At 32.7% G+C, this 442,230-nt stretch overlaps 3 protein-coding genes across 10 annotated transcripts; 1 reads left to right on the top strand and 2 right to left on the bottom strand.

Annotated features, from left to right (window-relative positions):
• Positions 1-9,495: 9,495 nt before the first annotated feature.
• Positions 9,496-52,339, bottom strand: LOC118203508 (uncharacterized). 2 transcript variants are annotated; one of them, XM_085825166.1, is made up of 2 exons: positions 52,219-52,339; positions 9,496-11,759 (listed from the first exon to the last, which is right to left on the bottom strand). In XM_085825166.1, the coding sequence occupies exon 2, from the start codon at positions 11,616-11,618 to the stop codon at positions 10,509-10,511; it is 1,110 nt and encodes a 369-aa protein (XP_085681292.1). In that variant the 5' UTR covers positions 11,619-11,759; positions 52,219-52,339; the 3' UTR covers positions 9,496-10,508. The 2 variants fall into 2 exon arrangements, with proteins under 2 accessions (XP_085681292.1, XP_035231681.1); XM_035375790.2 differs by lacking the exon at positions 52,219-52,339 and adding an exon at positions 32,224-32,573.
• A 17,020-nt stretch (positions 52,340-69,359) lies between these two features.
• Positions 69,360-129,866, bottom strand: LOC118198619 (uncharacterized). Of its 2 annotated transcripts, XM_035370350.2 has the most exons (8): positions 129,684-129,866; positions 117,511-117,863; positions 110,955-111,020; positions 100,752-100,945; positions 90,112-90,200; positions 83,452-83,601; positions 76,221-76,368; positions 69,360-69,554 (listed from the first exon to the last, which is right to left on the bottom strand). In XM_035370350.2, the coding sequence occupies exons 1-7, from the start codon at positions 129,810-129,812 to the stop codon at positions 76,249-76,251; spliced, it is 1,101 nt and encodes a 366-aa protein (XP_035226241.1). In that variant the 5' UTR covers positions 129,813-129,866; the 3' UTR covers positions 69,360-69,554; positions 76,221-76,248. The 2 variants fall into 2 exon arrangements, with proteins under 2 accessions (XP_035226241.1, XP_035226240.1); XM_035370349.2 differs by lacking the exon at positions 69,360-69,554 and having other exon boundaries at positions 76,194-76,368.
• Positions 129,867-167,639: 37,773 nt separating this feature from the next.
• On the top strand, positions 167,640-439,936 carry LOC118190737 (uncharacterized). Of its 6 annotated transcripts, none has more exons than XM_085825162.1 (6): positions 167,640-167,858; positions 272,875-273,068; positions 333,181-333,295; positions 371,495-371,603; positions 427,233-427,442; positions 437,765-439,936. In XM_085825162.1, the coding sequence occupies exon 6, from the start codon at positions 437,780-437,782 to the stop codon at positions 439,826-439,828; it is 2,049 nt and encodes a 682-aa protein (XP_085681288.1). In that variant the 5' UTR covers positions 167,640-167,858; positions 272,875-273,068; positions 333,181-333,295; positions 371,495-371,603; positions 427,233-427,442; positions 437,765-437,779; the 3' UTR covers positions 439,829-439,936. The 6 variants fall into 6 exon arrangements, with proteins under 6 accessions (XP_085681288.1, XP_085681275.1, XP_085681279.1 ...); XM_085825149.1 differs by lacking the exon at positions 427,233-427,442 and adding an exon at positions 279,589-279,710; XM_085825153.1 differs by lacking the exon at positions 427,233-427,442 and adding an exon at positions 224,762-224,915.
• The last annotated feature ends 2,294 nt before the right edge of the window (positions 439,937-442,230 follow it).

Genomic DNA, 442,230 nt, shown 5'->3' with positions numbered 1-442,230 from the left:
CAATATATATGAAATTACAATATTTGTGATGTAACGTACTAAACTGAAGTTAACAAAAAATAAACTGAGTACAATAGGTACAGGTGCAGGTAGGAGCTAGCCTAGCACCTTCATTATCACAGGTAACTGGGGTATTGCTGAACCCAGCTAACTGTTAAGCGTCCACCCCAAATTTTAGGAAGAACATTCTGGGTGGGGGGAAGCGGTCGGAGGGTCTCCCGTCCCTCTTTCCCTACCACCAACCTATGGAGAGGACTTTCTGCTCGCCGTGTATTTTGAGTGCCCTAATGTCACACGGACACTATACGTGTACAAACATCCATGCCTTTTCCTGGATTCGAGCCCGCGCAAATCGATACAGTAGTTAGTACAGTCAAAAGTCGTTAATCCGGACTCGTCGGGACTTCGGCAATTCCGGATTATTGATTTTTCCGGATTATAGATCATCAGTTTAAATCTCGTAAGATGGCATGCAGAAATTCTAAAATTAAAAATATGAAACCGTAATTTATGAAATAAAGAACAATTATGATCTAAAGGGTATCAAAATTTACAAAAAAAAAAAAAAAAAAAAAAAAAAAAACTTAATATTTATTTGTTTACTTTATTAAACATTTCTTTCAATGTAAGTTGTTTAAGTTGCTTCGTTTTATGTGATAATACTTTCTCCTTAATTCTATAAACAGACATAATTTCTTGTTCAGTTACAAAGTTCCGCTGTTCAAGTCCCGTTAATTGCTGTGCCGAGAATACCGACTAACTTGTCAATCGAAATTTTTTCGTTTTCACTAACCTCTCTGTCACATTCTTCATGTCTTTATCCATTTTTTGCAGCGATTCCACTTTTTGTTTGTTGGACATCGAAACATACTTTCGTTTTGTAGATCCTTTGGAAGTTCCAGCATCGGAAATTCTATTTGACATAATCGAAAGTTCAAGTTTACTTTTATAAAATACTTACAGTCTGCAAAAAATAATAAGCGGGATCCAATTCGAAGATTAAGGAACAACGCAATCATTAACTGAAATAGATAATTAGATAATTTTAGCGTCCGTTATACATGAAACGCGCAGGCGAAAACGTATTCCGCACTTGCGCACACGCATATGCGCAGTAGTCAAGGTCTTACGCGCACGTGTAAAACGCCTATGCGCATGTGCAGAAAGTTTTTAGCTTTGAGGTCCGGATTATAGATCATTCCAGATTATGGGTGTCCGAATTAACGACTTTTGACTGTATAACTAACCGCTATATGGGCTGGCTGGCGTTGAGCAAAGCATAGCATTTTGACATATAATACAAGGAAGAGATTGTAAATGAACTCTTAGGCAATTGAGGCACCCAATAGTCAAAGTGTTCGTTCGAATGTCCTTTCGAAGATGGAAGGTGAATAGTTCTTGGACGTTCCGCCAGTCACCATTACTTTGTGGAGTTTGTGCTTTGTTGGAAATGATCCTTTAACACGAAATCACATTGGACCTAACTGTACGTTTCGAAAGAACTGAATTTGTATAAACATTAAATTAAAAAAATAAATTGTGACATGTGTAGAAGAATATCCCTGATCTTGGACCTAGTGTATCTATTCTTTATAGCAGGGTTTCTTAAACTGTGAGTCGCAACCCCCAGAGGGGTCGCCGAACCTGCAGCAGGGGTCCCCAAAAATTTTAGCAGTTTTGATATTTCTTTAACTTATTATAATAATTTTACAATTACCAAATATTTTTACACAATGTATCTGAAAATAGATACAGATAAGACAATACAGACAAAGAAAAAAAACGAAAACGTTTCGACGCATTTTTTTTTATAATATAAACCTTTATTTTCTTTACTTTGCACGTGAAGCTATCATTTCGTCTGTTACTTATTTAAAATTTTCACATTGTTCTATGTCTTAAAATTAATTAAAGTTAATGACCTAAAACTGCAGTAGTATATTACAGTACAAGTGAAAAAATTGACAGTTTCACTCAAGCGTGTGTCGGATGTGCGCAATACTTATGGGGTCCCACAAAAATTTTATAAATATTATGGGGTCCTGGGGATCGCGAAAAAATCTCAGTGATAAAAGAGGGTTGCAACTGAAAAAAGTTTAAAAAAACCCTGCTTTATGGAGTAGTTTATAAAGGAAATAAGATTATCGCGAGGCTTTATCAGATGCATTCTCTCTGTCAGATCACAAACGATCAGGATCACCCCTTCCCAACATACGCAGAGATCCGTAAGGCACATACTTCTGTCATGGACGTAGGTGGAGAAAGGGCCGTGCTTTGTGCTATACTGATTCAGAACGTGGTCATATTGAAGTGCCTCTGTCGGTTCTCGGGAAGAATTCATGAACTTTTCTGCCTTGCAATGCAGAGTTCCCTATTCTTGCTCCCCCTTTGCGTCAACCATTGCATTTACAGAAAATTTTTAAAGGGAATTGCTCTGCGGACATGGATCACCTCACTGCTGATGTTAGTCGCAGCATCCTTTGCAAGGACGTCAGCAGCCTCGTTGCATCCTTTGCAAGGACGTCAGCAGCCTCGTTCCCATTGTGGGCCTTCACCCAAGTGAGGAAAAATTTGATTTCAGGGTAGGTGCTTATAGTGTTTTGAACTTCTTGGACAAGTTGATTCTTGCTATACCTGTCATTCAGGGCAAAGCAGACTGACTATCTCAAAATATTGCCATTATCTTGAAATTGTTTGAGATTCCCTTCTTCACTGCAGACAGTATTGCTAAAAGTTGGCCTGATAAACCGAATTTTCTGGAGATAAATTACTTTGCCATATTGATGGAATAGAGGAAGATTAGTAGCTTATCGATGCTGCACCCAAATCTTCCTGAATTTTGGAGCCATCCATGAACACTCTTGGGCTGTCTTGATTAAAAGATGACGATGCTTTCGTATTGATTTTTGAGTTACAGTACTTTACAGGATGGTAAACAAGTGGAATGGCTGAAAACTCGTATTTTGATGCATAAAAGATGGTGCTGTTGAGGTGAGCATTTTCTTTCAACTGAAGTACTTTGCCTTTTTGTAGCTTCCTTCGTCGCAGTTAAATGTAGAAGAGGTATCACAGTAAGAATTCTTAATGAATAATTAACAATTGTTCTATAGGTTTTGCAAATATTCAAGAGAAAAGATCTCTGAATAGCGAAGAGTTTCCTTTTCTTCCTTTCTGTCATGTTCTTCGCCCAGACTGTAACCCCATAATGAACTATACTCGATATTACCATTGTGAATAAGATGTATTGGATATGAAGACTAAGTCTACAATTGTTGCTTTGCATTTTTTGAAGTTATTCGCGATTTGAATTGTTGTTTTTTGCGTCTCCCTGAGATGATAAATACAGTTTAGTTGGTTATTTATGTGGATACCTAGAAACATCAGGACTTGGGTAATCTTTATTTTCTTTCCATCTAGAATGAAAGTGGGCTTCCTTAGAAGCGTTTTCTGGTTTGTTAATAAATATAGCGTCGGACTTCTCTTGCGAAATTCAGACTCTGGCATTCTGTATTAAGTTGTTTGAGAAAATAGTTTCCATTCTTTTCGAGGATATCTCTAGTTCTGCCACTAACAACCAACGCAGTGTCGTCTTCAAATGCGAAGATTTTTGTATGATTTGAGAATTCTAAGATATCATTAAAAATGAGGGTCCAGATGTCCGCACTCAGGCACGATCCTTGGGGGCATCCTCTAGTAACTCTTTTGCTTGTTAACATGCTGTTATGAATGACCACAACAACAGTCATTACTATACAAAAACCTTATAGCGTACATAATCTTTAAGAGCTTTTTCTTGGTAAAACGAACTAAACGCTTCACCGTCCCTCGCCACCAAACAGTCGAAAGAGGGAATGAACTTACACTTTATTGGAAAACACTTGTTTTCGATGATTTTTTTTACCAATCGAGGCGCCTCAGAGCGTTATCTGTTCCTGCCTAATTGCTTTTGTTATCGGAACACACGGACCAAGGACGGCCCTGCTAGCAATAAACCATCTCAGAGCCTGCAGAAATGCTTCGGTACTCAAAAAAGGTGATAAGCTTCTAGTGAACTGCTCTGTCCACAGCATGGGTGACCAAGACTATCCGAAATTTTCCCTTAGGTTTCAAAAGCAAAGGTCACAGAAATCAACTCCGGTTTTTCAAAGACTGTTAAACTCATTCTTTAGCATGGGGTAATAGTAAGGAAAGGTGTAAATAAAGCCTTGATTATGAATCTCTTGCAGACAACACATCGGCTCACGCAAGATCTTATATTTCGCTTGGACAAAAACTTTCATCATTTCGACATTTTCATCTCAGGTTTTAGGAACTTGTGGTTGAGATGCGTTTTGTTGTTACGACTGTAGAGGCTGTATAGAGATCAATAGAAATGTTTCGTCTAAATAGCAAATTTTAATCCCTTTTTTTTTTGGAACATCTTATCAAATACTACATTAAATCTCAAATTAGCTGAATGCGTAAACTGTTCAAGCTTAAGTAGATAAATATTCATCTTTTCGCTCCTTTTCGCTCAGATTCACACCGTAAAAGAAGACAAAAGAAATTAGGCTACTGAAATTCTTCTAGCTTGGTCTCTAGGAATCAATTTTAAAATGTTTACGGAAAAATTGTGTTATACATGTGTCAGAAAGCAGCCTCTTGAAATTAAAATGAAAAGAGATACATACTTTTAAAAGAGATTACAAATGAAACGTTTCGGTACAGTATTAGATGTGAAGCTTGTCCAAATTTGAAATGTCAAAAGGGAAAAGAGGAAAAATTGTTGATAGACAAACTTTCGATAATTTCAAAATTGTCTTTGATAAACATTACGAAATAACGATTTTGGGGACCTTGGAATACCCACATGCGAGTACATTAACTTTATGGAGAAAACCAAACACAAGGATAAGAAATAAATCTATGTATATTAAAAAAATAGAGTTGGTAGCAATGACTCCCTGTTTGAAACAGTTCCCACATTAGCTGCTCTAATTTTAGAATAAATATTTTGCAAATTGTCAGGAATTCTTCCCTATAACTAACTTGAAATTGTTGTTCGAAACCCAGCATTTTTCGAAAATATCATTGTAAGACTTTTTGTAATATAGTTTAACAATGATGCTATTTTGAATAAAAAGAAACTCTAGTAGCAAAATATGATGAAACGAACTAATCTTTTAAAGAAAGGGAGCACAAGGATTGCCATAAATTTAGATATCAGAATATTGAGAGAAATATGACTAAAAAGAAAGCTTTGAATGAATGACAAGAAGGATGAGATAAAGAAAAGAAAGAAAAGATTACTTAGCGCTTGCTTCCTCACAACAATTTAGGAATTTTTTCTTTGTGGAACTTCTGAATAAAGTTCTAATAAGCCATGACGTTTCTCCGTTATACTTGAATAGTTTTGGTTTGAAAATTATCAAATGTAAATGCAGTTTGACAAATGGAAATTACATTCAAAAGCTGATTCCTTTCCAAATAATAGCTAAAATACGTGGAAAGATCTAAAATAACTAGGTAAGTAATTTCATGGAACAGCAGTTCCATCGTAAAATAATGAAATGTCCGTATAATTGGAATCATGTAATCAGAACGCTTTTAATTATATTTAATACGGAGGTTTTAAACTATAATCTATAGCAATAAAACTTACTTGATATTTCCATGGCAACACATGCACACTATAAATTGTACTGTATTATATTTTTAACAACTATTATAATCTCAAAAAGTTACCGTAAGGCCCACATGCCATGTGATGATTATTCTGCCTACAGCTAGATGATTGATAGATTCTCTCTCTCGCTTCTCATGTAAGCTTTCGACCAGCTCTTCGCATGAAATAGACTTCGATTTCTTGAGAAAAAGCGTCTGTATTTTTCTCTCTGTTCTTAAATACAGAATCTTAGAAAATTACATCAGGATACTACAATTTCAGACTCCTTACATGGAACATTTTCATGTCTTTTCTGAAGTATTTACAAGTTGCAGTAGAAACTCAGATTAACCCGCTGCAGCGTCGTAGTATTTTCTAAAATAAATCTGTTGCAGAGGGGTTCTTTTTCCACTAAAGATGCCGTTACATAGCTAACGAAGTCAATACTATCAACTATCAGAACTCTAGAAGGTGGTCTCATTTTGTGGAAATGAGTGTATATATTTTATGATCAATGACTCACATTTAAAGTCTCTATTGAAGTGAATTAAAAGGTGATTAAATTTCTGTGTTGAGGAGCCCTTAATGTTATGAATTTATTTCAGTTTTCGAAGTTATTCGCAAATGCATAAAATTATTCTTAAAGAAAAATTTAAGAACAATTTTATTCATTTCCAGTCTTTCGAAACCATACTTGAATTGGGGATTCGCATATTTTATACTAATGAAAAGGATTTACGAAATTCTAAATATTTCTCCATTTACACATGCAGCTAATTGCTTTAGACTATCTTTATTGGAGCATGTGAGGCTATATATTAACTCAGTGATAGTTACAAAAATGTAAACTTTTGATTAATCAAATTTAAAAGGTAATTCGAACTTTATTTTATATATAATTTAAAACAATCCCCATTAAAAACATTACCTTCATTTATGCAAAGAATTTTATCTTTGAAAAGTTTTTCACGTTGAAATAATTAATATTTCTCCTTTATTGTTTTAATATAGAAACTTCCTTACATTTCTTGGCAAATTATACTAACGTAACCAGCAATTATTTTGGCCAAAGTCTTCCAGAAAATTGAGAACTTCTGTAGTAAAAGATAAAATGGGTTTATTTATCATTATTTATGCTTCATATATATATGTAGTATGTCTTTCAATATTTTGTTTCGGTACTTTCAAAACGACAGCTTCGGCGACCACTCGTGTGGAAAACATGTCACGCTCTGATTGGTGAAAGCTGGAGAAAAAGAAAGTGGCTAAGAGAAAAGCTGTATTTAACGATTTTGCGGTTTTGGGTGGCGTAAAAAGGTCACAACTGTTTGCAACCCATCGATTCACAACCATACTGCTGTCTATGATTCGTTTATGAAACAAAACAAAACAAAAAAAAAAAAAAAAAAAAACCTAATCGATTAATGATCTGGAAATCTTTGAAGCCACTCTTGATGGACAATTACTAGGATATCATGAAGAAAATTTTAGAACGATTACTAGGGTGATGCGTTAAATCTTAGAACAGAAGTAGTTTGAAACCGAATGAGATCCGATGAGATATATTCGATAAAATATTAATCTTTTAGAACATCCTTAAACCTACTTTTTAAGGTCAGCTCATTGATTTTGGGGGCTGAAAATTCAAAATGAATGACCATGAAACTGAAGCTTAATTTCTATTGCAGTCAACCATCTCAGCAGGTAAAAATTGTGCCCATTGGTATGTACATTCTTTTTTTTTTTTTTTTTTTTTTTTTTTTCAGGAGTGAGAGGGGGTTAAGAAAGAACAAAAATAAATCCATAAATCTTAATCACAGCTTCAATTTAAAAAGTGCGTGATCAAATATATTTTTATGTTACATAAGATTATTTCACCCATTACTGAGGAATTTCAGCACATTTCTTGCATTAACGCTTAAATATGCAAATATGAAAAAAAGACATATTAGGACAAGCGTCGATACTTTGTTTTGAAAGTTAACGTCAAATAAAATCATTTTAATTACATAGAAAGAGATTTTTGTTTTTTTATTAATGAAGCATGGATTCATTACTAAATACACCCAAACCTCGCTGCAGTGAGTCCAATTTATAACGAAGTAACTTTTTACTCTCACTGGATCTCATTAGACATTCAATTTCCTGTATACTTAATATTATTTTAAACGGCTGTAGGGAACTTCCAGATGATAAAAATTGGATCTAATGAGCTTTATAGATATCTTTGACTGAAAGTTCTTTGTATTTTTCCTAAAACTTATCCATGTTTAGAATATTAGGATACATTCATGTGAGGGTATAGGAAAATACCTTTACGTTATTGTTCTTTTAGTTTTAGGCCCACTTTTCTCCATGTTCTCAACAAAGGCTGTGCGAGGGAGACATAAACCTAGTTCTTGAGAACCAGAACACACAATAAGCATTTCTCGGAGCGCTATTGCACACCCGTCTGCTTCAGACGGAAGTTTCAAACACTTTTCTGGGGCTTTATTTTTGCAAGAAAAATGGGCGATTTTTTCCTTTCTTATTCAAAACATTTAGTTTGTACACTTTTATCCAATCAGCGCTAAACCAATGACCTTGAATTATAGCTCTATTTGAGTAATGTCTCTGTCTATAATGAAGAATCAATTTCCTCCTTTCCGATTTCCGCAGGTAGTCCCAAAATGATTCGTGATGACTGGCTATCCATTATATATCATGTAACAAAAACAAAAAATTGCATTAAAGAGGTTTTCTTCCAAAATGGTTTTGAATAATATGTTGTCCTTGACCATTGAGTCAAAGAACTTGAACGGCTTTGTTGCTTCCATTAATATGTTTTTACTGAGATGTCAGAGACAGCTCTGTTCAAGACTGATGTTATGATGGAAATTTTGAAATTTTTTCTATTCCTATTAATTTTTTCTGTAAAAGGAAGTAGTGGATATATTCTATGAGCTAGGATCAATACAAGCGACTCGTCATTTTCCCTTGTTGGTTGGTTCAGTTCAGTATTTGAAACAATGTTCAAGATCTCTCTTCTTAATGGTGTATTTCGTATTTTGTATTTTTTAGCGCTATTTTTCTTACAAGGGTTACTGCAACTCTGCTTATCTTAGCAACCATACTTATCTTAAGAGGAATATATGTGTTTTCACTGGACATTGAATAGGACAGATTAGTGATGAACTAATATTTACTTTTCATAGTTTACAGATGAAGCATCACGTATTCCTTTACATAACTCTCTTCACTCTATACGAAAGAAATTTTCTGTGTCAAAAATATATCTGTACCCCAAGCTGTAAACTTATAGCGTTCTGCATTGAAGATAGGGTGAGTCATATTCTAAAAACACACAATGGATGTTGCCAAATGGAATATCTAACAAGAATACAGATTAGACAAATCTACAATTTTTCTACATGGTTTCCAATTGTACGATGTAGAAGAATTGGCATTCGACAATTTCTACCTATGGAAAAAATTTGGATATCCGAGAAAAGGTGACCAAAACCGAGCTTAAGGATGTTGAAAAGCATTGGTGAAATGATGCATTATTCAAAAATGTCGCAGTCTTCCAATATCTACACAAATGTTTCCGATGAAGGCAATGAATTTACCAAAAACTTTAGATAGACTGCCATTTCGTGTTCAAATGACTGGCTGCAGAAATTCAAGAAGCAGAATACTATTCTTTCAGAAAAAACTGGTGAAGCAGAGAACGTTTCCAAATTAGATTTTGAGAAACTTAAAAAAGTGTCTGGAATGATCTCTGTCTTCATTTAAAAAAAAAAAAAAAAAAAAAAAAAAAAAAAAAAAAAAGTGAAAGAATAGGGGAGAAAAAAGAAAAAGACATTTTCAACGCCAACTGAAAAAGTATTTATTTACCACAAAAAGGCATCATGTAACAACAGTAAATTTTACATTAAGAACTGAACTGTATTTCCATTTACATTCCTGTCAAAAATAAAGTAAATATTTGTCCCGCTTGTAGCTTCTATATGTAATATTTTTATAATCACACATAAAAAACAATTACATTATTATTTAATGACTGGATTAATTTTTTTATTTCTGCCATATTACTCTATATTTGATCTTTTAATGCTGTGAAATATTTTATTGAATTAAAAAGTTGCACAAGTGTCATGTCAAGTATAAAGCACAAGTAATAAATTTAACAACTTTATTCCAATTGCGTGGTTTAGCACTCGTCTGCGGGTTGGTAGATGAATATGCTTATTTGTAATTATTAATTAATTTTTAATAATTAAGTCTATTTATTTATCATTGTTTCCTCATAACATAATCTTCTTCTCTTCCACTTTCTTCTCAAAGCAGCAAAGTGTGAACGCTTCGTGATGGATATTTCTCGATGTTTAAGAAGCCATGCTGTAAACCTTGGTACATTTTCAACATCAGATTCAACTTCAATGCAATTCAAACGAATGAGGGTTAGACAGAACCTAAATTTCAATTTATTATCCTGCATTTCGAATCTGATTCCCTCAAATGAAACATTTCTTTTTACAAGCCCAAGTTACATACTTTTTTCTCTTCCGCTTTCTTCTCAAAGCAGCAAAGTGTGAATGCTTCGTGATGAACATTTCGTGATGTTTCGTGAGCACTGCCATAACCTTTGGTAAATTTTCATCATCAGATTCAATTCGTTGTTGAGATTAGTCTAAAGCAATTTCTGTTCAGAAACAACCACATAATTTACTCCTATATACAAACTTTCAGTTCATTATTTGGCATATCTAGTGCCAAACATTTTAAGAATTACCAGTGTTTGGCTTTGAGAATCAGTGTTCTCAGATTTGAAGAAAAATACATCGATCAACGACATTTTTAAAGTTAGCAAGCATCACTAAAATTATCGCCTTAAAAGCCTTCGAATGAGCCATCCATTAATGGGGCTTCTACGTTGAAAGTTTGAAAAAATACGGTTTGGCACTCGATTTAACGGGAGAAGCTTCATGCGTTCATTTTCTAAAGAATTTAAGTTATGAGGTAAGTTATTTCGTAGAACAGCATTTCTGTATTCTTGGTCTGCATATTTCATTAAATTTAATCTTTCGATATACTTTGGAGCTCCTCCCGGGGCTTCTAAAATTCTTGGCATTTTAAATGGCGGATTTCTTTGAACTCCAAAAGTAGTATCCCTTGTTTGAGTTTTCGAATTTACATCTGTGTGTTCCTCCTTGTAGGCATCTTGAGGCTTGTTTTCAATCTGATCTTTTGAAGGGCTTGTTCGAGGTTTCGTTTTGATGACGATGGCGAAATCTTTTATATCTATGGCACGATCTTTCTTGTTTTCGTCGTCGTTTTCTGGTGGCTCATCTTTAGGGTCTGGGCTCTCGATATTTGAGAAATCAGTGAATGTTTCAAATCTGCCCTTATTCGGAAAATCTTCATTAATGTCTTCCGTCTCGCAATCAGAGTTTAGAAACTCATCAAATTCCTTCAAACGGTCGAAAGGATTTCCACGAACTTTTTTTGACCTCAGCGCTGCTTGTTCTTCGTACGCATCATATTCGTGATATGTTTCTCTGGGCCTCTTAGTTTCATAATTCCTTCCACTCGTATCCACATTTCGAAGTTTCGATTGCAGGAACAGCTCTAAGTCCTTAAAAGTTCTTACTTTAGGACTTTTATAATATGGTGTTGAGGGTAGACGATATGGTTTCGACAGCGGTTCATAGTCTTTAAATCCAGTGACATGTGAAAAGGGAGAATCCCAAATTACAGGATGGAGATGAGCATCACTGACACTAAGAGATGGCTTTTCTCCAGCACTTTTATGTTGATGATTATGATAATGAATGTGGTATTCTTTGTATTCGTTGGGCTTTTCGATCTTTTCCTTCCGAAAGCTGTGCTCTGATATCATTTCCTTACTAGGTTTCCTCTTAACAACCCGCACTGTTGTCACGGGTGCAGGTTTGCGGTCACGAGCTTCTTTCTCAATAAGATCCATTAGCATATCAATTTCTTCGGATTCTTCATGACTTGTTCCCTCCCTGCTACTTTCTACTGATTTGTCATTAGGATCTTCACGAATAACAACTACTTTGACGCTGGATATTTCTTGAAATAGTGCAGCCAAGAGGAAAATTAAAGGTACCTGAAAATGAAATGAAATGCATATTTTAAGAATCTTACAATTTTTTCCTTTGCACGTACAAAGTTATCACAAAATTTATTCGAATAGTTTAGGAAAATTATACAGGATTTCTCAACTCAATGCACGAGAATAGAGTTTGAAAAACATTTATTAACATTATTATGCATCTACTAATTTTGTGTTTCATAAATTTCTAGCGAAACATATTTCCTGATCGTTTAGAATTTTGTAAAATACCAATACATCTCTAAAATACTTAACACATTTTAACAAGCATTGCATTTTTGTACCACCTTCACTTAAAAAAGTCTTTGAGAGTTTGATTTTTAAAAGAACATTTCATTGTATTTTAAATTTTAATTTTAAACTATGGCTTCCAAGAATCTGTTTCTGTACTAAGCTTATGTAATGTTAATTATTGTCTTAAAATCTCTAATATAGGTATGAGTCAATTCCTTTTCTATTCTGATGTTTTATTTAACTGACGATGCATTTATTCTCTATTTTTAGATATTTGCGAATTTTAATATTTTTTTTTATAAAACTTCTACTAATTTAATAAAAAAACATAAAACAATTTTAAGACGTGTTATTAGCAATGAGCGTAAAACATTTTAAAATATTTCGTTAAACATCTTTCGATTTATAAGAAATTAAATTATTTAAAATATTAAGAACTATAAAACTCAGAAAAATGCAGAATTTCTAAAACGGGTTCTTACATGTGTCTATGATATCGATATGAAATTTGCAGCATAGATATGTTAGTACCTAAATACTCTTTTGATCTAAAATTTAGTAAATTTATATTTGCAAAATTTTTATCAAAAACTCAATGATCTTTTCCTTCGAAAATAATCTAATTTAGCAATCGACCAGAACATGAATGAATTTCATAGCATGGTTGGTAACTCTCATGTGTCCAGCGCAACTTCTTCCTAACAGAATAAGCATTTAATTTATAATATCTGTTTAATGATACAGATTTGCTAAACAGATGAAACATTAAAAACACAAAAACTGTGCATTGCAATGCTGTCAATCATCTTATTCAACAATACTTAGTAACAAACTTATTAAACATTATAAATTATTTGAGTTTCATACAGAATCTAAAAATGTCGAAGTGTTTATTAACGGCCTTTTAAGACCATATAGAAGACACTTTAAGCGTCAATTATGAATGTGGTACACAGCTATTACTCATCAGAGTAATTACTTATGTTGCATTATGGTCCACAAATAAAATACTTAGATAACGAATCTTGGTCTCTTTTTATGAACATTGTATTAAACTGGGGAAGAAAAAAAAAAAAAAAAAAAAAAAAAAAAAAAAAAAGGTAACAAAAATAAATCCTAATTCTCTTAACAACTTCATACGGTTCTCTTACCACTGCCAAGATACTATTTGTGGTACTAAGAAAAACGTTCAACTTCAGTCTTCGTTTCCTCTGCGACACTCTTTTCATTAGTCCTGATATTTTTCTTCCACGCGCTGTATCGTCCAGTGTCTCTTCATCATTATACTGTGCTCCTCGTTATTCTTATTATGCTTACTCTCAACTCTTTCCAATTTTATATTACCCCAAACTTTCAAACTCTTTTTTTTTTTTTTTTTTTTTACAAACATGTTTCGAAAGCATTTGGGCTAACGCCACATTGGGCTAAAAATATTTAAAATAGGCATATCTTAAGAATTTCCGATAGACAGTCTCGAGCGCTGGACATAAAAACGTTTTACTCCCTACACTGTTGTCATTGTTCGTTTTGAAATCGGTGAGTATTTTTTAATAAAAACTCGTTAAAGGTTTACAAAATATGGAGTAGACAATAAAACAAATTCCAAATTCGGGCTTCCAGGTAACCATGCTCGGGTGGAGGATTATGTTATTCAAAATTTGATGACTCTAGGTACCGTTGTTGTTTCACAGTGCAAGAAACATACATACATTCGGGCAGATTCTTCGTTATTTTATTTCTTTAAATATAATACAGGGCGGAAATATTTGGTGGAAACAATTTGAAAAGTGATTCGGACATTTAAAATGGTTCCACGAAAAATGCCGTTTTGAGACTATAGTAGCCCTTGTGAGCTAACGCCAGTTTGGGTTAATTATTTCTAGTCTTTACTCAAGCTTTTGTAAGGAAATAGTATTATTACAAAATCTACCTTATCTTCTTACGATAAACATTATCCTTGGCTAAAACGAAATAGCATTTTATCTCTCAGGGAAACAATAGACAATATACTCACGCTTAAAAGGAATGCAAACAGAAGGATTATGAATTATCAGCAGTTTACAGTTGTAAGGATTTAAATTATTCAAAAGACTCAACATACCAAGAGCATCTTACTTGGTATTTCACCGAATATAATTTAAATTATGGGTTTGCGGGTTCTCTTTTGTTCATAAATTTTCTCAAATGTCATAATTTTAAGTCATAACTCTATCTCAGAAACCATATTTGGTTTGCCAATAATGAAGTAAAGGTAAACGGATACTCTAGCATATATTATTTTTTTTCACACGCTTAAACTTTTAAGCTCATAACTGGTGACGCATATGTATAATAGTGCAGTTTATAAAGACCATTGTTTAAAAAAAATGGGTTCAAAAGAGACTGCAATGAAGTAAAATTTTAGATTACCGTCTAGTATTTCAAAAATTTACTGTTTAAAAATGTTAAAAGATCCTCAGATTGAGGGAAAAAAACTGCAATCTAATCTTTATCTGCAGACTTCAATTTGGCACATGATGTAATTTTAAGCCAATCATTTACGACAGGTATGCTAGTTTCGGAATTAGTCCACCAGAAATTAAAGAAAAAAATATTATGTAAAATGAGCTATTTAGAAGGACAAACACAAGTAGCAGAAAATTTGGTATTATAACATTATTTCATTGTAAATTAACACCACAAAAGTATATGCGTCTTTCTTTAATAAAGAAAACACTTTATTCACGAAATAACTATGTATTCATTTTACTGGATCTGTGAACACCAGAGGCTTTTGAGAAATGCTTTTCTCATTTGGTAAAAATTTCTTTTTGACACGATATCCTCAAAATGTAAACAAAAAGCACTTCGAAGAAGTTTCCTTCGATGTGTTCAAAAAAAAAAAAAAAAAAAAAAAAAAAAAAAAGTAGGCAGTCTTCTTCAGTCCTTTTTTTCGGTGGAATTTTAAGAAAGAAATCTCAGAGTAATCCAGAATTCAATAACATTAATTTCGCGGAATTTTCAGTGACTAGAAACGCAGTTAGAAATGAATAAAACGACAAATGATTGAAGAATATTATGGTGCAAAAATTTTAATTACAGTTACAAACATCATGTAACATTTGATCCATTGAAAAGTAAAAAATATATCAAAACAAACACTGAATATGGCAAGTATCATTAGTAAACACTGGCTGAAAATGACCTGGATGTATAACAATGTAAATAGCATTTCTTTAGAAATATTTGGTTTACCTGATTTCAAACAGCATTTTCTGTCGATCTTGGTATACTTATGATTTCGACATAATTATAAAATCTGATCTAGATACCACATGACTTCCTTATAAGGCCTAACTGACTTAATTCACTATTCTACTAAGAGTTTCAAATGTAAATAAATGGTGGTCTCGTTAGGCCTACCGCTACTTGCTTAAATTGTTGATAGTTCTACGACTATTGCATGCAAATTAACTAAAGGCATACAAGCTTCAACCGGAACATAAGAACAACATAATTCAATCACTTTTAAAGCACAAAATGCACAATTTACCAATATGTACATGTGTATATATGTATGTAAGAAAAATAAAGAATATATAAAAGATTAAATTAGCAACGTAAATTTCCCTTCTCTATTCTAAAAATAGTAACCTCTCTCTGCGTCATTTCGAGACTATTCTATGTCCTATGATTCTTACGTAATTATGATGATGTAAATGGAACTAAATCAGCCAATAGTAATTTTAGAGCAATATTAATTGTCTAACCAGAATGTATTGAGAACCAAAACTAACTCAGTCTGACTTGAGATTTCATCCTGAACATTACGCACTTGCTTTCCACGCTTTGGCCTAGCTACACTGCTGTCTGCCTGATGCTGCTTTCTTGCTACAAAGTTATCAAAAATATAAGCCTTTTGGAACAGGCGTATTTAATGTGCCGAGTTGTGTATAACTGAAAATAAAACTGAAGATTTTCTACCTTCGTCTTCAATGTCCTAGTCATTATGGATCAACATTTCTACGCAATCAAAATTCCTGCTCCTGAATATGTCGCATGTATATAGTGGATATATACATATATACATTTTTAGTGCGGCCGATTGCAACAAAAAAGGGAGGTGCACAACTACATGTTATAGCAGTCCCATATATAAAATTTCGATATTCTGCGGCTAATAATTTTTTAATTATGCGAGATACATACAAACGTACATACAGATATCACGAAAAAATCTTTTCTGAATCCACTTCAGATTCATTTTACAATCCATTTGGGGGAAAAAAGTCTTTCACTCTGTCCTTCCTTACAGATTTCACGCAAACAAAAATCCTTCAAATGGATTCAACAGCGGTCAAAATGGATATTTGCGTTGAAATAGGATACCCAAAATTTTTCATGATTACAATATTTCCTTGACTTCGTACAAGGAAGTAAAATGAGGATTTGCAATCTAATTCTCTTCAAAAGTTTTTCATTTCTTTATAACGAAAATAACACAGAATAATGCCCCATATCCTTAAAGAATGTTATTAAAATATACTGCTTTCTCTTCTTCTAGGTTAAGAAAATATCGTTAGCTTAATGCTGATCTATTTCAATGCTAATTTGAAAGGAGAGACATATATTTGAATTTTATATAACTAAAAATTCGCACGGTAAAATTCTTAAAAATACTTAAATTTATGCAAATCTGCATAAAAATAGCTTGAGCGTAGATGGATAAGAGTAAAGGAACCGCTAAAAGTTTCCCCACTTAAATTCATGATTAGGGACACAGATAAAATTTCTACAATTTAACAGACACTTTCAGCAGACATTCTTAAAAAAGAAACTCAATTTTTCGAAAGATTAATTTAATTAAAACTAAAAATAAACTTTTCAATAATTATTTTACTACACGAAAGTCAAAAATGTCTTTGCTGCAAAGGCTGGAAAAAACTCTGGAAAGTCTTATTAAGAAAATTTTGGAAAACAGTAATCTAGGATGATTGTGTTCGTGTGCAAAGCAGTTTAAGCTTAATACTACTTATAGAAAAAAACTAATTTTTTTTCTATAAGTAGTATTAAGCTTAATAACTGCGAAATTAGTCAGAATTTCGAAATAGCGAAATAAATAGCGAAATTAGTCAAAAACTAATTTCGCTATTTTCTACACAGAAAAAACAAATTCTAGAAAAACATTCTCATACGCTTTTGTTTCGATTCTGGGTCGTAATGATTAAAACCAGGTTTCATTTGATATCATTAGAATAACAATTTTTATCCGCGTTTCTCATGGAGAGAAGTTCTCGAGAACATTCGACTCCTATTTTTTAAATTTTTTACGTGAAAAATTCTGAGCAATTTCTGCATTTTCATTATTAACAAGCATTACTGATTGACAGCATTTAACAGCCTCTCACAAATCAAATAAGAACACCTGCTGTGCATGCTTTCTATGATCAACTGATAAGATATCATATGATGTCTTACTTGTTGGTGCATAAAATCCAGATGATTTTATTATTTTATAAAAAGAATGAAAACAAAAATGTATTAACAATGGCTCGGCGTATTCGTAGCCTGGCCCACACGCAGGAAATTTAGCTCATTTGGGTATTATTTGAAGAAACTTAATGATCGAAGATGACGGCCATAAATCAAGAATGTAAAGGCAACAGTCTAAATTCGTGAAATAAATAAATTGTTACGACGAGTGATATAGAGCTTAAGATTCTATTTCCATTTTCAAATGCAGAGTTGGCAGAAGTGTCTGTCATTTTTAAAAACAGAAAATATTACACCCTACATTATCGTTACAGCGATACAAATTTTTGCAAGGTATGTCTAAAGGCCAAGGATTAGTTTTTCATACCAGTAAAAGAATAATGCATTTTCACACAAAATACCGGAAATTTGAGTTGTTCATCAATTAATATTAGATACAGATTGAAAATGCGTATATTGATTTTCCTTTGAAAATTTATATTAAAAATGAAACGTGAAAATATTGCATAGAATGTAAGAAAAATCGTAATGTTATAATAATTGAAGTCTAATTAATTAATTTTATCTTCATCTTAAAAATAGTTTTTTTATTAGAATAAAATCTGAAATTTCTGCATCCACTTACAAATGAATATTAAATTCGTAATCTTGCTGACCCATCACAAATATGTCACTCACTTTCTATCAACCCCTTCTATTCCCCTTCTATCAACCTTTCGAGAGGAGTCTCATCTCAAAGAACTTTTTTGCTGCATTTAGCATAGACTCTACAGAGTATTCCATCAACACCACTCAAATTCCTAGTTTGGAATACATATAAAAATATCAAAAGAGCTATACCTGCGCTACCCATAGTTTTCGAGATAAATGTGAAAGAAAAGTATGCAGTATTCGGTGCAAAGGAAAAAAAAAAAAAAAAAAAAAAAAAACTTTTTGGAAACATGAACATCGGTATTTTCAAATGTTTACATAGGAAAATGTTCAAAATGTCTACAGTGCATATCGAGGCAAGCATGCTCGCGCCGCGGAACAGCTGAGTGCAGTTGTTTGCAGAAGTATGAAATCCACCAAAGTACACGCAACATGAAGACAAGTAATTAAGTCACTTTCTGTGATAATGGCTTCGTAGGAAGAAATCCAAAGACGTCAGATCGTGGTGACCATAAAATCGGACCCCTCCTCCAGTGGCTTGGGCATTCCATATACATCCAATCACGAACAGGAACACCGAAATGCACAGGAGCTTCATAAGGCTGAAACCGTAGCCGTGCATTGCCGATAAAGGTATGCCATCTAGGAAATCGATTAATACATCACGAAGAATTACTAAGTGTGAATATCCCGTGAGCCGCCCAGGCAGCAGATATGGTCCAATCACGAGACGGCCTAATATGCCGGCCCACACATTTATAGACCAACATACCTGATGTCTCTGCAGGCGGATTGCATGGAGATTGGACTCTAGCCACATATGGTTGTTGTGATTATTGAAGACTTCGTCACGTGTGAATCATACTTCATCCGTTCACAAGATATGTCAAATGAAACTCTGACCGTACTGCTATTCACGTTCATCCTTCCTGACAAGTGCACGTGTGCTCAACTCGGGAGTTTCTTCCACTTGCCAAGTATTGCATCTCTATTGTACTGGCGTAAGTCCGCCGTGCAATTTTCCGCCAACTCGTGGAGATTGTGTATCGGGTGGATGCTTCCAGTATTTCTCAGTCTGTCGTCCAACCTTCGGATCACTTTGGCATCGGGTGGACGGCTTGATGGATAACGACAGCTTCGTGTCATTCCATGGTGCGCGCATAGATGCCTCGATATGTACGGTAAACATTTTAAACATCTTTCTATGTAAACATATGTAAATACCGATATTCCAATAGAGATTTTCAGCCCTTAAACCAGGTGCATTTTTTAAGTACAGCAAGAGAAGAATCTAGCTATGCAGAATTCTTGACAGAACACCCTATATACACATATAATAATCCATATCTTCATCGGGATTCGAATCCAGGGTAACACTATGATTAGACTGCTCTCCTACAACCATGCCATCAGGGTGGCACATAAACCAGATTCTCCTCTTATGAAAGCAAGAAATGTAGGCGTTGAGAGACTCTCCAAGCGTTGAGCCTGGTACTTCAGATTAGCATAGCAGGGCCGTAGCGCAGTGGTATGCAGTAATATGATCCGCTTACAGAAACTGCCCTTACAGAAATAAGAAATATCACTTTTATCGCATGTTCTAGGTGAACGACTAAAACCAAAAAATTATCCACCTGCTTTTCATGACAAAGAAAAACAAAGGCTCATTGTTCTGGTCTGGGCCCAAATTATCACTCCATATATAGCATGTTCGGAAAAAGTGAGTATAGTTTTATTTCCATAAATATTAGTTTTATTCCATAAATATTAAGTTAGAAATGCATTTTTCAAGTATAAAATTTCTCTTAAAGTATAAGAACATAAAACTGTCTTGTGTTTTGCATAGATTTTAGTCAAGACTCTATCGATTTCGAGGGCAACAGCTATATGTCCATTTTCACAAGAAGCAAAAAAATATGCATATAGTTTATGAATATATTCTCAACTTCGTGGATAAGAGAATTTCTTAGACATAAAACGTAGCATTGTATACGTCTCCCTGTCCTCCACGTTAAGCAAAAAATTCCAGCTAGTAAAATGTTCATTATTTTTAAAATGTCAAACATTACACGTAAATAATATAGAGATTAGCATATTAATGTTTTTCGGGGCCAGCCACAGATTATATAACACGAGCTATTTTATTAAATACCAAACCATCGGTCGCCAAAACCACAACTTTTGTTTTGCAATATCTACTTTACATCAGGACGACTGTTTGGTTTTGGTTTATTTGATTATGGCAAAGCACTGGGGGGGATGCTTTCGTGGAAGACTTGATAAGAGAACTGGCTCATTTACACGTTACCCATGGAGAAAAGATGAAAATGTCCATGCAGCTCAGCCCATTCGCCGAGATTAGAATCCTGGACCAAACTATTAGCGTTCGGTCTACCAGTATTCAGCAACATTACCGCTCAACCGCTGGTTGGCACTTAAATCGGAACGAAGGCTCCTAAGTTTTGTTTCAAAGCATCATCAAATATAACCCTAATAAAGCTACTTAGTTTTTCCTAAGCCCTATTTCTGGTTCGGATACTTCGTAATTCGGATACTTGTGAAATGTGCATGAAATTCTTTTGCATAATTGATAGTTTAATGCTATTTTAAGTATACTAGGCAAATTGTTTCTGAAATATACAACATAATATTGTACTTTTTTGCATTCCCCAAAGTGCTCAAACCAATTTGAATATTGTGAGCATAGAACAAAAATTTCAATTAGTTAAATATTCGTTATATTTTAGTAAATCAATGTGTAGAGTGATTAGGTTTTCTGATGCTGGGACGTGAAAAATGAGCAGTGCTTTCGCCGGGACTTGAACCATGATCTCTCGAATACGCACCGAAGGGGCTACCGTTACACCACGAACTTTTGCAGAAAGGAGGGAGAAAATACCTTATAAACTCACCCTTTTAAAGGGCGACTGGGTATTAGGGAATCCAATCACCAAATCCCGGTGGTGAAGAATCATCATCCACCGCCTTTTAGTTCTGACGCCACTGTAGAGTCATTGTTTTTTTTTTTTTTTTTTTTTTTTTTTTTTTTTTTTTTTATGCTGGAGACGTGAAAACCTAGACCTCTTAAATACTCGCTGTGCTACCGTTACACCACGAAGGCATGCAGAAAGGAGGGAGAAAATATTAGTTTTAAGCAGAAAATTTCTAGATATAATAGTAATAATAATAACTTTATTTAGATCAGCTACATATGCTGTAATCTGAGTTCCTGGATGAAGCTATCGGAAGACAACATGGAGAGCTTTTTATTTTGTACTGTCTTTCTCAATCGGTGCACAGAAGCTTAACATTTACTCGAAGATAGACAGTGAAGAGGGATCTGAGCCAATAAATTTATTCTTGAGAATCTCAACAAATTTCGCATATACTGCATGCACCATATTTTTGCACTTACTAGAAAGATGTTTTACATGTCTAAAAGGAACAATTAGGAAAATTCAGCTTTGGGCACCTTATAGGTTTAACAGTACGGATTTACCAGCTTCTTCTCAGTTTTGAAAGAGGATGCTTCCACCCTCAAGAGTAAATATGAGGGTCTCACATCCATTTTCCATTTCCCTCAACCTCTCTAGATAGCTTTCGGCTCGATATTATTTTAATTGCCCCCATGCAGCAAACATACTACGTACTTAGAAACTGTATTCCTTCTCAAGAATTCGAACACGGGCCTAAAACAGCCTGTTTCATTAACATCATGAAAACAGGGCGGTGCACATGTTGTTGCTGTGGTCACTCATGGGATATTGACATATAAGGGAAGAGATGAAAAGAGATATTGCATGTATGTCTTGTCCTGTCAGCAACAGTGGACACACTGATCATTTGCGAAATAATGCAAAGATATTGTAATGATAATGTAAAGATAAAAACTCGGTGGGTTTGATTATATTTTAATAAAATAAAGTTCGCTATTGTTACCTAGTTAAATTGCTATGAATATTTAAAGCGTTTTATGGAATTAGGAATTTGTAAAATCACCATAAAACGTTGTTTAATTTATCTTCCATGTATATCGGGTTTAACTAGTTTTCGAAGTATTGCCATTCAGCAAAAAAAGATCTTTGAATTAGCTTTCGAAGTTGATCCATCTACAATTAACAAATGGAGCAATTTATAAGCAATAAAAGCAGTTTTCAGTAATTTTATTTTTAGTCCAAAGGGGCTTTGTCCCTGAAGGACTGCTGTTTTCGTTTTACGATTTTGCGTTGAAAACTTTAAAAGGCTGTATTACTTTTCAAATCGTTGCCACCATATATTATCGCCCTGTCTTATATTTAAAGAAATTAAATAATGAAGAATCTGTATAAATGTATGCATGTTTCTGGCATTGTGATAAAACAACGGTACATAGAGCCATCCAATTTTGAATGATGTAATCCTCCTACGAATATGGGCATGTGGAAGATCAAATTTGAAATTTGGAATTTGTTTTATGATCGATTTCATATTTTGTAAAACTTTAACGAATTTTTGATTAACAAACTCAACGATTTCAAAGCGAGCAATGGCAACACTGTACGGAAAAAAAAAAAAAAAAAAAAAAAAAAAAAACATTTTTATCTCCAGCTCGCGAGGCTGTGTATCGGAAATTCCAAAGATATGCTCATTTTGAAATTATTTTGCGATATTACTGTTGAACTGAATTTATTTAAGCGCGAAGAACATGATATTTAGTAAATAAAGGTAACACACAAAACGTTAAAAAAGGAGCGTAATGTAAAATCTTAAAGCTATCAGATTTTTTTAATAATCAATCCAATTGATATAAATTAAAATATCTTACTATAATTAACAAAAGATTACTATAGCATCATATATTAGACCTTGCACAAAATCTTTTGGTTTAGTTTTATTTTTCAATTAAAACATTTATGAAAATATTACTAAAAACGTTTCCCAAAGGTGCTAGATTTGAATTTTAGAAAACTAAAGACATTCATGTCTCAATTTATCAGAGAATTAGAGCGCAAAAAAGTCTACCAAACAGAAAATAGTTAAGTCAAAAATATGCTTTACGGATTCACCATAATTTAGAACAGGAAAATAAAAACAACGTGAATGACAAAAGTTACACAACTATAGATTTTCCATCAAATAAATTTATGTGAATAGAAACTTTGAAGGTACATATTAGCATAAAAAAGATAAAGAATTCTTCTCCTGAAATATCTTTAATCGGTTTTAAATGATTTAGCGAGAAAATATTCGGATTTTATTACCTATGAAATATAGAGATAAAAACCGAGACAAGAAAAAACATTAATAATTTTTTTCAACTGTGAAGTGTATTATTAAGCCACTTTCCGAGCCATATCTGCCTTTACCACTGTTAATTGTTCATTCAGGCGTTACAGATCGTATTTAGTTCAGTGCTTTCGATTCTGTATCACATAACTTATCGTTATCGTTCATCATCCTCCCAGTTCTTTTCCCAAGTGTGAGTTAATATGAGAGGTTTCACAATGAAAAGTTTTCATGATCTGTTTCACACAGTATAATGTTTATTACTATTTCGATTTTTATGTAATTTTTATTTTCTTGTAATAATACTTTTATGACTTTTCCTTAAAAAAGATATTTAAGATAAAGTAAAATATAAATTAATAAAAGTTTTTAGGTGTGTTTCTCTTCTTACTTTCAGTAATTATACTCAAAAGTCATCTTTCCTCTTTGATGCGCATGAATTTTTTACTAAATTAATGGCAAAAAAGCTGCCGAAATTTCTAAATTATTTATCAAGTATCAAGTACTTTTTTCGATAGCAAAAAAAAAAAAAAAAAAAGTATTTTATTTACAGAAATATTTAAAAAGTATTTAATTTTATTTAAAATTTAAATGTTTTTATGAAATTTAAATGGTATTTTATAACACATTTATTCATTGCAAAAGAAATTTATTACGAAGCTAAGGACTCGCTACGAACTAGCTTTCAGGTTAGAAATACCAATACTGGAATCTTTCGATACATTTATCTGCGTTATGTTGCATGTGCATTTATCGGCTGGAAAAGTGAGTTGAAATCTTTTGTTTTCGGCAGATCAGATCTTTAGTTTAATTTCGAAGAAGTCTCTTTTTGAACTAGCAAACAGCAAGTAGTAAACGTGATTCCTTTAGACGGGGCGTAAGATCTTTAATTTATCTTTCAAATTGTTATCGAAATTGCGTAACAAATTGATCGATTTAAATCTGTAAGACCGCTTTGTAACAATTTATATTTTAATAACGTGAACAAATGCTATACTTATAATATATTTAAAGGCTTAGTTTGTAAAGTATCCTATTGATAATTTTATTGCACAGTTGTGTTATTTATTTATTATACTTACTAAAAGGGATCTCTAACATTATACGTTATTGATCTAGAATAATGATTTGGCTCAGCGTTTTAATTTTTTAATGTAAAATATCGCGTTCATTAATGTTCATTTTTATCTTAAAATCTATTGGTCGCATTAGCTACATAATGAATGTCGCACTACAAAAATAAAGGCGAATATATAATATTAAGCACAATTAGCGTTCTAACTAAACTTCAGTAACGCAAGCAAAGTAAAGCTAAGAACTGAAAGGTTTATTAAAATTGCATATCGTAGTATAACAATTACTAGATGTAACTACTTGCGGGTTTTCAGGAACACAAGTATTTAAACAAGTACAACCTGCAAGCTAACTTTTAACGAGTGAATAACTCAATTTCAGCTAATGTAAAATCAAATCTTGCGCACTAACAAGTAAGATTTTTCAATCACCAAATACGCAGGTGAACTAAGCAGGAATCTCATGCTAAACAGTTATCCTGGGTGGTTGCCACGGCACCTGCTAAACCTCAAATTCGTTTGCTACTTAAACTCAGCCTTATTTGCATTCTGGAAAGAGCTTACGGAAGAAATAGAATGCACAGAAAAGAATTTAATGCATTAGCTAAAATAATAGACCCCATATATATATATATGTGTGTATGTATGGTGTAATGAGATGACCTGGAGAAAGCTGCAACTGATTGACGATGGTTCTTTGCGTTGAACTTAGACAGACTTTATTGCCTAGATAGAAAAATGACAGTGGAAGACAGAGCCGTAAATTCCACACATAATGTCGTTCCTTAATAACTAAATATTAGGACACATATTCTTTTTCATTGCATATCATCACCCACAATTTTACACACATTATATTTTTAGAACAATAGAGTCAGCAGAAGCAAAGGGACACTTCGGCGAGCGAAGTAGCGTCTTAACGGCGAGAAAGCTGAAGCAAAAGTGTACAGTTATCCAACATAGAAGCTCTCCAAGAGTTGTTTTTTAAGTTGCTTATTAAGAGAAAGTTTCAGTTCTTTAAATTCTGAGTTCAAATTCCGAATTAGTTAGTACGTCAAAGTTTCGGTTTAGGTGCCGCATTAGTGACGTCATCAGAATTATTAAGTCATGCGGATTGATCATGTTTTTCTGATGGCGTCGGATCTTCATGTTAAAAAATTGTTAATTATTCATTTACATACAAATTTTATATATTAGTTTTTCGCGATTAAAAGAATTCATTCAATCATACGAAAGAGACGAATTGCGATCATACCCAACTTATTGCAGATTTTTTGGAGGAGAGTTAATTCACCTTGATAAATCAGCTCTCTTCCGGGAAATCAGCTATAATTTGCTTGCTTTTCCGTATATGTTCTGTTCTACCTATTTTAAGCATACCATTACAAATTTAAAACTTCTTTAAGTGTATTACAAGTTTTTAATGGTTTTAATACGTTCCTAAGTATTAATATATCCTAATTTCAATTTGCAGTAGTTTTACATTTTCTTTTCTAGGCGATAATTACAGAGAGAAAATTTATAATTAAATACATATGGAAATATTTTTAAATTGATAATTTATTTTCAATCCGAAAAGACTGATACCTTATGTTTCATACGAGTTTCCTTATATAACCTCATATAACTGTATAATTACGATTAATAATATAACTATTATATAAATTATATATTATACATATATGAATTATTTCACATTATATTGTACAATCGAATAATTATTAAGATAAATATTATTATATTACCTCATATAATATCCCCAATCAAAGCTCTTTTATAGTAACTTTAGAAACTGAAGTAATGATGAAAATATTCAAGAGATATAATTCGGTACACTTTTGTTTAACCCACTTAAATGTAAGCAATTCAAAAGAAGCATTATGGCTCTATAAATATGTCATTAATTTGGTTAAGAGGCAGTTGCAAGTAATACAAGAAAAGTTTGAAAGCAATAGCAAGTACATTCCTCCAGATATCTCAAAAATAGATCAAGAGCATTATGGTAATTCGTTTGAGTTTCTGAATCTTTTACGATTACTCTCAAGTTTCCGTTTCGCTACATTGCCGGCGAAAATAAGCATTTTTCTTCTAAGTCTAGGCGCTTGTTGAACTACTTACTATTTAAATTCAATCAACAGTATAACTGAACTAAATTTTACTCTCTTAATTTCACTTGATTTTACGCAGGCAGGCGGCTGGTTGAAATCGCTTCAGAGGTAATTTTGCTAATGCTAAAGAACTGTGAAATTTGGGGAAATGATCGAAATCGAAATTGAGTAGTTTTATTATTAAATCGTTTAATACTGGTTGTGATTGCATTATGAGAAAGCTTAATTCATTTTACCTCAAAAAAGGTTTTAAAAAATTAAAATTATGTTACTTATAGACTTTTACCTTTGATTCTCAAATAAAGTTACAAGTGAGCTCAAAGAACATATTGGAACAATCCAAAATTCAGTGCTTTAAAAATGTTCTTAAACGAATCCAAAAAAATATGATAACACTGTCATTTCAAACCTGAATAAAATTACGATTTTTAAAGGCTTTTACCGTGTAAGTATTTTAGTTAAAATGACTCGGATAGATACTAAACGGCTTGTCATGATAACGAACTTTGATGAGTTAGTCATAGAGCAGGTTATTGCTCTTTACCTAGTCTTTGAATAATTTAGTTATAACAAGTGTTCTAAAAAGCGATTCACAGATGATGTAATATTATAACAGTTTTCTCTCTACGTGAGGAGTTTCTGCTTCGCAGTATGTAAACAACAACATGCTATATATTCTAGTAAAAGGCTAACGAAAGATAACTACAGACAGCTATCTTTAAGTCTTTCAGTATGTATCGTATTGTGTTTTAATTATGATATTTTATTTATTGCTTTATTCTATCAGAAAAAAATAATATGCTGTGTATTTTGTTAATAAAAATATTTTACATCTTCATCTTCTTGATACTGTAGAGTCATTAGACGAGCATGAAAAATATGCAATGTACTGGCGGGGATTAGAACACCAGACCTCCCAAAGCTAGTCGAACTTGCTATCCAGTTAAATTACGAAGGCACGCGTAAAGGAGAAAGAAAATACCTTATAAAAAATACGTTAAAAAATTATTCCATCATGTACATCACAGTGAATAAGTATTTGAAAACAGGGAAGAAGCAACTAAATTATCCGGATCCGTCAAATATCCGCATGAGCTGCGGTTCTTTGTTAATTTGGGTATTTGGAATTTGAACTCTAAATACTCTTTATACGAATGCAGTATCTCTCCGAAAAATGCATTTGGAGGGAGAAGATATGGGATATAAGGCTAAGCAACAAACTGAAATTCTGAAATTTAATATTCATGTGAAAATTTTCCTTTTCTTGTTTGTTTTGAATATGTTAGCAGTATTATCTGTTTTGAGTATAATAAAATTTCATTTAATATTGCGACAGAAGTCACTGATAGGATTTGCCAAATACCCAGTATTTTCAACTGGAGTATTTTGGATAAACTAATAGGGATATTAGGGTTCATTCGTACATCCTAATTTAAAAATTTATAAAGCTTTTTCCGTTCCGAATATATCGAACAGCAGCCACTAATATCGGTATAATTACTATATTACATTACCTTTTCTTTTCACAAATTATTCGTATAGTACTTCGCGTAATATGAAGTCTTAATCTGTATCATTTAATGCAGATTCATGATTAACATAAAAGGAAGCTCAATGAATTATATAAAACTAGAACAAAATGAAGGCTTAAAACCAGTGTGGTTACTAACTGCAAATTAATGTGAATGAAATATACTTCAAACGAAATTTAACAGTTTGAACTTTAATAACTTTAGAGACAGGATGCAAACAGAGGGACCATCAATTATGGACTTGCACGCAGAAACATCTGAACCTTATGGTAGATGTTAATCAATATTTCTTTCTCGTCGTTTCTTTCTTATTTTACCCAATTTTTATTTCATGTTTATATATTTATTATCTAATTTATCTGCATTTGTTATCTATCTCTTCTTCATCTTGTCTCATAGTGCACTCGTCGAAGCCAACTGCATACGCCTTTAAGCCTAACATCAAAGACTGGAGAATGAATGGGTTTTTATAATTGCGATGTCTTTGAAGAAGAAGGCGCTTAAAATCTTTTTCTTCTCTACCTTGTATCTTCTTCATAGGTATTCTTTTCTGTTTAATTTAACTCTTGAATAGTCACGAGTAGGAAATACATCTGTGGCTCACAATGACAACACTGACATTTGTGTTAGTTCACCAAACAGCAAATCTAAGGATTTTTTAGCATTTTTGTACTGCCCCCAATGAAATGAGCGGACACCGAGTAGACTTTATGGTAAGAAACATTTCTACTTTTGCTCTAGTGATTTATCCCTATAACAGACTATTTTATTAATAATTACTATATTAGCTATAATTGCAAGTGATTTATCATTATAAAAGCCTATTTTGGTAAAAAATACAGTAATCAATCAACACGTACATAATTTAGTTTGTAAACGTCCATTTGACTCGTTTTTCTTAATATGAGTGCCCTAAACAGGCTGTTTCAAATGTAAGAGCCAGATTTTACTTAGCTGAAGAATGTTATTTCCTACAATAAAAAAAAACTGTTATATGTCTCTTTTCATAATGAAAAAAATGAGTTTCTTTTCATATGTTCTATGTGTTCCTGTTTCATATTCTATTGATTAAGAGCGCTGAATGCTGGAAACTCAATGTGCTTCGGTTCAAACCAATGCGAACCGTCTGGCTGCATGGTTGGTTTTCGTGGTTTTACCCCCGCGTGAAGTACGATAATATGAGCTCATAAATATGAGCAAGTTTCCATCTGAAAGTAATCCACGAAGGCTTTCTTTCTCTTAGGCAAAACTGTTCACGGCTTTGCGTACTCAAATAACCTAAGTCAACCATAAATCAAAATACGTATATCAGCCTCTCAATTTCTTACTGTGAGCATTTTACCTGCGCAAAAATTCTGCAAGGCAATGCTGTAGCAATTCTTGTAATTTTTTTGAATCCTTGTAAGTTTGGCGCAGACAGGAAGTTCAGCAAATTTTCAGAGAAAACACTCACAATGATTTAAGTTTGGTGATCTGTGAAGCTAAATGCACAATAAACTGTCGTCATAAGCACTTAAACAGATTCAGCTGTGAGGAACATTTACGTATGAGTAACACACTGAATATAAGTGAACTCAAAAATCAAATCTTTCATTTTTTTCGTTATAAGAACGACATATCTTTTACCTGTATAAAAGATTTAAGAACCACGAAAACAATTTGCTAATGCATGAAATCTGATCTTCCTTTCGAAACACCTGCATTTTTGCTATTCTCTGTTTACATGTCAACTAGACTTCTGAGAAATGAAACATTATCAGTTAACTGATACAGAACCTATTCAATTTTTTTTAATCTTCGACGTAACGTCAATTGTGTTACATTGGAGTATGGGTTTGGCTCACCATCTGTATTAAATTGCTGACAACATTATTATTTTTCTAAGAATTTAGCCGAAGTCAGCTTTTCACAGCTGGCGTTCCAAGGACCCTTTTGGTTCCGTGAGAAATTATGAAGAATAAGGTAATTAAAAGTTAAATGCATAGTTCTAATCAGATGCTACGTTTATATAGGTGTTCTTAAAGTGCACATATTGCTTCAAGGATTCGTCAAGGATAAAAAGCTTGAGAAACATTGGCCTGAGACAAAATAATTTTGTTTCTGGGATGGTACTCAAATTATGAGTTCAAGGAAGGATACTTAACGTAATTTCAATTTATTATTCAGTTTTAAGCATGATTTACCTAATAATAGTCCTTTCGTTATAATCGTTTCACTTAGTAATAATCAGTTAATATAAAAATAATCATTTGATTATAACCAGAAGCACGTTTTTGATTTTCAAATTAAATTTAAGATTAATTTGTCATCGAGCAAAAGACAAGCACTGGGAAACATTTTTTTTTTTAAACATGCCTACTTAGCGTAAAATCACGTTTTAGGCTATTCTTTTTTTTCAATTGTTTGATATCATTTTAAAAGACATACTTTTCGCTTATCATCATATTTTTCGCATCTAACCTTCTTTGTATAAAGCTTACGTTCTCTATGTACAAAATTCTTTTAAAATCACCATGACACTTTTTTCTCATCAGGAAAAATAAACAGATCGCTAAAAGTCAATGAATTGTGGTTAATCACTCGGCATTTTTAATGCACTTCACAAATTTCGATAGTGTGCTATTTATCAGTGAATATGCTTCTTAATAACATTTGTATATACAACTTTGACGATTATATAGCTAATAAAACTACTTACCGCAGATAAGGAAGTTTCATTTTATTAGTTATCAGTTTTATAATTACTTAGATCCTCTAAATGCTTTTATATGATAATAAATAAGAGATATAATTTGTATGATAGCAAATCACAAGTCGGCAGTTAAAGAAGTGATGTTCTCATAGTAAAATTATAAAAATATTCACGTCTAAAGAACCATATGTTTCAGGTTTCTCAATTGCGCCAAATATTACATCTAGGCCCTGAAAGATTATTCTGAATATAATTTCTCGTACAGTAAAATTTGTATCCAAACTAATTGTTTCATTAGGTTAGGTTATTTAATTACGGCAAAGCCTCGAGGGCTATCTGCCTAAGGGGAGGGATGCCTTCGTGGAGGACTTTCTAAGGGAAACTGGCTCGTATACACAATTGTTTAATTAGAGGTGACTGCTTCGTGAAGAATCTTCTACGAGAAACTGGCTAGCAGTTATATACATACGAAAAACTAAGAAAACCCCATGCACTTAGGGTGTTCTCTGAGATCTGAAACTGCTTCGAATTACCAATGACCAGTGATGTCCTTCATAGGTCATTATTGGACTTCCCCAAATCGTTGAGCAGTGTCTTTTCTTTTAAGAAAGAACCATTTGGTCCAGCTCATTTTCGTAAAACATGCAGCAGCTCTTTTTCGTACATATCATTTTCTAAGAATTCCGTGTTTAAATGCATTTTACTAAAAAAAATTCTTCCTTTTGAAACCATACATTCCATTTAAATCGCATAAAGGAATCCATGATTATAAAATAAAATTATATTATAGGCATCAGCAACTGGAAAAAAATTAAATTTTTTTCATTGTCATTACCATATCTGAACTATTGTACCAACAGCCCATCCATGATAAGAGAAAAATGAGCGGAGAAATTATTGATAATGCATATGTGGGTATTTTCAGAAAAACAGCAGCTTATAATAAATATGAAATTAAGAAGAAGCTCGTAATATAACATAAACAATCATATTTTTTTAGTTTGGGATATTTTTTCTTGGAATTTATCAACATCAGTGGCTGACCATGGCCAGTTTCCTCATAGAATAGCAAGAACTCCTGAAATCCTTTCATAATTTAGTGAAAACTTTTGGGGGTTCTGTAATTAATAATTCATTTAATTCTGAGGGCACTCGGTTTATGTAAATTAAGATTTAATTGGTTTGATTGATGAATAATTACAGAAGTAACCTTTTGATCAAAGATATTGTCCCCAGTCTTCTTTTTCTTTTTTTCTTAAATTAATTGGGAATGACTAGTGTTTAGACTTGTTAATTCAATGTTATTTTTATCTGTTTCATTTTTTTTAAAGGACTATATTAGTGCTGTTTGTATGGAAGCATTGTTTTCGTAATGTTTCTTCTGAGAGAAAATTACAAAACCATAAAGAATGGAAAAAAGATATCACTTACCCAAATTCCGAGAACCTTCATGCTTCCCAAAACAGTTTCAAATCCCGTCCGACCTTCGTGGTTTCTCCTGACAGAAGTGAAATTTCTGCCATCAGCTGAGAGAGATCATCTATCTCGTCCCAAATGCCATATCCGGAGATTCCATCCAACCCAAACTCATCGAACGATCTGTGTCAAGCTCGATCCTGTACGCCGTTCCACTTAACTGGAGAAGCTCGAGTTGCAGGGGGAAAAAATGAAGAGTTTTTGATATGTTATTTCATACAAAATGAGAAAGTTTTGGATCGCGTGTCTAAGACAGATCGTTCCGCAAACTTCTTTATGTGAGAAAATTTCTGATTTACCATTGTTCCTTTTTTGAGGATTTACTACTTATTTATTTAGCTGAGGGTTTTCACCTTATGATTGTGTCTCAAGTGGGAAAAGTAGGGAAATTGTTTTCTTTTCTTTTTTCTTTCTTTTTTTCTTGGGGGTTCTATATTCATCACTTAACTGAAGCTGACTCTAGTGCTAAGGCCTTTCAAATAGAGTATGCCGCATTAATTTAATCTCCAAATCCAGTGCTCTCCAAGTACTGTATTATCTCTAGGACATCGTTAAGTAGTTGAGACACTGATAGCAATGAATACTCAATGGTGACATGCTTGCTATAAACTTGAAACAAAATACATATCTTTATAGCATTTCTGGTAAAAATAAAAAGCTACTGAAATTAAAACATAAGTCATTTTATCCAGAAAAGAAAATTATACTATATACCAGAGTTAGTTAAAAACTATTCTTCTCCAGCTATAAAATAAAGTGAAGTGCTAAAAATTAAAATTTTGGAACCAAGTTCGTTCGTCAAATCTAAAAATGTGAAAAATAATAATACTGGTTCAGAAACACATCCGCAAGCAATTAACATTTTGATACGCTGCAAGAATAATGTATTAATTTAAAGAGTAAATAAAAAAAATTTTTGAAGTACTATATATTTAGATAATTTTCACTATTTTTGGAACTATTATATATTTACATGATTCTTCTGTAGAGTCAGTTTTTTTTTTTCCCCAAGCAGAACAAGTGAACATCTGCCGGGACTCGAACCTGGCCCTCTCGAATACGCGCCGAGTGTGTTACTGTTACGCCACGAATAGAGGTAGAAAATACCGTATAACTTTGCAATTATGCGAAGTCGGAGAGAAATCGGTGGTTTTCTAAAGCTTCCTTGTAAGAAATAAAGCATAACAGAAAACTACTGCCAGTCAATAACTGAGTGGATAGGACCTGCTTATTTAGCAGGTCCTATCCACTCAGTTTCTCTCTGGTAGTTCGGCCTAGCTTTTCTTCAATCCCAGCGATTGGATTAAGTATAGAGGAGTGTTCAGAATTTTTTTTGCATGTTACGCGAGTATGAATCAGTTATCATTAGAAAAATCTTCCATTAACGCCATCCTCACCTTTGGTAGACAGTCGTCATATTTTGCTATAATCAAACAAGCAGATTGTTATTTATTTAGTTATTGACAAAGCATTCAAGGTATATTGCAGTAGGAGTGATGCCTTCATGGGCTACTTTCTAAGATTTTCTTGCATTCGGCATTACGAAGAGGAAAACCTCATTCAGTTTTTTGAGGTATGAGACAGTTCCTACAAAGGTGCAGTACCAGGATTTCATAGACTGTACTGCTACTCTACAACTTATGAGCAGCAGAAATTTTGGTGATTCCAAAGTACATCATTATTAGTATATTGATATCCCAGATTTCACATGTGTAACATGTGATACTGAATGAAGTTATACTCTCAAGTGGTTTTCATTGGTGTTGGTACCGATAATACTAAAGATATTACTTAATCCTTTACAAAGATAACACTGGTTCATTGATGGGAAAATATTTTTTTTTTAATTTTTACTTTATTTTAGAACAAGATAACATGACCCAAGCCAATGTATTTTTTTTTTAAATGTAGTATGCTTTATCTATAATAGCGTTCTTTCTTTGAAGTTCAATGTGCGCGAGAGGGAAAAGAAATAACTTTAGAGAGTCATACACTTAGATTCCGATGCATAAAATTTCTATCAAAAATTTTTGTCAATAAAAAAATACATTTTTATCATTGAAATGAGCGAAGTAAGGAATGATAATTTTGTCTTCTTTGCCAAAAATTCTTGCCTAACTTATTTCGCTTTTAATGCTTATTTTAGTGCTTTCATTTTTTGACGTTGAAGTATTGCATTATAAAATTTTGTTAAACAAAAATATGTCCATTTGTAAGATCCTAGCTAAATTAAAGTTGCTTTGTTGGCTAAGTTCAGTTGTATCAGTAAAGACACAAAGGAAGGGTGAAAAAACCCTTTTATTCACCTCAGAATAGAATGTACAGTTGGCACTCCTGGTGCACACAGGGCCTTGCCAATACTTTTGGCGGCAACTCAGAATAGAAGCGTAAAATTAAAACTAGTCCTAAGTTAAATAATCAGCCGAAGCTGCACAGAGATATTTTAACGTACACAGAGATATTTTGCTGCACAGAGATATTTGGCTCTTGGCCCTACCACCGACGTAGATTTAACCGGTAATTAAGAAGCACGGCCGGAAAACAGCAAGCTTAAATAGCAAAGAAACAACGTGGCCGAAAGACAAAACACGCTGTGTCTGAAGTAACTCAGATAGTATTTTTCTACCCTGCTTTGCATAATACGAGAAACTGAAATCTCATTATGGTAAGAAAGCATGGGTCGTAAAAAAGAGCTGTAGGCAAGGTTGCTTCCAAAATAAAATTAACTGCAGGTTGGACTTCAACTTCCATCCCAATTTTGAGGAAAAGCGCTCCGAGGGGAAGGGGTTCCGAGAGTCTCCTTACCCTCTCCCATGCCACACGAGATGATTTTTGGCTCGCCATATATTTAGAGTGCTCCCATTCCACAAAGACACTACAAATTTACAAAGATCTATGCCTTCTCCGGGTTCAGGTTCCGGAGAAGGCATGAGTGTTGTAAGTGTGTAGTGTTTTTGCGGCATAGAAGCACTCAAAATTTACGTGGTTTTGGTGGAGCAAGCTAAGTGTATATGATATATATGGTCTCTAAATATATGTCTAAATATATGTGGTCTCGTGTAGTGTGGTGGTAGGGGATGAGTGCTCTGCCTCAAAATTGGATGCTTTCCTTCTAAATTAGGGTGGAACCGGGGAAAGTCGTGCTGTCAGCTATATGGTGACCAAGGCTCCTTGGTATGAAAAAATTTGTGGGTTTGTTCTGATTAGGTCAGACAAGTGATATTATTTAGAACAACAACACGATTTTTGACAAAATTTGACACGACAACAGTGCGCTGATCGAACAAATTCCATTTTTGATGACGAACCTGTATTGAAAGCAACAAATTATATTTCATTTAAAGAATTGAATCGTGGATGTAAAAGTCAAAGTGATGAATTTTTCGGCAGTGGACTAAGAACTAGAACATCTAAGACGCCAGAAGACATTGATACTGTGTAATAATTTATCATCATTGAAGATTTATTGAAATTAAAGGGTTCTTATTGTTGAAGTTAAGGAACAATTCAATAATCTGAATTCATTCAATTTTATGTGATCATGATCATTTAAAAATAAAAAATGTATGCCTTCATTTCAAGTCGTGAAAGGAACATCTCAAAAGATTCCGTGCTGGTGTCCGAAAAGCTGTCTTATATAGTGCGCCCGTAAAGTCATGGTGCACTTTTGATCGGCCACAGGAAAGCAGCAAAACAAGATAGAAATGTGAAATCTTCACCAAACAAAAGGAAAACTCTCCAAGTTTCCGTAGTTTTATGTGCAAGTATGTGCGCACACAGGTGCACCGCGAAATGCGAAGGAGAAGATTAGCCCATCCACGCCCACGCCAGTTGAGTTGTGGACAGTACAAAGGAAAGTTCAGTGTGTTCTATCGCTTGCGAAATTCGAATCCGTGACCAAAATGCAACGTGAATATCGTCGCGTGTACAACGAACCGCCACATAGAAATGACATTAATCGGTGAGATAAGCAGTTGAAGGATACCGGCAGTTTATTGGACAAACCCCGTTTTGGCAGGCTCTCGGTCAGTGACGAGGCTGTAGAGGCTATATGGAAGAGTTACTTAAAGCCTTAAACAAATTGCAGCTGTTGCACCCTATCAAACCGACAGATAGACTCAAACGGTTTGCGTTTGCTACAGATATGTTTCATGAGGTTGACAGTGATAACCGATTTCTGCAGAAGATTGTGTTTAGCAATGAGGCGACATTCCCTGTTAGTGGACATGTTCATTGCTATAACATCCTAATATGGGCTGCTGAAAATCCTCATGCCCACGTAGAGTACGAACGGAACAATCCTAAAGTGAACGTGTGGTGTGGCATGATGCATGATAAAGTGATAGGACCGTTTTTCATTGCGGAGTAGCCTGTGACGGCATAGATGGAGCCCACATAGAACTAATCTGAATAGGTATGAAACTTTAAGAGGTTTTCTTTTGTTTGGTGAAGATTTCACATTTCTATCTAGTTTTGTTGCTTTCCTGTGACCTATCAAAAGTGCACCATGACTTTAGGGACGCACTATATTTTAATGGGTGACGAAATGTGGATTTATTCTGTGAACCCAAAACAAAATAATAATCCACTTCCTAGGTGTTTCAAAATGATTTAAAAGCTACGGAAGTTGTTCATGCAAGAAGTGTTTCAAAGAAAATGACGTTATTTTTCTTGGTATCTCCACGCACGTTGGAACCGTGACTTTAGAAGATTTTGGAGTAGTAAATACCGACAGTTTGTTAACTTATAGAGTCTCACTTTCTTTAGTAGCATAAACTAACGAGCTCTAGAAAGACTATGAGAAATAACCCTTTTGTCTTAAACTGTAAACAAACGAAGTCAGAAGAAGGGTGCAAATAGCTCTTTTATTTGAACACAAAAAAGTAACAATGACCCAACCTGAGTTTACACAAGCCAACGCTTCTGGGCTAACTTAAACAAGTAACGTTGAATTAAAATCAAATAAAGTTAGATTAGCCTAACGAATCATAGGATAAAGTAACGGGCAGGAAGGCTCTGGTTTGTAGAAACCGACGAGACAAGCTTAATGGCTAGAAACACCCAACGCCACAGAAATAAATCGCTATTTAGCCACGGTAACAGCGGGGCCTCAAGTAGGCAGAATACACTCTAAAATCAACTTGCGAAAACTTCGCTTTCTTTCTCCCTCATTTTGAATAAAATTTGTGGCTTTATCTCAGTTTGTTTATCTCAAATTCTCTCAATCAAAATTTGTGGTGTTATTTATATTCTGGTATGATAAGCGTGGGTAGGAAAGCGACAGGAAAGTTACTTTAACTTTAAAATTTAACAATTAGTTTAAAATAAATAGATAAATTCTTATAAGCTATTAGATATTTTTGCTGAACTTCGAAAAAAAAAATTGCGGAACTTTGCATTACTCAATCATGATAACTCAAGCTTATTTACTGCATTTCAAACTACCAATTATTTAAAATATGAAAAGATAATTTGATGAGTCATCGTCATGTTTTTACCTAACTTAACACTCAAAGCTTTTATTTACTAATTTATTCCCGACTATCAAACATAAATTGCATAAGTCACCAGCTTAACAGCCCAGAAGAAACGTCTGAAATTTTAAAAAATCACATAATTTTGCTATGCTAATATTTTAACGGCATAACTTCTTTTGAAAACCAGTCTATTAAATTACAAAAATTGCTTATGTTACAGAAAGTATTTTTAAAAGGAAGAAAACGGTTTAACTGCATACAAAAAATATGCTGAACAGGATTTTTCTAAAAACAAATATTTGTTCACATATCTATAAAAACGTCATAGAGCTGACTTTTATTCATAAATACCTTTAAATTAACTATAAATCTGATAACTTTAAACGAGATAAATAACATACAGTTAATAAGTTATAAATTTGCTCAATTATAATTTGTTTGTCAGATAACTTTACATGCATTAATAAAATTTTGATAAATTTATTTTTTTTAATTAAAATTTATTTTTATAAATTTGCTTCTTAAATCGCAATACAGCTAGACAGAGGAAAAGAAAAAAAAAAAAAAAAAAAAACATCACAGGCAAGAGACAAACTATTTTATTAGACCTTGAATCTCTTTTCGAATGGTTTGTGTTCCGTCTTGATTACTTCTGTCTAGCCAGCAACCACAAAGTTTTTTGTGAAGTTGTCGATTCGAAGCGACATTTACTGACGCATTTAAATGCTTTTTTCCTTTTCGATCCACTACATTACTTCTTATTTTTTTGCTAAATTAAGCTGTTTGATTCCTCCTCTTAAAAATACGAAGAAGGAAATAAATAGACATTTTCTTTCTGAATCAAAAATTTAGTTTTAAAGCAGGGATTTCGCAAGTAAACCTGCATGATATCTTAATGACATGCTATTCTTAACTACTGTTGCATTTAAAACACGACAACATAAACTGACATTGAATGAAACACCTGAATATATAACGGCTGGCCATAATTAAACTGACAGTGCTCACAGTGTTCTGTAGCGCCATCTATTTGCGAGAATGACGCCACATTTTGTAGGAAGATTAAACAAGATGGGGGACGAAGGATTCCGCGAAAAAACAAATTAGTTCCAAAAGTCACCGCTAGGGGAATATTTTGCGCTGTGTAATAGAAAAGTGTTAACAAATGCAAATCAATACGGAAATTACCTTTTGTTTTGCATTCAAATGAAGTTCAATGTGGCTGCCGTTGTTGTGGACCACATATTGCATTCTGTGCACAGTATGCACAACAGCAGAAAGTAACATGTCTGCAGGAATCTCCTGTACAGTCCGTGATATCCTTCAACGTAGCCAGGTCCTGGACCACTCCTTGATAGACCTTGGACTTAAGGTAACCCCATAGCCAGAAGTCGCATGGGGGTAAGATCAGGCGACCGAGGTGGCCATGCAGTTGGAAAGTAGTGGCTAATGACTCGGGGTACAGTAACTCCTGTACACGGCTGATCTTGTATGGATAGAAGTTGATTAGCTTTCGTAAGATTTTCCATACCGTACACTGTAAGGCATATCCATATTCTGAGCTACTCCACGAGCCCTAGAGGTGGCAGCAATATTGTCTGGTCCTCTGTCGACAATCGCCGTGGCAACTGCTTCTATTGTATCCTGTGGTGCAGGTTTTCGTCCTCTGCCTGACTGAACCTTCAGAGAACCTGTTTTCTCAAACGTCGCAACCATTGCTTTTGGCCCATTAACTGACACAGGATCTTTACGCATTTTTTTGTGCGTTCTAAAAGCACGAAGATCGGCTGACTCGTTGCACTGGTTGAGGTAAAAGAATTTGACCAGTAACGCAAGCTTGACTAAAGAAGGAGACATTGCACATAAACTTTCAATCCGATAGATTCGAAACGTAACACATTGCCTTTTAAAACCCAAGCAACTGGCACTGTGAGAATGGATGTAACGTGGAATTTGAATAAAGAACTTCTTCTTCTGCTCAGCGTACGTGATATTACAAACAAGATCACGAGACTTTATCGGTGTTTATGTAGATTTTATGCTTTTTTAAAAGTGTTGCCATATTGCACTTGAACTAAATCAGAAAATGTGCTAAAAGGTAATTTTATTCCGTATTAATTTGCATTTGCTAACACTCTATTTTCTATTACACAACGCCAAATATTCCCCTAAACTAATTTGTTTTTTCGCGGAATCCTTCGTCCTCCGTCTTGTTTAATCTTCCTACAAAATGTGGCGTCATTCTCGCAAATAGATCGCGCTACAGAACACTGTGAGCACTGTCAGTTTAATTATGGCCACCTGGTATATACAAAATGGCCGGTATATACACTGTAGCTCTCTCAGCAGATAGAACTCTCTTTTCTCTAAAGGATTTTAGGACTGTGCTCTAATTTTCAGTAACGTTTTGAACTACTTTTCTCATTAGGTTCGAAAGAACATTATTTCTCGGTGGAGCCTGGTTCCATTTCTGCCATAGCATGTATATAAGCAAATTTATTATGACAAAAACAAAGAAAAGAAATCTCACTCAGGAACTTTCCAGAGAAAATTGTCTCTCATTCACATTATTCACATCGCATAAACCCTGTCAATCGCGGAGAAACAAACAAGACCTACCACCGTCATTCAGCGATTTTACCCACTTGGACTCTGATGACCTATACAAATACAGACACACAATACTGAGATTTAAGTTTAATAGATGGGAAGGGTTTAAAGTCACTGAAAGCTAGCAACTCCATCCTGTGTTTGACTCTGTTGGTGGTTGCACAACCATGCAGGTATTAGGAAGTATTGCATTTGTTATTAGGAATTTGCATTTTGGTATTAGGAAGTATTGCATTTGGTATTAGGAAGTATTGCATTTGCATGAAGGTATTGCATTTGTTAACACTTTTCTATTACACAGCGCAAAATATTCCCCTAGCGGTGACTTTTGGAACTAATTTGTTTTTTCGCGGAATCCTTCGTCCCCCATCTTGTTTAATCTTCCTACAAAATGTGGCGTCATTCTCGCAAATAGATGGCGCTACAGAACACTGTGAGCACTGTCAGTTTAATTATGGCCAGCCGTTATATATTCAGGTGTTTCATTCAATGTCAGTTTATGTTGTGAAGCATCTGCTTCAACATGAAAAATGATAGAAGGAACAAAGTTAAAAATCTAACAGATTTAATAACAGTATCGCCATGGCTAATGTCTAGCATGGCAAGGGTTTTCTCTTTTCCTTATAGTCTAATTTAAATATACATCAATTTTCCTCATAGTCTTCTAAGAAGGTGTTATTATTATTATTTTTTTGACAGGTGCTTCTTATGTTGCTTACCAAAAGTGTTTCTCTAATTGTGTACTACAAAATCCTATTTTACAAAGATGCAAGGATGTGTAATTTGTAACTTAACATCATGCAAGGTGATATACTATCTTCAAACAAACGGAAATATATTTTAATTTATTTTACAGGCTTTATTTTTAAACACTAATTTTCTAGATTTTGAAAATGCATGAACACTTATTTTATAAGCGTTTGCAAAATATCCGATCCAGGAAAACAGGCGTTGCCAGCAAACTTAAAGATAGCAGTATCATGTTATGAGATATGACTCATTTGAGTTATATTAAGAACTGAGATATTCCAGATGCTCAGCCTACCTGAAGTTGCAGTTCAGTTTCGTCAAGGAGGAAGCTGGATGACAGGTGATTCATTATATTACATAGTAAATATTGGTGGGAAAAGTAGATAGTGCCACTTTTCTATTGCAATGATAAAGGCAGTTATTCTAGTTGAGTTCGTCAACAACACGTGGTAATTTTTAACAAAGGATATTTAGTTTAATTTATTTCTCTTTGGATTAATTTTAATATTAGTTACTAAGGATTTAATTGGCAGTATAGTAAATAGCTTGCCATTGAACTATTAGACCTTCACATTATAAGGCTTTTTTACCTTTCTTGCCGCATGCCTGCAGGGTGTAATTTGAAGCACGTCCTGCTAGCGATCGAAAGGTCCGAACTTAGAATCCCGGAATGGGCATTGCTGATCTTCATGTTTCCAGGCCTTCATAAAATTCTAAATATACTCTGTAAGTAGCGCTCGAACTAAAACTTGGGTACGATAATTCGTCACCACCTGAATTTGGCGACTGGGTCTCCTTCTTTCTCAATCAACGTTTACGTTTAAATGGGTAAGAATATAAGGATTTTTCTCCTTCCTTACCGTACCTCCTTCGCGTACCTTCGTACTGTAATTGAAAGCCCGTCCAGGTGGCCAAAGGATGGTCCGATATTTGAATCCCTGCTATGACAACGCTGATGTTTCACGGTCTTGCTTAAAATAAGTCTAATGACTCTACGAGATAAATTAATATAATTTACAGGCTTAGAATATAGACGCTAGAAGCTATAAGACTGCGTGTAAAATCTTGTCAAAAGGCAGTCTAAATTTTCAAACCAATACAATGATATATTAAATCTTGTTACAGGTCGATTACACTCGTTTTGATGAAACGTTGCTCTCAATATCTCTCAGAGAATTCTGCGATATTAAAAGCATTCTTTAGGAACTAGTACCTGCTCTAAAAACTCAATGCACACAATTCTCTTTTTATGTGGATTTTTATTCTCTTATGGTTTTGATTTCACGATGCTTAAAAATAAATGGCGATCTTTTATTATATGAGTTATTTCTATCAGAGTCGAAAACGATTTCGACTTAAAAATTTCCATTTGAATTTAATTCTCAGAATATATTCTTTTTTCTGAAGAAAAATGTTATTAGAATTTTTATTTATAACAAAGATGCTATTTTAAATCAATTTTTTAAAAATAATTTTGACATTTGAAAATTAACATTCTGGATACCAATGTCTCTTAAAAACATTATTAACATATTAATGCATAACAGTTTTCCTTAACCTGAATGCTGGAAAATTAGCTTATGTTTCCTGCTTTGTTTATAAAAGTTTTACTTCAGTTTGTAAATATATATAGAAGGACAGTTAGAAACGCAGACGTGGAATGATGGAAGGATAAATTTAGATAACTATGAATTAGTAAGTGAATGATACAGTGAACCCTCTCCTAGTGTCCATGTAATTTCACTTACGTCTAAATGTGGTCAGTATTTCAAAAAACGTAAATAAATTTCGATATTGAACGTCACCGCTCTATTTCTACAAAAGACCAGAATTATATGGAAAGGAAGATTTAAAGAGAGGTCACCGCATTTTGGAAATACCGAAAAGAACCTGCTTCATTCAGAATGCCGTAGTGGATAACAACAAAGAAAACTTAATAAATGAACGTTTTTATCCAAATTTTGCATTTTAAAATTGCTTCTAATCTATTAATTTCTGCACTATTCTTAAATTAATATTAAAAGTGTAATACTACGGACTACTAACTTTTCATAAAGAAATATATATAATATATTCCTTTATGAAGAATGATTTACACATTTTTAAATATTTTTGTAATTTTATAAAATAAAAATTCCTTTTAATGTATAAAAGCAATTAAGATTTAATTAAGAATTGTATAATTAATTATATTAAATATTCATATCTGCAATATATCTTCTTTTCCATATTTAATGTGCATTCTTATGCGGTTTCTTGAAGAAAATGTTAACCATAAAAAATAAACATTGGATGTATTGAAATCGAAGACTTTAAAGCATTAATAACTGACCGCAGATTTTTCATTTTCTCTCAGTCTATAGATTGTATTATTTAGTCTCTTAACTTTTATCTTTTTACTAGATCAAAATATTTTTCAGCAGCAGGGCTTAAACATTTAAAATGAAATTTTAAGCAGATTGTTTTTATTCTGACAACAAAGAATCTATAATACATTGGCAGATGTGAAAAATATTCAGAAGCCTGTAATCATTTGAAGATGGCTTTTGCTCAATCTGCTTACAGAGAAGAAAAAGAAATTGTTATAGATAAGAATAACTGGCGATTATACCCGAGATCTTAAATCCACACCTGCATTCATATGAACTGATTGTCTAGAGATTATCTATGATTTCATTTGAAAGGGAAAATAAACAGAGCATTCTAAAAGAAATATTTCCTTGATACTACTTGGACGGTTCCATGGATTAGTTTTGGTGACCACAAATAGCAAGCACAAATGCCAATATGACAATGTTTCAAAACTTTTTAAGAGCTCCTAAGGGCACAAAATAAATTTAAAATAATGAAGATGAAAAACTTTTGGAATTGAATACGAAAAACTTGTGACCTGTTCTCGTATCGTAATGTCTGGAAGACACATCTCAAAGAGGAAATCGAGTATTAAAAATAATTTTTTATTATGTTTATTAGGAATAAAGAGGAAAAAAGAAGAATCCATTACGAGAGAGATGACATTTTCAGTTTTTCATATGTATTTCATAATCTATTTAAATTATCTTTGTGCAGCTAAGCTTATAATTGCTTGGCCATTTTCCTTAATTTGAATATTTTCAAGTTAAAAACTAAGTTAATCTAAAAGTTTTAAATTAAACTCTGTATAAACAAGAGGGGAACAAGGGCAATATCATCCTTTGCATTCTAGTTTAACAGATACAAATTAAAACCGTTCATAAGCTTTACTACTCTGTACGAATTATTTAACTTATCACACTATTTTTTATATTTTACTATGTTAAAATGTCTATGAAAATTGCATGCACTTGTAATAAGTACCACCAGACGTAATATATGTATGTATGGCTTTGAGCCGCAAATGTAGTATCAAAGGCCATATTGTTACTGATTATGTTTCAATTCCTTCATGTTTTGGTCAGAATCAGAAAAGTTTTCAAGCTCAAAAATACCATCATCCAAGACAAATCAAGAACACTTAAGTTAAAACAATAAAATTATAGACCTTTCTAAATTCTTAAATTTGAGTTACAGTTCGGTAACTAGATTCCTTCAGTAGGTAGGAAATTTTCGCTCACATAATAGATTTTCACTAACCAAAAATGAGCACTCAAGCAAAAATTTGCTTTAAAATAATTTTATTTCTTCTTCTTACTGGTGGAATTAAAAAAAAAAAAATAAGGTAATTTACAAGGTCTTTGCCCGGTGTGGAGATATCTGTATCCACATTGGAATGAATTGTCATTATATCCACTGGGAAATGTTAAAGCGGAATTATCTTTATAACCACACTGAAAACTTCTATTCTGGCAATATGGAAAATAGCCAGGATATAATATTACCGGAGGAATGAGGAAGCAATAGTGATTTTTTTTTCCTCAATGGCGGACCCTCAGCCTATTTCGACTAAGCTTTTACTAAGACCAGAATTGGCGCTCATATTATTACGGAGGCACGTAATAGGTGAGCCATCTTTGCTTCCTATAAAGGAACGGACAGTCACAACCTGCCTTCTCTGGGATTCGAATCCGGCCCTTTGGTATCGCAGTCGGCTTCCCTAACCACTCACTATACCGTATGGGCAGCGATAGTAGTGATACTGAAGTTTCTTTTTAGCATCATCTAATTTACTAATGGCCAAGTGGATAAAATAAAACCACTGAGCACCGTTTCATTCTGCCTGGGCTGGATTTGCCGCAAACGCGTTGGCTGCATCGAGTTTATAGCATGAACAATAATCAGTTTTCTTCGCAAAGTCCTCCACGAAGTGACCTCTGTTAAGGAAGATAACTCTCATGTTCTTTACTACAATCAGTTATTCAACTAAATCAGCATTGTATTTTTTACCAAAATTTTTTTTTTCTCTTAACTTTGAGAATATCATGTGCATGTAAATATCTTTATTGTGTTTAATGAACATTTTGACCCTATTTTATACTTGAAAAAATATCAGTCATTCTACTCTTAACTGATTAAATAATGTAAAAGTATTAGCAAAACATGTAAGTTTAATTATGACCTTTTAGGATCCTTCGATTCCAGTTATGCGTAAATATTTCAAATTACCTTCCAAGGTGTAATAAGAGAAAGTGAGCACAACATATATTCCTTGATTTTATTTTAAATAAGCAACTTAATGCAAACGAACAATAGAAAATGACCGCAAGATACCAGGTATTTATCAGCTTATCTTATACGATTGTCCCCAAAGAACTCTACCAGAAAGAAGAAAAGATATTGACCTGCACAAGGCCGTGACTAAAGAATAAGAAAAAACTGATAAACAAACTCAGCCAAGCGAAAGCCTTCGCTGAAAAACTTAACAATCCTAATTGTTGACCTTGTTACGTACTTACAAAAAGTTACTGAACTTAATTGAGTTTTCTTTTCCGAGAACTAAAAGAATCTGATTCCCAATGAAAGAACCAGATAGCAATCTAGGCTTGAAATCGGCGAAAAGAAACGATATAAGCGTTTAGCTTCTTTCTCGGTAAAAATGTTATCTTTTTTTCATTCTAATCAACAAGGGTGAGAAGTTGAAATTACAAATGCAATAAGCAATAAGGAATATGCGCGCTAATTTTCCTCTCTAGGAAACTTTTAGATGTTTCATATCTTCTGATAATTAGTTAATACGATTCAGAATCCGATTCTGCTTCGCTGATTGTTAAATAAAGGAACAGAATGCATATTTCGATAGATGTATTACATTTTTGGGGACAGCACAGCAATGACTTCAAGGCATATTCATTCATGTAAGCTTTTCGGTATCTTTTACTCTACTTAGTTACACTCTTGGCATCGCAATTTCTTTTCTTCTTCTTTTTTTCTTTGTCTTTTAGAGAACTTAATCCAGTTTAGGGATTTAAAATTCGCGTTACATGGCTGGAACTGCTAAACTTAATTCGTGTTCTAAACTTAACGACTTGCATCGTAAATTTTCAAGATTCATTGTGAAAAATTAACGTGTGAAATTAATGTATAATAATGCTTATAAATTAAGAATAATTTCTATATAGGTTAGATTATTTGGTTATTTGAATATGGCGCAACATACAAGGATAATCTAAGGGAAAGGATGCTTTCGTGAGAGACTTTCTACCGGAAACTGATTCGTACTTAGGTTACACGTGGGAACAGTCAAGAAAACCAACTATGCAGCCAACCCGTTCGCCATGGGTCGAATCAATATTCAACGGTTTTAACCACTCGGTCACATATGATGCAGTTTCCGTGCACATTAATGACTGGAAAGGGGAAATATCGGGTTTCCGCTTCATGTAAATAATTAAATTTGATCTAGACAAAACGAACTGATAAGTCTACCATTTATAAAATTTTGGTATTTAAATTACAAGCAGCTTCCAAGCTACGAGCGCGATACATTTCTCAGAATATCTTTCGATTTTATAATTTATTATAAATAATATTTCGATTGTATGCAAATCAGATTCTTGATCGGAACAGTATGCACGGTAGTAATAATAGCTATAATAATGATGATGATGCTATAATAATAATCATGGTGGTGGTTATATAAAGGCTGATAATATTAAAACAATAATTTACTGTAATAAAAATTATACTGGACTGGGATTACGTTACTTAAATTACAGCAAAACATGTCGCCCAAACCGGATAGTGGTTAGTGACGCTGAATGTCGTACCGAAGGGCTCGGGTTTGAATCCCGGAGAAGGCATGGATGTTTGTAAGTGCATAGTGTCTGTGCGGCATGGGGATACTCTAAAGCCCCGTTCACATGCAACGCTCCTTCGCACAGCTGCCGTTAGCAAGGGGAGAAAAAGGAGACATGAAAGAGTTTCGTCTTTAGGACCCGTTCAGAAGACCATCGTCTTCCTTCCCCTTTACACCTAAAGCCTCTGTGAACAATCACGTCTCTGAATTGGGAGATTTCTAATATTGTTTACACATTTTTAACGTGTTTTAATGTTGTTAATTTTTGTAATCTGTACTTTCGCAACTGGTACCTGAATTTTCGTAATGGTTCCTGAAAAATATATGCTTTTTAATTATTATTATTATTTTATAAGCTGTTATTTAGTTCACTCTTGGTGCTTGTCGCTATGGTTAAAAGATGGTAATGGCTTTTTAAACTGCTTCCCGATAAGATATAAAACTCAAACTTTGTACATACATTGCTTGTGGATGTGGTGTCACGCTTTTGATTTTTAGAGGATTAGATTTTTTTTCAAATTTAAAGTTGAAACGACTTTTTGCAAATATTAACAAATAAACTGAGAATCTCAGAATATTATAGTTTGCACCATAACACACTGTGGAAGGGAAAAAAAAAATAAATGAAATTTTTAGCGTAAATTTTTTAAAAAATATTTTGGGAGAATTTTTGAAAATCGTTCATATTTTTAGACTTTTTGACGCCCATTAATTTTAAAATTTCATATCTAAAAATATATCGGTTACAAACTTCAGACATTTTCACAGCTTATAAAACAAACTTTTCGCGTTAAAAAAAATGATAAAGGAAATTAATTGGATGATTTTTTTACTTTTTTGAAAGATATGCAATGAAGCAGAATGGGAAATATTGGTTCTTCTTGGGCATCAATTCGAAATATCGGTTTCAAAGTAATAATCTCATTATACCACACTATTTTTATGACATTATTTATGCTATATAAGTTGCTATTGTTACCAGTTGTTAGTTCAGCGTGAGATTGGAGATATTTCTGAGTTAACTTTCTCTTAAGATGGGTTTTGCATTCCGTTGTGTTTAACGTTCTTATTAGATTGAAGCGTAACTACTGATTATACTTAGTGATATTCTAAACACTTGTACGAGTATTTCTGTGGAAAATTGCAGAACTTTTGTTGATAACATAAATTTTGGGAAGTGTTTATGTTGATAACATAAATTTAATTAAGCTATCATCGGATTTGAGTGCAATGACAATCATTTACGAACTATTATCAATCTATTACAAATCCGTATGCACGCAACAATATTATAATTAATTAATGTATTAAAATTGTTTTGAACGTGTTTTAAAAAACAAAAACAGGTAAAGAAAAATTCTGCTTGCGTTTTATGAGTTTTTGCAATTTTTCCGGCCACATGAGGTTTTAAAAAAAGGTTTGTAATTTATGTTTATATTTACCAATTGAATAAATAGCACTAGGTTTGATTTATATACATATGTGTGTATTGAAATTCAGTAATAAAGTTTTAAAGATTTGAAATGATTAAATGTCTCTTTAGACAGTTTGTATTCTTTAAACTGCAAATGCAAACTGAGAAACCTTTTGTACTTTTTTCAATAAATTCTTTTATTTAAAGTCCTAAAACATATACAGGTATGGACTAAATTTTTTATTATTTTTACTGCTTTTATAAAATTATATACTTTATAGAAACAAGGATAGGTTTTGCAAAATACTGAAAGGAAAAAATTATTTGAAATGAAAATGTGACTGAGATCATATTTGTTTTAAAGATTTTAGATAAAAGTATGTTTTTTTCCCTCAGAAACTAATTCATTAATTGCAAAATCATTCCTTGGAGTTATTAAGAACACTCTAATAAATACAATAAAAAACTGGGGGGAGACATTGAAAATTGTAGAAGAAAGACATTTTAATTGTAAAATTTTTCTTCAAAAATTTAAATTAAAAAAATACTAGCAAAAACTTTTTTTCAGCTTAAAATTCTTTTGTCTCACAAAACCATTTAATAATATTCATAAAAAGTAGATGAAAATGCTTAATTTTTTTTTTTTTTTATATCATTCAAAAGGTACCGAGTCCCTTTTCGCGTTGAAGCCGATATGCACTTGTCTTAACTTTAGTTTTAATTTGAACGATAATTCTGGAATACTTAGCATCAGATAACCTTGTCTGTATTTGTTCTATAATTTCCGTATCTTGTACAGTTCTATCTAATTTTTGGGGGGATGCTATCACATCCCCAGACATCCATCAGCGCGATTGTTTCGCTAACAGTCCAGCGAGTAGTAACTAAAATGAAGTGAACCGCGCAGTATAGTACGGGAAATCTCCCCATTTGCCCTGCTCCCGAGAGGTAAGGAACATTCAACCAAGTTCTGCCTCCAATTCGGCGAGGCAGTTAATGCTTGTCCCATGCAAAGAATCTCTCTTGCATGGGACAATTACAGATTCTTTGTCCCATGTGAACGGGACACATTGGAAGAACCGGTTTTCACTACCGGTCGAATCTGCTCTTGTGAACGGGGCTTAAGTATGCGGCGAGCCGAAAGCCCTCTCCAGAGGCTAATGGTAAAGGAAGAGGGGTGAGAAACGCTCAGACCCATCCTCCCGTGGTTACTCTTCTTCAAAATTGGGGGGGGGGGACCGAGCAAAGTCGTACTGTGACCTGTATGGTACTCAAAACTCTTGCCAATGACAGGTGCAGTCTGGCACTCCTTACCAAGATGATTTTCGTACGCTTGTTCTGATGTTATTGTCATACAAATGAGATAAGTCACAACAGCAAAACATTCGATGGCTCTCTGCCTAAGGGAAGATTTTGCGGAGGACGTTTAACGGAAACTGACACGTATTCACGTTACATATGGGAAACATCACAAAATCTCTGCAGCGAAGACTGTTAGCCGGGATTTGAACCCCAGTCGAACTACCATGTTCAGCAATTTTACCATTCGGATGCTAGCGGCCCTCAGTGTTTACTGGAAGGTATATTTTTTATGTTTTACGTATTAATACGGTGCTTTCAGTACAGAAAGATAGTCTAATATTAACTGAAAATTGATGATAGCGATGAGGCTGAACTGGATAAGATAGGAGAGAAGAATCGGAATTTGATTAGTTTTCGAGGTATGGTTATAAATTAAAAACAAACTCACAAAATATAATAGAAAATTTAGGCTGAAAGTGCTATTACTTATATAAGCTATGAAATTAGCCCTAAGTACAAAGCTGCTATATCAACAAATAATTTCCGCTGTGTAGTTTTGTATATATGCGTAGAAGGCATTAATTACGGAATTGTTAATCCCATTATTCACCTTTACGGGAAATTTTGGGATTACGGCGTAAGTATGAAGCATCGTAAATCAAGTCATCTGTAGCCCAGGAACCTATTTTTCTCGCGCTGTGTGTGTCTAAACAGAGATTTTATTGTTTTTAAATCCCTCATTTCGTAAAAGAGGTGTGAAATGTACTTTTAAAATTCGAAAAATAAATTAAAAATCATTTCTCGAAAAACTGCATCTCTTAGAAAGTGTAATTTTACAGTCCGAGTCATTGATAAAAGTTGCTGTAATATCAGACATTGTGACATGATGCAAAAAGTTTGTTTAGTTGATTTAATTAAATCAAATCACTACAGGTATATTTGCCAAAAGAGAAGTCAAACGTTAAAATGCTTTGATTAATATAACTTGGTAAACTAAAAGCATAGGTTACACATACACACACACACACACACACACACACAAAAAAAAAAAAAAAAAAAAGTAGACAGAAGAAATAAGCTGTTTTCAAATGGAAATACGAAGTATACTAATTATAATGACATAGAAAACAAAACTAATTTATTTTCAATAATATTATCTTTCTGAAAATTGTTCATGTTGCTTATAAAAATTTTTAATTTCATAAATGTTTACTAAAAACTGTCAGGTACCCAAACTTTATTAGACTAGAAGCCTACCATTAATTTGATGCAATTCACATACTTTTATACAAAATTTTAATTATTTTCTTTATTCAGTAAAAATTTTCTTTTCCGTTTGAGTTATTACTGTGAAAGGGAAGTTTCACAGACTAAAGCGTGTGAAAGGATAGAGGCCTAATTTCACATCAAAGTGTTTCTCCCATATTTGTGAACAATTCCTTTTTGCTTTTCATGTAAAAGGGAACAGGACTGATGACCAGTGTTTGATGCAGAAACGGTATGTTCAGCAGTAAAATATTCTACGCCATCATAGATTTAATTTCTGCGCGTTGCATGCTTAGCCATTGTTAAAATGTTTGGCATTTTTAAAAAGAGTCTTTTTTTTTTTTTTTTTTTTTTTTCCTTTTGCAGTACATAAATTTGGTAGAAGAAAATTAAACGCATGCACCAAAGGACGGCTTTGCTGGTCATTTCTTCATTCCTGAGACAGATCAAGGAAAATTTCGCAAAAAGAGCTAAGACACTTTACTCTCTTAGAAAAAACATTTTTTAGAGTTAAAAATCGCTCTCCGTTTATCTGCGAATACTTGTGGTTTGAAGCAGGAGGCAGAATCTCAATGACAAAACTTCGCACCGCCTACACTCTCGACCGCTATCATAAACTTGGCCCTTTTAAATGCGATTCTGCTTCTTTCTCACGTTAGAAGTTTCCAATTTCCAATACAGTGATCTATAGTTCTGAGTTCAGATTTACGGGAGGCTTACAGAAATTAGCTGAATACGAGAAACAGCTGACTAGGTTATAACATTTGCAAATTATAACCAAACTGAAAGCCAGGGCCGTTCCTAGTGCCCGCGTACGTTTCTAAGATTGCCCCCCCTCCACAATTTTCAATGATTAATAAAATTTTTATTTCATAGTCATTAAGTACTTTCATATAAAAAACTATATAAAATGTACTTACATATAACAACTACTTTCAATGAATTAAAAATATTTAGGCGTGATGTCGCGAGAGTCCGGCCGCAAGCGTACTTTCAAGCGCTGCACCCCCGCTAGGAACCATGGAGGTAGGAAGTAAGTACCCTTTCCTACCTCCATGCTAGGAACGGCCCTGCTGGAAGCAAAACAACACGCAGTGAAGCTTGTCGTGACAGGCGACCGCTTTATTAAGATCAGCTTCCTGAAAGTGATCAGCAATTCTTAGAACATAAAAAATAAATAAATAAACATTGACACTGAACATCACGTCTCTAATATTATCAGCTTTTCCGAAGACAAACATGTGGAAACGTGAGCGGTAATCTTGGAGCGAGTTCACTACGTTTAAAATATTTAAAGCACTGTTAATGTATTTTATGTTATAACACTATTAATTGTTTTACAATTCTATTTGCATATGCAATATTTTATTTAACAACAAAGAAGGACGATATTTAAAAGTAATAAATATTTTCGAAAAATAATGGTTATAAGCCTTAGTTTTATTTATTTTTTAATATTGACCGCAGAACTATATTTTCAGCGATCAAGTTTCTTACGAACAGTGGAGAATTTTTTAGCACTGTGTATATAGAGAGTTCTGTAAAAATAAAAAATAACTTTCGGTATGATCTCCAAGGAATAAAATTCTAGTTAGTAAAACATTCATTATGATTTATTTAATTAAAAACAAAATGTGTCTTATCTTTACATAAAAAATTTCATCAGATACGTTTAGTACACGACAAACTATTTAATTAATAACAAATGCTTATTGTTAAAAATGGAATCAACTAACGGCAAACTTAGTTATGCTTGTTTCGTAGCCATTTCCCAAGTTTCTTAGGAAACGTCAGCAACTGGGTCATAAGCAGGAAAAATGAGTCGCTAACTTTAACACTCTGCTCTCCATATCAGTGCGTATATTACTATTATACCGCTTTTATCTGCAATGTAAAACGTGTCATTCATACCATTGCTATTTTTTCAACACTAGAAAGAATATTTGTTTCAGCAGTTTCCAGTTTAAGAGATGGATTATCTAATTAACGGTAGGCTTCCAGACGAAAACAATTTGGATATCCTAGCAATTACTGCTATATCACTTTTACCTGCAATATAGAACATTTTACGCATATGATTGCTATTTTAAACAAGAGAAAGGGCAACTAATGGACAAGACTAGAAAAATATTTGTTTCAGCAGTCTGGTTACAATTTAAGAAATGCATAAAATTAAAGATAAGCTTCCAGACGAAGATGGTTTGGGCAACTTACCAATTACTCTTATATCACCTTTATTTGTAATGTAGGCAATTTTATGCATATGATTTCTATTTTCAACACTAGAAGTACCAACTAGTGAACAAGACTAGAAAAATATTTGTTTCAGCAGTCTGGTACCAGTTTAAGAGATGCATCAAATTAACGGTAGACTACCAGACGAAGACAATTTGGATAACCTGACAATTACTGCCATATCACTTTTACCTGCAATGTAGGAAATTTTACGCACATGATTGCTGTTTTCAACAAGAGAAATGGCAACTAAAGGACAAGACTATAAAAATATTTGTTTCAGCAGTCTGGTTACCATTTAAGAAATGTATAAAATTACAGGTAAACTTCCAGGCGAGGACAGTTTGGGTATCTTGAAAAATTACTGTTATATCACTTTTATTTGCAACGTAGGAAATTTTATCCATATGATTGCTATTTTCAACACTAGAAGTGGCAACTAGTGAACAAGACTAGAAAAATATTTGTTTCAGCAGTCCGGAAAGTCTGGCAGTTTAAGAAATGCATCAAATTAACGATAGATGGTTTGGGCAACAGTTCTAGACTAAACAGTTAAATAACCTGACAGTTATAAGTAAAAATTTACGAAATTTGAAACTTTTATATGGCCATATAAGAAAATGTTTCACACGGATAAATGTTTTCCTTACCTGTGAAGCAAAACATTAGCCTTACCCCCCCCCGGAGAAAAAGTTCTCATAATTAAATCGAAGATAATCATAATTAAAAATTTGGAGGATCGTATAGGAATATTGCTAAGGATAACCATAACTGTTAAGTTTTCGAATGAAAATTTGTAAAATAAATCACTGTTAAAACATCCTCATTAATAAAGTAACCACCTTCATGAAAAGTTAATTATCAGTAGATAAAGACTTCCTTAAAAACCTGGTCTCAAATTACAATTCGCAGAAATGTTAAAATTCTATTTTTGACATTTTTATTTGTATTTATTGAAATTGAATTTTATACGATTCCTAAATGAGCATTCTTTTCTTAAGGAAAATGTAGCTTAAATTATATAATTTCAATAAATTATTGTTTCAGCTCCTGTTTTACACAGAATATTTCGCGGTACTTGTATGACCATCATTTGGCCCAATTGCATTATTAGAACAAAAAAAAAAAAAAAAAAAAAAAAAAGTATTTGACATACTTCGAAAAATTTGTAGAATATTTTAGTAACTCACACAACGAGAAAATATGGTTTGTAAAATGGCACCGATCGCCTACTTTGATGCAAGAACGCCACTTTTAGTCTATACAGAAACACAATATCTGTGACACGCAATAAAACGAGTTTATGCCTATAAACCTTATTTTCTGAATTACATATACACATATCAAGTAATAAACAATGCGATATTTAGCTACAGAATTTCAAATACTGAAGCAAATTTTGTTTCGTGATGTACCGTCCAGTAGAAATAATGTGTGATTATCAATGGATGATTAGTTCCATGTACGCGCAGCTTAGCACGACAAATCTGAAACTTTTTCCTGAATATGTCTTTATTGTCATATAAATGTCACTCATACAAGGAAATGGTAACAGGTAAAGTTTTCAGTAATTTTTTTTTTTTTTTTTTCTTTTAACAACTGCTGTGAAAATTTATCATCGCAAAACAATTCATGAACTTTGAGTTCTCATGTTATACGCTTTATGTGTAATAAAACTACTGGCGGGAGAATTGATAAAAGAAAACTGCTAAATACATTAATTAAGGTTATAATAATAGTATGGGTAGTTTTTATACATTTAATTTATAAATATATTTAATTTGTTAGTTATTTTAACGAAATGTGTTTTTAATTTCTTATGTGATAGTAAAGGTTTTTCGTTACACAACATTCAAATTATTGCACCTGTCGTATTGAAGTGTCATGTCAATCAATGCTTTGAAGTAAAAAAGTAAAGGCTTCTAGGAATAATAGCGGGTAAAGTTAATGAATATACGGTGAAATATGTCTTTGAAAAAGCTGAAAGAAATGGTCCACTATCAGGAAACTAGAGGCTGAAAAGAAATATACAGGTATAGATTGAAGCAACGCCGGCACCTGACTATCCAGGCAAACATGTTACCGGGCCTTGTTAACTGCTAAATTTCCGCAGCGAAATGGAACTCCTAGGAAGAACACCCTGGGATGTGGTCGGAGAGTCTCCCATCTCTCTTCCTCTACTAGCAACCTCTCAAAAGGATACCGAGAGATATTTGAGTGTCCCCTTACCGCACAGACAGTACGCTTACAAACATCCATGCCTTCTCTGGGATTTGAGCTTGGGCCATTCGGTACGGCAATCAGCGTCAGAGCGGTGCTAGGCATTTTGCCGTCGGTGCAATCTCCGCTGGCTGTGAATTCCGCTGTCATGTAAGTCAGTAAATTCTGAAAATTTTGCTGCCCGTAAATTTTAGTGCTCAGTGCCTCTCCTAGATTCTAAAAGTTCTGTCATTCCTAAATTTTACTACTTTGTGCTTCTCCACGTTCTTGACATTTTTCCGCCCGCTGCAGCCGCACTGGTTCTGGCGCCCTCCATGGTCAGCGTCACTAACAACTATCATATCTGGCCGGGGAGGGAGGAAATACAGAGATCTAAAAACACTCCAAAACAAGTTTTCTAGAATTTCAAAATGGTTTTGACAGAGGTAATGCCTCTCGATACCAAGGTCAAGGCCTAAAACATTCTGCAGCAACTTGTCAGGATTGTATATTGATATAATCACTAAAGGGACAAGGCAATGATTGCCTCATAAATAATAAAGGAATTTCTTACGGTGCAAGATTTCGATTACCTGACACATTGTGAATAGAAAGCGTCATGAAAGAATTCTGTAAAAAAATCAACCAACCATTGCTCTCCCAAATGCGTCAGGCTAAGAAAAGCCTCTTGTTAGAATGGTGCAGAAAACATCATGACTGGAAATCGAATTATTGTTACTGCCAAGTCTAAGTTTTCTTTATAAAGTTATTCTAGATGTATAATAGTTCAATAATAATAGGCAATAATTGTAACCAGTGCCGGCGCTAGACTTTTTGCCGCTCGGTTCCTTACTAAGTTAAAAAAAATTTTGCCGCCCGGTGCGGTCGTACTGGTTACACACATTCTGGTGCCGGTCGTAGTTGGAACATCATCATTGCAAGACTTCGATAGAAAGAAGGAGGTTTAACGGTCTAGGTCAGGCACGTCAAACTCGCGACCCTCTGTTCTAACCACCCCCAAATTACCAAAAATATATAATTATAGTATATTAATAAAAATTTTAATTTCATCGAATAACATATGTACAGCCGTAGATGCTAGAAAGGACTCTTGAGACGGTTTCTTTACAAAAAGTACCATTTTAACCTCTGTACAGGTGAAATTAAATTAAATTCAGCGCAACTCAACCTTATAACAAAAATTCAGTGAAATGGATATCCCCGAGTCATGAAAACACTTGTCTGCATGATTCCCAGAAAGTCACAAATTTTGTATCGTACATGAATTCTGTGTTCTCTTGTAGTGCATACAAAGAGAGTAACTTTTCTCATTTATGAGAAGGAACAAATACCCAGCGAGATCCAGGTTAACAGACATAAATTTGACTTCTGTTCTGAATATTTCAGAAAGATCTACAGTATTAGGCAAGATTTTATGCGTTCACTGCGCATGTTTAAGCATGAAAATAGCTTTTTGTTTTTTTTTCGGGGCCCGCACTACTGTACACTGATGACTGCTTGGTCCATTTGAGATCCTGAGTTTGACATGCCTGATCTAGGTGGTCATTACATTCCAGACAGGTGAGGATCAATACGGTTAGCATTTTTTGGCAGTCGCAATGGAATTGCAACTGCTCAGAGATACTTAAAACGAATTTATTGCTTTCGGGAGAAACCTTTTAAAGATTCCACAGGCAATTACTTTTCTAATGATCGTTCTGAAAGTGCCATACGTGTTCAAAGTATTTTGAAATCAACGGAATTAACAGTACGGCATGGTCTATTGAACGTGCGATACACAAGAGGATGATAACCTTGCATCACTACAACTTTTGTAGTATCGTGTGGAACTTCAGGACGTGATTTAGCAAGAATATATTCTGTCGCTATAGGTACACTCCTAGAAAATCTAACCAAAAGCATGAAAAACTGACGCAAAGCTGGCATTTCGATCAGGGCATATATACCCTAAAAACTGTCAAACAACTGAACAAAAATTTAATATTAAAATATTTACTTTTTCAATTCAAAAATAAAATTGTGTTATTTCCATTTTAAAATGATTAATTTAAAAAACAGTCAGTTACGCTTTAAGAATACGTCAGATATATCAAATATCTTATGAAATTTGCATTCCCTTCCTTTAAAAAAAGCCAAGCTATCTCATTTTTTTCTTTGATTTTCCTTGCCAATATATATTTCTAATTCATTTAAAGACATTCTGATGTAACAGCGTTTCTTATTTTAGAGACTGTTAAATTATTGTTTTTATAAAGGCTTTTGGCTAGCAGTTTCCTTACATCTGATGCAAAGAACGTCTATGTACAATACGCATTCTTTGTCTGATGTAAGGAATTTCAAAAGGTATTGAACAGAAGTCTATTCGATTACATTAAATCCATTAATTAAAACCCGTTCTTATATACTATTTGCTTTAAAGAATGTATTTTTATTTTGAGAGGATATCAAGAGGCCAACAGCAAACTATCTATAGATTGACACAAATATTATTTCTTTTTAGTTGAGATGATGCTAATATCGGACTTCAGTATCTTGATCATTTAAATTTTTTTCCGAAAAAAAAAGTTAACTCTTCTATTGTGACTTTCCTAATTTAATTTCTATTATTTTGTTTAGTTTAATTCTTATTAACGCTCATTTTTCATTTGCGATTCAGATTTTTATGGAAGTGGGTCTTTTACTAGTTGCTCAAGCGATGTTTCGATAACATTTCCCATCCGTGATGACTCTTTCCTGCAGTAAAATCTTCCGTAAGACTGCTTCCTACAGTTAAGTTTTTTCACAAAAACATCCGTGCGCCAAAGGGAAGCCAAGCTTCAAGAAGAAGAAGAAGATCCGTAAGGCAGAGAGCTCTCAAGTGCGTTGTCGTAATAAATTATTCATAAATCTATGTTAACCCTCTAATTGTGATCACCACTGGCAGAATACTTCCGCGAGCAAGGATTCTTATCGCTTATTTGTTTATGCGTTCCGTTTTTACCCTTCTTCGAGGAATGATATACTTGTCCGTATTATATATTAATTCTTTGAGTTTGAAAAAATCAGCAGGAAATAATGAAAGACTCCGAATAAAGGACGATGAAATGGCAGGAATTTTAAATTGACTTTTGCGTTTGATTTGTTCATATAAATCAGTTTCGCTATTTTTTATTGACCTAAATTTTTTTAGTATGCTTGCCTTTTTTCATTTTAATAATTAATTTCATTTACTCAGTAACTCGATAACTATAATAACACTGCAAATGTCTTAAAATATTAACTGGATATATTACAAATTAAATGTATTTTAAATCATATGAATTAAACATATTATTAAAAAATAAAATATAGATTCGAATTAAGGCGTACCTTTGTTTTTAAGTCGCCCACTTTGTTAAGTAGCAAAATTACATTTTAGAAAATAAAGTAAACATCACATCCCACAATAAATGATGTCACTCTTTAAACTGATTGTTTATAAGGCTATATAGAATATAAACAAAAAATTTTTGAAACGACATCATTAAAAATCTTCCAATGTCAATGCGAGCAAAATCCTAGAGCTACCTTAAAAGCAAAACAGAAATGAAAGCAATAAAAATTTTGAAAGAACGCTTAAAAAATAAAATAAATAAATAAATAAATAAATAAAACGATTTTCCACAGCAGCATTTTTTAATCTTTTTTATAAGTGGAGCCTTTTCTAATGTCCACTTTTTTATGTGTGGAACCCCTGATTTGTTTCATCGATATAGTTTCAATGCAACATTCTGTAAATGGATTATTTGCAACAAAAATGACAATTATTTAAAATAATATTTATTTACTTCAAAATTAACCCAAAAGTTCTTAAAATAACGTATTCAAACAATACTTTAAAATGTAACGAAACGAGTGGTACTGTTTTTTATTATTGCAGATATACTTAATATTAGGCTTTAAGAACGGAAATTGAATTTTGATATCAGGTTCGGCATCAAGTCTGTTGCGGTATTTATTTTTTGTCGCCACATTAAGCTGAAAACTCCATTTCGCATATACATGCAGTTAAATGGTAAAAATACCAATATGGTCTTTTGTGACAACTGAGAACATTCACTTTGTTTAACTGCACCAAAATTCCACTGATGACATTAATTCAATTTCTTTTTTTTTGCAACGAGAAATTAGATGTCATTTCAATGAAAGCATTGTATTCTTGTGCTGACATGCTCGGAGGCGGTACATCGATAATAAATGAGTATTTAATCTGCTGATCATTTGGGAAATACCGATTAAATACTTCCAACACTCATTCAGCACATGAACGATTTCACTCAAACCTTTTCAGACGGTGAATAATTTCTTATCTTCTCTACTTCAATCCCTTCCGTTTCTAAAAAGTCTTTTATTGTTGGAAAACAATCAAGGTCGTTGGAACCTAGGCAAACTATACAAAATTCTACTTGTTTCTTGAAAGCAAGAATTTTGCCGTGAGCAGTGAAATATATTTAATTATTTGCAGTGGCGTAACTAGAACTCTTGGACCCCTATGCAAAAATTTTTCCTGGCCCCCCCCTCAATAAATTTAATGTGCTTAAAAATAAAAATTAAAATTTTTAAAAAGTTTAAAAAAATCAAGGATTTCACGAGCCAGTGTTTTTATGATGAATTTTATTACATCTGGATTATTTGTTAAAAAATAAAAGCACATCCTTAGGGAACCAGTTGAAAGGTACGTAACATGAAGAAAGAATAAAAAGGAAAATATTTTCCCTTGATCAACTGTGAAATTTGCTTTAGTCTCGGTATTTGATATCGGATGATTTTAATCAGTTATTTAAGACTTTTTGTGTGCGTGCGAGAGACAGACTTTTCTCTCCTTTCACTGAGATACATACTGATAATAAAAAAAGGAACGTGTCACGTAAAGTATAGCATTAAGAAAAGTAAGAAAGCTTAGCTTTACGGAGATTTTTATATAAAATACAAGAGGTTTTACATACAAATATGTTTTGAATTTTTATATAAAATCTGCACCAATTTAAGTTTTTTTCGCTTAATTTAGCAAACTTAAATAACTGGTTACATTATAAAACATTGAAAACAATATATTCTGTGAAAATAGAAGAGAAACAAAATGAGTAACACAATAACCTTAAGTTTGGTGTAGATTTATGTTAAGATCTCAAACAATTTCTAGGGCAAGCAGGTTTAGGTCCCTCTTCGTCAGAAGTAAAGAAATCTACAAGACTGAAGAATAGTCATATTTTTCAATTGCGCCAAAATATGTGTAAATATTTATTTTTGAATGCTTTTTTTTTACCAGGGTAACAACTTTTATTTTATAATATTAGCTATAATTTTATAAAAGCTTCTTGCCTTCATTTCCGAAAACTCTCGAACATAGTCAGAGAGATCAATTTCTTTAGGTGTATCTTGCTCTATAGAAATTAGCAAGATTTGTCAGCCTAGTATCCGTCATAGAAGATACAAGTTTGTATGTATTTTAATTTTGAAAAATATCTCTCTCCACTTGCAACTGTTATAGGAAAGGAGAGCAAAATTCGAAGTTCCACTCCAGTATATTTGGAAAACATTCAAGATTTTATACATATTCTAAAATGACAAGGAGCTCCGCTCCAGGAACGATATATTTTGACAGATCTTCCAGTTCATCACAAAGTTCCGAAGCGTTCAGATTACTCGAATGTTTATTTGTGAGTTTCAATTTCTAGTCTTTGCGTCTATTCAAAAGTTCTCTGAAAGATGTTTGAGGGTTCCTACGTCGTACAGGAAACTGTACCGTAGTATGCTCCGTATTCCCGAGTAAGTTCAAATCTTTCTTCTACAGAACGAATAGCAATGTCTAACGTGTAGAAATACAGTTCTACTTTAAATTACTCTTCCAACACTTTGTATGTTTTCATATGAAGCCTCGTACCCAAACAATCTACGTCGCCTTAGGGTATGATGGACTGGCTAAAGGAAGGGTAGATTTCTAACGTTTCTGCCATTTACTTTTCTTCTTTCTATTAAATTATTAAATTATTATTATCACTTCTACAACTTTCTCAAAATGTTTTCTCATTCTGCAGAGCTCCGACAGCTGACTGCAGATTCGTCTTTATACTTTGCAGAATTTACACGCGTGGTTTACATGAATGAGTATATCATTCCAAATAGCAACTGAGACGAGAAATTTTAAATTTTGTCTGCCAAGGATGACGCCGAATGCCATAAGAAACTAGAATAAATATTTTTAGCAAGCTATAATAGTACAGAATAAATTTCCTCCACAAATAAAAAAAAAAAAAAAAATGAAAATGTAAACAACTATTTGTGTTAATTTTTATTCACTTTTTGTTTAAACCTTTAAAAAATTTTGCAAAATTTGTAAAAAAATAGGTCTTTCTGTAACGTTATTTTATTAGCAATAAAACACTGAATAAGATGAAAATAAAAGAATAAGAGCAATTAACTTAAAAAATTTCTACTTAATTAACCAAACAGACAAATTATTCTGCTTCTGCGCTATGATTCGGGTGAGGGAGCGCCATATAAGTTATCCATGAAATAAGTTATCCATGAAATAAATATATAATGAAAAGGAAATTAATAATCAAGCCAGAAACGAGACAAGGGTAAAGCCAGTGAGAAACTTACTGCAAGTAAACGGCTAGAGGGGCAAAATTAGTTCATACGAAATTTACAAAAATATCTGAAAGCTTTCAGGTTTTACGTTACACCGAAAGGGGCATTTTTTTAAAGTTTCGTGTGCTACTTTTATTTATTAAATATCATGTTCTTCTCGCTTAAACCATTAAATTAAATTCAACAGCAATATCGCATGAGCATATCTTTAGAATTTCCGATACACAATCTCGCGCACTAGCGATAATTTTTTTTTTTTTTTTTTTCGTACAAAATTTCCATTGCGCGCTTTGAAATCGTTGAGTTTCTTAATCAAAAACACGTTAAAGAGTTATAAAATATGAAATCGATAATTAAACAAATTTCAAATTCCAAATTCGGGCTTCCAGATGCCCATATTTGGTGCAAGATTACATGATTCAGATTGATTCAGATGATGATTATGCAGATTTTTCATTATTTAATTTCTTTAAATATAACACAGGGCTGTAATATTTAGTGGCAACAATTTGAAAAGTGAAACGATATTTACAGTGAACCAACGCAAAATGCCAAAACGAAATCAATAGCCTTTTGGGGCTAAAAATTTAGAACTTTTAGTGTGAAAAATCTAGCGCAAATGTAGCTAAGATTGAACAAATTTAAATTTTTAAAATTTATGTTTTTACTATCAGGAGAGAGTAATATGCTTGTGAAAAAGATTATTGCAACCAGTATAAATATTTAACGAATAAAAATTAAGCAAAATAAATTAATTTTTTAGTCCAAAAAAGGTGCAATTTGCTCTGTTGGACTATTATTTTCGTTTTGGCATTTTGCGTTGGTTCACTATAAATGTCCGATTCACTTTTCAAATTGTTGCCACCCAATATTATCGCCCTGTGTTATATTTAATGAAATTAAATAAGGAAGAATCTGCATAAACGTATCTATATTTCTTGCATTGGATAAAACAACGGTACCTAGAGCCATCCAATTTTGAATAACGTACGTTTTCACCCGAATATGGGCATCTGGAAGCCCAAATTTGAAATTTGCTTTATTATCAATTTCATATTGGGTGAAACTTTAACGAATTTTTGATTAACAAACTCACCGATTTAAAAGTGAGCAGTGACAACACTCTACGAGGAAAAAAAACGCGCGGAACTGTGTATCGGAAATTCTAAAGATATGCTGATTTTAAAATTATTTTGCGACATTGCTGTTAAACTTAATTTTATGGTTTAAGTGTAAAAAACATGATATTTAATAAATAAAGGTAACACACAAAACATTAAAAAAACGCCCCTTTAAACGTAATTTAAAATCTGAAACCTTTCAGATTTTTTTCTGAATTAATGCTATATTAAATTTTTAACTCATTTTATTTTTTAAATGTTTTTATTATATTAATTTCCTGAACTAAAATCTGGAAGGATTAATGCAAAAATTCATTACAATAAGTTTCTGATTAACTAGCTTCTGTAATGTATGTAGTTTCCGTGTGATTAACCTTTGCCGGGATAATCCGAAAAAGCATACAAGTCTTTAGAGGTTAAAATTATGCACATTGATATTTATTAAGCCTGGGCTTAATTTAAGAAATAAAGGTCCTACTGTAAGCCATCAAGAACAGTGAATGAAAAATGATTATAAATTAAACAAATAAAACAAGGAATAATTAAAATCAAATAAAATGTAAAGTTAAAAGGTATGTTTTAATTTTAAAACTAATGGTATATAAAGAAATAATAAGCAAATCGTAAAACTTATATGAATATTGAAACAAATGAAAAGTAAGAAAATTAGTAAGATAGGATACGAAAGACAAAAGAAAGGAAGATATTGAATACACACATTTACATAATATACACACATATACAAGCAAAAACATATCTCGGGCAATTTGGAATTTATATTTTGTTGACTTTTACGCCTGTTCTCGAATTTAATATTGCTTTAGTTTAGTTTTTCGCATCATTTTAAAAATCAAGGATAATGCAAAGAGCATACAGAAATAAACACTTTAATTTAATGATAAAAAGAATGGATTGGATTGGATTATTTAATTATGGCAAAGCACACGAGGGCTATCTGCTTAAAGGGAGGGATGCCTTCGTGGAGAACTTTTTAAGGGAAACTGGCTCGTATACACGTTACACATGGGAAGAACCACGAAAACGCCCATGCAGGCAGCCCGTTTGTCCGAGGATTAGAACCTCGGACCGAACTACCAGTGTTCAGCGTCTTTACCGCTCGGCCGTTGGTGGGCAATAAAAGAATGAAAGGACGTAAGAAAAATTTGTATTTTAGGCAGAATTACAGCTATAAAAACCGAAGATAAGAGAATTACAGATATTTAAACATACATAAGCACAAAAATTGACAATTAAAACTTTTATATAATAATCTTAATATTAATGTATTGCATTACTTTCCTGTCAATTACAATTTAAGCTGCAGTATAGTTTTCATTGTTTCTAAGCCGTATAATTAAATTCTCAAATAAGAATGTTTCAAAAATATTTTAAATGTATGCAATAAAACACGAAAAGCATTAATATAAAAAAAGTTTTCAATAATTTCAGACACTTATTTCGTTTGTTAAACGAATTGTTTATGTTTTGAATTATTGGAGTTCAGATTTGCCGATGAATTTGCAGTTCGAAGACATTACACATTAGAATTACATATCAAGAACTTAAAAAAAAAAAAAAAAAAAAAAATCATGTTTGCATCCTCTTAGACAAAACGCTCAGAATATGTGAACTATTTCGGGGATCACCCAATTTTTGAGTGTTGTTTAAATGACAATTTGGTTCAAAGTACATTTGATTTGCTCTTTATTTGTTATTGCTTTTGAATTTGCATAGTATGGCTTTAAACCAATTTTTTTTTTTTTGAAAGGTCAATTTGCATAATGAAAAGTTTTATGATTTTTTTGAGTAGTCAATTTGGCACAATGTTATGTTTTATTCTTTTTTCCAAGTGTTTCGAAAGCGTGTAGAGAAAATTCTCGTACATTTCAGATTCGACTTTATATCAATTTTAATGTCTTAAATGAAAATTTAATTGATTATTTTTACGGTTTTAGATCTCAAATGAACCAGGACAACGAAATATGTTTTCAAAACGTATTAATCGACTATTAGGAAGCTTTAATTCATTTTCTCCTGATGAGTTCTGAATTGGAGTTTCAGTAAAAGGAGAATAATTTTTATAATTTTGTATGATTTCCCTTTTGCATTTTTATTTTTCGAGTTTTGTGCTACTATGAATTCTTATTTTAAATTTGTTTAGATATTGTGTTAAACCTCTTATACACGGTTGCAGTTATTTATAGCGTCAAGGAATTGCCTTCCTTTGATTCCAATTTAATTTTAACTTTAGATGCTTTAAGCTTATTTTACTTCAATCCTGCAGCTATAGCGCAGGGCAAGTTAAAAAAAAAAATGTTTTTTATTTTTGGCCTGTTATTATGTTTCTTAATGTATGGAAACATATATTTATATTTCCTATTTATCATAAAAATATTTCATGTTAATATAACAATACGTTATTAATATTAGAAGACATTTGCATTGTTAATGGTGATAAGTTTGGATTTTTAGGTAAATGGATTAAAAGTTTAGTTAAATTGAGTTTTTAGTAAGTTTGAAATTATAAGAATTTAGTTTATGTAATATTACAAATCAATAACTTACCTTTATAATGAAGAATTATATTTGAGATCCCTTTCAAATTTAATTTTAAAGAAAAACTTCTTTATGCTCTCGATTTAGTGATGTAGACTAGAGAAATGTCATTAGAATACCAGCAAGTTCAGTTTATTGTTCTGAGTCATCAGCCTATTATAAGTATACTGAAGATAGCATTTCACACTTCAACGCAGCTGTTTAGCAAAGAAAGGGACCTCGCCTCCACCATAAATTTCCAGTGTCTTCTCAAGTTGAGTCACAGTAAAACTTTCATCTAAGATTTTACTGTAAAGATGTCCACTTTCCGTTCTAACAAGCTGAAACTTTTTTTTTTTTTTTTTTTTTCCAGTCAATTTCTACTACAGTAGAAGTCCGATAATCCGGCACGTTCGGGACCGGCTCGGTGCCGGACTACCGAAAATTCCGGTCTATCGGGCGGTAATTATAAGAACAATTAGGTTAATAATTAAACTAAAAATACAGTATGCAAATACATACAACAAAGTTTATTTTACATTTCATATAATGTATGTATACGCACTGTAAAACATATTTCACTTAGATTTAAAAAAGTCACGAATGTCTTTTTGTTTTCTTGACTTTTGGCGTTTAGTATAAAATTTATTTCTAATGATATGGAAATCAATAATTTCTGAAGCACTGTAGCTAGTACTAGCCTCGGCAAAAGAGATAAACTTATTTAGTGATTCTGCAGCTTCTGCCCAGCTGATTTTTTCCTTTTCGGCATCTGAGTCATTTTCTTCAAGATTTTGAGTAGGCTGAGGGTTTACTACAATGATGATAATGTCCTCATCGGTTAGTTCTTGTTCAACAGGCTCATTCTCGTCGATTAAAAGCCACTCCTCTACCTCATCTTCTTGTTGTTAACGATTGAGAAGCAAACTTCATTAGTTCATCTTTTTGTTTTTTAATGTCATAAATAGTTGATGAGCCAATATTAAACTCATTCATTAAAACATTTCTATTCTCACATTTTTCTAGCCGTTTGATGATTTCTAGTTTCTGATTCAGAGTCAGTGTTACGTGTTTTCGTTTCTCTCCTTTTGAACTCGAAGTCTTAGGTTTTGAAAACATGGTCACTGTACAGTTAGAACGAAAATCACTTTTTTTATAAACAGTTTCAAAAGTTACGTTTACTGCGATGTGAAAAGACACAAAACAACAACGCACAAAAAAATGGCGAAGACGCTTCGTGATTGATTAACGGAGCTGCACTGCACCTGAATTTGTTGTGACAGCTGAGACTAGCCGGCCGCTAATTGTTTCCGAACAATACCGAGCGCTTCCGGATGATCTCGAACTACCCCGAATAGCTCTCGAGCGGTTTTATTTGCTTTAAAGACACACTTTTGGAGAAAACCAAAATTTTTACAATTTTCCGGAGCGATGCCGGACTATCGGGCATTCCGGACTGTTGGATGCCGGACTAATGGACTTCTACTGTATTATTATTGTCATATTCCAATGACACATAATACATGACCTGCAATATCTGTTAGTATTTCCTCTGTACTATAAATGTATTTCAGTTAATGTATAATTATTAAATATTTAACAGTAAAAATTATGGATATTCGAATAATTTTAGGAAATTCTTCCACAAGTTTAGGATGAAATAATAAACAAATTTTATTGACCTGTATCCAAAGAGCTTTGAAGGTGACTGTATAATATGTGAAATGGAAATTTTAAAATTAAACCTTCCAAGTTTCAAGTTTCCAGAAAGGTTTAATAATTTGCAGTTAAACTTATTGACACTAACGTATTTGAAGATGAGTACTCTGTCGCATTTTAAAATTAAACCTTCCAAGTTTCAAGTTTCCAGAAAGGTTTAATAATTTGCAGTTAAACTTATTGACACTAACGTATTTGAAGATGAGTACTCTGTCACATTTTAAAATTAAACCTTCTAAGTTTCAAGTTTCCAGAAATGTTTAATAATTTGTAGTTAAACTTATTGACACTAAAGTATTTGAAGATGAGTACTCTGTCGCACAGATTCTAAAATTAGCATAAATAAATACTTGTTTAGGAAACAAGTATAAAGTTTCTTCATAATTACTAAAAATAAAGTTGTATGAAACAAGTTTTGCGCACTTCTTAGAGAAATGCGAAAAACATCATTTAATGAAAATAGATTTATTTTTTACCTCAGGTGGATCAAAAAGCAAAAATCAGTTAGGAAAACAAAAATCACAATATATTTTAGGAGCATTAATATTTTTGAGAATTGTTATATTTTTATTTACGTCTTAAAACAAATATTTCTGGCTCAGAAATTAATCACGTCAGATTTCCAGTTTTTACATTGCTTATAAATTAAGCCGTATCATTTTTATCTTAAACATTAATTTATTAATGACAAAAATATGAAAAATACATATAATGTATGGGAACATATATTAACGGAACCTATTTATGTCTTACAAAAGCTATGCAGTGGTGCCAAAATGAAAGAGTATACTGCGAAAAGGGATTTTACGAGTGAAAATCGCATCATTTTCCACTAAAACATTTTAACTAATTTTTTTTTTAACTGCGAAATTTATTGAAATATTGCAATAAAAGTGGGAGAATTCTTTTCCATTCATCTGTGTAGTGAACATTGTATTGTATTTTGTGTTCTTTCAGATGTTGAAATGCAACTTAAAACTATTAGGTCCAACGCTGCCATTGATATGCTTAATATTTTCAGTAATTAATTTATCGAAATTTACGAAGTAGTATATACTTTTAGTTGTATGATGTCATTTTATTATCATTATTATTGATGATTTCACGTACTGAATGCTCTGTGCAAAGTAAAAGTAGAATAAAAGCAAAAGTGTAAATTTTAAAGTTTCATTTCAAATAACGGCCCACTAGCGACCGAGCGGTAAAGTCGCTGAACACTGGTAGTTCGGTCCGAGGTTCGAATCCCGCGAATGGACTGGCTGCATGGGCGCTTTCGTGGTTTTCCCCATGTGTAATGTGTATACGAGCCAGTTTACCTTAGAAAGTCCTCCACGAAGGCATTCCTTTCCTTAGGCAGATAGCCCTCGAGACTTTGCTACAATCAGACACACACACACTTTTTCATTTCAAATAACGATTAGAAAGGACTCCACGAAGGCGTTCTTCCCCTTGGGCAAATATTCCTCGAGTGCTTTATTATTATATAATAATTCAATACAGTTCCATTTAAATAACATACAAATTATTGCGCATTACTGAATTCTAAGCTTAAATGTTCCACGTTGTTAAAAAGAATTGTAATTTATTATATTTTTTTCAAACGAAGGGAAATTAAAATATTTCTTTCAAAACAAATTTAATATCTTCAGAATTATCTTTTACAGATTAGTGTGAATTTTTGGTAGATGAGTAATTTACAGACTAAGAAACACCACAGCTGTTCTCTTTCCTAAAGCAAATCAATTTACGAGTTCTATGCCTTCAGATTTAATTCTTGTTTAGGAATTTTAAAGAATTCTTAACCTGCACTTCATCTGCAATGAGAAAATATATTGTAAATTTTGATATGAAAAATACGATAAATATTGATTTACTCATTATTTCAAGTAAAAATATTCATTCATTCCATTTCCTCTCCCCATAAGTGAAGAAGAAGTCATGAATTTTGATAAATTTAAGGAAAAAAAATTAACTGGAATATTTGCCACTTAATGTTTAAGCAATCAGAATGAAACTTTGTGTTCTTTGTTGAAACACAACAAAACTCGTTGAATTGGGATTGCAAAGAGAGTTAGCTTTGTCGCATAAAACATGCCCCCCTTTTTTTTTTACCTTGAATTCATTCAAAGATCCCTAAGAAACGGGAAATCTCCCTTTTCTAAATGTGGTGTCATAAATTCTTTGCATTTCCTGGACGAGGACACCATTTCGACATGTGGGTGGGGCGAAGTCCTTTCATGCCACGACTGCTCAACTTACGCCAATGATTTTGTGTCCTTAAGGAAAGGAAAGCATACATTCTGGAGTTAGCAACTGATACTTACGAATGATTTCCCCTTCCAGATTATTAGTCTAAAAAAGAGAAAAAAACCAATCCGCCTTTAACTTTGCCATTTTGGAATGTTTCATACTTCTAAAACCAAAATTTTCCCGTCCCTATACCCTGCTTTCTGGTGCGACTGCACTGTCGTTTTTTACATTGGGAGAACCATACATTCAAATATTCTAGGTAATGTTGTTTCATCATGGTGCGAGAAACATACATACATTTATGCAGATTCTTCCTTATTTAATTTTTTTAAAAAATAGTACAGGGTGAAATTATTTGGTGGCAACAATTTGAAAAGTGATACGCCTTTTATAGTGAACCAACGCAATACATGTTATATTAAATTGTAAAAATCATTCACATTAATAAATTCAATTTCAAGCTTAATATTAGTCCTGATTTTTGGACTTGGGTTTAATGGAAGTGCTAGTAACAGATTCAATATATGAACAAAATTAAACGCTTCGGAATGACATATTATGAAAATTTCGAACTGCAAATAATATACCACGTTTCCTCTTAATTTGCAAAGGTCATTCGAAATTAAGTACCAGAATCCTGTTTAGTTACTTCTTTATTTATACTTAGAAAATGTGTCTATTAATTATTCGATCATAATAACAAAGTATATAGAAATAAATTAATATACAAAATAATTACATTATAATAAATAGTTACAATTAATTTTCACTTCCAACCCTGTTGAATTGGGATTGCAAAGGGAGAAACCTTTCCTTCAGGGGGTCGCCTTTAAAAATTTTCCGGTAAGAAACTAAGAAATACAAAGGAACTTTTCCTATTTTTTGCTGACTCCTATGCCTGAACTGAGGTAGGTCACGAAGTTACTATTTGATAGTCGAATGATGGAATATTAACTTTTGCAAACAGTGAATTTAACTGTTTCATGTGCTTCCAAGGGCCTCTTTTCTGCGTCTTATACAGAACTGCGTCACTGAACCATATAGGAAGAGGGCCCTTAAAAACTTAAAAGAAGATGAATTCTATTATATTAAAATAAGAATTCATAGTAGCACAAACACTAAAAATAAAAATGAAAAGCGAAAGGGAAAAAGATACTTTTAACTTTAAACATGTAAATGTAGTTCAGCAGGACATTTAAGGGCCCCCTAATCCTTCGGGCCCCTATGCAACGGCATTCCTTGCATACCCTTATTTACGCCACTGATTATTTGCCTTGAAGAGTTAAGTTCATTGGTCTTTGTGAAAATATCACACTTAAATAGGCAGTTATTAAGCAGTAATTTCCATCAAATAATTGACTTCTCACTTTGAAACTGTGTCCTAGAAAGAAAGCATGCACCTCACCTCTTAACTCAAAAATACAGTTTCGGATCTTTCCTTGAGATCGCTACCTGACTTCATATGTAAAAGAAGAAATGTACATATACTTCCCAAAGTATTTTGAATAAACGATTATTTCATAAAATCTCAGCTACTAAATGACTATAACAAAGTTAATGTCACTGACGATATCATCAAGTGTGAGGTTATTAGACTGGGAGATAATTTTTTTGTGGCAATTGCCTGCCTATGTATCATGCAGGGGCTACTAGAACAGTTTTTGGCAATATTTTTAACGAGCTCTGCAGCCCCATTAATTATGCCACTTGTATTTTCTCTACTGGTACAGATATCAATATAGTTGTTTCAGGCTAGTTTAGTCTCTTGGAGAAAAGAATTTAGAAGACCAAATATTTCCACTCCAGTAGTACATATTGGTAAAGATTTGCATAATATAATATCCTCCATTAATGCATTTTCATATTGATACCTAATGATGGCGATTAATACTGCGAGTCCAGTTATATCGATAGATTCATCCATTTGTAACGAAAATTTGCTTGCTTTCAGACAAAAAGGAAGTTCATTCTTCTTACTGGCTGCTTAAATCTCTGAGGTGCTGAGCTACCGTGTAATTAGAAAATGGGATTTTAGCTATTTCTTCATACCAAATGCATTTTATAATCTTCACAGTAGAAAGCTTAGTAAGATTTCCGACAACTGGGTAGGTTTCACCATGTTGAGCTATCTGATAACTAAGTAAGAAACCTTGGTTGGTTTCTCATTCACTATTCTTTTTGTCTGAACCATAAACCTTTTTAATAGTTTAAAATGTTAAATTAAGAATTCAATGTTCCCCCCCCCCCTTAAACCCACCATGAACAGATTCCAAATGATGATGCATTTTAGCCAGGGCCCTAGAACTATTTTAGAGAACTTTGCTGCACATATAACACACTGAGGATTATTATCATGGTTCATGAATTCTAACATATTACCATTATTATCTTTAGCAAGGGAGCTAGTTGTTGAGTCTGAAGCAGAATGCTAAATGCCTTTTTATGCTAGCTTTCCATTCTGCAAAAAATACAAAAACGATTTGAAGACAAAAAATACAGTGACAGCTACCTTTCAAGGCTGAATAAAATTTAAATGGTTACTTATACTGATAATATTGATAACGGCGAATTTCCAAGTTTTAAAACTTCAAAGACAGAATATAACAGCTCATCTCCATCTGCTCTGGATCGTGTGATACTAAATAAATAACAGAAATTCACCAAGTGAACTTTTAACATCGGCTCTGGATTAAGTTAAAAAATGTAGCTGCCAGTTTGATTTTTTTCATATCTGTGCGTAATTATTGAAAAATAAATGCTTGTCTGCTATTCTAGTTGGATTTCTTTGTAATTTATACTATGGCCTCCAACATGTTGTGGTTTTACTTCTAATCTCATAGAAGAGTTATGTGTGAGAATATGTGTTAAAGAATTTATTAATAAGAGAAAAAAAATTCTATTTTATAAGACGCACATCAACATGTAACTAAGTAGGGCAGGCTACTCGCAGCACACTTTTATATCCAAGTATACATGGAATTCAACTGTATTTTTATGACTGGAGGTTCCGCTGTGTTTCTAGATCTGTGGTATGTACCCATGTGTGTCAATCAATAAAGTTATGAGCCAGGGAATCATGGATACCAGAATTCTGGGCGATTTCCCAGCGCAAACATAGATACAGTTTCTAAAACACCCTATTACCCCTACCGTTTGTTTATCATACCTATATATGTAAAGAAGATACTATAGAAATATGCTATACTATCAAAAAGATATTAATCTGGCCATAATAATCAATTTTTACTGTTTTTGGAAGGAGTTCTGAAAGATACATAATTAGCAGACTGTTCAAAATTTTCTGGGAATAAGGATTTTGCACACAAAAAGGAATCAAACAAGGCCCAGTTTTGGGTTAAGAGACTCAAGGTTGGAAATACCAGCCCAAAAGATCAGCCACAATGTAGACGACCAGTGGCTGTACATTAAAGTGGAGTGAAAAAATTAGTATTGCATAATTGAAATGCACTGCCTCTCAAATGTTTTGTATTGAATAATATGTCACTCATGAATGGTATGGTGAAACTATGAAATTTCTAAAAGTTGTTGAATGAAAGTGAATTAACTCTCAAACGTTTTGTACAGTCAAAAGTCTTTAATCCGGACTCATCGGGACTTCAGCAAATCCGGATTATAGATCATCAGTTTAAATCTGGTAAGATAGCATGCAGAAATTATAAAATTAAAAATATGAAACCATAATTTATGAAATAAAGAGAAATTATGATCTAAAGGGTATCAAAATTTCCAAAAAAAGCTTTATATTTATTTGTTTACTTTATTAAACATTTCTTTCAACTTACGCATGCGTAAAGCATACATTACGCATAGTCGAAATTAGAAAAATGCAACCAGAAAACTATTTGATGTGTATTCGTGATATTTATAATGACGAGGAATTTGATTTGAATCAAAGACGGAGTATATCGAGATGAAATACTACATTTAGTAAGGAATTATAAGCAGAATAAAATAAAAACATCTGCTCTGAAAATGAGGATAGAACTGACAGATCAGTTCATTGTGCACAGCGTCATCCCCCCCCAAAGAGCAGCGTGAAATTGATAAACAGATTTCGGAATGATTACAGAATCAAAGGATATGCCTTTATTCATTTTTTGCAGCAATTCCACTTTTTGTTTGATGGACATCAAAACATGCTTTGCTTTGCAGATCCTTTGGTAGTTCCAGAATCGGAAATTCTTTTTGACATTATCGAAAGTTCAAGCTTACTTTTATAAAATTGCTCTAAGAGTCTGCAAAAAATAATAAGCCAGATCCAATTAGAAGATTAAGGACCAACGTAATCTGCAACATTAACTGAAATAGATAATTAGATAATTTTAGCTTAGCTTATACCATCCGTTATACATTAAATGCGCATGCGAAAAGGTATTATGAGCATGCGCAGAAAGTTTGTGGCTTTGAGGTCCGGATTATAGATCATTCCGGATTAAAGACTTTTGACTGTATTAACTAAAATATTACTCGCAAATTTAAAAAATTTTTTTTTTCTATTTCATCTTTATTGCATGCAAGAGCCTTAAATTTTTTTAATGATGCAGGTTATTCAATTTTAGGTTAAAGGTTATTCAACTAATAATTATAAAAAATTAAATTGTATATATTGTAAAGAGTGAAAATTAAAATATTATTCATATTTTAAGTAAATAGTAATTTCATTGTACACATGTAAATTATTTTACAGTTTAGTCAATTAAAAGGAGAATGTTTACAATACTTCCCATGATGCATTAACATCTTGCTGCTGCAAACGTACACTGCTATTAGAAAAATAAAACATTATAAAAGATTTTGCCATTATATGGAAATTTCACATAAAAATTTCAAATTTCAAGGCAGGAAGTAGAAAAACATTGAAAAAATTCACAAGGGATGTATTTATTAGTCAATACTAAAATTAGTCTTTTGTCAACTTAATAGTCTTTTGAGCTTTCATCCGACAATTTTAGAAACTTTCATGGTTTTTCCCTACCATTACAAAATTGTGCAATTTCGAGGCTGTTGGAGGGGGGATAAAAATAAAGTAGAAAAAATTTGAACAAAATCATGAGTGATATGTCAGTCAATACACATTTTTTTAGTACCAGTGCATTTCAATAATATAAATTTTATTTTTTTCACTCCACCCTACCGTACATTCTGAAAACATCTCCTAAGCTATGGAAGAGATCTCCTCACAAGCTTCTGCAAATTATCAGAACCAAATTTCTCGCCAATCCTCTAACAATCAGGGAGAGCAATTCAATGATATCTGTGCACTAGCCAAGAAAAAATTTCACTGACCATTCTTTTTCACTAAAAAGAACTTTATGGGGGGGGTCAAAACCTCCATATATTCCAGATATGGCTCCTCTCTGAGTTGCACAAAGAATTCAGATGCCTTTAGATGACGCTCCCCATCTTTAAATTCAAGACAGTCAGAGCTACGTGGGTGATGTCTGCTTTTAGCTACCTATTCGTGTAAGTTAATCCTTTTTGAAAAGATAAGATGACAACAAGGACTTTGATTCCAATATGACAGTAGTTAAAGACAATGCATACACTTTATCATAAAAATACACAGCAAGATGATTGTTAACATTAAAATCTGGGGACTGGAGTCCACCAAAAGAAATTTATGTCCTTGTCAATATCTTATCAAATCATGCAAGATATTACAAGAATGCCAAGAATTAAAACTGCTGCCTCTGTAAAATATATATATATATATTCATATTCATCATTTGTAAAGCACATTTTATAAATTAGCATAATTATCTTCTACCTTAGTTTTTGTTATTCTTTAAAAAAGTTCCAAAATATAAAACTTCAGAAACCCCCCCAAAATTTTCTGATGCATACTTAAGAGTTAATTTGAAAGGTTGTTTTTAATAAGCATCAATCAGTTTTTAATAAGCAGGCAATACTTTATAAATGAACAGGCTAGTCATATAATGTGTACAGAATAATTTTGATGGTGAACTCATGATGGTGAGTATCATAGAGACCACACAGAATGTTATATATTTAAAATACCTGCCCCTCACCCTTCATATCAGCATACAAGGTACAGCAGTTTCCTTCTTTACCTTCTATAAGCAGGTGAAAGCTCAAAATATTTTTAAATGTTCTTGAAAAAAGTATTCAGTTTTCAAGAAGTAAACAAGTAAAATAAAAACAAGTTGGACAAAGTAAATAAAAACACTTTGAAAAAATATATTATTTACATCTTTTAGTTATATCTATAAATTTAAATCAAGATGCTTTTTGGACTTCTGAAGACTGCCTTTTCTTTGGTTTCTTCCTTCTCATTTGCTTTTCCCATTCACGTTTATTTTGTAAATACAGCAGCATAGCAGCTCGAGCATCTTCAACCTGAAAATATGAAAGAAAAGAGATTTATGTTCTTAACTTCTTTGAACTAGGAATTCTAATATAGAAGTAAAAATAATCCAGTACAAATTTAACTAAGGAAACACTTAATAAGGCTATTAAATTCATTATATGATTTTAGTATTTCACTCAATTTATTCCTATCACTGCAACAGTATTTTCATACATGGCAAATCCATATAAAATTAATGCAATGTACAGTTACAACAATAACATTAAATATTATTAAGGACTTTCTTAAATTTATGAAACAAAAAACTTTTCATACTTTTATAGTGAATGCCCAAATGCAACATATGTGAAACAAGTATGCATGTTTTTTAAATGGATACCTGAACAATATGCCACTCTGCTTATTATATAACTTTTCCAAACTCTTCAAATAGATCTTCACTGATATAAATTGACCTGATTTCTAAGTTTCTTTCATGGGAAAATCTAAATAACTACTTTATTCTGAGCTTGCAATAATGCCATAACCTGAATTTCTTTAGCTTCCCTTTTGCCACATGCAATCTAATCAGCATTCTAAATAATCCTGCATGACGGACACATTTTCCCAATGTATTTATTACCACTGTTAGAATTTTATAACATTCAAATTATTGTATTTCTTTGATGATTTTCCATTGAGTTACGAAGAATATTCAGTTTTCATACACTTAACCCCTTCGTGCCGACTGTCACGTATACGTGCCAGCAACGAACACACTTATCTACCAGCCGACACGCAGGCGTGCCAGAGCATTGTTGCGTTTTCTACAGACTGTCACGTATTTGTGCCAGTACCTTGGAACGTTTTTCAAACTATAATTTCTGTCACAAGATGGCACTGTATGTCCATATGGTTTCAGATACATGCACATTAGACCTTCTACTCAAAATGAGAGAAGCATGACTCACATACATGTGTTTTTGATTATATAAACAAACGGGGAACTAAATGTTTCCGAATGGCGTGATTTATGACGTCTCTTTAAATCGCACTTTATTCGCACGTGGTAGTTGTTTATTGTAAGTAGAAGTTTTATATGCGCTAAAGCATTGAGTATTTCCGTTTACAGTTCAGTTTTTAGAAAATAATTAGATCTTGTTAGACGTGAATTCTTTCTTTTTTTACCATTTCAATGTCGAAGCGTCGAAAATGTTTAACAGAGCATGAAATAGCAGAAATGATGCAAAATATTTCAGATATTGATTCTGAAATTCTGATATTGATTCTGAAAGATTAACTGAAAGACATTTTCCAAAACTTTGTTCAGAAGAGACTGATAAGAAAATGAGACGATGCTTCGTTTGTTCACATTCCCGGAAAAATCCTCCAAAACGGCAAATGAGTTATTATGAGTTCAAGGAATGTAACGTAGGACTGTGTGTAGATCCCTGTTTTAAAATTTTTCATACGAAAAGAGAATTTTAAGTAATACATTTAGTGTTAAAAGTCATAACATGGTGAGTAATTAAAATAAAATGTGTAAAATATGCATTTAAACAAGAAATAAGGTAATTAAAGTATATATATATAAATATCTATAAAGCATAAGCCGTTTAAATACTCTATAAAGCATTATTAAACAATGCGTTGATACTTCGGAAATTTCATGGATTTAGGCTTAGTAGCAAAAAAGCCCCCGACCCTGGAGAGACGCTCGTGGAAGACACTGCCGGCCTCCGCGCATTTTCGCTACCCGGCTCGAAGGGGTTAAAAGCTTAGCATATAAACAGCATTGACAACTTAATATTTTATTTACGAATTACATATTATACAAATGTAAGGAGGTTTCATTTCAAGTAAAAAAATTCTAACAAAGTGAAAAAAGATATTTAAATAAAGTAATAAACAAGTAAAATATTTCTGATTGGACTAAATTTTAAATTTTGTAAGACCATTTTAATGACAAATAAAACATCCTTTAAACTTCATTTCAAAAGATATTCTGCTTAATAAGTTACAGTTTGATCAATCCTAAAGGTGGATTGGATTATGCAAAGCATGCAAGGGTACTTGTATAAGAGAAGTAATGCTTTTGTGGAGGACGTTTAAAGGGAAAATGACTTGTATTCACAGTCAACATGGGGAAACCACAAAAATCCCCATGCAGCCGACCTTTTCACTAGGATTTAAACCCAGACTGAACTATCAGTGCTCAAGAATTTTACTACTTAGTTGCTGGTGAAGATTTCAGGAAAAGATGCCTTTATGGAAGATTTTCTAACAAAATTGGCTCATATTTACATTATACATGCAGCAAATCAGAATAACTCCCACATATTCAGTTTGAAGCAATTTAAACTCAAGATGAATTACCAGTGTTCAGTTGTCTTCCCACTCTATTACTGATGAGTTCAATCAATCCTAAAATTGATACTTATTAAGATATAACTGTATATGTGAGATTTAGGCAAGAAATAAATGCCAACTTGGAAGACGCTAATTAGCAGAATTCAACTTTAATACAAACAAACTCTGAATTCTGACAGACTTCTTCAGAAGCAACATGAAGAACTGAGCTCTTTTAACTCATCGAATACCAAGGCTTTGCTATGTTGAACAATGAAAATACTATAACACCCAAAATATTATTATAAGATGATTTTTATTAACCCAGAGTTTCATTAATGTGGGCTATGAAAGTGAAAAGAATTTCAGAATAAACAATGGTATTAAATATCCCCTCTTTAAAATGATTAACTCTATAGAAGATCAAAATCCTTTATAATCTTGAACAGTTGTGTCACAGAAGATTAATTCCATATGATGCAAAAATTATAGTGGTGCAACTTTCCAAGTATTTATCATATTTTGTCATTCAAATTTTGTGCATTTCAAGTTCACATGTTTACTCCAATGATGCAAACAAAATGCAAATTATATCTGCAAATCTAAAATTCTAAAAACATGAACAAAAATACATAACACATTCAGTATCTAGTATTTTAAATACACTATGTCACTGCACATGCCATGGCAGGAATCTGTGTATATTTTTTCAGATTTCTTATTATTAATGCATTGAGAAATATTTAATTATTATCAGCCATTTTTGAAATTGCAATAATAACTAATGATTCTATACAATCCAAAAATGATTAATTAAGAGGTGTTCAGTCAATGCCTATATATCACATTCAAAAGATATCTGATGCACCATTATTGCAAAAGTAAGAGTGTGCTGCACAAATTTGAAGGAAGCATTAAAGAAATGCACTTTAAAAAAAGGATGAGAACCAAAAAAAAAGGATGGAAATCTATTTATGCATTTATCCAACAGAGAGGTCTGAAGCTTCCAAATAACATTATCTGAAGTTTTTCACAAAGATATCTCCTGCAAAAGACTTATCAAAAAGGGACTATGCTATCTACAGAACAGGTAATCAGAAGCCCAACTCTCGGGAGATTTGCAACAAAATACCCTTTGCAGATTTGTTAGGGGAAATGCTAAAAACAGGCTAATGATCTTGAGTGAGTGGTCACCTCTTGGCTGTTTACATCGCATTTCGGCTTAGACATTTAGATAAAACAAATTAATGTGAATAGATTACCCAGTGAAATACCTTGTACTTCTTTTATTGGAATTAAAAACTGAAGTTGAATCTTACTAATTAAACTTTTTCAATTAATTTTCCCATTAAATTACTTTTTATTCAGTCCTTTCAAAAAGTCAATCAATTGTACATTCAGATATGATTTCCAATAAATTTCTGTACACAGATTACCCAAATTAACTATACCTTCAAATCATGGTACTGTAATTAATAAAATCACATCGTTTTATTAATTACAGTACCATTATTTTGATTATTATTTTCTTAAAGAGTGATGATAAATAGGAAAAAACTTAATCCTTCTTACAAAGCTTTTTGATCAGACATTAAGTTTCCACAGGTATCAAACTCGACATTCCACTATATTCTCCTGAATATATATATATATATATATATATATATATATATAAGGGAAAAAAATGGGGGGGGGAAGAGAAAAAGATATAGTCACCAAAGTGAGCATATGTGACTTTAACTGCATAATTAGCAATCAGTAATGGGGGGTGCAACTAAATCTATTATAAAATACACAGTTTGTAAAAAAAAAAAAAAAAAAAAAAAAAAAAAAAGAGGCAGGCCTTGAATTTTACCACTCAGAATAGTGATGTTAGGGCACTGTCACTGTACACAGTTAAAGGAGACAGACTAATGCACATGCTTTTTTTTTCTCCACATGTGAGTGTGCCAATCACTGTCTGCTTGATAATGAGTGAGGTGCTATTGTACATGTTCATTGGATTTTTGATTTCTCTCAAGATGACTGAACTAACTGAACAAAGATGCTGCATCAAATTTTGTCAAAAGCTTGGTGATTCTCAAGTCAAACGATTCAGCACATGTTTGGAGATGATGTTAAGGGGGTAATGCAATTAAGAAGTAGTTCAACTGATTCAAAAACAGCCACACATCAGTGGACAATGACCAATGTTCTGGAAGGCCACAAGGCACTCAAAATGCAGCTGTTGTTGAGAGAGTGGAAAATCTTTAAAAGGAACTCATTGCTTGAATGAAAAAGCTTGAAGTTTTATAGGACTTTCTGACCAATATTAGTACTTATCTCAAGTTTCTGAACACCATGATAATTAGAGATTAAGTCAGTAGAAACCAAAAACAAAAGACCAGTCATCACAATGGAAGCATCCTGAGTCCTCAAGGCTGAAAAAAGCAAGGCAGGTGCAACACAAGGTGATGCTAACCGTGTTCATTGATATCAGTGGCATTAGGCATCATATATATACACCCAGAGGACAACAAATTCTTCACCTACTTTGTGATGCAGTTTGGAGCAAAAGACCACTCCTCTAGATGGCAAAAAACTGGCAGTTGCATCATGACAATGCTCTAGCATATTCATCTCACTTGATCTAAATTTTTCTTGGCAAAACAGGGAATTCTTATCATTCACCAACCTCCCTACTCCCCACATATGGCTCCTTGCAATTTCTAATTATTTCTGAAATTGATATTGAAAGAATGCTGTTTTGAGAGTAGAGAAAAGGTAATGCAGAACACAATGGTGGAACATGAACACCATGTTTTCGACACTGGAAGGATAAATGGGTTAAGTGTGAGAAGACACAAGAGGTCTACTTTGAAAGTGATTCGGGTCCCAACATATTTTTCCCGGTCAAAGATCGGATATATTTTAGACAGCTCTTGTATCACATACAATATAAATTAAGAATTTTCATTAAATTATAAAATCTGTTAAATAATGAAGAAATTAAATAACAAATTCAAATCAGTATAGTGTTTAGCGATGCTAGATACTAATTCATTGGGCCAAAATTCGAATTCTGGAAACAGTTTGGATGCTTATAAATGTGTAATGCCTTTATTGCATTTAGATACAGTCAAAAGTCGTTAATCCGGACTCGTTGGGACTTAGGCGATTCCAGATTATAGATCATCAGTTTAAATCTAGTAAGATGGCATACAGAAATTATAAAATTAAAAATACGAAACCGTAATTTATGAAATAAAGAACAATTATGATCTAAAGGGTATCAAAATTTACAAAAAAAAAAAAAAAAAAAAAAAAAAGCTTAATATTTATTTGTTTACTTTATTAAACATTTCTTTCAATGTAAGTTGTTTAAGTTGCTTCATTTTTTATGTGATAATACTTTCTCTTTACTTCTATAAACAGACATAATTTCTTGTTCAGTTACAAAGTTCCGCTGTTCAAGTCCTATAATTGCTGTGTCGAGAATACCGACTAATTTGTCAATCAAAATTTTTTCGTTTTCAATAACCTCTGTGTCACTTTCTTCGCTATTGGAAGTGAATTATAACGATGAGGAATTTGATTTAAATCATATCTAAGACGGAGTACATCGAGATGAAATACTACATTTAGTAAGGAATTATAAGCCAAATAAAATAAAAATATCTGCCCTGAAGATAAGAATAGTGCTGACAGATCAACTTCCAATTCATTGCGTGCGGCGTTCCCCCCGCCCACCCCGCCGCAGGGCAGCGTGAAATTGATAAACAGTTTTCGGAATGGTTAAATAAACAAAGGATATACCTTTATCCATTTTTTTGCAGCAATTCCACTTTTTGTTTAATGGACTTCGAAACATACTTCCGCTTTGTAGATCCTTTACATATTAGTAAATATATATCGGAAATTCTATTTGATGTAATCGAAAGTTCAAGCTTACTTTTATAAAATTGCTGGAACAGTCTGCAAAAAATAATAAGCCGGATCCAATTCGAAGATTAACGAACAATGCAATCTGCAACATTAACTGAATTAGATAATTTTAGCTTAGCTTATACCGTCCGTTATACATTAAACGCGCATGCGTAAATGTATTTTGGGCATGCACACACGCATATTTGCAGCCGTAAAAGTGTTACGCGCATGCGCAGAAAGTTTGTAGCTTTGAGGTCCGGATTATAGATCATTCCGGATTATGGGTGTCTGAATTATCGACTTTTGACTGTACAAAGCAAGCAGGAAATCTCTATTCTCAAGTAAAAACCGAGACCCTCCCCCCCCCACAAAAAAAGCCCTCAAAACTGAGATAGAACTGGGAAAAGTTGTGCTGCCACCTATATGGTACCCTAGGGAGAAGCCAACAGCAGATGCAAAAATTCATAGATTTTTTTCCTGCTGTTCTATCACACTATAACACTATACTTATAAGAAGTAAATTTAAAGAATTTTCTTCTTACAAGTATAACCAAAAAATTAGTATCTATTGCCAACAGTCTGATTGTTTTTGCCCTGTTTTAGTTAAAATTCTGTTACAAAGAACTTTTTTGTTAAACTTATCATTTGAATGAAAATTTAGAGTTAACAGATTTCATAACTGAAAGGTGAGTTAGTATTTAACCTCAGCAGTCAAATATCACACATGAAAGGTTGGCCTCCAGAAGTAGTTTACTACAAGAGTTTCTATTTCATTTATTTATTTATTTATTTTTTATAAATAACAATATTAAAATTCAAAATATAAAATGTAACATTAAGTCACCAAATACTGAAGTAAAACTGCATCTTCAACTTACTGAATTATGTTCTCCTGTCTGTATCTTACAACCAAGAAATTTGTCAGTCAGTTTTTTCAAAGATGGAGTTCTACTGCCACATTTATCACGAAAAGGCTTATAACGTGAAGTATCCCTAATTAAAAAGTGAGGATGACCGAGGAACAAAACCTGCATAGATGTACAAAAGACAAATAAATCTTACATACGTTATAAAAGAGTAACTGAAACTAAGCATTATTTAGTGAAAAATATAGTATTAAAAATATACTCAGTTAATCATTGATAAGACCAAACTAAAAATGTCTGGGGGAAATGAGATTCTAAGTATTTAAAAATTCAAAAAGACTTTTGGTATTAACTAAAAATAACAGGCTGAAGAATAAATGTTGGCGATACTAAAGCAACAAAAATCAACCCTGCATAAATTTGAAAGACCAGTTCCAATGGTTTGAATAGGAACTTCTTCAGTTGCAAATGTGAAAATGACAAAGGACGATTACTAACCAAGGAATTAAAAAATTTTCACTGCAGTATAATATTTTATTTTTACTTGTTTTGAGATATCATAAGAATTCTGTTGTCATTCCTTTCTTTTCATCAATTAGCTATAATACTGCATGTATTTTACAGAAGTTTAATATTCATATAATTTTTTTTTTCTCTTTTCAATAGAAGTCATAGTTCCATACTTAAAAGATCAAATTCCAGCGTAAACTCCTGGCGCACTAACAGTATTTGCCAATGTAGCTTAATATAAATTGTAAAAACTAAGACAGCCTTGAAGTTTCTAATAAAGAGTATGGGATATGTTATAAAAAAAAAAAAAACACATAAATTCACTATTGCCCAGTAATGTTGATAAAAAAATTATATTTTCCTTTTTTCTGCAGTCAAAATAACTCCCCAAAGATTTTTTGTAGGCAAATTACATTTTATAGAGGAATTTCACATTCATAAATATTTTTCAGTTCTAGTTAATAATCAAAATTCTAATTCATCTTTACCTTCAGTTTTTAAATAAATTGAGTTGTTTGTTGTTTTCATTTTTTATTTTATTTATTTTATTTTATTATTTTGTATTTATTTTATTTATTTTTTTTTTTCCCAATAGATGATGCCAATAAATTTGCTTCTCAAATTCTGTCATTCTTCTGCTATTGCCTGATCACATTTTTATTCTTCCACATTTTCATTCCTGTAGCTGAAGAAGTTAACTTTAAGCATTTGAAACTAGTTGTGAAAATTTATGCAACTTACCTTGATTGTTGCTGCTAGAGCAGCCCCAAAATTTCTAGCAAGTATCCCCAAAATTCAGAATTCTTGTAATTTGTTTCTAAACAATTAGTGGGATTCTTAGAATATATTCATGTTACTTTACAAAAAAAGATAGAAATTATAATGCACAACAAATTATTTTGATACATAAGTAAATCAAACTTTTTACTGTATATTTTTAATACAAAATACTACATATGGTTCTGTTGAAGAATCAAATAGATATTTACTTAAAAGTTACTAAAAGTTCTTTGCAGTTGGTATTATCTCTTTTTCTTTCAACGGTAGTACCATTATAAGAAAACACTAATGTAAATACATTATCTTTTTATTTCTGGAAAGAAGATATATCACGTTTCAAAATACTGAGTGAAAATTAAACAATATCATTTTGCTCAGTTTTTCTTTATTTCAATAGCAATAAAATTTGCATTCTTAAAAAGAATTACAATTTTCATTAAGCTATATTTTTATGTATTCAAAAGAACTTTTGATTTATCAAAAACTACCAAAAAAAAATTACCATCAATTTGCATTATTAAATAATGAAGGATATATATGATTGAACATAGATATGTTCTTAGTACTGTAAAAAAATGGCAAAACTTGTAAAAGTGGAGTTCCAACACCAAGGAAGTGGTACAAACATGGGAAACAGGTTCAAAACCCATCCCAATCATTCTGAGGTTAATCCTACTGACGAACTACATAAGGTTCTTGTCTTCTGTGGACAGGCATCAAGACTACATAACTAAAGATTAAAAAGACTTGCTTAATAACCAACGAACTGATACACACACATACACAAAAAGAGCTGCGTTGAAAACAGCGAGAAAAGTATATTATGTACTCAGTCATCTAGCAATGTTCCCAATCAGACTCAAACGTCCATTTTAAGAATTATGGCTTAGTAAGTGTTCGTAATATACATAACTTAAAATTTCTCCAAATGTATACTTAACGAAGGTTTGAGTTTTCTGATATTACAAGCTTTCAAGTCCCTAGGATGATCCTCCACTGTAATCTAGGTGATATCAACCAACTTCAAATCCATGCCTTATTTCAGTGCCAGCCAAAAGGCATACGGAATCTTAATGTACCTAAGAGTTAAATACGTTCACAAAATTTCAGTGTATCTAATTGCTTTGAAATGTCATGATGCCCTATTAATAAAACTGACTCTACCAAAATTTGAACTCATGAGGGCACAGAGAGATTTGTAAAAGAAGTAAAAAACAAATTATAAAGCAAAAAGGAGATAGTTCATTTTTAGATAGACTGCCAGATCACATTATTCTAAGCAAAGGACATCATCAAGTGAAAACAATTACTATCTAATCATGTGAGAGAGATTCAAGTTCTTAGCAGTTCTAAAACTTGATCACACATATATAGCACATATATATTGAATTCATCAGACTTTGTAGCCAGAGGGGTAAGAGCAGGTCCTTTAAAAAATGAGAGTTGTGTTCCAGTCCTGAAATCTTAATAATGAGTTAGATCTATGTATTGTCTTATTTGCTTAATTTATTAATTAAACAAAACTATAATTACATATGCTATATTAAAACCTATTTTTTGCAGCATTGCTTTTTCAGCAGTTTCATGTATCCACAGTAAATTTGGGAAACATATTACGGATGGATATAGAGAATCACTGCTGGCAACTTCTAAATTTTGAATTGCAGAGAAATTCTGAAACATGAAAACTTGATAATCAATTTATCTCTCCAAATTTAGTTACATTAAAGACAGATTTGTCTACATTCCAATTATTTTAAAACTGTATAACTGATTTAAAGTCACCTTTATTCCCCCCCCCTACAACAAGCTAAATATACTTCCAATTCTAACTGAATCTTTCTATCATGTGAAATTAATTTAATAGGGCTTGGCTTTAACAAAGATTTATTTAAAAAATGGATTCATTAAAGTCTTATATTGCTTAATTTCTAAAAATTACTTTAAGGTCACAAAATATGCATACAGTTCAAATTTGAACAATGTTCTGCTTGTTCATTGAATATGCATGAACATATGTACCTGCATTTTTCTTTGTGCACATGTATGTCACCACTATTAAGTGCTTTCCTCAAGATTTCTACATTTTTTGTAGGTTTTTGGTCAAAAGGTTAGATTACAATTCATTTAAACTGTTAGTAAAAAAATTATAAAACAGAGTACATTGGTTGTTTGGAAAGAAATTTTGTTTCTTGCCCCCAAATGGATTGATTGTATTTTTAACCAGCTAATTTCATTCTAAACCGTATTGTCATTATATGTTTTGACGGCTCACGTTTCAAGGCTTATACGTACAAAAATATTGTTTCATTCTGTTCAAGTGTTTTAAAGCAATATTTTTAGCATATTTTGCTTTCTTATCACCAAAAAGGTAAGGATGCTATTTAAGCAGGAAAAATATTGTGTGACACATACAAAGAAGATGTACTGACTGAATGCCGAAACTGATTCGGTAAATACAATTTGATCTTAAAAGAAGCACTATGTTCTGGAAGATCAGTTGAAGCTAATGAAGACAAAATAAAGACTATGATTGAAGCAGACTGCCATATAAAAACACAGCAAAATTTCTAAGAGATTAAAATTTTGAGCTTAGTTTTGTCTGATTATTGCAAAGGCTTGAGGGCTACCTGCCTTAGGGGAGGGATGCCTTCATGGAAAGCTTTCTCAGGGAAACTGGCTCATATCAGGGTTGCCACTCAAACACGAGAATGAAATTCCCTGACTTTTCCAGGTTTTCCAGGTATGTTTCGAGAAAATTCCAGTCTATCCGTGTGATGTACATTGGCTGTGCTAGGAGGTATGTTAAATATAGTATTACTTGTATTGTGTAGCAAATTCACTTAATTATAAGATATATACATTGGATAACAATTGTACGTTTTATTTAATTATTACTCATGATCATCACCAGTTCAACACGAGGCTAATTCGGTTCTTATAAATAACAACGCAATGCTAAATAGTTAGATTAGATTTTAGGTAAATTTAATTTGTATGAGGTGTCTTCGTAAAAGGCACCTTAACACTTGAAAACACAAATATAATTATAATAGGAGTTGTTTTCTCCACTGAAGATTGAGATTAGAATCTGCCCAATCTGGAATAAAATAAGTCTTTTTTTGCAGACATTCTGCAGCTAAACGAAAGAAAGAAATCTATTTAATGATATTTTTTTAATAAATTGAGGTATTTTATATTTATTTCGCAGTATACATAAGGAAAAAATATGTGCATTAAATTTTGTGATGGTATGTCATCATACTGCTAGAACTAATTTTAGGATTATGCCAGAGAAAATTTCCTGAAATTTGGAAATAATATTTACTAATGATAAATAAATTTAGAGGGAAGAAGCAACATTAAATGATATGAATAACATAAAAAGATAGATAACATAAAGATAATTACTTAAAAATTTAATTAGAATAATAAACGATATTTTAGCGAATATAGTTATATTACATGGTTAGCCTAGATGACTGATTACTATTTTTTTATTTTACTGCAAAATGACAAGACATTTATTAAAAAGAAAAGGAAAAAAAAAAGGTTTAAAAAGATTTTGCGGGAAAATCCTACTATACGGTACGGCCTTCGTACTATTTTGAAAATTGTCGCCAAGAACAAAATGACCCGTTTACTGCTCATGATCATGTCAAGAAATGTTCTTTGACAAAAAAGAAAACTACAAAAATCCATTTTTAAATTATTGCGAAAAATCCAAGAAGAAACGTTTTATCAAAGAACGTTTTTCTTGAATGTTTCGCAATAATTTTAAAAACGGATTTTCGTAGCTTTTTTTTTTATCCTCAAAATAATTAATCCATGAATTAATTTACTTGCGCCCAAAAATATTTTCTTTTCCTTTAGAGTTTAAAGAAATTTTAAACGATATTCATTTTATGAACTCTTGATAACGTGACCTTCGAACTTCGACACCGGTTTCGAACTTTGGCGACAGATATATCGCGCATGCACAGCTGTTTCCCTCTATGATGGAACGGAGCCACCTCTGTTCGACAGAGGTTTTCCTTCTTTACAATACATATTCTTTGATTCTAACCTTCATGGTACCGTATACTAGGATTAAACCCATTTTACGAGAACAGGTACTTTCTTTAGTTCGTGCACTGCACATGCGATTCTCGAGGTTACTGGAAGCCAAAAGTTGCGGGAAACTTGCTTTGCCTTTCTAAAAGACAATCAAATTGGAGCTGCGAAAATTGGCTCTATGCCAGCTGCCCGAATGACACACGTGATACACATTTCGCCAAAAAAGTGATCTCTTCCGACGTCAGCGCAAAACTCGCCTTTTTTGGCGGGATCGTTGTATGAAATTCCCTGACTTTTCCAGATTTTTAACTAAAACACTTAAATTCCCTGACTTTCAGAAATTTTGGTAAATTTCCGAATTCCCTGACTTTTTCCGGTTTTCCAGGTAGTGTGGCAACCCTGTCACATACACGCTACACATAGGGAAAACCATAAAAACGCCCATGCAGCCAAATGTTTGTGGAATTTGAACCTTGGACCAAACTACCAGTGTTCAGCAACTTTACTGCTTGGCCGCAGTTGGGCATTAAATTTGTTGAATTCAGCTATTTAAGATCATGTGAAACAACTTATTTTGCTTCAAAGCTCAATATACATGTTATCTGTGTTTTGCTTCTCAAACTTCAAGAAAATGGGTCAGTTTTGGAAACAAATCATTAATGGTGATGAGAAATTGATCAGTTACAAACTGCTGAATGCAAGCAATAATGGAGTAAAAAGGATGATCTACTTCAAAGCAATTTGACAGGTGATATTCATTGGAAAAGATTTACGCTCTTTCTTTGATGAGATTCTTAGGAACTTTTTTCAAGCTTTTCCAAACCACAACTGATTAAAAAATATTCTAACATCATTTAGACACACTGAAGAATAGCATCAAACAGAAAAAGCCAGAATTAACAGTAAAGATGCAGCATTTCACCATGATAATGCCAGATTTCACACAAGTTTGATATCTTTTGAACAGCCATTACAACTTTAGATGGGATATGCTACCACACCCACCATATCTGGTACCTTCAGAGGATTCAAGTCTTAATAAAAATTTTTAAACCTTAAAGCATTATCAGAAATTTAATGAGCATGGAGTCAGAAAATACCAGAAATATGGCAAGAGGTATTAAACCAAAATGGTCAATACATAGATGTATTTACATATTATAAGAAAATTGTTTTCTTCTTGATTTAAACTCCTCCCTCCCCTCTGGACAACCTAATATTTTCCAGGTCAAGTGTGATATTCTAATGTATTAAATAAATACAACAGCAATGAAGTTAGCAATAAAATAATTAAAAATGATACATTACATATAATTTTCTACTTACTTTGAAATCATGCTTCAAAGCATGTCCAACAACTATTCTTCCATCAATTATACTATCAACATCTTTTTGAACTTCAGAAAGATCTTTGCCTATAAGAAAGAGAAATACATCAGAATAATGCATTAGAACTTCTAGAAATGGATTTATTAATTTACAATGTGATATAAATCTTACTAGAAAATTTGACAATACAGATTTTATTAACTTTTAATCATACTAGTCAAAAAACTAAAAAAAGGTACGGCAGTTACAAATTTTTACCTTATGAATAATCTCTTTGTCTGGGAACACATCTATATGTGAGCAATTTTTTCCTCTTACAGTTGAAAATTAATAAGAAAAAAAAAAAAAAAAAAAAAAAAATCACACTGACAAATGAACATCTATCATCCATGATTAAGAGAATTTCTCTCTAAGGATACAAATATTATCAAAATTGAAATGCCTACATACAAGCTGTGTAGAAGCAAAATTCAATAAATAAGATGAAGAGATTAAGTCATCATTATTTATGATTTATATTTCTCTTCATTTGCTACTACTTTAATGCATTTTATTTAAAAAAGGCTTTTCTGCCGTAATGCCCTTTTTCTCCTTGAACAGAAGAATATGTAAGATATATACGAGGGCTATCCAGAAAGTAGATTACGTTTTGGAATAAAAAAATAAACAAAGTATAGGAAACAAATTTTATTATATACAGATGAAAGCCACACTCAAATACTACTTTTCTACATAGTCACCATACAAATTAAGGCATTTATCGTAGCGATGTACGAGCTTGGAAATTCCTTCGTCGAAAAATTCGGCCGCCTGCGCCTTCAACCACTTCGTTACCTCTTCTTGCAGCTGTGCGTCGTCATCAAAACGCTGCATAGCCAGCCACTTCTTCATTGCTGGGAATAGGTGGAAGTCGCTCGGTGCCAGGTCGGGACTGTACGGCGGATGAGGAAACAACTCCCACTTAAAAGATTCAAGAACTTTACGAGTGACATTTGCCGTGTGGGGCCGGGCGTTGTCGTGAATCAACAAGATCTTAGAGCTCAACATTCCTCTGCGCTTGTTTTGAATTGCTCTTCTGAGTTTTTGGAGAGTTTGGCAATACCTTTGAGAGTTTATTGTAGTGCCTCTTTCCAGGAAGTCCACCAAAATTACACCTTTTCTGTCCCAAAAAACAGTCGCCATCATCTTCCTTGCCGACATTGTTTGCATGCATTTCTTGGGTTTTTGGGGAGAACTTGTGTGCCCCCACTGCATTGATTGCAATTTCGTTTCACAGTTCACATGTTTCACCCATGTTTCGTCACCAGTAACGATGCGATCGAGTAAAGAGTCACCATCCTTATGGTAAGCGTCCAAAAAGTTCAACGCTGCAGCCATTCGCTGATTTTTGTGGTCCTCTGTCAAGATTTTTGGAATCCATCTTGCACAAAACTTGTGGTAACCAAGCTTTTCGCTGATGATTTCGTGCAACAAACTTCGCGAAATTTGTGGAAAACTCAAAGAAAGTTCCGTTATTGTGAAATTTCGATTTTCACGGACTTTAGCATCGACTTTTTCGAGAAGTTCGGCGGTCACTATGCTGGGTCTCCCACTTCGATCTTCGTCGTGAACATTGGTTCGGCCATTTTGAAATCTTATGACCCACTGACGCACTCCACCTTCAGTGATAATGTTGTCCCCATACACTTCACGAAGCTGCCGATAGATTTCTATCGGTTTACAGTTTTTTGCAGTCAGAAACCTTATTACTGAGCGCACCTCGCAGCTCGCGGGATTTTCAATTAACGCAGACATTTCAAACCGTCACAGTATCTGAACGGAGCACAGCACGAACCTCTCACTAGCACGGCTAGATGCAGACTGAGCTGCGCAACGCTCTGACCCCAAGATGGCCGCGCTAGCCCCGCCCCTAGCGGACACAGACGGAAACGTAATCTACTTCCTGGATGGCCCTCGTATATATATATATATACTATATATATGTAAATATAATTTAAATGAACAATAGTCTCTTTAATGCTTAAATTTTGATTTGGATATTCTCCCTTATCTATCTGTGTTCTAAAATTAGAAAATACCTTTTTCTTCACTGCATCATTTCAAGACTAATCGATGTCAAATGACTCTTACACATATAATGCTGGTGACATAAATAGAACTAAAACTCAAACAGCCAATAATAATTTTATAACAGCATTATTAGTTATTGAATCAAATATATTGAAAACTGAAACTAACTCATTCTGACTTAAGATTTCATCTTGAATACAAGACATTTGATTTCGTGCTTCGGCCTAGATAAACTGCTGTTTGCTGCTTCTCTTAACTTTGTGGTAAATGTTCTTGAAAAGCACAAGTGTGCCAATTTATGGCTGGAAAAAGTTTACCAAAATAAAAATGAACATTTAATCAGCCTTGGCTACTAAGTTGCTCTTCATTATGGATCAACAATTGCATAATCAATATTTCTACAACATTATTAGAAATAAGTTTGCTTCATTACATACACACACACATATATATGATGCTGATATGGGTGATTCTAAATTGCTTTTACAAATTAAGAGGGGTGATAGTACTCATCCAAATGAGCAATAATTACCATAGAACATAGGGTCGCATTCCACTCTGACAGGCAGAAAAGAGGAATATTGGAATTCCAACCTGAACTTAGAACAGTGTTGGGAGAGCAAATGAAGGAGACCAAAAGTTGCACACAGTTGTGCACAAAATGGATAAAATCGAAAACTTGGCATTCAAGTGTTAATATTCGAGCTCAGACTTTGATGGTAAACACTCAAATGCACATTTTTAGTTCACAAGGTCTCAACCTCGCAAACGATTGCAACAAGTTAATTACTTAATTAATGGCTGAATATTATCAACTATCTCCAACTTCTGCTGTATGCTAAGATTAGAATGAAAAGTTCATGCTGCGTTCCATCTGTCAGAACTTCGTGTACCATAGAAGGGCGATTCAAGCAGAATGAGCGCAGCACAGTAAATCCAGGAGGACAGGGTAGAAGATGGCGAACAGGAAAAAAACTGCTGCCTTGATAATATCAAACCCACCTTGAGTTGGAGTTAGTTGATAATATTCAGCCCTTGATTAGATAATTAACTTGTTGCAATCGTTTGCGAGGTTGAGACTTTGCGAACCAAAGATGCGCATTTGAGTGTTTGCCATCAAAGTCTGAGCTCCAATGAAGGCTCAAACGCCAAGTTTTCGGTTTTATCGGTTTTGTGCACTCTGTGAATTTTTGAGTAAACTGATCATGCAACTTTTGGTCTCGTTCATTCGCTCTCCCAAAACTGTTGTAAGTTCAGGTTGGAATTCTCATATTCCTCTTTTCTGCCTCTTAGAGTGGAATGTGACCCTATGTTTTATGGTAATTATTGCTTATCTGGATGAGTACTATCACCTCTCTTAATTTGTAAAAGCAATTTAGAATCACCCTATATATATATATATATATATATATATAATTCCACATAAATACTCTTATTAAGAGTTAATGCCTTCCTCTGTGGATGCTCTCATAACTGATACCATGTCTAACCAGCTACTGGTGGATTCATGGTTTGAATTCCAAATAAGACATAGCTGATTTCTTGTTTCAAAAAGAAGTTAATTGCTTTCTCTAAATATTTAATGCTTTTTCCCTTAAAAAAAAAAAGGCTTTTCTGTCACAAGCCTTTCCTTTTTGAAGCGAGAAATATTCAAAATAAAAATCTCACTTTAAGTTGCACTAGCCTCTTAAAACTCGCATTTAATTTGGTTATTTCTCCTTTCCAACCTAAAAATAATAACTGCTTACAATAAATCCCCCTGTGCTGTGTTATATCAAAATTAATCCTTCTAACATGGTTCTTAAATAATGCTAATGATATTAAGCACTTATAATTATTCAGCCATTACAAACTGAAACTCAAACAACCAATCAAATCAAGGTGAATTCATAACTGAGTCATACCAAATGTTCATTTGAAAAGCATGCCTTCCTTCTCTAGTTTCTATTTTGTTAGCTTGCTCCAGTCTATTGCTCTTTTATTCTTAGAATATTATAAGAACAATGTAAATATCAAATAAAGGCTTTTTGCAATAATTTACCTATCTCTATGGGGGGGGGAAGCTTTTTTAAGAACAAATTGTGTTCAGTTTGCCATGACTGCATCATGTTCTTTATCAATCAGTTCTCCTTGTTAACATGTATGATGTCAACATCTAAATAGTAGCATTAGAGACAGAACTTCATTTATCTATTTCTATTTAAATGAAGTGCACATTGTTGGAAATACAATATACACACACATATTTAGTTATCATTACATACATATACATACATACATACATACATACATACATATATATATATACAGTTAGTCAGCTAGCTTGTTGTCAAAAAGGAAAAATGTTAAAATGCAATAAAAATTTTTATAAATTTCCATTTTTTAATTTTATCAAAAGAAGCACACTAAATATTTTTTTATGAATATAAAGATATCCTTTTTTACTCGAACTGCATGCTTTTGGAAGAAATAAAAATCAAATGACAAATGAAATTCTCTTACTAACATTACAATTAGATAGCTATTTGTCTTACCGAAAATAATGGGAAAACGTAAGTGAACCTAATTAATTATATGAGCCTTTTAAAATACTCAATGAGGTTATGTTCTCAGTAACCTGGATATGAAGTTAATCATTTAGGACAAAACATTTCCATCTTAAATTTTTCGATAAACAAATTCCATTGAGTATTTTAAATCTATACTGTGCATTTTGAGTCACATTATAATGCAGCAAAAATAATGAAAATTTAAGATAATCTATTATATCAAGTCTGCAAGCATTTTGATGTGACTACCTATATCAGAGCTCATATAAGCTACATGGTCAAACACAAAATTTTTATTTTGATCAGAAAATTTACTTACAAAATGTGTCCTGACTTTCAAGTTATTCAAATACTGCTTCACTTATTTATATTTTGTTTTCAGAAAATCACATAAAAATATGCAACATGCATAACTTGTTTTGGTTTATAATAAAGATTTAATAAATATAACAAGGATTAGTGTATATACAATATCAATAATGAAAATGAAATCCTTTTACCACTAACTGGAAAAAACTTCTATTGATTATAAGTCTAAATATACAGTATTTCTAAATAACTAAGACTCTAACTTGAATTCAAATATCAATCTCTCCATCATAAATTTTGAAGATAATTTAATTTTTCCAACCCCATATTTTTCTCTTGAATACATGTGCAAATACTTTAATGCTTTTATACTTTTTTGGCAGTAAAAATTTAATGTAGTAATACCATCTATTCTGCTTATAATGCAGATCTATAATTTCAAACTAGATTTTTTAATTTTTAGGTACATTTGTCGTATAATATTCATCCTTTTGTTTATGAAGAAACCTGAAAAATACATGCATGATCAAAATCGCTATAACAACCTTGTATTTCGCCTACTTTTATTAAAACACTCAATCGATTTTGAGGGCAGTTACAGGTCCCTCCTCATCAGGAGAACAAAATTACTAAAAAGGATGCATGATGATGCTTGCACGATGTTCTTACATCTGAAGGCATTCATTTGAAGATTTCCCCCCCCCAGGCTTTCAAACAATGATATATTGAACTGACAAGCAATAAGGAGAACAATACATATAGGGGGGAAACTATTTGATGAAGTAAATAATTCTGCAAACAAGGTGGGTTGTATACAGTGCAGCTGTATGCAAGAATGTTATTCTAGTGTTTGAGAAGGGGAGGACACAATTAGCGATGAGAATGCACTTTTCATCCGAATGAATTTCCAGAATTGGGAGTCAGTGTTTTTTCATTCTGCAGGCATTTGAAGTCATGATTTTGAAGTGAACATGGAAAGCTATAGTTGAAATATAATTGATCTAGTGTTCCTTTTAGAAGTAAACAGGAATCCAGCCAAACGAAACAAAATAGTGCTGCCTTCAAAAAATCCTTCAATTTGTGGAAGAAAATTGGATATTGTGCTACAGCAAGGTGGTTTGGTATTGGTGAAAGCTCCACAGATGAGTGGAAGAAAGATGAAACCACAATAATTAATACACCAAATAATAAATGTGCTTTGTATAAAGCAGTAACAAAATAGCGTATCCCAGAAAAAAGTAGGCCAGAAAGAAAGTATCCCAGAAAGAACTGGGTCCTAGAAAATCACCAGAATGGATTTATTGTAACAAAAAACTGTGTTTATTTGCCTTAAAGTGGGCAAGAAAAGAATGAAAATGAAAAACTTTAAAGCAACTTCACTGTGTAATCGGTTTATGGCATGGAATAATTTCATTCTAAAAGAAAGTTTCACAAAGGGTTGTGAAAGATCTGGACCACAAATTCATAAATTTCCAGAAGTATGTAATGGATCTACGAAGGAAAAAAAAAATACTGTCATATACTGGAAACAGATGAAATTCCAGTAATGTTTAATATTAAGACACAATAACATGCCAAGCAAATACTAATTCAGAAGTCAAACAACAAAAATCAGCATTATATTTTCCAATTTTCACAGGACTAGACTCGCAGGAAAAATTTGAAAATATAACACTGATTTTTGTTGTTTGACTTCTGAATTATTATTTGTTTGGCGTGTTATTATGTCTTAATTATAGAAGCCCCAAACAGGCTTATTTTTTGCTTTCTTTTTTCCCCGTGGTTCCCATTGTCTTGGGTTCGTATGTGTTTCAGAGCCGAAAACGGCTAATTTTTCGCTTCCTTTTTTGCACATGATGTGGCCGCCATTTTGTGATTGCATGGGTTTTGGTAAATACTTTTTTGCAATTTTTAAGTTCTTTTTGTGTTTCGCATATTTGGGTATTGTGCTTGCTTGTCTGATTTCATGCAGTTTGGTTGCAAACATTTTGTTTTCTATTTGTTTCAGTGTGGGATTTTTCTGCTGTTTTGTGTGTGCTTTATTATTGGTTAGTTAATTTAGTTTGATTTTCTGCATTGTTTATCATGCCTTCAGCCATTAATCGTTTACTTAATACACCTGAAATGGCAAAAACTTAAGTATAAATGTTACTTAAGTGTACTTAATTTTTACTTAAGTGTAAATGTAAAAGATTGATCCCCATTTCATTTAAATCAAAAACCTTCCAGTCGTATTTCAAGAATTCTGTTAAACTGCAAACTCGCCTTACTTCAGTCCATCATAAGGGATACGTGTCAAAATTTGTCCAAAATTGAACATGAGCTCTATAAGCTTCATCTGGAACTCGATAATTCATATCCAAAATTCACTGCCCTTGAACAAAAGTCTTGGTCTAGAATGGAGAATGCAGTTAACCGTCATAAAAACACCCTTGCAGTTAAATTCGAAAAACTTCTTTTACAGTCTTCCAGTTCAAGTAGTTCAAAAATTCTTCCCATCATAAACATTAAGCCAACAGTTAATATTTCTAATGTTAATTTATCAGAAGAACAAGAGAGAATTCTAAAAAATAATTTTAACTTCTCACAAGCCTGTAAACCCTTGATTCCAAAGATTTTGGCTCCTATCGAAAAAGCTTTCAAGTTCAGTAAAGTTTCAGATTCACAGAAAGAAATGATTAGGCATCTTATTGCTCATAATGTGAAATTCAATAATAAACCTTTTGAAACCAAATCTAACTACGAGAGAAAGAGCTACAATGCGCGAAATTCATTCTAACCCGGATATTATCATTTCAAAGGCCAACAACGCTGGCCAGATAGTCATGATGGATAAGAACACTTACATCGATGGTGTCACTAAACTCTTAAATGAAGGACCATATAATCCGATCCCTAAAGATCCTTCACCTTCGGACCTGTCAAAAATAAAAACTGTGATCAAATCTTCACAAATCATTTCAAGCAACTTAAAATATTCGCTTATCCCATCTGTTGCGAATTGTGCCAGATTATATGCTCTTCCCAAAATTCATAAAAATGGTATTCCTTTCCACCCTATTGTGTCAAATTTAGGTACTGCCTCGTATCCATTAGCTAAATATTTAGTTTCTAGATTTTCAACTCTATTAGATAATAACATTTACACCATAAAAAATTCAATACAGTTTGTAAAAAAGGTTAAAACATTTCTCCTAGAAATTTACTCATGGTTTCTTTTGATGTAAAATCATTATTCACCAATGTTCCAGTAGAGGGTGCATTAGGATGTCTAGAAACCAGACTTCGTGAATTTCATTTCTCTTGCATCGAAATTGATGAGCTAATTTCTCTCCCTCAACTCTGTTTGAAACATTTTGTTGTCCAAAATAAATATTACAAGCAAACTGAGGGATTAGCCATGGGAAGCCCTCTCAGTCCCATCCTGGCTGATATTTACATGCATTATTATGAATCAAAATTGTTTGAAACTTTAAACTTCCCGGTATGGTTCCACTACGTAGACGATACTTTTACCCTGTTTGAAGGTAATAAAGATGATTTAAATAAAGTTTTTCAACAATGAATTCTATTGATCCTGCTATTCAGTTCACTTTTGAACTTGAGACTTGCAACTCTTTTCCGTTTCTCGACATTCTGGTCACACGTAAAACGCCAACTTCAGTACTATGGTTTACCGTAAACCTTCATCAGTTTGCCTTTCACCCCACTTTAAATCATGTCATCTGACTATGCAAAAGTTGGCTTCATTTTATTCCTATGTTTTCTGTGCTCTACAAGTTTGCTCCTCCAAACTATCCCTTGATGAAGAACTAAATTATTTAAAAGCAATAGCTATTGACAGGGGCTTTTCACCCAACATAATTAATCAAGCAGTTAAAAAATTCTCTTCTCAACACACTAAAAGGCACACTCTTGTTTTAGGAGATTATAAAAATTCTGTTGTCATTCCCTTCTTTCCATCAATTAGCTATAAAGTTGCACATGTTTTGCAGAAATTTAATTTTCGGGTCATTTATCTTCCCATCAATAAAATTCCGAGTTCCATACTCAAGCAGCCCATTCTGGATATGAATTCCCTGGGTATTTATAGGATTCCTTGCCAGTGTGGTTTAATTTACATTGGCCAAACTAAGAGAGCCTTAAAATTTCATGTCAAGGAACATGAAGCATATGTTAGAAAAAATGAAACACATAAGTCTTCTGTTGTCCAACATTATTGGTCTGAAAATAACACTTTCAATTTTTCTGCTGCCAAAATTATTCAAAAAACATCTTCCATTGGAGAACTGGATTTTGTAGAGCATTTCACATTCAAAAAAATCTTTCTGTTCTAGTTAACGATCCTAGTTCCAATTTATTTTTGCCTTCGGCCTTCAAAGAAATTATGTTTTAGTTCTGGTTTCATCAACAGATGGCACCACTAGCATATTTTCTGTCCAGGCTTTCTTATCTAATTCGATCATTATATCCTATCTCATTCATTTGCGCTTTTGCAGCTGATGATGGTGGTTCGGTAAAACTATCGAAACTAGTGCTGTGAAAATTTGAAAATATAACACTGATTTTTGTTGTTTGACTTCTGTAATGTTTAGTATGACAGGAAATAAAGCAATATGTGAAAGGAACAAAAATAGTTCATTTTAAAACAACAGGTCATAAAAAAATCTCAGTCTCATATCACTGCAGTGATTTTCTGCTTGGCTGATGATAGAAAATTTAAATCCACGGTTATTTTCAAAAGAAAAAAGATGCTGAAATGTAATTTCCCAGATAGTATTTTAATTCATGTGCACTCGAAAACATGGATGAACAAAAATGTGAGAAATTGCAAACAACAATATTTGGCAAATATATCCTGTTTCCCTAAAGAATGTAGAAAGTCTTTTAGTTTGAATAATATTCATATCCCATCTAATGGATAATATGAAGAAATTGTTGGAAGAGTGTAATACAGACATGATTTCAGGCAGATTAACACCTTTAGATATGTGTATCAATAAACCTATTCAAAGAAAATTTAAAACGACAGTGGAATACATGGATGTTAGCAGGTGAAAAGATTTACAAAAGGAGGCCAAACACATTATGCCAGTCTGGAAATACTGTATGAATGGATAATAAAAGCATATAATGAAATTAAACTTGACATAATTCAAAAGTTATTTAAAAAATCTAGTATATCTAACAAAATAGATGAAATGAAAGATGATTATTTATTTATGGATCAGAGCAGCAGTGATAGTGAAGATGAAATAGAATTCGATGATGTGCCTGATGATATAACAAAAGACGAATATGAACTTTTCATGGTATCTCGTTACGAAAATTTTAAGTTCGTAAGTATGTCTTTTCTTTTAAAAAAATAGCATTTAGGTACATGCAGAAATGTAGTTTTTGTAAATTCATCTTCTTATTTTTAAATCTATCATTTTTATATTCGGTTTATAATGCACACCCGTAAATTCCGATCTATTTTTGTATTAAAAGTACGCATTATACGCCAAAATATATAGTATAAAATACATACTCCATTAAACAAAGTTCACATATGTTAAAAAATATCACACACATTTTACAAGTAAATATTGCTATACATATAATAATACACTAACACCTTTATTCACTGGTATAAAAATCTCAATTCCAAATAAACATTGCCATGTAATTTTTCTATAAGACAGCAAGATATATTTCTGAACATCATACCTTTTAATAAGTCAGCTTGTCGGATACCACTAACATGAGTTCTGTAATCAGTTACTTTCTCAGTTGGTTTCACAAATTCATCATATATGCATTCTCCAAACGCATTAACAATGGATACACGAGCCAATATAGAATCTTCACCATTTGGACCAGCTCCAACCATTTCACAATCTATTGCTACAGCTTTTGTAAGCCTTTGAAAACAATACTGTAATTAATCACTTAATAATATTATAATATGAGCTAAGTGACATGTATTACCTAAATTTTTTTTTATCACATTTAAAAAAAAATCTGAAAGGTTTCAGATTTTAAATTACATCCAAAGGGGCATTTTTTTAACATTTTGTGTGTTACCTCTATTTATTAAATATCATGTTATACGTACTCAAACCATAAAATTCAGTTCAACAGCAATATCGCAAAATAATTTTAAAATGAGCATATCTTTAGAATTTCCAATACAGAGTCTGGCGAGCTGGAGATATTTTTTTTTTCATACAGTGTTGCCATTGCTCGCTTTGAAATCGTTTACTTTGTTAATTAAAATTGGTTGAAGCATTACAAAATATGAGATCAACAATAAAACAAATTTCAAATTCAAATTAGGGCTTTCACATGCCCATATTCTATGGAAGATTATATTAAAAAATTTTTATGTGTACTGTTGTTTATCACAATATGAGAAATATGCATACATTCGTGCAGATTGTTCATTATTTAATTTCTTTAAATATAATACAAGGCGATAATATTTGGTGGCAACAATTTGAAAAGTGAAACAACGCTTATTGTGACTCAACGCAAAATGCCAAAACGAAATTAATAGTTCTTCTGGGCAAACTGCCCCTTAGGACAAAAAAAAAAAAAAAAAAAAAAAAAAAAAAAGAGCTACTTTAGCCAGCAATGTAATCTGTAAATTTCTTATCTTAGTCATAGGCTCATGAAGCTGAAGAGATTACACAATACTATAATTTAAACAAGACTCCAATCAAGTATGATGCTGAACATTCTATTATATTACCTGCTGACATATTTTAATTAAAAAATTTCACATAAAACATCTGCATGCTAGATTAAGATAGTTAACTAATATTCTAAATAAAATCATTGGATTGTATGTGGAAAACGACTATAAGAAATCATAAGTAATATTACATTGTTTAGATACGAAACCCGATTCTAGTCCTGATTAATGACTGCAGTTCCTCAACAAACAAAAGGAGGAGCGATCACTTTTTATTTATAGTTTTGATAATGCCAATCTATTTACTTTAAAATTTAATCAAGATTATGGCACAAATACCATCCTCAATTTTTAGCCCAAAAGGCGTTAGCCCTGAATGACTATTAATTTCGTATTGGCATTTTGTGTTGAAAACTTTAAATGTTGGTTCACTTCTCAAACTGTTGCCACCAAATATACAGCCCTGTATTATATTTAAAGAAATTAAATAATGAAGAATCTGCATAAATGTATGTATGTTTCTCTCATTGTGATAAAACAACAGCATACCTAGAACCATCAAATTTTGAATAACTTACATTTCCACCTGAATATGGGCAACTGGAAGCGCAAATTTTGAATTTGTTTTATCATCTATTTCATATTTTGTAAATCTTTAATGAATTTTTGATTAACAAACTCAACAATTTCAAAGAGAGCAATGTCAACACTATACAATTTTTTTTTTTTTTTTTTATCTCCAGTGCTTGATACTGTGTATCGGAAATTCTAAAGATATGCTCATTTTAAAATTATTTTATAATATTGCTTTTGAATTGAATTTTATGGTAGAAGTGCGAAGAACATGATATTTAATAAATAAAGATACCACAGAAACGCTAAAAAAAAGTCCATTTGAGCGTAATATAAAATCTGAAAGCTTTCAGATTTTTTTGAGCATTTTTTTTTTTTTAAATGAAAAAAGTTTTAAGCAAATTTTATTGAATATTTTGAAACTATTACATGGAGGAAAATACTTATAAAAATGTAAAACTAGATAAATGTGATTAATTTCTAGATATTTACAGTAGTATTTCTGCTTTTGCTAAAAAAAGGGAAATTATGTATTTTAACATTTATTAACTGCTTAAGCTTTAGAATCAATATATCCAAAAATCACCAAAATGAAAGGTAAAGATATTTTAAAGCAAGATTCAGGAAAATAAATATTTTTATTTTAATATTGAATACAGCAAATAATTTTGATCAAATTAGAAATGAAACATATATATAAATAAGACCCTATCAATTTTGAGGGCAAGAACACACAGTCAAGCAAATTTGACAGATTTATTAAAAATATATATCAAACAAGGTAGCTTTTTGACTTGATTTTTAATATAAATTCAATATATTATAATTAGTTTAATACTGTTATTTACATCCACTTATTAAAAAGTCCCAAACCACTGAATTAAAATTTATCTACTTATCTGCACCCCCGCCCCACGAGTTTCAACATTTAGTACAATTGTGGCGCTTTTGGAAAATGGTTTGATATACACGTGACAATAACCAACATATATGTGTGTACCACAAATGAATTTAAGCACACATCGCTTAAGTATGTGAATTTATACACTTTACATTTAACCACGCTGCAAAAATATAAATATTGGCAGCATAGAACAGTGGTTCTCAAACTTTTTTCACCATTGTTAGATGATATTTCCCCCTTCTTTTCCCAAACTTGAAAAATACATACACATATACAGAAGACCCCGCTTAATGCAGGGGATACGTTCCATCAAAGTAGAGCGTAATGCGAAACAGCACTAAACGAGGCTATCTTTACATGTAAATATTGGGGTTAGGGGAAGATGGCTAGGAAATTGGTTAGGTATTAAATTTAAAAAGTGTTTTTATAATAAAAATAAAACCAAACATTTATTTCTTAAAGCCCAAATTAATACCACATTATTATTTCTTGCAAAAATAAAAACAAAATATAAATAACAAAACGAATATTCTTAAAAAAAAACAAATAAAATTCTCAGTCAGTCATATTTAGTTAGCCTTCCACGTTTTAAGTGTTCTGCCTTTTTGTGACAAAAGCATCTAATGTTGTTTGCCTTTTTCTTTTGCGTTGTTCTCTTAAAAGTTCTTCATAAACGGATAGAGCATCTCTAACACCACGCCTTACTTTTGAGTTCCTGTCAAAATTCGGATCATTTTCAATGAATTGATCCATTATTTCAGTTATGGTAGACAAACTCCTTTTTACAAACGCCATCGAAAGTTCTTTTTGCTCTTCTTCTGAATCACTGCTGTCAACATTTTTGTTTTCTTCTTGTTCAGTTAATTCCTTGAGCTCATCATTAGAAAGACTAGCCGCTGCTTCTTGAATTATTTCTTCGACATCTTCCACATTTACCCCTTCAAAATATGTCTGTACAATACCGCACCAAACAAGAAATACAAGTACACTCTTTCGGATATGTATTTGAAACCTATCGCTGCATAATATTTTGGGGAATCCCCGTATGCTGCAAGTGATTTCGTGGAATCCCCGGGTTGAAATAAAAGAGCGCTAAACCGAAACAGCGCTAAACAAAACAGCGTTAAGCGGGGTCTTACTGTATTTAAATTTAGATTGTTTTTTAAAGTGCTCTGTAAATTAAAATATAGAAAATGCTGATAAATAACAAAACTTGAATAAGAGTTGTTTTTTGCATTCATAAACTAAAACTAAATACTTAACAGGTAAATAAAATGCTGACTGCATTCCCTTTAGAAACAATGAAATTCTCTCTAGGAGGGAATTTCTCTTTTCTCCAACATTGAAAACCCCTGCTATAGAATTTTTTCACATTAAATTTTGTTTCTTATAAAATACGAGGGGTGTCTTTTAAGTAAGGGCCATTTGAAAATAAAAACCAAATGAAAGAAATTTTTCAAAAACCAAATTTATTTTCATATTCTACATATGTTTCTCTATTTTTCAACATAGCTGTTAATTTTGTTTAAACACTTTATTATTTAAATTTTATCATACCTTAAAACTAGATTTTAAATATCCTCTTCAAAGCAACTTACTGCCTGCTCCTACAACCAAAAGGTCACAACCGTTTTCACGTCTTCATCATCATTGTAGTGCTTGCCGCCAAGATCATGTTTGAAATACAGGAAAGAATGAAAATCATTTGATGCAAAGTCTGGGCTGTAGGAAGGGTGGTCCAAAACTTCTCAGCCAAAAGAGGCCAATAAAGCTTGGGCCTGAGCTGTGGTGCGAGGACTTGCATTGTCATGGAATAGCAAAATTCCCTCTGCCAGCATGCTGCATCTTTTGCTTTTGAATCACTCTGCGTAGTTTTCACAGGGTTTGGCTGTAGGCTACTGCATTTATGGTAGTTCTGCATTGCATGAGTTCGACTAACAAAACATCATGCCTATCCCAAAACATGAACGGCATGATCTTGCACTGGAACAGAGTCTGCTTGGCCTTGACCCTTACAGAAGAGTATGTGTGTGTCTTCACTCCATTTGGGCGTGACATGTGAAACCTATGTTTAGTCTTCTCTCATGATCCGACTCAACATGGCATCACCTTCTTCACTGTAATGAATCAAAAAATTCAGTGAACACTCAAATCTTTCGTTTTTGTGATCCTCCGTTAGGAGTTTAGGGACGCAACAGGAGCACTGTTTCTTAAACCTTATCTTTTAAAAAACAAGCTTGTATGACACTGACCTAGACACTTCAGGAAATTCGTTTGGAAGAGGGCTTATGGTGAAGTGCCGGTTCTCAAGAATGCTCGCTTCAATTGAAGCCACTATATCGCATGCGATCACAGACGGCTGACCAGACTGTAAGACATCATGAAGGTTGTCACGGCCAGCTTTGAAGTCTCTGACCCACTTAGCACTTTGCCTTCACTCATAGCAGTAGCTCCATAAATTTCACTAATCTGCTGATGAATGTCTGCAGCAGAAAGGTTTCTTGCTGACAAAAAAATGCATCACTGACCGTACGTCGCACGGGCCAGGCAATTCGATAATCTTGAACATTTTAAAGACAGAGAACAGAGCATACAGGTTACCTACATAGCTGCAACTGAGCACAGTTCTTTCCAAAAAATGCTGGAACACAACACAAGCACTCGTTGTGGCGTGTGAGCCACCTATTAGTGTATACAACAAAACAGCCCTTACTTAAAAAACACACTACATACTTCTTTACTACTGTTTGGAATGGAACAGTACCCATAGACTCTAAAACCTAGACAATATCCACACATTAAAGGTAGTCAACACTTTTACACACACTGCCCACCTGTAAGTAATAAAATTCACTTACCGCCCCCCTCACTTGCTCATTTGCTTTGCTCCACTACAGTTACCTCACTCAGCTAGTTCAGCCATGTGAAATAAGTAACTTTTTTAATATAGTTTTTTAAATACATAACAGAATTTAGTGATATTAATTTTTATGAGTGTAGGTTGCCATAAGAATAAATAACTGATAGAACAAAGAGGTTTGTATTTAAGGGATGCACATGCTGTTATGTGTAAATATTGTAATGTTTAATTGGAAAGCCCAAAACAGCATAATCTATTGAATAATACAATTAGTGTTAATCTTTTTGAGAAAAATGTACTTATCCTACACACAAGTAACAGACTGTTTATACCGAAATTGGAAAAAAGAATTTAATGAGGAAATGATGAAAATATGTTTAAAATTCAATGTTCTGCTGCACAAATTAGTAAAACACATGTCTGATTCCAGTAACCATCTTTCTAAAGATAGTTTGAGATATGAGCATATACTTTATATATATTGAGGTTAGGTTATTTAATTAAGGCAAAGCCTCGACGGCTATCTGCCTAAGGGGAGGGATGCCTCCGTGGAGGACTTTCTAAGGGAAACTGGCTTGTATACACGTTACACATGGGAAAAACCACGAAAATACCCATGCAGCCAGCCCGTTTGCGGGATTCAAACCTCGGACCGAACTACCAGTGTTCAGCGACTTTACCACTTGGCCGCTGGTGGGCCCTTATATACAATGTACGTCCAGAAAGTAAGTTCCGTTTGGTAATAAAAGTAAATTGTGTACAGTTACAGAAAACACCCATGCAGCCAGCCCGTAATGCCGAAATATTGCAGGCATTTGTCATAGCGTGGCACAAGTTTTTGTATACCTTCTTCATAGAAATTTGCCACCTGTGTCTTCAACCAGTTGGAAACAGTTTCTTTCAGCTCGTCGTCATTGTTGGAAGTGTTGACCGCCAAGGAAAGACTTAAGATGTAAGAACAGATGAAAGTCGCTAGGAGCGAGGTCAGGGCTGTACGGAGGATGGTCAAACACGTACCAGCCAAATCCCTGTAGGAGATTTTTTGTCACATTTGCAGTGTGTGGTCGTGCGTTGTCGTGAAGAAAAACAACACCTTTTGACAGCAATCCTCGGCACTTATTCTGTATTGCGCGGCGCAATTTCTGAAGTGTCTCGCAAAAAGCATCTGCTCTGATAGTTTGACCATGCGGTAAGAAATCAATGAGTAAGATGCCTTTCCAGTCCCAGAAACTGTACACATCATTTTTTGAGGTGTCAAGATTTGCTTCGGCTTAACCTTTGCTGGGGATGAAGTGTGCCTCCATTCCATTGATTGCCGCTTACTTTCAGGGGTGTCGTAAGAAACCAAAGTTTCATCTCCTGTGACTATCTGTGTCAGAAATTCTTTGCCAGTTTCAGCATAACGGGTCAAAAACTAAAGTGCACTACCCATCCGTTTTGTTTTGTGTTGCTTAGTAAGAATCTTTGGTACCCAACATGGGCAAAGTTTACGAAATTTCAGTTTTTCGGTAACAATTTCATGCATTAGTGATCGTGAAATTTGGGGAAATTCCATAGCGAGAGCACTAATTGTAAACCTTCGGTTTTCATGGATCTTGTCATCAATCACGTGAACCAGTTCTTTTGTAACCAAAGATGGACGCCCACTTCGTTCTTCATTGTGCACATCACTACGTTCGTCATTGAACTTTTGAACCCATTTTCTCACCATTGAATCACTCATTGCTTTTGGTCCGTAAACATCGCAAATTTGCCGATAAATTTCACTAGGTTTCACTTTCCTTGCATTCAGAAAACGAATCACAGATCTGATTTAACAAGCGGCGGGATTTTGACAACACCGACATTGTAAACAAGCACAACAAAGCGTACGTGACTGACAGCGATCTAAAAATGGCACGCGTTTCTTCTCCTTGATACAGAGCGTCTACGGCGCATGTGCAGAACTGCGATCGCAGACCTGCAGCGGAGGTAAATTGAAACAGAACTTACTTTCTGGACGTGCCTCGTATATTGAGACATATAAATACAAACCACTTTATATATATTGAGAAAGAAGCAGCTAAAGGACAAATCAGAAAAAATAAATAAAAATATCAAAAAATAAATATAGCTAGGATGATGCTATTTTTATTTAGAGAATTATATCTAGCATGTTAATGATCATCAGTGCATCTTCATGATTTAAAACATTTTAGATTAAGATTCTAAAACAATTATGATGCACCTTCAGAATAAAATACAATAAAGAAATAATGGATTAATTGCTTGTATATATCAGTATTTGGATTGCAACCATGCTGTCAAGTATACAGCACTAACAGCTAGAAATTCTCTTTCACCTCGATATGTAATGATGTAAAATTTCAGCATGGGACCAATATTAAACTATTTTAACATGACTTCACTAATATGCATATATAAAAATCTATTTAAAGAGCCTGACATTAAAAATTTCATATTTGTGTTGCAATCTGTAATTAATGTTGTAAATAAAAAAGATAAAAGTAGCTTTTCCTAGATACAAACAATATTAAATAAATAGTATATAATTATAAATGTGATTTATTTATTTCAAATGATAATTATGATTCCTTTAAATATGATTAATTTCCTCCCTTCTTTTAGTTTTATCCATGTCAAACTTCCTGGACATGCTTTCATGAATTATGCATAATTTCAATGCACAAGAATTAGCACATACCCAAATTTGCAACAATATAATGCAGTCTAAAAGTAGATAACTTCTATTTGCATGAAATGGCAAATATGGGAGACATAACTATAAAAATTTACAAAATAGCTAACAGAACACAATTAAACAAAGGAGTTGGCTGTGATCATACATGGTTTATGCAGTTAGGAGTTTTCATTAGCAAATCATTGCTCATAAACATTAAAGCACGCTATTATTGATAAATTTTCATATTAAGAAATATCCCATTAATGTTAAATTATCTTTACATCCTTACACTACTTGTTGCATTAATTACAAAGCTGTCAGGCAAAATGCAATAACAATTAAATGATATAAAATTATATTTTGTTAGAAATATATTTAATTCATTAATCAACACATCAACTTCAAATAAAATAAAATTTTACACTTTGCAATCAATTTTAATAACATAAATTGCAATAAAAAAACTAAAGTTAATTTGTTTTTATCTCGGGGCAGCTCAATAAATCAATAACTTTAAAATTACATATATATGTAAGATAAAAATATAATATAAAAGCAAACTTCTAATTTTAATTGGCTATAACCTCTTTTTTTTTATGTAACTTGGGAACTTCCTCTCTCTATCTAAAATAGCACTATAAGTCTTAAATGGCACCATTCAAATTAATCATGCGTAATGCTTAATGCAGATGTCTCTTGCCCAATCAAAATAAGTGTAAACCAAAACTAACTCGAACTGAAACTTGACTTCTTCTGCATTACTATTGCAACACTCTTCCTCTTTTTGCTTAAGCTTTCATCCTGTTAAGATGCTTTGCTGCAATCATCTACGTGCCGTTTATGATAGCTTCTACCGGTATAGTATCAAAATTGTGAATGTTCTGGAAGTGGGCACAACTGGAGTGCCAAGTGAATTGTGGCCACCAAAATGTGAATTTAAATAAATGTTGAATTTGATTCGGATTGACTGTTTCTTCTTCAAAATGGATGGACGCTCTAAGTATCAAGTATCTACGACATCAGTATTGCCATGCATTTGCATCTCAGTTTTCTTACTTCAATGCTTCCAAAATTGTACTAATATTACATATATATATGCATACATACATACATTTATGAAATGTAAGAACAATACAGATCTAATTCTCTCAACAGAAATCAGAAAAAATTCTTATCCAAGAGAATATCTACAAATTGAAATTACAGCACCAGACATAACTACATCTTCATACCTATTAACTACAAACAGTTAAGTCTCAGTCCATTTGACATGGGCCTTAATTACTTGGTTATGCTTTTTTACTGTTTAAGAATACAAAGAATGCAAAATTTTCAAAAGGAATATGATTTTCTTCATTAGCACTAACCAGGGAAAAAGCATACCACTGATAACTGTAATTTGCTCACTATGCACCTACACAAAAAATTTCAATTTAATGCCTTTTTATCTTCTTTTTTGTGCATGTGTGTGTAGTTTTATAAATGTTAGCATTACTTAAGATACCAAAAAAATGTAAGAATTTTAAAAAATACTCATCTTATGATAAACATCAGATAGTTTTTATTATAACATCATAACCTAACCTCACTTTCAGGTTAGATTAAATTGGTTACATTTACAACAGAAATACCATACTGCAGTTCAGTCTTTCACAAAGAACAGAACTGAGACATATGACTTCGGTCATTTGGTTACTAATAGGCTTAGATATAACAACCGGGCACAGCACAAAATCAAATTTAATAATAAAGTCATAATTTTTATATAAATTATTATAAATAATAAACACAAGAATTAGAAAAGTTTTAAAATTACTGTCTGTTAGTAAATTCATTAAATCACCATGACTTAACTAATTTATGATGATTTTATAAAGTATTATGAATCTAAAAACATTTATCAATTACCAACATTTTGATTATTTTACCGTACATAAATAATAAGTCTGTATAAGTTGGCAGAGACGTAAAATAGCTTTATATAACAATAACGAAACAGCTCTGTACTAATGCTAATTTCCTATTGTCCAGTAAATTGAAATCAACAATGCTTGAGATAACCATTATTTAAATTATGTCGAAAGTACATCCATAAATTCTGAAAAGAATTATTTTCTGCTATGCGTAATTTCAAACTACTGGCATTTGTTTGGGCATATTAATTAATATTACAACTGTAATTAACATAAAATAAAAAAAGTTATGTTACTACCAACCGTGGTTTGTCTTTTTCATCTATCCCATTTACTTTGGAATTCTGTGTACAGTTTGATGATAAATCACTAAAAAGAAAATACAAGCATTATTAAAGAAATTATTGAAAAGTAATTCATTCTTTTACTGATGTAATTTACAAGTTTCTAACTAAAATCAAGCATAAAATATTAACTTTTTTATTACTTATGGGTTTTACCAGAAAATACTACCCAGTTTAGGTACCACATCCTAGACAAAGGCCACAAGCACTAACTTTAAAACTGAGCTTAAAACAAAAAGCATCACTATTTGTCTATAAAGACCCTTGGAACACAAGACACAAAACACATACAAAAATGACAACAATACTTGTTAAAAATGAAAAATTATTAACTCTCAGTTGCCAGAGTTTGACACATTCTGAAAATTTGGCAAAATCTACTGGTGGTTGTACTAATACATAAGAAAGTGGTACCCATAAAAAGAAAATGGTACTCATACCAAAATGAATACTTTCATAGATGACAATTTGGAAGATTCATTTTTTTGGGTGTATTCCCTGATTTTCACTGCTTTCTGAGATTTTAAGAAAAATCAACAGTTGGAATAATTGTTTTCTTACAATACTTTGATTCTTAATACAACATGAGAATGGAACTGGCATAATAACAATCCTCAAATTTGGTGAAAGTTTCAATATGCATACTTTACAATCTAAACAGAGCTCCTGTGTTTTTTCAGATATTACTTACTGTTAACTATTTTTGCAATATCCATATTGCCTTCAGATATTTGCATATTTGATAAAGACTGAAAAATTCGGAAAATGTTCTTCTCAAAGGTAAAATTTCAATAACCCCTTCCAAAAAACAATCACATAAGGCCAAATTTCAGTTACACGCTAGATGAGGTTACAGGTAGTTAGGTACATTTAATGTTAATTTTGATCAAATATTATGTCACAAAACTTGCCACATTAATCACGCATTACTTCTGGAAGGATGCCAAAATATCCTGAATGTTATCTTCAAATGCAATCCCCATAATTTAGTCAGAATCACAGAAAATCATTAACATTGAGAGAAAATACTGCACTATAATTATTCTATTTTGAAAAACCTGGCAAATGATACATCCCTTTTAGCTTCTTCCATCTTCCGAGAAGTACTTGAACAGAACTGGATTAACCATTAACTCTTTTGCATCGAGAGAGGGCAAAATCTCAATTCCCCAAACATCGAAAATGCTCGTATCTAAGAATTTCTCCTGGAATGCTTTCTGCTTTTCCTTCCCCCATGACAAGTTGAATACTACAGCGCTAACAATAGCCTTACTTAAGTAAAGCGAGAACTTCTTTCTTCGATGCTTTGACACTGTGTGAAGGTACCCCTTGGGACGGGATTGCAACTTTGGGCATCAAAAGCTAAACGCTGATAGTAAACAAAGGAAAGGAAGGAACAAAGGAAACAAGAAAGCTACTTTTAGTAGCTTCAAAAGAATGATTGGCATGTGATTTAACAACACCTGAAAGCAATGAGGAATGCAGTAACGTGATGGGGGAAAGCACTGGGTAGGAAATTATTCAGGCGTTTTGGGCATCCAGCCGATGTCTGAATGTTTGGGCATTTGGGGCGACTTCGATGCGAAAGAGTTAAGCAATATAAGCATGTGCTTACGGCATCAAGGACAGTGGGATACCACAAAAAGTATAGTTTAAGTATTTAAAAAGTATTAGAAAAGTATTAAGCATTTAGAAAAGGAGGCACTAAAAACAATTCCTTTGCTAGTTTTACCATGAATGCATGTTGCAGATAAACCAAAACCTAGAGAGAGAAAAAAATAAATAGATAAAGTGGAATAAACATAAATGGGGGGGGGGAATCATTTTAAGTGCTTGCACCTCTCTAAAAGTTTTAATCCAGCTCTATTTTTGTGATTACTTTCAATACGACACCAAAAGCATTCTCTCAGCTCAAAGGACTCCCGATTCCACACGACAGTCACGATTCCATAAAATATGAAAAGACATCTGGTAAATTTACTTAAAATATTTCACTATAGCTGATTTATCAAATAATTAACAAAGCACAGAACTGTACTTCTTCCATTATTATTTTTTTTTAATTAGAAAAATTTGTAATATGACACAAATGAGTCATTGAACATGATATTCACAAACACAAAATCTATCAAGAACTATGCTACCACACGCAAAAAATATAGCTAGATAAACTCATATACAGCCTGCAATGATGAATCATGTATTAATCATTTCAACTCAATCTGAAGGTGGACAGGTGATTCAGCCATCACTTACACACTTTAACCCTTTCAAGACGGGCATCCCATATACACATTTCCTAAGAACATCTCTGACAGCTGAGTGTCCCATCCACGCATCACTAGAGATTGTATTCAGATGACGGGGGATGCATATACACATTTTAAGCTGGAACGTTTTTCTGAAGGCCACTAGATGGCATCCTATGTCCATTACTTTTGAAATGAACACAGTTTTAGGTTTCCGAACTTGAGTTTGATATATATTGCCTGACTTTGGTATTTTACTCATCAGCTGTTGCAAGGGTGGTGGGGGGGGGTAGGGAAAGCGTAAACAGAGGTGGGCTCTTTAAATCACTGCGTGCTAATGAAAACATTCTCGTGTCTGATTTATATCCAAATTCCTTTTTTTTATTCTATATTTTTCCTCTACAATGTATGGTCTTTTAGGGCTACTTTGTGGAGTTCTTTTACGTTTTGCATTGCCTTCAGATATATTACTGTTTCTTCTCTTTTTATTTAGGAAAGCCTCACCTCCAGTCTATTATGATGGGAAGGCACTATTTATCAGAGGAAGAATACCCTTGTATGGTTAGCCAACCATTTACTAACACAAATGAGAGTGATGATTCATTTTCTAAAGAGTTAGAAAGTGATACTTCTCCGTGCTTCGAGATTTACCACACTTAGTCTTCATTTTAAATTTTGTTACTTCTTATTGTAAATAGTCTTTATTGTGCTGTTTTATTAATTTTTAACTTTATTGATGGATTTTTATCAATTAAAACTTTGGAATAATTTGAATAACGCTTCTGAAAATTATTTTACAAGATAAGCAATTTTTAAAGTATATTTTCATGTAAAATATAGAAAAAAATGTTATTAAGTACTAATTTTAACATATATAAGAGCTCAAGTAATAATCTAAGATGATACTAAAAATTATGATGCTAGAAGTGAAACTTTTTTTTTTTTCTGATTTTTTTTTTTATATAAAATTAAGCTTAGCGATGCAAAACCTCCGTCCTGTACGCTGACTGCCTTCGATTCCCTTCCATCCCGCAGGAGTGTCCTAAACAAAGGCACGCCGTCGCGAAAAGTTTAAGCATCTTAGACTATTCACTGCACTCAAGACTCACATCATCTTCATTGTCATCATGCTTCATTGTCCTTTTATTTTGTCACTTAGAGGAGTTCTATCTTACTACCATAGCCTTTCAACATTTTATACTTCACTTCTGGATCCACCAAATGAAATTTATGAATTAAAATGAAGTAAGCATAACCTGCTTTTTGCAGTTCTTCTGCTTTGTATGCTCGTCAACAGTCTGAATAAAATATTGATTGCTTTTGCATGTGATCCACGATTTTTGCCATGAGGTTGGTTGCCTCTCTATTCGGAACTTGGAAAAGAAAGCATTCACTGGTTTTTCAACATAAACTGCCAAATATCCAATGCTGTGGAAAAATTGCCAGCAATGCTTTTTGTTGGATGAAGAGACTTTTCTCTATTTCCACAATTTTCCCAAAGTCACCTATTTGCTTACTGGATTATGACAGAGAATATACATCTCTCATGATACTGTTCCAGTCAAAAGTCATATGTCTGAAAAATAAGTAAGTAGTTTCTCACCACTTAATTGACGTCAATTCCTCTGCCAACAGTAAATAAATCATAACACAATTACAAATGATCTACTGGGTGAAAGCCACTGAATAAGAGGTCCACAGTAGTACCCATGCAATCACACTGACTGCTAAGCAAAGAATATTAAAAAAACACACACACAAGCTTCATCATAGAAAAAGATTCTTCCTATTACAGAAATCAGAGATTTATCTAATTGTGAAGAAGTTAAGGCAATAACTTAAATTGTATGCTAAAGAAATGAAATTGTAAAATTCTTTGAAAATGTTGGTCGTAAAAACATTGAGAAATAGTTCGATGTGCTTTCAATGCTCGAGTGCTGTGGATATCATTTCAAATGTCACAAGAATAAAAGAGGCAGAGAGGAATACTAAAAATACAAGTAAAGAAGATATTGACAATCCTGAGACAGGAAATACCTCTTGAAACTGTACTGGACTTGGTCAACCAAATGGAATTCAAGTACAGTGATTTAATAGCACCTTTAAAAATGTACAGTGAGATTCAACAAATATTTAAACGTTTTTGTAAAATTACTGATTTTTTTGAAGAAATAAACACAATATGCAAGAAAACTGATAGTTAGGATTATCCATGTTTTTCAAATATCTGTGATCTGCTTCCCAGGCATTAGCCCGGATAATCAAGAGTATATTGTAGTTTAATTTCATGCCTATTTTTGCATATTTCAATGCAGGGTAAAAATATCTCTTCCTCAGAAGAATGATATAGCATCTTTTTAAGTTGTTGGTATATAAAAAATCATTAACATTCTTTTTTCCTTTTTTAAAGTAAAATGCATTAAAATGTGGTCTACTCACAGTAGTATTGCTCAGTCATCAGTAAGTCAAAAATCATTAACACATATTTGAAAAAAATATTTTTCTGTAAATGCCTTTTTTGTCAGTGTAATATGCCTGTATAATCATTTGAAAATATAAGGCAAATGCATGAAGTATTCATTTACATATAATGAACATATTTATGAACTTCTTACATAACAGTAGCACTTATTTTTATAAATATAAATGATAAATAAAATCTGAAAGCTTTCAGATTTTACATTAGGCCCAAAAGGGCATCTTTTTAACATTTTGTGTGTTACCTTTATTTATTAAATACCATGTTCTTCACATTTAAACCATGAAATTCCATTTAACAGCAATATCACAAAATAATTTTTAAATGAGCCTATCTTTAGAATTTCTGACACACAGTCTCGCACACTGGAGATAAAAAGGTTTTTTACCCCATAGAGTGCCATTGCTCGCTTTTAAATCTTAAGAGTTTGTTAATCAAAAACTCATTAAAAGTTTTACAAAATACGAAATAGATAATATACAAATCCCAAATTTGGGCTTCCAGATGCCCATACTTGGATGGAAACGTACGTTATTCAAAATTTGATAGCTCTAGATATCATTGTTTTATCACAATGCGAGAAACATACATACGTTTAGGCAGATTCTTCATTATTTAATTTTTTAAATATAACACAGGGCTCTAATATTTGGTCGCAACAATTTGAAAAGTGAACCAATATTTTAGCCCGAAAGGCTAAAATTTGTTAATATGTAGCCTACTCACAGCTTTTCTCATGACAAATAAAGTAATTAAGTGATCATTATTAGTGTAAACCTGAGTCCAAATTTCAAACATAAGACTTATAAATAATGGTGAATACAAGATTTATCAAAACTACAAATAAATAACATCACCTATAACAATAATAGGCTTATGGAGTACATATCTTAAAATTAATTCAAAACCAATCTAGTCTTATTTTATTTATTTATTACATGCAATCAAAAGTTTACTCCCAAAGTGGCTAAACAAATAGTACATATACTTTATTTTGACAAATGCAAGTAGTTTACATTCAGACTGTCAAAGCCATTTAACCCGGATATTATCATTTCAAAGGCCAACAAAGGTGGCCAGATAGTCATCATGGATAAGAACACTTACATCATGGAAAAGAACACTTACATTGATTACTAAACTCTTAAATGAAGGACCATATAATCTGATCCCTAAAGATCCTTCCCATTCGGACCTGTCAAAAATAAAAACTGATCAAATCTTCAGAAAGAAATTATGTTTTAGTTCTGGTTTCATCAACAGATGGTGCCAGTAGCTTATTTCCTGCCCAAGCTTTCTTATCTTATCTAATCATTATATATTACCTTGCTCATTTGTGCTTCTGCAGCTGAGGATGATGGTTCGGTAAAACCATCGAAACTAGTCCTGTGAAAATTTGAAAATATAACGCTGATTTTTGTTATTTGACTTCTGAACTAATGTCAAAGCCAATTTATCATCATTCTTGGTAATGTTTAAAAACTAAAAGCTGTAAAAATGGTAACATACCAAATAAGCAGGGAGGTAAAATAGCATGCAAAAACTGATGATAAATATACTAAATAATAAAACTTTGTAAACAACTCTGAACTGGCTCTGATCAGGTTTGATTGCTACAGAATTGCACTGCAGTGCTGACTAACAGCACAACTAAAAATGTTTTTACACAATCTTAACATTCAAATATTTTTCTAAATTTGGTAGAAACTAATCAGTTATTTATTATTAATGATAAAAAATTAACATGAGCATCATCAGCTGAAGTATATATAACAAGTATATTTTACCTTTTTTCAAAATGGAAAGCAAATGGAGTGGAATCTTTTTTTTCCATTTTGGAAATTTTTTTGTCAGAGTTTGGAGGCACTTTCTTAGAATGTATTTCTTTTTCTGGAGACACTTTCTCAGATTTTATGAGTTTACTTTGAGCTTCGTCATCACTGTGAGATGTTTTCACATCCATACTTTTCTGAAGTGATGACATGGATAAAGACACAGATTCTGAAGATGAAGTAACATTTATAGAGTCAACAGAGCCTTTACTATGCCACTTAAAACGTTTATATTTTCTTGAAACAAATTCTTTCTTGGCGGAATCTGAAACCTTTTCAGACCGTTTCTCTTTCGTGCTTTCGATAACCTGCAAAAGTTACATGAAATAGTGAAAATGTAAAGGGCCTTTTTAATTTCAAAATACAATTAAATATCAATTTTGTAAAAGGCATATCAAAACAAATCAGAGAAGTTAAAAATAATGGTTATTTCCTATCAATTCTATTAGATAACTTTTACTCATAAAGTATAGTGAATATTCCCAAATACAATAAGGATAATTTAAATTTTCACTTTTACATTTTTACATATGTGCAATGTCAAATTTGAGCAACTTTCTGAAGATTTCACCTAAAAAATATTCAACAAATTTAACATCACACACAGCCTTGGCACTGCAAGCATTAAACATTGCACAGTTATTGACTCGATATAAACAAGCTACTATATTTGGCACTTTGGTTAACAGAAAAGTGCTTAAGTAAATAACTTCAAATATTTATACTAAAACATATTATAAACACACAATTTTGCTATAACTATATGTAATTCAACTTAGAAATGTCTAGGTAGAAGAAAAATTTTGTTTAATGTAATTTCTTATGAAATTTTGTTTCATTTAATGCTAAAATGAACTTAAGTCTTAAAAATAAGTTCAAAGATGTTTCCAGCTTTATTTACAAAAAAAAAAAAAAAAAAAAAAAGAAAAGTAAAATAAATAATATTTTTCACATCATATAAAACAATTCATATCCTCATCCTCCTTACAGATGTATGATCCCTAATTTTGTATCTAACCATCATACTGCATTTAATCCTTAAATTTTGTATCGATCTGTTCCGAAAATATTAACTATAAACTACAGTCCATCCCACTTAAGAAAGCTTATCAACAGTGAACTTATTAAAAATGAGAAAACTTTTGTTTTGAAAGTATTCAAACTTTTCTGCTATTATAATTTTTAAAAGTTTGCCACTTCAGCTATCAGAAATCACAGCTACATAAATTTGAAAAAAAAAAAAAAAAAAAAAGGTTTCAGATTTTAATAATCACTCAAACAGATTTGTTAAGGTTTTTTTATCGGGTCAGTCCATAAGTTCGTGCGCATTAAGAGTATGCGTGGAATTCACTATGATGCATTTACTAAAACAATACAATTTCAAACCTGTTGAAACTTGTCATCATTTGACTAGCATATTATTCACCACCAATTATTTTCGTGTGGTGAATCTGTCAGGTTTGCAGTGATAAAAATTAATAATATACATGGTGAACACACTATTAGTGTAAGAACTGCCCAGAAATGGTTTAAAAAAATTAAAGTTGGAAAAAGCAGCATTGATGATGAACACCATTCAGGACATATTGAACTGTTAGAACCAAATCAAATGATCAGAAGTTTATAGTGAACAACTTTTCCGTCTACACTCAGAATTGATCAAAAAATGCCAACGATGGGTGAATATCAAGAAAGTGTTTCATCATGATAACGCTAGACCGCATACACAACTCAAACAATGCTGCAAAAAATTAGTGAATTTAATTGAGAGCTTTTGCCACACCCTGCTTACTCCTCAGATATTGCCCCAAGTGATTTTCACTTATTTCATGCCTTACAAAAATTTTTACTGGGAAAAAAATTAAATTCTAAACAGGATGTACACAATGAACTTTCAAATATTTTTGCATCAAAACCAGTCTTTCTACAGCAATGGCATAAAAAAGCTGCCTGTAAGATAGCGAGGCATTGTAGATAATGGAGGAAAATATTTGATTAAAATGTTAAATTGTATTTTTTTATATTATTTAAAATTTTACCAAAAAATAAGCACGAATTTATAGACTGACCCAATACGCTCTCACTGAGCTCTTAGTCTACCAGTCTGTTGTTAAACTCACTCCTACTAACCCCCCCCTTTTTTGTCTTTTTAGCTTTATTATTAAACACAATTTTCTTCACACTTACATCATATACAATTAATTCAACAGCAAAATTAAGAAAATTTTAAAAGCAACAAAAAGGTATACATTTAGAATTCCTGATGCAACACCTATGTTTTTTGTCTAAAATTTACTTTTTTTCTCAGTTAATGATATTAATGTTCAATTTTCTTACTAAGATGGCTTTACAAAATTTTTTCATAAAAGTATATTTTAGGGTACCCCTTGGCAATTTTTGGCGGTAAATGGATATCGAGTTTGTGCAATTCTTTGACTTGTTATTTTGGCTTGCATAGCGGCGATTTTGGTGCTAAAATAACAAGACAAAGAACTGCACAAACTTGGTATCCATGTAGACATCGACCTATTTCCACTTAAAAAAACATCAGAGAATTGCACAAACTAGGCTTTGTGCACTCCCTTGACTGTGTCCATGTACACATCGAACTATATTCACTTAAAAAGTCAAAGGAGCAGCAAACAAAAAATATATAATCTGAATAAACTACATTTTAAATCAAACAATGAAATAACATTAAAAGGAAATTCATCTTAGCACTACACGAAAGAAATATCCACTTACCTTATTTACGAATTTACGCGTCTTCAGTCAAACAAAATTCCTTAACAGCATCCAAACTATTTGAACTAGAATCTGTATACTGGTGTCGCCACATAAATTCACAAAATAAGAGTAAAAAATATCATCCATTCAAAAATATCCAATGTTCGACCATACGCATTTCCTTCTTTCAAACCGGACACATAATAATGTCTACTAAGTAAACATTAATTTACACACCAGTCAATTAATGCTTTTTTCCCTTTCCTTCCAAATCCTAAAGAAACTTTAAATTTATCTTACCACATTCAGCCAATTTACCATGTAAATCACAAAATAACAATGTACTAATCCATCACACACAAGCCCTTACCCCAAATCCGACACACACTTTCCAAATTTTTTCCCATGATTCAAATTCACCACAACCAATTATGTCATAATAAGGTTTCCATAGGCTTCAACTACTCAGGTTGTCATAAATGAGACAACTTGAAGATAAATGAAACAACAATTTCACGATAATACAAGAGGTACCCTAAAGTCAACTCTAACCAATTTTTTTTTGTGCTTTTACTATGTATTAATGTTTTGTGTATTTACTTTATTTATGAAATGTCATATTCTTGGTGCTTATGCCACATGAAGTTTGATTTAGAAACATCATATCTTTATAATTTCCAATAAACAGGCCCATGCACTGGAGATAAAAATGTTTTTTTCTGTATAGTGTTGCCATTGCTTGCTTTGAAATCATTTTGTTAATAAAAAATTTGTTAGCATTTTACAAAATATGAAATAAATAATAAAACAAATTCAAAATTTAAAATCTGGGCTTCCAGGTGGGCATGGTTGGATGAAGGATTGCATTATTCAAAATTTGATGGCTCTAGGTACCATTGTTTTTTCACAATGTGAGAAACAAGCATACATTTATGCAGATTTCTATCTTTAATTTAAGTATAACACACAGAGATAGTATTTGATGGCAACAATTAAAAAAGTAATACACCGTTCATAGCGTTTCAACTCAAAGTGCCATTTCGAGAATAATATTCATAAATAAATAAATAAGAAAATGGGAAAATACTTTAGGAGATGACATCCCTCATTTTAAGCTCACTTAGAAATAATTGTGATGTCAGATTTTACAATACATGAATTAGATTAATGCTTACTTTATGTTACATACAGTGAAACATAATTTACTCAACACTTTATTCTGTATATTAATCTTTTATAATTCTTATATTAAGACTGAATGGAACAGCCAATCATATGATACTGTCAGCAAAAGAAAATACATCAATAAGCTAACTCTTATTATCACATGCCCAATACTTTGCTGATGACTCAGCATGATTCTAAGTTGCTTTCAGCATCATTTCCTTTAAGAAAATTAAGAATTAAAGTAAAAGGTTTAATGCAATAAAGATAAATATGGTATGGTAGAAAATAAGCTATTAGATAACTGTATGATCTTATGTGATGCTTGTGACCGTCAGATATCAGCAGATGAAATGCATTTGATTAAAAAATCTGCTGCAAGTTGTGACTTATCTTACTTGTCTGACAGCAACATCAGATCTGAATTTTTTCATGGTGAGGAACACAAGATTGCATCTATCACTGACATAGGCTTTGGGCACATTCTAGGTGACAGCAAGACTTTGTTCATTCTATCTCAAATTTAAAGAAGAATCCTCCACAAGGATGGGTCTAAAAATCTCCCACCCTTCTTAGCTTATAAGCAAACCTCTTAAGAGGACTTTCAGCTCACTATGTATTTTAAATGCTCCTATTCTCTTCTGCTGTAGCTAAAGTACCAGATCAAAGCTCTGAAAACCATAGCTTAAATTGCACCGGAGCCCACCAGAGCCTGGCTCCGGTACTTCTCAGTTTCTGAAATAAACTGTAACTTTAGACGGAGTGCATCAGAGCCCTATCAAAGGGCTTTGACATGTCTTTTGTGTAATTGAACCATAATTTCAGCAGAAAATTCTTTTGATCTCAAAATTTTTGTATTTCAAAGTTATTATTGAAATTATTTTGGTATCAATTCTAACTTCTGAATTCTCCAGGAAATAAACCTTTTGACAGATTATGAAACTTTTAAGGAAAGGAAAACTCCCACCGATATGTCAGAGATTTATTCTCCAAGAAGTTATGACAGCTTGTAAATTTTGCAATAAATTTACAACAGTAAGTAATTTTTCTCGAAAGTATGTTCCCGTTCCCGAAACGGGAACATACTTTCGAGAATACATACTTCGATACACCTGCAGAATTTTTTAGAATGATCTAACGAAACACGGGGGACAAAAACTGTTACTTGTACAGAACTTTCTGTTTATTCTCAGCTTCCAGATCTACTCTCGACTACATAGAATTTTTTTTTTTTTTTGCCTAGCACATCCTGCTTGACAGCTAAAATTATTCAACACAAGACTGTGGTCAAAATGTGATGGCTCTTCTCTTTTTTTTTTCATACTTATACATCTCAATTAAAATTTCCTTCCATATTTTCACACTGTTTCTAGCATTCTCCATATTCTCACTAATGAGGCTTTAAGCATTTTACCCTTTTTTTCATTGGTATGATGGGAAAATACTTCTTTGTTTCTATCTTTCCTTGAAATAGTACATTATAATATATATTCAGCACTTAAATTCGGCCAGAGACTGGCTGAGCTATTCTTAATATTAACTTAATCAGCTATTTCTTATTGAGCGAACCCCAAATAATACGGGATCAAGTACCTTTTTTTATTATTAAACTACACTCTATGGGATAAAAAAAAAAAAAAAAAAAAAAAAAAAAAAAAGCCGTACCAAGATTGACCAAATATACAAATGACTAAAATTTGGTGTCCAATGAATGAATAGTACGATCCCCAGCACATCAGAACTGCACATCCAGCAGATGTATATAAGGAGCCATTCTTGAACTGTTGTTAAAAATTTCTGTTGAATTGCAATTTAGGATACCTTTCAATGACTGAAAGAATGCCTCGCCGCAGGATTCGAGTTCATTATGAGCAACTGTCAGAGTTTGAAAGAGGTCGTATCATTGGATTGAAAGAGGCAGGTTGTCATCATATGAGTCAAAGTGATGCGGCGATCAGAAGATGCTGGCAAGAATGGGCTGTCACAGCTTCTGATTCATCGCTATCAACCATCAGGCATGTGACCCGCACACTAATGTCCAACATGAGCATTCACAGACGGCTGATAGAGAGCAATCTACGTGCGTACTGACCATTATGCCACCTGCCACTCAGGCCTACACACTGTCGAGCCAGATTACAGTGGTTTTTGGCTTGATCAGGTTGGAAAGATGCTGACTGGGGACGCATATTCTTTATCGACGAATCTGAAGATGCCCAGAGCAGCGTGGCGATCCTGCTTTTACTACTGCACACCACACAGGCCCTCAACCAGGAATTATGGTTCGGGGTGCTATTTCCCTTGATAGCCCTTTGGCCGTCATAAGAGGTACACTTACAGCACGGTGGTACGTCGATGACATTCTGAGACTTATTTTGCTACTATTCGTTTTGCAGTACCTCGGCCTTATTTTTCAGCAAGATAATGCTACACCACATACAACGAACTGTCTTCGTTGCTTGAACGTGTTGCTATGAACAGCTTGGCAAACATTTCTTGGCCAGCCATATCTCTCTCCCATCGAGCATGTCTGAGATATGATGGGAAGGTGACTGCATCTACCAGGGAATGTTGATGACCTAGCCCAACAATTGGAGCAAATTTGGCAAGAAACACCACAGGAGATCATCTGGGAGCTTTATCAGTTGCTATGCCACGTCGTGCGGCAGCTTGCATCCAGGCGAGAGGTGTGTCAACACCTTATTGAGCTTGTTACTTTGTAGTTACGTAACTCTGAAATAAGTCATTCAATCACTTGAAATTTTAATCATTTACATTCCGCACATAATCTTCCTATCTACTAATTTTTGTCTCCATCAGACAACTCCTTCTTGGTGCGCCGATTATTTTGTTATAGAGTGTATTTATCATAAATTGAATAATTTATGAAATTTTTATTAATAGCTTTACATTTCATTGAATTTTACAAATACTTATTTTAATTATGAATTTATTATTTTAATAGTTTTTTTATTTATTTTTATTCCTGCTACCAGATGGCCTTCCATAGGGCTCCAGCATTTCTAATTTTAGAAATGAAGTGCTGCTGAAAACATTATCAAGGAGTTGGTGCTTGATAATTACTTGGCCATTTAGAAGTTACAGAATACAGATTATATTCTTGGCAGAATGAAGTTTTTTCCTTAACTTGACAATTATATAACTTTGATACATCACTGCATATTTTAAATGTACTTCTATGAAGAAACACAGAAAAATCCACTAAAAAATTAGTTCTGGGGTAACAAAAAAAAAAAAAAAAAAAAAAAAAAGCTAAATCAAGAATTTGGTTCAGCCAGTTTGTGCTGTTACTTTTTAGACCATTCCTGCAATATATTATTCTCCCATAGGCTTTATATGGAAATTGTAATTTACAATAATGTTTGTAATATAATAATGCAAAAAATAACAGTAATTGTAAAATTAATTGTAATTTATACTAAGGCTTGAAATAATAATAGTTACAACAATTCTTAAAAAGTTCCTATTATTAATTAAACATATTGCTGATTACACCTATTTTACTGGGTTGGCAACTAAGTGATCGTAGATTTTAAATAAGAAGGAAAATTCAAAATTTTTACTTGAAAGTATAACTTTACTTAATTAGATATTTTCCATTTTTGTCGATGACCTTTTACTACCTTTCAGGCAGAGTCATAATTCCATGTTCACAAAACTTCTCATTTTTGTCATCAAAAACATTTAATTAAAGGAGATTTTACATCATCAGCATCATTGAAAATTTTTCCATTTAAGGAGTTCTGCACAGAACAAAATTAATGGAAATCTGAAGGTGCAAGGTTAAGATTATATGGTAGATACAACAAGACATCCCAACCTAGCTCCAGTAATTTTTGGAGACTGACCAAAGATGTGAGGGGGCTTTTCATTACCATGTAGGTAAACAACACCCTTATGATTTGCCAATTCTGGCCGCTTTTCTTGAACAGCATCGCTCACTTTAGTGAGTTGTTCAATGCAGATGATTCCTTGGTCAAAGTACAGAATTCCTTTATAATCTCACCAAACTGAAAAAATAAACTTTTTTTCATGATTCTTAGTTTTTGATATTGTCTGGGCTGGTTCATCCTGCTTCACCCATGATATTTCTCGATTAATGCTAACTAAACTATTCACTTTTTGTCACCAGTAATCAGTTGTTTCAAAAATTGATCAATTTCATTGTGTTTCAAAAGAAAATCACAGATGTTAATTAACTGTGTGAAATGAATTTCCTTAAGCTGATAAAGGATTCCCATAAATCAAGTTACTTAACATAACCAAGATATTTTAATTTTTTTAATGCATGTATGCAATGCACTGAGCTTCTCTGCAATTTCATGTGTTCTGCTATGATGATCTGAATCCATAATGGCTTTGATATGGCTCTCATCAACTTTGACTGGATGGCCAGATCACTACACATTTTTTATTCAAAAATCACTAGAATGAAATCTGGCAAACCAATTTTGGTACCACCTTTCTTTCATTGCTCCATTCCTGCCTTTTCAGAAATAGTGCAATAAAATAATGCAGAGCCATTCTTGGATATTTTTCCACCTGATGCAAAGGGGTTAATGCGTGCCCCTGTATGCAATGTAACATGTCTGGTCATTTGCAGGAGAGCGGAAGGAGAGAAAATAAAAATAAAAATATATATAAGGTACACACTGATGAGCAAAAACATTATGACCATCCCCATATTTTTCAATGAACTCGTCTGGATGATGTGGAGTGCAGATGGTTAAGTGGAAATGGTATTTAACTGCTGTTGCAGAAGTAAGGAATCATTCTAGCCTTTTGGAAGAGATGGGAAAAGCTGCTGATCTAAACGAATTTTGATACATGGCAGATTGTAATGGCTCAAAGACTCAGAGAAAGTATCTCCGAAACTGCACAGTTGGTGGGTTGTTCACGATCTGCCATTGTTAGTACTTACGCAAAGTAGATAAATGACGGTGAAATCACAAGTAAACATGTTGGACATCCACATGTCATGAAAGAAGAAGGATGTGGGAGACTGTCCTGCTTGGTACAGCAAAATCTGCATCAGACAGTGGCTCAGCTGACAGCCCAATACAATACAAGTCCAAGTGTTTTGGAACACAAAGTTCAGGCGACACTGTTGGATATGGGACTGCCCAGCTGATATCCCACTTGTCTGCCTCTGTTGACCAAGTGTCATTGTCAACTAACCCTACAGTGGGCCCAGAAACATCAATAAATAGAAGACAGTTGCCTGATCAGATGAATCCTGATTTCTCAATCATCATGTCAGAGTAAACCATGCCAAGGTGAGTTACAGCTGTTTTGCAGGCTATAGGTTGCACAACGTATTATTGTAGGTGGTCACAATGTTTTGAATCTTCAAGTGTATATAGACACAAAATAGTACTTAACAGATATAATTTTATATTCATTAAATGTGTCTATTTAAAATCATACTACCATATGATACATAATCCAGACGAGCTTTAATAATATTTAACCATTGTTTTACATATTTGGAAAAATGACTCTCATAATGATTTACAATTTTAAAATTAAATACATTTAAAATTTTCTTTTTGATAAATGAGAATTAACACTGAAATAGTATACATTGCAATGCAAATAGCATAAAAATATAACATACATACATATTTGTGTCTCAGAAGATAGGAGGAGAGATAATGTGGTGGAAATTGATGAGTTTTGCTAATGTTTAAAATTGACATTTTTGCTGTTTGAAGAAGCATTCTGAATGGTAAGAACATTTATTTTATTGTTATGATTATTTTGTAGAATGTAATGATAATCGATTTTTGTTATGAATTTCAGTCGTTATTGTTGTTTTTTGAATTGTTTGTAATTTATTTTAGTTATTTTAATTTATTTTGTTGATTGCACAATTTGCTGATTTTTTTAAAGTTAAAACAAAACGCTGTGTACATAGAATTGTTTGAAATGTATTGTTTCTATGATAGTATATTTTAGCAAGGTATGCATAATTTCTAGATTCCTACACTGCATAGATTGTGCAATTCTCTGACAATTCTTTAAGTTAAAACGGATCGCTATGTACATGTATTCTTGTCAAATATTTTTGACTAGAAACTTTATGTTTTTGTTATCTAAATTTTTTATTTTCATCTCAGATTTTTGCTGTAAATTATGTGTTAAAAATCACATTTTTGCAGACATTTTAGGCTTAAAGTTCAAAATGTAGACAAAAAATTTAGATAATAATATGGTGCCATGGTGTTTCTCACCAACCGAAGGCGTGTATAAGAGGAGTTCAGGGGTGTAGCTAGAGTTTTCAGTGCCCGGGGACAACTGAAGAATTCGTGCCCCTTTCTGCATGCCAAGAATGAAAAACATTTCATTAAAAAATTTCGTAGCATCAATTTGGCGCCCCTTAGATGCTGCGTCTGGGGACAGATGTCCCCCTTGCCCCACCCTAGTTACGCCACTGGAGGAGTTCTAACATTTCCAATACCAAAACAAATTAACTTGTACAATGCAAAATTTGCACCAAGATATCATCAAATGGAATCATATACAATAATACTACTACTTCTAGTTAAAGATCCAAGTACCATACATGGCAATTCTATGTATCTACATGATAATGAAATATCCTAAATTAAATTATATTATACATTTAATTCACATCTTGTCTGAATTAACAGAAACAATAATTAAAGAGCACTCTATTTTTAATGATTTTGCCTTCTTAATAAAATGGTCCTTACAAAATGGCCAGCTAATATCAATAGTGAACAAGATATTTATACAATAGACAGCCATCATAAATAGCATTTAGGTTTTCATTATTAAAAAAAGAAATCTGATGTCATCACCACATTACTTTTTTGCATGGCCTATTAAATAATACACATTTTTTGCTGTACTTTATTTAAATTTATTTGCTGGAATTTCATTACAGATATACTTCTCATTCAATCAATTCAGTTCTGACTTCAGAGAAAGGCAAAAAATACATAAATGCTCAAAACATCTTCATTATGAATTATAAAATACACAAAAACATAAAATAAAGTTAAAAAAAAAAGATTTTCATTATGAGAGTTCCCAGATTTGTTTTTACAAAGTTTGCATTATTTACCTTTTTTATAATCTTCTATGTTTATTTCAACTTTACTTTGATTTCGATTTCATAATGACAATTTCCAATGTTTAATTTCTACAAATAATATAGTACTCAAATACATAAAGATGATAGTGTCGGGGACGGTTACTCGAGTTTTACAGGATTTCTCTACAGTAATTGATTTTTACTCCAAATTGAATTGACTAAAATGCTTCATGAGAATAAGTTCTTTGAGTAACAACTATTCGCGGAAATATTTGGCCTGACTAGAATTGCCGGTTTGGCTTTAACTTATAACTCGAGTAAAGACGAAACACTTTCATATTTACGTATTTTTATCAATTATTGATCATTGAACGGGAGTTGGTTTGTTCCCCTTGAAAAGTCAACTAATTTCCGATCAATGACAATAATTACATGTTTTAATTTTTACTTTTACAATTGTAATATTATTCTTCGTGATGATTTAACTCCAGTCCCCGTTAAAACATTATTAACATTTTGCTTTCAAATTACTTCAAAACATCTTTCAAAATATAACTTACCAGTATGGATGCACACTTTTAAAATAATTCTACTTAAGTATTGATTAATTACTTAAGTATTGATTATTCTACTTTAGTATTGATTAATTGATTATATTATCTCCTAAACTTAGGAGATAATATAATCAATTAATCAATACTGTTTAGGAAATAAATTATTATTAACTAACTTTGCAGCAATTGCGCAAGTAATAATAACTTGTATTCGCACTAAATGGATTTAAGTTCATACAACATTTTATATAAATAAAGTACAGTTCAATTATTTTTTAAATTACTTATAGACCTATATACTAAGAAAAGCTGCAAACAACATGAAGCGAAAATAATTCATTCAAGGAATGCTTATAGCAGATTAAAGGCAAAAATTTGCTTCCTTTCAGCTTCTAGGTGATGTGATGAATACTAAGCAGTCGCTCACTTTATTTACAAATATGTGAATGTAATAGTAATAAGTACATCTACCTTATGCTAAATAACTGATTTACACAACGGAATAGTAATCATAAACAAACGATATAACATCTGACATACAACAAATTCATAACCTACCATGAGCTATAATTTAAATTTAATAGCTCTCAAGTATTGCTTACTTTTTGTATTTGTAACCAATTCGCTAAACCATCAAACTCACTATGCATAAAAATAGGTTTTTCTTCAATTCCTAACTTTCGTTTCTTGCTTTTCTTTTTTTTCGCTAGCTGCAATTTAGTTTTTCCCATTCTTCACCTACGGCACATGTTCGTAAATTTACAGACCGTAAACATGTATAAATCACAACAAAGAATTTAGTCTTTTAGCCTGCTGGGAACGTAGAAGGCCAGGCAAGATAACGTAGTTTTGAAAGCGAGTGTGTGAAGAAGAAACTTTAATGTAGCTTCTAAAATTAATAAGAGCTTGTAATAGTGATGCTTTCTCTTTTGAAACTTCTTTGCTGCACTTCTCGTTATAAATATTTGTTACATTCCTTTACGGAGTGTTAAATACGTGCATTATCCGCGATTCCAACCAAGGCCATATCTACAGGCCGCTCCACCGATTTGTGACGTCACAGTCGAAGGCGATCGTTCCCACGGCAGACGCAGACGACTGTTTCATTTATGTAGTACGCAGCGTTTTATTTCAAACACAAAAGTCAAGTTAAATTAATTTTTACAACTAATATTTCGAATTTTAGGAATAATAACGTACTAAGTTATATGGTAATGATATTTAAATACTAAATACCGTTCTACCGATTTATCAAACAGAAAATAAAAATAAGATTCGAATGATATTGTAAATTTAGCAGAGCTGATTTAATTAAACTGAAACTACCTGAACTTTTATACGGAAATAAAATGGACACAGAATTATTTGTAAAAATTATACGGTATGTTAATATCAATGAAAATATAACATATGTAATGAACTAAACATGAGATGTTTTCATTTTGTAATAAAAAGAAAGAATATGTTAAGGCTCTCAGATGATTTTATATTGCTTAAATTATGAAGACTGATTTATACTGCTTGAATACTAAACAAACATACAGTGTCTCACAAAAGTGATGGGACACTTGTGCTTTACAAAAGGAAACTGTAATAAAATAAATTAAAAAACATGTAAAAAAATTTTGTGGGTGTGTTTCATACTTAAATTTAGTAACAATTATTACATAACATACATTTTCTCAAAATATTAAAATAATAATTTAATAAAAATACAATTGTTTAGAACGGAGCAAAAAATGGCTCACATAAGTGATGGGACACCATTAGATACTACTACGTACTACAATAAAAATATTTTTTGGAGTTTTTATTTTTACTCAAGAGCAATTAGCCATAATTTATAAAATCGTCTGCAGTCCTTCTCTCCAGTTTGTTTTGAAATTTTTGTGTTTTTTTAGCTCTGTGCAGCCATGAATGCTAAACGAAAAGAAACTTTGCCTGAAATTCGAAAATTAGTTATTAATTTGCATATTGAACGTTGTATTAGAGAAACTGCTGAAACAGTTAACATGAGTCATTCAACAGTTTTCAATATCATTAAACGATATAAAAAGAATCATATGATTCAGAATAAAAAAAGACCTGGCTGACCATTAAAGCTATCCAATGGAGTAAAGCGAATTATTGTTCGAAATATTAAAAAAAATCCAAGAATGAGTGCTCCTAAAGTTGCTGCTGATTTACAAGCATTATATGGAGTAATTGTTAATCCTGAGACTATTAGAAGAGTAATTCGATCTGCTGGATATCACGGTAGAGCAGCCAGGAAAAAATTCTTCTTAAGTGAAAAGAATAGAAAACTCAGACTGGCTTTCGCAAAATCCAACATAAATAAGAATTCTGATTACTGGAATGAAGTTATGTTTGCTGATGAGAGTAAATTTAATATATTTGGTTCTGACGGTAGAATCTTGGTGTGAAGAAAACCCAGGGAAGAATTTCGCAAACAGATCTTGGTGCCAACAGTAAAACATGGTGGAGGAGGATTTATGGTATGTGGGTGTATGCCGTCCGCTGGAGTTGATACTCCTGTTTTTATTGACAGTATAATGGATCAGTATAAGTATATTGACATTTTAAATCAAAATTTGAAATCTTCAGCACGAAAATTGAACCTTCATGACGATTTTAAATTCTACCAAGACAATGACCCCAAGCACACTGCTTTGAATGTTAGACTCTGGCTGCTGTATAACTATCCTGAAATAATAAAAACACCACCACAATCCCATAGAGACTTAAATCCCATAGAGAATATTTGCCATAGACAATAGACTTAAATCCCATAGAGAATATTTGCCAAGAATTGAAATCAAGAATTCGCAAACACACCATTTCTTCAAAAGAACAATTAAAATCGGTACTTCAAGAAGAATGGGGTAAAATCACTCCAGAAATCACAAGAAAATTAGTCGAATCTATCCCAAGAAGATTAAATCATGTTTTAAAAGTAAAAGGAAATCCAACTAAATATTAAAACCTTTTAAAAAGTAAACTTTTTGGATAAATATTTGATGGAAAATTAAGTGTCCCATCACTTATGTGAGCCATTTCTTGCTCCGTTCTAAACAATTGTATTTTTATTAAATTAATATTTTGAGAAAATGTATGTTATGTAATAATTGTTACTACATTTAAGTATGAAACAGACCCACAAAAAATTTTTACATGTTCTTTTAATTAATTTTACTACAGTTTTCTTTTGTAAAGCACAAGTGTCCCATCACTTTTGTGAGACACTGTATATAGTATTTCATAATAAAATTAATATCAATTCATTAATTCTAATAAAATAAAATATTGCTTTATAATTGTTTTTCGGTGCAATGATATTGAAGCAAAATGAACTCTTTCTTTTCTTTATTTCCATAAAGATTTTTCAAGATTCAATCAGAGATCCTAAGATGCTTTTTAATAATAAATACAAATGTGGACATTAAGTGAAATAAATAAATCTTATTAATACATTAATATATTAAAAGTATATCTGAAGTTTAGTCTACATATTGAAAAAAAGATTAATTCTAAAGATGTTTTATAGCAAAAACATTACACAGAATATTCAAAAAATATATTTCAAATTCTCTTAAAAAAAGCAAGATCATAACTATGTAATCAATCCCAATGAGCATTATATCATGCTCCAAAAAATTCTTATGAAAGAAAATCTGATTAAAAATACACTCTTAATAAATCTCATTAAAAATACACAATATTAAGCAATGAAAATTCTTGCGAGTCATTACGATAGTATAAGATACTGATTAGCCAGCTGAAATTATCATTTCACGTCTGCAATAAGTTGTCATTTGAATTTTTTAAATATTAATAATGGAACATTATTATTGTAGACTCTGATGTGAGGTCCACAAATATAAACTTCATAAACTTGAATAAGTTTCTATGACTCACTGATATTACAATATATCATCTATATCATTTTATATACCAACATGGATATAGTTTACAGATGCTTAGTATTCAATTAATTTAGACATTCTTCTTTTTTTTTCTTTTAAAAATATTTAAACTCTTTGTACACCACATTACTACTACATTAATTTGTATTGCTTAAATTAATTAGATTGATTTATACTGCTTAAATATTAAAAAGATATGTGATATTTCATAACAAAATTCATAAGCATATTAATTTAAATAAAATTTTGATTTATATTTATGATTTTACATGAAATCCTATTGAAGCAAAAGCCAATTTTTTTTCTTTTTCATAAGGACGTTTCAACATTCAATCCAATATCTTAAGGTACTTTTTAATTATAAACATACAAGTGAACATTTTGGGAAATATATGAGAAAAAAAGTTTATTTTAAAGATGTTTTAAAGCATGAACATTATACGAGAAATCTTGTAGCATATCCAAAAATATATTATAAAATTCCCTGAAAACAAAGTGAGATCATAACTATGCAATATACAACAATGAGCACCGTATCATGCTATAAAAAATTCTTATGAAAGAACATCTGATTAAATATACACTGTAAATTTATTTAATAGTAGACAAATAGTAAAAGATGCATGCAGTATTAAGTAATGAAAAATCCAGCAAATCATTACAATGTTATAAGATATTAATTATTAAGTTAAACATCATTAATTCACATCAACAAGAAGTTTGCCATTCAAATTTTTGAAATATGAATGCCAGAACAGGCTTATCATTGTAGCCCCTGGTTTGAGGTCTACAAAAATAAACATGATTTAGCTAGTTGATTTGGCTTATGGCAAAGAATTTCGATTAATGTGCCTTGAACTACTACTTTGTTTTGGTTTTTTTATCCAATCTATTAATGCTTGACAGTCTGAATCTGATTTAAATCCAGGCGGTTGTTCCATGTAAATTGGTTTATTCAAGTATCCATTTAAATATGCAATTTTTACATAAAAAATCTTATTTTGTAGTTTTCGTAAACATCGTAATTTTCTTATTGATGGATCTTTCAACTAATTTCCAGACTTCATGAGCTGCCAGTGAACTTAGTTCTTCTATCATTTCATACATCATACTACATAATCTTTTTTCATTGTTCTCGCTCGTCTTTTCTTCTGCTTTAGTTTTGGTAAAAATTACTTTTAAACCATGATCTACAATTTGTTTATCTTAAAGCTTGTCTAACTGAAGTTATATCATTTTCTTTATTGCTTTTGTTAATTTTAACAACAATCCTTTAACGTCCTTCTAGTATGCAGTAAATTAATTTTTTATCTCTTATTTTCATCCCCAACTTGAATGCTTTTACTTTTCAGAATTACAGCTGTATTCATGTAAGCATCTACAGATTTGTTTTGACTCATTTTCAGTTGAGCTAATTCTTTCTACATTTGATATGAATATCTTCTGTTCTTGCCGCCATTTCATTTTTTATTTTCTCCCATCATTTCTTTGTATTCTGTTCATTCACATATTTTAACGCTTATGGAGCTGTCATAGTTTGATTTATTAGATTTCTTGCTATCGCATTATTATCCTCCCATATTTCCCAAGTTTTTATTTCACTTCCCGTTCGCCGAGACTGGAACTCCACACCAAACTATCAGTTTTCAGTTATTTTACCACTCACCCACTGGTAGGCAGCAGCAATTTTCTATGGCTCAGTTATGCACAGTTTGCAAATACTAATTATTTAACTTTAAAATTACATAAAAAATTCACCTAAATTCCAGAATTATTTAATTTACTCATTTTTTTGGTCATTGGTTTCCTTTAAATTGTTATTTTTAACCTTACAGTAATTATTCAGCAATATATTGGAAATGCATGTGGCACAACTTTTCAACAAATCATGCAATGATTTGCCACACAAATACTATCATCCCAAATAATCCTGTTTTCTTCTCTGTGATGAGACTTATTAATATAGAATGTTGATTTTTTGATGAAATATATAATTTCTCATACATTTCAGATATTAGGATTGGAAATATTTTAAATGCAGAGGTATTAATGAAAAGCACGAATTCTGTTGGCCAAAATAAACCACCTCGATCAATAGCAGCTAAGTACGCAAAATCTTCACAATATTCAACTATCAATTCTTTGTCAAGAATTAATTTTTTCCTGCAGAGATTTCAATTTATATGCTTCTATACAGATCTACAAACATATCCAGAAATGTAAATTAGACACTTTGTATCTTTTTCTGTAACATTAACATCATTGGATTGATGCAAAACATCAACAAATTCCTTATCAATAAGTTGATCATCATTAAAATCTTCAATATCATTACAAGAAAAATGTTGTAAAATAAATTAACCTTTCTCAGAAGACTGCATTTTAAGCAAACTAATTAATTTTAGTTTTCTTTCCGACTCTATAATCTGTTGTAAGGATACATTATAATTACAGCCACTCATTTGTCGAAATTGACCGAAACGTCCCTCAAGGTTATCTGTCTGAAATTTTCCTAAAAGAATAAAAGGTAATTTAAATTATTTTAACAAATACTTTGAAAGTTCATTCAATGTTGCTGTTGTATGGAAAAGAGCAACTTGGGTTTCTTTTGACAGTTTCCCAATTTGTGACTTACAGTTTTTTGTTGTTGAGCAAAAATCGTTCCTTGATATAAGCCACGAACAAAACTGTGATAAATATTCTAAGCCTTTATCTTCTGGTGTCCTTATAGGCTGCATAAATACATCCCGAAACTGTAAGGCCTTTTTAGAGTGTTTAACATTCACAATTTTCCACCACTTTAAAATTATATCAATAAAATGTTTCGTTTCTAAGACATCTTTTCCATACCCAGATCTAATATTCTGCGATTCAATTTGCAGAGCAGCTAAAGTCTTTTCATCAAAAAGTTTAATAGCAGTACTTACATTCTGCTTCTCTATAGAAGACGGAAATAAAACTTTTCTTCATAAAGTTGGAGCCATTTTAATATTATCATTTTTCTCTGTTTTTTGATAATATAGAGCTTATCATAAATGTTTGCAGAGTTGTCGCCTCCATCTGCGAATTATCCGAAAAACCTAAAACACGACCACTTTTATACGAAACTTGTGGTTTTATATATATCTCATCTAATAATAAATTGACAATTTTTTCAGAATCATTTAAAATTTCACATTTTTTTTTTCAAATACATCCAGTGACTTGTTTGTAATCCAGAATCTGCTCGGCCAATTTTCAGAGATAACTTCCGGATGAGTATAAAAAGTATAACGGATGAGTAAAAAGCATGAAGGATGAGGCAATATAAAATACTTACTGTTACGTATAATATTGTAGCTGTTTGGATTACAATAAAATATATAACAAGACCAGGCAAGGAATTCTGCACTATACGAAGGCTGTTTCATTTGCATTAATTGAATCTGTTCATACAAAAACTTAAATTTCTCAGAATGTGGATTATTTTCTGTTTCTGCACATTTCAACAGTAGTTTTGATATTTTATCTAAATTTAAATTGCAGTCATCATGAATATCAGAAGCAGAAAAACCATCCAAATGGCTAATCATTGTTTCAAGTTTAGACAATTTATCACATAGTTTTTCTTCTCCAAATATCCATTTGAACTTTTCAATGGGAATTTCATTTTCATTGAAAAAAAGGCTTACATTTAAATCTTCCAATATTTTTAAAGATACAAACACTTTTGGACAGTTTAAAAATTCTAATTTCGATAGCCAAAAGATCTTACCTTTGGTTATGAATATCCATGAAGAGGGAAGATCTATTTTTCTTGCAAAACCATTTATTAGGTTTTCAAAATCGCTAATAATATCATTCTTTTTCCACTGTTCAAATTGTTTATCACACCGAATATCAATTTCTGCTTCTCTTTCTTCCGGTGTTTTTCATTTTGTGGGAAGTTTCTACGATAAATAAGATGGTTGGTTTTGAAAAATCGTTGGATAAGCATCTTTTTTTAAAGCTGGAATAGTTCTAGGAACTACTAATACCGTTCCATCATCACGAACAGCTTTATCTTCTCGAACGATAAATTCTTCTTCGAAATGCTTTATGTATACACTACTGTGTTTGCCAGCTACAAAATCTGGTTGATATTTGGATTATGGTAACTTGGCGATTTTTTGGCGACCAACTCTGCTACAGCAACCCTCTATTTTTTTTCCGCCGCCATTTTGTCTTCACGAAGTAAAGACATGTTTCTTTTCTTTTTATTTACTCAACACTTTTTCCAACAATCTACTAGCCGAATTACACTTATGCTAGAAATTTTATCTAACAAAACTGCTTAATCATGACAAATATTCACTGCAAGATTGGGAAAAAGTGCACAATAGCAAACTCCTTGCGCGTTTTTCAGAATAACACATACACATAAACCATGTACACGTCGACTTATTTTTACTTAAAGAAACATCCCAGAATTGCACAAAAATGGCATTGCGCACACTCTTCACTATATCCATGTACACTGCATTTTTCTCATAAATTAGAAAAATTTCACGAAAATACATGACAATTTTCTGAATCTTTAAACCCGGTAAAAAGAAAATATATGAAATTACCTGATCGCGAAAAAGTATATACCCTTTCCAAATATGAACATTTCCACGTATAAAATAAATAAAATATCCAAAAACTTTTACCTCTAAATTATCTATTATATTATAAACGTCACCAACGAATTCATACCGCAAACATTACAAATACTTTGTGTCAAATATTTAAATTATTTCCATGCACGTTTATTTCAACTTAAACGTATACCAAATTCCTACAAACATAAAATTCACTAAATAACTATCATTTAATTAAAATATCACTGAACCATGTACACGTCGACTTATTTTTACTTAAAAAAAACATCCCAGAATTGCACAAAAATGGCATTGCGCACACTCTTCACTATATCCATGTACACTGTTTTTTTCTCATAAATTAGAAAAATTTCACGAAAATGCATGACAATTTTCTGAATCTTTAAACCCGGTAAAAAGAACATATATGAAATTACCTGATCGCGAAAAAGTATATACCCTTTCCAAATATGAACCAATATTTCCAAACGTCACCAACGAATTCATACCGCAAACATTACAAATACTTAGTGTCAAATATTTAAATTATTTCCATGCACGTTTACTTCAACTCTAACGCATACCAAATTCTATAATCATATAATTCATAAAACAACTATCATTTAATTAAAATATAATTAAATCAAAAACACTACTTAAAATATAAATAAGCACATACATTAAATTAATAAAAAATTAGCTTACAATCCTAATTACTTTAAACTAAATCATTGCTAATAACAATTTTCCAATAATACCAAATTACTTTATTTCCACCTTACATTTAGAACAATACATAAAAGTAATATCTTCAAATAATTAAAAATACTAACTTACCTAATCTTCTTCAGAATCTTGCTTACATGGTGGATACATTTTTATTATTGATTCAATAAAATTATTGAACAATTTTTTCTGCGAATTTTTCCTCCACACTTCCTCCGCTAAATAAAAAGCAAAATTCTCTTTATCACAATGCCTCGGAATGGCGCTTTTTATAGCACTCCACCTGCCCTCTATTGTATTGGTATGTGCACCTGTTTCCGGATCTTTAAAATAATATTAGACAGCGCCATACAATCCGAAAATTATTCAACACTACTTCACACAACACACAATGAAGCTTAATACAAAATAATATACTGCCACAGATATTTTTCCAAATCCCCCCCTTTTCCGATTAAAGAACTGTAATTCGTCCATTAATATCACATGGCATATCTCATGATCTCTCATTTCCCTCACACAAAATAATGCGTAATCGGAACTGAGTACTGCTCACATTATTACCAAAGTCCTAGGTAGTAACCTTTATCGCCTCCAAAATGTCGCCAAACTACCAGTTACCATATTCCAAAGATCAGCCCAAAATCTTTGCGATTAATATTTTTTATCCATTTCTGAGAGAGTACATGATCCGAAGGAAATTTGAAAGTGGACACATGTTCATTAGTGCTATCGTAATTTAATCGGCATTTAGGTACACTACACTTTCTTGGCATTCTAAAACACACTTTTTCTTACAAATTCGAATTCACAATATAATATTTTACTTTCCGGTAAAATACAAAATTTTTCAGAAGAAAAAACGCATGTAAACAAATATCTCACTGGCACTAGTCCTACGGCGAAGCAAGCTCAAGCTACAGAATTGAAGGACTAAGATTATGACGTCAGATCATGTAATCATCAGATTGTAGCAGGCCTGTAGATATCTAGTTGGCCTTGTTTCAACCCTCTGATACGCCATCTGGTGGCTAAGAGGTGGAAACATTAAAAATCGGTATTTACGTTTGACAATGCTACGTAGTTTGACAATGCTACGTAGTAATGCTACGTAGTGAAGCGTGTTGTGATCGAAAAGTAATTAAACGTTTTATTTTTTATTGTTGTGGGCATTATGTATAACTTAGAAGGAAGTACAGACCACACGTTTTGTTGTGTACACCAGTGTAAATCACGAGCTTGCAAGGAACCTGAGTTATGCTTCCATCGCATTCTTGGTTCGAAAAATATCGAACGAGATAGCAAAACGAAGAAGAGAGTGGATTCTCATATTTAGAATTGAAAAGAAAGTTGGACGTTATATGAACGTGCGTTCTAAGCATTAAAAAAAACTGATTACATTTTTTCTCGTAAGAAAAGTTTTCTTTATAAATGCAAATATGTATGTGTGTTCTTCGAAATTAAACATGCATATTTGTGCATTGATAAATCATTATAGCTCATTAATCTCTTAAATATTATTAATACACATACATATAAAATTATGCTTTCATGCATATTTTACCTGCAGAAATTTAAATTGTGTTTCAGTTTGTGTTAGCAATGATTTAAATGAAAATTTATAGAATGACACATATAAAAATAAATGTTAATTATTTTAAGGTTAATGATGAACTTTAAATTTCATATTCTAGTAATGTTGAAATTTCTGTGTGTGAGTCATTTCCTGTTAAACTACTTAGAACTGTTTACAGTGGTTCAGGATAGTTAGCATAAAAAATTTCAAGTTCAGAAAATAGTTATGATGATCTGGTATGAGTAATAGTATAAAAAGTATTACATATATCAAATCTTTTCCACTATAGAATAGCATGCACCAAACAATTTCTTATAGCATGATATATATACCATTGTTACTCGCTGAGCACAGTTAAATGTTTTTTCTTATCTTTTATAGCAGTGTTCGTTTTGAAGTAAGTATTAGTAATAAAAAGTTTTTAAAGTAGTTTAGAAAAATTTCGCCATGGTGAAAATTAGCTAATGATGAAAGTATTTTTCCTCACTTGAAGTATCAAACGGGCACATATATCTTTTTCGAGAAAATTTGTTATTCTGTAATGTAAAACACCCAACTATTTGTTCAGTGATAAATATTGATAGAGAAGAGACTTTTAGGTAATTTCATTTCTCAGCCATTATTCAAAATATGATTGCATATATAACTAAATAACTTTGGAGTAAATGAAACAGCTTGCACAGACATTTGTATACAGATATACAGGTTAGCAAATAAAGGCAACGACAGTGGATTTGGATCAGTTCAGTAATTTATCAGATTGTTTATGTATTCCTATTTTATTTATAACAAGCTTTTATTTAGTAGAATATGAACATTGTGTAGAACATTTAGTAGAATAAGAATAATACATGAATACACAGCCTTTTAGTTGCAAGAAATAAGATTTTGCATAGTTATTTAAAGATGCAATCATATTTATTTTCACAAACGTATTCTACATTAGTTGTATTTCTGGGGCAAATATGCATTAATTCTCTTACCTATTATTATGTCATTATGAAAATTTCATTTTATCGTGTTGCTTATATGTTCGTAACTAGAATTGGTGTCGATTCTGTGCAGTGTTGATACCTGTGAATATAAGCCTCATTGAAAATATATGCATATTGGATGCCTCATCATTGCTAAGAAGATTTAGCGATTTTTTTTTTCTTTTTTTTTTTTTTTTTTACTTGTGGCTAAAAATTGTTTATTAGACATTATTCTACCAAATATTTGCTACTTTTTTGTGAAACAAAAAACATCTTCCCTGTCAACACTGGCACAATCTCAAAATTTTCATTGCCAGTATGTAATTGTTTGTATACAGCACTTTTACTAAGAAAATTATAGTACATATAAAAAATGCTAAGAATAATAAAACCTTTGGTAACACCAGATATACATATTGATTTGATATTATCTGATAAACATTGTAAATGAATGAATAAATTTGTCATTAAAATATTTCAGAGGAGCAAAATTACGCTACATTAAATCATTAAATGAAGAGGCTAGATGAAATATTCAATTTGTCCAGCTTCTATATTTAGTGTGACAGTAAAAAGTCTGAAAATAATATTAATTCTTTGGTAAAAATATCTTTATACCAAGTGTTGCAAATCAATCTTAAGTTATTTCTCAGAATGATATATAAAAATCCACATGTGTATCGTGTATGCAGTGTCTTCTGGATGCATATGTGAATAAAGCGGGCGCAGCCCGCGCAAAACCGATGAACACTGGTAGTTCGGTCCAACTTTCGATCCCGGCGAACGGGCTGACTCCATGGGTGTTTTCTTGATTTTACGCAGGTGTATCGTTTATGCACTATCTTCTGCATGCATACGTGAATAAAGCGCGGAAAACTGGTATTTCGGTCCAATTTTCGCATTCCGGCAAGCGGGCTGACTACATGGGTGTTTTCGTGATTTTCCGCATGTGTAACGTGTTGGCAGTATCTTGTGGATGCATACGTCAATAAAGCGAGCGCAGCCCTGGTAAAATCGCTGAATACTGGCAGTTCTGCCCAACTTTCGAATCCCGGCGTACTGTCCAGAAATTGTGGATGCATATGTGAATACAGTGGGCACAGCCCGTGGAAAAAGTCACTGGACACTGGTAGTTCGCTCCAAATTTTGAATAAAGGCCAACGAAAGCGGGTTTGCCCAATTTTCTGCATGTGTATAAAGCGGGCTTACCCGCTAGCAATCATGCGAGCTAGCATATATCTTGTGAATGCATACGTAAATCAAGTGACCTAACGTGAATAAAGCGGGTGCTCCACGAAGGCATCCCTTCCCTCATGTAGCGGGCTTACCGGCTAGTGATATATAAAAACTGTCCCTCTCCAGCTACATCCCTGAAAGTAAGCATTAATTCAAGTATTTAACAAATAGATTTGATCATATTTTATGCATCATGCAGACTATATTTCCAGCTCTTTCATTTAAGTGCAATTTATTTCCAATGTATGAACATGAATACTGTACAGTATTAGTCACTTATTCGTAATTTAGTTCAGTTTTCATATAAATTAAAATTTACCAGGCAATTGCTTTCTTAACATCTATTAAACTTAAAAAAACAGTTTAATAGATGTTGCTGTAATTTAACACTTTTGATTTTAATGTTTTCAGAAATTTGCTAAATCAAGTTTATCTTTGTGTGACCTTGCATCAAAAGCACCGATAATAAATTTGTTTTGGCATTCACTGCTAAAATTGTTTTAAAAAAACTTATTATTGATGTAAAAGAAGGAACAAATTATATTTATATTGGTAATATGTCTTATGATATGCTTATTTACGGTGTCATGATATTGCTGCAACTTAAAGGGCATTTCATATAACTTGTTTCTTAAGTCGCATAATCTATTTTCATAACTTTTTGTTATCAAATATATATATAAGGTAAATTTCTAATCAAATATTCTTCCTTTCACAGCAGTGTTATTTACCGTGATATAACGTGTGTTCGCATTTATTATACAGTTATGATCATTATTCATTATATAGTTTTATATATTTCTTATATACATATAATTTATATCATTATGTATTATATGATTTTGCTTTTAGAATATATCACAATATATATTTCGAGTTGCTAATAAAACTACAGTGGCTCCCAAAAGTGTTCGTACACTTATGATTTTCATTGAATAGTATTAAAAGTATCCATTAATTAAAAGTAAACTTTCTGAATGAGACTTTAATAATAAGATCTATAATCTATTCGTAACAAAATTCTATAAAATATTTTTTAAATGTGGTGAAACTTTAGTTTTAAGAAATTAATGATAAAAAAATGACAAACATTTTATTTCGTAAAAGTCTTCATACTCTGAAATATTTTTAAATAAAATCAAAATTAGAATTATTGTTTGCCGCTTTTTTTAATTTTTGAATTGTGGTGGCATTTAAAAAATTGTTTGCTTTAATCTTTTATTGAGTACTTCATAATATTCTATTTATTATTGAAAAATGGGTCGCAGTCATAAAGAAATTACTAACAATATTCGAAAATTTATAATTATTCACCAGAGTACTGGTAAATCAATTCGAAATATAGCTAAATTAGTTAATTTATCCCATTCTACAGTGCAGTATGTAATAAAACGCTTTAAAGCAGAAGAAAATCAGATTGAAAACTAGGTAAGAAAAGGTAGACCGATAAAGTTAAATAAACGTGATGAGAGATTTATTATTAGAAAATTTGTGAAAAACCCGCGTTTGAGTGCTGTAAAAGTTTCTACAGAATTTAATGCAAAGTTTTCTACTTCAATTTCACCTGAAACTGTTCGACGAGTTCTCAGAGAAGCTGGATTACATGGGCGTTCTGCCCCTAAAAAATTTTTTGTTAGTGAGAAAAACAGAAAGCTTAGGCTTTTATTCGCAAAATCAATGATAAATGCACCCGAAACGTACTGGAATAGTATTTGCTGATGAAATCAAATTTAAAATTTTTGGTTCCGATGGTTGAATAACTAACTGTATAGAGAAGAAAAAACGAGGAACTTCATTCTAAGAACATAGTTGGAACAGCTAAGCATGGAGGTGTTTTTGTGTGGGGGTGCATGGAAGGACATCAGGACTATGTAATTTGGCATTTATTGAGGGCATAATGAATCATTCTCTTTATTTAAATATTTTAAGAGACAATTTAAAATTATCAGCCCAAAATTTGGGTATTGGAAACAACTTTATTTTTAATCAGGATAACGATCCTTAGCATATGACTCTAATGTTCGTCTGTGGTGTCTCTATATTATTATCCACAGGTTTTGGAAACACGACATCAAGACGAAAAGCAAACTCAAAACAGTCATGATGGATGAACATTGATACAGAAATTACAAAAAAACTAGTAAAATCTATTCCCAGATTAGAAGAGAAACACGCTAATGTGACAATCAAAATCGTAAAAACGACCTTGTATTTAGCGTAGGTATAATGAAACACTCAATCGATTTCGAGGGCAGCTAAAGGTCCCCCCTCCTCATCAGAAGAAAGAAATACCTAGAAAGAAGAAAATAAATGAGAAGGAGTCACAGAAACACGTGGTCCTTATCAGCACTGCACGTGGTTATAACTAGATTTTTAATCAGAGTTGCCTGGCCGCCTACTTTTACTGAGCCAGGGTATCCGATCAAGCATAAAGGACAAGAACTCTGATTAAAAATCTAGTTATAACCACGTGCAGTGCTGATAAGGACCACGTGTTTCTGTGACTCCTTCTCCTTTATTTTCTTCTTTCTAGGTATTTCTTTCTTCTGATGAGGAGGGACCTTTAGCTGCCCTCGAAATCGATTGAGTGTTTCATTATACCTACGCTAAATACAAGGTTGTTTTTACGATTTTGACTATTCCCAGATGTTTAAAAACTGTTGTGGATGCTAAAGGATATCCTACTAAATATTAATTTAATGAAAAGTGAAAATATTTACTAATATGTCAAGATTTTTTTGAAGTATACGAAGACTTTTGTGAGATAAAAATGTTTGCCATTTTTTTATTATTAATTTCTTTAAAATAATGTTTCGTTATATTAAAAAAATATTTCATGTAATTTTGTTACGAATAGAGTATAGATCTTATTATAAGATTATTAAGAAAGTTTACTTTTAATTAATGGATACAGCCCTATTTCAATGAAAATCATAAGTGTACGAACACTTTTGGGAGCCGTTGTATAGTGTACAGTTTTCTTTTCTTTAAAACATCTTTGAATATTCTTTTTTTTTTCAGTATGCCTATAAAACTTACTTGAACTATGTTTTTCATGTGTTAATGAGATCTGTGTGTCTTTTAGGTTAACTATTTTCATAAAAGAATTTAAATAAAATGATACCCTTTTAATGTAATTCACATTTTACCATAAAAAAAAATTTTTGAAAGTCTCATTTTGATAACAATATTAAAAATGTTGATAGAAACTTTAAAATTATTCCTATTTTTATTGGCAAGTATTAAGTATTCTTCACAAAATTCCATTTCTCAGCACACACCATCACAATTAATTTATTCAATTTCCAAATAAAAATGAAATTCAGTATGTCACAGAGTAAATACTAAAAATAGAACCACACGTGAACAATTCTTAACTGTTACTAATTTAATAAAAGAAAATACAAGTATAATGTTCTATGAATAAAAGAACAGTTACAGTAAAGAAAAAATTTTAAATATACATTACATCTTAATTATATGTAATTATTTTTTTGTTTTTCATTTGCACTTTACATTAGTTGATGGCAACTGATTCAAGTCAGAAATAGGCCCACCAGCGGCCGAGCGGTAAAATCGCTGAACACTGGTAGTTCGGTCCGAGGTTCGAATCCCGCGAACGGGCTGGCTGCATGGGTGTTTTCGTGGTTTTCCCCATGTGAAACGTGTATACGAGCCAGTTTCCCTTAGAAAGTCCTCCACGAAGGCATCCCTCCCCTTAGGCAGATAGCCCTCGTGTGCTTTGCCATAATTAAATAATCCAATCCAATCCAAGTCAGAAATATTGTTCCTTATAAAAAAATACACACATAAATGTTATGTTTTATATCTAGAAAAATCTATGTACTCTTCTATTATCGGGACTGGATTCGGAAATGTATGTATGTGTGTATGCACTTTTATATGTGTGTTTATACACAAACATACATGCCATACGGCATATGTGAACGCATTCATCCATACACACATTTCTGAATTCGGTCCTGATAACAGAAGTGTACCAAATTTTGCCACATTTGTTAAATGAATAGTGTAGGGTAGAATGGTTCTGGTTTATTTGATTATGGCAAAGATCGCTCAGGCTATCTACCTAAGGGTATAGATGATGTCCTTGTGTAGTACTTTCCATTGAAAACTGGCACATATTCATATTACATGTGTATAATCAGCTATGAAATATGCACGTAGAAACTGAAATTGTCAACAGTAATTTAATATACTTTTTGGACAAAGCTATATAAAGCATACACAATCAACCTCTTTCAATTACTAAATACTACTTAAGTATTCTCTGATTATCCAACCCCTAGTTTCAGCATTTTATAAAAGTGGCAGGTTTTTCTTTTTTTCTTTTTAATGCATTTTGGGAACAAATGCGACCAAAGGCAGCGTATACAAATGGATTGACATATTTTATAGTTAAATGTCATTTCACTGACAAATACTTTTTTTTATCATAATGAATTACAATAGAATTCTGGAGTCTTATAACTAATATTCTATGTACTTATAAGAAAGAAAGCGTTGGATTTCTTTACAAATACAATGTTTTCCCTAAGAAGAAAGAATAAAAAATTTGGGTATTTTTCCATTTTGCCGGCGCAGGCGATAAAGTCGCCAGTAATGGTACAACCAATGCCAAATGGAATATCCTCGCTGGTAACCTTTTACATCTCATTTTCAAAAGAAGTCGCAGCCATTTCTTATCAGATTGATTGTTCCTTTCAATACTGGCATACAATTACATAGAATTTTTACCAGATAGTTCAATTTTATGCCCTAAGGTCATTCGCGGGCGTTTGGTTTGCTTTATTAGATTACGGCAAAGCACTCGAGGGCTATCTGCCTTAAGGGAGGGGATGCCTTCGTGGAGGACTTTTTAAGGGAAACTGACTCGTATATACGCTACACATGGGGAAAACCACGAAAAAACCCATGCAGCCAGCCCGTTCGCGGGATTCGAACCTCGGACCAAAGTACCAGTGTTCAGCAATGTTACCGCTCGGCCGCTGGTGGCGTTCGCGGGCGGTAATTATGTGAATTAGGATGCTATCACACCGCTCATCCGATGGCAAAAATATAGAAAAGGCAAAGTCAAAGATTAAATTCATTAATTCTAATCAGAATGCACTAGCAAAGTAAAGCACTGTGGTTTTACATAATTTCTGATTAAGCTATTGAAATCGTACAAACTGAAATAATTCTTGCATTTAAACTTGTATTCCAAATTAAGATTTAACTTGAAATTAATGTAGATAATTACTGAGAGAATTAAATTTTTGTAGTGTACTTTACATGAAATGAGATCACTTGGGATCGCTTGATGTGAACCGGCGAATCAGGATGTTTTACCATGAAAGCATAGTAAATTCTTAATGTCTTTTTGCAAATTTATTGGCTTTTTTACAAAATTTGAAATGACATTTAAATGTTTATACCTTTAAAATAAAAAATTCTTAGAACTAACATTTGTCTATATTTTTTATGTGTATACTGTGTGTTGTCGCCAATAAAGTCTGTTTGGCGAGATTTGCTCCGGGAAAACGGAAAAGTTCCAAAATTTGCATTCTATGAAATTGTACTTTTTAAATAAAATTTTAAAAGCTACAATCTGAATATTAGAATATGGTTGGAAAATTACCATAAAATTTCTTGTTTCTACCAAAATGCTTTTAATATTCTGCGACGGAATGGGATAGCTCTTATGAAAATTATATTATGGTACTTGAAATGGCTTCTTGTTTGCTTAAGAATTATAAACAGATAGTGAAGCTCTTACAACAAATTTTATCTGATTAATATAATTTATGTTTTTTTTAATGAAATGGCTGTTGTATATAATGATTGTAGTTGTTTAAGAGGTATGTTATATTTTCTCCTGAAACCATTATGGCATACTAAAATTCATTTGATAAGTTTAATTTATTTTTGGTTGTTGGGTATTATATTTCTATGCAAATACATTATGGTATATTGATGATTATCTTCAAACTCTTAATATTTTTACTCTACTTTCGACCATTTTTGGCTAACAAAAACTGATAACTGTTCCCAATAATGGATAAGAATGATATCAAAAAGTACTCATAAATTCTCGGTGGTTTCATATAACACTGAGAAATCCTTAATAAACCACTTTTATCTGTTGATTATCTAACCAAATAAATAGCATCTGTTCCTCCCAAATTTCCCCAAATAATTTTTCAAGGTTTTTTATATGTTATATCTCTATAGTGTTTGTTGATCATGTAACTTAAAAAGAAATATCTGTTATAATAATTTTTGAAAGGACAATATTTCCATCAATCTTTTTGACTGACAAGAAAATATGTAAATAATGTGTGGAGTTATTATAGCATAGGGAAAGACATGACACCAATTTTACAACAAATCTGAAATTTTGTTTTGTGTGTCTTTGGGTAAACTAAATGCTATAATTTATTTAGAATGAAATAATTCTTTAGCATAATGTAATTCATATCATCTATGTTACTACAATTCTGTTTCAATACAAGACCATCATATCAGTGTAAGATTTCCTAAGTGGAGACTTGGTTTCTAATCTTTGTGTAATATAATACGAAGAAGCTCGTACTGTGAATTTTGATAAATATAATTTATTCTTCTATTAGATTGGAATGGACTCGGTGTTTTCATATACGATGTTTCATATTCAAAGTGTTAGTTCGGTGTTTCATATTCAAAGATGATGAAGTTCACACAATGTAATTAATTAATAGATTTATCAGACAGATCTTTTTAATAGACTTATTCTTGAATTTTTGGCTCAGATATAAAGTTAATAATTAAAAACAGCATTAGAAAAGCAAAACTTAATAAAAGAAAACTTCAGTTATTTTTAAAATTGATATATTTAAATGCATTTGTTCATATAAAAACAACAATAAGCACATTTCTAAATAATAAGATTATTAAGAATCCTTAAGAAAATTTTGAACATTTATAAAGGTTTGCAATGACAACATGATCGATTTTGTTATAAATCACATGGTTTTGACATGTTTTGAGTATGCTCCTGCCAGATTGGCAGAAGCTTGGTGATCCTGTTATGAACAAATCTTAACAGATAAAGATATAACATGTGAATATAGAATCTAAAGGAAAGGTAAGGTTAGATTAGGGTATTTGAATATGGCCAAGCACATTGGTTATCAGCCTGAAGAAGAATGCCCAACTAAAGGTCAAAACGTCTAGCGGTTGATGCCTCAAGAATCACCAGCGATGTCCGATGAAGAACTTTATAGGGGAAACTGGTTCGTATTCACAAAGCACATGAAAAAATAAATAAATAAATAAATAAATAAAAAATAAATAAATAAATAAATAAATAAATAAATAAATAAATAAATAAAAAATAAATAAATAAATAAAAAAATGCACAGCCACCTTGTTCACAAGGATTTGAGCTGAGATTAAATTACCAGTATTGAGTCGTTTAAACCACTCGTAGGACAAATCTAAAGAAAATGCTTGTAATATCATGTAATCAAATGTTAACTACATGTTATATGCCAGGATTGCTTTCTCAAGTACTGAGGTAGGTAATACTTAATCTGCTCTTTTTTTTTTTTTTTTGAAATGTTTGGTCATGGTATTATTCATTGCATGTATTTTCTATAATACATATAGAATATTAATAGTTCTATAACAAGTCTCATTTTTCATTTTTAAGTGCTTTGCTTGTTGATATTCTCAGAATTGCATCTGATAATTAGTGCTATCATGTGTATAATAAATGCAATAGATGCATATAATACTCGTAGATCAATATATTTTTAGTATACATATAATGATTCAATATCATTTTTATGGGGGAAAAAAGACACATTTGACAGTACAGATTTTCTGGAAATCCCAAGTAAAACACATATGAAATCATTTGTTTACAATCAGTGAACGTTAAAATCAGCTACCTGTCACAATACAATAAAACAGAGACACAATTTCCTACAACAGCCATCAGTTTCTCCTTTACATGAACAAGATTTTTTTTTTCTTAAATTTTTATTTGTCCTTTTTGAACAATGAAATGTCCTTCGATTTCATGCGATTAGGACGCTATAGAACTTATCCTTAAATAGAAAGCCAAAACTTGTACATTGGATTTCAAGTAAAATTCTGTACATTACTAAATGATCAGCTTTCTAAAATTCTCTCTGCTTCAGTAATACAGCGAGAATTTACGCCTCCTCGAACAAAATCAAACATTTCGGAGAGCTAAGCAACTCCATTTTTGAATGTACGAAGTCAGATCACAAATCAAAATACCGATTTTTATCCGCCATACTAATGTGTGAAAGTGCCACCTATAGGTGAATTGAATCGCGGATACTCCATGCATTTACTAAACATTCGTATTTATTGGATCATTCTTATTCATTCATCCTTATTCATTATTAAACTTTTTAATTTTCCCGTTAACAACGGGGCACAGTGTCGCAAGAAAATTACAATAAAGTAGCAAGAGTAGAATCGAAAAGCAGATTTTGCACAAAATAGATCAAGGAAACGTGTATGGCCAACACCGACTCTACTCAAGGCCAACTAGATCTACTACTTGCTCTACTTCGGTGAGTAGAGTCGGTGTTGGTATGGCAACCATCTTACTCAGGCGATGAAACAGAACTTCTCAAGCACAAGATTCTGTAACTATAGTGTACTAGAAGATAACCCCAAGTTTTCTATTTTAATCTATCGGAGCAAAACGGTGAAGAAAAGGTCTATAGAAAATGAATGTTTTGTTTTGTTAGGGCGCAGCCCGGTCCACCTTGCAAAACAAAGAGAAAATGAATGTGTATGAAAGACATAACATGTTATGTATACAGGAAAAGAACACGCAGTGAAATATTTCACTCCTGCTTCGCGACTTTACAGCGCAAAACGGCTATCCAGACCAATGATGTTAGAATAGAAGGAGCGAAGGTTCAACTCAAACCGTGAATCCTGGCGGCCATGTTACTACTGTCGCTGTGAGTTGTGCAAGGAAATCTGTCATTGTAACATTTTTTTTTCCTTTCTGAAAATTCATGAAAATTCTGAAATTCATCTTGTGTTACATAAGGATGCACAAATCGATTTTCAAAAAAGATTCCTGAGTTTATTTTTCACCCGTAAAAGTATTAATTTTTTTATGTAATTTGATAAATATGTTGAAAAATATTACAATGTCATGTTATTTTCTTTCCAGATGTGAAAAAAGGACTTAATCAAAATATGTTAAATACATTTTAATGTTTATGTTTATAGTTACGATATCTTCATTCCTCGTACTGACCGCGCGTAATTTCTTCAGAAATATACAAAATTCAGAATATCATCATATAGCACAAATCGCAAACTATGATCCAATAATTGTGCATACATTAAAGCGTTCTTGTACTATTCATCATAACCCTGCATATTAAACTTCGCCAACGTAGGCCAAATGTGCAATAATCTCGTTTTTCTCCCTGCTCATAGTAAATAAATCTGATCAAAGTAACAGATATTAGACTAAAGACTGATTTAAATGGCAAAGTATTAGGACTTTCGTTTTGAATTCTCCAAAGCGGGAATAGGGCTCTTACTTCAACCCATATTATTACTCTCAACGCATTTTCATTTATCAGCGCATTTAAACTTGGCAAATAATTTTCAGATCCTCCTCGTAAGAATACAATTTCTTGATATATAATTTACTTCATCTATCTTTATTAAGTTTCAACTTTATTATGCAACTTTATTATGCATATAACATTTTCATGTTTGTTTTACTTAGATACTAATCTAAGTCGCGCAAAAGCTCTTATTCTTCTATTTCCAGCCAGAGGAATCAGAGCCAACTAAAGGTCAAACCGTCTAGCGGTTGATGCCTCAAGAACCACCAGCGATGTCCGATGTCCTTAACATACAATGATATATTCTAGTATTTAAACATTTTAGGTAATTCGTTTTATAATTTTCATGAAAAGTAAGAATCAATTGTTACTATTTTTATGAATTGTAAAGGTGTTAAATAAAGGAATACTTTTCTTTATGTGTTAATTATTATTCATTTTTCAGTTTCGTGAACTGTTATGAATATAATTTGAGCATTTGACCAAGATAAACTGTTCTTCTGTTAAAAATTGTTTGGATAAACTCACAAATTTCTGGGCAGTAGAGCGATAAAAGTAAGTAAAATATTAACACAATTGAACATGTGGAAATACATATCCAAAAATTTATATAGGTATATTTCTGTAATTCGGCTTAATTCAAGACGATTTCTTTGCGATTCATAAATATGAAACACGGATAAATTGATATCATTTAATTCACATAAATCTGTTTTATTTTATTAATATTCATTTTCTTGTTGTTATAAGGTTGTTGGTTCTGAAAATGATATATTTAAAATTTTCATTTAAAAAACGCAACCTATGACTATTTTTTTAAATAATTATTGCTAAATATGTGAATTTCTGTTTTAGTGTATTGCAACTTGAATCTGAAGTATTTAAGCACACTAAAATAGAATAACTTTCTTTCCTATCTCTTAAACTATGTATATGAAATGATTCTGATAAATTATGATAATATTGTGAATAAATCAGAAATATCACTTCTTAAAGGGAAAACTGGAAAATTACACCCAGCAGGTGGTTAATAAAACCTAAACAAATCCTTGAAATATGCAGAAACATCATTTTAAAAGACTTTAATGTTATAAGCATGTATTTAGATTTTGAACTATTTCTTAATAATGTTTTGTACACAGTAAATTATGGATATCATCTTTATTACGTTAAAACAAAAAGTTAGCAACAGCGGAACATTTCATTATAAATTTAACATATTTTTACTGGAAAATACATGCACGGAACAGCTTAGAAACAAGTACGTTTCATTAGCGTAATGCAATGTATTGACAGAACAAACAGGGCCGCCGCTTGTTAGGTACGGTTTCATTCACCGATAGTGGAGGAAATTGGGAACCCTTCCTCCTTCTATTCTAACCTCCTTGGTTCAGACGGTGTTGAAAGCCGAAAGTCAAGTTTATCAACCCTTAAAACTTCTGTAAAACATTTTCCCCAGCTGTATCGGTGTAGATCAAATTAATGAATCGTGGAAGTTGATTAATTAATAAATTATTTGCCTTGAGTAAAAGAAAATATACGAAAATCCAAGTTTAAATTATCGTGAAAAGTTTTATAAAGAATGAATCCTAGGTTTTGTACTTTATTCATTAGTTCCTGCACACATGTTGATTTGGTGAATTTGTTCTTCCACAGTTTAGGGACGCAGTAGTAAACTAGTTTACTTTACTTATATGGGGAAGCTTTCCTTCTTTACCTACATGTTCTTTGCTGTAGGCTAGTGGTTTTCAAACTTCGTGGACTTACGGAACTCTATAGAGAACTATACAGTATTTTAAGGGAACCTCATCGCACCTTTAGAAAAATAGATAATAAAAAAATATTTAAAGTGGATAGTACAGGTACTTTACGTAAAGATTACTAAAAAAATTGCATTTTTAAAAACAATTTTAACATAAAATTAGTGTAATTTACTTATTAATAGCATTAACATTTGTTCCAGGTGTTCTACCCTTCTCAATTATATTTTATGGCGGAGCTCTGCTTACATTCTTTACACAAACTGTCGAAATTATATGCAGTCGCATTTCATATTCTGCATTTAATTTGTTTTTCTATTGCCACATATACTGAGAAAGCTTTTTCGCTTAAATAAGTTGCTCCGAATGATTATAGCCGGGCGGGAAACTTCACGAATCTACAACGAAAAATTTATTTTAAGCTTAATCTGTTGATATGCCGATGAGCTGTTCCTTGTTGTAGAACTCAAACGGATTTTTTTTCGAGTTATGCTCAGTTTTTGTTGAAAAATATTATTTTATAGTTTTCTTCAGTTAAAAAAAGTGCTCCATTGCAGAGTTTTTAACACTTTATTCTAAATTCATTTCCATTAGTAAACTGTTCAGTTTTGCAGATTATTGCACTTCACTCTCTTTGACATATAATGACCACACATTGAGTTTTAACAGTAATCTATAACTAAATGCATCCTTATATTTTTTTTAGTTCATAAACACTAGTTAACCACTGAAGAGTGATTCATAATTTTCTTATATATATATATATATATATATATATATATTTTTTTTTTTACTTGCGGGACCCTGAGAATAGACTCGCGGAACACAGTATGAGGACTACTGCTGTAGGCCTTGTGAATATGCTTATTGCTCACGCACGTGAATTTCATTCTCGATTCTGTCGTAAGAATGCGATTTTTTTTTTCATTTTTCAATTTGACTGTATATTTCTATTCTTTTATACAGACGCTGAATTTTTTAAAGGTAATGGAAACGTTAAATAAATAATAAACAACGAAGTGGGTCAATAGGAAAATAAATAACGATCTGATTCGAATAGGACAGAAAGAAATGAAGTTATAGAATGCCTGATCTAATAGATTAACATATTGTTACGTGCGTACGGGTTCGTAATAAATTGAATGCACAAGTCCGATGAAAAGTGAATAAAATTTATTCTTATCACAAGAAATAAAAACAAAACACTGAAATTTCCTCAGAGATATTAGTACAATATCGCAGTATCTCACAGTAGTTATATTTTAAACTACTAAAACGTTGAAAAGAACTCAATTCAAAACACAGAGAAACGTAGAGAATTTAATCCGATTTCACCGCCAATTCGCTGCAGTAAACAACAACAGTTTTTCTAAACAACTCAGCTGAGATGTTTTCCTCCAGTTTTTATAAGCTTTTTAATCCTGCATTAATATTCTGGTATTTTCTAGATTTTTCTGAATAGCAAAAGAGTACAATTACGAGATATCTATTTATTAAGAAGTTAAATGCGTGTGCTCCTGTAATTTAATTTTTCCTGCGTACCTTTCTCTTCAAATAATTCTCGTGCGGCATTACACGGGAATATAAAACAATTTTAATTACAAATTCTACTAAAAATAGCTAAATAAATACAAAATACGTAACAATATGTTGTTATAATGAAAACATGGTAACCATATCCACAATTACAATCATGGTACCGATCCAAATTACCGATCATGGTAACCATATCCACAATTACAGCTGAGAAAATGTAGTAACACATTAAATAAGATTTCTTAATATCTAAAATTTTAGTTCTAAATTTAGTAAAGAGAAACATTGAAGGCATATGGTCATCTTTGAAATTAAAATTATTGTACTGAATAACGGTTTATGTTATCTAAATGAAAAAATATTTTGTTAGAAAACTATTAAATGATTCTTGTAATTAAACCAAGTTGAAATGAAAGTGCATTACGCAAATCTTGAGTGTGCATACTTAACATGGTCTTAGCTAGATTAAAGGCATGTGTTCTAAGTTGTTTGATAAATACGAGGTCACAAAAGCAATATAGGATGAGATCTGAAAGCTAATGTAATTTGAAACCAATTGTATTTGAGTTATAAAATATTGAAAATATGTAACTGTACAAGAGAATGATCATAATAGAAAGATTGTTTGCAGTAGAACTAGTAGCACATATAAAGGCCTGTAAGTTAATTGGAAGTGGTCTTAATCTTTAATGGGGACGTAGGACATATGGAGAGGCGAAGAGGTTGGTTACATTGGCGTTTTGCTCATTTTTCCCATGCATAACGTGGATACGAGTCAATTTTCCCTAAAATGTCCTCCATGAAGGTATCGCTCTTCTTAGACACATAGCTCTCAAGTGCTTTGCCATAGTCAAATAAACCAAACCAAACTAAGGACATAGCAGCTATGAGGTAAGAAGTCAAGGCATCTGTGTTTGACTGTTGTTTGCAAGATCATAAATATTAGACTTCACAGTTTCAATATATCCCCCGAAAGTTCCGACTTATGCCATATAATAGCCACATGAAAATGTTCAGAGTTTTTTTTTTTTTTTTTCTGTAATTGACAAAATAAATACGAATTACTGCTTAAATTTATGAATAATAACAGTTTATAGCTCATTTTACAGAAAAACAATACATTTTAAGTGAAAAATGACATTGATTTATGTGTTAATGTTTGTTAAAAGCAAATAATAGATTTGTATGCCAAATATTACAAAATGTACACTTAATTATATTTTGATTCTATCTATGAAACATACAAACACAAATTATTCCTCAAAATTTTACGTCGAATTCAAAGGCCCGTATGAATAGGACAGCTTTGTTCTGCACATACCATGTTTTTCCTGATTTTTTTTTATTTCTTTTAAATTTATTAAAGTGGCAGAAGACACATGCCTTCATTAAATTTCTTTGCTATATCGATTCTGTTGATGCAAAAATTCAAGGGTAATGGAAAAATTATTTTCTTTTTTGTGAAGTCACATTTAAAAAATAGTATATTTTCCATATCGAAAACAAAGTTTTTCTCATTTAATTACTTTTAACTGTATACTGACTATTGGGATTAGAAATAAAACACAAAATTAATTTGATTGATATTTGGATTATGGTAACTTGGCGATTTTTTGGCGAAAATTTGGCGACCAACTCTGCTACAGCAACCCTCTATTTTTTTTCCGCCGCCATTTTGTCTTCACGAAGTAAAGACATGTTTCTTTTCTTTTTATTTACTCAACACTTTTTCCAACAATCTACTAGCCGAATTACACTTATGCTAGAAATTTTATCTAACAAAACTGCTTAATCATGACAAATATTCACTGCAAAATTGGGAAAAAGTGCACAATAGCAAACTCCTTGCGCGTTTTTCAGAATAACACATACACATAAACCATGTACACGTCGACTTATTTTTACTTAAAGAAACATCCCAGAATTGCACAAAAATGGCATTGCGCACACTCTTCACTATATCCATGTACACTGCATTTTTCTCATAAATTAGAAAAATTTCACGAAAATACATGACAATTTTCTGAATCTTTAAACCCGGTAAAAAGAAAATATATGAAATTACCTGATCGCGAAAAAGTATATACCCTTTCCAAATATGAACATTTCCACGTATAAAATAAATAAAATATCCAAAAACTTTTACCTCTAAATTATCTATTATATTATAAACGTCACCAACGAATTCATACCGCAAACATTACAAATACTTTGTGTCAAATATTTAAATTATTTCCATGCACGTTTATTTCAACTTAAACGTATACCAAATTCCTACAAACATAAAATTCACTAAATAACTATCATTTAATTAAAATATCACTGAACCATGTACACGTCGACTTATTTTTACTTAAAATAACATCCCAGAATTGCACAAAAATGGCATTGCGCACACTCTTCACTATATCCATGTACACTGCTTTTTTCTCATAAATTAGAAAAATTTCACGAAAATACATGACAATTTTCTCAATCTTTAAACCCGGTAAAAAGAACATATATGAAATTACCTGATCGCGAAAAAGTATTTACCCTTTCCAAATATGAACATTTCCACATATAAAATAAATAAAATATCCAAAAACTTTTACCTCTAAATCATCTATTATATTATAAACGTCACCAACGAATTCATACCGCAACCATTACAAATACTTAGTGTCAGATATTTAAATTATTTCCATGCACGTTTACTTCAACTAAAACGTATACCAAATTCCTACAAACATAAAATTCACAAAATAACTATCATTTCATTAAAATATAATTAAATTCAAAAACACTACTTAAAATATAAATGAGCACATACATTAAATTAATAAAAATTACCTTACAATCCTAATTACTTTAAATTATATCATTGCTAATAACAATTTTCCCAATAATATCAAATTCCTTTCCACCTTACATTTAGAACAATGCATAAAAATAATATCCTCAAATAATTAAAAATACTAACTTACCTAATCTTCTTCAGAATCTTGATTACGTGTCCGATAAACTTTTCTTCTTTCTGTTTCAGGATCTTTAAAATCATACTTATATTTCACAGCAAGGTACCAGGTAAAATAAATAACTTAATAAAACATCTTTATTTCTATCTCGCACAACCTTAAACAAACATTTATTACTACCCTTTTCAATACCACTAAATACCCATTTCGAATTCACTTTAGTTACGGCCATGTGATCCAAAAATTAACCAACACTGTTTCACACAACACTGAATAAAGCCAAATACAAAATTTCCAGATTTTTTCCCGATTTCCCCCCTTTTCCGATTAAAGAACCGTAATTCGTCCATTAATATCACATGACATATCCCATGATCTCTCATTTCCCTCACACAAAATAATGCGTAATCGGAACTGAGTACTGCTCACATTATTTCCCCCAAAGTCCCAGGTAGTAACCTTTATCGCCTCCAAAATGTCGCCAAACTACCAGTTACCATATTGTAAAGATCAACCATTAATTTAAATTATTTAGAAACAAGATTAGTAAAATCCACTTCAATGAGCTTCTGACTATTTTCTAAATTGTATTTTCATTTGCTGCTTGCTCTTGTTCCTAAGCAGTTCATGTGTGTCTTGCGTTATGCCGCATTAGTTAAAAAAACTATTCTAAGCTAGTTTTATAGAAATTCTGAGGTATTTAAAAAACTAAACCTTTTTAACAAAGTTGTCAACGTTTTTTGCTCATACACCTCTTTTACCATTGATAGATGATCATACCCCCTTCTTTTCTAAAACTTGAAAAAATGCATATACATTTATTTGAATTTAGATTATTTTTTAATGTGCTGTATAAATTGAACAAGAAACATTATAAAAAGTGCTGAAAAATACAAAGACTTGAACAAAAATATTTTTTTATTCATAAACTAAAACTAAATGCTTAACGTGTCAGTAAAAGGCTGGCTGCACCCCCCCTGAAACTATATCAGATCTATAATTTCATCTAAATCTATTAATACTGTTGCGTGCGTAGGGTTTGTATAAAATATTGAATGCACACAGAGCCGATGATAACCTGATTAAATTCAATTTCCCAAAAGATACTCTTTGTAGTTCTAGAACTTTCCACAGTTACAACTCATCTCAGTATTACAGACCACAATGTGTAGTTCTCACTTCAGACTACTAAGAACGACGTAGTGTACTTTGCCATACTCAACTAAAGCAAAAGGAATTTAACTATTTGCTTAAGAACATTTTGCTATTGAACTACAGAAAAGAGTTATGCATTAAAATTGTAATATAATCAGTGTAAAATTTAGAAAGAGATAATACTAACTGTCGAAGTTGGTGTCACTTTTAATCAAGAATTGATCATCATTCATTTAAAACATTAAAACAACGGGATGCAAAGTGCATCTAAAGAGCGAAGTTCGCACTTAGATCCTTCAATACTCCGAACCGAAAAACCCAGAAACTGATGCTCTTATTGGTAATATGCAGTCTGCCCCCCCCCCGGCCGACGAGAAATCTCTAATGCCTCCCATTTCTCGAAAGTACTTGAAAGCATATAAGGTTAAAGTTACATATAAGGGCTAGATATGGCTATAGTTACATATACGGACCAATTAAAGTTATTTAATTACAGTACCAATTATAATTATAAAGGGACAGAATAAAATGATAGCCAAGTATGGCGATCAAATGTCCTCAAATGATTACCAAATTTGGTAACTTTTAGCAATTTATCGCCAAATTTGGCGACAAAATTTCGTTTTTAAAACCATTGTAAGCTTAGCGATATCTGGCCTGTTTAGCGAGATAGCCATTTACATCAATGCTGAATAGACTTGCTCATTTTTGCAGCACAGCTTCGCTTCTTCAGACTTTTCATGTTAAATTATACAGAAGATACTATAACTTCACTAAAATGATTTAAATGTATACAAAATTCGTAACCATTATTCCATTCCCAAGTATTGCACGTCCCAGGCTGAACAATCCCTGATACTTACGTATTAACGCCACCGCAGCAGAAGTTGCGCTGATGCGCCAATAAAGAGCAATTCTGTTGTTCGCACGTTCCTTTTTGCTTTTTTGTTTGCAGATTTTTGATGCCATTTTTTAGTGCTACGAAAATGCGTCTTTGGGATTTGCCAAACACAGAGGAAGATGCTATTTTATTTTTTCTGGAGCGAAATATTTTACCAAAAAAACGAAAATGTACCAATTCGCATAATATGAAACTTTATTTTGGTAAACGTAAGTTTTGCAAATCTAATTTAAGACAGTGTGATCAGCAAGTGGGACTTAGAAAAGACAACTGGTTTGAAGGAAGCAGAATTCCATTTTGTTCAGCTTTGAGATTCATGTACTGCTGATGCGAGGAGTTGACGTCGATTAAATTTTGTGAAAAGCAACTTGATTTATCGGATAAAACTGTTACAGATGGAACAATTACATGCGTGAATTTTGTGTCTTGGATATGGAGAATAAACCAAACAAGAAGGTAGGTAAACCAAATTGCATGGTGGAAATTGATGAAAGTTTTACTAAGCGTAAAAATAACTGTGGTCGAGTATTACCCGAACAGTGGCTGCTTGGTGGTATATGTAGAGAAACAAGAGATTCATTGGAACTACTTTGATATGCGCCCTCAAGTCGCCAAATTTCTCGCCAAACATTTTGGCGAAAAACTTCACGCTGCCATATTACTATCTAAATGTTTTGTCTACATTTCGAACTTTACGCCTAAAATGTCTCCAAAAACGCTGTTTTCGCACATGCAAAAACTACGTTTTGAACACACGACTTAAGCTAAAAATCCGAAACAAAAACAAAAAATTTAGATAGCAAAAACGTAAAGTTTCTAACCAAATATATTTGACAAAAATCCATGTACACAGCGACATGTTTTAACTTAAAAAAACATCTACGAATGGCACAATGTAGGCAACGAACAAATCTACGAACGACGCATACCTCGCTTTAATAAATTAACATAACAATAAATTATAATAAATTTCAAAATAAATAATAATAAATTTCAAAGAATACCATGTACACAGCATCCTGTTTAAACTTAAAAAAATCTACGAATTGCACAATTTAGGTAAAGAACGAATCTACGTTCTACGCACACCTCACTTTAATAAAATAACACAACAACAATAAATTTCAAATAATACCATGTAAGCAGCGTTCCGTTTTAAAACAACAATAACGACAGAAATTCATACTAAAGAACCAATGAACATAACATTCTACAAAATAAGAACAAGAATAAAATAAAAAAATCACTTACCTTGAATTAATGCTTTTTCGAACAGCAGAAATACCAATTTCATAGTGCCTTTATCATGCCGGCACGTAATCACTATCGTATTTACATGACAGCCAGACACACTCCAGAAAATTCATACTATGGTTCACAAATAAGTAAAATCACAAATCCCTACTTCTATCATGCACAGCCATTAAAAATAATCTCCCAGATCCTCTTTTCACCCCTCCAAATACCCACTACCCCTCAACAGGATGACCACAATGATATTTCCTTTTGCCGAACTTCAATTCAACAACTACCATTTTATCTTTCCCTCCCATCTTCTCAGACACAGACGCGAATCAAAGAGCTCTAGCGAAAGATTTTTCAACGTCAACAGGGTTGCCATAGAACACGCAATCGTGCCAAAAACCAGCGCAGAATACATATCGCCACATTTGGTGAAATTAGGGCGTATATCAGAGTTGTACCGATTCATTTGTTGTCACTGTTCCTAATAGAACTGGCTCTAACCTTCTTAATAAAATTATTGAAAACATTGCAGATGGTAGCAAAATTTATTCTGACAGTTGGAAAGATTACCAAACAAATAAAATAGAAAAAGGATTCCTACATGCTAAAGTTAATCATAAATACAATTTTATTGATCCTGATACATACACAAACAGTTGAGAGAATGTGGGGCAGTGCTAAATGGAGGAACAAGAGACATAGGGGGATAGCGAGACATCATTTAGAATGCTATTTAGCAGAGTTGGTAAAACTATATTTGACGGTGCACTCTTGGCGATTTTTGGCGGTACATGGACACAGAGTTTATGCAATTCTTTGATTTGTTATTTTAGCTTTGTTTAGCGGCAGTTTTCGAGCCAAAAATCGCCGCTAAACAAAAGCCAAAATAACAAGTCAAAGAAATGCACAAACTCGGTATCCATGTACACATTGACCTATTTTCACTTAAAAAAAAACATCAATTGCACAAACTCGGCATTGCGCACAAAAATATATATAATCTCAATAAACTGCGTTTTAAATCAAACAATGAAATAACATAAAAAAGCACTACGCACTACACAAAGGAAATAGCCACCTACCTTATTTAGAAATTTCTCTGTATTCAGTCTGTAGTACACAAAATTCATAAACAACATCCAAAAACTTTCCTCAAACCATGTTCCCTTTCTAATGGAACGCTTTATATGGTGACCATTTGAACATTTCTTGCGACAAATCCATTCAAAGCCATCTGAACGATCTTTACGTTAGAACATATGCGGATACTTATAATTGCTACTAAGTAAACCTTCATTTAGACACTAGTCAATTAATGCTTCCCCCCCCCCTTCGTTCCAAATCCTATAGAAATTACAAATTAATCTTACCATATTCAGCAGTTTTACAGCGCAAACCACAAAATAAGCAACTTCCTAACCAACATCCAACACACAAACAAGCCCTTACAAATATTTTCCCATCAGTCAAATTCACGCAACCAATTACGTCATAATAGTGTTTTCATAACATTCAACTACTCAGGTTACCATAAATGAAACAACAACTTGGCGATAATCCAACGGGCACTCTTTACTCAGGTTCCCATAAATGAAACAACAACTTGGCGAGGGCACCGTCAAATATAGGCTAGCCGCAGAGTTTATATAGCGACAGCATCAAGTCAAAGAAAATAGAGTGTGTTGAATCTATGTTAAACTCTATATCGGCCTATTTTCCACCAAAATCCGATTGACTACTTTGATTTTAAATAAAGTGTTTTAATTTTTGAAAGTGTTTTGATTTTTGAAAGTGTTTTAATTTATGATTTGTCGCAAAAATGTTAGGTGTAGTTTGGCGGCAGTTAAAAACAGCCAGATCTGGAGCTGTGGTGGCGTTCATACTGAAGTACTCAGTCCCTTGACAGTAAGCCATATTTACAACTAAGGAAAATCAATGCAATAATAAAGCAATAATTTCAATAAATAACATAAAAGGAATCAAATACTAAATGAATAAACAAATGCACGAATTTGCAAATTTATACACACATAAAACCATGATCTTAATATACTATTTATATAATATACACTATAACTACTATCGCCACTGTAACGGGCTAGTCTGTCGTAATGACTTTAGGCTTAGAATTTGGTGACTTACTGAATCCGAACTACGACATCGTTCAAGCTGTTTAGGACTGTGTAAGAAACGTCCAAAGGTGACTGTAGGGTATGAGAAAGTTCTTTCCGTCGAATCGGATTCTATAACCACACCTTGTCACTTTTGTTGAATCGAGGTCCTGCAGCTCTCGCGTCATATCGAGTCTTCATCTCCGCAGCCAAGTTGACTGGCTTACGTGAAAAACTGCACACCGCTTCAAAGCGTGCCTCAAAACTTCGAATGTACTCCCTAGGCTATGAAGGCGCATCTGAAGGGCAACAGAACAAGAGATTACAAGACAGACGAAGTTCACAACTAAAGAACACCTGGGATGGGGAATAACTAGTAGTCTTGTGAACAAACAGCACTAGGATAGACCAGTAAAATAGACTATAATTTTACTAGTAGTATCATTTTTTAAAACTAACTTCATAATATGGTATAAATGCACCTCATAGGAAACAAATGATATTTCCCACATTTCGGAGTAAGAGGACACGGAGATAATTCATTTTTCACCAGACAAAGACAAAATTATAATTTCTGTCAAGTTTGAGGGAAAAAAGAAAATGAAAAAATTTCGCAGCTGAAACAGGAAATGTTGAGAAAAACGGGAAGAATAAAGAGGATCATCACAGAAAAAGCACCGAGTTTCACTAATTTACAAATATAAAGCCATCATAAAAGATATCGCAATAAAACTTGAGGATGCATCAGCCTACAGGTGGGAAGTTTTTTCCTAGCATTCCATTTGGTGATGTAAGCCGGTGTCCTAGCATTCCATTTGGTGATGTAAGCCGGTGATGTCAAACTCAAATTGCATTCGGGCCAAATGCATGACCTGAAAGCAACTGAAGGGCCAGAAATTTTTTAAACAAAATTTTAAAACATTTTTAACAAAACAAAACAAAATTAAACTGAATTTTAAATTTCACTCGCTGAATACTTGCGAAAGCTTACATAAACAGTAAGAATAATAACACAAAGGAAAAATTCAAATTTATATTTATTAAGCCTAAAGGTTAGTATTTGCAAGAAATTTCCTTTTGTTATGCTTTCTAACTGAAACATATTGACTGACATTTATTTTAGGTAATTCCAATATCTGGAATTAAATTCCACATTAAATTTTAGAATAGAATACTGAAGCGCCACCAGTTGTTTGGCTGGGAAAATAAATTTACTGATCATACCAATATGGAAAATTCTCGTACTTACCCTAGTCACATGGCTTAGCCTACAAACATACAGTGACAAAGACAGAGCCCTAAGCAACTCTTTTCCTTCAACAGCAGTCGCTCATATAAGTTCAATCTATATTTTTATATCTCTAAAATAATGAGCATGAAAAATTATTTTAGATTTTTATATCTCTAAAATAATGAGCATGAAAGATTCATTTGTTGTCACTGTTCCTAATAGAACTGGCTCTACCCTTCTTAATAAAATTATTGAAAACATTGCAGATGATAGCACAATTTATTCTGATAGTTGAAAATAACTCCTCTTTTACAGATCAACTTGAATTTTCAAACTCATTTTACTCAACACATTTCAGGAAGAGAAAGAAGGTACTAAAATACAGAAAAAAAAATTTGCATTATTGTATTTAGGTTACAGAAATGAATGACACAAATGCTGTCATATACAAAGCGGAATACAATTTATTAACAAAAAACTGATAGTAGGACATCACTTAGAAATAATTCCCGCTCATATCAATATACTTCTGCCATCTGGCTGGAGGTCCCGAAGGGTTTTGGTTAACCAGTGTGTTGGTGCACCACCTATGGACAATTGCATGCAATTCTGCAGAAGATTCAAACTGTTGGCCCCTGACTGCGTCCTTCATGTTGTTAAGCATGGCGTAGTCCGTGGTCTTGGTTCGAGGTCCGAGTCCACCCACTTTGCACACACATTTGCCTTGTACAAATCACCATGCACAATCGCCTGCAATGATCCTTGCGCAACCTCGGTCTCTTGCTGCATCTTGTTGAACGTAATGCGCCTGTTCGGCATGATCAAATCCGACACGACTGCGACATTTACTGCTGTATGTGATGTTGCTGATCATCTGATCGTCCCGTGCTGACATCTTTGGCTGTGATCTCCACACCATTGCTGAACTTGGCCAACCAACGGGATAAGGTACGCCTTGAGAGTGTTTTGTTCGCGTACACCGACACCATGCGACGATCGGTCTCACTACCCTGTATCCTTTCCTTCCATAGGAACCACGCTGTCCAACGTTGACCGTGATAAATCACCTTCCATCATTGCTGTCCACTCTTTCAATGACGACGGCGAAAGGGACGGGCACTGACTTATACAGTTCGGGCTTGCGACCAGCTCCATCTATTCATTCTGAGTAGCTCACGTCCCCTTGTGTTTATTTCACTTGTTTTCCCTTCGTATAGTGCTATAGTTTCGTTGCGAAAGCCGTTGTGTCAATTATTTCTGTACAACCCATATATTAACAGTACACTGTAGTAAAATAATATATGGTATATTGTATTATCATTCATTAGTGTTGATAATCCCTTGTTGTGGTAAATTTCCCTATAAAACTTCACAGAATTTATATACATTATATGACTATCTTGTTCTGTTGTTATCCGTAGTTTCATGTAACCGTGGTAGGCCCTTGGGAATGCTGCTGTAAATAAGTAAATAAAGAGAAAAAGATCGGAAATAAATAAAATAAAAAAATGTTAATTTTCATGTAGTTTTATCCAAAAACGCGAAGATATTTATTCAAGAAAGAAGATTTAAGAAATCAACTTTTATCAAATCAAAGTAAATATAGCAGAAAACTGAGAAAGATAAACCAAACCAATTTTAAAATTTAGATTGAAAGTTATCAGCAAATTCAAAATTACTGAATTTGATTTGATAAGTTGAAACTAGAAACGTCACTTGTTCATTAGTTATATTTACTTACACCATAAATGTCCCTTTTTCATCAGTTACAGTTACTTGAAGTCACAAAGCTAAGAATATGAAGATGGAACAATTAATTAACAAAGAGAATATAAGAATAAAAATAAAAACTTAAAAGTATAAAATTTTGAAATTAGAAACATAATAAAAATCACCCCAAAGAGGCTTTTATCTCCAAGATTGAATCTCCTCTTAATGATTATAATAATAGCAGTTTTATAAAACACGCTAGTGCTGCTATATTCATGCATTTACACTGATATTCGGAAAGAAATTCGAAATATTTTTAGAATATCTTTTGATTCATTCATAGATAAATCATTCTTTAAATAGATCTTTGTTTACTTAATTTTTCTTTTCACATCTGCAGGAACATTTTTTTAAAATTCATTACGTACTTAATCATGCTGGAATTCTCGAGTATCTTTTTGATGAAAGTGCTCGACAGATGCCAGAAAACGGAGTTGCGTAATAGACGCTGACATTTTTTCTTCCTATTAAAAACTCACAGACTTCATTTTAGTATAATAAGAATAGTTTTCCAGACATCCTTCCAGAAGAGAATTGAAATTTATGATCGTAAGCGGCGATGTATTTCCTTAGCCAACCTATTTTATAACTGCTTGTGAATTTTTAAGTCGATAGCTCCAATAGTTTTTGCGTTAAATCACAAGAATTATGCATAAAGATATAATAAACAAATGCAAATATCACTAACAAGAATTTTACATATTAATAGCGATTATTTTCGTTTTAAACTTTGTCTTTTCACCTCCTCTTTTAACACTGAATATTTTACCGACAACATTAGATGTGCTATGGAAACGCTGGAAGTATACATTTCATAATACCATTAAATAATTTTTTAAATTTAAGTCTTTAAGTCGTCTTGAACCTTTTAATGTAATTTTTTTGCATTTAAAATTAGCGCGAAAATTTCTTTTTACAGTTATGTTGCACTAAGTTAAATCAAAAAGGTTAAATCAATTTAGAGAAAATTAATTATTAAGCAATTTATAGCTCGCTTTTCAAATTAACACAGTTAAATTAACTCTTATATTTAGCTTGGGTTAAAGTAATAGTTAGTTAAATAATAAGCCTATGGGTTTTTAACAAGAAATATTTTTCAAGTCATTTTAACACTTATCACATAATTTTGTTTAGCTTCCTCTTATTGCAGCTAGATGACGCCACTAGAAATTTTTTGTGTGTCTTTGTTTCATTGGATGGGAGGGAATTCGAAACATGTGAAGGGGAAAAAGCAGTTATAGACAAACGGTCTCCAAGCGCAGCTGTTCTGACTCACGAATGGATAGTACACAGCAGACGATCTTTTATCGTAAAGTGTGAGACATACACAAATGGAATTCCCTCAGCGTGATTCCGCTGTTAATTTAAGTACTGCAAAACTGCTTCTGTCATGGATTTTACAACAAATGTGTGCTTGTGTGTGAGTCTTTAGATAAAGTAACTTTTGGGAAAAATTAGGTAAGTTAAGTTCTAATATAGATTCTTTCATTTTAATTTTAAGAGTTTTAAAACTTGTTAATTTAATTCTACTATAAATAAAAGTTACGCAGCTGGTTAAAAACGTTAAAAAAAAATTAATGAGTATTTTTTAGCATTTTGCAGTTGAGATCTCAAATAGGGGAAAATAAAGTCAAATGGAATAAAAAATCAAAACTTGCTGATATATAATAGGTTAAAGTTTTATAATTAAAATATGTTTAGCAGATGAAATTTCGAAAGTTATATTAATAAAAATAAAATAAAATTAGACAATCTAACTACTTGTTAACTGAGAAAATTTTGTGTCATTTATTAACTGAAAATTTGAATCCTATAAATTTGTTAATGATATTAAAATTATATTTAAATAAAAATGATAAATTATTATAAATTTGTACAGTTCAATAAGAGACTAAAGAAAAATTTTATGAGAAGGAAGGAAGTAGTGAAATACATTAAAATATTTTAATTATAATTAATTACGATTAATAAATGTATAAATACGTTTATTTTTTTTATGTATTTATTTTTAAATCAGTTTAAACATACGAAATTAAAACCAGATGAAATTTTCTAATAGCAAAGCTTTTGAATATTTAAGCCACTTAAAAATATCTGCATTTGTATGAAAAACATTTATTACATGGATATATTAGCATCGCTGTTTAAGAACTGAAGGTAAAATCTGGTTTTTCTTTATCAGGCTTGATTAGTGCACAGTAATTAATCCAAAACATTCCCTACAAATCAGATTTTTACAAACAACACACACAACCAATAGTAATTACATCATTAGATATCCTGCAATGGGTACTGGACAATTTCATTGAAAATTTGATTAAATAAGCGAGTAGTTAGCATTCAAGGATACGTTATTTATTTTATTTATGTATTTTCTGTAGATTTAAATTACTTAATTATTTTATTAATACTGAAATAAAATTATTAAGTAATTATTTATAATTAAATTAATTAAAATATTTCTTTCTATTTTAATCAAAATAGAGATAAATTGGTTAACTGAAATTTTTACGGAAGCCGGGCCTTTCCATTTTTTCTTCTGAAATTAAACAAAACGACAGTAAATAAATATGTGTGTGAGAATTTATTTAAATTAGCGAAAAAAGGCTATAAAAAAGGATTGTTTATTCAATACTAATAATTTTTTAATAGATGCACTTTTATATATTAGTAATAAAATGTTGCTTTGTTGATGAAAATTTAACTATTCTGCTGCTAATTTTAAGTCAAATGATTTTTGACCAATTTCTACTGTCAGAATTTCTGAAATGATACGAAAAGTTCCTAGTTTCGTGTTGTTAGCATGCACATACTGCATTCGATTAAATACAGAGAAAAATTTGGGAACTGTTCGAATTATTAAATAAGAATCATATACTCGTACTTTAAAAGTTGACTGTTTTGAAAATTTATTGATTTTCGTTTGGTTTCAAAGTGATATTTCATTACTGCAATATACTTAATCATTTTTCTTTTTGTACTTGTCATATTTGCTTTGATATCTTAAGATTTTCTTCTTAATTCTTGTCATAATTTTAGATTTAACTTAATTAATTAGTAATAAGAAATTTAACTCATTAGATATTAGATTTAACTTATTAATTAGTAACAAATTATCTTGGGAACAAAAGTGCATTTTAGATGTTAGAAAAAGGCAACTTGAAATGAGTCGCAGGAAAATTGTTTGCAATTAAGTAATTTTAGCTACTTAGCCATAAAATGGTCTAATCTTTGTTATACTTCCAGTTTTCTGCTACTGAAATACGGATATTTAGAGAAACGGTGGTATTGTTCCAAATGGCTGGGTACTTACAGCTAAGTAGTCTCCTTCCCTCTCTATTCCTCTGCCATCAATTTCTAAAGTGAGCTTTTGGTTCGATAGTATTTTAAGTACCCCCATACCGCAAAGCCACTATGTAGAGAAATTATTACATTTTGCACTTTTATTATAACCAGTAAAATTAATTACTAAGGCAAATACAGATGTTATTCGGCAAATTAAAGATTACAGTTTTGACGAAAAGTGGAAACGTCCTAATGTGTTAACAGCTCATTATAAAGTGCATTTTGGAAGGTAACAAAGAGTAGTAAAACTCTGTGTATGTATAGCGCATCTGAATAATTGAAAAATCGGATTGGGTTTTAAATTTCCGGGTCAAATACATATTTATTATGATAGAAAAAGGACTATTTTAATTTTCCATTTATCTTATCTTATTTTCAAAAATACAGTAACAAATTATGCTGATACGTTAAAAATAAAAGAAAAGTAGTTTAAAATAAATATTTTTATATTTCTGTTAAGCACACCAAAACTAAGATATTTTTTATTTATCAAACTAACAGTTTAATTTTTTTTTTGTAAAATACATTTATGTTTTTGAGTAAAAACGCTGTTATTTAATTAAAACAAGCACTAAAACTAAACACAATCATGTTGTTATTTTTACTGCATTTAAAGTAAATAAAATAATAATTTTTTCTCATAAAATGAAATTCATAAAAATTTTTCAATCAACTGAAATAAATTTTTTTAAATTGCTTTAGGATGACAAAATTAAAAATATAATGCTTATTGTTCAGTACTATTCTTTTCAAGTTATTTATATCGATGAAAGTAATTAAAAATACGTAATAGTAAATTATCAATCGTAATTTCAATTATTTCTAGACAGAACAACAAGATATCCGAATAATTCGAATTCCAAGTAACAATTCAGATAATTAGAATTATGTTGTTTGTTATTGCTTGCTAAATAATTTCTTACTTTGGAAAAAAAAAAAAAAAAAAAAAAAAAAAAGGATCTGAGATATATTCAGAAGTAGAGTAAAAAAGTAAAAGTTTACCTTTAAAACATTATATTACTTTAACACTGGTAATGAGTTATTGAAATAATGGTAGAGAGAATATTTAAGATATAAAATTTTACCTTTAAAACATCACAAACATCTGCTGATAGTGGTCATGAAGGCACCTAACGAGAGATAACGCCAGGTGCAAGAGCTGACTCAAAGTGAGAAATATTCTGCCGAGCAAATTCTCTTTTGTTTTACTTCTCATTTTGTTTCAGTTTCAGTTCGTACTTTAAGCTCTTGTATAATGCAGTTGTATTCAGCTGGATTTTGAGGCAATATCGGTGAATTCTGTGATCCTAACATAAAACGAAAAGTGAACTTAATATAATAACTGAAAGTTTGAAAAGGACACCATTAGTAGATTAATAATTTTGGTTAAAGTATTCGTCTTCATTAAAAGCTGTTTTAAATACAGCAGTATTCTTTTCGATTTATTGGGCTTAGTTTATCTTGGATTATAAATTCTCAAAGAGAAACTAGACACCACAGTCTAAAACATGAAATTTCAAGTAAATTTTGATCGCTTCTCGATTTTGAAAGCTTTTGTATATGTCATCAATTTTTACATGATTAGATAATGTTTGGTGATGAAAGCGTATGAAATGTCATGGAAACACTATGAAATAGTCGACAGAGCGCTTCAAGCATCAGTTACATGATTAAAATTTGGAACCATGCCGTTGCTGACGAAGCATGACAGCATGTTTTCGTATGCGACTCCAAGTTGATCAGCATGATTCTCATAAAAATTTTACTTCTGTCGAAAATCATTAAAAGAGAAATTGAAACCACATATTTTCATTTAATCATGCTGAAGGATTATGAAACCACTTATAAAAATGGTTCTAGACATTAAGTCAATAGAGCGCAAATTAATGAATTTACAACGTTTGAAGGTTGTAATCCCAGTAATGTAATGTTTGAGATTGTTTTGAAATAAGAATATTATGAAATACGAGGTGTAAGAATATAAGTAAAAGAATTTTATATACATAAACTAATTACTTAATTTTAGTTCTTTGACGAAATGTCTTCGTTTAGGAAATATGAGAAAATAAACAGACTTTTATTGAACCCTCTGCTGCACCTCTTTTTTATTTTATCAGCTCTGCCACTTGACACTTTACGGAAAGGGTGGGATACCCCATGGAGGACTTTTTAAAGGAAACTGGCTCGTATCCACATTACACATAGGCAAAACCACCACGAAAACGCCCATGCAGCCAGCCCGTTCGCCTGGACTCGAGCCCCGGACTGATTGGTTTTGGTTTATTTTGTTATGGCAAAGCACTGGAGGCAGGCCTATCTGCCTAAGGGAAGGTATGCCTTCGTAGAGGACTTTCTAAGGGAAGTTGGCTCATATCAACTTCCGGACCGTAGTACCAGTGTTGAGTGGGTCTTCCCACTCGGTTGTTGGTGGGCTCTGAGGAACTGCTTCAGAAAAAAAAAAAAAAAAAAAATAAGATTTTACTTTGCTGCGCTTCTTGGAAAATTTTTGCATTTCTCGTATGATTTTATTTATTGTGACAAAATTCAATTTCTTTATTAAACCTTCCCTGTATTATATAATAATTTTCAAGCAGGAATTAATATTTCTACTTTCAGTCGCTTCTCCTCCTTGCCTGCTTGTGACATGATTATATCAATTTCGAAAAATGCGGATTCTCGAGTGGTTTGGGCTTTTACACATTTATTACATTATAATAAAAACTTAAATCCGGAGTAAAGTTATTTATTAACGTAAATAGAAATAGAGTATTTGTTTAACAACAACTTAAAATGTGTAATGAAAGCTGTACATATTGATATTTTTTAAAATCACTTCATTAAATAAAATAAGAAGCAGAAACGGGAAATTATTTTTTAGCGAAAATTATTCTGTTTAATCTGTTACGAGAAACATAAAGTTAATAAAAAATTAAATCTTTCATTTTTCGGAAATGTATGGCATACCTGAATATTAAAAATGTATTAACATAAGTACTTTTGACCTCATATGCTAGGAATTTGCGAAAGCATTGCATGATTTTACGCTAATATTATTTTCTTTATCAATATCTTGGATACGCGGCTTTAACAGAAACAGGCCCTTTCAATGATTTTATTTCTTTTTGCTTATTTTTTCGCTGCTATAAAAGAATGCCTCCAGGGTGTAGGTTATGAGATTCTATTCGCCAAGTATATGCATAATTTTCGCATAATACTTTAACGTAGGAATTAGGATTACGCACGTCGAGGAGAGAGAAAATAAATTATTCTTACCAAAAAGGATAAATATTATATTTTTTCGTGGTAAATTCGAAAATATTTTTGATTTCATTTAGGCTAAAGGTATTAAGTTGTAAAGCTGACCCGAGTTGCATTTGTTTGAAATAAAAGTGTTTGGTTTCGATTATAAGAGAATTAACAAAAAAATCGCCCTAGCTTATATCTAAAAAAAAAAAAAAAAATAAATAAATAATGGAGAATCTGCATGAACGTATGCGCTGTTTCTCGTTCTGTGAAAAAACAGCAGTACCTAGAGTCATCCAATTTTGGATAACGTAGTCCTCTACCCAAACGTAGGCATCTGGAAGCCTGAATTTTGAATTACGAGTTTGTTTTAGTATCTATTTCTTATTTTTTAAACTTTAGCGAATTTTTGGTTAAGAAACAACGATTTCAAAGGGAGCAGTGACAACACACTTTACGGAATAAAATATTTTTTTATTTTCAGCGCACGAAACTGTGTATCGGAAATTCTAAAGATATGCTGTTTTTAAACATTTTGTGATTTTGCTGTTGAATCGAATTTTATGTAGTGTAAGCGACAAGAACGTGATATTCAATAAATAAAGTAAGCACAAAAATATTAATCGATAACAAAAGACAAAAATTAATTAATAGTAAAAGACAAAAAAGATTTGTAAAGCCTTCTTAGTAAGAAAACTGAACATTGATATGCTGAACTGTGAAAAGCTGAAAAAGAACAGAAAAATGTATGCCAGCATTTTGCGATACATCGTGAAACGTACACTGCTATGCTGACCTGGTCTGGTTAGTTCATAGTAATTTTATATAATATTAAAATGACCAGACGTGCTGCATTAAGTCAGGGTTTGTCTCTCATTTGAACTGATTGGCCCCACCCCCCAATCATAATATCACACAAAATTTTTTTATCCCTTAAGTTTTTCATTTAGCAAATCAAATCTTATTTTTAAAACTAGAATGTACAAAAAATATAACATATCTCAGTTTATATTATTTGGTTTTATTTGATACAATATGTGTTCTGTTACACGTGTTTGCTAGTTAAATGCATGCACCGCTACAAGACTAGTTTTAAAAACGGATAGTGATATTCTGCGGTAGAGACGAATGATTATTATAGCAGCTAGTTTACAGTTAAAAAATATTGTTTTATGTTACTATTTATAGTTTTCTTTGCAAGAGGCATTTGTTAATACGTATAGGATAACAGATAATAAGAAAAGAGTAATGTTCAGTTCATATGGTAAATTAAATATTGTACTACCTTTCTCATGTTGTTAAACATCCCCTATTTCTCTTTTGAACTGAAAATGTTTTGTCATTCTTACAACAGCTCTCATATGACATTCCATTATACCACACAGAATATTTATAAAGTTCATCGAGTCTGTCATAATAATTTTTTAAAAACTGAGCTTCGTATGTAAGTACCGTATATTCCGGCGTATAACGCGAACTTTTAATGCAAAATGTAAGATGGAAATTTACGGGTGCATGTTATACGTCGAATAATAAAAGTTATAATAATAAGTTAAAAGTAAGGAAAATATTAGCATAGAAGAATTATATTTTTACATCTAACCTAAATGCTGTTTGTTTAATATCGTTCCTTACGAACTACAAACTTTCCTTATTTGATAACATGAAAAGTTCATATTCGTCTTCCGTTATATCTTCAGGCACATCATCGAATTCTGTTTCATCTTCACCAGCACTGTTATTGAGATCCATAAATAAATAATCATCTTCCGCCCTATCTAGATTGTTAGATATATTAAATTTTTAATCACTTTTGAATTATATCGAGTTTAATTTCATTCCATGCTTTTATTATCCTCTGCCATGACGCATTTGGCCTCCTTATTCTTCCTTGCCTTCGATGTTCATTTCAAAACCATGGCTCCAAATAACTGCAGAAAGAGAAAAATATCTAACTACGCGAAATCGTTCGGGTCTGAAGTGCATTCTTACCTCAAATAATGTTCCCATTTCCTCGAACCCTAGAATAACATTCTTGTGCACACCTCCGTTGGCTATAACGCACTCTCTTTGCAGAATTATTTACTCCCTCAAGCCTTCCCCCATACACTGTTCCTCTTATCGCTTTGTTAGTTCAGTATACCATTTTTCGAAAACCTAAAAGATAAGTGCACCGCACACGTATCTTTCAGGTTTTTTCGTAAAGAAAAGAGCGCGTTATACGGCGAATATACCTAAAAGCTAAAAAATGTAGTTTGAAATTATAGATGTGCGTTATACGATGGATTATACGGTATAAAGGTTTTGCGTTTTGTGAAGCGACTCAACCAAATAGTACGGACTACTAAGATTACCATACAAAGAAAAAGTGTAATAACCATGGATAAGTGTTTTGGATCGTGATAGTTTTTTTTTTTTTGATAATTTCTCCTCACCCAGTGGAGAGCCACTAGCCTTTATAGGCGTTAGCTACTACTAAGATCTGAAGCGGTGGTCACTTTATTATGGAGGCACTTAACAAGTGGGCCTTACGAAGAGATGGATAATATACACTGGTGTGCAAAAATTAAGGACGAAGTCGAAAAATTAGCATATCAGCTGAACGAAGAGGCAGAGCGGACAAAAAGACCAATCAGGAAATTAAGTAAGGTGATGTACGGTAGCACATGCGCAGATATGCAGGTAGACGTAATGGGGGAGTGTCTGAGTAGTATAAAGCATGTTGTCGGTGTAAGATCAGTATTTCTGGCAAAGAGATTGCACGCCGTATAGCAGTTAAAATCACACCGATTGCTGCCTCAGCGAGAAATGGCGAATAATCAATCTGTTAGACGACATCTGGATGCTTTTTCCCGAGGTCGTATCATTGGGAAGTTGGAGGAAGGCCGCAGTATGACAAGTGTGGCTGTAGAGTTCGGAATTGCTCACAGCATCGTTTCACGATTTTGGAGACAATTTCAAACTACAGGAACAGCTATCCGGGAGTTTAGTAGTGGTCGTCCACGAGGAACCACACCCGCAGATGACCGGTATATTGCCTTACAGGCCAGAAGAAACAGGCGGCAGACAGCGGGAGAAATCGCTAGACGCACGACACAGGCGACTGGACGACCAATATCGCGTTTTACCGTGGCCAGAAGACTGCACGGTGGTGGTCTGTTTGCACGACGCCCTGTACGGTATGTACCTCTAACGCCTGCCCATCGCAGAAGGCGTTCTCTGTGGTGCCGGGAACACCGGAATTGGAGAGACAATGAATGGGGACGAGTACTCTTTACAGATGAGAGCAGATTCAGTCTGAGTAGCGATTCTCATCGCATACTCATCTGGAGAGAGCGGGGAAGCCGCAATCATCCCTCGAACATCATTGAAAGGGACAGGTATGGAGGTGGCGGTGTTCTCGTTTGGGAAGACATCATGCTTGGTAGTCGTACAGACCTTCACATCTTCGACGCAGGTTCACTCAACGGGACCCGTTATTGTAACGAGATTCTTCTTCCATATGTGCGTCTTTTTAGAGGCGCTATGGGTCCGCAGTTCCTTTTCATGGACGACAATGCACCATGTCATCGCACAGTAGCTGCCGAACAGCTCTTAGAGAGCGAGGATATTGAACGTATGGATTGGTCGGCACCATCTCCGGATCTCAATCCCATTGAGCATGTATGGGAGTTTCTAGGCAGACGCTTGGCAGCTCGTACCTTACCACCAGTAACGATTCCGGAGCTTCGATTGGCGCTGCAAGACGAATGGGCAGCAATGCCTCAACAACTCATTGACACCCTCATTCTCAGCATGGGCAGACGCTGTGAAACCTGCCTAGCAGTCAGGGGAGATCATATCCCCTATTAAAGACCGGATGTTTCTTGCTGGACACCCATCACAGGGATGTTTCGGCCTTCAGTCGCATTGCGCTCCATGCTACTTTTTCAATAAAGCTTCTTCTTATCCCTCTGATTTCTCTTTTAGTAAGTGTTGCTTACATTACTGATGTCCTTACGTATTGGGGATCTTACGGTATTAAATGTGTTGATTTGGAAAGCTTTTGTACAAAGTTATATTGAAAAAACCGTCTCGTCCTTAATTTTTGCACACCAGTGTACATACATGCCTTCTTCGGAATTCGAACTCAGGTTCTTCGGTACGGCAGTCAGGTTTAATAACTACTTCTGTCTGAGTGGCTTCATGGTTATAGTTGATGGCCTGACAGACAAATAATCCTTAATTTTTTTTAAAACGGTAGGAAAAAAAATGGCAGAACGTCATCCGCTTAGTGGTAAATCTGGTAGAAATTTGCTCGAAACTTAGTTATCTCAAATAGGGGGCATAAATAGAACAACTGCAGTGAAAACCACATATTCGAAACGGAAATGAAGTGCAAGACTTCTCTTTTGTTTGTCCAGAAGTTTTCATCCCACATTTGACAGAATGATTATTTAGAGGAATCAATGGAACTCATCAAATTTTGGATACATTGATTAATTCATTACTCGCAGAAGTATTAAATTTCAGTGTTAAGTGAAAGAGAAAGATCTTATTTTCAAACACTTCTAGCTTTGAGAAAGAAAAGAACGAAATAATTTACGTGCCCTTGTTTTGAAAGAAGTAAAAAACTACGTTAGTGCATTTAGTGTTACAACTATTTTTTTTTTTTTTGATTTCTTCGTATTGTTTTCATTTTTTTTTTTTTTTTTTTTTTTTTTTTTTGTTTTGGTATGTATAATAAATCTTAGCCGGTGCCATTGTTTTAATGAAAAAGAAACACGAATTCGAATACACATATCTTGTTGAATTCTAATTATCCGAAACTCCAGTTATCCTGATTGATTATTGCTTCTTCTAGATTAAATATAGCAGTGTCCTCATAAACCACGGTCAACGGGTTCTAAGATTTACTGCCAACGGATATGTGGAGCTCTGGATAATAGCAAACGCAGTACATATTTTGATGCTCATGTAACATACGTAAATGCAATAAAATTTAATAGACAAATTAAGGAAGGTAAAATACGTATTGAACGTACTGCAAGATATGTTTTATGTTTATAGCGTTTTTTCCCCTTCTCTCTTAAAGTGAAGGATAATGATAATTTAGTCTAAATCTAGATATTACAAAGTACTGGGAAAGGGAAAGAAGTACTGTCACTGTATTAACATAGCACGCAATTTCGAGGGATAACAAAGCAATAAAAAATCATGTTTTTCTAATAAAACACTGCGAACTAGAATTTCTGTAATTAGTTTTTAATCTTTTTATTCGCTTTTAACAATTTTCGTTGATTTAAAATATTATAAAAATCATAGAGTACAGTATATATTAACCGAAGAAACTTTTAAGTTAGTGTAGGCCAAAATGTCTGACATTTATTATTGGTTTATATTCGACAATTTAATATACAAATAAATATTATTTCTGAGTTACACTTTAGTTCATTAAAGGCGAAAACATGTTTTTGTGTATAGTTTTACGACGAAGTAAAATAATTAACTTTTAGCTTGTTTATTTATTATTAAGTTATTTCAAAGCAGGAGAGATGAAACATGAGCAACGCCTTCGCCGGGAATCTAACCACGGACCTCGGAATACGCGCCCAGCGTGCTGACCACTACACTACGAAGGCATGCTAAGAAGGCGGGAGAAATACTTTATATACTCCCCCTTTAAAGAGCGGCTGGGGTTTAGGGGACCCAATCGCCAAATCCTGGGGTTGGAGAATCATCCTCCACCACCCTTTCAGTTCGAGCGAAACTTTAGAGTCATTAGGCTATTTTTAAAGTAGGAGTGATGAAAAATGAGCAACGCCCTCGCCAGGAATCGAACCACGGACCTCTCGAATGCGCTAAGTGTGCAGACCACTACGCCACGAACGTACTGGTAAGAAGGCGGGAGAAATACCTTATAAGCTGAGATGGGAATGGATTTGTATGTTTAGGCAACCAAAGAATTATTTCAAATTTTACGCGCAAAACTTTCTTTTTTCCATATTTTATGGAAAACATATCATTAAATGTTATTATTTTTAACTTACAAAATTCGAAAAGTAAAAAATCAAAATTCTTTCAGTAGTATTTCCAACGAATGCAGTTTGGGTCAGCGATTAAACACAAATTCAGTAATGAGTACTTTTCAGATATCCTGATAAGCTATGGTCCGGTTTGTTTGACAACTGACATTTTATTTTGCTGCGAAAACTCTGTCTTTGAATATTAACGTAAACAGCAAATGTTTTTACGCATTCTGACTACATAAACATAAGTTCAAGTCAAATCATGTTAAATCAATTCAAAAAGTATTTCATACGATCCATGTAAAACTCAAACTTGTCAAGCATTTTCGAGATATTTTTGTCAGATGTAGAATTTTCTCTTCAAGCGTATCCAGAAATAAGCATTCCTGTCATTTTGATTATTTCATAGTTTAGAACTACATCACTTTTAGCATATCGCTGTTTCTTCTTGGAACTTCTCTTAACACTTGTGGAAACAACAGATGGAAAGGCAGATAACTTTTTCTCCCACCCAATGGCAACATTGTTACGATGATAAGGTCTATATTATTTTAATTACTTGAGAGCAAGAACCGGTCATCTCATTAGAGGTGACAGAAATTAAGTCTTCTCAGATCGCTTTGCAGCTTATTTGCGTTTGAATTATCGTCTGATCATTGTGCTTCCGCATTCTAGCTAATTTTGAAAGCAAAAATAGAATTTTATTTCTTTATTAAATACTGAAATTATCTTTTGAATAAAAATGAGTCTGATGTGGATATAACATGACTTCTTTGTAGGGCCTAAATATACATATTTCTGTTGCATTTCATTTAAACTTATTTCCTCGAGTTTCATTAGAGATATATTTCTCATTCAATTAATTTAGTTCTTTCTTCGCGGCAAGGCAGAAGTACATAAAAAGTCAAAACATCTTCATTAAAAATTGTAAAATACAGAAAAACATATAAAACCAAGTACAGTTAAAAACAGTTAAAAAAATTGTTACAATTAAAATCTACCCCAAAACAAGCAATTCGGCCCGCAGGAAGACATAATTTTCGGTGCACAAAATTGAAAGTTTACTTTTGGTCCCACTCGGGAAAAATGCACTGAAGTTGGTGCAGAAACTAACTTAATTCGCTATTCTACTAAAAAGTTTCAAATGTAAACAAATGGCAGCTTCGTTAGACTTAGTAGCAGTTAAACAACTTTTAAATTGTTCATAATTCTATAACTATTGCATTCAGATTAACTAAAGGCCAAAATCTTTCGCAGGAACACAAGAACAATACAAATCAATCCCTTTTAAGAAAAAAAAAAAAAAAAAAAAAAAAAAAAAAGAAAAAAGAAAAAACTTACCAGCATATAAGAATAAAAACTGAGCTCCCCGAGCTGGGTAATAGGGTGGGAGCTGGTAACGAGCTGGGTAAAAGGAAGGTGCATAACTACATATTATATCAGTCCCACATGCAAAATTTCAGCGTTCTCTGAGACTACTCGTTTTTGATTTAAGCGAGATACATACGTACGTACATACATACAGATAGATACCACTAAAAAAATCTCTTCTGAATCCATTTTAAACCCATTTTACAATTCATTTTGAGAAAAAGAGTCCTTTATTATGTTCGTACATACAGATGTCACGCGAACAAACATACAGATGTACGTTCGTACATACAGATGTTCAAATGGATTCAGAGAACGGTCAAAATGGATATTATCGTTGAAATATGATACCCGAAATTTTTCGCGGTTACTATACTTCCTTTAGTTCGTACAAGGAATTAAAAAAGCAAATACTTTTCACACCCTTTCCTTCAAAGAAGCTTTAAGCAGCTGAATATCAGTTTGAGATCGACATAAAATTATGTTTCAGAATTAAATTCTAAAAATTTAAAATATCATGATCAGAAAGCAATAATTACTGCATATTATTATTTTAAGTCTCCCGTTTTAGAAATACCATGACATTTTTCGCGGTACTTTAAAATTCTCACCTACTTTCTGGCCATATGTTGTGCAATCATGAGCAAAATTATTTTCGCAATTCAGATTAGTTTATTCTTGAAATAGGTAAAATGAGTGTGATTCATGCAGGATAGGCATTTTTATGATTTTTACCTTACCTAAGAGCAGGCAAGGAATTAGACGTTAGAAATGCGGTCAGGGCATACATCCAATTTGCAGAACAGAAGTGAAAGTTCCGGAAAGGTCGTTTGCAATATCCTGTGTTATAAAGAAATGACACTGAATGATAATTATTCATTCTAAGATAAATGATGTTCATTCTAACCATGCATCATGATTATGATGCACGGTTTTCTAGTTGGCATCCCTGCTGGATGGGGGCTAAATGTTTCCGCAGATTGCCAATCAGAATCGCATTGTCAGATAATACGGACTGGCTGTGTTCATAAATTCCTTATATTATTACTATTCATAAATTCCTTATGGCGGCTTATTCCCTTTTGTTAACTTATTAAACTTTATAAGGTATTTTCTCCCTCATTTCACGGTGGCTTCGTAGTGTAACGGTAGCACGCTCGGCGCGTCTTCGAGAGGTCCATGGTTCGAGTTCCGGCGAGGGCATCGCTCATTTTTCATGTCTCCTGCTTCGAAATAGTCTAATGTCTCTATAAAGTGAAGTATCAAACAACAAAATTTAGGGATGGCAAAATTTTTAGAATTTACATCAGGACTGGTCAGCAGAATTTAGAGGCTGGAAAATGTTTAGAATTTAGGGAAGGACCTGCAGCAGAATTTAGGACCCTTGCACCGGGCGGCAAAAATGCTTAGCGCCGGCGCTGCTTGCATGCTGGTAAGCAAAGCAGAGATGTTAAGATGTTGAGTATAGAAATTATGTAGGTGCAGAAAGAAAGTTCAGAAAACGAGCCTGTTTTAGAAAATCTCCGTCGTTTAACATACTTAACAGTGACGAAGATACAGATATTTAGCAAAATTATTAAACATTAAAACATAACACCTTTGATAAATAACTGACATTTTTATTAATGGTACTTTTGAGAGTAAAACAAAACTGTTGGTTTTATTAGTGGAACAAGAGCGCGAAAAAATTTATATACAACAAAGTTGCCTCTGATATTTTCTTATATGTCTAAACATTGTTATCATAAACGCATTCACGTACGGTTCTCTGATAATAATCAAAATTAAATCTGCAATTAATGATGCATGGATATTCGTCATAGGAAAAAGAATTGCTGTTGAAAATCGTGGTAAAAATATTCCAAAAATACAGTTCACAATACAGTAGAAAACAAATTTTCAATAGATCTTTCATATAACTGTTGTTAAAATAGTTAATATCACCTGCAATAGAGTGAGTTTAGACACATTGATGGCATCGCAGTTAAGCAATACTTATCTGCTGATTGAAATTTAACCCTGGATTACCGAAATTCTTTTTCACAAGCGCTGCTGTAGTACATACCTAAAGAGTGTATTCCACATTTTATTTTTATTAATTCTTTTTAAAATCATGAGAAATGGCTTGAAGCTTCAGTATCTTTCTTTAGAATTTGATAATATGCTTTCGATTTCATATTACTTAAGTACAAATTTGAATCGGCGAATCACATCTTAAATTGTTGCCACCAAATATTAGATCCCTGTATTGAATTTAAAGAAATTAAATAATGAAGATTCTTCATGAATGTATGTATGTTTCTCGCATTGTGATAAAACAACGGTACCTAGAGCCATCAAATTTTGAATAACGTACGGGTATGGAAGCCCAAATTTGGAATTTGTTTCATTATCTATTTCCTATTTTGTAACACTTTAACGAATTTTTGATTAAGAAACTCAACGATTTCAAAGCGAGAAATGGCAACACTGTATGGGGAAAAAATTATCTCCTGCGCGCGAGACTGTGTATCGGAAATTCTAAACATATGCTCATTTAAAAATTATTTTGCGATATTGCTGTTGAACGGAATTTTATGGTTTAAATGCGAAGAACGTGATATTTAATACATAAAGGTAACACACAAAACTTTTAAAAAAGCCCTTTTGGGCGCAATATAAAATCTGAAACCTTTTAGACTATTTGTTTTTGGTATTACTATTTTCTTTTCCTTTTTAATAATATGAAGTTTTATAGATCGGGAAATTTTTAGTAACTGTACTTGATCTTTCATTTAGAAACCAAATCTTGGACTTTAATTAATATCTGCATAAAGATAAGGGTACTGAAAAATATTAATTGTAGCGAAGTTTTAAACGTTCACAGGAAATGAGTCCATTATTCGTCGAATTTTAAGCCCTGAAGTCTTTCATGGAACAGAGAAATTATTTAATGGTAAAAAAGATAGATGATTCATCCTTTGTTGAAATGCAAATGATTATGAAGCGAGGAAAAGATTTATTATGAAAACTGTAAAGTTAATATTTATTTAATTTCAGTGCTTCACAGAGTTAAATAAATATAAAAGTAAATTAAGAAAATCGTTCGTCATGAATCGAAGCATGAGAAAGATAACGGGGAACAATTAGGAAAAAGAAACAGAATGAGTTGTGTTCTAAGCTCTTATTTTCTTTCAAGAAATATAGTGGTACCTTCACGCTTACAAAAAAAGAGCATAAAAAGCTTTTTCCTGTATGCTATGCTCTATTTTACCTGATCGTCCGTAGTCCGTAGAACTTTTCTTTCAGAAGGATGGAAGCACACAATGAACGCCATTTTTTTTACGTTCTCCTTTAAATGGTAATTAGGTCTTTCGGAATAAGGGTTTCGCCATCGAAGAGCAGTATTTAATCGTCTGAAATGTTTCCATTTTTAGTTGACTTTCTTTTTGGTATGAGTTCCAACAGATCATTTGTGCTGTCAGAAATAACACGTACAGAAAACATTTTAAAATGTATAACTCAAAGGTGTTTCACATTTTATAAATAACTGAAACAATTAAATTTTTGACATGAACTGAATTATAATGTTTGTTAAAACGAGCAGAAGGGAATTGAGGTTAACTGCTCGGACTTTTAAAACATGCTTTTGTTTCTGTTCGCGTGATTCTCTATAATAATTTTGCCGAAGTTGGTTATCAACTGCAGTTTTTGTTAAAACTATTGCTTCTTAATAGTAAAAAGAGAAATTATTTCAAATTATTTACTTCGCTCTAAAATAAACTGTAAAACTTTATATTTGTGCGCATAACGAATTACGAAAAAGCGCGCGATAGGTATCTACATAAGAAAGTGGAGCCTTTTTAAGAGAAATTGGTTCTAATTAACACACATGCGGAAAACCCACGGAAGCACTCATCCAGCGTACCCAATCGGCAGAATTCAAACCCGATCGAGATACCGTTGTTCAGCTGTCTTATCCGCTCGGCCACTGGTTGTAGAACAATATTAGAAAGTTGAATATTTGTCACCAAATTCGCTTAAAATGGAACAAAATTAAAATATTTATTACAATTGATATCGTAAAAACGTCTCTCTACATTTCAATGGAATCTAGCACCTTCAAGGAGAAGGATCCATATGAAGTTCTCTCGAAACGTAGAGAGCTTTTCTAAAACACTAGCGCGGATATAGAAGGAATTTGGCTTAATTTTAAGGTTAGTAAGCCTTTCCTCGCAGTCTATAAACAATCGTGGGTAAAGTGACCAGATTTTTGCGATTTGCAGCGAGGGACAAGATAGTTTAGAGACTGCGAAAGGAGCAATGTTTGAAACATAATCTTATTATTTCTAACAATTTGAATTAACATTTTCAGTTGCTCACATATTCTAACGATATAAAATTAAAAAAAAAAAAAAAAAAAAAAAAAAAAAAGACTAGCCAGGTTTCAAATTATTTCGATCTTCAATTAAAATATTACCTTAAAGAATATAAGTATCGGGGATCTGAATCAATGCCAATATTCATTTATGTTTTCAAGAATACTTAATACTTTGGTACAAATACAGGAAGGTACCAATGGTTATCGAAAAGTTATCAGACATACCATCTTATAAACTATCGTGAGTTTATTGGAGCATTGGTAATTTAACCTAGGTTTTATTTACGAGGATGTACGCAAGTGGAATAGTTTATTCCGTATACTCTCTGGTAAATTCTTTACATAGGCAGCTCTGTAAAGCAGATAAGATTCGTGTGCTTTGCTATGATTATTTATCAGCTTAATTTCCTATTGCAAGTAAAAAATATAACATAGAGGTAGCATAGAGAAAAAGGTATGTCAAGCGAAAGTCAGAGCAAGAAAATTAACTTTGATCTATGTAGATTTTATTGGTTTGGTTTGTGTGATTATGGCAAAACCTCGAGGCCATCTGTTTAAGGGGAGGTATACTTTTGTGGAGAACTTTCTAAGGGATACTGGTTTGTATACACAGTTTGTATACACATGGGAAAAAATCACGAAAACGCCCATACAACCAGCCTGTGAACTTGATTCGAACCACGGACCGAACTACCAGTATTCAGCTACTCTACCGCTCGGCATTGTAGATATTATTTTAACAGAAATGCTCGCTTACTTCAGCTGCAACTAGTTGCTAATTTTCCCCCTTTCATTATAGAGGGCATTGTGGTAAATTTTCAAACAATTCTTCAGTTTCTCTTTCTGTTTGTGCTATTGGTCTTCATTTAGTTGCAGCCCATAGTAAGTGATAATATTGAATCCCTGAATGCGCATCTGCTATGTCAATCAAAGTTGTTTTCCTGACTCTCATAAAAGTAGTAAGTTCAAATTTTAAATTTATTTCGAGAGTATTCGAGAGTCTGGGATAGGAATGAGATACTTTCATACAAATATAACAATAAATTTTGTTTCTCTCAACCCCTTCTTTTTTTAATCACTTCTTAATGACATAAGGAATGAATTATTTTTCACTACTCTCTGTTTCTGCAACATCTTTCACTAGCTTATAATCCTCCTGAGTTGAGATAAATGGGAAAGAAAGGTTGATGCATGATATCGATCGCACATTTTTATTTCTGTCACATTTGTCTGAAGTCAGCAATAAAAATCGTAACTTCAGGCAACAACACAAAAGATAATTTATAGGAAATATGGGGAATATTAGAAGATCTATTGTAAAACAAAGAAAAAACTAAATGTTTAACCAAGTATAAAAATTACAGTAGTTGACAGCCGTCTTAAAAGTTGTTAGATTGTATCTCAGCGTTTTGTTTTAAGCTCTGATAAATTAAGGAAATAGGAACTTCAAGGAAGTGTACAAGATTGAACCTAATGGTTTTGCATAGGGATCATCAGCGCGTATCTCCAAGTGAAACTGAACTCGATCACATAAAAAAGTGTCATCAATTTCCTTTAGTTGCTATCAACCTAAACTGCATAAATCAGTTAAAAATAAATAAATAAAATGTTTACCTTCTTTTGCGCAATAAATATTGCTAAATTTCTTACCGATAATTGCTTATGTTACACATTCTGAATTCCAACTTCAAATATGCGATTTAGAAATAGTAAAATCCAAAAGAAATCGATGGCACTGGCAATCAAACGATGATAAAATCAGGTGATATTCGATGATATGGTAAAATTTAATGCTAAAAAAGGTGAAGTGTCAAGACAGAACAAATTTCCCTGTTTAAGGTAGTAATAATGACCAGAAGATGAATTAATACGATGATGTAAATGTTAGAAAATTAAACAAATAAAATTTAATGATAAAACGATGCAAAAACTCGATATGAAATGACAAAACTGAAGATGATAAAATTAGCTGATTGAAATATGAAAAATCTGATGTGGGCACCATATGACTTCCTTGTATGGCCTATTAAATTATACAGCAGTGTATATACAGTTACTTATATACGACTGGTGCAGCCGATTCCAACGAAAAAAAAAAAGGTGCACAACTACATGCTATAGCAGTTCCATATACAACATTTCAACATTCTACGGCTATTCGTTCCTGAGTTATGCGAGATACATATATACGTACGTACAGACGTCAAGAAAAAATCTTTTCTGAATCCATTTAAAATCTATTTTGCAATCCTTTTTCGCAAAAACTGTCCTTTATTCTGTCCGCACGTGCAGATGTTAGGCAAAAACGTGGTTCAGATGGTTTCGAGAGCGGTTGAAATGGATATTTTCGTTGAAATATGACACTCGAAATTTTTCAAGATTACAATACTTCCTTTACTTGGTGGAAGGAAGTAAAAATCGGTGATTTTTTTTATGACTACATTATTGACTTACATGCTTCTGCATGTGATGAGTCACTTTCCGTAAGAAATAAGGACATAGTTTTGTCATAAATACAACAAGTAGCTTTTCAAACAATGTCATGTGCTGTATTTTTGATAAGAGTATATGTTTATTCCTTGCAAATTTAAGCGAAGGTAAAAGACGTTATGTATGAGAGTTTAGTCATATATATCTGCGTGCAGCTTTGTGTTGTTTTTCAGACAACAGTAAAATGATTCAGTGGTTATCTGGATTGACACTGGGTACTGATAATGCTGTTTCTTTTATTAGTCACTAATCTGGGTATGGATCTAATCTGAAAATATTACAGGATTAGACTTCGTGGTATTGCTACACTTAATTCTCTGAATTAAAGATCTCTAAGGATCAGAAGTTTAAGCACTTTTTTACGAGTAAGAGACAAAGATATAAATGCACACCCTGATATACAATCAAATTAATTGTATATATTTATTTTTATATTCAGAGGTACAAGTATTCAAGAAAGTACACATATTTAACATACAAGGCACTATATTCAACAATATGCAAGGTACGTATATTCAACAAAGGCTATTGCATACAGTATGCAAGGTACTACATGTATATATATATTTTTTTCAATCCAGTATTGCAAAGCAAGCGAAGGCTTATTGTTTAAGGAGTGGAATGCTTCCGTGGAAAACTTTCTAAAGAAAACATGGCTAGCATTTATATTACACATTGAGAAAAACCGCGAAAACACTTACGCAGCCAAAACACTTCCCGGGATGCGATATTAAGTTTAATCCCTCAGTTAAGCGCCAGTTTTTGCATCTTTTAACTATTTGATTGCACGATATTTATTTACTTTATTTACCATTTTTTTCCCTTGCAGCATTAAATTTCACGAAGGTATGTATAAAATTTCAAACTGATTTGCTTAAGAGATTGTTACTTGCAAACCACTGCAGTGATTGAGCTTTTGATGCTTCATATATACAGGGTGGTCGTAATAAAACTTCTCTTATAACCTCTAGCTGCCTGTTTGCTCAATCAATTGAAATGAAATTTCAGATATTATTATTTGAAGTTATGCACTTGATATTGTGATAGTTTAAAACAGTATAGCTCTGATGGTTTGAAACATTTTCGAAAGGCAACACCTACGTTTTCCTGTGCAATTTGATGAGCGCACTTCAAAAACCATAAAGAGCGTTGGAACGATACGCGTATGAGAGAAACTGCCGGCTTAAAATATTTAAAAGAACATTGTAAAGGAATCTGTATAACTTCCCGTTTTATGGCATCTTTCAATTCTGAAAAATCTCGTAGATTTAATGTATACATCTCAGATTTCGTGGCCACCTCGATCTCCCGACCTTGCTTCGATGGATTTCTGGTTATCTGAAATCTGAGTACACATGAAATCCACGAGATTTTTCAGAATTGAAACATCGCATAAATCGTGAATTTATACAAATTCCTCCTGCGATGTTACGTTCGTCATTGTTATCAACAGTCTCCAACATGCAATGGGTTATCGTCTGAGAAGGTGGGCACGTAAGTCCAGCAAGTATTTTCTTGTGTTGTCATTTTTCCTTTACAATACTTTTCTTTGCAAGGGTTTATGCCGGCAATTTTTGTCATACGTGTATCATTCCAACGTCATTTATGGTTTTTCAATGCGCTGATCAATCTGAGCAGGAAAAAAAGTAGCTGTTGCCATTCTGAAATTTCGAAATTTTTCACTGTAACCATAACCGTGACAGCTCTATTGTTTTAAACCATCGCAATATCACGCATGTACCTTCAAATAACAATATCTGAAACTTCATTTTGATAGGCTGAGTGGAACGGCAGCTTCATAAATCGAGGAATTTTTTTTATGGCCACCCTGTATTTGAACATGAATATAAAGTGATAATAACAAGCTGAAAATCACATAAAACCAAAAAAGTGTATTAATTATATAAAATAATAATCAATATGTATAAATACATATTAATTATATAAAATGATATTGATCTTTCTGCATTAAAGAAGCTATTTTAAAACGATTCTTTTCGATATGTTTCAGAGCTGAAAGTTAATAGCTCAAAAAAGCTATTAGTCTCGGTACACGATTTTGTGTTTTTTTCAATTAAATGCGTTGGTTAACTTTTCATTCCAGTCTATTGCCATGGCGAAATATAACATAATATTCTTCCAAATTTAATTTAACAATTAAAAAAATTCAAATTTAGTCTTTAATTTTAAATTTAGCAACAGATTCTGTTTTTAATATTATTTTTACTTGAGTTAACTAAAATGCTTTTAATTTATGATATATCTAAGTAAAACATTAAATATTTTTATAGAATTACATTATATACACGATAAACATATCGTTCTCAAGTTAATTTAAATGCATATTCATCTAATATCCTATAAAATATTTCGCTTTTCTAGCTAGGCGATCTCCATTGGTAGTCTCTAATGATAAACCGTATCAAACGGGCCCTTTTGGGCAGTCGTTAAAAATCTGATTCCTTTCGGAAATTTTCGCGTTTCTAAAATTTTGCAGCTAATTTGGCGCTCTTCCTACCCGTTCATGGGAGACAAAAGCCTCACTTCTTCATCCTTGTCTCTTCTCTGAGAATCAGGTTTTTAAAATGGTCACTAATTTTGGTTGCTTGCGTAGCTTTCGTTTCCCAAAGGACTACATTTGACCTTTGTGAATGTAGAAACCCAAAGCAGTCTAGGCTAACTTCCAAAACCCGTTGCATATGCCTAGAAAAATACAAATGCTTCCGTACTTTTACAATGAAATATCTATTTTTTACCAAAAATAAACGTTCCTTCTAAAATCTTTTCTTGTGTTCTTATGTTGCGAAGTAATAGACACTCGTAAAAGTTTCTGCATGCTTTACTTTTATTACTTTTATCCTTCGATGCCTCGTTAATAGCTAATTATTTTTCGTTGCTTGTGTTGTTGTAGTGTATATTTATTTGTAGTTACATTTCAGGGGTTTATTCTAACTTTCTAATAGTTATTTTTATTTTTGAACAAACCTTTCCTTTACTTTCTCGTTTCCCTGCAAGCATGATTTTTAGGATTACGTTTTATGTAGATGAGGTAGAAACAACTATTTAAGCTGAAGTCTGGATCACTCCACTAGAAGAGTTAGGAGAGCGAGTTCCTGTCTTCCGGTCACGTTGTTGCTCATAGTCTAATCTTACTACTATTCGGCGTATTCGTTACGTGCCTGCTAGTATCCGCCGGTGATCTTATAAGGCCAACTCTGTTAGTTAATTCTTTGCAGCTTAGGCTGGTTGTATTTTAGTTAGTATTATATTAGTTTCCTATTTTCCGTTTCGAGTAAAAACTCAAGTGAAGGCTTATTGTAAGCCAGAGAAGGGGCCATCTGTTCATTTATTCTGAGTTGAAAAAAAAGTTTAAACTTAAATCTTCTTTGGACTGCTTACTGACTAGAACTCTGCGATAAGACGTTACACAGTTCTTCAACATTCTAGCCCTCATGGACTTCCAGATTAACCAGAATATTACACCGACATTTCTAAATTTGAAATTTATACAGTTACTAAAATGACATTTCGAGTTTTATCCTAATACCATAATTATTAGAATCACAATAAGCATATCATTTTCACTGACAATTTAAGTGCAATCAGTCTGAAATTTATGGTTGTTTTCGTGTTCCAGACTGGCAAGGGGGATGCCGGTAAATAATTGTTGTAATGTCGAACAAGGGAAAAAAAAAAAAAAAAAAAAACATTTGACACTTCAGTTAATACGTATGATGTCATGATTTAAATTTAATATAACAACATTTTCTCAATATTAATAAAAGAATTAATAATATATCGTGCCAATTATACTAATTTGAAACGAAAAATTTGCCAACAGCAGCTATTTGTTTAAAATCCTGACATTAACGAACAACTTTCGACATAAGTGACATAACATGCAGTCACGTGCTTTCTTTAGTGTCAGAACATAACTTTATATTAACAATATGTTTAATGTTTGGTAATGTTATTTTTATTTCATATTTTGTAAAACTTACAAATTTTTGATTAACAGACTCAACAGTTTGAAAGCGAGCAAGAGCAACACTTTTCGAAATAAAGCATTTTTATCTCCAACACGTGAGACTGTTGCCACTCGGAAGAATGAGGGCGAAAATTATTGTTTTCAGAATTTTTAATTAATATCTCGGCTGATTAAAGTAGTACGAATATGAAAACAGTCGAAATGGGCTTCCCACAAATTTTTGGAATTGGGAATGTTATATTTATTGTTTTGCATTGCTATTTTTATTTCACATTTTATAAAACTTAGAAATTTTTTATTAACAAACTCTACGATTTGAAAGCGGGCAATGGCAACACTTCTCGAAATACAGCAAATTTTTTTATCTGTAGCGTTCGAGATTGTTGCCACTCGAAAAAATAAGAGTGAAAATTAGCGTTTTCAGAGATTTTAATTAATATCTTCGCTAATTAAAGTCGTACGGAAATGCGAATGATCAAAATGGCTTCCCACGAATTTTCGAATCCGGGGGGGGGGAGTACCTCTCTCAAAATTCAACTCCTCGCCGTTTCGTAGGAGACAATATCACAAACAAACAAATAGACAGACTCACATAGATTTTAAAAGTATAGATATTATTTTTAAGATTGAATTAAGAAAATCCCTTCTTTTGAAGTGATTTCGTGTATAATCTCATTTCAATGACAATTTTAACTGCATTTCGTATTATTATTAATACATATTCTGTATGGCTGTAAATGCTGTTATCGGGGTTTGTATCCATATCGCCAGTCATAGTGAAGAGTAAGCATCACAAAATGATTTCAAAATAATTAAATTTACAACATAACTTTACGTCAAAGAAAAACAAGATTGCTTTAAAAAAGTTGATACTACGCTCCACCTGGTATCATCATATTCAGCTGAAATTGTTTTAGTAAAACCAAATTTCTTGTTGTCACCAAGGAAACGAATTCCGTTTTTATTAGCGGAATTTTCATTTTAAAATTCTGATTTTGGGACTAAAGCATTAAAAGAAAATAAATGTAATTTAGAATTGATGATCTTTTCGCACGATTATTAATTCCTATTTTATACATATAAATTAGGTTTTAAATGTCAGTCGTAACATTATAAAAAAAAGATGAAATATTTCCTAACAGATATTGGCGAATTATTGATTTTCTGATAATGTTTGTACATTGCCAACTATAAGCAAACGATCCAAATTTTGGTGCCGAGAAATGCCACTAAATATGTTTTTAAGTATTATTAGCCCAAAAAGGGTTATTATTACCGAAATGGGATTTTGCGTGGGTTCACTACAGCATATCATTTTTCAAACTGTTGCCAGCACATATTATGGCCCTATATTATTTTTAAAGAAATTAAACAATGAGGAATCTGCATGTAATATGTTCCTCGCATTGTAAAGAAACAATGGTACGTAGAACCATCAAATTTTAAATAACGTAGTCCGCCAACCGAACATGTGCACATGAAAGCCCGCATTTGTTTTATTATTTACTTCATATCTGTAAAACTTTAACGAATTTTTGATTAACAAACTCAACGATTTGGAAGAGAGGAGTAGCAACACTGTTCGAAATAAAACATTTTTATCTCCAGCACTTCGAGGCTGTTGTTGTTGTTGGAAAAAAAAAAAAAAAAAAAACATAATATATTTATCTTTTAGTTTGAAACTAAGAAACTCGGCTCTATGAAAGCAATGTGTTTCCGCGGCCGGAAAAAAATACTTTTATCTTCCACGCGCTGGCCTGTTGCCATTCATTAAAGCATCACATACTTTCAAATTTAATCTGGAAGGATTACTGAGTAATAAACTAAGCGATTTAAAAGTAATAAACACAGTTCTTAAGACTATTTTTTCTACGTTTTAATATGACTGATTTAAATAAATATGAATTAAAATCATGAGATATCTAATTAGAAGTATGCAATATTTTTATGAAATTAGACTAGCGGGACTCATAAAAATCATTATATACTTTTTCATTTATATGATAGCTATCTTAGGGAGCTAGTTTTTAAAGAAATAATATAACGAATAACGAATATAAAAATATATATGGCAACCTTAAAAAGTTAATAAATAAATGAATAAAGTTAATATAATGTAAATAAAATAAAATAATAATAATAATAATAAAATAAAGTTAATACACACACACGTACACAAAATGGGTTAGCAGGAGTGAGAGCAACAGCAGACTGGTAGACTGCGAGCTCAGCGAAAGCGTGAAAAAACTTAACAAATCGTTTTAGGCGACTGTTAAAAATCTGATAGCTTTCGGAATTTCTTATTTATAACCTTGAAAGAATCCTTTTTGAGGTGTCTATTGTTTTCAGTTTACGTTTTTGGTACTGTGAGAAAGTTAAGTTAATCAGTAAACGGCAAAGCAGATAAGGGCTGTCTGCCTAAGGAGAGGGATGCCTTCGTGAAGGACATGCTAAGGGAACTCTCTCGTATTCAATAAGGTATAATCAAGTTGAGGGAAGTCTTTTTGAAAGCCTCGCCACAAGGTTTGGTTAATTATGGGAAAGCTTCGACGGGATGGATACCTTCGTGGAGATCGTTCTAAGGGAAACTGGCTCTCAGATACGTTACACATGCTGGAAACGCCCATGTAGTCAGCTCTTTCGAGGGATTCGAATCTCGGATTGAACTACCAGTGTTCAGCGACTTTATCGCTCGGCCGCTGTTGGACTGTTGCGCACAATTCTTTCGTGAAATAAATGCGCAGTTTATGTCTTTTTTTTATTAAATAAGCACACACATCTCCATGGGGTCTTAATTTAGGAGGGAATAATAGGATAGCGAATTTTTCCTCTACCATTGCCTTTACCATTTTAATTTAAATACGAGATTATTTTTAACCTGATTAATTTTTATTTTTAAACCACTAGGCATATCGCAGCTGCTAAGCTTAAAACTGAATCAGGAGTTAAACTGAAATTTGTATATCAAGAAGAGATTGCAATTTCTTTTTAATCTCATGATTCTTATATATTTAAATTTGTTAACAATTAAAAAAATGGAATTTTAGCGATAAACTTTTCGAAGATTGGACTAGAATCTGAAGTTCTCAGACTTCACTTTTTTCTCCTCTAATAAGAAAATTAATTATTCAAACAAACCGATTTTCTGAACTTATCTTTCTCCCATCCTGGGTAATTACACAAATTGATTACTCTCGAGATTACAGCCAAGACTTTAACGTGAAATATCCAAATCATAGGCATTTATGCTTACAGCGTTTAAGTAGGTCTTAAATTGTATTTTCATCGAATACTGAGATCCCAATGAAAATTAAATCAAAATAAATGCTTTTTCAAATAGATATTGCGTCACTACTCTAAGACATAATGCTTTAAATTCGTCTGGATAAAGGCGTTAGAGCAGTCAATACATTGTTTGCAAATTATGTACGTTCTTTTTTATCACACATTAAGAAATGATCATTTTTTACAAAGGCCAACACATAAATGACTTCCTTGGGCTAACAACATTTTCTATTATTATAGTATCTTACCGTATTTACGATGGTAAACCTAATTAGATTTAAATGACCAATAAAAGCTTACTACTATCATTCTGAAGACCGAAACACTTTTAGAAATGAAAACTTTTTTCTACTTTTAAATAAGCAGATAAATAAAATTACCTGCCTTCCTTTCCTAGAAAAAATGTATTTTTTAATGCTTTCAAGGACTTGGGGGGGGGGAAGCATTAACATTAAATGTATTTCTGTTTATAAATGAATAGAAATATGTTTGGCCTTTGCGATTATGTGAGAGTTTTCTTTATTTCACTGTTTAATTTTATACTAGCGAGCAAACCCAACAGATGAGCGGGTTGCGGCTAAAGGAAAATTTATAAGTTCTATGTACACCCGGAAAGGAAATGTATAAAATGTATATCAAAATGTATATCATGAATAAAATCTGTCCAAGCAACAACCAGTTCATAAATAATTTTTTGTTGCCAAACCAGAGGACTAAAACGTTTCACACTTTGCTAGCAATCAGTGTTCATGAATTTAGGTTCCTTCCATTCATAAATTACGAACTTTTTGTTTGATACTGTAAGATCTCGTTTAATTTATTAACCAATTATTTTATGTTAACTGCTGTCCTCTCTTCTTCATTTCCATATTCCTGCCAGAATGTAAATTTCTATTCAAAAGAGGTAGAAAGAAGAGCCTATTTAAAGGAAGGTTTTAGAAGGTAAAACAGAGCGTGTTCTGCCTGCCCGCAGGCCACGTTACTAATTTGATTCTCTTGCGAACAGTATTCTGCGGCGTTAAGTTATTCTCTCCATTAGGCTTGTCATGCCGACCTTAGATCAGAGGCAGTTTGTTCGTTATTCCATTTGTGAAGCCGTTAGGCTAACTTACTTCTTAATTTTGTTAATTCGTTATCTTTGATTTAAGCCATAATAACGACAGGCTTCTGCAAGCACGAGTTGATGCCGACTGTTAACCTTTGTTTGCGGTAGTAAAAGGGTCCTTTACACGCTTTTAAACTTTCTGTGCTTTTATGCTATAGTGAAAATACGCAAATAGTCTTCTAGAGTTTTGATCTAGTTTATACTACCGAAGAAGACCAAAATCTACAGTACCAAATATAATATACTCTTATCAGTCAATAATTTATTATAATATTTTTTATTACTGGTAATATTTTACTTCTATGCTACATCAGTTAAACTTCGCCATGATTATATATATTACACGAATTACTGTTTTGTACAGTGTTCCTTATTATCCGTAGTCAGTTTTGTAACGTATTAAACATGGCTAAGGGGCACTACTGTTTAGTAATAACAGAAAAAATGAAAAGTCAATATTACGTAATAACCGACGTTTCTCTGTTGTATACGGATGAGAAAAATGGACTAATTTATGCGGAAAATTATTAAACACATTTTGGCACTTTAAAAAATACTGTGAGGTGAGTGATATATATCTGTATGACCGCTTTGTAGCGGGAATGCAACACTGTAAAGAATTTGACTACAATTTAAAACACTAACCATTAAAGGTTAGCACTGAAAGTATTACAGTTTGCAAAATTTTTCCTAAAGCAGTCTGACACGCAAATGTAATTCAGCTTATCCATGTAACTATGATTACTCTCAATTTTGGTTTCCTTTTATATTATCCAATTCGCTACCGATTTATTTTGAGAAAAGAGTTGTTAAAAATATTTATTTCTCAAATGACTGCTACATTTTCTTAGATGAATTTTTTTTTAAACTAATTTGTTTACTATTTTTCTTTTGAGAAGAATTATCTCTGATGACTTACTCAAACTCTTCCAAAAACAAATTTGTTAAGAACTTCTATTAAAGCTTAGAAAAATATGCTTGACCTGCAGAACAATTAATTAAGCCAAAAAAAAAAAAAAAAATCTGAAACTGCTATGTAGGTAAAAATAAAATAACTTTGAAGAAGGAACCAAAGAGCGTGCAACCACAATCAAATCAGAAGCACCATTTTTTTTGGTGCAATCTTTTGTACCGCGTATTTTAAAGATTCTGTTTTTTCATTTTCTTTCTTCCGTCATGGCAACCGGAAGCCAACCATCAATGGACAGGCTCGCGTGCTAGCGCCAGATGCGGTCGAGTGTTGCAGTCGGCACCCAGGAGCCAACTGGAAACACTACTTCTACCCCGAAAATGTACACTACTACGTGACGGGATTGTTAAGCGCACTAGTTTTCATCACTTCTGACTATCTGCCAAAATGAAATTTGGTTGCAATTTCGCCAGCATGAATGAATATTCATGCAGAATTTTAAGATTTTTTTTTTTTTTCTTTTGCTTTAGTTTCATGAGAAATAAATTGCAGTCATTTTAATATTTGAAGTTTTTGAGAAACATTCTACGTTTTTCAGTTTGTAGCTTAGCAATGTAAGATAATGCATGCTTTTATCAAAACCATTTGTAAAAAGGTTCATATTGGTTCCCGTACGTAAGCTATGCAGTACTCTAAAATCCCGACGACGAATTATAATTGAAATATCTTTTATAAAATATACAGTTAATTATGTATTAACTAATTAGTTCTTTTACAGTATTAAACCCTTAAAAACAATCGTATTTTTACGTTGACTTATTCCTAAAAAATTTAAATAAAAAAAAAAAAATAAAATAAAAAAAAAAAAATCGGAAAGGTTTCAGATTTTAAATTACGTCCAAAGGGGCGTTTCGGAAACGTTTCGTGTGTTACATTTATTTATTAAATATCATGTTCTTTGCACTTAAACCATAAAATTCTATTCAATAGCAATGTCGCAAAATAATTTTAAAATGAGCATATGTTTATAATTTCCGGTACACAGTTCCGTGCCCTGGAGATAAAAAGGTTCTTTTTTCCCGGTAGAGTGTTGCTATTGCTCGCTTTGAAATGGAGTTTGTTTATCAAAAATTCGTTACAGTTTTGCAAAATATGAAATCGATAATAAAACAAATTCCAGATTTCATATTTGGTCTTCCACATTCCCATATTCGTAGAAGGATTACGTCATTTAAAATTCGATGGTTCTATGTACAGTTGTTTTATCACAAGGCGAGAAATATGCATACATTTATGCAGATTTTATTATTTAATTTCTTCAGTAACATTTGGTGGCAAAAGTTTGAAAAGTGAAACGGACATTTATAGTGATTCAACACAAAATCGCAAAACGGAAACAATAGTCCTTCAGGGACAAAGCTCCTTTGGACTAAAAAAAAATTCGCCATAAAAAGGTTGTAAGGTTTATGCTAAGTTATTAACAAGTTATTTTTAGTTAAAGCTACTTTCCTGTCCATCCTAATTTCAACTTACAATTTCCTTCTAGAGTGTGATTTTAGAAACAAATGCAAATGATTAAGAGTAGTATTTAAGTCGAAGTTCCACTAACTTCAAGAGAGAGTCTCAGAGTTTCTGACTAGCGCGCGTTTGCCTTTTGACCACGTCTCTCTAAGCTGTTACTACGCTCGGCAGTATTACAGACCCTTTGCTAGCTTATTCTGTATTTAGGGCCCAACTACTTAGAATTTTGATAGCTTCGGCTATATCTCTTTAGATTTCTTATTATTTTGAGTTCAAGCCCAAGTGGAGGCTTTGCTAATATAATCGAAAGCTTTCCATCGTTAAAAAAAGGATAGGGAAAGACGCAAAGCAGTAGAAGTAAACTAATTACACTGGTCATCTTTTTTTTCTGCTTGAGTATTTACAATTTTTCTCTGATCTACTCGGGATCCTATGAAGAGCCGAGAATGGATAAAACTACGGAACAGTTGGTAGTTTGACTCTGGTTCGGCTGCTGGCGAAGGGGTTGCCACAAGGAGTTTTCTTTATTTCTCTCATATATAACATGAATGCCGGCAAATTTTCCATACAAAATTTTCTTCGATCATCAAATATTTATATTCGCTTTGTTTTAAGCAAATAGTTTAGGGTACGTTGCCTTAATCACGTATCCAGCTCCAATCTATCAATTTGTTGGCTTTGAAAGCCTATATATATTCATCCCTTTTCCTAATTTATTTATTTAGAACATTGCTGGGAATTTTGTTGCTCAGCTTGCAAATTATTAAAAATATTCAGCATGTTAAAAAGGCTGATTGGTTCTACATAAATTAAGTGATCTACGTATAAGTTCATTGCTTATTCTCTGCACATGTTTCTAGTGGGGGTTATCGCATCTAACGAGGCGTGAGCTAGAAGAAACTTTTCCTAGAAACGAGCTTGCCCGTCGCCTAACATTGCAGAGTTTTTATCCGAAACATGTTTCGTTGAAATTTGTGTCCCGCCTAGCTATACAGAAGTTCTAGAAAATTTTTCTTTCGACGCTCTCTTGCCTGCCATGTTTTCGATAAGGTTCCGAAAAATGTATTCTTAATTTAGTAATTTTTACAGTTTCATTTCGTTATTCTTAGAAAAATACATTAAAAAAAAAAAAAAAAAAACGAACCTGAACTATTTAGAAATTCAAATTGTAGATTTATTTTACATTAATAATTGTAGCATGTGGATTTATGGAACCTATGTCCTACTTACTTACACTTCCCACTCAACAAGAAAAATTAAATCTGTGTATTTGAAATAACCTCAGATTAATACTGTCATTCCCATGGGGGGGGGAGTAAAAACGTATAATATGTTTATCTACCCGAAAATATACGTTTATTTTCGGAATCATTTTTGCCTTATTTTAAATTTTCCAGAGTTTCTTGAAGCTTCTTAGGTTTTATAAATTTCAAGGCAAGTTATCGCCAGCCAAAGGATTTGCATACAACTAAATAACAATAATTACAATTTTATTTGATCAATAGATTGGGATATAACCCAATAACGTACCGTGCAATCGGTACGTACCCTTCGGATAACGTACTGCGCAAAGGCTCAGTGATTTCGCTGTTGCGAATAATTTAACAATGGGGAAAAACGGGCAACAGTTTATAATTTAGCTACAAAATGTACTTAACATGCTTAACACTTGAAAGTATACTAGCTCTCTAATTTCCATTTACTTCAAAAAAAAAAAAAAAAAAAAAAAAAAATTGACATTCCAAAAAAGGATGTCAAAAGTTATGGTTCACTAACAGCATAAGAGCACTTTCTTAAACAAGGATTAAACTGAACCTTCTCTATAAAATAACAATCTATGGCTTCAGAGGGTTTGGGTATTTTGCGGAGATAATTATTTTAGAGAGCTAATGTTTAGTACCCATGTTTATTTCTGAGTAGTCACAAAAACGAGAAATGATAACCACAGAAGGCTTCATTGTAATCTCAAAGACATTCAGTGTGAGTTGCAGTTAAGAAGGCGTAGTATATTAATTTCCAGTTTACATAAATAACGAAAAATGAGCATCATTAGAATAGAAGTTAAGTTGTCAGCTGTATTTAATATAAAACTTGAACAATATCATTGAGTACCAACTCCCATAAAAAAAAAAAAAAAAACAACTCGCATAAAAAAGACGGCTAGAACTTTTGTATATTCCGAATCAATTACATACTGTTTTCAATAATAATAATAATAATAATAATAATAATAATAAAAAAGGAGACTTCCAAATACTACGATATTATCGGCTATAATTGCTTTGTTATCCTACGCGCTTTCTTTTGCCTTTTTATAAGTAGATACGAGTAATTTTATTTTATATTGATGATTTGTGTCAATAAATTTTCCATCTTCCCGCAATAAACAAACTTATTCAAACAAAATCAATTTAGTCTGCCGCCTGTTATCGAAAGTTGACAATATCTAAATTTCCTTCTGCATGACTATTAGTTGCAGATTTTTTCGGAACTGGAAGAAGTATTGTGACGCAAGCCAAGAATTTGGACACTGCAAAATCTAGAAATTTAAGTCTTAAAAATTAATATGATTATGACAGTACATGTAGAATTTTAGGAATTATAATTGTATTAGTGCAAATACTAGTTTAAGGATGAATTTTTATTTTAAATCCTGCCATGCTTTCACCCATGGGTGCCTATAAATTCTCTTGATAGACCATTCATTAACTCTCAGCCATGATTTTTCTTAGTTTTACTTAAAGTGGACACAGAATGAGTAACGACATAATTTTCGCGAGGCTTTCACATTGGTCTAAATTCTTGCAGGTTATAATGCAATTTTTATTCATTATTAGTTACAGAAAGACATTGAAGTTAGATTCAAGAAAACAAGAGAGGGTTAATTCTCATCATTTATGAACTGTATGACGTACCGTATGAGCATAAGCAATTTCTAATTATTTCCAAAGTCTTTTTTACATAAATAATAAAATTATAACCTGCAATTTTTTTTAGCAAAACAGCTCTAGAATCTGAATTAAAAATTATACCGGTGTTTATGGCCTTGATTTGTTATTTTTATATTTATTGAGTACCCCTCGCTTTTTTTAAAATTATATGTACCGATATTCCATACTGATTCCACTCCTCACTTCCGGGAAGATGGCATAAATGATTTCGTTGAAGTTTTCCTTTATTTGTGGCAAAGCGCCGAATCGACCTACATGACGTCGATTCTAGCAAAGTAAAATCTAAAAGACTTAGCGTCAGACCAGCAACGTATATTTCAAAATCCTGTTTCCTAGAAGCTCGGATTAGAATCTTGTTTTAGTTCTCAGTATTTATTGTCTAAAATATAAAATAATGAAAAATAGAATAATAAAACATACCAAACTGTAACTTCTTTATATTTAAAGATATTTATTATACACTTTTAAACTACTGAAATTATAAATACTAATGCAGTATATTTGCAGCATTCTTTCATAGATTTAGGCAAGGAGTATATATTTGCCAACCACATATACTAACTCATTTGTGTGGCACAGATCTGATAAATTTCGTATTACGTCAAAATCGAAATAAATATCTTAATGCATCGTAATATTTTGCTTTATTAGTATGATGAAAATGGGATCAAATAATAAGAATACTGTATTTAAGTCTGTAGAGACATTAGGTTAATTGGAAAAGCCGGAGAGATGAAAAATTAGCACCCACCTTCGCCGGGAATCGTACCACGGACCTCTGGAATACCGACCCAGCGTGCAGAACCACGCTAGGAAAGCGGGAGAAATACCTTATATCCTTCCCTTTTTAAAGGGCGACTGGGGTTTTTAGGGGACCCAGTCGCCAAATCCTGGGTGTGGAGAATCCTCATCCAACACCCTTTTAGTTCGAGCGCCACTGTAAAGACATTAGGATTTTTGGAAGCAGAAGAAATGAAAAATTAGCAACGCCTTCGCCGGGAATCGAACCACGGACCTCTGAAATACCGGCTCAGTGTGCTGACCACTACACCACGAAGGCACGCTAGGAAGGCGGGGAAATATCTTATAAGTCTAGAAAAACAATTATATTCTTCGGAGCTGGGAAGGTGCAACGTTAAATGTATTTGCCAGGATTCTAATCATAAATATTTCAGAGGATTGGAATATTTGGAACATAGCGCAATCCACGAGGGATATTTGCTTAATGGATTATAAGTCTTTATGGAGGACTTTTTAAGGAAAATTGGTTCGTATCCATGTTATACGTGGGAAATACCATGAAAACTTCCACGTAATTAACCTGTTGTTAGGACCCGATATGAACTTGTAAGGTTCAACGGGCCTGGCACACGGTCGCTATAGGCTCCCTTGGAGACTTCATTGCTGACTGGATGTGCGAATTATTTACACCACGAGAGCACGCCCGAGAAAATGGAAAACTCTGCATTCTGTCGTACTGAAAGTGAGACTGAGAAGAGACGTTAGTCCGGCAAATCCAGTTAGTAACAAATTATCGTTAACCACATCTTAATTTGGGTGCCGCTGTATTTTGGCGCATTTTATTTTTCGAAGCAAGAAATGTGCAAATGATGAGTCATCATTTTATTGATCAAGCGACTTCAACAAAAGTAATCAAACATGACATGTAGGCATACAGAATGTTAACAATTATTAGTTTTAACGACAACTATGCATGTGACGAAAGCTGGTTTTAGAAAGGCTGTTTGCATATTTTTTACACGACTTTGCTTTGGCAGAAAAAAAAATTCGCCTGTTTGGAAAAAAGTTTTTTAACTGCAGCTATATTTTTAAAAATGCAAATTATCGTGTGTTACTCGAAAATTTTGTTTTCATCCTAAATTGTGCTTTTAAAGAAGCAATGGACGGAAGGCTATGTTTCGAGCTCTTTCCGAAGAAAATTTTTCGTATTTCGTTAAATTCGGAAAAAAAGGAAAAATTTATCTTCTTTAATGGAGAATTTATGAAGTAATGAAAGGGGGTTCACCTCAGCTGAACTCTTAATAGAATTCATTGTCGGTTTCCGATAAACATAGCCTTAAGAAAATGCAGCGTTTTTAATCTAGTAAGAAATTTAGCATAATATTGAATATGATAATTTTTTCATTATCTAAAACACTTCATATAAAAATATGAAGTATTCCAGACGTTATTTTCATTAAGTTCTTGGGTACAGATTTGAAGACTATTATAATTCTTTACATATGAAACATGAAAAACTAATTATGCATTTGCCGCAATGCGAGTCATGGATTTTCCAGTTTGGGAGAAGATCCATGGTTGCATTACAAAATCACACCTGAAGAAATATAAAATTTTTTTCTGAAGGTATGAATACAAAGTATATTTTATTTTATTGAATTATGAAGAGTTATTAATTCCATTAAAACCAAGGTATTATTAATTCCATTAAAAGCATCAAAATAATGATTTTAATTTGAGAAATCGGTAGCATATAGATGAAGAAACTGATCTATCAATATCGCAGGTATGGATGGAATATAATCATCTCACGACTGCTAAAGATACGAATCACTGAAACGCTAAAAATATTCTTGCCATCGTGACATCCATTACAGTCATGATGCTGAATTTTTCATTTACCTTGAAGAGGGCCTCTCTTCTAGAACAATGAGATACTGTTCCCTCTCTAACGAAATGGCCGCAGGGTAGGGTTAGTGTGTGTGTAGGGGGGAGGGAGGTATGAGGAAGGAAGTACGGGGCTTCGTGACTCTTTCGCTACATATCTTTAATATTCGGGTTTTGATTCATGCTAGATCATTAGCAGGGTGCAGTTTTTGTTGACCTCGCTTTTGAGTATCATATTATTAAAAATATATTTTAAAAGAGTCGTGTGTGGTCTGTTTATGATTTATAAGATAAAACATACGTCACACCAAAAAGAAGAGTGACTAACAGGAAGCATTCAAACGCAGCATTTTGAATTGTTTGCCGGATTTGATTGAATGCCTTAAAAAATTGCCCATCATATGTATTGGTTCAAACGCATTTAAGTGATATTTTATTGAAATGTGTAATACTTGACCAATTGTTAAATCGAAAGTTTTGGAATTATTATGCTCTGGCCCAGCACACTAGAGCTACTATGTTCTTATGGAAAAAAACTGCTTTGCCGAGGTTTTTCTATAGGCAGCCCGTTTGCCAGGATTTGAACCCAGAGAACTAACAGTGTAACGGTTTCAGCATATATTTCAAATTATCTAGATCACAGTAACAAAACTTCTGTCTATAGATCTTGCAAAGATTGTTTAGTAAATGGTGCATATCGAAGCAGATTTTCCATTTAAACGTTTACAGATTTCATACATTGTCTTCCCAAAAGTATACGGATACCTGTGGTATGGACTCGGAGAGCCATGATGCATATACTAATATGATGGTCTTCCCCTTTTTGCATCGATGACAGCCTGGATACGTCTAGGAAGACTTTCCATAACTGACCATAGGAAGTAAGTACTTCCTGACGTCCATATGGAGCAGTTATCCTGCTGAAAGAGAAATGGACCTTCGCCGAAGAATTGTTGTAGAATCGGGAGAGCACCATTGCCCAGAATGTTCACATATATCTCAGAGTTCATGCTTCCGACCACAGCAACCAGGCCAAACCGTGAAAAATAACCCCACACCGCCAAACTTTACAGTGGACACCACCACAATGTAAGTCACTTAAGAAGTGTTCGCCGGGCATCCGCCAAACCCAGATTCGCCCATCGGACTGCCAGGTTGTAAATCGAGATTCATCATCACTCCAAAGAATATTTATCCTTATGTCCACAGTCTATGACGTGAGCTTTGCACCATTGCAATCGACGCTTCGCATTCTGGGGAGTGATTTTCGGCTTGTGAGCGGTTACACGACTATGGAATCCCAGGTTTTTTTAACTCTCGACGAACAGTCCTGCTGCTAGCTCTAACGTCTGATGAACTCTCGAACTCCTGAGTTATTTCATCCAACGAGAACTTGCGATTTTGTTTCACTACTCTTTTCAGAGTTTTACGGCTGCGTTTACGAACTTTTTTTCGGCCCGCCCCTTCTTTTTCTGCTGTTTCATTGCCTTGACGTTTCCACTTCACAATTACACCATTCACAGTGGATTTTGGCTTATGTAGAATGTCCGAAATTTTACGAACTGATTTCCCACAAAGGTGGCATCCCAGTATAGTACACTGATCATTGTCACTAAGCTTATCCCACAAATGCATAATTATGATCTGACAAACTTCTACCAACACTTTTATAGCTTTCGGTTACGCATCAAATTACGTCACCTGACAGATCCACTTTTTTAGGGGAATGTCCGGATACTTTTGGCCAGATAGTCTACCAGAATTTCTGCATTACCGCTGAAGTGTTGATATTAATTCATTATACTATGTACACGCAATTAATATTGAGCTTCTTTATATGAATAACAGCAGAAGAACAAAGTTTTCAGAAAGTTACACAACTGAATAAATTATTGAATAGATTTCCTAAACTTCAGATATCTATAATAATATTGCCAAAAATTACGAAACCAGAAAGGGCGTTGCAGTTCCATGCATAAAATTTCGCAGTGGAAGCGATGACTAAAAAATTCATGATTTCAACTTCAAACGAAAGTATTAAACTAAATCTTAAAGCTGTTAATACCCACAAAGTGTCTTTGGGTAGTTATTATAATATTACTATCTGTGTAAAATCTGTCTCACTAAAGCTACAAAAATGCGATGAAATAAACAAACTTTTTATACTGCAGTAGAAATTATAACTATTATAGAGATACATATAAGAAAATGTTATCAAATGTTTCCATAATTTTAGGACATAATACCCTAAGTTTCAGCGATTCGAATGCTAATAATAGCTAGTTCGTAAACAGGTAGAAAATTGGTAATGCAAATACCCTTTTGCTTATCATCTCAGATTTAACTTGGCCATTTCGCAGTTCTCATCTGTATCCTGAATTTAAATTAAACTTGCTTCTTTGAATATTTTCGCTTCAGGTGTCTTATAATTTATTTAAATTTACGTAGACATGGATTTACCGAGAAATTTGACATGTTTATATGCCTGTACTCGAGCGTCCTTTTGAGGGAAAGATAAAGAGCTTTTTCATAATCATTTCTTGCTGTTTCTTTTTTGCATTTTTACTTTTTATTTACTGAGCAATAAAAGTTACTTCTGTAACGTTTATTGCTTTAGGCTGAAATTATGACTGGCTAGTTTACTACGTTTTCTAGTGCAAATAAATGGAGACAACGAGTAAATTAAAAAAAAAATGACTATTTGATTACAGAAAGTTCAAAATAAGAGATAAAAACTTTGAATAACAACGTGCAATTTTATTTTCCGTGATATGGGTGCAGACTTATTTTCATTCTTTTCACCAAATCTAATTTACAGCGAATTTTGCTTTTTGCACGGTTTGCAGGTTCTTTAAAAAATGGTTAAAAATATTGCAGAATATATGGTGTACATATTTTGCTTTAAAACATGAAAACCAGAAACATCGAAAGCGTCTATGAATGCAAATTTTTTTTCCTGAAATAGAACCCAGTCAAATTACCCTGTGCAGCGGTCTTATCCATCCTTGAGCCAAAAAAAAAAAAGTTACACAAAATATATGAAAAACATATATACCTTTAATTCGTTGCCATTTCTACAATTTTATTCCAAAAGAATATTTTGTATAATTTTTCTGTAAGTGTCTTCTTGTGCTATCGAAATCGTTTTTACTTGTATTATAGTTTCCATTTATCATCAATCTAAATTTGTTTTCCCACATCACTTAAAAGACAATTTATTATATTAACATAAAAATTTGTTTTAAGAAAAGAAAACGTTGGCTTATTATTTAGAATAAAATAATTTTTTTTATCAGTAGCTTTATACGTTACTGATAAACGCACTTACCATTTACTAAGTTATTATAGTTTTACTAGGGCAGATTTTATTTTGTGAATATTAGAGCATAAGATGTGCATTTTACGAATCAAAACTGCTTTAAAAATTTTGAGTGTACGGCGTCTTAGATTGTAAACTTAAATTTTTAGCCCAAAGAGAGTTAGCCCAGAAGGGCTATTAATTTCGTTTTGGCATTTTGCGCCGATTCCCTTTCTGCGTTGATTCACTTTTGAAACTGATGCCTAGAGCCATCAAATTTTGAATAACGTAATCCTCCAGCGAGAATGGGCATCTGAAAGCCTTAATTTAGAATTTAGAATTTGTTTTATTATTTATTAGTTCAAAGGGATTTGAGTCCCGAAGGACTACTTCTTTCGTTTTGGCATTTTGCGTCGGACTCCTATAAATGTCGGTTCAATTTTCAAACTGTTGCCACAAAATGATAGAGTCCTGCATTATATTAAGAAATTAAATAATGAAAAATCTGTATAAATGTATGCATACTTCTCGCAATGTGATAAAATAACAGTATATAGAGCCATCCAATTTTGAATGACGTAATCCTACTGCGAATATCAGCATCTGAAATCTCAAATTTGAAATTTGGATCTTGTTTTATGATCGATTTGATATTTTGTAAAACTTTAACGAATTTTTGAGTAACAAACTCAACGATTTAAAAGCGAGCAATGTCAACACTCTACGGAGAAAGAAAAAACTTTTTTTTTTATCTCCAGCGCGCGGAACTGTGTACCAGAAATTCTAAAGATATGCTGATTTAAAAATTATTTTGCGACATTGCTATTGAACTGAATTTTATGGTTTAATTGCAAAGAACATGATATTTAATAAATAAAGGTAACACGCAAAACGTTAAAAAACGCCCCTTTGGACGTAATTTAAAATATGATACATTTCAGATTCTTTTTTTCCTATTTTGTCGAACATTAAAAAATTTTTGATTAAGTAACTCAACGATTTCAAACGATTTCTAGCAACACTGTACGAAAAAATAAACATTTTTGTCTCCAGCGTGCGAGACTGTGTATCTTAAATTCTAAAGATATGCTCATTTTAAAATTATTTTGCGATATTTCTGTTGAACTGAATTTTATGGTTCAAGTGCGTAGAACATGATATTTATTAAATAAAGGTAACACACAAAACATTAAAAAACGATACTTTAAGAGTAATGTAAAATCTGAAAGCTTTCTGATTTTTTTAAATAATTAAAAAAATTTTATTTTAACAAAATAGTTTTTTAAGAATTTCGTCGGAAGACTATTTTTAAACAGTCACCATCTGTATTGTGTTTGATCAAAGTATATAATTCGAAAAGAGACCTGGAATTTTTTCCCAAATATATAAAACGATATGAAATCAAATTCCTGCAGAAATGTGTGTAAAAAGTGTAATCAAGTTTACATTTATTTATTTGTTTTCATAGCGTTAAAAAATTAAAAAAGAATTAAAAAAGTAAAAAAAAAAAAAAAAAAATTAAAAATTAAAAAAATATAAATTAAGTTAAAAAAAATGTTAAATACAAAAGCTTTAACTGAAATTGAACTAACGGTATGAGTGAAAAATTTTCAGCAAATCATATAGCATTCTTAACTACGTTCTTGCGTTCAAAGAACCAATTAAATGAACTTCGAAAATACTTAAATTTAGAGGCAGGGCAACATCAAAAAAGAAGGACACGAAAACAGCCCGTTCTTTAGTATAATCCAACCTACAAATTACACAAATGATCATAAAAATAAAGCAAATACTAAAATCCATTCCTTATCATTTATTAATATCACCTGTTCCTTTATTCACACAAGTCTAAGTTCTTTGGGTGGGGTAGTACTGCTCAGCAAACCGTAAGGTGAATCACTCGATTTTATTTTTCCTTCTTTTTACGTGATAAAGCTTGTCCTCCCTTGACCCATTTAGAAAATGATATTTAAACCTTTGCGTCCACTGTCATACATCGCGCACTTTATCGATGTTTATTTTTAGTAATCTCTAATTGGATTGATGGGATTTCTGCAGTGAAAGTCAGGCGCATTGTTGTTTAGTGCTTTCTAAATCTTGTAAGTAAGCACGAAAAGATAAGAGTTATGATTCAGCTTTGTTATTTTTCAGTGCTGTAGTCTTAAATCAAAGACAGGTCCTTTATCTCCCCCATCAGTTTAAGCGAATGTAGTATGTAAAGGTCTATTTGCGTGAATAGGCTTTTTAAAATTGTGTGATAATAGTTCTAATTGCTTTACGGTTAAATTTATTTATAAATGATCATTTGCTAATTTTATTAATGTATGTTTAAGAGATCTGATAGTTAACTTTTGGGAGAGGGAAAATTATGGAATTCATCTTTAATAACTGGATAAGTCAATAGGAACGTTTTAACATTTCATCTCCCACAAATAAAATAACAAATACTAATTAAATATTTTACTTTTTACAAAAATATAAACACATGAACAAAATGTTTGTAATTTAACAAAAATCTGATGTGGATACCACATGACTTCCTTGTATGGCCTATTAAATTATACGCAATTTTTCTGCAATACATTTTAACTTATTTTCTCAATTTTCATTAGAGATATATTTCTCATTCAATAAATTCGGTTCTTATTTCGCGGTAAAAAAAAAAAAAAACAGAAACTCAAAATATCTTTATTAAAAATTGTAAAATGTAGGAAAACCTAAAACGGCAAATACAGTTAAAACCAGTTTTTTTTTTAAAAATTCAATTAAAATTACAGTTTCTACGAAAAAAAAAAGGAAAAAAAAAAAAAAAAAAAGCAATTTTGTCTTCCTGTCCTCCGGACAGGAAGACAAAATTTTTGGTGCATAAAATTGAAAGTTAACTTTTGATTCTACTTGGCTCAAGAAAACTGAAGTTGGTGCACCAACAGAATTCACCATTCTATGAATTTCAAATGTTAACAATTGATAGAGTCGTCAGGCCCAGGGTCATTTAAACTTTTGAATTGTCGATAATTCTATAACAATCGCATGCAAGTTAACTAAAGGCATAAAAACCTTAACCGTAACATAAGAACAACATAATTCAATCATTTTTAAAGCAACAAATTCAAAATTTACCAATATATAAGAATAAAAAACTGAGCTCACGGAGCCGGGTAACAAAGCAAGTTACCCGACACCGTATATCACTTAACGGAGCAATAATTTTGACCTAGCTTAGTTTGCCAGTTTGGCATCATCATTCTTACTTGAGTAAAAGACGAAACATCTTCGCATTTATTAATTATTGTTCATTGAACGGGAGTTGGTTTCTTCCCTTTGAAAAGTCAACTAATTTCCGATCAATGACGATAATTACTTAGTTTATTAAATTTCTCTTTCAAAGTTTGAATTTTAGTTATTCATGATTTAAATTCAAGTACACTTAAAACGTTTTTTCAGGATTTACATTCATTTTTGGAATTAAAATTCCTACTTCTGGGTTCCCTCATTTTGATACATTCTATTAAATATATATTAGGAGATAATAAAATCAATATATCTTTAATGAATTTTAGTTCATTCAGTATTTGATATATATATTTTATATTTAAAAACTTTGCCGCTCAATGCCCAAAATTCTTGACCACTAAGGTATCTCTTTGGATTTTTCTCTTTTTGGATTGTTCTCCTTTCTTAAATTATATATGGTAAAGATATATATATATAAGTTTGGTGCTGCCGATTGCAACGAAAAAGGGAGGCACAGAACTATATGTTATAGCAGTCCCGTATATAATATTTCAACGCTCTGCAGCTATTCGTTTTCGAATTATGCGAAATATATACAACCTAAATAATAACCAAATAATAATAACAATAATAATAAGACAATAAAAAATCTAAAAAATCTGAAAGCTTTCAGATTTTACATTACGCCCAAGGAGGCGTTTTCAACGTTTTGTGGGTTAATCGTTGAGTTTCATAATCAAAAATTCGTTAAAGTTTTACAAAATATGAAACAGATAATAAAAAAATTTCGAATTCCAAATTTGGGCTTCCGGATGCCCATATTCGCTAGAGGTTTACGTTATTCAAAATTGGATGGCTCTAGGTACCATCGTTTTATCCCAATGCGAGAAACATACATACATTTATGCAGATTCTTCATTATTTAATTTCTTTAACTATAACACAGGGCTGTAATATTTGGTGGCAACAGTTTGAGAAGTGAACGGACATTTAACGTTTTCAACGCAAAATCCCAAAACGAAATTAATAGCCCTTCTGGACTAACGCCCTTTGGGCTAAAATGTCTTCTGAATCCATTTTACAAAGCAAGTCCCTTATCTCGGGTGATCCTTCCTAATACTTTGACATGGACCCCATACATACATACGTATATTTAATAATAAATTGGTGCGATGAGAGAATTTAGTGGAACGATACGGAAACAATCATGGCTGGACTCGCGGGGAGGTGTATAGCAAAGAGCTTGACTCCGTGATAACTGGAACTCTTTTGAAGAATCACGAAATCACTTAATAATCTGAACGTTTTTTTATTACATATCGATTCTTATCAACATATCTTATTTCATAAAGTATCTCATTACATGGCACAGCATAATGGCTGCGATCTGCACATTTTTTAAACAATGGAGAAGATAGACAGGCGACAGATGTGGCCTATTCAGGCATCAGGAAGCAGCAAGAGAGAATGCGCACAAGACAGCTGAAATATTTATAGTCGAAAATTCTTTGTTTGAGTTCTAAATAATAATTGTATAAAAGCTCAAAGCAATGCGAATCTGTGCACTGAATGAAATGCTACATAGCTACAGATGTAAAGGGGTTGTACTTATATTTTAAATCAGAAATTTAAAAGTGTATTGTTACAATTTTGTTAGCAATTGTCTGTCATAATTTAAATTTCACAACAGCAAAAAGCAGAAGAGATTATAAGAAAGCGGAAGAAACTTATTGCCTTATAAATGGCAGTATAAACAAAACTCTTTGGAAATTCAGTTTATTTATTATGCTGTCCTTTCATTATTGTGTACTGGAACCGAACGAGCAGTATTTCAAGGTAGTGCTGTACACTGCGAGTAACAGAATAACTACTTTAAAACAGCAAAACAAGCCAATTTCATTAAACAGCTATGAATCTTTTCGTATGTTCAAGACCATTCATTACTTACTTTTGTGAGAGAAACTCGAATGCTTCTCTGTTGAAGACGGGTAGAAAACTAAGACACAAATAATACGACTAGCACATTTATCTGTTTCACGCATTGTTGCGTTTTACCCGTTTTATTTTTCTTAATTTCTGTGATATGTAGTATAGTGTGAGAATTTCGCAAACGCAGCTCCGGGAACTTTTCTCTAATTGTGAATCTTACTATATTCATTCAAGCTTTAGTTGCTATTTTTTTTTTTCGTAACAAGAGATGCAGTTGTTTTTGGAGTTGTCTCACCGAGTAATTGCGATATGTGTTTCTTCTCCCATCGAGGTAACGTCCGGTGTAATATTATTTTTGGACAAACGAAAATTCTTTGTTCCTAGCCACACAACCGTGACGATTTGATAACTTTAGTGCACCGCCCTATGTTTAAAATTCTTCGTGTGGGAATCGTGCGATATTAGAGGAATTATTGCTCTTTATATTATTTTCTGAATCATTATTTTACTTCAGTAATTTTAAAGTTAGAAATTATGTGTAGTCTTGCTGTTTGGCCCACAGACACAACGAACGTTAAACGGAAACTTAATAGAGTATTCTAAAAGTTCATCAAGTGTTTCTTATATGATTTTTGATACACGAAATTCCAGTTAATAAACTGAAAAATTTTAGTTTATGTTTACGCTAAAATTTAAAATTTCGTCTGGATTTAAATAGATTTTTAAATTTTAGAAATGATTATTATTGATTAGTAATTTCATTTATCAATATTAATCGCAAATAGCTCTTTCAAATGCTTTTACTTCAAATGCCTTTTAATAATTAATAAGCTCCAAAATCATCCCATTTTTATTGATTTGTAAATAGCTTCCATCAATTGCTTTCCTGATTTTAAAAAAAAATTTAATGTTTAATAAAATTTTAATGTTCCTGATTTTTAAAATTTTAATGCTAATTATTACAAAATAGTATGATACCTGCATAAAAGAGATAAAAATAGCAGTTCGAAATTTTGGATCTTATAATTAAATGAACAATTTACAAGGTATTTAAAAAGCTTTGCAGAACATATTTAATGAGTGCTTTCTGATAGGTATATGGTTCCATTTTTATGATATGAATTAGATTTTCAGACTGTAATAATTTTGTTACAGTATAAGGTATTTTCCCCCTCCTTTTAACATGCCATCGAAGTGTAACGTTAACACACTCGGCGCGTATTTGTAAAGTCCAGGTTGGAGTCCCGACAAGAGCATTGCTCATTTTTCACGTTTTCGGCATCAAAAACTTAATGGCGCTACAGTGGCGTCCGAACTGAAAGGTGGTGAACAATAATTCCTCACCACCCCCAAACACCCTTTAAAAAGGGGAGTATATAAGATATTTTCTCTCTCCTTTCAGCATGTCTTCATGGTGTAATGGTAGTACACTCGGCGCGTATTCGAGAGGTCCAGGTTCGAGTTCCGGCGATGGCATTGCTCATTTCTCAAGCTTTCAGTATCAAAAACCTAATGACTCTAGAACTGGACACATTTTAGTAAAAATATACGAAATATAAATTATTATGCCGGTTCTTTGCAAATTCCAGTGAATAAGTTGCTCCTTATTCTGTTAATGACTTTTTAGGAAAAAAAATAATTATCTCTCGTAATATAGTAAATTGACCTTGAGAAAGAGATTGTCAAAATTGTTGACTGAAATACCCTCAGTGGAAGACTATATTTAACTAGAACGCTTTCAGTCGATGCGTCAATAATACTTTCAATCAAAACTAGAACAAAGTTTGAAGGTTTTATGTATATCCTGTATATATATATATATATCCTGTATATTATATATATATATATATACGTATATATAATACTGTGCCATTATTGTAATAAGATGATTTGAAGAAAGAAAGTTGTAATGGATTGTTGGTGGTTCTCTGCATTATAACTTGAAGAGACTTGAATAATATTGAAGAGTTAGAAAGGTGACATTCGAAGGACACATATAACGGTAAATTCCACATATAATTGTATTCTATGATAATGAACATCATCATTGTGGGTGAGCTACGCACCCTACAATTTTATACAGCTTACATTTTTTAAAGAATAGTCAAAGTTTAGAAACGTAAACATTGCGTATCTAGCGGCAGCGAAAAGAAGCAGAAGTGAAGAGCAAAGAAGAGGTATTTGCGATGCAATTAAGCTTTTATACCAAATTCCATTTCAGATCACATGACAGTTTATGTCCAGATGTTAAGGTTTCAACGATAAGTGAGCATCAGAATCGGTTAGAAAAGTTATTGCTCTGTTATTTTTGGAATGACAGCAGGGGTTAAATGGCCATTATTAATTAATTCACTATTTGAAAGATAGATATTTCACATTTTACTTATATATATAATTAAAGTATATTAGATATAAAATTTCGAAATTTAGTATTTCTACAATAGAGAATTTATTTTCGAAGCCAAAAAGATGAAAAATGAGCAATGTGTTGCGCCTGCGCGCGCATTTCATTTCTAGCGTCGGCGCATGCGCCTTGAGCTCTTGGAGCTTGTGACATGAGATTGTGAGGTAAGAGCGTGTGAGAGAATTCGTGGCTTCGAGTGGCCATGAACGATGTAAATTAATGAGAATAAAAGTGAGATATAATACAGTCCATTGTTCCTGAGTTTATTGAATTATAGTGTAGTGCCTGTGCAAAACATCGTGGTCCGTCGAGCCGGAGATCTATGGATTATGAGTTATTTACAAGTAAGAAGTAAGTCAGCAGTTTCGATTTAAGAATAAAGTGCCATTTTGCTATTTTGAGATACAGTAAGAGTTTTGAGAAAATTTATATACTGTGTTACTGTGTTTAAGTAATTGAGAAGAATTACTTATTATCTTGTGTTATTTCATTAAGAGTACAATGTTGATAAAAGGTGCACTTAAAGAGGATTTAGCTTTAGAACTGAATATAGAATTAAGTGAAAAGATAACTGTTACAGATTTAAATTTAGCGATTAAAAGTAGTGAAGCTTTTAAATCCGATCCAAATTCGGTAACAGAGTTGGGTAATTCCATAGTAGAGCATCGTAAATCTGAAGAAGCTAAAGTATTACAGTTAAAACAAATTAAATTAGAGAGATGTAAAACAGAACTGGAAATTGCTCGATTGCGAGCTGAAACCAAAAGTGTTAATAATGATCAAAACGAAACTAAAGGAGAAAGTTCCGATTGCTTAGATTCCCTTATTAAAAGTATAAGAACACTAACATTGAAGGTTCCGAGTGAAAACTGGAGTTATTTTTTCTCGTCTTTAGAAAGAGCTTTCGCGGCAAAAAATGTGCCTGAGAAATCTAAAGCGGAAATATTGTTAAACTTGTTAGGGGAACGGGCCTCGAACATTATCGTGTATATTAGAGATGAGGAGCTAAGTGACTATGAAAAAGTAAAAGCTATTATTCTAAAAGAATTCGAACCTACACCACAAATTGTTTTAGAAAACTTTAAAAAGGCTCAACGCCTAAATGAGTCCCATGTGCAGTTTGTGTCGCGATTAACCACAAATTTCGAATATTACTTAAAATTGAGGAAAGTGTCTGAATTTGAAACTTTGAAGCAGTTAATAATATCAGACAAATTGCTTGAGACATTAGATCGAGAAACGTCAGCCCATATTTCTGTAAGGCAAGCTGAAAGTTGGTTTCCACCTCAACAAATGGCTAAGGAAGCAGATTTATTTTTCACATCTCGCGGAAAGTCCCTTGCCGCAAGTGTGGACAGTTTTCAAAAATCTCGCAACCAATTTTGTTGGTAGTAACGCAGAATTAAAGAAATTGAATAGGCTAGTCAGCAAACCAGATGATGAATTAGGTAATTATTTATCGAGTGAGAGTATTGATTGGTCGTTCATTCACCCTAGAGCTCCCAATCATGGAGGTCTTTGGGAGGCAGGTGTCAAATCTGTTAAGTTTCATTTGAAACGCGTAGTAGGCAATTTGAAACTAACCTATGAGGAGTTTCTTACAGTAATTGTTTAAATTGAAGTCATTTTGAATTCTAGGCTTTTGCATTCTTTATCATCTGAACCAGAGGATTTTGATATCTTGACACCAGGCCACTTCCTGATAGGCAGACCTATCACGGCTATTGCAGAATCTAATATTTTAAACGTTAACGATAATAGATTAAAGAGCTGGGAAAAATTGACTAAAATAGTGCAAACAATTTGGAAGTATTGGAGAAATAACTATTTGAGTGCAATGCAAGGAAGAACTAAATGGTTCTTTGAAAAAGACAATGTCAAGGTTAGAACTATGGTAATTTTAAAGACTGATAATGTTCCTGTATGTAACTGGCCTTTTGGCAGAATCGTAGAGATATTCTTAGGTAAAGACAATAAGGTTGGAGCAGTTTCAGTGAAAACGAAGTGAGGTATTTTTAAGAGATCAATCAATAAAATTTGTCTTTTACCTATGCCAAATTAAACAAATGTTGTGTAGATAATTGTCTGATCGCGTTATAAAAACTAGGTGAATGATTTTCTGATTTAAGAAAATCTTAATTTTATTTGATTCTGAATTATTTATTTTAATGCTTTAATTTTGGGGAAAAACAGATGCTTCTGGGAATATTATTTAGTTTCAAAGAATATTATTTATTTTCCTTTTTATTTGCAATTTTTGTCTAAGCTTTGATTCATTGTGAAAAGAAGCAGGGAAAGGAGGCGATTTTGCTAAGTCATGATTTCGTGCGTTTTTGTCCTTTAGAATGTTCTAGAAGAAATTTCATTGTGCAATTGACCTTAGGACAGGAAGTACGTGACAGAAGGGTCAGAGGTTGCCACATAAACTTCGATGTAAGTCATTCAGGTTTTGGCGATCGGGGGGTCCGGTTGTTGGTTAACTAAAGAAGGGCGCGCATGCGCGATCACCCTTATTTCTTCATTCAGGGGTTGAAACGCAAATTTTGTCCAAATTAAGGGGGCGATAATTGAAGCCATTGTGGGAGCCCGCGTTTGTGAAGGAGACGAAGAAAACTCGAGTTTGAATCACTTACTTTTGGACTGACCTTTGACTAAGACTGTAACTTCGAACTTGCTATCGGGTTGAGCGATAGAAAAGGAGAAGATGTAATTTCGTCGTGAGATTGTGCTTCCGGCAGAGAACGGCAGTTATGCTATCCGGCCGCCGACTTGCTATCGGAAAAACTAAGGACGATGAGGACTTTCTCAAGTATCTTAAAATAAGAAAGTTTCCTCCAGCGTGTATTAAATTCCTAACATTTATTGACCAAGTTCCACCACGTCAATATGAGATTCTATCCTCGACAGCCGGCCAGCGAACTTTGAAGATTCTGCTCGGGTGCTTGTTCCAGTGGCAAATTTTCTTCGATGCTGAGCTTTCAGATGTGTTGCTGAAAAATGATGGAGGAGGCGTTCTTCTATATTTCGGTCAGTGATCCTGAAAAACGTGTGAGACTCATTAGACGTCAGTGTTCCCCTTACGGAATGTATTACTCCCAGGACTTAAGGAGGACTATTTATCCCTGATTTCTCCTTGAATGCAAGGCCAGCCCGAGACATTTCCGGGTGCGTTTCAAGTCGTCTACATAATAGATAAGTTTTGTTTTGTTATCAATTTTCCTATGAACTTTTGAGAATTGGAACTTTACTTTAAATTGAATCTCTAAATTAATTCTAAAGGAAAAATTTTCCTCCCTTTTCCCCTTCTAAATTTACCGAGACAAACCTGAAAGTCTTCATATGAAATAGGATGTAAAAAATATAATTTGTTTGTGTAATCATCCTTAGAACAGATGTTGAATTGCAGATAATATGTTTCTTTTAACCTCTTAGAGATTACTGCAGTGGTTCATTGTTAAATTAAGAGAGTCATATAGTAGATTTGCAAATCTTTGATTTAAATGTAACAAACAGAAAGAAAAAAAAAAAAAAAAAAAAGAAAATGATAAATTGAAGAATTCACCTGTGTCTAAAATAAGAAAATTGCCCTGTAACTAAAATAAGAAAATTGACTCTCTGATTAGGATAAGATTTAATTTTAATTGTTGAGGAATTTGAATAAACTTGTATTTTAATCTGGAAACCTATTACTTATGTTTTCTTTATATCTTTTATGTGTTTTATTATATATATATATATTGATTTTACATCTTGTTTATTCGATCCTCTCACGGCACGGTCCCAGATGCTTAATGCACAAGGCAAATTGGTACTTTATCTTCATTTATACGATCACTAAAAATGTGGAAATTAGCTAACTCTTAATAGTTTAGTTCTCAGTTGATATTTAGTTAGTTACGGTTTCACCTGTCTGTTTCTGCATTAGTTTCCTCCCTAAGAGGAAGTAGTAACACAACATTGGTGCCATGATTCTCACGGCAAAGTATAGAAACAGAACATTGGTGTCGTGACTCAACACAAAAAGTATGTTTCATTAATTATTGTATTTTCTTATTATAGTAGTTTGATTTGTTGATGTTATTATTTGATGTTTATAGTTATTTACCCGTATTTCATCTTGTCACTCTGTGTAATTTTTTATTGTAAGATCTAATTTTGAATGATTACATTATGTCAAGGCGGGCGGTATGTTGCGCCTGCGCGCGCATTTCATTACTAGCGTCGGCGCATGCGCCTTGAGCTTTTGGAGTTTGTGACATGAGATTGTGAGGTGAGAGCGTGTGAGAGAATTCGTGGCTTCGAGTGGCCATGAACGATGTAAATTAATGAGAATAAATGTGAGATATAATACAGTCCATTGTTCCTGAGTTTATTGAATTATAGTGTAGTGCCTGTGCAAAACACAATGCCTTCGCCGGGACTCGAAACACGGGCCTCTCGAATACGCGGCGAGCGTGCTGACCACTACACTACGAAGGCACGCTAAGAAGGCGGGAGAAATACCTTATAGGAAACCTTTTTAATGCACTCTGCATGTAATAAAATGTTCTTAAAAAGTATATTGTAGTTTCATGCTGTAGCGTACTAGGTAAGTACGAAGTCAAGACACTAGACAAGCCCGAAAATAATGACTTACTTATATTTTTAAAAGAAATGGCCAACGATTATTTTTTTCCGTATACTTTTAAGGTTAGAGTTTTCTGCATGCATCTAAGAAATGATATAAGTTAGGATATGTTTTATAATTTCTTCCTTTGGTGCCTGAATAAGGATACTGTTTGTGACACAAAGACAGGCTTTGTGGGTCGCTCGGCTCGGTGAACATCTAACGTTAGTCTGCTTCCATTCATGTATTGTGCAAAATGATAAGAATAGGAAAGATGCTGTAATGTACTCTTTCAGCTTTATGAAAACCCTTGTCTTTGTACCGTGTATATTATTCTATGCTTCTTCTTTCTTCTTACTAATCCCTATGATCTGAATCAGATCAGATTTATAAGTTCATTCGCCTTCAAGACTTCTAACACGAAATTAGGCCTCTTCAGCAAATCTTGACGCACCAAGGCAACGCAACTAAGTATATATTCCACAGTGGCTTCATGTTTTATTACATTTGGAACAAGTTGGGAATGTTTTAGTACCACGGGAAAACCTGAGGGTTCTTAAATGTTCTGAAGTTAACTGATCCAGAGCCGTTTGATCCTTTCTGTTACCCTTGAAATCAATAGCAGTACCAGGACCTGCACTATGATACCATGAATGTGTCGGTAATTGTCGCCAAGAGGTTTAAATGCAACAAGAGAAGAATCATATAGGATGGCCACTCTTTGGAGCTACCTTGTCTCTCAAGCCAACTTCTTTCCCCAGTACATCATATCAGGTATAATTCGACTAATGTTATCTTCTGTGATACATTTAGCCTTGAATGTTACCTGACTGCAGAAAATTTAACAATTGCCACGGGTAGTCTCTTAATTATCGCAATTTGCGTATTCTGTGGGGAGGTGTTGCTAATCTAAGTCTTCCACGCTGCGAGTCGATATCTGGTTAACAATTTGGTAAAATGCTAGTGCCCCGCAGGGCTGTTCCCATCCTATCATGGCCCAATTAAATATGAAATTATAAAAAGACAGTATTATTAACACTGTATTTTACAGACGCCCCATATTTCCTTAGAAAACTTTATTTTCATATCAGTGATTACTTAATTTAAGCCACTCAAAAAGAGAATTGATTAGTGAATATAAACTGAATTTGAACGCACAATGCTTAAAAGCATAAAATAGCAAGTAACTATTGCGAAATTTCTAACAGGAAGCCGGTGACTAATCTGTCTTTTAATTATGCAGCAGTATATTCTACACGCACTGTTAGAAATAACAAATGCAGGCCATCATGTCACTCGAGAAAATGAATCTTTTTGTTCTTCCCATAATGTTTTCTAATAAGCTTTCAGGCAAAGAGCCAATGTTTCTCCAAATATCTCTGGGTGAACTTGGGCGTGTTCCTCTAGAGAATCTTATGACTTTCATAATTGTGTATTTAACAGTTTGAACACTTCATGTAGCGTGATTTTCAGAGCATAAACTATGCATGAAGATTCCTTAAGTATCTTCACCAAAAATAGATTTGACCACACCCTGCGAAAGGATGAGTAAAACTCTTTTCGGGTGGAGAGCTTATTTGATCATTGATTGGTTGGTTTCATTCATGGTTTCTATACGTGAAAATAGATGTTGTTTCCTGAATATAGCATTGCTATTTTTAGAAGTTCACAGGAATAATATAATTTGAAACACTTTTCCATTCTTTCTAGTTTTAGTGCAAGTATATGGTACTATTTTTAATATAAGTGTATTATACTAGATTTATAAGCATATTATTTTGTGTTCTCAGTTTGTTTTATACATTTTAAACATGCTGCTATTTTGAATTATTCTGACAAGTTATAGCAAATCAAAATTCTAGCCATTTGCGAAGATGGCACGAAACTACTTTCCTGTCACTTCGATTTATGCTTTTACTTATGCACTTTATGCTAAACATAATTCGTTTGTATCCCTTCGGCTTTCTTGAATATTTATATGCCAGTCTCCAAATTAGCATGAAGTTGTGATATTTCACACAAACGCTTTTCTTTTGCTGCCACTAGCAAATTTGCCTTTTCTGTAAGCGTTTTTGTTGAACTGAAATATTATTTTGTACTGAATTATTAATCTTTTCATTGTGACTGCCACCCTCCCGGATCTGCGACATTGCTTCTCCCTTCCTGATGTATCTACTCATACTCGCCAGAGTTCCATGTACCTGAATACCTTCTTTCCCTTTGTCATCAGCCGGCTCCTTGCGGATTCCCATGGCATTTTGTTTATGTGTTGTCCAACTCTGAATAAGTTGCGTGTACAAGAAAATACACTTCATTTTTAATAAAGTTTATTCATTTGTTATTTACAATGTTTTTTTTTTGTTCGAATATTGATTTAATTTATGTAACTAAACGGACTTCCAGATTAAACTGCTTGAAAGTATACGTAAACAGATAATCGTATTTTCTGTGACTTGTGGGATATGCGTTATTCCGCTTTCGTATTTTTTTTATCTATTCTTTGGTTAATCGTGATTTTGATATAATCGTCCTCTGTGTTACTCCTGTAAATTGGGAACTGAATATATATTACCCATTCGAGAGAAATAATAAATAACTACAGCTATGAAGTTCATTTACTTATGCTTCGTCAATTAAAAATACCTAAATTAAATGATGTTGGATTCGTTGCTGTTTGATGCTTTTAAATAATGAATGCAGAAAACACCAGAAATTAGATGATTTTCAGAGCCAGAAATTTTTTTTCTGTAAGTTGAGGCATACAAATTATTTTACAAAGAATGTGATTCAATCCATCATTAATGCATAAATAATTAAATATACCTTGCATAAATAAGCATTTACTTGTTGTATTGATATTATAATTCACAAATTAAGTAATTACAACAAATGAAGCAATTACAATTAATAAGTGAAATAATTTCAATTCACTAACGCTGTCTAGTCTTATAGGCCATGGCATTTCTCGTTTTGCTGGAAATTTTAAATCAGTGATGAATTTAGCAATTTCTATTCTCACTACCCTTTAACAGCAATAGCACAGTCATTCTGCAGCAGAAGAAACGTTGAAGCCATGTAGTGTCTCATTTATTCCAAAGAAGGCTCTTGTTGTGATCAACTAGATGACTTTAGTTAGACAAGTAATGTTGAACTTAAAATAAAAGCAATTAGACTAGACTAACGGCTCACAGGATAAAGTAAACGCGCAGGAAGGCTCTGGCTCGTAGAAGCCAGTGGGAGAAGCTTAATGGCTAAAAGCACTCAACGCTACAAAATTAAATCGCTAATAATTCATGGTCACAACGTGGTTTCAAGTAAATAGAGCACCATCTAAACTATACTCCCAAAACCTTCGCTTATTTCTCCTTTAATCTAAATAAATGCGCCATCTAATTTATATTCTGGCATGGAAAGCGTGGGTGGAAAGGAGAGTGAAAGGAGAGTAGCTTTAACTAAAAATTAACTGTTATTCAAAATATGTAAATAAATCCTCATTTAAATCAAGATGATGACCAGGGAAGCAGGAGGAGGTTTAGAAATAAATATTAAACTTAACATAATAATCCAAATTTCGCCAAAAAGTTTTCTGATTACTATGCTTAAGAATTAAAATTCGGAAAATAGTGGGTTGGCAGAAAAGTAATTTCAGTTTGCACAAGTAGATAGCGTTATGCTCGTTTTGCTTCTCTTCTGGCAATCTTATAATTTTTTTTAAGAGATTGGCAGCTGACACTTTTAGATTGCAATAGAAACAAATTACGTGTATTTTTGTTTACAGCTGTTAGTTTACGGTCGGTTATAACATGGGGGGGCAAAAATGAACATATTCCACGTATTTTAATTTTTTATTTTCATAAATGCAGGAAAGAAACTGCTCACAAAGAAGTGTGAAGTTTTTGGTATTGATAGCTTAACAGAACGCATGTAACAGGTATGATTTAAAAGATTTCGCATCTGGAGGTTTTTCTCTTGAAGATGACCGACGTTCTGGCCGACTTTCTGAAGGTGATGATGACAAAATTAAAGCAATAAACCATAACTGAATCGAATTATCATCTAACTGAGCGAGAGACTGAAAAAAGGTTAAATCTGAGCGAGAGACTGAAATTATCATACATAACAAATGCAAATCACATTAGATATTTTAGACTCATTAACAAGCTCGATATTTGCGTTCCGCTTGAATTGACAGAAATTCACTTAACACAAAAAGTCAATATTTGCGATGCACTTTTCAAAGGTAATGCAGTCGACCCTTTTTTGAAACAAATTATCACTGGTGACGAAAAATGGATCATCTATAATAATAGATAAAGATGATGCTGTAAATCTGGAGGAATTTCAAAGGAGTTGTGTATTTTGAGCTGCTAACAAGCAACCAAGCGATAAACTTGGCTGTTTATTGTAATAACTTATGAAACTGAAAGAAGTCAAAGAGAAAAGGCCGGAATTGACAAATAGCAAAGGTATCGTGTTCTACCTCGACAATGCAAGGCCTCACACATTTTTAGCAAACACTTACCAACTTACTGGAGCTTGTTTGGGAAGTTATGTCTCATCCCCATGTAACCCGAACTTGAACCACCGGATTATCATTTATTTCGAAGTTAACAAAATTTTTTAAATGGTAAAAACTTCAGCTAATATAATGATGACCTCAAATTGCGCTCGGTTGAGGTTTTTGCTGATAAAGACCAGAAGTTCTAAACGCGCAGAATCATGAAGTTACCAGAAAGATGACAAAAGGTTGTCGATCAGAATGAAAGATATTTAACTTGCAAAGACATTAGGTATTTTTGGAAGCAGGCAAGATGAAAAATAAGCAATCGCCTTCGCCGGGAATCGAACCACGGATCTCTGGAATACCGGCTCAGCGTGCAGAACTACTACATCACGAAGGCACGCCAAGAAGGTGGGAAAAGTACCTTATAGACTGTCTAAAAGTTCAATTTTTTATGTAGAAGAAACTGAGTTTTATTTCATGCTAAAAATTGAAATTACTTTCTTACCAAACCGAAATTTTATTTATTTTCCCACAATTGATGGATTATAAAGCAGCATAGGGTTTTAACGTATTGACTTGATCAATTTGGCATTTACGAGTGAAGAAAGTTTACGGCTAGACTGATTTCCGTTTTATTATTTATTCAGTTTTTCAGTTAGGGAATCAGACGAAACCTTATGCGTGTATAAGCCATGCGTTTTATATGTAATTCAAAACGCGACGTCGTTGTCATCCATTTGTAGGGTTTCCAAAGCATTTAGTTTTAAAGCTACTCATCATTCAGTAATATAATCACGATCCTAAAGTATTGTGAAAATGATTTCTCTGGTGCAATGAATTCTAATGAATGTAATGTTTTTGTATAAAATATCGAATGTAGGTAAACATCTGTTGCCTTAAGTTGTTCTTAGAATTTTAATTATGTAATTCGGAAGTTTTTGTTAAACCTTACAAAGTCTCGCTATTCTCAACCGAGGCTATGACGTCATTATTTTCCATGCATCGTCTTCAGTTTAATTTGAATTAATTAAAGGGTGAGTAAACAAGAAAATTAACGATAACTTAAGTGAGGGACTGAAATAATTTTTGAGAAAATTCTTTATGGCTTTTGCATTTTACTCAAATTGTTACTTTCTATAGTATGGATGCTATTACGAATTTAAACTGTTGTTATGCATTAGAAAACAACAGCACAGTCTAACTGAAGGCCATGCTGAACGAGCTGCAATTGAAAATGTTTCAAGATAGTAGCGAAATGAATTTTGTGATTCGAAAAAGAAGTATGGATGGTATTCATGGAGTTGATCTCTGCTGCTTGCGTCCCAAATGGTGAAGGTAAAGACATATTTTTATTATCTGCATATTTCCTATTCGCATATTCTCAATTAATATTTACATACTATAAATGCCACATCAATTCGCATTCTTGGGATTAGCATCTAAACTTCAGAAAAATAATACATATATGTAATAACCTGGCAATGGTTCGTTATCTCTTAGATGCATAGAAAAGGAAGAAACTTGAAGACGTGGCCGACTTCAATTATTTCCATTTTATTCATATCTGACACACATTTTTGATTAATCCAACACAAATAAAAGGCACACTATAGCGCGTTCTCCTTAAAGAATTTTCACACATCGGTACAGATATTCTTGTGGAACAGATTTTTGAAGATAGCAGGCAGCAGCGAGTTGCTATGTACGATAATTATAAATTCCTTTATTTCCTAATACAACTTTCAGCTACAACACCTCATGGTGTTTATATTTTTATTAAGTTTGTAACCTTGGAGACAAATTGTTAGCAATCATCTTTATACGAGTTGTAGACGCTCGCCAGTCAGTCTACTTTTTTTTCCCTCAAAAATTACGGAAAAAAAAACTATTTACATTAAAATATATTCCTAAACAATGTAAAATTTGACTCAAAATCATTGAAACTTTAAACTTTTCTCAAAATTCTTGCCATAATAACTAATGCCAAAATAATGCTAAATAATTTACAAAGATATATTCGTAGGACGTCCAACATCACTTCGGGGGTCGCATGTGTCCTGTGAGCAGCCGTTTTGAGACTATTGGTCTAAATATGACAAATGATTTACTAAGTAGTGAAAGGAAACGCTGACGAAAATTTAGTACTTATCGGTTAAGTTCATGTTCACCTTTCGGTGTTTACAATAATAGTTATAATTTTAGAAATTAAAAGATAATAAATAAAATGGCGATATATTTATCGCTATCAACATAATTTTAATTTATATATGGTTGTGATATAGCTAAAAATATGTTCTATCATGATGTTGTGACGTTAGTTTTGTTTAAGAGGGCATTACTGTTAAGAAATTAAATATCGGTTCTCCACTTTCACAAAAAAACTTTTAGGAAGAAAAATGTATCTTTTTTGTTCCTACACATTGGTGGTATTCTGAATATGCACAACGTGTATTTATGTTGCCATCTCTGCAGTTACTTATTTGCCTTGATCCGATGAACATCTGCTAATATGAATTCGAAAGCTGAGCAAAGCATAGATGTAAAACGTTTTCGTAAAGTGGAACAGCAAAAGTTTTCAAATTAATTTTGACTGGAGATTAAATTTGGGCTTTTCATGTTATTCTAAGAGAAAACGGCAGCCATCTCCTTGTTTTGGAGAAAGTTCATCTTGGTCACAGAAACTTCGATTTCAGATATTTTGAATAAAGACCATGTTGGTGACGTATTTTGAGTTTGAAGGAAACATTCAGAAGAAATTTGTTCCTAGTGCATAGATAGTGAGCTCCATATTTTACAAAAACGTAATAGACAAATTTCTGAAGAGAATTTAGAGCGTTAGTCTTAAAAATGCTCAGTCGAATAACTGGCTTCTGCATTGCATTGCACCGTCATATAATTTCACTCTTGTCGAGCCCTTTCTAGCAAAGAAAAGTTTTACAATTCTCAACCGCCCTTTTATTTACCAGATCTGTCATCAGATCCGTCACGTTTCTTTAATCTAAAATGCCTCAAATCATTTAACCTCAAATTTTAATAGCTTTAAAGAGATTCATAAAAACAATATCAGAGCCTTAAAAGAAGGAATCAAGTAGCTGTGGGAAGAAAGGTAAAAAATATGTAAATATAAATAATTATTTAAATTAAGAATAACCCCTTAATAATCAATTTAAATTCTTATAGTTCTCTTCTCTATTCTAAAAATAGTTATACGTCTATTGCATATGCACTATGTTTCTAAATTATATGGAGGCTTTTGCTTTCTGCACTTCGGCCTTGATAGACTGCTGCTTACTACTTCCCCTTTTTATCGCCAAGCTATCTTAAAATTTAAAATATTCTTGAAAAATTAAAAATATTCTTGATTAAAATATTCTTATCTTAAAATTTAAAATATTCATGAGTAGTGTGCCAGTTTGTTTCTGGCCGCAAAAATGTTCACCGAAATAAAAATGAATATTAAATTAGCCTCTGCTGCTAAGTTTCAAGTTTGCTCCTTCATTATGGTTCCACATCTGTGCAATAAATATTTCTATAACATTATTACAGCTAAGTTTGCTTCATTACATATGTATAATTATTATATTAATTATATTAATTTCGTTCTTTAAAATGGTATTATAAAGTCTTATATACAAAATCTATCTGATTTAAGATTTACGAATTATGCTTAATACAAGATGTACGGCATACTTATCTATGGTGGGGTTGCCTATTGTGAATATTTTTCTGTCTCCGATACAAAAAATAATTAAATTAGATACTTTAACATTTTTACTTGATGTCTAGAATCAAGAAAGTCTCACATAAGCTGAAAAACAACAATTAGAAGCTTACCGTGATGGCACTTTGAAATTATTGTACGACAATAACTTACTTCTAGAATTTTAAGCTCACTTGTATATTTTCTCCTGAATTGTATACGATAGCCCTGAAGTTTCTTATGCTTTTCTAAAATACTTATTTGCGTGAAAGAAGCTTTCTTGTTTTACGTCACCTTAAAATTAAATACAGAAATATTAAAAAAAAATTAGAATAAGAAGAATTGAAACAACAAATTTCAAATATTTGAAATAATATTCTAAAATTTGCAAGTGAAATGAAAAAAAAAAAAAAAAAAAAAAAACTTTCTCATTTAACATTTAACTTTAGTTAAATAGTAGCTATCCATTTGCAATCTGTTTTTTGTGACCTTTTTTTTTGATTTGTTGCTGCTAAATTTTTTTTTAGCTAATGATTTCACTGGATTCTTTGTGGTAAAAAATAATAATACAGTTAGAAAAGCTTGTGTAATTAATTTACCCATTTATTTTAATCGTGCATCAGGAAAGAGCCTGCGAAGTCAAGGGGGTACATAAAGGGTATTTTTGATAAGTAGGACATTAAAAACCACTCATCTATGATGAGTGTCAGGTTGTAAACTCCTTACATTTTCATTGGTTTCAAATAGTGGCTATAAACTAAAAAGAGAGCTTATGAAAAATGTTCCGAGCCCTTAAATTATATGCCAGAAACGGTGTTTAGACAATGTAAGACATTGTCAAACAAACGCATTTGAAGCGAAAAAGACGCGTTACAAGTTGTCGATCACAGTATCTGTAATGAAAGTACTGATTCCGCGTGTGTGGGAAATTCAGTTCAGTGCCTTCTTTTTGATCCGCGTGTGAATTTTCGCACGCTTGAAAAATACGCTTTGAAAAAATACGAAAAAGTGATTGTAGATGTAATATGGGAAAACCGTTACATACATATTCCACGATTTGATCCACCGATGCGTGCAATTAAAATAAACTTTTTCTCAGTTTTTCTTTGGCAAATCCTAGATTTCCATATTAATGAAATTCTTACCTTAAGTGCTTTTGAAAATATAGATTTGCTAAATAAAGCATTGTTTACAAATATTATTTCTGTAAAACAAAGCAGAAAGTTTTATTATTGCTTTAATTGTTTCCGTGGAAGTACCCTGTTGCAACAATTAAAGATTAAAGTACTTAATTTTATTTCCTTATTTTCTGATATAAGGACATAATTTGCTCGATTAGAATGAAGGAGAATAAATATCCAAGTAATTGTATATTTAAAAAAAATTATTTTATTTTTCTTGGAGTATTAGTCGAGTGTAAGTTGAGTCACTCATTTGATTGACTCAGAGCACAAGTTGCACAGCTTTGTGTTGGATATTTTTGAGGAAAAAGTCTCATTCATTAAAATTCATGACTACTTTTTGTTTGAAGGTAAAATGCGCTTTGTATTCTCATTAAAATGATGCAAATAACGATGCTTGTATATTCTTGGTTTCCTTAACGTATTAATTAAAGGTTAATTGGAGATACAAACTTCTTTGATGCGTGCATGAGACAAGAGTTTTTTAAGAATACATAATTATTAGAATACTTCTTTAATTAAACATTATTTAAATATAAGGTGATATTTATACGTGCATTTTTCCATAAGTTACGAATCGGAAACGCCGCAAGAATGTTTGGTATCCTGCGAAATGTCACTCGTTATCTTCGTTTGCTTTTAAGCGGTAAATCAACTCAGAACCTATGCATAAAATCTCTTGTTTGTTTTCAATTTTAAGGTAAAATTAATAACAGAAAATCTCGATGAAGTTAGATCGCTGAAGTTTGTTTTATGTTAATGTACATCAAAGAACATTTTGTTCAGTATTTGATACAAGTCTGAAATCTTAGGTTCTCCACTGGCGATGCAGCTATTTGGCTCAGATAATTGAAGTTATTAGATATGTTTAAATGAAGAAATAATGCCTATTGTCTTTCCTTTCAAATGGTCATGGCAAGTGAGCGAGTGTCCTTTGCACTTAATATAGTTTTAAATAGAATTTGAACAAAGCAAAAACATTTGTGTCATTGTTCTTAATGCAATTTGTATTAATCAGGTTGTATAAACAAAGAGATTACACAACGTTGTAGATGTAATCATTAAATTACCGCATAGACAAGTTGGATTGCAGTCTTACAAGACTAATCATTAAATCAAATGCCGAGATTAATTACATATAAATGTGTGTCTGGTAATATTAGTTACCCCAGAACTAAGTTTCGCATGTTCAATGAATTTAATCTTTTCATTGATACGTCTGTAATGTGTTAGTCATCTTTTCCGGCATGCGTACTAGAAAATCCGTTCCATTCTGAATACTAGACTCCCATCTCTATGCCTAGTTGAATCTTCACCACTTTTCAGGTATTTTAATAAAAGTAACTGAAAAAAATATATAAGAAAAAAAAAAAAAAAAAAAACCTCAAAGCGTACAGATTTTATATTACGCCCAAAGGGGTGTTTTTAATGCTTTGTGTGTCACCTTTATTTATATTAAATATCATGTTCTTTTTACTTAAACACAATTCAATGGCAATATCATAAAATATTTAAAAACAGCATATCTTCAGAATTTCCGATACACAGTCTCGCGCGCTGGAGGATAAAAATGTTTTTTCTATACAATGTTACCATTGTTCGCTTTTAAATCATTGAGTTTGTTAATCAAAAATTCCTTAAAGTCTTACAAAATGTGAAATAGATAATAAAACAAATTCGAAATTCAAAATTCGGGTTTCCAGGTGCTCAATTTCGGGTGGAGGATTACGTTATTCAAAATATGATGGCTCTAAATGCTCTCATTTTTCACATTGTGAGAAACATACCTACATTCATGCAAATTCTACTTTATTTAATTTTTTTTTTTAAATAATACAGGAGACAGGACACTGGGTGAGCAGCTGTGCCGCCAAGAAGACTTTCAGCTTTATTGCACACTCAGTGGGACCATGTTTATTTTAAATTTATAACTATGGAATTTGGATATATACATTAAATAATTATACATAAAAATATACATTAAATAAAGTTATAAGAAATATTTTGATAAATATACATAAAAATTAATTAATTCTAATATGAAAGTACTGTAGGGCGGTAATATTTGGTGCCAACAATTTGAAGAGGGATTCAACTTTTACAGCGACTTAAAGCAAAATCCCGTTTCGAGACTAATAGCATTTCTAAACGAACGCTTCTTTGAGCATTTAAAAAAAAAAAAAAAAAAAAAAAAAAAAAAAATTTAGATTTTAATCTGTAGAGACATTAGGTACTTTTTGGCAGCATGCAAGATGAAAAATATGCAACGCCTTCGCCGGGAATCGAACCGCAGACCTCTCAATTACACACTGAGCCTGCAGACCACTACACTAAGAAGGCGGGAGAAATACCTTATATACTCCCCCCTTTTAAAGTTAGACTGGGGTTTTTAGCGGACCCAATCGTCAAATCCTGGGTGAGGAGAATTATCATCCAACACTCTTTTTAGTTCGGGCACCATTAGGTACTTTTTAAAGCAGGCAAGATGAAAAGTTAGCAACGCCTTGGCTGGGAATCGAACCGCGGACCTCTCAATACACGCTGAGCGTGTACACCACTACACCACAAAGGCTCACTAAGAAGGCGGGACCTTATAAACCTCAGACCCGAACGTTTATTAAAGTTTCTTAAGCTGTCTCTGAGCTCGCAGTTTACCAGGTTGCTCTAAGACTCATTTCTGCTAACACAACTTATTCTTTTTAATTATATAATTAAATATCGCTTTCTTCGCACTTATACACCACATGAAGTTCAACAGTAAAATCATAACATTTTTAAAAGCAGTAAATCTTAGATACCTTAAAGTAGGCTTAGAATTCCAGATAAAGTGTTTGCCATATATTTTTCTACTTTTTTCGCGGTTCATCATATGAATGTTCATATTCCTTAACAGGGAGACTTACATAATTCTGTTTTTGTGTCGTTTATTAAATATTATTTTGTTTATTCTTACGCCACATAAAGTTCACGAGAAAAATCACAAAAGTATTTAATAGCAGCATATGTTTAGAATTCTCGATATAGTATTAGGTCTTACCATTAATTTTTTTTCAGTCTCTTCTCAGTTAATCATATCAATGTTCCGTTTTCTTAATAAGATTATAAGGTATTTCTCCCATCTTCCTAGCCTGCCTTCGTAGTGTAGTGGTTCTTGCAAGCTGGCCCGGTGTTCCAGAGGTCCGTGGTTCGATTCCCGGCGATTAATTTTTCATCTCTCCGGCCTCAAAATAATCTAATGTTTCTACAAGATGACTCACTTAACTTTTTGTCTTTTGTTATTAACTTTTTTCTTTTAAATTTAATTTATTAAAAATCCTTTTTTTCCCACTTAACGCCACATAAATATCGATTGAAACATTACCAAATATTTAAAAACAGCATACCTTCAGAGTTCCCGATAGAGTGTTAAAAATCACCATATGTTTTTTATATTCGCTATATTTTTTCTTTAATAATAATAATACATGACGATAATATTTGACCGCAACATCCTTTTTATTTGCGTTGTCATACAGTTTTTATATTCGCTTTATTATTTCTTGAAAAATAATGCATAATGACAATATTCGGTGACAACATCCTTTTATTTGAAAAATCATAAGTATAAGAAAATAAGGACCGAGAATAACAGCAACACTGGTGTTAGTAAAATTTATTTTTATAGTTACTTGTATTTATAAACAAAAATTAGCACGACACAGTGCTCAGTTTCAGGCAAATTTATTTGCAGTTTACATGCAGAACTTAACAAAACACAAAGCAGGATATGCTTGGATTTTACGCACAAATATTATAATTTAACGAGATATTTAAACCGATATTGTATCGGACTGAATTTAAGATGAATGTTTATTTTGAAATGAAATGTTCTTTTATTTTAAAGCTAAATTTATGTCTTTTGTTTTATGTCAACACAAAATGGATTTAATTGATTACATAAGCTACCTCAAGACCGCCCCCCAGACGGGAAAATGGTTAATGACTCTGACTGCCGTGCTTATGGGTTCGGGTTCGAAACGGTATTGACATATATCTTTCTATGTTCGCTATATTATTTCTTTAAACATAATACATGGCGATAATATTTGGTGTCAACATCCTTTTATTTGCGTTGTCATACAGTTTTTATCGCTATGCTATTTGTTTGAAATTAAGGCATGGCGATAATTTTGGTGGGAGCCATTTTAGGTCAGGCTAGGGTCCATCATAAAAAAATAAGTTTGCCTCAAGGTATTGCATTAAGACCTTTGAGACATCTTTTTCAAAGAAATTATCAGCACATCAAGCTCATGTACGTGAAGCAATTTTTCTCGTAAAAGATCTTACAAAATTTGTGGTCATCTTACGTATGAGATCGTCATATATATGTCTGAAAAATATGACGAATAGATTTATTATATCAGGTGTTTAAATGTCTAAGCGAATATTAATACATTTCCCAAACTCAACATATACATAAACACATTTATTTAGATTATTTTTTACCGTTTTATAAATTAAATAACAAAGAGTATAGAAAACGTTGATAAGTACTAAAACTTGAATGAAACTAGTCTCTCTCTATAAAAATAAAGGTTTGTTTGTCTTTTGTAGGAATTTGCAGGTTAATTCCGATCTTTATAAAATTTGTCACACTCGACCTTCAAAACAAGAGGAAGGTCACTGTCTACATAAGATTTCTCCAAAACCATCCCATGGGGTCCGCACTCTTTATGTGCATACATTTTACACTAATTTAACGAATTTTTGATTAAAAACTAAACGATTTAAAAGATTTTTGCGTTGCCACTCTGCAAAGCGTAAGATTTCAAATTTAATCAGAAAACTTAGTGATATAAAAAATTGTGTTGCCACTCGGGAAAACGAAATTATATTAATTTGTCTCGAATTTAATAAACAAACTCGGCTATTTGAAAGAAATGTGTTTCCACTAACCAAATTAAAATATTTTAGTATTTATTTACATATATTAAGAGTGTTATCATTACGCTATGCATAAAATATTTAATTTTTCACGCATTAACATGCATGTTATGGCATCACACGGACTTTCTTTGCTTTTTGAAAATGAGTTTTTAATATTCGTCACAAAGCATTACTTTCGCTGTGAAATCAATTTTATGCCACCAAAACGAAAAAAAAATGTGCCACCAAACGAAAGCATTACTTTTGCTGTGTCATCGCAAAGTTTTTATTAAAAATTTGTTAATTTATCAAAATTTCGTTAAAACGTTCGATTTAATCGCGTACACACCAGATAGAAGAACAAAAAATATTGTGTATCCAAAAGCATATTTCTTTAAGTAGCATTGCTACTCTTAGTTTTTTATATAACAGCTATTTTTTTATATTCGTAAACGTAACTAAATACTCGACAGCTAAATAAAAGGCTGACCGCATCCCCTCTAAAACTTTGAAATTCTTTTCTATGGGGCAATTCCTCCGTGGTTGAGAACCCCTGGTCCAAATAACATACAGAATCTAATTTCTAACCTTTAATACTGCACTGGAGTAAATATGCAAATAGATGATAAATTTTTAAGATGATATGTTAGGTTTAGTCCAGCTTCAGCCTCTTCTTTGCTTCTTTACTTTGTAACTTCATTTATTATTTTGCACATTTTTGCTGTGTGAAAATATAAAAGAAGGGACAGAATAATAAACTAAAAGGCACACACGGGATGAGATTCAGATGCTGTTCATATGATGAGGATAATTTAGAGGAACTAGGTGATGATGCTGAGAAATGCTCAGTATTTCCTTTAAGAAATTAAGAATAAAGCTGGTAAAACAATCCAAGACACATTATGGATACATGAAGACTGAAACAGCAGATAATACCGAAAGGTTTAGGTGTTGTTATTATAACTAATCCTTCTGATTTATGCACGATCCATAATCAGGTCCTCAAATTCATCATGACCCAGAGGAAAAGGACTGCATTTTCGTTGGCCAAGGCCTCGGACACCTTAGAGCTAACAATCCGTTTGCTTATCTTTCTTCCAATTTTGAAGGAGATTTTTGTCCCTCTTCTCTTACATCTCAAGGGACTTTCGGCTCAAAAGTTCCTCATGTCGCAAAGACACTAGGTTACCAAACATCCATGCCTTCTTCGCAATTTAAATCCGGGGCCAGTATATGAGAGCCAGCACTCTAAACCATTATACAGACCAAGACGGCGAATTAACGAACGAATCGCGTAACGAACGAATCGCGCAGTTAACGAAATAATCGTGTAGGTCTATAAATGAGGAAAAGGCTGCTTGATAAATTAAGCCTAATAGGTATCACTGTTAGCAACAATGAGTAGGTTAATAATAAAGCAAAGCACACACTGCGTTGTACACTTACAGTGCATTTCTGCTGTCTCGTATATACACATGGTAGGTGGGGGATTCTGATATTTCAGGGTATAATTTAAAAAAAAAAAGATGAAGCAATGATACAATACTTTGTCTGGATTTTAGAATTGAATTTTATATTACCATGTGCATTTTAAATGGGTCAGAGAATTATAAAATTAATAATACTCATCAAAGCAATACATACGCAGTGAAACAGTCTGAATCGCGCATACATATTTGAGCTCAAGGCAGCGGTATTTTTTGGGGGAAGGCGAGTTGAAGCTACTGTATTTCACAAGTTAGAATCAATTTTTTCGTGTCGTACATTTTATGAATCGTTTATTTTTTACCTCTTTGACATGGAAACTTTTGAGCGATTAAAACTGCCGATATCGGTTTCAAATTTATATGAAAGTTTTTTTTTTTCTTAAATGTTTACTTTTCGTGATCTGAGTGTAGCTTTTAGAACTAAATCTAAAAATTTTAGTAAACTTCTTTCTTGCGTACGGGTTCGTAATACATTGAATGCACACAGGTCCGATGATAGACTGAAAAAAAATATTTAATCAAAAGAAACACTTCAGAGTTCTGGGACTTTCCACAGAAATTCTCGTACAGGTGTTCACAGTATCACAGAGTGCAATCAGTACTTACACTTCAAACTACTAAAAACGTTAAATACAAAACAACGCAATGCAAAGTGCATCTAAAGAGGAAGCTAACACGAAGATATTCTCAGTATTCCAGACTCACGCTGAACTAACAACTCATCGCATCACGCTGAACAACTAAGAGAGGATGCTCTCTCTCCGGCCGTATATAGTTTTCACCCGATCGCCGAGATATTTCTAGTACTTTCTACTCTCGAAATTAATGGTAAGCATATGAGGACCGAATACAGTTACAATTACACAAAATATCAATTACAATTATAATTTATATAAATATATAACAATATTTAATAATAAATATTTATATGAATATTTAATAATTTTAATTTTAATGCATTTTACAATATCCATTACAGTTATACAGGGATTGGATCCAAATGTCACCAAATGGTCGCCAGGTCTGGCGACTTTTGGAAAATTAGTCTTCAAAACCTTTGCTAGCTTGGCGATATCTCTTCAAATTAGCGAGATAGAATTTACTCAATGTTAAATACTTGCACATGTTTTCTTATTTTTCCGGTAGAGCATCCTGTCTTTAGATTTTCATGTTATACATGTGGGGTTCTCTTTTAAATCAGAGCATGAGGGCTCGAACGTAGTATTTTAAATATGCTTTTATTTAGCGATAAGAAATAAAAATAATAAAGATAAATTAAGTAAAGATTAAATGAAGAATTATTCATGTAATGATGCACAATCACAGACAGTCCTTCACACAGAGTTCCTCCGGCGTTGATGGAATATATTAGTACACAGCTAGTTTTAAATAGTATGATCATCTAAAGTCATAACAGCTAAAGGCGAAAAATCAAAAGAAGACCGTCTGTCTGTCTTCTTCAACTCTTGAAGGCATACGAGCCGTTTGCTCGCATCTACCCTCCACTCTCGACCACGTCTGGAGGCTATCTACTGCTGTCTGGAATGATTCTTACTGCGCTGTGCGGCGATGACGTCAGCTGGTACTTCGCTAAGTTGGCATCGGGCGTTGATGATTCCCACATACATTATACAAATAAATATAATTTCACATATACATTTCACTAAATTTATCTATTTATGTACGAAATTCGAAACACTGTTTTAAACTCACATATATAGAAGTACATAAGTATAACATCTCACATATGAATGAATTATAAATTTTATTTCCATTAAATTTTGATTCATTCAATATATGCGTCAACTTACTTCAGTATCTTGTGTTTGGAAAAAATTATGATTCTGGGGTTTTTAATTGCTTATTAGCTATGGATCGAAGGGAAAAAATAAAACTGTGCATAGAAAATTATTGGAAAAAGTCCTTACTGGAGATTTCTGATTGCTGCAGCCCGAAAAAAAGCTTCTGCAGTTTAAACTCATGTCCAGTAATGTATGCCATGCAGCGAGCTGATTGAAGCTATGCAGGATAAAAAAGCCATACCAACAGAAGTTCCTTCCCCTTTTGATCACGAAGTTTTACCAACCGTATAATCCAAAGTACTTCGAAGTCATTAGAATTAACCTAAAAAAATTTAATGCATTTAGTTCAGTGCTTTAAAAAGCTTGAAGTACTCCGGAGTGGAAAGCACGAGTTGACGATAGTTAATTAATTGAAAGAATATTTTCCCTCATTAGGCATACAAGTAAATGATTGCTGACTTTTGCGAAAAAACATGTAAAGGACATTAGGAGCTGATTTTTTATTGTATCACTTATGCAACTAATCTCAAGTTAGGTATACTTAACAAGAAGAAAGATAAATCATGGTTGCACAATTCTCCTCGTGGCTAATAAATTATTTTATTTTTAAAGTGACATTATTGATGTTACCTCTTTGATATTCTATTAAGAAAACGTCTTAGTATGAATATTCAAGAAAAGTGGTATTTGAATTGCAAAGGAATATTGTTCTAGTATCTGAAAGATGGTGAAGAAAGCTGTAATGGGCCGTTTAGAATAATTGAAATGCGTTTATTGAGGTCTTTTGTTTGTTTAACGTTAAATGATTAAAAAGGCGTGGGCGCAACTGATGGTGCGAAGGTGTAGTTGGGAGAATATAAAATTAATTTATTGGTTACCAGTGTTGTTTTGTGTTCGTTGATACAATTAAGCACGAAGAAATACACCATTCTTCTCTGTTTTAACTTGCTTTTCTCATTTGTATCCTTATGACTGCAAGTTTGTTGATCGTATAAACTAGAATAAGAAACCTAAGTATCAATTTAATCTCAATCAACAGAACGTTAAGATAACTGAAAAGAATATTTTGACACATTTACCTTAACAGACAACTCTTTTACTTAATATTTTGTCATAAATGTTAAGTTTATTCACGATGATTTTTATTGTAGTTCTGCATTTATATCGTAGTTGCAAATGTTATTTAAAACCACACATATATAGCAAGGTTTCGTAATAATGCTCCTAGCAATAAAATAGCATTCTTCAGATGTCTTCCTCTAAGTGATGCTATCTTAGAAACAATGAGATACATTACGATGACCTGAAAGATCACGTGACTTATGCATAGCTAATATAAGCTAACAAGGAAGACGATCTCAGAAATCACGTGACTCATATATACCTCATGCTGCGGAATGCATCTCCTTAGCTTGGCCTCTTAGAAAACATACCGATATTAATTAGACATAAATTAAGTTATTAGACATATATAAAACATGAATGAAGCAATTTTTATTTATATAGATATATAGGTATATGTATATATGCGATGTTTATGTAGTTATTTTTTTGTGTATTATGTATTTTGCCTGTATATATCTAATTTTCAGGGGTGCGTATGGTCCGAGCCGTGATTTCACTTTTCCAAATCCGGAATTTTCGGGTTTATTAAAATGTAAACTCTTTCCGAAATTTAGTTGTAGAATAAATACATCTTTCAGTCATCGGAATAATTTTTAGACTACACCAATGAGCTCATAAGAGGTAAGCTCAATGAGAGGTAAAATTTCTTATATGAACAAATTGAGTTTGCTAAGAAATTTGCCATAGAGAGAAAAGTTAGTTTTATTGTTTGTATGAAACTATAATTTGTATGAATTTGTTGTTAGTTGAAAAACTGAAGCTTTTGATGCTATGTTCATGTCAAAAGAAGATTGAAAAAAAAATACCCTGTATTAGCAAAATTGATTAAATCTATTTTAACTTGCTTTCACGGACCCTGCTGAAAGTTCATTTATTTATATGGGTGATATTATGACAGAAAGTAGAACATCTTTGAACACTGATAGTCTAGATGCTATCCAGAGTGTGAGATATTTATTATCATTACACAAATATACATATGCAACTTTTGGGTCAGAAAATTGCTCTGAAGACCCTATTGGTAAAGAGGTGAAGCATAATTTATTAAATAACTGGATGTCATATTAAAATTCTTTGCAGTCTCTGAACAATTCTGTTCTTCCTAGCAGTTTCTTAATTCACCTACTAATATGCATACTTCAAAATTTAATCTGAAGTAATTATCTACAGCAAAATGTTGTTGGCATAGAAAAATATAAATGCAGTAGTTCTCAGGACTTACATTATTGTTTCTGAAAAGGAAGCTAAAGTTAGCAATTATTTTTAAAGATAATGCCAAAATTTTAGGCGACTGTGTGAAAGTAAGTAATGAAGCATAATTGTTTTTGGAAGTTACGTATTAACCCGTTGACTGTGAATGCTGGCTACTGTCGAACCATGAAAATTGGCGGAAATCCTGCCAAAGTTTCACAAACTTTTCCTACTGAGTTTTGAAGAAGCTGACAACTCTTTATAAATGAACAACTAATTATTCAACCTGCTTCGTCTTTGCCATTCTTAAAAACCTTTCGTTGATTTCTACTATTTTATAAAGCCTTCCGAGTTTATCAGAATTTCTGTTTAGAAGGCTAGGAGTACAAACTTCCAGCATGTAATTACTTGTATTCCAATTTCTTACTCTTTTGTCGGCCATTGAGCTGACCATGTGCTGTCTACCAATACACATATTTTTTGGATGGTACGATCCCATAAGTTTGAAAATAAGTCCCAGCTCGATATAAGATAGTTCCAAATTTTAATAATTTTCTTTTTCAAAATGCAAGGGGAGAAGTACAATATTAATAGTTAATTTATATCCTTAATATATATTTATTAACAACTTTTTTTTATTAAACTTAGTTGAAGCCTTCTTTCACAGTTTGAAACTTAGGTGCAATCCAAATGCAATTCGCAGCTATTTGCTGATCTGTTTTTAAAATTTGTATTTTTTTAGTAATTTTAATAAATTTTTCGAAAACGTTTTTGGATGATAATCTATTAGATTTCTACCATCATCTTAAAGTAGACATATTTGTGGGTATATCTGCAAAAAATTAGAGTTATTTATTCAGAATTTCCAAAGATAAACGTGAACTTACATATTGGGACGTTTTGAAATTTGGCATATTTGTTATACGCGATAATAACACCAAATGGGCTTTACACACTCTGTTAAAAATTTTTGAAAGCATGAACGATGCACTTTTTTCCCGTTCGGGCACAATGAAAAAAGTGAAAGGAAAATAGCTTGCTATAAAATAAGAATTTAGCCAAGTGAATTATTCTTCGTGCAAATTGAAAAAATTGCGCCAAAATAAATTTCAAAATTTCTAAATTTCTCATCAAATTGTACAAGTTTAAGAATCGAAATAATGTACAAGCATAAGAATCGAAATATGGGAAAAAAGTGGCTTGCCATTTCAGCAAAGTCCGATTTTGTGTCAAAATAACCATGTTAGATCAATACTATATATAAATCAAATACATATGCTAAGTCGCGCTTTCGAGTCATGAAAAACACCAGTTAAATTTCGTCAATCCATCCAGTAGAACGAAAGACACAGAACTGTGCTCCCCCTTTTCTGTGCAAGATGTACACGGCGGAAAAAAAAGGGGGGTGGACAGTTATATATCTTTCGTTCTACTTAGCCTATTGACGAAATTTAAATTGCATTTTTCGTGTCTTGAAAGTGAGACTTAGGATATATATTAGATTTATATATAGCATTGTTCTAACATAGGTATTTTGATACGAAACCGGACTTTTTCTGAAATAACATACCAATATTTTTGCATATTTCGATTCTATGACTCAAATTTTGTCTAGATACTAAATTTTTTAAAATTTAGTGCGAAATTTAGGGAGAAATTAAAAAAATTATCTTGGTGCTATATTTTCAGTTTTCGCTAAGAATAATTCACTTGGCGAACTTCTTAATATATGGCAACCAATTTTCCTTTCCTATCCATCCATTTATGCCAACGCGGGAAAAAAAGCACCTCGCTCCTATCTTTCTACATTGTACATGACCGGAAAAAAAGTCACATCGTTCCTAATTTCAAATAATTTTAGCGAAGGGTCTAAACCACATTTACTGTTTTATCGCTTTCAACAAATATGCCAAATTTCAAAAAGCGCGAATATATAAATTATATCTTCGGAATATCTTCGGAAAAGTTGAATAAAATCTGTAATTTTTTTCAGGTATGCTTAGAAATACGTCTATTTTAAGATCATGGAAAAATTTGTATAGATTATAATTCAAAATGTTTTTGAAAAATTTCATTTCTAAAAATTATTTAAAAATACAAGTTTTAAAAATAAATCATAAAAAATGAGTGACTTTTATTTGGAATGAACCTGATTTTCGAAATGGGAAAGGAAGAATCAAAAAAGTTTAATAAAAAAAGAAATATTAATAAATATATGCCAAACTCAATTAACACTAACTAAAATTTTGCGACCTAATTTTTTAAAAACTACTCGTGCAATTTTTACAAATCTTGGTAGTTTGGCCTAATTTGTGTCGTATAAATGAAATATGGAAAAATATTGGTATGCTATTTCAGAAAAAGTCCGATTTTGTGTCAAAATACCTATATTAGAACAATGCTATATATAAATCTAATACATATTCTAAGTCGCGCTTTCGAGACATGAAAAACGCATGTTGAATTTTGTCAATCGGCCTAGTAAAACGGGAGATATAGAAGTGCTCCCCCCTTTTTTTGCGCAGTGTACGTCGATTTTCTTTGTAAAAATCTTACCTTTCAACTAATCACTGGTGGCCTTATAACACGGCTTTAATTTTGGGACCCATACAGCCATGTTCAGTCAATTATTAATGTATTAATAATTAAAACTTTACATATAAAAAGATATTCATTTATTGTATTGATAATATTCGCATAATTATTAAATAAAGTATTTACCATTCAGTAACACTTGTGGTGTGGTATTATAGTTTACTATATCTTCTTGTTTGCTGAATAATTTATATTTACACTTACTGCCGTTGCAAGAGAGGTGATAAATTAACTTGAATGAAACTCAAATTCGTTTGTTATGGTATTTTATTTGTCTTTGTGTAATGGAATTGGAATTAAAAAAATTGTTTTCTCCGATTCAAAAACTCACAATCACTCTTCATATTTCTTTCGGGGTTTTATAGAATTTATAAGTATATTTTGTGAAGACTATTATTTAATTCCGTTCTTGTATTTTTTAAGAAATATTATAAAATTTCTGAGTATATATAAGTATAATGGGTAGTCGATACTTGCTTTGTAAGCAAATTTGCGCTCAGTGAGGTATATTATGTTATAGTGTAAACCTTTCACCATCAGAAAATACAAATATCTATAACTATTAGCTTTTGAAATCAGATTCAATTCAGTGATCATAACCTTCAAAGTTATCATTTCAGTCCATAAGAATGTTGCAACAGGAAATGACGTATTGTGTTTTAAAAACAATAGATCACAGACCAATCAAGCGGAGAGAAATTGGAACTTTAACCTTTGGCCGCTTTAATTAATGAATTATTAAAGAAGTGTTTAAGAGTTTTTACTTTACGATTTAAAATAATCATTAAATATTGGATATTTTAAAGCATATTTTTCTAAATACAGTCAGAAGAATATAAAATCTTCCAGTTCCGATTATTACATAATATAATTAACTGTTTATACAATAGCAGGGTTTGAAGAATTAGGAATTGTTTTGTCTCATCACAGATAAAATAATTATTAATTAGTTTCTAATTAACTACTTATTTTATGTTTTGGTTCTTTACTGTCATTTCTTTCTTCCGTTTTCCGGCCAGAATGCAAAATCGTTCGAGTGCATTTACGATGAGATTTTTTAGATTGTAAGACAGAGTGCCTTCTGTCTCTCCAAGCCACGTTACTAAGCTGCTAGATAACATAAGATGTGCAGGTAGTGAATGCAGGTCTTTCTTGCATTTCTGCAAGTAGTGAATATCCACGCCGGTTAAGTTTTTAGCCAACTTCACTTAAACTGATTTGTGGAACCTTTGACTACTAGTTTATTTGAATTTAAGTTTTGCATTTGAATTTACTATTACTTTCAGTTATTTCGCCTTAACTGAATAAGCTGAGCTGTAAGCATAAAATGTGCCTTCTCTTCTTATTCAGTTTTATATAGAGGGTCTTTTACACCATTCTTAAGTTTCAGTTGTTACTTAGTGATAATTCGCTTAAACTTTGGATGATTGAAAACTACAACACATATTACACATGATCCTACAACAGGATGCAGTATTGCTACGTAGTTTTATGTTGTCACACCGAATGTCTTAAAATCGGGCCTTTAAATGGCCAATAACGTTCAGTAGCTGTCCTTAGAAGGTGGATAACTTTCAGCGATATCACCTGCTTTAGTCTGCAAGCAAGCAGACATTAAAATTTATCTTCTACTCTTAAATTTCATCTTCGTGAAATCGACAAAACGGACCCCAAAATGCAACCCATGATCTGGGCATAAGCTTATTCTCCTTAAGACGTAATATGGTAAGTTTAAAGTAAAATTTAATTTGCTTTTTTCATATCTGCAAGCTAGAGTTAAGATATATATTAGACTTGAATGAAACTATTCTAATATAAATATTTTGACATAAAATTAGACTTCTTCTATCGGATATGACATACTGATGTTTTTACATGTTTCGGTCCGATGACTCAAATTATGCTTAAATTTTAAATTTTGCAAAATTTGCTGAGAAACTTACCGAGACATTTAAAAATTTATCTTAGCGCGCTTTTTTTCAGTTTGCGCCGAAAATAATTCACTACGCGATGTTCTGAATTTATGGTAACCTCTTTTCTTTTCCCTTTCATTGTGCACAATCGGAAAAAAGATGCAGCTTTCTTACTTTCCAATTATTTTAAAAAGTGCGTAAAGCACGCTTGGCATTATTATCGCTTATAACAAATTTCAAAACATGCCAATATATAAATTCACGTATATATTTGGAAAATTTGAATAAAAGCTCTAATTTTTGTAGGTTTGCCTAGATACACATCTACTTTAAGCGGATGGTAAAAATTTTATAGGTTATAATGCAAAGACGTTTTCGGAATTTTTTTTTTAATTACTAAAAATTTTAAATTCAAAACATTTTTTAGAAAATATATGCTTGTTTTACTTGGATTGAATTTAAATTTCGAATTATGAAAGAAGGAATCGAGCAAATGTAATAAAAAATGAGATACTTATAAATATATACTAAATTCAATTAATGTTGAAGACCTAAAATTTTTAGAGGTAATTTTTTAAAAACTAAGTGCGATTTTTACAAAACTTGGCACTTTGGAAAACTTTGGGTCATAGAATCGAAATGTGCAAAAAAATTCGATAAGTCATTTCAGAAAAAGTCCGATTTTGTGTCAAAGTACCTATGTTAGAACAATGTTATATATAAATCTAATATACATCTTAAGTCACGCTTTCGAGACATGAAAAACGCATTTCGTCAATCGGTCAATAGAGCGGAAGATATAGAACTGTCCCATTTTTTTGCAGAGTGTACATCATCTGAACTATGTAAACATTGAGCAGTTAAAAGTAAAAAATTTTCTAACCGATTTCTCACATGAGTTTGAATTCAATGACACAGTTTGAGAATTTTGTAAATATTACCTTTTAATTCAATTTAGTTTATTTATCTTTAAATGATGTTTATTCTTTTGTTATTTGCAATGTGTTCTTTTTTTAGCGAAGATTCAGTGTACGTAACCACATGATCTAATTCTCCAGAAGATTTTGCTTGAAAGTATATATTTATATTGCTAGCAGAACTTTTCTGTTGATTATAATATGATTAATTCCTTTTCCTGCATGTTTTTAAACTGCTGTTAGAACAACCGTAGTATAGAGGTAGCCATGGATGTCGTCCTTCGTATTAGCTCGGTTAATCGAAGTTTCAAGAATTTGATTTTGTTTTTAATTATGACTAGAATTCTCTTGTTGTAAGAAAGCAAAGAATGTCAGAAACATGATTTCATTTCATTATCTCTGCGGATTGTTGGAAAACTAGTTTTTCTTTATATTATATCATTTCTAGCTATCCGCATGCCTTGATTTAGATAAATTCACTGCAGTAGTTTATGATTTATGTATATTGACTGATATGCTTGAGTTGAATATAAAATTTAACAATTTTTTTATAACAGTCGTTACGATAATATTTACATCTTTCTAAAACGTTCGGGCATCCTTTGTTCAATGCATTAAAAAAACATGAATGTAATTTAAAGTTTCTATATGCTTAAAATGTGTAGCACGGTTCTGACCTTTTACATCAGGGGTGATAGAAAACTAAAACAGTGACCTTTATTCCAAGTATCTTCCACATAGATCTTCATTCTTCTTCATATCATTTTGTGTCACAATTTTATCGCTTTTCCTCTTGCAATTTTCTCATCAAATTCTACTTTTTGGGTGCAAAAGAATTCAGTTTGTGAACGCAATTAGCCTAAAATAGTCTCCTATGCGATGAACACTTTTTTCTTCCAAAAAGGTCAAATGTAGGGCAATGGATATTAAAAAGAGGCAAGAACAATAGAGGTAATGTGAAGATGTGAAGTAATTTATTCGGGCATCCTTGTATCGTGGCTTGAAATGCGGTTCCATTGTGTAATAGGTCCATACACGGGATCATTCCCATGTAATGTGTTTGGTTACTGAATTAATTTTATTCGTGATATCGTGGAGTTTGCTTGTTCATAAACTTGCTTCGTCGTTAGGAAACTGATATACAATGCAACGAAAGAGCATTTCACATAACTGTCTTGCTCAAATACGAAATCTTGATGCTTGATAACTATTCAGAAATGGGGGAAGCAATTATCTGCAAGGTGCTATTTATTGCGCATGTATATGTTCATGCTGAATGTGTTGACTTGTTATTTCTTTTGTCTTTTTAGCATCTTCATTTAAAATTTTTCCTTTTCCCCAAAGTAACAAGCTATATAACAATTTACAGTTTAATGCTATCAAATATGATTATTAATAGGAAAATTACGTTACAACGTCAGGATAAATAAGCATATTTTAATTAGACAGATTTAAAGCATTCTCTTAATGTCACTTGGAAAGGAGAATAATTCCATTGATTTGCAAACACATTATTTAAAAATACTGTAATGTTTTAACTTAGAATTTACAGCTAAATGCGTGGAACCTTGAGAATTGGTAAGCGAATAATCGCTTTAGTTCAGGAGACAGAAACTCAAGAAGGATTGATTACCTTTTATTGCTCAAAATAAAGTTCACAGTCGGTCCTCTCTCAGGACATATAGAAAAGCCTCTACTTGAGCTTGAACTCAAGAATACTAAGAAATAAAACATAACTGAAAATATATAGCCGAAGCTATCAAAATTCTACAGAAGTTGGCTCCTTAAACGCTAACCAAACGGCTAAGCTATCAAGTTCCCGGAAATACGGCAGAACGTAGTAATAGCTTGCAAAGAGTATAGCCAAAAGGTGAACACACGCTGGTCAGAATCTCTGGCTCTCTAACGAAGTCAGTGGAACTTCAACTTTAAATATTGTTCTTCCTTCGTTTGCATTTAACCTCGATTTTAAAAACACATTCTGGCAGGAAATTTGTAAGCTGAAATTAGAAGCGGCGACAGGAAAGTGGCTTTACCTAAAAATTAACTGTTAAAAACTTAGGATAAACCTTACAATGTTCTTAGTGATTTAAAGTCTTGTTAAGTTTAAAAATGTTTTTAATGATTTAAAATGTTGTTGCTTAATGGTTTAAAATGCTGTTAAATTATTAAAAATATCTGGCTTATCAAAAATCGTAAAAACAACCTTGTATTTAGCGTAAGTAAATTGAAACACTCAATCGATTTCGAGGGCAGCTAAAGGTCCCTCCTCATCAGGAGAAAGAAATACCTGGAAAGAAGAAAATAAAGGGGAAAGAGTCTCAGAAACACGTGGTCCTTATCAGCACTGCACGTGGTTATAACTGGATTTTTAATCAGAGTTGCACTGGCCGTCTACTTTTACTGAGCCAGGCTATCTGATCAAACATAAAGGACAAGAAAAATTAGTTATAAATAGTTAGCAAGTTAAAAAGTTAAAAATAGGGTGCGAGGGGCATATGCACCTTCACGCTCAAAATCTGAACTTCAAATAATGGAAAGCAATCCAGTTATAACCACGTGCAGTGCTGATAAGGACCACGTGTTTCTGAGACTCCTTCCCCTTTATTTTCTTCTTTCCAGGTATTTCTTTCTCCTGATGAGGAGGGACCTTTAGCTCCCCTCGAAATCGATTGAGTGTTTCAATTTACTTACGCTAAATACAAGGTTGTTTTTACGATTTTGATTGTCACATTAGCGTGTTTCTCTTCTAGTCTATCTGGCTTATGTTTAAAAGTTTTTATTAGTGCAAGGCTGGTCCAAAAAATAGATATTTCAGAGTTTTATAGAAATAAAAGTTAATAATACAGCTTAGTTGAAGAATATGTCATGAAGCTTACATGGCTAAGTATAAATTTTTTATGTGGTACACTTCTGTAACATGACAGGTTTCAATGCGGTAGTCAAGTTCTTTCCAAATACGTCTCAGAATGTCCATGCCAAAAGTAAAGCAGAGGTTGGAAAAGTAAAGCAGAAGTTGGGTTATTTAAGGTTTTCCAGAATTGTAAGAAGAGAAGAAATAGAAACTTGGTGCTTGCTTGCTGTATCCCAAGATACATCCCAAGGACATTTACGAAAATAAAAATATGCGATAAACAGAGTCATTAAAAAATTAAGTTTTGGCCAAAAAAATTTCTGTGAGGTCTCCAAATATTTTCAGATTGTGTGACATAATTTTAATAATATAATACTTATAATGCAATACATATCCATTGTGATTTACTTCATAGAGCCTCTGAATTTCCAATTATTTAAGTCTTATCATTCCATTCTGTATAAGGTTTTAAAATTAACTTTCATATTACATCGTTATATTGCTTATAATAAAATAAATGACTTCAAAATAACGTATGCATATCTTAATAATGTTATTACCATTCAAACGATTGTCGTAATAAAAAAAAGAAAGTTTCTGACGTCATGGATTATGCCACTGTGGTTCGCAGAAATTTTACTTAGCTCTATGATACATATTTTATGATAATAATCTTTATTAACTTTTAGGCCACTAATGTATTTTACAAGGTGATTGAAAAATACCTAGCAGAGGTGTTAAAGGCAGGCAGAGAGAACTAAAATAAGTAGATTTTAAACGGAATGCGCATAGGAAAATTGCGTGGTACGGAGCGCTGCTGAACGGTAAGTAAAAATGTTCTACTGGTTTAAATCGTTATTCCCCGTGCGGAATTCGAATGATGCATCGGTACACGTAAGCAGAGCTCGCGGACATGCACTTTATCTATAGGGCTGCGGACGGAAGCAACAGGTGCTCAAGCTCCTGTACCATTTTGGAGTACCTGTTTCGTTTCAGTCGCAGGCCCAAACGATAAAATGCATGTCAATGAGCTTCGCGTTCGTGTAGCAGTTCATGATCTCAAAATCGGGATGGGGAATGACAATTTACGCTAGTAGAAAGTTTTACATGCAGCGCAACAACACCCCGTACCACCTCGGTTTTTGCTTGGCGCAGCCCTTGTTTGTCATAAAATCTTGTCGATTAGGTGGATGGGGCTGCGCCCTATTTGTACCCCGCGTTTTATTTCCGCGAACATATTCCATTATAAAATTTGCTTATTTAGGTCCCGTGCACATGCCTTTATTTATGATTTTTGCCAGTTTTTTTTAAGAATCTTGTATACCCGTACATATGTATAGAAATCTGATACATTAATGGCATTTCTTTCATTTATTTATTTATTTAATTTTAATCTGAAAAGACTATTTTGCCTGTCAAAGATTACTGAATTTAGAAAATAGTCTTTGCATAATTTAAGAACTTCGTGGGTATTTTGTGCGTCTTGAGCTTCAAAACGTTCTCTGGCTTCAATAGTGAATTTCTATTTTTTTCGTTTTTCCCGAGAACGGCATTGACATTTCCTGTATCGATAAATCAATCCCCTATCGTGCAGCCTTGATACGTTGCTATTGGCAGCCGTTGTATCAGTGTTGCGAAACTCTCACGCACCGCCAATAACACTTACCGTTCTTCCAAGTTACTTGGAATTGTAGGCCAACGACTGATTTTTCCTTTTTGCAAGAAGATGGAACAAAAACCCTGTGAAATAATGATAACAAAAATTTTAAATAATTTAATTACTTACTGTAGAACTGAGATACACTTGTATGAAACGAAACTTGAACGTAGAACGTTGGAAATACCTGTTAAATACGTTTGGGAGAAAAACACGCCAAAGTAAAATATAAAAATAGGCAAAAACCAAACGTAGATTAGCGGAGATTCTAAATAAATCTCTATTGATTGCATGGGCAATCAGGCATGGGTCTATTTTCTTCAGAAGCAAAACATTTCCAGTGAAGTATTCTGAAATTTAAGTCCTTTTCTATAGAAGCAGTATAATCTGGGAAGCAGAAGGTTTACTAGAGTCTGAAAGTCGCAATTGATATATTATCACATTTTTGCCTGACGCTCTGAAAGACTAACATTATAAACATGGCAGGGTGGCCGGGACGCATATAAGCATTCTGTACCGCGCCACGCGCATAGGAAAAAATTCACCCTCGTGATTGGATACGGCTTCCAATGACGTCATTTCCTCTACGCTTAGGAACGCCTTGACTTTGCTTGGGCTCGAATGTACACGTCCATACCATTTGTTTACATTCTGATAGCACTACCGAAAAGATTATTATCGTTAATGACGTGTGTTGCATTTTTGTTGCAGATTACTCTTATTACGGCACTGTAGTATGGTGAATTAATATAAAAAAACGTAGTCCTTTGTTTTCAAAGTGAGAAAAGTCAGTATTTTTTCTAGTGCGCTAACTCCGTAAATGTGCATTACTATTAAATGCAGAGGTTTTAAATAAATGCATTCTTAATTCAAAAGTCTTCATATTAAAGGTTTTGTGATTATTAATTCATTGTTTCATGCTTATTTCATGTTCATTCTTTGTAGATGCAATTTCCGAAAGCATTAGACAAGTCAGTTTTAGCAAACGGCAAAAACGTTGGGAGTTAGAAGTAAATTCACGATATTTGTAGTCAGTTTGAAAAAGTAAAATTTATTTTTGAAGTTAGACTACTATAGATTTGGAACACAGAAACAAAGGTACGTATGCATAAATTGAATATTTACCATGGATATGTATTTTATGAATATTGTCCATTTTTTAATGCGTGAAATCTTTTGTAGCTTTGTATAAAAATAATGTTTATTAGAAAAGAAAGTTTTTTTTTCTTATATATGTGTATTCAGCGAATATACTGAATGCACATTTTTCTTTCATTTAAGGCAACAGAATAAAGTGTGAAAGACATGGACATTAACAAGGAAATAACATGTACAGTTGCAAAGGAAATATTTTTTGCAATGGGAAATGAACAGAATGCAACAAAATTTCAATAATAATATAATTACTGGCATATATGCCTTTACATTTGAGTTAAGATCGCCGTGTTATGTAATTTTTTTTGGGGGGAGGGCACTAAATTTATGAACTTAGTTATTTATATAATCTTTATTTAAGATTGCATCTGATATTAACGGCATCTTTGAAGGATTTTATAATTTTATTTTTCCATAAACAGGATGCCATCTGCAGAAAGCTGCGTGTCAATTTTTTCGTCTGACATTATCATTCAACGAATATAAATGATAGTTTCAGGCTTCCGCATCACTTTTGCGCGTCCTTCAACGAAAACAAAACTGTAAAAATCCCGCCTAAACGTAATTACGTCAAAAGAAAATGATTTTATCGGAAAATATGTCTAATCACAAGTACGGATTTTCCCCTATGCGCGTGGCGCGGTACAGAATGCTTATATGCGGCCGGGACACTCAACTGGTGGGGAATTTCCCTCAAAGGAAGGTTCTTCGATCTCAGACTGGTAAAGTGCAACAGAAAGCTTAGTTGAAATTTCGCGACCAAAAAGGGCAAACTTTAAATTTAACGTACGTGTTACAGAAAAATTCCTTTATTTTTATTTATTCAATATAATAATAAGAGTATAGTTATAAAAATGTAAATTTGAATTATTTATTTATGAATACATCATATAGTACAACTTTACAGAATACTATATTTCAGTTTTCAGTTACACCTGTTATTTGAAACGCACGTGTTACAGAAGGGTATGAAAACTAAAATAAAAGTAAATGTAATAAAAAATCGGAAAAGTTTCAGATTTTTACGGTCGCCTAAACGGTTTGCCAAGGTTTTTTACGCTTTCGCTGAGTTCGCAGTCTACCATTCTGCTGCTGCTTTCACTCCTGCCAACCAAATTTTTGTCTTTTTAGCTTTATTATTAAGCATCGTTTTCTACGCACTTGCCCAATGTGGCATTCAAAAGTAAAATTAAAAAAATTTTAAGAGCAGCACAGCAGCATTTATTTACAATTCTAGATGCGGTGTTAAGTGTTTGCATCTATTTTTCTATTATTTTCAGCCTTATGTTAGTTTATCGTATCAATATTCAGTTTTATTAGTAAAATGGAATGCAAAACGGTTTTTTTTTTCTGTATTTTTATTATTAACGTTTTGCGAGTTAACGTTATTCATTAAATATCACGTTCTTCGCACTTGCGCCCAATAAAATTCCATTTAACAGCAAAATCACAAAATATTTAAAAACAGCATATCCTTAGAATTTCATATAGACAATCTCCCGTGCTGAAGATAAATACGTTTTATTCCGTATAGTATTACCGACGTTCGCTTTCAAACCGCTGAATTTGTTAATAACAATTTCATTCAAATTTTACAAAATATGAAAAGAATAATGAAACCAATTTGAAATTCAAAATTTGGGCTTACAGTTACGCATTTTTGAGAGAAGGACTACGTTATTCAAAATGTGATGGCTCCAGGTGCTGTCCTTTTTTCGCAGCGAGACAAATTATACATGCATATATGTTAGTTTTATGTTAGTGTTTCATTATTTAATTTCCTTAAAAATAATACAGGACGATATTTGGTGGCAACAATTAAAGTCGTTCGTAGTTTACAGTGAGCAAAATCCCGTTTGGAGACTAATAGCTCCTTTTAGGCTTAAAAAAAAAAATTGGGGGGGGAGACGGCGAATTCTGAGATTATCGTCACTATACATAGTAAAACCTAGCAAGTGTCGAATATTCAGTGTAACTCTTTTGAAAGAAATACTGTTACAGGTGGAATTATTTATAAAGATATATCATAATCTTTTCCATGCTTGAATCACGCATTCCTTTCATAGCTCTCAAATTTGTAACAAAGGTGTCAATCATACGATTAATTATGGTATTTCCTTATATCGTTTCTCAACACATCACAGTTCTATCGTAAAGGAAACTTTATAACCATTATCAGCTTTCAAGAAACGCCTAATAGAGTTTATTATAATTACACGAATCATGGTGTTTTATTAAGATTTGCATAATTATACATTTAGCTATTAAAAAAATGTGAGCGCTATCTGGCATGAAAGAAATTTTTTTGTATACCGACTTCTTCTCCTCGGAAAAAGGAAAACCCAACGTAGAAATGGATGGCCAATGACAAGTGCTAACCTTTTGGCCATGCTTAAACTGATGGACCTGATCTTGCTGTGATGTGGGAAAAATATATTAGTAAGAACAATTTATAAAAGGATTAGTAAGAACAACAAGAGGAACTACTAAAACTAACTTGCTACTAATAAAAATGGATTTATAAAGTCGTTCCAATGATTCATATTTCTTTGAAAAAATTGTCAAGAACATATGTTGCAAAAAATATTACATTAAAAAAATTGGAATTTGAAAAAAAAAATGCACGGTTAATTTTTAGCTTAATCACATTGTTTATTTAACCAAACATTTCGTAAAGGGCACACTTCTGTTTTGAAGCTAATATATTTATGATACTGTAATATATAAATATAAAGAAAGAAATTTAGAACCAATTTTTTATAAAGACCATAAATTGAAATTTAAATGAATAAATTTCGAAAAATCCTATAAATGTAGAATTATAATTCTGTAAATGTTAAAAGAAAATTAAGATAAATCGTCACAAGAAAAACCAAAAATAAATAAGAACATTTATATATGTATATATATGATTATATTAATTCAGTTGTCTGCTCAACTAAGGTACTGAGCAATTTTGGGGGATTTTTTTAAACAAATTAGTTTATTAAATATACTTTGATTTGCAATTGTAGCGTCATAAAATGTTGAATAGTATTTTGTAACATTAATTCTGTAAAATGATGAATGAAAAAAAAATTAATATATGTATGCTATTGCACGAGACAATTGATTTTTCATAAAACATAATATACTCACTTTTTTCCTGACCCAGAAAACTAAAATTTATCATGTTACTATTCACAATTTGTAACTTGCATTCGTAGAGCTGTAATAAATATATCTTTAAAACAGGGAAGCAATTACAGTAACCATGGTCACAATATTTGTAGCCACACAAACTGAACTTAAAGCGAGTGTCTTATGGGTAATAAATAGCGCGGAAAGAGGGTGCTTCAAAACTTCCAAGCTGCTTATAAGTAGGCGGAAAGGCAAACATTCATGAAAAATCAAGCTTGAAATTTTACTTTGAGCTATCTCATGATAATAAACTATTTCACCTCTAAGCGCGTTTGTAATGTTGGCTTCAGTTTATTTTATTTTCACGATAAGGAGAAAAATAGATTACAGTGGTAATTTACACTATTTAATGTCAGTGACTAAGAAGAACTGATGTGGTAAGCAGTAAGAACTATTTAAGCAAAAGAAAAGTATGCATAAATAGGAAAATAAGAAAAAACCAAAAGTGAATATACATTTAAATCAATAAGTAATACATATAATGGAAAAAATGACAGTTTTTAAAATACTTTATTCTTTCTTTCTTTTTAATCCGGCTACAAGATACTTACTCAGCACAGATTTAAAATTCAGCAAATTTTATTGTCCACTGCTGATATGTTATAATTGATGCGAGTATTTACAAACTTAAAGTCTGTCCGTTGTCGAAACTAATGTTTAATACTTTGATACACAAATTTATAATTATCAGCGTTAAATCTCCCGAAGAGTAACGGGAAAGTGGCTAGTGATTCTAAGTGCCGTACCGAAGAACCTGGGTTCGAACCGTGGATAGGGCGTAGATGTAAATTGTCTGTCCTTTTAACAGTAGGCAAAGATGGCCTACGAATTAGGTACTTTCATACGGGAAAGTGGTGGGTGACTCTGACTGCCGTATCGAAGGATCCTGGTTGGAATTCTGGAGAAACCGTGGATGTAAATTGCCTGTTCCTTCATAGGAGGCTACGGTGGCTCACCTATTAGGTGCTTCCACAATAAAGTGACCACCGGACTTAGTTCCTAAATTACATAACACTGCTTGAAAAAGGTAACTAAAACTAAAATTATCCCATCACGGCCTAGCTACACATATGTACCTACGTAGTACAAGTATTACATCGCGAGCAATGATGGTTTCCTTTGTTTCCTGAATTCTGCCATGCAAACAAGTCTGCGCCACTATGCTTTCCTGCCTAAAATACTTACGTCGTACTTTTAAAAACCAGTGTACATAAAAGTTTATCGTATTCAACGATGATTGAAAAGTAATATTGTCTGCAAACAAATAATTTTTGATGTGCCTAAAAATAAATACGGTGATTCGCCGAAATTAATTTTGTCAACGTTTTCTTACTGCCCTTTCCAATCAACCATCACTTCTACTCAGTTAAATTATTACATATATATATGCTTTATCACTGTTAAAGAGGCATTATACCAAACTGGTGTGGCTGTGTGTGGCCTCCAGTCCAAAACTTACCAAACAAATTTGCACTAATACGAACAACGAAACGGCTTCTTACTCCGTGAGTTGTAGTTAACCTTGGCTAGATTTTAAGCTCTTCTGCGTGTGTTTTAATTTGTGGAACTTTCTAGTTTCAAAAATTGTATATGATGTGGATGAAAGGGAAGAGAAGACAGCAATACTGTTTTAGTCTTCCCTTTGATTAACGCTAACTGTTTGTAAAACTTAATCGTGACGATGATTTTTAAACATACGTAGCTTCCCAGATGAGACGGCACCTGATTATTTTTATCATTGCTCATTTTTATTTGTACTTGACCTATTTTAAATTTTCTCTTTGCTTGATCAGGTTTAGTTCAATTGTAATTTGTCTTTGATTTCTCTACTAAAATTATTAGAATTATTATTATTCTCGTAATGCGTGTACTTGTTTACTTTCAATATGCACTGTATCCATAAATGTCCTTAAGCAGTATTTATTTTCACAGTCTTTGGCAGTCTTTATTTTCGAAATCGTAGATATATACCTATCGCTATAAAATGTTTATATTTATGTTTTGGCATTTTTAAATATAAAAATTAAATTTTGTAAAAATTACGAAATTCTGGGAATGACTTTCATGTACCTGTATTCGTTGATGGATTATGTGAATTAAAGTTCTCATAGAAACGGAAGACTTCTATAAGAGTGCGTAGAATATCTAAAATAGAAACCTGAACGATTTCATAAAATGATAAAAAGTATTGCAATTTGTTCCAAGTTAAAGTTTGCCTTGCTCTTAGAAACATAATCATTTTCCGTCCAAGATGGCGAATAAAATTTATTAAACCCGCAATAGAAATTCTGCTATAAAAGCAACATATTTTATAAGTAAAGGTGTGTGCTACTTACTATATTCATGGGATTTAAATGAGAAATAATTTCAAGTAGTAATTTTGAAGTTTATTTTACTCTAAATATGCAAAGAACACTAGATGGTTTGGACCACAAAAAGTGAAAAATCAACTGCGCTGTCTGCAAGAGTCCAGCTATGAATCTTCCATTTTACTAGATGGATATGCTCACCAATCGTTTGATATTACACCAAGAGAGCTGGAAATAACACTAGCAAGTGCTAGAGATGCGATAGCTTATTGTAACGTCTCTCACTTAAATGATATAAGACCCAGTCGACCAAATCCAGATGGTGACGACTACCGTCCTCTACATTTTATACGAGCGGCCATTATAGAGATCATCAGATATTTTGTTGCAGGAAACATGAAAAATTAACCGCGCCCTCACCGGGTTTCGTACCACTGATCTTCCAATTTGCTAGCTCGAGACGCTAATTACAAGTACCACGAGAGCATCAGAGGGGAATTCGGTAATTCCTTATAAGTGCATTAAAATAGCATTATTCTCGAACATAATGCGTGTAAAATCGTTGCTCCCTTTTTTTAATGTCAATAAGCCTAACTCTACGCTATATGGAAAAAAAAAAAAAAAAAAAAAAAAAAAAAAAAACGTATCATTAGCAACAGCTCCACTGCACATAGTTTATATAAATGGATTTCTACTGTATAAAATGATCGGAACTTCAATCCGTTAGCCTTTGTTAAATTTGTCTCTAAATAGCGAATTCCTTTTACGTTTTGTTTGCTTAATTATTTATTCCTTGAAAAAGTCATCTTTCGTGTTCACAATTATACTTATGCTAGTCTCCCTCTTCCTCAGAATTAGGGTCTCGTCTGGTTTCGTTTAAGTTTGGGCAGACGCACTGCAGACAGTCTGAAATTTAAAGATATTGGAAAATGCCATTTGTTTTCAATAAATTTATTGTTGGCATAAAATTGTTTAACATCAAGACAAATGGGATGAAATCTTGTTGTTTATTTTTCCATTGAAAGATAAAAGACCAAGAAGAACTTATATGATCGTACTGCATATTCCAGATTTAATAACAATCTGCTTAAATGGAAAACGTTTATAAGAATTTAATCCTAAACATTACATGAAACATTTTTGAAAAACCATCGCTCAGAATTAGAACCTCCTAAAACATTAACTCACGTGAAAGAAGAAGAAATTAATTTATGACAACTTATAGCAGAATTTCTGCTTCATAATTAAATGTATTCATAATTTTATGCAACTTCTACGATATTTTGTGATTTTTACACATTTTAAATTTTAGAGATATTTCCTTGTTTATGCACAATTATTTGTATTTCCTAATTTTGTAAAAAGGGCAATATCTAATTAAAACTTGATAATCATATAAAATGCGACGCCTTTGTTAAAATTTATTAGCTCAAAATTGCCTGTGTTTTTGAATTGGAAAGCTACCTTGGGTTTGACACGACTTGATAGGTGGTCTTGATCGGATCTTAATTTGGTACGAACAAAATTTGGCTATTACATTGTCCTTTTATATTTTAATAAAATACATCAACAAAATACATCACAGTAATATAGCAGCAGCACAAAGGGCAACAACTGTTACATGACGTGAAAAAAGAATATTTTCTTTAGGCGCAATAGCGTTCTCTTACAATAAAAAGTAGCAACATAACCAATCTGTACTATGTTAAGAGTTTGCCATATTTACACATCAGTAAAGCATGTTCAAATATGTATATAAGCCTATATAATACAAATAAATATAAATGATAATCAATACTGAAAATCACACTGCAAATTAAACCATTAAACAATATTATACACAGCTTTTAAATTTCAAAAGTCTACACCAACTGGACTGTCCTTTGTTAAAGTTCTTGAGTAGTACGAACCTAATATGAACTCAAAGGCTATAATAATTTTGATTTCGTCGACCTCTCGAGCAATAAAACCTCACGGCTTTTAAGATTTCTTTCAGGAGATTGATTCAGAAAACTGAGCTCAGACCCCAATACTAGGAGATAATTCTCCTTCCTCTTTCTTCATATTTGTTTCAAAAGGTTAGTCTAACACAATTTTCTCCCAGTTGAAGTCTTCTTGTTAGATGGTTCATTCTTGAAAAGGTCAGCGAAATGTACAGGATAAGAAATGTTGTCCTGCCCTGGAAACAAGAAATGGGCAGGTGTGAGAGCTTGTGGCTCTTTACTTCATTATGAACACACGTAAGAGCTCTATGACTCAAAACGAATTCAGTTTTTCAAAGAGTAGTCATCGTTTCCTCAAAGTCAAGAAGAGCCATTTTTTAGATGTTCTTTGTTGTTTTCCGTGAGCCTTTCATAAAGCTCACCCACGAAGGTGCGTGAGGCTCAATATATTGCCAAATTGTGCCGTTTTATACATAAATCTTTTAATAAAATCTTTTAATTTTGAATCCATTATAATTTTTGCAAATTCTTTCAGAATTCCATTAGTGGCTCTAAAGCTCTTAAAGTTGTCGGAAATGGTAGCCTTACGATTCCTCTCGTAGCCCCAGATCTCCTCAATGATAAAATAAAACGTTTTATTGGCATATTTCTGATTAATTCAATGTGCAAAACTCTAGTCATTCTGCATGTAAATAATGCTATGTTAGCCTTTTGGGACGTATCCTGTTCAAATTTTGTTAAAACTAGGCTATTAAAATTAACGGCAGTTACAGTAAAAAGAAGGTTTTAAGTAATTCCATTTTTGGGCAGCTGACTAGTTATTTTTTAGCTGGTTTTAATCTATATTTTCGATAAATTAAGCATTTTCTCTAATACTGTTTTTACAATTTGCCTACCTCGTGGAATCCAAAATCTAGACCTAATTTTGATTTGCATAAACATCACACCACCATGAAAAATCTCTTTAAATCAGTCTAATAATAATTAACTGTAATAATAATTAACTGTGCAAGTTTAGACTGCTTTCGAAGGAGCAGAAGATGAACCTCATCCTTTATAAATGCTTCTCTATCTAATCTTCCGTTTATGCGCAGCACATCATAATAGTCGAGAAATGGGGCTAAATTCAAAAAAGGAGATTTTTTTAGAAATCGACTTATCTTTTTGATGTTCTATGATTCAAATTTAAATCCAATGCTTTTCTCATGTTTTATCCATTCTACTTCTGCACTTTGAAGTTCTGCTGCTGTGAGAGGACATGCGACCGTTTGCCGCTTTTGAAGTTTAATAACAAATTCTTTAACTAGTGCAGTTATTCTTAGCACTTTTAACAAACAGCTATATTTTCTTAAATCTAGGATAAATTTAGAATTTTCTGCCAAACATTTGTTTTGAATTGTTAGTTTAAATTCCTTGGTTTCAAGTCCTCCTTTTCAGTACGCCGGAATTCAGGTGGATGGCTTAACGATTGTGAGCATTGCCACCAAAGTTGCTTGGAACTAAATGTTCTAAGCTCGCTAAATGCTTGCCACCAAAGCTTAATTTGCTGTGGAAACTCTTGGACAGTTTTTCTGAAAGATGATCGTTTCCGAGCCCAAGTATTGGTATCTGATAAAGACTGAATTCTTTCTATCCTATCTGGAACGAAAATTTTGTATCTACTAAGTTATCGCTTAATCCAAAATAACGTAAGCATCGAATTTGTCCATAAATAACTAAATTTATGAAATTTAAAATATCTGCTTACAAAACAGGCTAATCTCACGGACCCACTGCATGAAAAATAAATCTTTTAGAAGCAGTTCTATTCTTGACAAACTTTGATAGTTCTTTCACGCTGAAAGAAATACTCTCCGCATCTGGATCCCAAACCAGACCCAACACCTTGGGTGGTGAGTCAAGTCCTGTATACGAATTCCTTTGCTCATCGATGTTGAAATCACCCCCTTCCCGCAGCTTTCGAAGTTTTATGGAATTGGATTTTCGTTTTCGTAATATCATGTTACCTCTTTTATGAACTTTTGCATTTTCAATGGTAATCTACAAAGCCGCTTGCAAATCTTTGCCTCCAATTAAGTCCAGTTAAGTGCTTCCCTTTCCACAAATAAGGAAATGTTATTATTACCGAATCCTTGACTTTATCTATACGTTAAAGTGAAGGTCTCCATTTTTGCGCTCATACTCGTATTCAACAAATTAATTATAACCTTCGAAATTTCATATATTTCCATCTGTATTACCAATTCATTTCCGTCCAAAATATTTCGCAGTGTCATCTGTTCTCTGTGAGAAGTTTGCAATTAAGACCTGGGACAAGTTTTCTGACCCTAAACATTTTAATGCCAGCTTTATAGATACGTCTCTTTTAAAAAAGGTTTTTCACTCCGGTTGCTAAACATTGCAATAACTTATATCTGCTCGATTTACGATGAACAGTTTCTTCTTAATACACTGCACCAAAATCATTTCCTGTCATTTACAAATGAATTCGAAATAGTAGGTTGAATTTCTATTTCCTCAAGTTTCAAATTCAGTTTACGCTTGCTTGAATTTTGAAATTTAAAACAAATTGCCATAGAATGTCTTCCAAAGTAGAATGACGAGGGTTTTGCATTTTGTTTCAATGTTGTTGCAGAAGAAACACTGTTTTTTTTTTCCAGAAATATTTTGTGTTACAACACAACATAAATTTCTTTTCCTTAATTAGTTTATCTCTTTTTTGCCTCACAGTAATATTTTCACATTCAGTCATACAATGACCTTGGCAGTAGAATAAACAGACGTGCGAAATTTTAGCCATCAGCTACGTTGCTGACACGTGTTGATTCCTACGACTAGGATATTTTTTTTTTTTTTTATGGTTTCGAAAATTATTTGTGTCAGTTTGAAAAAAAAAGATTATTACATGAAGATAAGCCCCACAACGGGTCGAGCTGCAATAGCCGCTAGGCCGAACACTGGTAGTTCGGTTCGGTATCACGTCTTGGCAAAAAGGCTGGCTGCATGGGCATTTTCGTGATTTTCTCCATGTGTAACATGGATAACAAACAGTTTCCCATAGGAAGTCCTGCACAGAATATCCTTCCTTTTCCTTATAGCGCCTAATAGCGGAGCACGAAATAATAAATAAATACATCAAAACAAACTATTAAAGTGAATACGGAACGCTTTTTGTTTCTTGCACTGATCGTATTATGCAAAAATTTCATTAATTCCTGTAAATCATGATAATTATTGAAATCATGCTTAGAAAGTTCGAGAGTCATTTTTGCTGGTAGATTTTTTTAATATTATGTTCGTCAGTATTGTTCTGTATGTTTCCGATCTCACATTCAACCTCTAAGCATCTAATTTGAGTTTGGCGTTCATAATAAATGTTTTGAAGAGCCTGAATATAGAAGAGTTTTTAACAGAAGTCAGATTTAATAATTTGACAAGTGAGCACTTATTAAAATTCTTCTTTGTCCAAATGATTCAGAAATTAATTTAACAGCCTGTTAATAGTTATCTGGAGGAAAACCTTTAAGACTAAAAATAGTCCTATAAACTAATAACGACTTTAAATAGCAAAATTTATCAACCTCAGTTAAATTAAAATTATTATGCATAGAATTTTCGTATTGATTTCAAAAGTTCAAATGTCTATAGTTCTATGAAGGCTCTCCAATAGAATGGAGAAATGGAAACTTTAGGGAGTTTAATTCTGTTTTCCAAATGCACAATTTTATTTCCTACATGCACATTTTCTAGGTTCAGTAGCTTTCACGTTTTATAATTTCTTCTCAGCATTGTACTAATTTCTGAAATAATTATTTGCAGTCACGTTCGTAAAATTTGTTCAAAGGGTGCGGATGTGGCAGCATTCGCTTCGTCCGATGTGTTTCATTTTTTTTCTGTTCTTAACTTTCTATTGAGAGCTTGGAAAGTCCAGAACAGCAGGACAGAAAGATCTGAGATGTATGAAGGATATGTTTAGGAATTGACTCGCGGTTTGTTGCAAAGGGCTTGTTGATATACCTATGGTACAGATTTATCTTGAAGATAAAGCAATTTTAAAATCACGAACTCTAGTATTTTTAATGAATGCTTTTGTTAGATGAATTTACAGAATTGTCAACAAAGTAATTTCCTTTTGTAGTCTATTTCTCAAAATAGTATTGGTATTACTGGTACTATCCCGAGAAATAAAGTGATGTTATTGGTGATCATTCTTTTCATGAAGGGCGGATATTTTACTACTTTCTGAAGAAATGTTTGACAGCTTTCAGCACTGTGTCGTTTCTCTTCTTCGTAAGATCTGTAAGGCAACATTTAAGGTTTTAACCAGCTGTTTTATGTTAATATTCTTTGCTGTCGATCTCGTTTCTGTTTTCGAAGTTTCTAGCTCGTGTGATGTTCAAATGTGGTAGAAAGAAGAGACTATTTTCAGGAAGATTTTAGAAGGCAGTATAAAAGCGTGTTAACCTGGTTGAGGGCCACGTTACTAAATTGAGTCTCTTGCTTTTAGTATTATGTGGCGTTGAATTATTCTCGCCGTTAGGCTTGTTTAGGCCGACTTTAGGTCAGAAACAGCTTGCGCGTTATTTCAGTTGTGAAGCAGTCAAGTTAACTTATTTTCATTAGCTTTAATTCAACCATTATCTATAATTTAAGCTATAGTTGTTCGCTTATGTAACCATGAGCTGGTGCGGTCTGTTAAACGTTATTCGAGTAAGTAAAAGGGTCCTTTACACACTTTCCCTGTTTCTGTGGTACTTACAAGACATAACGAAAATTCGCCACTTACCTTTTAGAGTTTGGGATCTAGCTTTTGTTACTTAAGAATACCAAACTCTATAGAGCATTTAGCATTTGTTTTGTGCAAATGGGAGAGACGCTTAGCCAGCATCTTTATATTGATTGGAGGGATTAAGAAGTTTATCCTTTGGTATCGAAGTAGTTTAATTTTTGCTATCAAAAGATGACAGACATTCACCATTTAGTGAGCTGAATGCTTAAATTACCATCTGGTCAACGTCCGTCCTGCTTTGATAATGTTTTGGCTTTAAAAATGCTTTCAGCATTTACTGAAGCTAACAGACGCTAAGTTTTAGGTTTATTTAGCTCACCTCTTCCCTGAAATGCTTAACTGTAGTTCGCCTATTAAAAACTAAGCCATGAAATTCCAAGCGATTAAAATTGTTCTGCTGGTTGCATAGGAATTCTCGTGGCTTTTCCCTGTATTCTCTGTAACGTGAATAGGAACCAGTTTGCCTTAAAAAGTCTTCCATGAAGCATCTCTTCCTTTAGACAGATAGCCATCGAGTGATTTGCCATATTCCAAGCAATCCAATCTTGTGTAACATTTCTTTCCTAGAAATCTTTTATAAACTGAAACTCTTTATAGCTCTTTTTACGTAACTCGGCGTAAAATTTACTTGCAATTTTATACCTGGTAATCAGCAACATGTTTCTTTCCGCCATTGTATAGCGCACTAATGTGAATTATTATATTATACTGAACACACAATTCAAAAGTGCGTGTCTGCTTCCTTCACGCGAACACAGCATAGGTGCCGCACTGTTCCCACACAAAGAACACGTCATTCGAAAATCGTTTCTACAGCAACGGCAAAAGTTTTCCAAGCTATATACATTCGGAACATCCGTCATGTAGCCTTTCTTTGCTTATCTGTAATTGGCTGTATGAATGTTTGTCCAATTTAAATTTAGAAACACATATATTCCGTACATAATTTATGTTTTTGATTTATATTTTAATCCTTTCTTAAAAGACAAGTATTTGATCATATATATATATATATATATATATATATATATATTTATTTATATACGTCGAATATGTCTGCATATAAAATCTTCATTAAGGGGTGAGGGAGAAATAAAACTGTGACACCAGAAATCGACGAATCATTGCCAAGAACGCGAGATGTTTAATACATGTATTAGATTGCAATAGTACGCCTCATTCGCGCAATAGAATAAGCAGCGTGCTTCGTAGCAATATTTTGATATAATTTAATGCCGATAAAATTGTTAATAAATTATTTGATGGTAAAACATCGGCTTTTTATTAACATTATTCTTAACATTTATTACGCTCGCTTCGGCCGATTTAAAAGTCTGGAAACAATTTTCTTTTTCCGAGATAATTGCTGAAGTCGGAGCTAAACGTTTTACACGAGGAAAACTAGAAAGCGCTATAGAGGTTTGAGAATAATGGGCGCCACTTTGAAATTTGGTTGATTTTTAAATTGGGAAAGGGCTTATGACACATGAATTAAAAAATCTGATGTGTACACCACATGACTTCCTTGTACGGAATATTAAATTATACGCATTTTTTTCTTGCATTTCATTTAAACTTATTGGATTGAATTAAATCTACTTCGCCGACAGCGCATAAACCACAATAGAGTAAATGCATTTTTTAAAATCCACTCTAGTATTTGTTTACTATAGCGACACTCTGGCGCTAGATTCACTTAACAGTATTGTATTTCGTTCATATTATAACTCATAATGCACAAAATTTATATCATTTAAAGAATAGAATTATCTAATCGTTGCCACATGTTCTATTCAAATACTATAATAAAGCTAGAATGATGTATAAAAGAAATTGAGCAAATAAAACAAAAATGATACAGTTTTTCACAGACGATTGTGTATTTCTCATTCAATTAATTCAGTTCTCACTTCGCGAGAAGGCAAAAATACATAAAAACTCAAAATATCTATATTAAAAATTACGAAGTAAATCTTAAACACTTATTTCCTCGAAATAATTCCAGAAAGGATTAAGCATGATTTAATTGGCAATAATAAATGAAGGCGATAATAATAATGATAATCTTTGTTGTTGCGAAGCTAAGTTTCTCTAGGTTGGCAACAAATCCACTAGTCTGCTGTTTCAAATGTAAACAATAATGGCCGGCATAAAAAAAAAGGCTTAGCGGCACTTAAACAACTTTAAAATTGTTGATAATTCTAAAAGTATTGCATACAGATTTACTAAAGGCATAAAATCCTTAACCGGAAGATAAAAACAACATAATTCAATAATTTTTAAAGCAAAAAATGTACAATTTATAAACATATAAGAGTAAAGAAACTGAGATCACTGAGCCGGGTAACAGAGTGGATATATATATAAATATATTTATATACGTTTGGTGGGCCCGATTGCAACCAAAATACGAGGTGCACATCTAAATGTTATAGCAGTCCTATATACAAAATTTCAACGTTCTGAGGCTACTCGTTTTTGAGTTATGCGAGATACGTACGTACATACGTTCGTACAGACGCCACGAAAAATTCTCTTCAGAATTCATTTTAAAGCAGTTTTATAATTTTTTTTGGAAGAAACGAGTCTTTTATTCTGTCCTTACGTACAGATATCACGCAAAACATCGTTAAATTGCATTCGATAGCGGTCAAAATGGATATTTTCGTTGAAATATGCTGCCTGAAACTTTTCGCGATTACAACACTTTCTTTTTACTTCGCACAAGGAAGTAAAAAACAATTTTTTCATTCAGTTGGCGTTTTGATATCTGTTTTTATTAAAACAATAATGTCGTGTACAGAGTACTATGTATTCCTAGCATGGCTAAGAACGAACTCGGATCATCCATATAAGTGAAGGAAAAGGCGTCCATGATGTTGCCCATCATTATAATAGCTTTCTCTCCGATAGAGAAAATTGTAGCTCGAACGTAAAATTTTATCTGTGAGTCTTACTTAAAACGTAACAGCCTAATTTAGGTTAAAGTCAGTGTTAAGGTGATTTATCTCCAGCAAGAAAGCAAAGATTCAAAAATCAAATTGGATAACAACTCAAATTGGATTTTTTGTACTACTTTGATTTACAACTCAAAATGGATTACAACACAGAACAGAAAAGCCTCTAACACAGAAAAGCCATACAATTGCAACTCTTAGCATATAGTAGCTAACTTAATTGAAAATTTAATTACCTGATATAATAGGCATCTGTAAATAAGCTGGCTATAATTACTAAAACTCTAATTCAGCGCTTATTGATGAAAGGGTTAACACCTTGCAGTCAGAGGCAGCACAGAAAGAAAGTTCAAGGCAATAAATAGTTCTGTTATTCAGGAAGTGATCTTCGCTATTCATATGTCTAATTGAGAACTAGCAACATTTAAATTAATGCCACCAAATATAAAATTGCAAGTACCTAAAAACTGGGACTTTTTGTTAACTTAGGAACTTCTTGAATGCTTCATAATTCATTTAAAAGTCATAAATCATAAATTTAATTTCATTTCTGTTCATAACATGATATGTTTATGCATCGGTGTGAAAAATATTAGAGCGTGTTGTCCTAAAATTAGAACTGCTGGGGCTGGTTTCAGGAAATCATCTTACAGATTTTACTTTCGTGGTCAGTAGCCGGAGCCTCACGTATAGTATTCTGGTTGACCGCTCCAACGGAAAGCAAGGATGCAGAAGGTCAGCAGTCGTTTATAATTATCTTCTAAAGCTCACCAAACAAAGCATCCCAGGCATCTTAGCGGAAGTTCCCAGCCATTAATTTTCAACTACGCTTGAAGATGTGAGCCTTCAACTCAAGCGCTTCATTGAAAGATATTGTTAGCGTTCTTACGTATTCATTACGTGAAGAACACGAGCTTGTCTTATGCTTATGTGGAACGAAGTGCATTTAGTTGAAAATTTATTTGATTAATTTTATCATTCATTGAATGAAAAGAAGACTTCGAAGCTCAGATTCGTCAGGAATTTAAACAAAATCGATTTTTTACCCTCTTTTATCGTGATTGTCCATCGTTTATTATTATTCCCTTGCAACTGACTTACATGTACGCGTTTAGATGATATTAAGAGCTTCCCTTATAGCTGTTTTTGGTTAATGGGATTTTTTACTGTTACCTGAACGTATGATGAAATTCGAATAAGTATTGAAATACAAGGGATAAATACAAGGAATTAAGGAATTGAAATACAAGGATATTTTGGGAAAAATTTTTAGAAAATTATTTTCTTTTTCTAATAATGGATCTGCTGAAAATAAAAATAAAAAATATGACAGTTTGAAAAATTTCTGGATTTTTTTTCATATAGAATGTTTTTGGAAATTGCTTTTTATTGATACAATATTTTACCCCATTTGATTAAAGAACAGAATAAAAGTAAGACTCAAATTTTGCAGACTCATGTCTTTAAAAGTTCCGAGCGCGAGGTTTTAATGAGACGTTACATGCAGTAACTTAACGTTTTTATTGTTTGTTTTATCCCTGAAATGGTCCAACATTTTTTGACCAAATAACGAGTACGAATAACCTATTAAAAGCAAAAAAGAGAAGAGGCTTCAGAAAAAAACCTCGTCCAAGGTAAAATTAAGACAAAATAAAATATGATCAGGTGATTCCTGAGCAGCATTACACTTGATGCAGGCACTTAGAAACTAACTGTCCTTGTTCATAGAAGAGACTCGTCAAATGTCCATTGGCAAAACGTGATATGCAAGTCTGCTGGCTTCAATGACCCCAAAAAGTAGGGTGCCATCAGGTACTGGAGAGACACTCCAGAGATCTCCAGAGATCCCCAGAGATCTTTGGAGAACACCTCACTATAAGTGCAAACCATAACTGACTTGACTAGGAAGTCTAAAGCAGCAGCCTTTGCCAGAGAATCCAAAATCTCGTTGCCTCTAATGTCCACATGGGAGGGGATCCATTGGAAATATATAGCTTAATGTAATTGAAGATATATTATTCGTTACAGAAAGACTATATATTTGGAAGGTTATTTCTATGAATTAAACCAGAATTATTAGGTTAGGTTATTTGAATAGTAAAGCATATAAAGGCTATCTGTCTAAGGGAATGAAAGCCTTCGTAGCGGAATTTCTAAAGGTAATTGCTTTGTGTGCCGTTACGGTGCCGAAAAATCATAAAAACCAAGCATTCAGCCAGCCCGTTTGCTTGAATTGGAACCCGGATCAAACAAGCACTATTCAACAATTTTTAACTACTCGGTCTTTGTGTGGGCAAATTAGAACTGAGTAGTGTTTCTGATAATAAATAATCAAGAGTTTATGTATTTAAATTATCAGATAAATTATAAAAAGTAAGAGAGTGGGGATAAAAGGTTTATAGGCGAAATGCGCAACATGTAGTATTAGATAGGTTTTACGAATTTTACATATGTTAATTTAATGCTTAGAAAATATTCTTCGGTGAGGAATTCTTACATGCCATCAAGCATGGCTTTGCGATCTAAGTTGTTAGCACAGTTAGTTAAGAATAAGAAGCTAACGTTGTTCGAATCTGAGTGAGGGTACAGTTGATTTTTCACGTTTCCTACTCCGAAAAATAAAGACTTAATAGTCTGCACACTTTCATCTTTAAACAAAAATCCTTATACAGTTTGGCTAAACTACGTTAAGTTTCAAGTTTTTTAGTTATCAACAACGCACATGTTTTATTACTTAAGTATCACGCCGCATTCTCATTGCTTTTAGTTCTTTCATAATTTAATAGAATATCTTTTGATATTTGATATTGAAAATGCTTCATTTTTGTTATTTATGCAAGTGTGAATGACAATGAAGTAAAACTGCGTATGAGATAAATCTGTTCTGCACATCCCTGTTGCGAAACCGATATTATCTTAGTAAATTCATGAAGAAAACTATATTTCTCTTAGTAAATTCCTTCCATATTCTCATAGAACGTTAAACAGGAAGTATTTACAGAGAAAAAGCTTATATTATAATAAATTACACAATAAAATATTACCACTATGTATTTTTGCTTTTTTACGTAAGGAAATTAACTCGAATTTGAGAAATTAATGTTGAAAGAGTTTCTTTGTGAATGAAAACTTTTTTCGTGCTGAGGTGGTTTGAAAGAGAATAGCGTGAATGGCAGAATTATTACTATTTACTCATATAGAGTTTCATTAAAATCAGTAAATTATAAGCATTCAGTGAAAAGGAAGACTTTGAGACTTTCGAGAATTAATATGAGTTGAATGAATGGAATGGGCTACTTTAATATCTTTTAAAAATGACTTAAAAATGGAAATTTTTTTTTCAGTAATTTGGAATTCCAATTGTGAAATAGGAATAACTTTTGGGATCATCGCATTTTCTACTAATTTCTCAAACTGCTGTACTTTTTAGCCAAGTCTTGGACCTTGATGTTTCGTCAGGATAATATATGATTACGAATGAATACCCTAACTTTTACCTAAGAATTAAAAGATGTTAATTTTAAAGCAAGATTTCAATATATGCTTTGTATATTTCTTGATAAATTCTCGAAATAATTTTCGTCTATTTTATTTTGAAAGCTAAATGCAATAATAGATGTAAGAGAAATAAGCCAATATGAACTTAAATTGTAGGCAAAATTCAGTCATAACTTAGTATTAATTACAAATGAAGAATACTGTATACATTTTAAGAGACAATTTGACGGAAGTCTTTCTTTGTAGAGCTTCCTATAGAGACTTAGCACAGTTGTTTCATTGTATGTAATCAGGATAAAAAACTAATAAATTGCGATTTTCCCTTATATACAAAATATAAACTTTATTTATTATTAAAAATATTTTTACATAAAACGAGAAATTATATCAAAATATTTAAGATTTACTTTGTAACTTACTCTTTGCGTACTTTATTTATTTATTAAATTAATTTATTTATAAAGCTAATTATTCATTTTGTAGTTGTAGTGACTGTTGTTGCATTTGTAACGACTTAAAAGTTGCATCTGAAAGATTACTCTCCAAAAACAATCCTTTCCTAATTAAATGGTATATAGACATAATTATAACACGGCCAAAAGAAATAAAAAGTATCACTAAGTACTCTAAAAATCTACAGTAGTATTTCATTTCTTTAGATTGAAAATCCAGTATGTATATTCAGATTTTTCATTTTACCTGTCTACAATATGTAAATCTTCTACAGCTGTAACCATAATAACATGAACGATAGAAATTGGAAATATTTTATTTTAATCCTTCCATATTATTAGCATTAAAGGTTTTGAAAACTAAGTCTCCTGCATCAGATAAATTATTTAGTGGAAAAATATTGTGAGAAGCTGAGTATGTTGTACAGTCACTAGGATTTCTTTTAAATCTAAAACCTTTCAGATTTCTTTAATAATAATATTTATTTAACTTTTTTCCCTTTTATTATTAGTCCAAAGGGAGCAATTTGCCTAGAAGGACTATTAATTTCGTTTTGACATTTCGACGTCGATCCACAATAAGCGTTGTTTCACTTTTCAAATTGTTGCCACCAAATATTATCGCCCTGCATTTTATTTAAAGAAATTAAATGATGAAGAATCTGCATAAATGTATGTATGTTTCTGACACTGGGATAAAACAATGATACCTAGAGCTATCAAAATCTGAATAACGCAATCTTCCATAGAATATAGGCGTGTGGAAGACCTAATTTGAATTTGAAATTTGTTTAATTATCGATTTTATATTTTGTAACATTTCAACGCATTTTTGATTAACAAACTAAACGATTTCAAAGCGGGCAATGACAATACTGTACGAAGAAAAAAAACATTTTCATCTCCAGAGCGCAAGACTCTGTATGGGAAATTCTAAAGATATGCTCATTTTAAAATTATTTTGCGATATTGCTGTTGAACTGAATTTTATGGTTTAAGTGCGAAGAACATGGTATTTAATAAATAAAGGTAACACACAAAATGTTAAGAAAACGCTCCTTTGGACGTAATTTAAAATCTGAGACCTTTCGGATTTCTTAAAATGTTTTTTAATTTTTAATTCAATTTAATTAATTAATTAATTAATTTTTTTAAAGCAGGAAACGCGAAAAATGTGCTATGCCTTCCCCGGGACTCGAACCTGGACGTCTCGAATACGCTTCTAGTAAGCTTCCAGTTACACCACGAAGGCATGCGGAAAGGTGGGAAGTACCTGTTCTCATCCGATCACCGATGTAAAGCAGCATCGGGCGTGTCAGTATTTGGGAGGATGACCTTTCATACTTCCCCTTTTAAAAGGAGAATAGGGATTATGGGACCCAATCGCCAAACCCTGGTGGTGACGAATTATCGTCCAGCATCTTTTAGTTCTGGCACCACTTTTAAAGGCATTAGGGTTTTTTTTTCGAAGCAGGAAACGGAAAAAATGTGCATTGCTCTTCCTGGGATTCGAACCCTGGACCTCTAGAATACACGTGGGATAAAATACCTTATAAAGTGATCATTAACACATGAAATCTATTCCAACGTGAACTGTAGCGAAAGTACTAAGTTTTCGCAAGCATTCACGGTTATAGATTCTTACTGGGAATAATTACAAAGGTCATTTACAAAGCAGCTTTAATAAACTGCCAAATGAAATTTAATGTTAGATATTTACTGAAAGTATTAGTTAAAACACGTGGTATTTAAATTCACAAGTTCGAATAGATTACTATGCTATATAAAAAGTAAAGCACAAATAATATAATTTTTTTCGAAAGTGACACAATAGGGAAATAGTAATATTTTCAAATTATTACATGAAGGACAATATTCGGTGTGCAGTAGTTCATTTCTTCATTTTTAATAAGTTCTTTGGGGTTAGGATTATTTATATTATGCCAAAGCAGACGAACGTTATTGCACTAAGGGGAATGATACTATGGTAGAAAATGTTTTAAGTACTTGGCTGTTATAAAGGAGGAAAACCCCAAAGGAATGAGGAAAGCTACAAAAACTTCCCCTGTTTATATCGCTTGTGAGCCAAGTTACATTTCTCATTAAATAAATTTCTTTATTCAGCGACTGAGCGGTAAAACTTTTAAGCACTTGTAGTTCGAGCGGAATGCCTGATGAACGGAATCATTGCATGGGAAATTTCGTAATTTTTCTTCATGCATAACGTGAACTGAGCCAATTGTCCCTAAAGAGTCCTTTACGAAGGCATCCTTCACTTAGGTATCTTTTGAGTGATCTGCCGTACACTAAATTAATCCTAATCTTTAGAAATCACAAAATAAAAATTTTAAAATTTAATTATTATTACATGTAAAGTATCAACAATAAAATTCTTCCATAAACTATCCCAGCAATTTTGACAGATTTAAAAAAAAAATTACATAAAAATGGAGCGTTATGCGTAGTGGCTTGGATATGGTTTTAATGCCCAAATATACAAAAAAAAAAAAAATACTTTGCTTTTATATGATAAGTATTTTTTTCCGCTTTTCAGCATTAGAATTAAGCAGGGATTATTTTTATCGATTATAAGGTATTTTCTACGTCCATTCCGCATGCCTTCGTGGTGTAACTAGAAGCACTCTCCACAGGTATTTTGGAGGTCCGGAATTCGAATCCCGATGACGGCACCACACATGTTTTCACGTTCCTTCATCGATATAACCAAATGATGTTACACGATGATTTATTACGCTATTAAAGATGTCTATATCAACACTTCTTAAACATTGCTCATTCATGACTCCTTTCATCATCGACAGTTGTTTTTATATGAGATATTGAATATGAGATAAGGATATAAAACTGAATATTTTCCCATAAATAATTTGTTTCTTCGGTAAGGAGTGTACATATGAAAAGTAATAGTTTTAGGATTCATTTCAAATTTACAAAAATTATGAAAGAAATAAGTTTTAATTAGATGGGTATGCCGCAATTTTGTTGCTTAGGAAATTGCATTTCAGTGCAATATTTGTCCCTTCTGGACATAAAAGCGTCTTCGTTGTTTTTCAGCGTTGAACGACGTTTGGAATTTTAATAAGCATTTAACCTGGAAAGAGTCATTTTACATAAGTATGTGGTGTTGAATGGCATTCAACGCCTTTTGAGAAAATTGTGGGAAATTCAGTTCTAGCTCAGATCTTGTATTGTCAAGGATTTGTGCAGAATCTCAAATTTAGAGTCACTCGATGAAGTTCCTTTTCAACTTGATAATGGCTGAGGATTAATGTCATTAATGTAAATTAATATAATATTCATTAATAATATAATATTCGTTAAAATTCTCATTTATGTAATTTGTTTAGATGAAGACATTTAAAATTAAAGTTTCGTGATCCAAACACTTCGCTTTGGTACCTCATTTATCCTCGTGACCCACAGTTTAAAAAACGCTGGTCTAGATGGTACTAGTAAGAAGTTGAAGTTATTAGTGTTCATAGAAACTCACCTTTTCTTTTAGTCGGTTTGTATTATAATGCATTTTGGGTATTTTATATACTTAACTACATTTAAAAGAGTTATGTAAGTGTAATACTAGTTTTCAAGAAATATGTTACGAATAAAATTGAGTAAGATGTAAGAATTGGATCGCCGGCTAATTTAACTTTTTCTTTTTTTTAGGCAGACGTTTCATCAAAAAGTAAACACTCCCAGCTGGCTATCTTCCTTTACTCGATGTTCACGTTTCTCGTACAATGCACCGGTGTATAAAAAGGAAAGCGGCGAAACTTCCGATAAGAAGATAAGAGCGAAAAAGTTAAAATGGCAGTGGTGTAGGTGACTTGGTTCAAAGGAAAGGAAGCCACCTTCCCCAGGTGAATGATCCTTCTCTTCTACGCATCATTCCCTCCTAAGGAATTGTTTTTAGTGGGAGCTTTTATCACGCTGTTGTGGCACCATTATTCCGTTGCTGTATAAGGGAGGGGGAAGTGTTAGAGCAAATGCGGGAAATTTAAGAGGGGCTAATTATTCATAATTCACCAAACCCGGAAGCGGTTGCTTGGAAATAATTGCCATGGTTATTGATTGTGAGGCGTTTATGGTTGGGGTGTTAGTGGGTTCAATATGAATGCCTAGATGAAGGAATGCAATTCTTTCATCATTGAAAACATTTTTAAAAAAAACTTTATTTGTTTTCCCACAAGTTGGCCATGTATCTTTCAGGCAAAGAATGTTAGCTTGCAGCCGTAGCTTCTTAATGAATGTCTTTATATCTTTGGGCGAATTAAGTAGTTCAAACCAATTCAACTGCTTTCTAATGCTTGTCGAAGCATTTTAATTACAAAAGACAAAATAAAAATGTAGGCTGAAAAGTTTTGTGAAGAATTCGTCAAAAGCTTTCTTTCTTAAAAATAAGCTTCAGTATTACGTTTTCGTAAAACATTGTGCAAAGTGTTATCATCGAGGCTATAAATAACGATAACACTTTCTTAAACAGCCAAAATATTATAACTTATTTAAGACTTCAGTTTGAATATACAAAATTAAAAAAGAATGCAGCAGGACAGAATTTTACTACTTATTAATCTAGATAACTTTTGAATTGTAATTTTGAGCATATTGAGGCATATAAGGAATTATATTGAGCCAACAGTCTTATTTTTAACTGAGCACATCAAACAGCACTAACAACATAGTACTACACAGTTTTTCAAATTGTTCTTTACTAATATTGTTATCGTTGTTGCGACTAATCTCACTTGTCTGACCTTATCAGAATAAGCCCACGAAATTCATCATGGCAAGGTAGTCATCATGTAGGTGACAGTACGAGTTTGCCCAATTCCACCTCAATTTTGACCCGGAAGGGTGTCCCACTTGTCTTTCCCTATCACCAGTCCACAACAGAGAACTTCCGGCTCGCCATAGGTTTAGAGTGCCCCCATGCCGCAGAGACACTATACATTTACAAAAACACATGCCTTCTCCGGGATTCGAGCACGGGCCTTTCGGTATAGTAGCCAGAATCCCTAACTACTATCCCGTTTTGGAGGCATTAATATTAATTATGCTGTTGATGATTGAAGCATTTATGTCCAGTTTAACATTTAAATGAATTGCTGAAATTAATAGCTGTCTAATGGTTTTATATTACTACAATTTAGTTGAGAGACAGCTTTATGCTTTCCGTTTAGTTTTTTACATATACAAATTTTCTGAACAGCCGAAAATATATAATACTTTATTTTATCCTAGACGTCTAGTTTAAAATTTTATTTAAAATGAATTTTTTAAATGTTAGTACAAAACAAAAATTTCCTGTAATTTATATGAATCCTTTCGCCTAACAGATGATCTTTAGTATACCTATGTTAAACGACTAGTAGAATCTTAAAAAAATTAAAACCACCAAATATTCAACTCAACTATGAGAAACAACAAACTGTGCACAAACTAGTAAGAAGGCTTATTATGTGAAAAAATACAAAGGACTCTCTAGAGCATGTGTATGTACTTTTAAAATTTTCTTTTCACTTTAATTTTTATCATAATGTAAATTGGCAAGTAAATACATTCAGATTCACCCATTGAATTCGTTTTATGTAAGCTATTATATTTCGAAGAGTAATGCTTTTTTTTCCTAATTGCTGCCGTTCCTTAATGAATAATATTAGTATGACTGAAATCCTGCCACTGAAAATGAGTAGTCTGTGTATTAATTAGTTAACCTGTAGAAACATTAGGTATTTTTTGAAAGCAGGAAAGATGAAAAGTTAGCTACGCCTTCGCCGGGATTCGAACTGCGGAACTCTCAATTATGTGCTCAGCGTGCATACCTAATCGCCAGATCCTGAGTGGGGAGAAATCATCATCTACCACCACGGATATCTGTAATATTAGGCCCAGCGTGCTACCATTAAACTACCATTAAACTAACTAAAAAATAAGCCCAAAACAACAAGGGATGTAATATGATGTTTTGCTTCACATTACAGTAATAGATTTAGAACTACCATTAAACTAACTAAAAAATAAGCCCAAAACGTATTTTGAGACACAAAGCTTTAGTATTTTATAGGAAGAACCAGGTTTTTCAACAACTAGTTTTAGGAAAGTGACTAAAAAAAGATTTCATAATTTTCAACAATAATTTCAAAAAGTTCACCTGAAGAGCAATGCATATCATATCATGTATAATTAAAATTATTTTGTGTAAAGTAAAGAACATTTTTCAAATTTTCTGTTATTTTAGTAACTGCGTATTTTCTGCTGTTTGTCTGATATTATTATGGATTAATAATAAGAGATTACTTTATTTCTGGCTGCTGCTTTTTTGAAATTGCTTTATTTTTTATGCATATCTGCAACAATATGTTTATATTATTGCAATATAAACATATTTTTTATATGTTTTGAGAAATTAAAATTTTGCAATAGTTTCTGAAAGTATACATATCTTAAACCGAAAACAAACGTAATTTGAAATTTATTCGAATGGAATTCCTTAACCTAAATGCATGTATTTATTATATTATGTAGAGTCATTAGGTATTTTTGATACGGGAGGTGTGAAAAATGTACAGTGACTTCGGCGGGACTCGCACCTGGATCTCTCGAAAATGCGCCGAGTGTGCTATGTGCTACCGTTACACCACGAAGGCATGCAGAAAAGAGGGAGAAAATACCTTACATACTCCCCCTTTTAAAGGGTGACTGGAAATTAGTGAACCCAGTCGCTGTTGGTGAAGAATCATTATCCACCACCTTTTAGTTCGGGCGCCACTGTAGAGACTTATTTTTGATACGGAAGACTTGAAAAATGCGAAATATCCTGACCGGGACTCCAACCTGGACCTGTGGAATACGCGCCGAGGGTGCTACCGTTACACCACGAAGGCATGCGGAAAGGAGGGAGAAAATACCTTATATACTTCCCCTTTTAAATGGTGATTGGGGATTAGTGACCCAATCGCCAAATCCTGGTGGTGAAAAATCATCTTTTAGTTCGGGCGCCATTGTAGAGTCATTAGGTGTTTTTGATACGGGTGACTTGAAAAATGTACAATACCCTCGCCGAGACTCGAACCTGGAGCTCTCGAATACGCGGCGAGTGTGCTACCGTTACACCACGAAGGCATGCAGAAAGGAGGGAGAAAATAACTTATAACTATCTTATCCGAATCTGTGTTAGCAAACTATGTTTATGTCAGTAAGACTTAAGTTTACACTAGAATCTGCAAATATAAAATTAAGAAGAAAAACTAAAAACACCAAACAATTCAAATCTAAAAAAATTCAGGAATTTTCCACCATCTTAGTGAGTTTCATTTCCTGTGTTGTTGGCGTTTGCTACTCATACAATGCTTCGTTTTCTAGGTTATTAATTGCTGAATACTGGAAAAAAATTACAACACTCATTGATGTTAATTTTTTCCTCTTTTTAAAACACTAACACTTCTTTTAATATTCTCTTTTCCAAGAACCACCTATTGCGCCTTTACCTTTAGGCGTAAACATCAGTGACCAAAACGACACAGGTACAGAGCTCTTGACCTCTCTTGACACGTCCCTTTTGACGTGAGTTTAACGGAGGGTGACGTTCAAAGCGTTCATGCTCTAATTCATGCACCATTCACGTCACAAATCACGCTACGTAAGCCTTTTTTTCCTTCCCTGTGTCAGAACTTGTATGTTATTTTACTGCGCGTCCCACGAAAAAAACCTCTACTATTGCAATAAAACTGTTGGTTGGGATTTATGCTTGCTTTTGAATAGAGGGTGGAGAGTTTTAAAGCTGGCCTCTCTGAAATTAAAAGTTCTTGCTCTAATTTGCTTTATTATAGATATACACACACTAACTCATACAGCCATTGCAGAAATCTGTAAGAGGTATGGAACATAAGCATTTACTCATAAAGTGATTTTGAAGCGTTGATAATCTGAAGCCTCTAAACCAAATTTGGTTGAAATAATGCGGTCCGTAATTATAGCTCAAATGAAGTTTAACTAACCTTGGACGAGTGCGTTAAAACGACCAGTCTTCATATTTTTCGAAAACTTTTATGCAGTTATAAATATACAGAATTTCCGTTTTAGGACATGTACTTGGTTCTCTTAAATGATTTGCAATTATGTTTTTTCGAAAATAGAATTAGTACCTGTTTTGAAAAAATAAGACACGTTATGATGGATTTCTATTACATGAGAGTCCAAACATTTTCTTATCTGTTAAGAATATAATTGATGTAATAAATATGGTGATTATTCGTTGATACTGTAAAGTTTCAAATGGATAAGAAGTGTTAAACTTACATTCCTAGCCAGCGTTCCTATTTGAAAATTTAAAGAAGGAAAAGGTTTCCAACCTTGGGATGTTTGACCCAGTCAAATATAAAATATAATAAAATCTTTTCATGGTTCCACATGATTAGGGTGTTCTGTGGAGGTAGTCGGTTGTCTTACACGGGTAATTTTTAAGATTAATATATATTTATATTCTCAGAAATGCTGGTCTTTTTTTAGAACTGGTAGAACACGTTGGAAGAAGCGAAACATACTTATTGAAACACCCTTATATAAATGAGCGCTCTTTTCCTTGTGTGCCTTTTGTCACCCATTTTTCAGAAACTAAGAAACATAGTTGGAAAAGCTATCGCCACATTTTATAAGAGAATTGCTGCACTCTCACTGCATGAACTGGATTGCTATCTGAACATTTTTTGAGACATACATGGCACCGATAGTGAACTGGTTTGTAAAGGATTTTTTTTAAATACTTACATGCCTTTTCTTCCCTCCTATATGAGTATAAATGTAATATTCCTCTTACTGCTTGTATAACCAAGTAACTGAAAGTTTTCTGTCATTTGCAAACACCTTTTTCAAAACGATAGTAAAGGTATAAGGTATTTCTCCCCCCTTCTTGGCATGCCTTCGTGGTGTAGTGGTCTGCACGCTGGGCGCGTATTCCAGAGGTCCGCGGTTCGATTCCCGGAGAAGGCGTTGCATATTTTTCATATTGTCTGCTTAAAAATAAATACATAATATCTCTATAAAGATATAGGTAAAATTAAACGTTACATATCCGTGTTCGAAATGTCGAAACTTTCGAGAAGAAACCTTTGGTGTGAACCATTTCAGAGCCAGTAAATAACTCTACTTTGAAGGTAAGAAATCGATCTATTCTGAAAAGAAATCATTTGATAATATTACGATATGCGGATTTCAGTTGTTTCTTCAAATACTTTTGTATCATGCTTACAGATATCTGCTTTTCGTTCTCACACGGATCCAACTAACTCATACTGTAAACTAGTTTAAGTCCTTTTACACTCTGATCTTGTGATTAGTCTCAGACTTTATTACTTATATACGGAGACTTCAACCAAGTCAGGATAATTTTGGAGACTACGAGCTTTTGTTCGAAGGCTGCTTTGTTGTGGTCTTTCTGTACGTACCTTAGTTATTCAGGTTACTTTATTTGCACCATAAACCTAAATTTAGATAAATTGTTAATCAACCATTTAAAGTGACTTTTAATTTTTCTGAGGGGTGAAATTTTTACATTGGAATACCTGTAAGTTAGACGGCACCGACTTTAGGCTAAAAATGACGATTTTTCGAAATCACGGCAGAGTAGATTACTGAGCTTTATACAAACCTCTTATTGAAGTTACACATTACACATTCAGTGTAGTACTATTGGTAATTGTGCGAGAAGAACCAAACTATATTCTAAACTGATCTCTGCGTTTATTAATCAGGGCCTTTATATTGAATGATTAGGCTTAGATAATTCAAAGGAAATATAAAAAATACATAACACCCTTTAAACACACTCAGATTACTGCAAGCTACCTTCGATAGGTTAAGCGTTATGATATGTATATTTCCAACTTTATAAGTGGACGTAAATGCCATCCCATGTTGTCGTCATAACAGAGTAACAAAGCAGTTGTCGTAAGAGGAGGAGTGTCAGTACAATTAAAGTTCCCATTTTAAAAGTGCAAAATATTTTGAGTATAAATATATTTTTTTCTGAATTTCTTTAAGGGTTTTTGCAACGAAATTTCTTATTCGCATGCGCAGTAAATATTCATAGTTAATTTATGGAAATGAATGCTTATCGTAATAAAATGCTAATGAATTATCTTAGATTACTAAAGTGTTATTAATCACCATCCCTCTTGCATGCTGTCGTAACGCAATGTGGTAGTATATCCAGGTAGCATTGGAAAATCCGTGTTTCAATTCGCAGCGAGGTCACAGTTAATGTTTCATGTATTCCCCCCCCGAAAGCTGTAATAGTCTGCATTGTGATGTCAAAGCTGAAGTATGGTGAATGGTAATTCCCCACGACTTAATTTAATCGACTGGTTGTCTTGCTTTTTTCAGTGGCCCTTAAAATCGGTGTGGATATGAAGAATTATAGCGTTCTCTCTTGCATCCTGTCATGGTGTAAGCTGTAGCACATCTAGCTAGCAATTTGAAGATTCGTCGTTCTAATCCTGCCTAAGGTAGAGTTAAATTTTCGTGTTTTTTTTTGCTCTGGTATTTAAACGTCCTTAGATAAAGAAAATCATCTGCTGATCAAATCAGAATTTCTGCGTTATTTTTAATTTAGTGCTTTCAGTAATTAAGCATTTGCTTGATAGTTTTAAAATGTAATTTTTGACGCTTCATTTAGTAATATATATTCTGCTTCCAAAAACTTGATTCTTTGCAGAGGACTTGATTACTTGCTATTAACAGATGTTTCCGTACAGTCTTGTCTAAGGTGATCTGCGTGTTGGTTGGTGTACCGCCTCTCTCGCTAAGTTACAAAATTTATTATGATAAATTTTTGTTTAGACATGGACCTAATTCTTGTATTACGTATGAAAATACGGATCTTCGTAGTAGCGCTTTTGAGCAGATACAAAATAATGGTATTCACCCTCGAAATGTATTCGGAATTCCACTTTATAGAGATATTCGAATTGATGCAGAGATTGAAATTTATACTGATGGCTCGGGATATGAGGGGTGTGTCAGCGGTGCCTTAGTGGTACTTTTTTATGGTGTAGAGATTGATTCTAAAAAAGTAAATATGAAAACTATTAATTCTGTATACCAGGCAGAAATTTATTCTCTAAAAGAAACCTTCCAATGGAATGACTCACATTTGCGAGATTCAATTAATCTATATTCGGACGCTTTGTTTGCCCTGCTGGCGCAAACACTCATAACAATAACCCGCCCGACTCAGAACAATGAGCTTATGAATGAAATCAAATGTTTATATAGAAAACTTGGAAGAAAACATAGATTATACCTGCACTGAGTTAAAATGCACTCTGAAGTGTGTGGTAATGAGAGGGCCGATGCACTGGCCAAAGAGGCTGCCCTGGGGAAGGGAGCCTTTTGTCATGATGTTCAAGACTCAAGGAAAAAGGCTATTACCATTATGAAACATCATTAGTTGAAACAATGGAAAGATAGGTGGGAGACATCTGAAAAAATATTAATTATTTAAGACGTATACGTATAAAAAGTGATTATTATGAATGCCAAATAATTACCAATCATGTTAGGTTTTTCGCCTATCTAAACAGATTCCACCTACAGGAGAACTGCTTATGCAAAATATGTACTTCTTACGGAGATGCAGTTCACTTTGTCGAGGACTGTGTGCGGACAGGGAGTGTGAGGGCAAAGTATGGATCATTTCAGTGTGCAAGATTTGAATTAAAAAATGGAAAGACAAGAAGATATGCTAGGGAATGCTATAATGAAAATTATTAATATGAATAAAAAGACTATTGGAATTGAGAACTAGATCTACTTTTATTTTTATTTTTATTTATTTATTTTTTGGATTGGGCGGGCCTCCTTTTAGTCATATGACCGGCTTATGCCGGCTAGAAGGACTGAGTAATAATAAGCGTTAGGCTAATACTAATATTCCGCTTTATATTTTATATCTTATTTTTAAAATGAATTACTGCAAAAGCATAAATGGTATAATTCTTTCTGAAATATTCTAGAAGGAATTTCATATTATAGCTTTATTGTTATATGCACTTTGGTATGGGAATACGTGCGTGAAACCATTTGCTCTTTTTCAGATTATTCTTGTTGCTTCATTTAAAGTTATTATACAATGCATCCTTTCTTAAGTAAGTATTCCACCAAAAAATCACAATGCACGACTTATTCTGTAAAACAACTACAGAAATAGGCTGATTGTAACTAGCACCGAACCAGTTTTCAACAGATACTATCCTATTCTTAGTATTTAAATAGTACTATCTATAATAATGAAGCAAGAAAGATTCTAAATATAAAGGTTGTTAAATTTGTCTAAAGATAAAGCATTCAACCACAGCACAATGACATATATTTGAGAGAATATATTAAACCTATATCATTATGTCAATTTTAGTACGATATCACATTTCAGACTTGCCAAATACTAGCGCCAAATGCAAAAAATAACACAATCCTCAGTTTTTAGCTTTCCTGTTGTCCGCCCTTTGAATGACATTAAGCCTATTTTCAAAGGAAAAAACAAAGTGCATGACGCTACTTGAAACAATCCTCCTACGCCTTCTTCTTGTATTTCCTATTTCATCCACGAGTTTTCGAAATGTTAAAAAAAGAGGTTTAATAATGAGATAGGCAGATATGGTGAAAGCAAAAAGAAGTTACCTTTGAAGTTTTTCTTTTTTCATGTTTTGTACCATTCACCGTGCTGAGAGATACGTTTTACAAACGTTTAGGAGATGCTTCATATCTTCCTTGCGGGTAGCAAAGTTGGCGGAACGATTCAAACAGAAAAAGAGGCCAGTGACATTTTTTCTTGCCTTTGGGTATTCTTTCGCTGAACTGGAGGAATTATGCACAACTAAATTAGATGTGCAGATTTGCAAATAATCATATTACTTGTCGCGAAAATGCAGAATAAACCCCATTTTACTAAACGTGTTGAGCAATCTCAGATTTTAAAATAACATCCCCCTTTAGTATATAGCATCTCAGTCTGTTGGGAGGTATACATTAAGTCGAGACTCTTAAAGTACTAAGTGAATTATCGTTATGTTTTCTTAACCAAACAGAAACGTGACAAGGGTGTCACTTTTATTAAGAACTTTAATTGTTGAGCAGAAAGAATTTCTTGTGCTTACAAAACCAACGTGGCATAACAAAAAACAAACAAACAATAAAAACTACTTAGATGATAGAGCAATGTAACCAACTGTAAAATTTTAAATTAGAAAAAAACAGAAAGAGACACAGCATAATTTGTAGAGACATAAGGCATTTTTTTGGAAGCAGAAGACGAGAAAAATGAGCAATGCCCTCGCCTGGACTCGAAACACAAAACTCTCGAATACGCGGCGAGCGTGCTGACCACTACACCACAAAGGCATGCCAAGAAGGCGGAAGAAATACCTTATATACTTCCTCTTTTAAAGGGAGACTGGGGATTAGGGGACCCAGACGCCAAATCCTGGTGTGGTGGAGCATCATCATCTACCACCTTTTCTAGTTCGGGCGACACTGTCGTTAGGTTATTTTGAAGCAACAGTATATGAAAAATGAGAAATGCCGTCCCAGGGACTCGAACTACGGACCTCTCGAATATGCGTCGAGCGTGCTGACCACTATAACTACGAAAACATGCTAAGAAGGCCGGAGAAATACCTTATAAGGTTAAATTTTGTCAAAAAATACTTTGACGAAGGAGCGTAATTCCGAAGGAGCAAAAGAACGTAATTTGAAAGAGAAAATAACCAATCACAATGAATCCTCTTGTAGCGACCACCTTTCTACGACGACTATTTTTGAACATTATTTCTGAGAACAGAGACACACGTCTGGATTGAGTGTCATATATTTGGAGTGGACTTATCCTCAGAAGAGGAAAAATTTTAGAAAGACTTAGAAACTGAAGGCTCACAGAGATGGTCGTTTAAAGAAGATATATTGCATCTGTTGAAGTATCGTGTTAATAAACATTTATAAAAATAAAAATAAAAAACTTTCAGAAATTTTCAGAGGATTAAACTTAAAATTCTCGGAAAATAGATCAAGATTTTTCTCTTTTATACAAGAATAATCAGGTTCCTTTCAGATATATGAAATTAAATTAATTACGTCTATGCATGCCGACACAAAAGCAATTCTATTTTCTCGAATAAATTGTATGTAGATACTAAAAGAAAATAACAGAGATTGATATTTTGCTGTCTATGATAATCACAAAACGCAGTAGAGTTCTGTGAAGATTAATGTATAAATGGTAATTAAAAATTCTTAAAGAAAATGCAGGTAATGTAAAATTACATAATCAGATATTTCTGGTGTTATCCCTAAAGAAGACAACTTTTCAACTTTTAACATAATTTAGATAGTATATTTTAGCATTTCATAATTTTTGAGTGTATAAGTGTTTATTACGTTATGAAGTCTTAATGTAGTAAAGATTGTTAGGTTAATTGCTTTAAAGTAATGCTCCGATTTTTTTTTAAATTTCATCTTTTGGATTGAACATCTCAAAATTCTGTTTACCATACAATAAGCTATAGAGCAAACGATTTTAAATATGTTCTTTCTTAATCTATTGAAACCGTAGATGCAAAAATTTATGATGAAATTTTCTTAAATATCACTGACTGAAATCACTGAAATGTGACGCTTTAGAAGCTAGATGACCCAACGCATTATTGTTCTCTCCTGATTTGTGGTTCCTTATGTTATAAACAGAAATACTTCCCAGAGAAATATGCAAAACAATAGCTTATTCTTGTTTTGATTAAAATGTGATTAGATTTTGTGTCAAGTACATGGCCGGATTTTATTTCGTTGCTGCGACATATTTCTTCTTCTTATCCGCACTTTGAAATGGCATTACGATTTCGATGCAGTTTAAAATAATTAAATCTTGTTTCATAATTCTATTAGATTGTGTTACATGTTATTCTAGTAATATAATAACGAGAAAATGTTTCTTCTGAAAGCATTAGCAGACGTGGATATATTATTCGACTCAAAAGAAATATTTTAAAAATTACAAAAAAATAATGTAATGACGATAATATGATGGCGTAGTATGGAAAACGTTTGTTTTGCTGAGCATTATGATAATTTCAGATATCTGTTCAATTCAGAAATTGAAAACTTTTAATAGCCAAAACTTGGTGAAATAATGCTTAAGCTCGACTATTTTGTTATTCTGTTTTGCTTTATGTTATTTTTACAGCAGATATTTTCGGATTGATTCATATTTTAACTATTTCCTGGGCACTCCGTTACTTTTAGCTAAAAAATTAGAAGCATTTTTCGCTTTATGACATGCTGCACCATCATGCTTGAAAAGCTAATTTTTCAGAATACAAAACCTGTTTTGAAATCACATATGAAATATGGTATATTGTTCTTATGTCACAGTTCCTTATAATTAGGACTATATAATCCTTCAATATATAATCCTTCATCCTATATAATCCTTCAAGTGTAATTTTCTTAGACCGTCATTGTTAATAACGTTCCAGATTATATCTGATGAGATCCACTTAAGACCATCTTCAAGCATAGGCCTATGGCGCCAGCTACGTTGTTTTTAGAAACCGCAGTTATATTTCGTTTTTAATTATTAATGTGTTGAAGTTAAGCAAAGCAAAGCTGTAGTGATCACTTAGGGCACCGAAAATGCTGGCGCCTACCCTGAGGCCACTACTGGCCGAGTAGTTAAGACCGCTGAAGATAGGTAGTTTGATCCGAGCCTCATATTCGACGAATTAGCTTGGTACATAAGTGTTTTCGCAGATTTTCTCATGTGAAACATAAATATGGGCCAATTTCCCTTAGAAAATCCTCTATGAAAACCTCTCCTCTTAGCAGATACTCTTGTATGTGCTTTTTCATATTTAGATTGTAGGGTTTATATTTATTTTAATTAACATTTATTTAAATTTTATGCTATCTTTCTTGTCAAGCCTTTACTTTCCCCTAGAATTGCCAATGCCAGAGTATGTAAAAAATTAGTAGAACGCGCAGAGTATTCAAATTTTAGCAGAAGTAAATTGAGTTAAATAGAAGGGAAATGAGATTGTAAGTGTGCTTCTTGAATCACGAGCGTGAAGGTTGCTTGGTAGAAAGTTTAAGAACCGCGCGTTTCGGCCTGTGTGCCTATTTCGACAGTTCGTTGAATCTTTCAAATTCTTAATCAGAAACTTTGCTGAATCTCAGCTGTATCTTAGAACGTGGTTAAGTTAGTTACGATTATAGAGCCTCGTAGATAGTGACTTCGTTATTTATTCATCCTATCATTTATTTTTAGTTGTACTTTTCTATTTGGTTTAACCGCCGGGTCGGCTTAGTTTGTGCGCTTCAAATGAACGCAACTGTGATTTCTAAAGTGAAATAAAAAGGGATTTAAACCCTTCTTACGAGTTTGTATAATTTACAGTTCATAGCAGTCACTACTACTGTTGCTGACAAGTTGGAGCCACGTAACATCATAAGATAATCAAAGAAACACGCAAACCATTGCTGACGTTGAATGCTTTGCATCTGTTGGTTTGGCTTATTTGATTATGTCAAAACATGCAAGGGTTATCTGCCTAAGGGAAGGAATGCCTTCGTGGAAGACATTCTAAGGGATACTGGCTCACATATACGTTACACAAGGAGAAATTCACGAAAATGTCCATGCAGCCAACCTGTTTTCCTGGAATTGAACCCAGGTCGGCACTACCAGTGCTCTGCGATTTTACTGCTCTGCCGTTGGTGTGTTCTCATCTATTGAAATCAATGTACTTCAAAGATAAATTCTTTCTGGTGTTCTTTTATTAATAAAGAGATCATTTCATTATTAAGACACACCCAAAAACAATTTAGTCCTAGTTTCCCTATTCGTTTATCAAGGAAATATGCAACCATTATAAGAATTTAAATAGAACTAAAATTAAAGGCAGCAAAACGAAATTAAATAATAACCATGTAATAAAATACTACTGAATATTTTATTTACCTTCAGTATCCCTTCTTTATCTTATTACTCTTCAGTATCTCTTCTTTAAGCTTTTTGGCATAACTATATCGCCTTTTAGACGTCGCTAATTAGTTTTGACCTTTCTTCTGGACCTGAAAGCTCTCAGTCTATTATTAAATGTTTTTCTCCGAGATTTTCAGCCGAGATCTAATTTAAAAACTCTAAAAACGCTAATTTTCTGCTCATTTTTCCCAGTGGCAACAATCTCGCACGTTACAGATACAAGTCTGCTTTATTTCGAGAAGTGTTGCCACTGCTCGCTTTCAAATCGTAAAGTTTGTTAATACAAAATTGGTAAGTTTTACAAAATATGAAATAATAACAGCATTGCCAAACATTATATATACTCGTATTATTATTATAAAAGGTCATATTCTGAAGGTGAAGAAAGCACGCGATTGCATGTGACGCCATTGTAAGTCGAAAATACTTCGTTAATGTCGGCATCTTAATTAAATAGCTGCTGTTGGAAAGTTTTTCGTTTCGGATTAGGATAATTGATACTATATGTTATTTACCAAGTTAATTCTTTCTTTCATTGGTATTGAGAAAAAGTTGTTATATTACATTAAATTTAGATCATAATGTCATACGGATACCTGAAGTGTCAAAAGGTTTTCTTTCGTGGTTTGGCAACAAAAAAAAAAAAAAAAAAAAAAAAAAAAAAAATACGAATTGGTTGTTGCTTGGAAAGAATGAAATGATTTTATTCATATTGAAATGCTTTTATACGTTTTCTTTTTAATGTGTCTAGAACTTATAAACTTTGCTTTGGCTGCAGCCCGCTAGTTAATTTATTAAAAGTTGTCACTTTAGAAATGTAGCAAGAACATGTCCTTCAAATAATGTTGATTTATGGTAGTAATGTTGTTTCTAAACTAATGTGTTTACAAAACTGTGAACTTTATTGTTTTAGTCTAGTAATTTGTCCACAGCTATGGCTGAATTAAAAACTGGCCTTACAATGTTCGCATTGTCTTTTTTCTAGGATACGTAGATTGGCAAAACGGGGGTGTTAAATTCAATAACGAAAAGATTTTATTTTGGTCACTTAAATCCGTATTTTTAGCTGCTTTAATGGACTGTTGTCTTTGGCGAATGTAATCAGCTATATGTTTTATATCCTTATATACTTTCGTATTCATGCTTGATTTCTGAATTTCGTTCAAAAATATTGAATAACAAAAGTATCATTTTTGGAAACAGGTTAAAATAACTTTGATTTGTTTACATGTTATTTGTTAAATTGATACAGAGCAAGTACAGTAAAGTATTTGGAGTTGTTTATGAGTTATTAATATATGCAGGCGACACAAATTAGAAAGTATTAGTAATTTGCCTTTCAACGAAATATAAATTTATTTTCAAAGACTAAGAAACACAAGCACTAAAATATTGAAACTTCTCAGATGTATCCATCAAAATTCATAATCAGAAATTATATATCTAGGTTCCGTTTCATTCTGCAGTAACAAATGAAAGCATTCCTAACGTTAAAATTCCTGACGTTAAACGTGTTTGTTAAAGGATAGGTTGTATAAGTGCACTTAATCTCATTTTATATTTAAAATCCTGGTTATTCAAATAATGATTAATAATTATTTTACGGAATTTTTCTTAGCGAATCAGGAAAAAAGAAAAGCAAAATTTATTTATGATCACTTTAATACTCATGTTTGTGATTAGCGATATGGCTCAAAGCTAGGACATTACATACATTTTTCTAAGCATGTAATTGTATATCTCTTTTAAATTCGGCTTCAGTCGGAGTTTGTTATAGCAGTAAATGCTACAACTAAAGCACGTATAGCTTATATCTAGCAAAAAAATATATATTAATATCACACATAAACATATATTATGTAAGATTTGTGTCCTTAAGTATACAACGAACATAAAACTATTACCACTTGGGCTGGAAATATAAATGACATTAGATTTGTAGAATTTCTGAAATAATCATAGACGAATTTTTATACTTTATTCTGTAGAGCCATTAAGTTATTTTTGAAGCAGGAGTACATGAAAAAGGAGCAATGCCCTAGCCGGGACTCGAACTTAGACTTCTCGAATACGCGCCGAGTGTGCTAACACCACGAAGGCAATTACTAATAGGAGGGATAAAATATTTAATCTAAGGTTATTCTTGAAACTATTTCCTAATTTAATCCCCAGAAGTTAGCATATAAGGTATTTCTCCAGCCTTCGTGGTTTAGTGGTCTGCACGCTCAGCGCGTATTCGAGAGCACCGCGGTTCGATTCCCGGCGAGAGCATTTCTCATTTTTTCAAGTCTCCTGCTTCGAAATTACCTAATGTCTCTACAGTGGCGCCCGAACTAAAAAGGTGGTGGATGACGAGGATTTGGCGATTGGGTCATCTAATCCCCAGTCACCCTTTAAAAGGGGGAGTATATAAGGTATTTATGCCGCCTTCTTGGCATGTTTTTGTGGTGTAGAGGTCTGCACCCTCGGTGCATATTCGAGAGGTCCGTGGCTGATCGAAGGGTCTTTAACGTAAATCCTGTATCTTTCCTTAACTCTAGAATTAGAAAAATAGCAACATGAAAAAAAGTTTGCTGGCAACCGAAGGCCTTCTTTCTTTACCTTTTATTGCCAAAATTAAGAAACCAGAGGCATTTAACGCAAGCATGTTTCCTTTTTTTTTGAAAAATTTAAATTTAAATCTTCTAAAAGGGAAAGATTTAAATTAGATCTACTTGTCCAAAAGGGGAAAGATTTAGATTAAATTAAACTCCTTCTCTTTTAGAGAAGCACATGAAGAAAAAGTTAAACTAAATTTGGTTATATGTAAATAATTTTATATGCAACGGGTTTCGTAAAGAACGATTTAATAATTACGTCCGATCTGAAGAAAGAATCTAAGACTTTATTGAGAGAAATCACAGTTTGTGCAGCAAGGTAATCAGATATACTTAAGGAGAACAAAAGATATAAAGTAAATTGCCCTTAATGCACGAAGACTATCGCAGATCCCCAAGATCACTCACATATAAAATTCTAAAGCAGAATCAACGACTAGGAACTCCATGTAATTTCCAGACTCTGAACTGAGCAAATGATCTGACTGACTCAAGCTCGACCATAACCGATGCATAGACAGCGTTGCTTAAGAACTTCCTGGAAACGTTTAGCTAAATTGCTTCTAGACTCCAAAAATGCGTTTTCCGGAAGCTTTTGGAATTTCTCCAAATTGGCAAAAAGAGTTGCGTCAAAACCCGATAAGAAGGTTTCTGCCAATATGTATCAGCTTTCACTTGAGATATCTTTACAATTCAAACTTTTATCGATTCAGAATCAGAATATCTGCAACATAATTCACGAAATAAAAATAAACATTTAAAACATGATAAGTAGCCACAAATTCGTTTAAAAAATACGCAAAATTATTGCTTAAAATTGATTGCGTACATATATATATATATATATAACTCTACAAAATGATTAAAACAGCAATACAATTAAATAAACACATGTATTTACATGTACAAGAATAATTACTAGAACGTCACGAAGGAACAGTGTTAAAATGATATAAACTGGTCGAACTTCGGCCATTTCCGAATTTTCGAAATATATTTATGTAATTACATTTAAAGCAGAGTGTTATCAAAATAAAGTGATAGATTCTATTTAATATAATAATCTTGAGTTTGGTTTTTAAGTTATTCAGTTCAGTTTTTGTTACAATCATTCAGACTAATGTTTTATAGTATGTATGTAAAGGTACGATCTAATGTTTTGATTCATGTTTTGCGCATAAATAGTAATGATAAATCTAAACAAGCTTTTGTCGATTATTTTACAAACTTATTTCAGATATAGTTTGTTTCTATCATTAAAAGCAATTTTATGATTTGCTCTTCGATTTTGGTAGGATTCTAATTAAGTTCAAGGTTATAAACGCACCAACTATTATGATTTCAGAAATGCAGTTTTATTGGTATCACATGCTAAAGACATATGGCAAAAATCAATAAGCTACCTATTTATAATATTTTATTCCGAAATTTTGCTTTGTTTTGTTTCTAATACTTTTATGTTAAATATTAATCTTAATGAAAAAGAAGGTTAAACAAGTATGAAATTTAAAATTAGACAAAAAAGTAGTCATTGTTTGGCTTAAAGTTTGAGAAAATTTCGAAGGATTCCAAGGGCGATCAGACATCAGGTGCAAAACATTTTTTCCTCCTGAAGAAGAGGAAGTGTCTGATTGCCTTCGAAATCGATATTTATTGAGTTTTATTGAAAATGTACACCAGTATTTCTTAAACTATGGGTTGTGACTCCAAATGGAGTCGCAAATCAAAATTTTGGCATCACGAAAATTCAATTCGATATTTGAACTTAAAGAAATTGCATTCATAAGAATTTTAATGGAGTTACATTAATGGACATTGATGAGATTATGCTTATAAAGACATTATATTAATTTATATTAATGAGATTAATTACGTGTTACATAAAGTGCGAAAGGAATTTGTAAAGCTATCTAGTGAATCAAACCTAAAACTTGAGTTTTCTCAAAAATCCTTGATTTATTCTGGATCGAAGTTCGAAATAGATTTCTCATTATTTCTGAAATGGCATTAAATAGTCTTCTCTCATTCAGTACCATATATTTTTGTAAAATTACTCTTTCATCTTTTACGCTAATTAAAACCAAACATAGTTCAATGCTGAAACATGCTGAAGATGCTTTATGTCCAGCAGTGTTAAAATATCTCACCAACATTTAATTTCTTATGCAGCAGAAAACGAGCACATCTGTCTCAATAGAAGTTTCTTTAATTTTTGTTTACTTAAAATAAATCCTAAAGTACTTCTTCTTATATGTATATAGTTTACCAAAGAAGTAAATTATTTACGGGAGGATATTTATTTTTATATCTTTATTTGATATTTAATATGCGGGGTCGCGATTGAAAAACGTTTAAGAAGCCCTGATCTGCACCAAACAAAGCTTGCATTTTTACCTAATTTAAAATGATTCTTATTGATGGGAAATTGCAGTATTAAAAGAGGCAATCTTCATTGTTTTATAAACAATGTTTATTGAGTAATACATTGTTCTAATCGATACTCTTCTCCCTAATTTAATCCAAATTTTATGTAACATAAAAGTGGATTATCAAATGATTTCATTGTGGTAAAACATAATGATAAGATAAAGGATAAAAGGTGGCTTAAGAAGTATAAGCAACGAAATGCAAAATTATTTCCCAATCCAAATAGGGTGACTTATTAGTTAATTTGTAAGGTCTATTTTAACTGATACGTTATTTTTTTAAGTTAAAAATATTTTTTATACTTCTTTTTTGTCTACATCACCAGAATGTGTAAATAGGTGGATTTTAAATCAAGAGCAAAATTTTATGAGAGAAGGTTGAAAGCCTCAGCCCGAAGTGGTGAAACACTTGTGTTATTGCTCTATTTTTACTAGTTAGCGGGTTTGTCTTTGATTGAAAATTTAGTTATTCGTTGCGGAGGAGGACAACCATGCAGTTAGGCTTTAAATTTAATCTTTTAATTGTAAATGCTTTGAGTCACTGTGACTATCCAGCCACAAGGCACGGAAGCTTATTTTTTAAATTACTTTAGTTTTGTACCTTCAAGTTGAATCTAAACAAATTCTTTAGTTGTTTTATATTATTTTATCTACTTAATATTATAATATCGAAAGGGATTATAATTTAGCTAGCAATATAGAAGGTTAAACTAGAATTTAAGTTAAAGCAAAACGATTTTGAAATGATCGATAATATTATAACGTCTCATATTCTTCGGTTTCATAAACTGTACGAAACATCTTAAGACTTAAAAGTGAATTATCGCTATGTCTTGTAAAGTACCACAGAAACAGGAAAAGGTGAAATAGACCCTTTTATAACTCAAATAAAAATTAAGAGGAAGCACCACTAGGGCTTGCAGAAGCCAGTATTTATGGCTTAAATCAAAGAAACTAAAATTGACTTAACTATGTAAGTTAACCTAACGGTTATAGAATTAGAGTAATGCGCAAGTTGTCTCTGACCCTAAGGTTGACATGACCAGTCTAGAGAGACTCAAGAGAATCAACTACTACTCTCAAGGGAAGCAAATAGCAATGGGACCTTCAGCAGCCAGAACAGGCTCTGATTCTACCGCCTAAAAGCTCCTTTAAATACTATCTCCTTTCTACCTCATTTGAATATTACGCGAGCTAGAAATTTACATTCTGGAAGGAAAATGAGAAACGAGAAGAACAGGAAAGCAGTTAACATAAACTAACTGGTTAATAAACTACACTAGACCTTACGGTATGAAACAAAAAATTCGTAATTTATGAAAGGAAGGAACTTAAATTCATGAACATTGATTGCTAGAAAATAGCCTTTAATTTATTTTTTTTTAAAGTTTATTTTTATGTAGATTTACTATTTCCAGGAAAGTAGATAGAAAATTCAGATTTTTCTATGTAAAGTGTAACAAGTTTATGTTCTTATTATTAAGATTTTTAGAACGACAGAAGTGCTCAGGTATTATCCAGATGTCTCCGAACTTGTCAAAGAAACATTGGTAACGGATTAAAATTCCCAGAAAACTGTATAGCCATTTTAGCTGATTCTGGAACCTGGCCAAGCGTGTCTTGTGATTATTAACGACTGTATTATTAACAACTGTATGCTCACGTAGCATGACCACTACTCGTACCGTCTCGTTGCACATTTTTGGCTGCTTGTGTGAAGTACGGCAAAAGACCCACTTTGATTTTTGATAATAGTTTTCGCAACTTTATCTGGAGTCTAAAGCTTTTTGAATGTTACGCTATTAGCAATAATTCAAGCATTAAGAGGTTTTAACAAAATGAAATAACACAGATTGGTTAAAATAATGGGTTGTTGAATGGATAAAATAAAAGTTTCAAGGGATTTAGCGAACTGTCTTTCTTCATTCTCTTGGTTTTTAAGCTAGGAATTTTCTTTACTGATTGAATATTTAGTTTATTATAGTTGCTTTCTACCTGAATATTATATGCAACCATGTTACCTTGGCCATGAGGTTTTCAGTTTTGGAATTATACGTCTTTTCTTACCTTTAGGATCAGAGATTATTTCTTGATACTTCACTTATCAATTTAAAGTTTACTTCAGTTAATTTGTAATTATTCCTTAATTTAAAATTTGTTTTAGGTGAAAGATAGCATTCTCCGTACATAGTTTTCTATGGAAAATAATTTTACAATATATTTTAACTATTGAAGCAGTCTTTACTTTGTCTGTAGTGTTATTTATTTTAATTAATAATATTGCTATGAATAACACTGTAATCAGTAAACGTATGGTAGATAAATGCAAAAGAATGTTGCATCAATACAGGATCGGTTCAAAGATCGTAGTATGAAAATATTACCACTTCTACATAACGCGTTTAATCGTTATGCGAACACAAAAGTATGAATAGGGAAGGGGGACCCTGAAAGATTTCAGATATTATACTACGCCCAAAGAGGCGTCTTACTAACGTTTTGTGTGTTACCTTTATTTGTTAAATATCATGCTTTTTGCACTTAAACCACATAAAGTTCAATTCTACAGCAATATCACAAAATATTTAAAAACAGCATATCTTTAGAATTTCCATTAGACAGTCTGGCGCACTGGAGATATAAAAGTTTCTTCCCGTGCAGTGTTACCATTTCTCGCTTTTAAATCGTTGAATTTGTTAATCAAAAACTCATTAGTTTTACAAAATATGAAACAGATAATAAAACAAATTCGAAATTCAAAATTCGGACGTCCATGTGGCTATGTGGGTGAAGGATTACGCTATTCAAAATTTGATGACTCCAAGTTCCGTTGTTTTTTCATAAAGCGAGAAACATACATACATTCATGCAGATTCTTCACTATTTAATTTCTTTAAATATAATACAGGGCGATAATATTTGGTGGTAACAATTTAAAAAGTTATTCAACGCTTTTAGTGATTCAACGCAAAATGCCGTTTCGAGACTAATAGCCTTTCTAGGCTAACGCCAGTTCGTGCTAAAAAGAAAATATGATAAGCAGTTAATTTTTTTCTGTATATTCATTATACCGAAAACAATTTTTATGATAAATTTAAAGCTCATGTTTTTATAAAATGCGACATATGTATTTTAATGGTTTCGAAAGAAGATCAGCTGCAGTTAAAAAACTTTTAGTCAAGCCAGATTACTATTTTCTTAAATAATTTATAGGTGAAGGAAATAATATTAGTAATAATGGAAATTTAGTTTTCAATGCAATATTCTTCGTATCTGACTGATTTGAATCAAAAATTCGTTGGAATTTACGGTTACAGTAAGGAACAGCTTTTAATAGTGGTCTCAAACTGGCGGCCAGCGAGGCGTATGCGGCCTCCGAAGCAATTTTATGCAGTTCCCTAAGAAATTTCAATTATGAATTTGTCTCAGACACTGTGCTAAAAAGATTTCAGATTTTAATTATTTGAAGTCCGAGTTTACACTATTCTCGTTGTCGTTAAAATGTAAAGTGAATATGTGTATAAGTCAGAGGCCTTTTCCCACAGTTGAAATTAAATTAGAGAGAAAAAAAAAAAAAGAAAAAAAAAACGATTGATAGATGAGCATTTACTATCCGAGATGAAGGTAATTTCTAGTCACTTTTTTATAAGATCATCTTTATCAGAATCGAAACGCCATCAGATGTCCAGCTATAGTAAGAAATAAAACAAGTTTATAACTATTTATACTCAAACATGCTTATTTTTTTATGCTTCGAAGAAACAATTTAATAAATAAAAGAAAGAGATTAAGTTGTCATTATTTATTTTCAAGTTTTGTCCCATTTGGAAAATTTTTGCTGAAAAATTAAAGCTTTCATAATTTTTTTCATTTTGAATTTAAGTAAGTTACTTAATGATTATTTAAATAGATTAAAACTGGTATTTTAAATAGACGTCAGTTAAAGAATTTAATACTTAGTTGTCAATACATTTGTTTAACCAAGAGAAATGCCTTGTAGGTATAGCAAACTTTGAAATTCGGTGTTACTTTGGTAGACGGGTGCACGGGTTTTGGCGATTTTTTGGCGCAATTATTGGCGTGGGTTTTTACAATCCTGCCATCTTAGCCGTTAAGCATAGTAAAATATTTAAAATTAAAACAAATATGCGATATCGTTGAAAATAGTAATGTAAATTTTTTTATTAAAAGATGAAATATGTATTTATAAAGCAATAGAAAAATATGTACTTACGTTTTTATCGAGTCTAATAACTTTTTAGCATATACTGGTAAATACCACCATTTAAAAAAAATTGGAATCGTAATTTACATTTCAATGAAAAAAAATTTGAAAAATGAAAAGGCAAAAGCGGGAATAAAAGATTTAAAAAAAAACTTTATAAATAGATAAAACAATTTATCCAAACTAATGGATCATGAAGATTAAAAAAAATATTTCCAATAATAGATATTGTTTTTAAGATTGCAAAGATCGGAGTAAAAGTAATAAATGAACCCCTGATTTGGAAAGCCAGGTTGGCCAAAATAAGGTCTCAAAGGAGAATTATTAGATTCTGATACCATTAATTGGTGATAAGTACCAATAACGACATTCACAGGTGAAATTGAAGAAATTGCTATTGAAATATCGAGTAAAATCCAGAATAGAACGAACTCTAAAATATTTACGGATAATGGAAAACAATTACTAAAATAGCCGGGTAATGCGCAAATATCCTCGAGCCAATAAACTAAAATCAACGAGCTAATAGTCATAAATAATAAAATCAGTTTAATCAGTTTTTCAAATAAAACTGCAAAATTAAATCGTATTTTAGTATTTAACAACCATAAATAATATTTAAAACACGAAATGTATGCATATTAAAACGCACAATTTATAGATATTAAAACGTATTATTTTAAAAATAAAATGATGGTTACTGGTTAAATTATAAACAGCATAAAGTTATTTAAAATATTGCATGTAACAAAATCAGTATTTATAATAGAAATTCAAAATTAAATCGATTTTTAATATTTAACAGCCATAAATAATAGTTAAAACACAGAATTTAAATATTCAAACGCCTTATTTTAAAAATTAAATGACGTCAAACGCTACATTGCTTAAGCTATGGGTTATCATAAATCATTGGTCCAAGAATGGGTTGCCATAATTCATATCGATCATCATCTGTCGCCAAAGGTAAATTTTTTTTTTTTTTTTTGCTAAAAGCTCGTGCATCCGTGTACCAAAAAAGTACCTGAAATTCAGATAGAAAATAAATGTGCTTGAAAATTTTTCTTTTGAGATATTATTGTATATGTATTTTTTGAAAAATGCTTAGCAAGCGAAATTTAAAATACTTTTTTATTTTTTAATAAAACATTTTAAATTTTGTTAAAAAGTTCTGGCCTGTGAGCCGTTTTCAGACTGTGCATCCGACCGGCGCGCAATTTGAATGTGAGACCACTAACTTAATCACATCAGTTTTTCATAAAACACTATTAGCCTAGTACATCATTGTCGAGTTACTTACTTGCACGTTACATTAGGAGATCCAAAATAATTAAAATGCTTAAAATATAAAAAGTATAATTTGGTTGTTAATTCCATCGAAACTTTAATTGCATTTAATGAAATTTTTTATTTCCTTTAAATACTTTGTAAGGTACTTTCTGCTTGCTTTCGTAGCATATCCTTTGGAAGCACGTCCGGCTTACAATTAGAGGTCTGGCGTTCGAATCTCGGCAAGGCCTATGCTGATTTCTTCGGTTTAATACCTTCCATTAAAAAATAGCTGATGATTCTGTAACTTTATGTCAGTGATTGAAAAAATGTTAATTTTTAGGAGCTCTCGTATTAAAATAATAAATTGTTTTTGTTTAAACTAATTATTGAACACAAATTTATCGTGCATAATTTTTATGGTTTTAGAATTTAGGAAAACTTTGTGCTAAGGAAATAATAATTTCAGGAAGAGTGTGACGTAATTATGTTGGGTTTTATTTTTGAAATACAAGATTATGGATGAAAATTATTTTTATTTTGAGACATGTAAATGTGTACTCTTGGACGATTCGCATCTTATTATTACTTTGTCAATATACTTGACTAAAAGAGGAAAAAGGCAACGAGAAATTTAAAGATGCAAGAATTTAAATTTCCTTACCCTGAATTATAGGTGTCAAGTTATTCTCTGTGACGGGAAAAATTCATTTAAAAGTGCAGATAAGGGAATAATAAAAAATTCTTATAAAATGGAGGGGTTTTGTTAAAGCAGATTTTGATAAGAATTTGGATCTGTAATTATATTACTATGCTATGAGCTGCAAGTAAAATTAATTTAGTTCTTCATTTTCTAGGATTTAAAAGTTATTTTAAGGTTTACGTCCTTGAAATTCTTAATATTGCACTTGCTTAATGGTAGAGTTGCCCAGCTTTTTATACTTGATTTTTTGGTCCTTCGGGTCCCAACTTTCCTCAAAAATCAAAAAATTTAACAACCATATAAGAATTGCGCATGCACTTAGCAAACGAAAAGAGTTTACAAAGATAGACTTAAGCTATTGGAATTAAAAAGTGAATTACCTTGAAATTCATATTATCTTTCAATTCGGTATGAAATACAATCGAATGAAGTAAGTTTCAGTTAATTTTGAGCACTAAGATAACTGTTCTAAAATTAAAACATCGTTACAGGCATAAACATTTTGATGATTGCCGATATTACCTTGTCTTAAATACTGTTTGCATCTGCAGCTGGAAGCAGGCATCGACAAATGTAGTATTATCTACGTAAGCTGTCTCCGTTACCATGATGCAAAACTCGTCTGTAATTCGATTATTCTTTATTTTACTTCTTTTGTGTCGCTAGAAGCACTCAATTTGCGTTTAACTTGAAACACTGTAATCAAGCCTGCATTTTGCATAAAAACCGAAAGGGTTTTATTGTTGAGGCGAGAGCCGCTTATCCATCCATCTAAACCGCAGGAAAGGAGGTCAAGACACCTTTCCTGATTGCGTTTCGTGATATTCGTGGCCATATTGTGTCTAGACAATGGAACGAGAGAGTGATATGACAATCATAAGATTCAATGTAGATGAACAGCGAAGCATCTGTCATGAATTGATAATTGCCTGACAAACACAGGAGTATGCTTGGAGATGATTTATCTTTTAAAAGGTCAAGAATGACGTTTTAATTCTCCCAAATCTTAATGGGTGTTATTAAAAATCTTTTTAGCTTTTGCCAAAGCTTCTTGTCGATCGAAGGTCCTTCATTTACGATATCATCTCATCAATTATTATATCTAAACAAAGTTAAGTAAACAATAAATGAACCTCTCCTTAATGTTTATCTTAAAATACTCTCACGTTAATAGTCTTTGCCGTTTTTTAGGTGCATCGCGGCATCATATGAAGTGGTTAATTAAAACAGAATTGAGGTAAACAGTATTAATATGTTTATTTAGGTTTTTGCTCTCGAAGTTTAAAATATTTGTTTTATTTGCCTACACAGACCTTAAGAATCAGATCCTAAGTTACATTTTCTTATCCCTTTTGTACAAGTATTTATCTTTTCTTATCATACCTGTCACATAAATTTCTTTTCTGTAAATTTGTAAATTTGCTTGAAATTTTCTCCAAATGGTTTTTGTACATTATGGGTTGTCAGTCCTTGTCAGTTGCTATACCTCTTGGTTTCTTCTCAAATTAGGAATTCTCCATGAACCAAGAGACTGTATGGATCAGAATTAATAATAATATTTTTGGTAGATAACTCCATCAATATTACTGATAAGTAATCTTACGCAATATCACTTTTATTTATCATTCATCAATTTAGATCGGAAACTCCGAGTTAAAGAACTTGAAAAATACGCTTTGATACTGGATGAGGGTATATTCGGACCATGAACATTAAAATAGTTTTTAGGAGCGAACAGTCAACCGCTTCAGTTGTTAAGTCAAGCAGTGATCCCGCATAATACGGAGTCAGTTGAATCGTCTTCTCCTCACGTTATTCAAAAAATGAGTGGGTTCCAAATCCTTGCATAAAATTTGCTCATATACCTTGCATGCATCCTATTCTCGTCGTCTCTTGTACGCTTTTAAACAATGTCTAACTTGCTGTGCTTACAATGTACTGAAAGATTAGTATTAGTATTATGAACAACAAGATTTTTAAGGAATCTAAAACGAATAGCTATTAGATAATCTGTGCCTCCAATTCCGGCAAGTGTACAGGTTGATTTTTCATCTTTCCAGCTTCCGAAAGCTTAAAAGTCTACACAGTGGCGCCTGAACTAAATTGTTTTGGAAGATAATTCTTCAATGCTTCGAATTCGTCGACTAGGTATTGTACCTCTCTTAATCGTCCGTTAAGTAGGAGATAATATAGGAATTATTTCATTCTCATTTGTTTGCTTTCGTGTTATACATTGTAAGGATTATGTTAATTTTATTAACAGTTAAATTTTAAGTTAAAGTTCCTTTCCTGTCAAATTCTTAACTTCAACTTACTACTTCCGGCCAGAACGTACTTTTGGAATCTTGCTGAATATTTAATGAGAAGGAGCGGTATTTAAACCACGAAGTTACTTACTGAGACAGGGAGAGGATCAGAGTTTCTGAATTACGCGCGTCTGCCTTTTTGGCCGCTCTCTCTCTCAAAGCTGTTTTTACGCTCGGCCGTACTCAGGCCCTTGCTAAGCTTCGTAGTAAAATAAGTTAAGGGGCCAACTCTAATTGAACCTTGATAGCTTTGGCTATACTTGTTTAGTTAATCTTAGTTTTAGTTTAATTCTTAGTCTTTTAGGTTCAAGTCCAAGTGCGGGCTTCGATTGTACACTTCCAGGCGGAGTTTTGTTAAATCTTATCGGAATAATAAAGGGCTAGTTACCCTTCTATCTTGTTGTTTCTTGTTACGAACGCAAGCGATTATTCGCTTATCAGTTCTTAGATTCCTCACTTCCTACGTTAACTTAGAATTCCAAAGTGAGGTATTCTACAACGTGATCAGCAGGAAAGTTAGGAAATTAAGAACTGGAATCCGCGATTCAAACATCAGCCAGGGCCCAAACGATTTTTCACTATTCCGTAAACTTTATTGGTCTCTACAAACTTCTCTTAAACATTCTAAATTTTGAATGCAGCTTATAGCTAATTTAAGATTTAATAGCTAATATTTATATCCAAGGAATAAAATTAAAATATGGTGCAGTGGTGATGGTACTTTGCAACCCAGGAGATGCTGCTTTATAAATGTCAAACTAGACATGTTTATGAAACGATATTGCAGTGTGATGAATAAAACATTTTATAAAAAAAAACTTGTATTTCAGCTCTTAGGTATAAAACAGAGCTACTTCAACTTTGGCAAAACTGATATTTGTATCAACTACACCTCATGCGGTATGATGTTGAATTTAATTCTCATTCCAAGTAAACCTTTATAACTCCAGATTGAATTTACAAAATTTAACCGAAAATTTTCTGTAAAATCTCTGTTGACGCTGTTAGTTTCACTTATAACCAGCTGTTCAAGAAAGCTGTTATATGAATTGAGAAATTTATAGCTAATGGAGGTATTGAAAAACAAGCTAATTGCTAAGAATTTCCGGAAAGTCTTAAATATTGTTCCAGTATTATAGTGATTAATTCTCCTGCTATGAATACATAAAACCTTGGGTACATTAAACATAGATATTAATACGAATTTGACCAATTCCATTCCGGTTTAGATGGAAAACACCCCCAGGAACGGATCCAAGGTTTCTCCCCCTGTATCTTTACCTTCCACCAACTTCTCATGTGCACCTTTGGCTTAATGATATTTTAAGTGATGATACAGTATAGAAAATATATTTAAGTATTTACAAAACGTTACTATTGAACAAATATTTGTAAATGATTAGAATATTTATAATATGTGCGTAGATTACAATCTTTTGATCCGATATTCTTCAGACAGCACTTTTCTCTGGAATTAAAATCAAGAGTATGCATATTTTCGAATAAATGATAATTTTTTTAACTTAGTTATTTATATTTGAGAATGATAATTGGTACAGTGAAGTTGCTGATTCATAACGATCTTTTTCACAGGAGAGACGTAGTGTTTTCTTTGATTCTTGGTGTAGATTACAACAATCTACTTGTACGAATAAGTACAGACTTGCGAACACACACACACACACACACACACACACACACACACAAAAAAAAAAAAAAAAAAAAAAGAGATCTAAAAAAATCCATGCTTTATTTCAAATAAATTCAATTTTAATGAGTAAAATATTTTATCTTTTGCAATTTACCAAAATGGCGAATGAAATTCAGCAGAGAACATACTTTGAATTTTGTTTTCTTTTTGCAATTTCTGCAACAAAAAACGCATAAAATGTAGGCACCTTTGAGGATTTCATTTTAAATAAGGGTTTATGAGTGATGTAAGATATTTAAGATAGACAAAGAACGTACCAAAAATGTACCACGGTCTGATACATCTGATGGCGCATCTCTTTTCGCTTTTACAAAATATTATATCTCTTTCAGAAACAACAGTGTGCTCAAAAAGACCCAGAAGACAATTCCTCAGGACGAGCATTTTTATGACAGGTTCCGAAAGGTCCTGCTCAGGTCCCTTTCTCAGAAACCTGAGCAGACCAAGAAGACATTTCTTCAGGACCTGTCAGAAATCTTAGAAAGGGACCTGAGCAGGAACCTGTCAGAAAAATTATTATTCGCGGTGAAATATGTGATATAGAAACAGTGAAACAATCAAGCGAATGGCGTTCACAACACGAAGCAAGACTTAGATTACGTCAGAGTAGGTCAAAAATTAGAATTATATTAATTATTTTTTAACGTAGTGCTGTGCATTATAAATTTCTACCGACTGTTCAAAGTGAAAACCCAAGACTATTTTGGAGTATTTTGCGGCGTTTACATGAAGGAATTCGTAGAAAATGCTATTGGGGCGAAATACCTGAAGGACTCGACATACAATAATACACCGAATCAACAGTGTTGTTGTTTCTTAAAACACTTTTAACCGAAATTTCAACAAATAAGATTTCAAAAGCTCCGTATTCACCTAAAATAGTTACATGTGACTTCCTTATTTCTACGGTAAATACTGCCGCTTCGCGTGGCCATCGTTTTGGATTTACTAATACAGCGAATCGAGAAACGGTTTAAATACCTTTCGAATCTTGGAGAAAAAGTTATTATAAATGAACTGCAATCAATAAATGGAAACTACTTTAAAGGTGATGAAATAAATATTGTTCGGTAAATTGTTTACGGTATCTTTCCTGACAGCTTTGAATCTCAGTAGTACTGGGGTTTTCATGCTCTTCTTCAGGTGTAACGTAAACACTTCCCATTTTCCATTAGAAATTCTTCACGAAAGCATCCCCTAACTTGATAAGCCTCTCATTCTTTGCTATACTTAATTGATAATGGTAAACTAATTAATAACGAAAAGCTAAAATAAATTGCGTATGTTAATTTCTTCTTAGTTATCTGATATATTATGGATACCATAAATATAAATAAAAGTTGATGAAGTAAATAACAATAGAATAAAACGAAAAAAATCTGAAAGGGCTCAGATTTTAAGGGTCGCCCAAAATAGTTTATTAAGGTTTTTCTACACTCTCGATGAGCTCACATTCTACCAGTCTCCTGTTACATTCACTCCTGCTAACCCATTTCTTTTTCTATTTTTAGCTTTATTATTAAGCATCATTTTCTTCGCACTGAGGGAATATACATCTTTCTTTCTTTTTCAGTCTTTTGTCAGTTTGTCATATCAATGTACAGTTTTCTTAGTAAGATTGTTTGCGAAACATTTTTTTGGATTTTTTATTATTAACGTTTTGTGTGCTAAATTTGTTAATTAAAAATCATGGTATTCGTTCTTATGCCACATAAAAAAACAGTTGAATAACAAAATCACAATATATTTAAAAACAGCATATCTGTCTCTAGAATTCCGACAGACAGTCTCGTGTGCTGGAGACAATAATGATTTAATCCACAGAGTATTGCCACTGTTCGCTTTCAATTCATTAAAGGTTTACAAAGTATGAAATATAAAATTCGAAATTCAAAATTCGAGCTTCCAGGTGCCCGTGTGCGAGAGGAGAACTAAATTATTCAAAATTTGATGGTCCTGGATACCATCGTTTTTTCTCTATACGAAAACATACATACATTCATGTAGATTCTTCATTATTTTAATTTCTTTAAAAGTAAAGCAGGGCAATAATATTTCGTTGCAACAATCTGAAAAGTGGCATTTAAAGTGATACGCCGCCAAATCCCGTTTCAAGACTCATAGCGCTTTCGGGATAACGCCGTTTCGGATTGATAAGATGTGATTAAATAAAGTAATTTTTTACTGGGAAACTCTCTTATTTATTTGTGATTTATCACGCATGTATTAAGTATTTCACACATTTGCATTAACCCATGAATTTAATCCAGTGCCAGCCTTCTTTTATCTCCGTAGAGCATTCTGCTGAAGGTGATTAATCTTTTTGACAACACATTGTTCTTTGTGATGCAGCAGTCATTTTAAAAACATTTCCTGAGTGTTTAAAAATGCAAAAGTAAATAGCAACCAAACAATCAAGTGCCATACAGCTGTATTCTGCAAAATTTAGGTCGAACATCCGAAAACGTTTTCTCTTTAAAAGGCATTATTGTGAAATGAGTATTCCTGATGAATTGACATCCGTCATTTTTTATTGTGAAATTGCTGACGGACAGACACGGAAAAAACGCCTTGCATGCGAAGGATTTAGAGTAATTTCTTATTTGAAGGCATAAATACTTCCGTGCTGAGCAATAACGTGCTATATATGCAATTTTCAATAAATATTAAAGTAGAAGACAGAGCATTAATTTGTTTTGCTTTTAGCAAATTTGGGACGATTTAAATGCTTACACTTTGTCTAAGCTGACAACGAAAGTCTGGCTTGATGTTCATTTTTGGCAGAGTCTTGGTTATTGAATCAAAGATATATTTGATTTTCTTTATTTCTGTACACGTTGTTCAGGATCTGCTACACTCCGAAATTCAGAACTTTTCAAGAGCTAGAGAGTTAATTCATGGAGGTATACATTTAGTTAGCATGCATTACCGAAATTCAAATGAACATACAGTTCAGCAATATTGGAACTCAAAGTGCTTTTTCATTCCTCTACGACTGTGAAAATAGGGCGAATCAGAAACATCACGTTTGTCCTGTCTTGTCTTATTTTCCTGTGTGTACTGTGTTCCTTTTCCTACTAAAAATCTTTTTTTAAAAAAATAGCAAAAGATTTTTTAAAAAAGCCCGAAAGGTTTCAGATTTTAACGATCGCCCAAAAAAATTTGTTAGTGTTTTTCGCGATCGCACTGAGCTCAGTGTACCAGCCTGCTGTTACACTCACTGCCACTAACCTTATTTTGTTGCCTTTTTAGCTTTATTATTAAGCCTCATTTTCTTCGCCCTTACGCCGTATACAGTTCAACAGCAAAATAATAATAAAAAAATAAATACAGCAGCACAACATTATAAGTTTATAATTCTTCAGTGCAGCATTAAATGTTGGCATACCTTTTCATTTTTTTTTCAGTCCTTTCTCAGTTCGGCATATCAATGTTCTGTTTTTCTTACTAAGATGGCTTTACAAAACCGTTTTTTGACTTTTTATTATTAACGTTTAGTGTGTTATTATATTGTTTTTGTCAAGCATTTAATGTGTTATACTATTTGTGTTTAAAGTTTAGTGTGTTATTATATTATTATTGTGCTAGTGCATTACATTATTTATTAAATATCACATTCTTCGCGCTTACGCCACAAAAATTTCGAATCGACAGCAAAATCACAAAATATTTAAAAACAGCATATCTTTAGAATTTTCGGTAGACATTCTCGCGTGCTGGAGATATTTTTGTTTTCCTTTTTCCGTACAGTGTTGCCACTGCTCGCTTTGAAATCGCTGAGTTTGTTTATTAAAAATTCGTTCAAGTTTTGCAAAATGTAAAGAAGATAATAAAACAAATACAAATTCAAAATTCAGGCTTCCAGGTGAACATTGTAATATTGTATTATTTAACAAATAATTATATTTATTATCCTTTGATACTGGAGTGGCAACGCTATATTTGTTTTTTTTTTTTTTTTTTTTTTATATTCCACTTTGTTATGGTAAGTTATACCGTGATAACCGAAGGCAAGGTAGTCTATCAAGCCACCATGAAAGCTACTAATTTGTTTGAGTATTTAGCACTTTTATTTAGTTACGCATATTTAGAATTTTTCTTTGGATTGTTGGAGTACAGATAATTTTGAATCATCCAGATCTATTTTTTTCTTGATAACGTTATATTTACATACGTAAAAAGGGTAAAAGAAATAATTTGAACGGAAGAAAATATTTCTTTAGCAAATCGGTAAAAAAGTAAACTTTTCCTCTATTTTTCACGTTTATGGAAACAATTGAATAAACTGCTGGTTATTGACCGAGAGTATTTCCTGGAGAGTGAGTTTGGCATTTCGCCAACAAATGCTCTAATTGTAACAAAGGTGGCCGTAGACTCTCACTTTTATCATGATCATCCTGTTTCCTCTGGTGGGTGCGTCTTCCTTGCGGGCGATACCAGATAAGCGCAAAGGTCATTGAGAGAGTCAATAGGACTGTAGATCTAACCTGCAAATTTCTATGAACTGAACTGCAATGTTTTTGGAAAATTTCATTCATACTTTATTTTTCCTCGTATTTTTCTGCTTATTATAAGACTTCAGACTGAAATTTTGCTAAAAGTACTTAACCCATTTTTACTAGTGATTTTATCTTTATATGTAATCACCCGGATGTAAAAGATTAGTACACATCAGAATATTACCCCTCCCCCCCATGTTTTCTGCTATATATAACAAGAATTTGGATAAAGAAACATTTTTATTTGTTTTCGGATGTTACGTTAAATTTCCTGTTCATTAAATTTTACGAGTTTTCTATCTACATTTTTTATATAAGAAAAATTATCAAAACTGAAATTTTAAAAGTTTTCATTTTATTTATTTTGTTGACTGTAAATTCAGAGAAATTAGATGCTTGGTCAAAATCATGCAGAGAAATGCATGATCGGTATGGTATTTAACCGAAATAGCTTCCACTTCTGAAGATAATTTTTGCCATAATATACCCGTCTGTAGATACTGTTGTTTAAAAACTTAACAGCTAGCAGTGATGTTCAGTGTTTGCGGTCAGCAGTAGTATAGACCCCCCACTTTCATATTTGTGAACCATCATGGGCTGCTAGTGCCTGCAATATTACTTACAACTTTAAAAAAAATCTGGGCTATAAATGACGTATAATATTCATCTGTTTTCAAATTTATTGGCTTATATTAAAAGATACCTGATTGGCGAATATCTTGAAAGGAAAACAATTATGCCATAAACAGGTAGCCAAATCTCTTGATTTTATGATTTTAATTCCATGGAAAAATTATCTGACACCTTTGGAAGAACGTTTGGATGAAGAAATTCTTTTTTTTTAGATATGTCAGTATCTTGAAATATATTTCACATTTAGGCTAATGCATCCATACTAACCCACTCGTACTATCGCAGTGGTTAGCGAGGCTAGCTGCGATACCGACGAGCCCGGGTTTGAATTCCGGCAGACATGTTTGTAAGTGCATGGTACTGCATGGGGGCACTCGAAATACTGGCTGACCGAAAGTCCTCTCGAGTGATTTGGTGGTAGGGAAAGAGGTGTGAGAAAAACTCGGACAGGCCGTTATGTGGCCTCAGGCCACGAGGCTTGGGTTCCCGGGCCGATGCCCTATCCCGATGCATCGGCCCGGAAACCCAAGCCTCTTGGCCTATCCCAGGGTAGCATCTTAGCTTGTCCATAACATGTAAATAATATAAATCGTGAGCCCTGAAGTACTTTCTATCAACATTGCGGTGGAGCTGCACATTTAGTGCGGGGAACGATACCTATGCGATCAGTGGTGTAGTTCTGGTGTCCTACCTACGTGTACCTGTATGCTCAAAGATACATCTTAACAAGCTTCCAGAAGTAAAGAATTTTAGTTATATTTGTTGATCAGACTTTCTTTTTAATCAATGATAATGCACATTCTCACCGATCAAACCTGATTGGCGAATATCTTGAAAGGAAAACAATCATGCCATAAACAGGTAGCCAGATCTCTTGATTTTAATTCCATGGAAAAATTATCTGACACCTTTGGAAGAACTTTTGGATGAAGAAATGCTTTTTTTTAGATATATCAGTATCTTGACTACAATATATTTGGTGGAGTGGAACTTACTTATCCAAATTCTGAGAGCATAAAGTCATCTTGCGGTAATTTTGTTCAAATAAGGGACTGTTGTCAGAGGTCTAAATTTGTTTCCGATATATTAACTTATTTGAAAAAAAATTCACATACTATTTCATCAATTTTATTTGTATTATAATATAATTTTGTGTCGTTTCCTTTCTATTTAGTTTTTCAGTTTGCATTAATGCGTCATGATGTTGCATGTCACCTCATTCATTCAATTTCATGTAGCAGTTTGGAGATGTTGAAGACTTTTGTGTGCATGAACAGCGTTTTGGATTGCGGAGTAAAGTGAAATGGATTTCAATGAAACACTATTGCATTTGAAGGAAAACAACATGGGACACTTCTCTAAAAAAGAAGCATAATTGTCTATTTAGCTTGAAATACATAGGTTTCTGTAACTTCTCCATCATTCAGAGGTTAAATTTTCGTAGTTTTAAACATTCATTAGTGTGGTGAAAAGTAAATGAGAAAATGTTATGTCCATGATCTTCGATCTTAAATCAAATTATACATTTTATGATCTAGATTATTTAATGATTCAGATATGTGATCAAATATTTCTAGGAACGGCTGTGAATTTTGGTTTAGGTGAAATGTCTTCGGTATTTGTATTGAATATAACGAAGGTACCGTTATATTCATTACATTACCCTTGTTAAATTTAAAGATTAAAGTAAAACAAGTTGCTTGAGTATCTTAGACTCCAAAAATTGAAGTTAAAGGTTAGATTTGAAATTAGTACGCTTTGCCAAAATTTGAATTGAAAATAAAAGCGTTTATTACATAAAACTGTAAAAATAAAACAAATCCAAAAGCATTCTTTAATGGGCAAATAGGCTCATTTTATTATATAGTTTATTCATTTAAAACAAATTCAGTGTTGTCAATCATAAGTTGCACTACCGTACACATTTTTATTTGCAGATAGTATTTTTACTTTTCTTATCTTGCTTAGCTAACATTCACTGCCGATCTTCCATTTTTCAAAGATTTGAAGAGTACTGCAGTGAAGAGAAAACCTGTCTTTTGTGTTCTATGCCCCCCCCCCCGCAAAAAAAAAAAGGAAGTTATATACGAGAAATATATTCGAACATCACTTTGAAATGCATAAGGACTATGAAAAAATAAACTTTCACTGAATGCAAATTTCGAAGAAAATATCTTTAAAAACTCGCTATGCAACATAGTTTAGTATACACCGTGATGTGAATCGGCGTTTTGCTCCTTAAAATTGCTATTTCCCAGCATTTTGTTCTGACATGTGTTCTGATATTCTTTAAGCTAGAATCTCTAGCAATTGTTTTTTTTTTTTCGGAATGTGGGAAAAAAAAATAAGCTGTTTTTTTAATTATTCTTTTTTTGTGGTTTTTCAAATTGATATTTCGGGTCTATTTAAAATCATTACTGTGAAAATTTTTACACTAGAGGTATATCAGTTTTAACCATTATTTGCTAGTATTAATTTGCTAACTACAGGTAATAAATTTCGAATTTCTCTAATATTAAATGTCATTGGTGGAAGTTTAATCTTTGTATGTACATGGAGATAAAAGAATTTTTTCTGATATTTCTGAATTTTTGATATTTCTGATTTTTTCTGAATTTTTTTCGTGAAAAATATCTGATATATAAAAAAAGTCCTAATATATTTAAAGAATGCTTAAAAGTAGAATTTTAGAGCATGAAAACTTAACCACTTTCCGATGTAAAATATTTTTAACTTCCTTGCGCCAGGTTTTTGCCATCTGGCGAAGCAGAAAATGTTTAATTTTTCTTTAAAATTTAATATATTTCTTACTGATTCTTTATCTCGGTAATTAAATACCAGCTAATTCTGTGAAATGGTACCAGCTAGATTTCTTAAAAGCATTATACACTTTTTTCTTTTTTTACAGTAAATATTTTAGACCGCTGGCTGCATTGCCGGCTAGTTATTTGAAAAGGGAAACGGATAACATAAATGATTTGACGCAAAAGTAAAATTTGAGGAAAAAAAATATGAAAGGTTTCAAATTTTAAATTACGTCCAAAGGGGCGTCTTTTTAACGTTTTGTGTGTTACCTTTATTTATTAAATATCATGTTCTTTGCACTTAAACCATAAAATTCAGTTCGATAGCAATGTCGCAAAATAATTTTAAAATGAGCATATCTTTAGAATTTCCGGTGCACAGTTCCGCACGCTGGAGATAAAAAGTTTTTCTTTTTTCCGTAGAGTGTTGCCATTGCTCGCTTTGAAATCCTTGAGTTTGTTTAATCAAAAATTCGTTAAAGTTTTACAAAATATGAAATCGATAATAAAAAAATTCCAAATTTCAAATTTGGTCTTCCACATGCCCATATTTGTAGGAGGATGACGTCCTTCAAAATTCGATGGCTCTAGGTACCGTTGTTTTATCACAATGCGAGAAATACACATACATTTATGCAGAATTTTCCTTATTTAATTTCTTCAAATATAATGCAGTACTGTAACATTTGATGGCAACAGTTTTAAAAGTGAAACGGGCATTTATAGTGAACCAACGCAAAATCGCAAAACGAAAACAATAGCCCTTCAGGGGTAAAGTCCCTTTGGACTAAAAATGCCTGTTGTCTGAGAAAGAATAGTGTTTCGTTTTGAAATTCGTGGCCATTTTCATATTTCTTAATAGTAGTATTATTATAATTTCTGCTTTTGCTTGATATTCTGATCGCAGTTCCGATCTTTGTCGTTTCAGGCATAGCGTGATACCACTAATTTCGTTTTGCAATCATTTCACGGACTTGCTTCGGTGAATATTCAGTTAGTGTCCTGAAGCGAGGAAACGTGCGAACATATTTCATGACTGTGAATGTTGTTAGGCTGATAGTTCTTTGAAATCCATTAGAATCATACTTACGAAACATAAATAAATCTTTCAGTCTTCTACTTTTTTTCTGTGTAATTTAGAAAATCGCCAGTAAAATTTATGTTTTAAAAAGTTGCCTTTAGGAAGATGTGTGGAGGAAAATCGATTTATTATAGAAATGGTAATATTATTATTATTATCAAGAACAGTTAACACATTCTTCTTTCGTGATTTCAATTCTTAACGCATGGAATCTTTTCACCGTGACCTTCTGTCGTAGATGAACATTTCTGAAATTGACTTGCAGTTCTGCCTTGACTGCACCCAGACGAGAAAGTGGCCTAGTGGCTGACTGCTGTACCGAAGAGCCCAGGCTTTAACCCCAGAGAAGGCATGCCGTAAATGGTCTGTCCGTTCATTAGAAGGCAACGGTGGACACCTGTCAGATGCCTCCATAATAAAATGACCACCTCTTCGGCCCAAAACCAAAGGCTAAAGTGTTAAAAGCCGTAAAAAAAGTTGTGCCTTATAACGTTGCGCGCCTCTAACTTGCACGCAACCAAGGGGTGACTGTGGAAACTGTATAAAAGATAGAACCTTGTGAAGAGTTTAAGTCCCTTTTTATTCAACGTAATAAATTACAATTGTGTGCTCTTGACGCTCACAGACTGTGCCAACTTGGCAGTCAAATAAAAATAATAACCTGAAAAGAAAGTAAAGACAAGATTCTAACTACCAGGCTCTCTAAAATAACTAACTCACCGCGTTTTACAATACCGCTGCTAATTCAGCAGACTTGAAGCTCACTGGAACGATTACCACTACTTCCTGCCAAGCACATAGGCCGCAACCATGGAGGTAGGAAGTAAGAAGGAGTCGCCCTAAACAAGTTTCTCCGTATCCTGGTCTGAAGCACCGGCGATCCCTACGTGGTGACCAAAACATTGGGTCATTTACCATTGAGTTCTATGGGATTTGACGCGTTCGGGTGTAAATATTTTGTAATTACGTCGCAAATATACATATAAATGTATATATTTTCTTTTTCTACAACACTTCAGAGTCCTAAGTATGTGAAAACAACATATTTTTAAACAACATATTTTTAAACAACATTTCATTCTGAACGGAATTAAATGCTATACTTTTCACAGGACAGTTTTCTCAGAATGGTTTAATTTGAATGAAATATTTTCACAAGTTTTCGTTAATTAAATTAGAAAAAAAAATTACGGTAATTTGATTTTATTCGGTTAAGGTACAAAAATTAAGATCAAAGTTTATTGTATTATTAATATTAAAATTATGCATTATTTCTTTTCTATTTATAGAGCTTCTTCCTAAAATACTTTCTTAAATATGACATGATTTTTTGGCTTCTTTTAAATCGAAAAATGTAAGTCAATTTATAATTAATGCTCTATTCGGTTCATTTTAAATTAGAGAATTATTAGGAATTAGCGAAATACTTTAAAGAAGTATTTCGCTAATTCCTAATAATTAAATAGGTATTAAATAGTATTTGACTTTCTCTGAACATTTCTGAAAGGGAATAAAATAAGTTTTTTTTTTTTTTTTTTTTTTTTAAGTATTATTTAAAACTTGTAACTGAGTTATTATAAAATGTAAAGGGAATAATTCTTTTAATTATACTTATCAGATTTTTTTTTTTTTACCCTTCATTTCAACAATACATAATCCAAAACTCTTTATTATGTTCTTAAGTGCGCATCTCATAGCATTTGCTTTACAATACCTTTTAACAGATTGCTTTCCAATACGAACAATTCTTGCTTAAATAGTTTTATAACGTATTTGTCAACAGGATTTCAATTTATGTTTACAATTCAATATTAAGGTTATTATATATTTAGATAACAATTATAATCATTATAAATTAGATACATTTAATCATTAGATTTCTTCACAGTACTATCACAGTTGTTTATAAGTAAATAAATTCTTCATTTCAAATACATTTATAAATAATTTAATGAATATTTAAGTATTTTGTCAAAGGCAGATACATGCTTTTTGAAAGCACATGCATAAATACCCATACATATTTCCTATTTATCATTTCCGGCATGTGCAAATCTTTAATTTCTGTGCATTCACTATATGTTTCGTGTAAAGTAATTTACACTAATTTAGCATACACCCGAAAGTTTTACATAAAAAATATATATGAATATAATTTGAATGAAAATTGTAAGTATTATTTTTAATACCCACTCAAAGGTCAGTTTTTCTTCATCTCTCTCTTTAGGCAGATAGCCCTTGCATGCGTTACTCTATTTAATAAAAACTTAATCTGACCTATGTGCCTAATTACAAATATTTTAACATACATAATTTTATATTTACATTTAGCCATCAAGTTTCAAAATTTTCAAATCTTCTAGAAAATAAATTTTGGCAGATCTCTTTTAGCAATTTTCTTAAAATCTATATTTTTGTAGTGCAACAGCTTAGAATTTTATAAAACAAATTCATAATCAAAATCGCTGTTGTTAGTTATCGAAAAATAACCAAGATTTTTGCGTAAATGTCAGTAAACTATACAAACTGCTATTATCCATCACACTATGAATGTTTTTTTCATGCGAGAGTGTCCCTTTTTCGATTTCTATGGAACTGTCGTGTGTCGAAATACTATCAGAATCTTGTCAAGCGAGCTTCTGAATGTAAACAAAGAACACCCCGTCTGGTGACCCAAGCGTCAAAGCAGTGCTTCACTTCTAGCGCGGAATGGCCCCTCCTCCCTTTCCTACCTCCATGGCCGCAACGCGGGGTTCTTCAATTCTCGCTAACTACCTCCGCGCTCGTGCAGTAAGAATATCACACCGACTCGTTTCCTTCTATTTAAATCATAATACTTCCGCTGATAATTTGAATGCTTGCGCGTTCTACTCAAATTTACATATTCTGGCATTGGCAGTTCCAGGGGAAAGTAAGGCTTGACAGGAAATATAGTTTAAACTTAAAATAAATGTTAGTTAAAATAAATATAAACCCTACATTTGCCGCTGCCAGAATTTGGAAAACTTGGAAGCAGGTCCTACAAACGACCTGTTGTAAGTTTATCTAATTCTGAACTAACTGGCGAAAGCCTCGTTTGCACAAAAAAATCTTATGTAACAATTAAAATTCTGTTAGTCGTTACAAAGCTTTCTTCTTACAGCAACTTTTCCTGGACTTCATCAATCAATCTTGGTCTTTCCTTCCAGCATCTGGAAGGAATAAGTATCAGTATCTTTCTACATACATTATAATTTACACTTTCTTGACACAATAAATTTTTGTTTTTAACGTTGCGTTTTTCTTAGTTATTGCTTACTTCACATTCATTCAATTTTTCAAGCATTAATTTAACTTTACCCTGGCTCTCCACCATATGTGGTGTCAACCGGGAATATTCGTGTTTTAGTCTTACAACACTTCCCCTAACCACCATGATTTGTTAGAATTCAACAACCAAATAGACACACCTTATCGACATTCTACAACTCAATGAGCTACTTTAATATTCTTAAAAATTCAAATGTAGGTGGAGAACCCTACAAAACACATTCATTCTAACTTCCCCCTCATTCATCTTTAAACATGCAGGCTTCCGCTCTAAAGCATGACTTTACAGTTTAATACTTGAATTTTGACTTCATTGCTTTTAAGCATTCACTTTTAGCATCTACAATTTTATGCTTCTAGACTAAATTCTACTTTTACATAACATTCAAGTATTTACGTACATTTACAAAATTTTAATACATATGCTTTTTACAATTTACCATAAAATGAATAAGAGAAAATAAATTTTTACTTTACTCCATCTTCGCCAAGCTGGCGGTACTGAAACTAAAATTCTTATTAATACAAGAATACGAAGTTATTTTTATCTTCGGCCAGATTTTGGCTTTAACATAACAGAATTAGTCTTTCGACCAACAGAAAATGCTTGTTTTTAGACTTAAAGAAAATAATACTTTTGCCTTAGCTAAATAAAGTAAAACAAAACTAAGTCTCAACGGAGACATATTGACTTTCGTCAAAACATAGAACTTCGTACTTATGCATAACATTTCGGAACAAAAGAGAAAAAAAAAATTATAGAAGGTTTTAACTTATCTTTGAGTTTTCGATGCTTGACACTTCGTCATTCGTTTTTGGCAAAATTGGTCCCAAGTTAGAGGTTTCATGGATGTTAATCTTCTCCTTACTGCCCTCCGAGTGTCGTCCACCTGACTTTTTCTTTTGCGTCCTCTACATGCTGGCCTCTTGACGGGGTAATTGTCTGGTTGTTGGCCTTTCCGTTTCTCCCTGGGACGGCTGGTCTTGACGTCCTCCGGTCTGGAGTCCTTCTTGAATTTCTTCTGTTCCTCGTATTTTTGTGCCTCCTGTTGGCGTTTCAGTTTCCGGAACGGCAGCCTTGCTGGCACCTGACTCTGTGGCCGTGTGCGCGTTCTCCTTGATGTGTAATTTCTCCTGCCATCCTTTGTAGGTGGTGTTTTTCTCTTTACCACGGTTTCTTTACCCGGTTCATCTGTATTTTTGTTTTTCTTAAACGCTGGAGTTTGAAAATTATTTTTTCTTTTTGATACCGACGTCCGGGTTGTAGAAGTGCTAGGTCTCTCTTCAGTTCTCTGTTTCTTGGGTGGTGGAATAGTTGTTGTCTCTGGCCCTTCTATTTCGTTTAGACTTGAGTCCTGCAAGAAACTTTTAAGGATTTCAAAATCATTTGGATTATAGTATTTTTTCACCTGGTCGGGACTTGCTTTACAGATTTCCCCTCTCTCGTTCTTAAGATATAAGACTACTCCTTTGATTTCCTGAATTACATAGGGGCCTTCAAACTTTGGAGCTAGCTTTGCCATAAAATTGTCTGGGGCACTTGATAAAGAAAATTTCCGCTTCAATACTTTATCCCCAACTTTAAAATCTGCTTCACGGCGTTTTCTATCGTAATATATTTTCTGTCTATTTCTTGCCGTATCCGAGGTTTTAAGCGCCTGATCAATTAGCTTTTGCACATCTTTTTGTTTAAACTCCTGCTCTCTTTGTTGCACAAAGAATAATTTATCTAAAGGCGTAATTAATTTTCGGCCTAAGAATAATTCTGCTGGAGTTTTTCCCGTAGTATCATGATGTGCCGTTCTTAAAGCATAAGTTAATTCATTTATGTAGCCATCCCAGCGCTTGTGATGTGTGCTCACGTAACTGCGAATTATTTTTACTATGTTTTTATTAACTCTTTCTGCTATGTTAGCCTGTGGTCTATACGGAACCATTTTGATATGGCGTATGCCAAGTCCATTGCATATGTTTTCAAATATTTGACTAATGAATTGTTTTCCGTTATCGCTAATGACTTTTATCGGTGCACCGTGTTTTAAAACGTATCTGTGTAAAAATGCATCTGCGACTGTTTTGGCTGACGCGCGTTTAAGTGGAACAATTTCTATCCATTTTGAAAAATGATCTACTATTACTAAAAGAAAACGATTTTTATTTAACTCGCTCTGGGGGAAAGGACCAAGGAGATCTATGCCTAAAATTTCATTCGGAAATGTAGCGCGAATGCTATTTAAGTACCCGGCCGGGCTGTAATTAATATCATTTATTAACTGACATTGATTGCAGGACCTGACATACGCCGTTACTATTTTGTATAATTGCGGGAAATATACCGCCTCGCGTACCCTTTTTATAGTCTTTTTTACCCCTAGGTGGCCCGCTGTTTTTTCTTCGTGCAACTCCTTCAAAATGCTTAATCGAAGCGAGGCTGGGATGACTGGCTTATACTCAAGATTTTCGTTTGTTGTTTTCGTATAGAATAATAAATTATCTATTATTTCATAGTTTTTTGCTCTATTTCTTATCGCATCGATATCTGTGTGCTCGAAGCTTTCGGGGTCTTTCAAATAAGCATAGATATTTCCAAATTCAGGATCAGCTTTCAGTTCAGTAATAACCGTATCTCTAGAATCTAAAATTTTTGAAGTCAACACAGCGCATTTAAGTTCATTTCCTTCATCGTCCAGTTTTATACGAGAAAGTGCGTCAGCTACATTGTTTTCCTTACCCGGTTTATATTTTATTGTGATATTATATTCTTGGAGTTTTAAAGCCCATCTTATTAACCTGGGCGTTAGGTTTTTTCCCGAGTAAAGTCTACCAACAGCCGCATGATCCGAAAAGACTGTTACTGGCGATTTGCCGAAATAAACTCGAAATTTGTGTACAGCCATTAATACGGCTAATGTTTCTCTTTCTGTAGCTGTATAATTCCTTTGTGTCTGATTCAATGTTTTACTAAAAAATGCCAGCGGATGGTTATTTTGCATAAGAACCGCACCCACCGCATAGTCTGACGCATCTGCTGCAATTTCCAGGTTTTCGTCCCCCTCCGGGAATTTTAAAACAGGAGCATTGATGAGCGCTTCTTTTAATTTTTCAAATGCTGTATTTGCTTCCGCTGTCCACGTAAATTTACCTCTCTTTCTTTTGATTACTAAGAGTGGTTCAACAATATTAGCGAAATCTTTTATGAAAGATCGATAGTAAGAACATAATCCAAGGAAAGAAGAAAGTTTCTTGGCGGTGTTGGGCGGTGGGAAATTCTTAATAGCTTTTATTTTTGAATCTTGCGTTTCTATACCCTTTTGCGAAATTTTATAACCGAGATATTTAAGTTCTTTAGTTGCGAACTTGCATTTTGAGGCGTTAATTGTAAGACCGGCCTCTTTTAATAATTTAAAAACTTGTTCGAGGTCATTAATGTGTTGTTCCAACGTACTACTCGTTATAATTATATCATCTAGATAAATTAAAGTTAATTTTCCTAGGACAGGCTTTAGAACAATGTCCATAGCTCTCTGGAATGTTGATGGGGCCCCACACAACCCAAAGGGCATGCGTAAAAATGCATAAGTGCCCGATTTTGTTATAAACGCGGTTTTATGTATATCTTCGGGTCTCATAGCTATTTGATAGTAGCCAGACGTTAAGTCCAAAGTAGACATATATCTTGTCGATTTGATCTGTATAGTGATCTCGTCTATAACCGGCAAAGGGTAAACTGGAAATTTGGTAATACTATTTAGTTTTCTGTAATCAATAGCAAACCTCCAAGCCCTTTTATCCGAAGGAGGAAACTCGTTCTTTTTCCTACATAGTACGACTGGACTCGCGTACTCACTATTTATGGGCGTTATTATTTTATTCTTTAACATCTCCTGAATATGTTCTTCGATGATTAGGTCTTTTTGTTTATCATAACGATACGGTTTAGTCCTACAAGGTTTTTCGGCATTTAATTGAATCTTGTGAGTCACGATTTGGCAGTTTCCTGGTTTTTCTGAAAACAAATGAGAAAAATTACTCACCACTTGCTGTATTGCTTTACTTTCATGGTCATTCAGATAGCTAAGGTCCACTTCAGGTGTCTCCACAGGTTCCACCACCCTCTGCTCCATCTCCAACACCACGGAACTATCTTGAAAATTTAATTTGGCCCTCGCGGCCCTTAGAAAGTCCATACCTAAAATAAGAGAGTGTTGCAGGTCTTTCACCACAAAAATTAATATTTTGAGATTTTCCTCTTTTACCTGTAAGTTTAATGATAATTTCCCGATGCAGTGACATGTTTTTCCTTGCGCTGCTATAATTTCCGTATTTCTGGTTTTAAATAATCGTATCCTATAAAAATTCTTTTTGAAGAAATTTTCACTCATAAAATTTCCTTCTGCTCCTGTATCGATGAGGGCTTCTACTGGTACATCGCCAAATATTGTATAATTGGTAGCTGTGAGTTTTTTACGATGACCGTGTTTAAATGTCTATTTGAGGGTTTTTTTAAAACTTCCGGGGTCTGGACCTTCCCTTTCACAGGCCCCTCTACTCGTTTAAAGCTTTCTTTTCAATCTGTGTCTTCTGGGTACGCGGATGTTTATTTTCAAATTTTCTTTTTGGGCCTTGACCTTCGAGTTTCGATGCGTTAGCTTGATAGTTCTTTTCCCCATAAGAGCGATTTCCATTTCTGGTTTCCTCCTTCCTTCGGGTACTTTGAGAATATGTTTCCCCTCTCGCTTTTTCCGCTATTCTGCGGTTTTGAAACTTCACCGTCAATTCGAAAAGTTCCTGCAATGTGCTTGGGTTTCTAATTTCAAAGTAGTCTTGGACAGCGGGTAACAATCTTGGTAATATTATTTCAATTATCTCCGCATCGGGTTTCTTTCCATACAGCATATCCGTTAGCTTGATTTTTCGTAAAATAAAGTCCGTCAATTGTGCTGTATCCCGTTGATAGAAACTATATAGTTCGGCTTCCAGGCGTGCGCGATCTTTCACTATGGGGAAGGCCTTTACTAACGATTTTTTGAAATTTTCAAATATATATGTCGGGCTTCCAAATTCCCCTAATAAAAATTTGCCTATGTTTTTCCACCATAGCGCGGCCTGTCCTCTTAGTGCTGATGTGGCGATGGCAACTTTTTGTCTTTCAGGCACAGGGTAGATCTGAAAGTGATTTTCTAGACTTTCGAGAAATACCGACACCGAATTTTTTCCGTCGAAATAGACGTTTGGCTTGATTGACGCTCTCAAAGTTTGGACCAGGTATCCAAATCCTTCTAACTGACTTGTCATTTCTTGGTGTTGTCCAGCGGCTTCCATCCAGTTTTCGGCCATTTCAGTTCGATAATTGTTCGGGCGCCAATATAACGTTGCGCGCCTCTAACTTGCACGCAACCAAGGGGTGACTGTGGAAACTGTATAAAAGATAGAACCTTGTGAAGGGTTTAAGTCCCTTTTTATTCAACGTAATAAATTACAATTGCGTGCTCTTGACGCTCACAGACTGTGCCAACTTGGCAGTCAAATAAAAATAATAACCTGAAAAGAAAGTAAAGACAAGATTCTAACTACGAGGCTCTCTAAAATAACTAACTCACCGCGTTTTACAATACCGCTGCTAATTCAGCAGACTTGAAGCTCACTGGAACGATTAACACTACTTTCCGCCAAGCACATAGGCCGAAACGCGGGGTCCTTCAAATTCTCGCTAACTACCTCCGCGCTCGCTAAGTAAGAATATCACACCGAACTCGTTTCCTTCTATTTAAATCATAATACTTCCGCTGATAATTTGAATGCTTGCGCATTCTACTCAAATTTACATATTCTGGCATTGGCAGTTCCAGGGGAAAGTAAGGCTTGACAGGAAAGATAGTTTAAACTTAAAATAAAAGTTAGTTAAAATAAATATAAACCCTACAGCCTAAACATAAATACTGATATTTGTAATAGCTTTCTATAAGATAACTGCTCTATAACCGAATCCGAAACCTTTCTACATGGAATATGGCGATTACCAAAATGTCTAATTTCGTTATCAATACGATAAAAAAGTATTTAATCTGCGATTTATCGAAATAAAGGGCACTTACGTATTATCAAAACCACTTTAATAGAAGTTGCAAAATTATAAAAAAGCTCAAATTCTGGCAACCATGCACATAAATGTTTTTAAGACACCTATGTTCTTAATGTACTGCATAAATCAAAGAGTTATACTGCCATTTTTTATTATAGTGGCATATTAATTATTTCCTCTTTAAATGAATACCGCATTTAATCGCCAAAATTGGCAAACATAATCACTCAATCTGTAGATTTATGATGTCGCCAAAAGTTTATGCAGTGACCGCTTCAACAAAGAGGTATCCAAAATTACTTTAATCGGATGAAATAGCTGTTTGTTAATTAATTTATTTTTTCTATTGTTGTTGCTTATGCTCACTTGTCTGACGTAGTCAGCCCAAACCCACGAAATACCTCGTGGCAAGGAGCGCTAGAGTACGCCTGCCGTTGGCAACAGCCTTGAGTACCATTCAGGTGGCAGTTCAATTTTGCTCAGTTCCGCAACCAATTTTGATGGAGAGCGCCATGGGGGCACGAGTCCGAGGGTCTCCCCTCTCCCCTTCCACCAAACCACACGAGAGGACTTTCGGCTGGCCGCATATTTAGAGTGCCGCCATGCCGCACCAACACTATACGTTTACAAACAACCATGCCTTCTCCGGGATTCGAACCCGGGCCCTTTACGCTGTGGTGGCCGGCTATCAAGCAGGCATTACGAAGGGCCAATTGCCCAAGTAACATATATAGTATAATAAGCAACTACCTGCAGGATCGGAAGCTATTAGCGGTGCATAATGCAGGCATTATCGAAAAGGTGCAAACTAGAGGATGCCCGCAAGGATCGTGCGCCGGGCCGCATTTATGGAACTTAACGTTCAATGAAGTACCGACAGCGACGTGGCCGGCGCACACTAAAATCATTGCATACGCGGATGACGCGGCGCTTATCGTAAAGGGTACCACGCGAGAAAAATTACAGAAAAATTGCAATGAAGTTTGCGCGATCTTTCATGACCAGTGTACCAAACTTAAGCTCACAATTGCAGAACATAAGTCAAAAGTCCTTTTAATTCCGAAAAAAGGAGGATCCTTAGTAAGACGCCCCACCATAAAGATTAACAACCAACGCCTGCAGATAGTGGACCAGTTAAGATATTTAGGGGTCACTTTTGATCATAACATGACCTGGATCCCTCACGTGCAGGATCTCAAACTCCAGACGGCAGCCATAGCCAAACAAATGAAACTCTTTTATGGTCACAAATGGGGGCTTAACCCCCATATTCAAAAGGTATTGTACACGACAGTCATCGAGAAGATAGTGACGTATGCTGCCGCAGTATGGGCCTATCCAATGCAAGGAAGGAAGGTCAGACATCTTAACAGCATACAACGACCTTGGGAATCACACGGGCTTACCGCACCACCTCCACCGATGCCATTAACGTACTTGCTGGTCTCCTTCCCCTGTACATCCGGGCTGAGGAGGAGGCAGCACGCCAACACATTTTGCAACTTAAGAAGGCAGTTACTTTTGACGATGAAACATACTACCCGGATGAGTACGAAACAAACTTCTGCCTTCTTGACGTCCACCCGGCAGAGAAAGGCAAAGGGATACTTATCTCAATTAATCCCACTACAACTCATCACTCAAGGGAAATGACCATCTATACAGACGGGTCTAGATTGGACGAAAGAGTGGGATGCGCCTATGTCGCCACGAAACAAGACAACGCAATCGAGAAATGGAAGGGACAGTTAAGACAACATAACAGTGTCTTTCAAAGCGAAGCAGTGGCAATTGCACAAGCGATTCGCTACCTGCACTCGCACCAGCATAGCCATGTCACCATTAAAACGGACAGCTTATCATCGTTATATGCCATTTGGAATGCAGATCATCCCTCGGAGATTATACAGGGAATACAGAGAGATCTTAGAAGTAACCCCCAGTACCGCACAAAATTAGAGTGGATAAAGGCTCATGTTGGCCACTATGGCAATGGCAATGAACTTGCCGACCAACTCGCCAAAGAGGCAACAACTGACCCGCCTGATGCACCAATTATCATCCCATGGCCGCATTCGTATTTAAAGAAGACACTACGCCTAAGGGCTACTGGCATGTGGCAGAACGAATGGGACCAAAGCACCACAGGGAGAAGGACCCACTACTTCATCGGCTATGTGGACACTAGCCGAAATGTAGCGAACGCACAGTTGATAAGGTTCATTTCCGGGCATGGGCCCTACCCGGAATATTTCTTCAAGCGTGGCATAAGTCACACAAGTCAATGTGCATGCGGCGACTCAGGCTCACCAGAGCACTATCTAACGTCATGCCCATTAACAGAAGGACTGCATATCAATCTCCCTGAAACAAATCGCCAGCCGTTCTGTAAATATATGATAAAACAGCGGCACTTTATTAAAAAGCTGGTACAGTTGATGGACAGACTGTCCGACTTAGATACAGACTTGTGTCAGCCATAGAACAACCCAGCATGTAAAAACAACTTAAGCATTTTAAAAAGGACATGTATTGCAATGTAGGAAAACTGTCATTTAAGTGAATTGTAAGAAACTATAATGTAGACTAGAAACTCACAGTATAAAGACTGCCTGTATTCATACCTGGAAAGTCAGTTGCATTTAACAATGTGCATGTACTGTGTAAATAAATTTCGGCAAATTATACCGTAAGACCATATATAATGAACCGATATATAATGTAGGCATAACGAATGTATGAAAGTGCATATATCTGTAAGCAAAGTAATGTAAGGGAGTGTAATATATGTAAATATTTTTGTGTATCAGTAAGCTATGTATAAGTAAGTTATGCAATTTAAAGTAATGCAATTTAAATGCAGAAATGTCTAATAAAAATGCATGGGTAACATATATGTTTTGTATTATGAATAAGGGATATAGGATGTCTAACGCAAAGCAATGTATGTATTGGAATGTCTATTTCATGTACTGGAAAATTATGCAATAAGTACCCAAATAACATGTAATGTAAGTAACCTGTAAGACTATTATGTTTGTAAATATTTGTATCTAAAAAATTAATCAGAATGTATCTGCATGTATCTATATGCAACTGCAAGTATATGTAACCTAAGGTTAAGCAGTGTAGGTAAAATTAAGTAATATGTGAAGCAGGCGTGCCTGACTATGTATGTATATAAAAATAATGTAACGCAAGGCACATGTAATATTGGCATATGTAACTGTACATGCAAACTGTATTTATATGCAGTCTACAAGTAATGTAGGTATATTTATTGAAATGTACAGCTAAAAACTGTAACTGTACACAAAAGTAATCCAACGCAATGTAAGATTAATGTAATTCAGGTAATGCATATGCATTGTATGCCGGAAATGAGAGACAAAGTCAGTATGTAACTCTGTAAATCACGTTATCCATAGAATATGTTAACCAGCAAACAAGAATGTAATACTAAATATTAACAGCCCTTGTATGGCCATGTAATTGCTCTTTTGAAAGACTCAAGGTTCAACTCTAGATATTGGTGGACGTGGCGCTACACCAATTAACCGAAAAGGAATGGTGCCCACGTCCCCCGTCGCATGTCGCATGTGCCTGGCAGTCACCGACGCTAACCACTATAGCTGTACATATATATGATATAAAGTGAAATAAGTTAGGGCATGCATTTTCTTTTCTTTTTGTAACCTTAAATTTACTAACCCATCTAAACTAGCTTTGAAAGTACAGCGTACAATTAAGACTGGCGAAAATTAATATATCCTAATTTTGTATCCCCAAAAATATTTGCCTTCCATTTTCTCCCAGCTTTCTGCTGTGGGACATCGCAACAGTTCGCGTTATCTCGCATAATCTAGATTCGGAAGTAATACAAATTGAAAGCTGAATTTATGTAGTTCAATACTGATCTGATAACAAACATCATTAATCTTTTTATAGTATTAGGCTAACAATAGAATGTATAAATTTGGTTACTGACAAAATGGTGTATGTGAAATTCTAAATTATTATCAGAAAAAAACTTCTAAATGGATACAGTTCGATAGCTAAAGTTCTGATACAGTAACATTACAGCTAATAGTCCTTTTTTGTACTTACCAGTCATGCATTAATATAGGTAAGCAGAGCATTGCAGCAAAACTGTGATAAGTAAATCTTGCTAAATTAATTGTTATCAGATGCCTAAGAAAATGATAAGCATTTTAAACAAAAAGACTTATATATTTATTTGCAGTTAATTTATTATGAATGTCTTTATTATGAATTATTATTATTATTTATTATGAGCTATTATTTACTATGAATTATTATTATTATTTATTATGAGCTATTATTTATTATGAATTATTATTATTATTATTATTATTTATGAGTTATTATTTATTGTGAATTTCTTAACTTATTTTCTTAACTTAATTTACCTGATTTCAAAACTGAAGTATTTAAAGCAGTAGAACGAATTACATCAAAAACCTAATAAATCTGTATGTTTTGTTGATTTTTATAATAACTACATTGATGGAGCCGCTCCGTAGCATATTTTTTACTTTCTTGAAACTTCAGCATGGGGAAAGTATAGGGTAGATATGAAAAATTTTTCCTGTGGAAGGAAATCTCACTGAATTAAATCTAGAGGAATAATAATAATAAAAAAAAAAAAATTGTAAAATCTGAAAGCTTTCATATTTTATACTACGTCCAAAGGGGCGTTTTGTTTAACGTTTTGTGTGTTACTTTTATTTATTAAATATCGTGGTCTTTGCACCTAAATCAAATAAAATTGAATTTAACAGAATATCACAAAATATTTAAAAACAGCATATCTTTAGAATTTCCGATAGACAGTCTCGCTTTCTGGAAATAATTTTTTTCCCCGTAGTGTTGCCGTAGCTCGCTTTGAAATCATTGAGTTTGTCAATCAAAAATTCGTTAAAGGTTAATAAAATATGAAATAAATAATAAAACAAATTCGAAATTGAAAATTCGGTCTTCCAGGTGCCCATGTTCGGGTGGAGGAGGATTACGTTTTTCATAATTTGATGGCTTTGGGTACCGTTGTTTTTTACAGTCCGAGTACATACATTCATACACATTCATCATTATTTAATTTCTTTAAATTAAATACAGGCCGATAATATTTGGTGGCAACAATTTAAAAAGTGATTCGGCGTTTATAGTGAAACTCCATAAAACGCCGTTTTTAGACTAATAGCCCCCTTCTGGGCTACCACCCCTTTGGGTTAATAACATTCTTTATGTTACAGATGTTTTAACATCCGACAGTGAATAAAATGAATGAAAATAAAATGTCGTATTTCAGTGTAGAATGGAAGAATATTGCCGCTGTTTCTTTGGAGGTGCTACTGAAACACTCGCACTTACGCTGTATTTTAATTGTATTAGGAACTCACCTACTGTATCTCCTTTAAATTTTGATTATTTTGACAGATTTGCTTATACTAACAAGAGAATATTTTCTTTCAAATATTACACAAAATGTTTAATTTACACAAATGAACAAAATGTTCATTATGTTTCATATGTTTGAGGCTATATTTTAATGTAAAGCTTATTTACATTTAATTGTAAGCAGTATTATGCATTAACTTCAATAAATGTAATGATGTTTCCCAAAAATTTGATAGTGATTATGTCATCCAGTGAAAATTTGAAAAACAGAAATTTTTATAAGTATGGGGGTCTGAAAACTGTACAATAAGATTTTCTGAGCAAGAAACGTGAAAAATCAACTGTGGCCCTCAACAGTATTCGAACCACGTATCCTCGAATTGCCAGATGGATGTGCTAATCACATATAACATGATAGCACGTATGGAGAGATGCGACTATTCCTTAACATTCTCCGTCACTTAAAAAGTAACGTGAGAATGAAATGAGACCCACTCGATCAAATCTTGATAGTAAAGATGTGTACTCCATATTTCAGTTTAAAGGCCACTGTAGAGATTAATAGTTTTTTTAGAGCTGAAAAACGTGATATATCCTGTGATTTTGCCGGGATTTGAACCAAGAGCCTTCCAGTTACCAACCGAATGTACCAACCACTTACCGAGACAAATCTATGTTGATTTGTCACATTCTGTGTTGTCTCGGTAAGTGACTGAACTAAAATTAATATGAGTATAGTTCTTTTCAAGGTTAATTCCTAAACATGTTTCAATAGAAATCAGTCATATGTTTTTACTTCCTTGTGCGAAGCGAAGAAACTATTGTAATCGCGAAAAGTTTCAGTTATCATATTTCAAAGAATATATCCATTTTGGCCCCTCTCGAACCCATATGAAATATATTTTTTCGTCTCAACTGTATGTATGGACAGAATGCAGTACTCTTTTTGTCTAAAATGGGTTGCAAAATGGATTTAAAATAGATTCAGGAGAGATTATTTCTTTCGTGACGTCAGTACGTCCGTATGTAACTCTCATAACTCAAAAACAAGAGGCCGTACAGCGTTGAAATTTTGTATGGTACTGCTATAACATGTTGTTTGTTGTACACCTCCGGTTTTCTTTGCAATCGGCCGCATCAAAGGTATATATATATTACCTCTCTGTTAACTGACTTGGTGAGTTCATGTTTTTATTCTCATATGTGGGTAATCGTGCTTTTTTTTTTAAAGAACGATTGAATTGTGTTGTTATTATGTTCCGGTAAAAGTTTTTATGCCTTCAGTTAATCTGCATGCAATGGTTGTAGAATTATAAAAAAGTTTAAATGGCGCTTAAGTCTAACGAAGCCGCCATTTGCTTAAATCTGAAACTCTTAGTAGCATAATGAACTAATTCATTTTGTGTATTAACTTCAGTGTCTTTTTGCCCAATGTGACTAAAAGTTAACTTACAATTTTGTGCACCGAAAATTTTGTCTTTCTGCTTGCTAGCCGAATTACTTGTTTTAGCGTAGGAACTTAATTCTGATTATAATTTTTTTAAACAAAATTATTTAAACTATATTTGGTGTTTTAGGTTTTTCTGTGTTTACAATTTTTAATGAATACGTTTTGAGTTTTTACGTATTTTTGCCTTGTCGCGAAATGAGAACTGAATCTTTTGAATTAGAAATGTATCTATTGAAATTTGAGGACACAAGTTTAAATGAAGTGCATCAAAGAAAAAATAATGCAAGCTTTCGTACAAGTAAATCGTGTAGTGTCCACATCAGATATTTTTAATTGAACACTAAGCAATCTTTCTACTTAAGAAAACCTACAATATTTTTATTGTTAAAAATGAGAAAGAGGGAATTAAAAAAGAAATTACTGGCAGTTTGTTTTTGATTTATAAACATATACAACTTTTAGGGTGGACCAAAAAATAAAAAGATATTTTGCATTTACCTATTTTTATCAGAAAAGCTTTCAAATAAATGAGATCATATTAATCTTCTTTTCTGCATATAGTTTATCTGAGGGCAATGACATAGTATAAAAGGGAATAAGTACAGAAGATTTTAAGCTCTAATGCTTTAGCCATACACTCAGCAACAAACAGTCATATTCCGTGCAATAACGTTACTGCTGCTCTTAGTGCTCAACTTCCCGTCAAATTCACAAATTCGAATATCACTTTTAACGTTTTCAAACGATGAGCAAGTTCCACTGCATCGCTTATGCTCAACGTTACTTCTTCCTATAAAAATATTGAAGAACAAGAAAGGAAAAATCGCTCCAAGCAATTGTAGTACTGTAATTGTACGTTTCACAAAAGAGTTCTAGGTATTAAAAAGTTGTTTCCTATTTTAAAGAGGAAAAAAAATTCTGAAGACTTTCCTTTTTTTATAGCTTGTGACAGCGAATTTATATCCTTCGCTCCGCCAACAACCCGTGAAAGCACGCGAAATAACCCATTCGATCGTAGTGACATGTGATTGCTCAATTTAATATTTTAGAATCGTCTTTCCCCTGGGAAACACTATGATCTTTCATAAAAGATCTTTTTATTTTTACTTCTGATTTTTTTAATGATTACAAGTCAGCGGCATGCATTTTGTGAATTGTTAATCACGCTAAGCTCTGCATGCCGTCGCAAGTTTACTAAGGTAATCTGATGGGATGTTACTCCTGGGTTGCATGGCTTGGACTGGCGTATTATGATGAAGTTCAACAGATTATTTCTTAAATATTCGTGAACTGATATCATCTAATAAGAGTAATACATTTTTTAGCTGTATTTTAAAAACGGACGACGTATGATTACAGAAGTTGTTCGGGCATTTTTTAGACGATTTTAATTGTATTTACAGAATTATTGTACTTAAAACTGTGTTTTAAATCTCCTGTTTGATAACCTTTATTCTTCACTATTTTTCCTAACTGTACGTCCTAAGATAATAATGCCTTTATATTTAGGAAGTATTGCAATCGCGACAACTTTCGGGTATCATATTTCAACCAAAATATCCATTTTGACCGCTATTAAATGCAATTTAACGATGTTTTTGTGTCACATGTGTACGTAAGGACAGAATAAAGGACGATTTTTCCAAAAACGGATTGCAAAAAGGATAAAGAGGAGACTTTTTTCGTGATGTCTGTGAGTACGTACGTATGTATCTTGCATAACTCAAAAAATTTGAAATTTTGTATGTAGGACTGCTATAACATGCAGTTGTGCACCTCCCTGTTTGGTTGCAATCGACAGCACCAAAAGTGTATACATATATATACATACGCACTCTGTAACTCGGCTTCGACTCTGTAACTCTGTAGCTCAGTTTCTTATTCTTATATGTTGTTAAACTGTGCATTTTTTGCTTTAAAAATGATTGAATTATGCTCTTCTTATCTTCTGATTAAGGTTTTCACGCCTTTAGTTAATCTGCATGTAATAGTTGTAAAACTATTAACAATTTAAAAGTTGTTTATGTGCGGCTAAGACTAATTTTTTAAAGCAGCAGCCATATTTGTTTACATTTGACACTTAGCAGGACAGTGAATTCAGTTTCTGCACATTTGGCCGAGTGAGACCAAAAGTAAACTTTCAGATTCGCGCTCCGAAAAATCTTGCCCGCTGGCCGAATTGCTTGTTTTTGCGTAGAAACTCTAACTTTGATTGTAAAAATTGTTTTTAAATTGTTTTAGCTGTGTTTGGTGTTTTATATTTTTCTTTATTTTTCAATTTTTAGTAAAGATATTTTGAGGCTTTACGTATTTTTGCCTGGTCGCGAAATGAGAACTGAATCAATTGAATGAAAAATATATCTCTAATGAAATTCAAGAAAATAAGTTTAAATGAAAAGCAGCAAATTTCTTTTTACATTCTTTGAACCATATTTTAAGATTTTTTTCTACTTTTTGGTGATGATAAATGCATCTTTTTCATTGCAGTTATTTAAATACATCCAAGATTTATTCATTTGCAACAGCTTTCCATTTCTATCCAGATAAGTGTTTCACATAAGGAATTCTGCAGCGCGTTCTGCCTTCGGCGATATGTCGTGGAGAAAGACGATGGACATTATGTTTTATCGCTTTTGTAAGATTCAAATAAGTACTAATAACTTCGTTTACAGTTGAAATTGAGCATTTTAATGATTTTGCAATTGTTCTTTGATTTGGCGGAATTTCGTTTAAAATTAAAGCTTTTACCTCTGCTACAATGTTGGATATGTATTTAGAACAGTTTTCTCACTTGAAGTCGAACTGACGTTTGTTTCCTTCTCTCTGATGATATTACCTGTCATATAGCTGTACATACAGAAAAGGCATGGCTTTTACAGCGTTTTTCGTTGACTAGATACGAAAGATTTTCTTCAAAAAAAGCACAAACATAGCCTTCCAGCCATTGCTTATTTAAAAGCGCCATTTTGCATGAAAACAAAACTGTTAAGTAGGAAACGATAATTTGTATTTTCAAAAATATAGTTGCAGTTAAAACAATAATTTACAAGCAGGCGATTTTCTTATAGCAAAGCAAAATCGCGTAAAAATTTGTGAACAGTCTGTATATTTATTTAGTCTTCAGAAACATAAGGAATGATACTGTAATTATAGTCCAAGGCATTAGATGAATGGGCTTCGAAACTTTAAAATGAAGGTGTATTAGAACTGAAAATTCATATTATTCGGCTCACAAAATGTATACTCTTGTTCCAGTCCGTAGCAGTGAGATTCACTACGTCAAAATCTATTTTCTTCCAGAATGTCTTCAGGTTTTATATTCTTCAGTAACGAATTCTCCACAGTTATCTAAAAATAAGAATATTATGGTGGTTTAATTACTAAGCAGACATCCAAATTATCCAGAAATTTTAATACTAAATTTTTACTATAACTGTTATTTTCCAGCACTAAAATTATCGTTTATAAAGCGCAAGTACCATTGTTTTCAATGAAAAGTTTCAAACAATTATCTTACTTTTTTGTATACATAAATTGAAAAAAAACTATTAAAATGAGATTCTAACAGAACTTGGCGAATTTGATGAAAGATTTATATAAATGATTTAAAGAATATATGGAGCATCCATATTTACTACATCTCCCGGGGCACATGATCTAAGGTGATAAATAACAGTTGTAATCGTCTTCAGGATTAAGCAAGCCGATAAGCATCTTTCTTAAGTGGACCGGCTGTCCTGCCGGGAGAGAAGAGTAATCTAGATTACGAATGATTTTATTCAATTAAGTCATTGGAAGGAAATGATAAATAATTTACGAGTATATTTGCTGCTAATAATTTTTTACTATAATTTTGGTCAATCAGCAAGAAATAAAAACAAAGTTACACACATCAATTCGTTATAAGAAATGTGAGAATAATAACCGAAATTATTTGCAATTTGTTACTTCGAATAACTAACTGTCTTGTGCTTACAAGTCAGGGAAAAATTACGTAACAATAAGCTTGATAAAAATGAAAGCTGCCATTTTTAGTACTGTTACGAATTTTTCATATACATGTAAGTAATTTTAATGAAATCATACGTAAGTTGTGGTATATCTTATATAACGTTGCATGAAAGGCCTCAAAAATGCGAAAGCATTGCCAGAAAAGCATTTTACAGAGGCAAATCCATTTAAAGATCCGATCCCTATATCTAACTGGTTCGATTCCAATTTAACTGTAACTTAAGTGTGTATACCTCTCAGCAATTTCGAGAAGTGAAAGCTACTAGAAATTTCTCGGCGGCTGGGGGAAAACTTTTAAGACCTGGAAGAGCTTAATTTAGAGTTCAGTTTCTTACTTTAATTTAGGGTTCAGAGTTCAGCTGAGAGTACTGAAACATCACTATGCGAGCTTTACGCATTTGGGGCTTTTAATATTATCTTGTGTTTAACCTTTTTAGTAGTTTGGAGTGATGACTACTGATTGTACTTTGTGATACTGAATAGAGCTATGCGAGTACTTCTGTGAAAAGTTCCACAGCTGTAAAGTGTTTCTTTTAGGAAAATAAATTTCGTCAAGCTATCATCGGTTCTCTGTGCATTCAATTTATTATGTTTGGTTTGGTTTATGTGATAATGGCAAAGCCTCGAGGGCTATCTGCCTAAAAGGAGGGATGCCTTTGTGGAGGACTTTCTAAGAAAAACTGGCTCGTATACAAGTTACACATGGGGAAAGCCACGAAAACGCCCATGCAGCCAGCCCGCTCGCCGGATTGGAACCTCGGATTGAATTACCAGTGTTCAGCGACTTCACCGCTCGGCTGCTGGTGGGCCAGTCTGTTACGAACCCTTACGCACATCATAGTACCATCGGAAACAAGCATGAGTTTATAGTAATTTACAAATACTTTGACTATCAGCATTTGTACTCAATTGGTGGAGCATTCTATTGTAGCTAGCCAAAAAAACTTTATAAACTATTAAAATTTGTAGCGGAATTTATAAAGTTACTTCGGAAGACCTGTGGGTATTTAAGAGACCCTGTTAAGAATTTGACTGTGCAGAATGAAGATTTTAGCAATGTTTTATGCATTGTGATCCTGAGTTTACAGAGAATATTTACTCTAAAAGTCAGTGGTGACTTGAATATAAGAAGAGGTTTTGATACAGTATACTGAACAATATCAGTTGGGTACATTAATGTACATCATATGTGCTGTTCACGTTTTTTCAGAATTCCTGCGTAAAATTTGCTTCTCACATTAATTTAAAAATACAAATACATTTACAAATACAATGTAGAGACATTAGGTATTTTTTTGAAATTAGGAAAGATGAAAAGTGACCAACGCCCTCGCCGGGAATCGAACCACGGGCCTCTGGAATACGCGCCCAGCGTGCTGACCACTACACTACGAAGTCATGCTAAGAAGGAGGGAGAAATAACTTATATATTTCCCTTTTAAAGGTCGACTGGAGTTTTAGGGGACCCATTCGCCAAATCCTGGGTGGGGAGAATCATCATCCACCACCCTTTTCGTTCGGGCGCCACTGTAGAGATATTAGGTATTTTTCGGAAGCAGAAAACTTGAAAAATGAGCAACGCCCTCGCCGGGAATCAAACCACAGACCTTTGGAATACGCGTCTAGCGTACTGACCACTACACTACGAAGTCATGCTAAGAAGGAGGGAGAAATAACTTATATATTCCCCTTTTAAAGGTCGACTGGAGTTTTAGGGGACACATTCGCCAAATCCTGGGTGGGGAGAATCATCATCCACCACCCTTTTCGTCCGGGCGCCACTGCAGAGATATTATCTGTAGAGATATTATTACTGTAGAGATATTATTATGTAGATATTTTTCGGAAGCAGAAAACTTGAAAAATGAGCAACGCCCTCGCCGGGAATCAAAACACTGCCCTTTCGAATACGCGTCTAGCGTGCTGACCACTACACTACGATGGCATCCTAAGAAGGCGGGAGAAATACCTTAAAACAATAATCAAAAGCCATTCCATTATAAAAAAGAATTTCTAAAAATTTTATTTCATTTGCAAATAGCATTCTGCCGTTTAAATAAAGAGCGCATTCTCTCAAAATTCATTAATATAATTCAATCATTTGCCATCCTTTAGATTCACTGCATGAAATTTGCATATTTATACTACGAGATACGATTTTTTTATACATTCGATAAGATATTCTTACGGATTTTTGATCAGATGTAGGAAATATTAGAAAATACATAAATTTTTCGAGTTTTGCCCGTAACGTTTACGTATACATGAAATTATTCGTAGATAAAATAAATTTTATTTTTTATAACAGTTTAACTTTGCGAGTATATGCATTCTTAAAAAGAAAATAAAATAATAAATTGTATTAAAAGTTTTGTTAAAAATGTATTTAAGAAATAAAATGATTTGTAAAATTTTATTGCAGTTCCTGCTAAAGAATGCTGAATAATCTTTCCAAGTTTCTTTATAAATATAAATGGCAGCTGTAACGAAACCGAAAGAATTTCATTTGAGGTCTACGACGGGTAACTAACTAAACGGTAAGATGAAATATTAAAATTTTATAAATAAATGTTGCTTTTAAGAAAACCTATTTATTTCATTCATTTATCATGTAACTAATGTAATTTTGTTTAGTGATGTACTGTGATTGTACTGCAAGAAAATTGGAAAGCTGTTGATGCAGCACAGCACATAATTTATGGAATGACCTAGCTTAGTACATTAAAGATGTTAGCAATGGTGCCGATTTAATATTTTTTATTCTTAAGAAGCACATTTTTAAGCTAAGTTACACAGTTCTATAAGCGTGATCTGTGCGCCTGTTTTTCATCACATTTATGCTGTTTTATATCTCATTATAATTCATTTCAATGGAATAAAGAAGTATAGTAACAAAGAGAAAGCAGGTTGGCAGGATAAAAGTTAGAGAAAGAGAAAAATGATATACCCAAAAATGAAATCCTCATTCAGAATGATTTAGTTTCGCTTTGTTTTAATTGATTAGTTTTAAGTTTCGGTTCTCAAATCTGAAATTATTATTGGCTGAAGCTTTTTATAAGAAGATAAGTGTCTACATCATTAGCGTTATGCAAGGATCATACAAGAAGGAATAATTTCGAAATGACCAATTTAAAGCGCTTTATTACACACAGTTAATATATTTAGGACCGAAAAGCGAAATATTCAAATTAAGGAACAACTAAGAGTTAAAGTTATAATTCTGGTTAATTATCTTTCATTATAAGGTATTTTTCCCGCCTTCTTAGCATGCGTTCGTGGTGTAGTGGTCAGCACGCTCGACGCGAATTCGAGAGTCGTGGTTCGAGTTCCTGCGAGGGCACTGCTCATTTTTCTTCTTTCCTGCTTCAAAATAATCTAATGTTTCTACAGTTGTGCCCGAACTAAAAGGTGGTGGATAATGATTCTTCACCACGAGGATTTGGCGATTGGGTCCTCTAATCCCCAGTCGCTCTTTAAAAGGGGGAGTATATAAGGTATTTATCCCGCCTTCTTAGCATGTCTTCGTGGTGTAGTGGTCAGCACGCTCGACGCGTATTCGAGAGGTCCGTGTTTCGAGCCATGGGTCCGTGATTCGAGGGCATTGCTCATTTTTCACCTCTTCTGCTTTCGAAATAACCTAATGTCTCTACAACTTGTTAGAACTCAAGTTTACATATTGTTTTAATCTTACATATTGCCCACTGCTGTTTCACTGCAGACGTTCGTATTCTTTTAATTCAAAACATGATAGTTTAAATGTTTATGCATGTGAATTTGATTCATTGAGAAACATACACAAAATAAAATACATTGAATCTTAGCCATTTGAATTATAACTTTGATTATAATATATACTACATGCCCAGCATGCCCGAGAAATCTGCTCAATTGCTTTGCGTATTGCATGAAGATGGAGAATTATCAGATAACTACTTAGGACTGTCTGGCTTAAGAATATCTTGCTAGGTGTCACATAAGTTCATTTAGGATTGTCAGATTTAAAACATTATCCCTAATGTAACTAATTAAAAAAATGTTAAGCTTATAGCGTGTTAAAAAACAGCTAGCAATTAATACATGAAGTACAGCAATAATAAGTACAACCTCTGTCTTGGAATTAACTCCCAAAAATTTTAGGATATACTGTTGTAATAAGAAATCTAATTTTTTATACCGTAAATAATAATGATAGAACTATATCCAAGTTTTATCCTTTTAAAAGATAACGTTAATTTATGCTAAATTATTCAGCTGAAAGAACGTTATTCCACAGTACGTCTATTAAAACATAGAATACTTTAATGATTTAAGGAACTATATACAAACATATTATTGTTTGATCTAAAGGAAAATATTTTTGTCTTTTCGAAAAATTCCAGTGCTATTTTCAATCAATAGGAAATAATGGAAAACTGATCAGATTAGTTATGAATGACATATCGTGCTATAACTTGCGCAAAGTTGTCAGGGAAAACGATGACGTACAATAGATTATTCCAGCCTCCTTTCTTACTAAGTACTACTTCCCATTTTGTATCAATCAACGTGCACGAAAGTGTCAGTATTAACGAGGTATCAAAGCAGGTAGCGTGCAATACTTCTTTATCGGAATTGCGTAACATTTTACCACACGCCTGGTAAAATCTAAGTGATTACATGAAATTCCAAGAAACAATTAATTTTGCATTGCCTCAAAAAAGAAAGTCAAGGTAGGTAGGCGTGTTATGCTCGTTTTAACAAGGTCATAGACTATAGCAATATTAGACAGTTGTCATTACAGATGTGAAACCCATTTTTTATATACCTGAATATTCTTTTATGATGTGACAATGTGTAGGGTTGCCATATGTCCCAGGTTTAGATGAGACATTAACCGTATCGAAATAATAATTAATTTGTTCTAGTTTCGCCTTCTCGAAAGAAAATTTATGAAATGAAATTGGGCACGAATCAGTTCTTAGTTCTTAATTAAAACTGGAGCCGTCCAGACGGTCTAGTGGTTAGGAGAGCCTACTGCGGTACCAAAGGGCCCGGGTGTCTGTCCGTTTGATTTTTAGTTGGAAAAACTGTTTTCTTCTTTATGTTTAGTGTTGCTAGAAATTACCTGAATGCGCATGAAAAATTATACAATGTTGAAGAATATTCTCATGAAATATACCGAAAGTTTCAGGTATATTTCCTTCAGTGGCTGAACAAAAACCTTAAATATGCTAACCTTTCAACCTTAAATATGTTAAGGACGTTCAAGGAATATTCTTCGAAGACCATCAAATATTTTCCAGGGGATATACCTGGACTGTTTCAAATTAAAGTTTAGCGACAAAAATTAGTCGCCAAAATCATTGCCATCTTGGTGATATTTCGCCAATTTAACGAGATAACCATTTATCTCATTGTACTTCCCTTGTAGTCTTATTTTTCCGGCTCTCTTCAGACTTTTCATATTGCATTGTACAAGAGATGCTAAAATTTCACCCATTATTTCACCAAAACTATCCACATATATATGATTCATGACAATATATTTCTGGAATAATATATTTTTTATACCTTACTTATACAAATAATATATCTTTTATTTTTCAAAATATGAGCAGGAAGTGAAATTGAACTTCTCTTCACTACAAAAGAATTTCACGAGGAACAAATTAAAAAAAAATCAGTATTTAAAAATATTATAATTTAGTTTACTGTTCATAATAAAATGTGAAGTTTATATATTCCATAATTGAGCAAAAAAAGAAAAAGAATTCCGTGAAATATTTTTTTTAATTCATAGTAAATTATGAAAAGGTTATCAAATTTGATTATACTGAAACAGTTAAGTATATATTTTACAAATGCTTGATATGTCAATCTTCGCTAAAACTGTAAATATCCATGGGATGAATTGTTTTGTCCCTCTTGCTTGCCTGCATATCCAGATCGACCAGAGTCACAGTATCGATGATACTAAATTTTAAAGATAAGTAGTTATTGCAGGCTTATTACCCCTTCCCTCCACACAAAATAACTCATTACATGACTCAGATGAATTAAAGACATGCTCGGCTACGGCATTAATGAGATAGTCTTAGCCCTATAAATCCTATCTGTCGTATTTGCAAATTCATATTGACATATTCTCGCAATGGTGTCCATTATTGTGCAAATTTTAAGTGAGATGCTCTTGGAAATGGTCTTGATAATAGTATTTATGGTAGTGAGACAGACTAATATTGGTGGAAGGGGTAATCATCTGTGTTTGCATTCAATGTGGAATCAGCCAGCTTTTAATATGCCCAAGCAGATCCTCCCTATAACGTATAGTTGCATGGAGTGCAAGAAAAAGTGAACCCACTGAACATTTGTAAATTCCTAGGAAAAACTTCATGGTTTATTTCTATTTCCGTGCAATAAAATTTGATATCGATTGGTTTGGTTTACTTGATTATGGCAAAAAACTCGAGGGCTATCTGCTTAATGAGGGAACCCTTCGAGGAGGACTTTCTAAAGGAAACTGAGTCGTATATGCGTTACGCATGGTGAAATATCACGAAAACGCCTATGCAACCAGCACGCTTGCCGATTTCGAGCTCCAGCTCGAACTACCAGTGTTCAGTGACTATCGCTCAGCCGCCTGCCGGCTTCTTTGATATCGAATAAGTATGAATTATCATGAATGATACTTATTCTAAATTGTTTAAATGCTTCATGGACTTATGAATATCTCTGTACATTATATAAAACATTTTGTAATGTAAGTCCGCTTAGTGTATCGATCACGGCAGGCTTTTGAATCGATCATGAGATATACTTTTATCGCATTATTATTTATATTTTCTCACATGCTATGAAACGGGGAATGTCATTCGCAGACAAAACGGGGCTGCCAGTCGGGAAAGTTTAAAAAACCCATGCTTTTATATATATTTAAAAACCGTTCTATGAAAGCATGCAATATTTTTTTCAGAAAATAAAACCGTCTGCATTAATTACATTACGTAAAAAAGTGTAAATTAAATTTACAGGCAATCTTGTTAAGATATTTCTTTTTCTTCAGTTATTATGAATAAAATATTTAATAACAAAACTCAACGATATTTTTTGGATAGTTTTAAGCCATATTTTGCGGATTTTTTTAGTCCAAATGGGCATTGTCTCTGAAAGACTTATTGTTTTCGTTTTGCGATTTTGCGTTGAATCACTATAAATGTCCATTTCACTTTTCAAACTGTTGCCACCAAATGTTAGAGTTCTGCATTATATTTGAAGAAATTAAATAAGGAAAAATCTGCATAAACGTATGTTTATTTCTCGCATTGTGATAAAACAACGGTACATTAGAGCCATTGAATTTTGAATGACGTAATCCTACTGCGAATATAGGCATGGGGAAGCCCAAATTTGAAATTTGGAATTTGTTTTATGATCGATTTCATATTTTGTAAATTTAACGAATTTCTGAGGAACAAACTCAACGATTTGAAAGCGAGCAATGGCAACAATCTACGGGAAAAAAAAACCTTTTTGTCTCCAGCTCGCGGAACTGTGTATCGGAAATTCTAAAGATATGCTCATTTAAAAATTATTTTGCGACAGAGCTATTGAACTGAAATTTATGGTTTAAGTGCGAAGAACATAATATTTAATAAATAAAGGTAACACACAAAACCTTAAAAAAACGCCCCTTTGGACGTCATTTAAAATCTGAAACCTTTCAGATTTTTGTTTTGATTTTATTATTTAATATTTGATTTTATTATTTTATTTTTTGATTTTATTATTTTATTTTTTGATTTTATTATTTTATTTCTGTCTCTTCTTTTTCTGACCATTTCTGCGCTTTAGAACCTGAAAAATAAGCTTTCTAATTTCCAAGTATTCTTTTACGATTTTAATGAAGTGTATTTGAATAGAAAAGCCTCCCAGAGAGGAAAGTGGTTAGTGACTCTGATTACAGTCCCTAAGGGCCATGAGTGTAACGTGTCCGTCCCTTCAAAGGAGGTAACGGTGGACCACCTATAGGTTCCTCCATAAAAGAAACCACGGTTCCGGCCTTAGCAGTGGCCAACGCTTCTAAGCGGCAAAAGCCGCCATTGGGGGGGGCGAATTAAAAATATAAATATTTCAATATAATGTAAGCTTCCATAACACATTTGAAATATAGTGAGTCAGTAAGGTAGCATTCCAAAAACAGAGATAAATCCCCATACGCTAAGGTAAGTATCCTATATGCCAAGGTATACCCTGAAAGGTACATACCCTTGTTGAGACATTAGGTTTTTTTGGAAGTAGGGGAATTGAAAAATTAACAACCGCCTTCGCCGGGAATCGAACCACCGACCTCTGGAATACCGGCCCACCGTGCAGAACCACTACACCACGAAGGCACGCTAGGAAGGCAGGCGAAATACCTTATACCCTTCTCATTGATAAAACCAACTGAACTTTTATAAACTATTTCATATATGGAACTTGTGTGACCTCAGTGATTGTTCATGAAGGTCAAATGTCATGGCGCATCTCTTTCTCTGAAATCACTGGAATAAATAAATAAGTTTAAATGCAGCGTATAGAATAAATAACAATAGAAGTATATAACCTGTTGGCTTATTATTTATGGATCGTCTATCGAAATGAAGAGCAAAAATTCCGTCATTGGTGAGAATGTCACCTTTGATGGACATGCTGATATCTAACGTTCTAAGATCTGGAGAGAGGAAAGGACGCAATGAGTTACGATAACTGTTACCAGCGGACCATGCTCAGCACTGTTGCATAATGTACAGTCTGTTCAATTCATCTCTGGTGCTTTGTTTTTACAACCGGATTTTTATGGCGGCGGTTGTGGTGATTATATCTTATTGATACCGGAAATCCAAAGAAATGTGGCCTGCAGATGCGAACGACATTGAGTGTAATAAAAAGAAAGATGATTTTAGTTAGCGAACACGTTTTATTCTGTGGCCTTGCAGTCATAAAAGTAGCAAATGTGACATAACTTTGGGGTTAAAACAATATTGTTCAACTTGGGAGCTCATTTAGGGTTTTATTGGATCTGTTACAGCCTTCTGCTAGAATCCCAGATGAGGTATGTGTTATTAAAGTTTGTTACTTTTTTACTGAACTAATTGTAATTGTTACCGAAGTTTAAATTTGGCAAAACTCTTCTTATAAAATCCATTTCGTCTACTATTTTGCACTCTACAACATATCACCCCTATTTATGACTTGAATCTTTTTATTTTAACTTATATAGATTTTTGTTTAAAGAGCTATTGGAAGCATTCATTTGATCAGCGCTACTGTTGTTATTGATACCACCATATATTTTGTCATTTATAAATCTAATTTAAAGACGATGTAGTTTCTCTACTAAAATGAATTTTTAATCTCTAATTTGCCCCTCCAGTGAAGCAGGAAATTTTAAAGTCCTCAGTTTTTTCATGAAACATTTATTATCAGATTTTTTTAGAGTAAAGTATGCCATTTTACTTTCTAAAAGTAATTCCGCTCAAATGAGAGTCATTTCTGTGTAAATATTCTTCTAAACTTGACCGAAACTTTTGTGTTGAATCAGTGCGATTTCCTGTCTGATATTTGTTTTTAATTCCGATATGGTTTACGGTCTATCAATGTATACCTTGGTGTGCAGAAATTCCTAAAGAAAAATGTCGGATGTGGACAAATCTGGGAATCCTGCAGGCTACGAGCTATCGCCTTGTTTGGATATGAGCCCGTCCAGGAAGGGTTCTTTTAGAGCAGCCATGGACATATATAAACAGTATGGCTTGTGGCCCCATCCTAGTGAAAAAAAAAAGGATTTCCGGAAACCTAGGGAGCTGTTGCATCAAAAATGTTTTGATCATGCGTGTGTAACGGTCTGCATAAACAAATGCAAAGTTTCCTCAATCGTCTCGGAAAAATATGGCCCAATAATGCCAGATGGCCCACCAGCGGCCGAGCAGTAAAGTCCCTGGACACTGGTAGTGGTCCGAGGTTCGAATTCCGCGAACGAGCTGGTTGCATGGGTGTTTCCGTGGTTTTCCCCATGTGTAACGTGTTAATACGAGTGAGGTTTCCTTAGAACGCCCTCCACGAAGGCATTCCTCCCTTCCGTGTAGTGCCTTAGGGCGGAATGCGTAAATAGTAATAATAATGATAATAATGCCAGATGACGAAAGTGTGCACCACAGTGTAACTTTCTGATGGCTTTCATGCAACTCACTTAAGTTTTTGTCGCAAAGTCCCCATTTTATAAAACTTTTTTACACAGCATTCCCAAAAAGAAGTATTGTTACATGAAGCAATTAACTAGTAGAAAAAATATATGCTTTATTCCAAGAATTAGTATTCTGGTGACATCATTTTGTCAATAACACAATTATGTTTATTAAAATTACATTCATAATTGATCCAATTTGTGGCACATTAGTGCTACATTATGGGCAGTAATTTTTTAATCATTGATGGACACAGTAAAAATTCTCATTTTTTTAAAATTCTTCAGACATTTCTTGAAGCTTATTACTTTCTTTCAACAAAGTCTTTTTTTCCTATTTATGAGTTTTTAATGTGAAGCTTAGCATTTCTGAAAATAATTTTCGAGTTTTTATCTACTTTAAGCCTAAGAATTTCTGTACAGAAAATAACATTCCTGTTGTTTTATAATATTTATGTCTACCTATATGCTTTTATGACTCGGATAGTATTGAGATAAGTTCAAACAGACGGGTTCCTGTGCCGCTGTGTCCAGCTTCGAATCCCAAATGAGACATGTATTGCATTAAATCGAGATGAACGTATACTCGAGAGATTTGATGGTAGGGAGAGAGGGAAACGAGACCCATGGATTCCATTCCCCGGACGATCTTTCTTCCGAATAGAGATGCAGCTTAGGCAGATAACATTCAAGGGCTTCACCTAAATTAAATAATCCGAAAAAGAATGCTTTTAAAAGTGAATTTTGAGCTTCAGAGCTTTGTGCTCTTATTCTCCGAGTTAGTTTGGTATAGCTTAGATATCATTAAGCTTTAGTCTGCTTAAGCTTCAAGATTAGTATATTCAAAATTGATGTCATCAGCATATTCTCCTTGTATAAATTTGGCATTATTTTGTCAGGCTTGGAAGTTAGCAATTTAATATTGATATATAATGCTGTCCCAGCCGCCCAGTCGGTATAGTGGTCAGGGAAGCTAACTGCGATGCCGAAGTGTCTGGATTCGAATCCCGGAGAAGGCATGGTTGTAACTGTCCGTCCCTTCATAGGAAAGGCGATGGTGGCCCACTTATTAGGTGCCTCCATAATAAAGAGATCACCACATCCGGTCTTGTATAGATTAATGGAGTGGGTTATATTTGTAACTGGTTCACAATCTGCCATTGGAAAAAAAAATAATAATGCTTTCCCACCAAGTTTACGCACTATTTATTCTATCAGTCCCAGCGGACCTACTAAGTAGCGACTAATAGTAACTGTTAACAGTATGCTTCAAACTGTTTCATTTAAATAATTTTTTCTAAATAAAAGAAAGAAGAAAGGTTAGCTGTTTTTTTAAGAAGAAAGGTTAGCTGTTTTTAGGGAAGAAAAAGCTAGCTGTTTTTTTTTTTTTTTTTTTTTTTTTTTTTTTTTTTTTTTAGTGCATTCCGTATTTGTTGTTAAGGATTTAAAAAATAAAAAAACGAAAATCAGTAAATATTTTTTTAAACAACAAACAGGAATCTGGAAATTTATTCTATCATTTCTAAGTAACCGAAGTTGGATTTTAACGTACTGTAACTCAGAACCTAATTGACAAATAAAGCAGTATGTAAGGGTTACTAGGCACTAGACCGGCTGGGCGGTTAGAAGCGCGGAAATTCATTCATTGATTCATTTAGCTCTTGGGATGTAGTCTCAGAAACAGTAATTTGAGTAATGTTTTTTGCGTATCATTTTGCATTATTACTTAAAATATATGGCAATTAGATTTGTAGCACCAGTTGGGTTTATACAGTGCAGTCGCGGCCAACTTTTGTAACGTTTTGTGTTGACAACGCGGACAGTAAAATAAGCAAATATTTAGGAATAATAAATTCAGGAAATATTTAGGAATATAAAGTGTGTCAAATATTAGTTTAAATAATAACGTGCAGCAAATAATTAGGAACAATAAATGAGAGTTATTTCAAGATTTTTATTGAACTAATTTAATAGAAGCTTTGTTAACAGTTTTTCAGATGGAAGTACGCCAACAACAAATCTAAGATTACACAAAAAAATTCAGAATGTTATTTGGAATGCATTTTACAGGGAATTTTTGTCTACTTAAAATTAAAAAAATTAAAATGGAATGCAAGTCAGAGATAACACTGTAAGCTTTTAAGTTTTCATGCGAAAAACGTACTCACCAAAGCTAATGATATTGCTGATTATTTCAACATGTGCTGAAAAGCCTTTAGGTTATAGAAGTATGAAAATATACACATAGTTTGGAAATCAATATAGTAATAAATATAATAATCAAATAGTAATAAATTTTGTTAGCCTGCACGTGGGCATCATTGCTGTAACATACTATATACATACCTAGATTATGAGGCTATTTGCCAAAGAATCGGCTAGAACTACCTTTTTTCATTATTTGATTAATTTTGAGAAATCTAGATTCTGTAACTGCGAGTAAAAATATGGAGTATTAACGAAAGTTTCCCGCCACCGCCCAAATATCGTTAGCGCAAAAAGTTCACGTTGGCGTGTTTAGTCATATTTTGTCAAAGGAGTTTTGGCATTTGAGAAAAGAGACTTGCTTTAGCACACTGTATTGTGAAATTTGTAAAAAACATTCATCACTAAATACAAGGTTTCTGAAATATAACTATCACACTATCAGATTAGAACCATCATTTACTTTCAGTTCTGTTTCAAAAAGTCAGCTACAAAATGTCACCAAGTGATATGCATAGCTTTAAGTACTAATATAGTATCATATGACACATTTTGGTATCAAAAGTTCAAAAACAAGGACTATGACATTCAAGAAGCAGAGCGCTCTACCCGGCCTGCGAGCTGATGAGACCCTCCTGCGAGAACACTTGGGGAAGAAAACCAGTATGCAACCACTCGAGAGCTTGCGAAGGACTTAGATGTTAATGCCATGTCCATTCATTACGCTGTGTATCGCATAAACTTGACATACAATTTCCATCGATGGGTGCCGCATGAGCTGACTCAAACCGATAACGACAGACGTGTTCGGGCCTGCTCTAATCTGCTCGAATATCAAGGCAAGGACAAAATTCTGAACCGAATCGTCACTTGTGATGAAAAGTGGATTCACTTCAGCAACACAGGCCGATAAGGGGGCTGGTCTGCGCCAGGTGAGCACGTCGGGAGCATCGCAAAGCGCAGTCTGAATAACAAAAAGATCATGCTTTGTGCAATTACCGTGGTATTATCCATAAAGAGTATCTGGAAAAAGGTAAAATCCTCTATCAAGGACGCTGATATCGAGGAAAAATGTCGAAATGAATTTCGGCGCAGAAAAGTAATGTTCCATCAAGATAATGCAAGACCATATGTGTTTGCATTTACCTGCTGAACTTTGCACGGACTCGAAAGGGCTCTTTCACGGACCCCCCCCCCCCACACAAACACACACTGTATAACCCCGACATCGCTCCTTTTGACTTCTACCTTTTTTCACACCTGCAGCTACATCTTGCTGGTGCTATTTTCCCTTCTACGCAGGACGTTTGAAATGAGGTTGATACTTTTTGGACTTGCGGCCACCTAGTTTCTGGGCCGAAGGCTTTAAATAACAATCAAAACATTGGCAGAAAATCATAGATTTGGGTGATGATTACTACCGGCACTAAAGGTACTACTTTAATTTTTTCTAACTTTATTAAGAACGTTTTTTGGTGGATTCGTTACAAATATTTCTTTTAAATTGTAACTATCAAGGAAGCAGTGCTTTTCCACATTTTGTTTAGTTTTCCACAGAGAAGGTATTCTGCGTTATGCTGAATGATTTAAATTCCAGTAATTTTAGAAAATCTGGTATATTTCTACCCATTATTTAAGAAGACGAATTTGCCCCATTAACTAAATTGCTCAGTTTTTTAATGCATATATTGTTTTTTAGAATATTTATTTCCAGTACTGGAAAAACAGTAAAATAAAGATTTATTTTTAAGGGTAAGAAAAAATGATTGCATAAAAAGTAAAGGGCACATTTGTAGTATTTATAGAAATATTATGCAGTTGAACTGTAGTATATTGTCTACATGAGAACGAATGGCAGTTGAAACGAAGGACGCAAAACCTTATCAGAGAAGCCAAATAAATGACCTGTTTTGAGTGAATCTGTTGGTACCGTTATATATAACTTAAAGGATTACCAAAGCTCAGGCACCTGTTGTTTTGTTGACAAAAGACGTCATCCAATTAAAAAAGAGCTATCAGTGCGGAAAGTGCAAGGTCATCCCGCTCTGAAAAATATTCATCCTCCACACAAAGGTGGACAAATGTTCCTCTTTTTCCATGTAATTAGTGATAGTGGCGGTGACGCACTACTTCTCTTAATTGTTCGTTAGGCGAATGCTACAGAATCGTTGTTAGGATATGCACGCTAATTTGGGAACCAAAGCTAGGCATCACGATGTTAATTAATTAGACTTTTGTGCGTAATTAGAGTGAATTCTGATTTCAAGGTATTCAACGGATTATTTAAAATTTAAAAGGTGATCCTGTAAAAGTAAATGGTTAAAAATTTATTGGACATTTTCAGCTTTGTTTAGCTCAATATGTATTATTTTACGCAGCTTGCAATAACCTTTGGCTCTATAGTTCCGTGCAAAAGTTTTAACTAGCCCTTAAGACACAGCTTCAATTTACATGGTTAATCTCAGCAGGATTCTGTATGCCTTAACTTTCATTTTGAGAAAGTAACTTTGAAAGATAATAAAGCTTTAATCTGACCCAGAACATGGGTGAATTATGACATAACCCACGCATGGATCTTCCCACCAACAATCTGAGGCTAAAAGTTCTTTCCTCCCTCTCATTTCAGTTTATCTCCCTCGCAGATGTTTTCTGGAGAAGGGGAGGTATGTGAATAAAAAAAAAAAAAAGTTTGTTAGAGACAGCTTTCATAAGTTTCGTGTTATTTGTGCATTGCAGAGAAGCAGATGCTGATCTGCGCTGACAAAAGGTGCATGGGAACATCTGTTTCGCGTTTTATTTAGTTGTTTAACTTTCGCATTTCCATATGCAAGTTAGACTGGAATCGAAAGAAGGTTAAAGTTCCCTTTATCGTAAAATGCCTTTCAATTATGCCTAAGATTTAGTTAGTTATGGCTAAGATTAATTAGACAGCCTAAGATAAAATTATCGTGATGTCAAACACGTTATGAGATTATTTATTTAAAAAAAATCCAATATTTTTTGTCTCGTTAAATTTTACGTTGTTATATATAATAATATAATAGAAACTGATAATTACGATAAAAACTGCAGAAATGACCAGTATTTCTGAGAATATAAAAACATGTTTTTTTTTTAATATTATTTCATCAAGACAAATCATCTTTGCAGAGGACCAGAATCATCTATAATCGTGGGTGGTTGTCTCATGTAGGCAATATAGGTGGTTGGGTGGTAGAGAGGGGATTTGCATATAGTATATTAATTTAGAAGTCAAACAACAAAATTCAGCGTTATATTTTCAAATTTTCACAGGACAAGTTTCGATGGTTTTACCGAACCATCATCCTCAGCTGCAAAAGAGCAAATGAAATAGGTAAGATATAGTGATTATATAAGATAAGAAATACTGAACAGGAGTTAAGCTACTAGCGCCATCTGTTGATGAAACGAGAACTAAAACAGAATTTCTTTAAAGTCCGAAGGCATAGATGGATTGGAATGAGGATCGTTAACTAGAAGAGAAAGATTTTTTTAATGTGAAATGTCTCTAGAAAATCTAGTTCTCCAATGGAAGATGTTTTTTGAATAATTTTGCCAGCAGAAAAATTGAAAGTGTGATTTTCGGACCTACAATGCTGGGCAACAGAAGTCTTCTGTGTTTCCTTTTTTCTAACATATTCTTCATCTTCCTTAAAGCGAAATTTTAAGGCTCTCTTAGTTTGACCAATGTAAATTAAACCACAAGCAAGGAATCCTGTAAATACCCCAGGAATTCATGTCCAGAAGAATGGGATCCTTGAGTATGAAACTCAGAATTTTATTGATGAGAGAGTAAACGACTCAAAAGTTAAATGTCTGTAAAATACGTGCAATTTTATAGCTAATAATAGTATATGACTTTTACACAACGATGATGACGTAGTTAATTCGGAACTCAAAATTTTTTGGGAAACCGAAACCTAATTGTGCAGCCCAGTTAAGACCATAAAGGCTTAATCTGCCAGGAGGTCGGGCTGCGCTCGTAATTGCACCTTTCTCTTAATAAGCTTCCATACTGGATAACTACGCACTTGGCTTCTGCTCCTCAGCGAATCTAGATTGCTGCTTGTTTTCTATCAAAAATATAAACGATCAAAAACAATCAAAAACATAAATGTTTTGAATAATTAGAGTACCAAGTGAATTGTGGCCACAAATGTCGATTGAAATAAAACTGAATAAATATTTAATGTGCCTCGGCTACCAAGTTTGCTGTTTGTTATGAATCAACATGTATGCTAGTTAGTGTTTGTACAAAGTTACATCTAAGTCTCCTACCTTATTACATCTAGTCGACAAGATCTCGTAATTGCGGGTAGACCAATAGAAAATTCAACATTGGATTTATAAAGTGTATTAATGATAATAATTGAATTTTTAATGTGAGTACTAATTTTATGTTGTTCTTATCAATATAAAACATCGCTCTTAATCTGTTCGATATCCAGAAGTGATAAAAAGTCATTATTTTTCTGTTGCAATGCTTTGAAAATTAATCCAGCGCAGTTTAACTACGCATTCTCAGTGGTCGTTAATTGCTGTTTAAAGAATGTGCTTAAAGTTTGTGTGTAATAAATTTATTTCCGTTCATAACTTCGTTATTAATGTTATATTCTTCAATCAAAAAAATTACCATCTCCAACAAATGTTATTCATAACAGAATTTCATAATTATTTTCTTTCAGTCGTAAAGAGTTAAATTACAGTTACTTCACTGAAACAAAACTCAAATAGTGTTACGAATTTTAAAATTTTACATCAAGGGTTTTATGAATAACGTAAGGTTTTAATTAGTGCAGCTAGATATATAGTCATATGGAAATGACTAGATATTACTATTATTTGATTAAGGTAAGAATTATAGATGCTAGAAAACATTTTCGCTTAAAATTTCTCAATTTCTGGATACCGTTGGCATTTTACGTAGCATTACAGCACCATTAACATTAGACATTGTCGAACCGAGACATATGTCTTCCATATTACTATCTGCCGTGAGATCCTTATTTTCTGTTTCAAGTTATTAACTAATCTAATTGGTATAACTTAATAATTTATTGATATAACTTGAAATGTATTTAATTTATATATGAAAAACACCACTAATACTCATGGAGTTATTACTAAACTACGATTGAAAAAAAAATATAAGAAAAAAAAAGAAGAAGCACTATCACAGCCTCAAACGTCTAGAGTGACCTTCGTCCGTGTTCTCATCTGCGCACTCATCTAGGTGGCCCTGTAGCATAGCTCAGTTACAGTCACAGTGCCATCGAACCGAAACAGTAATTAGTGACTGACTGCCGTACCGAAGTGCCCGAGTTCGAATACCGGAGAAAGCATGGATGTTTGCATAGTGCCTGTGAAGCATGGGGGGTGGGGACTTCAAACATGCGGAGAGCTGAACGTCTTCTCGAGAGGTTGGTGGTATGAAAGAGGAGTGGAGAGGACCAGTTGCCCATTGCCGGGATGCTTTGCTTCAAAATGGGGGCGAAAGTGAGCAAAGTAGTACTATCATCTGTATTGTGCCACGGCCAGCTGGGAGAACATTCATTCTAAATTCACGAAGATCACGATGGTGCCCATGGCTCTTGCCGACAACAAACGCAATCTGCCTCCTTACCACAATGAATTTCGTGAGCTTGTTCGGATATCAAACAAGCGGGATTAGTCACACAACACAGTCGCAGTTGCATGGCCATTTCATATATTTATAATATATATTGCAGCTGATTGTTTCATAAATATTTGTAAGGTTATATTTAATAAAAGATGCTTCTAACATTATTTATGTCTTGAAAGATATATTGATGTTGAATCGTTTGTTTTTAAATTTCTTGAAGTCCTAAAAGTTAAGAAATAAGCTTTTTCAGAGTTAATTTGAAACATTTCTTATTGCGCAGTCTGCAAAGAAAATCCTTTTTCTTCTCGGTAAGCCGTATACAATTCTCAATCCAGAATAAATATCATTGAAGGTCTTTTGCGCTATCTAGTTTTCTTTCCAATAAAGTAGATAACCGTGTAATTAAATCCAATGCTTACTTCCATCGTTTTGATAAGCTGGTCAAACAATTTAATAACTTTGATCAAGTTAGCAGCTTAAACTGTCTAAGTTCTTGAATATGCAGTTGCAGTCGAAATAATAAGAATATATTGTATACATTTTATGCTTCATTTATTACTTTATTTATGAAATTCACGTTCTAAAAAAAGCAAATTGTTTTTTTTTTTTTGTATTTAAACTCGCATGTGATTTTATGCAATGAATCATTTATTTGAATTATTACCTGAGGAGAAATGACTTTTATAAGCTTTTCTTTAGTTCACTCATGCTGTTTCACTACGATCAGAATGTTACCATGGATTTTAACCTACTTCCTGGTAACCTTTTGAGTTCAAATTTTGTATATACACTGTTTATCGGTGACAATGCAATGTGTGAAGCGATTTTTTCAGAATTCGATGTAAATTTTTCTTATTTAATGTTTAAAAAGTGTTTTTGCATACATCTTCGTATAGCGAGCAATTTTACTGTTTACACAATCGAAAAAAGAGGAAACACAAATATTTTAAATGGAATTTGTATGAAAATTATACATAAATTTCTGAATTTTTGATGAATTTTTTAAAACTGCTCGATTTTTTCGATTATTTTTGTTTTATGACTTTAAAATGTTTAAAGTTTGAACACCTAAAATTTTATCGGATATAAAGTTTCGAAATTTTCACAGATTATAAATCAAACCACTCGTCCTCTTTTAAAATTAGAATAATAAATAAAATGCAATTTAAAAAATAATTTCATGCAATTAGCTTTTATTTATAATGGATATGATGATGAACTTAAAATGGAAAATTTATTAATCATATAGTTTTATAGAATCAGGAGCTTAAAAAATTCATTTACAGTTTTATACTCCGAATAATAAAAGTGTGGGACGTCCATGAGAATAATAAATTAATTCTTAAATATATTTGTAATAAGTAATTATTTATTTTAGAAGTCAAACAACAAAAACCAGCTTTATATTTTCAAATTTTCACATTTTGGTATTTGTACATATGTACAAATTTTTGTATTTGTACATGTAATGTAAATGTACAAATTTCACAAATTTTCACAAAATTTTGAAAATATAACGCTGATTTTTGTTGTTTGACTTCTAAATTAATACTTGTTCGACGTGTTATTCGATCTTAAATAATTATTTGTAATAAGTAATTATCATCAAAGGTGCCCAATGCTTATAGTATTCGTAGTTTAAAACTGTAGAGGAATTTTATAAACAGAATAGCTTAAAGATAATCGTTCAATCTTCTATTTCCATAAATCTATGATAAATTATTTTTTAATTTTTATTTAATTAATTACCATATCGATTAGAAATAAAAGCTTATTATATTATTTATTAGCAAGAAAAGCTTAATTGCACAAAAGCCTTTTTTAAATTGTATTTTATTTTAAACAATTCGTTCCAGAAAAAAGATCTGCTTATTAGCCGTGAAATTTGTTTTGGGAGGGGGACGGCTTATATCTAAAATTTCTTGAACGGACAGACCACAAAATTAAGAATTCAAAATAAAGTTTCTTTCTCACTCCTTAGTGATAGTTTAAAAGTTAAGTTATTATGTAGAGCACAAATGTATTCATTGGCGTAAGAATGGGTGCGAAATAGTTGGGGTTTCAATTAGTAATACACACCTACCAAAATTTTTATATAACATATATATACGTATATACGTATGTGTGGACTATCAGCAGGGTGACGTCTTCCCGTAACAATGCAGAATAGAGAGAGACAGCCTCTCTGGTGCGCCAAACGACAAAGCTGGATACAGGAGTTCACAATGTCGTCTTTCCAGATGAGTTCCGGTTCTACGTGCTGTATTCTGATAGCCGTGTACGTGTCTGAAGTGTCCGAGGAGACTGCACGTAGCCTGCTTGCATTCGATATCGGCATAGGGGCCCTGCATATGATGAGATGGTTTGGGTATCCAGTGGGTACACGACACTCACAGCTCTAGTTCAGATCGACGGCAATTTGATCAGTACATTTCTGACATCTTACGTCCAGTGGTTCTGCCCGACCTTTGATGGCCCCAGATGCAGTGTTCCAATAAAATAATGCAAAACCACATATTGAACGTCGTGTTATGACCTTCCTCGATACACAGGGTATTCGATTGCTGCCCTGGCCTGCGTGGTCTCCAGATCTGTCACCCATTGAAAACATTTGGTCATGGGATGCTGCGAGACTGGCCTGCCATCCCTCTCCAGCTAATACGGTTGACAAAGTGGGGCATAGACTTGAAGCAGCATGGAACGAGTTGCCCGTTTCTGTCATTCCAAGCCCAGTTTGACTCTTGCCTAACCGCGTAAGGGCTATTTTAGCTGCCAGAGATGGCAGCTGCTTTTACTCATTTTGCACTCCTGTAAACCTCCAAACTGCCTATAAATTTAATCATTTTGTCTACATGTCGTACTGTTTACGTGCAATAAATGTCTTTTTTGTATTTGCTTTCCTTCATGTTGTTGCAATTTTAATGGCCAGCAGTGTAATTGTTTAACTTATGCAGAACATGGTCTTGGGAGAAATTGTACGAGGGACAAACCTTCGAGCGAAAGAGTTTCGGCTAAGCTGGACACCGGTTTCAAAGAAACACGTTTCGACTAGGAACCTTTCATTGGAAGGAGAAGCTTGTATCTCTTAAAAGTTTGTTTTATTCTAACATATCATTAAATGTGATAACCCCATTAAATGTTAATGACAGCCGATGGCAGACAACACGTAATAAAAGAAATATTAATATGGTAAAGGAGTGCTGTATATATGTAAAAATCATTTTTCTCGTATTTTGTATATGGGACACTTTGCTGCTTCATACTACAGTGAACTTACCAAATGTTCACATTGAATGTACAATTAGCTGTGAATACAGGAACGTACACTAGGTTGGTTATAAGGCCCATTTTCAAATTTTGCTTACAAATGCTGTTCCAGAAGAAAAGGAAGAAAAATCAAGATAAATTAATATTTTAATTTTAATTTGAGCAATGCATTGCATAAAATTGACTATAAATATTTTTCTACAATTTAAAGTATAAAAAAATCAATTGAAAAATTTAGATATAAATTTAGAAAATCAATAAAAATAATTTATCTTCCACTTTATGTCAAATCCGTTACCTTGAGATTATTTTACCCCCTATTAGTTTATAAATTTGACTAAAGGGGCAGTACATATTTATGGTAATCAAACTTAGCTTGACTAGTTTATCTGTGACACTGAATATGTACTGTTCTTTTCAAACTAAGACAGATTTTCAAACTAATTGTGGGTAAAATGATATCAAGGTAACGGACGCGGAAAACAATTAATTTTTTTACTGATTTGCTAACGAAAAAACTTCTAAAATTAATTTTTATCATGAATATAACACACTAATAGTTCATATTTAAAATAATTAAACTTCTTTATTTAAAAAAATAAATTAGGTTACAAAACAAAGAGGTGGAATAACATAAAACTTGAAAGGGACAGGCATTTTTGCCTGCGATCACATTTTTTAAGATTTATATCTAAAAAATTTAAATTAATTTTTTTAAGTATATTTATGTCATCTTATTTATGCAATGCATTGCTCAAATTAAACTTTAAGTATAATTTATCTTGAATATTCTTTCTTTTCTTTAGGGACAGCATATGTAAGCAAAATTTGAAAAATGGGCCATAAAATGTAGTAAATAAGAGATAAAGTGAAAAATAAATTATGTTTAACAAATTTTGATACATTGTTTTAATAAATGCACTAAAAAGTTAAAAACAAAATTAAAATCACCATAAAATTTTCTGTTATTTTCTGACTAAAAATAAAAACGTAAAAGCGCTATCAATGGCTGATACTAAACCAAATTTGTCAAAGAAAAATTTAAGTGAATGGAATATGTAGTCATTCCTGTGTCATTATTTCAGTTACTTCCATTAATTCTATGAATATTCAGATATCCTAATACAGTTCATGTACCAGCTGCCCCACGATTTTATATTAATCACGTATACCTGTATTATGCTCGCTGAATAAAAATATTGTTTACTTTTTTAATGCTAAGCGCATTTAATTCAAACCGTATAATTTAAAACTTTTTCCTTGTTGTTTTAGTTTGTATTTTTTAATCTATAGCATGGGAAAAGTAATTAAAAAAGACCGCTATTTCTGAATATAAGGAAATTAAGAAAACAAAGAAGTATTTGTGACGTCATTTTTTTACCAAGATCTTCCAATCCATTCATTATATTCAAATGGTTTGAATTTCGGTTTCATTCAGAAATCCAATCTCATCATTACTTAAAATATGGGTGTGTTGACAATGAATGATTAAATATTTCTATTTAAAAATTAATAATTTATAACAACTGATACGGAGAAAAAATCGTCAAATATTGATAAATCGTTTTAGAAATTCTATGAAACTTCTGGTTGGAAGATAATGTTTCGATCTATCCGACAGCGTAAATGTCGAACGTCTGCAATCAGTACTTTGTCCAACAGAGGTGTTTGAGAAAAATTCAATACTAAATAAAACATACACTATGTCGAATTTTTAAAAATAAATTCTTCAGAATAGTGTAGTTGGAAGAGTGCATTGCAGATTTTTAAATATGAAATTTTTCAAGAAAGCTAGATAGACGGGAATCAAAAATTAATATCAAGTTATGACCTAAACAAAGAGAGATACCATGTTAAGTAAAACCATGTAAAAAATTGCGTGTAATTATTATCTTATCTTCAGTATCTAAACTTATTTTTTGGACATTTTACTAGTCTTAATTATTTTAAGCGATATGAACACTCTGCTTAGACCTGTGCAGTGGGGTAGTTATATATTTTGCCTCTTTTAAATATGGCATTCTCTTCAGGATTGTTGAATATTTTTATTAATTTAATTTTATGATTTTATGGAGAAAATTTTGCTATTCTTGGAAATCTCTTTAAAAAATCTGGGTTTAAAGATTTAAAATAAATTAAAACATTTATGACTTCTAAAAATTTAAGTACAGAAAAATTGGTTAATTTTAAGGTAATAGCGATAAAAATTAGCTGTAGTTTTCGCTCACGCAGGTATGTACTAAATGAATGTTGTTGATTAATCTGCTTTTTTAATGTGAAAATAAAGGTAAGCATTTTATTGAAAATTCAGTGTTATCAACTGAAATCTAAGTATAATACATAGTTGGATACAGTTTGCTTCCTTTTGCATTTGACATGTTTGTGACGTCTGTACGTACGTAAGTACGTATTTCGCGTAACTCAAAAACGAGTAGCCATTGAACGCTGAAATTTTATATATAGAACAGCTACGACATATAGTTGTGCACCTTTCATTTTGGTTGCAATCGGCCTCACTAAACGTATATGCAATAGTTGTAGAATTATCGATAATTTAAAGGTTAAGCCTAACGAGGCCGCCATTTGTCTATATTTGAAACTCTTAGGAGAATAGTGAATTCAGTTGGGGCACTTAATTTCAGTGTCTTTTTGCTCAGTGCGACCAAAAGTTAATTTTTAATTTTGTGCATCGAAAAATTTGGTATTCTTCCCGAATTGCTCGTTTTTGCATAGAAACTTTAATTTTAATTGTAAAAAAAATTGCTTGTGACTGTTTTTAAGTATATTTAGTGTTTTAGGTTTTTCTGTAGTTTACAATTTTTAATGAAGATGTTTTGAGTTTTTATGCATTATTGTCTTGCCGCGCAACAAAAAATGTGTATACTTTAATCGGCTGTACAAGGAAGTCATGTCGTGTCCACATCAGAGTTTTTAAATATAAGGTAGGTTAGGGTTTCTTTTCCTTTTCTTTTTTTTACGACGTTAAATAATCCCTTACTATTTAATAAAGCAAATATGAGAAGCGATTAAAATATTTTTATTCTCAATAGCAATAATCTCTTTCTATGTATATAGTACATTTTTGCAGTTGATTTGTTATACTCGTTGGAACATAAGAGCATACCTGGGCTTCTCAAATCCACTTCAGACCAGGACTTAAAAGAGAAGGGCTAACTCATAGAGCTTTTCCCCTAGAAACAGGCAGTGGGGAGTGATGACGTAGCCATGATGAAACTGAGCGTGGCGTTTTAAATTTGAAGAACCAGCGTTTAAAATGAGCTGAGCGTGAAAGATAGCTATAATTTAGAAGAGACAACGTTACTGCAGTATGCATTTTACACTGAAAATTAAAAAATTTAATAGTACTTTCTCAATTTTAAAATAACATTTAATATGCGCTACTCTTAGCATAAAGTTCCTTTTTTAATTTTCAGGGATTTTTTTTCTTTAAATGCCTGTTTATTTCTAATCATTTTTTTATCTGCATGCTAACTAAGAGAACTCTACTACTGCTTCTAAGATAACTGTAATAACAGCTATTTAAAATGAATCAATAAACAACCTTAAATTGGCATAGTTTTAAACATGTATGGTTATATATAGCAAAATTTCTGCTAATATAAGATTGAGTTTCAGCCTAATTGTAAATTTTACATTGGCATATTTTTCTCCCGATTCAATATAATAGCATATGTTTTTTTAAATAATTTTGTAACTTAGGGTTACATCAATATTACATTTAAATAAATACATGTAAGATTGGTATCTTAATTTAGCCAAAACAACCTTACTCACAGTACCTAAATTTTTTTTTAAATTTTTCAAAAGTGAGGGTTAAGGAGGCAGGTCTTCCTATGCCAATTACTTTAATGTTATACTATTATATTTTATCTAGAATGCTAAGCTAGCACAAAATCGAATCAATAATAGCACAGGATGCAATAAAAATAACTTTAACAATAATTTAACAAAATTAGTTCTCGTTTGAAATATGCTTTACGCTATTAACTTCTAAAATGTCATCTAGAAATATTTCAAATCAAAACATATTATACATGCTTACTTGTACAGTCACAAAGTTGTTAAAATATTATTTATTGGCTGCCACATTCGAAGCAATCCACTTTTTTGCCTTTTGGGGGATGCTTTTCTTTGGGAAAAACATATGCATTTCTATTTAAGAAATGTATTCTAATAAAAGTTTGCACTCTGCAAAATAAACGAATTGCTTCTCTGTTAACTTCAGGATAATGTTTCTCTAGTTTATTAATTAAAGAGCCAATTACATGCTTCCCTTTATAGTAAGTTGTATCATGAACTGCACAAAATATGTTATCGAACTCGTAAACTCTATTCATCCATGAATGGGAAGGTGTAGTCAAGCCTCCTAAGGACAATAATTTAATCCATTCTGAATTAAAATATTTGTTCATCAGCACTATTTTTAGACATTGTTCCCAGTGATGGGTCTTTGTCTCGCACACGGTCGGCAATATAACCTGCAACATATGTTAATGCTTCTTTTTCGCCTGCTTTTAATATGCTAGTGCTAGATAAAGGAAATCCCATTTTTTCTTTCCAAAAATCGTAGCTTTTAGATGATAGAGCTCTTATGACAATGCAACGTGAAATATCTTCACTATCCACCTGATTTTTTTCCTTCTTTTCTAGATATGCGTTAATCTGCGTCTTTGTAAAAATATGCTTTAGACGTTTTTCCAAATTCTACGATCTGGGCTGTTTTTTTTTTTTTTTCTAAATTTCGCTGTTTGGGATTTTAATTTCTGAATTTCCGATACAGATTTCTTTCTAGATGTCGTCCACTTTCTTTGTCGCTGAGCAAACGTTCTAAAATTTTTCTTTTTTCTATTTTTCAATATTTTATTACAATTTAAGGATATTATTTTGTTCTTCAAATTATCAATACATTCTTGTTTATCTTTACACTTAGGGCATTCAGGGATATTGTCAGTTAGGGCATTGTCACTTGTGAGTTTTATTTCTTGGTGTTATTTCGTTTACTGCACACGATATAGTTACTTTCAGCACAGTATTGCATTTCAACAGTTTCTTTTGCAGCAATCCAAGCAAGCGATTTCTCATGTCATCTTCATAATCACTGCACAGAAAATGTTCACTGCAAATTCTTCCGTTTTTCACATTAATAGAATCCTGTCTTCGACGTTTATGTATCTGTTCTTTCGTCAAAAGCAAATTGTCCTTTGGGAAAGCATGAAATACAATATTTCTTCCTCTCGTATTTCTATAAGTGTTAAGGCAAGTTGCTACAGCACAAGAAGCCATATTACATAAAAGATACTTTAAATATAGTATTTAAAAGGAAAACTGACTAAAACTATATATACACAAATTATTTAAAATATTTGCATTATTAGAAAACAAATATGTATGATTAAAATTAATTTGGGATATGCGACCTCCAGAAAATCGTCTCGCAACTGAATGAAACTACAGTTTTAAACGCGCGAAATCAAAGCAGGTGCAACACAGACACGTCAGATTACTTCCAGTTAACCCCCTCCATGAGGCTCGCATCGGCGAGAAGTCGAACAAAGGAATGACCTAGCCCTTCTATTTATCCCTGCTTCAGACAGTGATTCGCCAGCTTAAATTTTAAACATGTACGTATTAAATTTATTCCTTAAGTTTTAAATTTGGAAGATAGCATTTTGACATTAAAGTGTAGTATTTACAGCATTTAATAATCTCTCTTGTAAATCTTTCATCGTATTAATCTCGTATATGTGTCTCACATAGAAGAGTCCCTCTTTTTTCTTGTAAATTGGCTGAAGTTGTCTTATGTTCAGGCTAATGCGGTGCCTTTTGAAATCATTTTAAGGTATGCCTTATGCATCTGTATATATAAATATTATTGCAAATGTGACTAGTTTCTATTCACATCATCGACTGATATATTTCAAACGTTTTTCGTGACCTTAATAAAAAAAGTAAATAAAGCAAGTAAGAGTTCCAAATAGAATAAAGTCTGCTACTGTTTCGGTAGGAAACTCCACCTTTTCATGAATCATTGGCGATTGGTAATAGATAGTATCTAAAAAAACAAGATAAACGAGTCCAGTGGGTCAAGTTTTTCCTCATTGGCTGAACAAGTCGGAAACTTGAACAATAGTCAGCCAGCAGGAATAAAAGTAAAGGTCGAAGTAAAATCTCAAGGATTACAAATCACAAAAGCTATCGTTGTGACTTGTTGCATAATAAGGCTTCTACCGTAGAGACATGAAAGTTAAGACATTGAGCTATTCTCCGGAACAGGTTCGGCCTGCTAGCTTTCACTTTTTCTTTAGTCTGCTGTGTTGACAAAAAGAGTTCATTGTGTTTATTAGCTCTCATCGATCGGAAAGATGAAGCGAAAAAACAGAAGAAAGAGAGAGAGTGGGATGGATTGACGCCTCTTCCTCCTTGTTTCCGTATCATTGGCTTTAAATGCTGAATTCAACAACTGGACATTTTTATGGTGATAAGAGGAGAATGCCCTTCGCGTTAAGGATTGGAGGTACAGCTTTGGTGCTGGTGCGGAGGTGGATTCAAGAAACATCTTCGCATGGTGACATTATGAAGGGTTTTTATAGAATACAGGCGGTTCTCGACTTTGGCACATAGTTGATTCCTGAAAATGCTTGCGAATGTTAAATGTTCGAAAGCAGAGGGATGTAAAAGAAATAAAACAGTAAAAAATTGTATTTTAAAATATTTATATATCAATATACAGGGCTTAATTTCTAAAATTAGAAGTGCCGGAGCCCTATGGAAGGAAGGCCGTCAGCAAAGAGGAAGAAAAGTAAATAACTAAATAAAATGACTATTAAAATCATTAATAATTTTTAAATTAAATATTTAATTATAATCAAATTAATTACTACTTATTTAATCAATATTAATAATTACTATTTATTAATTATTATTTAATTAGATAAAATTAATTAATATATATTTATTTAAATGATTAAAATTAAATAAAATATAAAGACATAAACAAGAACTTAATAAGCGATTTTTAATACAATTTTATTGAAAAAATAAAATTTTCGTGATCAGATTTCGACTGAAATTGTTGTTCAGTTACGTAAAAGAAGTGCCGCAGCCTTCTTATTTAGGGCTCCGGTGAGCTCTGCCAAGAATTATGATTTATCCCCAAAACTAAGAAGTGCCGGAGCCGTGCTCCGGTGGGCTCCGGCGCAATTTGAGCTCCGTCAATATGCATAGTCAAGTTAACGAAGCATATTTTAGCATTTTCAGGTGTTTTCTTTACAGATTTATTAAGAGTTAGCTTATAAGGTATTTCTCCTGCCTTTTTTAGCATGCCTTCGTGGTGCAATGGTGAGCACGCTCGGCGTGTATTCGAGAGGTCCGAGATTTGAGTCTCGGCGAGGGTAATGATTTTTTTCATGTCTCCTGCATCAAAAATCCTAATATTTTTACAGTGGCGCCCGAACTAAAAAAAGTGGGGGATGATGATTCTCCACCACCAGGATTTGGCAGCTGGATCCCCTAATCCCCAGTCGCCCTTTAAAAGGGGATGCATATAAGGTATTTCTCCCGCCTTCTCAGCATGCCTTCGTGGTGTAGTGGTCAGCACACTCGGCGCGTATTCGAGAGGTCCGTGGTTTCGAGTCCCAGCGAGGGCATTGCTCCTTTTTCATGTCTCTCAGCATAAAAAAATCCTAATGTCTCTATAAACTTAATATCGCTCTTTTTTCTTTTTCTTTTTCTTTTTTTTTTGTTGATGAAATGTTCTATAACATGCTGTGTCTACGTGCTTGAAATATACGTTCTTCATTGAGATCATATTCTTCCATGATTATCAAAAACTTGTCATGATGCACGAAGTCTTCATTAATATTTTTGACTGTCAAAGAGCTGACAAGTTTATCAGCTTCTTTTTCCTCATTTTCACTGTAGATTTCATTTAACTGTTGTTGTTCAATTAAGTATTTATTTGAGAGAGGTATTGAAATAGGTTCAGTCAACTCATTAACACCTTTATTGTTGGCATCCAAGTTTAGTTTACTCATTAGGCTAACATTTGATCTGCGATCGTTTCTGAAATTTTTTCAGAAGCTATAAAATACTCATCCCCCCCCCGATTTCATTTTCAAATGGCTAGAAGAAATTCTTTATCTTTCCCTTTCGAACACTGGCTTCAGGTTTAAAGCGCAGTTTCTGCAATATCGAGAAAGTCTTTAAATAATCAATTAAAAAATTAATTATTTTACTATCATTCAAAAAATAATATTATGATCAATTTTTTTAAAATGTGCGAAATAACGAATTGTGCGAAAGTCGAGGGCCGCCTGTATGAAGCTAAATCTTTCCGAAATATCAGCTCCCTTTTCAATAACATTAATAAAAAGACTTTAGAAAGATATACGATGTGTCATAAGGATTTAAAAAATAAATGTAATTGGGCATTGAGAACGGAGATTTAGAAGAGCTGACTGCCTGCGCTTTCCAAATATATGCTTGTAATCATGCATCTGATTATAAAATTCTGATTCCCAATGTTATGCTGAAAAAATCTCAAAGCTTTCAAGACAGTAATATTCTTACAAGGGCCAGTTAACAGTGAGCTGAACATTTTTTGGTTACTAGAATTTTCATCTGAGACACAATTTTTATTCATGAATTTATTTTATTTATATTTAACTCAATAAATTTTATTGTTTAATTAATAATCAATTTTTCAATGGCACTTGCAATGAAACAGAATTAAAGCAATAAAAATGCGTGGCTAATGGATTTTTTTCTTGGTTATATCTTCAAAGAAGGCCAAAATCATCTCGAGTCACGATTGTTGATTTGTGAGGAAAATCAGTGAATTAAAATCTAATTTTCAAATTTTCCGCACAACTAATGCTGTATGCATAGCTGTACCAGTCCCACTTTTTTAATCATACCTCCCTGTCTACCGATAGATAACCAAATATCCAGGTTTTAATTTATATTTTAAAATAATAATAATAAAAAAGAATTTTTTAAAAAATCTGAAATGTTTCACATTTTAAATTACGTCCAAAAGGACGTTTTTTTAACGCTTTATGTATTACCTTTATTTATTAAATATCATGTTCTTCGCACTTAAACTATAAAATTCAGTTCAATAGCAATATCGCAAAATCATTTTTAAATGAGCATATCTTCAGAATTTCGGATACACATTCTCGCGCGCTGGAGATAAAAATGTTTTCCTGCACAACGTTGCCATTGTTCGCTTTGAAATCCTTGAGTTTGTTAATTAAAAGTTCGTTAAAGTGTTACAAAATATGAAATCGATAATAAAACAAATTCCAAATTTCAAATTAGGGCTTTGGATGGCTATAAGTACCGTTGTTTTATCACAATGCGAGAAACATACATACGTTTATGCAGATTCTTCATTATTTAATTTCTTTAAATATTATACAAGACGATAATTTATTATTTAACTAATAATCAGTTTTTAACAATGGCACTTGCAATGAAATAGAATTAAAGCAATAAAATGCGTTGCTGAGACTAAGGAACAAATTGAATTCTATCCACAGAGGCTGGCTGCTGGCAATCACAAGACTTTTTAGAACTGCTCCTACGGAAATTGCTAATATACTTGCGGGCATTCCGCCCATCTCGTTGTCCTATGACTTTTATTGTAAAAATTTTTATTGAGATCAAATAAGATTGACTTTTATACATATACAGATGATATTGTTTTTAACACTGCTTTTTATATTTTTAATTGTCATCTTTTACATCCAAGGGAAAGAAGATCAATTACGTTTAATAGATGCATTCTTGTATTTAATGATATTGATGTCTATACGGATGGCTCGGGGTCGCATGGAAAAATTGGCTTAGCATTTGTAGTGTTCTATCATGGACTGGAGATTGAATATGCGAAGTTTAAATTAGAAAAATATAATTCGGTGTATCAGGCCGAACTGATTGCTGTACAAAAAGCCTTTGAGTGACTTGTAAGAAATCTAAATGAATCACATATAATTACAATACATTCTGATTGTATGTCAGTTCTTCAAGCACTCACTGACACCGAGCAGCAAAATTTAAATATTCAAATTATTAAAAAACTGGTGATACAATTGGAGGTAAGGCATCAATTGAATTTTAATCGGGTTAAAGCCCATATTGGTTGTTTGGGCAATGAGAGGGCGGATGTCTTAGCAAAGGAGGCAACAATGAGTTATGATATTGAAACTGTCGATGTACAAGCCTCCAGGAGAAGAGGCATTAACATTATGAAGTGTGACATTGTAGATAAATGGCGGACTCAATGGGAAAACACTTCTAAAAATAATATGTTCATGAAGATTTTTGTTCCTAAGGAAAATGTGAATGTTTACAATGACATTGACTTGAATCAGTTAATTACAGGTCATTGGAGATTTCCCTTTTATCTGAAAAGATTCCATGTTCAAGATAATGATTTATGTAAAGTATGTACAAAAGTAGGAGACAATGTCCACTTTATTACAGAATGTAAGTTAACCAGATGCATTGGAGGAGCGAACATAGATTTTATGAAAAATGGTTTATTTAGGGCAAGAGGAATAGCGCATAAGATTATGAAGATTATTAACAACAATAAAGAAGCCATTGGCATTGTGTGATTCGTGTATTTGTATAGTTGTGTGGTGACTTTTGTACTGGCGTACCCCGTATATGGTCATAAAGCAAACTTTGTTTTGCAAGGTGGACTGGGCTGCGCCCTAACAAAACAAAACAGGACGATAATATTTGGTGACAACAATTTGAAAAGGGAAACAACGCAGAAACTGAATCAACGCAAATGCCAAAACGAAATTAATAGTCCTTCTGGACAAATTGCCCTTTTGGACTAATAATAATAATAATAATACGGGGAAAAGGAAAAGAAAAGGAAATCTGAAATGATTCAGAGATTTTAATGTCGCACCATCGCACCAGAAGGTTTGTCAAGGTTCTTTATGCTGTCGCTGAGCTCGCAGCTTATAAGTGTGCTCTTGAACTCAAGCTTGCTGACACAACTCATTTTCGCCTTTTTAACTTTATATTTAAACATTTCTTTCTTCGTGGGTAACGCCACATAAATTTCAAGAGCAAAATAACAAAAGTTTTAAAAGCAGCTTAGAATTCCCGATTGTGTTATGTGCTGCTATACAATTATTTATTTTCAGTGTTCTCTCAATTCATGTTATCAGTGTTGAATTTTCTTAGTAAGAAGACATTTTCTGGTCTTTTTAACTTCATTTATTTAACACCACTCTCTTCGAAACTACGCCACATAAAATTCAAAAGGAAAATCACAAAATTTTTTATAGTGTTTAGAATTCCTGAAAGAGTGTTAAAATTTGTCATACTTTTTTTCTATATTCACGATATTATTCAAGAGCTGTGTATTGTATAGTGCTTTGTATACACGCGCGTTACACAAGAAGTGTAGCACGAAAACTCGTCATCGCAAACTATCTGTTCAGAATTGAATTCTGAATTGGGAAACAACATTCAGAATTGAATTCTGAATGTTGTTTCACAAATTATGACAAAACGTACGAAGAAAGACTTACATAAAATGTCTTCGTGAAGGGCACTAAGAGAAACTAATTCGTATTCAAGTTACATAAGGATAACAATAATGAAATGGTCATACAGTCAGTTCGTTCACTGCGATCCGAACCGAGATGAGGAAACCCACCAGAAGCAGTATATTTTAGACCGTTGAGCATTTCGACCCAAGTTGAAATCCCGACAATTGGTTTACTGCGCATAGGGCGTCTTCAGGACTTTTTGTATGTTTAACATGAATACTACCCAGTTTCCCTCAGAAACTCCTCCTCAAGGGTTCCTTTTCTTTAGACAGATAGGCCCTCGTGTACTTTGTTATAAGAACTAAAATTTAAATTCCAACCGTTTTGAAAATATAGTATTCAACGGTCTTGTCCATATGGTCGTTGGCTACCGAAATACCGTTTTTTAACTATTTATACACTGGCTGCGCAGCTTTATTAACTTTTGGACAGACTCTGGACAGACCTAAATTTTGTACAAATGGTATTAAACATTCATAAGTGCTTCGCTCATCGAAGAAATGCAGCTCTAGTTTCTAAATCAGTGAACAAAGATTATATTTTTCTATATTTAGAAAAAAACGTAGCCTCAGTGTTTTTGCAAAATGTATGCCTTCCTATTCGAGAGTTAACCTATTTCTAAAAAGCAATGCGAACAAAACTCTTGAAAGAAGAAAATAACCTACCGACAGAGAAATATTTATTCACTTTTAAGATTGACATTTTTTTTTCTTTTCAGAAGAATGAACTTCCTTTACAAACTTAGCTCCCTTTTTTTTTATGTCATCGAATTCAGTTCATCAGTTCCTTGTTGTTCAAAGCCGCTTTTATAACCCTAGTTTCGTTTTTGTCAAAATCTGACAGTTTCCTGAAAACTTTGAAGTTTATTATGAACAAATGAGTAGTAGTTTATTGAATGTCTGTATTAAAAAAAAATACTCCATTTAGTTTAGAGCAAGAGCTGTGAAAGGAAATAAGATTTCAATCTTTTCCGAATGAAAAGAGTCCTTTGTAGATCCGGAAACAAACTTAACATTTTATACTCCTGCGAAAAATGTATTTTCTTCCCCCTGCATTAAGTTCAGTATCTTAAACTAGCAAAATTATATTTTTTTAAAAAATCTAATTTGACAGTAAGAAATGTGAAAATGCTTGTTTTTCTTAATAATCATTATTTTCGCATCAGTTACAACAGAATATGCAAGTTATCATATAACATGATAAATAATTGTGATCACCGCACCCCATTCCAAAAAGTTGCCGGCCCATTTCTTGTTTCAAAAAATTATGTGTACTTGCATATTAAAGCAACCCCCTTGGCTCAATTTGGCGATTTTTATAAATTAGAATGTAAAAATTACTTATCGAGTGCAAGTTGCCTATTTTGGCCTTTTTTAAAAGTATTCTCAGACTATCAATATTTATTCTAAGTTGGCAAATATTATCAACGTATTTAAACACAACGCATTACAGAAATTTTAAATGTCAGATAAGGATTAAATGATACATTAAATAAATAAAAGACATTTTTTTTTTTTTTCCGTGAAATAATTTTATACTTTTCTAGTGCTGCTTTTCTACTGGTGTATATACACAGTGATCTGTTTCCGCTTTAAATAAACACCAAAGAATTGCACAAACATCTTGATTAAACGCCGTATTCCTGCAAACATTTTACCGCAGTTTTTCCATTGTTAGTAAATTCCGCAAGTAATATTTTAAAACTGAGTTTAAGGCAAAAAATAACACGATTTATGTATAAAAACCGTTCTAACTTGGAATAAAACAAAAAGAAAGCAAGCAAAAATGGTGACATTGCTTGACTGAAGGATTGTTAAGAGCAGGGTTTTCTGAAGATTGGTTAGACGAATGGGTTGCCAGATTTTGGCACATTCTTAAAATCTGGCAACTTAGGTAATTGCGATAATAGTACCAATTTATGAGCGCTAGTTAAGCGGTACTTTCTTGATCTCTACCTCAAAATTTATACTTTTGTTATTTGCACTTTATAACAATTTTTTTTTTTTTTTCTATATCAAGCATTTCATTAGGACATTTAGTCCCATATTGGTTTAAAATATTTGCTGCCTGATTCATAAAATTCTACGATTTAGCTTATTGAGATTACGATAAAGCATACTAGGGGTATCTGCCTAAGGGGGGAGGGATGTCTTCGTGGAGGACTTTCTAAAGGAAACTGGCTCGTATACTCTTTACACACGGAAAACTACGAAAACGTTCATGTTGGAACAGATACAAGTTTCTCAGCAAATCTTCTATTGGAATCTAACATATATATAGTAACGAAATAATCACTACATAATTCATGTTGACATTATGGTTTACAAGACCGCTATTGCATTAGTAGCAAAGAAGAGACTGCTTTAATTTTACTGAAATATATGGACTGAAATATATGGACATCTAAAGAGCATCCGAAGTTTAAATTCTTCATGATTCATTTAAAACAGTTAATAAGAATTTTGCTATCTGTTTAATTAAAAAAACAGTAATTTCTTTTTTTTTTTTTTTTTTAATTTTAAATTTATAGGCATGCGCTGCATGCATCACTGCTCTAAGACTACGGACCCTGAGAAAAAGCAATATTAAGAATACCTTCCTTTCCGGAACAATCTATAACAATATTATGTTGAATAAGATATTTTGGTACTATTCCGTTTTGAGGACCGTAGAAAAATTGAAGCGAAAATGTATGCGCAAAAGCGCCAAATCTAGCAAACGCGCCCATTTAACAGCGCGCCATATTTAGCGTACGCGCTGATTTCAGATTGCGTAAGTTTATATAGTTCTATATTTCTTAAGACGCCATTGAAATACTAGTTTAATTCTTAAATCCTTTTTTTGATTTAAAATTATTTTTTGATATCCTATGGATTTAACAATCTGGGAATTGCCCATGACGAAAAGTGTGCAATAGAATTTTGGAAGTGCAGAATCACCCACTGCTTGACGCGTTTTTAAGAATTGCACATATTCGGTATGCATGTACACAGCGACCTATTTTCACTTCAAAAAAAAAATATCCCAGAATTACACAAAAATGGCACTGAGCACACCCTTGACTTTATCTATGTACTCATCGACTTATTTTCACTTAAAAAGTTAAAGAAAATTGACAAAAGTTCAATTGTTTTTACCCTTGTAAAAAGCGGCAAACAAATAAGTGGGCGATTCTGCACTTTACCGAGAAGTTTTTCAAAGAATTCATTATAGAAAATTATGTTTGAACAACCAACGAGATGAAACTATGCTTTAGCGGTAACTCGGTAGCAAAATAGCGATGCAGACATCCATTCAGTTATGTTTATCAGTTTTTATATAAATTATAATAATGATCTGAAATAGTTATTTACTCTTATGCTTCCATTCAGTCATGTTTAGCCTTTATATAAATTATAATGATAAAAAAGTATTATATGAAATTAACCTTTCATCTAAATTAAAACATCAATCTTAATTTGTTATTTAAAATTATACTTCCTTTCTTGCATTAGGGTTGCCGCAATTATTTTTGGCAGCACTGACATCAACAATAGTTTGGCGATTTTTTACGGCCCTCAAAACCGAATAGTACCGATATGGTAAAATAAGTAATCCATAGAATGAAGAAGCCACAAGAAGACGGATACTATAACGTATTTAAACTTAATTAATAGCAAGACACAAAATTAATCTTAACATTAAGTAGATACATTGATATTTAGTGGTTATACTGGTCTTCAGTAGAATATTTTTAGACACTGAGTAGATATTTTCCTCTGCCTATATTCTGTGGTCATTCCTTTTATTTCTGACGTTCTTCCAAGTCTGAAGCAAACCATCGTATTAGAAGAAAACTGAAGTATAGCATGCTTCTTACACATAATGCTCTATTTTTAAAAGTAGCAGTTAACAGTCTTTCATAAAATTTGATAATACATTAAAACAGAAATAAATATTTATATTTTGATGCCTTTATACATGAAAAATGACCATTCATGTCTAAATCAAATTAGAAGGTAAAAGTTTCAGTACTTCCTTATTATCCCGTCGATCATCGGTGGAAATTTCGGAACAGTAGCCAAATCGCAAATCGCTAATTCTAAAGGATACGAGCATTCATAACTAGCGCTCAATCGCGTTACTTGTTCGCGGTTAACGGGATAAAATGTAAGAACCAGATTTTCTTAGATAAAATAAGAACTAAAGTTTCTTAGTTAAAGTGAAAGATGTTTAAACTAATTTTCTAGATTTAACTGTATTCTTCATCATTTTCAAATAGAAACCAACACATTCAGAAAAATTTATGATAGACTCACTGTAAGATTTTTTAATTCATTACGGTTATAAAACAGTAATTAAAATAAAAAAATACCTTCTGCTTTTAGGAAAATATAACGATAATATTTTTAGTTTCTCTTTTTAAACATTTGACGGCACTTCTTTGGCCAACATTAAAAGAAAATCGCCGCATCTCCATTAAACCGCTAAAGTTGGTCACCGAGAGAAAACATCGCGCAACTCGCTCATGCAATGTAACTATTTTAATTACCAATTATTACGCGAAAATTTCACATTTTCTTATGCCATTTAATGGGTGGAAGTGCACTGAAAGCGAAAATCATTCTGAAGCTACATTAGCAGGAAATGTAGAAACCATATGCAAAAAAGCGACAAGAAAAGTTTATTCAAGAAATAAATGTAAGGGAGAATTTTATCTAAAGAAATAAATGCAAATGTAATTTTGATACATTTTACTTCAAAGTTTAACGCTTTTGTTATTTACATGCATTTTCTGCTTGCCAGATTTTGTTCAAGCAGCGCAGTTTGTGCTTGACGACCTTCCTTCGCAGTGGCCGATTAACACAAAAGTATCCCTTTCGTTTCTGTTTTAAATCGAAAGAACATCAGATTTTTTCCTCTTTCTTCTGTTTGCAGATATAATATTATGTCTTGATCTCCGAGAATCGATTTTAGAAACTCATTTTATAATATTTTGCAAAATGCTCACTGTTTCTGCATACTTTTCTTCTTGGAAGATGAAAAAAAATATTTATAGACATTATTTACAACTTTTTGTTTTGAAGAGCGCATAGTATTTTTAAACACGGTGCGCTTCCCATAATAGCTTCCTTTTGAAAAGCCATAATAATTTTTTTTTGTCGATTTTAAACATTTTGTTGCTATTTTTGAAATAAAATTATCAGATTAAAAGAAGAGCGTCATAGCTCATTTTGCAAAATTATACAAAATGTTCTGGGGGATTCTCACATTTATATTAAACTACAAAACTCAATTTCCTTTAAGCTTTAGACTCATGTAATAAATAAAACACACTCAAGCTCATAATAAATCGGTTAGTACCATTTGTTTTTCCGAAGTTCCAAACAGTAAACTAATAAAATTTCACTATCAATAATAAAATAAACGGAAGAATAGAAACAGTCAGCAAACAAGAATTATTATTAAAAAAGCAAATCAGTAATTGCTGAATAAAAAAGAACTGAAAAATAAATAATAATTAATGCTTATCACTTATAATCTATTGAGATAAATATTCATTTATGCTTATCATTTATAAATGATGTGCTTACAAATAATCACACGTATGGTTATCACTTAGAAATAATTACGTTTATGCTTATCACTTATAAATAGTCATTGAAAAATAAATATTCATTTATGCTTATACTTATAATCTATTATGTTACAGTTCTATTAACAATACACTCTCTTAAAATACTGCAATTTTTCAAACTAGATAAATATCAATGCTAATGATAAAACAAGTGAAATATGCCTTCAGAATCAACTTCCTCAAGAAGAAAGGGTCGTCAATAAATGCTGCTATAAAATATGTGGATTTTTGTTTTCGTTGCCTGTTAGATTTAATGTCCAATGAGATATTCCGCAGTTTTGTTAATCAAATGAATCGTGAATATGGAAATGTGCTCTCAATCTACAAAATGCTCCATAGCCATTCACCATCGACATCTATCCGAAAAAAGATTTAAGCCCGAAATTCTCGGACATTCTTGACTAAATATAACCACTTTTGAACTGAGGTACTTTTGCAAGGATAATATTTTAGTTGCTTGTCCAACCTTTTTTTTATGGTAATTGAAAAAATGGCGGTCAGACAATGCTTCGTGTGAATATCTTTCTCTAGTGCTGCATTGGGTTATTTGAGTATAAACTGGTTCCCATCCCCTATATGGTTTAATGGCAGAAGAAGCTGTCTTTTCAAAATTTGAAATCATCTTATTGAAGACGTTCGCAAGAATCAGAATTCAGCGTTTAAAATTTCCTAAGACCTTTTAAGGGAAACTCTATTTTCGATAAAGAGTCACACTAAGATCGAGTCACTGCGAGAGAAGAATCCTAGTCCTTCACAAGTAAAACATATCGGCATTATCAGAAGACATTAAGTGAATCATCTTATACCAGAACGTTTTGTGATGTGAACCTGAAAGAAAATGTTCGTCCTTTGGTACCACCAATATGCATCATACCGGTACCTAACTGTAAAATCTTTCTCCAGTGGACCTTAAACAGTTGTTGTTTGACCTGGATGCACATTGCTGCGAATGAGTTGACTGCGAGGGAGGTTTTATAACTTTCCTGATGTGTAACTAGAAAAACTATCAATTTTTTCACCATAGAGAAATCCCATTCTTCAGGCAGCTTTGCAGGCTTTACCATAATTCTAACGGCACTTTTTTTTTTTGTCTATTCCTTTTGTATCCTTGATTGAAGAAAATTCCATTGCTTCCCGAATATTGCGTAGTGGATTCCTTGCTGAGATGGATTCCGAAGCAAGGCACAGTATGTTCTATGTTGGATGTTGTGCTAAAACAGTAGTGCGACGGAGGAAAACCTGTAAATTCATGAGCGAAATTGGTGCTCCTTCCGCTTTCCCCGGTCTCCGACCAATGGTTGTTAACAGACCATTTGTAATGAATAAATATAATCTGCTTGCATAAGCATGGGTGATTACAATTGCTCATTCATAACTACATGTGTAACGATATACATGCATAAGAAAATTTAGAATACCTAAGTATTGCTATAATTTAATCAATATAATTCGGATAATTGGTTGGCACATTAAATAAGATGAAGCACATAAGGGCTATCTGTTTAAAGGTAAGAAAGGAATCCTTCGTTGAAGACGTTCTGAGGAAATCTGTCACGTTGCAGGTGAGGAAAGCATTCAACCAGCTCACTTGCTGGGTCTGAACCCATATGAATTATGGATATAAAATATTTTGCATTTGTCTGATGAGAGCAAGATCAACATTTTATGAGCTAGATTTTGGCTCTACAGGAGGATAATGTTCAGTTACTCAAATGCTCCACTAAAGCGTTCTATTATTAAAATGCTAAAAATTATTATGTTTGTCGAATCTACTAAAATGCTCATTATGCTTTGTAAATAAAAAAATTAATTTTTTTGATTTAAAAAGCTCTTATATTGCTAATGATGAAATTACACTCATGTTCAGAACTATCTTTACATGCTTGAAATCACGAACTATAATATTTTTTTACTCATTTATATTTATCTGCTCTGAAATTTTATTCACAAAATTTTCGATGTTTGTTAATTACCGGCATGTTTTAACTTTAGCCATTAATTTAGGTATAGTAATGCATGGATTAACATGCAAATTCGACTACAGGGAAATCATATAATCATTTATGGTTATTTTATCGTCTTTAGGGATATCTATACTTATATTTTATTTCCTTGAAAGCTTTGCCAAGGAAATATTTAGCAGTTTATTAGGAACCCTGTGTACTTCGACACTAATGTTAGTTTCACGTGTCGTTACAGGACATTTGACACGATGATGTCATCAGACAACAAGGACGCCAAAATGGCGATCAACGGTCCGGTGTTCTTCCTTATTCAACAGCAAGCCAAGTCCACCGTTGCCATTCAGGTTAGTAAAGTTTCGAAATCATGTTATATAATAATCAATGTTAATGCAATCATGTTTTGTCGATAACTGTGTGCTTAAAACTGTGTGACAACTTCAAATTATGTTTGATTTTTGAGGCTGCATTCCCGTTAGTCAATTATGTATCTAAAATTAATTTTCTTTCTTCCTTTTTTTAAATCGAATTCGTGTGTTATATTTAGAGTCACCATATTTTCCTGCTGTTAAGCTTTTATTCAAAAACTGACATCTAATTAAATTGCTACATGTTAGTATTTTATAAAACAATTACATTCTAAAAGATATCGTCTAATGCTAATCTTATGTGTATGTTTTCTATGAAATTCTTTTTCATTTTATTTTTTGACTGAGTTTACTTTTCCACTTTTTGTCTGCATAATAATATGGAATTTTTAAAGTTTTCGCTTATGCTTGCTTAAATGTTTTTGCAATTGCTTTTGTATGAATTAAAATACGCATTATATCTTTGAATTTTTTCACGGTAAACAAAGATTTAGTTGAATTTTTTATTTTATGGATCTGAAAGAACCATGATATCTCTGAAAATGAGTAAAAATTTCATTTCGGTCCGTTTCATGCGAAATTAAGTTTTATTCTCCCAGAATTTTTTTAAATTTATTTAACTGAACAAGTTTTACGGTAAACCATTCACAAGAAACGACTTTTAGCTAAGATTAAAATTTAATCTTTGAAATGACTTGTGAGACATAATTAGGCATCTATAAATGACGCAAAAAGCATCTCTGCAGGGCGAGATCAATCCAAAGTTCCAGCTATATTTATTCTTTTTAAATTGATACAGAATCTTGGTCTCATATCTAGTCACATTAACTATTGCTGTCATATATGTAAATAACAAACACAGTTGCAGTTATTTTTAGTCTATTTTACTAAATTTAGTTATTAGTAAAACTACTAATGATTCATGCATGAATAGTAATGACCCTGTAGGGACATTAGATTATTTAGAAGGAGGAGACATGAAAAATGTATAATGCCCTCGCCGAGACTTGAACTTTGGATCTCTCGAATAAGCACCGAGTGTGCTGAACATTACAACACGAAGGCATGCTCAAAAGGCGGAAGAAATGCCTTATAAATCCAAACGGTGAAATAAAACTTTTATATTAAGTCAATGTAAATATTAAAATGAATGTAACTGAAACTAAAATTATCTGTTGCTACCTTAATACTTTTTTTAAATAATGAAATACGGCACGAGGACGTTTGACTTTTTTGACTTTGCTTAGACGTTACATTTTTTCTAAATACACTAGATCCTTATTCCTTTTTCTATTCTTTCAGTAAAATATGTCTTTCTTATACTAGTAGCATTAGTAAACACCACGTCATCTGTTACAAAATCTCTTGCCACGCCAACTGTTACAGTCAACTCTTACCCTTGCTAATGGATATTTACTTAAGTGGATCGCTGTGCTAAAATTCAGAATGTCTGTTCGTTGTAGCTATGTTTCATATAAAATTTTATATTCCGATTTAATATTTTTAAAAGTATTTTATCATTTTTCGAATTTGTTTAAATTCCTTATATTGCCCTGCCACATAAAGAATTATATAAAAATAGAAATTACGTGAAAAACAAACCAGGAGAATATTCAACCTTGGTTTGGCGTTTGTTTATTAGAAAGTATTAAATCTGTTGCCAGACCATGCGTGTGCATTTTTTGTGTCCTCCCACGAAATTCATTAGGTTGCTGGAGCTAACATAATTCCAGAAGAGTAAGTTGCGTGAGTTATTATCTTTTAATTTCTAGGAATTGGTTTTGACTTTCAAGGAAACGTACAGGTCATGCAACTTGATCTTATTTGACCTCATAATCGATCGATCCATCTGGAAAGACGGCGGTATTGCCAGTCTAGTCATAGTGGATTTTTTATCCCATTGATTCAAAAACTGGGAAACCTATTACTGTGATAAATAGCATTCGCTTAAAGGAAAGACATATAAAAGAAAGAAAATATATCAAATAGAGAAAAAAATTATCTAATTACAGCGGTTTCTAAACTTTCCCGCCTTTTACTACTTTAAACCCACGCTTACTTTTAAACCCACGCTTATGTATCCTTCGTCACAAATTGAATTAGAATTTATTTTAATTAGAAATGAATTTTGATGTTCCAAAGCATGTGAATTAAAGCATTTGAGAGCATTCTGAAATATAGTTATACTGAGGCGAAGTGTAGTTGATGGGGATTACTAAAGCGTTTGTCTATGTTCAGGAGAAATAAGCACTGTGTTTTAAAAATGATGATAACACGTTTATGTGAAGCTTGAAAATATATTTCACACTTCTGTATATTGTTAAAATTATTTATTAGGAGACATAAATGTAGTGATAATTTTTTTAAGTAAGAAAACATATATCATCGAACTTAACTTTGAGATTTTTAGGGATCCTCTTTACACGATGAAAGATACACTCTTCAAAAATATTTCTCTGGAAAAGAGGGGAAACTATTGATACCATGTTTATATGAAGCTTGAAAATATATTTCACACTTCTGTTCTGTATATTGTTTAAATTATTTATTGCGTGAGCTAAACGTATTGATAACATTTTAAGTTAGACAACATATACCACTAAACTTGTCTTTCAGATTATTATGTATCTCGTATTACACAATGAAAGATATTTTTTCCAAAAATACTTGTTTCATAAAAATGATTCCATAATTAATTTATAACTTAAAGTGGCTGAAATTTAATTTTACGAGAAAGTTACACTACATAAAGGATCTCGAAAAAAGTTTTCTTTACATTACATATTCTCTGTGATGCAGTTTCAAAAAAAGTTGCAAAAAAAGTTACACAGAGATAAATTGTATTCTTCATTGACTAAAAATTAGCTCCATTCGTATTTTACATATAGTTTGTTTTTAGTCGCTGTAAGATTGTATTCGTTTTGCTTCAGATAAATTTAGCATTTTACCTGAGATCTATAGGTGCACTTAAATGGATTGCGAAATGAATACCAGTGCTACGAACTCTCTAAATGCAAATGTTCGATTCAATAGTACTATAATACTTTATTGCTTTTGTTGTGAATTATCTCACTTGTCTGACAGTAACATTAGAACAAACCCGCGAAATTCATTTTGACAAGGAAGAGCAAGATTGCGCTTGTTGTTCACAAGAGCCTTGAGCACCAAACAGGTGACAAATGCGACTTTGCTCAGTTTCGCCCCCCCCCAATTTTGATGGAGAGCAACCCGAGGGGACGAGTCCAAACGTCTTCCATCTCTCTTCTCCCACCACTAATATCTCCAGAGGTTATTCGCCTCGTCGCATATTTAGAGTGCCCCCATGCCTCAAAGACACTGTGCATTTACAAACATCCATGCCTTCTCCAGGATTCGAACTCGCACCCTTCGGTAGTCGTTTACCACTCTATTGGTTTGGCGGCATAGTATGTACTTTAAAAAAAGTATAGTATTCAAGTCAGTAAACGTGATGTTGATTTTTATTTTGCTCTTTCGAATATCTCACATATTTTTGCCAATTACATAGTAAGACTGTTTATAGTATCTACTAAATTATGATTATTTATTAATTTTTGGGGGTATTTTTACCATCTAACCTGATTAGGCTATCATTCGCATCATTTGAATAAACTATAATTCCGCTATTCATGTCCTATTTTTAAATTTCCCCAAATATCTCAGGTATTTTCCAGTATACATTATTCAGTCATTACATTTAGAATCGAGAAGTAGTATTATACAATTTGTATCGAGAAATAGTACTCACTGTGTAGTTTTGAGCTTGCGAATGTATACTTTTGTTAGTCTCCTTTATGGCAAAATACTTAAATTTACAAAATTTATTCACCTGAAAGATTTCGACGAAATATTGGACAAATCCTGGCAAGATACCGTATTGAACTTTCTTAGCTTTTCTTTTCTCGTATTGTAGAGAAATTAGGTTATTTTAAAGCAGGAGACATGAAAAATGAGCAATGCCTTCGCAGGGACTCGAACCTGAACCTCTCGAATACGAGCCGAGTGGGCTAACCATTACGCCACGAAGGCATGCCAAAAAGGAGGGAGAAAATACCTTATAGTATACAGTCTAATGTGTTTCCTAAGCGACTCTAATATGAATGTCTGTTTTGAAGTTCAAAATATAGTTCTTTTCCCTTATTATTATCTATTTTTTGAATTCCTTAGCTCTGGGAGGAAAATTGACCTGCGTTTCATTGTTTTATGTTAGTTGTTATTAATGAGATCAAATATCTTGCCAGCTATCAGATGTTCTAATCAGATGAATTTAAGAAAAGCTTGTCATTGCAAATCAAAAAGCCTTGATTTGAATTTTAATGATTCTGTTGCTCATTAAAACAGAATTCATAATAATCGTAGATTGTGACAAAATTAGATTTGAACATTACAATTCGGTTTTTCAAGACGAATTGACTGCTATCATATTTGCTTTTAGAAAGATAGATGAAAACCTGACCGTAAAAACATATGTTAATATAGTATATACAGACTCATTATCTGGTTTGGAAGCACTAACAGATGTTGAAAACACTAATATTTTGGTCTCATATGTAAAAGATCTTCTTGTAAAAGTTGAGAAAACACCTGAAGTGAAAATGAACTGGGTGAAAGCCCTACAGGCAATGAGAGAGCCGACATGCTGGCTAAAGAGGCTGCTGGTGGTTAATGCCGGGGATGCGTTCGATATTCAAGCATCAAAAAGAATTGTTATTGGTAAAATCAATGATTTCTATTATTATTGCTGGAACGAGAAGTAGAACATTTCGAGAAAAAAGAAAGATTATTTATTGAATTTTTGAAGTTTCTAAAAATATAAGAATGATGTGTGATTTTGATTACACTCAAATAATTACTCGACACGGGCGCATTCTGAATTTACAAAATAATAGTCTCTGCAGTTTTTGTAGTGCTGAAGGCAATGCACGATATTTCGTCGAAGACTGCGTATTATTGCGACACATTAGTACAAAACATGGTAACATAAAAGAATTCTACAGCCACAATAAAGATGATTTGAAAAGAAGTTGATGAACTTTATAAATGGTAATAGAATAATGCTGGGAATTTTGGTGGGATGTTTTTTAACTGTATTTCTGTTTTAATCTGTGTTTTACTATTTTGTTTTAATCTTTTAACTGGATTTTGGTTTGTCTGTGTTGGGCGTGCTGCGTTAACCATAAGGCTGGTTATTATCAACCGAGAAGGTTTCCAGCACACTCGTATATCGCATTACATTACACCCCATTACCTTCCAGTAATTTCGAGAAGCAGAAAGTACTAGAAATATCTCTGGGGACGGGTGAAAATTTTATAAGACCGGAAAAAGCATCTGCTCTTAATTGTGGCTGTTAGTTGTTAGCTCAGCATGGGTTCGGAGTACTGAGATATCTCCGTGTGAGCTTCGCTCTTTAGATTCGCTTTGCATTCCGTTATGTTTAACGTTCGTACTAGTTTGAAACGTAATTACTAATTTTACTCTGGAATACTCTGAAGTACGTGTATTTTTGCCGGAAGTTCCAGAACTGTGAAGTGTTCCTTTTGGTAAAATAAATTTTTTCAACCTATCATCAATTCTGTGTGCACCCATGCGCACGCAACAATATAGTTTAGCTTTCATTTATTTAGTAAATTATTAACATTCAGCAGTACTGCGTATTTTTTCACATTGAAGCTCTGTGTAACTTTTCATGTCACCTCATTTAATGCGCCATATTTTAATCAATCCCTAAAGAAGCGTACTGTTAAGGCTTAGCACCATGCGTAACTAACTCCACATAAATCGCAAGAATCATAAATTACATTGTTACACATTCCAAATAAATAATAAGAATTTTTAATTTTGATGTAATATATCTAATTAAATGTGTTATATTAATGGATTATATCTAAATTTTGTACTGTGTTGAATTCTAATACCCCTGTATCGAAATTATTATTGAATTATTAAACCGAAGTATTCAGTTTTAATGCGAGAAAATTCATTCTGTCAACGAATTGAACGAAACTATAAAAGTATTTCAATAATATATTATAATTTCAATGCTATATATGTTGCAATTCGCAGCAATAGCTTGCATATCCGGCTCTTTGAACTCAACGGGAAATGACACTTTTTACGACTGGTATTGGCGGACAGCGTCCGCTTTATCTGATGGTCGTCGCGGAGGTTTTTCACTCTGTTTCGCCCACCGTTTCCGTAGATTGCTATTTATGGTCTGGCGAATAATTCCCTTTATGGATTGTTTGCCTGATGCTATGCTATCAAATTATCTGCATGAATGCCATGTTATTTGTTGATAGTGGGATTCTGAAATGGGCTGGCCCTTCCTAGCATATAAGCTTAAGCATGAAAGCTGAGATGTGAAATTCGCTCGGGAGTTGATTGAAGCTGAACGAATCTTCTTATTTGATAATGCTGTTAAATAATTATGTATGTTAAGTACGTAAAGGTACTCTCACAGTTTTGCTGAAGTTTTTTATAGACTTTTATAAGTAGAATGTAATTTATTAATAATTGAAAATACATTTTTATTTGGTAATTTTAGACACTTGGAAGCGACTAGTGTAGCTTTTGATCTTGCTTTGCAAAAACTGTTTTATATATATATATATATATATATATATATATATATATATATATGAAGCTTCTAGGCTATTTCTTCTTTTTAAGGCAATATATGAAGATTCAAAATTTTCTACTTCAGTCCGTATCTTAGTAAATGTTGGGTTGTTGCAGTAACCAGCTTTTATGTGTTCCTTCAAAAATACCTTGTTTAGTTAATAAATGATTAGTTCTAAATTAATCAGTGGCACTTCTGAAATAAATATCAGAAAGTATTATGAAGTTCTGAATTAGTGCAAAATATCATTTAGTGTTAAATTTTTGTGAAACATTTCTATAATAACCACCTACTGCTTCAGGTGATTCTGGTTTTCTATGGAAATGATCGCCTTAGAGAAGTAACGTTCAGTACCGATGTTTTTATGTTCTCAGGAACGCTGTTCACTCTCAGAAGTGGTCGTCAAGAAAATGCTGGTTGTTATTGAGTTAATACTGATGAAAGCATGTTTGCATTCAGAAATATTGGGAAATGTTTATTACCTTTAAGTTTCATTTTTTTTTCAATACATGAATAAAAGTTTTACTCTGTGCTATGAAAAATATGTATTTTGGTTATTACAAATTGTAGAATCATTAGGATTTTTGATGCAGGAGACATGAAAAATGAGCAATGCCCTCGCCGGGACTCGAACCTAGACCTCTCGAGTACGCGCCGAGTGTGCTACCGTTACACCACAAAGGCGTGCTGGGAGGGAGAAAATACGTTATATACTCCTCCTTTTAAAGGGTGACTCAGGATGTGGGGACCCAATCTTCAAATCCTGGTGGTGAAGAATTATTGTCCACCAGCTTTCAGTTCGGGTGCCACTGTAGGTAATTAGGTTATTTTGAAGCAGGTTGACATGAAAAATAAGCAGTGCCCTCGTCGAGACTTGAACCTGGATGTCTCGAATACGCGTTGAGTATGCTACCGTTACACCACGAAGGCATGCTGGAAGGAGAGAGAAAATACCTTATAAAATGTTAAATAGAATTATCTGATGTGGAAACCACATGACTTCTTAGTGCAGCTTATTAAATTATACATATTTTGCAGCATTTCATTTAAATTATTTCCTCGAATTTCATTAGAGATATATTTCTTATTGAGTTTCAGTTCTCACTTCGCGCAAGGCAAAAATGTATAAAACCTCAAAACATCGTCATTAAAAATTGTAAAATGCAAAAAAACGTAAATACCAAATACAGTTATAAAGAGTTAAAAAAGACACTGCAGTTGGTGCACAAACTGACTTAATGCACTGTTTTGTTAACAGTTTCGAATGTAAACAAACGGCAGCCTCGTTAGACTTAGTACCACTTAAATAACTTTTAAACTGTTGATAGTTGTACAACTGTTTCATGCAGAGTAACTAAAGGCATAAAAACCTTAACCGGAACATAAGAATAACATAATTTAACCAGTTTTAAGGCAAAAATTCCCAATTTACCAACATATAGGAATAAAAAAATGAGCTCAGCTAGCCGGGTACACATGGGGAAATTCATGAGAACGTTCACTTCCTAAATCCAAAGAAGGAATCAAGGAAACATGGAAACATTCAAAACCTACTGTGTTTACATCTCTGCAAATAAAGCACTGGACGCAGGAAAACACGATGCACTAATGGCATTTGGAAGAAATTCAACATAAGATACTTCATAGAAATGTTTAAACTTGCATGGGAACAAGTGAACTTATCAACACTGAATGCTTGATGGCATGAGTTCTAGCCAGTAGTTGTCAACAATTTTAAAGGATTTCCATCAACTGAAAATGATGCCAAAGTAATCGAACAAATTGCGAAAGCAAAAGGTGGCGAAAATTTTTAGATATGAAAGAAGGAGAGATCATATAATTAATCGAGTATGATGCTCGTGAAATGACAAATGAAGAATTAGAGATGATCTTATAACACTATATAAAATGATCTTATAACTATGATCTTATTTATACTAACTATATCTAATTATACTATACTAACTATAAACTAACTATATCTCTTATAACTATGACCTTATAATGATCTATATAAATGATCTTATAACACGGAATTTAACCGGCGGAGAAAGCAGCGACAGTGAAAAAGATAAAGAGCCTTTTACGTACATGAAGCTAAACTATTTGTTAAAAAGGGCATAGGAACTGTCCGATTTTGTAATGGATGTACGCTCAAATGACGAAAAAAGAGAACGCTTTATGACAGGTATTGGAAATTTTGCACGCCTTACTTCAAAACTTTGCGTTAGACACTGCCGAAGCAAAAACCACCAACTGATTAAGAAAATAATTGCATTATAAACCTACTTATTTAAGTAGCATTTGAAATCCTTCCAAATAACATTTGTTTGATTTCTTCCTTTTCAACTGCAATAATATTTAGGTTTGTTTAAATTATTTATACTTTTTAAATCTAAATTCAATCTAACCCATTTTTCCACTGAAAATTAACTTTGCGGAAGGCGGTTTTACCGTACGCACAATGTATTAGTGAGGTAACCTCAGCGTTCGGCAAGGCATTACTGTACTATTTACCCCCTTTTTTTTTCAGTTCAAGGGAAATTATTAGAAAATATTCAATAACGAAAATTAGGGAAGAAAATGTTTAAATATTTATTACTTCGTTCTTATTTCAAGCATAAGAAACTGAATGCTGACCACGCTTATATTGTATTTCAATTGTTCAACAAACATACTTGAATAAAACATATATGTTAATTTTTAAATATGAGTTTATGGTTTCGTAATATAAATTCAAGGCATTAGGTGTAAAAATAATTGCAGTTGTTCAGTCAGATATAGTATTCATATTTCTGCTTAGACAATGGGTTATTTTTATTTCTTTTTCTGACAAATAGAACAGGTTAAATAAACTCTTTCGTTTGAAAAAATGAAGATTTATGGAGTAAAAATGAAACTAAACAGAAACTAATTAGAAAATAGTGACTCGCACATGAATAAAATTTTAGCATGATTTGGAAATGCAGATACTAGTATCCATATTTTTATGCTAAATTTAATCAAAATACTTTATCTATTACATATGATCTGCTTTCTTAGACAGTTTTCCTAGCGTCAAAAGTATCTTTGCTTAAGTCAGTACCTTTAAAATTTAATCAAAATGCATAAAATTCTAAGCAAATTTTAATATACATTTTCGATAGCAACTAATTAGTTTTGTATTGGGCATGCTAATAAAACAAAAAAATGTGAAGAAATTTCAAAGCTTGATCCATAACAAATATTTTATAAAATATGATCTATTTATTTTACGTTAATAAATATAGAATGAATTTTAATTTACCATCGCGATAGATGGCAGCACCACTTCAAGAAAGTATTGGACGTGATACATAGATGGCAGCACTAAATCTGAATATATGTTTGTAAGCTCTTCAATGTTACCAAAGTTCAGTTTTGAATCTTGATTCTCATTAAGCTAGTTTGATAGATTTCGAAATTTTAGAATGAAATCTCAACTTTCATCCATAATTTTAGAACCATATTTATTCTTTCATGTACTCATACAAAATTCTTTCTTATTATTTTGAAAGCTCACTACCTTTTAATTCAGTAATTTGTACTAATTGAATGCATTCTACATCCCTTTAAATGTTTCGACTATGCAAAGTTTCACTTTATTACCTTTTCCTACACTAAGTATGGATATTTCTGCCTTCATGAATGACTTTCATGTGAAATTGACGATTATTTAGGTTACATATCCAAACGAAAGTCCTAATACATTTCCAGTTTTGAATAAGAGATGAAAGACAATCGATTTTACCCATTGGTTACAATTTCATCTCTTGAAAGTTTGTTTTATTGGTATACATTTATTTCTAACGCATAGTTTTAACACATTTTTTTGTAACTTAGTCCAGTTCCAACTTAATTTCCATAGACAATATTATATATAGTCTGTTTTTTTTTTTTTTTTTTTTTTAATTTCTTAGACTAAAATGTTCTTTTCGCAAATGTCAGTTTGCATTAATTTATTTACCAATTTATTTTCTTATGGTTGAAATCTTGTAAAATACTACCATACCTTCACACAACATATATCATTACCAATATACCTATATTTACAGAAGGAACCAAAGAGAGAAAGAGTAAGAGACATTTGACCCAAATCTCCACTATACTTTCGAATATTTTAACCTTCTTCATCACAATTACAGAACTTTCTTCGTACAATACTTATCATAGCAGTTAAACATGCCTTATCACTGCACATTTGATGAGGAATAACCCCTTTTCAATTCAAAATGACACCCAAATAAGTGTTATGTTTTCTTATAATTGTACATATATGTTTACATTATAGGAACTTTCTATCCATTTTCGAGAACTGTAATTTAATAAATATTACCTCTTTCTGAGAGAAAAACTCCAAACATTATATAAATCATTTATTTTTTCCTGTAGTATTACCACACTACAGAATAACTATCTTAGAACTATTTTCTTAATATTAAGAACTAAATATGAAATAAGCATTTTTCACTATAGAATATTTAAGGTCTCACCTAACCGAATCTCACATTTACCGAATTTAAAGTATTTATCCAGAATTCCCAACAAATGTTTAGAAAATGTGTGAGAGAAAGCAATATATTTACCTACATTTATCTAAGTCTTAACAGATTTTTATCGGCTCCAGATTTACTATTAGTGAGAAAAACGTGAAGTTCACTTTATCTACCCTTGTCAGTATACACAAAAATGTCATGAATCATTCTGTAGTACAATTAGCATTTTACACACATTTAATACTAATCCAAACAATTTTTATTAACTTTCAATTAGGATTTTTAAAAGAAAAGAATATTTATGCGATATATTATTAAATTACCCCGAAGCGTTGTTGAGGAAAATGCAAGAAAACGCTAAGAAAATCCGACTCATTAGGAACAGTAAAACCGTACCAATACTTAAACGAAATGTAAAATCTTGTAATGCATTAATATAAAACCTGAGTAACAAATCATTTCCTATAAGCTGTATACGGTTAAAAAGAGTTTTATTATAACTTATCAACTTTTAAGAAGAGTAAGGTAATGAACCAACGTTTCTAGAAGTTTTCCTTTATTTTCTAAATCTACCCTCTTGTAGTAGCGAGAAAATTCATTCATATTCCTATTTTATTTTTATATGGAGGCACGCGCATTTCTCCTAACAGATAAAAATCCGAATATCTCACTTTTCCAAAGATTTAGCTTTAGACTTACTTTCATCGGAAAAGGAAAATAATTTTACTTAAAAAACAGGATATCTTCTACTCAAAGAACTTGAAACAATCACGATCACATCTATATGTAGCACTCAGTGATTTAGTTTCAAACCAAATTTTGATATTGTTTAATCATGCAAGCAACAATTTCCATCTTCGAGTTAAATTTTATACGTCTGCAACAGATTTTTCAATGGCTTTCATGCTCACATTGTGTAAAAGACTTCTAGTTTTGACCATTTTAATTTCTAATATTGAGAAATACATTGATTATTTTCAGAAAACGTCATTTCACAATCATATTTTACCACTCTGAAACTTTTGATTATTACTTTCTACCATAACGACAACCAGATACTACATTATTTTTTTACAAAAACATGAAAATTTTTTTTTTCTAAATCCTCTTCTAGAGATTCTTATAAATTCTGCTATAAAAAGAAGATTCAATTCCTATTATAACTGTATATACTATTTGCAAAGAGAAAACACCCTCTAGATGATAACATATCGCCGATATATTTTTAAAAAATTAGAACAATTACAGCAAGGCAAATTATCTACAGAGTTTTCAAATACGGATATATTTCTTAAAGAAACTGCCTAACATACCGTTCATTTAGTTCTAAACCACTTAAGTAAAACCAATCAATTCGTAAAATATTTGAATTTTCGATAAGGTTTAGTTCATCTATACAGTTATTTAATTCATGAACTACTAAATTTTGAAAATAATAAGAGTGAAACCATCACTATTTCATAATTTAGGAAGAGATCTTCAATAATGAGAGTGAACATATACCGAATTTCATGCAAAATTTTTATGGTTTTATACCAAACATTTCACTGTTTCGTAGATTCTAGTAACACAGCCCAATCGTTTTCAAAGAATATATATCATTTCACATTAATTAGAGAGTGCCATACGAGTTTAAATGTAGGTTCTTACTGAATGACACTAAAAATTTCAAGGAAAAAATCAAATATTTTTCATCTTTCATGAAAATCTGTGAATAACAATGATATTTCATAAGAGCTAGAAGACTTAGTGCAATGAAACAGTATCAAAAATAGAAAACTATTTTCAAAATTTGAATTCCCATTGAACATTTTAGATATTCTTATGTAAAGTTATATCCGAAGTTATATCAATTCAGTCGAACTTGAAGACCAACCAAATGTACTACATGATTTTACACATTTCTGGTATTTTTTCCCGAAAATAGAAGTTTATACTTTTATATGCAAACTATTACAACGAATTAATGACATTTTATACTGCACAAAACTATTTTAAGCTCCATATTCGAAGCATAGCACCCATAAATTTCACATAATACTACAGTTATACAATACAAACTATAAGAAAAGCTGAATAATCTATATTACATACAGAACAGAGATTACAATACTCAAGGACCTACTTAAAGAATACTTTAAACTTTTCAAAATTTTATGTAATTCTATGCATATTTCATATATTAAGCACATTTCACGTTTTTAGAAATGTAGCATCACGCTTCCCAAGACAATGGCCAATATATCCAACCTTATGAAAGTGAATCATCTATATGTACATATCATATGTACATGTCCTAGTAGTATCAATATGTACATATCCTAGTAGTGGTAGTTTAACAGGCGTCACTTTTCTAATCACTTGTTTACCGATTGAAGATAATAAAACTACCCCTTCTTATTTTAGATGATTCACTTTCATAAGGTTGGATATATTGGCCATTGTCTTGGGAAGCGTGATGCTACATTTCTAAAAACGTGAAATGTGCTTAATATCTGAAATATGCATAGAATTACATAAAATTTTGAAAAGTTTAAAGTATTCTTTAAGTAGGTCCTTGAGTATTGTAATCTCTGTTCTGTATGTAATATAGATTATTTAGCTTTTCTTATAGTTTGTATTGTATAACTGTAGTATTATGTGAAATTTATGGATGCTATGCTTCGAATATGGAGCTTAAAATAGTTTTGTGCAGTATAAAATGTCATTAATTCGTTGTAATAGTTTGCGTATAAAAAATATAAACTTCTATTTTCGGGAAAAATTCCAGAAATGTGTAAAATCATGTAGTACATTTGGTTGGTCTTCAAGTTCGACTGAATTGATATAACTTCGGATATAACTTACTAAGATGTATTAACTTCTAATACTAATTCTATAACTAATTCTTCGGATTAACATAAGAATATCTAAAATGTTCAATGGAAATTCAAATTTTGAAAATAGTTTTCTATTTTTGATACTGTTTCATTGCACTAAGTCTTCTAGCTCTTATGAAATATCATTGTTATTCACAGATCTTCATGAAAGATGAAAAATATTTGATTTTTTCATTGAAATTTTTAGTGTCATTCAGTAAGAACCTACATTTAAACTCGTATGGCACTCTCTAATTAATGTGAAATGATATATATTCTTTGAAAACGATTGGGCTGTGTTATTAGAATCTACGAAATAGTGAAATCTTTGGTATGAAACGATAAAAATTTTGCATGAAATTCGGTATATGTTCACTCTCATTATTGAAGATCTCTTCCTAAATTATGAAATAGTGATGTTTTCCCTCTTATTATTTTCAAAATTTAGTAGTTCATGAATTAAATAACTGTATAGATGAACTAAACCTTATCGAAAATTCAAATATTTTACGAATTGATTGGTTTTACGTAAGTGGTTTAGAACTAAATGAACGGTATGTTAGGCAGTTTCTTTAAGAAATATATCCGTATTTGAAAACTCTGTAGATAATTTGCCTTGCTGAAATTGTTCTAAATTTTTAAAAATATATGGGTATTATGTTATCATCTAGAGGGTGTTTTCTCTTTGCAAATAGTATATACAGTTATAATAGGAATTGAATCTTCTTTTTATAGCAGAATTTATAAGAATCTCTAGAAGAGGATTTAGAAAAAAAAATTTTCATGTTTTTGTAAAAAAATAATGTAGTATCTGGTTGTCGTTATGGTAGAAAGTAATAATCAAAAGTTTCAGAGTGGTAAAATATGATTGTGAAATGACGTTTTCTGAAAATAATCAATGTATTTCTCAATATTAGAAATTAAAATGGTCAAAACTAGAAGTCTTTTACACAATGTGAGCATGAAAGCCATTGAAAAATCTGTTGCAGACGTATAAAATTTAACTCGAAGATGGAAATTGTTGCTTGCATGATTAAACAATATCAAAATTTGGTTTGAAACTAAATCACTGAGTGCTACATATAGATGTGATCGTGATTGTTTCAAGTTCTTTGAGTAGAAGATATCCTGTTTTTTAAGTAAAATTATTTTCCTTTTCCGATGAAAGTAAGTCTAAAGCTAAATCTTTGGAAAAGTGAGATATTCGGATTTTTATCTGTTAGGAGAAATGCGCGTGCCTCCATATAAAAATAAAACAGGAGTATGACTGAATTTTCTCGTTACTACAAGAGGGTAGATTTAGAAAATAAAGGAAAACTTCTAAAAACGTTGGTTCTTTCCTTACTCTTCTTAAAAGTTGATAAGTTATAATAAAACTCTTTTTAACCGTATACAGCTTATAGGAAATGATTTGTTACTCAGGTTTTATATTAATGCATTACAAGATTTTACATTTCGTTTAAGTATTGGTACGGTTTTACTGTTCCTAATGAGTCGGATTTTCTTAGCGTTTTCTTGTATTTTCCTCAACAACGCTTCGGGGTAATTTAATAATATATCGCATAAATATTCTTTTCTTTTAAAAATCCTAATTGAAAGTTAATAAAAATTGTTTGGATTAGTATTAAATGTGTGTAAAATGATAATTGTACTACAGAATGATTCATGACATTTTTGTGCATACTGACAAGAGTAGATAAAGTGAACTTCACGTTTTTCTCACTGATAGTAAATCTGGAGCCGATAAAAATCTGTTAAGACTTAGATAAATGTAGGTAAATATATTGCTTTCTCTCACACATTTTCTAAGCATTTGTTGGGAATTCTGGATAAATAACTTAAATTCGGTAAAGGTGAGATTCGGTTAGGTGAGACCTTAAATATTCTATAGTGAAAAATGCTTATTTCATATTAAGTTCTTAATATTAAGAAAATAGTTCTAAGATAGTTATTCTGTAGTGTGGTAATACTACAGGAAAAAATAAATGATTTATATAATGTTTGGAGTTTTTCTCTCAGAAAGAGGTAATATTTAGCAAATTACAGTTCTCGAAAATGGATAGAAAGTTCCTATAATGCAAACATATATGTACAATTATAAGAAAACATAACACTTATTTGGGTGTCATTTTGGATTGAAAAGGGGTTATTCCTCATCAAATGTGCATTGGTAAGGCATGTTTAACTGCTATGATAAGTATTGTACGAAGAAAGTTCTGTATTTGTGATGAAGAAGGTTAAAATATTCGAAAGTATAGTGAAGATTTGGGTCAAATGTCTCTTACTCTTTCTCTCTTTGGTTCCTTCTGTAAATATAGGTATATTGGTAATGATATATGTTGTGTGAAGGTATGGTAGTGTTTTACAAGGTTTCAACCATAAGAAAATAAATTGGTAAATAAATTAATGCAAACTGACCTTTGCGAAAAGAACATTTTAGTCTAAGAAATTTAAAAAAAAAAAAGACTATATATAATATTGTCTAGGGAAATTAAGTTGGAACTGGACTAAGTTACAAAAAAATGTGTTAACACTATGCGTTAGAAATAAATGTATACCAATAAAACAAAATTTCAAGAGATGAAATTGTAACCAATGGGTAAAATCGATTGTCTTTCATCTCTTATTCAAAACTGGAAATGTATTAGGACTTTCGTTTGGATATGTAACCTAAATAATCGTCAATTTCACATGAAAGTCATTCATGAAGGCAGAAATATCCATACTTAGTGTAGGAAAAGGTAATAAAGTGAAACTTTGCATAGTCGAAACATTTAAAGGGATGTAGAATGCATTCAATTAGTACAAATTACTGAATTAAAAGGTAGTGAGCTTTCAAAATAATAAGAAAGAATTTTGTATGAGTACATGAAAGAATAAATATGGTTCTAAAATTATGGATGAAAGTTGAGATTTCATTCTAAAATTTCGAAATCTATCAAACTAGCTTAATGAGAATCAAGATTCAAAACTGAACATTGGTAACATTGAAGAGCTTACAAACATATATTCAGATATAAAGGGTATTTAGAATTAAAAGGAAATACCAGAATATGCAGAAAATGTTAAAGTTTTAAAATGCAGATGAAGTTAATAATGAAGTAAAATAGTAGGATAAGTCATGGTAAGAGTACTACCGAATGATAAATTGTAGAATTGGCAAATTAAAATAGTACTATAAAATATGGAGTAAGTAAGGGCTATTCTACAGGTTGTAAAATAAAATCTTAATTGAAATCTATCTCCATGTTTAAGAAATTTAAGCATGTTAATTTAGCTGAAATAGTAAAATCAAAAGTGCAATTACAATCAAAAATTATAAAAGAGACTTAAACTTTAGAGTATGTTGGAAACTAGAAAGAAACCCAGTGTCAGAAAAGTATAAAAATTACATCTAAAATTAACTAAAGTTCACGCGTATGGTAGGAAAATGGAATAAACAAGTTCAAAATTAGAGTAGTTTAAAAATTACGAAGGTTTAAAATGTACGAAACAAGTTAAAAATAATATCTAAAATTAAATAGAGCTCATACATATGGTAAGAAAATAGAGGAATTAAGCTAAAATTAAGAACCTGTTTGAAATTACGAAGGTTAAAACATATCAAAGTAGTCAAAAATTAAATGAAAGTCATGTGAAATTATAACAAACTACTTAAAATTCTTATTATGTTGGAAACTAAAAACGATAAAAAATAGAAAAGGAGTTAAAATTTACATCTGTAACTAAATAAGTCAGGTATATGATAGGAAAATGTAATACACAAGCTTAAAATTGAAGTACATTCAAAATTATGAAGGTTCAGAAGGTACGAAACAAGTTAAAAATAACATCGAAAATTAAATAAAATTCATATATGTGGTCAGAAAATATAAGAATTAAACTAAAATTAAAAGTATATTTGAAATTATGAAGGTTAAAACGTATGAAAATCATTACAAATTAAATGAAAGTCATGTGAAAATATAGCAAATGATTTACCATTCAGAGTACGTTGGAAACTAAAAACGTTAAAATATAGAAAAAAAAAAAGTGAAAATTTACACCTAAAATTAAATAAAAGTCAGGTATATGATGTGAAAATATAGCAATTATGTTAAAATTAGGACTATATTGGAAAATATGAAGGTCAAAATGTATAAGAGAAATCAAGTAAAAGTCATGTACATAGTGTGAAAATATAGCAAATTAGTTAAAATTCATACTATGCTGGAAACTAAAAACGTTAAAAAATAGAAAACAAGTTATAATTTACACCTAAAATTAAATAAGAGTCAAGTATATGATGTGAAAATGTAGGAATTATGTTAAAATTAGGACTATATTGGAAATTTTGAAGGTTAAAAATGTATGAAAGACATCAAGTAAAAGTTATGTATATAGTGAGAAAATATAAATTGGTTAAAAATTAGAGTATATTAAATAGTGTGAAGGTTAAAATGTACAAAACAAGCTAGAAATGTTACATCTAAATTTAAATACAAGTCATCTATATGATCAGAAAATATATGAAATAAGTTAAAATACAGAATATGTTGAAAATCAGTAACGTTAAAAAGAACGAAAAAAGTTAAAAATTACATCTAACATTGAGTAATTTAACACATAAAAACGCGTGATTTAGTAATTACACTCGTAAAATATAACAAATAAGTTAAAAGTATAGCTAACAAGTATGAAAAAACTCTGGGTAAAATGAATTTAGTAATAAAAATGAGTAATGCAATTAAGATTACGGAATCTAATATTATGAAAAGAAAATTTAAGAAATAAGGTAAAATTTTGAGTGTATAAAATCACTCAATCATTAAATTCGAAAATAATCATCGTTAATGGTACCTAGGAAATAATCATCATGTATGTAGTAAAACAGTTGGAATACGAAGAAAAAACACAAAGGCTAAAATTTATTAACGAAGGAAATCACCTCCTGTAAATCAGTCAAATATAATTGTGATGACATGTGGTAGTTTTGCAGATATTCAGTCATAGCACAAATACCAGTAAGAAAATAATTATCTTCCAAAGCGGTTATACTGTGAAGGAAACATTTTATTATGCAGTAAATTCTGTTTAAAGAAAATCAAACACGTATTTGATATATGTTTTTAAGAACTCAAGTAAGTAAGTTCATAAGTGATCACATGGATATACTAAATGTCTAAATCATCAAATTAAAAAATAGTACTCAATATGATTTGTATTTTGATAAACTTATGATTTGGTCTAAAATGTCTATATGAAACCCATTATATGTAGCAGTATTATAGACATTCAACCTTTGGTTAAACGAAAGTAAGAACATAATTGTTTTCCAAAGAAGTTATACTGTTAAGGAAACATTTTATTATATACTAACATCTGTTTAAGGAAAATAACTGTATCAGTCACTTAAAACACCTACTTGATATACGTTTTTAAGAATTCAATATAAATAAGAAAGTTAACACATTATTATATAACTACTAAATGCCTAAATCACCAAATTAATAAAACCTAAGCACACGTCCTTATTCTGTGACGTAGCAACTACTCTACTCCCGTCCACCTCCTGATAAGGCTCCCTGTCCCCATTTTCAGATAAGGCTCCCTCCCACGGCTGAGCATTCCTTCTCGGAAGCTCCCTAAGATCCCGAGCTGGAACTCTCATTTTCTCTCTACTGAGCTAGCTGCCTGTAGGAGATTTGCATGCATAACATGAATATGAACCAGCTTCCCTTTGAAAGTCCATCACGAAGGTAACCCTCCGCTTAAGCAGGTAGTCCTAGTATGCGTTACCATAATCCAATAAATATAAAATACATTTTAGTAAATGCTGCCGTTGCATTGAATAAAAGATCATTATCTATTATGTAGCCTCGCGAGTAATCAATCGTCTTAGAGTTGTCTTAAATTCTCTCTCATTATTAACATTGTTCGCGCTTATCTTTTATTTGTCTTTAAAAATTAATGAATAAGCAATAGCATAATAAGAATTGCGGTTTAAAAACAAAAAGCGCACCTAACAATTTAAATCGTTAAATTAAGATATATTTAAAATATATCCAACAGGTAATTTTTTTAAAACATTTGCAGCATTATTGTTGTTAATAAAAGGTGTCTGAAACGGTACTAGTATACGAATCAATTAGTCTTTATTCTTTCCTCCTACGTTTTTTAATAAACTCTTTGATTATCTAAGTAATCAAAGAGTACGTACGAGTAAAGCATGTGTAAATAATTTAAATGAAAAGGGTATAAAAGTATTCTGAGCAAAAAAATTTTCATCTTATCAGAGTATGGATAAAAGGATTTCTTGTAATGTAACACACCCAGCTTACTACGAATGAAGAAGAAGAGAACTAAACAAAAGACTTTCAATAGCTTGGGGGTCACAGTACTTGTCTGTCAACAACTACCTATCCTGAGTTTTTATTTCCGGTCGAAATGGGGTCTTTAAACTTGCCCCAACTTCAGCTGATCCTTGAAGAAAGCTGGGATTAGAACGCCGATCTAATCCCAGCTTACAGCTTTGACGTACATTATCAAAAATTCGAGTGTGCCAGTTTTTCAATATGTTGCAAATTTATTATTTCCGAAATATTTAGTTTATGTGTTAATAAGTAGAGCCGTGGAGTTTTAATGTTTGTTATACAATAATCATGCATATGAAATTTTCCAGTAATAAACAGATGATCTGTCATCATTTGCGTATTTGTTGAATATTAATAAAAAACAAGATAAATAAGATTCAAAAAAATCTGAAAGCTTTCAGATTTTATATTACGCCCAAAGGGCAGTTTTTTTTAAATTAATTTTTTTTTTCATTTAAACACACATACACGTTTCGAGAGCATTTGGGCTCTTTGGTCATTTTCGGCTAAAAATATTTTAGAACAGCATATATTTAGAATTTTCGATAGAGAGGCTTATGCGTTGAAGATAAAAATTGCTTTATTCCGCACAGTGTTGCCACTTCTCGCTTTGAAATCTTTGAGTTTTTTAATAAAAAATTCGTTAAAATTTTGCAAAATATGAAATAGATAATAAAACAAATTCGAAATTCAAAATTCGAGCTTCCAGATGCCTATATTCGGGTGGAGGACTACGTTATTCAAAACATGATGGCTTTAGATACCGTGGTTTTTTCATAGTGAAAGAAACATACATACATTCCTGCAGATTGTCCATTATTTAATTTCTTTAAATATAATACAGGCCTTTAATATTTGGACCAACAATTTCAAAAGTGATTCGGCCCAAAATGTTGTTTCGAGACTAATATCTCTTCTGGGCTAACGCCCGTTTAGGATAAAAAATGGAAAATAGTTTTGAGGATTTAGCTATAGGTAAAACGAATGGTTCTAAGTTATAATTCTGATCGAAAAGGGTTTTGCAGTGAAAATTGGTTTTTCATGCAATATATGTAGGTTAGAGAAATCTTTCAACTAAGCTTGTTTCCTAAGCATAAAGGTATATGTTTTTACTTTTCCGCTTTTATTTCTGCCGGAATGTAGATGTTCGAAAATAACAACAGAGAGGCAAAATATTTACCGATATTTTAGAAGTTATCGATCTCATTCAATTCCTATTCGCATAAATATCTGTTTCATAAACGATGATATCAAATAAAATGATCCTACAAACAAAATGCTTCAAACCTCGTTTAATTTAGTTTACGAATATGCTGTAACCTTCCTTGCCGATAATAATCGGCCTCATGGTTTACGCAGCACACCCGACGCAGACAAACAAAAATACAGTTAAGAGATAAAACCGAAAGATTAAAACACAGATTAACACAGATTGTGTATCTTTAAAGATACATACTCACACAATACAAAATAAGGAAAATCATAAGCATAATTGGTTAGAAAATAAAAAAATAGCAAGACGACACGTAACTCACTCACCCAACACATAAACTCGTAAACAAAAGAACAACTAAAATATTTAATGTCTTATTCCTATGATAGTCTTGTTTTCATTCACAATCCTCATAATTTCTGTTTCATAGCTATTCAAGAATTTTCTTTTTTCAATTACATTCTGTTCATTTATTTTTCCAAATCTCGTCTTCACACTCTCGGTCAGTTTACATTCTTCCATAAAATGAGCTGCATTGTATCTGATTTCGTCTTTGCCTTCTTTTAAATCTAATCCTATGCCGTAGAATAATAAGCTATAAGCATAACGTAAATGGGAACGATCTCTTACAATTGTTGTTGTGTATTTATATTCATGTTCGGACATTTTGCCACTTGTTTGGACATAAAGCAAAAAAGGATGAGATACTCCCCATAATCAGAACAATCATATTAAGAACTGAACTCTCACTGGGAGAATACAGTATATGTTTCGATAATAAATACATTGACACCTCTTCTAGAGATCACCTCTGTATGTGGCCAGTATTCCTGAGTGTATGAATAAGAAATGATATTGCGCATCACCGATATCTATATTTTGTAATTTAATCACTATTACAGAAGACAGAAACGTGGAATCTGTTTGAGGGTTCGGTTTGATTTATTTAACTATGGCAAAGTACTCGAGGGCTATTTACCTAAGAGGAGGGGTGCCTTTGTGGAGGATTTTCTGAGGGAAATTGGCTCGTATAACGTGTCACACATAGGAAAAACCACGAAAACGTCCATGCAGCCAGCTCGCTCGCCTAGAACTACCAGTGTTCAGCGATTTTACCACTCTGCTGCTGTTAAGCCTTTGTTTGAGGGATTTCGCTGTAATCTGTGAAAACTAGGTAAACTAAACTAACAGTATTAATTGTTCGAAATAATAAAATTGTGCTTCAGATGAAGTGTCTTTTTTTCCTTAAAATCGCGGAAGATATTTTGCCTTACACTAGTTTTAGAAAAATATAACCCACCAGAGGAAACACAAGACCAAGCGATAAAGTCAATGAACACTGGTAATTCGGTCTGGGGTACTAATTCCAGCGACTGGGCTGGCTGCGTGGGTCTTTTCGTGCTCTTTCCCATGTGTAACGTGTATCGAAAACCTTCAGCGAAGGCATTCCTCCTTTTAGACAAGATAGCTCTTGAGTGCTTTCCATATTCATATAAACCAAAACATCAGGAATTTTAGATGTTAAGAATAAGAATTTCAAAATCTGTGATGTTGCTCCGTAATGTTTGTAAATATTGTTATTAACTTGTCTTAAATATTTTATTCTTTGAATATTCTTCATATGTGAAAAACATATCTCAGATTTCAATGCATATGAGATTCAAATTTTTAATATATTTCCTTTTGAATGTGGGCAGAAGAAATCTCAGAGCTTTTCTTATTCCTGAACCGTTCCTTGTTTCCATTGTCACGCAATGACATATTGTTTTGACTGATTAGAAACTCGAAGGTTCTTTGAATGGTACAAGCTGAAATGTAGCACCTTCAGTCACATATTGCCTTGTGCTGCAATATAATTTATATTTGAGCTTGTAACTTATTTTTGATTTCACGTTCAGTTGATTTGTTCTGATGTTTCTTACATGGAATTTATTCTTACGTGAATGTATTTTATAATTTTGAGCTGAAATTCATTCTTACATTTTTATGTTTTTGAATTGGGATTCATTCTTATATAAAAAATTATTTTCTTTTATTAAATATTGTTGCGAAATGCCTAACTGCCGTAAGATTGCTTCTCCGCACAGCGAACTTAGGGTTGCCAGAAAATTGCAAGGAAAAACGGGGTTGTCAGGTTTGGTACGAAATCTTCCATTTTGCGACAAAATCGATGATACGGCATGATGGAGCGAAAACGTTCTAGAAGGAATTCTTACCGGTTTTCCCCAGAATGTTCTCGAAGGCAGGTCAAAAGCTGTATAAGCCCTGCCTGTACGCGGAGTAGCAATTTATTGAGTAAAGTTTGATTTGGGTAGCAGAAAAGTAACTTGAGTTCAAATATTAGCTTGAGAGCTATGGACTGAGTCGGGAGCTGTACTTTAGTGCTTTGCCATGAAGCTGGCTTCCCTGTTATAGCCTGATAGCGTGAAGGCTGTGTTGCTAATTGTTTCAACGTGTTAATCGTAATTTTTCGCCGACTCTAAACCTATTTTTGGAACTTGTTAAGGCAGAAGTGATCTGGCAACCACGATGGGAGAAAACGACAACGTGGTTAGCTAGAGGCCATTATTATTGTGCTTGATTGCGTGCTAGGAGGTGCACCTATGCGATGGCAAGAAAGTCCATCCAAACAGAAGTTAAAAGAAATAAAGCTACAGTCCATTAAAGCTTAGTGTTTGTGTTTCATGAGTACTTTTATGCTCGAATATATTGTGGTCCGTGCAACCCGGTAGGAAGATTAGTGCCTATGGATAAAGTGCTGGTTAAAAAGCTTAAAGGTGAAGTGTTAAATTGATAAAAAAGTGTGATATGTTACTTCGCATTCGACATAAAATTTAGTGTGTGTTTGGATTTACAAATTTCGGGTTCATTTGGATTACCTCAAACGGAGGTAAGTTAATTTGCTCATATGTTCGGTATTATTAATTAACGTTAATTATGGAAGCATTTTTAATTAAGAAAAGAATTTTAAAGTCAAATATAACGAAAGCGACATCAGACTTCGAAAAATATACTTGTGATGAATTTCAGTTACAACTTTTTGAAAATAAATGTGTAAAATTTAATAATGAATGTTCAGATATTTTTGATAAATTATTTGTAATAGTTGATGAAAAAGAGTTTGACAAATATGTAACTGAACAACAAACTATTCAAGACAGTATTGATACTTTGTGGGTTAAGGTTAAACGACAAATGTCAAAATTTAGTGATAAAGATGCAAGTAATGTAAAGATTGAAAATACCAGTGCACAAGGTATGAAATTACCTAAATTAAACTTGCCGTCTTTTAGTGGAAATATTCAAGATTGGTTAAGCTTTCGGGATCTTTTCATTTCAAGCATTCATAATAATAATGCATTATCGGATTCCCAAAAGCTCTCGTATTTGAAGTTATCGCTTCATGGCGAAGCAGCTAGGATTATTCAATCAGTCACAATTTGTGACAATAACTATAAAATTGCTTGGGATTTTTTAGAAGAGAGATACTCCAATAAACGTGATCAGGTTTTCGCTCAGATAAAGCGTTTCATGTCAATTTCTCCCATACAAAATGAAAGCCCGTCTTCTATTTTGAAATTAGTAGACGCAGTGAATGAAAGTGTAAGGTCTCTGGAAATATTAGACCAAAAAATAGAGGGATTTGCAGAAACATTTCTTGCATATATTTTGCTGCAAAAATTGGATGTTTCCACTCGTCTTTGGTGGGAAAGAGATTCAAAAACAAGTGAGTTACCTAAATTATCTGAGCTTATTACATTTCTAAAAAATCATGCTAGAACTTTGCAGTCGTCAAATTCATCTAATGCGTTTAATGCAAAAAAAGGTCAACCTATTCAAAAGGTGACTGCCTTGGTGTCAAATGTTAAAGGTCAAGATTTTAAATGTATTTGTTGTAAAAGTATCAATTTTCACAAGTTGTATAAATGTAATTCTTTCTTGAAAATGACTGTAAGTGAACGTCTTGAATTTGTTAAGAAACATAAATTATGCTTTAATTGCTTGGGTTTTAATCCGACTCATACTGCAAAGAACTGTCGTTCAGAATTCAGCTGTTCAAAATGCATGAAAAAACACCATAGTTTACTGCATTTTCCCAATCAAGACATTTCGCATTCACCTGCTACTATAGCGAGTTGTGTGGGGAAGGAGGAAGCACTGGCTAATAATTCTGACCCCCTTTAGTAGACAACTCGGAGCTGAACGCTGAAGCCAGATGTTTTGAAATGTTATCTAATTGCAACCAAATAAACAATTCGGAATTTAGTGGTTCGTCTGTAACTGCTTTACAAATGATTTCGAAGGAGGTATTACTATCTACTGCTATTATTTATGTTAAAGATTCTTGCGGGAATTTTATTGCTTGTCGAGCTTTACTTGACTGCGGAAGTCAGTGTTCGTGTTTCACCTATGATTTCGCTAATAGGCTTGGAATAAAAGGGAGTAAAATTAACATATCAATTTCATGTTTAAATGGAAAAGCTCTATCGGTAAAATCCAAGCTTACTGCTGTGATATCAAACAAGCGTGATTACCACCGTGCTCTCGAATTCTTTGTTGTACCTAAAATTAATGATTTGGTACCAGTGAATTATTTTAAATTTTCATTTTCACAGCTTCCGCAAAAGATCAAACTAGCGGATCCTCATTTTAACAAGCCCCAGAAAATAGATGCCTTGTTAGGTGCAGAATGCTTTTATGAACTATTGAAGGCTGATCAAATTCATCCACGAAATTCTAATTTAACTCTTCAAAATTCCGTATTTGGATACATTGCTACCGGTGTAAATGTTGGTTCAAATTCAGGCAATACGATTCAGTGCGGATTTATGAAAGTCGAAGAAGACTTAAATTCACTAATCAAGTCCTTTTGGGAAATTGAGGCTGTTACAGAATCACTCAAAATAAAAAATAAAGAAGAAGTAGAATGTGAGGAGCATTTTAGAAAAACCCATCAGAAGGATATTGAGGGTAGATATGTAGTGACGCTACCATTAAGGCAAGATGTTCATTTGGGTGATTCTTCGCAATTAGCCACCCAACGGTTAAATAATTTGTGGAAGAGACTAGACAAAACCCCTGACATGTCTAGGATGTATTGTGAGTTCATGAGTGAATATGAAGCGTTACGGCATATGCAAAAAATGCAGAGTGTGACGGAAACTCCTAAAGACATAATGCCTCATCATGGTGTTTATAAGGCAGACAGCAGTACAACTAAGTTACGAGTGGTATTCGACGCATCGGCTCCTTCATCGTCTGGTTTTTCATTAAACGACTGTTTGATAAATGGAGGTGTAGTTCAAGATGACCTATTTTCTATCTTGCTACGATTTAGAAAGCACAAGGTGGCTTTCACTGCTGATATATGCAAGATGTATCGGCAGATTCGTATAGATCCTGAGCAACGCAAACTTCAATGCATCCTTTGGAAACATACGTTGAATGATGCATCTAAACTTTATCAATTACTTACGGTAACATATGGAACAAAATCAGCGCCTTTTTTTAACAACAAGAGTGTTGAAGCAGTTAGCCTTAGATGAAAAGGATAAGTATCCATTGGCTTCTAAAACGACACTCAACGATTTTTATGTTGATGACATTTTGTCTGGTGCAGAAGATGTCACCACTGCTGTAGAATTGCAGCGGCAGTTAATAGACATGCTACAATCTGCGAAAATGGAATTGCACAAGTGGTGCTCAAACGAAAAAATTCTTTTAGAACAAGTTCCATTCGAAAACAAGAGTATCGTTTTGGAGAATCTTCACAAAGCACCGTAAAGACTCTGGGTTTAAGATGGAATCCAGAAGAAGACTCTTTTAGTTTTACTGTGTCTAGTTCGTCAAAAATCTGTACAAAACGCACGGTTTTGGCTGATATTGCTAAACTGTTTGATCCTTTAGGTTTCCTAGAGCCTGTAATCATGCGTGCTAAGATATTCCTGCAAAGGCTGTGGCTTTTACATCTAGAGTGGGATGATCCACTTCCTTTCAAAGAGCAACAAGAATGGGAGACATTTCAAAAGGCCCTACCAGAGTTGAAACAAATCAAAGTCCCTCGTTGCACTCTAATAGAATCAATTAAAGAAATTGAGCTCCACTGTTTTGCTGATGCTTCAAAGTGTGGATATGGTGGAGTAATTTACTTGCGCTGTGTCTCTAAAATTGGCGAAGTTAAAGTGACTTTACTTTGCAGCAAATCTCGAGTATCGCCTATCAAGGTAATAACCATTCCTCGTCTGGTGTTGTGTGCAGCAGAGCTCCTTTCCAAACTTGTGTGTAAGGTAATAACATCTTTGAGTTTATATGTTGACAAAGTTATTCTGTACACAGATTCAACAATTGTGTTAGCTTGGATTGCTACATCTCCTCATCTTCTAAAAGTGTTTGTGTCAAATAGAGTAGCTCGTATCCAAGAGCTAACTAAGGATTTCTGCTGGCAACATGTCAGAACAGCAGACAATCCCGCTGACCTAATTTCTCGCGGTCTGAGACCGGAAATTATTGCTGACAACTCTTTGTGGTTTCAAGGACCAAATTTTCTGCATCAACAGGTCATTAATTATAATGTTAATAATAACTTTGAAAATTCAAATGAGAACTATGTGCGCGAACTGAAACTTATTTCTAATGTAAATTTGACCGTAACTGTTAAAAATTCTCTTTTGGATTATGTTTTTAGTATTACTAATTGTTATGCTAAATTAATTAATGTTTTTGCTTATGTTTTAAGATTTATAAGAAATTGTAGATCCAAGGAAAAACAAGTAGGTCATCTGACAGTAGATGAGGTTTCGTTAAGCGAAAATAAATTACTTTCCTTAGTCCAATGTCAAAACTTTCCTGAAAAATTCAAGAACTTAAGTAAGAAAAGGGAAGTATGTAAAAATAGTCAGTTAAAATTTTTATGTCCCTTTTTAGATGAATCTCAAGTTATTAGAGTAGGTGGTAGACTGCAGGAAGCTAACTTACCCTTTAACACAAAGCACCCTGCTGTCCTGCCAAAAAATCATAAACTGACTCATTTAATTATGTTACACTACCATATTCGAAACTTTCATACTGGAGCACAAGCGCTCTTGCATAGTGTTAGACAAAAATTTTGGCCGATAAGTGGGCGTAATCTTGCTAGAAAGATAGTAAGAGAATGTGTTACGTGTGCCAAAGTAAAACCAGTATTGCTGGATCAAAAAATGGGAACTTTACCATTAGAGAGACTGAATCCATCCTTTCCCTTTAACCATACTGGTGTTAACTTTTGTGGTCCTTTTGGTATAAAGTATATAACTCAGAAGAAGAGCGTAGTGCACAAGATTTATGTTGCAATTTTTGTTTGCCTCTTCACTCGTGCAGTCCACCTCGAGATCGTTTCAAATTTGTCTACAGAATCATTTATTGCTGCTTTGAAGCGATTTATTTCTAGAAGGGGTAAATGCGCAACCTTATTTAGCGATAACGCTCGAAATTTTGTTGGGGCTAGCAATGAATTGAAGCGACTCTACAATTCGTTGAAATACCCTGATGAATTCTTAACCAAATATCTGACATCTGAAAGAATTCATTGGAAGTTTATCCCTCCCAGGGCTCCTCACTTTGGAGGTATCTGGGAGGCAGGTGTTAAGTCGTTTAAGTTTTATCTTAAGCGTGCAGTTGGGAGATTGATTTTTACATTTGAGGAGTTTCTTACAATTTTGAACCAGATTGAAGGAATTTTAAATTCACGTCCAATATCCCCTTTGTCAAATGACACCAATGATTTAGAAGCTCTTACGCCCGCACACTTTCTAGTCGGGCGACCTTTAACATCAATAACAGAGCCTGATTTAACTGATTTTTCTGATAGTTCTTTAAAGCGCTGGCAGCGCACTACTACAGTAACGCAATATTTGTGGAAAAGATGGCAAAATGATTACATCAGTCATTTACAGCAACGATTTAAGTGGTATTTCTCTAAGGATAACGTTAAAAAGGGCACTATAGTTTTAGTAAAGGAAGACAACATGCCCACTTCGACTTGGTTACTGGGTAAAATAGAAGAGGTAATTTATGGTAAGGATAAAAAGGTTAGAGTTTGTATTGTAAGAACCAAGTCAGGTTTTTAAAAAGCTTTTTTAAAAAGACCAATAACTAAATTAGCTGTACTACCAGTAGATGTTACATAATTTCATGTATATTTCCTGAGTTCAAAAAATTGTTATATATATGCATTGTATTTTAATTTAGATGTTGTGCATTTCATGTTCTGTGGTTAATTATGTTTATTGCTTTTGTTCATGTGTATCAATTTAAATTTTCTGATATATGATTTGGACTATATAGTGATTTAAAACTGTTTAATTTTGGTCATTGTTAACTATGTAACAAATGCTCAACCCGGGCGGTATGTTAAGGCAGAAGTGATCTGGCAACCACGATGGGAGAAAACGACAACGTGGTTAGCTAGCGGCCATTATTATTGTGCTTGATTGCGTGCTGGGAGGTGCACCTATGCGATGGCAAGAGTGTCCATCCAAACAGAAGTTAAAAGAAATAAAGCTACAGTCCATTAAAGCTTAGTGTTTGTGTTTCATGAGTATGTTTATTCTCGAACAGAACTCTCATGAATAATACTGGCTAACAAATTTTGTTTTGATTCTTCATCAAGTGTTGTCATCGATCACTCTAAATCCACGAACCCGTAGAGCGCAATAATATCTTACTTATAATAAGAATTATTAATCATTATAAGAAATATTTTTATATATTGTTATTTTCTGGCAAACAATTTTTAAACTATTTTAAGCATTTGTGATCGTTTATTAGAAAACAGGAGAATTTGGGAAAAAAAAAACATTTTATTGATCGGAGGTCTGAGATAATATTTCGCTAAATCTTAAAATTCATAATAATATTTTAAAAAAATCAATAAACAGAGGATTAAAGCAAAGATGCTTATTTCTTTGTTTATTGTTTAAACAATATTTTAGCAAAAGCAACAGCGGAATAAATGTTTTTAATGAATCAAAGACCTGAAATTATAAATAAGGAAGTCTGAATTTTCATGGAAAAGTCTTAGAAAACTTTTCCTTTGAAGAATGCCGATGTAGATATTTCGCATTAATGTGCTAAACGGCCGAAAAATTTTCATAGCAGTTCATTTAAGAACATTACAGTCATCTATACAGCTACCGAAATTACAGTTTTGTTGCAAAAATTAAAGAGCATTATTTTATCCTTTAAGTAGTCATTTATTCTAAAAGTAAAAAGAAAAAAATCTGAAGTGGAAACTACAGGAATTAAAATGCAAATTGTAAGTTTATAGGGAGCTATTATAGTATATGTGAATAAATCACGACAAAACTTGAAAAGACTACTTTATGCTTCTAGTTTTGTTAAAATTTCATTAATATTGCACAAAGCTGTAGCGTTAAGGTTATTTTGAAGAAGGAGACATGAAAAATGAGCAATGCCCTTGCCGGGACTCGAATCTGGACCTCTCGAATACTCTCCGAGTGTGCCGTTACACCACGAAGGCAGGCTAGAAGGAGGGAGAAAATAATTTATATATACCCCCTTTTAAAGGGCAACTGGGGATTATGAGACCCAGGCGCCAATTCCTGGTGGTGACGAATTATCGTCCACTGACTTTTAGTTCTTGCGCCACTTGTAAGGTTATTAGGTTATTTTGATGCTGGAGACGTGAAAATATGCAGTGCCCTCTCCGGCACTCGAACCTGGACCTCTCGAATACGCGCCGAGTGTGTTACCATTGCACCACGAAGGCATGTCAAAAGGAGAGAAAAAATGCCTTATGTATAAAAGATATTTCATAGCAGCGTATTTCTTTGTTTTATGAATGTCCAAATTATATATCTCTTTATATTTTCATAGAGGCTATTTTTCCTGCGTTGGACGCAGATTCAAAAGGTCCCGTGTTTCAATTTTTATTATTATATCTGTTTAACAAATAAATTTAATCTGTGTATATGGATATACTCATTTCTTATGCACGAGTCTTCTTTTTTTTACTCTCCTTATTAATCCGCAGTTGTCCCTTCCCTTAGATGTCAGTTCCAATTTTTCATTTGTGATACATTTTGCAAGCATACTTCTCTTATATCTTCAAAGATGTATAAATATACGCCTTTACATAAATTTGATTTTTATCTACCTATTGAATTTCCGCAATAATTTAATATAATATTTGCAACCCAATAAGAAGCCAAAATGAGTATGTGTGATAAAATAACTGGGTGACAATGTAAACAGAATTCTGGGAACGCTATTATTTCTGTATGTATATGTGTACGTAAATGTAATGTCACAACCCTAAGAGCAAAAACGTCACTTCCTCGTAATTTAATTTTCCCCAGCCATGTTACGCATGACAGAAACAAAAAGCTTCGAAATAAATAATTTATATAGATAATTGCTAAATATTAAATTATTTAATCACATAATTACATCAACATTCTATTCGGTGGGAGAGCTTTCAGCATCCACGCAACCTGCCCTTTCCCTGTCTACTCCGTGGCACTGGAATCGCCGCTGCCACAGACGAAAGTAAAACTTCCTCTTTCTCTCTTCCACCTTTTTTTAAACTTCTCAACTTTTTATCGGAAATACGGAATCGCGAACGCAATCGCAGGAAATTGTTGTTCTCTGAAGCGCGACCGTTGGCACCAATCTGCGCCTTTGTAACGAGTCCAGTTCAGCCTTGGCTCTGCCCGAGTTTGTGTCTTTACCTGTGGATCGCGAACGAACGTGTTCCAGCTGGTCTCTTTTTTCGGGAGGATTTATTGCACAGCTACGGTTATGAGGTAATTTCCTGTATAAATATGTATTTTGGAGATACGGAAACGTTTTGTGGGGAATGGAAGTGCAAAATCGTCGATTGTAGATTACATGAGAGAGTGACAATTGTTTGAATTGACGGATCACTAACGCGTTTATTTGTCAAAAACCGTACAGTGTTTGGATATCAGAGCGATTTTTGGTGATGTGTATTAAAATGAAGTTTATTTTGATACATTTAGAAAGCAGAATTCAAAATATATTATTATAAATTCAAAACTATACATATTTATGTAGTGTGTACTTTAACTCTTACTGTTTTTATTCAGTTTGGATGAAAAATTTAGCTGTTCTTTATGCCTTTGACACAAAGTAGGCTATTTAATTTGAAGATATGAGTAATGTAAATTTACCTCACGCGTTTTAATGTTATTTATGTGTTGGTTTGCTTTTCAATTTCGCAGAAACCATTCGACTGATCGAATCGAAATTTTGTATATAGCTTGGTTATGAAATGGTTTAAAACACAAGCCATCAGACATTCCAAATTTTAAACCTAGCATCGATGGAATTAAAAAATCTGTATAGTGGACTAGAGTATTTTAAATGTCTCTGAATTTGTAACCCAGTTAACTGTTGCCATAGCAAAACGCAGTATTTTTTGTAGTGCATAAAACAGGAGTTTCACAAATTTTTCTGTAAAGAATGTTAAAAGTAATTTGATGAAAATGAGAAGCTTCAAATATAACATCATTAAAGAGTGGCAAGGTTTATTATATACTTTCGGAAGACATTTAGATTTTGTTTGCATATTTTCAAAATTGATACGTACGAATGTACATATTTTCAAAACGGATAGGTACGAAAGTAGCAGCTTTTTGCTCGTTATTGGAATTATGTAATTATCCTTTACCGTTATTTTGAGAAACTGCAGAACCATAATTTAGTACTCATAACAGGATGCAATATGTCACTGCATTATTAACGGTATCGCTACAATATGATGCTACAATATATCAAAGTATCGCTGCAATATTTCAAATATGATCTTATAATACCTTAGCATTTAAGTAAAATACAGTTGAACCTAATATTTAAATAAAGTACAGCTGACTCTAGTATTAAACAAAATATAGTCGACAATTTAATTGACTTATTTGCACAGTAAAAATTTAATTTGTCGGCAACAGAATTTTAATAATAAATTTTAATTGGAACCTTTTACTAGTTAAATATATGTGTGTGTGTGATTATCGCAAAGCCTCGAGGGCTATCTGCCTAACGGGAGGGATGCCTTCGACTTTCTAAGGGAAACTGGCTCGTATAAACGTTACACATGGGGAAAACCACGAAAACGCCCACGCAGTCGCCCCGTTCGCGGTATTCGAACCTCGGACCGAATTACCAGTATTCAGCGACTTTACCGCTCGGCCGCTGGTGAGCCACTAGTTAAATATAAATTTCTTTTCATTATAATTTGTTTACATATGAGCTATTTTAGAAATTGCTATAAGAAGTTAAATTCACGATTTAAATGCTTACGAATAAATCGAACTTAATTTTTGAAAATTTTCTTCTGAACTAATGTATGCTGTGAAAAAAAACTATGTCTATTTACATTAAAAAAAAAAAAAAAAAAAAAAAAAAAAAAAAAAAAAAAACCATTTAGTAAGGTATTCTTAGTAAATAAGACAAATCAGTGAGTTACAGAGAAAATCAAATAATTTTCTATAGATTCATATCTAAGAAGATTATAATTGAGCATTCATAGCAATAACTTATTTATCTGACGCGTGATTCACTTTCTTTTATATGAATAGCGTAACACGTAAAATAATTGTAACGTATGTTTTTGAATATTGGAAATACTTAACTTTTAAGTATTTGCTACGAACAGAATGCTCGTTCATACTGGAAAAGGTATCAGAAATAAAGATTTCGTCTACTTTATTCTCAAACTTCTGCATATTTTAATCTTTATTAGTTTGGAGCTTAATTTACATATTTTTGTGAATATTTTTAACCTCTGAAAAACGACAATAAAATTTTCCTCTTTATATCTCTAATATATATATAATATATATGCTCCATTCACTGTAACCATTGTTGCTATAAATATTGTGAAAAAGAAAGCGAAATAAGTTATAAGACACATTTTTTATCCTTCGTGGTTGGAAAGCCTAGTAAGCTAGGTTATCGTGTAAAACTGTACTTCTTCATCTGGGATCAGACCACAATTTCACATGATTTGTCGTTAATTAAAATAAAAGGAAAATTTATTCCACGAGCAAATCTGCTCCAAAGCGATTAGAATAAACATTGTCAAATGTAATTATAAAATTAAAAGTGAAAAAGCAAATGCAGCAAATAATACCTGAAATTCAAGAACATAAACTTTTATTAAATTACAAAAATTACCAGAAACAATGTCAATATAATGACAGTTGAAAGAACAATGATGCGTGTTAAGATAAAATAAAGATAAATAAATAAAAAGGTATGTATGTGTTTTTCTTAAAATGTGAATGTATTTGTTTAACTCAGAAAATAGAAATTTTATTTATTATTATAAGGTGATAAATATTACATTCATAGCTAGAGAAGCATATATGCATCCACTGGATATATATACATTTTTGATTTAATTCTATTGTTTTATGCAACGTAGTTCTTTCCATCTTTTGTTGCTGCATGACTTTTGTCCCTGAAGTTTGTTATCTCTAGTTCTAACTTTTCTCGAAATATATGTTCATACCATCTTCATAGCAAGAGACACTTTCTAGATTTAACATTACCTGAGTGATAAAATACGCATTGCGTTGTCATGCCACTTGTTGCATAGCGTGGTTTGGGTGTGGATAATGTGTATTATTCCTTTCGAAAGCAAGAACTGAAACAGTGTGACCGGCATTAATATATATTTATCGAAATATTGTTTCTATCGTCCATAAAAATCTATCGAAGGAAGCCTTTATGAGATTGGATAACAGTTTTCACAGGTGTGATCATCTTCGAGAAACTTGAGTTCTGTGTTTTTAAAAAATGTAACATCATGTATCAAAGCATTATAATAAATTCAAGTGTGTAAAGAATACGGAAATGATTATACCATTTTTCTTGAGTAAGTGTTTAAAGTACCAAGCTCATTACAGACTAATGTTGGGCTTGTTATAATGCTTTGTTTGCATTTCTGAAGCTTGTGAAGTGTTGTTCTTTCTAATCTGCGTCAAGATCCTCAAGCGTTTGTATATCATTCTTAATTGCACTTTTTAATGATTGAAATGTTATTGTTTATATCCTATTATTATTCAGAGAATTTTTATTCGTGTTGTTTTTGGTATCATATAGACTTCAACAAAGTGAGCACTGGGGTATTTAAAATATTGACTACTATATTAAAAACATAAAAACGTATGAGGATAAATTAATTTTACAATATATAAAATCTTTTCATATTCGTAAAGTAGTGAAACAGTTTCAATTATATAAATGGTTATTTTGCTAAGCATTGTGATTAATATTAGCATTCCAAATGAATATTTATGTCTTAATGTTGTTTGTTTGTTTATTACGTTGTTTTATTTAGGTTGTTTTTCTTTGTTTATTATGTTAATTAGTTTGTTTTTCAGTCAAATTTTGAAATCAGGTTTTGACCCATTTCTACGGAAGCAAAGTTTCTTTAAACTTTGCATACTATGTGATTATGATTGATAACCAATATTTCTCGGTTATTTTTTCAAAACCTTTCGTCTTTTTATTCAATATTGGTGCTGTTTTTGGCAAATATTCTTGATTAAAGATCGAATTGATTATCATAGAATATCGTTCTTTTAACCATTAGATCGAAAATTTATTCTTATAAAAGAAATTTCCTTCTAATCTGTAACGCAATTCTCTCTGGTTTTTAGCAGTTTGTTTTTTTTCAAAACCGACTGATGATTTGTTAACAATTGTGTCCGCTAACAATGACCGCTATGTTGATAATAATTCTGAATTTTTCAATGAGAAATTTAGCTGAACTTAATGCAATTTTATACTCTTGGATATGTAAGACGTCTTTTAAAGAAGGGTAGCGTTATTTCATTGCTGTGTTGATTAGAAAGAAAACGTTTCCTACGTTCAAGAAGCAATGATTGTTTTTTTATTTATTTTTTGTTTTATTTTTATTTTTTCTTTCCATGGACTACAAAATATAAAATAATGTATATGTAAGAGTTAGAAATAATTTTAGCACATAATTAAAACATTATTAAATAAATAAATTCATCACTTTTATGGTCTTTTTGTTTGAATTATGTATAACTCTGTACGTTTTTTCTTTTCATTTATTTCCAAAACAAAATAAAGCTTATTGACTAATGCATACTTCAAACTGTAGCTATAGAACAGGAAGGATATATATATATATATATATATATCATAATAAAATTCCATAGTCAAGAATACACTTAAAATTCTAACTGTATGTTCTTTTAATTTTTAATGTCGACGTTCTCTTATTTGAAAGTACGTGGAATTAAATCCACAGCCCCGTAGTCAAGTTTTTTTTTCTCGCCTTTTCTACACGTACAGTTTTAGAATGTTCTGAAGATATTTAAAGCGAACTGGATTGGCTGACGAGGCTGACGTCATTTCTTTGAAGCTCCGCCTTTCCAGAGGCTATAAAATGACTCGCAGAAGGAATATCGGGGGCTTTTCTTTAATGTCACGATGCAGTAAACTTCATACAAAAAGTTATTAGTAATTCTTTTTTATTTACTCCGGATATCTGATTTTGTAACTGCTATTTTCTCCTGAAATATAATAAATGGATCCCGTTTTTTAAAACTTATCGTCTGATAATTTAAGCTACGACAAAAGCTGGTACATCACATATATATATACATACATACATATATGCGTGATGATTTAATGCGTAGGAGAAGCATATTGTTACTGTGACAATGGCAGCTCTGCTAAAATAAAAAATCTGATGTGTACACCACATGACTTCCTTGTACGGAATATTAAATTATACGCATTTTTTCTTGCATTTTGCTTAAACTTATTAGATTTAATTAAATTTACTTCGCCGACAGCGCATAAACCACAATGGAATAAATGCATTCTTTAAACTATATTTGTTTACCATAGCGACACTCTGGCGCTAAGTTCACTTAACAGTATTATATTTCGTTCATATTATAACTCAGAAGGCACGAAATTTATACCATTTAAAGAATTATCTAATCGTTGCCACATTCAAATACTATAATAAAGCTAGAACGATGTATAAAACAAATTAAGCAAACAAAACAAAAAAGGAACAGTTTTTCACAGACGATTGAGTACTTCTCATTCAATTAATTCAGTTCTCACTTCGCGACAAGGCAAAAATACATAAAAACTCAAAATATCTGTATTAAAAATTACGAAGTAAATCTTAAACACTTATTTCCTGGAAAAAATTCCAGAAAGGATTAAGGATGATTTAATTCTCAATAATAAACGAAGGCGTTATCTTTGTTGTTGCGAAGCTAAGTTTCTCTAGATTGGCAACAAATCCGCTATCCTGCTGTTTCAAACGTAAACAAGCAATGGCAGCCATCAAAAAAAGTATTATTAGGCTTAGCGGCACTTAAATAACTTTAAAATTGTTGATAATTCTAAAAATATTGCATACAGATTTACTAAAGGCATAAAACCCTTAACCGGAAGATAAGAATAATATAATTCAATCATTTTTAAAGCAAAAAATGTACAATTTACAAACATATAAGAGTAAAGAAACTGAGATCACTGAGCCGGGTAACAGACTGGATATATATATAAATATATTTATATACGTTTTCCGTGGCCGATTGCAACCAAAATACGAGGTGCACATCTAAATGTTATAGCAGTCCTATATACAAAATTTCAACGTTCTGAGGCTACTCGTTTTTGAGTTATGCGAGATACGTACGTAAGTACTTACGTTCGTACAGACGCCACGAAAAATTCTCTTCAGAATTCATTTTAAAGCAGTTTTATATTTTTTTTTGAAGGAAAAGAGTCTTTTATTCTGTCCTTACGTGCAGATGTCACACAAAAACATCGTTAAATTGCTTTCGATAGCGGTCAAAATGGATATTTTCGTTGAAATATGCTGCTTGAAACTTTTCGCGATTACAATACTTCCTTTTTACTTCGTACAAGGAAGTAAAAAGGATTGAAATAGGATACCTTCCATACAGCTTGGTCTCAGTGGTTCCATACATATTGGCTCCACCAATGACGGAGTGGTTAAGAACTGCGAGTTGGACCTAGGTTCGGTCTCAAAATGGGTTGATTGCGCAGTTGGCTTTCGTGGTTTTATTCAGGTTTAACGTTAATACGAGGAAATTTTCCTTAGAGAGTCCTCCACGAAATAATTGTTTTTCTTAAGCAGAAAAGCATCTTGTGCTTTGACGCATTCAGATAACCCAAACTTTAACTCAGCGCCATGACATTTCTAGACATTCTCGGTACTATGATAAAATGTGCAGAAAGAGGTTATTTTCGGATGAGGAATAGAAATGGCGGTCCCAGTAAATGTGAAATACAGTCTGGGATTTCTGGTTATTTTGAAAGGAAATTTTATTAAAACTTTTGATTCGTTTTAATACCATTTCCTTTCAAATAAGTTTTTTGATAAGCACACCGAAAATAAAACGAGTGAGCCTGCGTGCACACTCTTTTTATTGTCGGTGCGCTTATCACATCAGGTGGAAGTGCATTCTTTACCTTTAAATTTGTCGCAATTCATTATTATGTTTTAGGCATTATTACTAATGTTTAACAATGTTTTTACCCAAAGCAGTGTGCATGGTGAAGTTTTTGTTTACTTTTATTTATTTCGTTAATTTTACTATTCATTGTTGAGAAAATTTTGGGCTACATTCATATATATATAAAACAATGAAATAATTTATTCATCTTCCTTTAATTTTCATTTAATATTATTCATTTAATAATTAATCTTGTTTAATCTTGTGGCGAAGTCTCAAAATGCATATGCAGCTTTGAATTTATTATCTATTTTTTTAATTCTCTCATTCATTACGTGCAGTTCATAGTGGAATTAGCTTTTATAGGATCCCTAAAATCACTAACCTTTCTCGAGTAGTGGAAAATGGTTTAAGTCAGCAGATTTTTGCCATTTGTTTCAGGATCAATTTTACTTGTTATAGAACCCCACTATCCGAAAAGTGTTTTGAACGACGTAGTATGTAATTTCCTCTCTAGAAGGTATTTGTATTGTTAGGTTTACCACTATGTAATTGCAGTCAAAAGTGAGTAACCTTAAGAACTAGTTAGCGAATAATCGCTTAAGTTCGTGTGACAAGAAACAACGAGATGGAAGGGTAACTATTTATTATTCTAATAAGATTTAACAAAACCCCGTCTTGGAGTGTACAATAAAAGTCGACACTTGGGCTTGAATTTAAGAAACTAAGAAATAAACTAAAACTAAGATTAACTAAAGAGATATAGCCGAAGCTATCAAAATTCTAATCGAGTTGGCCATTTAACTCTATTTGAAAACGAAGCTTATCAAGGGCCTGAGTAGCGCCGAGCGTAATAACAGTTTTGAGGGAGAGTAGCCAAAAGGCAGACGCTCGCAAATCAGAAACTCTGATTCTCTCTAACTCAGCAAGTAGACTTCGCGGTTTAAATACCACTCCTCCTCATTAAGTATTCAGAGTGATTCCAAAACTACTACCTGGCCGGAAGTAGTGAGTTGAAGTTAAGAATTTAACAGGAAAGGAACTTAAAATTTAACTGTTAATAAAATTAACATAATCACAGTATTAATACAGTATTAAATTTTACAGTAATTACAGTATTAAATTTTACAGTAATTACAGTATTAAATTTTAAAATTTCGAACATTTTACTAAAACGTATAAAATGATCAAAACTGCATTAGAATCTTATTTGATTCATTTCTAAACTGGTGAATAAACCCGCACGATTCATTTTAAAGATATATATTTAGTCAACTAGTTTTAAAAAATATTCTACACTATTTACGTATGCAGTTGCAACCACAATTTGAATTACGTATTTTTTTTGCCAAAAAAAGTACTCTAGTCAGTTTTTTTGTTTTCTTTTGAGCTGCATGTAAAAGGTCTCAGAACGTTCCTCTGAAAAAGTATAGTGTAGCTCCGGCACCACCTTCTATACGTTTTTTTTTTTTTTTGAAGAGCTCTAGCAGAAACAAAAAGAATATGTAATTCTGCTTTATTCTAACTTGGAGTTCTTTATTCTAACGAAGTTTCCATACATTTTCTCACAATTTCAAGAAGCGTTATTATATGGCAATCAAAATACCAATGCTAGTGATATCTTCTGTTGAAGCAGGTTAAGAAGCATCAATCCGCCGTGCAATTATCAAATTTAATGCAATTTTTTAAACCACTTGTAATTTTTTTATATTAAGCTTTTATTTATACTAATCTTGAATAATTCTGGAAAAATTCTAGGCTTATTTTTCAGGGACCAAAGCGAGATGTCCTAAAGAATTACTTAACATATGAAACACCCATTTCTGTTACAGAAAATTAGAACAACAAAAATTTATAAATATTACGCTGATTTTTGTTGTTTGACTTCTGGGTTAAATTACAAAATAGTCATAATCATGTTTGATTTCAGAATGTAAAGATGTGTAATTGAGGAATCTCCCTATCTTATTGAAGCTTTCCATAATATTCCATAACTGGTTTGCGGAGGTTAAATGCAAAATTAAATAGAATAATATTGTTTGCAAGTAACGCACAATTGATGCCCGTAGGGATACAATATTCGTGTTGGGTTCATATTGATCATTTCTTCAAAATGTCGTAGAATTCTTTATATAATTCGTATTCTACGCGTATCATTTTCGAGTATAATATTATCATTTAAATTTTCCATGGAAAGTAGTTTTTAAATCGACGGCCTACGTAAAAGTTAATCTCTGCAGTAAACAAGTAGGCAATCTCTGGAATATGCAAATTAAGCTGCATTTCCCACCGTTGTTTTGAATACCCAACAACAGTATCTGTTCTTCAACTGTAGGTTACGAGAAATAATTATGCATGTGATGCTGTAAGTGTATAAATTAAGATGGAAAGGAAGAAATACATTCTGTGGTATTGTGGTTTTTGTAAAACATTTTGGCCATAAATTTATCATTTTCATTGGTTCAAATTTACTTTAACTTCAGTTAAAAATTCTTCATGCAGAAAAGTTCATGGGTTTTGGATTTGTATTGAAGAATTGTAACAAATGGATTCAGTTTTACTTTAATGTAATTTTCAGAACTTCAGGCAACATGTTTATCATACCATTTCTCTTTCAACGTTGCAAGATTTCCATATTTCAGATAACTGATTTTTTACTAAATGCGTATGAAATGTAAAATTAATTCTCTCTGAGATCTTAAAATTCTCAAAAATTCATCTTAAATTAATTTAATAATACTTAAATTGAATTATTAGTAACCCAAGATGTCTGAGACTGAATTTAATAAGTTAAACATGTGCAGAATTTGTATAATAAAATACAATGAAACTGCATCAACTGCACATTTTATGAAAAAAATATAGTAGTATTCATTATTGAATAGCTTATGAAGAAAGATAAGCTACAAATATGATAAAAAGCTGTGGGAAACAATCAGGCTGGTTCCTACGCTCAGCAATTTTGAGTCAACAGATATTAAAATATGCATTTACCATTTTTATATATGCTTGCATTGCTGAAGCTTGATTCAATCATTGAAAACAGTTCTAAACGAAATGTAATTAATATGATATCAAATTTCAACTTTAGCCCAAAGGGCGTTAGCCCAGAAGGGCTATTAATTTCGTTTTGGCATTTTGCGTCGAAAACTTTAAAAATCTGAATCACTTTTCGAGTTGTTGCCACCAAATATTATTGCCCTGTATTATATTTAAAGAAATTAAATACTGAAGAATTTGCCTAAATGTAGATATGTTTTTCGCACTGGGATAAAACAACGGTACCTAGAGCCATCAAATTTTGGCATAATCAAAAATATCTCCACCCAAATATGGTTATCTGGGAGCCCAAATTTGGAATTTGTTTTATTATCAATTTCATATGTTATAAAGCATTATCATCATTAAATGTATGTATGTTTCTCGCGTTGTGATAAACAATGGTAATTAGAACCATCAAATTTTGAATAACGTACGTCTTCACCCGAATATGGGCATCCGGAAGCCCAAACTTGGAATTAGGAATTTGTTTTATTATCTATTTCATATTTTGTAACGAATTTATGAGTTTTTGATTAAATAACTTTGAGACTTCAAAGCGAGCAATGGCAACATTGTACGAAAAAAAAAATTATCTCAGGCGCGTGAAACTGTGTATCCGAAATTCTAAAGATATGCTCTTTTAAAATTATTTTTCGGTATTGCTGTTGAATTGAATTTTGTTTAAGTGTGAAGAATATGATACTTAATGAATAAAGGTAGCACACAAAACGTTAAAAATGCCCCTTTAGGTCCGAAAGCTTTCAGATTTGTTGTTACATTTATTAAATATATTTTAATTTCTTGCGAATTTTATATTCATAACGGCATTTTCAAACCTGACATTTTCACTATTTTCATAGTTTCCTTTTCATAATGCCGTAACGAAAACTGGTATTTTACTTTTCCTCAGTTTTCTTTTCAAGAATGCCTCTGCCAAAATTGTATTTTATTTTCTCCTTAATGCCATTATCGCTATTTCATAATGCCATTAAACTCGCATTTGTATTTATCTTTTTTTTTTCATTTTACAGCGCCATAACCAGTTCGGACATTTTATTTTTTTCTGAGCTTTGATAATGTGGCTATCAAAAGAGCATATGATTTTGCCCTTTTCAAAATGGGTTTAATAAAATTTCATTTTACTTTCGCCTCAGTATTTTGTTCATATCACCATTTTTGAACTTTGCACTATAATTTCTTCTCAGTATTTTTATGATCTGGTGTAGTGGTACTTCGGTATACGCCCACTTTGAAATATGTCCAACTTGTTATACATTCTGTATGAACTCGAAAATTTTTGTTGGGAATACGATATTCGTTTAGAATACAACGCGAGTTCGATGAGTCACTGCGTGCACTACACTCGTTTACTTAGTTCGAGACAACGCTATGACTGTCCACGAGAGTCAGTACACCTGTTGGTACTCTTTAGTAAACAACCCACGATATAACTGCAAATTTTTGAACGACTTTCTGTTTTTATCTGCTAAAATGCTTGTAAATTCATTAACAACGAGTTTTAGGAATGTTAAGGAACCAAGAAAACTGTTAGGTTGACCATGGGTTTGAGAGATTGTTGAAAAGTATGAAGATGGTATACATCTTCATACTTTTCAACGAGACTTCGTACTCTTCATATGGGACTTGGCTGTTACATACTGTAAATCAAGTAAGTGGTGAAATCCGTTAGTAGTCAAAGATCAGAAACGTTAGAGAATGTTAAAAATTGCTTTTGATCTAGATATCAGAAAAACATTTACGTATAGCATCACGTGCAATGCTTCACTTATGTGTAATATATATTTCATCCACTGCATTTCTCTTTTAATATTAAACAGTGTTATAATAATAACATTCGGAAGTTTTATCAGAACGGATTTATTATTTTCACATTGTTTGTGATTGGGAAATTCCGTTTGGTATACGTCTAAGGATCTTTATCGGATTAATGACGTATACAGAAGTATTTTTCTTTACCTTCAATTTCATTTTCAATTACGCCGTTATTAAGATGGTATTTTATATACCCCTTTGATATTTATATATCATTGCTTACGTTAGAAGCAAATTTATATGGCGATATGAAAAATATAATCGACGATGAAGAATTTCTGACCATTTCTAAATTCGATTTGATCATACCGGATGTCCATATGTATGAGCATCCGTGCTTTACACTCATTTAAAAATATACGAAATAATTCAAAGCCGTAATTTTTCAAAGTGATAGGAAGTTTTATGTTCCCTATCACCGTATATACTCATTTATTCTACTCCAAGAAAATGCATATGAAGATTTGGAAGCAAACTGAGCATAAAATAACAGCTCCTCTGCCTTTCCAAGAAATGAAATGTACTCTGGCACGTGTTATTTTATTTTTCTGACGTCATCTTCAGTTTTGCCAATGTCGTTTTCTAAATTTCGTTTCGTAATTAAAATTAGTCTACTATATATTGATTAACTTGCAAAAATTATGTTAATTTTATTAACAGTTAAATTTTAAGTTAAAGTTCCTTTCCTGTCAAATTCTTAACTTCAACTTACTACTTCCGGCCAGAACGTAGAGTTGGAATCTTGCTGAATATTTAATGAGGAGGAGCGGTATTTAAACCACGAAGTGACTTACTGAGTCAGAGAGAATCAGAGTTTCTGATTTACGCGCGTCTGCCTTTTTGGCCACTCTCTCCCTCAAAGCTGTTATTACGCTCGGCTGTACTCAGGCCCTTGCTAAGCTTCGTAGTCAAATAAGTTAAGGGCCGAACTCGATTTGAACCTTGATAGCTTCGGCTGTACTTCTTTTAGGATATCTTAGTTTTAGTTTAATTCTTAGTCTTTTAAGTTCAAGTCCAAGTTTGTACACTCCCAGACGGAGTTTTGTTAAATCTTATTGAAATAATAAAGGCTTAGTTACCCTTCTATCTTGTTGTTTCTTGTAACCGAACTCAAGCTATTATTCGCTTATCAGTTCTTAGATTCTCCACTTCTAACATTTACTTAGAATTCCAAAGTGAGGAACTCTACAAACTAATTATCACTGAAGATTTAAGTGTCAAGAAACACAATATCTCTTCTATAAACTGTTATTTTGTGCCAAAGGGACTGATAGCACCGATTCTAAATAATCTGATATAAAAAATAAAACTTCACGACGATATTATTAACACTTCCTATTTATATTCATTCGTATTCATATGGTACAAACGTATTCCAGGAATATTTGTCAAACATAATATTCTTTATTATTTGCTACTGAAGGGAAAAAGAGGTGAGATATTGCATATATTGAGGTATTTTCTTGTAAAATATTCGTACTGTAAATAATTAAATCCTTACATTCATATCTGCAAATTTCCTGTATTCGGAGTTTTTCTCTTGTTTCCTTGTGGAGTGTGGGAAGAGTAGAGTACAGCGCATGCGCTGTCATCGACGATAACAGCTGATTTCTTTTAAACTTTCCAATTTTTGTTACCGAAAATTAGTGTGCGAAATTTTTCTGAAATTTGTTGGCACGTTATGGCTCAAAAACAACGTCAGTATTGCTATAACATAGCATGCAAGCTACTTGGGATTGCATATTCTAGAGAACATGGAAACAGGGCGGCAGAGACATTTCGGAAATTTTCGGCAGAGACGTGGCGGAATTATAATGATCAGTAATAAAGTTTTATCCTTCAAAAATATGTATAAAAAAGGGGTGTGTCTTATAGGCCGGTGCGTCTTATACGCTGGCAAATATGGTAATTAAATTTTGTGGAAATAAATCACAGTAAGCCTTAGGTAAGCTATTCTGATTGAGCGATACTAAGTAAAGAAATTAATTAATCGATCATTCGTTTATTCTTTTGTAAAGGTAAGAGATTGGTTATTATACTCAGAGCTTAAATATGAATGCAAAACCGAATTCGATAGTCCAGAAAACTTAAGAAATGACCCAAGCATCTGTAAAAATGTGATGTGACAATGAAAATATCTCTACACAAGTATGATTAAAATTGTTAAACACTGGTAGCTTTACCCGCTTTCGAGTCCCGGCAAAAGAGCTAACTGCATGGCCTTTTTTTGTGATTTTCTCTGTATGTAATATAAAAATGGAAAAGTTCTCTTTAGAAAATCCTCCCCGAAAACAGATAGTTTCCTGTGATTTGTCGTATTCAATTAAACAAAACGCAGAAGCTCTGCACACGCTTATATGTTCCTATAAAATTTAATTTGGTAGCTTTGAGACAAGAAGAAATGATTCTGATAGCTGCAAAATAGGATGAAACTAAGAAACAACCTAAAATCTGATTCAAGATAGAATTTAGATTCTTTTATAAGCATAAAAAACAACTATACGAGGAAACTTTGAACTGAGAGCACGAGGTATGAAGGCTGTTACGTTTGTACATTATGTTTCTGCTGTCCGACTTAATTTATTCGCAATGGATTATTTTTGCATCGAGGTTTAAGTTGAATAGAGGTTTTTTATACAAAACGTCATTAGCGTTATCGGGAAAGAAAAAACATAAAATCTAAAATTACAAATATTCATTTATTTGTAAAATTATTTATAAGCTTGTATATTATTTATAAATTTATTTTTCAATTTTTATCAATTTGTATATTTATTTATCAAATTTATGTCTGTTATCAAATTTCTTTAAATTTTCAGAATGCATGTCAAATATAAGTCAAATATACGACTCGTCAAAAAAGGAACATAATATTAAGGTCACAATTTTAGATTTATTATTTATGAAGGGCTAAGAAGATTACAAAAGCATGCATTATTTTAAAAACGATTAAGGCTAAGCTAGCCGATCTTAAGATAAAACACATTTGAGATATAATGAAGCTTGGTACAGAGTATTAAATATGTCGATTTAAATCAGTTTAAAGAATTTAAACATGCCGTTGTCATGTAAAGACATCGGATTTTGGCTGAATAACACGGATATGTTTCTTTAATACCGAGGAAACAAAAAGGTTTCTCTGTCAATCTTTTCTGCATGTGAAATCACATCTGTTTGGAACAGTAAGTCACTGCATGAAAATTGAAATGTACTCGCACGTTCTTTTACATTCATAAAAAAAATCAAAAAATCTGAAAGGTTTCAGATTTGAACGGCCGCCCAAAATGGTTTGTTAATGTTTTTTACGCTCTTGCTGAGCTCGCAGTTTACCAGTATGATGTTACATTTATTTCCACTAATCCACTTTTTTTGGTCTTTTTTGCTGTATTCTTAAGCAGCATTTTTTCTCAGTTACACCATACACAATTCAACAGCAAAATTAATAAATTTTAAAAGCAGTATAGCAGTATACGTTTAGAATTTCTGATGCAGCATTACGTGTTGGCATACAGTTTTCTCTTTTCTTTCAGTCTCTCTGTTTTTTTCAGTTTATCATGTTAATGTTCAGTTTTTCTCACTAAGATGTCTTTGCAAAACGTTTATTATTATTATTATTATTATTATTATTATTATTAACCTTTTTTGTTTTTAGTTTATTTATTAAATATCGCTTTCTTGATGCTTACGCCACATAAAATTCGATTCAACGGCAAAATCACAAAATATTTAAAAACGGCATATCTTTAAAATTTCCGATCGACAGTCATGCTCGCTGGAAATAAAAATGTTTTAATTCTGTACAGGTTTGCCACTGCTCGCTTTGAAATCGTTGAGTTGGTTAGTAAAAAATTTCTTAGAATTTTACAAAATATCAAATAGGTAATAAAACAAATTCGAAATTTAAAATTCGGGTTTCCAGATGCCCATGTTCGGGTAGAAGACTACGCTATTCAGAATTTGATGGTTACCATTGTTTTTACATAATGCGAGAACACACATACATTCATGCAGATTTTTCATTATTTAATTTCTTTAAATATAATACAAGGCGATAATATTTGGTGGCAACAGTTTAAAAGTGATTTGGCGTTTATAGTGAAACGCCATAAAATGCCGTTCGGAGACTATTCATTACTAACATCCCTTTGGGCTTTAATGAATGTACTGTTCTACTTTGAAAGAGAAAAATGCTGCATGTTTGACAATTATTCTTCGTTTATTGATGCCGCTATTTTTCTTTTCTACCGTAAAATGGCTTGTGACAATTTTAATTTAAGTATTTTATATAGACATTTATAGGTTAGACATATTCGTAAGTTAGACGTTTCCTTAAAAACAAAAACTGTAAGTTGAAATTGCGGCCTGAAATATACAGCTCGTTTGGGTACGTGTAATCACGGAAAATACACATATTCGAGTACTTTTCGTCCTTTTTTCATTCGTTGAATTTTAGATAGCGATAATTTTCTCAAAATCTCTTCCACAAAAGTAAAACAGTTAGTTAACATAGAGAGCTCTTAAATGGCATCTTAAAAGATATAAAGATAGCATTGTTTTTTATTAATTTTTTATACATCTGTATTTGGTGAGGATTTGCAGGAGGAAAGCCAAATCTTTGTTGCGTGAAGTTATGATACATATCTTTGTATTAATAATACCTGATTTCCAAAAGCCAGTCAGGTGGAAAATATACATGGAATTCATCAAATTTTGAATATATGTAAACACAATGATGTTCAAAAGCGAGGGTTTGAGACGTGATCAGAAATGAAAACAATGTTCTGAGCTACATCCGTAACTGAAAAATTTGTAAACGTCATTGTACAGAGTGAGATATCCGCGTTCAGAGACATGACAACCGAGCGAAAACTGCAATTTAAAACCTGGTTTACCTTGTTGGTTCTACGAAGCCGATAATCCAGGAAACAAGCTGATGTTTAATGAGGCGAGATCAGACTTTTTGAAATAAGAGCCATTGCTTTAATTCGAAAGGTAGGCTGAAGCTTCAATCGATTTATATAGGATTTATATGCAATTAGAAACACTTTCGGTTATTTGTAGTGGTATGACTTTTCTTTGCCAACTGCCGACGACAGTTCAGTTTAATTCTAAAACTGTTACGTATCGTTTTTTACTAGAATACGATGCAGTTTTCTTTTCTTCCAACAATACTATATCTTGTAAACAAAACGAGCATTCGTAACTATTTCAAGCTAATTTACGTAGAGAATTTATAATGTGATATTATGTTATTTTACATTATCATTTCTATATAATTTACTTCTAACTATTTTCTGTGAATCGTTTATGTGATTCATAGTCTGGTTTCATTGATGACCTGCAAACTGTTTATATGTTTTTTTCTATTTTCTTTTTTTCCCGGTCTGGCCTTGAATGAGCAGCTACTTAGAGAATTTGTTACTGAAAGTGTGCTAAATAGTTCATAACAATGCTAAATATTTAATGTATATTTTACAGAATAAAGAAAATTTCATAGTGGGAGGATATTTAGAAGTAAGCATTCAATTGTTATGATTCGGGTCCTAGAACTACAGCATTACGTTCTACTGAATCTTACGTTCCTGGATTTTTCACGTTATAGAACAGCGTACACCAAACAGTTTTCTGTAGAAAAATATAAGGTTTAAGACGTTAATAGTAGTTTATTTCTCTCTTATTTATGTTAATATATGTGGGGAGACACACGGATAATTGAAAAAACCCAAAACCTCATTTAAATATCTACCTTCTACTGTAGTCTATTGACCCTCTTTAAATTAAATATTTTCTTCTTAGCTTTTATAAAAGTATTCTTATTCACAGTAAATACTGTCCACAAACGTTTTTAAAGGATTCCATTCTAGTTCAGCTCTTTCTTTATTGAAATATCTAACCTAACAGGGATATTTCTTTAAAAAAAAAATCTAACATCCTGTTGTTCAGTAATGGAAAATATCAGAATTCCTTGTTTAATTGTAGGAATTTATATCAATACCGAACTTTCTTCATTTTGAGTGAAACAGCTGCGCATTTTTTTAATCATAAGACGAAATTGTTCTTTTCTGAGAATAAAGGATCATATATTTGAAACGGGTTTGCAAAATTGTTGTTTTATTTACGTCTGCGTGAGACGCGAACTTACGCACAAGCTTTTCCACCAGTATCGACTAAATATAATAAAATATACTTTGTAACCAAAAATTCTAAACATTTCGTTGGCACCATTTTGTAATCATTCTTCTTCTTATAACCGTTCTTTATAAACACAAATACCGGTTAGCTTTAAAAGTATTTATTAACACAGCACAGGAGTAGTTCCAAATACACAGAAATACAAGAAAATATACACCAGAGCAGAACATACACTAAAACGGAACACTTAACATTTAGAATTCACGTTTAAAATTAACGTTAGAATTACGAAGATATAATAATTATTCTATCTTCATCGTACCTGAAGGTCGTCTGACTTTAAGCTGCTCTCGTCGTCGCTATATGGCGTACAATAAAATAGTTCGGTTACGTAACTTATACTAGTTAGTTTTGTTACATTTTGATGTTTTTTCAGTAACGCTGTTATGGAATAATTAGTATATTCTGGACTTATTCGCTTGCAATACATATTAGCGCAAAGTACGAATTCCTTTATTATATAAAGTAAATATAACGTATCATCATCTAACTATATTAATTCAGTCAGCGACTATGCATATACACATTCTATAAAATATCGGCACTCTCCGAATGTAATAAATTAAGATCTGATGAAACTGGTTGCGTCTTATTTTACGTCAGATGGATTGATTGTAATCTGTTTCGATGGATCCACCGTACAGTTTAAAAATGTCATTAGAAATATCACAAATGTATCTAATCTAGAACTTAATATCCATCATTTTAATCTACGTCTGAAACGCAAATCAAGGAATGTTCTTTTACAAATGCCAGTTATCATTCACTGAAGCTGAATGCGATTTTATCGTATTTTGCATTGCCATTCAGCGAAATTAAAAAGAGTCTATTTATATCGAGAAGTGTATACATTGTGTGGTTTTAAAATAGTTTTGCTTAAGATGGTTAAATTATTTACGACCATTCTTTGAGAGCCACAAGGAAAATATGTCTGACTGAGAATGGCGCTGTAACACGAGTTAGCTCAAGAAAATACCATTGCAAATAAAACATATTATTCCAGTAGAAAATTTCTTGCGTTTTGAAGGAATTTAACGTAATTCTTCAAAGATCACGGATATTCTGTTACTTAGCAGGATTTATAACAACGTTTTGGAAACATTCCACTTTTCCCATGGATATGTATTTGGAATAATTTTTCCTCTTGAAGCCGAATATTCCTTTCCCCCCTTTTCTTATTGATAATATTACCTATAGTAACATTAGATAACGAAATTCATGGCTTTCAAGACGTTTTTTAACAACTAGATACGAATAATTTTCTTTGGAAAGAGCACAGACAGACTTTCATCCACTGCTTCTTTAAAAGCGCCATTTTGCGTTATAAGGTATTTCTACCTCCTTCTTAGCATGTCTTCGAAGCATGTCGTACATTGGCGCCCGAACTAAAAGGGTGGTGGATGATGATTCTCCACACTCATTTCGGTTGTTTGGCGATGGGGTTTCTTAAAAATACCAGCCGCTTTTTAAAAGGGGGGAGTATAGAAGGTCTTTCTCCCGCCTTCTTAGCATGCCTTCGTAGTGCAGTGGTCAGCACGCTGGGCGCATGTTCCAGAGATCCGTGGTTCGATTCCCGGCGAGTACATTACTCATATTTCATTTCTCCTGCTTCCGATTAACCTAATGACTCCACAGCGTAAAAACAAAACTCTCAACTAACAAACACTACTTTTTACTTAAAAAAATAGTTGCAGTTAAAAACATTTTCCAAGCAGACGAATTTTTTTTATAGCAAAGCAAAATTGTCTAAAAAAGTGTGCGAACAGCCCTTGTATAGCCACCAAATGAAAAGGGTTAGATTCCTGAACTTGGTTTTTAAAACTGGTTAAATTCCCATATAATTAGAGCCCATATCGCAAAGATAACAATTTTTCGTTCAATTCTTTTGGTACCAAATAAATTCCATGTCATTCATGAGTCTATTGATAAAAGAAAAGTTCTTTATTTAACCCTTAAAAAGGTTTAACCCCAGGGCTTAAACCTTTTTAAGTCGTGACCGCTTTTTATCACTGGGATATTTTTTGCCACCCCAGGTCCTCATAATATTTACGAAAATTTTGTGGAGTATTGCGCAAACCCCCCCCCCATAAGCATTGCGCGAATCCGACACACGCGTTGAGTGAAACTGAATTTTTGAATTGTACTGTAATATACTATTACAGTTTTAGATCGTTAACTTTAATTTCTAATTTTAAGACACAGAACAATGTAAAAATTTTAAATAAGTAACAGACGAAAAGACAACGTCACGTGTAAAACAAGTAAAATGAACCTTTATATTATATAAAAAATATGCGTCAAAACGTTTTCGATTTTTCTTTGTTTGTATTGTCCTATTTTTATCTATTTCCAGATACATATAAAATATAATATTTATATGTGTAAAATTATTATAATAAGTTAAAGAAATACCAAAACTGCTAAAATTTCTGGCGACCCCCTATTGCAGGTCCCCCTAACCCCAGTTTTAGAAACTCTGATTTAAACAATAGTTTAAGCTTTGTTATTATAACCTATGGGCTAAATATCTAATTGCAATTTTTAAGGAATGTTGTATGGAAATTTTCCATAACAGTTGAATCTATATCGATAAAAGGTGGTATAATTTTTTAATGCAGTTAGAAAACTCATCATTATGAACATTCATGATTGTTATTTGTGGAAGAAGTAATATCCATATTCCCGAGACATGTTTGGAAGAAATTTTTACTTAAATGTGCTAATGTTATTATCCTTCCTTACTATTGTTATTATCCTCTATACTTTGAACAACCTGTAAATAGCTCATAGCAGCACAAATGCTATCAGTGAACACACTTCTATTGAGAATGTTTTTTCGCAAAATGTTTGCAGGTTATTAAATTTTTATGCAAAAAATTTAGAAAACAACGATCTTTTAAAGATCGGAAAACAAATGAGCGAACGGAAGGAGAAAAAGCAATGGGTTGTGAGGAAGATGGAAATATTTCGCTGGAAAGTGCGCATCGTAAACTTAATGTATTGTTTGCTACTTTAAAATCGCTCAGGTAAAAGTTAATGGATATTGACGTTTTCTCTTGGCCTTGAGAATTAAGTTTCCTTGGGAATCGAGAGAATAAAGAAAAAACTAAAATTGTTCAGTTAATACTGGGTGGTATTTTAAGAAAAATAACCGTTGTGAAACTGCATTGTTTTGCTAAAACAGGAAGTCGTACGAGAAAGGAAATTTTTGTTTACTTGATTGAAGCGGGAAGCAGGAGTTACTGAATAATTCGAATTAAGCAAAGTATACTAGAACAATCTGCTTAAAAGGAAAGAAGCCTTCTTGGCGAATTTTCTAAGGGAGGCTAGCTTTATTCACGTTACCTATAGAGCAAATCGTACAAAGAGCCCGTTCACGAAAATCTGAGCCCACGCTAGATTCGTAGCTGCTTAACCCTTTATTCCCCTACGGGACTTTCAAGTTCCATCAATAAAATCTTACAGTTATGTCCCAGCGGGACTTTTTAGCTCTAATTTTAAATTAAAAAAAACAATGAAAAACTTATGACATTTTTGTAAATTTAATGTGAGTTGTTTCTCATGCATAAAGAAATACAATAAAAAGGCTTCAGATTCTTTTTTCAAAGAATAAAGTAATTTGGGACATAAGAGTTACGAGAATAGATGCCTTTGTGGAGGAATTTCTGTGGAAAACCTTGACTATATTTGTGCTGCGTATGAGAAAATCATGCCAACCCTATATAATCAATCGTTTACCGATTTAAATGGGAATAAAATTACTTCATTCATTCTACATTTCTACCATACTTACTAATCACAGCCATACTTACTAATTACAGGTGGGCTTACACCAATAGCTAAGACTGATCAATAGTTGGTGGACGTCAGATGAAGTTAATAGCAGCGAAATAAATAAGTTGTGACTTTCAAGACCAGTCCTTTGAATTTTACATACATTGCGTCAGTTTCTCCAATTTCAGATGCTAAATGAGTTTACGAAAAATTAAGATAGTATATATTTTTTGTTTATGTAATTCTTTCTCTTTCCCTCCTTTAAAAAAAAATTCTTTTTAACCGCACATGAACTAAATGCATAATGATTCGTCAAAGACATGTTTCTCTGTGTGATAGTACATTTTTATTATTTGAAACCATTTCAGGATTTTTTGCCTGTTTATCATATGTGCATAGCTTCGGTGGTTTCCCGCGTTTTTTGCTGATACGACCAGTTTTGTTTCTTTAAGGTTTTCTTGCATTTTTTTTCAAAGAGTTTAATTCAACAGTGATTCAACAGTAAAACCTATTACTCATACAGTTCAGTAAATGATTGATTGCAAAACCGCAGTAGTTTTTCTAGCTTTTAATTAGTTGCAGATGCTCTGTGCTCATTGATATGCTCTTCATTTGCTTTACAGACACTGCCTATCTCAAAATATGTTGATTTTCACATATTTTTATCCCAAAGAGCATTAGCACATTAGCTATTAATTTCTTTTTGAAATTTTGCGTTGAAAACTTTAAATGTCCGTTTCACGTTTTGAATTGTTGCCGCCAAATATTATCGCCTTGTGTTATATTTACAGAAAATAAATAATGAGGAATCTGCATAAATGTATATATGTATGTTTTTCGCATTCTGATAAAACAACGGTACTAGAGCGATCAAATTTTGAATAACGTAATTTTCTACCGAATATGGGCATCTGGAAGCCCTAATTTTGCATTTCTAATTTGTTTTATTACCTATTTCATGTTTTTTAAAAGCTTAACGAATTTTTTATTGACAAACTCAACGGTTTCAAAGCAAGTAATGGAAACACTGTACGGAAGGGGGGGAAAAATTGTCTCCAGCATGCGAAATTGTGTATCAGAAATTCTAAAGATATGCTCATTTTAAAATTATTTTGCTATATTGCTGTTGAATTGAATTTTATGGTTTGAGAGCGAAGAATATAATATTTAATAAATAAAAGTAACACATAAAACAATAAGAAAAACGCCCCTTTGGCCGTAATGTAAAATCTGAAAGATTTCAGATTTTTGTTATTATTATTATTTCGGTAACAATTTCAAATATTATTGCTCCAGTAGTAGAAAAACATTTACCAATAGACAACAGCTAACGCATGCAAATTATTGATGAATATTTGCATTTGCAATTGATAACACAATCAGAAGTTTCTGCAAGTAATTCCGACAGCTGTGCAAGTTTTCTAGATGATTATTCTAGCGAAAATTAGTTCGGCTGATCTTATCCAGGCGTAGAACTTTCAATAGATTAGCACGAGGAATCATCCATCGCTTCAGATTAAATTACCTTTTAATACCATTCCTACAATACATTTGAACACTGCCCGTAAGTGTTGAAAAATTTCACTTTTCTTGACGTATTTATTGATGATTATTTGCTTGGGAGTATATTTTGTGGGAAAATATTGATGCCGAAAACTATTAAAACTTTTTTTTTTTTTTATTTAAGGCATTCCCGATGTAAGAAAGAAAGAAAGAAAGAAAAAAAAAAAAAAAAAAAAAAAAAAGACGAAATATAAAAGGTGAATGAAAAAAGAATTCGAAAATAAAGAAGATAGTATAAGGTATTTCTCTCGCCTTCCTAGCGTACCTTCGTGGTGTAGTGGTTCTGCACGCTGGGCCGGTATTCCAGAGGTCCGTGGTTCGATTACCGGCGAAGGTGATTGCTAATTTTTCATCTCTCTGGCTTTTCCAAATACTTAATGTCTCTACAATAGTAATCGGGTATAAATGTTGAACTATCCGTCTCAATTTTTTTCGAAATATTTCATATATCGTAACTGGTCTTTAAACAGAAAAAAAAAAAAAAAAGAAAAGAAAAGAAACATACCTAATTGAAAAGTTTATAAGGTATTTTCTCCTGCCTTTCCCTCTGCTTTCGTGGTGCAACTGGAGGCACGCTCGACGCGTAATCGGGAGGTCCGGAGTTCGAATCCTGGTGAGGGCATTCCACATTTTATTACATTTCAGCATCAATCGAATTACTATTAAAATGTAATTGCAACTATATTGTAATTATAATTACAAATCAATTTCAAAATTTAATTACAAAATTACAATATAAATGCACATTGTCTTACATAATTTGTACAAGTCACCACCTTGTTACAACAGCTTTAATTTTTCGTTACAGAAGCTTATTTTAATCGTTTTAATTTTTATAGGGTTCTAATATTTTCGTTTAGCAAGAAGCCGAAAATTTATTTATTTAGGATAAAGCATTTGCAAAGCGAATGTTTTGAATATTATACAGTAATAGTATTGATGATGACCAGATGTTAATAACACAGTCAACAGAAGCATTTAGGTATTTTATTATGAAGGAATTATGATATACTGTTATTTTCTTGAATGGTAATCCTTTAATCTCTATGCGGTATTAGAAGTGTACATGCCATTAAGTTTATTCGAAGGTGGAAATCTGAAAAAGTTCAGCTGTATCCTCACTAGAATTTGAATCATATATCTTCTAGTTCTTGTGAGACTTAATAACCGCTTACACCACAATAGCACGCACGGGGAAATACGACAATCCTTACAGATTATTAATATAATAGCTTAAATCCTTTGGTACTGCAGAGTTCCGAATGACACGAGCATCATATTTTATCTATTGTAATTTTTTCCTTATATACGCTGAGAGAATATCATTTTATTTCCATGCCATCATCATTTTCAGCAAAAATTTTGAACTTAGTTATTTAAAAGTAAAATTACAAGGAATCTTACCTAAAACGAGCATTACATTTTCAGATAATTTTAGACTGGAGGTGTAAGAATCTGTTCTGTAATGTAAGGGGTAACTGTCGGTACTTATAATAGCCACGTTTATTCATGGTCAAAAACACTAGTAATTTCTGGGAGATACTCAGCATCAGAATATTGGTAATAAAATTAATGGAAACAAGTACTTCTGAAATCGACATCAATATCATTCTTTAGCAAACATGCTGTGCAAATCATGTATAGCCAAAAAGGTCGGGCAACTATATCGGTTATACACTTGCAGTTTTGTAAGCGATTTTCAAATCTATTATCAGCTATTCATAAAATTTATTTTAATATAAATTAGGCTCATTATTTTCTTTTAAAATACTAAGATCTATCTTAAAGGTACTGAATCATACGATGTTAAGTATGCAAGCGAAAGTTATTACGTAAAACATGATAATCAAATTCTTGTTATCTACTTCAGTTTAAATGTTAATCATTTCTTTGAGTGTCTAATTATATATTAAAAAAGTGTTTTAAAAAGTATATTATTTTGTTTTAATATTGAAATATTTTATTTATGAAAGAAGAATACATGAATATCAATTTAAAATGGCTCTTAGGTAAATTGCTACCTTATGCCAAGGTCCTTGAGTTAACTTTTAAAGCCAAAACATTTCAAGATATTTTGTTTTTGTACTAGCAGTTTATAATTAATATGAGTCTAATATAATTTTTAATTTAAGAAACGAAAGTACTAGAATCTTTGGTTTTGTGTTATAACATTGTAATACAAAAGAACAAAAAAAAGTAAATTGAGAAAATTGAAACTATAAACGTTTAATTTTTTTAAATGAACCTTTAAAATTATGAGCAAATTTTATGTGTAGCCTCAAATTTAAGATATATATTAGGTTAGACTAGAAGAGAAACACGCTAATGTGACAATCAAAATCGTAAAAACAACCTTGTATTTAGCGTAAGTATATAGAAACACTCAATCGATTTCGAGGGCAGCTAAAGGTCCCTCCTCATCAGGAGAAAGAAATACCTAGAAAGAAGAAAATAAAGGGGGAAGGAGTCTCAGAAACACGTGGTCCTTATCAGCACTGCACGTGGTTATAACCGGATTTTTGATCAGAGTTACACTGGCCGCCTACTTTTACTGAGCCAGGCTATCTGATCAAACACATAACACAAAGGACAAGAAAAATTAGCGAAGTTAGAAATAGGGAGCGAAGGGCAAATGCACCTTCACGCTCAATATCTGAACTTCGAATAATGGAAAGCAACCACTGAACGGATTTTTATACCCTCTGGTAGTACCAAACGCGAGGAGGTAACGCTATCTATCGGCAAAAATAACTGAATTAAGATAGTAGAATTTTAAAGGCATTAGGAAGGACTGGATTGGACTTCAAATCATTAACTAAACCTGCTAAATTTTTGTGAATATGAAAAGCCTCAAGAAAATCCAATTCACCCATGGAAGAAGCCTTTTGGATAATTTTTGCAGACCCAAAGTAAAAATTATGGTTAAATGTCCAACTATGATACGCTATTGAAGACTTGTTAATTTTGCCTTTTCTGACATAAGATTCATGTTCCTTGATACGAAACTTCAGCGCTCTTTTTGTTTGGCCAATATATCTTAAACCACACTGACACGATATACTATAAATTCCTCAAGAATTCAAGACAGAAACGCAGTCTTTTAGAATCGAAGGGTGAATTTTATTAATAGTGGAGAAACCGACTTGAAAATTGAACTATTTGAATTGAAAATTGAGCTACTTGAAATTGAACTATGCACTATTTTGAGATGAAATTATTTGATAAATTATCTTTTCGTCTTTGGATTCGGTATGTTGACGACACTTTCGAACTTACTGACGGTTATAAAGAGGATTTATCCGAGATTCTATCTATTATGAATTCAATTGATCCAGCCATCCAATTCACTCTTGAAATTGAATCCAACAATTCCCTCCCCTTCCTTGATATTCTTATAATCCACAATGAAACTGATTTTAGCACTACTGTGTACCGTAAACCCTTTGCAGTTTGTTTACCACCCCATGCCAAGTCATGCCACCCCGTTAAACAAAAAAATGGCTTCTTTTTACTATTATGTATTCCGCGCGCTTAAAGTTTGTTCCTCTGAATCTTTGCTTACCAATGAACTTAATTATTTGAGAGCAGTTGCGATTGATCGTGGATTTTCTCCCGTGATTATTAATAAAGCCGTTAAAAAAATTTCAGATTCCCATCAAAGAAGACATTTCATTGTTAGAAATAATATTAATGACCTTGTCGTGCTTCCATTTTATCCTTCTGTTAGCTATAAAATTGCACGGATTCTCCAGAAATTCAATTTCCTCCAGAAATTCTGATGAGGAGGGACCTTTAGCTACCCTCGAAATCGATTGAGTGTTTCTATATACTTACGCTAAATACAAGGTTGTTTTTACGATTTTGATATATTAGGTTATTTATTACTCATTCTTTTAACTTTAATTTAAAAGAGAAGATATATTTTAATTTCATGTAAAAATTTGGACGATTAAGTTATATTTTTTATTATGTAGTATCAAATATATGATATATATGAGCTACCTTATAAGCAAGCCATGTTTCCTTTGCAAAGGTTTCTACAGATACACCAACCGTTCATATGACGGGCGTCTTTTATTCTGGTGAATGAGGAATGTACACTACATAACATAAAAAGCAACGCAATTTCGTCTCTAATATAAAAACGCACTCTGTAACATACACTGTAACACTATAACATAAAAAGCGACACTTTATTATATAAAACGCGACGCTGGGACGAAATTGTGCATGGCATGCCCATGGCTAACTTTTAAGGTCAATGTCTTACTACTGGAGACCGGCGCATTGCAACGGAGTCTTCGCATGGTGTAGTATAACGTAATGTACTTGTGTACGTGTTCCGCTATCTCAGTGTCAAGTAATACACGAACTTAAGCTCATCTGAGAACCTCCGTATTAGCCAGGAGGTGGGCTTCCAGTCAAAGTTCCCAAATGGAGGTAGAAGATATGCCAAGCATGCTACTATTCCGAGTGTAGGTAGAAGATATGCCAAGCATGCTACTATTCCGAGGGTCCCAATGGTCCGAGTATCTGAAGTCCGAGTAAGGCGGACTTTAGAGAGAAATTCTCTTTACCAGTGCTACACTGGACAACAAAGAAACACTACTCCCGGCGCTCAGAGACCACAGTGGTGGGAACGATGGTAACCTAGAGATCTGACTGGTCGTCAAAATGTTCCCTCCAGTATTACTCGGGCTAGGACCCATTCCCCGTGGGCCAACCATACCGCAAGGAGTACACAGTTATTACCTCTGTCCTCACAGGTTCGAGTCTTCGCCAATCCCTCTACGATCCAACAACATGAAACGATCTTCCCTCGGGGTTCTGGAACCGCCAGGCTGAAAATTATTTTCCTTCAGAGTACTATGGCCATAGTATGATACTAAGTCAGAGTGTGCATCTCAGGAGTAGGAAGTCTATGTATGGTTTATAAAAACAGGGCATTCTAATGCAAAAGCATAATTTCCATGCGATTGACTGTTCTGCCGACCCACGTAGACTGTACCACTGCTTCGCAAATGGATTCGCGAACAGTATGAGCAGATGACACGATTTGAGCGACGGCGTGCAGTTCGACTAAAGGGAGTACAATGGTCAGATCGCAGAATAGTTAGACATTTGGATCGGAGCGATGACAACATTTGACAATGTTGGCAGGAATGGGCGAAATATGCCCGTACAGAGCGTCAATAATGTAGCAGTCGACTGAGAGCGACGTCAGAACGCGAGGAGGCCAGAGTGATCGACCGATCGGCGCTTTACCGATTATCAATTTGTTGTAATCAAGACACTAGCGACTGAAATGACCACTGAGAGATAAGTCAGCGAACAGGTGCTGAAATCACGGAGGCCACTGCGCCGACTATTCCCCATCTTGTACACTCCAGGCACGTTTCTAGTGGTGTTGCATTCCACCTGGGATCTCACACCTGGAGGAGAACTGTTTTAGCGATGAATCTCGCCTCGAATTAAGCCCCGATGCGTGTCTGGAGACACCGAGAATCGCGTCTGGATATTCACCAGACAATAGCTCTGAACAGCTCGACAACCTGGAGTTATGTTATGGGGGACCATTTTATTTGATAGCCGGACATCTTTGGTTGTCATCCGTGACACCCAGCTTGGTTGTACGTGGACGAGATTCTACGCACAGTAACATTGTCTTTCTTTTCACGAACTGCTGGGCATACGTTTCAACAGGATAATTCCTGTTTGCATAGGGCACACCTTTCTACTGCTTGTCTTCATGCTAGTTCAATAATTTCCTCGTCGTCGCTATCACCAGATCTCTCCACAATAGAGCCAGTTTGGGTTTTGATAAACAGGCGTCTTCGATCGCGCCTGGATCGCGAAGATCTAATTCGTCAATTAAAATGTAGCTGGCAAGCAATCCCACAGGAAAGAATCCTGCAAATCTATGGGTGAGTGGTGAGCCGGATAGCAGTGTACACCAAAGCGAGAGGTATGCCAACGAATTGTTGATATTTTTTCTGCTGTTGTAGCCTTATTTTGCCAACAAAATGCTAATTTTCTATACTGTCGGCTTTTCGTTTTCAATACTTGTACATACCATCTACAGATTTTAATCCCATTCGGATAATTCTTCTTGGTGCTTGGCATTTTATGTTGTAGAGTTACGCAATAACTGAGTTGTAAAGAAAGCAAATCATGCTGAACATTAAAATTGAACAAATTAAGTTTAGTCTGGCTTTAGTTATAAAGAGTAAATTGTAGAGGTTATTTTAACTTTCTAACAGTTATTTTAAGTTTTAAGCATATTTTGCTGTTTATTCTCGTTCCCCACCTACTATTTCCTACCAGAATAAGTTTTAGTATCGCATTGCATATAAATGAAGTGTAAAGAGTATTTAAAGGAAGGTTTCGCTTACTTCAGCAGAAGAGCTTAGGAGCCGCGTGTTGGCCGTGAAGCTACTTCGTAGTTTAGAGCTTATTACGCTCGGCCGTATTGTACGTGCCTGCTGAATATTCGCCGGTTAATTTAATAAAGGGCCAACTACGTTAGATAATTTTGTTCAGTTTAATTTAGCGTACATTAGTTTCTTTTTTTCTTATCTTGAGTAAAAGCCAAATAGGAGGCTTTTCCGTAAGCCCGAGAAAGGGATCACCCATATTCTTAGTTTGGCATAATAAAGAGGGAGTTTAACCCTTTATTAATGGACTTGTTCATTTACACACTTGGACTCAGCGATAAGTAGCTACATAGTTCAACTAGGTTTCTACGAGGTCAAGCATAGAAAAAGTAGTTAGAAACATTACACAATTATAACTTTCTTTGGAAATACATACAGTGAATTAATTCCAGTTTGTGAGTTGCTTAATTTTAAATGTATTTTAGATAATATTTTATATTTATTCGAAATCTTTCAATAACTTTGCCGCTGATTCGTCCTTTATATGAATTATCTTTGTGTACATTTATAGCTAAGATAGTGTAACGACTTTTAAGTTTTCTTTTATTACATTTCAAATTTTTTCCATGTAAAGGCCAGATATGACGTAAATAAATAATTAATGACTGTAAGAGTCTTTATGAATTTTATATTTGAAAAATATGATCACGAAAGAAATTATAGATTGTTTATCCATAACATGTGCATTTTTTAACTTAATATGTTTAAAACATGAGATCCGAAAATATTGTTTTCTTAAATTTCAATATTATTCTTTTTGGGAGAGGGATCGCTTATGTTATTTTAGGTGAAAGAAGTCGCTAAGTACGTTAAATTTCTTTTTCGTCACATCAGAATATTTTATTTGAAAGGGAAATTTAAAAGTCTGCGGTTTTACCTACTGACCTAAGATCTTCAGTATGCTCCATAAACATAAGAAGTCAAATAATAAAAATTCTGTGTTTTTATTGAAACAATGTAATATTATTTTAAAAGAGTGATCCGAATTCATATGTCTATTTTTTAAATTCATAAAAATAGAGTGACAGGTGGAATGAAAACAAAACTTTCAAGTTTTGTCTACAGGCGTTCTACATGACATCTTTTTTCTTTACTGGAAAGCATCACCCCTACTGACCAAATGGATAAGAGAATGGAATAGTAGCAGTTCGATCAGGGTTTGACTCTCAGCTATTGGTTTAGCTGTATGTGAATTTACTTGGTTTCGGCATACGTAACGTGAATATGAACTATTTCTGAGAGTCTTTACTAAGGAATTCCTACTGAAGCAGATAACCATCTGTTCTATGTTGTTGTCCGTTATCCAACTAGCCAACCATGAACAACGTTAACACGGCATTTAATTTAGGTTGAGTAGCTGCTGGTTGAGTATATTCTTTGCTACTGTTGCCTTGAGGATTTTGAAATAATTTAGAATTTTATGCAATTTTCGTACAAACACAGCATTTTAAAAATTGCGTCAAAGGAAAAAAAGTTGTATAACATAAGACTGGAGATCTAGACGCTGTTCAACTAAGCAAAAGAATCCATTGCGTCTTATTCAAAACGCATTTATTGGCTATTAAAGCATCCCATTAAGAATATGGCATTCTGTATCAATATTTTTGGGGTTATAATTTAAAAGTTTGAAGACTTTCCTTTTTATTTGATGAGTATCAAAGGATTGCTTCGTTAGCAGATGCAAAATTATGTTCAGTTGGACCAGTGGGCTCAATCAATCATCTTTAAATCAACATATAATAATTTTTTTAGACTCTGGGATCAGTTTGTTTTGTTTGATACATTTAAAAATTTATGTGACTTCTATTTCTGTTCTCTGTTGTAAATGATCTCTAGAACGTAACATTTCGTATGGGAGTTAAATTCGAAAAAGCTACGGTTTTTGCTCGAACTTGCTTGCAAGATAACCGCTTGAACTTGTCAAAGCAACAGCAAGAAATAATCGAACTTAGTATGATTTCTGAAAAATGACATGCTTCCTATGTATATTGTAGAAATGTAAGAGAAAATCTAATTTATACAATCAGAAAGAATTTTTAGTTTTATTGAAATGGAATTATTTTCCCCACGGTTCTTTTCTGCTGACTCTGCTTCAAACCAGTTCAAAACCAGTGTAGTCACTTCTTTCTCACAACTGTATTCAAGCGTTTCGAAGAATGCAAAATGGCAAATAACTTTGTTTCTAGAATGTTTCAGTAGCTCTAATAATAAGTATTTTTATTTATTCCATGCTTTTTTTCTTATGCTTAGTTCTTAAAAATTGTTCTGTGTTTAGTTTGTTGACATTTCTTTCCTTGTAAGTAAAGTACCTTTTTTAATTGCTTCAAATCATTCCAAACGTCCATACGCCTTTTTCCAGTATACTTATCGTCACACTTGAATACGTTTTCTATGATCTAGATTTTTGCTTTTGGGAAATAACTGACCAATAGTAATCTGTCTTATAGTTATTAATAATACCGTGTGTAAAATACAAACTGGTTCTTTACCTTGGCGTAATAGCGACAGAAGTGACAAGCATACTCTTAAGTTTTAATTCTGTGTTTGTTGAAAACCTAACAATCTTAAAACGCCATGTTGGTTTTTGTTGCATTTTACATGTATGATGTTTCCTGCATCTATCAAGTTTTATTTTATCATTTATTCCAGGTTAGCATGTTTGAAACATATAATTATATTACTTTGTGGGAATTGCATTGGAGATAGCAGCTTTTTTTGTGTTTTAGAAATATAATTTGCATTTTCTATTTTGTCTCTATAAAACAGTATTTAGTATTCGCACCGGCGGGTTCAACATTCGGTCTTTTGGGCGTATTTTCTAGTACACATACTGCAATAATCAATCTATGTGTACACGCACCACACACGTGTTTGAGCACACATATTTCAATATGTAGTTTTAAACAAAACTCAGTGGCACAGCAGCCCTAGTGAGCCATGACATGCACTGCCCCGATCTCTGCTTTCCTGACCGTGGGCTCCGGGGTGCGTGAGTATATGCCCTGAACAAGTGGTCAGCTTGTTGCAGGACCCCCAGTGTTTAGTACCAGTTCTCGAACTTGGTACTAATTTTATTGACCCACTCAAGGGATGAAATGCTGAATCAACCTTGCCCAGCCCGAGGATCGAACTCCGGAACTATGGTGCTGCTGCACGATGTGCTGACCACTGCGCCACCGGGCCTAATATGCAAACTTACACCCTTTATATTTAACAGTAATTTCTCTCTATAATATCCGCTGGTTCTAAAAATGTAAATATCGGTCATCTAGATTTTGTTTTCCATAAATGTTCTTGTCTCTTATAAAATGGTTCTTTTTACTATTTATAAACACAGCAGCACATATAAGCTGTAAAGATATCTAAGCAAAAATTTTTTTGTCGATCTAAAACGTTGTGAGTTTGCGACTTTTCATCGGGGAAGAAAATACTCATATTCTCTCTATATAATATATTAATAATCAATTTCATGTCTCTAATAACAAAATTAATTTGTTACCAACTATGGTTTTTATATGAATCTTTCAAACTGTGTCAATAAATTCTTTATCATTTTAACAGGGTGATATTTCATAATAATATTGAAATGGTTCTTAAAATAAAACGTTATCTCTGCGGATCTACATTTTAGTAGTTCAGTATCTCTTAAGATATTCAAGAAAATATCCTCTTTATTTGTATTTGCGTTTGAGGTAATGCTTCCAAGTGATATGAAATTCATCTTGAGGATTTGATAAGAATCTATAAATGACTTCAAGCACGTTTAAAGGGAAGAAATAAAAAATAATTTTAATGGCAGTATATATGCATCATTTACAAATTCATCATATAAAAACCATAGTCTTATAATTTAAAGTTCTGAAGTTTCCGGGAGCTTCATTATACCTAATCGTTCTGTAGTCAAATTCTATCCATCAAGTCCGTTTTTTTTTATTCTCTATATTGCCATATTCACTAGCAGATGATTAAGGATTGTTATGATTTACCTTTCAGAACAGCTTACTAATAACGAAATGTGTCACGAAATATTCTCATGCGCTTATTTCTGAGCAATTAAGAATTTTACATTTTCCGATTTGATAATCTTAATATTTTAATAATCACTAAAACGTTAGTAATGGAGCATTTGTTTATTATTCTGAGAATATTTTTAGTTATAATATGTAACAGTTTGGAATATGTTAACAAATTTTAGATAGCAATTTCATTTTTATTCTTTCAGGCTCTTCAGTCTCGAATGGCAGTCCTTGAAAGCATACAGGAACGGCTGATGCGAGCCATAGATGATGTCCATCAACATCTAGCGCCGTCCAAAGACGCGAAGAACTGTACAAACCTTCTCAAGAACCCTAATTCTATTATTCATGCCAAACTATCACCTGAAAACAATTCTGCGAGTGATAAAAAGCTTAAGTTCGTGGACACGGAAACTTCAAATTCCAGGTCAGATACCTCTAAGGCTGAATTGTCCAAGAGTGATAGTTTTAACAAAGATAGTGGAATTGGTGCCAGTGAGAGCAGCCTTGTAAACACAGACCCCTCAAAAGACACTGAAGATGAAGATGAACTTTTGCAATTGCTCGAAATAATCGACCAAAAAAGCTTGGTATTACTCCAACAAGTGGAAGGAGCCGAGTCATCCGAAAAAGCCAAATTAATTCCCGAAATGGATGAACAATCCAGTGCCATGTTGCTGGACAACCTTTTGTTTGAAAAAGTTGACACCCAGAGGCAATTATCAGAAGTAAAAGCCGAGAGAGATGAATTAAGACGGCGACTTGTGAAACTAGAACTTGCTACAGAAGCGGTCACAAAAGAGAAAGTTAGAGTCCAGCAGCAACTCGATGCGACGCTCTTGGAAAACCAGAAACTTCAGGAGAAAATACAAAATACAGGTGAATCGAAGTTCAAGACAGAGTCAATAGGATATCTTGCGGATATAGAGAGAGCGAATATTAAACGGAAGTATTTGCAGTATAGTGAAAAAAGTCGAAGAAAAGTATCTAGTATACTAAAAGAAACAAATGTGTTGGAATTACAAAAACAGCTTTTAACTTATGTGATGGAAAACGATGTTCTTAGAGCAAAACTTCAGCAAGATGAACCATCTAGAATGGCTAATTGGCTAAAGATAGAATCTCGGCTAAGAAAAGAACTCAAAGAAGCTTTAGATTCGAAGCAGAATCTCCAAGAAAAGCTTCAAGCCAAAGACTTAGAAATAGCATCACTTAAAGACCGTATCCGTGCGTTAGAAGAATTAGTGGAAAGTGACTCTTGTGTGAAAAACTTCGGCATGGGTAGTACAGAGGACTGGAGAGAACCAGGTGTTGCGAATGTTTACAATAAACGTTCCAATTTAAATACTGTGTCTCCGTTTTCACCATTAGGCTATGGAGATTTTTCAAAGACTCAAAGTCTCCCCGCCATGCTTTTATTGGAATCCCAACAAGCCAAACTGAAGGAGCAAGAAAGCGAACGAGAAGCTTTTGGTCATGTTTTCGATACAGGCAGCTTTACAGAAATCCCACTTGATCAGAGCTTCCAATCTGAAAAAAATGCAAACAATTTCAGCCAACACATCGACAATACGAAAGATCTTGTCGATCTTTCATCTCCTATCGGACCAAACTATTCTTCAACTTCAACTTTAATGCAACCGCAGTACCTGTACCAGCCAACATTACATTCCGGTTTGTCTGCCCCAAACTTGAGCGTGCGAGGCAGTAACAGTCATCTTCAGAATTGGGGTTTTGCTCCACGAAAATCAACCACTGTTACCTTAGATAATGGGGACAATGAAGGAGGTGCCAAATTGGTGAATGGTCACCTTTGTTGGAAAGGAGGCAGCAGGCTTCCAATTCCAAATGGTCATTTGACGACCTCTCGAGATATGTCGAGTATCTGCACTGAATTTGATCCACTCAGTGACGATTCTCCTTCATGTGAGAACTTTGTGGATTCTTTGAATTTATCCATTCCATTAAAGCCAACTCAGGTAGCTATATCACAGCTGTCTTCAATTGGAGACAGTCTGCATAGTACCAGCTTGGATTTAGGGTGCAATTCGTCTCCTGTTCCACCCCACGATAACAGGAAGATTCATAATGCTAGATCGGTGGATGGAATTCGTGAACTTTTATTAGAAAATGGCTACTGTAAAAGGCCGTCCTCTTCTCTTTATGGAAACTCTAGTGTTGCACCAGTTATTCTTGGTAAATCTGGATGTCACAGGCCTGTTAATTTAATGAACTGTATGCATGAATCTTCTGATTATTCCTTGTTGTGATAATTTTATTTGTATTATGCAATAGAAAGTGATTTTTTAAAGCTGGCTTTTTCTTGTGGACCAGACTATGAAGCTTAAAATATTATGTAATAAAATATTTTATATTAATTGCGTGGAGTTATTTGAAGAATTTTTATTCGTACACCATAAGTAAAATATGATTTTAATAAACTATCCATGTTCGTGATAATCTTATCAGTAAATACTGTTTGCTTTTTGAGGTGAAAATTCTAGAGATAAGGTATACAATATTTTGTGTTACAATATTTTGTGTTAGGTAAGAAATTATGTTAAAACAGTCATGAACAAACCTCTTAGATTGCAATACAATTTTCAAAGTATAATATTCATCAGATTCTGTTGTAACATTAAACTTGCTTTCATATTTATAATATGCTATTTACGTTTCCAAAACATCGCATTGGCATATAAAAATAAGTGGATTAAGGTGTTTGATATTATTGTATTTATGTAATACTAAAGATATTAAACATCCTAAACTTACTTCATTATACAAATATAAAATTTTCAACAAGATGATGTTTCACAAGCCATAGCTTTGCTAATTTATACATTTTTATTGTTATTTGTTTAGTCTTGTTTTACTTTTCTGATGCTACGTAGTTTCATAACTCTAGGATTTGCTGCTTAGTATTCTACATTACAACGGTTAGATCACGTATTTTATTTCTTTTTAACCCCTTAGATTTTATTTGGCTTTATTTTATGTCCTATATGCTAGATTTTTGACGGGGCAGGATTTAATGGCCTTAATTGCTTTTTAAATTAGTTAAGATTTATTTGCGTGCTTTTATTTATAAATTTTAAATTAGAATTTTGAAAACGTGTTAAAGAGAAGTCACAAAAATGTTTGAAACGCAGTTAAATTATTCATAACAATTTCATAAATGGCATATTTACTTCTACTATTCGTTCGTAATTATATTTCAACAAGTATTGAGCGTTACGTTTGCTAGAATTCACCAGTCTTCTATCAGAATTCTCTAAATTTTTATTACCGTACGGAAGCCAAAAATCAGCAACAACAGATAGTGTTTACACGATTTCGGAAAAAGAATTAAAAAATAGCCAATGCTTTGAAATAAATATTCTTGGCAACAGCTTATTATGTGAAATGAGAAGTATCATCTGCTACTTTTAAATTTATTCTTCTTTAAAAATTGCTTCTTCTTTAAAAGAAAACTCCAAAGGAATACCTGAAAAAGGCATGTACTAATGCTTCTAAAGTTAAATCGTTGGTACCAAGAGAAAATCCGCTTATGGGAAGTTTCAGTAAAGGGTTTATGATTGTTGCAGGTTTCTCTTACGATGGGAATTTAAAAATAAGAAGAGTGGAAAAAATATTAAAATCAGCTCAATGCCACTATTAAGAAAAAGGTTTACGCCTGATATTTTCAGAGAAAAATCCATTTCTTTATTCCAGTGACTTTCAACAAATGAAACTTCATCAAAGCAAAACAACAAGTCATACTTCTAAAAGTACCACTGCATTCATTGAAAAAAATGAAGATTAATACAGGTATTGCATGTGTTCCTTTTCAACATATTCCTGCGAAGTCTTCTGATGTTTAAACTATCGAATATTGTTTCTGTGGTCTCTTGCAAAGAGCTCTTTCTAAGCGCAAACCTACTACGATTGGGCTCTGGAAGATAATGAAAGAGGAATGGAAATCATTAGCTCTGAAAATTTTACGAAAAGCTGTTCTGTCGTGAAATCATGATGAAGCCCCATAGCCCCCAAAAAAGCTGTCATATCGAAATTTAAAAATACATTCTTTACATTTTGACCATGAATTAAACTACTCCGAAATCGTTCTCAAAATGTGTAAACACTGTCTGTATATGGACGTTTATATTTTGTTAGATTATTTATACTCTCACAATACACATGCTCGTCGACTGTCTGCCTTAAACGAAAGAATGGAACTTCATCAAAACAAAGTATGAAGTTATACTTCGAAAAGAACCATTTTAAGATATTCTTTGAAAATATTAAGACTGATGCAGGCATTTGATATATATATATATGTTCAATGTATATCTGCGTCACACCCTCATGTTTCATCTATGCATTATTGGTCCTTTGATTTCTTGAATAGAGCTCTTTTTAAGCGCAAACCCACTACGATTCCCTCTCTGGAAAGTAGTGGACGAGGAATGGAAATGAGTACCTCTGTAAGAGCCCTTTTATTATAGTAATTAGGCGGCAGATTTATATTCCAGAAAAAAGCTATCAAGTCGATAGTTATGAAAGCACGTTTTACATTTTATACATTAAATAAACGGATGTGAAATCGCTCTAAAAATGTGTAAACATCCCATGTACTTTTATAAATCAGCCTTTAACGGAAGACACCATATCTTTACTTACCAAAAACTAA

Source organism: Stegodyphus dumicola, chromosome 1 (genome assembly GCF_044657685.1).
Source record: "Stegodyphus dumicola isolate Sdum_Otavi_A_Nest chromosome 1, ASM4465768v1".
Lineage (NCBI taxonomy): Eukaryota > Metazoa > Arthropoda > Arachnida > Araneae > Eresidae > Stegodyphus > Stegodyphus dumicola.
This window is presented reverse-complemented; position numbering and strand designations above follow the sequence as displayed.

Coding starts and splice junctions, on each gene's coding strand:
- LOC118203508 (XM_035375790.2), bottom strand. CDS start 32,244: ATGAAGGTTCTCGGAATTTGG. Junction 11,760..32,223: donor TGAAGGTTCTCGGAATTTGG/GTAAGTGATATC, acceptor TTTCATTTTCAG/GTACCTTTAATTTTCCTCTT.
- LOC118198619 (XM_035370350.2), bottom strand. CDS start 129,812: ATGGGAAAAACTAAATTGCAGCTAGCGAAAAAAAAGAAAAGCAAGAAA. Junction 117,864..129,683: donor ATTGGTTACAAATACAAAAA/GTAAGCAATACT, acceptor TAACTTTTGCAG/GTTATCGAAAGCACGAAAGA. Junction 76,369..83,451: donor AGACAGGAGAACATAATTCA/GTAAGTTGAAGA, acceptor TCATATTTTCAG/GTTGAAGATGCTCGAGCTGC.
- LOC118190737 (XM_085825160.1), top strand. CDS start 371,508: ATGATGTCATCAGACAACAAGGACGCCAAAATGGCGATCAACGGTCCG. Junction 371,604..437,764: donor AGTCCACCGTTGCCATTCAG/GTTAGTAAAGTT, acceptor TTATTCTTTCAG/GCTCTTCAGTCTCGAATGGC.